Source organism: Cynocephalus volans, chromosome 11 (assembly GCF_027409185.1).
Source record: "Cynocephalus volans isolate mCynVol1 chromosome 11, mCynVol1.pri, whole genome shotgun sequence".
Lineage (NCBI taxonomy): Eukaryota > Metazoa > Chordata > Mammalia > Dermoptera > Cynocephalidae > Cynocephalus > Cynocephalus volans.
In genome coordinates this window covers 49,344,681-49,882,889 of record NC_084470.1, presented here as the reverse complement: position 1 = coordinate 49,882,889, position 538,209 = coordinate 49,344,681, and the positions used below count along the sequence as shown (strand labels likewise).

The window sequence follows — 538,209 nt, the reverse complement described above, 5'->3', positions numbered from 1 at the left end:
AAAAAGCAAACATATAAACATATAGAAAATAAGAGAGAAAAGAGAAAAGACAAGGAATTTGGAGGTCCAACCCAGGAAGTCCAACACCTAAATAATAAGAGTTCAAGAAAGAGAAAATAGAAGGGAAGAAATCAAAGACCAGCTCAGTGGATGAAACAGGGGCCCACCAAGGCTCATCACTGTGTTGGGGACAAGCAAAGATCCCACTACAAATATCTAGTAAGAGAGAAATGTCACCTATACAGGATTAGGAATCAGAATGGGTTTGAACTTCTAGCAACCAATACTTGCAAGCTAGAATACAATGGAACAGTGCTTCACAATTTAGAGAGAAAAAGATATCCTATTTACAAGCCCACACCGAGTTAACTATCAATGAAGCACAAAGGCAAAAAAGAAAAAAGATTACAAAAATGTACCTCCAATTAACCATTTCTCAAAATGTACTGGAGGGTGTGCTCCACCAAAATGAGGGAAGAAACAAAAAGAGGAAAACAAAGGATACAAAAAGTCAAAAGATTCAACACAGGAGATAACTAATAATTATCTTCAGGAAGATGAGCAAAGGAGATACAGGATAGCAGCCAGTCCAGGATGAGAGCCACAGTCCACATGTAAACTATTCAAACTTCTGGCTGATCCCTGAACTACACAAGCACAAAATGGACTCTAAGCAACCAAATAAGCCTCAAGGAACTGAACAGATATTACAGCAGCTATTACACAGAGGAAAGAGTTTATGAATTCAGCCAATATAATCATCTGCTAAAACAAAAATAAGCAAAAACAAAATCGACGCTTGTGAGAGGAACATAAGAGAATCCAGAATGTCTACAACTATCATTCACAATATTCAGACACAAGCCAAGATTATATGAAGAACTGGAAAATGTATCCCACACTCAAGAGGAAATAATAGTTAATGGAGACTGACTAAGATAAATGGATGTTAGAATTAGCAAAACTGTTCAAGTAACTATCAGAAGTATTCTTAAAGAAGTAAAGGAAAATATGTTCTAGTGAATGCATTGATAGGTTATCTCAGCAGGGAAACAGAATCTATAAGAAAGAGCCAAATGGAAATTTTAAAACTGAAAAACATCATATGTGAAATTTAAAATGCACAAATACAGACTGAAAATAAATAGATGGAAATAAATGTGTCATGTCAATATAAGCTGGAGTGGCTATAATATGAATTTTACAACATTGAGACACCAAAATGGATAACTTATCCTCCTGATGAAGCTCCATCCGTTAGTACTACTTCCCAATACTAAAACAAATTCTCATACCTCTGAAATATCACTTCAAAGAACTCTGAAGTGTTTTAACTTTTATTGGAAAGACTGTCCATTTCCCAACTTCTGAGTTGTTTCTCCTTTGTCTTATAGGTATGGATATATTTCTGGACTTTCTATTCTACTCCACTGTCTATTTACTTATCTTTGAACCAAAAGCTTATCATTTTAATTACCACAGATTTCCAATGAGTGCTGAAATCCAGCAGGAGAGCCTTGTTCTTTTGCATAAAGGCTGCCTTGGCTTTTCTTGATCAACTGCATTTTCAAACTGTTTTACTCTGAGGATTAATTAAAGATTAAACATTAAAGATTTTTTCTGCATCTACTGAGATAATCAGATAATCATATAATTATATAGTTTGTCTTCCATATATAGTTCTCTGTTAACATGGTAGATTAGATTGATTTTCAATTATTATATCAACTATGCATTCCTGTGATAAAAACCTGGTCATGATGTATTTTTATTTTTACATATTGCTGGATTCTATCTGTGAATATTTTTTCAGTGGGGATATTAGTTCTACTTATCTCATCTGCTCTATGTTCCCTTATCTCTCTCTCACCACTGTCTTTTCAGTTGGAGAATTCTCTATTATTCCACTTGTCCCTTTTTTGGCTTGAAAGTTATAATCTTTCTATCCTTTAGTGGTTACCCTAGAGATTACAGCATGCCTTCTTATCAAAATCTAACATTAATCGATAGTTTCACCATCTTCCTGGACAATGTAAGAAACTTTAGAAGAATTTAACTCCATTTTCACTCCACTCCCACATATAGCATTGTTGTCATGCATTTCTTATATGCATTTCAAACTCAATAACACATTTTTCTCATACAATAAATTTCTGAATAGTTATTTTCATTGCTCTTCATTCCTCTCTACATCTGATCTTCCATCTGGATCATTTTCCTTCTGCCTGAAGAACACCTTCTTTACTTGACACCTTTATTCTTGAAAGGTAGTTTCACTTGAAATAGAATTTTAGTTTGACAACTATTTCAGCACTTAAAGCTTTCTTTCAAGAATTCTATTGTCTTCTGTCTTCCACTATTTCTGTTAAGAAGTTAGCTGTCTGTAGAACTGCTGCTGTTTCGATGATGATGCCTTTTTTCTCTAACTACTTTTAAGATTTTGTCAGTGGTTTTCAGAATTTTGATTGTAATGAATAGGTGTGGATCTTTTATTTATTATCTTACCTGGGATTCATTCACAAGACTTCTTGAGTCTATGGCTTGATGTCTTTCATTAGTTTTAAGAAATTCTTAGCTATTATCTTTTCTGCCTCATTCTATCTCCTTTCCTTCTGTGGCTGTGATTATATGGATCTTAAACCTTCTCACTTCGTCTTCGGGGTTTTTTTCCCCAGCAGCTGGCCTGTGTGGGGATCCAAACCCTTGACCTTGATGTTATAACACCTTACTCTAACCAACTGAGCTAACCAGACAGCTGATCCTCTGTGTGCCTTTCTCTTTCTTAATTATTTATCTTTTTGTTTCTCCATGGTTCAGTATGTATATTTTCTCCTGATTTGTCATCCAGTTCACTAACTGTCTCTGCAGTTTCACTCAATATCCTAATAAAATAATTCACTGAGTTCTTAACTTCTGTTATTATACAGACCAATTCTATAATAGATTTTTCCTTTGGTTTTATAGTTTTGAGCTATCTGCTGAAATTCTCTCTTTCATCTCCTTGACCACAGTGAGCAATGCCATTTTAAAATATGGATATGATAACTACAGTCTGGAGCTCATCCAGGTCTGCTATAACTGTGATGTTTCTGCTGGCTATTTATTTGAAATCATCAGCCAATCACCATATTTGCAAAACTGTAAAAATATTTTGAGGCCTAGGATGATGTAAATCCTCCAGAAAGCATTTACATGCACTGCTGGCAAGAAATTAAGAGTACCACTAATCCCAGAACATTTTATTCCGACTTTAGGGTTTGTCTACTTTTGGGTCCCCCTCAACCCAAAAGGGGGAATTGACTATACCCATCCCTGCTTAGAACTCCAATTCCTGTCTTCCTAGCCCCACAAGGCTATCAAACACAATGTTTAGCTTCTCAGTCACCCCTATGGGATGACTGAAAATAGATCCAAATGCCAAAGTCATCACCCTAGTCCTCTGTTCTCACTCAGATCCTGACCTAATAGGTCTTCACTATCTTCCTAGCTGTACAATGCCTTCATTAGAGATTTTTCTTTATTTTACCCCATTTTGTCCAGTTTCTTTCAGAAAAAGGACTGGTCCTGATTATCAGAAGAGGAAGTCTCCATATCTACTCTTTGCCTAAATTTTAGACATATTTTCAGGACCGTAATATTCCCAAACGTAAGGGCACATATACTCAGAAACTGAGCCCACCAGTATACATAAGACTGTCCATGGAAAGTGTTACACAAGAAGAACAGAGACCACATGGCAAGCCCTGAAAAAAAGAAACTTCCATTCCAAAATGTAACTCAAGAGAAAAGCAGAATTCACTTCCAACCAACTTCATTGTTTCAGACTGTTATGGATTGAATTGTGTCACCTTAAACTTCATAGGTTGAAGCCCTAACTTCCACTGTTATTGTATTTAGAAAAAAGGCCTTTAAGGAAGTAATTCAGGTTAAATGAGGTCATAAGGGCAGACCCCTAATTGAATAGGACTGGTATCCTTACAAAAAGAGCAAGAGACACCAGAAGTGTACGCCCACAGAGAAAAGGCTATGTAAGGACACGGCAAGAAGGCAGCCATCTGCAAGCCAAAGAGAGAGACCTAACCAGAAACCAATCCTGTCAGTACCTTTATCTTGGATTTCTAGCCTCCAGAACTGCAAAAAAATTAATTTCGGTTGTTTAAGCCACCTAGTCTATGGTATTCTGCACAGCAGCCCTAGCAGACTAAGACACAAACAGTGCATATCACCTGTACAATGTGGGAAAGCTGATTAAAACATCATTTATGCTAGAAATAATTCCACAAATCCAGTGTCCCCTAAAGCCACTAAAGCCACCTAAAGCAGGGCCTGACAAATGAGCTTACACAAGGAATCCCAGCACAACAATAGTGATAGAGAAGCAGCATGATGAAGAAAGAGACTAAGAAGCAGTGGCTTTGGAGAGCGAGTCATACCAAACTGTTTTCCCTAATTTTTCAGCCAATCATGACAAAGAGTTAGACATGGGAACAAGGCATACACTCAGCTGGGAAGAGAACTCACCAGAGGCCCTTCTGTCATGAGAAGCCTCTCACCAGACTCTAAAAGAATGCTTCTACAGGTTTCTCCCATACCCTCTACCACCATTATCACATGTGGAATCAGAATCTTGCCACTCCAAGATTTTGTCAAATGCACTGGGCTCACCAGTAGTGCCCTGTTACCTAGACCTCTTCAGCAACCTTCAGCAAATGCTTCAGTCTCTCTGGAGGGTGGAGGCAGCATGGAACACAATAAGTAAACACACACAGATGCACACATGCACACCCATCCCAAACCCAGACCAGCACATCCTCCTTTGTCAGTAGAGTAACCAGGAGACTTGAACGAGGGAAACAGCCTCTCTAGCTCTTCACAGACATTAAGCCAATGGAAATGAGCCCTCTCCCTGTCTGGGCATCTTTCATGAAGTGGGGCTATTTCAAACCTCTGTAATCCAGCATCTGGAGGTGGGGGGTTGCTCACAGATTGCAGCAGAGGGCCAACTGCTATCTCACCCAGCTTCTGCACCCACTGCCATTTTCAGTATCTATTAAAATTTGACGTATACATGTCTTATGACCCAAATTATTCTTTTTGTCATCTATCCTTGAGAAACAATCTGTATAAATGGTATACAATCACAAAGTCCATCAATGGGGAGACTAGATAAAATGCACTCTATACCTAAACTTTGGAATTTTACACAGCTATTAAAAAGATTAAAGTAGAGCCATATGTATTAGAAAGTTTGCCAAAACAGATGTCCGAGTTTAAAAAGCCATGACATACAACAATAGAGATGAAAGTCACAAATATGGTAAGCAAAGGATGGACACAAACAGTTCATTCTCTTAGCTTCCATTCATATAAAGTACGAAAACAAGAAAAACTAATTTAAGCTGTCGGAAGTTAGGATAGTAGTAACCCATAGGAAGCACAGGTAGTAACTAAAATGGAACAAGAAAGGGCTTGGTGGGAGGAAAGGCTGGTAAATTTCTGATTCTTGATCTGGATGCTGATTACATGGGTATATTCAGTTTGTGAAATTCATTGAGCTGTCACTTATGATAATTACACTTTTCTGTATGTATTTTATACTTCAGTTAAATGCTTGAGGGCTGGCCAGTTAGCTCAGTTGGTTAGAGTGCAGCCTTATAACTCCAAGGTCACAGGTTTGGATCCCTGTAGCAGCCGCTAAACAAACAAACAAAAAAGGCTTGAAAAAGAGCAACTCCATTTTAGGTGGGGGAAAAAAACCCAAAACTCTATTCCTCTAACTACTTCTACAGATACACAGGTAAAAATGTCTTAAGGATATGTGTACACTAACCCTAAAAGGCTTACCTTTGGAGGGGGACTCAGATGGGGGACAGGGATGATAAAGAAAACTCTAGTTTTAACTGTAACATCTAAAATTTCTGCAACTGAATGCATATGTATTATTTGCTTAACTAAAAATTAATAAAATGTAAAATAGGAAAAGAAGTTAGGGCCAAAGTAACCTCTACTTCCCCAACTATACCCCAGGGTGGCTAACCAGGACACCCCTGGGTGAGGAGAAGTTTGGGTATGGTTTTTCAGGGTCAGGGGAGACAGGACTGCATTGCCTTCTACTCCCATGTGGCCATTCAGGACCCACCCTCAGGTAGAGGAGTCACAGGAGGTGCCAGCCAGGTGGGAAGGGAAACCAGAATTCACCTCTCTACCTCTTCTGCTCCTCTAGTTTCTAAGCCCCAGAGCAGATGAACCCTGATTCCCTAGGTCCTCAGTGCACAAAGAAACTGGCTTTTTCTTGAATCCTGGGCTCCCCTCTAACTCAACATCAAACTTAGATGAGAAAGAATTCCCAAAAAGTACATAAAACAAGGGTTTCTTGACCTATGGCTGCCAGCCCAGGGCTCTGAGAACTCATGCATGCTTTCTGAATCAACAGACAGATAATAATCGTGTTGGGGGATGAAGGGAGAGGAAGATTGTCAATGACACTGAACATTAAAAGGCACTGTCCTCATACCTGAAAACTCTGCACTACTACACAAGCCAGAAGGAAAAAACATCTTGACATTAACACGTGAAAGAGTCAGCTTCCAAGTCAGCCTCCTATTTTAATTGGTTCAAGTCTGGGAGGCAAACAGGGACCCCTCCCTCTCCTCAGATGGACAGACAACAGCTGGTCTGGTCACATCCTCGGAAATGCTCATCCACAAACTCAGGGAAGCAGCCTCCTCCATCCTCCAGCCAAGGGCTTGGGTTTCCAATCTGCCTTCCTTTTCCTTCCCCAGAACTAATTTTAGCCTCCTTGGTTGTCAGAGTGAAACTGAAATAGTCGGCAGAGGAGCAGTTGCAAACAAGAGCAGGAGTTTCCCTCACAAAACACCTCAGCTCCAGCCCAGAAGCTGGCCAGGGAGGAGAAGCCCCACTGTCCTGCAGGCCAGGCCCCTCCAGAGAACATTCCCCCGGGAGGAGGACCATACATCTGCCCAGTGGGGCAGGCTTCTTTTCCAAGACCCGCTTCTAGTGATCACATGTCAATGAATGAAAACACCCAGCTGGAGTTGCCAGTCCCCGAGAAGACCTGAAAAAGGCACATGTATGTACACAGCAAGACTGGAATAACCAGGGCAAAGCATGCGGCTGTCCAAAGGTGGGAAGCCATTACTGGGCCTGGGCCAGGGGGAAACACAGCTGACCCCCAACAGTCCCAATCTATTTTATCTGTTGATTTTCAGTACCTACCATCATCTTAAGACAGACTGACAAACTTAATAAACAAAGACTCAGACAAAGGCAGCAGCATTTCCTCCACCCAAACCTGGACATCAGGAGCGGCACTGCCAGGACTGCAAGGAGTAGGCACCTCTGGGGCTGGGATGGACCTGTGAGTCTAGTGGAGAATTAGACCAAAAATGAAGTCCAAAACAAGGATGTGGGTGTCTATTTTGGAACAAAGAATTGGTGACAGAATGGGAGAGAAGAGAAAGAAGATAAATTCTGAGAAGGCAACAGTCTCCTTTGCAAAGACCCCAAAAGAGATGAAAAAACCCCACTAGCATTTCACACACCTGCGCTACGGAGCACTTGGAAACTGACGCTTTTAAGAATGCTTCCTCCCCTGAGAGTATAGAAAGCTGTGTCTCATGGACTTCAAGATCAGAGAGAGGAGTCCCCGAGAAAGCCCTCCCTAGCAGAGCTCCACGGAAAGAGGGTATACACAAGAGGCTGCCAGCTTGCCAGGCCCAATACACAGGCCTCCACAGAGATCCACCACTTTCCTTAGGGCTGCCAGTGCAGCTGCCTGTTCCAGGTAGTGCTGCCCACCACACCTCCCCAGGTCCAGAGGAGGAAGCTTGGTCCTGCCCTTGGATTGCAATCTGGCCACTGCACCCTGAGAAGGGGGAAGAGACTTGCACCCATACCTTTAGGGAGAGGCTGCCCACCTGCCCTGGTGTCCCCAGCCTGGGAGCTCCAGGCCCACAGCGGCTTCTCGGAGCGCCACACAGCAGGCCCGCTTGGGGAGAAGGGCATACCCGCGATTGGCTACAATCCCAGCGCTCCTCTTAGCAGACAGGGGCAGCCTCAGCTTGCACGGCTCCCAGGTGAGCAGAGAGGGGGTGCCAGGCAGGCGGACAGCCCCCAGCAACAGGCACTTCCTGACATTCTGCTTGTGCGGGAGGGACAGGCACAAGTGCCAGCCTTAAGGCGCCGGTCAGAGGCAGGTGGGCGGGTACAGGCAGGCAGGCTGCCCGGCCACCCACAACTGCCGCCTCCCTGAAACCTGAACCACTTCTGGGAAAACTCAAGGACGCCAGGATTCTCCTCAGTGGCAAGCAGTACACCCAAACTACTAATTTTGAACCAAACTCTCACACGCTGAGTAGATTCAGCAAAACAGGAATCTCCTAGGCTTTGAGGAGAATCCAACCTCAGACCCCAAGTCCAAGAGGGGAGGGAGATGAATGTGCGCTCATTAGCCATTACCCCCATCTCCCATAACTGTCTGCCTCTTTAAAGGCATGAGATCATTCTAGATCAGTCATTCTCAACCTGAGATGATTTTGCTCTCCCCTCCATCAGAGATATTTAGCAAGGTCTAGAAACATTTTTGGTTATCATGATTAGAAAGCTGCTACTGGAATTAGTGGGTAGAGGCCAGGAATGTTGCTAAACAACCTATTATGCACAAGACAGCTCCCCCACTACCACCCCTCCCCCAAACACACACACACACCAAAAAATGATCAGGTCCAAAATGTCAACAATGCCAAGGTTGAGAAAACCTGTCCTAGAATAAGGCCTATGCACCCAGGACCCTGCCTCAGGGCTATCTATCTAGAATCACCCTCAAAAGTACTATCCAGACCTGCCTCCGCCCCTGATCCCCCAGATCCCAGTCTACGGTGAGAGGTCAATATCTGGGAGTGTACAGATCCCAGTCTACGGTGAGAGGTCAATATCTGGGAGTGTATCTAAACTCCTGACCTGATGTCCCTTACTTCCCACCTGCACTACCCTGAGCCCCAAGCAGGTGGCTGAATGTACAAGAACTCAGGGGGCAGCTTCCTGGAGGAAGAGACCAGGGCTGGAATCTGAACATTGGCAGGAACACAAAAGGCAGAGGGAGAGGACATGTCCAGTGGCCAGTACAGGAGAAGTAGAGGAAGCAGGGTGGAACAAGCCCAGTGCACAGCCCCCCGCAAACCAAAAACAAGTTGCCCCTCAGGACTGGTACAGTGGGCATGTACAGGGCAACCAGGACTTGAAAGAGTCCAATCAGGGGGCAACAGGTTCCTGGTATCAGTGCAAACACAGTGTACACACACAATACATGCACATGCATACTTATTTATACTTCCCTGGGGGAAGGGTCACAGCTTTCATCAGATGCTCAGAGGGGCATGTGACAGGACCCTGATGTAGGATGAGGGCTCTTCAATATGCTCCACGCAAAGGGAGTTCCTCAGATGAAGTGCCAGAGAAGGTCCAGGTGCTTTTGGGGATTCTCCATGCCCAGAAAGACACGCAGAGTAGTATACCAGAGGCCCACCAACCAATGGGAGGCTGTGGAGTTTCAGAGGCTCTTATGTTTTTACCCAGCTGTAGGGTCTGGGAGAATGGGCAAATTTCTCACATCATCTGCCTTGGCAGGGCCTCTAAGAGCTGGGGAGGGTGCCCACTCCCAAAAGGCGGCCCAGTCAGCCAGAAAGGGCAGAGCCTGGAATGCCCAGCAGGTACACGGACAGTAGCAGAGGACTCCCTTCCCTGGGAAAGGGTATCCACGGCCCATGGCTCTGTAACCCATGTCCTTGGCAGCTACCACTACACTGGGCCTGAGGGCTGAAGGTCACTTTACTCACTCTCACACACACAAACCCTCCCCTGGGGAAATGGACAAGAAATATCTTTGGGTCAGAGTGCCAGCCTATGAAGGCAGCTTGGGGTAGTCAAGGCCTACATTTCCTGATGGGACAAACAGGAGTCAGGTCCCCCTCCCCACCCAATGGCTCTTGACACTCTACTCAGAACACTGCTCCACCCTGCGCCCCCAGACCCTCTGAGCTGAACTCCAAGTACAGAGACAGACACACAGAATATCTAAGATGTCCATGCAATGGAAGAACCAAATGTTCCCAAGTACACTAGGCCAGGCACAGACCACAAAAGACTTGCAGAACTAACTGACCATTGATCTTGTGACAAGCACCATGTGCCATTATTACAGCATAAATTCTGCCTCTCCTTCTAAACCTGCACTGTTTAATATGGCACCTACTAGGCAAATGTGACTATAGAGCACTTGAAATGAGTAAAGTCGAAACTCAGATGTTCTATAAGTGTAAGACACACACTGGTTTTGAAGACAGCACAAAAAAAAAAAATGTAAAATGTCGCATTGTTTTAATACTGATTACATGTTGAAATGATTATTTTGTATATTATTAAACAAAATACATTATTAAAGTTAATTCCACCTCATTATGGAAAGAATGCTTATGTTCTCCCCCCACCCCAAATTCATACATTGAAGCCCTAACCCCCAATGTAATAGTATTTGGAGACGGCACCTTTGGGAGGTAATTAGCATAATTAGAGGAAGAGGAAAAGATCTCTCTTCCTCTCCCTTTTTCTGTTGTGTGAGGACGCAGTGAGAAGGCGGCTGTTTGCAAGCCAGGAAGAGAGCCCTTACCAGTACCCCATCATGCCAGCACCCTGGTCTTGAACTGTGAGAAAATAAATTTCTGCTGTTTAAGCTATCCAGTCTCTGGTAATTTGTGATGGCAACTCAAGCAGACTAAAACAAAGCTGTTTCTTTTTGCTTTTATTAACATGACTACTAGAAAATTTTAAGTTATACGAGGGTACTTCAAAAAATTATGGAAGGATTTGTATTATCTTATAATCCTATTTCTCCATGAGCTTTTTGAAGCACCCTCGTCTATGAATGAATATATAAAGTTCACACTTTATTTCTATTGCACAACACCATTCTTCATCTTCCTTCTACTAGGGCATTGTGTATAGGGGGTGGAATTCTAAACGGCAAGCCCCAGGAGCTTGAAGGAAGAGCATCTTTGAAGTCAAAGGAAGAGGAGAGCCAGCTGTGCCACAACCTGAACCTGGGGCAGTTCTTCCCATATTTCCTCACAGGTCAGGACAGTGGCCACCAGAGGACTGGCCGTGACCACAATAAACACTCAGTAACTCCACCTTCCTTCCAGGGCAGGAACACTGGTCCTTGGAATCTGACTCGGGCTGCTCCCTGGCAGGGTACACTGCTCAGCACTGCCCAAGCCAGGTGAGGGGAGCAGAGAAAAGAGGAGGGAAATACAGTCCTTCCAGGAGACCAATCCTACCCTGCCTTGCCTAATGAGTGAGGTGAGACTGGTGAGGCTAGGCTGAGACAAATTGGGGTCTGAGGCTGTCCTGACTTGGAAGAGCCCATACGTCCAGGGATCAGGCGCCCAGGGGGTAGAGACAGCCAGGTCGGCTTGCTACTGTCCTCCCTTTGGCATGCCAATGCCTTCCCTCCTTCGGGTCTCAAAAGCAGCACTTAAAGGAAGGGAGGCAGAAAGAGGAACAAAAAGTTCAACACAGCCACCACCTTGCTTTCACCACAAAGGGAACGGCACCAAGAGAGCCATGACACCCCTTCCCACAGGGTGCCCAGGTACCAATGAGGTAGTCTCTGCCCTCTGGTCCCTGCACCCAGGCTATGCAGCTCCCGGCCCCAAAGAATTCCCTCGCTTTTGGTGTAAACTGTTAAGTCTCACTACCTTGCCAAGGAGAGTGGGTAGAATGGGGGTGCAGAAGGGATGGAGATCCCGGATCCCCACCCCCACAGCAGCGTAGGGATCCCCGCCCCACCCCGGACGCCCGGCTCCACCCCTCGCGGGTTTCCCAGACTTCGCGCTGCTGCCACTGTGGACGGCGGGGGACCCGCGCTGCATATATAATGGGGGCTGGGAACAAAGACGTGCAGGACCCAGCGCCCGGGCTGCCGGGCACCAGCCGCCCTAACCTTCTTGCCTGAGCTTCAATGGCCGGCTCCCCACGCTTCCCAGGACTGTCCGGAGCGCGTCCCGGCGTGGGGTGCGCCCCGGCACCACTGAGAGAGGGAAATCTGCTTCGACCTTGGTGGGAAAGCGCTTTCCCGGCTCACTCCGCGTGTACAGACCCACACCCGCACCCACACACTCCCAACCACACGCGTGCGAGTCTGACACCCCCAAACCACACGCCCGCGTCCGCCGGCGAGCTAAATACGGCACCCCCACCACGTGCCTCCCAGAGGCACTAGCGAACAAGGACCTGTTGGTTTTCGTTCTTACACCCCTTCCCCTTCCAGGTGCCCTGCGAGGTGAACGCACATCGCATCCCGAGGCCCACCGCAGGGAAAGCGGGAGCAGGTGGGAGCCAGAGCCCAGGGCCCGCTGTGCCAGGAACGAGATGCACATTGATGGGATGGAATGAAGGGGACTCCTCCGGGCTGTGAGAAGCCGCCCCCTGGGCTTCGCTACACCTAGTGGCTCTGAGGGACGCGCAGCCCTCCCCCAGGCCACTACTGCACCTACAATACCGCCGCCCCCCGCGATCAGATCTACCCGCCCCTTCTTCAAGCTCAGGTTTTCCTCCCTCTATCCCTGGGTTCCACGCGCTCGCGTAGCCTGAACCCCGACCCTGAGGCTCTGGGTCCCGGCCCCGATCGTAGGGGTGCCTCCGCGAACTGGAACCCCGCCGACGACCGCAAAGACAAAATCGTCCCCCTAAGCTCAGCAACCAGGGACGTCCAGCACGGCCCCAGTCCCCGCCCCGGGAGGTGCGAGTTTGGTGCAGGTGGCGCGGCTACGAGGCCGCGGGCCCGCCCTTTGTTGGTAAACACCGCGCCGCTCCAGAGGCCGGCCCCACGCACCCTCCCCTCGCCCCCCACGCTGCACCCCGTCCTTACCAGCGCACAGCGATCCCCAGAGGAGGGCGAGGGCCGCCCAGGGCGCCGTCATGGTCCGCGGCGCCGCCCCGCGGACACCAGGAGCCCGCGGGCAGGGCCTCGCGGCACTCCCGGGTCGCGCAGGGCCCGGCGGCGGCTGCGCTCTTCTTCCCGCTCCTTCCTTCGGTGTCGTTCCCCTCGCGCTTCCGGCGCCTTCGTCCCCGCAGCGTTTGGGCTCCAAGGACCGGGCTGTGGGGCCGGGCTCAGGGCCGCTGCGGGAGGCGCAGGCTGCGGCCCGGGTTCCGGGGCGACGTGGGGGCCGGGGGGCGGCGGCGGGGCATGGGCCGGGGCGCGTCCGACTCAGGCATAGCGCAGCGGGGCTGGGCCCGGGCCCCGGGCGCAGGGGCCGAGTCCGGAGGGGCCATGAACGGGGGGAGGGGCTGGGGGAGGGGAACTGAACCGAGTCCAAAATGGCTCCTGAGCCGCGGCCACGGAGCCGAGCCAGCGGGGAAACCCGGATGTTGGATACAAAGAGGCGGGCGAGCTGGGCGGGGAGGGGGAGGGGAGGCGGGCTCTCCGGCCGCGTGGTCCGCGCCCCCCTGAGGGGCGGGGCCCCAGAGAAACAACAACACGAAGGCCCCGCCCCAGCCCGCGCCCTCTGGGAGAACGTGAGTTTCGCACCCGGGTGGAGGGCTAGGGGGGCGTGAGCGCGCAGGTGGTGGGATTGGGCCTCGGGACGCCGTGGCCACTGCACCCAGGATTTGTGCTCTGCGCGGTCGAGCCGACGTTCCTGAACGCATGCTACCCTGCGACCTCGGAGTGGGTGGACAGCCCGGGACTCTGGCCCGGACTCCGCTCCATGCCTCTGATTCCCCACCTGTGCAGTGGGGATCACAGTGAACCGTGGGAGAGGCGTATCTTTATTGATGGGAGAGTTAATGGACAGAAAAAGGCTGACTTCTCTGAACTGACAAGTGATCTGCCACGTCCGCGGTCCCACCCCACACACGAAGACACAGCTGGGAATCCCGAAGAGTGATGATTTAGACCCATCCAAGTAAGGGAGGACCCGGAGCCCCGCCCCGCAGAGCAGCAGCAGGTGGAAAAGGGCCTCTGGCAACCTGCTTCCCCACCCTTACCCCAAACGGTCCTCAGTACTCTCCCAACTCCTTCAATCTGCACCGTCAGAACTTCTCAGCTGCCTCCAGTCCCAGGCAGTTGAAGATCTTGTCTAGCGAATGGCTCTGCTGCTCTCCTCAACCCCAGGTTTCTCCTTGTAGGGATAGGGTACTGTAGTTCTCCATCTCCAATTCCACCCTCCTTATTCATACAACCAATTGCTTGGGAAGAACGTAATGGGACTCCCAGCTGAAGAGGGAAAGCCCATCACAGATCAGAGATGAGGTTGTGAGATCGTCATACAGTAATTGTCCTCCGGTCTCTCTTGACTTGCCACAGGCTTGCTCAGAGCAGGGCAACAGCAGCCGAGAGGGAGGTCGCACCCGGAAGTCCGAGTCATTTCATTTTTCTGAGTCTCAGTTTCCCCATATGGAAAGTGAAAAGGTTTCACTCGTTCAGGGCTTTTTAAATGACAGAAACCTATTCAAGCAGAATTTTATGTAAAAGTTTACCATGTAGCTAGAACGTTTATTGCCCTGATTGAAGTTGAAATGAAGGTCAGCCACCCCTAGTCTCCAAAGCACCAGGAACACTTCAGGGACCACACTTTTCAGTCACTACCCAGACAAATTTCTGGGTCTCTGAGGGTCCCTTCCCGTTCTGAAAAATCTTATGTGGACAATGATGGCCCATCTTTGCCACAACCCCAACAGGTGATCCATTACGTAGGCCTTTTGACACAGGATTGAATGCTACTGTGTGCCAAACAAGAAGCAATGATGTATGGGATACCCTGGCTGTGTATAAGGTAATCCCACAGGAGGCTATGCTGAGAGACCCACAATGTTAGGGAGAGCAAGTCCACATCCAGCGTGTGTCTTTTCTAGGGAGAATTCATTGCCTCCTCCATACTGGAAGGTATCAACCAAAATCTATGTACCAAAAATTAGATTGGCTGCATCCTTTCTTTTACTCCACACAAAGTCAGGTATCACAATAAGCACTCAGGATGGTCCAAGTTGCTTGCACATCTCTGTCTTCCACCTTGATCTCTCTGGGAACTCCAAATACGTATATCCAAATGCCTATTGACAACTCTTTGTTTTTTGGGTTGTTGTTTTGTTTTGTTTTGGTAGCTGGCCAATATGGGGATCTGAACCCTTGACCTAGGTGTTATAACACTACTCTCTAACCAACTGAGCTAACTGGCCAGCCCTGGGCCATCTCTGGCCTGATTCGGCAGCCTATCAAGCATTGCAAACTTGGCCTAGCAAAAGCAGAATTCCTCATTTTCCCCGTAAATCTACTCCCCAGACAGTTGTCCCCATTAGAAGCAGTGACATAAGCAACCACCCAATTGCTCAGATCAAAACTTTATGAGTCATTCTTCTATTCCTCCCATATCCAGTCTATCAGCAAGTTGGACTCAAAAGTATATCCAGCTTCCAGCCACTTTTTCCACATACAGTACCATCACCCAACATCTCACATGTGGACTGCTGCTGTGACAGTGAACTAGAAGGGATCTTAACTGGTTGCCTGCTTCCTTCCTGCATAGCTATAATACATCTATACAGCAACTTTAGTGAATCTTTTAAAAATGGAACTCATATCACATTCTTCTTACACTGGCTACCAAAGCTCTATGTGTCCAGCCCCTCTTGCCTGCCCCATCTCACCCTTATCAGCCAGACACACTGGTCTGCTTTCTGTTCCTTAGATACATTAAGGTTGTTTCTGCCTTAGAGGCTACTGCAGTCTCCATTCCCACTGCTGGAATATTCTTCCTCGATTCTCTTGGAGAGCTGAAATCCATGTTGTTGAGCTCACGGGATTAGCCTCTATCTCTGCCACCACTTTGTTCATGAGCCCATTGAGCTAGTTGAGAAAGGTGATGATGGATATCTGAAAAGCAAGTTTGAGTTTTCTGTTCTTTGGAACTACAAGAGTGCTAAATACTACATGTGGTATCAGACATGGGGTGACTGAAAGCAGAAAGGCAAAAAAAAAAAAAATGTCCACTACAAAACTTATGGCAGTGAGTTCTGCCATTAAGGCATTCTATGTGTTAGGAACACTCTTCCCCCTGCTCTCTCTCCTCCTCAATAATCAAGGTCAGAAACCAAAGAATTGGGGGCCAACCCTGTGGCTCACTCAGGAGAGTGCGGCGCTGGGAGCACAGCGGGAGCGCCGAGGCCGCGGGTTCAGATCCTATCTAGGGATGGCCGGTGCACTCACTGGCTGAGCGCGGTGCGGGAGACACCAAGCCAAGGGTTGTGATCCCCTAACCGGTCACAAAAAAAAAAAAAAAAGAAAGAAAGAAACCAAGGAATTGGGAAGACACAATTGAGCATGGCACCTTTCAGAGTCAAGCTAATGGAATAAGATGGAAAACTATAGCATTATAATAAGACTTTGTATCTGTATAATCATAATGCATCCTATTACAGGTTTAAATGCATTAATTTAACAAAATGAACTCTTAACAGTAGCCACAATTTTTGTAATTTTATTTGGGGACTTCTTAATTTTAGAAAACAAAAGTGGCCCCAGCCTCTCTAAGCTTCCGAAAGGCTCTGGTTAGACATATGCTATAGTGGGTAATTTAGGTACAGAAGTACTACATTAAACAAATTCAAGAGGTTCCATTCACACTGTGTATTGGGGGGTGGTGCTACATGGTTTCTTTGGCAATATAATTCCTCCTCAAAATTAATAAGCTTTTTAAAATTTCCTAGACATAGTTTTCAAACTGCTTTATTTCTTTGCCATTTTTTTTCCCCCTTCTTGACCCCATACTTCTCTCCCTCTCTTAACTTAATGGTGGCTGCCTTGAGGCCAACTAAATGAATTGGCTTGGGTAGAAACTCTCTAGAGAGATTATACTATACTGTGCTAATGGAAAATCCCAAAACCTTAATGGCTTAAAAAAACAAAATTCATTTCTCATTCATGCTACATGTCCGTTGGTGGCTGCCAAGCAAGCTCTACTTGTAATAACTCAGGAACACAGGCCAATACAGGCTACATTTTGATACTTGCTTCTACTATTGCAGAGACAGGGGAAAGAGAACATGGTCAATTACATGCTGGCTCTTAAAACTTGTATCAGATTCTGGAAAGATGACAGGTTGTTGGCTGCATAGTTTTTTAATCTTTAAAATTCCAACATCAAAGCAGAGCAACTACATAGAAAAAACAAAATCAGTGTACATTTGCTACAAAACTAGGTGACAAAGTTTCCCCCAAAACACTAAAATGCAAGCAAATGGAGACAAACTACAAACTATCAACAGCAATAAAAGCTGCATGGGCCAGCATCTGTGCAAGAAGAAGCAGAGGGACCCAACAGCGTGTATCTGAGAACAGGACCCCCAAATAGCTAACAGGTATTCACTGGAAACTATGGCTCAATTACTTGAGAACAGCAGGTGAAAATGGGAGGGGTTTTCCCCAATCTGACAGCAAGTTAATGCAAAAAGATTCTGATAAGAATAGAAAGAACTAGAACAGTCTGCCCAGTGAACTCTTAAAATTGAACAGCCACAGGGGCCTCCCTTTTTAGGTCAGAGTTCTACATCGAGGAGAAACTGCTAGAAGTAGAATCAAAATTGAGTTGGATAAGACTTTTACCTCTAACCATCATGCTAGACCGGGCAGGGTGTTTGCCCTTCTGCCATAACAATAAGAAAACTGAACAAAATATAGGAGGCAACTATTTTTGGACATTGGACAATATCGTAATACCTGAGAAAAGAGAAGCAAAAGAAGTGAGCCTTGTGAGTGTCCCTTGCTTTCTGCCTGGAGACAAATTTCAGTCCACAACGCAGTGAGGGGACCCCAAGCAAAACCTGGCAACTTTGAAGAGTTGTGGAGAACGAGAGATTGGATACCAGGAAGGCTGCGGCAAACTTAAGGAGCTGAGTACCAGAGAAGAGGGAGCCGCACAGAAAAAGCTGGAGATCTGCATGGGAGTCTCCTTAGGTCTTTTGCTGCCTTCTAAGTTTCCCATACATAGAATGAAATTCCATGAGGTGCGGGAAAGAAAGACGAAAACTATAAGTTGAACAGCTCCAAAAACTCACACAGGATTGGGAAATTTTTAGTTCTAACCAGCAAAAGTGGAGAGTCCTCACTGAACACCCAGCACATTCAGTGGAGACTCAGTGGGTCACGCCATAGTAGTGGACCTAAGTAGCCCTAGAATAAAGGCTATTGTAAACCACAATATCATGCTTAAAAAAAAAAAAAAAAGCCTTGAAATGATCAAGATGATCTATAAGTAACTTAACTACCCACCAAACAAAAGACCAACACTTTTTAAAAGAATTCAAAAAATCTGGCACTCAGCAACAAAAACTTTACAATGCCCAACATCTAATAAAAAAATGGGGGGTTGGCCAGTTAGCTCAGTTGGTTAGAGTGCAATATTATAACACCAAGGTCAAGGGTTCAGATCCCCTTCACAGCCAGCTACCAATAAAAAAAAATTACCAAACATAGGAAGAAGCAGAAAAATGTAACCCTAAGAAATAGAAAAATTAGTCCATAGGAACAGACACAGAAATGACAGAAATGATAGAATTATCAGTGAAGAATTTTTAAAAAGTTCAAAGATTTAAAGGGAAATATAAACATAATGAAGAAATAAAAAACATAAAAAAAGAACCAATGAATTTCCTAGAGATAAAAGAAATATAGCAAGATTAGACACTACAGAAAAACAAGATTCATGATATTAAAGACAGCAATACCAACTAGCAAAAATGAAATACGAGAAGAAAAGATTGGAAAAAAGTGAACAGAGACTCTGAGACCTGTGGAAAAATATCAAATTGTCTAACATATGTCTAATTGAAGTCCTGAGGAATACAGAAAAAATATTTGTAGAAATAATGGCCAAAATTGTTCCAACTTTGATGAAAACTATAATTCCACAGATCCAAAAAGCTCAATAAACCCTATGGGTTTAAGCATATACCAAGGAACATTATAATCATACTGCTGAAAATCAGTGCTAAAAAGAAAATCATAAATGCAACCAGAGGAAAAAGACTTAAGGGAGGAAAAAAGATAAGAATGACAGAGGTCAGAAACCCATCAGAAATAATGGGTCAGAACACAATTGAAGAACATCTTTAAGTACTGAGAGAAGAAACAAAACTGTCAACCTAGAATTCTCCACTCAGAGAAAATATCTTTCAAAAACGAAGGCAAAATTTTTTTAAAAAGGCAAAAGAAATAATTTTTTCAGGCAAACAGAAGTCAACACAATTCACTATGAACGGGGCAGGGGGGAGGGGGGAAGCTCTGCACTACAAAAAATGTTAAAGGAAGTCCTTCAGGCAGAAGAGAAATGATTCCTTATGGGAACTTGAATGTATACAAAGGCATGAGGAGTACCAGAAATGATAATATGTGCGTAATTGTAAGGTTAATTTTTCTCATTTTTAACTCCTTTGAAAGATAATCTCTTTTTCTTTTGTTGTTTTTTTGGCAGCTGGCTGGTAAGGGGATCCAAATCGTTGACCTTGGTGTTATAGCATCACTCTCTAACCAACAGAGCCAACCAGCCAGCCCTGAAAGATAACTGTTTCAATTGAAAATATTTCCAATGCATTGTAGAGTTTTCAAAGCATGCCAAATATAGAACAACAACAGCACAAAGGACAGGAGGGCAGAAATATGCAGCTATAAGTTTTTTTTACAATATATGTATATAAAGTGACACATTATTATTTAAAAGTATGCTGTTGTTATGGACTGCATTATGTCCCCCCCAAATTCATATACTGAACCCCTAACACCCAATATGACTGGAGATAGGACCTGTAAGGAGGTAATTAGGGTTAAATGAGGTCTTAAGGGTGGGCCCTAATCAAACAGGATTGGTGTCCTTATAAGAAGAGAGAGAGATACCAGGAATGCACTTGCACAGAGAAAAGACCATGTAAAGACACAGCAGGAAAGTAGCTAAGATAAGGAGAGAGGCCTCAGGAGAAACAAAACCTGCCAACACCTTGATTTTGGACTTCTAGCCTCCAGAACTATGATAAAATAAATGTCTGTTGTTTAACCCAGCCAGTTTGTGGTATTTTATTATGGCAACCCAAACAAACTAACACAACTATAATAGGTAAGGATATGCATATTATCAATGCCTACAGCAACCACTAAAAATTAACACAAAGAGGCTATTGCAGGTTGAGTTCCCGTGAGCAGAGATGGAGTTTGGTAGAGTACTGATTAAGGAGTGCTCTTGGGACAAATGCCTGTGCAAGGAAGAGATCACAAGTAGGAGTGGGCAGGATGAGAAGTCAGGTTATGCTAGCCCAGCAATAGCCTTGGCCAAGCCCACAGGAAGCTATGGACCTAGAATGACTCTTCAGAATTGGACTGAGTTGGGCTGAAATGGTCCAGCCTTAATAGTCCCACATCTAGCACTGAATGGGGGGCACCTTGGGAAGGGGAGTAACCTTGGGCAAGGTGGTTCTCTGCATCCAAAGTGATCCCTTAAGGGTCTGGCAGCAGAAAGCTATCTGCCAGCCTGTCTCCCAGAAGAGGAAACAACAATTACTTCTTGAAGTACTTCTTATTATAAGAGATCTAAGCAGCATTTAACAATATTCACCACATAGATAAAACAAATAAGTCATAGTGGAGATCAAATGAGATAATAAAAGATACTCAAATAACTCAAAAGAAGGCAGTAACAGAGGAAAAAATAACAACAAACAAATGGAACAAACAGAAAACAAATAGCAAGATGTTAGATTTAGACAAACCATATCAATAATTACATTATGTAAATGTAAATATAATACATAAATTCACTAGTGAATTCAATCAAACATTTAAGAAACAAATAATATCCAAACCATAACAGATGTATGTAAAACATTTGCCAAAGTTCAAGACAAAACCACATATTCTTTTTCAATGTGCGCCTCCCCACTTTCTCTCTGCAAAGTAGAAATAGAAGGAAAATTTCTTAAACTGATGAAGAGTATACACACACACATTCACACACACGCACACACACCCTACCTCTAACATGATACTTAATGGTAAAAAACTGTCCCCTAAGATCAGGAACAAGGCAAGATTATTGCTCTCCCCACTTCTATTCAACATTATATTGGACATTCTAGCCATTGCAGTAAGGCAAAAAAAAGAAAAAAAGAAAAAAAAAGAAATAATATGCTTACAGATTGAAAAGGAAGAGAAGAATATTGTCTTTTTTTTCACAGATGATATGACATGACATGTAGAAATCCTACATATCCTACAAATACAAAATACTACCAGAACTAATAAGTGAATTTAATAAGGTTGCAAGATACAAGTCAAACAAAATGAATTTCTATATGCTAGCAATGAATAAGTTTTTATATACCATAGACCATTTCTAATTGCTAGCAAAAACAATTAAAAATTGAAAAATGAAATACATTTACAACAGCACCAAAACAATAAAATATATACAAGTGGCCAGTAAGTACACGAAACGGTGCTCAACATCACTAGTCATTAGGAAAACACAAATCAAAACTACAGTGAGATTCCACTTCACATCCATTAGGATGGCTATTATCAAAAGAAAAAAGAAAAAATAACAAATGTTGACAAGGATGTGGACAAACCAGATCCCTCGTGCACTACTGCTGGGAATGAAAAATGGTGTAGCCGCTGTGAAGAACAGTATGGTGGTTCCGCAAAAAGTTAAACATAGAATTACCATATGATCCAGCAATTCCACGTCTAGGCATATACCCAAAGGAATTGAAAGCAGAGACTCGAACAGATTTTTGTACATCAATGTTCATAGCAGCATTATTCACAACAGCCGAAAGGTGGAAACAGCTCAAATGTCCATTGATGAATGAATGGATAAACAGAATGTGGTATATAAATACAATGGAATATTATTCAGCCTTGCTACAACATGAACAAACCTTTAAAACATTAAACTATTAACTATTAAAACATTATGCTAAGTGAAATAAAGCAGATACAAAAAAACACATGTATAATTCTGCTTATATGAGATACCTAGAATAGGCAAATTCATAGGGACAGAAAGAACAGTGGTTATCAGGGGCTGCATAGAGAAAGAATAGGAGTTACTGTCTAATGGGTAAGGAGTTTCAGCTTGGGATGATAAAGAAGTTCTGGAAAGGTATAGTGGTAATGGTGGCACAACACTGTGAATGGACTTAATGCTACCAAATTGTACACTTAAAAATGGTTAAAATGATAAATTTTATGTTATATATATTTTATAACAATAATTTATTAATTAAATAATTAAGAATGAATTTAACAAAATATGTGTAAGACATGTACACTAAAAACTATAAAACTTTGCTGAGGGGAATAAAAGAACTAGAGAACTGTCCCATGTTTGTGAAATTCATTGCACATCAGTACATACAGATCTTCCTCAGTCTTTTTTTAATTTTTAAAATTATTATTATTTTCTTACATTCTAAGATGCTGTTGTGGAGCAAGGAATGGGAGCGGGACGGGGGGAGGGGGACGAGAGTGAGGGTGGGGGCAGGTATAGCCCACGGCTGGCTCCTTTGCTGGCCCAGTTGCGAGGGGGTATGGCTGAGGCTCACAGTATCCCCCTCGTCAGTCTTTCTTATTGCACCATAATCTATTCAACCTGTTCTATATTAATGGATATAGGCTTTTCCCCAAATATTTTGCTATTATTAATAATTACACAATAACCTTATATAGATGTTTTGTATGCTGAAGTTATGTCTTCATGCAGATTGCTATTGGAATTATTAGATCATATTTGTATTTAGTTTTGTTAGATGTTACCAAATTTCCTTATACATGGGAAGTAGGGTCCAGGGGGGCCCGATGATTGGCCTCAACCCACCCCGTCCTCTTATCACGTTCTTGACTCTGCCACAGGAAAGAATTCAAGGGCAGAGTCACAGCAGAAAGTAAGAACAAGTTTAATATAATAGATAAGAGATACAAGTTCCACAGAGAGAGTGCGACATAGCTCCCAGAGATGGAGCAGGGCCCACACCAAGTTTAACACAAAAGCAAGAAACACATACTTAAAGTTCAGTACAGAATGCCCACTGGCTCAAGAGAGTGAGCAGCCACTAGCGGAAAGTAAGTTTGATACAAACTAAAGTATACACACCTCACCCAGCAGAAGTGCGAGTTGCCTCCAGGAAAGTGAGCAACCACCTGCTTTCTACCTGGATTCAGCTTTTATGGTTTTGCCATCTAATGAATATTCAATTAAGGGGGTGGTTCTCTGTTATGTAACATTAGTCTTGCACATGCTCAGTTGGTCTCTTCTTGGAGGATGTCCATTGGTCAAATCCTGTCACATGCACCAGAGATATGCAAGGATATTCTGTGCTTGCTAGCACCTCTAGTGGAAGGTCATTCAGCTACCAGGGTTATATAACCCTTCTCTACTGAGCATGCCCAGCCACTAGATTTGCATGGGCCAGCCCTTTGTGGTCTCATTTTCCCCAAATTGGTGCTCAAAATAGGTCTTTAACTGGCAACAGTAACTTTCCTCTAGGGAAAAGCCTAGAGGAGGGGGATTGAGACCTCAGGCAGTGGCTGGAAACCCAGAGGTGTGTCCTGCAACCTGAACCCAGGGAAACTGAGCACTTCCTATATCACTTCCATAGGAGTTGCACAAAGTCACACTCCTCCTAGCAATATATAAGAATGACTATTGCTCCACAAATTTGGTAACAGAATTTTATCAAAATTTTAGATTTTTGTCAGTTTGATAGGTGAGAAATAGTATTATAAATAAGGTGGAACATTTTGAAATAAAAGGATACTTGTATTTTTTTCTGATGAATATCCATTTTTTGTTGTTGTTTGTTAATGACCATTTTGGGGGGAGGCTTTCTGGCCTTTTCAATTTTTAGAGGCTTTTATATATTAGGAGGATTAGTCTTTTGATGTAAATTGCAAACATTTTCTTCCAGTTTGCCCTTCATCCTTTGATTTTGTTTTTGTTTTTTTTAACCATGACAAAAAATTAATTTTTGTGTAGTCGAATATATGAATCTTTGTATTTTTGGCTTCTGGATTTTGAGGCATGAGAGGCTTTCCCCGCTCCCAGATTATAAATGAATTCTTCCATGTTTTCTTCCAGGACTCGTATGGTTTTACTTTTTATATTTAGATCCCTGATCCATTTGGAATTTATTCTGGTATATGATATGAGGCATGATTCTAATTCTATATTTTTCCATATGGCTATCCAGTTTTTCTAACATCGTGTATTAAAAAGTCCATCTTTTCCCTGTGTTTCAAACCAGCATCTATCTCATATACCACATGTCCAAATGTAATTTCATTTATTTTTGGACTTACTATTCTGTTTTATTGATCTGTCTATTCTTGAACCAATACCACATTTTTTAATAGAGATCTTATAATTCATTACCTAATAGGGCTAGTGGACCCTCACTGAACTTCTTTTTCAGAGTTTTCCTAGCTATTTCTGATTGTGTGCTTTTCCAAATGAACTTTAGAATCACCTTGTCTAGATTCAGGTGCACCCCCCCTCCCCTCAACAAAGCTGATTTTTATTTGGATCACATTAAATCTTCATGGTTCTGAGTAATCCTTTTGCTCAAGTCTACTTTTATGTCTCTCAGGAATGTTTTGAAATTTTCTTCAAATGTTAGCTCTACTTCTAAATATTTTAACTTTTTTGTTGCTATTGTAATTGGGCTCCTGTCCTTTACAACACATAATGTTTATTGGTTGTATCTACTAATGCTACTTTTTTTATAATAAAACTTTATATCCTGCCACTTTACTGAAATTTTCTTATTATTTGAATTTGTTTTGGCATTGATTCTCTTAAGTTTTATTTCTTCCTTTCCTATTTATATGTCCTGGCTTTTCTCTTGTCCGATTGTATTGGCGATATTAAATGGTAATGGAGTGACTTGTTTCTGGTTCTAGCAGGAACGACTCTAGTGTTTCTTCAGTAAATAGATGCCAGCTGTTATCAGTTTTCTGAAAATCAGAAATAGGTGTTAAATTTTGTCAAAGGCCTTTTCAGCAGCTATAATCAAAATGGATCTATTAAAATGGAGAATTATATTAATTGATTTCCTAATATTGAACAATTTGGGAATAAATTGCACTTGGTCATGATATATCATCTTCAATGTCCTACTGGTTTATGTTTACTGATATTGTATTTGGGATTTTTCACTGATATTAATTTGATAATATTTGATAAATGTATCGTTTATAAATAGTTTATGCTAAATAAATTACAAATAATTTGGTAACATTAATCAATAATAATTTCATTGATATAAGTGTTTGATCTGTAGATTTATTATTTTGTATAATCTTCATGAAGTTAGGTATTGTACAAGTTAGCTATTGTTACAATGATGCTGCCTAACAAGTGACCACAAACTCTCAGAGGCTGACAGCAATAAAATACTTATTGCACATGTAACTGAGGTGGATGGCTGGGTGATTTTGTTATTGGTCGGGCTAGGACGTCTCTGTGACTTATAACAGAAATACCTGAAACTGGGTAATTTGTAAGGAAACAATATTTATTTGTTAAAGTTCATAGGCTGGGAAAACCACAGTCCAAGGGGTGCATTTGGTAAGGGACTTGTTGATAGTGACTCTATTCAGCAATGCGGAGTGTCACATGGTGAGAATGGCAGGAGCAAGAGAGAGCTACCTCCTCACTCAGTTTCCTTTTAAAGCCATCAGAACCATTACCCATTACCATTACCACCCATTAAACCACCAACCTATTACTTCATGAATGTCTCAATCCATTCACAAGGGTACAGTCTTCATAACCTAATCATCTCTCAAAGGCCCCACCTTCAATTACCATAATAGGATTTTCCACCCTCTTAACACTGTTACAGTGGGGATTAAGTTTCAATGAGCCTTGGGAGGACACTCAATCCACAGTAGCTGGCTTACTTATATGGGGTTCAATTGACTGTTGGCTGGAACATCTGGAATAACCAGGCTCTGCTCCATGTGTTTGTCATCCTCCCAGTCATGTTATCATAGTATTATGCTTCTGCAAGAAAGGGCAGACTCAATCATGCAACTTACTTTCAAACCTCAGCTTGCATTACACTAGTTAACATCTCTTTGGCCAAAGAAAGTCACACAGCCAATCCAAGAGTCAGAATGGGAGGGTATGGCAAAGTTATGAAGCAAAGTGGGTGGATACAGTTAGGTGTGAAGCTCTTGGGGCCGTTTTGCAAACTGCCTCAGTTTTCCCCTTATGGTCACAACTGTTCACAACATTCCCACATATAAAATATGTGCATTCCCATCCCAGAGTCTTCCAAAATCTCAAACATGACATCAGGCTCAAAATTCAAGATTATGATCTATGAAAGATCTGGATGTGGCTACTCATTATCCAAAGATGTATGAACTAAAAGACAAATTATTGTCCTCCACGTATTTAACATAAGTGGTTCAAACAAGAACAGGGTAATTGCAAAAGCACTATCATTTGGAAAGTGTTGAAGAATGACAAGTGTAAATCACTTGAACATAGCAATTCCAAAATCCCACCGGGAAAGTGTTGCCAAGCCCCCTGCTTCGTAGATGGAAAATGTTCCGTGACTAGGTTCCAGTTCTGGTCCCTGGGTATATTAGGTACCTATTGCTGCATAACAATATTACTACAAATTTAGTGACTTAAAACAACACCCATTTATTATCTGAGTTTCTATGGATCAAGAATCCCAGCACAGCTTAGCTGGTCCTTTGCTTCAGAATCTCTCACAAGGTTGCAAACAAGGTGTTGACCAGGGCTGGGTTCTCATCTGAGGCTTGACTGGGTCACTTCCAAGCTCACATGGTTGTTGTCAGGATTCAATTCTTTGTGGATTACTGGACTGAGGGTCTTGGTCCCTCAATATCTCTGATGGATGTTGGCCAGAAGCTGCCCTCCATTCCTTGCAAAGTGGGTCTCTCCACAGGGCAGCTTCCTTCATCAAACCAGCAAGGGAGAGAGTCATTACAGTCTGTTAGGAAGATGGAAGTCACACTATTAGGTGACATTCCATCACCTGTCACATCCTGTTTATTAGAAGAAAGTCACAGGTCCCACTTACACTGATGAGGAGGGGATTTTCCAATCTAGCACCTTTATAGTCCCTCTAAATTCTACTGGAAGCCTGACTAGCTCTTTTCTGAGTAATAGCCAGCTGACATTTTCAACATTCTGCCAACAGATATTTTTTCTCAAGCCCAAACGTTCATTAGGTACATTTGCTATCTTCCAAGTTACCACAGGTGGAAATATTGGTCTCCATTTTTTTCCAGTCTCCTCTAACAGCTTCCTTGCATTTTTCAGCCTCCTATAGTGGTTTTCTCCATTTTTCCAGTCTCCATCCAGCCCTGTTCCAATGTCACGTTAGATTTTTGTTTTGGCACCGATTTCTGTATCAGTTATCTATTAATGTGTAACAGATCATTTTAAATCTCAAAGCCTTAACACAAAACGTATTTATTTAGCTGAAGAATCTGTAGGCTGGTGATTTAGGCTGGACCTCACTGTGGGCAGTTCTGGTATTTTCTGGACTCACTCACATGTCTTAGGCCGTTAGCTACCCTATGGTTGTCCTGGACAGCTTTGGTCAGACTAGCTTAGGCACAAAATTTTCATGACAAAGGCAGAGAGCAATCTCAATTGCATAAGTGCTTTTCAAGCCACTGTCTGCATCATGTTTGTGAACAGCCCATGTCAAACAGCAGAGACCAGAGACAGAATGGACAACATAACAAAATTCCTTGGCAAAGTATGTGGAAATGGGGACAGGTGAAGAATTGGCTATTTTTTGCAACCTACCATCAGGATCAATGTTATATTTGCTTCATAAAAACAATCTGGAAGTTTTTTTTTTTTTTTTTCCAGTGTTCTGGAACAGATTATGTAGTATTAGGATTAACTGGTATGTGAAGATTTGGTAGGATTTCCCTGTGAAACCATCTGACCTAGAGCCTTTTTTATTGGAGTTTCTTTAAAAAAACATCTTTTCTATTTCCTTTATGAAAATTAGTCTGTTTAAATTTCCTATCTCTATTGGAGTCCTTTTAGTAAATTATATTTTCCTGAGTTGAAATTTCATCTAGATTTTCAAATTAAATTGCATAGAGTTGTGCAGAATAGTCCTTTAGATTTAAATTTTCTCCTGTTTCAATGTTAATTTTTCACCATTGTTTCTTTTGTGTGTATTTCTGCTTTTCCCCTTTTTTACTTGATTAAGTTAGCTAATGGTTTGTCTGTTTTGATTTTTTTTCAAATAATCAAAATACTATTCATTTACTAATTCTATTTTTTCTGTTTTCCTAACTTTTTAATGAGTTCTTATCCTCATTAGTTCTTTCCCCTTTCTTTTACTTTGTTATTCTTTTTTTTTTTTCTTTTTCATTTGGCTATTAATTCATTTTCTTTTATTCTTTCACTTTTTATGAATGTTACAGTATTTTATTGCTATATTTCACTTATCACTGCTTTAATTATATCCCATAGGCTTCATTATCAATCCTTTTGTAGAAGCTCTGAAATTTGGTTTATATTTCCCCTTTGCCCCAAGAGTAGTTTAATAGAAATATTTTCTCTAGATGACTTGAATAATAGCTATATTCTCTGTTACCAAGGTGAAAAGTTCAATTCAGAAGATCTATTTTACAGATACTGCCATTATTTAGATCTCTCATATCCTTATATATTTTTTGTCTCAGTCTTGGATGAGAGAGTGGTGTGTTAAACTTCTGTACTATTTCTAGGTTTTTGTTTATCTTTACTTGCATAGTTACTTGTTATGCAAATGTTACGTGCTTTGACAAGGTAGAAGCCACACAACTAAAATAATGAGAGAGAAAGAGGAAAGTATAAAGAGCTCTTTGTTGCATAGGCAATAGGTGGGAGTCAAAGAATATCATTTAAAGTTGGTGTAGTGGGTTGAATTATGTCCCCCCAAAACTCTCTGAAACTTGAATTGTGTCCCCTAAGTTTTATATGTTAAAAATTTGGTCCCCACGGTGACTGTTAAGAGGGTGGGAAATTGAAAAGCGTGGCCTTGAAGAGGTGATTAGACTGTAGGACCATGCTGCTGTGAGCATGGTTCTGAGGGCTTTAAAAGAAGAGTCTCTCTCCTATCTCTCTCTCTTTCTCTCTCTCTCTGCTCTCTCTGCTTCCACCATGTTGCAATGTGAGACCTCTGGGTCACTGTTGCCACCATCAGATGGACGTTGGACTTCTCAACCTCAGAAACTGTAAGCAATAAATTTTGTTTTCTTTATAAAATACCCAGTTCCATATCTTTTGTTATAAGCAACAGAAATGGACTAATACAGTTGACAAACCAAATAGTTGAGGTTGTAACATTCAAAACTAGTGTATCTTCATTGTGAATTGTGGCTTCCAGCATTATAAACTACCCTTCTTTGTCTTGTCTAATTTTCTCCTGAATTTTAACTTGTCAGATATGGACATGGTAGTCTTTGCTTTTTGTTCTACTTCCCTGGTATATCTTTGCCCATCCCTTTAATATTTAGCCTTTCTGCATCACTTATTTTTAGGTGCATCTCTTGTAAGTAACAGACAATAAGATGTTGTCTTGTGAGCCATTCTTAAATACTTCTTTTAATAGATGAGTTAAGTTCTTTCACATTTATTAATTGACTCATATGCTTGGACTTAATAAATTTAGTGTATGTTGCTACATTTACTCCATGTTTTTCACTATGTGATCTATTGCCTTTATTACTTTTTCTTTGGGCATTGAGGGAGATTTGCATTTTTATTCTACTGATTATATTGTTTATTCTGTACAATTACCTTTAATAGTATAGCATATCTTTAACGCTCTTAGTACCTCTTTTCTTTATTTAAGAATCAACTGTTTGGTTTGTCAACTTTAAATGATATCCTTTGTCTCTCACAAATTGCCTATGTCACAAAGAGCTTTTTGTACTTTCCTCTTCCTCTCTCTCTTCTTTTCTGGTTTTTAGTTGTGTTACTTTTACCTTGTCAAAGCATGTACCATTTTTTTTTTTTTTTTTTTTTTTTTGTCGTTTTTTCGTGACCGGCACTCAGCCAGTGAGTGCACCGGTCAGTCCTATATAGGATCCGAACCCGCGGCGGGAGCGTCGCCGCGCTCCCAGCGCAGCACTCTACCAAGTGCGCCACGGGCTCGGCCCAAAGCATGTACCATTTGATATGATTTTTCTACCAATATTCCCATTTTCATTTTGGTCTTAGATCTACAACCAAAGATATTCAATGCTCACCTCTAGTCTTTTGGTCAAGTATCCCCAATCATGTTCTAGTTGGATGAAGCTTTAGTTTAAGTAGAATCCTAAGGATGAGATTAGTAGTATAATGTTCCCTGAGTTTTGCATGATTACAACTTTTTTCTATATCCTTGATACTTAAAGGACAGCTTAGCTGGATACAAAATCTTTAGTTCATACTTTCTTTGAGTTTCTTGAAAATGTTGTTTCACTGCTTTCTTGCTTTGTTGGAAAGTCTGACACCAACCTCATTTCTTTCTAAGAGAGTAAGTAGGTCTTTTGGCCTGGAGTCCTGGATAGTTTTTTTCCTTACCTTCAAGGTATAATAACTCACTAGGATATGTCTCAAAGTTGATAATTCTGGGTCAATTTTCCAAGTACACACCAGCCAGTTGCCCAAAAAAATTGTTTTCCAAGTAATAAGAAAGACCCTTTAAAGAGATAGTGTCAGGTCTTCTTTTGTTTTCAGAAATTTCTTTTGGGTAAAGTTTTAAATATTAATTCTGCCCCATTGTCCTATCTTCTGTCTTCAGGGGTCCAGTTTTACCTGTGTTCTTTTCTTTGCCTATCTTCTTATCTATCATTTTCTTTCTAGGCTTTTTCAACTCTTCCTTTATATTGTTTTGTTGCCTTCATTTTTCTTGTTCCTACCTCCTATGTGCTGTACCATACTTGAGGTCATATCTATCTTCATTTGGATATGTTGTAATGTAGTCTTCCTATCTGTGATAATTTTATCTTTTTGTTCAAATTCTTTCCCAAGTTTGGTCAGTTGTCTTTTCACATATGTTGGTTGCTTTTTCATTTTTATTCTGAGTTTTTGAATTTCTGATCTGTGGCATTCTTTCATATCCACAATTGTTTGTTTATTTTAAAATTCATGTTGCAGTGTTATGTTAACATTTACTCTGTTTTGTGGTCCAAAAGAGCCCTTTTCTATTGGTCAATATGTAAAATTTCTTTAACAAGTAATGTCTAGGTTGCAATAGGAGGAGTTGTCTGTTTTCTTCTAAATCTTGGACTGCTGTTGTATCTGATGGGCTGTTACCTTTAGCTTCTGGCTTCCTTTTCCCCCTTTTCATCCACTGAACCTCCAAGAAACATCACTCCCTGAAGGATGGCTTCATCTCTATCAGAAGCGATGCCTCTCATCCCACTCATTTTCTAAGCCCCTCCTTTTTGACTTCCCACTAGCCACTGCCCTGACCCACCAGGCCTTGACCTGTCTGCAGCATTTTGTCACTCTGGGTAAGACCATAGTCTAACTGGAGTCCTAATTTGAAAGTGCCTGTGACAGAAGAAAAATCTGGAGGATTTTGCAGGAGTCAGATCACAGAGGACTTCCTAGGAAGGCTTTTGCAATAATTTGAGCAAGGAATAGAGAGCTATAAAGTAAAACAGGAGGGATGGAGAGGAAAGAAAAAGGAACTCACCACCTATACAAATAAAGGAATAAAACTGAAAGTGAGAATCGCAACTTTTCAGCCACTCCAAAATAAAAAAGAAATCCAGGATTTGGGAAATTCTCCCAGAGAAATAACACAATTTCTTCAACAAGTGAACTGCAATAAGAGAGAGAAAGCCCTAAATTGTACCACCTGGGAGACAACCCCCCAAGTGATCTGGTGAGCCCAGGAGTCAGGCAGCCTGTGGCGGAGCTGAAAGGAGGGCACAGGAGGTGGCCCACCAGGCCCGATGGGTTTGTTTGTGTGGGAGGTGGTGAGTTACACCAGGTGGGTGTGGGGAGGGAGGAGAGGTCAAGGAGGGAGAGGACATATGCTGAAAGGAGAGAAGGGTAAGGGCATGTAGGATGGGGTGGGCATGGAGCAGACAAGAAAAGACACTGGGGGCAGTGCCTCAGAGAGCTGAAACAAAGAGGGCAGGAACGTCTGGGAGGCTTGGGTTGTGGGAGGAAAGTGGCTGTGAGGTCTGGGGTGTGGGAGAGGATGAACAGTGGGGTCAAGGTATAGGGGGGTGGGTCATGGTTTGGGGAGAAGTGGCCAAAGAATCAGGCTTGGAGAAAGGGACAGACTGTGGTCAGGAGGTGGGGAGGGCTTTGATTCCTCCATTCTGCTGATTTAGGTCCCCAGATGAGCTTTAATTCTGCCTTTGAAAGGGAAAAAGTCACAATTTTTATTGAACATATTCTGGACTCAGTGTTATCCTGTCTTCTGGGATGAAAGTCAGGCAAGGAGAGATGCTTTCCTACCCTGGTGCACAAGGGCACAGGGGCACAAGCCCCCATCTATCTTCACGAAGATGTACTGAAGGTGGATTCAAGGTGGTCCTGGACAGGGCTGGGGCACTCCAAGGAGTCAGCATGGGCAGGCAGGCAGAGCTGCTCAGGACAGGGAAGAGGATCCTTGCTGTCTAGGGCCATGTCTCCAAGTGGGATTGGTGAGTCTGGGCAGGCAGGAGCAGCACGGGTGCCTGGCCTGCAGAATTCACTCTGGAGGCTCCCAGGTCTGGGACAAGATTCTCTGCTCAAGTTTGGCGTACCGGGGGAGGATGGCCTCATAGACCTAGAGGTGTAGAAAGCAGGTTAGAATGGGAGGAAGGGACGGTGCCTCCTACATCTGGTTATAACTTGCAATTCAAAATTTTTACATCCCATTTACTTGCAATTTAACTTTTTCTTTGCTGAGCAAAAGAAAGGAAGCATCAATTAGCAAAAGAGGAAATGCTAGTAGTTCTCAAACAAATAGACTAAGATCTTTTAAAACTGTAAACTATTGAAAAGAAACCAATTTTTAAATCAAATCTACAAAAGTTTAAAAAATTCTGGTAAGGGCATCTGTTAATGACTGTCTCACTACACAGCTGGTGAAAGTTGGTGGTACAACCCTTTGTAAATCAACTCAACTTTATATCTATATTAAGAAGTCCATAGCCTGTGACCTAGTTATTGTATTTCTGTGAAGCTCTCCTAAGGAAATAATCCTAAGGGTGCCAAGCCCACCAAGAGTCTTCTTAGACAGCACTAAATGTTCCGACTCCTAAGACTACCATGGGTCACACCTTGGCCCTCAGAGGGCAGATGGGAGAAACACAGCCTGTTGGCTGCAGGTGCTCCTCTTCAATAGGAGACCACGCAGTGGTCCATACAGCCGTTCACACAGCTCCAGGAGAGGGTCTCTTTGCCTCCTTACTCCCCCCACACACCAAGATACAGTTCAGGCACAAGGAGTTGAGAACCACATCGTACAGATGCAAGAACCTGCCTGGCTTCAAAATCTCATGCCCCACAGGTATATCCCTTGTAACAACTCCATAGGCAAGAGACATGCCCAGAAGGAGTCACTGCACTCAGGGAAGCCTTAAGTCAGACTTCCTACCAGGTATTTACCATTTCCCTAGTCCAGATGCAGTTTCCCAAGCAAAGGCCATTTAAACATAAGCAAGGCTGTCTAGTAACACTGTAGATATTCCATTTTTATTAGGTGTCAAGGGAAACAGAGCTACAAAGTTAAACAATCATCAAATTCTCACGCAGAATAGAAAGGGTTTTGTTAATGCTTTACCCACAGAAGGCTAATTATAATTGAAAAACTAGAAGCAACTGCTGTAAGACATGGAAAATGCTCAAGCAAATTTGGTTCCTTAGCCAGACAGAATACTATACAGTCATAAAAATGATATGTATGTGCATTTTTTTAAGAATGAAAGTACGTTGTAACGTGGAATTTTAAAAGAAGTGAGCTCTAAAATACACAGTGCTGTGTAATAAACCACAACCAAAATCAACAAGGGAAAAAGGACCAGAGAGAAACACAATCCCACATTCTTACCATTCATTCCTTTTTTCCTTTCCTTTAAGCAGTTTTTGCCTGTGGCTGTTAAGTCTTGCCTAAGAAACACAGGTGCACTTCAGGTGAGAGCACATGTTGTTTTAAAGACAAGCAACATTTAAGACCAAGGAACCCAAATTTTCTTGGGACTCACAAGTAAACACAACTAGGAACTCATGGCAATCCCATTCCTTCTTAATCTGGCTTAATTAGCTCCAAAGTCAAGTATTTTAATAAAAGATATGCAACCAGGGCCTATTCTTGGTGCAGGTGGAGCTGCTCTGTTTGAGAAAGCTCAGGGATGTTTTTTCAGGCTGTCAAAGAGAATAAGAGAGAAGGAGCCTGCTGGTTTCTAAGTACATGATGAGTCTGAGCTGCCTGTGAGGGACTAGGGGATAAATTCCTTTGTTCCAAATGAGGATGATATAACTGATGTACTGGTTCCACCATGTGAACCATTCATCTGTGAAGTACTTGGGAACAGACCACATGAGTAAAATACAGCAAAGTATAACAGGGCCCCCCTTCCCATTTTTTTGGGGGGGGCAGCTCGCCAGTATGAGGATCTGAACCCCTGACCTTGGTGTTGTAACAGTGCGCTCTAACCAACTGAGCTAACCAGCCAGCCCTTCGTGGCCCTTTATAATGAGGCCCACAGGAGAGGGGTTGTTGGGAAAAATAGGAAAATGTCAGGGCCCCTCGGATGTTCAGAACCTTGCTGAGCATTTGCTGTAAATATCCTCAGGTGTTCCTTGTTACTACTTAATGTAAGTTGTGTACGGGCACCCAGGTGTCCAGGGTTGTGGACTTAAGTATAAAAGACTAACAGCTCTGATCCACAGTGCTTCTCAGAACTCTCAGAGAAGCCACTAGGATAGTTGCCCTAGATCTGAATAAAACCCATTCATTTTTCTATACCTACGGCTCCCACAACCTTTTTTTTCTATTACCTAGCTCACAGACCTGCGTGTGAAGGGTTTGTGACCCAATCTGTGCAACAGACTCGAGGGGTCTGTAAGCCCTAGCTTTACAGGGGTCTAAGGCTGTCCCACCCTGGACTGAACATTAAGGAGTCAGAGAACACAGGTAAGGGGGCTCTGCCTTCTCCCCATGAAGGAAATTCCATGTTCACCTGAGCCAATGGAGAAAACACTATTACTGCTCTCAGTTTCCACTTGAACACAAGCACTGCTGTAGGTGCCATAGAGAGAAAACAGAGGATGTGGTCCTGCTCTCAAGTTTACAGTCCATTCCAGAAATCCAGTCTGCAAATAGGTCACTTAGGCCAGCAATCACAGACTGTCACTGCTTGCACCCTGCTGTTGAGAAGGATTCTGAGGCTACACGGTTTGATGATAAAGAGTCTGATGATGAAGAGTTCCAAGGGCTATTAGTCATTTCAGTCCTGGGCAAGCCAGGGAGAGTGGCTGGGCACATACCACCGAGTATTTGCTTCCTATAAAGAGGTTGGCTGCCCTAAAGATTTCCCCAGTTACCTTGTCCCTTGCTGAAGATGGAAGGGCCAGACCCTACCCCAGACTTTGTTACAACAGGGCTAACCATATGACCAAGTGGCAGTCTGCTGGGGGCAGGGGGAGGATGTGGGAGGGCAAGAGACCAGTGTTTCTCTCCCTGATAAGCAAGAAGTGTGTGAGAAGAGACCCTCTGCCCAATGCCACCCTCTGATTCCTGACTTTGAAGACAGCTGTGTGAGGACATGACATGTGGAGCAGCTGCAGACGTCCTGTGACCATTTGGAGCACATCCAGAGCTGCGCTATCCAATACAGTAGCTACAACCATGTGTGCCTTTGTGTACTGGAAACGTGTCTAGAACTATGAGTATCACACCAAATTTCATATAAAAGTTTCATACAGAAAAAAGAATATAAAATATCACATTTGGAATTTCTTAAATTGATTACCTCTTGAAATGGCAATATTTGGGATTAAATAAAATCTATTATTAAAATTAATCTTACCTGTTTCTTTATATTTGTTTATACTTTAAAAAAATGAGACTACCAGAAAACTTAGCATGACATAAGTTGCTTGCATGATGTTCCTATCGCTGATCTGAGGAATTGGGGGAACATGACCCAGGGCCCCAGTGCTGAACCACTGAACCAATACCACGTCCTGACTTTCTATTATATAATAAAATCATTTTGGTCAAGGATTCTTTTTAAGCCTCACAATGAGGTTAAAAGTAGGTAGGACAGATGTTGTACCCACTTCACAGATCAAGAAACAGAGGTTTGGAGATGAGGAATTATGCTCAAGGTCACACAAAGGTCCCATGATGAAGGAGGCAGAATAAGAATCAGAACCCTGATGCCCTTTATCTCAATGTAAGATCTTTCCACTGCATTCAGTGGCCTCTCAAACATAAAGACACGTGACAGAAAAAGAACAGAAGCTTGGGCACGCCTATGTGTGTGTGGTTTGCCTGGTCACCTGGAAAGCATGAGCTCCTGCTTCCATGATATTTGGGAGACAATTCTCCATGGCATTTCTAGAAGTCTTGTGGCAGGTTTTGTTTCAGACTATCTTTTCAAGGATGTTTACAAAGCACAGAGACATAGATGTTGTCTCTTCCAAGGCAGAGGGAAAATTTGTTTGCTGACAAGGGTAATAAAGATAATGTCTCCTTTGGGGGCAAAGGTTGGACAGGGTTGCTTGCAGTTCCTTTATAAGGTTGGGATTTTCCTAAGCTCGGGATCCCTCAGTTGTGACACAGACATTATGTGCACAGCATCTACCTGGGCCCATTCGGCATCACCCTGTGGAACTTGGAGGCCACGGGAAACTGATGCAAGCATGAATCTCATGCTGCCTGATGTACCATGAGTAGTAAAGCCCTTTGTCTGTGACCCAGGAGTCTCGCGTCTTCTGCCTGCAACTGTGGCAGGCTCACTTGTTAGCTTGCAAGTTGGGTAAATCTCAGACCTTTCACAGTTCCTTACAAAATGCACCCACCCCTGTTCCTGGGCTGCAAGAACCTTCTGCAAACAGGTACAGTGGTGTGGTGGATGCTGTGTGTCCCATCCAGATTCACCTTCAGGAATGAAGAACTTATTCTCATTCTGCTGCTGGCTGACAACCCTCAGCTGACAGCCCCCTTTTGGGATGGCTTCAGCTATAGAAAGCAGCCTCACCCCATCCTGAGGTGGCCTGCATGCAATGACTGATTGACATGGGGTACAAAGACCCGGCCCCCTCAGCCCAACTGGGTAAAACTCTAAAGGCTCATCCCAGTTTCAGAACTTCTTGCAGGACTGGCTGAGGGCTCCATGAGGTTGCGCTGCAGGTCATCTTCTCCCTGTGTTCATCCTGCCTCCTCCTTTTCCCTACACAGGTGTGGGTCCCAAGAGCACGCCTCAATAAACCTCCCACATCTTAGCCTACATCTCAGACTCTGCTTTCTGGAGAAGCCAACCTGCCACATGTGGGGTCTGCCTTCATAGGGAATTCCTGGCCTGGTGACTACACAGCTATCTTGGATCCAGACTTGAGATTTAGTGCTAAAAACCCAGAAAGTCTTCTGCTTCAGTGACAGAGTCTTTCAATGGCTTCTATAGCTCAGCAACATGGAGGGGACCACCATACAGAGCAAAAAGATATGCCCAGCAATTGCTCTGACTCCTGGCTATAAAATCAGCAGTATCTGTGAGTTCCAGTTGACAACCTGCCTTCTTTTGCTCCATTTCTCTTGATAATTTCAAAAGAAGTAGGATTTCCCCTTTAGATGACCACATCAAGTTTAATGTAGGTGACAAAGGAAAACTTATCTTTTTGGAAAAAAGAACCTAGTCAGCTTTCAGAATGCAAATGTTATGATCAAATCCTGATAGTCTCTCACCTGAGAAGCTCTTGGGCTTGGGGTAGCAGCTAGTCTGGGATTTGGAGCTAACTTCACAACCTCTGAAAAGGGCACATCCATTCCACCTGCAAGGCCTAGAAGGGAAAGGTCATTTCATGTAAGAGCACGTTGCAAATGAAGATGTCAACCATAAGCAGCTCAAAGGATCTTGCTGGGGTGATAAAATATTCTAAAACTGGATTGTGGTCATGGTTGCAAAACTCAGCAAATTTACTAAAAATCATTGAATTGCATACTTAAAATGGGCGATTTTTATGTCATATAAATTGTGCCTCAATAAGATCATTAAAAAAGAAGAAGAAAAACTTCAAGTGCAGGCCTCTCTTCAGCAGGGGCCTAGTTTGTTTTGCTCACTGTGGAATCAGCCAGTTAACCCTGCCATAAAAGAGAAGGGGAGGGCCTGACCGCCCCTCCTCCTTCATGCTGTCCCACTCCCCACCTCTCACCACATTCTAGCCACACTGGTCTTCATCCAACTCATTCTGCCTCAGCGCCTTTTCACTGTGTGGAATGTTCTTCTTTCTAGTCTTCACGCACCTATTCCTTTCTCCTCAGATAAGTTGTAGCTGAGAATATCACTTGTTCGGGGGACCCTCCCTAACCCTCCAGCCCTAAGCACCATCTGCTTTTCCACAAAGCACTTTTCACAATTTATGACCATATATTTGGGTGATGATTCATTTAGGGTCCCTCCTTTGCTGAGCTGTAAATTCCATGAGGCCAGAGATTGTGTTTTTCTGGGTCACCATTGTAGCTCTGGTGCCTACCACACTGTCTGGCATACAGGAGGCACTCAATAAGTACTCACCAAGAAAATGAGTAGCAGGGCTAAAAAAGAGGGAAGGTTGCCATAGGTGGGCAAGAAATAATGAGGATTTTCTAGGCGATTTAAGCAGTAGTACTAGATTGACAGGGAAATACGCTGCTACCAAGAGTGAAGGAGGACCCCCTGAAGATGTGAGGACCAGTTTTCCTAACTGAATGCTAAGAGTTCCAGGTCAGAGCTGTATGCATAGGGAAATGGGATGGGTGGTGAGGTGGTCAGCAGAGAAACTAATCAAAAGACTCGGGTCTTATCTCCACTCATATTCACAGACCGGCTGAATGTGAGATTCATCCTCAGACCCAGCTGGGAAGAAGAGATATCCAAATAAAGTGGCTAATATGCCTAGGGGTGGACACTGGTGAGCTAGGATTTGCTCAGGCTTTGGTTTTGGAGGGCAGAGCAGGGGAATGCCCCAGGTACCCTTTGGTAATTAAATGAGCACAGAAAGGAGAAAATAAAAACAAAACACGGTGCGGCATAGCAGTGAGTTCCCAAAGGATAACTCCTTTCCCACTTCTGCAGAAGTAGGAGTATAAAGCAGACCCCATGCTTCTCATCGGCAACAGTGAAGGCCAGAAGATTATGAAACAGTATTTTCAAAGTTCTCAGGAAAAGTATGTTGAGCTTAGTTAGTGTTCTTTACCCAGTCATTCTTTGGGATGGTGAAACGAAGACCTTGTTGGACATGTCAGGCCTCAAAAATCATCACCTACTGAATTCTCTCTTAAAATATTTATTTAGGTTATATATTCCAACAAAACTAGTATAAAAATAAAGGAGAAAGAAACCATAGGGAATTATTAAAAAGAAAAAAAAAAAAAAAAGGAAGGAAGGAAGGAAGAAAACTCACAGGCAAGTGCAAATAAAAGACAGTATGACGAAAAATGTAATTAAAAACATAACAATCTGGAATTAAATTCTCAATCAAGTGATCTTGATTGAGGAGGTGGCATGAGCTGGGGTGAGGTGGATGGGGTGGGGGGATTGGAATAAAAGAGCAAGAGATTAATTATTAAGAAAAAGATATGTTCCCTGACTAATTCTCAACACTGATAGAAAGATGAAAGTTTAAATAGGTGTGTAAAAAGTTAAACCACTAGAGGGAAAGACAAAGTCCCTGAGGTACACGGGTGGCCGGAGGAGCTCCCTGAGCAGGCAGAGGACAGGGCAAACTGATCCTGATTGGAGAAGGAACACCCTTGTGGCCATGTGCTGCTGCCACCAGAACTCGCGGAGATAGGCGAGCTTCTTTTAGTCAGCAAGGCCTGCAGCTGAGCAATGGGCCTCCGTGGAGCTGTCCAGGGTCCTGGATTGCTTGAGTCTGAAGCCTTCACCTTTGTCTCAGCTTACTGCTCTTGCTGAAAAGATGGCCCTGTACTTCATCCACCTCTCCTGGTCACCAGCTGTCTGGACCCATGCCCACATGCCCTCAAGCATGCCCTATATCTTCTTCCAGTGTCCCTGTGCTGAGTCTGACTCTGACCAGGCCTCGTTCAGTTAAGACTCTGTCTCTTTCCCCACTTTAAGTAGAGAATAATGGTACAAAAAGGTGTGGGTTGATTCTTGCCTGCTGGAAGGGAGAAAAATGAAGCTAAAGCCCCCCAGACTCCAATGTCCCCAAAGACTGGGAACACCCCACTCTCACTTTCCACCCTCCTCAGCCCAGCCAGTGTGCCCCAACCACTTCCAGGGACAGCTGTCACCCATTCATTGACCTACCATGAAAAGCACGGTATGCAGAACCCACACAGGCTGAGTTGGCTGTGTCTATGACATACACTGGGGCACTAAACACATCTGCTAGCACCTGAAAAGAACACAGAGGTTTTACTGCGGTGAGTCACTCCTCAGAGGGAACATGGGTATTTTGGGATGCAATTTCTAGGCTTTCCTTCCTCATGTTTTCTGATCCCTTCCATTCCACCTCTGCAGCCTTAAAAGAGCACACCTGGCCATGCTTCCCTGGTGATAACATAGGCAGGATGACCTGGAGGAAGTCCCTAGTGGAGGGCCACAGCTCTCCAGGCTGTCCTTGTACTTTATAACCATTTTATCAAAGACAGGACTGAGGATTTAGGAAGTAGGCTTAGCAAATGGCACTGAGTTAGAGCTGGGGTTAGCTGGGCATCAGACTAATATTAATAAGCCCAAGCAAACACAAACTAACAAGGGAATATTTTATGGGTATAATAATGAAGTTTTACATTTAGAACCAAAAAATAAATTAGAAAAGTTTAGAATGAAGGAGCTATATAAAGAGGAGTTCACATGGAAAAGACTTGAGGGAGGGTCTTACTTGATCAGGGATACTGTAGTAGATGCCATTGATGTCCCACCCAGATACCCTTTGCTGGACCGGTGTGCACCCCTCCCCCAGCTGCTATGAGTACTGGCTGCTAATGGCTCACAGAACTCTCTCCTCAAGAGAATTGACCTTGGTTGAACAGAAGCCACCTCTTATAGGAGATTATAATCACCCCTCCTCAGGGCAACCAGTTGGCTCCCAGTTCCCAAGGTAGAACCAACTCTGCAGTGTAATTCATGCTCCAGATCTCCTCGTGAGATGGAGCTGAAACAGACTCTAGCCAATACCACATCCTTGTCACCATTCTTCCCTGGCCTTATCCTGAGTCCCTTGTTCCTTTCCTCCTGGTAGCACTCTCTCAACAAACTACTCATAAAAGAATTCCCACTTCAGGCTCTGCTTCTATAGAATCTTACCTAAGCCAGGTATATCACAAGTCAACAGGTGATACAGTACTTGAGCAGCTAAAGTAGCCTCAGGCTGCATCCAAAAATGCACAGTGTCACCATAAGAGGACCTCATGGTCCCACGATGTGATAGCCTGTGTGTCGGACATCTGCAGGTTGATTCCAATTTTGGTCATATAAGTCTAGCACAATAGAGGACCAGAAGAACAGTAACAAAGTCTGGCAACTGTGTTATAAGAGGAAAGGTGGCAGAATCAGAAATAGTTAAATAGGATGGGAGAAGCCTTCAGGTAGACAAGGCTGGCATTAGATGTCGGAAGGCTTGCCATGTGGAAGGACAGGCACTTTCCATGTGACTCTGAGGCCAGTGCTGGTATCAGAGTGGATTGTGCAGGGCAGTACAATTCACCTGGACATGAGACAGAATGTGCTCACAGTGTGAGCTGTAAGAAAATAGAGCTGCTTCCTAGAGGTTATGAGGTTTGAGCTGCCCATTCCTGAAGGAGTGGAAACGGAGGCAGGCCGTCCTGCTGATTCTTTGGCTCTTAGATGTAACAGACATGGAAGAGGCTGCAGGGCACGGCCCCACTACCAGCTCTTACCTGTAAGATGTCTCTATTGTGAGATGCCCCTCCAGTGGCCAAAATCTTTGTCTTGGGCACTGCAAGGAAAAGGAGAAAATGAAATGGTTGTGGCAATTCCCCTAAGGCAGAAAGGCTGTTTTCCAGAGTTCTTCAGCCACAGAGTTCTTATGATAGGCCAATGCCTCCTACTTTTCATGCAGGACTGGGGGAAAGATCTGAAGCTGGCTCTGTCCATGCAGTCTTGCCACATGTCATTTGCTTCTGTGTCTGCTGCTCCATCCACCTTTGCTGTCTTATTTCATTGTTATTATTATTTTTGTTTTTTATTTTTTTGGCGGCTGGCCAGTATGGGGATCCGAACCTGTGACTTTGGTGTTATAAGGCTGTGTTCTAACCAACTGAGCTAACTGGCCAACCCCTACTATTATTATTTTTAAATCTCTCAACAAACCAATAATAGAAGGAAAATTCCTTAAATTGGTAAAGGCCATATATCCAAAACTTACAGCAAACATCATTTTTTAAAAAAAATTTTTTATTGAATCAAAATTGATTATACATATTTTGGGGGTTCAACATTGAGATATGTTGATCAAATCAATATTACTAGCACATATATTGTTACAAATCATAATTATTCTTTATACCCCTTGTCCAATCTCTCCCCATCCCCCTCTCCCTCCCCCCTTCCCCCTCTAATTTCCCTAGATTTTTCTCTCCTTCTGAAAGAATAATGGTTACTCTGTTGGTTTGTTGCCTAGATGATCTGTCTAATGCTGAGAGGTGTGATCAGGTCCCCCAATATTATCATAGAGCAGACGCTTCTCTGTCACTCTGAAATGGGCTTTATGGGGAGAGATGTCCTCTTCTTTTCTTTATCTCTGATGGTGACTCTCCTTGTGTCAATGCACTCCAGTGGCTGGCAGACCATCTGCATGGTTCTTGTGGTGTCTAGCTGCTTTTGTGGCAGCCATTGTTATTTTGGTGGCTGTAGTGGGCCACCCACATGGAGGTGATGTTTTTGGCATGCTCCTTTGTGCTGGCCATGTGTCTGGTTGTGGGGAGTATCCAGTCCCCGACTCCTTGCCTTGGGTTCCTGGGCAGGCCCCGAGGCAGTGGCAAACATCATTCTTAACAGAAAAAATTGGAAGCATTTTCTTTAACACTAGCACGCCAGCCAGACTCCAATATGGCTTCCAAATGATCCCTGCTTTCTGATATTTACAATCTTATGCAGCCCCCTCTCACCTTCAGTAGGGCTGACGTGTGTAACCAAAGGGACACTGTGTAAGTGAGGGAGTATGAATTCCAAGACTAGGTCATAAAAGACATTAATTCTTCCATCTTGCTCTGACATAGATCACTGTCTCTTAGATCACTCACTTTGTGGGAAGCTAACCACCATATCATAAAGACACTCAAGCAGCACTATGCAGAGGACTACACGGCAAGGAACTGTCAACAGCCATGTGAGTGAGTCACTGCAGAATCACATCCTCCAGCCTCAGTCAAGCCTTCAGATGATAGCAGCCACAGATGACTGCAATTGGCTGCAATTTCTGGAGATTCCCTAAATCAAAACCACCCAACTGTGCTGATTCCAAACTCTTGACCCACAGGAACTGTGTGAGATAATAAATGTTCACTGTTGTTTCAAGCCACTATATTTTGAGGTAATTTTTTACATAGCAATGAATAGCTAATACAACTAGGAACAAAACAAAGATTCGTAGCATCTAGTACACTGTTTAACACAGTACTACATACACTAGCCAATGCCATAAGACAGGAAAAACAAATAAAAGGTATAAAGATTGAAAGAAAAAAGAATAAAGCTATCACTATTTGCAGACAATAGGCCATCTACTTAGAAAAAAATAAAGAACAAGCAAACTAACAAAAGTTTAATAAGGTTGCCAGATTCAAAGTCAACTTAACTATAGTTAGTGGCATTTCTAACAAAAATCAACTAGCAAACGTGACAGAAAATAAATTACCATTAACAATGACAACCAGAAATGTAATGTAGCTAGGAAATACCTTAGCAAAGAATTCAAAGGTCTCTATGAAGAAAAAATTGACACTATTATTAAATGGCAAAAAAGAATATCTAAATAAATTTAAAAGATATTCCATGGTCTTGGATGGGTTTGAATTAACATTATAAATGTGCTGCTTTTTTTTTTTTTAATTAATGTATAAATTCAATGCAACCTCAATAAAAACTCCAACTGGGTAATTTTAGAAACAAAAGCAAATTATTATAAAATACTTATGGAAAAATAAAGATCTATAAACAGCTAAGATAATATTTTTAAAAAGAAAAGAAAGGAGAAGGAAAATTGTTATAGTAGATATTAAGACAAGATTATGGGCTGAATTTTGTCCCCTGCCCCCCCAAATCCTAACCCCAGCATCTCATCAGAATGTGAATATTTTAGGAGACAGATCCATCTCTTTAAAGAGGTAATTAAGTTAAAATGGAGTCATTGCGGTGGGCCTGATGTATGACAGTATGACTGATGTCCTTATAAAAAGAGAACAGTGACACAGAGACACATAGAGAGAAGACCATGTGATGACACAGAGAAAACATGACCATCCACAGTCCAAGGAGAGTGACCTGGGAAGAAACCAAACCTGCCAACACTCTGATCTCAGACTTCTAGCCTCCAGAGCTGTGAGTAAACAAACTTCTGTGGTTTAAGCCCCACAGTCTGTGGTATTTTGTTATGGCAGCCCCAGCCAAATAATACAGATGTACTACAAAGCTGCAATAGCACAAACAGTGATCTCTCCCAAGAACAGACCAATAAACCAATGGAGTGGAAAAGGGAGGAAAGGAAGACTCACGTATAGGAACTTGATAAAACATAAAGGGGTGCTACAAGTAATGACAGAAAACAGACCACTTAGTAGATAAACAGTATTTGGAAAACTGGATCAACATGTGGAAAAAATTAAAATTAAACTGGATCCCAATTTACACCATTCACAAAGGTAGACTCCAGATGGATCAAAGTCCTAAATGTGAAGGGTAAAATTATAACATTAACAGAGGAAAACATAAAATAATATTTCTATGACACTGGAGCAGGAGAAAGCTTCAGTATCTCAACAGCATAAAATTTATGATGAAAAATTGATTAATTTAATTTAACCAAAATTTAGCAGACTTCATACCATGTAGTCATGAAAAATGAAAAGGTAGACCTGTGTGTACTGTTATGAAAAATGTCTCAGAATAATACATAGAGTATAATAGCATTTCTGTTCAAACCAGACATACACTTATGTACCCAGATTGAACCATATGCAACTGCCATTTTTGAAGATCAAAATCACTCAAATACCGGCAATTCCATATGGTTCAACTACCGTATAAAGTCACAGGAAACAGTCTAGGCGAAAGGGACTGGGTCTGGGAGACCTATGAAGGGGGGCATCTGCTTTTTCTATATTTCTGATTTGCATGAATCTTTTATGACAAAAGGACATTTATTTATTATGTATTAGAAAACAAATAAATGTTTTAAGGTCCTGTTGCTTTCCATGTAGCACCTTGGCTCTGTCCAGCAGAGGGCATTCAGTCCCCACCTCTCAGCTCTTCCCATCTCCACCCTTGGCCTTTAAGATAGTGCCTGGGAAGAGGAAAGGAATGCCAGCCTCCTAGGGAAAGAATCCAAGATGCGGGAAAATGTTATAGCGTGATTCCATGTTGAAAAACCAAAAACATCCTCAATGTCCAACTGCAGGAAAAGTAACCTAGCCATGGTGTGCAGCACCATGAAGAAGGCTTTTCAATATTGGGGGACCTGAACACACCTCTCAGCACTGGACAGATCATCTAGGCAACAAATCAACAGAGTAACCATTACTCTTTCAAAGGGAGAGAAGAAAATCTAGGGTTATCAGAAGTGGGAGGGGGAAGGGGGGATAGGGAGAGATTGGACAAGGGGCATAAAGAATAAGTACAATTTGTAGCAATATACATACTAGTAATATTGATTTGATCAACATATGTCAACATTGAATCCCAAAATATGTATAATCAATTATGATTCAATAAAAAAAGAAAGAAAGAAAGAAATTAGGACCAGAAGTCCAACATCTAGTCTAATACGGGATTTTTCAACCATGGCACTATTGGCATTTTGGGTTAGACAATTCTTTTTGAGGGGAATTGTTCCGTACAGTTAGCCTTCTGTATCTGTGGGTTCCACATGTGTGGATTTAACCAACCTTGTATCAAAAATATTTGAAAAAAAATTGTGTCTGTACCCAACAGGTATGGACTTTTTTCTTTGCCATTATTCCCTAAACAAGACAGTACAACAACTATTTATATAGCATTTACATTGTATTAGGTATTACAAGTAATCTAGAAATGATTTAAAATATTCAGGAGGATATATGTAGGATACATGCAAATAATACACTATTTTATTGTAGTGTGATGTAGTTTGGATGTGCTGTCCCCTCCAAAACTCATCTGGAAATTTGATTTCCAATGTGGCAGTGTTGGAAACTGATTGAGTCATGGGGCTGGACCCCTCATGAATGGATTAATGCTCTCCCTGGGGGAGCGGGGAGTAATAAGTGAGTTCTCGCTCTATTAGTTCCTGACAGAGCTCATTGCTTAAAAAGACCCTGGCACCTTCTCTCTCTCTCTTGCTTCCTCTTACCATGTGATCTGCTTGTACCCGCCAGCTGCCTGCCACTTTCCACCGTGAGTAGAAGCAGCCTGAGGCCCACGCCAGATGCAGCTGTCCCACAATCGTAAGCCAAATAAACCTCTTTCCGTTATAAATTACCCAGTCTCAGGTATTTCTGTTATAGCAACACAAAACAGACTAAAACACTGGGACTTGAACATCCGTGAGTTCTGGTATCCAAGGAAGGTATAGGAGCCAATCCCTCACAGGTACCAAGGAATGACTGTATATTGCAGGATGTTTAGCAGAATCCCCAGCCTCTGCCCATGAGATTCCAGTAACTCTCCCCACGTGTGACAGCCAAAAGTGTCTTCAGACACTGTCAAATGTTCCCTGGAGGGCAAAATTGCTCCCCTTTGAAAACCTCTGGTCTAATATGGATTCTTATAAAAAGGACAGAGAAAACAGAAAGAAATAATCAAAGAAATAATGTGATAAATTTTCCCAAGCTAAAGAAAATCAGTGTCTTCAGATGAAAGGGGCCCATGAGTGCTCAGCACATGCATGAATACCTAGACACACTGAGCCATTTCAGAATTCTATGAACAAAGAAGATTCTAAAAGATTCTGTAGAGAAAAAATACCATTCTTACAGGCACTGGGCTTCTCGCTGGCAACACGAAAAATCAGTGAAAGAAAATAGTCAAACATCATTTTTAAAGTTCTGAAGTAATATGATTTTGAACTCAGAATCCCATTTTTTATACAAGTAGTATTTAAGAATGAGGCAAAATACACAAATTTTCAGAGTCACATAGCATTCTCCTCACATACCTCCACCTCTACCTGAAAGAATCAGTGAAGGATGCACTGAAGCACATATGAAAGACAAAGCCAAAAGAGAAAATAGTAGTAATCAAAGAAACCAGCCAGACTTATAATTAAAATAATTATTGATGTATAATATGCACAAATTAGAAACATTCTGGAACTAGAAAAGAAGGAGGTAAAGAAAGGAGAGAAGAGAGGAATCATGATGTCCTTCTCCAGTAGAGAATAGAATTACTGAATAGAACGTAAAATTTTAATGTTGATCAAAAACTACAAATTTTATTGTCTATGTTAAAATGTTAAGGATAATTAATAGAGAAAAAAAAAGCCTTTAAGTTCACGCATCAACAATGGAAATGCCTTCAGGAGCCAGGAGGATGGTGTAACTGAGTAGTCTAGGCTAATGCATGACAATCCAGGGCAATGACGTGGCACCTGTGTGAGAAGGCCTTCTCTAAAAGTACCTGACTTATACATATACATATATATTTTTTTATATATAAAATGCTAGCCAAACATAACAAGTTATAGAAATAGAATATGTATTCAGGTTGTCCATTTACTAGCAATGCCTGCTTACGAGGAAAAAAATGGAAAAAAGAAAAATCAGCCAAGGACATTTACAAGATTGTTCATTGCAGCATTGTTCATAATACTGAACTGGGAAGACCCAACTATATTTCACAGAAGAATGGTGTTCTAGTCTGTTTTGTGCTGCTATAACACAATACCACAGACTACATAATTTATAAAGAACAGAAATTTATCTCTCACAGACTGGAGGCGGGGAAGTCCAAGATCAAGTCACCAGCAAGTTAGGACCCCATGTCACTGCTTCCAAGACGGCACCTGGAATGCTCTGTCATTGCATGGCAGAAGAGCAGAAAAGGGCAAACCTCACTCCTGAAAGCTCTTTTGACAGTGGCATTAATACATTCACGAGGGCTCTGCCTCCCATTAGGCCCCACCTCCCAACCCTGTTGCATTGGAAATTGCATGAATTTCCAACAGATGAATTTTAGGGGACACATTCAGACCACAGCAAATGGATAACTAAGCTGTGGTATAATCCTGTGATGGAATACTATACTGCAATGAAAATTAACAACTAATAGCTATACAAATTAAGATGGATGAATTCATGACACTGAGTTAAAGGAGCAAGTCACAACACATATAATTCCATATATTATGAAGTTCAGAAAAAGGCAAAACAAAACAATGTAAATTTAGGGCTGTGTTCATAGCTGGCATTCATAAAGAACCCCAGGAGAATGATAATACAAAAATCCAGACAGAAGTAATCATCTTATGGAAGTGAGGGGAAAATGAAGGTGCAATTGAAGAGAGCACACAGGAAGGTTCTGAGGTTCTGGCAATGTTCTCTTTCTTAACCAGAATGCTGATAGTCAGGTTTTTAATTTATTAATAGGCTTTATAATTAGTTGTAAGATGCATAAACCCTACTGTATACATGATATTTTTCACAATAAAAAATAACACACCTTAGTCTAATAAAAGACATATAGTTTGGGTTCTGGTTAAGATAGTGATGGTCGAGAGAGAACAGCACTTGTGCTGTAACAACAAGAGAATGTGGAATAAACAACAACAAATCACATTTTTATTTAAAGCTCTCAAAACTTATAAATGCAAGAAGTCTAAATCAACTGAATTGCAGAATGAGATGAGCCCTTAAGTGCTGATTTCTTCCTATAGTATGAGAAAGGTGGAGTAAGCCTCTCTAAGCAGATAAACTTTGCTAGGATAAAGGGAAACCTGTCAAACATTTAACAATTGCATTTGAGCTGGTGTGGTGCACTGGGATCTGAAGGATCTTTAAATACAGAGCTAGTCCTCCCTACTCTCCAATGGACTTCTACTGTGGAAGCAGTGATGTGAAAGCTAGAGACAGGGCTGAAAAACAGAGAAGAAGCTCTGTAATTTCACAGTGATTAGATCTCAAAGACTTGCAGGAGGGAGGGGCCTGATCCGAACCTCAAGACATTGTAGCCACTGGTGAATTAAAACCATGGGCCGGCCTGTGGCTCACTCGGGAGAGTGCGGTGCTGATAACACCAAGGCCACGGGTTCGGATCCCATATAGGGATGGCTGGTTTGCTCCCTGGGTAAGCGTGGTGCTGACAACAACAAGTCAAGGGTTAAGATCCCGTTATCGGTCATCTTTAAAAAAAAAAAAAAAAAACCCAACTAAAGTGGCAGCCAAGTACCAACCCAACTTCTGATTAGATAAAAAAGACCACTATGTCACTCTAGCTTCCTGATAGAAAGGCAAGACTTTTCTGCCAGCAAACATTAGCTACTTATTTAACAACTGCATGTGAATCTACACTTGTCTCAAAGTAGAAAGGTTTTTTAAAAAATTTTAATTAGTTACTTTTAAATTAATCAACATTGTACTTTTAAACACAATGTACAGCATTTGTATGACATTTTAAGAAGCAGGTAATGGAAGCTAAAATAGTCAATGAAAGCAGACTCTCAGGTGAATTAACAGATAGGAGCTTTGTATTATATTATAAATATAATATGAAGCCAGACAAAAAGATAAACAAAATGGTTAAAATACAGAAAATTTCAGCAGAAAAATAAGAAACTATAAAATAATGAAATGGAAATTCTAGAACTGGAAAAACAATACAATATCCAAAATGAATTTGTTAGATGGGCTTAATAGCAGACTGGATACAATTGAAGAGTGAATAGGAAACAGTTGATAGAAATTATCCAAACTGAAGTAGGGAGAGAAAAAAATGAAAAAAGAAAAGAAAAGAAAGAGAACAGAGTGTCAAAGACCTACAGGACAATAGCAAATGTGTAACTGAAGTCCAGAGGAAATAAAAGAGGGAATGGGGGGGAAAGAAATACTTGAAGAAATAATGGCTAAGAATTTTCCAACACTGATGAAAAACATTAACCCACAGATCCAAAAAGTTCAGTGAATCACAAAGAGGATAAATACAAATACCATACCTTGGCACATCCTAATCAAGCTGCTGAAAGTCAAAGATAAATGGAAAATTTTTAAATCAGCCAGAGGGGGGGCGGAAAAAAAACCACTCAGGGGAACAACACTAATTTCTCATATGAAACTTTAGAAGTCCAGAAGACAACAGGATGACATTTTTAAAGTGCTGAAAGTAAAAAGTGTAAACCTAGAATTCCATACAAAAACATCCTTTTAATGAGAAGCGAAACAAATAGATTTTCAGGCAGACAAAAATGGAGGAATCCACTGCCAGCAGATGTTCTACATTCCTTCCTGAAGATCTTATTTCCATCTGGTATAATTTTCCCTTTACCTTGAAAATCTTCCTTAGCTTCTCTTGTAGTGCAAGTGTGCTCATAATAAATTCAAAAGTACAGGCATACTTTTTTTTTTTTTTCCATTTTGCTTTACTGTGCTTTGCAGACATTGTGTTTTTTACAAATTGAACGTTTGTGGCAACCCTGCCTCAAGCACGTCAATCAGTGCCACTTTTCCAACAGCATGTGCTCGCTTCATGTCTCTGTGTCACATTTTGGTAATTCTCACAATATTTCAAACTTTTTCATTACTTTTATATCTGTTATGATGATCTGTGATCAATGATCTTTGATGCAATTATTGTTAATTGTTTGGGGGCACCATGAACCATGCCCACACAAGATAGCAAACCTAATCGATAAATGTTATGTGTGTCTGACTGCTCCACTGACTGGCCGTTCCTGTCTCTCTCCCTCTCCTCATGCCTCCCTATTCCTTGAGACACACAACATTGAAATTAGACCAGTTAATTACCCTACAATGGCCTCTAAGGGTTCAAGTAAAAAGATGAGTCACATGTCTCACTTTAAATCAAAAGCTAGAAATGATTTTAGCTTAGTGAGGAAGGTATGTCAAAAGCCGAGACAGGCCAAAAGCTAGGCCTCTTGTGCCAAACAGCAAAGTTGTGAATGCAAAGGAAAAGTTCTTGAAATTAAAAGTGCTATTCCAGTGAACATACAAATGATAAGAAAGCAAAACAGCCTTATTGCTGATATGAAGAAAGTTTTAGTGGTTTGGATAGAAGATCAAACTAGTCACAACATTCCCTTAAGCCAAAGCCTAGTCCAGAGCAAGGTCCTAACTCTCTTCAATTCTCTGAAGGCTGCAGAAGAAAAGTCTGAAGCTAGCAGAGGTTGGTGAATGAGGTTTAAGGAAAGAAGCCGTCTCGGTAACATGGAAGTGCACAGTGAAGCAGCAAGTGCTGGTGCAGAACCTGCAGCAGGCTACCCAGCAGATCTAGCTAAGACCACTGATGAAGGTGGCTACACTAAACAACAGATTCTCAGTGTAAATGAAACAGTTTTATATTGGAAGAAGATGCCATCTAGGACTTTCATAGCCAGAGATGAGTCAATGCCTGGCTTCAAAGCTTCAAAGGACAGGCTGACTCTCTTGTAAGGGACTAACGCAGCTGGTGTCTTTAAGTTGAAGCCAGCACTCATTTATCATTCTGAAAATCCTAGGGCCCTTAAGAATTATGCTAAATCTACTCTGCCTGTGCTCTATAAATGGAATAACAAAGCCTATATAACAGCACATCTGTTTACAGCATAGTTTAAGCCCACTGTTGAGACCCACTACTCAGAAAAAAAGATTCCTTTCAAAATGTTACTGCACATTGACAATGCACCTGGTCACCCAAGAGCTCTGATGGAGATGTACACAGAGATTAATGTTATTTTCATGCCTGCTAACACGACATCCAGCCCATGGATCAAGGGGTCATTTCAACTTTCAAGTCATTACTTAAGAAATACATTTTGTAAAGCTATAGCTGCCATAGAAAATTATTACTCTGATGGATCTAGTCAAAGTAAATTGAAAACCTTCTGGAAAGGATTCACCATTCTAGATGCCACTAAGAACATTCATGATTCATGGGAGGAGGTCAAAATATCAACATTAACAGGAGTTTAGAAGAAGTTGATTCCAACCCTCGTGGATGACTTTGAGGGGTTCAAGACTTCAGTCAAGGAAATAACTGCAGATGTGGTGGAAATAGCAAGAGAACTAGAATTAGAAGTAAAGCCAAAAGATGTGACTGAGTTATTATAATCTTATGATAAAACTTGAACAGATGAGAAGTGTTTCTCATAAATGAGCAAAGGAAGTGGTTTCTTAAGATGTAATCTTCTGGTGAAGATACTGTGAACACTGTTGAAATGACAACAAAGGATTTAGAATATTACATAAACTTAGTTGATAAAGCAATGGCAGGTTTTGAGAGCATTAACTCCAATTCTGAAGGAAGTTCTACTGTGGGTAAAATGCAAACAGCATCATGTGCTACAGAGAAAACTCTCATGAAAGGAAGAGTTAATCGATGCTGCAAACTTCATTGTTGTCTTATATTAAGAAATTGCCACAGTCATCCAACCTTGAACCACCACCACCCTGATCAGTCAGTAGCCATCAATATCGAGGCAAGATCCTCCACAGCAAAGAAAGATTATGACTCCCTGAAGGTACAGATGATCCTTAGCATTTTTTAGCAATAAAGTTTTTTTAATTTAGGTATGTACATTTTTTTCAGACATAATGCTACTGCACACTTAATAGACTACAGTATAGTGTTAACATAATTTTTGTACACACTAGGAAACCAAAAAATCTCTCTGCCTAGCTTTACTGCAATATTCACTTTATGGCAGTAGTCTGGAACTGAACTTGCAGTATCTCCAAGGTAAGCCTATATAATATTAGTGCAAACTAGGCTTTTCAAATTAAGGATTTCAATTTAAAAATCAATATAAAGAGGTCTAGCTTAAAAAGCCAATAGGGATAAAATAGGATACTAAACATTGCTCAGTTAATCCAAAAGAAGGAGGGAAGGAAAAAAGAACAGATGGAACAAAAGATAAGAAAAAGCAAAATTGATATGTAGACCCAATCATATCAATAATTACATTAAACGTAAATGAACCCTTCTCTTCTTTAAAAGTTTTTTATTGCCTTCCTACCGTCCTTCCTTTTTTTTCCTTCCTTCATTAAAAAGCCATTAGGTAGGTGTGATGGTTAATTTTAGATGTCAACTTGATTAGATTAAGGGATACCTAGAAACCTGGTAAAGCAATCTTTTTGGGTGTGTCTATGAGGGTGTTCCCAGAAAAGAGTAACATGTAGGCCTAAATGGAGTAGGTGGAAAAAATCCACCCTCAGTATGGGCAGCCACATACAATTAGCTGGGGGCCTGGAGAGAATAAAAATGGAGGAAAAGCTGAATCTCTCCATCTGTCCACTGGAGCTGGAATACACTCTTCTCTCCTGTGTGTGGACATCAGAACTTGAGACTCTTCAGCCTTTGGTTTCCAGGACTTACACCAGCAGCACCTCTGGCTCTCAGACCTTTGGACTCAGATTGAGAATCACACCATCGGCTTCCCTGATTCTGAGGCTTCCAGATTTAGACTGAGCCATGCTACCAGCATCCAGTTTGCAGAGAGCCTATCGTGAGACAACTCAGCCTTCACAATTGGGTGTGTCAATTTCCCTAATAAGTCCCCTCTCATATATTTATATACATATCCCATTGGTTCTGTCTCTATGGAGAACCCTGACCAATACAGTAGACAAAAAGAGCTACGTAGGTAGCCTGGGGAAGGCAGGTCTGAGTGAGTGGTCAGGGGCTGCATGTGAGTACAATACCAGAGAAGAGCAGCCCCAAGAGGGGACTGGGGAGAGGGCACACAGACAACACAGGCAACGGCGAGCAGACAGGCCCAAATGGGGCCTGCATGTGGGGGGCAGCAGTCTAGAAGGGTCAGGGAGATACAAATATGGAAAAGAAGAAAGCCAGAATGAACCCCAGGGTGTTGGAGTAGAAGTAGAGTATATAGGGTTGAACTCAAGTTTTTCAACACATAGATAGATAGACAGACAAATAGAGAGGTAAATGCATGTATAGACACAGACTTGTGTATACCCTAATATTTTTTAGCTCAGCCCACTGGTAGGGGCTGGGGACAGCATCATCCCAGTCCAAAGACCTCTCTCCACTCAAAGCAGCCAGGGCTCCTTGGATATATGGAAGATTATAGGGCTGATACAAGGCTAGAACAAGATGAGCCTGAAACTATTTTTTATACCAGAAACTAAGGAAATGCTCCAAGATAATGGGGGATATGTCAAAAAAAATGAGGGGCCAGTTTGAGGGACACTCATTGGTGCAGAAAAAGCTGAAAATTACTACCTGTTTAGAAATGAAAAAACCATGAAAACACCTGTTATATGAATAAAGTTAACATCTAGCCTTTTGAAATGCATAAATTAGAAGATAATACAGAATGGAAATAAACTAAAATTTTCATTCGAAAATATAGAAAAGGAAAAAAAGGACTTGAATGAAGTAGAAGGAAACAATTTAAAAAGATAAAAGTAGAAATTAATAGAAGAGAACACAAAACAAAAAATTCTCATTGCTTAATAAAATATATAAGCCTTTGGCTAATATGCTTAAGGAAAAAAAAAAACACAAACAAGAATGAACTGGGAAAGAAACATGCAGGTGTACACAGAACGAGATGGTAAAAGTGGAGGTCCTGACCTCCAGGCTCTGGACTGTGGCCTAGGGTGCTGGAGGCTGCAGAGACAGGGAGAGCCGAGATGCATTTATATTTTACAGAGGCCCTTCCAGCAGGCTGAACAAGAAACCCTGAAATGGGAGGGCAGTGAGGAAGCAGAGGCAGCAGGCCTTGGACAGATGAGGTGCCCTGGAGTTAGGTCATTCGCTGCACAAAAAGGTCAAAGGTATTGCTGGGGTTGGCCAGTGAGCTCAATTGGTTGGAGCGTGGTGCTGATAACACCAAGGTCAAGGTTTCAGATCCCCATACCGGCCAGTTACCAAAAAAGGTATTGCTGAAGCTGATCTTTAGCCTAGAGCCAAGGGTGAGCTCCTGTCTGGGCAAAGTCCAGCCTGGTCCCAAGAGAGGGAAGAACTTTCCAGAAGCCCCAGCATCTGCAAACAAAGAAAAACCCTCTGTCCAAGTGCAGACAGACAGCCAGGCCTGGAGTGGTGCCAGGCAAGTGCTAGAGCAGAACCAGGCCCCTTTGGGTGCCCATCTGTGCACAGTACTAGGAGGCCCCCAACACTGCAGCAGAGGTATGTTAGGGAAGAGGGGAGATGAGTCCGGCTCCCCAGGGACCAAGCCCTGGGAAGGCACCCACATCCAACATGCTCAAAGGTCCCCTGACACAAGGACTATATTTCAAACAAAGATTAAAGATTCATTACATCCAGTTTCAGCAAGGCTGAGAGAAAGACGGTACAGGTGGGATGTCAACCAGCAAGTCAGTTTGGACAGCAATTTGGCTACAGCCATAACTCATCATTTCCATCAGTTTGCCTTACAGAAAAATTCAGACATGGGCACAAAGAAAATGTATGGGAATGTTCACTGCAGCACTTGGTAAAGCAAAAAAACAAAACAAAACAGGAAACAATCTTAATGTCTTTCAACTGGGGCTACAAAATAATTTAGCAGACTTCATACCAAGTAGTCATGAAAAATGAAAAGGTAGACCTGTGTGTATTGTTATGAAAAATGTCTCAGAATAATACATAGAGTATAATAGCATTTCTGTTCAAACCAGACTTACACTTATGTACCCAGATTGAACCATATGCAACTGCCATTTTTGAAGATCAAAATCGCTCAAATACCAGCAATTCCATATGGTTCAACTAATATAAAAAGTCACAGGAAACAGTCTAGGTAAAAGGGACTGGGTCTGGGAGACCTATGAAGGGGGGCATCTGCTTTTTATTCTATATTTCTGATTTGCGTGAATCTTTTATGACAAAAGGACATTTATTTATTATGTATTAGAAAACAAATAAATGTTTTAAGGTCCTGTTGCTTTCCATGTAGCACCTTGGCTCTGTCCAGCAGAGGGCATTCAGTCCCCACCTCTCAGCTCCTCCCATCTCCACCTTTGGCCTTTAAGATAGTGCCTGGGAAGAGGAAAGGAATGCCAGCCTCCTAGGGAAAGAATCCAAGATGCGGGAAGATGTTATAGCGTGATTCCATGTTGAAAAACCAAAAACATCCTCAATGTCCAACTGCAGGAAAAGTAACCTGGCCATGGTGTGCAGCACCATGAAGAAGGCTTTTGACAAACTTTGGGGTGTGTAATGTACCCTTTACAGGTACACAGGAAATAGGACTGTTGCTATATAAAAATAAGCTCCTAAGGAGACAGGAAGAAAATGCCCCCAAATGGTACAAGTGGTTAGAGAGAGGGGATAGGATTATAAGTAATTTTCTTTTCTTTACTTTTCAAACTTGCTATTAAAAGGTTTTACTGCTTTACAATCAGCCTAAGCAAAATGAGATATGTAGGAACATAAGAAGAAATGGAGCCACAGGTTATTAGTATAGCCCAGCTGGATGCATATATTTGATGGTGTCCATAAACATCAAGACAGTGATCATTCCTTAAATAAAGCAAGTTCAGCCCAGTAAGAATGGCTTGGTTCAGATCCCAGCTCTGCCAGCCTTGAACAAGTTACTTAACCCCTCTGAGAATCAGTTTACTACTTTGCAAAGTGGGAGTAATACCAGTTCCTACCTCAGAGGTACCATTGTTAATGAGGATGATTGCTGAGGAACCAGGCCGGGCACACAGTATGTGCTCACACAGCAAATGCTGGCAGCTTTCATTATCATGATCATTCTTCTTACTTGAAGTGCCTCTTAATTCTTCTTTGATGATTTTTTTTTCCAGTGGCTGGCCGGTGCAGGGATCTGAACCCTTACCTTGGTGTTACCAGCTCTTTGACACTATTAAAACTGAATGCGATGGTAAATGACCGAGAACAAAACTCGAACCGGCCCATCCACACAGAAGCTGGAGCACGATGCCTCAGGTGTCTGCAGCCCTTTGTGGTTCCAAGCACGTTCATGTTCTTGTTTGAGAGCAGCCCAGCAGGGCTGGCAAGACATGTTTGATTCTGCTTTTAAACTTGCTAAGAGGATAAATAACTTTACACTTGTTTGCACAAGAAACGCTTTGGAGGCTAGGAATAATGACATAATGACGAACCCCTCCTGAGCCCGTGCTGCCCTTTCTGCCCTGACTGCCTCTCTTTACACAGTGGGTATTGGGGACTCCCTGCAAGCCAAGTGCCCCTCCTGACAGCCAGAGGCCTCCTGCCAGGCACTCTGCACCAGCTTCAGCACCATCCCTGCCCTGTACCCAATCTCATTTCTCAAGGAACTTTGAAGTTTTTGGAGACCTTTGGGAATTTCTTTTTAAACTTAGGGTAGTGGGATAAGGAGAATGGGAATGTCCATAGTGCTCATTTTATGTATTTTAAAATTTGTCCCTACCGGCCAGCACAAGAAATATAAATAAAAAACAAAATAAAATTTGTACTGACCTAAAACATACATACTGAAAAATGTAAACATCATAAGCCTATAGCTGGATGAATTTGCACAAACTAAACACACCCATGTAACATGAAACAGAATATCAGCAGCACTTCAGAGGCCCTCCTATGACCCCTCCTGAAAGGTAACTACTAATTATCCTGACTTCCAACAGTAGCAAATAGTTTGACCTGTTTTTGAATTTGATGTACATTCTCTGCCATATGCACTTTGTGTTTGGCTGCTTTCACTCAGCGTTATGTTTGTGAGACTCTGTTGTGTGTCACTGGGGCTGGCTCATCTTCATTTCCATGTGGTATCCCATTATATGAATACAACACAACGCATTTATCCTGTCTACCGTTAATGAGCACCAGATTGCTTCCATTGTGCGGCTATTAAGCACAGAGCCACAATAAATGTTCTCACGTACATCTTCAGTGAACACATATACAAATTTCTGCTTTGCATTTACTTGGGAGTGAGACTGCTGGGTAGGTGCATATTAAGCTTTAGTAGATGATGTCTAACAGGTTTTCCAAGAGGTTTATCTAATGCTTATTTTTACAGTATTCTTTTACTTGGGCTGGTTCAAAGACATAAAACATATTTCATAGAACCTGGACTGTCCATAAAAGTATCATAAGGAAGCCCTCAAGCAAAGAGGCTTCAGGGGTTTTCCACCTTCTCTAGTGACAACAGCTGCTGCCCAAAGGGACAAATACATCTTAGAAACCTGGACTCTATGATTGGCCAGTCCAACCTCTTTGCAGACCCCCAGACCATTCCGATGCCATCACACTGACTACTAAAGCTGCCTATTCCATAGCCAGCTCAAATTCTAGAAATCTCTTTCTCCTCTTGTTCACCTCCCCCTGGCCCTGGGGCTGTGCTCTCTATGCCAGTCATCTGAGTTTTGACAATGGTACTACATCCCCACTCTTCTCAAGCTGGAAGGCCCAGACTGTGCCCCCAGGCATAAGGGACTGACCAGGCTAGGAGGCCAAGGTACTGATCAGGCTAGGAGGCCAAGGTCCAGTAATGGCCCCAGACCAGACCCTTCCCTCCCACATTGCCCATGTCCTTGGGGTCCGGAGCTCAGGACATTTAGTCAGTAGCTTGGAACTTAGGGCTACAGAAAGACCACTCCCAAGCCCTACAGCTCCTGGCCAAGAGGTCAGGGTACTGAGGACAAACGTGAGAAGCAGGAACAACCTGCCCACAAGTGCCAGTCGACTCACTCTCTCAATCCACCACCAGGGCCAGGCTCCCATTCCCTCCTGCATGAGGCCCCCAGTCATAGAGCCATAATAGATGCCACCTGGCTAACCTCAGCCCCAGGTGTGAGCTGGGCCCAGGGCCTCCACCCCAGGACGCATCCCGCCAGCAGCTCACTTACTGACTTGGTAGCCCAGGCCTTCTGCATGAATCCTTTTGGCCATGAATTGTCCTTCGATCAGTGCTCGAATCTCCACATCCCAGGGGAATGCTGAGACCTGTCTCCAGGAGAGGGTGGGCACACAGTGAGGAACTTTCATTGTCCACTTGTTTGAGTGTAAGCATGTGTGTGTGTGATCTTTTTAAACAACAGCCCAGATCTGGAACTCAGAGCTGGGCTCTCTGAACATTAACTTTGCCTGTCACGCACACTCACACAAACATAAAACTCACATACAGTGTACAACGTCACGTGTATCACTTTGGGGAATCAGAGGTATCACAGAGCTCAGTCTCAGGCAGCTGAGGGTTCAAGTTCTGACTGTACCACTCAGTTCTGTGACCCCGAACAAGTTACCACCACTCAGCTCTGTGACCTCAAATAAGTTACCACCACTCAGCTCTGACTGTGAATAAATTATGTAAATTTTGCTGGGTGTGCATTCTGTTTCTTAACAAAATTGAGGTAAATGGCCCCTGTTTTTTAGGGTTGTTTTAAGGATCACATCAGCCAACAGTGCCTGGAATGTGCAGCTGATACTCGCTGAGAGCCCTGAGCTGATGCTGAGAACCCAGCACTGTAGAGTGTCCTTCAAGCTCACACTGATGGGCATCCACCCCAGGCTGGCCCCTGCTCCTCCAGCACTGAGACCAAACTAGAACCTGCCACGCTCTCCCTCAAGAACCACTACACTCTCAGCTTACTCACCTACTTCCAGTTCTCAAACTGTTCCCTCCGCCCAGAAGTCTGCCCTGCTCTTCCCACGGCAAGATCCTTCTCAACCTTCCAGGTCTCAGCCTAAAGGCCACCTTCTCGGAGAGGCCCGCACCTGACCACTTCACCTAGGACAGGCCCCCAGCCCACCACTGCTTTCTCTTGAGGCACTTTGGTCTTTGCTTTCTGAGCCATATCACACGCTATAATCACACACGTGTTCCTTCACTCATTTACTGTCCATCCCCCTCCTAGACTGTGGGTTCAGCAGAGCGAGGGTTCTGTTCTCCTGTGTGCCTCCAGTGCCTGGCACCAATCAGACATATCTGTGGATTGAATGAATGAATGAAGAACACTTCCTTCTCCTTGACAAACCCAGGACTGATCTGCATGAAGGAGACGGTATATCTTCTCTCCCTGATCAACAGAAACCAAACTGATCCTCCAGCAGAAGCCTGAGATGAGCTTCCTAACACCTTATAGAAGGCTTTCCACTTACAATCCAGTATGTAATGCCATCATCAGCCATAAAACCCAACGCCAACTCTGATTGTTACAGTTACTAGATAGAGCATCTTATGGAGGCTCCCCACACATTTCCTGGGGTCAGAAATATCTCTCAGGTCCAACCCAAAATGTGGTGATGACTCTCTGGTGACTACCTAACAGAAAGTCAATTCCAAGCAGCAATAACTGACTGAATCCCTCCTGGGAGAGGTCACGTGGTGGAAGAGAAAGAAAATGGCAGCTTCTGTTTCCAGCCAGAGAGGACAGGGTTTGAGCACCCTCCAGCACCTGTGACCTTGTGACTCTGGGCATTTTATTCAGCCTGAGCCTCTGCACCTCAATGTCTTCATCTGTAATGAGGGATAATAATGCCTTCCTCGCAGACGTGCTTTGAGTAATAAATGAGGAGGATACAGAAAACCATGAGCACAGTGACTCAAACAGTGCTCAATATGTTAGCGCCTCCCTGTCCCAGAGGCCCTTTCAATCAGGAGGAAATTCATGATCTCAAAGATCTGCAAGTTCTTGATAGGTGTAGGAGAGAAGCTCACAAAGGAAGTAAGCTCTGTGACAGTGACAGTCAGTGTGAACACATGTCCACTCAGAGAACTCCCCGGTTGCCTGCACTCCTCCTTGAGGGCAAGGACACAGTCTGTCTTAGATGCTGCTATTCCCCCACATCTAGAATGCACGCTGGCACATCAAAAGTGTTTGTTACATCAATGGATGAATGAATGAATAAAGTCCCCAAAGGTAGTACAATTTGATAGGTAATTGTTAAATTAAATACTCAAAATTGAAGCCAATGTTTAGCTCCAATACAAACAACACACATACCTCATGGTTTTCTGCATTAAATCTATGACGCCCAATGATTTCAGGAGTAATCTCCATTACATCAAAATAAAAACCTGAAATAAAACCAGGAAGAGATTAGCTGTCGGTGGCCAACAACCAAAAGACTGACTTCTCAACAGACTTAGAAAAAAGCAGGGTGTGTCCCCAGATGAGACGTGTAAGTATTCAGTTCCTTCTCTTCAACAGGACAGCAGGGAACTAGCAAGGCCTAGGCTAGCTTTCTTAGACACAACTCTGCCTACTCACACCTGCAGCCCAGACCAGGAAGCACCTGCCCGACCAATCCACACCTTACACAGGTTTGGCGAAGGCAGGCATATGCCCTCCTGGTCATAAGTCCTACCCAGATGTGGGGCACTTTCCCTAACAGAACCTTGTGTCTGGGGTGGAAAACCACCTATGGGATGCACCAGGATAGAATGGATACTGCAGCTGCTATCTCTGATGCTGTCACCAGGAGCTTTAAGGGGACAGGAGATGCAGCTATGGCCAGATCTTCCACTCAGCACATTGAGCAGCAGCCAAGGGACAGCCTCATGGCCCCACCCTCCCTTGGAACATGGGCTCCCACATCAGTTTGGAGAGCCTGTGGAATGGAAGTGTAGACAGACAGGACCCCCCTGGACTTCTCCATAGTCCTCCTCTTCCCAACTCAGGACCCCAGGCCCTACCCCTCTGCAGGCAGAAGCTGCCCCCTCACAGGCCCAGGCATCACTAAACAGCCTACCCAGGTTTCCGCCATTCCCCATCTCCGTGGACTGCAGTGCCTTAGAGAACTCGCTCCAGGAACAGGAAGCAGACTCATCGCGGATCTTCTCTCTCATGAGGGAGCCATTTTTAAAGCTGCAGAAGTGCACACAGCTCTGAGGGAGGGAGCCAGTGCTCGCTGACTGAACCACAAATTTCAGGGAGGAGTCCCAGGCAGAGGGACTACAGGTCAGGCTGGACCACAAGCCCACAGGCAGTGCATGGCAGGAACCCAGAACCTCGGGTACCTGAAGCTCTCCTTCAGGTTCCAGGCCCCATGCATGCCTCTGGGAGGCACAGGAAGTGCCCTCGTATTGGGCTCTGTTTACACAGGAGGCTGCCACCAAGGAGCCCCAGCTAGAGACGGGGAGATGGGGATTCTGCACCTTGCCCCACCTGTACAGTGGGGTGGGGCTGGCTAGATTTACAGACCTACATATTCTCCAATGCTTCTTGGGGCTTAGAGGCTCAGAAAACCTCTGGCTCATTAGCTTCCAACAGGTCTCTGAAGGCCTGTGTTCAGATTGCAAAGCACATCCCTTCTGTGAGAAAGGTCAGGAGGCAGGACATCCTTCCTACCATTTGTGGAGGGTCCACCACGTGCCAAACATGCCACACCACCACTCTGAAGTAAACGCACTTATTGTCCCCACTTATGAGGAACGTGGGGCTCAGATATGCCATGGGGTTTGCCCAAGGTCACACAGAATATAGGTCATGGGTTAGGATTTGAACCTGGGTTTGGAAGACTCCAGGTCTTGGGTTCTTCCCAACCCAGTTCTGCTCTCAAAAGAGCTGAGGGTCCCTGGGGTCTCAGCTGCCCATGAGAGTCTTCTTAGTGGAATGACCTGGTGTGCTCGAGATGGTGCCAGACCTGCCCACACCTCCTTCCTCCTCACCCTGGGGATGGTGCCAGCCAACACCCAGGCTCACCACAGGAGTGCCATGTAGTGCTGAGCATCAACCGGATTGCAGAAGATGTGGCCTTCCAGGGCAGGCATGGGCTCCTGGAGCCAGAGAAACAGGGTGTCGCTGGTGCCCAGGCTGACCTGGGGAGAAAAGGGCAGAGGAGGGGTGCCTGGGGCTTTGCCCACACACGCTGCTGTGCATCCACCCACCTAAATCCCATCACTTCCTACTCAAACTGTGGCCTCAGATGAAATGCCATCTCCTCAGAGAAACCTCTTCTGACCCTCCCATGGCAGATGAGTCAAAGTCAGCTTCCAAACACAAGCTCTCCAGGACCTTCTGTGCTGGTTTTCCACAACTTAACACAACTGCATCTAAATAATGGTTTGGGTAATGTCTGGTCCCACATGACTTTCCCGTTAGATGCAGGAAGGCCTGGATTATGGGGAGCTCAAGCCCTCTGGCCCCATGTCTGACCCTCTGTCACCGCGCTCACTAAAATTGGCCACTGTCAAGCAGGCAGGGGACCTGCCCCCTCAGCAAAGAACAATGACCTTCTAAGGAAGGAGACGTGGGCCCCTTATCCCCTCTCTCAGCTGCCTTTTGTGACTGGCAGACCCTCTGGTAGGTAGTGAAGGTACTGCAGAGACCCCGCACCCTGGCTCCGCCTGTGGGTGTGAGAAGTCACCTTACCGCAATGTCACCTTCCTCCAGCCTCATGCCCGCGAGCGATGCTGAGAATGGGAAGGGAGACTCCAGTTAGCTGTAGGCCACATGGGAACCACACGGCAAACCACAGTGCCCCCCAGACAGGAGCACTGCCCCCACCTCCCACCCACTCCACATCCTGGGGTTGAGGCAGGAGCAGGACAAGCTGAGGGCTCAGGAGGCCCAAGAGAAGGTCACAGGGGCCAGAGGGTGGAGTCTTTGTAGTCAGGACCTTGGGCTGGGAAGTCTCTTCCCTAAAGGGATCCAAACTCCCCACCACTGTCAGGTGCTCCCAGGAGTGCAGACACCCAAGGGGGCCAAGTCAAGACACCAAAGATACACATGGCTGAGAAAGACGAAGCCTACACGGGAGCATGAGGGCTTTCCTCCACCCGGCAGTGTGGAAAGGAAGGGGCCGAGGTTATGCTCACTGTGCCCCACCTTAGACGTGAGGCCCGGCACACAGTAGGGGCTCACTAAACGTCGAGCGAATGAACGAATGAGTGAAGGATAAGTGGGGGGAGGAACGGGCGCACTTGAACACTGCAGTCAGCGGTGTGTGTCAGAAGCCTCGGATCCAGGAATCCCACCTCTGAGAACTTATCCTATAGCGACCAAGGGGCAGGACAGGATGTGTGTCTCAACGTTGCTTGCATTTCCCAAACACCGTAAGCAATACCAACCTCCATCCATAGAGGACCACTGAAATAAATGCTGGGACAACGGAACCCTGGACAACCATTAAAATGAAGGTGCAGACAAATGTTGCCCAGGTTGATTAAAAGAAATAATACTTGTTTGAGTGCAGAAAGAAGACGGAAAGGATAGACATCCCAATTTTCACCCTAATTTGGTGGCTCCTTGGGAAAAGAACTGCTTTTCCTGGGGTGGGGTTAAGGGCCAGTCATCTGGGTGCTACTCAGCGTGGCCCACTTGGCCTTTTTTCAGAGACCTGAGGGTCCCTCCAGGAGTGGCCTCAGGAACCCCTAGAGGAGAGGAGGAGGAAGAGGAGAGGCCAGGGAGAAGACAAATGACAGGGCATGGACTCAAACCCACATCCTAGAGGAAGGGTTGAAGGAACTGAGAGGCTCAGCTTGGAACAGAAAAGACACGTAGGGTGGGCATGAATGCCTTCTTTCTTCACTGAGCAGTTTTCACCCAGAAGGACCAGACTGATCAGTCTAGAGGCTCCTGTGGGCAGTGTCAGGGCCAACGTAGGGCATGTACGAGGAGTCCGATTTCAGGGAGTGGAGGGGAGGGGGCACCACAGAAGGGCTTTGCTAAGAGGCGGGACAGAAATTCTCAAATGTCCAGCACGGACCCAGTCAGGCTGCTTAGAGAGTGAAATCCCAGAGGTACTCACCTGGGTTGTCCCCAGTGAAGGCCACCACTTTACATCCTGGAGGAAATCCATAGCGCTGGACATGGTAGGAAGAAACGGCTCCCTGAGGAGAAAAAGCAAGTGTGCTCAGGGGAGGTAAATTCCATCCGCTTGGCACAGATGTCCCTACCTTGGGTCACGGGAAGTGCAACAGCTCCAGTCACTGGGGCTGAAGGAATCTCTTGCAAAGCTGGAGTCACATCACCCCTGTTATAAACCAGGATGTCCCTCCTGCTCAGAAATAGCCAGAGGAGCTGGGCTGGAACCCCAAGCATGAGGTCACCTCAAACACCACTTAACTTTGAGATTCAAGGCAGCTAGAACAAACCAATCTCCACGGGTTGTTCTGCCTGTGTGGCATGTGCTCCCCACCAAAGGGCCCCCAGGGCAGGGCCCAGGTCTCTACTCCATTGTCCCCACAGGACAGCCAAGAACAGGGCTGGCCAACCAGGCACACCAGGGTGTTCACAGCCAGGAGTTCACAGCCAGTATCTATCCCACCCTGATGGTCACATGTTAATATTAACTGTGGAACTAGGAACTATCTTTTTGTCTTTTTTGTGACCGGTAAGGGGATCGCAACCCTTGTCGCCCGCTCCACGCTCAGCCAGTGAGCGCACCGGCCAGTCCTACATAGGATCCGAACCCGCGGTGGGAGCTCTGCTGCGCTCCAAGAGCTGCACTCTCCCGAGTGCGCCATGGGGCCGGCCCGGAACTAGGAACTACCTTAAAACACCTTAAACATATTAACTCATCTAATCTGCACAACAGCCCTGTGAGACAGAGAGCATTATTTCCATTGTTCCAGATGAGGAACCAGACACAGCTCAAAGTCACAGAACCCGTTAGTGGCAGGAGCAGGATTTGGCCCCAGGCAGTCTGGTGCCAGGGCCGGCACTCTGCCAGGCTCCCTGCTATTCCTTTCTATTTTCCCCAAGACTGCCTGTTTCAAGCCTCACTGTGGTTGCTAGTGCTAGAATTTCAGTATGCTGTGCATTTTTCCCTTAGGTATGCAGTCATTCAGACATTATGTCTTCAATTTTTTTCCTATTCTCATAAATTTCTAGTGAAATTTGCCAAAGTCTCCCCTTCACAAGGCAGTAGTCTATACGTGCACCTGAGCACCTACTGTGTGCGAGGCACTGATCCAGACACTTCAGTTTGACTTATGTCAAGCACTTGTCTTAGGCTAAACTGGAAAGGGGACCTACCACAACTGAGCATGAGGGTGCTGGTGGGCCAAGCTTCTCCTTTAAATGAGGGGCACAGGCACCAAGACAAGCCTGGGACCAGACTTTGTCTTGGATCTGCAACAAATTCATTCCAGAACCTGAGGAAGGAAGGAAACAAAAAATAAAACATCTTGAAAAAGGTCCTTTTGTGAAAATGCACAAATCAGGCAGGGAGCAGATAGTTCTCTCACAGCAAATTTGTTCCTAGAGTGCTTTACTCATGGAAGGTATGCAACATGGCTGCATCGTTCTGGAACCAGAGAACCAGAGAGCAGCAGGGCTCTTGGAAACACATGGCACCACCACCTCCTCCAGACATTCTTCACAGACACAAACACCACAGGTAGCCTGGACATCTGCTGCTCCAAGGCCTGCCTGGGGCCCCAGGGACTACTGGCAACATGCTGACTACATGTCCTTTGGGTTTCAAGGTGTCTACTCAGCCCTGGTGCTGCTAAGGGTAAGCCCTCAGGGATTTCCCAGTCTCATCTGACTTTTCCAGGGAAGCTCTCCAACTCCTCCAAACTTCCTCATGCTGATCACTGAGACCAGCTCACTAGGTCTTTCCTGAAACAGACTACCTTTTCCCAGGCTCCCTGCAGATGGGAAAGGACAGAGACCCCAGAGCACAGCTAGAAGGAGCTTCTCCTCCACTGGGCCAGGGTGGAGGCAGACAGAGGTGGGCTGGGCAGTGATGGTGTCACGTTCCAGGTGAGGGGGTCACACAGCTGGTAAGTTAGGAGGTGACTTTTGAGGAGAAAGTAAGGGGAGCCAGGTAGTGGCCCGGCTGAGGCTGAGGCACAGGAATCTGTGGACTGCCTCTTGACCAGTGGGGGACTCCGCAGCAGCACTTACCAGCATGGGGCACACGTGGAGAACGTAGCTGGCCACTTGGGCTCCTCTAGGCTACTGTTCTGCTGTCCGAGTTCTATGGAGCAAGCTGTATGGAACCTTGTTTCCTCCTCCAGATTGCGAGTGACCCCTACTTAGCCACTTTACTCTCTCTTCCAGAACTAGCATAACACCTGGCACACAGTGGCTTTCAGACACTTCTGTGAACTCCCACGAGGCTTGGAGCAGCCCACAGTCCTTTCTGAAGCCACATGCGCAGGCTGGGCTCCTGCTCCGCATCCTCCCCCTCTGCTGTGCATAATCCTCTTACTCTCTGACTCATCCAAGATTTCCTTCAGCAACCTGCTCCCAGCTTTCTCTCCTCACGGACATCATTTGCATTTTATTTTTGTCAGGGTTTTGATTCTAGAAGCTCACAACTCTCATGAGTTCACCAAATGGGAATGGGAATCTTAATAAACAGCTCCTCGTGGGAGCCAGGCTCCAAGATGGTCCCTGTTGATCCCTCCTCTTGATGCTTACACCTTGTGAGTTTCCTCCCAACATTGTGCTGGGGTCACTGTGTGTGACCAGTAGGATGAGGCAGAAATGATGGCATGTCACTTCCAAGACTGGGATGTAAAAGACTCAGCAGCTTCTGCATGGCTGCCCGCCCCCCCCCCCCATGTCGTTAATAGTCCTACATGGACCCACATGATGAGGAGCTGAGGCCTCTTGCCAACAGTCATGTGCATGATTCTGGAAGCAGATCCTCCAGCCCCAGTCAAGCCTCCAGATGACTACAGCCCTGGCTGCCAGCTTGACTGCCACCTCTTTAGAGACCCTGAGCCAGAACCACACAGCTAAGTCATACCCACACTGCTGCTCCTCAGACACTATGTGAGAAAATAAACATTTATGATCTTAGCTGCTAAGTGCTGGGGTCATTCGTTAGCAGAAAAAGAACTAATACAATCCCTTCTTGGCAACAGATGATAGAGCCGCAAGATTGGTGCCTACCCAGGGCAGATGGGGCTCCCAATTGTCCCCATGCCCCCATGCCCACTAAACAGGCACCCACCTAGGGTGAATGGGGCTCTCACTGCCCCCATGCCCCATGCACACTGAAAAGGCACCCACCCAGGGTGGACGGGGCTCCCTCTCATTGCCCCTACATCCCCATACCCCCATGCACTCAGCAAGCAGCCACCCAGAGCTTTGAAGGCTTACCATCACTGTAGTCAATAGGGGAGTAAGAGCCAAGGAACAGGGAAGCAGCAAAGCTACTGACCAAAGAAATTCTCTGTAAAAGAAAGAAATGCAGTGCAAGGTGGCTCTCTTCCACATACCCTAAGCTTCTGAATGCTCCAGACACGCACATACAACATGAAAGGAGTTTTAAACTAGGGAGGGATGTGGAAACTCTGAGCAAAGTGCCCAAGTAATGGTGGAGACTGAATATCACAGATAAGAACAGCTAGAATACCAAGAACTCACTCTTGGAATGAGTACTCACTATCTGCAGTTTCTGATGGGCCATAAAACTGCCAAGTTCGATAAAGACAAAAAACAAAAGTCCTATGAATAAGCCAAGCTTAGGGAAGCTGGTTTTCTATCCGTGACCCACACGCTGAGGAATGTGGTGCCCTGATTTCCTTCCTCTGTTTCTGTAGTCATTACATCTGGTCATGAGGGAAGGTGAAGGTGTGGCTACAGGACTGAGAACTAAATGAGACATTCTGGGGGTTCAGGACAAGTATAAGTGGAAGTTGGCCCCTCAGAAGCCACAGACCCCCATCACAAGGCAGAGGAATAGATGATGGATTGCAAATGTCAGCCTGAGAATCCCAGGCCATCAGACCAGTGGGGAGGATACGATCACCTCCTGCCCCCAACAGGCCACCTTCACTGCACACACAGAATTGGGGGAGAGTTTTCATCCTGCCACCCATAGCCCATATTAATGGCTAACTCTGCAGAGTAACTTGAACCTTGACTCATTAAGTAATACACTGCATGTTAATTAACAAGATTAAAAAGGCACTTTGGTTTAACATGAACTGATCACTGCCTTATTATAAGATGAAAATCCCCAGCCAGGGTTTGGAGCTGCTTCTCAGGCAGCGTTAAGTGCTGGCTTTCCGCAACCCTTGAGCCAGGCATGGATCAGGGTTCCTATGACACAGGCTCCAGTTAAAGGGCCACAGCTGGGGACACAAAGGTCCAGCCCTACACATTTCCAAAGGAAACACTGACCCTATGCCAGTCACATGCCTGGTGGCTATCCTGCATTAACCACATAGGAAATTGAGTGGACAGAGCCTAAAGGGCAACGAGGTCTCCTATTTAGGTGTTTTCAGGAAGACACCAGTCCCCACTGCTCCCACCCTGACCCTGACCCTCACCCCTTCTGGTCATGAGAGGCCCTGACTTCTCTCTCTTACAATTCTGTTCTTTTCCTCCTCTGGAAACAGCCTGACAGTGAGAAAAAAACAAACTGAATACATCATTTTTTAATATCTGCTCATCAATGTTTTCAGCCAATGCACATGAGCTATATTTATGCCAAAGGTAAGTATTATAAAAGGAATTCAACTGTGACTCTCAATCAAACAAGAATGTAAACCAACCTCCGTGTTTGAGTAGGCCTCGGGGTTCTGCTGGTAAATCTTTGCAATTTGGTTTCCTGTAAAACGCTGCAAAAGGAGTGCAAATTCTTAGAAACCCAAATCCTACACAAAATGAATAACCGACTCCATAAAATAAGTTTAATGTAGCATGCTCTGGACGTTAATTGGTATAATAAAACCTTTTAAAAGGGCCCAAATCTGGAAATGCTTAATATCTGCTGAACATCCAAGACAATGTGATTTTGGCCTTTGAACTCTTAAAATGTTATTGGTGATCAAACACTCAGGCAGTAAACAATCGCTCTGCACCACAGGGTATGGAAGTAATTTCTGGGCTTCCCAGGTCAGGACTGGACAGCCTTCGTGAATAACCCTGGCTCCTCACACAGCACGATGACTGTTCCAACCAAGGCACCAGAGCAGGGCACTCCGGAGTCTTCTCCACCCACATTCTTACTGCAGGTGGCCCAAGTGGGGCTGGTCCTATTCTCAAATCCCCTACTCCAGTGCAGGTCACATGTCCCAAGTGGGGCTGATCACAGCCTGGGACCGTGGCTGAAGCCAGCAGGAGAGACGTACTATTTTTTTTTACTTTGCCGGGCACTGCACTAAGTGCCTCACATGCACTGACTCCTTTCAGCTTCAAAACCACTCCAAATGTAAGTGCTGCTGTTATCAAGACAGAAGTGCCAACCTCACTCCATACACAGCAGCTCACATGAGGAGCACAGCACACTCACACCTCAGGCCTGACCTGGGAGCACACAGGGAGGCAGGGCAGCCTGGGTCAGGACACAGGGGTCAGCGTGCCTGACCTGGCTCCACAGGGCCAACACCCACACAACTTCCCGTGATCCTCACAGAAGCAGCTTGCCAGCTATGTCCTCCCAGACACCCAGGGAGAAGGGACCAGAGCCAGCAACCCACACTATTCTCTCTAACCAGCCCCAGTCCCCAGCCTGTCATGGGCACTGCCCACCTCGTAGGCGCGGGACCCCGTGAGGCAGCTGAGAGCCTGGGCCCCACCCACGGCAGCCTCCAGCTGGCGGCACTGGGCTGTGGTGCTGGAGTCCATCCATACCGGGCAGTTGCTGATGGAGAAACAGGCCTAGAAAGAAGGAGCAAAGGCACAGGCTTGATCTCTGTCTGTTGATCACTGCCCAGCACAGCAGGTGTGCCACCTCTTCCCAGGATGTGACTTTGGGGAAGTCCTTCTTGCCCAAACCTCAGCCTGGCCCATTGGGGTCTCTCCCCTGAAAGCCTGAGGTTGAAATGCTTTCCTGGAGAGGGTGCCCAAGCACTACAGGCGACACTAGAGACAGGCAGGGAAGGGCTACGGCTGCAGCAAAGCACAGGTTTTGCAGGGACTTTTGGAGCACAGGAGAAAAGGACAGGCCAGAGCCTCCACCTTGCCAGCAGTATCACCAGGGGCATCCTGCACCAAGGGGAGATCCCTTAGAGACATGGGGGGGATGACCCAGAGTTGTGCTGGGTAGGAGGGGACCCATGTGCTGAGAGTTGTTAATACGTGAGCCCCTTTCCAGACACCAGGTAGACTCCATCACAGGGGGTCAGGGCAGACCATGCTCACAGGACTGTCACTGAAGCCACCTTCTTACACTCTCAACAATGCATAAAAGCCCCAGACTTCAGGGCCCACAGGGCTTAAGTCCCCTCTACCCCCCTCGGCAGAAGTTTCTCAAACTCAAGCAACGTGGCCACAGTTACCTGCAGCTGCTGGTGTAACGGGAGGTCTGGTGACAAGTTTTTCAGCACCTGGCTGGCCCCAGCCTTCCAGTATATACTTCCATGTTGCTGTTAAGGGGAAACCCAAGCACATGTTCATGCAGCCACACACTGGTGTCACAGCCTACTGGAGACACAGAAAGACCCCAGACCACACACGAAAGAACTAGGCTCCAAGCCTGCTCCTGCTACCTCATAGTCACAGAGCTCACCACCTTGATAAGACTCAGTTTCCACTTCTACAAAATGGGGAGGAACTCTGCCCTGTCACCCCCAAACATGTAGCAAGGGTCTAAGAAAGAATTATTGGTCTGTGTTTTGGTGCCTTTTGTAAAATGACACTTAAATATATTGTTTGTAATATTACCTGACATTAATTCATTCATTCACTCACCGCATTTATTCATTCATTCAACAAACATTTATTGAGCACATAGATCATGCCAGGCATGGGACAGATAAAGGATAGTATTGTCCCTATTTTGGGGGGCATTGGGGTTGAGTCAGAGAAAAAGATACAAATGTGCAATTACAAAACCCTGTGCGGCTGCAGTGACAGGGCTGTGGGAACGTAGGGGAGGCACCTAACTAGCTGGTTACAGATGGGTAGAAGTGGGTACATCAGGAAAGAACCCCAGAGTTGGCTGTGTGCGTGCTCCATTCAGGGAGCATCCACAGGTGAGAGACAGCCGGGCAAGGGTGGCATTCAAGCAGTGGACCTGTGGCTGGGGCAGAAGGTGGGTGATAGGCTGGAGGGAGAGGTGGCAGCTTCTCTCGGAGGCTGGGCTTTACCCTGGAGGTGGTAGGAACCCTGGATTAGCAGGGAAGTGATGTGGCCAGGGCTGAATGTATAAAAGGGCTCATAGTGAGAAGGTAGGCTGGAGGCAGGGAGGCCGAAGCAGAGGCCCAGAGGAAAATGACAGGTACTTGGCTGGGGCAACAGACATGGTACTGGAGAAGAGGTGGTAGATTCAAGAGTTGTGTATGAATCAGTGGGACATGGGGACCCTTTGGATGTGGGGTAGGAATATGGAGGAGTCATGGATGACAACTGAATTGTGCCCGAGTGAACAGAGAGAATTCCCCAAGAAAGGGAACCCAAGGCGGAGGAGGTGTGGCAGAAGACAGAGCACTCAGTCTGGGATATGGTAAATTTGAGGCATTTGTGGGACACCCAGCCACGGGAGCAGGGTATGTCCAGGAAGGAGATGGGTGCCCAGGCCTGGGGTTCAGGTGAGAAGTGAACAAGACCACACAGGGAATCTTGTTCAGTTTAACAAGAACCAGAATAAATTCCTGTTAGGCCAGGGGACAGAAGAGGCATCATCAGAGAAATTAATAAGCATTCTCTAGTGAGGATGTAATCTAGCATGGAGCAAGGCAATGCCAGCACAGCAAAGTGACTGGAGGATGAGACTGGACTCGGGGCCTGACTTCACCTCCTAGAAGCTCTGTGATCCTGTGCAAGTGACATCTCTGTGCCTCAGTTTCCTCATATAAACATCAAGGATAATAAGAACAGTGGCTAAAACTTAAATAAGGTTTATTATGTGCTGGGCACTGTTCTGTGTATTTGACACTCACAATAATCCTATGACAGATGAGGATACAGAGGCACCAGAAGGCTGGATGACATGCTCCGGGTCACTGAAGGTAAGTGGCAGAGCCAGGGATCAAGTCCCGGTGTCAAGCCCAGGTGGCACGCCTGGAGCTCCTGTGCTAACCACTGCATGGTACCACCCTGTAGGACCATTATGAGGATTAAGTTAGAGTCTGGAGTCCTCAGCGTTGTTTGTGGTATGCACTAAGTGCTCAGTCAGTGTTCCTTGATATTACTACTACTATTCTTTCCACTACTAAAACTACTATCATTAGTATCATTTCTTATTTTGCTTTTACTTCCAGGAAGTAAAAAAGCAATTTTGGTGCCCCCAAATAGTCATAATAAATTCATGTCAAATGCTTCCTCCATCCACTTTAAAGAACCACTATTCAGTTCCCTCACCAAGCGTCCTGTATTGTATAATGCTTAATCCTAAGAACTCTCAGATCCTTTTGCAACGAGGCAAGATATACAGTCTCCAGGGTGAAATAGCTGCAGGGATTTTTACTAACACGAAATGTGTGTAGTGGCTCTCAAAAACAAGCACCTTCCCTCCAGGGGGTGCCTTCACCTGACAAGACAAGACAGCCGCTCTCACATGGCAGATGGGGCTGCTGCAAACGAACCTGGCCTGCCCCAGACAGGGCTTGGACTTGAGAGAAGTCAAAGCCAGAAGCCTTCATCTTCTCCAAGATAATGTCCAGAGCCTGAGAAGAAACACAGAATCCACTGTAACTGTAATGAACTACTGAATCAGGCAAACACATGACTCAAAATTGAAATACAAGTGCCTGCTATTTCAGCAGAGGGCTCTGGGCAGATGATGAAGGGCCTGACGAAGGGATGTGTAAGCACTAGAATGCTTTAATTAAGTGAGAAGGTATCAATCAAATAGAAGGTATCAATACTAAAAATATTTTAAATAAATGGAATCATAAACCATCAATCCTCAAATTTTGTTTCTCTAATTTGTGACTTTCAAGCACTCACAAAGAGCAAAAACAAGGCAACTCATTTGGTTTCTTCTATTTGCATTTTCAACCCACCATGTTAATGATCTGACTTCTCTGTAGCAGAGCAGTGAAGAGCAAAGCAAAGGGCTCCCATCAGAGTGGGGCTCCATGCGCAGACCCCATGTCCAGGAGCCCAAGGCTAGTGCCCAAGGGTAGAGACGGTGGCCATTTGTCCCAAGCCCTCATTCTACCTACCACTTCTGGTTGGAATCTTCTTTCTAGCAAGACATCTGGGTGGAATGGATGGTGGTGCCCAGCAGAGCTTGACACTACCACTAAGATCCCACAGCGGGAATTGGAGATTCACCCGAGCCTCTTTTCTTTGAGGGTGGAGAAGTCACTCCAGCTCTTGCCTGACTCTGCCATCGCTACCTGATGCTGGGAGGACTCCTTCAGCCCTGGCTGTGGCTGCCAACTCTAGCCCTACTTGCTAAACCTCAGGCAGGGAATGGGCACAGCTGGAGCAGGGGTTGGCAAAGCTAGGAAACAGTTCCTATCCTGGAGCTGCTCGGGATCAGAAATCACCCTGGCCCCAACCCCAAGCTGGGCTCTCTCAGCCCCTGCTCACCTGGCCAAGTGAAGGCCTTGGCCTATCAGATGCCCTTGACATCATCATTGGGACCTCTTGGCACAGACCCTTGCCTCTAACCCCCACTCTCCCACCACTGCCCCTTGGTCTGACCCAGCCTTGCAGTACATTCCAGGCAGCCCATCTTGTTAAAATTCATCCTTTACACAATCCTCCAGTGTCTAAGTCAGGGTCAGGCTGATATAAAAGAAATCATACTAGCTATTTTTAACAGAAAGAATTTAGTACAGGGAATTGGTTAAACAGGAATTGGAGGACTGAAAAAAGTTTTTGGCAGACATACTAAATGCTGCTTTTGGCTGGCCTCCAGTTTCAGGGACTTGGGCCCCTGGGGCAATCAAGGCAGCTGCAGCCCTATCATGTCTGTGTGTGCAGTCCACATCCCCAGTCCTGGGGCCCCAGTGGCCACCAGATCTGGCCACAGGCATCTTCTTCTCTTGTTGATCCTGAGGAGGCAGGCCTTGCTTGGGGCTGATCTGAGCCTGGATTGGGGCGTAAGTCACCATTCCTCATGCCCCTACCTTGGGGCTGAGGGGTCTGCAGGGCTGAACACTAAGACCCCAAGGGCTGTGTTTGGATCTCAGGATACAAGGGAGGCCATAGAGCTTGACTGCAGAGTGTTTGGGAAAGTTCGCTCTGTGGTATTTTAAGCATGACTTGCCAGCCTCTGTGGTTCCGGTACCTGGAAGTAAGCCCTATGTGAGTCCTCTCGGCCCCGGAGTATTGACACCAGCTGAGGCCGAGCCCGGCCCCAGGAACCATGCAGACTCCATGTCCCCATGAAGACCTGGTCTCAACAGATACTCTCATGAGCTGCCACCTATGAGCTTCCTAGCAAATCACCAAGTCTGCAGGTGAGACAGGCTGGGAACAGAAGAGGGAAGGAATCCCTGGGCTTACCTGAACCCACATCAGGACTGGAGAAGTGACTGTCAGTCCATCCTTGTGCACATGCACACCACCCTGAGTCCTGTGCAGAGAACAAGAGAGAGTGTGGGACAGAGCCCCAGCACAGGCAGAGTATTGCCAGGCCAGCAGTGGCCCTGTGTGAGCCAGTCCTGGATACCTCAGCTGGAAAAGAACCTCCTCCCAATCTCAAGTGGGAATTGTAGACTGAACAGGCACAAGTGCTGCCAAGATAGAAAGAGAAAGCTCAGACATGGCCCAGCATGGCCCAGAGCTGGCAATCTCAGAAAGCACTTTCTAAATAAGCCTTTTGGGTCTGAGGGGCTCACCCTGGAAGGCAGACACAGTGTCACTTGATGCAGTGGCCATGAAGAAACTGGGGGCATGCAGGTTTAAATTAAAAGCCCCCCAAAACTCCATGGGTTTGGACAGGTAGAGGAGGGGTAGCGACAAAGAGCTGCTGCATCTGCAGGAAGTTGTTCTAGGCTATTGCAACAGGCCAGGGAGTCCTTAGACTGAAGCCCCAGAAGGTTACCTGGAACCCTATCCCCACCCTTCTCGCTACTGCAAGACCCTCGTACAAAGAGCTGATTTGATAAAATCCAACCCTTTCAACAATGAATTTTTTTAAAAAGGCTCAGAATCCATACCAAGATACTATTAGATAACCGTGTGATCCAGCCATTCCATTCCTAAGTATGTAGCCAAGAGAAGTGAACGTATAAGTCCTAGAAAGATTTGCACACAAATGTACATAACAGCCTTATACGTAATGATAAATTGGAGTCAGCCCAAGTGTACCTAAATAGATAAATAGATAAACTGTGGTTTATATGTGATGGAGTACTAAAGAGCAATAAAAAATAAAGTGAACTATCGATACACATGCCAACATGAATGAATCTCAAATGAGCATGCTGAGTGAAGAAAGCCAGACACAAAGGAGTGCATACTACACACTTCCATTCATATAAAAAAACCACAGAATGAAAATTACCCTACAGTGAGAAAAGCAAATCAGTGGTTGCCTCGTCCAGTGGGAAAGGAAGAAATAGGCTAAAGTGCACAGGCACCTTTGGGGTTTGATGTGCACATTCTGTATCTTGACTGTGGTGGCAGTTTCACAGGCACAGGTCTACCTCTCTCGAAACACACAGATGCTGGGTTTTGTTTTTTAAAAAGATGCTATTACGAAAAAGATTGAAGAGAACAGCAAAACTTTCCTATAGACAATGAAAACTCATTAGGAAAATGTTGTCTTTACCAAACAGATGAAAATTATAACCAGACATTCCACCCTGTATCTAACAACTCAAAACCCACAATTTCAGCTAAGGAGGAAGAACAGAGCTACCCCACACCACTAAAAGCACCAGGCCCAAACGGTTTCACAGAAAAATCCCACCAAACGTTTAAAGAGCAAATATTACCAGAGCACCTAAAAAGAAGGAAAATGTTCCAATTATTTTTATGAAGTAAAAATAAAATTGACACCAAAACCTAAAAAGCGCTTCACCAATACCACAAACGAACAAAAATAGGATAATTAGACTATTAAAATTAAAAACTTTGTTTCAAAGGATTACCAAAAAAGCGAAAAGACAACCCACAGAATGGGAAAAAAGTTTTGAAATCATATATCTGAAAAAGAACTTGTATCCAGAATATACATATAAAGAACTTTTACAATGCAATAATAAAAAATGGGCAAAAGATCTGAATAGACGTTTCTCCAAAGACAGACAAATAGCAAAGATACTCAACATCGTTAGTCATTAAAGAAATGCAAATCAAACCCACAGTGAGATAGCATTTCACGCAGTCTACGATGGCTATAATCTATAATCAAAAAGAGTGAATAACAAATGTTGGCAAGGATGTGGAAAAACTGGAACCCTCGTACACCACTGGTGGGAACGTAAAATGGCACAGCTGCTTTGGAAAACAGCTTGGCAGTTCCTCAAACCGTTGAACACAGAGTTACCATATGACCCAATGATTCCACTTATAGGTATATATGCAATAGAAATAAAAACATATGTCTGCACAAAAACTATATACTATGTTAGTCTGCTCATGCTGCCATAATAAAGTACCACTGACTGGGTGGCTTCAACAACAGACATTTATTTTCTCACAGTTCTGGAGGCTGGAAGTCTCTGATCAAGGTGCCAGCAAATTCAGTTTCTGGTAAGGGCTCTCTTCCTGGCTTGCAGAAACCTGCCTCCTACTATGTTCTCACAAGGCCTTTCCTCTGTGAGTGTGCAGAGTGAGAGAGCTCTGGTGTCTCTTCCTCTTCTCATAAGGACATCAGTTCTGTCAAGTTAGGGCCCCACACTCATTTAACCTTAATTATCTACTTAAATGCCCTGTCTCCAAATACAGTCACATTGGGGCTTAGGGCTTCAACATATGAATTTGAGGGGACACAATTCAATTTGTAACATACACGAAAGTTTTGTTTTGTTTTTTGACGGGTAAGGGGATCGCAACCCTCGGCACGGTGTTGTCAGCACCACGCTCAGCCAGTGAGCGCACCGGCCATCCCTACATAGGATCCGAACCCGTGGCCTCGGTGCTACCAGCACCGCACTCTCCCGAGTGAGCCACGGGGCTGGCCCCATACATGAATGTTCATAGCAGCATAATTTAGAATAGCCAAAAAGTAGAACAACCCAAATATCTATCATCTGATGAACAGATAAGTAAAACGTAGTATAGCCATAAAATAGAATATTATTGAGCTATAAAAGGAACAAAATACTGATACATATTACAAAATGGATGAACTTTGAAAACATTATGCTAAGTAAAAGAAACCTGTCACAATACATCACATATTATATAAATTCATTTCTATGAAATGTCCAGAATAGGCAAATCCATAGAGAGAGAGAGAGAATAGATGTGATTGCCAGGGCTGGGAGAAGGACTATGGAGTGGCTTCTAATGGATATAGGGCTTACTTCTGAGGTGATAAAAATGTTCTAAAATTAGACAGTGGCGATGGTTACATAGTTCTGTGAATATACTAAAAACTATTGAATTTTACATTTTTAAAGGGAAAATTTTAAGGCATGTGAATTATATCTCAATAGAGCTTTTTTTAATGTCCATTGGAGAGGACTGACTGACATAACAGATTAAATGCAAGAGAGAGTGAGAGAGAGGAATTTTTAAAGTTTTAAAAGAATAGAAATTGATAAACTAAACTAAACTAGAAATCAATAACAGAAAGCTGGAAAATTTGGAGATTAAACACACTTCTAAATAACATATGAGCCAAAGAAGTTTGAAGAGAAACTAAAAACTATTTTGAACTAACAAAAATGAAAATATAACTTATCAAAATTTATGGGACGCAGCAAAATCATTCCACAAAAGCATCTGGGCTTAGAGGAAAATTTACAGCATTAAATGCATATATTAGAAAAGAAGATCTAGAGGGCTGGCCAGTTAGCTCACTTGATTAGAGCTCACTTGTTGATACCACCAAAGTCAAGGGTTCAGATCCCCTTACCAGCCAGCTGCCAAAACAAAATAAAAAACAAAAAGAAAAGAAGATCTAAAATCAATAATCTGAGCTTCCACTTCAAGAAACTATAGAAAGAAGAGCAAATTAAGCCAAAAGCAAGCAGAAGGGAAGAAGTAATAAAAATTAGAGTACAAATCAATGAAAACAAAAAGAGGAAAATATCTTAGTCTGTTTACCACAGACTGGATAATTTATAAAGAAAAAAGTTTTATTCAGCTCATGGTTCTGGAGGCTGGAAAGTCTATGAGCATGGTGGCAGCATCTGGTGAGGGCCTTCTTGCTGCATCATCACATGGAAGAAGACAGGAGGGGGGCAAGAGAAGGCAAGAGCACACCAGCTCAGGTCTCTCTTCCTCTTCTTATAAGGCCACCAGTCCCATCATGGGGGCACCACCTGATGACCTTATCTAATCCTGATTACCTCCTAAAAGCCCCAACTCCAAATACCATCACCATATGAATTCGGGGATTAAGTTTCCAACACATGAAATTTGACACATTCAAACCATAACAGAAAACAACAGAGAAAAATCAACAAAACCATAAGTTGATTCTTTGAAAGGATCAATACAATTGATAAACCTCAAGCCAGGCTAACCAAGAACAAAAAAAGAAGAAACAAATTACCAATATCAGAAATGACAGACAGGTCATCACTACTGATCCCATTGGACATCAAAAGGCTGATAAAGGAATATTATGAACAACTCTATGGCTACAAACTTGATAACTTGGACGAAACGGAGCACTTCCTTAAAAGACACAAACTACCAAAGCTCAAACATACAAGGCCTGCAGTGATACAAAATATGAAAGCAAGAGGGCTTCCAACCTCAGCTTGAAGGGGCCACGTTAGCTGGAAGGAAAGAGATGGCAAGGCAATGTGAGGAGCAATGAGAGGAGCATGAAGGGTCGGCAGGGAAGGCTTCAAAGAGGAAGTGATGTCTAAAAGGGACAGGGAAGGACACTGCCACCAGGACCTCACAGAGCTACCTCAAAATCACTAAGTCCATAACTGTCCCCCCAAATTCAAGTGTTGAAGTTCCAACCCCCAGGACCTCAGAATGTGACTGTATTTGGAAACAGGGCCTTTAAAAAGATAAATGAGCCCTAATCCAGCATGACTGATGTTCTTGCAAGAAGAAGAGATCAGGACACAGACATCCAGACACCAGGGAGCTCTTGCACAGAACACCACCACGTGAAGAGGCAGCCATCTGCAAGCCAAGGACGGAGGTTTCAGAGGAAACCGATTCTCCCAGCACTTTGATCACGGATTTCCAGCCTTCAGAACTATAAGAAAATAATTAAGCAGAAAATAAAATTCTGTTGTTTAAGCCACCCAGTATGTGCTATTTTGTTATGGCAGCCCCAGCAGACTGATATCACAGCTAAACTCATGATCTTTCTCTCCAAAACTAATTATTTTCCACAGGTCCAACCATCCACCCCAAAGTCCAGACAGTAACCTCACCGTCACACCTCACATTCAATTCTGTACCAAGACCTATCAGTTTTACCATCCAGCTCTCTCTTATCCATCATTTCTTATCTGAATGACCTACAAAAACTTCTCCAACAGTCTCGCTACATCCATTCCAGCCACTCTCCATTTGCTCCCCTACTGCACCCAAGGAGATCTTTTCAAAACACAAATACAACAGTGTCACACCTCACTCCTATCCCTTATGACCCTCAGTGGCTGACCATAGCTTTTAGAATAAAGACAAACTTTATGCCATGGACTGTAGGGCTCTGCCCTGCCTCTGCCTCCCTCTCTGCTCCCCAGACACATTGGCTTTCTTCAATTCCGTGAATGAACCATACTGTTTCTTGCCATAGAGCCTTTGAACATACTCTTCTTCTGCCTGGAATGCTCTTTCCTCCCATAACTTGGCTCAACTTAAGCACTGCTTCCTTAGGGACCCTTCCAGACTCCCCCTCCCAAGTCTGTGTCAATTCCTTTGTAATAAGCACTTGGAGATATAAGTTCCTTTCCTTCAGAGGCCTTCTCAGAGTTTATAAACAAATATTCTTTTGTGAGATTGTCTGGTTGATATCAGTCTCCCCTGCTCAGTGGGAAGTTCTGGGAGAGCAAGAACCATGTCTCTTTTTTGGTTCACCATCAAATCCCAGCACCCAGCACGCCTGGCACAAGGTAGGTCTCAACTGATACTTACTGCATGTATGAATGAATAAATGAATGAATGGAATTGGGAAGGAATGGGGGAGAGAGTACTCCAGGTACAGAAAAAAGATGCTGAGAGGTCTGCCAAGACTACTACTCCTGTAGTACTGTGAAGTCAGAACAGTGTGTCTGTGAATGTAAAAGGTTGGGGGAGGACCCTAAAACCAACCCTCTCCAACATACATGCACACCAGGTATACATACCCAAATTCTGGAAGGTCGCTGTCAAAATGCACACTGTCCTCATAGAAGACATTCAGCTCTGTATCAACAGCAACAACTTTCACCTGGAAGGCATTTTGAAAATGGTTGTGTGGGTAAAAACCCACTCTCTTTCCTCTTGCTTAGCAACAATTGACACAGAAGACTGTGATCAAATGTGTAGGGATTTCTCCCCACTGGCAAGCAAGCAAGCGATCTTTCAGCAGACACCAGCTCGGTGTCCTCTAATTCAATTCCAGCACTATCTACCTGAAGATAATGTCAGATCCCACAGGGTGAGGGCTCAGGCCCCAAAACTGTCCCCGACTTCAGATGCCAGGCACAAGTCCAGGCCTCTGGAACTTCTGACCAACCAGCTATAAATCAGGGTTCCCACCATCCCCTCTTTGGGTTCAATTGGCTTGCTTCAGCGGCTCACAGAACTCAGGGAAACAAGTACTTTACGTTTACCAGTTTATTATAAAGGATATTAGAATGGATAAAGATGAAGAGATGCACAGGGCAAGAGGTATGGGGAAGGGACATGGAGCTTCCATGCCCTTCCTGGGTGCACCACCCTCCAGGAACCTCCATGTGTTCAGCTATCCGGAAGCTCCCCAAACCCAGGCCTCTTGGGTTTTTATGGAGGTTTCATTACACAGGCATGATTGATTAAATCATTGGTCATGGTGATCAGCTTAACTTTCAGTCCCTCTCCCCTCTGCAGAGGTTGTGGGGTGGGGCTGAAAGTCCCACCTTGGTCTTTTCTGTGACCAGCCCCCATTCTGAACCTGCTAGGGGCTGCCAGCCATCATTAGTATCCGAAAAGACTTATCACTTTGGAGATTCTAAAGATTTTAGAAATTGTATATCAAGAGAGGGATGAAAACCAAATATATATTTTCACAATATCACAGTGGTGTATAGAATTTTCCTCAGCTTCTACACTGGTCCAAGAGTACTAATATCACCAGGTGAGGCCTAGCACCTTAGGAGAGATTCAGCCTAGAGACCTCAAAGGCTGGGGTGCATCTTGGTAATCATGGCAACAGAGGCCTCATCTGGGGACATACCCAGAGTTAGTAAAATGAAGAAGGCTAAGCAGATACCCACGTATCTCAAGGAATCTTTGCCCTGCAAACAGCCAAACCAAGCCCCTCTGGAGGTAGATATTCACAGATGAGCTGGTTCCTGTGCCTGGCAAGGAGGCCTGAGGAAGTCCTAGTGGGGAAGGTATGGGGGTCAAGGTTTGGAGAAGTCTCTGGGGGTCCATGTCTGCAGGATGCTGCTGCCACAGGCCAGAGACACCTAATGTCCCATTGAAGTAGATCTCCAAGCTCAGGAGTATTAACTCCTTTCCTGGACAGATGAGGAAACTGAGATCTAGCATGACAACTCGACTTGTCCAGAGTCCCAAAGGACTTTCTGGTCAGGGATTGGCCAGAGGCCTATTTGAGGAGAGGGGTTTAATTGCAACTGTGTTTATTTCCCACATACTTTAAAGGAGAAGGAGGCCCTGGACACCCCACGACCAGTTTAAAGGTAAATTTTAATTCTGCTCGCCTGTCTCGAGGCCCTGGGAGCAGCACAGACCTCCTCTGGCCAGCAGACCTGGGTCCGCAGACCGGGTCACGCTGATGCCAACCGAGGGAGGTCACAGGGAGGGGCAAAGTCTATTTGTACACTGCGCCCATTTCGCTTTTAAAAGAAGGTCTCATGCGGGGATCTGGTTCCAGGCCACTGGTTATGCACGTGCACACCTCGACCCGTCTGTCGCCCCGCCTTACAGTAGCTGAGTTCCTTCGGGTCCCTGTCACTCGATGGCCAAGACAGCGCGCGAACCCGCCCAGCCCTTCGGCCCCTCTGGGCACTTCCAGCCACGCGCCCCTGGGGTCCCTCCGGGAGGCGCCCGCCGTTTCCGGGAGGGCCGGGGTCGGGGGTTGGGGGAGGGAGTGCGAGGTCGTATCTTGCGGGCGGGCGGCACCGGCAGGACGTCGCCGGGCGAGGGCACCGGTGCCCCGCAGCCGCGCGGCAGGCAGGCGGCGCCGGAGCCCCGGGAAGCCCAAGAGTGAGGCGCGTCCGCGGTTCGGCGCAGGGTTCGGGTGCCAGCCAGCCCGCCCGGCGTCGCGGAGGAGGCGGTCCCGCCCGCCCTACGGGCCCCGGGGCCCCGCGACGGTACCTGCTGAGTGCTGAAGTCCCAGCCCAGGCAGCAGCGGCGAGCGGCGCGCTCCGCCATGGCCCTGGAGTTGTCCCGCCGCGCGTCCGTCCGTCCGTCCGTCTGCCCCGCGGCGTGACTGTCGCCGCGCTCCAACGCCCAGAGACGCCGGGGCCCGCCCCTCGCCCCGCCCGGCCGGACTCTGGACCCGAGTCACGGGGGCGGGCTTGCGCTCTGGCGCCGCCTGCGGGGGACGGGAGCGGGGATCGGGTCCGGCCTCGGCTTCGCACCGGTGCAGTAGACGATGCTCCCATCGCAGCCCGCTGCTCTCCTGGGCCCACCCCTCCGCTCCCCACCCCCCACCCCCCGTCTTCATCTGCTCCCTGCACTGGCCGTGCCCTGATGTGGCCTGGCTGCCCTCGGAGGACGCCTGGGCCAGAGGCTGCAAGTTTAACCCAGCTTGTTCCTGCCTGTCCCTCTGGTGGCCCTGGACCTCGGGTCCCCCATGGCTGTCTCTAGGGTACTGGAATAACTGTCCACCCATGCTGGCCACTCAGGGGTCACTGGGGAATGTGGCCTGGGGTTGCAGCACTGGCTCTGACAGGCCCTGCCCAGGCCAGCCAATCTGACTGCTTTCCCCGTGTGTGGCATCCCACATTCGTATTTAAAATCAGAGCTCCTGATGCCCTCACGGAGAGGCTTGTTCATTCCTGCAGTCAGCTGGTATTGATGGTCTAATGTGTGCCAGGCATGGGGAAGGGGGACAAGAACCAAAGTCAGGGCCACTCTCTCTTTTCATGGAGCTGAGGGCACCTTCTCTTCCCTTCATTCCACCTGGATGCATCCTTCTTGTTCCTAGGACTGACTTCTCTCCGGAAGCCCTCCCCACCAACCCCTATGTGAGGCGCTCCTCCTAAGAGCTTGCCAGCCCACCAGAGCCCCTCTCACACACTTGCAATGGTCTGGTTACCTGTCTCTCTTCCTTGCTGAACTTCAGCTGCTTGGAGTCCAGATGGGATCTTCCTCATTGCTGGAACAAGAAGGTGCCCAAGTACCTGTCCTTCCAGACATTAGCAGCATGCATACTAAGGACACAGCCCCTCCAGCAGTAACCACCATGGTGACAATAGTCAAATACTGGATACCAGGTCTGGAGCAATTATGTGACCTGCTGAGCACACTTAATCCTCACAATGATGCTGGGAAGTAGGTACTATTATCCCCATTTCTAAAAAGTTTTAAATTAAGGTATAAACTACAGTAGAGTTTATGAAGTACACTGCTATGGTTTGAATGTGTTCCCCAAAAGTTCATGTGTTGGAAAATTGGTCCCCAATGCAGCAATGGTGACAGGTGAGTCCTTTGGGAGGTGATTGGGTCAACAGGGCTCTGCCCTCATAAGTAGATTCATCCATTCATGGATTAATGGAGTAATGGATTAATGGGTTATCAGGGGAGTGGGTTAGTTATCGCAAGAATGGGTCTGCTATAAAATTCAGTTTGGCAGTCTTTTCTGAACCACCTGGGGGACTGTGCATAGAGTTCCCACCAGCAAGAAGGCCCTCTCCATACGTGACCCCTCAACCTTGGACTTTCTAGGCTCAATATCTGTAAGAAATAAATTTTGTTTCTTTATAGATTATGCAGTCTCAGGTATTCAGTTATAGCAACAGAAAATGGACTAAGACTTATGCTATTCTTAAGTGCTTGGTGGTTTTTTAAAAATGTGTATATACACCCACATGAACACCATTGAGATTGAGATATAGAACATTTCCAGCACTCCAGAAGTTTCCCTAATGACCTTCCCAGTCAATAACCCTAAAGGCAATCGCTATTTTACAGAATGAGAAACTGAGGCATAGAGAATTAATTAATTTGGCCCAAGATCCCAAGATCTGTGGCAGAGATGCACTCAAAGACTCTGCTCCACATGTCCCTCACCAGCAGGGTATCTCAGTCTGGTGAGAGCAGCAGAGCAGAAGAGGGCATGGGCAAGTGTGGGAGGCCTCTGAAGGCTAGGCTCAAACCTGGCACACTGCACTTCTGCCTCTGTGCCACTGGCCAGAGTAAGTCCCTATGACCAGCCCAAAGTCAAGTGGGGGTTGAGGCCATGGCAAGGGTGCGGATGCAGGGAAGGGTGAAGAATTGGGGCCAACAGTGCAATCTACCATGGGCCACTACCAGGTGGAGAGTGGGTTCCTTCTCTCAGCTAGGAGACAGGGGAGGAGAAGATGATGAGTTAAGTCAGGAAATGATGGATCTGTGGTGCCTGTGGGATGTCGAAGTGGAGATGTGGAGTGGGCTGTTGGATTGTGACCTCCAGCTCAGGAAAGAGGTCTGGGCTGAAAACCATGATTTGGAAGTTATTAGCTCCCCATCGGAGTGGGTTAGATTGTACAGAAAGAGATCAGAGTAGGACAGAGGGAGACCCCAGAGGGAACTGTAAAGGACAAGTCAACAACATAGGAAGAGACCGTGAGAGAGGCATGTGGTGGAGGCCACTAGAAGAATCTTCTTGGGAGGTGGGGCTTTTGACAGCGTCACATGCTGCCTAGAAACCTGCCCCTTGAGTCTAGCAGTGAAGAGGCAGGTCATTGAACCCCCAGCAAGATCAGGCTCCATGAAACCCTGTAGACCTTACTTTGTGTCTTAGCTCAGGTTGCTATAACAAAATGCCGTAGACTAGTGGCTTAAACAACAGATATTTATTTCTCACAGTTCTGGAGGCTGGGAAGTCTAAGGTCATGATGCTGGCAGATTCAGTTCCTGGTGAGGGCTCTTTTCCTGCCTTGCAGACAGCTGCCTTCTTGCTGTGTGCTCACATGACCTTCCCTTTGTGCTTGTGCACAAGAGAGGGAAAGCTCTGTTTCTCTTCCTTTTCTTATAAGGACACTGATCCCATCATGAGGACCCCACTCTCATGACCTCATCTAAATCAAATCACCTCCCAAAGGCCCACCTCCTAATACCATTACATTGGGGGTTAGGGCTTCAATGAATTTTGGAGGGGCACAAACATTCAGACCACAACAGCTTAAGTACTTTTAAAATTCAGCACTGTTTTGAAGATTTATTCATATTGTTATGTATGTCTAATTCTGTGGGTCCCAAACTGTGCACCAAATTGCTCTGGGAAGCTGCAGGGAACCCATAGGAGTGCTGTGGGATATTTTTCTTTTTCTAGGGAAACACAGTGATACTTATCTGTCAGGTACCATGTGAACTACTAACTTGAGGTAGTTCACAGTTCCAGCATTAGACAGTGCTATATTCCTTTGTATAACATCATATCTTGGTGAAGCTGTATTTTCAGCAGTTGCAGTGACAAGCAAGTACTGTGTGAAAATCAAGGTGAAACAGAAAATAAGGGTGTGGCACCCAAACCAATCCCAATATTTGAGAGGTTGCACAGTGCCCAGTGGTCACACACATCTCCTTAGTCAATAATTCTGGTTATTTACTAATGAAATGAAGTAATCTTTTCTCCTTCGACTTATGTGTATTATTTTCTTCAAAAAGGTACTAAATTGTTAGGACATATATATGTACTAAGCTCTTTGGACCTAACTACTTAATAACAGAACAGAACAGATTGACTAACCAGAACCGTTAGGCATTTCTTTTGGCCAAGGAGCAACATGTAAAAATATGTTGAGACTCTAATGGTGCCATGAAGTGAGAACATTTGGAAACCCCTGATCTAGTTGACTATATTCGATAGTGAGCCAACACCACATTTTATTATCCAGGCCCCCGGTGAGTGACACCTGGGCGGATTCTAGTTCAAGACAAACAGCACTACACAGAATGTCCTGCTCCATGGACTTTATATCTGAGAGTAGGATTTCTACAACGCATGCCGCGTGCATGACCAATTTGACCAAAGAGTGCTGGATTGTTCCTAAGGATGGCTGTGCCAGCTGATGCTCCCCCCTGGAATGCACGAGGGTACCACTATCCCCACATCCTATAATTAGTACTTGGCATCTCCATCCTTCTAATTTTTTACCAGTCTAGTAGGTTAGGAGTGATTTGCATTTCTCTCCATGCTGATGAATTCAAGCCTCTCTTCCTATATACTCATTAGCCATTTGGAATTTGTCATTCAGTGAATACCCTGCTTATATCCTTTGCCCCCTTTTCAGTTGAGTATTTTGTCTTTTTCTTGTGGATTTGCTGTCCTTTCGTATATTTCAAGACATAAGTCCCCGTGGGTTTTAGATGTTGCAAATATCTTCTCCCAATACGTCATCTATCTACTAAATTTGTCTATCTTGCCCTTTGTTGACTGGAAATCTCTAATTTGAATATGACAAAATCCATTAATTTGTTTGCCTTATTGTCTAGGCTACTTGATTTTGTTTAAGTAGTGTTTCTCTACCCTCGGGCTATAGAGATATGTTGCTGCATTTTCTACAAAGATATTAGCCTACATTTTTTTCTATTAGCAAGGTTTTTGATTTTTGAATCACTGAGTTTTCTGTGATTCTAGGTGTTTTTCACCTTAATAAATTGCATCATAATAAAAATCAGTGAAAACTAATCCATCTGAGAGTAAGCACTATATGAAAGCTTTTCAAAAAGAAAAAACCTTTTATTTAGTGAATATAATAATGAAACTCACTGTAAAATAAGAAAACAGAGACAAACATAAATCCAATTCTTTTATTCTGGTCTCCAGTGAAACACCAGAAGAACAACTCTTTATTCCTAGAAGTTCTCAGCCACACGTGACATGGATTTTTCTCAAAGTAAAACTTTATCTTTGCAAAAATCCTTAAGAAAATGTGCTTTTTTCATAGATGCACTATTTTAAAATTCCAATATGTTTTACTCTGTTAATGTAAAAATAGCAGACTAGTTGTTTTTATGCACACATCCCTAAATCCGTGTTCATTAGTATTGATAACTACTGAAACCATCCAGGCTTATATATATATTTTCTTTTTTTTTTTTTTTTAAACTTCTATTTATTTATTTTATTTATTATTATTATTTTATTTTTTTGTCTTTTTCGTGAACGGCAGCACCACTCAGCGCACCGGCCATCCCTATGTAGGATCCGAACCCGCGGCGGGAGCGCTGCTGCGTTCCCAGTGCCGCTCTCTCCCAACTGCGCCACGGGGCCGGCCCATATATATATTTTCTGAATGAGTAATTTTAAAAATGAAAAGTTGGGAGCATATTAGTATCTTTAATTCCCGTCTCTTCTACTTCCAAAACGAAGATAACATTTCTGAATTAAAAACAATCAGAAATTAGGTAATGAAATAGGCAAATCAATTATAATTCAGATTCACTAATTTATTGTATGCATCTGAAATTTTATAACACATACATATAGAAGATTTCATACTGGGATATGTTAGAAATTAAATATTTCTTCTGACTGTCTCAGAGGAAGTAAAATTCTTTGTGAGATCAGTGGGAAGGTGTAATGAGTGAAAATAAATGTTTTAAACTATAGCCCCTAGTAGGGCAAACATCCTACAGATTTGTTTGTGCAGGTTTGAGGGTGGGAATGGGCCTGCCTCCAGTTAAATAAATAACCCATGCAGCTGAGGTTAAGGTTTTTTTTTTTTTGTTTGTTTGTTTGTTTGTTTCTTGGCAGCTGGCCAGTGCGAAGATCCAAACATTTGAACTTGGTTATCAGCACCACTCTCTAACCAAGTGAGCTAACCAATTAGCTGGGTACGATTTTTTAAGAGCCAACTTGGTGTTTACATCTAGAGAAAAGTTCAATCGACTTTGATGTTTAAGTAAACAAATTCTAAAGAGCTCTGAGGAGAAAATATGCTGCTGTTTATGTGTCTGGACTCACCTTAGAAGCAAATTTGATTTAGGAAAGTGAAATATTTTTGTGAATATCTTCCATTTTCCTGGTTTTACCACATTCATCCTTTGGGATCCGCCCTTCCCCGACTCCATGAGCATTTGAGGCAGATAATTAAGTCCAGTACTCTGTATACTTGAAAGAAAGATCTAGAAAGATATACTGTACTCCAAGTTATCCATAACAATTATCTATGAATTTAGGAACTTGTGGATAGGGGATGACTTTTATATTTTAATTTACTCTGTTTCATTGAACTTTTAACTTTTGGACTAAAAGAATAAAGAAAAAGAAAACAAAACAAAATAGCAATAATCAGCATGATCTCAAGCTGCTTAGAACTTTTAAATAATTCTCTTAAATAATTAGGTCAAAGAGAAATAAAAATACAACACACTATGTAGAAAGCAGAAAAAATGAAAACATCCTTATCGGAATCTTTAGGTTATACTCAGAAGTAAATGTATATTCTTAATACTTTAATTAAAGAATGAAAGTAAACTAAACCATCTAGTGGCTAGAATTGTGTATCCCCAGAAGATGTGTTCAAGTCTTAACTCCCAGTACCTGTGAATGTGACCTTATTTGGTAATAGGGACTTTGTAGTTGTAATCAACTTAAAATGAGGTCATACTGGATTAGAGTAGTCTCCAATCCAGTGACTGGTGTCGTTGAAGAGGGAAATTTGGACCCAAACACAGAACACAGGGGAAAAGTCCATGTGAAAATGGAAGCAGAAATTAGAGTGATTCATCTACAAGCCAAGGAACCCCAAGGATTGCCGGCAACCACCAGAAACTAGGAGGCGTAGGGAAGGTTCCTCCCTGGATCCTCCAGAGGGAGCCCTGCTGACACCTGACTTTGGGCTTCTAGCCTCCAGAACTGAGAGAATAAATTTACATTTTAAACCACCCAATTTGTGGTACCTTTTTTTTTTACGGCAGTCCTAGGAAACTAATATACTCCATAATTCAGGAGGTTAAGAAAAAAACAAAAGAGAACCTGAGCCAACAGGAAAGCAGAAAGAAGGCAAAAAGAGAAAAGCAAAAAGAAAACAGTAAAAGCACAAAAACAATAAACAATTCCAAAAGCTAGTCTTTGAAGCCAGAGAGAAAGACAAACCTCTTTAGAAAACCAAAATAAGGAACTAAAACAAACAAGAAAACTTACAAAGAAATAAGTCCGCAATGCACAGTGTGAAACCCAGGCCCTGCCCTCAGGACACTCAGGCCCCATCACCACCACGTAAGTCAGCAGAGGGGAAAAGAACAGCTGCTGGGCCCCTACTGGTTGCCAAATCCAGCCTATTGTCCTAACGTGACACGGACCTCAGGCGTCCAGGGCACAGATCACCAGGCCCTGCCAGGGTTCTGAGCAGTGGGGCAGCTCCGTGAGGAAACTCCGCCTCTGCCCCTGCTGACTCTGTGTCCACTGCCATGGGAGGGTGTTTCCTTCACCTCTTCATCCAGGACACGTTTTAAAGTGTCCAAATGGGGAACTTCATAATCGTATCCGTGGAAATATGGTTCCTTGACCTCTTCATCTCCAGTGGCCTTTGTCTGGTCCCCACTTTGGTCTTTGCTCCCAGATCTTGTCATCACTGTCCTCCGAATCGTGACCTCCATCCCAGTCTGACCCTCCGCCTTCCATCTCCGCATTCCTACTGCATGAGTTCCAAGACCTCATCAAGACCTACTTAGTGTTTCCCCATCTCACCCCTTTCAGCTCTACTTCCTTTCCTAACTGGCCCATCACCTCAGCCATGCTCTTGACACTACCCTCAACCCCCAGCACTTTATATGCCCTGGAGAAACCCCGCCTCCGGAACCATCGGGCCAGGCTTCTCTAGTTGGGAGCTCAGGCTGCTGGATAATGCTGAAGAAAATTGCACATTTTTTACCTCCAGCTTTATCCAGGGCTTGGGGCCTGTGTACCCCTGGTTAGCTTCTCCTCCCACCCCCACAGCAGCTCTTTCAAGCCTTCACCACAGTCCTCAGCTGCCTCCTACTCAATGCACTTGCCAGTCACACTCAGCAGAATTGCCTTCTCTCAGAAAGAAACGGGAGCCATTGAATTCCCCACATCCTCACAACAAACCTATGGGCATCAATACTCACCCACATTCAATCATTCAGCAAACGTTTATGGAGCAACCTACTACATACCAATTACTGTACTAGGGCTGGCTGGGGTAGAGTGATGAACATCAGAGTCATTGTCCCTTCCTCAGAAGGTGTGTCACGGCTGAGGACAATAGGAAACTATTGAAAGACGTGAGCAAAGGAATGACATGGTCAGGTTGTATTTTTTTTTAAACTGGGAATTTGAGAATTTATTTCTTTAATGGGGGGATGGAGCCTTTTTTTTTTTTTTTTTTTTTTTTTTGGCAAGACCACTTCACAGATTGTGGTGTTCAGATTTGTTTTTGAAAGATCTGGCTTCAATGACAGAGAGAGAGAGAACAAGGCAGTGACAAGAGTTATGAAGCAGTTGCGGGTAAGTGGTGATATGGTTTGAACTAGGGAGTTCAACGAGAATGGAAGAACAGACTAGAACCAAGAGACATATTAGGAGGAAGTATTGACAGATCTTGGAGACTGAATGTGAAAACATGAGGGCGAGGAAGATGTGAAACTGGGCATCACCCAACCGCCCTCTCGGTTGCAGGGGTGAAAGGATCCTTAGGGTTCCTGCACTTTATGGAAGTCATTTCTGCTCACCTTTTTCCATCCAAGATCTTTCTTGTGTCTTCAACAACTTTATTTAATGCTGAACTCTTAACATCTCTTAGTGAAGTTTTGTAAGCTTTTCCAAGGTCTCCATCTTTGTGCCTTGAAATTTGGTGACCTGCTCTTACACTCCATGCTCTTCCAGAAGTTCCCTAATAACACTGTTTGGCATTGTCCTCTGGTGAAAGTCTAGCCCCTTAGTCTGGGCATCAGTTTGGGCCTGGACATGGAAAAGGAGGCTTGCCTACCTGGCTAACTAGCTCCAAAGAACTTCACAAGCAGTGTGTGAATTTAGGCTGAAAATCTTGGAGACTGGCTAGTTCTATCATTCATTTTGCTTATGCACAGATTTTTCAAACTTTCCCGCATGGACTATCATATTGTCTGCAATTATAATGATAATATTTTAACTTTCTGTTCAGTCTTTATACTTTGATTTCTTTTTCTTGTGTTACTCCACTGGCTTGGATGTCTAGTATTTGCTGAATAAAAGTAGTGAGAGCACAGTACGTGATCTCAAAGGAAATACTTTCAACATTTTAATGTTAAGTATAATATTTGCTGTACAGTTTTATATAGATGACTTTTATTAGGTTAAAGAAAGTTTGTCCCATCTTGAGTTTTTGCTAATAGTTTTTAAAAAATGAATATCTATTCAATTTTTAAATGTGTTAATGTGATTAAATGTATTAATTTATTTTATAAGTTTACGCCAACTTTGCATTTCAGGAATAAACTCAAACTGGTCAAAAAGTGTTTTCATTTCAAAATATATTTTCATTTTTTTGTATTTTGCCAGACTTGACTTGTAATATGTTGCTTAAGGTTTTTATATCTAAATTCATAAATGAGCTTAACATGCAATTTTTTTAACTGTCCTAATTTAACCTGTCCTAATCTATGTGGGTGTGTTTGTTTGTTTGTTTTGTAAGGTCTTTATATCTAAATTCATAAATGAGATTAACATGCAATTTTTTAAACTGTCCTCTTTTAAACTGTCCTAATCTATGTGGGTGTGTTTGTTTGTTTGTTTGTTTGTTGGCACATATATAGCTGCTTTATCTATTTTTTTTTAATGGTATGTTACCTTTTTAAAAAATTTTAATTTATCAATATACAATATAGTTGATTTTTGTGTCCCTTTACTAATTACTCCTTTTCCTCCCACCCTCACCCCACTCCCCACCCATCAACATCCTATCTGCTCACTTGTCTTAACAAGTTCGAGGAATTGTGATTGTTGTGTCTTCTTTTCCACACACACATTTCATTTGTATATTTACTTATTTATTTTTATTAGCTCCCATAAATAAGTGAGAACATTCAATATTTCTCTTTCAGTGCCTGGCTTATTTCACTTAATATAATTCTCTCTTAATCAATCCTTGTTGCTGCGAATGGTAGTCTTTCATTATTTTTTACAGCAGAGTAGTATTCCATTGTGTAGATATACCACGTTTTCCTTATTCACTCATCTGATGATGGACATTTAGGCTGGTACCAATTCTTGGCTAATGTAAATAGCACTGCAATAAACATGGTTGTGTTTTAATCAGGCTTTGCAACACTCATACATTAGTTTAGAAGTATTTCCTCTTTTACTATCTTCTGGAAAAATTTGTGTAAGGTTGGGTTACATATTCCCAGACTATTCAGTAGAACTTGCCTTTTTGTCATCATTATTTAAAAAAAATTTTTTTTTTTTTTTTTTTTTTTTGCACTCAAAGGATTCAAAGTTTAATAATATCCTTAAAGGTATTTTTAAAGATTAATTTCCTATTGTAGAAGAAACGCATAGGCTTTTTGCAAAAAAAAAAAAAAAAAAAAAAACCACATAGGCTCACGTTTCCATTCCTCCTATTCCTGTCCTTATTTTCCTATAAGTAACCAGTGTTATCAGTTTGTCATTTTTTCTGTTTTCATTCCATGCGTTTATATGTACAGATCTATCTTAGTCTTTTAAATTGCTTTATTTTCCTTATAACACAAAACTCATGGGTTTGGATCCCCTTACCAGCCAACCACTAAATAAATAAATAAATTGCTTTATTTTATTGATATACTGTGATTTAGCCATTTCGTATTAATGGTCATTTAGAGGTCCAATTTTCTGCTATTCAGACAGTATTGCGGTTGTTTCTCTAAGGCAGATATAAGGAAGTAGAATTAGATCATTGAGGGTTATGTGGTTATCCTTGAAATTTTGCTATTCATATTGTTCTCAAAGTTGGACCTTAGTGCAGTTTATCTTATATCACTCCCCTCCCAACCAACATGCTATTTTCTAGTCTTTTATTCTTTTTAAAATCTAACAAATAAGAAATTGTTATTTTATATAGAAATATGTGATTCAGTTTACTTATGTTTTTACCATATTCTTTCCTCACCATCCCTTCTTTAATTTCTGATTGTCCTTCTGGAATCATGTTCCTTCTTCCTGAAGAACATCTTCAGATGTTCCATTAGTAAGGGCTGCTTACTGGTAAACTGTCTCAATTTTTGTTTGTTTTAATTTTTAATTTGGCCTCATTCTTTTAGAAATTATTTTTTGCTTTTTATCATGATACTTCTAAAGCATACATAAAAGTAGACCAAATAATATAATAAAAACCCATAGATAGATATTTCTATCTCTCAGTTTCCATAGTTATTGACATTTTGTTATTCTAGGTTCATCTTGTTCCCTTTCTGTGCCTCCCTTCCTGCTGGAATATCATAGCATGAAGTCTGTAAATACTTCAGAATGTACAAAGGCACTTCCAAAAGTTTACTGAAATGTTCATATTATATTTTAATTCTATTTTTCCATGAACTTTTTGAAGTACCCTTGTATCTCCTAGAGAAGCTTTATTTTTTTTATTTTATTTTTTTTTTAATTTATTTATTTATTTATTTATTTTTTAAATTTTATTTTGTCGATATACATTGTAGCTGATTATTGCTCCCCATCACCAAAACCTCCCTCCCTTCTCCCTCCCCCCCTCCCCCCCAACAATGTCCTTTCTGTTTGCTTGTTGTATCAACTTCAAATAATTGTGGTTGTTATATCTTCTCCCCCCCCCCCGGTTTGTGTGTGTGTGTGTGTGTGTGTGTGTGTGTGTGTGTGTGTGTGTGTCTGTGTGTGTGTGTGAATTTATATATTAATTTTTAGCTCCCTCCAATAAGTGAGAACATGTGGTATTTCTCTTTCTGTGCCTGACTTGTTTCACTTAATATAATTCTCTCAAGGTCCATCCATGTTGTTGCAAATGGCAGTATTTCATTCGTTTTTATAGCTGAGTAGTATTCCATTGTGTAGATGTACCACATTTTCCGTATCCACTCATCTGATGATGGGCATTTGGGCTGGTTCCAACTCTTGGCTATTGTAAAGAGTGCTGCGATGAACATTGGGGAACAGGTATACCTTCGACTTGATGATTTCCATTCCTCTGGGTATATTCCCAACAGTGGGATGGCTGGGTCGTATGGTAGATCTATTTGCAATTGTTTAAGGAACCTCCATACCATTTTCCATAGAGGCTGCACCATTTTGCAGTTCCACCAACAATGTATGAGAGTTCCTTTTTCTCCGCAGCCTCGCCAGCATTTATCGTTCATAGTCTTTTGGATTTTAGCCATCCTAACTGGGGTTAGATGGTATCTCAATGTGGTTTTGATTTGCATTTCCCGGATGCTGAGTGATGTTGAGCATTTTTTCATATGTCTGTTGGCCATTTGTATATCTTCCTTAGAGAAATGCCTACTTAGCTCTTTTGCCCATTTTTTAATTGGGTTGCTTGTTTTCTTCTTGTAAAGTTGTTTGAGTTCCTTATATATTCTGGATATTAATCCTTTGTCAGATGTATATTTTGCAAATATTTTCTCCCACTCTGTTGGTTGTCTTTTAACTCTTTTAATTGTTTCTTTTGCTGTGCAGAAGCTTTTTAGTTTGATATAATCCCATTTGTTTATTTTTCCTTTGGTTGCCCGTGCTTTTGGGGTCATATTCATGAAGTCTGTGCCCAGTCCTATTTCCTGAAGTGTTTCTCCTATGTTTTCTTTAAGAAGTTTTATTGTTTCAGGGTGTATATTTAAATCCTTAATCCATTTTGAGTTGATTTTAGTATACGGTGAGAGGTATGGATCTAGTTTCATTCTCCTGCATATCGATATCCAGTTATCCCAGCACCACTTGCTGAAGAGGCAGTCCCTTCCCCAGTGAATAGGCTTGGTGCCTTTGTCAAAGATCAGATGGCAGTAAGTGTGTGGGTTGATTTCTGGATTCTCTATTCTATTCCATTGGTCAGTGTGTCTGTTTTTATGCCAGTACCATACTGTTTTGGTTATTATCGCTTTGTAGTATAGCTTAAAGTCAGGTAGTGTTATGCCTCCAGCTTTATTTTTTTTGCTGAGCATTGCTTTGGCTATTCGTGGTCTTTTATTGTTCCATATAAATGTCTGAATAGTTTTTTCCATTTCTGAGAAAAATGTCTTTGGAATTTTGATGGGGATTGCGTTGAATTTGTATATCACTTTAGGTAGTATGGACATTTTCACTATGTTGATTCTTCCAATCCAAGAGCATGGAATATCTTTCCATCTTCTTGTATCCTCTCTAATTTCTCTCAGCAGTGGTTTGTAGTTCTCATTATAGAGATTTTTCACCTCCTTGGTTAACTCAATTCCTAAGTATTTTATTTTTTTGGTGGCTATTGTAAATGGGCAGGCTTTCTTGATTTCTCGTTCTGCATGTTCACTATTGGAGAAAAGAAATGCTACTGATTTTTGTGTGTTGATTTTGTATCCTGCTACTGTGCTGAAATCATTTATCAATTCCAACAGTTTTTTTGTAGAGGTTTTAGGCTGTTCAATATATAGGATCATGTCATCTGCAAACAGGGACAGTTTGACTTCATCTTTTCCAATCTGGATGCCCTTTATTTCCTTCTCTTCTCTGATTGCTCTGGCTAGTACTTCCAACACTATGTTGAATAGGAGTGGTGAGAGTGGGCATCCTTGTCTAGTTCCTGTTCTTAAAGGAAAAGCTTTCAGCTTTTCCCCATTCAGGATGATATTGGCAGTGGGTTTGGCATATATGGCTTTAATTATGTTGAGATACTTTCCCTCTATACCTAACTTATAGAGGGTCTTTGTCATGAATGAGTGCTGAACTTTATCAAATGCTTTTTCAGCATCTATAGAGATGATCATATGGTCCTTGTGTTTGAGTTTATTAATATGGTGTATCACATTTATTGATTTGCGTATGTTGAACCAACCTTGCATCCCTGGGATGAATCCCACTTGATCGTGATGAATAATTTTTCGTATGTGTTGCTGTATTCTGTTTGCTAGTATTTTAGTGAGGATTTTTGCATCTATATTCATCAAGGATATCGGCCTGTAGTTTTCTTTTTTGGTTATATCTTTACCTGGTTTTGGTATCAGGATGATGTTTGCTTCATAGAATGAGTTTGGGAGATTTGCGTCCGTTTCAATCTTTTGGAATAGTTTGTAAAGAATCGGTGTCAATTCCTCTTTGAATGTTTGGTAAAATTCTGCTGTGAATCCATCTGGTCCTGGGCTTTTCTTTGTTGGGAGCCTTCTGATAACAGCTTCAATCTCCTTTATTGTTATTGGTCTGTTCAAATTTTCTACGTCTTCACGGTTCAGTTTTGGGAGCTTGTGTGTGTCCAGAAATTTATCCATTTCCTCCAGATTTTCAAATTTGTTGGCGTATAGTTGTTTATAGTAGTCTCGAATGATTCCTTGTATTTCAGATGAATCAGTTGTAATATCGCCTTTTTCATTTCTAATTTTTATTTGAGTCTTCTCTCTTCTTTTTTTCGTTAGCCATGCTAATGGTTTGTCTATTTTATTTATCTTTTCAAAAAACCAACTTTTTGATTCGTTGATCTTTTAAATTGTTTTTTGGTTTTCAATTTCATTCAGTTCTGCTCTGATCTTAATGACTTCTTTCCGTCTGCTAACTTTAGGTTTAGATTGTTCTTGTTTTTCTAGTTCTTTAAGGTGAAGTGTTAGGTTGTTCACTTGCCATCTTTCTATTCTTCTGAAGTGAGCATTTAATGCAATAAATTTTCCCCTCAATACTGCTTTTGCAGTATCCCACAGGTTTTGGTATGAGGTATCATTGTTTTCATTAGTTTCAATAAACTTTTTGATTTCCTACTTGATTTCTTCTTGGACCCATATGTCATTAAGTAGAATGCTGTTTAATTTCCATGTGTTTGTATAGTTTCCAGAGTTTTGTTTATTATTAATTTCTAGTTTTAATCCATTGTGGTCTGAGAAGATACATGGGATAATTCCAATTTTTTTGAATTTATTGAGACTTGATTTGTGACCTAATATGTGATCTATCCTGGAGAATGATCCATGTGCTGATGAGAAGAATGAATATTCTGAGATTGTTGGGTGGAATGTTCTGTAGATATCTGCCAATTCCAATTGGTCTAGAGTCTTGTTTAGATCTTGTGTTTCTCTACTGATTCTTTGCCTAGATGATCTGTCTAATATTGACAGTGGAGTGTTCAGGTCCCCTGCTATTATGGTATTAGTGTCTATTTCCTTCTTTAGGTCTAATAGAGTTTGTTTTATAAATCTGGCTGCTCCAACATTGGGTGTGTACATATTTATGATTGTTATGTCTTCTTGATGGATCAATCCTTTTATCATTAAGTAGTGTCCCTCATTGTCTCTTTTTATGGTTTTTAGTTTAAAGTCTATTTTGTCAGATATAAGAATACCTACTCCAGCTCGTTTTTCTTTTCTGTTTGCATGGTAAATCTTTTTCCATCCTTTCACTCTTAGTCTGTGTGAATCTTTATGGGTGAGGTGGGTCTCTTGTAGGCAGCATATAGTTGGGTCCTGCTTTTTGATCCAGTCAGCCAGTCTGTGTCTTTTAATTGGGGAATTTAAGCCTTTAACATTAAGAGTTGTTATTGAAAGGTGTTGATTTATTCCTAGCATTTTATTGGTTGTTTGGTTGTCTTAGGTGTCTTTTGTTCCTTGCTTTCTGATTTACTGTTTGGTTTCTTTGTTTGTTGGTTCCTTAGGTTGTAGATAGTGTTTTTGTTAGCTTGTTTTCTCTTCATGAATGCCATTTTTATTGTACTAGCGGGTTTAGATTTTTCTTGGGTTTTTATGGCAGTGGTAGTTATTTTTCAGGAACCAAACCCAGTACTCCCTTGAGTATTTCTTGTAAGGGTGGTCGTGTGGTAGTGAACTCCCGCAGTTTTTGTTTGTCTGAGAAATATACTATTTGCCCCTCATTTCGGAAGGATAGCCTTGCAGGGTAGAGTATTCTTGGCTGGCAATCTTTGTCTTTTAGTATTTTGAAAATATCATCCCATTCCTTTCTAGCTTTTAGGGTTTGTGATGAAAAGTCTGTTAACCTGATTGGGGCTCCCTTATAGGTGATTTGACGCTTCTCTCTTGCAGCTTTTAAGATTCTCTCTTTGTCTCTGAGTTTTGCCAATTTGACTATGACATGTCTTGGAGAAGGCCTTTTTGGGTTGAATACGTTTGGAGATCGTTGAGCTTCCTGGATCTGAAGATCTGTGATTTTTCCTATACCTGGGAAGTTTTCTGCCACTATTTTGTTGAATATGTTTTCAATGGAATCTCCATTTTCCTCCCCTTCTGGAATACCCATGACTCGGATATTTGAGCGCTTGAGGTTGTCTGATATCTCTCTCAGATTTTCTTCCATGTCCTTGATTCTTTTTTCTTTCTTTTTGTCTGCTTGTGTTATTTCAAACAGCCCGTCTTCAAGTTCAGAGGTTCTCTCTTCAACTTCGACAAGCCTGCTGGTTAAACTCTCCATTGTGTTTTTTATTTCGCTGAATAACTTCTTCAGTTCAGCAAGTTCTGCTACATTTTTTTTCAGGACATTGATTTCCTTGTATATTTCCTCTTTCAGATCCTGTATACTTTTCCTCATTTCATCATGATGTCTAGCTGAGTTTTCTTGTATCTCATTCAGTTTCCTTAGAATTATCACTCGAAATTCCTTGTCAGTTATTTCAAGGGCTTCTTGTTCTATAGGATCTAGAGTATGAGATTTATTAACTTTTGGTGGTGTACTTTCTTGATTTTTTGTATTTCTGGTGTCTTTTTTTTGGTGTTTATTCATTGTGGCAGGGGGTTTCACAGTCCACCGGTTTGAGACTAATGACTAACTAGGATGCTGCTGTGGTGGCCAATTTGGTATGGCTCCCGCCGTGCCTGCTCAGTTGGCCTCTAGTGTCTTGTGTGTGTGGTTGCCTCGGGTCTTGGGCTTCTCCGGGGATCCACCTTTCTGGTCAGCTTGGACTCTGCTGGGCTGGTGGATCACGTACCACAGGGTGTGTGATCTCTGTTGAGCTTTCACTTCCTGTACAGGACTTCTCCCCGTTCCGTGTGCTCTGGCCCAGGCTGTTAGATCGTGCAGTGGCGACCCCACCGGGTGTGTGGTTTCTGTCGAGTCTCCGCCTCCCTGGCCGCACGTCTCCCCCCTCTGTGCACACTGTGCTGGGCTGGGGTGTGTCTTCTGCACCCCTCGTCTATCAGCTGGGCCTTCAAGACCCTGCTCAGCACCGCCTCGCTCAGGAAGTCTACCAGGTTTCTGCTAGGCACAGACGACCGGTCTCTCTGGGTGCCTTTGTAGCACTGTGTAGATCTTTCTCGGGTCTTGTTCACCTTTGTATCCCCCCGGTATAAACCGAGTCTAGTGCCCGCCTGCAGCCTGCTCTCCGGCAGGTTCAAGAGGACCTGGGAACTCTCCTACCACACTATTCCCAACCAGAAATTTGTTAGGCTTTTTTCCAAACTGGTGGTCGCAGAGATGGTATCTGCCTCCCAGTAACAGGAAGTTTACCGGGGCCGGAGTCCAGGGTGTGGTGGAGTGACAGTCGGCCCGCCCGTACTTCCTTGCCCTCCCAACACTGGTCGGGACCCCCCACGCCCCCAGCCCCGCCAGAGAACCGCGGAGGGAGTGGGAGAGGAGGCCGGTCTGCAGGCTCCGGAAAGCCCCGCGCCAGGCCAAGCAAATGGGCTCAGTGATGGCCGAGCAGGGTGGAGCTGCCCGCACCTGGGAAAATGGAGGCAGCCCCAGGGCAGTGAGTGGCCTGGTGGTGCAGGCGGGAGCCGCGTGGGCATCCACCCCCCGAACAGAGCTGTGCCAGGGATCACTCACAGTGCTGTGCCAGGTCGGGTGTTCGCTCTCTGTCTCTGGTTTGTCGCCTTCCGTGTTCTCGGCGCTGCCGCCTCAGGCTGTTCAGTCGCGGCGCCGCTCAGGCGCTCCCAGGAGTCTTCTTTAATGCCGGTCTGAAACCTCGAATCCTGAATAGGGCAGCTGGCCGCCTTCAGTGCGGCCCCAGCCTCCGGGATCCTGGCTGCATCCACAGCAGCCCTGGCGCTGTGTTCCCTGTTTCAAGACTCGCTTTTGCAGCTAAGAAACAGTTCTTTTCCTGCTCCACACTTCAAAGCTGTTGCCTGTAAATGAGGCAGCCTCTCCTGCCGGGGGCAAAGTGGCGTTGAGCCCCCACGACTGGCCAGCAGCTGTAGTCCTCCCTTAAGAGATGGTGAGAGGAAGGTCCACAAGTTTCCCGGCTGCCTGAGGCCCAGTGGCCGCCTTTTACACCTCAGCTACTCCGCGCCAGCTGCTGCAGCCGCCGCCATCTTGAAACTCCCTCCAGTGTATATTTTTGGCACCTTTGTCTAAAATCAGTTGGCTATAAATGTGTGGGTTTATTTCTGGGCTCTCTATTCTGTTCCAATGGCCAATTTGAACTGATACATATTGATTGTACATATTTATAGGGTATAGAATTATATTTCAATACATGTATGCAGTGTGAATCCAAAAGTTTGGTTACACAACATTTTAGTTATCATTTAGTCCTAAATATTTTCTAATTTCTGTAGTAATTTCTTCGTAGGCCTTCAGTTGTTTAGAAGTTTTAAACTTTCCAAATACATGGAGGTGTTAGATTTATCTTTTTGTTATTGAACCCGAACAGTGATTCTCAAACTTAAGCATGCATCAGAATCACCTTGTCAAACAAAACACATTTCCAGGCCCCACTCCCAGAGTTCCTGATTCAGTATTTCTGGGTGGGACTCTGCATTACAATAGATACTAGCCACAAGTGGCTATTCAAATTTAATTTAAATAAATTAAAAAATTCAATTCCTCAGTCACATCATCCATCTTTCAAGTGCTCAATAGCCACATACAGCTAGTGGCCACTGTACTGGACAACACCCAATATAGAACATTCCAGAAGCTTTTATTAATCTCTACTGGTCCAGTTGAAAGGGCCTAGCAGACACAGCTCTTTCTAAAGTCTTAATAAAGGGTCTTACTAACTTGCTCTTGACCCTGAGGCTCAGGAATCATATTTCCAACAGGTGCTTTGGGTAAATCTGTTGAGTGAGGTTCACAAACCTGTGTTCGGGACCCAGGTGTCCAAGCTCCATCCTGTCCGGCCTAAGTTATGGCCTCGGCCTCCCGACTGGGTCCCCACCCACTCGAGCTCCTGCAGCCCACCTCCCCACAGCAGCCGGAGTGGCCCTGTGGAAGGCAGAGCCGACTCGGACGTCCCCCGGCTTAAAATCTGTCCGAGGCTGCTCAGTGTCCTCGGCTCAAGTCCTTCCTCGGCCTCTGAGCCCGCCCGCAGCCCGGGGCACGCGAGGTGGACGGGACGGTTCGCTTATCGCCCCTGGCCCTCTAGCCTCTGACTCCCGAGGGCAGCTGGCTGTGCCCGGCCCTGATGGGGTGCCAGGCACAGAGGGGGTGTGGAATGCCCGCGCCAGGCGGGGGCGCTGCGGGCCGCACGGAGCCAGCTTCCTAGGGGTGGGGGGGCACGCAGCAGCAGATGGGGAAGCGGCCGCCCACCCGCAGCAGCCTGAGGTGCCGCCGCGTCCACTCTGCTCAGGTGAACGTGTCGTTCTTGCTGTCCCTGGAGCTGCTCTCCTATCAGGAGCTCCCGGCCGACCAGATGCTCCCCGGGGTGCACATTCAGCAGAGCGCGAGTGGAGAGAAGGAGCTGGTGCTAACTCAGACGCTGCTCCTGCAGTACAGCAACCAGACCACGCAGGCGAGCCCTCGGCCTGCCCACGGGCGAGGAGGGCGGACTGGGCTGGGCTCTGTGCCGGTGGGGTCAGAGGACGACACCTGCAGGGCCCCCAGAAAGAAGCCCCGGCCCCTGCCCTGAGGGCGCAGTGTCCCCTGGAAGAGGCCCTAGGCACGGAGACATGAGGGTCTCCCATCCTCACCTGTCTCAGCTCAGAGCCAGGTGAGGGGCTGGAGGGTGGGAAGTCAGGGAAGGCTCCCTGGAGGAGGTGGCACGTGAAACCTGTGCACTGTTTAATTGAGGGAGAAGGGAGTCTCATTGACAGGCCAAGGAAATGGCCTGATGGGTGGGGACAGTGAGCCCCTGACGCATCTGCGAGGCAGGGCCTTGTGTGGGGCTTGGAGCACCAGGGTGAGCACCGTGGGTCAGGAGGTCACCAGGCCTGGTGTGGAGGCTGGGCGGGGAGAAGCTGAGGGAGGCAGGGAGCCCAGTTGGGGCTGAAGGTGAGGAGTGTGAGGGGGTGGCAAAAGGGCAATATTTGATACAATTTAAGACCAAAATTAGAAAAAAAAGTTCCTGGGAAAATAAAAATAGTAAAGCACTTCCTTAATCTGATCATGGCTACAAGAAATTTGCAAAAAACATCACACAGTGTTGAAATAGTGACTCCTTTCCCTTTAAAATGAGGGGTAAGGCAAGAATGACGCCTCACACCACTTCTTTTCCACGTTGTACTGGAGGAACAGCTAATGCAGTAAGGCAAGGAAAAGAAATATAAGACATAAATATTGGAAAGGAAGAGACAATATTTAACAAGGCTCTGGATATAAAATCACCATACAAAAGTCGGTTGCATTTCTCGGTATTAGCAACCAATGGAAAATGAAATTAAGAAAACAAAAACAAAGAACAACAGATAACATTTACAACAGCTTAAGAAATATCGAGTACCCTGGAATAAATAAAAAAACATTCAAGGGCCCTATGGAGAAACAGTAAAACTGTAAACTAAAACTTTACCAAATGACATTTTTTTTTTAACTTTTTGGCAGCTGGTTTGTAGAGGATCCAAACCGTTGACTTTGGTTTTATAACACCATGCTCTAACCAAATGAGCCAAAGGACTTTAAAGAAGGCCTAAATAAATGTAGAGATGATATAGCATGTTCTTGGACTGGAAGACTCTATTGTAAATTGTAGTATACATTCACCACAATTCCAATCAAAACTCCAACAATTTTGTAGTTGTTGTGGAACGTAACAAGCTGACTCTAAGATTTACATGGAAATGCAGAAGGCCAAGAAAAACCAAGACTTTTGTAGTGGACTGAATTATGTCCCCCCAAAACTCCCTGAAGCTTGAATTGTGTCCCCCAAGTCTATGTATTAGAATCTTAGCCACTACTGTGACTGTTAAGAGGGTGGGAAATCCTATTATGGTAATTGAGAGGTGGAGCCTTAAATAGGTGATTAGATTGTAGGACCTTGTGGTAGTGAATGGATTAAAAATGGTGGTCAGGGGTGTGGTTCTGAGGGCTTTAAAAGAAGAGGAGAGTCTGTCTCTCTTGCTCTCTCTGCTCTCTCTGCTTCCACCGTCTTGCAATGTGAGATCCCTGGGTCACTGTCACCACCACCAGATAGACTTTGGACTTCCCAGCCTTAGAAACAGTAAGTAATAAATTTCATTTTTCTTTATAATTACCCAGTTCCATATATTTTGTTATAAGCAACACAAAATGGACTAATACGGCCCTCGTAAGTAAAAACAATGTGGGAAACTTGCTCCACTGGATATCAAGACTTCAGCACACTGCAGTACCTAAGACGTGGTATTGGCACAAGGATGGCAAAACAGGCCAATGAAAGAGAAGGGAGAACCCAGAATCAATCCCACATTTAGATACAGTCACTTGGTCTAGGATGACACCGAGACTAGTAGGGAAAAGGCCATCTTTTCAGTAAGGGATCCCTAAATATGAGGCATCCATATAAAAAAAAAAAACAAAACTGTAAGTCATCTTCAAACCATACACAAAAACAATCCCAGGTAGAGTAGAAATGTAAATGTGAAAGGTGAAAAATAGAAAAAATAAAATGAAAGTCAAACCAAAGGAAAAGAAGATGTTTGCAACACATATAAATGATAATGGACTCACGGCAAGACTATATCAAACACTCTTGCAAACCTCTAAGAACAGACATCCCAATAAAGAAATGGGTGAAAGACTTGACTAGGTACTTCGCAAAGCAGGAAACCCAGGTGGCCAATATATTTATGAAAAGGTGCTCAACCTCCTTAGGAAAGGGGGAAATGAATACTTAAACTGAAGAGATATCACTACACAGCCACAGATTGGGTAAAATAAAAAAGTCTGAAAACATCAAGTGCTATCAAAGATGTGACACACAGGAAGTCTCATACCCTGCTTGTAAAAAGTGCAAATTGAATCATCCATTTGGGTAATGGCTTTGACACATTGTATCTGTTAAAGCTGAGCTGATGTATATTCTCTGACCTGGCAATCTCCTCCCAGGTAAAGAGCCTGGAAAAACCAGTGTGTCTGTGTTCCAGGATACCGTTACAAGAAGGATCACAGAAGCATTATACATCGTAGCACATTTTCACAATTTGGAAACAACCCAAAGGTTTATCAATGGATGCCTAAACTTTGGTACATTCATACAATGGAATGAATACTCTACAACATAAAAACAAACTACTGCGTGTGACAACAGGGATGAATCTCAGATTTGAGTGAAAGAAGCAAGAGTTCAAACTGTGACTCCTCTTTTAAAGTTAAAAATCCAGGGTTGACCAGTTAGCTCAGTTGGTTAAAGAGTGGTATTATAACAGCAAGGTTGATGGGTTGGATCTCCATACAGGCCAGCCACCAAAAAAAAAAAAAAAAAAGAAGAAGTTATAAATCCAGCAAAGCAACGTATGTTGTTAGAAGGGAAGTAAGTACCTTGGAGGAGGGTGAAGTAGTGACAGAGGAAGAAGGGAACTTTGGGGTGCTTTGGTAATTTTCTCTTCCTTGATATGGGTTATGGATACTGAATATGTGCTTTGTGATAATTCATAAAACCACACATTAAATGATTTATGCATTTCTCTGTATGTTCTTCTTCAATTTAAAAAGATAGGTATAAAAACATCAGATAAAATAGAATTTATGGGGAAAAGCATTAATAGAGACTGGGGATGATTCTGAATGATAAAAGAAGCAACTCAAAAAATATTCAACAATTCATTCTTTCTTGGGCTGTGTCTATTCTAATTTTACTTCCCTATTGTGGTTTTTTTACTTTAGTAGCTGTATTGTTAATTCTAGGGTTTATGGTTGTCATTTTCCATGTTTATGTCATAGAGCTAATATTAATCTCTGAACATTTTAAACAAATGTAAAGTCCTTTTCAGAGAGTTCTATCACCACTAGTTCACTGATGGTAAACCCTCTGGTTTATTGATTCTGCTTTTATGCCATTTTGTTTCTTCCCATGCAAGTAATTTTTGCTTGCAAATTCATTTTCCTTTTTTTTTTTTTTTTTTTTTTTTTGTCTTTTTCGTGACCGGTACTCAGCCAGTGAGTGCACCGGCCATTCCTATGTAGGATCCGAACCCGCGGCGGGAGTGTTGCCGCACTCCCAGCGCCGCACTCTCCCGAGTGTGCCACGGGCTCGGCCCGCAAATTCATTTTCATTGAGATTCATCTTCCCAGGAAAGCTCTATGAGTCTTGGGTTTTTGTGGCAACCTCACTATGAAGTGATCTAGTGTTTGCTTCTGCCAGGACCTTACAGAACTCACAAGTTTTTAAGTTTGTTTCTGGGCTTGGAGCTTGTGTTCATTGGGCCAAGTTTTCCACCCATGGTTCAGGGGCCTAGCCTAATACTGAGCTGTATCCTTTGGTAAATTGTGAGAAGCATCTCATGTCAGGGAATGGGAAGGGATAGCCTAGCCAATGCCTGAGCAGTGGTAGAAATATATGAGTAGCTGAAAGAAGCAGATGAGATGAAAATTCCACATAAGGCAGTAATCAGTGATCAGGAAATTGAGAGCCCCAGAATTCATAGGCATCCATGGGTACCATCACAAGTTGCAGGATTACTTATCTGTTTCTTTGCACACAGGCAGACCCATGCTGACATGTTCGATACTATCTATTTTGTCATAAAAATATGAGATTTGTGTGAGAGAGAATTTATTGACAATGTGTAATTTCATACAATTTTGGCATTCAGTGTTCAGTGTTCTACTAAGACTCCTATGTGATAAGAATGATGAGCAGCCACCACCAGCTCCTTCACACCCACCCTGCCCCATCAGCTTTCTTTCCTGACCCCTCTCTTCCACCTGTTTCCTGCAGCACTGGCTGAATCCTTCCGGTGAAGTAACTTGAGGTGAGGTGTTTCAACATGGCTAATATGCGGCCATCATAGTTCACAAACAAGCCTCCCCCAGCAAGAGAACAGAGGCTTTTGAAGCATCCTGTCATCCTCTGAGCGGTGTATTAGTCCGTTTTGCATTGCTAACCAGAATACCTGAGACTGGGTAATTTATAAAGAACTGGGTAATTTATAAAGAGGTTTATTTGGCTTATGATTCTGGGACAGCTGCATCTGGTGTGGGCCTCAGGCTGCTTCTAATCATGGCAGAAAGCAGCAGGCAGCTGGTATGTACAAGCAGATCACATGGCAAGAGGAAGCAAGAGAGAGAGAGGAGGTGTCAGGGTCTTTTAAACAACCAGCTCTTGCAGGAGCTAATAGAGTGAGAACTCACTCATTACTCCCCCCACCTAGGGAGAGCACTAATCCATTCATAAGGGATCCACCCCTGTGACTCAAACTGCCACATGGGGAGTGGTTGTTTAAAAGAGAGCTGGTTGTTTAAAAGACTCTGACACCTCCTCTCTCTCTCTCTCTCTCTCTCTCTCTCTTGCTTCCTCTTGCCATGTGATTTGCTTGTACCCACCAGCTGCCAGCTGCTTTCCACCATGAGTAGAAGTAGCCTGAGGCCCGTGCCAGATGCAGAATTGTAAGCCAAATTTCCATGAGTTCTGGGAGGACAATGCATCCAAACTCCATCAAGTGGGTACTTTGTGAGACCCCTTTCTGGGCCCATCAAACCCCACTTTAGGGACTGTCCTAGGAAACCTATTAAAGAATGGACAGACCAGAAAATGATACTGAAAGGAGAAGGTGTGGGCACCTGTGTCTCTCTGTCCCAGACCTTGGGAGCACATGCACAAAGCAGTGAGATGGGGCCAGGAAACACCGGAGGCCACTCTCTGCTGCACTGCACCTCAACCCTGACCTGGGAGACCCAGAAGAGTTGACATGCTTTTCTGACCTTCCCCTCTCAGAAGCTCTAAGGAGTTAGACCGGAGCTATATCCTGCGGTTTCGTGATCTTCCAGTAAACTGGGCAAGAGTGGAGGAGATGAGATAGCCCCTGACCTCAGGAACTCCCCTCCCAGGGAGATAGGAGGTGGTGCCAAGGGCCTGACCCAGGGAGGAGTCCTGGGCCCTGCCTGAGGGAGCCCCTATGCTGGCTGGGAAGGGCAGACTCACCCAGAGGGCAGTTGGGACGTGGGGGCTTATCCTCAGGGTGGTGGAGGTCAGAAGTCAGGTAGGCTGGAGCCTGCAGGGAAAGCATCCCCAAGAATGCAGACCCAAGGCCATGCTTATTTGGGAACATCAAAGGAAACACAGAGTGAGAAAACCCTGTGCGATGGGACAGATGGGAGGAGTTCTCATTACTCCTTTATATTCTACCTCTGCCCTGACAGGTATATGAAGTGGGGCTTTGAAATCCGTCCTCGGCCGTGCTTGAGCTGGGAGCCCATCCATGCTGCCAGATGCCTGGGCTAGAGGGTGTGGTTGGCAAGGAGGCACAGTCCTGCCCTGGCTCCACCTCTAGAACTCATAGACATTGCCCACCCCACCCCCTGCCCCCATCCAGAGAGCTCCTCACTGTCCCCAGGGTTTAGCCAAAGACACTAAGGAGTCTGGCGAGCTTAGCCATTTCAAGACCAACATGGTACTTTTATTGGAATGAAACACAGCCTAGCTTCCCTAGAAGTGCCCATTTTTGTATCTCAAGGGCTGGCCTGGGAGCAGGACTGACCCTGCCCCCCAAGCTGGACTGGGCCTGGAATTTGTGACCTGGAAACCATGGCACCATACCCAGCCACTCAACTCCAACCCAAGAGGGTCTGGGCGCCTGGTCCTCAGGGATCCTGACTGTCTGCTTCCTCGTGTCTGGGTTGCTCCAAGGCAGTGTTGGAGAGGTGTGAGTCCACATTCAGGATCTGGGCATTGAGAATGGTGTTCTTCACCGTTTCCTCGGACACATCATCAGACAATGTATCCCCAGTTGCAGTTTCCTTGCTCCTCTTCTGGAGGGAGTGGTAGGAGGGCAGGTCCTGGATCACATCTCTCAGGGTGCTGAGAAAAGCAGTTTCTGAGGCACTTTCAGCCATGCCCTGCTCTGCATTCTTGAGAGGTGGGGCTTTCTCATTCCCACAGGGCCCCAACCAGGTTTTGCCATGAGCCCGGGAGGGATCCTGGTCCCTAGGATCCAACCTGTTTCATCTCCCAACCCAAGCCAGACCCTTCACTTTCCTGTCTCTTTGGGGTTTGGTCCACCATCTTCATCACTAGCATTACAGAATACTTGCCATGTGCCAGACCCTGTGCCAACAGCCTTCAGTAGATTTAATCCACTCAAAAACCCTATGAGAGAGGAAGGCTGGACTACATGGCTTCATCTCTCTGTGGCTCAGTTTCCTTATCTGTAAAATGGGAATAGTGACAGGACCTACCTCATATTTGATTGTTTTGAGGACAAAGTGAGATAAGGCATATATATAACAGGACCTGACACATGATAAATCCTCAGTAAATGCTAGCTATTATTATTACTGTTGTAATTCCATTTTTCAAATGAAGAAACTGAGTCTCAGAGATATTAGGTAACTTCCCTGTGCACACTCTAGGAAGTGGTAGCACACAGACAGAAATCCGGGCCCACTGGTTCTTAACTACTATGCTCTCTCCCTCTCCTGCACTGTACTTCCCCTCTACACAATGGGGCAAACTCCTATTCATCCTTCAAAGCCCTGCTCAAATGTCACTTCCTCTGTGACATTTTCCCTGACTCTCCAAACTGAAGTTCTTCCCTCTTTGGGCTCCTATTGGTCCTGTACATCCTGCTGTCACAGTCCACTGGTGATAACTGTTTGCATATCTGTCTCCACATAAAATATGACCTCTGATGATGTAGCCCTGGCACTATGTCTAGCACAGGTGGTTCCAATGAGAGTTGGAGAGAGGGCGGGAAGAAGAAGGGTGGTGAGAAGGAGGGCAAAGGAAGGCCAGAGTCAGCAACTCCTGTCACACATAGCAGAGGACACTGTAGGATGCCAGGCAACCTCTGCCCCTCACTGGTCCTCAGGTCCCCTCAGGTCAAGGGAGACAGTGACAGGCTCTGTTGGCCCAAATCCCAGAAGGGATGATTCTGCCAATCATGACAAGACTTCTCCAGGGGACACTTAGGAGATCAGAGGCCAGAAGTGCCTGTAGGTGTTGGGTGAAACCCAGTTCCCACACGGGGTTCTGGAATGCTGGGGCCGAGAAGCCAAAGTCATTAATCAAGATTGGGTCATTCGTGAGGAACTGCCAGTTCAGACAGGAAAAGGGAGTTGCTCAGAGAGCTGGTTCCAAGCCATTCCCCTGTTCCCTGGGAGGGGAGGGAGGCCAGGGCATCTCTGGAGTGCCCCGGAGGGTATCCCCAAGGCAGGAGGACCCCCATGCAGACAGGTAGACAATGGGCCTGGCCTGGGCTGGGTCAGGAGAGCCAGGCAGGATGGGAGCATGTGGAGGTTGTGCTGGACCCAGGTTGGTGGCAGCATCCAGAAGAGCTGGGGAGACTGCTGTGTCATAGGCTGGCCAGGACCATAGGCTGGCCTTGGCCAGGTCCTGGCAAAGGGGCAGGTATGGACAATGCCAGACATACTCCCAGTGCCTAGGGCTTGAGAACAGGTCCCGTGCTGGCAGAGCCTGGGCCCTCGCATGCCTACCTTATCCATGAGGTGAGGTGCTCCAGGCTGTCGGAGAGGGGCTGATCTCGAGTTTCCGGCAGCAGGGAGGAAAAGGACAAGGCCAGGATGGCTGAGATGCAGCAGAGAAAGATGGGCAGGAGGCTGGGGGTCTGGGTGATGAGCGTTAGAGACAAGATGGCTCCAGCCACGGAGGCCAGACTCACTAGCCCCAGACCTGTTGTCCTGAAATGGAGGTGAAAGCTCGTCTGGAGTACCTCCTGGGCCCAGAGGCTGGGAGGGGTGGGGTGGGGAAGCAGCTACCTGAAAACCCACACCCTCCAGCCTGAGGTTATTTCTTCTGGGCCTCCTTCAGTGGGGAAGGGGGATGGGAAAGGAGAGGTAAGAACCACGTAGCATTGTGTGGATGTGCAGGGAGAAGACACAGCAGCAATGCTGGGTGGGCAGGAGGATACTGTAGCCATTGCCATGGGCTACCTCGGGGAAGGGGCCGAGCCTGAGCAGCCTGGACACACGCCAGGCAGTGAGTGAGGGGCAGGGACTGGAGCCAGACCTCCTGGGTCCGAATCCGTGCTCTGCCACTTGCTATGTCTGACCTTGAACAAGCGCCTTTACCTCTGATTTCGTGTCTCAAAGAGGGTTGATGGTGTTTGGTGGATTTGGGGGAGGGCTGAGTGAGATAATCCATGTAAACTCCTTAGCACTGTGCCTGTCACCAGGTGAATGCTGTCTCAGCTGCTTCATTAAGACTGTCATTGTCCTGTCCCTCCCCACGGCCCTGCAGCCCCCTCACCCACCAGGACCCTCACCTGTGGACAGTGGGGAGGAGCTCAGCAGTGTAGATGAAGAACACGGTGACAGCGGCGGCCAGGCTGAACTCCCCGAGCACAATCACAGAGATCACTATGGATTTCAGCTCTACGGCCAGACAGCATGGCCACCTGAGTCTGGGGCCCTCCTCCCCACACACCAGCCCTCCCACAGGCCCTCCAGCACTTCTGAGCAGTCTGCCCTACCACGTGGTCAGCAGCCTCAGGCATTCAGTCAGAGCAGGGTCCATCTGCCAGAGGCCAGCCAGGCTGGAAGTTAGTACATCTGCAGTGGGAGAGCTGGTCAGCGGGGTGGAGGGTGTCCCACTGGGACCCCTGTGGCCTCTCAGGCCACCCCCACCAAGCTGGACCCAGGGCTCTCTCTTCTGCTCCACATCTTCACCCAGCAGCAGCTTTCCCCAACCCGCCCACGGGCTCCTCCTCTGGCAACTGCTCTGCGCAGGGCCCGCTCCTGTGTGCCCTGATCCCTGCTCAGGGCTCACCTACCTGGTTCTGCAAGGTGGACGGGAGCAGGGGCATGTTTGGTCCCTGGGGCCTGAACTGCTGGGATTGGTCCCAAATATTATGGGATGCCTGACTCAGGGCAGCTAGATGTGTGTGCTGAAGGAGAATAAAAGACTCAGCATCTGGGGAAACCCCATTCCTCAGGCTTGGTGAAGCTGGGAGCTGCAGCTGTGCTCACCTGCACCAGCCAGGAAGTGGCAGCCCCTCCCCTGTCAGCTTCTGCCAGACCCTGCCCCAGCCTCACTCCCCACTCTTATCCTGGCTTTTCTTGGCTCTGGGCTGAAATCAGAGAGCTAGTTTTTATCTATTGGGAATTCCGTTCCTCATTTCTGCCACACATTTGAGACTTTTAAATATTTCTGCTTTGGTCAGCATAGACCCACTTTTAAGAAAAAACACGAAGCAATAGAAATTTAGTGATAAATTTGTTTCCCCATATTGTTTTAGCCAACATCTTGGAGATGGAGTGTCCCCTTTGAGACATACAGAATTCCAGCTCCCAGAGAAAGGGAAGGAGCCCTCTGGGCAGACCCTGGAAATAGCCTCCCTGTGCCAAAGGGGCTCTCGTGGTCAGGAGTTCTGAGTGGGTGCACCCTGACACCTCAGTCCTGCCACACTCTATGACCTATGGCACATTCTAGAGCTCTTTGAAGTTTTTTTGTTTTTTTTTTTTTAAAGCTGACCGGTAAGAGGATCTTAACCCTTGACTTGGTGTTGTCGGCACCACGCTGTCCCAGTGAGCTAACCAGCCATCCCTATATAGGGATCCGAACCCGTGGCCTTGGTGTTGTTAGCACCACGCTCTCCCTCTCTTTGAAGTTTTGAAAATATTTCCAGCCCTCCTCTTCTTCCTTTTCTAGTGCTGAGTCTGCAGCAGCAGGCACTGAGCCCTGCTAGAAAAGGAGGCCTCTATACAAGAACTGTTCCTGAGAGTTGAGCCCAATATCACAGTCAATTTTCAGTGGGCAGGTTATTCCTGGTGACGTTACAGATAATAACAGGCACTTCCCAACCAAAGAGGCTATAGACAAGAAGTGACGCCTGGGGTGGCAGTGGAAGGAATAGTTTTGCCATCATTATTTAACCACTAGATCTGTCTCCGACATGGATCGGAATCAGGCAGAAGAAGGCTGGCTAATCTCCCGCACGAGGGCGATTCCCCTGGACAGCACGCCTTCCTCTCAGGCCTCCAAGAGTGTGTGGGTGCCTTGTCTTGGGGACCCGCCCAGGGGCAGTGTCCCAGTGACTGGCATCTGCTCCAGAGGTGCTGGAGCCTGTGTGGGGTGGGTGGGCTGTGGGTGCAGAAGCCCGACTCCCAGGGTGTGTAGTTGGCTGTCCAGGGCAAGAGGCACTCGGGAGGGGTTTGAGGGAGCAGGAAGCCTGGGCGCAGCCCATCAGGGAGGAGTGAGCTATACCTGCAGGGAGGAAAAGGAGAAGACAGCACAGGATGGCAGCTTGGATGACAGTCACAGCGAGACTCCACTTCCTCCCTATCCGCTCAAGGAGAAGGATGCAGCACAGCCGGGCAGGCACTTCCAAGATGCTGGGGAACAACTGTCTGAAGTGTATGCTCACGTCAAAATCTCTCATCTTGAGGCTCAGCGTAAAGTAGCAATAACTGATGGTGAACCTGGAACGAAGCCAGGAGACAACACACACACATACACACATGCAGAGACAGAGCCAGGAATAAAGACAGAGGCAAAGGAGGAGCAGGGCAGGAATGGAGGAGAGAAATAAGCACAGAGACCTGTGATCTGTGTCCTTAGGCCTTGCACCTCTTGCAGCCTGTCCATCCCACATCCCAGAGTTCCCGGCCTGCATGTGAGTTTGTGGTCCCTGCTGGCCAGCCCCGGGCACTCACCACACACAGCCCATCACCAAGGTCATCTTGCAGAGGTGCCTATTGTTATAGAAGTCCAAGACAGAGGCTGTATTCACCTTCTTTCCAGGCAACTGCAGCTACAGGACAAGCAGGACCAGCCAGAGGCAAGGCTGAGACCACAGCTTACTCCCTACTGCCACAAGACCTGCAAGGCCTGCCTGCCCCCCACAGTGCCAGCTGGCTTCTCTCCTTCTCCTAGCAGGGTTCAGTTTTGCTGTCACCATGCTCCTCAAGCAATGGGCTAGGGGCAGCCTCTGGGCTGACGTCCTACCTGAAAGGCTAAGCAGGGAAGAGGCCTTTCCATAGTGCACTGCCCTGGCCCCGCTCCTGGCCTGAAGCCTCTTACCTCATCCAGCAGATTTAAAGGAATGATCTTCTTGTTCACGCTAGCTGCATAGCACAGCGCCTGCTTGGCCTCCTTCACCTTCCCTTTCATCATCAGCCATCGCGGGGACTCCGGGAGAATCCTGTGTGGCCCAGCCCTCTCTTATCTCATCGTTTCAGGATGCCCCGGAGACCCAAGTAGGCACCACCCCAGCCTCAGCTGTGGCCATCCTGTTCCAGCATGAGCGACTTAGACACCAGGGCCTCGAAGGCCAGCAGCAGCCTTGAGATGCCCTCTGCCCCTCCTGGCAGTCAGCCCTTCCTCTGTCTAAGCCATACACAGCCACGCTGCTGCTTGGTGGCCCCCAGCTACTCGCTGCCTCTGCACTACAACCTCTTTTGCCCTCAGGCATCTCTCAGTGCAATAGTATTAAGAAATGGGACCTTTAGGAGGTGATGAGGTCACCTTTAATAAGAGATTCATGCCCTTATAAAAGAGTCCACTCAAGGAGCTTGTTTGTGGTCTTCCACCAAGTGAGGATGCAGCAAGAAGGAGATGTCTATAAGGGCCCTCATCACACCAAATCTACTGGTGCCCTGATCTTGGGCTTACCAGCCTCTAGAACTGTGAGCAATAAATTTCTGCTGTTTACAAATTACCCAGTCTAAGGTATTTTGTTATAGCAGCCTGAATGCACTAAGATAGAAATTGGTACCAAGAGTGGGGTACTGTTCTAACAAATGAGGAAGAGGTTTTGGAATCAAGTAATGGGCAGAAGCTGGAAGAGTTTGGAGACGCATGCTAGAAAATCCTGTATAGCCATAAGTGGAACATTAAGGGTGATTCTGGTCAGGACTCACAAGAAGAGGAAAGGTATAAAGAAAGCCTCAACCTTCTTAGAGATTATTTAAGAGGTCACAAACAGATGTTGATTGAAATATGGCCAGTAAAGGTCATTTTGATAAGGTTTCAGATGGAAATGAGGAACATGTTATAGGAAAACAGAAGAAAGGCAATCTTTTTTATAAAGTGGCAAAGAATTTGCTGAACTGTATTCATGTTCTAGTGTTTTGTGGAAGAAGGAACTTGAGAGTGATAGAAATAGGATATCTGGCAGAAGAAATCTCTAAGCAAAGTGTTGAGGGTATAAGATGGCTTTTCCTGACTGCTTATAGTAAAATGTGAGAAGAGAGAAACAAATTAAAGATGGAACATAGAATCAAAAGGGAAACAGAACTTAAAGATTTGGAAAATTCTCAGCCTGGTCATGTTGCTCATTCATAAATGAAACTGCATATTTGGAGAGAACAAGAGTGTGGCTAAGCATACAGCTTTGATAAGGAGGTTAGTAAGGATCAGCAAAAGCAAGGTACTATTCATAAAAAATGACCCCAAAAGCATTGCAGAGACTATTGGTGCTGCCCCTCCCATCACTGACCCTGAGTGCCAAGACCTAGGTGACAGAACTATGTGAAAAGAGGGACCTTGGGCACTCACAGGACATCAGTGCTTATTGCCAGGAGCCACCTCCCTGCATTTAGATGCAGCACTCCTTGGCTGTCCCAGGTATGGCTCGAACGGGCCCAAATACAGTGAAGTCTTCATTGACCACCCCTCCAGAGGGCACAGGTGGTAAATCTTGGCAGTGTCCATGTGGCACCAACTCTACAGGCTCACAGAGTGCAAGAGCTGTGGGCATGTAGTTACCTCCACCTAGTTTCAAAGGATGCCCTGGAGAGCCTTGGAGTTCAGGCAGGCAGTTGCCACAGGCCACCATAGTAAGCCCCCTAGGGTAATGCCCAGAGGAGTCACAGGGTCAAGGCCACCCCTGAGACTGGTAAAGCCTGGTAGAGCCACCAATGTGCAACTCCAGACTGAGAGAGCTAAAGGCACTCAACTCTGATGTGTAAGAGCTGCTACGCGAGCTGCACCCAGCAAAGCCATGGGGGTGGGGCTGCCCAGAGCCTTGGGGGCCCAACCTCTGCAACACTGTGTCCAGAAGGTGGAACTTGAAGTCAAAGATTATTCCAGATCCTTCAGATTAAACATTTGCCCTGTTGGATTTCGGATTTGGTTGGGACCTGTTATCTCTTTGTTCTTTCCTATTTCTCCATTTTAGAAAGGGAATGTCTATGCTATGCCTATCCCACCATTGTATTTAGGAAGCACATAACTTGTTTGATTTCACAGGTTTACAGCTGGAGGGGAATTTGCCTCAGGATGAGTCTCACCCATATCAGATTTAGGTGATATTTAGGTGAGACTCTGGACTTTAGACTTTTGAGGCAATGCTGGAACAAGTCAAGACTTTTGGAACTATTGGGAAAGAATGAATGTATTTGCATGTTAGAAGAACATAAATTTGGGGGATCAGGGGTAGAATGCAATGGTCTGAATGTTTGTGTCCCCCCCCAAATTCATAGATTGAAACCTATCTCTAATGCAATAGTATTAGAAGGTGGGGCCTCTGAGAAATGATTAGGTCATGAGGGCAGAGCCTTCATGAGTGAGATTAGTGCCCTTATAAAGGAGTCCTGAAGGAGCTTGTTTGTCCTTTCTACCATGTGAGAACACGTAGAAGGTGCCATCTATGAGAAATAGGTCCTCACCAGACACCAAATCTGCTGGTGCCTTGATCTTGGGCTTTCCAGCCTCCAGAATGGTTAGCAATAAATTTCTGTTGTTTGTAAATTACCCACGGTGTTATAACACCAAGGTCAAGCATTTGGGTTCCCATATTGGACAGCCACCAAAAAATAAATAAATAAATAATCCAATGTAAGTATTTTGTTATACAGGCTCAAATGGACTAAGACAGCAGGAAAAGCCTATGCCACATGATATACTTAGGGAGATGTGGCAGAGCTGCCCTCCTGGCTCCAGAGGACCCTGGACACCTCAGTTCTCGCAGAGGGGTTTGCTCTGGTTCCCTCTGCAGTCTGCACCTGGATCAAAGGGAAGGCTGAGGAAGTAGAGACAACAACAGCAGGGGCAAGAGCTGAGGAAAAACACAGGGGACTGTGTGGAAGTCCCAATAATGATGACAAGAGTCCTGGTCCCCACACTCACCAGGGGGAGCACAACAGCCAGAGCCACACAATGACCTGGCTTTGGGATCGATCCCTCAGGAAAAACACACCCAAGAGTAGTGGTTCTCAAAGTGTGGCCTGTGGACCAGTATCGTCATCATCTGAGAACTGGTTAGAAATGCAGATTCTCGGGCCTCATCCCAGGCCTGCTGATTCAGAAACTCTGAGGGCAAAGCCTAGACATCAGTGTTTTAACGAGCACCCATGTGAATCCGAGGCTCACATAAATTTGAGATCTATTACCCTAAAGATTACCAATCTATCGACTCCCTCTCACACAGCGTTTCCCATTAGCCTCTTAGAGACTCTCTCTTAAATATGAAGGGATGACCAAAGATCAATAACTATTGAAGAAAACTTCCCACATTAAGAAGGTTCCAAAATAATCAAACAGAAGAAAGTGACCCAGGAGGACGTAGATAATGTAGGGAACAGGAGAAAAAAAGAAAACAAAACTCTAATGCATATCCTCAAAAACATTTGAGAATGTTATGTCATTTTATATTCCTAAAACAAGATCCAAATGCGAGTGAGAAAAAAAATAACATAAAATCCGAGAATTAGGAATAGCAGCTGTAACAGAATGTTAAGTGGAACTTTTCTGTCCTGGAAAGTCCCTGAAATCTCAAAGCTGGTAACAATGGATGATAACTTCACATTCTAAAGAGAGGTGTTACCACATTCAGGACAGGTCTTACTAAAAACATAGCAACATGGCCCAGTAGCCACCATCCCCAGACACCTGTAGAAGCTGGAAACTCCAGTTCATGGAAGTGAAAGGGTCCTGAATCTCTTTTCCTCCTGATGTTGCTTACATCCATCAACTCAAGCCCGGTGAAGAGGGAGTCCAAGAGAACTCCTTAGATCGGGAGACTGCCTTCAGAAAAGGGAGTCTGCCCTCCCACTCTCTGGCTGGAGCTTGCTGATTCAGAAACTTGGAGGCTTGCTCTGGTACTCCAGACAGTGAGAGAGTATTAGGAGTATTACCACGTGTCTGCTGAAGTTTGAGGACCTACACAAACCCAGAGAATGGTGCCCCGATCTCACCTGGGTATGATAAAGGCAGGAGGTTGGTGGGAGCAGACCACCATGGCAGGGTGGGGGCTGGGGGAAGGTGAGGGTTTTTGGCCAAGTGACCCTGGTTTCTTGCAGGCACCCCATATGCTAGTGTGAGGAAGCCCCTACAGAAAGAGGTTGTGGGGTGAACTGCTGGGGACAGGAGCTGGGGGAAGTCACAAAAAGAGTGCTGGGAGCAGTAGGAAACTCCAACACCCGGAAGAAATACAAATGGACACCTGAGAATGGGGGCACTTGAACATCTACCCTGCAGAGGATGCTGACAAACTGTCACAGCCCCTCTCATGTAAGTCTTTGGTCTCTTTTCTCTGATGTTCCCGTCCCCTGCCTAGAACCTAGAGGATCAGAGCATGGAGACAGGAGGAAGAACAATAGGTCAGAACAGGCCTTACTCCTTTAAGCCACCAGCTGAGCTAGAGGCCAGGGAGAAGCTGTGGATTTGATGTAAGATTGAAGTTTTAAATTGGACTGGCCTGGATTTTTTAATGCCTGAAAATGAGTCTTAATTATCAAAATGAGACTTATTCTTGCAACTGAGAATGGCTGAAAAGAGATGGAACCTGCCCAGTATATTGTCAAGTGTCAAGGAAGGGACAGCTGACAGGACATGTCCAAAGGCAGTGGTTGAAGAAAAATGTACACGAGCAAGTCGTGCCTGTCAATAAGCTGTCTACTCACAGTGTGTAGAACTACGCAGACATCTACCAGAGGAAGAATGGGAAGAGTTCAGTGTGGGAAAGGAAGTAGGGGCCGCGGGGAGCTGAAATCGGTGACTTATTTTTCATCACAAACTCTTTGATACTCTTTAGCTTTTAATCATATGTATCTGTTACGTTAATATCATTTTTGTAAATGTTTTCCAGTCATGCCATGAACCTCTATTTCCCGGTTACACAACAAAGCCATGCCACCTGGCATCTGCTGAGTCCCACACTTAACTACGTATCTCAAGGACTATGAAAGCTGGTCTCCAGCTTGTGTAGAATTTGGAAGGTCTCCAAGCCACCTACATGCCCCTCACTCTTAACTGGTAACCCAGTCCTTATCATTTATACTGTGTAGGAGCAGTGGTTAAAACGCAGGGGCTCTGAAGCTAGACAGATTGAGTTCAAGTCCCAGGTCCCCCACTTTTTAGCTGTGTGACCTTGAACAAGTTATTTCCACCCTCTGAAGCATTAGTTCTCCCCTCTTCATACCCCTATGACATAGGACTAACATCCATCTTTTAGGGTTATAAAGGTTAAATGTGATAACGTCAAGATTAAATATGATGATTTCTTCACACAGGACCGCTTAACCCTTCACAAGTGAGTCTCTTCTGTCCCTCTCCTCTTCCCACCTGCCCATGGTTAGCAGTGCCATCTCACTCTCATTCCTAACCCCTCCTCCTTACTCCAACAATTTTTGCTCCAAGTTTTGCTCCAACAATTTTCTCTTCATAGCTTTAATCTCTCAGGATCCTGTCTGTGACTCCTCTACAATTAAAAACATCATCTACCCTTGCCTGACTCTGTCTTAGCTGCCCATACAAGTCATCACTTTCCCCCTTTCCCCAAAAGAGTCATCTCCTAGGTGGTTCCATGTCTTCAGCTCCTACTCACTCCTCAACCCCCTGCCACTCCACTTAAGCCACTTCAAGAAGGTCACCAAGGCCAGAGGACCCTTCCCCAGCCTCACCTCTCTTGCCTTCGACCCTGATCATTTCCTTGTCCTTGAACCCCTACCTTCCAACTCTTTTTCTCCTGGCTTTCTGACCACCTCTCTGACATCTCTTTGAGGGTCTGCTCTGAAGGGGTTAATGCTGGGGTCCCAGAGGCTCTGCTCTTGGCTCCTTCCCGTATCACCTGCAAGTACTTTCTCCAAGGGGAATCCATCCATTCCCACAGCTTCCTCTACACCCCTCCATCTCCAGCCCATCAGGCACAGCCCTGTGCATGCACTGTACTTGCTTGCTCACCAGATATAGGAGATGAGGGGGAACACAGGTGCCCCACCCACCAGAAACAGCAGCCGCCAGTGGGGAAGGCTGTAGGCAAGCCCCGTCAGGAACATGATCCCCACAGCAAAGAAGCAGTGTTCCAGGATGATGGCATGGGCCCGGTGCTCGCCCACTAGCCACTCGGTGGCTGTGCAGAGACAGAGAGGACAAAACCATGGTCAGCTCAGGGTCCCCAGGGCTGCTGCTACATCCAGCCTTCTGAGATGCCCCCACCCTGCCCTGGTCAGTTCAGATGAGGCAAAGGTTCTGCCTGCTCATGATCTGTAATAGGTCCACAGATAGCTCCTCAAAGCTAGGCAGAGTAGCTCTGTGCCACAGGGGCACACCCTAGGTTCCTTGCCTGGTCTCCTAATCATGTATATAGCCTTCCACACCTTTTCAACCTGGCTTGCTCCCTCTGAACACCTCCCGCCTGACCTCATGCCTCTCATAGAGAAGCCTGTTTCTAGGCACGATACCTCACCCATGGCCTGATACGTGGCAAAGCAAGGCATCATCACTGTCCCAGTCTTTGCTCTGAGTGCACTAGTGCTTTGGCCCCCTAGACCTAGGGCTCTGTGGAAGACCCAGTTCCCTCTGGCTGGGCTCTGGTAAGCTCCTAATGAAAAGAGGTCTTCTGCCAGGGAACCCTGAGCCCACCAGTCATTTGCAGCTATAAAACCGTGTGAGTATATGTGCACCGGGAGCTTTAGCTTTACACAGGCCTGGGTTGAAATCCCACCTCTTTCACTTAACTGCTGTGTGACGCTGACTGAGTTGGTTAACTTCTCTGAGGCTAAAGTCTGCTCAGCCACAGGAGTAATTTACTGAATAGAGTGATGTCAGGATGAAATGAAACAATGCATGCAAAGGGCTTAGCAGCTTGCGTGGACCTTCTTAAGGGCTCCATAAATGTAAGCCATGTGGGAGGTATGCAAGGAGTATGGTGGGGGAATGTGTGGGGTACAAAGGGGCTAGGCTGGGGGATGAGAGCAGAAGGGTAGTCTGGGCACTGAGTCACTGGCATCTCCAGGCAGCCAGGAGTGGAGATTCCTTCCACTTCTGCCTGCCTGACTGGGCCCTGACTGTACCCTGTGGACTCCCAGTAGGTAGGCACCAGCCCCGCCCTGCCCTAGCTGGGCTGACCCCGCCCCCATGCTGCCCCACCCCCTTGAGGCCCAGTCGCACCTAAAGACACACTGCTGATGGCATAGCCCACCACTGCCTGCGAGAGGCTGAAGCGGAAGAACAGATACTGGTGAAAGCTGTTTACGAAGGCTGTCCCAAAGCCGAAGATGATCAGCCCCAGCAGCGACAGCAGGATGGTAGGGTAGCGGCCCAACCTACAGGCATTGAAGGGAGGCTGCACCAAGGCCAGGACCTCCTTGGCTGGCCCCTTCTGGGCACTCAGGCCAGTGCCTGAGCCATCACAGGCCCTGGAGCATCCTATGCTCACCTCCCCCAGCTTGAGACTCAAGTCTGAATGCCCATGAGGAGGAGGCAGGTGGAGTGTCCAGAGACCAGAAGGGACTCCGGGAGACTCACTTGTCACTTATGATCCCGAAGATGAGAGACCCTATCAGCAAGCCCGTCATGAATATGGTCTGTACAACATCCTTGTGCGGTTCCTCGCCACATACCAGGTCAAACTGGGGGTTAGACACAGGGATTGGCCACAGACCTCCACTCAGGGTCAGCCTTTTGGGTCCAGAGACTGAGCCTTGCCCTGGTGATAACTTTAAGCAGAGGAGACCCAGGGTGAGGCAGGTAACTGTGCATGTAGCATGCCTCAGCTGTTGCCCCTGCATCCCATCTGCACCTGGCTGACCCTGGGAGCTAGGCCTGGAGGGAGGGACCAGAGGCCCAGGCCAAGGTGGGGGAAAGGTGCGTAGCTAACTGCATAAAGGCAGGAATCACTGAAGACCTTTCCCCAGAACAGATGTTGGGCCCCAACCTGGAGATTTAAATTGGGCAGGTCTGTGTTATAAAGGGCCCAGGTTGCAGGCTCAAGTTGAGAAACCCAGATACCTGATTGAAGCCGCTTTTTTCCCCGTTCCTTAATCTTCTGTGAGTTCAGAGAGCAGAGCCACAACTACAGAAGTGATTCCCTGGACAGATGGCAAGCCCTGCCATCCAACACCTGTCTCTACCCCCAAATGCACTCTAAGAGCTCCCCGGCTAAAACAGGGGGGACCGGGGCCATGCAGCAGGAATTCTAATTGTCTGCCCTGGCGCTGTCTTTGCAGGGTGACCTTGGGCCAATTATTATTTCCCCTCTCTGAGTTTTCCCATCTGTTCGGTGGGATCACATCTCTGGGTTTATGGGATAGCTACAGACAACACAGGACAAGGCACACCTCATTGATCAGTGATCGCCTCTTGGAATCAGGATAGATCCATCCATCTTGGCATGTTTCTGTGTGGTTAAGGCCAAATTGGATGATAGAATCCAGATCCCAGTCCACAGGCAAGTACATAAGGCACGTCCGGAAACTGCCGTTGGGCTGTCGGGGCAGAGTTAGATTCAGCTGCTCCGCCTCTGACAGGTTGGGGCCCACTGCCAGGATCCAGCTGGTGTTGCAATAGTGCTTCTGGGCTGTGAACACGAAGTGGTCAGCAAACATGAAGAAGGCTGACAGGATGTTAGGGAAGAAGGTGAGGGCCACCAGCCTCCGCTGGAATGTGCCAAACTCCCCTACTGCATCCAGGATGTTGGCAAACTTGTCATCCTGCTTGGCCCCCAGTCTGCGTAGCAGCATCTCCAGAGACCAGGAATGGGGATGCACTGATGCCTCATGCTGGCTGAAGTTCCTGGGAACATCCTGGGACCCGAGGTCTACCTTGGAGTTGTTTTCTCCTGCCATCTGTTCAAAGAAAGGATGCAGCTCAGTGTGACTCAGACCACTTTGCACATATCAGAGGCCAATATGGGAGCTGCTGACCAGAAACTGGTCTTTGGCTTGGAACAATATGGATTCCAACCTCAATGTTTTCAGTAGCTTATGAAGTTTCTCCATTAACATAATTTGTCCAACTATCCTTGATTTTTAGTGCAATTAAGAACTTTAATGTTTTAGAAAATGCTATGCTTCTGTTGTCATGAATAACTCTCCTACAACTTCCTCACAACCAAAACTTTGTTTACACACAAAATGAGGCACCACCGGTCTTGCAAAAGGTAGGAGAGGTTTCCAGGGGCCTCAAAAACAAACAAAAAGAGTTTTTTCCTTCAAAAGACAAACAAAAAAAGATCTATATCATCAGTGGCCAGGACCTGAGACCAAGGTGGGTGGCTTGACCTTGGCCGTGGAGGTGGTGAGCCAAGGCCGGTGCAGTAGGGCACCAGAAAGCACGTAGAGCCAAACTGGAAAGACAGGTAAGGAGAGGAGGAGGGAAAGCAATAATGACTGTGAAGATGTTACCTTGGAACAGCAGCAAGGAAGGGAAACTGTTTTGAGCCAAAACCCTCAGCAGGGCTAAGAGGTCCTGGGGCATGACACCCCTTGGCTACATAGCAGAAGCAGATGCAAGCTTTCTCTGAAGGAAAATTTCTCCAAGATGCCTGCAAGACTTCCATAGATTAAGATCAGGCAAAAAATATTACAGCTTGAGAAGGCAAGGCACTTGGAGAATCAACAGAACCCAGAAACAACAGATTTAGACTGCACATGTTGGAATTATCAGATACAGAATATAGAATAGCTACCATATGAACTTTTAAAAGAAATACTAGATGTAATTACAAAAATGAACTTCAGGGAAAAGCAGACACCTTTGGAAGGAAGACAGTGAATTACTAAAAATGAAAACTTGTTGAATAAGTTGTCATTGTTGAAAGTAAAAACACTAAAAGGAAGGTTAAATCGATTTGACACAAAGAATTAGTGAACTGGAATATACAACCGAAATGTGAAAGAGAGGTAAACAGACTTGGTGGATAGAAAATTTAACATATATCTAATTGGAAGCCTGGGAGGAGAAATGGAGAAGCAATATTTGAAGAAATTAAAAACAATAAATTTTCTAAAACTTGAAAAATGTGAATCCTTAAATTCAGGAAACACAACTTATCTCAAGCAGGGTAAATAAAAAGGAAACCCATGGCTAGACACATTGTAATGATGCTGCAGGACACCAATGACGATGAAAGATCTTAAAAAACAGCCAGAGAAAAGACAGATCAGTGACTCATGAATAGTGTCAGCAGTCTTCTGTTCATAAGCAGAAGCAACAAGGAAACCAGAAGAGTGAAGAATATCCTCAAAATATTGATAGAAAATTATAGCCAACCTAGATTTGTCTACCTGGCAAAATTATCTGTCAAGAACTAGGGTAAAATAAAGACAGTTCTAGATAATCAGAAATTAAAAGAGCATGGAAGCAAGAGACCTGATTTAACAGAACTGCTAGAAGATAAGAAGGAAAATTATCTCAGGAGGACAGCTTAAGAAGTAATAATGAGCAATCAAAATGGTAAATATGTAAGCAAACTCAAGTATTAATTGCATCAAATAATAAAAAATAGTGTCAAATTGTAGAGTTAAATAAAGAAAATGTTAGGCAACAATAATATATAAGGCAGGAGGGAAAGATGAGAGCCAAAGTATTTGTTTTTCTGTCGTTCAGGAGGGGAATCAAGACTTTGAAATGATGTTTGCATGATTAAATTTCAAGAATAACCCCGACAATAATACAGCTAGAAAACAGTAGTGGAAAAAGGTAGACTAAAAGGAAAACCAAATGAAAACAAAAACAAAATTTTAATCCAGTAAAGGACAAGGAAAGAGGAAAAAAAGGAAAAGGGGATTGCAATAATTGTGACTGGCAAAATGAGCCAAAGTATATTATCACAAGTTAAAAGAGACGATTGGATTGACCTTTTCTAAAATCAAATTAATGTGCTATTTTTAAATAGGGTGGCTAGTATTTCCCAGTTTGCCCAGAACATACCCAATTTATGTCTGTTGTGCTGGTATAATGAGTCACTGTGCTCCTTTTCCCTCTTAAAAGTATCGTGATTTGAATGACAATCTGGTCACCCTGTAAGAAGGCACACTTAAAGCTTAAGGACATGAAAAGGCAGAGAGTAAAAGGATAGAAAAAGTTATATTAGGCCAACATTAAAACAAAGCTGATTAGTTATATTACTAGCAAACAAAACAAATATAAAGCACCATTTGGAATAGAGAGACTCACTATCCAAAAATAAAAGGTTCAATACGCCAAAAAAATGTTAATTTTAAATATATGTGAACCTAATAAATGTCTTCAAATATATAAAACAATATTGGGTAGAATAGGAGAAACTGACAGTCAATATCATAATGAGAAATTTTAATGCATCTCTTTCAGGAGGTCAAACATACAAAAACTTAGCAAAGATATAGATTTGAATAACACAATTAACAACCTTTATCTAATGGCCATTTATAAAATTCTTCATCTAACAACTAGAGGATACACATTTTTCTCAAGCCTACTTGGAGCATTTGCAAAACTTTATCATGTACCAGGCAATAAAAAAAGCCTCAACAAATTTCAAAGAATGGGTATCATACAGACCTGTCTTCTGACTACAATGCAATTAAAGTCAGTAACAAACAGCTTAATTACTTAACTTAAAATATGTGTATATTTTCCATACATTTGTAATACAGTTAGTTTCATTTGTCTGCATCCCATCCTGGTGATTTCCTAAATGATTTTTTTTTAATTTTAATTTATCGATATACCATGTAGTTGATTTTCATGTCCCTTTACCAATCCCTCCTTTTCCCTCCCCCTCATCAACATCATATCTGTTCATCTGTCTTAACAAGTTCAAGGAATTGTTGTGATTGTTGTGTCTTCTTTTTGTTTCCCCCACCCCATTTATTTGTTTGTATATTTATTTATTTTTATTAGCTCCCACAAATAAGAGAGAACATGTGGTAGTTCTCTTTCTGTGCCTGGCTTATTTTACTTAATATAATTTTCTCTAAGTCCATCCTCGTTGCTGCAAATGGTAGTATTTCATTTTTTAAAAATAGCATTATAGTATTCCATTGTGTAGATATACCACATTTTCCTTATCCACTTATCCAATGATGGGCATTTAGGGTGGTTCCAACTCTTGGCTATTGTAAATAGCACTGCAATAAACATGGGAGTACAGGTATCCCTTCAACATGATGATTTCCATTCCTCTGGGTATATTCCCAGCAGTGGGGTAGCTGGGTCGTATGGTAGATCTATCTGCAATTGTTTGAGGAACCTCCATACCATTTTCCATAAAGGCTACACCATTTTGCAGCCCCACCAACAGTGTATGAGAGTTCCTTTTTCTCTGCATCCTCGCCAGCATTTATCATTCTCAGTCCTTCTAAATGATTTTTTTTAAGTTTGTATACATTAAGGTTCACTCTCCGTGCTGTAAAATTCTATGGGTATAACAAACGCATAGTATCCACCATTAGAGTATCATACAGAAGTTTTGCTATCCTAAAAAAATACTATGTTCCGCCCTACCCATCTTCTCAAAACCCTAGCAACTACTGCACTTTTTACTACATATTTTGCCTTTTCCAGAATATCATACAGCTGTAACTACACAGAATACAGCCTTTTCAGACTGGCTTCTTTCACTTAGCAATATGTATTCAAGATTCATTCATTTTCATGGCTTAATAGCACTTTTTTTAAATCACTGAATAATATTCCACTGTATCCATGTACCACAGTGTGTTTACCTATTCACCTATCAAAAAAGACATCTCAGTTCCTTTCAGTGTTTGACAATTATGAGTAAAGCTGCTGTAAACATTTGCATGCAGGTTTTTGTGTGGACATAAGTTTTCAAAGCAGTTGGGTAAATATCTAGGATCATGAATGCTGGATCATATGGTAAGAGTATGTTTAGCTTTGTAAAAGACTGCCAAATTGTCTTCCAAACTGTCTGTAGCATTTTGCATCTCCTCTGGGAATGAATGAGAACTTTTGCTCTGCATCCTCGCCAGCAACTGGCACTGTCAGTTTACTAGATTTTAGCAATTCTAATAGATGTGTAGTGGTATCTTATTGTTTTTAAATTGAAATGCCTAATGAAAATAATGTTGAGCATCTTTTCATATGCTCATTTTCCATCTGTATATCTTCTCTGGTGAATTATCTCTCAGATCGTTAGCTCATTTTTTAATTGGGATGCTTGTTTTCTTATTGTCGAATTTTGAATTCTTTGTACATTTTTTATATATGTGTTTTGCAAATATTTTCTCCCAGACTGACTTGCATTTTCATTCTCCTAACAGTGTCTTTTGCAGAGCAGAATTTTAAATTTTAATAAAGTCCAACTTATTGATTTTCTTTCATATATTTTGCTCTTGGTATGGTATCTAAAATCTCACCACCAAACCCAAGGTCACCTAGATTTCTCCTTTGTTTTCTTCTAGAAGTTTTATGGTTTTGCATTTTACATTTAATTCTATTTTAGATCCATTTTGAGTTGATTTTTGTAAAAGCTGTGAGATTTAGGTCTAGATTAACTTTTTTTTTTTTTGCATATAGACATCCAATTATTCCACTACCATTTGTTGAAAACATTGTTCTTTTTCCATTGAATTGCCTTTGCTCCTTTGTCAAAGATCAAGTGACTTACTTCTGTGGGTCTATTTCCAGGCTCCCTATTCAGTTCCATGCATCTATATGTACATTCTTTTGCCAGTACCATGCTATCTTGGTAGCTTGGTATCTACAGTAGCTTCATAGTAAGTCTTGAAACCCAGGTAGTATGTCTTCTAACTTTTTCTTAACTATTATGTTAGCTATTCTAGGTCTTTTGCTTGACCATATGAACTTTAGAATCAGTTTGTTGATAACTACAAAATCACTTGCTGCATTTTTTATTAAGATTGTATTGGATCTATAGGTTGAGTGGAGAAGAATTGGTACTGTAAAAACAATATTGAGTCTTCCAGTCTATAAGCATGGGATGAAGATAGATACATAGATATAGATGTAGGTATCTGCATATAAAGTTAAAAAAACACTTGTGATACCTCATAAGTCAAAGAAGAAATCATAATGGAAATTTTTTAATATTTATAAATAAAACTTACGGGCAGTATAAAAGGTGGTACTTCGAGGAAAGTTTATAGCTTTAGCTGCTGTACAATAGAAAATCAAAATGACTGAAAATCAATCAACTAAACATCCATCATAAGAATTAAAAAAAGAACAAAGGAATAATTCCAAAGAAAGTAAGGGAAGAAGATTATAAAGATAAGGCAAAAATAAAAGAAACAGAAAATGAAAATATAAGAATCAACAAAGTCCAAAATTGGTTCTTAGGATAGGTTAATAAGTTAGACAAAACTTTGTGAAATTATATAAAAAATAAAAAAGACAGAAGGTACAACAAGTATTTTATATATGCAAAAAGGAATATACAGATACAGCCAGATTAAAGATATTAACTGAATACTAACATCAACTTTATCCCAATTAATTTAAACTTAGGTAAATTAAATTTCTAAAAATTAATCCAAACAGACTTAAGAAGAAATAGAAACCCTTAAAAGTTCTATAATGATTAAAGACATTAAAGTGGAAGGGAAGAATCTCCCCACAAAGAAAATACCAGTCTACCAAACTTTCATAGAATAAATCATTCCAATTTATACAAAAATTTTTCAGTGAATAGGAAAAGAGATATACTCCCAAATCATTCTAACCTTTGATTTAAAAAAACAACTAGAAAATTACAATACAAGAAAGGAAATTACAGATCCATTTCATCCATAAAAATAGATGCAAAACTATGCAATATTAGGAAATCAAATTTGATAGTGTATTAAAAGGAAAAATATACCATGGTCAAGATAGTTTTAACCCAGGAATGCAAAGATGATTTTACTATTAGAAAATATACAAATTCTTATATTTAATAGATAAACGGAGAAAAAAACATACGATCATGTATATACATGCAGAAAATGCATTTGATGATGCATTTTTTTAGAGCTTCAGCTTACTACTACTTGCTCCTAGTGTTAGTATTTTCTGCAGCCAAAACCCATCTTCACATTGACCATGTTAAAATGGCTGCAGAGTTTTTGTTAGGGCACTGTTTCCTTCCCAGTTGCTTGCTGGGCACCAGGGATGTTTCTCACGGTTTCCTACTGTCCCAGACAACTCTTCAGTACACAGCAATGTGCAGAGGTTCTCTTTGTTGTGTCTGGGAACTAGGATCATTTGTACAGCTCTTGTAACATACATTCATACTGTCCTCCAGAATGAGCAAATTATTTCAGAGTCTGCAGCAGCCCATAAGGGGTCTGTTTCTTTACTGTCCCACCCGCACTGGGCTTTATAATTAGTATTGATTTGGGGTCATTTTATAAGTATGATGGAACACCTTATTTCTTTTCTTGTTTTTTATTCTGCTGGAGGCTAAGCACCAACACTGTCAGGCCATAGTCCTCTGAGGGGACATCCTTCCGCATATCCTCAGTTTTCCTAGGCTCTGGCCCTTTGTCCAGCAGGAACTTGTTCCCTAGGCACTGAAGAAGACACACTGATATCATGTTTTAGATGATGAACTGGGGCATCCCTTTCAAGCTCTTCCTCTCATCTCTCCAAAGCTCCCTGCAGATTCCCACTACTTGAGGAAAGTTTCTCCAGAGAAGTCTTTAGAGGAGGGGTCTTGACTGGGACACCAGGGGCCCTTGCCTGGCTGAGGGTAGCACAGTGGTGGGGCTGGAGGGTGGGGAGCTGTGGTAAGGCCAAGCTACACACACTAAATCTATCTCCCTAAGGCTGACCTCTGAGGAGTGGCTCAGCTCAGCCATCAGCCCTCATGTGGTCCTCATGTGATCCTTGGGCATGTTACCAAGTTTCCCTGCAAGCCCCACCTAGGGCTAGCATCACTTTCAGAAGCCACCATGAGCCCTGCATTCCACCCTGGGACAGGATAGACAGGGGTGGAGAAGAGCTCACTGTCTGTTTGGGAAGAAAGGGGCCAGGTCTGGCCACCTGGACACAGCTCAGGTGTGTCCTTTTTCCCTCTTGGGACCGTAGTTTCCTACCAGTTACACTAAGGGACTGACTGCCTCTCAGCTGTGACTGATGTTCCATAATCCAGGTGAGAGGTCTCCACCTTGTTGCCCAGGGGACAAATCCAGCCTGCAGACACATTTCTTTTGGCTAGCTCGTGCTGGCACTTCATTGTATCTTAGAGCATGAACTGACCACCAACAGAAGATTTCACATAAATTCATCATTTTCTTTTTGAAGTTTGGCCCATGGGACAGCATTCCCACACGGCAATTGGCACAGCTGGGTAGGGGCCATGCAGACTGAGGATCCACTCTGCTCAGCACAGGCCCCACTGCTGCTGACTTATTGCAGCAGGAGGCCCAGCAGGGTCCAGCATCATTTGCACTTTCACTTGCCTATGCTTCCTGCCTGGCCCCAGAGTTTGGGATCCCCAATTTCAACAGGAATAGAAGGTCTACAAGAGGAAGAGCATGCTTGGATGTGTGTGTATGGGGGTGAATGCCCCTCCCCAAGATGTCTACATCTTAATCACCTGTGAATATGTTATCTTACATAGCAAGCGGGGATTTAAAATTGCAGATGAAATTAAGGTTACCAATCAGCTGGCTTTTAACATAAAGAGATTATTCTGGATTACCTGGGTGGGCCCAATGTAATCACAGGGTCTCAATGGGGAAGAGTGGGGCAGGAGAGTCAGAACTAAAGACATGGTGTGAGGAAGATATTAGGGGCCATTGCTAGCTTTGGAGATGGAAGGGGTCCAAAGGCCAAGGAATGCAGCCTCTAGAAGCTGGAGAAGGCAAGAAAATGAATCCTCCCCTAGAGCCTCCAGAAAGGAAGGCAGCCTAGCTGCACCTTGATTTTAGCCTAGGAAGACCCGTTTTGGACTTCTGACCTCCAGAACCATAAGGTAACAAATTGGTGTTGTTTTAAGCCACTAAGTATGTTCATTTGTTACAGCAGCAATAGGAAACTAATACAGTGTGTACATGTCTAAGGTTGGAGGGTGTGGGGTGGATAAAGGATACTTTCCAGGGAGGTAGGGAGGGCACACTTGCTGTCCTCATAGAGACTGAGCTTCCAGCTGCAGCCCACTGTGCCAGCCTCGCCTGGCAGGGTCCCCTTCAGTGTCCCCCAGAACAACATGAATACCCACAGGGGCTTGACAGTCTTCAGGGTTCCAGAGCACTGACTCCCTCAACTGATCCCAAAGGTCCCCTGCCAGGTGGACGGGCCTCAGCAATCAGTTCTGTATGTACAAAAGAGAAAACTGAGGCCTGAGAGAGACATGACCAGGAGCAGCACTGCCCCTGAGGGCAGGAAATGGCCAGATGCCACACCTGAGAACTCACGCTTCCTGTGAGGGCAGCCTGCTTCTTCCACAGACTCCACACAGCCCAGCAGGCCCAGGTAGGCTCCTGTCTGCATCTGTGCTGAGGATGTGACCCACAATTGCCAGGTGTCACATAATTGCCACCCTCCACACCCTCCCAGTCCCTCCACCTTGGAGACAGGACCACAATCCAGGCCCAGCCAGATCCTTGGAAGCAGAACCTTTGGGTTCCATTGGTGACAGGGGAGTAGTGTCACAATGGGGTTGGGTGGTCCTTGGGGTAGGCTGGGAATGGGTGAGGGGCAGCAATGTATTCCAGGGGCAGAAGGGGCCACAACCCCTAGGGACAGAATGGGGTGGGGCAGGTTGGGAAAACTGCTATGTGGTCCTTTGTACAAACTGTTTCCTGTACCTGGAGCACCCATCCTCCCCAGGAGGGCCGCTCCTCCACTGAGGGAAATTCTTGCATCCTTCAAGATGCCACTCAGTTGTCAGCTGTCCTTCAAGCCTTCCTGATCCAACAGCCGGAAATGGCTTGCCCCCATCCACACACCTCCGCTCTATCTCTCTGCGACACGTCCCTGCCAACCAGCTTTGATCAGAACTGCCTGCATCTGGCCCATCCCCCCATAAGCCAGAAGCCTCATCTGCCAGTGTGTGGGGAGGATAGGGCTCCAGTCTTCCCACTGGGCGGGACAAGGGTGGGAGGACAATCAGCACAGGGCCTAGTACAAGGCAGACCCTGAGGAGCCGGGGAAGAAAAAGCTTTGTACCTCTGAGTAGCCTGAGGCTCAGCAAGGACCCAGTCCCCTCCTCCCCTGCAGTTCACTGGCCCTACTCCTGCTTCCTGAGGTTGCAGTAACAGAGAGCTGTCTCCTCCTCACCCCCTACCCAGAACATTGCCCAAAGAATGGCAAGAGAGAAAAAAGAACAGCAGTAAGGGGAGCTGGTACCCAGGCCTGCCTGGTTACCCAATCAGCAGACACAGTGTCCGCTCAGGACACCAGCCAAACTAGGGCATCAAAACACCGAAGAAAACATTTGAACTTGCTATATATGAAAAAAGTCACCACAGTATTATCACAGGGAAATCTCCTTACAGCTATTCTGCAGTTTACTATGGCTTCAGTTTTCACTTATTCGGGGGCAGGGCACTGCATTCCTCTTGGTGTCAGAACCTCCCTCAGGCCTTCCTCGGGTGTCTGCAGGTTGCCTGCGTGGCTGGTCCTGGGCCCCTCAGGCTCCCTAGAGTTCCCCAGTCTTAAGCAGCAACACTACTGGGGCTGAAAGGACCAAGGAGGCAGCACAGTGAGCACCCAGCGGTCATCAGTGAGGTCAATGACCAGACGGGGGAGCATCCCTTTGCTTTGGTTACATGAGACCCCAGAACTCTGGCCCAATCTCTGGGTAGAGGAGAACCCCAACAACAGCCAAGACTGAATTTCCACTCAGCTCAGTGAGATGGAGGCTCATAGTCTAAAGAAACATAGTATTTCTTGCAGATGTGAGTTAGCAGAACTAATATTCATACTAGCTACAAATGTTAATTATCTGTTCCCCACTGACTTGCCTGATCCCCAGTCCCCTTGCCTAGTGGGGACAGGGAATGGAGAAGAGAGGCAGAGGAGGAAAAAGCCCCACCTACAGCAGCATCCAGATCCTGGTGGGCACTGGTGGGAGCAGAGATAAGGGCCTTGCCCGCAGTGGCTTTACTACTAGCTCTGTGCAGGGCAGTTCTTTCACTGCAGCAGGAGAGAAGGCAAAGGGGTAGGTTAAAGATTTGGTGGTGGGAAGTTTGGGGAGCTGCCATATGATGGCTTCTCCCATTTCTGAAAGGAGGGGGAGAAGCGATCTGCTAGGAGGTAGGAGGTTGGGAGGTATAGAAAGTTCAAGTTAGAAATAGCCACTGGAGAGAGCTAGTAAATAAGCTGACTAGAAAAAGCTGGTAAAAATGCTGGACACTGTTAAAGACTCCGTTGAGGATGGTGACCGTGAATTCACAGAAGAATGGACTTGCCCAGCATGTGACTTTCTCTAGCAATGACCAGCAGTCTGAGGTACAGGGAGAGAGAAGGCAGATAACTGGGCTCATTTACTCCTGTGGTTTTGCTAGTTGGGTCAACCAAAGGGTAAAAGGATTAAAGTGTAGCATATTGGCAGTAGAGACAGAAATGACCTCTTTCAATAGAAATTAAAATGATGGCTTACATCCTGTAATCTGTGTAGGGTGGACAGTGAGAGGTGGGGAGAAAATAAAAGGGTCAACAGACCAGAGGGCCCAATAAGGCTAAAGATGGTGTTATGGACCGAATGTGTGTGTCCCCCCAAAAAATTCATATATTGAAGCCCTACCCCCCAATGTGATGGTAGTTGGAGATCGGGCCATGGGAAGTAATTCAGGTAGGGCCCTCAGGTTGGAATTAGTGGCCTTATAAGAAGAGGATGAGAAGTAAAATTTATCTTCCTTTCTCCATGTGCATGCACCTAGGAAAAACCACATGAGGGCACAGAGAGAAGGCAGCCATCTGCAAGCAAGGGAGAGAGCCCTCACCAGAGCCTGACCATGCTGGCACCCTGTTTTCAGACTACCAGCCTCCAGAACTGTGAGAAAATGAATTGCTGTTGTTTAACCATTCGGTCTACAATATTTTGTTGTGGCATCTAGAGCAGACTAAGACAGACTGGAATAATGGAGAAAACAAGGAAGGATGAGAGTCTATGGTCAGAGAGAGATGTCTGAATTAGAGAATCCTTATGTATTCACTTATATGCCAAAAATCAGGGGGATTTTGGAATGGAGATAGATCTTCCTAAGATGATGGCAGGAGGATGGTAGGAGGGAGAACCATGAACCAGGTTGCAGAGTTTTAGATGAATAGGCTATGTGATCTTTAGGTCAAGAGGCGGGAGCAAGGGACAGAGAGACCAGCTTCCTTCCACAACCGGAGGTTTTCATAAATGGGAAGGGCCGTAAGGGTCAAGAAGTAGCAATGGGGAACGAAGAGCCCCTTCCTGCAGCTCCCTGGCTGTGAGAGAAGCATGGCCAGAGGACGAGGCAGGAGATGGAGTACTCTTCCAAGAAGGAGGCTTCTGCTGAACTTAGAGCCGCAGTTCTGGAGACACAGGGCTGCACCTATGGTGGAACTGGGTGATGTGGGGGATAAGTCAATGGAGCTGGAGTCAGCCAGGACAGTGTCAAAGTAGAGGAATAGTTGGCTGAGAAAGAGTGGGGGTATTTAGGCTTTGGACACTGAAGTAGAGAACACAAGATGTGCAGTATAGTGGTCTTAGTCTCAAAGGTCCCTCAGAGGAGGGTGGCCACTGGGCATAGTGGCCAACCAGCTTCTTTTGGGTAGAGCAAAAGGAGAACCAGAAGTCAACCTCTGCACCCAGGGCACAGGTGAGGGGTGCAGTCAGTCAAAGGGGCTTCACCTGCTAACTTGCTCTCAGATCCAGCCACTTCCCAGATCCACCATCCTCAACCCACTTCATTGTCAGAATGCTGTGAAGACAAAACGGGGTCATCAATGCTTGCTATTAATTAATTTTATTGTTGCAGTGATGTCTTGCCTGGTTTGTCTGCTTCTACTTTTGCTCTCTTCCAACAATCCATTCTTCAGATAGAAGAGTGATTTTTACAATAAAAATTTTATTGGGCCATTCCCCTGCTTAAAGAAAAAAGGAAAATCGGATCGTTATTACTATGGTCCTGAGAACAAAGTCCAAAGTTAAGGACATGGTCATACAAGCCCCACCTGTATCTGGCTCCTCACACTTCTAGAAATCCTTCCAGCAGCAGCACCTCCTGCTAGTCATTGTTCGTCATCACCCGAAAGCTCTTCTGCACTCCCCACCTTCCGTGCTCTCCTTCAGCCATCTTTGGCGGGGGGGGTCTCCAACGTCCAGAGACCCGCCCAAAGGGAACAGGTGAATCTTTGCATTTATGCTTGTGTCAGTGAAGGGTCCATTTCAGTCTCTTCCCAGGAATGATAATCATTCTGCCTCAAAGGGAGCAAGCGTCCACATCTTAGAGGAAGAAATTGACTTCAGCTTTGAAATGGCCCTTTCTCCACTTTTATCCAGGTTTTTCCCACACTTTGGCAGTTTTAGCCTGGGAGACATTGTGCCAAGAAAGACTTTTGTGTGTTTGCAAGAGAGTTTGGCTTGGGACACCGTGAAGAGGTAAGCAGTAGGAAGCTAAATAGAACTTTTGCCATCACTTCAAAGCTGAGAACCGTGATTCAGAAATACCCATGTAATTGGGGCTGGCTGGTTAGAGTGTTGCTTTGTAACACTAAGGTTAAGAATTTGGATCCTCACACCAGTCAGCCCCGCCCCCCACAAAACAAAACCAAAAACATGTATTTGAAAGAGAGGTTTTAATGGGCTTACAGAGAACTGGTCCAGTGCCTACCAGCCCCTCCAGGCCATGTAAGAGAAGGTAAACAAGCATGAGGGAGGGAGTTTCTGAAAGAATCCTTCTTAGGGACTGGGGTGTCTGTGAGAAGTGGGACTGGTAACTTCTGCCTGGTGGTGCCTGGACAAGCTCTTTTTCCACCATTTGGTGGCACAAAGATGGATGGTGTTCTAATGGGCCAAGAAGATGGTAGCCTGGCTTGAGATGGAAATGCAGATGGGAGCTCACCCAACAGGCCTGTCTTCTAAGGTAAGGGGCTGCCAGAAAGAGAGTCTATCAGGAGCAATGCTGGGTGGGAGCTGAAGAGGGGTCCCAAGAGGTCAGTTGTGAGTACATTGTGCATATCAAGGAACAATGCAGAGGCCCTGAGAGGATCTCTGAAAAACCCATGGATATGCCCCTGTGGAAGAGCCAGTTTGTAGAAGTCCACCAAGATGAACTGACTGATGATGAGCCAGTGTGCACACAGAAGGACCTACAACCAGTAGCAGCTCAGTAAAAAGACCTCACCCTGTATGGCCCTGGAGGACCCAGAAGCAACAGAGCATGAGGGGGAGGTGGAGGTGGAGGAAGAAGAGGAACAGAACAAACCTCCTCTCCTTCCCTACCGCTGGTCCCTGAGTCCCACCCAGGTCAGCATGAGCTGAGTGTGGGGCGAGGGGATGGGGGATCTTTGAAGGGAATGCAAGATCGAAACTTTAATTTCCACTGGATAGAGTCTTCTCTCAGTAGGATCAATTGTCCTATGGGGCCACACCTTAGCTAGAAGGGCCCAGCCCAGCTATAAGAAGGAAACATAGCCTTCTCTTTATCCATAGCCTTTTTATCCACCTGCTTGGATAGAGCCCAACTACAAATTTTTCTTCCTCCCCTTCTGCTCCCACAATTTGGAAAAGCCTATCTAGTGTTCTGTTCTTGGCTTGACTGTATTTTGAGGGCAAGGGGATTGGGGGAGCCATATCCTCACAAGACTATCAGAGGGCAAGTTAAGCCCAAGAACTACCCAAGACCCTAACCCAGACAGGGTATTGGGGTGGGGCTCTGGGGATGAAAAAGGTGGAGAAGGGTGGGAGGTGCTGCCCCACAGGCTTCTGGGATTGGACTCAGCAGGGGGTGGCTGGCCCTGGGGCAGGCCATGGTGTGCTGCCTCCATAACCAAAGCTGATCTTGCCCCTGTGTCCTCAAGGGTCCTTTGCCATATCTAGAGGGATGTTTAGGCAGCTCCCTGCTGCTGGTAGCCTGGCTCTTAGAGACCACATTCAGAAGTACGTGCTGCTCACAAAGTCCACTCCTGGGCTGGAAGTTCTTCCTGTGGCTCCTGTTTCCTTTTCTTGGGGTGCTGACTTCGGGGACCTGGAGGGAGCAGAAGGCTGTTACTGGCTGCCCAGGAATTGGTCCCATGGCAGTATCCCTCCCCAAAGTAGGGGAAATCTGACCCAAAGCCAATCAGATGTCTGTGGTTCCAGAGGCCCCCATATTGGCATCTAAGCAACAATGGATTAATGTTGAGTTGGAGGCCTGGGCATCTGGGAGAGGGGTAGTTGATATGAGGCCCCAGTCCTGGGTTTCAAAGCAAGCAAGCAGCTCACCGGGGGTGGGGCCCCTGCTCCATGTCCTTGATGGTGTCCTTTAGGGTCTGGCCACGTGTCTCTGGCAGCAGGGCACAGAGTAAGCCTGCCACAATGGGGAAGCTGCCGTAGATGAGCATAGGGATGGCCACATGGTACTCGCCCAGCAAGAGCACAAGTGGTGTGATGATGCCCCCGGTCCTCGAGGAGATACCCACCAGTCCCATGGCCGTCTGCCTGGGGGAAGGCCAGTACAGGCTGAGCAGACCTGGCCCAACTCCAGGGTATAGCTTTACCCCAGCATATTTCCTTGCGAGCGTCCAGACCCCTTACTCTGAACCCCAAAGGCCTGCAGGGTCTCCAGCCTCATCCATCCCACCCAGCACTCTTGCTCCCTGCTCCTGCATGCTTCTCCCCCTCCAGGCCTCTCTGTCTGCCTGCTACACTCCTGCTCACCTGTCAAGTCCCATGTCAAAGGCTGTGCCTCCTAACTACCACCTCCCTTCACCTGAGTGTTCCTTCTTCTGGGCCATTCATTCTTAAACATATTTCTTTAACATATCTCACATTTCTGTCCTGACAAGGTCAGGGCATGGCCTACTTCTGTATCTGGCCTCCACCAGACTGGGGACAATTTGAGGGCTGGGACTAGATTTCTAGTTGACCTGGACCCCACGCAGCCCTACTGCCCCAGAGCCGACCCAGTAGCTATTTGTGGAATGGTGGTGAGGGTGGAGGAAGATGAACAAAAGAGGAGCAGGAGCTGCACCAGCAGCTCTTACCGGATGATGGTGGGGAAGAGCTCGGCAGAGTACACGTAGGAGATGGTAAAGCTGGCAGCCATGGCAGTCTTCCCCACAACGGCCAGCATGGTGACCACCATGGGCAGATCTGGTGGAGGATGCTGATTAGCCACAAAGAGGGGAGACAGCCCCATCACCTAGGCCCTGTCCCTGTCCTGTCCACCCAAACTCCTCACCCCTTCTGTACCCAAACCCTGAGGAAGCCCTTACTCCTGAAAGGGGAGCAATGGCCACTGGTCCAGCCTCTATTAGCAGGTGGGTGGGGGTGGTGCACAGGCAGACCTGGTACCTGCTGGGATGAAGGTGGTGGTGATACACATGAGGCCACCCACAACCAGAGTCCCCATCTGGCTCCACTTGCGGCCAAACCTCTCCATCATGAAGATGCTAGAATAGCGTGCAGGCACTTCAGCTGCTCCAAAGATTAGCTGCGTCAGGTAGATGTCCAGGCCAAAGTCCCCCACTTGGAGGCTCAGGCTGAAGAACCCCAGACTGTCCACAAACCTACAAAATGTTCAAGGGTCCCTGTCGCTGCTGGGTGATGGGCCACCATCATACCCACAGGTAGAGCCTACCTTGGTCAGCAGTCACAACAGGAGACATTGGCACAGCTAGAGAGAGACCCTCCCAGCCAGAGACACCACTACCCCACCACTCTACCGGCACACTCCAGGGAAGTGGCAGCCCCTTGGCTCTGTCCTCAGGGAGGTGCATGGGCCCTGGGCACTCACCAGACACACAAGAGAATCAAGGTCACTTTCCGGAGCTGGGGGTGTCTGAATAGATCCAGGGCATTCTCTGAAGGACCTGTCTTCTCTGGGACCAGCTGGGAGGAAGACGCAGAGTGAGGGGCCAGGCAGAAAGGTCTGTGGGGCAGATTTGGGGGCAAGGCTGGGCCTGGACCTGCTAGAAGTACCTGGCTCAGGAACTCTGGAGAGAGTTTCCGCCTGTTGACAGAAGCTGCCTTCTGGATCACTTGTTTAGCCTCCTCTATCTTTCCCTGGGTCAAAAGCCACCGGGCAGATTCTGGCAGAGCCCTGTGGCCAGAAATGGCTGTTACCTGGGGGCCTGGAGTCCTGTGGAGTCTTCCTGGCCATTCCAGTGCACACTGAACCCCATACTCCAGTCCTTAGGGGCTCCCTTTCCCAGACCAGCCTCTGACTGTCCCTGAAGGTGAATGTGGGTGCTGCATTCCAAATCCACCACAGCACGGCTAACCTAGGGGCTCCTGACAAGTATCTCCTCACCAGAAGTAGAAGAACAGCAGCAAGACAGGCACGGTGCTGGCGATCTGGAGGAGCCTCCAGTTGCGGACACCGTAGGCGAGTCCTGCCAGCGCCATCTCCCCAAGGGAAAAGGCACACTGGGCCAGGACCACAGCCTGAGTCCTCCGTGAGGGTCCCATCCACTCTGTAACTGTGGAAACAGAGACTGAGACTGGGTCAGACCCTGCCCACTCACTCCCAGTCACTCCCAAAATGCCACCATGTCATGAGTGGGGCCTCAGTCCCAGCACAGAAGCCCAGGTGTGACCACTACAGGTGCAGGGTGCCTGATAAGACCCCCACAGGCAGTCTGGGGGCTGTGGCCAGCCCAGGCCCTTGGGCCTCATCCTGTGGCTGAAGGCTCCAGGGCTCAGATACTCACGTAGGGTAATGCAACTGAAGGTATATCCAGCGACAGCAGTAGCCACAGCAAAGCGCAGGGCCATGAAGAGCTCAAAGCTGGACACAAAGGCTATGGACAGGCCAATGAGGGCTAAAAGTAGCAGCTGCACCAGGATGGTGGCCTTGCGGCCAATCCTAAGGTAACAAGGGGCAGGTCTATGGGCGGAGGGTCCCTCCTAGGAATCTAGCAGAGAGGAAAGAGGCAAAGAAGACCCAGCGCTGCCCTGGGGTCTCTGAGGGAGGAGACCAGGCCCTTCCCTGGGAGCCCCACTTGAGGTGGGGTGAACAGGGCTTTATCCTGGATGCCAATGTGAGGGGCACGGGGAAACTCAGGCCTGCCCCAGGAGCCTAAAAGCATGCTAGGACAGGGGAGAACTGGTCAAGGTTCTTACCAGTCGCAGAGGGGCCCAAAGATAAGGGACCCAACGAGGAGCCCAGCCATATACACTGACTGCGAGGCCTCCTTCAGGTACTTCCGATCACAAACCAAGTTGAACTGAGGTAGACAGAGGCAGGTGTGAGTCTAGGGGCAGCCCCGAGGATAAGCCCTTCACACCGAGCCCACTACAAACTTCTCACGGCAGATGCCCCTTGTTCACAACTATGTGCTGAGGCACCCCAGGGTACCACAGTGAACTCATTGGGCACAGCAGGATATTTAAAAGTTTAAAGGAAAATACAGCAGTACGTTTGTCTGACATCATACAAATTACTAGCTCAGAAGAGTTCACAATTTCAACATGAGATCATACTACTTTCCTTTCAATTACATCATAGCTACGTGAAGTCCTGTGTTTGGCAGTTGCTGTGAAAAAAAGCAAACACCCATGTGGAACAGAAAATGAGGGCTGCAGTGTTCAAGGACTGAGAAGCTGCACAATGCCTGGTAGACGTGTGCATCCTATTACCAAGTAATTGTGTTTATTTAAGAATGAAATAATATTTTTTCTTTTAATTAATGTTTTTTTTTTTCTTTTAATAAATACTAAGTTATTAGGACATAAAACACTTGTTAAGTTGTTAAGTTTGGACTTAATTACTCAAAACGAACTGCTAGGAATTTCTTCTGGCCTGGAGATGCCATGTAAAATTACTGGCACATTAAGGATGTAAAGTTTGGAAACCTCTGACAGACCACTGGTTGCTGTTTCCTGACACATGGGGCCTCTTCCCCACAGTGCCCCCTGTGACCCACTTGGGCCTCTCCAAGTTTTCCCATCTGGCTGCAAAATCCCCCTGAAATGCCTGCCATTCACAGACAATCAGAATCCTACGAAGCCCTCACACACACCTTGAGGAAGGTGATTAGGACAGAGGGAACCCCCCACACACACCCACACACAGAGAGGCAGACAGAGAGAGCGAGCGAGAGAGCATGTGCGTGCAAGCAAAAGATGCCAAGCCACCTGGAGACTTAGAGAGAGAGCCTGACAGACAGGCAGACTGGGAAACCAAGTGGAGAAAATACGTGGGTCCACCTATATCTGCATGCACAGTACGCTCCACTGACTGGGTTGTGGGCCCCTCAGTGAGTTCTGCACCCTTGTACACAGCTCAGCTCCATGAACAAATGTTTGTGGGGGAATATGCCATGCAAGCTCTCCTCCAGCTTTACAATGACAACAAATGTTTTTTGAGAGCTTACTCTGTGCTGGATACTGTGCTAAAGGCTTTACGTGCATTATCTCATAATTCTGATGATAATCCTTACATTATGTTCCACTGAGGGAAGAGAAGTTAAGCAGCTAACCCTAGGTCCCACAGCTGTATGGCAACGGTGGAGTTGAGACATCTCTACAGCCCTAGGCACAGAATCATACTGAGTGAAAGCTAAGGGAATGTTTGCTGAATGAATGAGTGAATGAATAAATGCCTGCCGCTAGCTAACTAGCCAATCACCATCAGTTAAATAACCTTTAGCAAGAAATTAACCAATTCAAGAGTTACCATTGTGCTCATACTGCTGTGCTCAAGGGCAACTGTTAATTTTTAAGTACCTTCAATATGTGTTAAATGATTGTCCCTGGGAATGAAGTAGGGCAGGACAGAGGACTTGAAATTGTTGTTCTACCCAGTTCTATCCTGTTTGGTTTTTTGTCTAGCAACCACAGATTGCCTTTGTAGTAAGATATCATTTAAAATAAATAATAATAAATAAAGGCCTGTTGCTGCCAGGTTCTGGAGCAGAATTGAGTGGCTTTGTGTTACCTTGAGTCTATTAGCCGACCTGTGTCTTAGTTTCCCATGTACAAAATGGGGATAAAACATACTACATAGTATTCCCTGATAGGAGTAAAGAAATTAACACATGTAACATGCTTAGCTCAGTGGCTGTTTCACAGGAAGCTCTCAGTACATTTCAGCTGGGATGCAGGTGTGAGGGCCCGTGCACAGGAAGCTCTCAGCTGGTGACAGACATCTCAGACACAAGGGTGCAGCGCTCTGCAGGCTTGAGTGCCAAGCTATGGGAGTCTTCCAAGGCTGGCACACCTGGTTAATAGCCACCATTCACTACCTCTCTGTAGTTTAAATACCCCTCATCTCATTAAATCTTCATTCTAACCCCATGAAGACTTATCATTCCCATTGTGCAGCAGCACATACTGAGGCTGAAGAGGTGCCAAGATGAGCCCAAGCTCATGTGGTGGTGTCATGCTGCAGACGGTTCAGTGGCGAAAAGAGCGCCAACTTGGGATGCCAGTCATCATCCTCCCCATCCCTAAAACCCACGTTGGATTGTTCTGTCCAGGGTCAGTGACGGTGGCCTGCAGAATCTCACCCTCATTTCTTGTAGCACACCCCACCACATCTCCCTCCCCTACTCCAAAACCTGCAATGGTTCTCTTTGGCTTTAGAAGGCCCAAATTTCTCAGCACTGTGTCCAAGATCTTTTAAGAGCTGGCACTTGCCTATTTTCCAACCTCTTTTGTTATGTCAGCCTTCCTCAAATATGCCAGGCACGTTCATGACTCCAGACCCTAGAAATGGCTGTTCTTTCTGCTTCCCATTCCCTCCCATTCTTACCTCTGCTTTGGTCCCCGGACAGATCACATTGTTGTTTCTATTCGTTGGTGGTCTGTTTTCTCTCCCTATTTGGAGGTCCTTGTGGACAACAGGGCTGGGAGTCATCTTTTTCTTTTACTAAGGATGGACACCCAGGAAATATTCGACAGGTATGATAAGAAGGAGAAACATACCCTGACATTCAAGAGCACATAGCCTGAAGAAATGTGCTCTTTTCAATTAGTATTGTTTGTACATCAGTTTGAATATGAAGCTGCTGGTTATAATTAGGAAGTTTGGGATGTCCACTCAGAGAAGATCCTCTGAACCAGTGTGCAGAGCCCCTCCTCATAGATGGGAAACAGAGGTACGAGATCTCACGCCAAGGTAGCTCCACTCTGTAACTGAGCTTGGGGTCACCATGCAGTGCAGGGCACAAAGTACTAAACGTGTGTGTTCCCTTGGGAGTCACAGTCCTTGAGAGGATGGGGGTGAGAGGAAGCATGGCAGGGTAAGGCAAGAAGTCCAAGGTCCAACCAAAATACCAAAGAGAGAGGCTCCTGAGTGCTGCCAGTGCCTCAGGGGAGAAGCTGAAGTCAGCAATGAATTTGAAATACTTAAAGTGGATTCAAAACTATTTCAGCAATGCAGACAATTAAGTGTGTTGTGACTGATGGAGCCATTGGTAAAACATGTCTCCTGATACCCTACACAACAAATTTCCATCTGAATATGTACCAAGTGTTTTTGACAACTGTGCAGTCACAGTTACTATTGTTGGATGTGTCCAGAAACTCATCCACATCTTCCAGGTTTTCATATTTGTTGTCATACAGTTATTTATAATAGTCTCTAATGATTCTTTGTATTTCTGTGGTATCAGTTGTAATGTCTCCTTTTTCATTTCTGATTTTTGTTATTTGGGTCTTCTCTTTTCTTTTTCTTTTTTCTTTTTTTTGTTAACCTAGCTAATGTTTGTCTACTTCATTTATCTTCTCAAAACAACTTTTTGTTTTGTTGATCTTTTCTATCATTTTGGGGGTCTCTATTTCATTTAGTTCTGCTCTGATCTTAATTATTTCTTTCCATCTACTACCTTTAGGATTGGATTGTTGTTGTTTTTCAAGTTCTTTGAGGCGTAGTGTTAGGTTGTTTATTTGAAGTCTTTCCATTCTTTTGATGTAAGTGTTTATTACAATAAATTTGCCTTTTAGCACTGCTTTTGCAATATCCTACAGGTTTTGGTATGATGTATTTTTACTTTCATTAGTTTCAAGAATTTTTTTGATTTCCTGTTTTCTTCTTGAACCCATAGGTCATTCAGGAGAATATTGTTTAATTTCCATGTCTTTGTATAGTTTCCAGGGTTTTGCTTGTTATTGATTTCCAGTTTTAGTCCATTGTGGTCTGCAAAGATATTTGGAATGATTTCAGTTTTTTAAAATTTGCTGAGACTAGATTTGTGACCTAATATGTGGTCTGTCCTGGAGAATGTTCCATGTGCTGATGAGAAGAAAGTGTATTCTTTAGTTGTTGAGTGAAATGTTCTGTATATATCTGCCAGGTCCAGTTGGTCTAATGCGTAGTTTAAATCCTGTGTCTCTTTGTTGATTTGTTGCCTGGAAGATTTGTCCCATACTGAGAGAGGGGTGTTCGGGTCACCCACTGTTAACATATTAGGGCCTATTTCTTTCTTTAGGTCTAAGAGTGTTTGCTTTATATATCTGGGTGCTCCAGTATTGGGTAAATATATATTTATGATTGTTATGTCTTCTACCTGGATAGATCCTTTTATCATTATATAGTGGCCTTGTCTCTTTTTATGTTTTTTGGTTTAAAGTCTATTTTATCTGTTATGAGAATAGCTACTCCTACTCGTTTTTTTTTTTTTTTTTTTTGTCGTTTTTTTGTGACCGGCACTCAGCCAGTGAGTGCACCGGTCAGTCCTATATAGGATCCGAACCCGCGGCAGAGCGTCGCCGCGCTCCCAGCGCAGCACTCTACCAAGTGCGCCACGGGCTCGGCCCTCCTACTCGTTTTTGGTTTCGATTTGCATGGTATATCTTTCTCCAACCCTTCACTCTTAGTCTGTGTCTCTATAGGTGAGGTGGGTCTCTTGAAAACAGCATGTACTGGGCTGGCCCGTGGCTCACTCGGGAGAGTGCGGTGCTGGTAACACCAAGGCCATGGGTTCGGATCCCATATAGGGATGGCTGGTTCGCTCACTGGCTGAGCGTGGTGCTGACAACACCAAGACAAGGGTTAAGATCCCCTTACCGGTCATCTTTTTTTTAAAAAAAAAAAAAAAGAAAGAAAGAAAACAGCATGTACTTGGGTCTGGCTTTTTAATCCAATCAGTCAATCTGTGCCTTTCGAATGGGGAGTTTAATCCATTCACAATTAGGGTGGCTATTGACAGGTATTGTTGAATTCCTGTCATTTAATTGCTTTTTGTTTAGATGTTTTAAATATCTTTTGATCCTTACTTTCCCTTTTCTTTCTCTTTTTAGTTGGATGTTTGAGGTGGCATGATTTAGCTTCTTGCTCTTAATCACTGGCATTTTTATTTTAACAGCAGGTTTTGGTCTTTCTTGTGTATCCGTGATAGTGACATTCATTATTCAGATTCCAGATGCAGGACTCCCTTGAGAATTTCTTGCAGGGCTCGTTGTGTGGTGATGAACTCCCACAATTTTTGTTTGTCTGGGAAATACACGATGTCCCCCTTATTTCTGAAGGAGAGCCTTGCTGGGTAAAGAATTCTTGGCTGGCAATTTTTTTTCTTTTAGTGTTTTGAATATATCATTCCACTTTCTTCGGGCCTGTAGGGTATCAGTTGAGAAGTCTGCTGTTAGTCTGATGGGGGTTCCCTTACAAGTGACTTGACACTTTTCTCTTGCTGCTTTTAGAATTCTCTCTTTGTCTTTGAGCTTTGTGAATTTGACTAGAATGTGTCTTGGAGAGGATCTCTTTGGACTGAATCTGTTTGGGGACCTTTGAGCTTCCTGGATCTGAAGGTCTGCATCTCTCCCTACCCCTGGGAAGTTCTCTGTTATTATTTCCTTGAATAGGTTTTCAATACCTTTTCCTTTCTCTTCCCCTTCTGGAATACCCACAATTCAGATGTTAGAGCCCTTGAAGTTATCTGCTATCTCTCTTAGATTTTCCTCACTATTTTAAATTCTTTTTTCCTTTTTTGTCTGCCTCGGTTATTTCGAAAAGACCATCTTTGAGATCTGAAATTCTTTCTTCTGCTTGCTCTAGCCTGCTGCTTAAGCTCTCTGTTGTGTTTTTTATTTCATTGAGTGAGTCTTTCATTTCTAGGAGTTCTGCTACACTCTTTTTTAAGGTATTAATCTCTTTGTAAATTTCCTCCTTCATATTTTGGATATTTTTTCTTGTTTCCTTGTGTTCTGTAATTGAGTCTTCTTTTATTTCTTCAAGCTTTCTTAAGATCATTGCTTGGAATTCTTTTTCAGACATTTCAAGGATTCCCTGTTCTATGGGGTCTGGAATTTGAGCATTACTGTATTTCTTTGGTGGTGTCATATCTTCCTGTTTGTTTGTAGTTCTAGTATTTTTTCATTGATGTTTGGTCATCTGGTAGAGGACTTGCTTCTGTTACTCTGGGGTTGGCTATGAGGATAAAGATTTCCTCCTCTATTTGCAGGCTCTATTGGTGACCCTTCTTATATCATGTAGCCAAGTGAGTGGCAGGTTGCCTGTAGAGTGGCCCTGGCTGCTAATGTGGTGGTGAACCGTCCTTGTGGTGACAGAAGGTGTGGCAGTACCTATATTACACCACCTTGGCTCCTGTTCTAGCTCTCCGTGGCTACAGATTGAGCCCCTGGTGCTATGCATGTCTCAGCTCACCTCGGCGGCTGCTGGGCTGTGTGCACTTCCCTTTCCCTGTGGCCTCAGACTGGGCCCGGGTGCTGCAAGGGTCTCGGCTCACCTCAGCGGCTGCTGGGCCCGGCTGCTGGGCTGTGTGCACCATGATTGTTGGAGAGCCATATACTCTTAGACTTTCTGACACCATAGAGGAAGACATGGGAAATCCCCTTATTTCTGTTTTGCATTTGAAGAACGCTAGAGCAGCCAGTTGAGGCTCTTTAATAAAAATCATGGAGTCTTCTGAAGACTGTTCATAAGTGTTAATAGGGATTTTATCAGGTTAGTTTGGTTGCAGTTTCCAATTTTTTAAAAAATGTTTAAGTAATCTTTTTCACCCTCCCCAAATCCTAATTCTTAATAACCTCATTAGTTGAATCAATGCTTTCTCATGTGCCAATTCTTTGTATAGGCATTCTTTTCAGATGTATTAAACAAGCAAAAAGAGGTCCCAAATCCTTGAACACATCCCATCCAATTCCTATACCACCCCTATTCTAGGCACACCAAGTTGCCCATTGTCCCCCAGACATACCACCTGCTTTGTGCTGCCAGGCCTTTTCCTTGCTATTTTCTGTCTACAAAGGCCTTCCCCTCTTCTTTATCAACATTTTTCTGGTACCTCGGTACCCAGCTCACGTACCACCTCCTTCAGGAAGTTGCCTGCCCATTCCCTTCCCAGGAAGAAGCAAATTCTGGGCCTCAGAGCCCATCCAGCTCTTTACAAAGGACCCAGATATTTCCCTGACCACAAGGGGCCCTTGGAGAAGAACAAAGTGTTTCCCTCCTCTGACTGCTTTCAACACAGTTAATACTCAGGCAGTTTAGTTGAATAATATTACATAAACAGCCCAGCACAAGGTGTGGACAAGGGCTAGAGTAGGCCCCAAGCAATCTGGGTTTTCTGGGAGTTAAGGACGATGCTGTTTGGCCAGAAGGGGAGAGAGTTTACGAGCCTGTGTAGGCACACCCACAGCATCTGAGGGCCAGTGAAGGCCAGAGCCTACCAAGAGGGTGATGTGGGCAAGACGGTGGAGAGACCACTGAAGGTCAGACCAGGTGAGGCTGGGTGAGATCCAGAGGCTGAGAAGGTTCACAGGCCACCTAGCTCTCTCTGTGGGGTGGGATAAAGTAGAGTAGGAGGAAGACAGACAAGACATATCCAAAGGCTGCAGGTTTATGGTCACATATTAAAAAGTGAATGTTTGACTTTGGTTAAAACATTGTCCTCTGAAAGCCTCTAAAAAATACTTTTTCAACCAGGGGGAGTGGTGAATGTTTACTCTCTGGGCTCCATATTTGCCACCATAAAGGTGAGAGTTGCACAGATCCCCTCAACAACGTGAACCCCCTCAGGTGTCTGGACTACCTGTGCTGTCTTCTGCTCCTGCAGGAAACTGGACCGCAGGAGTCTGACATAGAAGCCCCATGATCAATTCCACAATCAACTTACTTTGTTGCCCTGGACAAGTTATCTCCCCACTACGGGCCTCAACCCCACCTCTGGGAAGCAACAGAATGAGAACAGATACTTTCAGAGGGCCCTTATTGCTCTGAGGTGGCTGCAGTGGGAATCTGTTTATTTGCATGGGTCTCTTTTAAGAGAATGAGGTTAGTAAGAGAAAATACTTAACTATCCACAGAAGAAGTCCTAGGGTTATGGGTGTTCTCCAGCATCCCAGACACAGGCAGAGAGCTAGAGAGAGAGGTTGAAAGGCAGGAAGACCAAGTCAAGCAAGCAGGAAGGCAGACAAGTGGACAGGAAAAGGGATGGCCTAAGAGAGTTAGGTAAGCACAGGAATACAGGTAACCAGGCAGAGGCCGACTGAAAGACAAAGAAATGGACAGATGAGAACAATGGATAGAAAGGCATAAAGACAGGAAAAGAGGTAGGCAACTGGGTAGACATTCAGAGGGACAAGCAAAGAAAGGAACAAAAGAATAGGCAAAAATGGGCAGACAGATGGGCAGGCCGACTAGACAGAGAAAGTGATAGAGAGGTAGATAGGAGGTAGATGGGCCAACAGGCAGAGGACAAAGAAAAAAACAAGATGATCAGCAAAAAGAGAAACAGGCATGCCAATGGTCAACCACAGGCATGGGGCAGACACAGGCACAGAGCAACAGCCAGTGACCAAACGCGAAGAGTCAGACCGAGGAACCGAGAGACCCAAAACAGGCAGAGAGACAGGCAAAATATCAGCCCTACCTCGTTGGTTAGGGATTGGGGCCTGTCCTCAGGATAGTCCCAGCCCATCTCACAAGGCTGTATCTCACTGAAGTGGTGGCTGAGGATGTCTTCCAGGCTGGCATTGTCAGGGGGTGGACAGAACATGAGGCAGGGCTCAGGGCTGCCTGCAGCATCCAGAGGCACACTCAGTGCCAGCTGCTCAGCAGCACTCAGGTTGAAAGTGTGGTTCTTGACCCAGGCCACTGAACAGTAGTGGGCCTCATCTAGGACCATGAAGACATGGGCAAAAAAGAAGAAGGCAGACAGGAAGTTGGGGACACTCAGCATGATCAGCAGCTGTACCTGGAAGCGACCAAAGTCACCTATTTCGGCCTGGATCTGGGCAAATTGAGCCATGTCTATTGGTCACCACCTCTTCAGCCTGGGGATACCAGTAGGTCTGCTGCTTAGCTCTTGGGTATTTGCTCCTCTGGGCAGTGGTGACAGCAGCATTAATGTTTAATCCAGCCTTGCTCAACTCCACCTGTCAGAGTTCAGCTCCCAAAGTATGGCCTGGGAAGGGTAGAATATGATGAAAAAATAGTCCACTCTATCTTGTAGCATTTGAGGATGTTTTATTGACAGTGTAAGAGATACAGGCATCTCAAGAGGAACTAAGAGAACCTTCTCAGGCCCAGCACACAGGAGGGAGCTTTAGCCAAATGTTACATAGCTTGTTACAGCAGCTACCCACCCTGCAACTTCCCATTGCAACATCCTAAACAATTCACTCCCAGCTCAAATGCCTCCCATTACTGCAGAACGCAAATTCTGAGAGAAGTAGTTGTAACACTCAGGGGGACACAGAAGTCTCTTCTAGGGAACAACCCACACTAGGCAGTGGGGGATAAGTTAGGACAGCAACAAGGACCCAGCCTGCATGTTAACTTTGCCGGCAGCGCAATCTGGCCTCTTGACCCTGATGATCTTTTTCTCCTGTGGTCTCTGGCATGTGGTGGTACGCAACAACAGCCAATCCCAGGAGGCAGCATGCAGGTCAGGAGACCCATCAAAGGCACAAGTGCCTTTCTTTTCAGCAACAAAGACAATCTAAGAATGCAGAGCATTACAGAAGAGCCAAAAGTTGCATATTGAGCTCTACCCTAATCAAGAAAGAAACCATTAAGAATTCCCAAGATAAAAACAAATGCAAGTTACCCAAGAGTAGCCTCAGCCTCCCTAAGCAATCTTCGTGGTAACAAAGGAACACAGGGCAAAGTCCTCCTCCACTACAGCCTACACACATGGACACGCATATATCACAGTGTAGACACATACACATATATCTACTTGTATATATATATATATATATATATAGGAAAGCATTTTCGTGTTCTGAATTTTGCACTATTTTAACAGATAAGGTGAGGAACATGGGTGAAGGGAATACAGGAAGCCAGGGCAGCCTTGGATACACTGTGCCTATATCTAGCCAACTGGCTGGCACAGCTGCTGGCAGGCTATTAATCAGTCAGTTGTGAGTGCAGGTCAAGATAGGACACATGGTTTTTCTTGCCTCTGGTTTGGTCCTGGAGAGACAGGGAGGTGAATACAGAGCATTACAACTTACTGGAGCAGAAATCCACAAGAAATCTCTGCAGAAACCAGTGCTGGAGTAAGAAGACTTGGACTTTGACAAATTGCTGGAGGCTCAATGTGGGCAACTCTGAGAGTTAAAAACTCCAGAGAAGAAACCCCCCACATCCGTGAGTTTTACCTCTAGCTCTACTGGCTTCATGCAGTGAACACGGGACAAAAATCCCCTTGTGCTTCAGCAGGGGGAGGAAAAAAGTAGCCATTTGAAATAAACCAGAGCATTGTGTTCTTCTTCACAAGGACTACCCTCAAGAGAAACTACTTTACCACAGCCTCACACAATAGGGTTTTATCAGAACCTAACTGACCCAGGGGAAGAGGAATGCCCAACTTAAACCTGCTCTAGCTATCCTGTCCCACCTAAGAAGGGGTGGAAGACTGAGAAGCACTTGTGAAGCTCACTGTTCACAGCCCAGATACACAGGCTCGCTACAAGACTGACACCTAATCATAGGACTATAGAATGTTTTTCCTCTCCCCTCACCTTACCACCATATCATTAAAGACCCATTTACCAGGATTCCCTTTACGTAGTACACCACATCCAGCTTTCAACAAAAGATTACAAAGCATCTAAAAAGGCAAAAACGCAGTTTGAAGAAGCAGAGCAGGCACCAGAACCAGATTCAGATATAACAAGAATGCTGGAATTCAGACTGGAAATTTAAAACAACTATGATTAAGACGCTAAGGGGTCTAGTGGATAAAATAGACAGCATGCAAGAACAGATGTACAATGTAAGTAGAAGACAGAAATTCCAAGAAAGAACCAAATAGAAATACTAGAGATCGAAAACACTGTAGCAGAAATGAAAAATGCCTTTGATGGGCATATTGGTAGACTTGGCTGAGGAAAGAATTTCTGAGCTTAAGAATATCTTCAACAGAAACCTCCAAAACTGAAAACGAAAGAGGAAAAACACTGAGGGGGGTGGGGAATGGAACAGAATATTCAAGAACTATGGGACAACTACCAAAGGTATAACATACATGTAATGGGAATTTGAGGAGAAAAAAGAAAGGAACAAAACAAATATTTGAACCAATAATGACTGAAATTTCTCCAAACTAATGTCAGGCACAGATCATGGAATCTCAGAGAACACCAATGCCAAAAAAACTACACCGAGGAATATTATTTTCAAACTACAAAAAAAAAAAAAAAAAAGATAAAGAAAAAATCCTGAAAGAAGCCAGAATGAGAAAAAACACACCTTACCTACAGAGGAGCAAAGATTAAGAATTACATCTGACTTCTCAGAAACCATACAAGCAAGAGAGTAGAATGAAATATTTAAATGTTGAGAGAAAAACTCACCAACATAGAATCCTGTAGCCTGCAAAATTATCCTCCAGATGTGATGGAGAAATACTCTCAGACAAACAAAAATTGAGAGCATTTATTGTAAGTAAACCTGTCTTGCAAGAAATGTTCAAAGAAGTTCTTCAGAGAGTAGAAAAATGATATAGGTCAGAAACAGAAGGAAGAGCATCAGAGAAGGTAAAATAAAAATGTTTATTTTCCTTAACCTTAATTGATCTAACAGATGTTTGTTCAAAATAATAATAGCAACAAATTAGATTATCTTTGCCTGTGTGTATATATGTATATGACTGTGTATAACTGAAATGAATGATAACAATGATACAAATGATGAGAGGGAGGAAATAGGATTATTTTGTACTGGCATTACCTGTGAAGCAATACAGTGTTATGTGAAAGTGGACTTGGATTAGTTATACATATATACTACAAACTCCAGGGCAACTACTAAACAACCATAAAAAAAAAAAGTATAACTTATTAGGCTAAGAAAGGAGGAAAATGAAATCATATAAAATTCACAAAAGGCAGAAAAAGAGTGGAAGACAAAAATGGGTACAAAGAACAAGGGCAACAAATATAAAATAATAACAAATGTGTTAATCCAATCATACCAATAGTTGATCACTTTAAATGTCATTGGTCTAAATACACCAATTAAGTCAGAGGATGTCAGAGTGGATTAAAAAATCCCAAAACCCAATTATATGTTTTGTTTTGTTTTATTTTCCCAAGAAACCCACTTTAAAGACACATATAGATTAAAAGTAAAGGAATGGAGAAAAATATAATATGCTAACACTCATCAAAACAAAGTGGAAGCAGCTGTATTAATTTCCAACAGAGTGGACCTCAGAGCAAGGAAAGTTACCAGGGATAAAGAGGGACATTATATAGTGGAGTCAGTACTCCAAGAAGACATAATAATCTTTAATGTGTATGTGCCGAACAACATAGTGTCAAAATACATCAGGCAAAAACTGACAGAAGTGCAAAGAGAAACAGATGAGTCCATTATTATAGTGGACATCCACATGCAAAAAAGTGAATCTACAAAGAGATCTTACACCCTTTACAAAAATTAACTCGAAATGGAGCATAGACCTAAATATGAAATGCAAAATTATAAGTCTTAGAAGATAGCATAGGAGAAAACCTAGATGATACAGGGCACGATAATGACTTTTTAGATACAACACCAAAGGCATGATCCATGAAAGAAATAATTGATAAGCTGTACTTTATAAAATTTAACACTTATGCTTTGTGAAAGACACTGTCAAGGGAATGAGAAGATAAGACACAGACAGGGAGAAAATATTAGCAAAAGACATATCTGACAAAGGACTGTTATAAAAAATATATTAAAAACCTTAAAACTCAGTTAACATAAGCAGTAATGAGACATATTTACATTGTGTGACTCCTGATGATTCAGTGAAAAGGCACTGATATTAATTCTGTGGTTTTCTTCCCCAAAATGAATAACTTTAATCTAATCATGAGAAAACATCAAACTAAAATTGAGAGACATTCTGCAAAATAACTAACCACTACTTCTCAAAAGTGTCATGGTCACAAGAAACAAAGACAGACCAAGATCTGTCCCAAATTGAAAGAGACTAATGAAATATGACACCTAAATACAACGTGGGATCCTAGATGGAATCTTGGACCAAAAAAAAGAGCAGTAGTGGAAAACTGACAACTTTTGCATATGGTCTGTGGGTTAGTGAATAATGTATCAATGTTAGTTTCCTAGTTTTGATAATTGTATGTGGTTATGTAAGATATTAACACGTGGGGTAGCTGGGAGACAGGCATAGGGGAATTCGATAGGAACTCTCATTCATTGCTGGTGAGAATACAAAATGGTACAGCCACTATGGATGAGTTTGGCAGTTTCTTAAACGTACTCTCACCATACGATCCAGCAAACGTACTTTAGTATTAATCCAAATGAGTTAAAAATGTATGTCCACACAAAAACCTGTACACAGATGTTTACAGCAGCTTTATTCATAATTACCAAAACTTAGAAGCAATCAAGATGTCCTTCAGTATGTGAATGGATAAACTGTGGTACAGATGATGGAATATTATTCCGTGCTAAAAAGAAATGAGCTATCAAGCTATGAAAAGACATGGAAGAAATGTAAATGCATATTACTAAGTGAAAGAAGCCAATCTGAAAAGGCTACACATACTGCACGATTCTAAATACATGGCATTTTGGAAAAGACAAAAGATAGTAAAAAGATCAGTGGTTCCTACAAGTTAGTTGGGGAGGGAGGAACAGGTGGAGCACAGAGAATTTTTAAGACAGTGAAGGTATTCTGTGTGATACTATAAGTGGATTGATGTCATTACACATTTGTCAAAACCCATAGAACATACAACACCAAGAGTGAACCCTAACGTAAATTATGAACTGGGTGATTATGACGTGTTGTCATCATAGGTTCATCAGTTGTATGAAATGAACCACTCTGGTGCAGGATGTTATTGCTGTTGTTTTGTGGCTGGCCAGTGAGGGGATCCAAACCATTGACCTTGGTAGTTATAACACCACATTCTAATCAACTGAGTTAACTGGCCAGTCCTGGAGTGGGATGTTGACAGCAGTGGAGGCTGCCTGTGTTTGGGGCCAGGGAGTATATGGCAACTCTGTACTTTCTACTCAATTTTGCTGTGAAACTAAAACTACTCTAAAAAATAAAGTCTAGGAAAAAATAAACAAACTGGGGCATATCACCTGACCCAAAGGAGGAATCCCTGAACTACTGCACTGAGCACTGCTGCTGTGCAGGAAGTAAAGCTAAGGAACCAAACCTAGTGAAATTATCTGATCTTGTTAGGAAAAATGTGCAAGTAGAGAGTTTCAATTTACTCTTGTTCCTACTCCCTTCCCCCAACATACACCATGGTCACTTTTGAGTAACTAGCACCTCCTTCATGTCCCCACAAAAGTCAGAGTTCACTTTTATAACTTGCTTATATTAAAAGCAAACTCAATCACCCACAGGCTATATGGTGCTATCAACTCCAAGGCTTCACAGCCCTTAGCTCTGAAGTAACAGGACCCACAGGCAGTCCTATCATGGATCAAAGCCCACTGCTGTTGGGAGGGATTGTGATCAGGGAGATTACTCATCCGGTAGGTAGATGAAAGGAATACAAAGGTGAGCTGGCAGGTTAGGTCAGTGGGTTAGAGTGTGGTGTTATAACACCAAACCAAGGTCAAGGGTTTGTATCCTTGTACCAGCCAACCCCCACCCCCCCCAAAAAAAAAGAAAAAAGAAAAGAGAAATACAGAAAAGCTAAGAATCTTATATGATACCCCACTATTGCAATATCAAAGCCAAGCAGGACAAGTTCAGCCCTGCTCTGAACTTTCCAAAAGGGACTCCCAAGGGCTTGAATCTGGCATCTTTCCCCTGCCCAACAGCATGAGGAAAACTAAAGATTGAGAAGGGATCAAAACACAATGCAAGGAGTTCCATATCTCACCCTATCCAGATTTCCTTCGGCTAATTTCATCCCTCCCCTTTGGGGTTTCAGTTTCCCCAACTGTACAATGGGTTTAAGCTGTTCTATATACTTAATAGATCAATACACACATTTTATAGTTTTATACACACTTTGGCTTCTCTCTATTCATATGAAAAATTAAAGTTAGTAGTGATTCCCTGACCCACTCCCCACAACTCCCCAATGATAACCACTAAAGTAAAGCATCAATACACCACTAAGGACAATTTACTCTTTATTGATTAAAAATGAAGGAATCATGCAGTAAAATACAACATCCAAAAAACAGGGGCAGGGGGAGAGTTGAATATTTTACATCTTCCATAATCTAGCACACATCATAAGGAGGAACTTCCATTTATTGATACACCAATATTCTATCTTCCAGATTTTTAAATAGTATCAGCTGGCTCTAGCATTTGGTTCAAAACTTAAGCAAACAACCCAAACGAATCCATTAGTCATTTAGAAAGATCATACATTTCACAAATAGCATTGGCACATATTAGTTTGTGCTACAGTTAGTCCCTACTTCAGGGACAAGGGGATCCTAGGGACCTAGCGATAGAGGTGCACCCTGAACTACCACACCTGAAAAGGAGTGAGGTCACTCACTAGGTTACATGCTGTCCCACCCGGGCAGTCTCGGTTCACTTATTTTCTCAGCATTACCACACAAGCCAGCAAAAGGAGTCCACCACACATCATGCAGAGGAAGAAATAACACTGTCCTGAGACTTGGTGTCGATGTCCTAATTCCCAGCAAGGCAAACAATCAACTGAAAAGAGAATACCCAGCCCACTTCTATTGTCATGCCTACCCCACTGTGGTTCAAAAGTAATGGTGGGCCAGAGAAAGTGATCAAGGGGATAGGCTGCTGCTCACTCCCAGCCTGGGTGCCAGATCACCTCCAAATAGAAAGCCAGAACAGAGTGATGTCACCACCTCTTGGTTTCATAAATTAGTAGATTATGATGGGCTTGTTTGAAACCAAATAAACAGACTCTAAGGTAAGCCACTAGTCTTGTGCCAAAGAGGACACTATTTCTTCTCCATACTCCATTCCCACCTTCCCATCCTTGCTGCCCCCACCCAAAAAAAAAAAAAAGAAAAGAAAAGAAAAGCTCGGTATTTTTCTAGCAAGCTAGTCGATCTTCTTTTCTCCCTCCGAGCTCAGCAGACTCCCTCTTTTACCAATCCTTCTAGGACCTTGGACTTTAGGTCTGATCTTCTGATCTACTCTTATCTCAACCCCCATCCCAAATCATCCCTTCTCTTCCTCCTCAACATCCATCCCTTTCCCAACATGCCTTTGCACCTAGGGCAGGTGAAGAAAGTCCATGACTAAAACTACGGGCTCAGAGTGAAAAGGTGTGGCAAGTTAGTTGTGAAGAAAGCTTTCAGATATGTTCCAAGAAAACACTAAGTAAAAGCAATCTTGTTCATCAGAACAACAATGTTGGAAAGGGCTTAAGTGATTCTCTAAAAAGGCACACTCCCCTTTCCATGGGCCCACAGCCCATCTTTGTGTGTCTTTTTAAGGCCAGATTGAGTATCCCATTCATATTTAAAACCTGGTAGGGTTATTAGCATTAGACATAGGCTGACTATGAAACAGTAGGAAAAAAGAAAAATCAACCCTACTGATTATTCACATATTGCATTATGAGTGCTCATTTTTTAAACCTAAAGAATAATTTATATTATTTCTGTAGAAAATCAAATGAACACTGTCTACTCATAAAACCTAAAGGTCACGGCACATGTGGTTTCACTTTCCATCTTGAGTCAGGTTCAGCGCACAGGAACCCCCTCCAAAGGGTCAGTGCAGGAGAGGGGGCAGAAGACAGGCCTCTCTGGCCCAGTGTGAGTCTCCTTTATTGCTGTAGAAAGCTCAGCCTTGCAAACCGATTTTCTCACAACTTGGAGGTCAAGCAAATTGATTTTCATGGGAGGAGTTTTTCAATTTAATTTTTTAAGATTTGAAAATAACACTTCTCCAATGATATGAGTTATGATTTTCCTGTTCAAAAACCACCTCTGGCAAAATTCACTTTTACAAGCCATTACTTGATGTTTTCTCTAAAAACAGTCCAAAGCTTCACTTTGAAGGATCCAATGGCTGAAGTTCGACTAGTCAGATGTTTTGCACCAGCTGAAGTTAAGGCTAGCAACCCTTTCTGGAGGGAGCAATGAAGAAGGGGGTGCCTGAGAGCAGCTTCAGCAAAACGCTTAGAAACACCATAAACAAAACAAGAACACAGTTTAGGCTGCCTCCATCTGAGGCTGTGCTTTTTCCTAATGACGGCTGCTAGAATTCACATCAGATACAAAGAAAAAAACACTAAATTAAATTCTCTGGGCTCCAGCTGAACAATCAACTTTTAATTGCTACTTCAGTGGTAAAGAGATATCCCAAGATGCCCACATCTTGGCAGGTGTGGGAGAATAGGCAGGATGAGGAAGCCCAATATAACTGCTACTTTCCACCTGGGCCATCACTGGAGTAAGGCAAGAATGAGCTGACAGATCTTCCTCCTGGGCCTTGAGGCACATGGGTCACTTCTCAGATGGAGGAAGAGACGGAACATGTGCAGTAAGTTTACTAACGGAACTCTTTTGGGGGATGCTGGCCACTGGTGATCCAACTTTTCTTTCTCTGTGGGAAAAAGGAGGAATGATGGCAGGAAGAACATAAAGAAAGACCTCTAAAATTCCTAGCCAGGAGGTTTGTTGCTGGGTTCTTTGGCAGTAGTGGGTTTAGGCCAATAGAAGCAACAGAGATACACATGTGTAGAATCCCCTTAGGCCGCCTCTTCCAGGGCTGTGGTTTAGCTGATGCTGAGCTGGGCAAATCCTATTAGTTTACCATCATCAGGAATATCCGAGCTTTCAACACCAGATGCCTGAGAACCAAACAAAATAACAAGTTGTGGCTATTTATAAACAAAATTGTAGGTAGCAATTAAAACTGATATGGGACTGTGGGTGACAGGTCCCTAGGATACAAACAGGAGGTTCATGGAGATGTTTCTTCCAGAAAAGATGGGGGCTGGGAGTCAGATTGGCTAACAATTTCTCCTGAGAATGGACAAGGGCCTGGGGTCACAGGCTTCCTGGGAGGGAGAGAGAATGGGAGGCCATTCATAGGGAGACAACAGCCCAGGGCCTCAGGGGGGCTAAATAAACACAATCCATCATATTTTAGTATTCTCATCACTCAGGGAATATAGAAGTTGGTCTGCAGAGGCTGCTGGTATATAAAAGGTAAAATGATTTAATAAGGAAGAAGGGATGAATACCAGTTTGAAAGTGACAGATCGATTTGACTGAGGTTCTTCCACAATTTTCTGCAAATTAGCTGCCACTGTAATCATACAAAAAGAGAAAGTAATGAATGAGAAGCTATAAATATCTACTTTCAACCATATTTAAAAAGCTTAAGTGGTAGTTAGGAATATTCTATGTTCAATCAAAATGGAAGCTGAAAGACCAATCACTCCCCAAATGAAAGTATCTTTTAAACTCATCTCCAAGTAGTACAAGTAAATCTTGAATTACTGTCAAATTAACTTTCTTTACAATGTTGTATTAACCTAGGAAAGTCACTCAGGTGAAAGCAGTACGATCTGCCTATTTATGAACCAGAAAGCCCCAGACCAGCAGTCAACAAACTAGGGCCTGTGATCTATTTTTGTTCTGTTGGCAAGCTAAGAATAGTTTAAAAATGACAGAGACTGTACATGGCCCACAAAGCCTAAACTATCTGCTATCTGGCCTTTCAGAGGAAAACTGTGTGGAGATGACCTGCCCTAGACAATTGTCTTTTCCCTAAGCAACATGTACCTGTGGCCTGACTGTGCCTTCTTTCCTTCCTGCTTTTTCTAGGATGAAATCTCTACGGATTTTTGCTCATCTCTGGGCCAAAATAGATTAGATATGGCCAAGCTTACTTTAACTTGTGACTTTTATTATCATTTCTACTAGTTTCCCAAAGACCTGGGTGTGCTTTAATTTACATAATTGGAGGTTATAAAGCAAATTCAGAAGATCATTTTTATTACTATTTTTTTTTTTTGACAAGAAACTGTCCCCAATACCTGTAATTTCAGCAAAGCCAAGAAGCACTTTGAGAACCATAAGACCTACTCAGTGGTATAAAAACCTGTTTTTCTAGGTACTGAGAACACAGAGACACAGGGCCCAAGGGCAGAGCACAATGTAGTTACCTATTACTAAATCCCTTCCATCGACCAGGCCAGCAGAAATGAGTTCCTGAGAGACACCCTCAGCTGTATCTGCAAGGACAAAGAAGAAGGTGCTCCATTTCTTGCATATATGCATGTCATTACTAACTCTCAGAGCCTGTGTGGGTGTCAGCCCTGCCAGACCCAAGCTAGCTGCTAAATCCACAGAATCAAGAAGGCAAGCAGGATCTTCCTCCTACACTAGGATTTTTCCTATTGTTGGGGATTATCTCAAGTGAGGAACTCTCACAGGTCTAGGTAGAGGACAGAATCTGTATGAACCAGGTGACAAATATCAGCTCAATGTAAAGATAACTTTCTAAATGATATAATTTAGATGGGTTCAGGCCCTTGTCAAAAGAGCACCTGACAATGATGCTGCAGAAGACATTCCTATTTTTGAGGGTAACCCTGGACCTGAGCTCTCTGAGCTGAGACATGATGTTGAATACGGAACATCTCCAGGGCAAATAGAATAATTTATTCTCAATTAAAACTTGAGAAAACAAATTGCAATCTCTTCTCTTTGGAACTCATACTCCAAGTTTTTTGCAAAAATCACTTTCTTTTTTATACTTGTCGGCTTTTCTTCTTTTCTAGTTATCGTTAAGTGGTACAATCTGAGCAATGGGTGTAACTAGAAACTAAAACGACTAGGACAGAGCATTAACAATAAACCTCATTAACCTTAACTCAATTAACCTCATCTCCAACCAGCTCAATGGTGCTGGTTCCCAAGGACTCGACACTGAGCCCCTCAGAGGGAATGGGAGTATCGCTGGGGAGGGTGTATGTGTGTACACACTCACACAGATGACCAGCAATTTGAATTAATTCCTGAAAATGTGACTTTGGCTTTAAAAAAGTAAAACAAGCACACCTCTGTACATCTACATCTGTCCTCTTTAATGGTTAGCTGCTAATGACACTGAGATAGCAAGAAAAGTAATCATGGTACACAGGACACATATCTGCTAGCTGCTGGCTACTCCCCAAATCAGAACTCTGAGTAGCAAAGGCAAGAAAGAAAATAAGCCTTGTTCCAGGGAGAAGTCCATGGCCAGAAGCAGTAAGTGACAGGACTCAGCTTCTGTATGAGGAGAAAGGAAACTGGAGGCCTTGTGTCCTCTTTACTGTCATGGAGAACAACCAAGTACAGTGATAAGATTAAGAACTCTAGTTTGAATTCCAACTATACGTCTTTTCAGCTGTGTGACATTGAACAAGTTACTCTGCCTCTAAGTCTTGATTTCATCATCTATAAACTGGAGATAATAATTTTTCCTTAAGGGGCTGCTGTGAGAATTTAACGAATTAATGCTTAGCACAATGCCTGGCCCATAGTAAGCAGTAAATAAGAGCTATATTCATTACTGTTTGTATTATTATACTAGGTTTTCTAAATGAGTTTAGTAGTAAATAAACTACATTTTTATTTTATTCATATGCTCTCAAAAACCTTTAAACCAGAAAAATTTGTATCATCCTTTAAAAGCAAAACATCTAAGGGACAAAAACTTCACAACATATTTCATTAAATAACAAATTAGAAATTATTTTGTTTTCAATGTTTTTGATGCCTCACCTCTCCCAGGAGTAAATTCAAATCGAATATCATTTAGTTCTTTTTTGGAATTCCTATAAAAGAAAGCAGAATGTGTAAAATAAAAATTTCTGAATGCATGCATAGAGATTCTGCCAACATATACTAGTAAAGCTATGCCTCAAGAAAGATTTTTCTTTTCCCACAGATCATATAATTTACCTTGATGTGTTCACACCATGGGGCTCAGAGCAAACGACTCAGAATGATCACCTCATTATCCTGTAATCTTTTTAATGTATGTCCCTCATTGACATTAAAATTTCATGCCTTTGAGGAGATTCTAATATGCCCATTCTCATCCTTATCCCACTAAGATGATCACATAAATTAAGAGAAAAATCCATATGAGCATAAGGAGGTGTGATTAAAATGATACAGGATGCCTTTTTCATGCTTATCCCCACTCCCACATGCCCACTATGCCTAGCAGAGTACCTTGCCCACCACTGGTGATCAGTCTTGGCAGACTCATTAAATGAGATATATGATGCTCCCCCAAATTCCACAGGTGGTCAGTGGAGAATACACAAAACTGGGATGAGAAAAAACTTTAGAGGTAGTTTTTATACAGGACTTAATGAATAGGCAGGATTTGGGAAGGCAGAGAGGATGGGGAAAAGCAGTACTATTAACACACAACTCCAGAAATTCAAGCATGTGACTGGTGAGGCAGAGTTACAGTGGTACCACATCATGAAGATTAAGCAGGCTCCCTGGAGGTTCTGGTTGAAGGCGGAGAAATTAAAACATTATGTCTAAAGACAAACACACAGCTCATCACTTAGGACCCTAATCCATTTTATCTAAGCAATGTAGAGGGGTCATATTTATTTGACAAATACACTTAAGGATGTTACTGAAATTGTGCTTAAACTACCCATCCCAAACACAACCTGCCCCAAAATGATTTTCCTTTGCATTGCCTCCTCTCTACACTGTACATACATACTTACACTTCTGCATATCAACCACCTGAAATTTGCTTTCAGCTGTGTAAGTACATACTACAAATCAACTTCCAACCTACACTTGATTATCAAGGGAATCACTGAATTTTCTCTTTTCTTGGTATCCTTCCACAATATCTCAGAGTACTATACATAGTCTGTGCTTAATATATAATTATTCAATCTATCTTTCTGAAAGCTGAATAAAATTAAGATTGAACTGTTCTGCCTAAGTTTAGTGATTTAATTGGCATGCCAAGACAAATACCTTCAAAGACAACAACATGGTATATTGAATTAAATGTTTTTTAATCAATTCTTTTGGTCATTTATCTTCAAAGTTTTCATCAGTGAGAGTAAGAATCCAGCCTCCTACTTCCATAAACAGTCTGGAACACAGTTCATTAAAAGCTAACTAGATCACTTACAGCTATCTTCTCCACCTTCCTTAAGCACATGTCAAATAGAATTTTTGAACTGTCTATTAACTGCTATAAGACTTCAAAACAATTTTTTTTAAGGATACCAGTGGTACTCTTTGGGTACAATTAAAATAGGATGGAATTACCAATTACCATAATAATTCATAACTATTTGAGATAAGACTGGGTATACTGAGTAGGTTCTTTTAAGGGAAAGATAACCAAATCTGCTTTCCTCACATTTATAGCATAATTTCACCGCTCCTGGTGAGAAGATCAAAACATTCTCAAAACAGCTCTTGCTGCCTTTATCTCTAATTATGACCTCACCAAGAAGATGACTAGGAATTCATATGTCAATGAGGGATGAATGAATGGTAATTCAGTGGAACTCTTCTTTAAAATGTTAGTAATAGTTAAAGAAGGCCTGAGCTGTCTCAGATGAGGATTTTAGTATTAATCTTTTTTCAAATACATTTATGAATAGAAAGAGACCTAATTAGAGCAATACAACAGCCATAGCTACCTGATAAAAAAGCTTTGGAATCCTAGCCCAACTACTGGCAGAAGGAGGGGGTTAAAATGAACAGATTGTTACCTATGGCACTTCCGCTGAGCAAACTGTCAGGACCTATCTATATGCCCCCACCAAGAACCACCAACTTAGAATACTTGGTATAAAACAGAAACACACTAAAAATAATATATTTAGAGGTTTTTCTTTTCATCTTTTAAGAACAAGACCTGTATTTGATCTATCACAATCAACTCCCCCTCCTTGGGTTAGCTGATCTCAGAGTCCCTGGAGCTTATATGGTAACAATTAAAAGACTAATCTTCGCATAAGCCAGGTATTACTGCTCCCCTAAAAACGGTTTCTCAATTACAGACCATGCTTCCTACCCCAAACTAGCTATACTGCAAATGCACAAATTAACCACTATTAGTGTAGAAACAATTAAGAGAATGTGTGCACTAGTAAGTCAAAACACACATCTGTTAACATCCTCGTCTTTACACTGTTGCTATTATTTCTGAGGAAATAACATACCTGCAAGCAAATAGCACTTGATGCTGGGAGAACACACAATCCTATTCAGTTACTTTCGGCATAGACTATTACAGCATATGCAGAGTATTCAGAGAACAAAAAATGTCTACTTACCTTAATCTTAGTACTAGACTGATTGGGATCTTGGTTTCTTGTGAACCTGCTCCTGAAGACAGAACCTAAAAAGCATTGAAAGATATAAAGTCATTGTCTGGAATATTAAGCATGGAGGTGATTAACTGTCATCTGCTGAGGAATCATCCACTTGGCAGCAATTTTCTTCATCTCCAGCTGAGGTCATCCTAGACCTTAGGACACTCCCTGCTGTGGGGGGACATGCACTCCAAGATAGCAACAAAAGCTGAATATCAGCTTGAGTCAAACACAATTAGAAAGATAACTCTCAAACCCAGATGAAATTCCACATATAGCCACATTTAAATTTTGTATTTTTGAAGCCCCTGCTCCCCTCTACAAGGGTGAAAAACATTAAGATAGATTTTTCACTTTGTACCACATGGCAGCACAAAAGGTAGGGCCTAAACCAGCTGCCCTTCAGAAATCCATCCAACCTGGAGGTTTCAGGTTTTTTTGTTTTTTTGTTTTTTTAATGGTTAAACTAACCCTCTCTGAAAACTGTACAGCTACTCCTTGCTTACTGGAGGACATTCATTCTATCTAAGTTGTTTACATAATGAATTCAACATTTCCATTAGTTTTCCTAAGATGACTGTATCTTTTCCCATATGAAAAAATAAAGAAATGGAAAGCTTGGGGGATGAAAAGGTTAAATGAAGTCAGCGCCATGACTAACTGGAAGTGCTCAGAGCAGTAGTTTCCAAAGGCAGAACACAAGATGATCCACTGGGTTGCAAAAGAAAAACATCAGAACTTAAATTTCTATTTCTTTTCAACTAAAATGTTAGAAAAGAAAATGAACCTTCTAATATTTAGTAAATGAACTGATACTGAAACCCTTACTCTAACCATGTGACACAAAGTCACATGTTGTATCTGAGGTTTCCTGAGGGGAAAGTGGCAGTTACACAGTATGCAGTTCACAGTGGGGCCTTCTTTAATTCCGCATCTTTCAGTGTAGTATGATTTAATAAAGTTTGTGTCTGCCTGATTAAATGGGTTTACAAATTGCAATATCTTTTTAACTCAACCCTTATTAAAAAAATCAATTCTAACACAATTGACCAGTATCTTAAAGAGTAATATAGAAAAACTATGAATTGAACAGAGTATTAATAAATAACACAAGCCTAAGTGAACAAAAAGAAAATAGCACAGCTGTTGATTTTCTAGTCTCTGTATAAACTCCATCAGCTGCATTCTGAAGTTAAATGTAATAAAATCTAATGCAGCAGAGCTGACAAGAAATTAGCCAAGATTTTTTGATGTGTGGAATGTTTCCATCATTAACTTATTTTGTTAAAACCTGTAAAACCTGTATGATCTGTAAAACCTGTAAAATCTGTAAAAACCTATATGATCCTTGTAAAACTCTCTTATCTGCAAATGTTTAAAACTGTGAAGAAAGAATTTCTAACTTGTTTTAAAATCTACCAAGATATCATATGTGATTACATTAGGTTTTGTTACACATTAGTATCTGCCATTTTCATCTACCCACCAGGCTGACCATGAAAGCATATCCCCACTTTACCTGAGCTGTTTTTGCTGGCTCTGCAGGTGGTGGGAGGGAGACTTGAGTTGGTTGTGTAGGCATTTGACCAGATGGCTGAGGTAGGTTAGCAGAAATCTGTTCTGGAACTTGGAGCAAAGTACCAATGGGATCAGTTGTTGCAAAGAGCTGTTAAGAAAAACACACATACAGTGCTGCTTAAGTTGAGTGAAAAGGCAACAGGACAGGTCTTCCGACAGCCAAGGGCAGCCTCATCAGATGACATTTTCAAAGCTGTTTTTGTGTAGTGTACTGGCATATGACTATTTCTCTGAATATGTCTATTCCAAATGGAAGTCAAATACTTCTATGCCTTTTAGATTAACAACTTTCTGAGGTATAACTTACATCCCTCTAAATTCATCCATTGTAAGTATACAATACAATGATTTTTTTTGCACAGTTCTATGAACAGTGCAACCATCACCACAATCGAGTCTTAAAACACCTCCATCACCCCAGAAAGTGCTCCCGTGCCCATTTATAGTTAATTCCTGCTTCCACACCCAGCCCTAGATGTGGAATCTACTAATCTACTTTGTCTCTATAAATTTGTCTTTTCTGGACATTTCATATAAATGGAATCATATAATATGTAGTCTTTTGCATTTGACTTCTTATACTTTGCGTCATATTTATTTTTAACCATACTTATTCCATCCCCTTTGCCCAGCAAAACAGCACCTCCAAAATACAAACTTAGAGATGTAATACAAAATTATAGAAGATACACTTTTCTATGTGTGGGAACTTTCTATTATTAGAAAGAAAGACAACCAACCAGTGATTCCTTAACATATCTGAAATGCATTTCAAAAATGCATGTGAAACTTTATAACTAACATAGACATTATATATATTATTTTGTATGTTTGAAATATTTCATAAATTTCATATTTCATAAATGTAATTTTGGGGAAAAGACTGATGTTGAGTACAAAAACAAGCTAAACATATTCAAAATTATACAGTTAAGTGGAGAAAAAATTTATATAGTTAATGGCCAAAATTTAGAGTTAAAGAGAAAAAAAATTCAAAGGGCAATGACAGAGGCCTAATAGCTAATACTGTATAAGCAAAATCAAGGAGACAGGAGAGTAAAATTTTGTGTTCATTTAACTAATACACAACAGGAAGTCATACATTACTCATTTGTTCTATATTTTGATAGAAAAAGAAAACTTCTGGATTAGCTTTGAAAATGTTAATATAATTATTAGTACTATTTCAAAAGGACAGTTAGCTTCTAAACTGTATGAAAATATATGTTTATAATAAAGACAGAAAGGATATATAAAACAAAGTAAGGAGAGGATATGCAGAAATTGAAACCCTTGTGAACTGTTGTTGGGAATGTAAAATGTGCAGCCTCTATGGAAAACAGTATGGTGGTTCCTCAAAAAATTAAAAATAGAATTACCATACAACCCAGCAATTCTACTCCTAGATATATACCCAAAAGAATTAAAAGCAGAGTCTCAAAGAGATATCTGTACACCCAGGTTCATGGCAACATTATTCACAACATCTAAAAGGTAAGAAGCAAACCAAGTGTCCACTGAGAGATGAGTAGGCAGACTATGCTGTATATACACAATGGGCTATTACTCAGCCTTAACGTATGCCACAACGTGGATGAACCTTAAGGACATTATGCTAAATGAAATAAGCCAGTCACAAACAGACAAACACTGTTTGATTCCACTTACTTGAGGTTCCTACAATAGTCAAATTCAGAGACAGAAAGCAGAACGGTAGTGTCCAGGGTCTGGGGCAGGGGAGGATGGGGAGTTACTGTTTAAGGAGTACAGAGTTCTAGCTTGGGAAGATAACGTAGTTCTAGAGATGGACAGTGGTGATGGTAGCGCTCTAGTGTAAATGTGCTTAATGCCAACGAACTGTACATTTGAAAACGGTTAAAATGGTTACATTTTACGTTATGTGAATTTTATTACAATTAAATTTTAAAAACAGAGTAATGAGCCTGAGAATATGAGTATGGGCATGTGAGAGTTCATGTGGAGATGCTATTTAGGCAAGAAATAAAGAGAGGTCTTAAAAAACTGGATAATCGGTAAAATATCCTCTCATTCAATTTCTAAGAAATTAAGAATTAGTCAAATTAGGTTAAGTTAGAAGTAACAAATAATCCTAAAATATTAGTGGATTACAACAACGAAAGTTATTTCTTGTACACACTTCATGTCTACCTCTGGCCAGCAGGGACTAGTAAAGTTTAGTATCATCCTCACTCAGGGATACAGGTCATGGTGCCAGGGATAAGGAAACAGAAGGAATAACAGAGTGGCTCTTCCTTCTACTAACATGTCATTGGCCAAAGTAATTGACATGGCCACGTGTAATTTCAAGGGGCAGGGAAATGCAATTCTATCATGTACCAAGAAGAGGAGCCAGAAATATTAGTGAACAGCAGTTCTAATATAAGTTATCAGATACTGGCCTGTTAATATGCTAAGGTACAGTATTTGTTTTCAATCTTAAATAATACAGTTCTATGTACACAAGTTGTATACAAAATTGTGTATACAAACTGTGTGCTAAGGACACAAGAAGTAAAAAAATTTGTTATTTTAGCCTAGTGGCAAGAATAGAATTGGCTTAAGAGCAAGAAATGTGTGCCATTAAACCAAATACTGAGCTCAGAATGAAGACAGTGACAAAAGGAAAACTATATGACAGAATGGATACACAAAATGATTGTTTTTGTCAGGTAATAAGTATAAGGAAAGCCAGCCTAACAGTATTCTATTTATAAGGGTTCTTGTCATGCTGAGGCAGTAACTACAGAAAACAGAATCTATTAAAATTAAAACCAAAACAAAACAAAAGCACATATACCCTAACAAGAACTCGTAATTATAATTACTTACTTCAGAATTTGAAAATGATTCTTTCACTCGTGGAGACTACAAGAAATACAAAAAAAGGATGCTTGTTAACTCAGAAGTCAGGTTACTGGTAGTCATTCCCAAACTGCAAGTAATGTTGAATGCAAATCCACTCCATTTCATTCTGATCCATATGTCAACTCACCAGCAACTCTAGTAAAAGTTTTCTAGAAAAAGAAAACTGTCATGATACTTTTGTATTCTTTGTCCAGGTAGCCTGTAATGAATGCATCAATGCACTTAGCGTATTTTAAAATTTCACAATTTGAACTTTATAAACAAACATAATGGGACTGTGTGAGTTCTCAGGTAGTAGGGAAGTTACATTCTTCAAAGTGAAATTCTTCCTATTAATCATGAAGGTATTATGTGCATAAGATCCCAGACCAAACCTAAACCTTCAAACTAATTATCCAACACATTTTTATTTTTATTTATTTTTTTTAATTTTTATTTTTTAATTTTTATTTTTATTTTTTCGTGACCGGCACTCAACCAGTGAGTGCACCAGTCATTCCTATATAGGATCCGAACCCGCGGCGGGAGCGTCGCCGCGCTCCTAGTGCAGCACGCTACCGAGTGCGCCACGGGCTCGGCCCCATCCAACACATTTTTAAAGCAGAGAAATTCTGATTAGGAACTTTAATGGAGAAAACTCTTGAGCCAAAATTGAAGAACAATGATCTGAAAGTTGCATTTCAAGAGTCTACTACCCTTACTCTTGGTGCTATATATTTGGGGATCTGGTAGGTAAATAAATGTGAGTGGTTCAAAAAAAAAAAAAAAAGACTGGCTAGAGGAAATAAATCAATATGTTAATACAAAAAGAGGTGAGGTCTCAAGTACCTGGTATAAACCAACATCTATTTGGAAATGACCAATTATGATCTGCCATATGAAAATCTAAGCTAAGTTTATTTAGTAAATCATAACAGTTAGTAGTAATTCTGGATACAGACACTGTAGTTTACCAAAAAAACTTACTTCTAAACAATTATGTCTATGATAAATTCTACCAACTATGACTTTAGTCAGACTACTTAAAAGGTCAACTTAAGTTTTTTATTTTCATCACCATTTTATTAAGGAGAATCAAGGTTCACATAATGGCTAATGGGGCATAGCAAGTAAGTGGTCAACCCACAACTTTTTCAAAAAAACTCTGTATTTAGAAATAATTTCAAACCTATGGAAAAGTTGCTAGAATAAGAACAATACAAAATTATCAGCATGCAACAAGGTACAATTCACAATGTCTGGCATTCAATCAAAGATTACCAGGTATGCAGAGGCAGGAAAACACTCCTCAAGCCAAAATGAAGAGAATAATCAACCAACAAAACCGATCCAGACAGAACTGACATGGCTGTTAGAATTAGCAGAGAAGGACATTAAAATAGTTATTATAATTGTATTACATTTCTTCAAATAGTTAAGGAGAGACATGGAAGACATTTAAAAAAATGAAACAAAACAAATCAAACTATTACACTATTACAATGCCTGAGATGAAATACAGACTGAATGGGATTAGCAGCAGATTAGATATTGCAGAAGAGAAAATAAACAAACTTGAAGGCTAGCATAGAAACTATGAAAAATGAACAGGGACAAAAAAGAATTTTTAAAAAACGAAAAAATCAGTGAGCTGTGAGAAAATTTTGAGTAGCCTAATACACATACTATTGGAGGACAGAAAAAAATATTAAAGATATAACAGTTGAAAAATTTCCAAATTTGATAAAACCTATAAATCCACAGATCCAGGATACTCAACAAACCCCAAGCATAAGAAATATAAAGAAAAATACAACCTATGCATATCACAATCAAATTGCTCAAGCCCATTTATAAAGAGAAAATCTTAAAAGCAACCAGAGTAAAAAGACATGTTACTTATAAAGGAACAAGATAAGGATGTCATGAGATTTCTTAGTGAAAACATGCAAGCAAGAAGATGGTGAAAAATATCTTTAAAATACTGAAAGCCTGTTAATCTAAATTCTCTACCCTCTGAACATATCTTTTCAAAACAAAATTGAATCGGAGACATGTTCAGACATAAAACCTTAAAAAAATAATCACTAGCTGACCCACAACACAAAAAATGTTAAGGGAAGTTCTTTAGGCATAAAAAAGGATATAAAAATCTGGATCTATGTAAGAGTCTTTATGATGAATGTGTTAAATTTTGTCAAAGGCTTTTGCAGAATCTATGAAAATAAGAATATGATTTTTTTCCCTTAGACTTATTAATATTATAAGATTTCCTAATACTGAGTCATCATTGCACCCCACCACATTTGGTAATGGTATATTCTTTTCTTAACATAGCCTAACTTAGTTTTAAAAGACTCACTTTTAAGAGAGAAAAAGAAAAGAATTCAAGGTCTTGAAAATGGCTATAAAAATCATATGAGAAATACTAGACAGAGAGCTACTTATTCTGTGGGCAAAGTATGTAATTTTCTATACTGTTTAGATACCAGCATATTATGTTATGAAAAAGCTACTATAACTATTTCAGAACTACTAAATTTCTCTCACAGGTAATGAGTGAAAATCAGATTCTGAAAAGCTATAATTTACCATAGCTCTGGTAGCTTTAATGGAACACTACATGAGAGTCTCAATTCAGAGAGGAGTCACATGAAAAAGTAAGGAAGAAAGGGTGCCATAGTCTCACATTTGTTAAGAAGCATTAAGCTCAAAATTGTAGGTAAACTAATGTTTACATTTGTTATCTTTTGAAGAGCTTTTCCAAGCCTAGAGCTTACATTTTTGCCAGTTTTCATTGACAAGGACTTTAGAAACTTAGCTCTCCAAAAGGACTAGACTTAAAACCTCATTGGGTAAACAAAGTCAACAAATATTCAGTGTTTATCTCAAAGAGTTAGAAGTGCTCTTACCAGAGCAAATCTTAAAAGCAGGCAGAGATATATCACTATACTCACTATTCATCCCACAACAAAAGGTCTGAGCAGTCAAGGGTAACCTCAAACACTTAAATTTTCTGTATATATATCTACACATCTGTTCTTGGGAATGAGTACTGACAACCAACTTAAGGCATAAACTTTAGGTATGAGTGATGAAATGAACCAGAAGGAAGACCCTTGTCTCCACTACTTCTACCAAAAACTAACATGTGTGCATACACATGCACGCACAGACAGATACCCAGTATATATCAATTGAAGGAAAAGTACACTGTTCCTACTCAGGTAGAAGAATAATAGACTTTGGGAACAAAGCTTCTATTGCTAGGCCTTCAGGTTCACTAATCTTTTCTCCTGCAATGTCTCATTGGCCATTAACCCAGTGTAATTTTCATCTCAGACATTACAGTTTTCACACCTAGATTTGGGTCATTTTTATATCATAAATATTGTCATATTCAAACAGATGTGCCAGTCCAATTTCCCATGCAGAATTAACTGGGCCCTGTTATTAGTAAGTTGTTGAAAGAAATTCTGTCACCAACATTTGTATTCTTTATATTTTAATTGGTTAAACTGAATAAGAAGCATAGAAGGTTCTAGCTAAAGCATACAGTTTCACAAAATTTACCCTGAGTTGTGAAATTGCCGCTTTCCCTTCCTCACTTTCTTCATCAAATTCATCATCACTCCACTCCCAGCCTCCATCCTCTGTCTTATGAAGACGGCCACTGGAACCTGGTACTCTCCGAACCTGCTCATTAGGAAGAGATGTGAATTAGAGTAGTGTTACACATTTACTAAGTAGAAAACTCAATCATATTTCTCTCTCCTACTAATTAACCCATTAAGTAAATAATCATTTTCCTCATAAGTAAATACCAAATTCATATCCTCCAACCCTCACTTGCTCTCTGTTCACAACCTCCACCATCTGTCTTTCGTCACAACCACTGACCTTCCCTGTACTTCTATACTCTTGGCCCAAATAACATCAAAATCCGTATGTGAAGTCACAGGTCAAAACTGATTGTTTCAATGTCCTGAGATGCTTGAGAAAAAAAAAAAGGTTCTAAGTCCCTCAAATAAAATAAACCCAAGATAAAGAGTTTGCTTGCTTTTTTTCTTTAGTTTTTTAAATTAAAACTATACTTGCACATAGTTTGAAAGTACCAGAGCTGTGTGAGTTTTGTTAAGAAAAACAGCAATCTCCAAACCTCCATCTTCTTTCCCACAGGGAACCACTTCAACTCATTTTAGCTTATATTTTTGGAAATTATATTCAAGTCTCTAATGTGTTTATATCATTACTCCTTGATTTTTTGGTTTTAGGAATTAAAACCTTCTATAGTGGGAATTTCCACTATAGAAGATGACAATTTATTATAAACCACCTACCCTTTTCTCAAGAAATACTATAATTTTGGTTAGATCAATATTCAGCATTTGCATAACATGATTATACACATGGTACTCACAGCTGAGCCTTATTGAATATTACCAATACTTTTCTTTCCTGTGCACCTTTTCTGTTTTTCTACAGTTAATATTTATTCTTTCTCAGCTGTGTAAATCTCCTCTCATCATATTCAAACACATTAGGTATTCTATCAGTATCATCTTCTTAAAGAAGCCTCTCACTAGAAGCTCCCGATCTACTCCACCACAGACTGGTTTCATACCAGGTCTGTTTCAAATCACACTCTACCATCATCCAGAGGACTGAACTTCCTGGATCACATGACTTCTCTGTTTTTAGATTAAGCACTTTCTCCACTATTAGAATGGTACATTTATTAAAGCTATTCATTCTGAACTTATCTTAATTCCATCCCCATACTTCACTCATGGTTTGGTTAAAAAAAAGAAGTCTGGATTAGAAATCCTTTTCTTCTATAATTTTGAAGACAACTGCTCCAACGTAATCTGGCTTCCAGAGGTGCTACTAAAGTCATCATTACTCCTAATCTCGTTTGTGACACTTCCTCCCTTCTCTGGAAGGCCACGGATTTTTCTTTTGGCCCCCAAGTATTCTAACCTGTCATGATAATGTGCGTTAGTGTTAGTCTATTTTCATTTATTTTGCTAAGTACTCAGGCTCTTTCAATCTGGAAATTCATGACCATCAGTTTTGGGGTTTTTGTTTGTTTGTTTTTTGGTGAAAATGGAAGTCAGCTTTTATTTAGGAATACTGGTGAGCTGAGGAGAGATGTTAGGCTAACCAATCTGTCCAGTAAACCTGAAAGAGAATGGCCAGGCTAAAGCCATCTCAAAGACTTAGATTTACTGAGGGGTTTTTAAAGGAGGGGCTGAGGGAACGGAATGTGGAAGGGGAAAAGCAAAAAAGGGTACATGAGCTACGAGGATTCCATGTCTATGCATCAGATACAAGGTCTCGCCAAGGCTTCTTCTGATTTCTGTTCTCATCTCCACAGTTATCTCAGGACCCTGCAAGACTTTGATTTCTTCCAGAGTAGAATCATCTTTTCTGCAGTGTTCTGTGTAATTTTGCTTCGCAGAGCTCTGATTGACTTGGCTGGTACCCAAGGACAACTTCCAGGCATTTGGCCTTGATCACTTCTCAAAACTAGTTTCAGAGGCTAGGAAGTCCATCTAGAGAACACATCTGGTGAGGGTCTTCTTTGCTGGTGGCTTTATAGGCACCATCCGTTTTGGAAATTTTTCTTGGAATTATTTCTTTAATGATTTTCTTCTTTTTTAATCAATTCTTTTCTGGAACTCTTCTTACTCAAATACTGAACCTTCTCCAACGATCCTCTAATGTTCTCATCTTTTCTCTTCTGTTATCTGGGCCTTTTGTCTCTCCTTTCTGGGAAACTACTTCAATTTTATCCTACAACCTTTGCATTGAATTTTTTCATTTCTTCTATGTCTTCAATTTCCAAGAGCTTTTTGTTGCTTGGTGGTATCATTCCCTGAATGCTCCCTTTTAAAAAATAATGGCTTTATTGAGGTGTAATTCATATATCATACAACTGACACACTGAAAGTTATATAATTTGATGATTTTTAGTATATTCAGAGTTGTGTAACCATAACTACAATCAAATTTGAAACATTTTATCCCTGCCCTCCCAGAAAACATGCCATACCTATTATCAGTCACTGCCCTTTTCTCTCCAAACCCACCAGTGCTAAACAATCACTAATCTACTTTCTGTCTCTATATATTTGCCTATTCCAAACATTTCATTTAAATGGAATCATACAACATATGGTCTTTTGTGACTGGCTTCTTTTACTAGCACAATGTTTTAAAGGTTCATCCATGTTATAACATGTATCAACACTTCATTCCTTTTTATTGCTGAATATTGCATTATACTGATACACCACATTTTATATCCATTCATCAGCTGATGAACATTTGGGTTGTTTCTGTTTTTTGGTTATTATGAATAATGATGCTGTGAATATGTGTGTATATATGGTTTTAATTCTCTTGGGTATACCTAGGAATGGAACTGCATGGTCATATTGGAACTCTGTTTAGCCTTTTGAGGAACTGCCAGACTATTTTCCAAAGTGGCTGTACCATTTTACATTCCTATTAGCACTGTATAACAATTCCAGTATCTCCACATCTTTACCAACAGCTATTACAGTCTGTCTGTCTTACTATAGCCAAACTAGTGGGTGTGAAGTGGTATCTCATTGTTACTTTGATTTGCATTCCTCTGATGATGAATAATATCGAGCATCTTTTGGCTCAATGTTGGCCATTAGTATATCTTCTTTGGAAAGAAAGATTTCTATTCAGATCCTTTGCCCATTTTTTAAATTGACTTATTTGTCTTTTTATTATTGAGTTGCAGGAGTTTTTTATATATTCTAGATACAAGTCCTTTATCAGATACATGATTTGCAAATATTTTCTCCCATTCTGTAAGCTGTCTTTTCACTTTCTTGGTGGAATCTATTGAAGCACAAAAGTTTTTAATTTGGATATAGTCAATTTATCTTTTTTCCCTTTTATTGCTTATATTATTGGTGTCATATCTAAGAAAGCTTTGCCTAACCCAAGGTGCCAAAAATTTACCCCTGTATTTTCTTCCAAGTTTTATAGTTCTTACAGTTAAGTTTACAAACCATTTTAAGTCAATCTTTTTCAATGGTAAGAAATGACCTGACTTCATTGTTCTGCAGGTAAATATCCAACTGTCCCAGCACCATCTGTTGAATACTATCTTACCCACTGAATTGTCTTGGCATAAATGCTTCTTTTTAAATAGCATCATGTTCATCTCTTATGAATAAAACTCTTCTCAAAAGAGAGTTGTGATTTTATTTAAATTGCCTTTCTACATAGTCTGTTTCCTCTAAACTTTTTCCTCTGTTTAATTTGTCCTCCATCTTTCACATTAAGAGGTTTTCCTCAGATACACTGTGATCCTAGATTTCTGCTCAGATTTAAGAATAAAGAACTAAAACATTGAAAGCACTGAGCTTTAAAGTGGGTAAAGTTTGCTGACTATGGGCTTCACTGTAGAGTCATCTGCCTGTGGATTTCACAGGGGAATCTCCAATGTCAGTACCTTTAAGTCTTTCCTCTTGGGCTAGTCAGATTGATCAAACAAAGATCTTCCAGCCCTCTACTGTCAGCACCCAGGCCAGCAACAACAGACCCACCACTGGAAACCCCCTGACTCCTGAGTCATAGGAGGGTGGGGAAGAGGGGAGGGGGAACTGCCGGCCTCAGCCCTGCCCCCACCCCTGCTGTTGGCAACCAGTGAAGGAGCCAGCCATGGGCCACCCCTGCTCCCTCCCCCTACCCCCTCTGCAACATTTTAGAATGTAAAAAATAAATAAATAAAAATCTGAAAAAAAAAAAAAAAAAAAGAGCCTTCCAATGTACTGTCAAGGGGGTGATAAGTTGTTGTTGTTGTTTTATTTTTTGAATGCAAAACATCTTTATTTGCTTTGGACTGCCTTTCTTCCAGTAAGGCTAACTTTGAATACACAAGAAATTGATTCTGAGCTGATTAATAAATTTTTAAAGCTGGAACCTTAAAATGAAGGTTTAAGGATCCTGAAATATTATACTGTATTTTTTTTAAAAAGTAATGATTCTCATAAGAAACAGAAAACAACGTGAGGGAAGCGTAGGAAGAGAGATTGATTTGTCATTCTATATCTAGTGTAATGGAAAAGATTTTTTTGTACCAGCAGGACCTGGGTTTTGATTCTAGTCTTTCCACTAGCTGGCCATATGTCCTTGAGCATGTCACTTCTGGAATCTGGACTTGGTATCTCTCTTGGACGTTTACTATGATCACCTGAGTTGAATCCTGGGAAAGAATTCTAACAAGTGTAAAGCACAGTACAAATATAATGCATTATCTTGATTATCATCACCTCATCATTCTATTACAAGAATCCAAGTTATCATCCTCTTGCTGTTTTCAGCTTTGGGGTCCCAGAATCTTCTAGAACACAAGTTTTAACGCTTGTATTCCATAAGTTGAATAAAGTACTATGACTGGAGGTTCTTAAAATTCAGTATGTAAACATCCACTTAAACACCCTTTTACAGTAATTATGTTACCCCTATCTTTAGCTGTGCCTGGAGTCCTTCAGTTCAGAGACCATTTATATTACTTTTCAACAGAACTTTCAGACATATCCTGCGGTGCAATGTGAATAGGGGGAGGTGAACTACAATCTAACTCTATCCTCAGACTTTCAACCAATCCTCCTGCTTTTAGCCTTACTTTAACTCTCCTTTCTGGAAGTACCTGGTACTGCTAATTCCCTTACCTTTCGAGATTCTGTTGTATAAGACAGCTTCGAAGCATTCTTTAATGCTGGCTTGGCAATTATATTCCTCTCATTTGCTAAGTTACTTATTACTAATTTATTGGCATTGTAGTTTTGAAAATTTGGTTGCAGCTTTCAATGCTCCCATTTTTCATCCATTTGCGGTTTAAGCCTTTTCTTTTTATTCTCTTAACAATTCTTTTAGTAGATAATTTTTAGCAGGAGGACAGAAATAAATGCAGGCATTCACTGTGCTTTTTGAGGTTCAATCTTCTTAAATTAATCAGACTGCAGATACTAACTCAACATGTCTCTCAGAATTTACTGTAAACAATTATAAGCCTAGAGATTTTAATATGCATTCATATTATTTAGAGGCTATATACTGTGTCAGAAACTGTTCTAAGCCTATTGAAGATACAGCAATGAAGAGAAGTCCCCGTTCTCATTAAGATTTTTGTTCTAATGGTATAGGAAGACTAAAACGTCAGATGGTAAGTTCTTTTTTAAAAAATAAAGGAAAGGAATAAAAAATCATGGAAGAGTACTATTTTAGTTAAACTAGTCAGGGAAAACTATTCTGTGGAAGTGGCCACTTGAGTAGAGACCTGAAATGAAGTGGAGGAATAAGCCACATCAGTGTTTAACAAGTGGCTATCCATGAGAGTAATCTTCTAGGTACCTCCTCTCAGAGATATGACATTAGTTGGCTTGGGATGACACTGTTAATGTTTCTCTTTTTTTTTTAAAGTCCTCAGGTGATTCTGACATGTAACAATGGATGATAACCACTGATACAGGTAAAGAACATCTAAGGAAAAAAGTATAGCAAGTAAAAAGATCCTGAGGTAGGAGGGAAAATTATTCTAGAAGAGAGGAGGTATAACTTTTAAGTCTGAGAAAAAAACTTGTTGGTGCTTCTCAAGAACTCTTAAGGAAGAAAAAGTTCCTTAAGACTAGATCTGAGTATCCAAGTCTATAGAAAGATATATCTCTAAAATAGAGACAAGTTAATTGTGCTACCAGTGCTTAATAAGTATATCATTTCAAAGGGTTTAATATACTTCCCTGGTTCTTTATTAATCAAAACCTTCTGAATAATATCAGAATTCCCAAGGAGGAAGATCTATGGAAGAGAATAAGCCACTACTAGACATAATTACTCTAACTTCCTGGATGGGCCTACCACTATATATAAGGTATAAGGACCATTCCTTTTACTCCTTCAAGTCTGTGATCAGCAGAAGCCAGACTGTCTCATTTCCTTCATACTGGTACGTCTTCTTTAAGCAGAGATGTAAGAATGGGGAAAAGGAGGATTTTCCTCTCTCTCTACTGTTCCAGAGGTTTGTAAAAGTACATTCGGCCCTCTGTATCCATGGATTCTGCATCCATGGATTCAACCAACCATAAAAAATATTGGGGGGGGGGGTGGCTACCACTATACTAAACATGTGCAGACTTTTTTCCTTGTCATCATTCCCTGAAAAATACAGTATAACAGCTATACAGTGTTTATACTGTATTAGGTATTATACATAATTTAGAGATGATTTAAAGTATATGAGAGGAAAGTAAATGGGAGGATGTGTGTAAGTTATATGCAACTACTACACCATTTTATATAAGGGACTCGATCATCTACAGACTTTGGTGTCCAAGGGTCCTGGAACCCATCCCCTATGGATACTGAGGGACAACTGTATCATGGAAAAGAAAACTCATATATTTTGCCTGAACTGGGATCTTAATACAGTCTCTATGCTTACATTATGACCAAACTTCTTAGAAATTACTGATCTATAACAAGGTTCTTTTAATCTTTCAATAAAAGCAAGAGAAAATTTGGAGCTAGAAGAGAGTACTGTGACTTACATCCAAAGCTATAAATGCCATGTAAAATCAAAACTCACTCTGGTAATTGGAAACAGTGGTTAAACAGTGTTTAGAATTAATTCACCAATTACTATCTAACATTTCTTTTCATTCTAGCAGACAGCAGAGTAACATCTAGTGTTGGGGCTCAGAAATCAATATCCTAAAATATAGTGTTTGACTTGCTGGCCTAAAGCAGTCTGAAGGTCTCTCTGACCTTTCACCCCCTCCTGTCTCTCAATCCTCTGTCTCTCCAAAAGATAGGATAAAGCTGTTCTCTGAGGTTCTCTTATCTACTAGAAACCAAACCTCCAAACAATGCAATTTCCTTCGATCTTTCCCTGAAATTTCATTAACCAGAGAAGATTAAAACTCTTATCACAAAGAGTCTGAAAATTAAACACCACACCTAGAGCCCAGATGAACTTTGAACCTTGTCCCAAACCACTGTTTGTTCTCTGATCCCATTCAATTTCCAAAGAGAATCATTCACAAGGTAATGTCTGCCTCCCTAAAAATCATTTATTCCTACAGCCCCTTCTCCCCTTCCCCTATTAAGAAGATTATATAAGCATCTGTACCCCATTGGGTTACTGGATAATCATTTTCCTGCAATTCCCTGTGCTATGCATATTAAAATATATTTGCATGCCCTTTTCTCCTATTAATATGCTTTCTGCTAGTTCATTTTCAGTAAACCTTCAGAGGGTGAAAGGGGAAGCTTTTTCCTCTTTGCCCCTACACTAGACATAAAGTAGACCAATGATATTTGCTGAATAAATATATCAAAGAATGCTTTAGAAAGGGTTGAAAGAAAATGAGTAACACTCATATACTGCTAACAAAGCATTACTTAACATATACTTACAAAATGTAAAAATAAAATAAATATACTCTGAGCAATTTTCCAAGACTGAATTAAATCCCCATTTACCTTTTTAGCTCTTTCAGATATGGTTGGTGCTCTCTGCAATATTTTTTCTTGAAGAAATTCTTTATTCTGGAGAAGAAAAGTAAGTATTTTTTTCTTACAAGAAGTTTTTATCAAACCAAAAAATTGACATGGAACTTTTCACCACAACTAAAATGTGATATAGTAACTGTTTTACAAAGAAGTATGAGAAAAACTTCTATTCTTTTACTCTGAAGCTCCTTTAGTTCATTACTACCATGATTTTATAAATTGAGAAAGAGCTTTACTGTGTTGTATGAACCATTATCTATAAAAAGTTTGCTGTATCATATGTCCTTGAAGATCATGGTCCCATATTTCCAAAAGTAACATCCTTCTATCTGATATCTTTGGCAAATGAGATATTTTCTAATTCAGTAGTTAACCTTAAAATGAGAGTTCAGTATTTTTTCACAGATTATAATATAAGCAAAATTAATGTTCATTGTTTCTGTGATAGGTTTAACATGACATTTAAATTGACTAACATAAAAATGCATTTAATAAATTCCAGGCAAGTATCTTAATTATCCAAGATTGTATACTTAGTGCCCTCATGGAGGAAAATGAAGGAGAACACCCGTTAAAGATGGAGGCACTCTTGCTCTCCAGGATTTAGACTGTCAGCAGAAATGCAAAAAGACTGGGTCAGCAAAAATTCGCAAAGCTTAACCACAAACCACAGACTTCTTATTGAGTTACCTAGGAGATGGGGAGGGGTGGGAGAGGTTTACAGCTGGCTAAAACATATACAATACATGCCTGTACCCAATAAAGTTGCTTAGTGTGTGCACTAAGCCCCAGAACTTTGTGTCTGGTTTCTGGTTGCCCACCTCCCTAGGTGGCAGCCCCTAGCTCAAGGCATGCCTTGAGCAACTCACCTCACTGCACACTCTTGGCAGGGCTGCTTGGGGCCCTGCTCCCTGGGGGACTCCTGGCAGAGGCTACGTATAGTCCTGCCTCCTGAGACCCCCAGGACCAAGAGAAAGGCGCACCCTCAGCAATTACTTTATCTACCATCATTCTTTCCAACATAATCATCTTAAGAAACATAACTTCTGAACAGTCAACATAATGTGGGTAACTGAGGAACATCATATGAACATATAGAATCAAAAGCTAAAATTTCCTACCTTTGCTTTCTGGAAAAACTTGTGCCTTAACAGTTCTGCTGCTGTTGGTCTGAAACCAAAAAGAAAATTTTTACAGTTAATTCAAGTGTAATATGAGTTTCCATCTTCAAAAATGAGAAAATTATTTATTGAGCAGCAAAATAATAACTTAGTATATCCCACTTTCCTTAACCTGCTAAAAAGCAAAATGCAAGATAAACTTGGTACAAGATACTGAGTAGAATAAAAAACTCCAATATGAATGTTTTGATAATAATTACTATAGATTTTTTGAAAAATTCATTAGTAAAATATTTCTTTTGGAATCATGATTTCTTATTGACTTCCAATATAGCTGCTATTTAATATTATTATTTCACAAGAAGTAAGCTAGACAATATCTATCTAATATTTTTAGCAAATCATAAAAATATATTTAAACTCACAAAGAGAAAATGAAATGGACCAAATCAAGTCCTCCACTCCTTGCCACATGGCTGCCTGCCAGCCTTCAACTTAGGTAACTACAGAATCTTAAAAGATAGATTTCATTATTTCTGTTAAAAAATGGAAGATTATAAAAATGAATTCCCCAAATTTAACTAAAACTCAGTTTTTAATTAAATTGCACACTGCCTTATTTTGTTTTAAGGCATCACTATCAATTTTACAAGCTTTTAAAAGAGTATCATTTAGAATAAAGAATTTTATACTTAGAGACTGGACCTGATTTTGCCACATACTCACTGTGTGACCCTGAGCAAATCACAACTTCGCTACGGTTCAGTATTTTTGGCTAAGCCCCTTAGAGCAGTAGTTGTTAAAAACTGCTGTGCATTCGAGTATTTGGGAGGTATTTAAAAATCCCATTGACCAGGCTATATCTCATACCAATTAAAGCAGAATCTTTTGGGGGCAAACCCAGGCATCAGAAGTTTTTTAAATTCTCCAGATAATTCCACTGTGCATTCAGTCTTGAGAACCAGTGCCTCAGAAAATTATTATAAAGATTAAGAAAATGAATAAATGTGAAAGTGCTATGCAAACTGAAATTAAATATTACCAATCTTATTTTTTCATTCACTCAAGATTTCAATACATTCAACAGTTTGTTTGTTTACTAATTTCTTCTTACTATTCACTCCCTTCTTCTGGGTTCATTTCTTTCTTTTCTAAAGTACAACTTATGTGAGTTCTTTAAATGACAGAATGTGACTATAAAATTCAATTTTTATGTAAAAAAATATCTTAATTTCATGCTCATTCTAGTATGATAGTTTGACTGGATGCAGAATTCGGGGTTAACAATTATTTTCTCTCACCATTATTTTCCTACATGCTGGCCTCAATCGTTGTTACTGGAAAAGTGGTTGTCAATCTACTTGTTATTCCTCAGTAGGTAATCTTTTCCCTGAAGTTACATGTAAGAGTTTCTCTCTTTGCTTTGTGTTCAGTAATTTCACAATAATGTGTGCAAGTGGGAGAAGGAAGATACTGCTTGGAATTTTGGGGGAGTGGTCCTTTAATCTGAGGATATAGGTCTTTCATCAACTCTGGAACATTCTCAGCCATGAGTTCTTTGGATATCGCTTCTCCCACATTCTTTCTCGTCTCTCCTAGTAAGTCCATATATACTTACATGTATACGTACATGTGTGTATGCACATGCATATGTATATATACATAATTACACATACTAAACCTTCTCATCCTCCAAATTTTAATCTTTCATATTTCCACCTTTGATCTTTCTGTGCTATATTCCGAGCAATTGCCTCAGTACAGTGTACCGTGATTAAGAGCAGGCGCTCTGTAGTGAAATTACATGGGTTGGAATTCCAACTGCACCATTTATCAGCTGTGTGACTTTGGGCAAGGTTACTTAATCTCTCTGTGATTCAGTCTCTTCATCTGTAAAAGAGAGAAAATAATACTACCATCCTCATAGGATTACTGTGTGAATTAAATGAGATGATATGTGTTAAGTGTTTACAACAGTGCCTAGAATGGATTTTCTACAGCTTCCAGGTTTTTTCATCATTTTGAAATAATTTTAGACTTACTGAAGAGTTACAAGGATAGTACAGAGTTCCGACATGCCCTTTACCAGCTTCCACTAAAGTTAACTTCTTACATAGCCATGGTATAACTATCAAGAAATTAGCTAAAATATTAATACTGGTACAATACTATTAACTAAACTATAAACTTTATTCAGATTTTTCCAGTTTTCCCAGAAATGTTTTTTCTCTGTTCCAGGATTTAATGCAGGACATCCTGTTGCATTTACTCTTCACGTCTCCTTAGTCTCCTCCAATCTGTGAGTTTCTCCGTCTCTCCTTTCCTTGACATCCTGAAGGGTACTGGTAGGTATTTTGTAGCATATTCCTCAATTTGGGATTGTTTTTCTGATGTTTTCTCATTACAGATTGAAGTTATGAATTTGGGGGAAGAATACCTCCCTTCTCATTGCATCATATCAGGAGTTACATGATATCAATATGTCTTATTAATGGTGATGGTAATTTTGATCACTTGGTAGAGAAGGTGTCCACAAGGTTTCTTCACTGTAAAGTTGCTATCTTTCCTTTTTCATACTCTATTTATCAGAAGCAAGTCACTAAGTCCAGCCCATACTCAAGGGAATTCATAAGATTTTAAATTTTAATTACTAAATTTTTTGATTTCTAGCAGTGCTATTTGATTATTTTATTTTAGCCATGTTTTTTTTTGGGGGGGGGGGCTTTGATTTCTTCTTTTGTGACTTAAATTATTTTAAATAAAATAGCATTTTCAGATATCACTGCATTATCTAAATTTTGTGAAGCACTAATCCTTCTGCTTGTGTTTGCTAACTCTAGCTCACAGTGTATTGTTTCATTGTGTGTTCTGTAATTTTGTATTGTGATCTTACGTTCAGTGGGGCATTATGTGTGGATATACCATGGGACCTGGGGTTTGAAAGTATTCTTCCAAAGCACTTTTGTGATTGCTTCTGCCAAAAATAAAACTGGCTTGGCAATACTTTTTAAACTTTCTAATCCTGTGAGTTCCTATAAAACGTGGATAGTATAAATTTAGATCCTAAACCTGTAGAATATGCAGGGCTTATTTAGGAAAAATTTTTGCTGTCTCTTGGTGGTGATGGACAGATTTTACTCGTGTCTACACTTTTACTGAGGATAAAGTCTTCTGAAAGTCTGAGCTTTAAAGCAGGATCTCAATTCAAAATTCCCAGTTGGTGGGCCCAAGATCTCAATTCCAGGCCCCAAATGGGAGGTAGAAATCCAGCCCAGTTGGTTACTGGAATGAATAGCGTTCCCCTAACAGCAGCCACAGAATTAGTTCACTAAACTTCTCTAATTTATGGCTTCCTCAATATTTCTGGCATCTGAGAATCTTTTAGTTTGATAGATTTTTATCTGGCATTTCTAGGTATTTGTAACAAGAGAATTTTGTTCCTGTAGTCAACTAGCTTAGCAGAAACAAAAGTGTTCCCTATGTTTTTTAACCATTTACTCAGAAACAGAAAAAAATAATTCTAAAAATACAAGTATAAACTTTGCTGACTCTGTTCTTCTTACCCTTTTCCAACATTTCCAAGAGTATATTCTGAAGCCTCTTTACATACTCTATAGACATGATCAAAAATGTCAAAGTCTTTTACCTTTATTGATCTTAGAAAAAAAAAATTTTTTTAAGTCTTAGTGCTAAGAAGCTGAGTGGAATATATATGTCAAACAGAAAAATAAGATACAGTGGGAACAGAGACCTAAATTAGAAATCAGGACTTTTAGACTCAAGTCCCACCTCTATGATTAGGTATCTATCTGGGAGACCTTAAAGATAATGGTTGTACTCAGTATCTCCAACATTCTATGATTCTGTTTAACTCATAATGTAACACACATTAGATGTTTTTTTATTTGCTCATTTGCCATTTAATCTGTCTAGTACTGACAGGGAACCTATTTGAATTTTTGGTCCATTTACTAAAATATTTTTCTAACATGGAAATAAGAATGATTATCTGACATGACATATAAATTTGTTATATGTATTTCTTTTGCTATTAATATTATAAATGACTTTAAGATATTTGTTCATTTATAAATTCTAAATACAAATTGAAAACAAACCTCTCCCACTAACCTGGTATTTTATTAATACAGAATTTATAACATACAGTTTTATAACTATGAGAAGTTAACCAAGAAATAGCTCATCAATTTAGGGCACACTAAAAAGAAGGGAGAAATCAATTCATTCATTTCCAATCTAGTATAATGATCTCTGTATACTGTTTTTTTTGGGGGGGGGTTTTCCTGACTGGTAAGGGGATCACAACCCTTGGCACAGTGTGGTCTGCACCACACTCAGCCAGTGAGCACACTGGCCATCCCTATATAGGATCCAAACCCGCGGCCTCAGTGCTACCAGTGCTGCACTCTCCTGAGTGAGCCACGGGACCGGCCCTGTATGTGATTCTTAGCCCTCTAACAATGGTTTTACATATTAGATAGAGAGAAAAGTAAACTTTATCTCATATTTTACCTTTTTTCTGGATCTTTTTGAAGACACAATGAAATCATTTTTCTAAATGACTTTCCATATTTTTTTAGCATTTCTTTATCTTGAACACCAGTTTCCAAAGAAGGAGGATCATTCTGTAGTGTCAGCATTAAAACCTGTAAGAATGTTCAATATAGTATAAACTTCTGATGATTCAGTAAAATTTAATTAACTATTGTGGTCAAAATTATTCAATATAGGCAACCCCCCCAACATATAAGCATATTTTATTTATTAAAAGTTCGTCCATATCAGTTGTTTAGAAGCCAGAGTTATTTGTCTTCTGCATAAATAATATGCTATAGATGGCTGGCTTTCTAGACAACTTGCCCACAAGGGTCCACTGTACCAATATTATTATGCCCTTTAGTTAGAATCCTTTGCTTCTTCACATCCCCTGTCTGAAGTCTTAACTGCCAAACTATCTTTTAAAAAAGTTAAAACCTCAGCAAAATTAAGACTGTGACCCTGCTGACTTTATCTTTTCAAGGCTCTGTTTCTCCTTGAATCCTTGAAATCTGGCCTTTTCTTCCTAGAATTTCTCAGAAACCTCTATCATAGAAATCACCAATGATGTCCTAGTTAACAAAGCTACAGACTTTTTAAATCCACATTCTTCTGGCCTTCCCTGCAGCAACTGATAATCTTGATTATTCTGTCCATATTTACTTAACCTCTTCCTTCTTTGACTTTCATCACAACATATTACTTTGATGCACAGAGATACAAGAAATGAAGGTCATATTTATGTGATGAGATTGAGTGACTTGTGTTTTTGTATACTGTTTGACCTTTTTATAAAAGACTGTGCCATTTTTATAAATACAAAGTCAACACTAAAAAATTAAAGAGGGCTATAATCAGAGTTATTAGTTGCTCTTCTGATTCAATTTATATTTACTGAAATGGAATTAATAAGGCTGGCAGTGTTTCTCAATTTGAGAAAATACGTTAACGTGTAGGTCTGGCTACAATTGCAGGAGCAATAACCTACAATGGATGAAAAGTAAACCTCATCCTTCCCCACTCACCACCACCTTTTAAAAAATAAGCCATTTCATTAGCCAAAAACCAGCCTCCCAACTTACAGCTGTAAAAACACATCATCTTTTTCAAAACCTTGTGAAAAGGAGTCTTCACCCTCTAGGCAAAGCATGGCCTTAAAATATAATTAACCTTCTAGATGATCATAATATCACCCATTAATGTGCAGGTCAATATAGGTATGTTTTGAATATAGAGATATTTTCATAAAATCTTTTTACTGGTTTTGTCCCTCTCTACATTATTAGGGTCTTTAGGGGACAGAATGACATCTTTTTTCAGGTTCTAAAGTATACCAAAATAATACAGATGTGAATAATAGGACAATAATTCACAATGGTGGTCATCATTTTAAACAAAGTCATAGGGCATCTTTTAAAGTGGAAAAGTAGAACTATAAACAACAGCTACAGCTACACACAGAACAGAATTCATGTGCATATCATAACTAAGGAGATGGACACACAGATAAAAATGGCTATCAACAGTATAGGTAGCACCATCTTGAAACACAAAAAAACTCATTCTGTAACTAATGCTGGGGACAGGATGTAGGACTGGGCAAAAACTTTATGAATAAGATCCCAAAAGCACAAGCAACAAGAGAAAAAACAAATAGGATTAATCAAACTAAAAAGCTTCCACATAGCAAAGGAAACAATCAACAAACTGAAAAGAACCTACAGAATAGAAGAAAATATTTGCAACCTATACATCCAACAAGGGATTAATATCCAGAATATATAAAGAACTGAAACAACTTCACAGTAAAAAAACAAATAATCCAATTAAAAAATGGGTAAAGAAGTTGAACAGACATTTTTCAAAGGAAGACATACAAATGGCCAACAGGTACATGAAAAAAATGTTCAACATCCCTAATCATCAGGGAATGCAAATCAAAACCACACTGAGATATCATCTCATTCCAGTAAAATGACTATTATCAAAAAGACTGAGGGCCAGCCCCGTAGCTCAGGAGAGTGCAGCGCTGGTAGTGCCAAGGCTGCGGGTTTGGATCCTATATAGGGATGGCCGGTGCACTCACTGGCTGAGCATGGTGCAGACCACACCGTGCTGAGTGTCGCGATCCCCTTACTGGTCAAAAAGAAAAGAAAAAAAAAGACTGAGAATAACAAATGCTGACTAGGATGTGGAGAAAAGGAAACTTCTACACTTTTGGTGGGACTGTAAATTAGTACAACCATTATGGAAAACAGTATGGAGGTTTCTCAAACAACTACAGATAGAACTACCATATGATCCAGCAATCCCACCACTTCTGGGTATATACCTAAAGGAATGGAAATCACCATGTCAAAGGGACACCTGCACTACCATGTTCACTGCAGCTATATTTACTATAGCCAAGCTATGTAACCAACCTAAATGTCCATTGTTGGATGACTGGATAAGGAAAATGTGGAATATATACACAATGGGATATATACACTACTCAGCCATAAAAAAGAATGAAATTCTGCCATTTACGGCAACATGGATGAGCTTGGAGAAAATTATGTTAGGTAAAATAAGCTAGGCACAGAAAGAAATACCACGTTCTCACTCACATGTGGAAGCAGAAAAAGCTGATCTCACAGAAGCAGAGTAGAATAGTGGTTACTAAAGACTAATAAGAGGAGGGGGTAGGGAGAGGGTGAAAGGGTGGTCAGTGGATACTAAATTGTACAGATATAGAAAGAATAAAATCTAGTGTCCTAAAGCAATATAGGGAGACTACAGTGAACAACAAAGTACTGTGTATCTTTGAGCAGCTAGTTGAGATGATGTTGAATGTTCCCAACACAAAGAGGTGACAAATGTTTGAGGAGATAGATAAACTAAATGCCCTGATATATTCATTGCACATAGTATGGGTCAATTAAGAAAAATAAATTAAAAAGAAGAAAAAGAGAGAAATAGAATAGTGGTTACCAAAGGCAAAGAAAGGGAGGTGGGAGGAGGAAGATGAGGAAAGGTTGATAGGCTGGTACAAAGTTACAGTTAGATAGGAAGAACAAAATTCTGGTGCTCTAGGGTGACAGTAGCTAATAACATTGTATTATATATTTCAAAATGGACAGAAAAGAGGATCTTGAATGAAATACCACAAAGAAATGATAAATGTTTAGGTGACAGATATACTAACTATTCTGATTGGATCATTATACAATATATGCATGTATTGAAACAACAAACTTACCCTATAAACATGTACAATAAAGAAAAAAAACAATAACAAGGATGTTAAGTAATTAGAACCCCTGTGTATCACTGTGGGGAATGTAAAATGGTACAGCCACTGCAGAAAACAGTATGACTGTTCCCTCAAAAGTGAAAAATAGAATTATCATTCAATCCAGCAATTTCATGTCTGAGTATATACCCAAAGCACTGAAAGCAGAGTCTCAAAAAGATATCTGTATACTCATGGTTCATGGCAGCATTATTCACAACAGCTAAAATGTGGAAGCAGCCCAAGTGTCCATCAATGTCTGAATACATAAGCAAAATGTAGTATTTATCTGAACAATGGAATATTATTCAGTGTTAAAAAGGAAGGAAATTCTGCAATATTCTACAATATGGATGAACCTAGGGGACATTATACTAAGTAAAATAAGCCCATCACACACAAAAAAATACAGATGCTCCTCAACTTAAAATGGGGTTATGTCCCAATAAACCCACTGTAAATTGAAAATACTGTAAGTCAAAGATGCATTTAATACACTAACCTACCAAACACCATAGCTTAATCTAGCCTATTTTAAATGTACTCAGAACACTTACATTAGCCTATAGTTGGGCAAAATTATCTATTGCAAAGCCTATTTTATAATAAGGTGTTAAATATCTCATGTAATTTATTGAATACTATACTGAATGTGTACTACTTTCACAGTATCATAAAGTGGAAAAATTAAGTTGAACTATCGTTAAGTCAAGGACCATCTGTACTATAGGATTCCATTTATGTGAGGAACTTAGAGTAGTCAAAATCATAAAGACAGAAAACAGAATACTGGTTGCCAAGTCGAGGGAAGAGGGAATCAGAAGTTATTGTATAATGGGTATAGAGTTTTAGTTTTACAAGATGAGAAGAGCTTGGTATGGTAGTGACAGCTGCACAACATTATAAATGTATTTAGTACCACTAAACCATACACTTAAAAATGATTAAGATAGTAAATTTTATATGTATTTTACCACAATAAAAAAAAATTTTTTTTTAAAAGAATACTATGAGTAAGAATGGTAACTGAGGAAAGGCTCTGAAAAAGAATTGGGAACTTGACCTGGAGTAGTATTTTCAATATAAACCTCACCTTCATAGGCGGATACTTATGATAAGGAGCTGCCCCTGTGGCCAGTTCAATTGCTGTGATTCCAAAACTCCAGATATCAGCTTTGAAATCATAACCTCGGACCTGCAAGGAAAAGAGAGATGTGTGTAATTACTTTTACCAACCTAAAAGCCTTTTTAAAGTAGCTTCTGATATGTATTAGGAAGAATGTAAGCGTTCACGAGCTTTAAACCAATAACATAATTTAAAGTAGGCAAAACCTAAATGCAATAGATAATAGAAAATAGGTAATAGAAAAAAAAAAGAGGAACCTGAATGTTCACCAACAATGGGGAAACTGTTAAGTACAATATATTCACTTAAAGAATATTATACAGCCAATTAAAAGCAATATTTATGAATTCCATATGAAAATATGTAAAACCATTTGTGATGAAACATATGAACAAATACAAAATTGTTCAAAAGTTTTGACACTATTACAAACAGGTATATAGTCTATTAAAAAAAGACTAAAAAAAACTAGAACAAAATGTTTTGCAGAGGGATTAAGTCTTTCGTTTTCCAAATGTTTTATATTATGGTTATTATTTTATCACTTTAATTTCTGTAATGAAGAAAGTTACAAAGGGTGTAGATATTTTTTAAGTTTTGGTATAAATATGTTGCCAAGTTTCTCTCCTTTTGTACTGCTACCAGCACATCATAGGGTCATAAATTTTAATTTTCTATACTACGCAATATAGGATTTAGGGACTATGTAGTGTAAAACCTAAAATTAGGGCTCAATAATAGTACATGCTGCCTTGCCATCTGGTAAAATAGGAGGAACTCTAATGATTTAAGTGAAAGTTCCCCTCCCCATTTTCCTTTTGCAGATAATGTCCTCTAACCCAACAAACCTCCTTATCAAATGGAACTGGTACAGTTTCTGCTCATCCCTGAATAGCAGGTTTCACCTCCCTGCCAGCCAACCACATGCTCCCAAGGAAACCAAAGGGCATCTCACTGTCTTGGTGTATGAAGCCTGTCTCCCATGGACCCAGTTTGTTCATTCTGTTCCCAAATTCAATCCCGTGTGGCCCTGCATGACATGAACTGTCTTCCTTATTTGGGCTGTCTATATATGCAACTAATAAACTGCTGTCAATCTCATCTGTCCTGTGTCGGGTGTTGTATGTTCAGCCATTCCCATAACCGTAGGGGTGGGAATCCTTCCCTCACCAACACGGTGAATAAAGGTGATTACAACAGAGTGAAAAAATGAATTCAGTTCTTATACTGAGTTTGATAACCTATAAGACATTTATGTAAAGCATCCATAGAAAGTCGGAAAACCTATCTGGAGGCTTAGAAAACAAGACTGGACTGGACAGGACAGAATTTAGAAATCATTAATAAGTGGAAGGACAGAGGAAAACACCTAGTATGTATAGCTAGAGAAAAGCCCAAGAACAAGATCCTGGGAAACTTCATTTAGGAGTAGAAGGAGAGCCACAAAAAAAGCCAGAGAATTGGCCTGACAAGCAGAAGAACAATGAGGAAACTACACTAAGGAAGTGAATAAAGTTGGAATGGTCAACAGTTTTAAATGCCACCAGGAGGACAAGTAAGATAAGGAATAGGAAATGATCACTGGATTTGAGAATTAGCAGAGTTTCTTTAAAGTGATGGGATGAGTGAGGACAGACTGCAGTTGTCTGAAGAGGAAATGGGAAACGGGGGACAAAAGACAATTGAAGAAACAGCAATAAAACTACACATAAAAAATTAGGTCATTTAATTTATACTAAGAAAATTATTAAAACAATCTTGATTGTGTTATTTCTTACATTGTCTTTGGTATAAATCCTTTGTAAAGTTCTAGAGTGGTTTTCTGTTTTGTTATTTTTTAAGGATGGGCTAAAGTTCTAACCAAGGAATAGAGATGTGTATTTCCCAAAGCTAATCTGGTATACTAGACAAAGCAAGCACTACTAAGTTTTTTCAATTTCATAACAAAACCCTAAACGATTTAAAAAAGACAAAAGTCATATTACCTGTTCCATAACTTCAGGTGCCATCCAGCAAGGAGTGCCAACAAAGGTTTTTCTCACTTTATTTCGGGTAATATCACCACCAGTTGCTAAAAAAGCACTAACCCCAAAGTCTGAAACAGAATACAACAGCAAGGAATTAAAAGTACAGCAACTACCATAAACGGATAGAAAAATAATATAATGTAGTTACCATACTACATATATATAAATAAGATGAAAAGCATGACAGTCTCTCTCCTTGTGATGAACTTCTAGACTTAACGGGTCCTTCGCTCTATCCCTCTCCATCCCCACACATCATCATCTCCTCAGATTTCCTCCTTGCTCCAATCCATTCTACATACCACTATCAGATTCATTTACTCATTCTTTTATTTTTAAATTATCACTTTGACATGGCTCGCTCAACTTACAAAACCCTACAAGGATGAAATCCGAACCTTTTTTTAGCTTGGCATTCAAAAAGCTCTCAAAAATCTGGCCTCAAATAAATTAGAGTAATCCTAATCTCATAGCCTAATTTGATCTTTAAACAGATATGTGACATTGGTAAACTCAGTTCTCTCTCTAAGCCTCAGGATTTTCTCTACAAAGATTTTTTCCGAAAACACTGAAGCCAAAGTACTAGTCACTGATGAGGAGGACTATCTGTCTCACCATGATTCCTCCTTCTCTGAGGATATCCTTTGGCATGTATCTGTGGTCTTTGACTTTGACCTCTGGGCATTGCTGATTTAAGCCAGAATTAGACACCTTAATCCAAGCTAGGCCAATCACAGTCTCCCAAAAATCTGAAACTTCAATAGAAAGACAAGGAAATTGAGAGTCACGGAGCTGAGCCATGCTAACAGCAGCATCCTGAAGGACAGCAGCATCCTGAAGGACACCAGCATGAGTGGCTTCTCGACCATCCTGAGGCTTAGCTGTTCAGTCAACTCTTTGATTCTGGGTACTCCCAGCATATTTCAAAAATGCCTGCTTTGCTAAGTTAGCCAGTGATAATTTCTGATACAACCAAAAGAACCTTTACTAATACTGTGAGGCTTTTATATACCATATTGAACTTTTATACACCTCATCTGGCTCCCCTCTTGCTTTTTGTCTATTTCAGAACACTATGCAGCATGTAAAATGGGTCTATATTTGAAAGTAGAATAAATTATGGACAAACTCAGTGTGAGAAGGATAATTTAAGCATTGCAAACTTTAAAATTCCAGATTCAGAAGTCTATGAATTAACCCTGTACTGGCCAGCCACCCCAAAAACAAACAAACAAAAAGAAATCTATAAATTCAGCCATCTTGAAGGAAGTATTTGCTTGTTAGTGTATAAAATAGCAAGTCTATAAAACACAGATTTAAAAAAAAAAAATCCTCAAAGTTTTTGATGCTCCTAAACTGGCAAATATACAGGAACTTTAAAATGTTCCATTTCTAACAACAAAAAAGTAAACATTTAAAAGTGCATTCAAGGGAGGGAAAGTACATTTCGTGCATTCAGCTCTGCCACTAGGCTAGCTGAACTTTAGCAATTACTTACTTTTTTAAAATTATTTTTTTGAACCAATATCATGCTGTTTTTTTGTTTTGTTTTGTTTTACAAGAACATTAATAGCAGTTTTATTCATAAGGGACCCAAAGTGGAAATAATCCAAATGCTCATCAACAGGAGAACAGAAAATCAAATTGTGGTATATCCACACAATGAAATACAACTCAACAATAGAAATAAAGTACTGATAAAAACAGTAATGTGGTTGAAGCTCAAAACATTACTTTTGTTTAAAATTTTCCTTTTTTTTAACTTAAAGACTAAGATCATAGAAAATATGTTCTCTGACCACAATAACAGAAGGAAATTTAGAAAACTCACAAATGTGTAGAAATTAAACAACACTCTCCTAAATAAACAATAGGTAAAAAGAGAAATCACAGGGAAATTAGAGATTACTCTGAGATAAAGATCAAAGCACAACATATCAAAATTTATAGGATACAAGGCTCATGCAGTGCGCTTAGAGGAAAATTCATACTTGTAAACACCTAATTAAAAATAAAAAAACCCCTCAAATCAGTAATGTAAACTTCTACTTTAAGAAAACAGAAAAAGTAAAACAAACTAAACCAAAAGCAAAGATAAGCAGGAAATAAAGATTACAACAGAAATATATGAAATAGGAGATTAAAATATATTAGAGAAAATCCACAAAACCCAAAGTTGATTCTATAAAAGATCAACAAAATTTGCAAACCTTTATCTAGACTGACCAAGAAAAAATAGAGAAGACCAAAATTATAAAATCAGAGATAAAGTAGGGGCATTATTACATTGTAACTATTGCTTTTTGTGGCACTAAGATATAGTTTCTTTCTCGTTCACAATTTCACTCTACCAGTGAGTTTTGTTCTTTCATGTACATTTGTGGTAATGATTATCCTTTTTCAGATTCCAGATGCAGAACTTCCCTGACGATTTCTTCTAGAGCTTGTCATGTGGTGGTGAACTCCCATAGCTTTGGTTTGTCTGAATAATACACTATTTTCCCCTCATTTCTGAAGGACAGACTTGCTGGGTATAGTATTCTTTACTGGCTGTTTTTTTCTTTTAGTATTTTGAGTATATAATCCCATTTTCTTCTGGCCTGTAGAGTTTCTGTTGAGAAGTCTTCTGTTAGTCTGATAGGGGCTCCCTTATAGGTGACTTGACACTTTTCTGTTGCTTCTTTTAAGATTCTCTCTTTGTCTTTGAGCTTTGCCAGTTTGACTCTAATGTGTCTTGGAGAGGATCTTTTTGGGCTGAATCTGTTTGGAGATCTTTGAGCCTCCTGGATTTGAAGGTCTGTGTATCTCCCTATACCTGGGAAGTTTTCCATCATTATTTCAATGAGTAGGTTTTCAAAGGCTTTTTCTTTCTCTTCCCCCTTCTGGAACACCATGATTCACATGTTTGTGCACTTAAAGTTGTCTGTTAGCTCTCTTAGATTTTCTTCATTTTTTAAAATTCTTTTTTCCCCCTTTTTTAAATCCGCCTGGGTTATTTTGAAAAGGTTATTTTCAAAATCAAAAATTCTTTCTTCTGTTTGTTCTAGCCTGCTGCTTAAGCTCTCAGTTTTATTTTTTATTTCATTGAGTAAATGTTTCAGTTCCATGAGTTCTGCTACATTCTTTTTTAAGGTGTTAATCTCTTTGTAAATTTCCTTCTTCATATCCTAAATTTTTTTCTCATTTCATTCTGTTGTCTGAATTTTCTCATACCTCAGTGAGTTTCCTTAAGATTGTTGCTCAGGATTCTTTTTCAGTCATTTCAAGAGTGTTCTGCTCTATAGGGTCTGGTATTTGAGAATTACTGTATTCTTTTGGTGGTGTCATATTTTCTTGGGTTTTCGTATTTCTAGTATCTTTATGTTGTTTGGTCATTTGGTAGAGCAGCTGCTTCTTCTATTAGTCTGGAATGGGCTTTGAGGAGAGAGATGTCCTCTTCTTTTTCCGGTCTCCACTGGTGACTGTCCTTGTGTCAATGAAGTTGAGTGTCCAGTAGGCCAGCTGCACGGTTGCTGTGGTGGGCCACCAATGCAAAAGTGGTGTTTTCAGCATGCTTTCTTGTCTGCTTCCAGGCAGAAGGGGCTGTGGCCCTCAGTTCCTTGCCTAGGCACCAGGTGTGCTCACCTGCCTGCTTCCAGGTGGAGGGAGCTGTGGCCCTCGGCTCCTTGCCTAGGAACCTGGGCATGAGCTCTTTCCTGCTTCCTGGTGGAGGGGTCTGTGGCCCTCAGCTCCTTGCCTAGGACCCCAGGCATCACATTTACTTTCAATCTTTGTGTTATAGTTTCTTCATCTGTAAAAAGTAGATAACAATAGTACCCACCTGATAAGGTTGTTGTTAAAGATTAAATGAACTATTTAGTCCCTGTAATACACCAAGCACTCAGTAAGTACCGTGTATCTTTACTATTAACTAGTGGGACAAAGCTATGTCTTAAAATACTTGAATTTTTAATTTTGGGGGGGGGGCAGCTGGCCAGTACCGGAATCCAAACACTTGACCTTGGTTATCAACACCACACTCTAACCAATTGAGCTAACCAGCCAGCCCAACTTGAATTTTAAATTCAGAATTTAATAATGATCCAGAATTTTTAGATCTTCAGCTGGTATACTTATGCTTGTTTCCAAGTAGGACTTATCAACCCTGAAGACTTTTGTTAAAAACATACCTAATGAATGTAAGTGAGAACCACCACTTTACCCAAACTTTCTTATTAAATAACCTACACAGCTACAATGTCAAAGAAACATAGTTAATCCATCCATAAAGTTAAGAACAGAAACCAAGCAGCAAAAACGCCATTTGCCTTTTGCTTCAAATTGCCAACTAAAGAGAAAGAGTAACTAAACATTTCAGCTCCTTTGTTAACACAGTTTCAATTAAAGTACAAGACGCATTTTGAAGTCTAATATGTGACAGGATCAAAAGTGATGATAAAGGGGGACATGGTCCCTACCTTTATGCAACTTCCTATATAAGAGGAAGAATTAAGTAACTACAATACACTATAATGAATGCTATCTATAATAAGGTAGGAAAAAATTATAAGCCCCTAAACTATAAAACTCTTAGAAGCTCCCTCTCCCATTGTCCTCCATCATGGTATGTGTAGTTGACTCTGTTCCTTGCCATGTCTTCTCACAAGACTTTAAGGATCAAGTGATTCTTGGCCAATAAATGAAAGCAAAATTGTTCCACTGTCCAGTGAGTTTGGATGAAAACCAGCAATAAAATCTGGTACAATTTAACAAGAGACACTGGAAAAGAACAAAGCTAGGTCTACAAGAAATAGCATGAGACAGCACACATATTTATGCTGTATCAAGGTCACTATCATCCTACTGTATCAAGCTGAAAACGTCACCACTATCTGGACAACTGGACATGTTTTAGTGGGAAAATTCTTTGTTTCTATGTTTTGTACTAGTAGATTTAGTTATAAAAATGTGAAACCTTTTGATTGAAAAGAAAAGAAAAACTCTTAGAAGAAAACACAGAGGAAAAGCTTCATGAAATTGGATTTGGCAATGTGTTCTTAGATATGTCACGAAACTCAGGCAATAAATGAAAAAGTAGATAAATTGGATTTCATCGAAATTAAAAACTTCAGTGCATCAAAGGTTATGACAAAGTGAAAGGCAACCCATGGCTTGGGAAAAAATATTGTGCAAATCATATATCTGATAAGGGACTGATATCTAGAATATATAAAGAACTTCTATAATTCAACAACAAAAAACTAAATAATCTAATTCAACAATCAGCAAAAGACTTGAATAGATATTTCTCCAAAGAAGATAGACAAATGGTCAATAAGTACATGCAAAGATCCTTAATATAACTAATCATTAAGGAAATGCAAATCAAAACCACAATGAGATAGATACCATCTCACACCCATTAGAATGGCCATCAAAAAAAAAACAAAAAACCAAAAAACGAAACAGAAAATAACAAGTGTTGGCAAGGATGTGGAGAAATTGGAGCCCATGTGCACTGCTGGAGGGAATATAAAATGTTGCACTGCTGTGGAAAACAATATAGTAATTCCTCAAAAAATTAAAACAGAATTACCATATGATCCAGCAATTCTACTTACGGATATATACCCAAAAGAAATAAAAGCAAGGACTAGAACACATATTTGTGTATTCATGTTCATAGCAGCATTATTCACAATAACATAAAATGGTAAATTTTATGTTATATATGTTTTATCACAATAAAAATAATAAAAATAAATAAGAAGAGTGAGCTAAGGAGGCAGTATTGGCAAGACCTGGTGATCAACTGGACATGGATGAAGGGAAGACAGGCAGCAAAGTTGTTCCCAAATTCCTGGGTTGTGCAGGTGGCTGGCTATGGTGCCTTTCATGCTGGACAAGGACATCCATGTCCAGCCCATCAACCTATATTTTTATTATTTATTGATGTTTTTGTATGTAGCTGCAGTCCTATTCATTTCATCACTATGTATTATATAAATATATATAAAAAATGTTTTTTATATTTATATATACATATATATTTATATTCCAGTACATAAATTAACCACAATGTATTTATCCATTGTATTCAGAAAGGGTATGGGGATCGTTTCAAACTTGTAATGGTTATGAAAACTGTGGTACATGTAAGGATGAGTAAAAACTATGAGCCAAAAGTCTTACAGTATGCATATCTTCAACTTTAATAAAATGGTTGTACCAATTTATACTCCTACCATCAGAGTATGAGATGTTTTCCTTGCTTTACATCCACACCAAGAACTGGTACAGTCAGATGTTTTTGCCAGGCCAATCAATTTAAAGTTTTATCTCAAAGTGATTTTATTTTGCACTTAATAGTGAGGTTGAACACCTTTTATTACATTCATATTTGGATGTCTTCATTTGGGAAATGCCTATGCCAGTTTTCTGCCCACTTTTTTATATCTGTTTTTTTTTTTCCTTAATGAGTTCTTTATACATTATAAATTTGAGCCCTTTGCCAATTATTACTGCTACAAATATCTACTGTGACTTGCCTCTGTTAGTAGTGATAAACTGTTCATTCCTTTTTTGATGAATAGAAGTTGCTAATTCTAAAGGAGCCAAATTTATCAATCTTTTCCTTTATGTTAGTTATTTACGAGGCCTGGTTAAAATATTTCCCTACCTCAAGGAGAAAAAAACAGTTGAAGAGATAATTTAAGGTTTGGGTGATTATCTTCCTCCTGCCAAATATCTGACTGTTGTGGGACTTAGCTGAGGTTTTCTCAGATGATCTGCTTGTTAGAAAATCCCCAGGTACAGCCATTCTGGAGTCTTAGCTTAGAAAAGGGGGTGTTTAATCAGGATAGCCACCTTTAGCAGGCCCTGGACTCCAAGTTTTATCCCTTCAGTTCTGAAACTGCCAAAAGTGCACATCTGCTTCTCAGATGCCTCTTCCTAATTGACAAACACTCCATTTCCCCCAGGACAGAAGGAGCTCTATATAACCTTTCTATACCATATTTATTTTTAAACACAATGAGGATTCTTTACTGCTTCTCTTTTAAAGGAAAATACAGAATGCTATGAGAACTCATAGCAGAAAACCCTAATGGGGGTAAGCGGTGGACAACTATACGGTAATGAATAATGGTCAGAAAAATGTCAGCAGTCAGAAAAAAGGACGAGTACTAGAAGATATCTTGAGAGTCAGCAGGGATGTGCCAACATAAACTGCTTGAGCACAGATTGTCCAGGAAACAGAAGACAATCACATTAAGAAAACATAAAAGATAAGTAATATAGTTCTATTGACTATTAAATCAAAATAAAAAGAAATACTAATCATTACCTGCAATCTGTACTGAGCCATCTTCCCCAAGAAGAATATTTCCAGCTTTCACATCTCTTTAAGAAAAAAAAAAAAGTTACATATAAATAAACACTTATTCTTTGGAGTAACATAGTTTAAGCAATTGTTTACTATAGTCACACAACACTAGCAATGTTTAAATGTTCTAATTTGTATTAAAGGATATTAAGGCCAAAAGTAAAATTTTAAAAATTGTAGTCACTGTACTAGAATCCAAACATTAAGCAGAAAGCTACAATAAGGTATAGCTTTCTACTATAATCTAGAAAATCCAAGGTGATTAAATATTCTTGATGGGGATAATAGTGGCCAAAGAATGTGACCCTCACCTAATTCTACTTTTTGAAATATATTAATTTTTTTTTCCTACACCCTAATATATGACCAAATTTTCTAAATGATCAGCAGGCAGTTGAAAACAGGGACTATCGTATGCCTGTAGCATAAAGATAAATATAAGTTATTCAAACTTTTCTATATTTTTATTAACAGTTTATAACAACTCAAGTAATACTTAAATACGTTCTTGTTATAAAAACCTAAGCATCACTAAAAAGCCAAAGTCCCTTTGACCACCACTCTCAAGTCTAGTTATTCTCTCCAAAGTCTTCAACTGTTATCAGTCCAGTTAATAGATTATATACCTATGACGTATCTGGGCTTTTCTCTCAACATAAATGATATTATACTATCCATTGAAATCTACAACTTGTTTTTTTCAAGCAACAACCTATCAGTAGTATCTGGTAAAATTAAAAATTCCTAAATTCTAAGAGTAACAAATCCATTTCTTGATAACCTGGGGAAACTCTCACTATGTATAAGGAATGTACAAGCGAATTCCACTGCAGCATTGTTTGTAATAACAAATAAAAACTGTTTACAGATAGCCAATAACAACAGAAAGTTTAAATTAATTCTGTTTCATCCATGAAACAGAATAATTTCAATCAACATATTGTGAGATGAAGTACCCTCTAACACATTTTGCTAAATGAACAAATCAAATAATAGGAGAAGCAAACAAATCAAATAGGATAACAGTATATTTTATGATACTATTAATGTTACACTCATACACACACACACATCCCTTTCCATATATAACAAATGGACAGCAACTGTTCCTTTCGTGGAGTTGAGTGAGACTGAAGTCAAGGGAAAGTGTTTGAATATCTTATGAGAATGTACTTACATAGTCATTTTGAAATTGAAAATAAATATAATTAAATAAACAAAAGAAAGGCAGCCCTTGAGGCTAGACAAGAAAGAAAAGCCTGGGGAGCTTTCAAAAGTCTCAATGCCAAGGCCAGCTCAGGGAGAAAGGCCTTATGAAAAGGAGCCAGTAAAAAAGCACAATACTTCATCCTGTCACTGTCCCCTTTTCCACCCATCTTCAGACATAACCATTCCTTGGCAAACAATGAACAATGGTTTCACGACTGTGTGTAGCAGAAGCAGCATACCACAGTGTACAATGCCTTCTGAATATATACTGAGGTATGAGAAAATCATGTTACTGAGTATTTTGTACTGCTTATAAACCCAAGCAATTGACAGATCATTTTCCCAGAGGCTGATTTAGTAAAGTGGAGGCTGGCCTGCTTTGTTCCATGAACCTAAAGTCTCTGACTCTACACACAACAAAGAGGAGAGAATTGAGGTTACTCCCTTCCCTTGATGACAAAGACCATCCAACTGAGTTAACCACTAACTTCTAACTCCCTTTTCTGAGCTCACCTAAAACCTAATAGGGGAAAAAAGTATAGTTTAATCCCTCCCTCCTCTGTGTTTACAGCAGTCTGTACTATTGTGTTAGCACAGTATATGATCATATTTCTGGGTCTGTCTCCCCCATTTCACCATGCGCTAGATATAGGCATGTATCTTAATACACTACTGTATCACTTGCACTTACTTAGAATTATGAGTAGGACATAAGAGGCATCTCCCATATATTCATCAAATAGATTTAAGTAATTACATAGGAGACAACTTGCCTCAAATCCTCTTCTGGAAAGCAGATAAGCATAAAAAAAAATAATGCCAACTAAAAAAAAATACTAGACTGTTCCCTCCCATTGCCCTAATCCCCACTCCCCATCTCCTAACTCTGCTCCAAATATTATAGACCAATACACTGTAGTCAGAGAATGGGAACAACCTAACTATCCCTCAACAGGAGACCAGTTAAGCTGTGGTACATCTATGACATGAAGTATTATGAATACTAATGAATTTCTGCATTTATATGGAACAATCTCCAATATATTCTTACATGAAAAAAGAATACTACATATGGTACATGGCCATTTGTGTTTTCTTTCTTGCTAAAAAAAAAAAAAAAGCAAGATAAAGGCGGATACATACATTATAGGATTTTTTTTTTTTTTTTGGCAGCTGGCCAGTACAAGGATCTGAACCCTTGACATTGGTGTTATAATACCAAGTTCTAACAGGCCAGTCCTCATACATTATGTTTATACTGGCAAAAAATACCTCCCAAAGCTGTCACAAGAAAATGTCAAAAAGTGATTCTCTTTGGACCAGGCTTCTGCGGGTTCACAGACACTTTTTTAAAAAATACTTTATTTTTTAGAAAAGTTTTAGATTTACACAAAAATTGAGAAGCTAGAGCAGAGGAGTTCCCATACACCTCACAATCAGTTTCTATTATTAATATTTTACTAGTATGATACTTTTGCTACAATTAATGAACCAATATAAATATCTCATTATTAACCTAAGCCTATAGTTTACTCAGGTTTCCTTAGTTTTTACCTAATATCCTTTTTTCTGTCTCAGGATCCCATATTACATTTAGGTGCCATGTCTACTTAGGCTCCCCTTGGTTGTGACAGTTTCTCAGACTTTGTTTTTAATGACCTTGACAGTTTTAAGGAGTAATAGTCTTTTGTAGAATGTTCCTCTACTGGAATTTGTACAATGTTTTTCTCATGGTCAGACTGGTGTTACAGGTTTTTAGAAGGAAAACCATAGAAGTAATGTGCCAGTTTCATCACATCATATCCAAGGTACATAGTATCAACATCATTTAGCACAGGTGATATTCAGAAGACTTGTTTCTTACCATACACCATTTTGTGCTGTTTGAATTTTTCAAACCATGTGTATCAGTCCATTTCTGTTACTTATAACACAAAACCAGGTACTTTGTGAGAAAACAAAATTTACTGCTTACAGTTTTGGAGGCTAGGAAGTCCAAAGTCCAGTGTACACATCTGGTGAGGGTCTTGGTGGTGGCAACAGTGACCCATAGGTCTCACATGGCAGAAAATGGTAGAGCAGAAAGAGCAACAGTTCCTCATGCACTCTCCTTTTAAAGCCCTCAGAACCACGCCCCTGACTACCATTATTAATCCGTTCACTAGGCATGGTCCAACAATCTAATCACCTCTTCAAGGCCCCACCCTGCAATTACCATAACAGAATTTCCTACCCTCAACACAGTGGGGATTAAGCTTCTAATATATGAAATTTGGGGTACACAATTCAATCAATCCACAGCACCATGTACACATATTACCTATTCAAATCATGTTGTATAAGTTTTTGTCTTTCATAAGGACAGTAATCCATTTCTGAGGAGACAGTAATCCATTTTCAGTAGAGCCTGCATGTTGAGTGACTACTTTTCCTGATCAATTCCCCAGATAATCAATCTACGTCTCCCTTTCAAAACCAAAAGTGCAGTCTGTAGAACAGCCTCCAGGAGTAAAAGCAGAGGAATATCATGATTTACTAGAAAATCAAAAACACTAGTCTGTCCTCACACACAACAGGACAACTGACCTTTCAAGGAAAGGATTTATAACTATCTGGAAATCAACATAAGTCCTCAGTTAAAAAACATTTTTACTCTACTATAGAGAATATCAAGTAACCTTGCAGCCCCAGCAGTTAAATCCTCCACACACCCTTAGAAGCAAGAACAGTGGTTTATTTTTCACTGCTTAATGCCATTTCTCACATGCCACTGCTGCCACGAAGTTACACATTACTTCTAAAATTAAAGGGAGTATCACAGACATGCCTGACCTTTCATTAGTACAGAACACAAGTTTCTGTCCACAACATTTTTATTGCTCACCAATAGGCATAGTTTATGGAAAACTTGACTAAAGGTCAATAAAGAAGCAATGAGTCAAAACCAAAGCTGGAAATACATCACATTTAGGCATCTTAAACTGACTTAAAATATCCAACATTTCTGTTAGAGTTAACTTCTTTAATGGGAAAAATATTTGGGCTGGGGAAATACGGAGAGAAAAGTATAAGTCTAATTTAGAGACCTGTCCATCCTAGTAAAAACTAGAGGTCAAGGGGAAAACACAGTAGAGATGGGGGAAAATCATTTGGCCTGATCCACCTGGCTAACACATAAATCCAGTTGAAATAATAACTGGATTTTAAAAATATGAGAAGTAGCAAGCCCTACTAAAAAATATCCATCTCTGCTTCCCAGTAAAGCAACTTTCTCCTATGCCTGTTTAAGTCTCAGTGTATCTCAGAATTGGTTACTACTAAAGTCTAAGTAATGGTTTTCAGCCTTACTGCACATTAGAATCACCTGGGGAGCTTCTTGAAGTCCCAGTGCCAACATCTCACTCTAGATCAATTAAATGAATTTGTGGCAGTGTACCCAGGCACTAATACTTTTTAAAGCTTCTCATATTCCACTAGCCAAGGCTGAGAGCCCATGATTAAAGTGTGAGAATTTCCATTCCAGCGACATGGCAAACTGTGCATGAAAAAGAGAGACTTTCATCATTACTACCTAGGCCCTTGTCCTAAAATACACCCTTCCCCTACTACCAACACCAAGAGATCCTAGATAAATGAGAAGAAAAAATTATCACATAGCTGAACATGAAATAAAGGAAATCCTCAAGGTACAGAATTGAAAGAGATCCCTAAAAGGAAAAGTAGTAAGCCCTAGGAGATAGAACAGAGATACTGCCCCAAATGGCTAGGGGGCTCAGGTTTTCAAATCCATACCTACACAGAAACCATGGCACTGGGCCAGTTTAAGGCTGGGAGCTAGAACTGAGACCTTTCATAAAGCCAGTACTCTGAAAGAATGAGCCACAAGGAAAGATTCTTACCAAAGGTAAGCTAGTATAGCTATATTAAAATAAGACCTAATTGTCTTTAATGTGAAAGCATTTCTAGGAATAAAGATGGTCATTGTATAATAACAAAAGGAATAATTCACTAGGAAGATAACAATCTTAAACCTGTATATACCTGTAACATATCTTCAAACACAGAGAATTGTAGTTCAAAGTGGTCATTAGGGTTGTAAGGTCCCAAAGGTAGAGATTATGCCACAGCTTTCTGGACAGCTTCCAATGCAGCCTGATACTGTGGGCCTCCCTCAAAGGGCACTGATTTATAGGTTAGTTTACATGAAGGACCAGGCAGAATGCCCAAGTGAGGCACATACTGTCTCTAATACCCAATGAGTCCAACAGAATGTTAGGCCTCCTCTTTGGTGGTGGTGGTGGTGTAGACAGGCGAGGGTCAAAGAGACAGAAGTTTTTCCTCAACTGCCAAAGGTACTGAGTATTGTGTATCTGCCCAAATAGTCCCATGAAATTTTATTTGGCAAGCAGGCCCTTGAATTTTGTTGTGTGTCTATTAGCAATCCCAGTTGGCAGCAGTATAATAATACGGCAAGTCAGGACCACTGACTTGCTAATCAACAAGACATCAGGATATCACCTATTCAGGAAAAGCTTTGAACATCAAAAGGTAGAGGCACTCTGGAATTTTAAGATGTGATCTTATCCAGTCCACATGTAAGGAGCTTAGAAGCCATCACTTCTGTCCTCACAATAGGAAAAATCTAAGCAAACTGAAAATCAACAACTCTTCTTAGAGCCTTTAGAGAACTGAGGTCACGAGGCAAAACACTGCCTCCAGAGTTGGAGAGACAGGAAAACAGAATTACAGGTTATTAGAGCAGAAGCCTACCACTGGAACCAGTTCTGGGGTAGAAAAACTTAAATTGTAATTGACAAATGGCTGAAGGCTCAGTGTGAATGAGCAGGAGAGTTAAAAACCTCAGGGGGCCCAGTCTAGGAGGGATTCCTATATTTTGATGAGTTTTACCTCTAGGAGCCCCACCAGGTTCTCCAGGCATAGATCTGAAAAAATTCCCCTCATGCTTCCCACAAGGAGGAAGGGAAAAATAATCAATCTGAAAAAGGCCCAGAGCATTCTGTTCTCCTTGAAAAAACCTACCCTCAAGGGAAACTATATTACCAGAACCAAACCACCTTGGCTTTGCCAGAACCTAACCTTCCTTGGGGAAGGGAAATACCCAACTTCAGTCCCCTCAAGCCTTTCTGTTTCACTATGGGGGGAACTGAGAAGCGCTTGTGAAGGTCACAGCCCTGGAGCACAGGCTCAGTAAAAGACTGAGACTGAATCATAGCCCTATACAACACTTCCCCTTCCTGCAAACCTTATCGTCATATCAATAGGGCTCCAGTAAAAATTACAATGGAAAGAACTTCCTGTCCCAGACCTTATTTAAGAAGTATCTTGGAAAACCCAAAGACAACAGGGGAGACAAAGTTCTTGAAAGAAGCCAGATGGGGTTGGGGGGCTTACCTACAGAGGAGCAAAGCTAAGAATTACAAGTACGTTCAACTTCTCCTCAGAAACAATGCAAGTAAGAAAACAGCGAATTATTTAAACTTCGAGGGGAAAAGCCCACCAACCTAGAATTCTGTATCTAGCAAAATTAACCTTCAAAAGTGAAGGAGAAATATTTTCTCAGACAAACAAAAACTGAGGAAATTTGCAGACAGTAGACCTGCCTTGCAAAAGATATTAAAGAAAGTTCTTCAGAGAGAAAATAAATGCTACAGGTCAGAAACTCAGATCTACATAAAGAAAGCAAGCAAGCATTAGAGAAGAAATAAATGATGGTAACATGAAATCCTCTACTTTTGTTATTCTTAATTGATGTCTTCAAAATAATAATAGTGAGACAGAGAAGGGCTAGGCCTGTGAAACAAACTGATTCCATTTTCCCTGCAGAGGACACTTTGTTACTTTTCCACTCCTCAATCATGAAACCACCAGGGCACATGATTACCCTATGGCCCACCCTGATAAAATTAACTAAGAGGGGACCAGATATTCACTGAGTTACAAAACCCCTTCCCCAAGGCCTGTTAAAATATAACTGTTGACTTTATTTAAAACTTATCATTATCTACCGATTCTTTCTCTTTCTGTAATTGTAAAAACTAAGTTACAGATTAACCTTAAGACCCCTTTGGGAGTTGCAGCAGGATGTTCCTGGAACTGACCCTCCTCATGACCACTGTAAACATATCAGAAAACAGCAAGGCAAGATGCTGACATCAATTGAGGAACTGCTTGCCTTTAAAAACCCTTCCTCAACTTCTCTCGGGGAGGTAGCTTTTCTATTGCTGACTCCCTTCTACTTAAGTCTCTCTCTTTTTTATAAAGCATTGCTTGCCTTAAATTCTGCTGGGTAATTTGTTCATTTTGATGACAGTGAGAGCCAAGAGCCTAATTCAGTAACAAGAGCAACAATGTATTTGGCGATTATAGTTTGTGAGTAAGTGAAATGAATGACAGCAATGTCATGAGTGAGCAATTGGGAATACTCTGTTATAGCGTACTTGTGCTACCTGTGAAATAGTAGAGTGCTATTTGAAGTGGACTTGGATTAGTTGTAAAATGTTACACAGTATAGCAAACCCTAGGGCAACCACTTAAAAAAGTAAAAAGAGAAGCACAATTGATATTCTAAGAGACTAGACAAAATGGAATTATAAAATGCTCAATTAAAACTAAAGAAGGCAGAAAAAGAATGAAAGACACAAAAAGATATAATATTAAAAATCAACTACTCAACCCTAATCCTTGAGCAATCACAAGCAAAGGTCCAGAAAAGTAACTGATAAAAGATCAGACAACTACCAAGTTGTAAAACTGATGTTTCAATGAGTAATCAGAATACGGAAAAAAAAGTAAGTTACCATACCACTACCAAAATACACACATACACACCACACACCACACGCACACCACAAAGAGACTGTGTTACTCTTAGAATAACAGCATTTAAAAAAAAAAAAAAAAAAAAGCATACATATAATAGGTGAAATCTACCATCTATAAAAGCTTTCTACTCCAGGAAAATAATGAATAATTTCTTCAAGTTGTCTAAATTTTCCAATATGTTTAAGTCTTACAAAGGGAAAGCAACTCTTTCTATGGGGACAAATGAGAACAACCGACTTAAAGGAATAATATATAAACTAGGAATCTTGGAAAGAATGAAGACAGTCCCCAACTTAGAGTGGTGTGACTTATGATTTTTCAACTTTATGATGGGTTTATTGGGGCATTAAATGCATTTTTGACTTACCATTGGGGCTACAACCCCATAAATGCATCGGAAGTCAGAGTATTTTTACTCTTAAAACAATAAAAATTTTCATCTAAAACTACTTAATCAACTGTTTTTGTACCTAGTTTAAAAATATGTTAACAGATCACTAAAAAAAGGGGTACAGCCAAAGAGTAAACATTTGGAAATGTATTTCCGGCACTGTCAAGAAGAAAAAAATGCCCTGAAAAACAGAAGATTCCAGTCCTCTGGATGATGATAATCCTGTGTATTCATACCTTGATAAAGCAATTAAGATAATTCAATTTACTACCCCAGTTCTGATTCCACGTTCATCAAGCAATTTTCTAATAAAAACGAAAATGATAATTAGCCCTCAATATGTCTCCTTCTCTAGAATTAAAAAAGACATTTTTGACTGGGCATGTAGCCATCCAAAGAAAGGCATCATTTCATAGCCTCCCATGCAGGCTAGATATGACCACATGACTTAGGTTCTAGCCACTGTGATGTGAACAAAAGTGTTGTGTACTACTTCCAAGTCATTCCCTTAACATAGGTTTTCTCAACCCCAGCGCTACTGACATTTGGGCTAGGGAATTTTGTTGTGGGGAGCTATCCTGTGCATTACCGGATATACTTAGTAGCATCCTGGCCTCTACCCATTCATTACGTGCCAGCAGCACCTCCCACTCCCCTAGTCCCTCTTGTGACAATCAAAAATGTCTCCAGACATTGCCGAATGTCTTGAGAACCACTACTAACAAGAAGTGGTATAACCTCTATTTCCCCTTGACTTCCTTCCACTGAAACATGGATGTGGTAGAAATCAATTGGATCATGCAGGAAGAACTTAGAGATGGTAGATTTAGTAATAAAATAGAAGAAGCCTGAGTACCTGACTCCATAGTCACCATACTGGACTGATGTCACTCATACCCAGACTATTATGTGAGAGAAAAACAAAACAATCTTCTCAGCCACGTAGATCTGAGGTTGACAAACTATACCTCACAAGCTGAATCCAGCCCACTGCCAGTTTTTGTCAAAATAAAACCACAGCCATGCCCACTCACTTACAGATTGTCTATGGTTGCTTTCATACTACAAAGACAAAGTAGTAGTGACAGAGAACATCTGACCCACAAAGCCTAAAATATGTATTTACTCTGGCCCTTTACAGAAAAGGTTTGCCAACCTCTGGTGCAGATAATAATGACAACTAACATTCACTAATTATATGCTAAATACTATTCTAAGTGCACTGCATACATTACCTCATTTAATCTGCACAACCCCTTTGACGTAGTTACTATTATCATCCCTGTTTTACAGATGAAGAAACCAAGGCAAAGAGAGATTAAGTAACTTGTCAAAGGTCACCCAGCTAGTGACAGAGCTGGATCTGAATCTAGGCAGTCTTCTTCCAAAGCCTGCTAAGAAAGATTGTGCTAATCAATGGAGCATACATTGGTTCAATATAAGATTTTTTAAGTCACTAACTCAACAGAATTTAGATCTGCCAGCAGGATTATTATTCTTTAAATATACTGTGCTGTCTTCTCTTATTTAATATATCTATATCTCTATTTTTTAAAGTCAAAGTTCTCACTTCAGAACACTGATAAATATATATTCTTTTTCCTAAACCTTTACATATATAGAATTTCTGTAGTCTATAGTAAAATTAACCTGAAATACACATTGAAGTCACTGTCTTTTTTAGAATGCCATGAGTTGATTCATATCAAGTTCAAACACAAAGAAACTTGGACTCTGCTTTTCTTTGTATAACTGTAATATCTACTTTGTAAAATACTTCTATATCGGCATTACCTTGACACGATGTCTTTGCTAAAAATGTCTTTGGAATTCTCATTCAGAATTGCTCACAAAGTCAGCTTATAAACCGCTGAAAAACTTTACTTTATAGACCCATTTTGTAAGCTTCAGCAAATCCTCTAACATAATGAGACTCATTTTCTCCACTTTGTAATAGCAATATATTACCAGTGAAGTGACAATATATTAGTTAAGTTTCTTAATTTTAAGAATACAAAATGTAAATATACCAGCTTTTTTCTTTAGAGATTTTCTTTAGGAAGTTCTTCAGGAATAAAAATGTATTTATTCTTAGGACAACCTCAAGGCAAGAAAATGCACATGGAAGAGTGGGTCTTCCAGCTATAGCTGAGTGAAGAAATAGGTAAATCTTCTCTCTTAAAAAGCAAGCTAAATGCTTGACAAATATGACAAAACAACCCTTTCAGTGCTTTGAAAATCAACCTGAGAAGCATTTATGATTGAAAAAAAGCTGCACTTCAGGTAGGAACAGTGGGACTCTGTGGTGTCCTTGTCTGGGACTAGCCCCATCACTCCCTAGCACCAGCTCAGTCTGCATAGAAGGTTCTGCTAGGGCAGTCAGACCACAATGACCAGCAAGCTTCTCTGCCACAGTTGAAAGAGGCTCCTTTGATTGGAAGAGGTCGGCAACACCTTTACCCAGTGACACTATCAAATGAAGTGACTTTTTGAAGGCTGGCCAGCAAGAGAGTCAACAGTGGCTCTACTAGCCTATGGTTGCAGTCCAGATTGATACGAAGATATTCCTGGATAAGATACACACAGGCACAGCAGAGACAAAGAGGACCCTGCTATTAACACACACCTGGCCCTACGGATGTGCACGTTGAGCATAGGAGACTCAAGAGAGCCTGGCCGAAAGCAAAACCCAGGCAAACTATAAAACAGCCTGAACTTTGAAAATGCTCATTTCTAAACCCACAGAAAGATCCATTGGTAGAAGATGGAAGCCTTACTGGTTTCTTAGTTATTTAAGCCCAAACTCTATCCATTCACTTGCTGAAAACTAGGCAACACAGATATAGAGCAACCCCTAGGAAACCAGATTTAAAAATAAAACAATTAAAAAAAGAAAAAAACTAAGCAGAGATATACATCAGTGGCTACACACCACAGGGGAAAACAGATGTTTACAGACTTATCCCAGGCAAGTTAATAAACATAAAACAAAGAAATAAAATCATAAACAACTTTCAGGGGAGAAAATTCAGAATCCAGAGTTTCCACAAAATTTTATCTAAATTTCCCAGTTTCAACAACAGAAAATTAAGAGACATGCAAAGAAAAATGAAAGTGGGACCCATACTCAGGGAAAAAAAGCAATCAATAAAAACAGTCTCTCGGTGTATCCAGGTGTTGGATTTAGCAGGCAAAGACTTCTTATCATTTATTATAAATAAATTATGTTCAAAGAACCAAAGGAAAACATGTTTAAAAAACTAAAGGACAGCGTAAAAATAATAAATCAACAGAGTCTCAATACTGAGATAAAATTATTTCAAAAAGAAACAAAAGGAAATTCTAGATTTAAAGAGTACAATACAGATGCTCCTCAACATACAGTGAGGTTACATCCCAATAAACCCATCATAAGTTGAAAATATTGTTAAGTCGAAGATGCATTAAATGCACCTAAGCTACCGAGCATCATAGCTTAGCCCACCCTACTTTAAACCTGCTTGGAACACTTACATTAACCTAAAGATGGGCAAAATCATCTTAACACAAAGCCTATTATATAATAAAGTATTGAATATCTCATGTAATTTATTAAAATAAATAAATTTATTTCACTGTGCTGAAAGTGAAAAACAAAATGGTCGTATGCATACTTGAAGTACAGTTTCTACCAAATATGTATAATTTTCACACCATCATAAAGTCAAAAAATCCTAAATCAAGCCATCATAAGTTGAAGACCATCTGTAACTGAAAGAAAAATCTAGTAGAGGGACTCAACAGCAGGTTCAAAATGGCAGAAAAAAGAACCAGTAAACCTACAGGTAGAATTATCAATCTAAAGAATAGGGAGAAGAAAAGATGAAAGAAAAATAAACAGAGTCTCAGAGACACATGGGACAAAAATCAAGCATGCTAATATGATACATGTAATGTGAGACCCCAAAAGAAAGAGGAAAGAAAAGGACATGAAAAATATTAGAAGAAATAATGTCAAGATCTTTCAAAATTTGAAGAAAAATATTAATCTACAAATTCAAGAAGCTCAACAAACCACAAGTAGGATAAATACAAAGAGATCTATCTATACTTATCAGCAATATAGTCAAACTCTTGACACCCAAACGCAAAGAGAACATCTTGAAAGCAAAAAGTGGCTCAAGGGAACAGCTTTCCATTCCCATAGGCAATACCAACAGGGATTGAATGGGAGCCCCACTGGCAGCAGGTGACAGCCCACACGGTGAGCCTAGGGAAGCACCTACACTCCACCTAGCAGCACCAGGCCCAGAGAACTGCACTCCACTCCTATGGGTGGCGCTAGCAAGTACTGAACAGGAGCCCTAGCAGTGCCAAGTAAAAAATCAGACCAGAGCAGCACTGCAAGGGCTCTAAAAATGAAATTGTCATTGGAACTACAGCCCACAAATGTATGCCAGAACCTACACACATACCCTAAACAGGGCAACTGCCTATGAAAATAGATTATTTAAATAGGATCAAGAGTCTCCTAACATAATATCAAAAATGTCCATAACACAGTTAAAAAAAAAAAAATCATTCATATAACCAACCAAGAAAAACTTGAATAAGAACAGACAATTAACCAATGCCAACACTGAGATGAATCAGATGTTGGAATTATCTGACAAGACTTTTAAAGCAACCATCATAAATATACTTCAACATACAATCTGGAAGTCAACACAAATGAAAAATAGAAAATCTCAGCCAAGAAATGAAAGTTATAAAAAAGAACCAAATGAAAATTACAGAACTGAAAAAGTATAACTGAAATCTTAAAAATCAAGGAATGGTATCATAGTCTGTTTTCTGTTGTTATAACTGAAAACCTGAGACTGGGTAATTTATAAAAAAAAGGAATTTAATTCTTACAGTTCTGGAGTCTGGGAAGTCCAAGGTTGAGGGGGTGCATCTGATGAGGGCCTTCTTGCTGGTGGGGGACTCGTTGCAGAGAACCTAAGCTGTGCATGGCAGGGCATCAAATGGCAAGGGGGCTAAGTGAGCTAGCTCAGATCTCTCTCCTCTTATAAAGCCACTAATGTCCCTCCCTGATGACCTCACCTAATCCTAATTACTTCCCAAAGGTCTCACCTCTCAAATACCACAGCTGGATTTCCTACCCTCTTACTGTTGCTACAATGGGGATTAAGTTTCAGCGTGAGTTTTGGAGGGGACAAACATTCAAACCATAGCAAATGAGTTCTATAGAATAGATATGATAGAGGACAGAATCAGTAAACTTGAGAATAAATCAGTAGAATTTACTCAGGGCTTGCCAGTTAGGTCAGATGGCTACAGCATGGTATTATAACACCAAGGACAAGGGTTCAGATCCTCATACTGGCCAGCCAACACCAACAACAAAAAATGTCAAGTAGCAATAGAATTTACTCAATCTGAACAGAAAGAAAATAGGCTGGAAAAAAAATGAACTGAGCCTGAGCAATAATAGTATGTTAACAAAAGATCTAACATTGGCACCATCAGATTTCCAGAAGGAGAGGAAATAAGGCTGAAAAAGTACCGAGAGAAATAATGGCTGAAAACTTCCCAAATTTGATAAAAGAAAAACCTATAGATGCAAGAAGCTTGGGAACCCGAAGAAGGAAAAGCCCAAAGAAATCCATGTCAAGGTACATCATAATTAAACTTCTGAAAACCAAATATAAAGAAAAAATCTTGAAAGTAGCCAGAAAAAAACAACATATCACCTACAAGGGAACACAAATTCAAACAACAGATTTCTCATCTAAAACTACAGAGGTCAGAACTAAATAGCACAACATCTTTCAAGTGCTGAAAGAAAAGAACTGTCAACTGTGAATTCTTATATCCAGCAAAAGGATCCTTCAGGAATAAAGGCAAAAGATAGATAGTCTCAGATGAAGGAAACCAAATCCAGGTAGTACTAAACAGATTTGCATAACAGAATCCATCACCATCTGAATTCCTGTCATCTGTACTGAATAACTAGATAGTGAGAAATACCTGAACCATGAAATGTTAAAAATCTCTCTTAAAATGTTATTTACTTTAAAAAAAGGTTTAAACTATTTTTAAGTCAAGTGAACAGATATGGTGTGGGGAGGAGGGGGTGGAGAGGAATGGATAAAGGGGCATGAAAATCAACTACAATGTATATTGAGAAGTAAAATAAAATAAAATAAAATAAAATAAATAAATAAATAAAACTTATTGAGACTTGTTTTGAGTCTTAACATATGATCTACCCTGGAGAACATTCCATGTTTACTTGAGAAGAATGTGTATTACTCTGCTGCTGTTGGGTTGCATGCTCTGTATATGTCTGGTCCTTTTGTTCACTAAATTTGTTTTATATACAGATTGTTTTGGCTATTCTAGCTCCTTTGAATTTCCAAATAAATTTTAGAATAATTTGGTTCATTTCTAAAAAAAATAAATAAATAAAATAAAAAATAAAAAAATGTTTAATAAAAAAGGTTATTTTACAAAGAGCTTTTAATAATTTTTAAAAATACTGAAAATATAATGTAAACTTTAAAAAGCAACATACAAAATTACACAGACGGCATTATTTTAAATATTTTTAAAGCACATAAAAGAAAATGGAAAATAACATTCCAAAATATTATCAGTGATTGCCTCATGATAAGAAATTAGAAACTTTCCTGTTTTTGTTTCCCAATTTTACTAAAGTACTTGTTACTTTTTTAATACTTACTAGCTGTATAATTAAAACTCTAATCACAATGTACTGAAATTAGTGTTACAAAGAGCAGGATAACACTCAGAGATCATGATTAATTCTGCAAAAGAATGGAAATGGCGTCAACAAGATGACACAGCACAATTACCACTGCACTTATCCAAAAGAGAAGAGTGTTGTCTTTTACATACCTGTGAATCTGTCCATTTTTATGTAGGTATTCCAAACCTTCCAGTACTTCTCGGAGTACTGTAGCAATGGTAGGTTCATCTAGGACTCCACTCTTGTGCTCCCCCTTTGCCACAATGTGCTTAATAATATCCAGAACAGAACCTGAAAAGAAGAGACATAGTTTTCTAAAAATTTTTAACTCATTCAATATAATTCAGATCCATTTTGAAATCAAAACTCATGTGAATCTTTTCATAAACTTAATTGTGTAGGAAAGAAAGAAAAAAACAGAAAATATAAAGAAATAAAGAAGTTTAAAATTCCAATCTAAAACAGAAAGTAGCCAGCTAATATCTAAATAGAATGTTACACCAGCATCTCCTTTAGACTTCTAAAGAGAATTTGGAAGAGGCAGTAGAAGCTATTTAACCACCTCTGAAGAATCCCTAGGCAAAACCACATTCATCAATAACACTCTAACATAAGATATAACAAACCAACATGGACTTCCAACACCAGATTACATAGAATATGCAGTGTTATATGACTAAAGCTATAAAAACACAATTGAAATACAGGTCAAATCAGGGAAGAAATACTTAGAAAGTAAAGATCACATGTGTATACAAACTAACTTAAAGGCTAAAATTATTTTTCAGCTTAATAAATTATAGAAATAAAATAAGGCAAAAACAATAAGTATAAAAATGGCAATTCTCTTTAAATAAAAGAGAACTGTGCCAAGAAGTCTGGAACATAACACAGCCTGCAATGAAAAAATTCAATACCCATTTCCTGGTACAAGACCTCAATGATTAAGACTAAAATCAAAACAACCACTTACACAGCACTGTAGAAAACTTGTCCTACTCGATACTTTTACTTCACACACTTACAAAAGGAAAAATGTATTTCCAAATACATGGAAAGAAGTGATCTAGATAAAATCCTCAAAAACATGAAAGATTGAACACAAGTTTATTTTAGCTCCAACTTAAGATACACTAACTTGGTAAACTTGATTTTTTAAAAAAGGCAAATACCCAGAATGAAAATAGAGAACAGGAAAAAAGATAGAAGAGAGAGGGCAACAATATTCTGGAAGAAGGAAAGCAGAAAAAGAAAAAGTAACTGACTAAGCAGACTAGAGAAATCTGAACTTCAGCACCCGCAGAGGAGGTATGCCATTTAAGAAAAAGGTGAGCCCTACCTAGTGCTCCAGAAAGGCTCAGAATTACACACACCAAAAACCACATAAGGGGAAATAAGAGAGGAGTGAGGGAAACAGGACAACTCATTGAAAATTCAAATAAGGGAGAATAAGATTCCCATGTCCCCCTACACCCCCAGAAGCTGGACCACTAACACTAGCCACCTCCAGAAGGAGAAAGGCCATTTACTCTATGGAGACAATGAACTAGAGAGGCTCTAGATTCCAGACAGCTTTTCCTAACACATTACTACACTGTTTCTTTTCCTTCTACATTGCTGGGATTCACAAGTTTGTTATAAAGAGGGAGGCCTAAGGGAAAACCTTAGTTCTGCTTAATCAATCATATGTTAATCCCCAAAGCAAAGTAATTATACCAGTGGGCCACATATTTCACTCTTCTGAAAAATCCAGGCCACATAATTACTGCTTAGTAAGACATCTGTATAAACCTGGATCGAGTTCCATGTTTGTAATTTAGACAATACCTAAAATAAGGAATGCAAAGGGAGCAATTCCTACCAGGAATTAAAAATTAACACAATTTATTCATTTAACAATTCAGTCCTGTTACATGCAAGATCTAGGACTGGGTGCCACAGCATATGACAAGATATATATGAAGTGATTGATGACTTTAAGAGAACTTCCAGTCTGGTAAATCAAAGAAATGGAGCAAAAAAGATCTGAGGGTACATAAAAAGTTATTAGATCTGTAAAGAGTTTGAAGCAAGAGCTCCTTTTCCAAACTATATAAGATTTTTATTGGTTTCACATAATCCAATGATCAACAGAGAAATTAAAGCAATGCACATCTCTAGTCTATGTCTGGAACAGACATTCTAAATAAGGCTTATATAAGAAACCAAACCCCCTCTTCGGTGGCATAACAATTTCTTTTCAGTTTCGGTCTCCTCTCAACAATATAATTTTTACAGGTTCAGCATGCCACTAAGAACTTCCACTAATCCATAACTGACAGATATTGGTCCCAGAAGTTCTCCCATTCTTATTCATTTGATTTCCTCAGCATCTCATAGCCTTCAACTCAATGATGGTGCTTGCAATTCTCCCTCCTCAAACATCAAAATTACACAGAATTCTTCTTGTCAATTAAAAGAAAGTTGAAGGTAAAATACACTAAGTAAAAGGAGACAGTAGATTATCACTAGATGACTCAACAAATACCTAAAGAAAAGTAGGAATAACAAAGAAAGGTTGTAACAGTGAAAACAGTATTATGTCCTTGGGCACAATCTGGAAGAAATATTTTACAGAGATAATCAGTTCTTTAACACGTTAATAACTTTAACACGTGATAACTTTAACACATGAAGGAATTACTTGGCAAGTTAGTAAAAAGACTCCAGACGCCCAGACCCTCAAGACTGTCACTCAAGAGATCTGAGGTATGGCCCAAGAGGCTGCATTTTATTTTATTTTTTTTAAAGATGAGAGGTAAGGGGATCTTAACCTTTGACTTGGTATTGTCAGTACCACGCTCACCTAAGTGAGCTAATCAGACATCCCTATATAGGGATCCGAACCCGTGGCCTTGATTTTATCAGCACCACACTCTCCCAAGTGAGCCATGGGCTGGTCCCAGAAGTTGCATTTTAAAAGGCATTTAACAATCTAAGCTACTTTGATGAAAGCCGTCCATTAAAATCCAAGCGTTTCTCAAAGTAAAAGCAAATAAATTGAACAAAGTTATTTGATATAAATTTTGTAACAAAGCAAAAGTTAAAATGTAGATCATCTATTCCCAAAAATAATTTGTCTGCCTTCAAAGCCTGTGGCACAGAACATTTAAAAAGCAATGTAGAACTTTAATTGTCCAAGAAAATCATTACTGAATATCAAAATAATACTGACAAAGTAGTGAAGCAGCTGCTGGCTTAAGACATTTGTTAAATCTGACAATTACAGCTCAATCAAATTAATTACTTGGTCAACAAGTTAATTTCCTCAGTTTTACTTTTATGAAAAGATACTCTGAATACAAAATCAACTAATTCAATTTAGTTACTGGTATCTTTACTAAGAAGTTTTTATCAATCTTCAGCCACTAGCGTTATTGTTTGTGTCTTCCGAAGCCACCGAAGTTTTCCAAGGGGCCAAAATTTGCTTCGTCTGAATATTCCACTTCAGACTAACAGACGGTGAAGAAGCTTAAAAGCCCTTCACTGTTGCTTACTCACTATTATTATCAAATATTTTATCTGGGTCCTGCTTAGATCAAGGAAGTCCCCATGCTTTTCATCTCTTAGATGACAAAGTCAAGGGCATCCCTAAATGACAAAATAATTTACTATCTAAAACAGTGAATTTCAATTAGATTTCAGCATTTCTACACTTAATCCCTTTAAGTACTACAGATACTTCTCTTTTCCCCTCAGAAGTTTTCTTACTTCAATTTCTAAAAATTTTACACTGCTGTTTAGTGCTAAGAAACTGTGGAAATAGCTATTTAGACCCAAAGTGCTTCAATTTCTAAAGATTAATTTCCTATACTAATAAATCCCAACATTCATCATCAGGATTTTAATTACCAAAAGATAAGAATATTACAGCTATAAGACAGCATTATGAAATGATTATAATATTAACATATTTAATAAAACTTATTCTAACCATAATGTCCACCTGGCTGATGGGTTTAAGAGTGACAGTTACTATTCATTTTATAATTTAATTAGTTTAATAAATTCTACATCAGTACAATGTTGCTAAATCAAAAATACCCTTTTGTTTTAAATATGTTGGCTGAAAAATCTGATGTGAAAGAAGGTATCCTAACCATATTTCTGTTAACTCTGGTTATTGATAGTTTTTAGTTATTCAAAGGGAGCCTGTGCTTATCAGTAAGCCTCATCTAAAGGTCCTCTTCATTTGCTCTCTCTGCTCCAGCTGTGATACTCCATCAGTTCGGAGACAACAGCATCACACTCCTCCATCCTGCCTCCATACCCTGCAGCATTCCCTCTACCTGAATCACTTCTTCCATCTTTCCCGATACTACCTCCACCTCCCATTTCACCTGGCTAACTTACTTATTATTTAGGTATCAGTTGGACATCACCTCCTGAAGGAAGCCTTCGTTAATCCCACCATATTCATTCTCCTTTAATAAGGTTAGATTCTCCTGTAACTTGTTCCCATGGCACTTAATACATCTTCATGGCACTCTACATGCTTGTAATTATTCAGTTACAACTTTTCATTAGCTATAAGACTCATGAGAGCAAGAAACCAGCAGTTTTGTTCAACAATGTATTGATAAGTATTTGATAAACAGCATTTTAGTTAAAGTATAAATCCTGACACAGTTTCCTCCTATTTTAAAAAGATTTTTAAGTTGCACTTAGTTCTAGCTTTTGTTTCCTAAATATTGCTTAATGTATCTCTTCAGTTTAAATATTTATTCACTTTGTAACAACAAAGGCAAGATTTCAGTTTCCTAAAAAAAATGCAATACAATGATTATGTTGACTAATGATAATATAAGTAATTATCAAAAGAGTTATGACTGGAACATGTTTGAAAATTACCCTCCAGGAAATTCACTGAGTGCTAGGCTGGAAAAATAGCACACTAGCCCAGGAAACATAAGACCAGGAGGTACAAAAAGCTACATTTAAAAGACCTCCCACTCATCTATATGTCCTGCCCCTTCTGTGATCAGGACATACTCATAAACTCACTGAGAGAAAAACAGGAATTCTTTAAAAAAAAAAAAAAAACATTCTGCTTAGGAGTAGCAGAGAGGATGGGCTAGCATACAGGTATGGTGAGAGAATTAAACAGAAAATGTATTCTTACTCATCAGAGGACTTCTTTGCAAAACATTAAAAACTTTGTATTATACGTTTTTGTAAATTACAAATAAAATTATGCTATAGGTGATCAATAACAAAAGATACAGTATTACCTAATATTCCCATATCTGTCCATACTGAAAGAACCATGCTTGACCACCATCTTGAAAGGTGGTTGGTGTTAGCAAGGCTTCCAACCATCATATGAACAGGGCCTTTAACAAAGCAATCCAGTTTCTCCAGTGTGTCACTAATGGGATTAAAACAAAAAGGTGATTCTGGCTACACTGAAAAGCATCAAATAGCAAGGGATTATTACTATTAATAACTAAAATTGCTTGTCTACCAATTACATATCAGCACAGTGGTAGATGCTTTACATATATCATCTCATTTACTCCTCACCAATACCTTGAAATGCAGAAAGGTATTCCCATTTAACAGACAAGTAAAAAGGTTCAAAGAATTGAAAGTTTTCCCAATCACATACAATTGCTAAACTAGGAAAGTTGGAATTTAATTCTACAGCTTATGCTTTTTTCTTTACAGCCTCTGGGGAAGTAAGGGTTCAGCAAGGGGCAGTATTAAAATTACAATAAACAAACACAGATTCTCCTTTCTGTAACTCTACATTCTAAAATGGAAAATCATACTCCCCCACAAAATACACATGCAAACAAAAACTAAGCATCATAGTGATGGAAAGGCTGGGATGGCTTGATCACTCATTAGTCATACTGATCTTGCTACATGATTCAAATCCATGCCTTGGCAAAATGACTAATTTGCTAAGTGGCATGGGCCTTCAGATAACCTTAACAAAATGTTCAATCTATACATGCCAAGTGTCCACTGTCGACAATCAGCAATACTTATATTTTATTGTAAGGATAAAGTAGAAAAAATTGTATGCATATTGCAGGATAAATCATGTAAGTAAATATGTTAATACTAGGGACCAAGATTTTCTGTGTAAGAGAAAAGAGATTCAAGTATAATATTAAAGAAGTTTTAAAAGTCTATTATAATATTAAACTTGATTAGAAATATTATGTCAAATTATGATTTATTTTTAATATAGTATATGTCCAAGCTCTAAAAGCACTGACACTGTAGTAGCAATAAGCACACACCCCAAGTATCCAAGTTATACTTTCTAAATACCATTCCACAATAAAATATATCAGAGCTCCTTAAAGTACTGGCTGATTCTGTCTGGTAAAAGAACTATAAATATAAGCCCCAGAAATCTTGAAACAAAAAGCAAGGATGTAATTAATGATTGACACGTTCACATCAAAAAAAAAAAACATAAGAGTGACCTTAAAGGGACTTCCACTGCCAAAATTTCGTACAATCTAAGCATTAAAAATAGAATATAACTGATTGAAAGACATTGAATATATAAAAATCCTTGAGTCTATAATAAAACTCAATAAAACAAAAGCCTTATCCAACTGTAAAAAGGAAAACAAACAAACAAAAAAAACCCCCACCTCTTATTTGCTAACACTGGAGGTGATTATTAGACCAACTTTTTACTCTGAAAATTGGTCCTTGAAAAAAAAGAATCAATTATTTATCCTGCCTTTTCAGCAGCAACTACAGTACAGATTAAACAAAGAGCCTTAGTTAATAAGGCAAAGTTCCTCTTCACAAAAGAATGCCAGTTTATAAATGTAAAAGAAATAATACAATAAGAAAAAAATCTCCATTTTACAACCCCTGATGAAGTAATTGATTCAAACAAGGATTGTTAATGGATGCTAAAATCATAAGATGTAAGATTTATGGGGAATTGGATACTCACAGTGCCAAAGCATCATCTCACGGATTACTTGCTAGCTGCAAATGGAAAAAGTTAACTTTTCCATGGAAAGGCCTGACTGTCATAATCTTAACCAAATGAAATTAACATCATTATTAAAAATACAACCGGATAGAAAATATTCCCTGATGTGATGCAATATTAAGTATACAGCATCATCTACAAATATTCTGCCCAAAAATATTCAACTTGAATTTGAACAAGACTTTCGATCTAATTTCCAATATGAAAGAAATAGAGGAATATAGATTAAGTTAAACATCACAAAGAAGAAATGATCAGATAAATCCAGAATGTGGGACACTCCACACACAAGATAACGAATAGAACCTTCAATAAGTTTATGTCATAGAAAGGAGGAAGGGGGAAGGAACCATCCTAAATTAAAAGAAATTTAAGAGGCTTGACAACCAAATGCAATGTGTGAAAAATCTGTCTCAGCTCATATACTAGCATGTTTGGCAGACACCATATCTTCAGTATCTCCTCAAATGCAAATGCTCATGAAAATCAAATCAGGACAGAAAAGAAGGAAACTTTTATTAACTTATCAACCCATGGAACTTAGCATTTCATTGTACTCTACTCACCTCCACTTAGCAGCTTCATGACAAGCCACAGCTCATCTTTTACCACAAAAGATGTGTAGTAAGACACGATATTAGGATGATGACACTGACTCATGGCTTGAATTTCTTTCTACAAAGAGAAAAAGAAAACATTATATGCATTACATGCCAGCCTAAAACAAACACTGCAAGTTAGGAAATCCATATTTGGGAATCTCAAGACTGTCACAACCTTTCTGAGATCTCCATGGCCCTGATCTCTTTAAGAATGATTTAACCAAAAAAACCTCAGTCCATTCTCCTTCCACTTGTTACACTAGTAATCTTTGAAACCAGAAACATGCACTATTTGTCACACCTTCACACAGTACCATAGGAGGCCTCTATTGGGACGCATATTTTTACTTCAACATAGCTTTGAAGAACCATCTTGGGAAATCTGGTTTTATAGCCACAGAGGATAACTACTAATAAACACAGGGTGCTTTTTTGTTTGTGTTAGGTTTGGCTTTTTTTGGTGGGAGGGAGAAGGGTTTGCAAAATATTACTTCATCCAATTTTTAAGAAATAATTAACTATTCTTACACTAGACAGAAACATACAGAAACAGAACAAGGTCATAAACTAAATTCAGACTAGAAACCTGAGCCGAAATCTAAGCTTACTCTATCTCAGTTTATAAATTTAAATCAGATTTGGTATGATATAAAACCCTATGTGATCAGGGCCCTGTTTACCTCTCTGGTCTCATTCTTAATCCCCTTCATTCCCCAGTCCTATGATCCAGACACAGAAAACTTCAAGTGAGCCATGCTTCCTCTAACTCTGGACATTTAACCCTATTGTTCCCTGTGCCTCAAATACACTTCCCCCATTATCTTTGCCTAGCTAACTCCAATTCTTCCTTCTGATCTCAGCCTAGATATCATTTCCTCCCAGCATCCCATGCTGAGTTAGGTGCTCTTTCTCTTAGCTTCCAAGTACCCTGTATTATCTCCTCCCTTCACAACACATAATGCAGTGAGTAGAGTACACTGTGTCCTTATTTGTCTATCTCTCCCCGCTAGACTGAAAGCTCCACGAAGGCAAGTACTTGAAGGTGGATTTCTACCCACAGTGAAACTTACCACACTATACTGTAATTGCCTCCTTATTTTCTGCACTCCCCACAATTCTGTAGGCTCTATGAGAACTAAGACTATTCTTGGCACTTACCATTGTGCCTGGCACACAGTATACCTTTCATAAATATTTGTCAAATGAATGAAATCCTACACCACTTTATATAGCTCTTCATTTGCTCATGTACTTGCCCTATGCTCTTGGTATTTGTTCAAAAAGATCAATTGTGTGAAAGTTGTCCATAATCCCCAATTCATAAGAAGTGCTCAAAAAATGCTTGTTTACCTCTTTTCATCTTCTCTACAAATGTAAGCAAGGACCTTGTCATATGCATTTTGCAACTTGCAAAGTCACCAACACAATATTCTGCACTAAAGCTAAGTAAATGTGAAAGAAAAGGAAGAAGGAACTAAAAAGTAAGCACCTGCCTATTGACATAGTTATATGGGATCTGAAGAGAAAAGATATGTACATATAAGAGGGAACAGACAGGACAGCCTATGTGTGCCAAATGAGTAGTAACGATATTAAATGTTACAAGAATCCACAGGAAAGAAGAACTAAAGTAGGCAAGTGTGATCGATGTCTTTACAGAGGAGGTATGAACCAGGTTTAGTTCTACAGGGTGTGCAAAAATGATAGCAGTACAAGGTGAGAGGCATACATGATTTTTTGAAAAGGTAAAATATGTAAGACATATTTAGGACACAATGAGTAAACCTGTCTAGGGTAAGTAGTTCATGCTTTTAAAAGCTATTTAGTAAGTGTCTACCATACCTACCATGTGTCAGGCTCAGTGCTAGGTATTTAACCACAATGGTGAGCCCTCATGGAACTTATAGTATGGTGAAGTTAGACAAATTCTAATTTACAACACAGAAAGATAAACAGTTTGATGGGGAAGTATTAGACACTACATGATTTCTTTGGAGTGGCACATTAACAAAAAACAGGAGTCATAATCAGGGAAGGCACTGAAGTTTTACTGAACTGACACTGAGAAAGGATAGATAAACAGGTTTTTAAAGTTTTTAGGTTCTAAGGCTTTTAATTGTCCAATTGTTTAATTTCCTGGGACCAGATTATAAAGGACCCTGTATGTTTAAGAGTTTACACTTCATTCTAATAGCAACGGAAAGGCATCAAAGGTTTAACCATACACACATTTTCATAAATCACTCTAGCTGCAATGTAGAAAATAAATGAAGAAGGCAAGATTAGAACCAAAGACTCTGTTTAGGCTGTTGCCATCATCTGGGTGAACTATGATGGTGGCCATGCAGGTGAGAGATGATGGAAAAATAATAGCTAATTTCTCAGTTCTGATAACTGTCCTATGGTTATATTAATATTAGCAGAAGTTGGGTGAATAGCATACGGGAACTGCCTGTACTACTTGTGCAACTCTCCTGTAAGTTTAAAGCTGTCTCAAAATAAAACATTTTTAAAAAATAAGCAAAAATAAGTGAAAAGAAAGGGAGGAATCAAGACATAATAATAAAGAGGTACAAACAATAGAACTTGGTGATTGATGGGGAGGTGAGTAAGAAAGAAATCACATGAGAGAGTGACAATTAATGCAAACACTGGAGTTATCCTTTTTCTCTTCCTTTCCAAAAAGAAAAATAAATACATAAATTCTTTGCTAGAGTGGTATATTCTTTCTGACTTAAATTTCCCAGCAGCTTCCTCAACACTTACAAAGTGAATTCTATGCCTACTAATGAAACTGCTTTCTGGAAAGTCCTTTACTATCTGTTAATGCCAGATTTTTTGTTCAAACTTTTTAGTTTACCTGAAGCTTTCTGAAGCATTTTTTTGATAATGGTAACTTTTCATTCCTTCATGAAACTCACTCACCTTGATTTCTACAATTTACTCTTTGGTTTTCTAATTAACTAAATGTAGGCAGTTTTCCTCCATTCTATACAATTCAATCAGTCTCCAAGTAATGTTAATTCATTCACATAGAGTAAATGAAATAAAGTCTCTGCCCTCATCAAGTGCTCACTCTAGTACTAACAAATTTTCCATCTAGGAGATGTGTGTCTTCCTTTCTATTACCACTGTCACTGCCTGAATTTAGATTCTCAATACCTATCTGTATAGCTCAGTGCACCTCAAACTATGGGTTGCAACCTACATGGATCACAAAATAAATCTAGTGGATTACATTTTTTAAAAAGAAGAAATAGAATAGAAAATGAGAGTACACTCCACATACTATAGTTAAGAATTGTCTCATGAGACTGTTGTTTTGGTTACATTAATATTTGTGAATATATATTTAAATATTTATGTAATTAAATATATGTTTAAATATGAATATATTTAAATGAATATATATTTAATGATACAATGTATATTTCTTTTGTTTTGTTCATTTATTAATGTATATTGGGGGGGGAGTATTCCTTGGTTTTAATACATTAAAATGACATAATCCAATCTAACCCAAGAATCACAATCAGAGACACAGTGCAACTAGAAATATTTTTGCCTTTGCAGTGGACATTTCTAAAAAGCAAATGCCTATGGGTGTTCCTGAACCTTCAAAAGAAAAAGAAAACAGCCACCACAGCTCTCTAAGGATGGCTGCAATTCACACATTGTGGAAAAACAATAAAAATGGCCTTCAAGAGTTTCAATATGCATTGTAACACAGATTTCGTCTCCCTTAATTTGCTTGCTGACTTCTTAGATCACTTGCTCAGAAGCCTGTTTACACTGCTTCTTTGCTAACTGCTTTTGGTATTTTGAAGGCTATACACTTTAAACTTCCATAAAGATCATTACAAGCTAATTCATGTAATTTAATGTTTTGATGAATATTCTTCAAATAATTTTACAAATAATACAATATTTAAAATACATCTTCAAATTCACTTGTTGTTATACTATATTGTTGTTTTCTCCAACTTTATATACAAATGATCTAATTCCAGGTAAATTGAAGAGGGATTCAGGGACTGGCATTCTTCTAATAAAGCCAGTGACCACAGGAACAAGAGAAATAATCCATAAATTTCGAAGACCAAAGGCTAATCAATAAGACCACCCAGGAAAAATCTTGTAGCTTTCATTTTATGTTTTTGGAAGAAGAATCTGTATGTTCCTTCTTAGTTACAAAAGCCAAGCCAGCCACAAATAAAACTCTGGGTGTCCATTAAAGAGATCATGGCTATAGCGGTGAGGGCAGCAGCAGCAGCACCTCAGAACGCCTTATGTGTATTTTTTTTTTTTTTTTTTTGCCTTTTTGTGACCGGTAAGGGGATCGCAACCCTTGGTGTGGTGTCATCCGCACCGCGCTCAGCCAGTGAGCGCACCGGCCATTCCTATATAGGATCTGAACCCGCGGTGGGAGCGCCACTGCACTCCCAAGCGCTGCACTCTCCCGAGTGCGCCATGGGGCTGGCCCTTAATGTGTATTTCTTAATGTGCGCCACCATCAAAAAAGTTTTATAGTTGTTGATCTGGACTACAGCAAAGTCTGCTAACTAGTCTCTTTGCCTCTGGTCTCTTATTCCTCTGCAATTCACTCTGCAAACTGCTATGGATTGACCCACCAGGATGGCTATAATCAAAAACATGAACAATAAAGTTGGCAAGGATGTAGAGAAATTGGAGCTCTCAAACATTGCTGGTGGGAATGTAAAACAAGATAGCCACTTTGGAAAATAGCTTGGCAGTTCCTCAAAGAGTTATACACAGAGTTACATATGACCCAGCAATTCCACTCCTAGATATATACCCATGAGAAATGAAAACATATGCGCACAAAAACTCACACACAGATGTTCATCACAGTGTTATTCATAAAAACCAAAAAGTAGAAACAACCCAAATGTCCAACAACTGATTAATGGATTAAACAATGTGTACTATATCAATACAGTAGAATATTATTCAGCAATAAAAAGGAATAAAAACATGGATGAACTTTGGAAACATGCTAAGTGAAAGAAGCCAGACAAAAAAGGCCACATATTACATGATTCCATTTATATGAAATGTCCAAAAAAGGCAAATGTGTAGATACAGACAGTAGATTAGTGGTTGCCTAGTGCTGGGGGAAGGAAGAATGAAAAGTGAGTGCTAAAGAGTATGGAGTTTCTTCTTGGGGTGAAGAAAATGTTCTGGAAGTAGACAGTGTGATGGTTGCACAACTTTATGAATATACTAAAAACCATGGCATTACACATTTTAAAGGGTGCATTTTATGGTATGTGAATTTTATACCAATAAAGCTGTTATTTTAAAAAATTGTTATAGAACTAAACTTCCCGAAACTCAATTCTGAAGTCATTTTTCTGTTTAAAAAAAATTCTTCAAAGACACTTCCTTGTATTCCCATGGCTACCATCATTTCCTATCAAATAAAACCCTAATTCTTTCACCTATTATTTCCTCTTTATGGCCTCTAGGTTCTCTGCTACCCTTTCCTGATTCTAAACCCCTGCCCAGCAGGGTCTCTCTCTCTGCCTGTTCAAAGTCTACCCAGCCTTGATGGTCTAGGCCACAAACATCTCCACAAAGCCCGCCATCTTTGAAACTAGAAGCTTCTCCTCCTCTTACTTCCATATTACTTTACACCTCTCCTAAAGCATTTGTCATACTCTGCCTTGTATAACAGGCAAGAGCCTTAACTCTTCAACTAGATTGTGAGAATCCTGATAGAAGGAAAGACAAGACATTTTAAGCCTCCTGATGTTCCGCTATGATGTTCACCCAATGAATCTAGTCCTAGCATCTACCAGAGAAGAAAAAAAATCTCAAAATCCTATACAGTGTGCCTTTCTTATAGAAAGCCTATGAGCAAAATATTTGGAGATAATAAATATAGTAAGATTTGATAGCTGATTTTCCCATCACTCTTAGCAAAGATCATCATACAAAAAATATTTTGACAAGAGAAAGGAGCAATACACTGCCTCCTCACTAATAACTGTCACACATAAAACACACCCATAAGCCCAGTTTACATCAGCACTCTTTGGAGAACCCACAGTACTCTTTCCACGCTCTGAAAATAAATTTTAACATCACAACATCAAAAGTTTAATATGTTGACCTAAACAACATTCTAATAACATTTTGAGGTAAATTGAAGGGCTTCACATCTCTCAGAAATTAGGCCCTGGCACTCAGATCTGTGTCTCGCAGACCAGGTTCTAACATCACGAATAAATTAGGCCTTCTTTATATTCCTGACATGTCTTCAGGGTCTAGTAGGATCTTACCTGCTTGTCCTCCTCCTCAAAAAAGCCAACCATCTTAAACATGCTTTACTAAAAGTCACTTTTTCCACCCTTTACTTATTTGCCAAGTAAACACTGTACATACTATATTTGCAACGTACAGCTCATTGAAACATGTGGGCAAAATTTATAGATGTCTGAACAATTTTTCTCTTCTAATAATATCAAACTTGCATTCCTCAAAAAGTAAAGCCCTAGTGTAATAACAAAAATACAACTTTTAAGAACATCAAATGATATTTAAGAAGAGATGTTCTTTCTACTTTTGCACTAACCTTGTAATCATTTTATTTGTACTGTACTAAGTGGAAAATACTATTATTTTCTATTTTCTTGAGTCAGAAAAACCTGATTTTTAATCCAGACTGTCACTTATGTGATTTACTTCCCACATCTACAAAATGGAGCTATTACCTATCTCATGTCTGTGAAGTTAAAGTACATTTAAGTGCCTAGCACCAAAAGATGTTTGCTATCATTATCATCATGTAAACTTAGTCAAGTTATTTAAACTTTAAGTCTCGTTTCTTTTGTCATGAAGTAGTAGACAATTAAGAGTTTCATTCATCTTAACACTATCCTTACAGATTACATATAACTGGCAAATGACGGGTATTCATATTGGGTTTCTCAAATTCCAGTCTTAATATATAGGTTTAAATTTTTGTTTTTCTTTAACAGAATTAGTTTAAAATTTACGGACTTCTTTTATCATCGCTGTAGTTCAAATGTCCAAATGGTGCTCTAAGGTATTACCGGCATCAGTAAATAAAAGATCTTCAAATAGTATTTCAATCAGCAACTCCTCCTAAGTGTGCACTCTCTCCCCAAATGGCTCAAGATCATTCCAGCAATCCATTCCTTCAGCTTCTGGTCATGCATTAATAATTCCTGAGGAAATACATTTGTCTTACCTGCTACAAGTTCAATATATGATTCTATTACCTCTTTTTTCCAATTATTCCCTAATACTCAGTATAAACAACACCATAAATTAAATCCAATTTAGGACAGTAGAAAAACTTCTGGACAGGCAGATCATTCCAGTCCTAATCCCTGACCTTTCTATCACTAGCTATATATATATGCTCTTAAGAGAAATCTCTTGATAAAATAACAATATTATTTCATAGTTGTATGGCAGTTTATAGTTTTCAAATACCGTATCATCTGAGCTTGAAGAAAAACTTTACAAGGTACCCAAAGAAGGTACTGTTGTTTCCATTTTAAACCAAATACTGAGGATTTAAAACATTAAATGATTTAAAAATTATGTAATTTACTACAAACTTAAAACTATTCTGAGTGTCACAGTGCATAGAAGAAGTACAAAACAAGCCCTGTGTGACTATATTTTAATAACACAGAACATCTCTTACAGCTATTGATCCTTGGTATTCCCCTTTCTTCTTCCTTTCCCTAGCCTTTAGAGAAGCCAATGCTGCCTGGGGGTCACTCTATCTCTCATCTTGCATCAATAGTGAGAATACAAATTAATACCATGTTTCTAGGAGGCCAAAGCCTTTTAAAGGATATTCCATTTTTAAGAATCACAATTCCATGATAATATTTTAAAGAAATAGAGAAGCAAGCACTGTTTATAACAATAAAAAGGGTTAACAAGGTACTCATCCATACCACAGAAGACGTTAAATAAATTGTGATCCACCTATTCAACAGTAAACACACACATTAAAAATAATATTGATCTATATTTACAGACACAGAAAGAGTTCCATGATAAATTGTTTGATAAAAAGAGCAAATACATAATTACATTATCATAAGAATACAAAGATATTTAAATGTTCAGACTCTGAAAGATTATATAGCAAATGTTAATCTCAGAGTGAGAGAATTTACTAATTTTCTTTCTATTTATCCAGATTTTTAAAATTTTACATTAAACATTATTTATTAACGAAAAAATCATAAACCTTTTCTAAAAAAATTAACAAATCAAAAACTTTGAGTCAGGGCCGGCCCATGGCTCACTCAGGAGAGTGCAGTGCTGATAACACCAAGGCCACAGGTTCGGATCCCTATATAGGGATGGCCGGTTGGCTCACTTAGGAGGCGTGGTGCTGACGACACCAAGTCAAGGGTTAAGATCCCCTTATCGGTCATCTTTTAAAAGAAAAACCACTTTGAGTTATTTCCCATTCTAACGTGAATATACAGGAGTGTATCTCTCCATTTAAGAAATATGAGATGTACATACCAGGAGTTCATCCATGCTAGTTTGACATTTCTCAAGGTTTATCCGTTTGATTGCCACTTTCTCCTTTTTAGGGGCACAGTAAGCTGCTTGGACCACAGCAGTTGCTCCACTCCCTAAAAGTAAATATATAAATGAGTGAATAAGTACATAGACATATAAAAACAAGACATTTCTAATTCCCAAACAATTTAAACAAAAGAAGAGTAATCCTTATCTCATTCCTACAGTGAACAACAGATGCAGAGAAACACTCTAAAGAGCAGAGTGTCAATAAAAGCAAACCATTTCCTATTTATTCCCAATAAATACCAGTGCACAAAAAAAAATTTAAAAATTGCTAGTGTTTCAATTCTAGAATATGATGGCACAGGCTCACATTTCTTTGCTCCTCTCCTAAATATAACTAAATACCCTAAAGTTATTCATTAAAGGACTCTGAGAGGTAGAAAGGAGGTAGACTACCTAGCCACATCGGGACTTCAGGAAAGCATTACGGTGAGTTAGTTCACTGGGTTTTCCTTTTATCTCCTATATATCCCAGACTGGACACCAGAGAGGACTGCAACCTGGAATCACCAACAGGGAGGGAGGGAGTGAGGGAGGGATGGATGGGTGGATAGGTAGTAGATATGTCCCTCAGTATCCATGGGGGATTGGTTCCAGGACCAAAATCCACGGATGCTCAAGCCCATTACATAAAATGATGTATACAACCTACATACATCCTCCTGTGTATTTTAAATCACCTCTAGATTAATTATAATACCTAATTCAATGTAAATACTATGTAAATAGTTTTTATACCATATTGTTTAGGGAATAATGACAAGGAAAAAAGTCTGTACATGTTCAGTACAGACGCAACCATCCTTCATTATTTTATTTTCCAAATATTTTTGATCCATGGTTGGCTGAATCCATAGATGTTGGAATCCACGGATAGGAGGGTCAACTGTATAGACAGACAGATTATAGATAGCCAGCCAGCCAGACAGACAAACAAACAAATGAGAAAACCCTGTTTTCCGGCCATAAGACTATGAAAGGGGCAGCTCAGCAGAGACTAGCAGAAAGATACATTCCCCAGTCCTCCTCTAGGACAGTGACAGGCCCAATCTACCACAGCATCAGCATCAGCAGGGTCTCCACCCCGCAACTGAAACAGTGACAGACCAGATTCACCACAGCTGCAGCTAAGTCCCTGATCCACACCTGTAGCAATGTCGAGCCAATCTGCCCTTAGGAGCAGCAGAGCCTGGGCTCCAAACCCACCGGTCAGCTTTGGTAGCACCTATAGAGATGAACAGGAGTTCCAGCAGTGCTAGAAGCATAAAGCAGAAAAGAACTGCATTGCAAGGAATCTGAAAACTAAATTACCATAGGAATTACAGCTCACAAAAGTAGAACAGGACTTATAGAATAAACCTAAATAGGGTAACTGCCTGCTAAAATAGAAGAAAGGATCAAAAGTCACCTAACAAAATAAACTAAATGTCCTGGATATAATAAAAAAATGGCATGTCATATCAAGAACCAGGAAAAACAAACTTGAATGAGAAAAGACGCCAACACCAAGATGAATTAGATGTTGAAACAAATAAAAAATAGAAAAATCTCAGCAAAGATAGAAGTTACTTTTTAAAGTTCCAAATGGAAATTACACAACTGAAACATACAATTAGCAGGGGCAAAAAAAATTTGTTGAACAGGCTCAACAGCAGAGCAGAAACGACAGAGGATAAATTTGGTGAAATAGAGGTAGTTTATCTAAACAGAGAAAACAGACTGAAAAGAAGAGCAGAGCCTCAGGAAGCAGTGGGATGATGATAAAAGATTTAAAATCCATGTGGTAGATAGAATAATTCTCCTCCCTATCCCCTGTCAAAGATGTATGAGAATACTTCAAAAAGTTTGTGGAAAAACAGAATTGAAAGATAATACAACTCTTTCCATGAACTTTCTGAAGTAACCTCATACATGTCCTAATCTCTGAAACCTTGAATATGTTACCTTATATGGCAAAAGGACTTTGCAGATATTATTAAGTTAAGGATCTTGAGATGGGAAGTTTATCCTGGATTAACTCAGTGGACCTACTGTAATCACAAGGGTCCTTATAAGTGAAAGAGAGAGTAAGGAAGGTCAGAGTCAGAGAAGGAGATGAAGCAATGGAAGCAGAAATCAGAGTAACACAGCCATGAGCCAAGAAGCAAATACTGACACATGCTACAACATAGGTGAACTTGAAAACAATGTCTTCATGATTAACCATGAAAACATGCTACATAAAGCCAGACACAAAAGACCATATATGAATACAGTATGTTCCATTTATATGAAATATCCAGAATAGGCAAATCCTTAGGGGCAAAAAGTAGATTAGTGGTTACCAGCGACTAGAGGGAGGGAAATGGGGAGTGCTGCTAATGAGTGTGGAGTTTCTTTTTGGAGTTACAAAAATATTCTGGAATTAGACAGCGGTGATGATTGCACAGCTCAGTGAATACTGAATTGTACACTTCAAAAAGGTGAATTTTATGGAGTCTGAATTATATTTCAATGAAGCTGTTATTTTAAAATCCCTTCAAGTGTGCCACCAAACTTCTAATATTAATGTGCTGCAAACATTAAAAATTGAAAACAATTTACATACGTAACTATATAACTCAAGAGAATTTGAATTGCTTACACTTAAGTCCATTTGAAAACCCCTGACTAAAGCCACACATACACAACTATAAACAACACTGACACAGATAAACCCAAACACAATTAAAACAAACCAAGTAAAAACTCTGTACAAAACTGATGTAATGCAAAATTTAAAATAAAATCCAATGTTTAAGAACATATTCATCATTCAACAACATAATCCAGTAATGCACTTGAACAATTTTGACAACACCTTAGGAATACTAACACACTGCTTGATAAAAAATGATCTAATAGGCTTCTATAGAGATAGTTTGCAGCTTGTCTGCTTCTTGGCTGATCTCCCTTTATTATGCACATGGATATAGGCCAGAGTTAGGCAGAATAGTAGTGCTTGTCTTTAAGTTCCCTCCCTCTCACATCCCTTCCTCTAATGCTTTCTGCATGGAAGCCCTTAAGAAAACTTAATAACTTTCTCTTGCCTTCAGTGAGAAGCCACTGCCCAACTTTTGGAAACACCAGGGAATAGAAGAAGAAAGCTAATCATGCAGGTCACATATATGTCTGTCAAAAAGAGAGACATTCATTCTTTAGTCACAGAAAACACATGTGGCCTCTATAGAGTACCTCTGGTCCCAGATAACAAACATCTTTTATTCTTCATAATATTAATTTTCATAAATGTACTATCTCATAGTATTCTTTTTAACCAGTATTCTCAAACCAGTTATTCTACCCTTGGATAATCCAATATTGATTATTTATCTTAAATACATAAAATCTGAAATACCAGCTTTAAATATATCAATGGCATGTGCTATGCAAACCAAAACTAAGCTGAGGTTAAAAACATAGATAAATGAATATTTGCTGTTAAGTTTAGTTGTAACGAGGGTACTCCAAAAAGTTCGTGGAAAAATCCATTTAAAAGATAATACAAATCTTTCCATAAAATTTTTGAAGACCCCATATTTCTTAGTCATTGTTAAACACAGAATCAATTTCATTAATAATATAACATCAAACCTAATTATTATCAATCATAATTGTTTATATACTCAAGTATCTTTATTCACTTAATGAACATATCTCCCTAGGAGCAAGATAGTAAGTTTTGGCGTGATTTACCAAATGGCGAAAAGACAAGTTGCTAACATTTCCCACACCCAATGATAAAAACGGACTTGCAGACTACGGTTCTTCTATGCTAACAATCATTTTCAAACATCTTCATATTATCTTTGTAAAAGAAATGCCAAAATATTGCCCAGCATTTGAAAAACATTTTAATTTTCTAACATAAAGGATTACAGTAATGCAGCAAAAATTCATTACTTTCAACAACACTAATCCAGAATAGGCAATGGTGCTCTTTTCATGAGAAAAAAGAAAAAGAAATTACTTCATAGAAAAGAACAACTAAAGATGTAAATAAGAGGATAAGGAATAAATCTAAAAAATCTTATTCATAATTATTTTAACCATTCTCCAATATTTTGCAAGAATCACATAACATAAAAGGATCAGAGATACAAGTTAAAAAATATTTCATCTCTTCTTTAAAACAAGTTCCTTAATACTGAGTTTTTTAAACTACAAATCAATTTACTATGTTTACCATCATTTTTCCTAGCATAAACAGAATCAAATAGGAAACATCAGTATGCATTGTACATAGTAAAAATAAATGTTATTTTGTAAAAGTGTTACTTCAGTATAAATATACATGCATATGGGTAAAAGGTATCTCTTAGGAATGATGTAATCAAAGTGTGAAAGATACTTCCCTAATGCCCTTGACTAAGTATTGGCCTAATATGAAAATTAATACAATGGAAAAATTGGGAAAAAAAAAAAAAAGGTAAAACAATTTCCAATAAAACATCCTAATTCAGACTAGACAACAATATTTTGGTGTGCATCCTCGATGCCCCACTCCTATATCCTCATTTCTTCCACTCTACTGTCCTCTCCTAATTCATTCTGTAACTGCAATGTTAGTGTACAATATGTACCAAAATGGATTAATGTGCAAAAACATGGATGAGCCTTCTCCTGAAATCATTCAAACTGGGTAACTCTACCTCTTGAGTTAGAAGAGGAGCCACCCAAGTATGAGGGGAACTAAAAAAATTTTTCAGAGACTCTGTCCAGGTATTGAGCATCTGTAAGCCAGGCACTAAATTAGGCACCATAAAATATGTTCTCATCAAATTCTCCCAACAATGCAGGGTAACAATGTGGAAGATCCAAAGATAATCAATATCCCTCCCCTCCAACCCCAACACACATCCATGTTCCTTGAAATGTGCTTCTGGAGCTCTTCCCATTAGGTAGGGACATCTGTTCACTTACTAGACCCAGAAATTCAAGAGAGAGAACGTAAAAAATGGATATTACTCCTACCTGTGAGGGAAAAATAAATCAAATGAATCAAATCAAATGAAGATATTTCCCCCCAAATTCTGACCAGCCATCACTATAACAGGTACATATTCTAAAGATTTTTAAAAGTATTTTTTAAAAGGTTTTATATTTGGTAAAGAAAAAAGATAGCCCAGACAGTTCATTCTGAAAAACGGCTAAGGCATTGTCACCTGAACCATGCAAAATAACAGGAATTTACAATTTTGTAAACCCTTTGCTAAATAAGGCCTCTTGTCAGAGTCATGTTGAAAATTAAGGCTCCTAGAACTAAAGAAACAACTGTAAGAATAGTCATCATCATAAAAATCATGCTATTTTCTTCATACAAAGATGAAAGTAAAGACACATTGCCATATGCTTTGAATAATGATTCAAGCAGCCTGATGGTTTTGCAATGAATCATCACTCGCCCTCCTGTTCATTCTGGTGATCTCCCATCTCCACGGATAGCAACCCTATCCTTCCAGATGCTCCAGCCAAAAATCTTAGAATCATTTTATCTCCCCTTTCTCTCACATCTAATCCAACAGTAAATCCTCTCTAACTTCAAAATATGTCATATTCAGAATCTGACCACTTCTTACCACCTCTACTACTGATTCTCTTCCCTGGATAACCTGTCCTTCCACCCTTGCACCCTTACACAACTATTCTCCACATAGCAGTCCAAGTTTTTAAATATGTCAGGTCATGTCACACCTCTGCTCAAAACCCTGCTATGCCAGCCAGCCACCAAAAAACAAAAACAAACAAACAAATAAACCTTGCAAGGATTTTCAACCCGGCTGAAAGCAAAAGCCAAATTCCTACAATGACTTAAAATCTGATGACTGGGACCATGCACCCCTACACCTTATCTTTCTGAACTCTTATCTTAATCATATCAGCATGCTTCTACTTCAAAGCCTTTGCTCTTGTTCCCTATGCTTGGAACAAACTTTCTGCAGATGACCACATCTTCACTTCTTCACCTCCTTCAGGTCTTTCCTCAAATGTCACCTTCTCAGTAAGTCTTTCCCTGACTTATTTAAAACTGCAACCCCACTTCCATCCCTAGCAGTCTCCAACCCCTTTCCCTGCTTTATTTTTCTCCTTCACAACTACTAGATTATAAACTCGAAGAAAGCAGAGATTTCTGTCTGTTTGCTTCTCTACTTTATCTCCAGCATCCAGAACAGTGCCTGGCACATAACAGGAGTTCAGTAAGTGTTTATTGAATGAATTAATCAATCAAGCGGTGGAATATATTTTCAAGAAAAAAAGTGACTTGCTTGGAGCAGAACAAACACAAAAATAGCCCAGTCTTCATGGGCATTATTGCATTATTACCATCAAGAACATTCACATTTATTGAGCACTTACTCTGTGCACCAAGTACTACGCTAAGCATTTTCTTTACTTACATTTCTTTTTTTCATCTAATCATTACAATAATCCAATGAATTAGGTATTACTGATCTTACAAAGCAATGTAAGTAAAACAGTGTAAGCAAATGTAAGATTTAAGCCATACAGTTAGTAAGAGTCAGAATAGGGCCTAGAAATCAGAACTACATGATGTTTCAACAACATGCTCTTAATTGATAGGCAATTGCCTCTTCAGATTAAAGCTAACACTTATTAACTGATTACTACGTGTCAGGTTAAATTATTTACTTGCAATGTCTTATTTAACTATTTTAAAATAAAAGCCCAAGGCCAAACTTTTTAATTGCTTATCCAACATATAATTTCCCCTTCCTCTGAACCCTGACCTATTTTGTCTGAAGTAATAATGTACCCAACTAAAAATGCTTCAGTTTCCAGCATTCCTTGCAAATGACCAAATTATACAGTTCTGGCCAGTAAAACAGAAGTGGAAGTCACTGAGTAAGACATCCAGGAAAGAAAGCCCTTTGAAAGAGAGCCAACTCAGCTATCCAATGTGTCTTTGTCCTTTTGCCATATTCTGCTGGCCCAGAACACAAGCATGAGGCTACAGGTGGAACAACTATCTTGCAACTATGAGAATGAAAGACGTAATACATTTGCATGAAACATTTGCATGAAAAACTAGGACCCTGAGTGCCTCATGGCATCTAGGCTGCCACCTCCCCTCTTTTTGTTATATAGGGGGGGAAAGCATTGTATTAAGCCACTATTATTTCTGTTTCCCATTACATGCAGACAAATGCAAACCCTATTTGATACAACCCTATGAGGTTGTTTGCCCAATGCCTCACTAAAAATGTCACCTTAGCTGAGTCTCCCAATCAGGGGAAAATATACCAATTGTTAAGTATCATTCTACTGACAGAGTATGGAGTCCTTCGTATTTATAGAGGGGCTGCAGGTGGCACCCCAGAATCTGTATTTGGAAACCTACGCTTCAGACATTAAAATGTGTAGATAATGAACAGTTAATGAATAAAAAAGGAGAGTAAAAAGAAGAGAATAAAACTAGTGGGCTGTATTTGGCAAAGTGTCAAAGTTAGGTGAATTATATACCTTACTAAAAAAAGATCTCAAACCTAGTCTGAAGTTTTCAATTTTCTAAACATAGTCTGAGGTAAATACTAAATGTATATTGAGACTTTTCAATATGCACAATAGAAGCCACATGGTACAGCCCTTGCCAGGCTGATTTTCCTCTTTGCCATCATACTGTGCTGTTGGTAATATCAAGTGGCAATACATGGTTGTTGGGCAAGTCCAATATAAATCCCTAAATCCTCTAAACTTGAATGAGACCTGGAACTAAGGAAAAAAAGATGCAGTGGTGTTCCAATAAGCATTAAAAACAGATTCAATATATTTAAGTGTTATAAGATTTCAAATCACTCAGTATTTCATATTTCATAGCACTACCATACCACAAACAGTTGCGTTCAATGGGCATAACAGCCCCAAGGCACAGATACTATTATCACTGGTATCTGAAACAAAAAGCTGACACTAAGATGACTTATATATATTTTTTTTAAATATTAAAATGAGGCCTATATTAGTAAAAACAATCATGAAGTTCTGCATGATTTTTTAACAGTGGAATATAAATTTTTTTTTTTTAATTTTATTTTGTCGATATACATTGTGGCTGATTATTGCTCCCCATCACCAAAACCTCCCTCCCTTCTTCCTCCCCAACAATCTCCTTTCTGTTTGCTTGTCGTATCAACTTCAAATAATTGTGGTTGTTATATCTTCTTCTCCCCCCCCCCCCGGTTTCTGTGTGTGTGTGTGTGTGTGTGTGTGTGTGTGTGAATTTATATATTAATTTTTAGCTCCCACCAATAAGTGAGAACATGTGGTATTTCTCTTTCTGTGCCTGACTTGTTTCACTTAATATAATTCTCTCAAGGTCCATCCATGTTGTTGCAAATGGCAGTATTTCATTCGTTTTTATAGCTGAGTAGTATTCCATTGTGTAGATGTACCACATTTTCCGTATCCACTCATCCGATGATGGGCATTTGGGCTGGTTCCAACTCTTGGCTATTGTAAAGAGTGCTGCGATAAACATTGGGAAACAGGTATACCTTCGACTTGATGATTTCCATTCCTCTGGGTATATTCCCAACAGTGGGATAGCTGGGTCGTATGGTAGATCTATCCGCAATTGTTTGAGGAACCTCCATACCATTTTCCATAGAGGCTGCACCATTTTGCAGTCCCACCAACAATGTATGAGAGTTCCTTTTTCTCCGCAGCCTCGCCAGCATTTATCGTTCATAGTCTTTTGGATTTTAGCCATCCTAACTGGGGTTAGATGGTATCTCAATGTGGTTTTGATTTGCATTTCCCGGATGCTGAGTGATGTTGAGCATTTTTTCATATGTCTGTTGGCCATTTGTATATCTTCCTTAGAGAAATGCCTACTTAGCTCTTTTGCCCATTTTTTAATTGGGTTGCTTGTTTTCTTCTTGTACAGTTGTTTGAGTTCCTTATATATTCTGGATATTAATCCTTTGTCAGATATATATTTTGCAAATATTTTCTCCCACTCTGTTGGTTGTCTTTTAACTCTGTTAATTGTTTCTTTTGCTGTGCAGAAGCTTTTTAGTTTGATATAATCCCATTTGTTTATTTTTCCTTTGGTTGCCCGTGCTTTTGGGGTCGTATTCATGAAGTCTGTGCCCAGTCCTATTTCCTGAAGTGTTTCTCCTATGTTTTCTTTAAGAAGTTTTATTGTTTCAGGGTGTATATTTAAATCCTTAATCCATTTTGAGTTGATTTTAGTATACGGCGAGAGGTATGGATCTAGTTTCATTCTCCTGCATATGGATATCCAGTTCTCCCAGCACCATTTGCTGAAGAGGCAGTCCCTTCGCCACTGAATAGGCTTGGTGCCTTTGTCAAAGATCAGCTGACAGTAAGTGTGTGGGTTGATTTCTGGATTCTCTATTCTATTCCATTGGTCAGTGTGTCTGTTTTTATGCCAGTACCATACTGTTTTGGTTATTATAGCTTTGTAGTATAGCTTAAAGTCAGGTAGTGTTATGCCTCCAGCTTTATTTTTTTTGCTCAGCATTGCTTTGGCTATGCGTGGTCTTTTATTGTTCCATATAAATGTCTGGATAGTTTTTTCCATTTCTGAGAAAAATGTCTTTGGAATTTTGATGGGGATTGCATTGAATTTGCATATCACTTTGGGTAGTATGGACATTTTCACTATGTTGATTCTTCCAATCCAAGAGCATGGGATATCTTTCCATAAGATGACTTATATAATTTTTGTCCAAAGACATATAGCTAGTAGGAAGTAAAGCCAGAATTTGAATCCAGGCTAGTTTAACCCCGAAGTCCATACTTGCAGAGATGCTTCAACACATGTCAAATATAGTGTAACACAAACTCAGAAATTCTAATGCCAGACTAAGGGCTGAGAATTAGCTCAAAAATACTGAAAAGATAAATGATTATTTGTGAGAATATACCAACATCTTTTATAAATAATCATTCTTAAAGAACTTCAAATCTTGCCAAAACAGCTTGAGATGTTCAATACTTTAAAAAGAAGTCCTTTGAATCCCCAGTCTGTATGCTTTTAATATGCTCCTAGGAAGAGATTTTTCTTTTCCCTGTAGGATTTGAGCAGAAAGAGGGAGAACAAAACAGAATGCAAGAAACAACCCATAAATATCGTGATGCCAAGTAACACATATGAAAAAAATTACAGTTCAAATAAATGTGTTTTGATGCAGAAGGCAACACCATTACACTGATTTCCCTGGAATACAATCCTTTGAAAACAAAATTTAAATGATCTCTTGAACCCTTTTTCTAGACTTCAATCATTTGTTTTCTGAAAAAGTTGAGTGTAACCTGAAAAAACCACCAAGATTCCTTTTGAGGACTACAGCTTATTACAAAATACTGTATTCCAAACATTTTGGCATGCAAGCTAAATTAGAATAAGAATATAGGCTGAGTATCGCTTATCCAAAATGCTTTGGACCTGAAGTGTTTCAGATTTCAAATTCTGGGGGGGTATTTTGGAATTATTTGTAGAACACATACTGGTTGAACATCCTTAACCCAAAAATCCAAAATACTCCAATAAGCATTATCTTTGAGTATCATGTCGGCATTCAAGCTTCAGATTTTAGAGCATTTCAGTTTTCTGGATTAGGGATGCTCAACTTGTACACTGCTTTATTGAGCCTTGCTACATGTACTAGGCTGTAGCTCAAGGAAAAACTTTTTTGTCTCCCTGTTGGAAGGATGGGGTGAGAGAGGGTGTGAGAAGTGGAGTTGAAGGATGTGAGGAACACCTATCAGATTTTTTCACTGTAATGATATTTCCCTTAATCTGTTGGACTATGAACCCCATCTTCCAGTTTATATCCAAAAACCAATCAACGAAGATACAGAAACAAAGATCCTGAACTAGGCAACAGGAGAGCTGGATGCCAGTATTGGCTCTGCCATGAATTAGCTATATCGCTCTAGGCAATCATTTTTTACCTTTCTATGACTCAACATCTTCAATTGTAAAACAAGGTAGTTCACCTTACCTCACACCATACGCAAAAATTAACTCGAAATATATCAGAGACTTAAATCTAAAACTATAACACAGTTAGAAGAAAACATAGGAAAAAATCTTCATGATGTTGAGTGTGTAAAATTTCTTAGGTACAACACCAAAAGCAAAGTCAATCAAAAGAAAAAAGTGATAAATTTAAAATTCAAAGCTATGTACTTTAAAAGATACTATTAAGAAAATGAAAAGACAAACTACAGGGCCGAGCCCGTGGCGCACTCGGGAGAGTGCGGCGCTGGGAGCGCGGCGACGCTCCCGCTGCGGGTTCGGATCCTATATAGGAATGACTGGTGCACTCACTGGCTGAGTGCCGGTCACAAAAAAGACAAAAAAAAAAAAAAAAAAAAAGACAAACTACAAACTGAGAGAAAATATTTGAATTGAAATCGTATATTACATAAAGGACTCAGATCCAGAATGCACGCACACACACACAAGCTCCTATAACTCAATAAGAAAACAATCAACCCAATGGCAACCCTAATGGGCAAAAGCTTTGAATAGACATTTCACCAAAGAAGATATACGAAAGCCTAATAAATAAGCACATGAAAAGATGCTCACCATCATTACTCATTATAGAAAAGCAAACCAAAACAACAATGAGATACTTCATACCCACTAGGATAGCTATAATCAAAACAATGTTGTCTATAATCAAGACAATAATGTTGGCCAGGATGTAGAGAAATGGGAATTTTCATACATTGCTAGTGGGAATGTAAAATGGTACACTGAAAAACAGATTGGCAGTTTTTTAAAAAGTTACCATACAACTTAGCAATTCCACTCCTAGGTATACACTCAAGGAAAATGAAACATGTTCACACAAAGCCTTGATGTGAACGCTCACAGCAGCCTTATTCCAAATAGCCAAAAGGAGAAACAATCCCATGTCCATCAACTGGTATCCAATAAAAAGGAACCATGTACTGCTACACACTACAACATAGACGAACCTCAAAAACATCATGCAAAGTAAAAAGAAATCAAACACATAGAACTTACTATATGATTACATTTATATGAAATGTCCAGAAAGGGTAAATCTACAGAGACAGAAAGTAGATTTGTGGTTGCCTGGAGTCCCTCAGAGTTTGGGTCCCTCAGAGTTTCATACTGAAGGAAGGGATTAAATGGGAAATTGCCTAGAGCTGGGGATGGGAACAGGGATGACTGCAAATGGACATAAGGTATCTTTCCAGAATGATGGAAATATTCTAAACTTGGATTGTGATACGACTAAACATCCTGTAAATTTACCAAAAAATTACTGAATTGTACACTTTAATCAGGTAGACTCCATGGTATGTAAATTATACTTCAATAAAATTATTTTGGAAAATGAAAAAAGATTATGCTAAGTGAAAAAAAACAAAGACAAAAGACCACGCTACATGATCTCATTATGTGAACTGTCCAGAAAAGGCAAATCTACAGAGATCTATGGTTGCCTAGTGCTAAGGGTAGGAAGAGGGATTACTTATCAACAGACACAAGGGATCTTTACTGGGGTGACAGAAATATTCCAAAACTGGATTACGGTGATGGTTCTAACAATACAGTAGATATACTAAAAATCATTAAATTTTGTATTTAAAATTTGATAATATTAAATTATACCTCAGTAAAGTTGTTTTAAAAAATAAGGTGGTCAAATCGCATTGGAGTTATTAACCTTTTGTGAACTATGGACCACTTTGTGAATGTGATGAAGACTTACCCCATCCTAGAGGAATGAAAGACTTCCTATTGCCCATTCACAGACATCCTATGGGTCTGAGGACACCAAATTAATAAATCACTAAATATCTAGAGCCCTTGCAACTCTGAAATTCTATGCCACCTTAACAGCAAAGGCATTAAGAATGACTACAACCACCCTCCTCACCACAGAAAAATGTACACCCTACCAGAAAATAAAGCATAATTCCTCTTCTTAAACAATTATAAGAACCCCCTTTCTTTACTTTTCTGACATCATTTTGAAATTTCCCATTTAATCCCTTCCTTCAATATGAAACTCTGAGGGACCCAAAAGCAATCAAGACAGAGATCTAGCCAGCTGTCTTTAGAACCAACCAGCACATGTCAAAGACCCAGCATGCTGCAAGGTCCATCCAGCAATGCTCCATCCCAGCAATGTCTGGCACTTCGTGGGCACTCACGGGGTTCTCACATAGATGCGGGAATGAACCAAAGCACACTATCCCACAGTCCCAGAAATGCGAGGGGTCAGAAATGTGAGGCCCATGAAGTGGCTTAAGAAAAACAATGTGATGTCTTTGAGATAAAACTTAGCTCATCTGGCCCCTCCCTTACCTCTCTATCCTTGCCAGCCTTCCTTCAGGTCCTAAAACACATCAAGCTCTTTCCCTCCTCAGGACCTTTGCAAGTCCTCATCCTTCAGTAGCGAAAAATCTTCCCTAGTCTCTTAAGACTCACTTCGCATTCTTCATGGCTCAACTTAAACGTCATCACCTCAGAAAAAGAAATTTTTCCTTCAAATCACGCTAACTAGATCTCCAGGTTATTCCCTAACAGAACATCTTACTTATTTCCTTCCCAGCCCTTTCCAAAACCTGTTCTTTTGAATTCTTTTTGTCTACTTACTTAAGGAGTCAGAAGTTGGGTCTACTTTGCTCAGCGCGGTACCTGCAGCTTCATCTGGAGAGGATCCCAGCTCCATCCCAGCAATGTCTGGCACTTCGTGGGCACTCACGGGGTTCTCACATAGATGCGGGAATGAACCAAAGCACACTATCCCACAATCCCAGAAATGCGAGGGGTATTCAAAAAATTCACGGAAAGACTCATGAACCTTTCAATTCCACTTTTCCACGAACTTTCTAAAGCACCCTCGTAGGTGGCTGTGCCCACAACTCCAATATCCCATTTCTCACACAGCCTCGAAAAGGCCTGTCCCAAACCTGCACTTTTCTCTACAAGACACATCTGTCGTTCACGTTCACACATCTGTCAAACACGTACACAAATGTCTCATGAGCCCTCAAACTCCACCCCACCCCGCCTCACAGGCGCGCGCCTCAAAACCCCCTCCCTGCCTCACACACACTCCACGAACCCGGTGCTCCGCACACGCACCGTACAAACCCCTGGCCCCACGAGCGCCCCATCAATTCCCGTGAGTGCTGCGCTCCCCGAGCTCCTGCGGCTCCCCACGTTCCCGCGTGTCACCCGCCGCCTAGCGCGGCGCCTCCCCCCTCAGCAGCGCCAGCTCTTACCGATCACCTCCTGCAGCTCGTAATCGTCTCTGTTGATGGACCAGGGCAGGGCGCTAGAGTCCTCGGACATGACGGCAGCAGCGGCTCTCGATCCTCCCTCAAACTCGCTGACCTCGCTCGTCTCCTCGCCGCGCTTCTCCCCACCCCCAACCGCCGCTGCCGCGCCCCCACCAACCGCCTAGGGAACAGCCACCGGTCGGACAGCGCCGGGGCGCGGGGTCACTGCGCGGTAGAGCGGTGGGGCTCCCAGCCCCGGAGGACCTCGCCTGCTGCTCCTCCGCGTCGGCACTCCTCCTACCGACCCACGACCCGGCCTCGGCCTCCGCAGCAGCAGCAACAGAAGCTTCGCCTGGGCCCAGCCCCTCTGTCCCGCCCTCCACCCGAGCCCCACGCACGGGCCAAACTTTCCCTTCTCCCTCCACCTGCCGACGCGCAGCGCGCTGACGTCACCGCGCCGGTCACGGCCCCGCCTCCATCCGCCATATCAAGTGTGGCGAGACACGCAGCGAGCAAGCAAGAAGGTCGAAAAGGTAGAAGTTGACGGTTAAAGAAATGCTTAGGAAGGAGTTCAGCGAGGGCATCGGAAAGCCAGAGAAGATCCTAAAGGGGCGCAGAGGCGGTAGCCACACTAAGCATGGCGACCAAAGGGCAGCCAAGTGGAGGGGGCGGAGTCGCTTCTAGCGGCTGGGGGTGCGGAACGTTGCAGTTCTCCGTCGTCGCATTTATTGGTTTGTTTGAGAAGGAATCAGTAAGGCAATGGGTGTGTGTGGACGTCAGTCACAAGTTAGTCCCGCCTCTATGCTCCTAGCGTGCCTCTCCTCTGAAGATCTCCAGTTCTTCAAGATCGTTCGTACCCTGGTCGCCTTACCCCTTCCTCTGGAGTGACGTCACGGCGTAATGGTCACACCCTCGAGACGTGCACACGGCTCCGCAGGGTGTGGAGAAGCCCGAGGGAGGGGCTGAGTGGGGTAGCCTTGGGGTGTGGACAACTAGGATAAAAGGCCTTGGGCCACTGGAAGAAGTGGAAGCTTGGCCCGTGACGACTTTTTTTCAGGGCGGAAGTTCTCTCTGCGGAGCCTGTTGCGGGGCTTTCACGCGCGGCTCTCTTTGCTGTGGTACAGGGTGGGAGTTCTATCCGTTTTCAGCTTTAGGTCTGGAGCTCAAATGAGCACCTGCCTTGGGGACCTTGTCAAGGGAAAAAACCCAATTGCCTGCTGCTTGGGCTGGTAAACAAGTGAGATTCGGCCCAAGTGGTTTGAGGTCGTTTCAAGGGCCTTGATTTTTGTGTACCCTCACTGAACTTCAGTTTTCTCAGCTTGACTACGTAGGGCCACTGGAGGAGTTAATGGGCCAAAGACTAAACGCGCTTGGTAAAATGGGGAAAAAACAACATGGATAGGGCTAAGGATGAAACTTCTCAGTTGAACACCTTTCAGTCCAATAGCAGTCATTAAGGAAGAGACCTTCACCAAGGCCCTGCCAAGTCCTGGAAGTCCTGTGCTGAGCTCTGCTATAGGAGGTCCACCGACCATGAAACCGAAGCAGTCAACTAGAAGCTGCTAGAAGGTTTCTACCTGGTTGGCAGGATTGTAGAAAGTTTTATTGGAGGAGGTGGCATTTATGCCAGACCTTGCAAAGTTAACATGATTTCAACAGGTGGAAATTGAGAGGGTAGAATATTCAAGTTACAGCAAAGGTGCCAGAGTTCTAGAAGCACAACACAGGCCTTGCTGTAGAAATTGTTTTCAGCCATTGCTACTGACACCTTCTTTATTGCATGTACTGCCTTTCTCTTTTTGCTGGGAGGGGGAGAGTGGGGATCAAATATATCAGAGAGGAGCTAAATCTGATTGTAAGGATCAAAAATCTCAAGGCTTGTACCAATGAAAAGATGCGTACATAAACCAGAAATTCTTAACCTGGATGGTTAGGCTGCGTGGACCATGGACAGACTTCAATTTTTTTTCTCTCCCTTGAAATGATATGTATAATAGTATATACTTCAGGGAGAGAGTTTGGCAACCTTTCTCCTCCCTTTATTCCTCTTCCCCAGTGAAAAGGAGCTGCTAATGGTGAAAATTCAAGTTGCTAATTGACCCACGTTTTTGGTGGGTAGGGTCACTATACATACATTAATACTCTTCCACTTCCAGAAACATAGCTTGATGAATTAGTTGATCCAAAGCCTGCTCTATAGGTCTGGTCGTTTTATTTCCCTGTTAACTTTCTCCATATGGCCTGATAGAGGTCACGATCCCATGATTTTAGTGAGCAAGGTGTTGGTAGCTATTTGAGGCCAGAACCCCAAACCTCAGTCTCTTTCTCAGACTATGGAGTATCTTTCATGTGAGAGTACTGTCATAAACACTGGGAACTAAGACCAAAGCCGACTTAGTTCCTCTTTTCATGGAGTGTACAGTCTAGTAGAGGATGGTAAACATCTAAGCACATAGATAAATATGTTACAAAGTATCATGCAGGGAAAGGCAAATATGTGACAGGATAGTTATGGAGCTAGCCACAGAAAGAATATTTTAAAATAGGGTACAGAGGGGTTTTAGGTACTTTTAAAGCTTTTAATGAAGTATTTTCTCATTCCTATTAGGCTGCTGCTCTTTGTTTATGACTCCCTCTGTGATTTTTTTTTTTCTATTTGTATTATTGGAATTGTTTTAATTTAGAATGTCCTACATTACATGGGAAAAAAGGAAGTATGAAAAACAACATATCGTTCAAGATTCCCTCTCTAATCTTTGAGGGATAGAAGTAAAAGGGAAGGTAGGGTGATTCTGGAATCCCGGAACTCATATCAAAATTCTACCAAATCCTGCCTAGGTTTCATGAAAGTATGGCGTATTTTCCTGGGGAGAGGAACCTTATTTTTCCTCACATTTTCAAAGGAGTCCATGTCTTAGTTTGGGTTCCCCCCAAAATCAGGCTCTGAGATGAGGATTTGGGTGCAAATAGTTTTTAGGAGGTGTCCCAAGAGGCACTCTGAAGGAGTGGAAAAGTGAGACAGGAAGGAAGGATCATTGTTAAAGGATGCATTAATGAGGGGTTACTGTATGGGCCACTGGACTCAATCTGGCTGTGAACCATCTGAAAAACTGTGGAACGTACCTCAGAATTGTTTCTGCTAAGAGGCAAGGAAACCGAGGTATTAACCCACCAACTCCTTTCCCTCTTTAGGGTGTTAACACTCCTGCAGCTCTACCCAGCTCAGTGCTTGGAAAACCATGCTCCTAAGGTCAGAGAATGCTCTCAGACAAAGGCACAGGCAATCCTCATGTACTAGCACTCTGAAAACAAACTGCAAAGTAGGCCCAAAGGATATGAACCAGATATTTACAGCATCTGCTGTGTGTAAACTCAAAAGTTGAGAATCACTGCCTGGACTAAGAAACTGGGAGCAGAAGTATATTTATGCTTCCTCTTCTTACTTTATTGCCCTGAAGCAATTGTACTTTGTTTTAGCACCTGCAGGACAGAGGGAAAAAGACTGATTTCAAGACTAGTAATGCCTTGAAGTTGGTAATTGTAGCTGTGGTAATTCAAGTTTTATAGTATCCTTTAATGAAAGAAACTTTTTGAAGTCTAGAAATTAATATGTATCCTATATGAGAAACCTGAGGTCTGGCTGGTTAGCCCAGTTGGAGAGACCTGAAAATAAAATATGTCTCTGTCCCAAGCTGATTTCCTCAGCAGTTCCATGTCAGTACCAGGACCAACTATAGACTGCTAGAATCTGTTCCTTCCCATCTGTCCTTTATCACATGTCACATGAAGTGTGATGTCATCCCTTATTATGAGAGGGGACAAAAACCGTACCTCACATAGGTGTTCTTTCTGCTACGTGCCTGGAATAGTGCCCTACAGAGCCACAAATTCAGGCATGGTGTTGATTAAATGGAATGGGAGAGTAAAGGAGACATGCACAATCTAGGAGTCTAGAGCCTGATGAGAAACTGACATATTGGCAAAACCAGGAAATGAATGTCCAAGTTGACAGGAAAGAATCAGTCCGTGCAGAAAGTAGTCTCAGCATTGAACTGAATTCTGAGCCAGAGAGCAGCTTCAGGTTTTCCCAGGCTGGCACGATACCAACTTGATAAGCTCATGCCACACTGAGCAAAAGATGGGAAATAACTGACTGAAGTGGAGCAGGTTCCTAGGTTCCTGCAACATTTCAAACACTATCTCTTAAAGGTTTAATATGTCTAAAAATCTACTTCATTGGAGTGTTGTGGCATTATTGTAATAGGGAAAAAGTAGAAACAACCTATGTGTCCATTAATAGAGGACTGGTAATTGTATATATTGTGTGGAACATCTCAGGATACATAAGAAACCTGTGCATAGTATTAGGTAAAGTAACAACCTAAAACTGGATGGTTTAACCCCAAGTTTTTTTCTCACATGCATAAAGTCCAGTGTAGAAGTCCATGATCCCTCTTCTCCAAGCAGAGAGTAAGAGATTTTTGTCTCATTCCATCTTATGGCACCACTGTCTTCCAGGACCTCTTTGAGTTTTCCACTGGATCCTCTGAATTCAACCAGCCATCAGTTGAGAAACAGAACACCACAAAAGTGGGCCAACCCTGGAAGTTACATCTGTTACTTCTTCCCATGTTGTGGTAGTTGGACCCAGTCATCTGACTCCAACCTAAGTCAAAGAAACTGAGAAATAATGGCGTCAGTGTGCTCAGGAAAAAGAAACGAATGGAGTTGGTGAGCATCTAGTGAATCTCTGCCACAGCTGCTGATTTTGGTTCCCTTCAGGCCAGCGATACTGACTTGTTGAAGAAAAGGAGTAGAGGGGCATCTGTTACACAAGGAAGCCTGGGAGATAGTGATGTCATTTATCCCCATATAAGGAATGGTCTCAGAAGAAATTGTGACCTGATGCCCTTCACACTGATTCATAACCAGGAAATAATCTTTCTCTGCTCTTCACCATGAGAACCTGGAGAAGTTCCTGGGGGTAAAATCCATGTAAGTGTGCCCCTGCCCCAAGACTGCAACCTCCAAGAGTTCCTCACTGTCACAGTAGTCCACACCCAGCCTCCAGCAGTTCATCAAAATTACCAACAGTATTCCACTGAGTTTGTGGCTCTGGTTCTTTCTTTTCCAGGCATCTTTGCCAAAATCAAGGTCATTGAGAAGCCATGGGCAACACATACTGCCTGGCAGAAGGCAGGAGCACACATGGAGTCCTAGGCAGGAGCCATGGGCAGCACCCACTGCCCAGAAGAGGGAAGCAGGAGCACACCAAAAAGACCACTTCTGCACAAGTGACCTACCACAGCCATGGCCACTGCAAAAGCAGCTCAGCACCGTAGTAGTAGCCACAGCCACCATGCAGGTGTCCCACCAGGCACTTGACTACATTGATGCAAGGAGAGTCATTAGCAGAGACCAGAAAAAGAAAAGGACATCTCTGTCCTGAAAACCCACTCCAGACTAATAGCAACTGCTCTACTAGATGACCAGACATCAATGAAGAGATACTAGAAATACGAAAATCCAAGAAAATGTGACACCACCAAAAATATATAGTAATTCTCAAATACCAGACCATATATGCATGAAATCCTTGAAATTAATGAAAAGGAATCCCGAGCAACAATCTTAAGGAAACTCAGTGAAATATGGGAAGACTCAGTTAGACAACATAATGAAATGAGAAAAAAAAATCAAGGTATGAAGGAGGAAATTTGCAAAGAGATTAATACCTTTAAAAAGAATGTAGCACAACTCATGGAACTAGAAGATTCATTCAATTAAATAAAAATCACAAGACAAAGCTTAAGCAGTGGGATAGAACAAGCAAAAGAAAGAATTTCTGATCTCAAAAACAGTGTTTTCAAAATAGCCCAGATGGACAAAAAAAGAAAAAAGAAAAAAATATATTTTAAAATGAAGAAAATATAAGAGAACTAGCAGACAACCTTAAGCACACAAACATTTGAACTATGGGTGTTGCAGAAGGGGAGGAGAAAGGAAAAGGATATGAAAACCTGTTCAATAACATAATAAAAAACTTCCTGGGTACAGGGAGAGATACAGGCTTTCAGATCCAGGAGGCTCAAAGATCCCCAAATAGATTCAGTCCAAAAAAGATTCTCTCGAAGAGACATTATAGTCAAACTGGCAAAGCTCAAAGACAAAGAATCCTAAAAACAAGAGAAAAGCATCAAGTCACCTATAAGGGAGCCCCTATCAGACTAACAGCAGACATCTTAACAGAAACTCTATAGGCCAGAAGAAAATGAGATGATATATTCAAAATACTAAAAGAAAACAACTGCCAGCCAAGAACAGTATACCCAGCAAGACTATCCTTCAGAAATGAGGGGAAAATAGTGTATTTTCCAGATGAACAAAAACTGCAGGAATTAACCACCACACAACCAGCCCTGCAAGAAATCTTCAAAGGAGAATGCATCTGGAATTTGAAAAAATGATAATCACTACTGCAAATACATGAGAAAGAACAAAACTCATTGGTAGAACAAAAATGCAAATGAGAAAAAGAAACTAAATCTTACCATCTCAAAAGGCCAGCAAACATCAAAGAGAAACAATAAAGGGAAGAAAGAAACAAAAGATATTTAAAACATCCAAACAAAAATTGATGAAATTCCACAAGTAAGACAATACCTTTCAATAACAACCCTAAATGTAAATGGATTAAACTGTCCATTCAAAAGACACAGAATGACTGGATTAAAAAGCTAGACCCATCTATATGCTGTCTTCAAGAGATTCACCTCACCTGTAAAGACACACAGACTAAGAGTGAAGGGATGGAAAAGATATACCATGCAAATAGAAACAAAAAATGAGTAGGAGTAGCTGTTCTTATATCAGATAAAATAGACTTTAAGCCAAAAACCATAAAAAGAGACAAAGAAGGCCACTATGTAATGATAAAGGGATCTATCCAGCATGAAGACATAACAATTATGAATGTATATGCACCCAACACTGGAGCACCCAGATATTTGAAGAAAGCTCTGTTGGGCCAAAAGGAAGAGAATAGATCCCAACACCATAATATTAGAGGAACTGAACACCCCTCTCTCAGTACTGGACTGATCATATAGACAACAAATCAAAGAGAAACACAGGATTTGAACCACACTTTACACCAATTGGACCTGGGAGATATCTATAGAACATTTTGCCCAAGAACTATAGAATATACATTCTTCTCATTAGCCCATGGAACATATCCAAGACAGACCACATGTTAGGTCACAAATCAAGTCTCAACAAATTTTAAATAATTGAAATCCTTTCAGGTATCTTTTTAGACCATAACAGATTAAAACTAGAAATCAATAACAAGCCAAACTCAGGAAACTATGCAAATACATGGAAATTAAACAACAAGCCCCTGAACAATTATGTATCCAAGAAGAAATTAAACAGGAAATCAAAAAATTTATTGAAATTAATGTATAAAAAGACACATCATACAAAAACCTGTGGGATACTGCAAAAGCAGTACAAAGAGGGAAGCTTATTGCAATAATGCTCACATCAAAAGAATAGAAAGATTTCAAATAAACAACCTAATGCTACATCTCAAACAACTAGAAAAATAAGAACAATCCAATCTCAAAATTAGTGGACAGAAAGAAATAATTAAGGTCAGAGTAGAACTAAATGAGAGACCCAAAAAACAATACAAAAGGTCAGTGAACAAAAAGTTGTTTTTTTGAGAGGATAAACAAAACAGACAAGCCATACACTAGACTAACTTAAAAGGGGGGGGGGCAAATAACAAAAATTGGAATGCAAAAGGAGACATTACAACTGATACCACAGAAATATAAAGAATCATTGGAGACTATTATAAACAACAATACACCAACAAATTTGAAAAGCTGGAAAATGGACAAATTTTTGGACATATACAAACTACCAAGACTGAACCAAGAAGAAATAGAAAAACTGAACAGACCAATAACAAGCAACAAGATTGAAGCAATAATCAGCAGTCTCCCAACAAAGAAGAGCCCAGGATCAGATGGCTTCACTGCTGAATTCTACCAGCTCTTTAAAGAGGAATTAATACCAATTCTCTTCAAGCTATTCCAAAAAGTTTGAAACAGAGACCCTTCTCCCAAACTCATTATATGAAGTCAGCATCACCCTGATACCAAAACCAGACAAATAGACACACAAAAAAGAAAACTACAAGCCAATATCTCTGATGAACATAGATGTAAAAATCCTCAGCAAAATATTAGCAATCAGAATACAGCAACACATCAAAAAAACTTACACAACAATCAAGTGGGATTCATCCCAGAGATGCAAGGATGGCTCAATATACACAAGTCAATAAATGTGATACACCACATCAAAAAAAATCAGGGACAAAAACCATATGATTATTTCAATAGATACAGAAAAAGCATTTGACAGAATTCAACATCCTTTCATGGTAAAGACTCTCAGCAAACTAGGTATAGAAGGAAAGTATCTCAACACAATAAAAGCCATATATGACAAACCCACCATCAACATCATCCTGAATGGGGAAAAGTTGAAAGATTTTCCCCTAAGAATGGGAACAAGACAAGGATGCCACTCTTATTGCTCCTATTTAACATAGTATTGGAAGTACTATCTAGAGCAATCAGGCAAGAGAAAGAAATAAAGGTCATCCAGATTGGAAAAGATCTACCACAAAATCCTTAGAGCTGATAAATGGTTTCAGTAAAGCTTCAGGATACAAAATCAATATGCAAAACATTCATGTAGTTTTTTTACACTCCAATAATGAAACTGGCAGAAAAAGAATTCAAGAAAGCTAGCCCACTTACAATAGGCACCAAAACAAAAACCCAAAAAATCAAGGAATCAATTTAACAAAGGAAGTGAAGAATCTCTACAATGAGAACTACAAAACACTGATGAAAAAATAAAAGACACAAAAAGATGGAAAGCCACTCCATGCTCTTGGATTGAAAGAATTAACATTGTGAAAATGTCCATACTACCCAAAGCAATCTACAAATTCAATGCAATCCCCATCAAAATAACAATGATGTTCTTCACAGAAATAGAAAAAACAATCCTAACATTCATATGGAACAACAAAAGACCCTGAATAGCCAAAGCAATCCCAGCTAAAAAAATAAAGCCAGAGGCATTACACTACCTAACTTCAGATTATACTACAAAGGTATAGTAACCAAAACGGCATGGTACTGGTATAAAAACACATACTCAGACCAATGGAACAGACAATCCAGAAATCAACCTGCATATTTACAGCCAACTGATATTTGACAAGGGCATTCAGAGCATACATTGGGGAAAAGACAGCCTCTTCAATAAATGGTGCTGGGAAAACTGGACATCCATATGTAGAAGAATGAAATTAGACCCATACCTCTCACCATATACCAGAATTAACTCAAAATGGATTAAAGACATATTTAAGACCTGAAACTATAAAATTCCTAGAAGAAAACATAACAGAAACACTTCAGGAAGTAGGACTGGACAAAGACTTTATGAACAAGAACCCCCAAACCCCAAAAACACAGGCAACAAAAGAAAAAATAAACAAATGAGATTATATCAAACTAAAAAGCTTCTGCACAGCAAAAAAAACAACAGTTAACAGAGTGAAAAGACAACATACAGTATGGGAGAAAATATTTGCAAACCATTTGTCTGACAAGGGATTGATATCCAGAATATACAAGGAACTCAAACAACTCAACAGTAAAAAAAAAAACTTAAGTAACCTGATTGAAAAATGGGCAAAGGAGCTGAATAGGCATTTGTTAAAGGAAGATATATGAATGGTCAACAGGTACATGGAAAAATGCTCAATATTACTAAGCATCAGGGAAATGCAAATCAAAACTACATTGAGTTATCATCTCACACCAGTTAGATTGGCCAGTATCAAAAAGACAGAGAATACAAATGCTCGTGAGGATGTGGAGAAAGGGGAACTCTCCTACACTTTTGGTGGGACTGTAAATTAGTGTAGCCATGATGGAAAACTGTATGGAGGTTCCTCAAAGAACTACAGGTAGAACTGCCATACAATCCAGCAATCTCACTGCTGGGTGCATTCCCAAAGCAATGGAAATCATCATGTCAAAGGGAAACCTGCACTCCCGTGTTTAGCACAGCTCTATTTACAATAGGTAAAAGTTGGAACCAAACAAAATGTCCATTGATGGACAACTGGATAAGGAAAATGTTGTATATATACACAAGGGAATACTACTCTTCCATAAAAAGGAATGGAATTCTGCCATTCACAGCAACATGGACAAACTTAGAGAAAATTATGTTAGGAGAAATAAGCCAGGTACAGAAAGAGAAATGCCACATGGCCTTATTCTTAAGTGAGAGCTGACAAAAATAATAAACAAAAAAAGAAAGAAAGATACAACAATCACAACAACTCCTTGAACTTTCAAAAAGAGAATGGAACTGAGGCCATCAGAGAGGTGGGAAGGGTTAGGGTTAGAGAGATTGATAAAAGGCCACAAAAAATGTTTACATCATGTAATGATAAGACAAAACAAAAAAGGAAAAGAAAAAAGAAAAGGAGTAGAGGGGATATACCCTTTTGTACATTTTGTATGTTGTAAACACAAATATTACCTGTTCAAAAAAATAATTTAAAAGGGGGCAGGACTGGTAAAATAATGGTTCACCCATACTATGAAATATTACACAGCAGTTAGAAAGAATGAAGTAGATCTATACATACTGAAATATAATGATCTATAATTAAAGTAAACAAACAAGTTGTAGAATAAATTAGATTTCTGTGTATATGTGAGTATATAGAATAAGGTCTGGGAGGTGCATGGAGGTGCAACACACATTTACTTTATGTGTACTGTTTGAACTGTAAAGGAGAAGTACTGTATAACACTAACAATTTAATTTAAATGCTTCAAATCAATTGATTGCAAAAAATATTTTGGGGGCCCATAAACATAAACCTCAGCTGCATTAATAATCAAGCAAATGCAAATTAAAACTAAAATGAGATATCATTTCACCCCTCACCAGATAGGCAAAAATTAAAAAGCCATAGAATACTAAGTGTTGGCCAAGATAAGGAGCAACAGAAACTGTTATGTTCTGTTAGTTGAAATGTAAATTGATGTAACATCTTTGGAAAACAGTTTGGTGTAACCTAGCTAAGTAGGACATGTGCTTCCCCTACAGCTCCTAAACATATACCCCCAAATAAACTCTTGAACATATATTCCAAGTTATGTATACAAGAATACCTACATCACCATGTTTTGTAATGGCTAAATAAGTAAAGGAAACCACCCAAATAGAATGTAAAATTATTCATACAATGGTTACTATACAGCAGCAGAAATGTACTATAGCTGTATAAAATAACTTGGATGAATCTCAAAAACAATGCTGATAGGAACAAAGTAACAGAAAAATACATAGAATATGATTGCTTTCACAAAAAGATCAAAAGTACAACTGAATGAACTTTTATGCATTAGATACTTAAGAATAACAAAACATAAAAAAAAAATCAGAGATCAGCTCTAAGTGGAAGGAGGGGGCTGCAGCCAGCGTAGGGCACATAGAGGACTTAAAAGATACAGGTAATATTCTATTTCTTAACCTCGGTGATGGGTACAGTAGTGCTCAACTACTTATATATGTTTATATGTTTATGTGCTCTTTTTAAGTGTATTTCACAACTTAAAATTTAAAGTTGTACTTCTCACATCTCAGGTGGTACTAATGTTTATGGCACCCACACTTCAGCCCCTCCCCTCTTTTAAACTGAGGGGACTTCCAACACTCTCCACTCCAACCTGGTCTCACTGTGCCTCCTTTAGACCATTCGCTCAGGACATTTTTCTTTCCAGGAATGCCACATTTCTTCTGTTCCATCTATCCAGGTCTGACCTGCTTTGCCAGGTCCAACTGATGGCCCACCCTCCCCTCTCGCTCCCACTTCCACCTCCGCCCCCTTGAATGCTTTTTCTGAGATTGTTCCAGCCCTGAGGACAGTCATGTACACTTACCACCTCATTCAGACCATTTCTGGGCACTTTAGTCCATGCTGTCATGTACCCATAGTCTTTTCTTTTTGTGCATATTATGTATTTCAAATTAGGTTGTGGGTCACCCATGAAGAGTGGGAATACTCTATAACTAAAAAGGAAGTAAAAGATTTTTGTAGAGTTTTTGCTCATTCTAAGCCCTGCCAGCGCAATGACAGTCTAGAAATTTATGAAAAGCTGCTTTTCTCTCCCTTTAAGGAAAGTTTATAAAAAATTATAAACCAGTTAATTCTCAGCCTTAGGCAGGAATATCAGAGTCTCTGAGGGGCAGGTGTAATTTATAAAATCATTCAAAAATACAAATATCTGTTACTTTCTAAACCCAGGAACTGAACACATATTTATCTCCTGAAAACTTGGTATCCCCCATTCTGTGAACTCAGGAACTGAACAGATTCAAACAGCATGGAATATAATGTTTAGTTTCATAATATAAATTCAGATAAAAAGCCCAATAAAATCTTCATAGAAACAGATTTAAGTGCTTATAATGTGCCAGGCAATATAAGCACTTAAATATGGTAAGGGACATAAATACCCAATTTAATCAGTAAAATGGCCTTGTGAGATTTTTATGCTAACTTTATAGATGAAGAAACAAACTTAGAAAAGTTAAGAAACTTGTGTCTGGAAATTCTTGCAAATATTTCATGAAGTGTGTATTAGTCCATTTGTGTTGCTATAACAGAAATACCTGAGATGGGTAATTTATAAAGAATAGAAGTTTATTTGGCTTACAATTCTGGGACAGCTGCATTTGGCAGCAGCCTCAGGCTGCTTCTACTCATAGCAGAAAGTGACAGACAGCCAGTGGGTACAAGAACATCACATGGTGAGAGGAAGCAAGAGAGAGGGAGAGAGGAGGTGCCAGGGTCTTTTAAACAACCAGCTCTCATAGGAACTAATAGAGCGAGATCTCACTCAGGACCCCCACCCCCCAGAGAGAGCATTAATCTATTCATGAGGGATCCACCCCCATGAGGGATCCACCCCATGACTCAGTTTCCAGCACTGCCACATTGGGGATCAAATTTCCACATGAGTTTTGGAGGGGACAACACATCCAAATTCGATCACAGTGCCTGGTTTATTTTAAGTGCTCAATAAGTGATAGCTGCTATTTGTTAGTTGGTGAGAATAGAATAAGAAAGCTTTATGAAGCCAGAGGTTGAACAACAGTGCTGTATGGTTTGACTCAGGTCTGCTTAGGAAAAACAGATGTCTGCATAATATCACTTACACCATACCACAGCTGAATCATTGCTTGCTCATAGCAATGCCTAATTTCTTATTGCAAAATCTGACTAAGGAGATAAAGACTTCCTCCTTGATTCCCAGTGGTTTGTGAAGGCTTGTTTGCCTTGTCTGTAGGACATAGGGTCCACCAAAATTAGAGGCCTCTGCCTTATCTGGGCATCGAATTGGAAATTTTTGAACTAAGGAATGGAGACAAATACACAAACATTTATGAACTATTATTATCCACGTGCACAGCTGTGAGCAATCTGCCTAAAGTTCTCTTTCGTCTTCCATCTTCAAACGGTCCTAGGCCCCAGAGCTGCTGTTGCTTCTGGTGAATGACAGTGGACCATGACAGAGGGAGGGATCCCCATGACCTTAGAGTGGAATCTAAGCTCTGGCCACTCCATCCAGCAGACTGAGAATGTATTATCCTGCTATCAGGTTCTTCTGGTTCAAATAGTTTTTGGGGGGTAACTTGATCTCTCTTAGCTAACTGCCAGCCCAGTAAGTCCCCTTCCTCCCCAGACTATACCCCCACTCCCGAGTGTCTAATTGGGCATAAGTATAATAAAGCCCCACATTGATCCCGTTAAACAGAATTACATAAAAGGGTCCTACAGAATGCTTTGCCCAAATACTTAAGCTATCCAAAATCCCAGATAAAGAGCTTGCCCTGTGCCCCATGAAGGCATGAGAAGGCACTGTAGAGGCTTGTACAGAGAGGTGGAATGGAAGACTGAAAAGGTGGGACTTTGTGGTTGAAAGCAAATGGACATTGGAACCATAGACTTCAGTTTAGGGCACTGACATCACATTCCAAAAGCCAGACAAAGCCTGCTGCATCTCAGCAGGTGACACATAGGAACTCAGGAATCAAACTAGGCCCGGCACTCATGGCAGATGCAGAGGACAGTACAAGGACCTGCTCACAGAGATTCAAAGCAACCCTTTCTTTTTACCACAAGGTCATATAATCGTCCCCTTTCCCACACTCCCAGACACCATCTTGGCAAGAGGAAGGGGGAAAGGAACGAGATCTGAAAAATATTTATCTAAGAGACACCATATTACCCCCAAAGACATTCTTTGAACCAAAAGAATCTGATATATTGTTAATTGGCAAACCTAAATTTCCCCTTCCCATCCAGCAGGGTGGGGCCCGTGGGAAAGATTAGATTATAGAAAACAAAGAAACTACATCGCATTGTCTTTTTTTCCTCTGGCTTATAGGGTACATAAATATGCATCGCTGCTCTATCTTTTTTGTGTGCTTTAAACTATAGGGTAGACATGAAGAATCCGATTATAGCCAGCCATTCAATGCAGCTGGATATACCCACACAGCCAGCAGTGGAGCAGGAAAGAGTGACCTTTGTGACGGCAACAGTAGTGAACCAGGGCAGACTATGGGCCCAGTGTTCAACAGCACAGTGGGTAGGACTCACAGCAGAGCAAGGAGGAGACCATCAGTGGACATGGTGGAGCTGTGGTTGCATAAGCACTGCAGGGTGCTTGGGCCAAGCCCATTTTGTCAAATAGGACTCTTGGTTGCTAGTGACAGAAAACCCAAACTGCATTAAGATGCCAGCATTCCGGCTGTAACAATGGCCAAATAGAAGTTTGTTTTTCTCTGACATAAAAGTCTGAGTTTAAGTAGTTCTGGGCTGACAATTTAACTTCATAGTGTCAGGGACCCAGGCTCTTCCCATCCTATCTCTGCCATCATTAACATGCAGCTTCTAGCTTCCACTACCACACCCACATTCCTGCACCATGAGGTGGGTAGAGAAAATAGAGGGCACACACCTTTCTGTTAAGGTCATGAACTAAAATTTGAACGTATCACTTCCTGTTACATCCCATTGCTCATAACCTAATCACGTGGCCACATGTGGGACCTCAGTTAGCTATTGCCATAAAAACACTGTGTAACAAAAAACTACAAAATATCAATGGCAGACAACAGCATTTATTTCTTGTTCATGTGTCTACAAATCAGCTGTTTGGCTGATCTGTATTGGACTCAGCTGGGCTTGGCTTCAGGCTGAAGCTTGGATTTAGGTCTGTTCCATTTTATCTCTCATCTTCTGCCACCAGCAAGCTACCCAGGGCATGTGCTCCTAATAGTAATATCATCACACATATGCCTTCATAAGTCATGTACATACATTAGGAGACATGTGGAGAAGGTGGCCTTAGGGCAAGATTGGTGACCTGGCACAGGCCTGAGCCTACTCACTTCCACATTTACCTATCCAGGTTCAGGATTGCCCTGAGCCATCCTGCTATAGGGAATGGCATGGGAAGCTGAGGAGTGATACCCCTTGTTCTGCAGGCTACAAGGGGGTTCCACGTGTGTGGTACGGCTCCATGGAAATTCTTGTTTGTTCACCTTTGGTTGCTTGACAAGGCTTCCCAGAATTAAACAGCCTAACCTTTTGGCTTAGTATGGCTTTGGGAAATTCCCTGGAGTTTCTCAAAGGACATGTTAATAATACATCAAAATTAATTGGTTTATTTAAAAAGGCATTGTCAGTACTAAAGGTGTTTTTCATGCGTGTTCCCGGTATGGGTTGGCTCCATTTAATTTTGTTATTAATCTTCCTTGTTAGTGATATGTGTGTTAACCCATTGTGGCTGTAGTCATGTTCTTGTATGTATGGAATGAAGTTATTATGTTAGATTTCTATGTACATTCCCCCAAGGAGACGGTGGGTCTGGGTGCAGTAATGTTCATAACTAATTGATCATCAACCAGTTACAGATTTCTTTGTTTCTCCCCACTCCCGCAATTTCACTTGATTTACCAAGAACATGTTGTTTCTCTAGTAATAATAAGAATGATATAGTGTGTTTTTGTTAGTTTGAGTAGGATCATTTAACTTTTCACTTTGTCCCCCGTACTGTTCCCGGAGTCTATTGGCAGGGAAATAAAAGGTATAAACATTGTGACTTTGATTATAAATTAAAATGATCGATATGAAGTATAAGCAATATTAAATTGTTAACCATAACTAATCAATGTTATTAAAATTAAGTGTAGTAAGTATAAGTAAGATTAAAAAAGGGTTAAATTGTAAGTTAAGAAGGTTAAGAATTACAGTTTAAACTAAAAGTCTGATGCTCCTTAAAGCCAAGCATGCTGCTATTGTATAGTTTCCTGGCCACAAGCCACAGGCTTTGGGGTGAACTGTTGATGCATGTGCTTTTATCACAGCGTGAATGCTTTGGAACATTCTGATTTTTCTTTTTCTATAGAGATGAAATAATAAATGTTTTGATTAAAAGATAAATCATCATGTAAAAGGTTAAGTAAAAAATATAAATAAAGCAGGATTTTTGTGGTTGTGGTCCACACTTGCACTAGACATCTGTGGTCCATCTTTTCCTTTTCACCAAATCCACACCACCTATTCAGGTCCAACGAATCCTGCGGAGCTGCTCTCCAGCACAGGATGATAAGACTAAGGCCTGAGCCTACTCAACCACACAAGCACATTTAAAGCCTCTGCTTAGATCATGTCTGTTAACATCCCATTGGTCAATGCAAGTCATTAGCTAAGTTCAACATCAGCGGGGCAGGAAATATACTACTCCCCTGGAGGGACATGAGGAGGGAAGGAGTGTTTTGTAAACAGTAATCTAGTCTACCCACCCTAGCTTCATAGGACTCTAGGAAATATGATCATTAGCAGGTGGACATACACCCAGTTGAAACTCTGGAGTTCTATTCCTAAAGTAAGAAAGGGAAGCTAAATTCAGGGGACAGTCTCTGCTACAAGGTATATCAGTCAGAAGGCCATTTCTACTCCCAGTTTAATGAAATCATGGTTGTGTTCCTTCATGGAAGCATCTTTCCCTTTGGCACCAGGATTCCCAAAGTCCAAGGTTGCAGCCATAGGATGCGCAAAAATTCCTTTGTGGTTTATTTGGTGTAATAGTGAGTACACCAGTAATTATACCAAATAAACCACCTTTAGCCTTTACTTCCCAAAGCCATGCATTTTGCTTATGGGGGTGATAACACCATACAGGAGGGCATGTCAAGAAGTTCATGGAAAAATGGAATTAAAAGACAATACCATCTATGATGAGAAGCCAGGAGGAAAAAAGAGAACTTTTTAAAGTACCTTCCTATTAGCTGCTGATTTCAGGCTTATAAACCAAGACTTAAACAGACCAATCCACTGTTTTACCATACCAAATGTTTCTGGATGATAGGACATGTGATAAGAACAGGAGCTCCAAGAGCAAGAGGCCACTGTCACACTTTATTTGCTATAAAATGTGCCCCTTAGGTGGAAGTGATGTCATGTGAGATATAATGGTAATGGATAAGGCGTTCTCCAGGTCTATTAACTGACGGTGCTGGCAGAAATACTGCGGGCAAGGGAGACAACTCCATATTCATGATATGTGCCTGTTCCTGTAAAGACAAATATCTTCCCTCAGCATGTGGAAAGGGGTTCAATCACCAGGAGTTTGGCTGGTTCCCCTTGAAATGGTGCCATTTCTGGGCTCAGCACAGCCTCTGAATAAACAAGTTGAGCATTCAGCGGCAGTACTTAGGGAAATGGCATAGCACTAAATGCCTATGTTACAAAAGGACAGTTGCAGATCAAATGACCTCAACTGCCATCTTAAGGAGAGAAAAAGAGAGAGATTTGAGCTCAAAGTAAGCAGAGGAAAATAAATATAATGAGAGTGGAAATCAATGAAATAGTAAACAAAAAACAATAGAGAAAAATCAATGAAACCAAAATTTGGCTCTTTGAGGAAAAATAAAAGAAAAAACTATAAAATTGTTAAACCTCTAGCCAGACTGACCAGGACACAAAGAGAGAAGACATAAATTACCAACATCAGGAATGAGAAAAGTGACACCACTACAGTTTTCACAGATATTAAAAGGATAATATGGGAATTACTGTAGATTGGATGGCCCCCAAACCTCATTGAGGCTTAATCCCCACTGTAACTGTTGAGGGTGGGAAATCCTATTACGGTAATTGAAAGGTCAGACCTTGAAGAGGTGATTAGATTGCCATAGTGAACAGATTAATAATAGAGGTCATGGGCTTGGTTTTGAGGGTTTTAAAAGAAGAGCACATGAGAGTTTAGTCTCTCTCAGCTCTGCCATTTGTGAGACCCCTGAGTCACTATCACCACAACCAAAATCCTCACCAGATGTGTTCCCTGGACTTTGGACTTCGCAGCCTCCAAAACTGCCAGCAATAAATTTAATTATCTTATAATAAATAAGATAGTTCCAGATATTTTGTAATAAGCAACAGAAACAGACTAATACAGTAATATTATGAACAACTTTATGCCAATCAATTTAATAACTTATATAAAATGGATAAATTATTTAAAAGATATAAATTATCAGCACTCCCTTAAGAAAAGTTGCTCACATATGTGAACAACCAAATTCCAGAATCCTATTTAAGGGCACTCCTGATACCTACAGAAACCTATATCTATTTAAAATTTTGAATTTGTAGTTAAAATGCCTCCCACAAAGAAAATGGTGGCAGTGTCCAGATCAGCTTGGTGAGGACAAGTCTATGTTGCTGATGCCATGCAGTCTCCTTCCCTGTCACCATGGCTACTTTGTAAATGGGCCTATTGAGTAAATACCAGAGTGTCCAAGGAAGAGACCAACTGATGTCCACAGGTTGGGTCATCTTGTCCTCCTGATAATCGAGAATCTCATCCACAACAGATGCTCCAGATGAGTAGTTTTTTTGTTTTGATTGTCAAACGATCCTTTATTAAAATATTTTCCTTGTACTTTTAACTAGCTGGGCATTCCACTGCACCACTGTTGATATCATCTGATGTCATGAAGGTGGCAGGCATCAGCATTGCAGCCCACAGACTGGGCAGGCCCCAGAATCCCTTTAATAGTTCCAGAGAGTTCTCTGGCTAAAGATCTGTGCTATATCTGTCGGACAATGTTGACAATCTCATCAAAAGTGATATTTCCACTATGTTTAATGCTCTTCTCTTTCTTTCTGTCTCTTGGTGGTTCCCCGAGAGCTTTAATGATCAAGGCAGAGGCAGAAGGTATCATCTCAGTCTGGGCCTGTCTGTTCTGAATGATCATTTTCCTTGTAATCCTCAAACCCTTCCAGTCACAGGTTGCCTTGGTGATGTCATCACCAACCTTTTTTGGAGACAGAACCAGCGGGCCAATCTTGGAGGCCAGGGAAGACTTGGCACTGACTTTGCCACCAGGACAGCTTAGGTACACAACTTTGATCTTGCTGGGGTTGAACTTAGATGGTGTGGTAGAGGTGGCTGGTCTCAGATGAACCCAGATTCAAGATGTCCAAAGAAAATTGTACCTTGGCCTCCTCTGAGCTGAAAGCTCTGGGACACGAGTATCCTTACGTTCTGCATATTGTGGGAGATCCGTCCATATATCTTTCCCCTACACCTCCTTGTCACCAATATTCTAATTTTGTTCTTTCCAAATCCCTGACCAGCTGAGCAATCTATTAGCCACTGTCCATGAGTCAAGTTAGATCTGTACTTCAGGTATATCTGCCCACTGGAGAACATCCCTTCATCATTGGCATTTGAAGCCACTCCAGGGTGGGCTGGGGTGCAACAGTTGTTCATTTCTGGCTGGTTCTAGCACACTGTGTAAATTCATCTCTAAAAAAGACCCATGCTTTCTTTTCCTCCATTAATTCAATTAACATATGATCAGTAACTGATCATATGTTCCCTTTGAGGGCATAGGCGGTATGTTGAAGGAGACATAATCAGGCAGTGGATTTGGGTGTGAGAAGAGTTCACTGTGCCTTTGAACCTGCTTGGTATATACCACTCCCGTTCTGCAATGGCAGGCTGATATACCTGTCCAATTCTATGGTTCAGTGCATCAGATAATACCCAGTTCATGACAGGTACTTTGGGTTAGTTGAATCTCCCCATGTCTTGCCCTCCACCTGTGCTTTACTCCATGCACCATCAATGATAATTTGCTTATTTGTGGTGACATTGCATGCCGTGGTTGCCATGATCCCGTTTCTCCCCAACAAGGAGGCTATCCATGCCCTCCTCATATACATGAACAACTTAGTTCTGGAATGCTTTTTGTTTGTTTGTTTTGGAGACTGATCTGGCTATGTTGCCCAGGCTGGAGTGCAGTGGCTATTCACAGGTGTGATCCCACTACTGATCAGCATGGAAGTTTTGACCTGCTTCATTTCTGACCTGGGCCAGTTCACCACTCCTGGTGGTCCCCCGCTCCTGAGAGGTCACCATATTGATGCCAGACTTTGTGCAGACACTTGATTGGCATAGCACACTGCAACCCCGAACTCCTGGGCTCAAGGAATCCTCCAGCCTCAGCCTCCTGAGTAGCTGGGACTACAGGTGCATGCCAGCATGCCTGGCCCGTAATCCTACTTTAAGGGCACCCCAATACCAATTGTACCTGGTCTGTCTGGTACAATAATTGGTTTCAGGAGTGCCCTTAAAGCAGGAAACAAATGGCACACTCTAAATGGATAATTTTGGTTTTGATTTTTTTTATATAGAAAAGTAATTGTGGGGTACAGAGTTGAATATCAATACCTGTGTACAATGTGTGATGATCAAGTCAGAATAATTAGCATATTCATCATTATAACATGTAATCATTTCTCTGTGCTGAGGACATTTGATCTCCTCTCTTCTAGTCATTTGATAACATGCAGTAAATTAATGTTAACTGTAGGTGTCCAGCTCTACTGTACATCAATAGAATCTATTTTTCCTAACAAGCTGTTTTGTGTCCATTAACCCATTTCTTGTTATCCCCTCTTCCCCTCCCCCTACTGGCTTCTAGTAACTACAGTTCTGTTCTCTTCTTCTGAAAGTTCAATGTATTATTATAATTGTTTTCTTTCTTTCATTTCTTTTCTCTCTCTCTCTCTTTCTCTCTCTCTCTCTCTCTCTCCCTCTCTCTCTCAGCTCCCACTTATGAGTGAGGACATGAGGTATTTCTCTTTCTGTGCCTGGCTTATTTCACTTAACATAATTTTCTCATCCATGTTGCTGCAACCGGCAGAATTTCATTCCTTTTTATAGCTGAGTAGTATTCCACTGTGTATATATACCACATTTTCCTTATCCAGTCATCCATTGATGAATATGTAGGTTGATTCCATATCTTGGCTATTGTAAACAGAGCTAAGAAAAACATGGGAGTGCAGGTGTCCCTTAGACATGATGATTTCCATTCCTCTGGGTATATACCCAGAAGTGGATCATATGGCAGTTCTATCTGTAGTTGTTTGAGGAAACTCCACACTGTTTTCCATAATGGCTGTGCTAATTTACATTCCCACCAACAGTGTAGGAGCATTCCCCTTTCCCTGCATTCTCACTAGTGTTTGTTATTCTCTGTCTTTTTGATAGCATCCAGTCTAACTGGGGTGAGATAATGTCTCAATGTAGTTTTGGTTTGCATTTCCCTGATGATTAGTGACGCTGAGCATTTTTTCATGTGCCTGTGGGCCATTTGTATGTCTTCTTTTGAGAAATGTCTATGCAGCTCCTTTACCCATTTTTTAATGGGATTATTTGTTCTTTTGTTGTTGTGGTTGTTGTTGTTGTTGTTTTTACTATTAGGTTGTTTGAGTACCTTGAATACTCTGGATACTAATCTCTTGTCAAATGCATAGTTTGCAAATATTTTCTCCCATTCTGTAGGTTGTTTTTACACTCTATTGATAGTTTCCTTTGCTGTGCAGAAGCTTTTTAGTTTGATATAATCCCATTTGTTTATTTTTTCTTTTGTTGACTGTGCTTTTGAAGTCTTATTCATAAAGTCTTTGCCCAGTCCTACCTCCTGAAGTGTTTCCCCTGTTTTCTTCTAGGAGTTTTATAGTTTCAGGTCTCATATTTAAATCTTTAATCCATTTTGAGTTGATTTTGGTATATGGCAAGAGGTAATGGTCCGATTTCATTCTTCTACGCACAGAGATCCAGTTTTCCCAGCACCGTTTATTGAAGAGGCTGTCCTTTTCTCAATGTATGTTCTTGGTGCCTTTGTAGAAGATCAGTTGCCTGTAAGTATATCGATTGATTTTTGAGTTCTCTATTCCGTTCCATTGGTCCATGTGTCTGTTTTTATACAAGTACCATGCTGTTTTGGTTACTATAGCTTTATAGTATTATTTGAAGTCAGGTAGTGTAATGCCTCCAGTTTTTTTGTTTGTTTGTTTTTGCTCAGGATTACTTTGGCTATTTGGAGTCCTTTTTTGTTCCATATCAAAGTTAGGATTTTTTTTCTATTTCTGTGAAGAATGTCATCTGTATTTTGATGGGATTGCATTGAATCTGTAGATTGCTTTGAGTAGTATAGACATTTTCACAATGTTAATTCTTCCAATCCAAGAGCATAGAGTGACTTTCCATCTTTTAATGTTCTCTTTAATTTCTTTTATCAGTGTTTTGTAATTCTCATTGTAGAGGTCTTTCACTTCCTTTGTTAAATTAATTTCAAGGTATTTTAGTTTTTTGGTAGCTCCATAAATGGGCTTGTTTTCTTGGTTTCTTTTTCTGCTAGTTTGTTGTTGGTGTATAAAAATGCTACTGATTTTTGTATACTGATTTTGTGTCCTGCAACTTTACTGAATTTGTTTATCAGCTTGAGGAGTTTTCTGGTGGAGACTTTAGGTTTTTCTATATATAGTTGAGGAAGTTAGTCTCTCTCCCTTTGCTCTGCCACTTTCTGCTGTGTGAGACCCCTAGGTCACTGTTGCCACCATCAAGGCCCTCACCAAATGTGGTCCACGGACTTTGGACTCCCCAGCCTCCAAAACTGTAAGCAATAAATTTCATTTTCTTACAAATTACCCAGTTCCATGTATTTTGTTATAAGCATCAGAAATGGACTAATACAGAAAATTGTTACCAAAGAAGTGGGGTGTTGCTTATAGTAAATATTTGAAAATGTGGAAGTGGCTTTGGAACTGAGTGTTGAGGAAAGGCTGGAAGAATTTGAAGGAGCAGGTTAGAAAAAGCCTAGCTGCTGCTGGGTATTTAGAAGACCAGAAAAGCCAGGGAAAGTTTGGAACTTTTTAGAGACTGGTTAAATGGTGGTGAGAAGAATGTTGATAGAAATACAAACAATAAAGGCCATTCTGAGAAGATTTCAGATGCAAATGAAAAGGAGCTTTTTGGAAACTTGGGTAAAGATCAACCTTCCTATGAACTGGCAAGGAACTTGGCTGCATTGTGTCTGTGCCCTATGACTCTGTGGATGTTGGAACTTAAGATTTGTGAACCAGAGTATATGATAGAAGAAATTTCTGAGCAATAAAATATTCAGAAAGCTGCATGGCTACTTGTTAACAGCCTACACTGAGTTATGGTGGCAAACGCATGACATAAAGCCAGAATTTAAAAGAGAGGCAGAGCGTAAAGATTTAGAAAATTCGCAGCCTACCCATGTGGTAGAGAAGCAGAGAGCATTTTCAGGAAAAAAATGCAATGGTGCTAAGAAGATTAGTACAAAAGAAAGGGATTATCAAGAGAAGGGGGGAAAGGCCTTGAAGGCATTTCAGATATCTTGGAGGCTGTGTCTTCCCTTACAGGCCCACATGCCTAGGGAGATAGAATGGTGTTGGAGAACAAGCCCAAGGTGCCCTACAAGGGGTCACTGCCCAGGGCCACCCAGGAAGCTGCTTCCAGCCCCATCACTCTAGCTGCTTTGCTCCAGCTGTGGTTAAATTGGCTCCAGTTGTGGCTGGACCTGCAGCTTTGGAAAATACCAGCTGGAAATCTCAGCAGTATCCATATGGTGTTAAGTTTGCAGGCTCACAGCGTACAAGAGCTGTGGAGGCTTGGGAGCCTCCACCCTGATTTCAAAGGATGTATGGAAAAGCCTAGGGGCCCAGGACGAGATCTATCACAGGGGCAGATTCACCACAGATAGCCTTAGCTAGAACAATGCCAAGTGGAAATGTGGGGTCAGAGTTGCAGCAGAAAACCCCCAACAGTACTATGCCAAGTGTAGCTGTGAGAGTGGGACTACCATGGAGATCCCAGAATTACCGAGCTGCTAGTGTGCAACACCCCCCTGCAAAAGCTAAAGCATGGCCTCAGACCAGGAAATCCATGGGAACAGAGCTGTCCAAGGACTTGGGGACCCAACCACAGCACCAGTGTGCAGACGACATCGAACATGGAGTCAAGGTACATGATTTGCCAGCTGTAAGATTTAATGCCTGCCCTACTGAGTATCAAACTTGCTTAGGACCTGTTACCCCTTCCTTTTTTATTTATTTATTTTTTTTTATTGTAGTGTTACCCCTTTCTTTTGGCCTATTTCTCATTTTTTGAATAGGAATATATACCCTAAGCTTGCCACCATTGTGTCTTGGCAGCAGATAACTTGTTTTGATTTCACAGATGGGACTTTGAGACTTTGGACTTTTGAGTTGAAACAAGTTAAGACTTTGAGGATGGAATGAATGTATTTACCTGTGAGAAGGATATAAACTTTGGGGACCAGGGGTGGAATGATATGGGTTATGTCCCCCAAGTTTTATGTATTTGTAACTTGATCCCCACTTTGACTGTTAAGAGGATGGGAAGTACTATTATAGTAATTGCAAGGTGGGGCCTTGAAGAGGTGATTAGATTCTGAGGACCATGCCTACTGAATGGATTAAAAATAGTGGCCATGGGTGTGGTTCTGAGGGCTTTAAAAGGAGAGTGCATGAGGAGCTTTCTCTCTGTCTCTGATCTGCCATTTTCTGCCATGTGAGACCCCTGCATTGCTGTAAAGCTGCCACCAAAGAGACCCTCACCCAGTGTGTTCCCTGACTTTGGACTTCCAAGCCTCAGAAACTGTAAGCAATAAATTTAATTTTGTGACAAATCATCCAGTTCCAGGTACTTTGTTATAAGCAACAGAAACAGACTAATACAATAGGATCACATCATCTGCAACAGGGAAAATATGACTTCATCTTTTCCAATTTGGATGCCCTTTATTTCTTTATCTTGCTTGATTGCTCTGGCTAGTACTTATTACATTGAATAGGAGTGGTGAGAGTGGACCTCCTTATCTTGTTCCTGTTCTTAAAGGAAGAGCTTTATACACTTTTCCCCATTCAGGATGATGTTGGTGGTGGGTTTGTCATATATGGCTTTTATTGTGTTGAGATACTTTCCTTCTATGCCTAATTTGTTGAGAGTCTTTATCATGAAGGGATGTTGAATTTTGTCAAATGATTTTTCTGTATCTATTGAGATGATCGTATGGTTTTTATCCTTTATTGTTTTGATGTGGCATATTTCATTTATTGATTTGTGTATGTTGAACCATCCTTGCATCTCTGGGATGAATCCCACTTATTCCATGTATAATCTTATTGATGTGCTGTTGAATTCTGCCTGCTAATATTTTGTTGAGAATTTTTGCATCTATGTTCATCAAGGATATTGCCCTGTTTTCTTTTTTTGTTGTGTCTTTGTCTTATTTTGGTATCAAGGTGATGCTGGCTTCATAGAATGAGTTTGGGAGAATGGCATCTGTTTTGATTTTTTGTAATAGTTTGAAAAGGATTGGCATTAATTCTTCTTTAAAGGTTTGGTAGAATTCAGCAGTGAAGCCATCTGGTTCTGAGCTTTTCTTTGTTGGAGACTGCTGATTACAGTTTCAATCCCATTGTTCGTTATTGGTCTGTTCAGGTTTTCTATTTCTTTTTGGTTCAATCTTGGTAGTTTGTATCAAGAAATTTATCCCCAAATGGGTAATTTGAGGGAAGTTTAAATAAAGGAGCTATTTGCAAAGGCATGAGCAGGGCTCATGGGCTGGAAAATTTGTGGAGCCATTACAACTCCTAGGCTTGAAGGAGTAAGCGGATGGAGGACTACTGGAAACAGAGAGGGTAGGTGAAGGAGAAGGCTACCTGAAAGTAGCTGTATAGTTTTTGGTAAAGAGGCAACTCTTGAAGAAGATGAGGCTGGTGTTCTTAAAACACATTCATTTTCACTTATGGATGAGCAACCAGAAGAGCCTCACTAAACCAGAGACCACATGAAACTGGGACTTAGCCCACCCTTAGGACCTCAGGACCAAAGGGTTAGATAATTGCAAGTTGGATTGATGCATGATTGCTTAGGACATGGGACACTGGAATGGGCCATTTGATCTGAGGAAAGAGGAAATTCTGGAGACCCCAGAGTCCCTCCACCCATCCACTTCATTTCTCATTTTAGTTTGAGCAGTTGCCTGAAGCAAAAATTACAGCTGTGCTTACCAACTTCCCTAATCTATCTTGCACGCAAACACTAAACTAATCTTCTCTACACTCTAGTTTTAACAGTCCTTTCCTGCCATGCTTGTTGCAACCAGATACCCCAGTCATTCCTACTGAACCCAGACGGTCTTCTCCTACCAGTCTATTCTCTCCCCCTAAATGTGTCTCTCTCTTTCTCTGTCTGCTTAAATTATTCCCTCACTGTTTGCATCTCCTTCTCCCCCTCTTGGTCTCTACTCTGTCAATTCCACCACCCTTCAAAGCCCACTTCAAGGTCATCCACCTCCAGAGGCCTTTTCAAAACCTCTGGCCGACAGAGGCCTGTCTTCACAACTTGTAGGACATGCTGCCTTTGACAAAAGCCAGCATATTTGTTATTGAGGGCTCTATTGTCTAGCTCTTGAATTATTCAGGTTTTCCTGCATTTGTGCCTTGATTCTTCCATTGAGCTTTAAATTCCTGGAGGGCCATGTCTAGCTTATCTTTATATTCTGCTTCTGACCTGGACCAATATAATGAGTAGGTCCTCAAAAAAAAAGTAGGCTCATTTTCACAACATAAAATAAAATGGCAGTTGAAAATACATATGCATTTACATACATATAATGATATGTTACCAGTGATCACTTTTATAATGAGATGAAAACTTAAGTTTTAGTCACTGCATAAGCACCTGGGGCTTTTGTTATTATTTATATATTAAAATTTCTTTTAAACTTTTTATCTTGAGATAATTATAGGTTTGTAGGAAGTTGCAAAACTAGTACAGAGAAGTTCCTGTACCATTCGCACAATTTCCCTGAATGGGTACCTCTTATGTAACTGCAGAACAATATCTAAATCAGGAACTTGACATTGGTATAATGCCATTCTATCAACATGTATAGGTTTGCATAACCACCACCACAATGAAGATACAGAACTATTACACCACTTTACAGCTCTGCCTCATCTACCACCCACTCCCCTCCCCCAGCCATCCCTAAACCCTGGCAACTGCTAATCTATTCTCCATCTCTATGTTTTTGGTCATTTCAAGTAGAATTTCATTTTGATTTATTTACAGTGTTTTGGAGAGTGTCACTTTGTATAGATTTTTCTAGTAGGTGCTCTATAGGTATAACATTATATGTATGTTAATTTATCACAGTTCTACTTCTGTTGACATTTCACCAGTTTCAGTAAGATGCAGAGGTCTTTCCTCACTCTGGGTCCCTTGACTCTCCCCTGCTTATAGTACAACTGTCTTTAAATATTTCCTCTACATAAATTGAAAACCACATCAGACAGTGCACAAATGCTTAGGGCAGGGAAACTGACAGGGTTTGATCTTTAGGGGAAAGAGGATATTCTGGGATTCAGAGTCCCTATTCCCAGCCAGCAGTCATCTCATTTCTCTTTTTCGTTTCTGAAGTTGCCTGGAGCAGAAATTACCACTATGCTTATCAACTTCCTTAATCTACCCTGCACACAACCACTAAACTAATCTTTCTCTCTCAAAACATTAGACACAGTTTTGAAAATGTAGAAGGAAAGCATATTGTATTTGTCCATACTTTTACTCATTTTTTTTTTTTGCTCTCCTTTTTTAATGTTTCAAGATTTCTTCTTTTATCATTTCCTTTCTGTTTCAAAAGCTTCCTTTAGCTATTCTTTTAGGTCTGTTGTTGACAAATTCTCATAGTTTTCACCTGAGAATGTCTTGATTTCCTCTTCATTCCTGAAGAACATTTTCACTGGATATAGGATTTTGAGCTGACAGTTTTCTTTCAGCACTTGAAAAATGCTGTGTCACTGCCTTCTGACCTCCATTTCTGGTGAGAAATCTCAAGTTACTCAAATATTTTTTTCCACTATTGGTAAAGTGTCATTTCTCTCTAAGAGCTTCCAAGATTTTTTCTTTGTCTTTAATTTTCAGAGGTTAGACCATAATGTATCTTTTTGTAGATTTCTTTGGGTTTATCATGTGTGGGGGTTGCTCAGCCTCTTGAATCTGTAGGTATATATCTTTTGCCATATTTGGCAAATTTTCATCCCTATTTACTTGAATATTTTTTTTTTAGCCCCAACTCCTTTCTCCTCTGTTTTTGGGACTGCGATGACATACCTGCTAGATCTTTTCTTATAGTCCCACAGCTTCCTGAGACTCTGTTAATTTTTTCCCAGACTATTTTCTCTCTGTTGTTCAGATTGGGTGATTTCTATAGTTTTGTCTTCATGTTCACTGCTTCTTTTCTCTATCTCCATTTTACAATAGAACCCATCCAGTGAACTTTTTATTTGGGTTTTTTTTTTCTTTTTTTCAGTTCTACAGTTTCATTTTAGTTCCTTAAATCTTCTGTTTCTTTCCTGAGACTATATTTTCATTTCTTTCATGCATGTTCACAGTTGCTCATTGAAACATTTTGACACCAGCTGCCTTAAAATCTTTGTCAGATAATTCCAACATCTGTGTCATCTTGGTTCTGCAACATCTGGCAAATAGCAGCCAGAGGGGACAATGTTTCCCTGAATTGATAGTGAGTTCCTTCATCTCCCCCTCCCACCCTGTTGCTTTGCCCCCATGGATTTGTCACTCCTCTTCCCCTGGGTAACGGAGCCACAAAGGATTACTCAAAGCCCATCTCTTCTGAGCAGTGAGAAGCCCCAAAGTGGTTAACTTCCCCAGAATCCTCAAGCAAGAGGCATTCCTTCCTTGGGAAATTAACCCCGAATTGGAGTTCTCTTCCTGCATTTATTCTCCAGAACAGGGAGTTACAGAACGAGAACATAGGTGGGGTTATAGTTTAACAATATAGGCTGGTAACTTTCAGTGAAACAAGCCAGATGACATTCCAGTAAGGCAATTAAGTGATCCATTAACAAAAGCATGATCTTAGCAAACATTCCCTTCTTACAGCAATTTCTCAGTGTCTTTACATATCAATCAGTAACTTGTCTGTCTTTGAGCCAGCAACCTTGCTGTGTTAGAATTCTTTATCTTACACCAGAGACTTTATAGCCTGGGGAAAACTTCCTGTCCTTTGCAAGGTCAATATTTGAAACTGCAAGGCTTTGGAAAACCAGGTCCTGTGAAGTACATTTGCTTTATGAATCCTCTACACCACCCCACTCCCCCCCAGCCCAGTGCCCTTGCCTGTGTTCTGCTCTGTGATTCTAAGTTTACTTTCTGGAATTTGGAATCATTCCAGCCTGGTTTGAATAGACATTCTCCAGTTTTCCACTGTTTGTCAATTCCCAGCCCCACTACTCAGATTTCCCTGTCAAACAGAGGCCCAGAGAAGTTGCTCCTGCATTGTTGAGGGAGAGAAATCCATTCATGTCTCCCTGGCTGGTTGAAGAGCCATGGTCCCCCTTTGAAACAAAGTGCAGCTCCCAGCATGGTGGCCAGGGTCTTTGTGTGTGTGTGTGTGTGTGTGTGTGTGTGTGTGTGTGTGTGTGTGTGTGTGTGTGGTAAAATACACATAACATAAAATTTACCATCTTAACATTTTTAAGAATACAGTCCAGTAGTAAGTACATTCATATTGCTGTGCAACCAATCTCCAGAACTCTTTCATATTGCAAAACTGAAACTCTATGTCCATTAAACAATAACTCTCCATTCCTTCCTCCCCACTCTGCCCTAGCAGCCACCATTCTATTTTCTGTCTCTATGAATTTGACTACTCTAGATAACTCAAGTAAGTAGAATCATACAGTATTTGTCCTTTTGTGACTGGCTTATTTCACTTAGCATAATGTCCTCAAGGTTCATCCACATTGTAGCACATCCAAATTTCCTTCCTTTTTAAGGCAGAATAATATTCCATTGTATGTATATACCACATTCTGTTTATTCATTCATCTGTCCATAGATGCTGGGTTGCTTCAACCTTTTAGCTATTGTAATAATGTTGCTATATACATAAATGTACAAATATCTCTTCAAAATCCTGCTTTCAATTCTTTTGGGTATGTACTCATAAATAGAATTGCTAGACTTATGGTAATTCTATTTTAAATTTTTGAGGAACTGCTATACTGCTTACCATAGCAACTATACCATTTTGTATTCCTATCAACAGTGCACAAAGGTTCCAATTTCTCCACATCTTCCCCAACACTTCTTTGAAGAATTGTCTATTCATGTGCTTGGCCCATTTTTAAATCAGGTTGTTTGTTTTCTTGATGCTGAATTGTAGAAGTTTCTTTTTATATGTTCTGGATATTAACCCCTTATCAGATATATGACCCAAGACTGTCTTTTTCAATTGGTCTGTTTAAACCAGGATCCAATAAAAGTCATACTATTTTAGTGCATTTGATTGTTATGACTCAAGTTTTATATAATCTGGAGGAAATCCCTCTCCTTGTTTCAATCCCCTGTCATTGACTTGTGGTGAAATCCAAATCCATTGTCACGCAGAATTTTACTCTTGTGTTTTAACTTTGCTGCTGCCCTCCAAAATTTCCTGCTTTTGCCTTTGATAATTTCAGGAGTGAGTTTTCCCTATTGAAAAGCAAAGGTTTCTCTACCAAAGGTTCCTAAAGGACTAAAACTGAAAATGAGAAGTTTTATGTTTGGGAAATTAGCTAATGGCAGGTGGGCACTGGATGAAGGAGGGTGTGAGAGGTGTGAGGATCAGATGGGATGAGAGGGAGCACATTTGGATCAATGATCTGACCTGATAGAACAGATGCTTTTCCCACAAGTGGACTGGTGTTAGTCATAGACCCCCCCACACCACCAGGAACAGATGCTGGGCTGTCTCCCCAGCTGTGGGCAGTACAGAGCAGATCATGTCGGTACTGTAGGGCCACACTGTGGCTCTGCTCCCCAGGGCACACTGGAGAGGATGGTCCTGCCTCAGGGCTGCCCTGAGTACATAGGGCCTTCCTGGGAGTTCCTGGACACAGGGGCAAGGCTGCAGACCCTATAGCATCCAGGTGGCTCAGGAGCCAGGACATGGTAACAGATAGACCATTGACAGAAAAACTATGATCACTGATAATGTCTGAGCAGTCTAAAATGCCACTAGCATTTGTCTCTGAGATTAGGATTATGGGTGATTTTTTCTTTATATTTTCCAAATTTTCTTGAACGAACAGTGAAAAAGCAATGTTTTCTTTAAAAATAGATCAATACCCTTAAGATTAACATAGATATGCCCAAGGAAGACCGTTACTGATAACAGCTGAGTTCTCAGGAGATCTTTGGCTAAAGTGGGGGTCCTCTAGACTCTCCTTGGAGCCTAGAAGATCACCTCTTGTCCAGTGGCTGGGCCAGGACCCAGGAGGATGGCACAACCCAGAGAAGATCAACTTGGCCAGAGGCAAGCAGTCTCCTGAACATCTGGAGCCTCAGTATTCCTGGTTCTGCCTGCAGCCCTGCTGAGACCTGAGCCTATGAAGAGGGGCCCAGCTGTCATGAAGCCCCTCCCAAACTCAATGGAACCCACCCAACGGGCTAGCTTCTCTTACCCAGGAGAGCTTTACCCCCAGTTACTGCTTCCAAACTCCTTCCGCACTCACAGAAAAAAAGTTCCAAAGTAGAAAATTCTTTATTATTAACCCAGGATACAGGAGGAATGACAAACACAGGCATTTCTCAGATCTCTTTGAAATTCTCACAATGCATATAAAACCAATGTAAAAGATGCTTCCTTGAAATTCCTTTAAAATGCCCAGTATCAAAGGGGGACAAGTACATAGCTAAATACTTCATCAAGATCATGAGAGGGGCCTCCATGCCCTCCCAAGACCTAGAGGGAAGGCACCTAGCTCCAGCCTGGCTGAAGGTGGAGCAGTGAAGAGATGCATTTTCTATTAGCTTTAGGGTTCTGAAGTCTGCCCTGGAGTACCTGAGACCATAATATTTTCTCCCTGAAGGAGAGCTTGAGGGCAATGTACAAATCACCCTGGGAGGGAGAAAACAGCTGTGTCTGCAGCTCACTTGTTGAGTTCAAGCAGTTCTCTTCTGCTCTCTGTACTTCATTGAAGATATAAATATCGGCACATTGGGTCCTTTCCAAAGTTTGGTTTCAATAAGTAGGGGAAAAAGAGAAAAGGAATACAAGAGTGTTCTATCTTTGTCCAGGGAGATGATTAGGCCCCTGCAATGGCAGGACTTCCCCACCTAGCCATTCCTGGGAGCTCTACCGAGGAAAATGTGTATGTGCAGGTACTGTGTGTAAGAGTGCATGTGTGTGCATATGTGTATGTGAGTTCATATGTATCTATGTGTGCACAGCTTTGGGACAGGAGGTTCTTGTGTGGTTGCTGTCTGTAAATAAACAACTTTGTAAGACCATCAAAGTACAGAAAGTTGGTGGGAAAGCTCTCTGTGGATAGCCCAGGGAGCAAGGTTCCCTGCTCACATTACTGTGGTGACTCAGCCCCAGGACCCATATTTGATGGATATGCCAGTTGCCAGGATCCCATCTCATGCTAGGCAGAGATGATAGTGTGGCCACAGGCATTTCAATAGGTGGAAGTGAAAAGCAGCCCCAGCTGCTCAGGCTGGTGTCTTGGGGACTTGTCACTGAAGGTGGGGCAGAGACTGGAGGAGTCAAAGATCCAGATGAGAAGTGGACCCAATTAGGCTCAAGGTGGAATCTTCTTGTGCTGGGCCAGCCTGCTCTTCCATCTGCCCTGTGGGGCAGGAGGAAGTGGGCTGTGAGATGTACAATGAGGCACTGAAGCATCAGTAGGCACCATCGTGAAAGCAGCTGTCCCAGCAGTGCTGTGGTCAGCATATTGTCCAGCAGTGTTTGGTTCTCCCTCAGTCAAGATTTGTCTCCCTCAGACCCAGAGCAATACTTCACCATTTCCTACAGTGATTCAAACACAGCTGCTGCCTGTTCTCCTCATCCTACTTCTCAAGTAGGGAAACTGAAGCTGAAGATATGTGAGAATGGCTCAGAGCTGGCTCTGCCAGTCCTCCTCTTAGTCCCAGCTGGCCCTGTGCTTCAGTGTCCTGACTGATAACCCAGCAAGTGGACATGCCACTTGCAGCCACTGGTTGTATGCAAGACATGAGATGTGATGTTCAGATGATGTCTGGCTGCTGCAGATGTGTCTGGAGTTGGCATCTCCAGGAATTAAGAGGCAAGCGGAGCACAGATTCCCCTGCAACTGAAGGAGGAGGCAAGGGCAGAAATACATGGACAGGCAGTCAGATGCACACACACCCAGGGTCCCAGGGCAGTCTTCAGGGCAGGGACAAGGCTTTGGCAAGGCGGGTCCAGAACCAGGATTTGGTGCAGGGATTGGTGTAGTCGCAGACAGTGATGAACCTCAGGATGCTGGGGAACTCCTTTTTCATTGCCTTGTACTTGATGGGGATCAGTCGCTTCTGATGGGCTCCTGCAAGCCAAGGAATGCAGTGCTGGCACCTGGCCCTTGCCCCATGGTGGAGCAGGTCCAGTCCCCAGCCCAGGGGTTAACAATAGCCTTTTCCCCAAAGGCACCCCTGACATTCACCTACACAGAGAGGCACACATGTGCACACACGCTCAGGTGTACAGAGACCTGCAAGAGTTCCTTGGTGCTGCATTCATGGCCCTTGCGAAGGCTGGCATCCTGACACCCTGCCTACCTGCTCCTCTCTGGCCAGGGCAGGGCTGAGCTTACCTGGAGAGAGACTGAGTGCAAACTTGGTCTGGAAGTCACATTCCTTGCTCTGCAGGTAATCATCAGAGACAACCACCACCATCCTACGGCACCTAGGGGAGAGTGGACAGACTCCAGGCACCAATGGCAACTTAGTTCAGCATACCCCCAGGGGACGGCCTCAGGAGGGACCCACTGTGCCCGGAGTAGACAGGGACCAGCTCGGAGGAGAAACCCAGCCTCTACTCCTGGGTAGGGCTTTATACATCCACTCACCCACCCTCTGGCCCCCTAGCCAACCTCTTCTCGATGAGCTCACTGGCAATGGACCAGACACAGGTGCCAGGCAGGACATCACGGTCAGACACACACAACTTAAGCCGATAGTTTGTCTGTTCCAGTTGCCGGATCATCTCCTGCACAAACTGGATGTCGCTGGGGCAGTAGCAGATGAAGGCATCAAAACGCTCAGGCATTTGCCCTGGGTGCAGAGCACAAGAGTGAATGGTCAGAGCTCCACGGGAAGGCTAGGGAGGAGCGCAGCCAAGAGTCCCCAGCCTAGGCAACCCTGGTCCAGAGTCCTATGCCCATCCCAAGATGACACTACTCAAATAAAGTGCCTTTCCCAGGAGAGGAAAGATGAGTACCCCTGGGGGCCAAGCTCTGGGTTATCCATGAGACAGATGCATTGTTTCATGAGAGTCTCATAGCAGCCCTGAGGTAGGACTATTATCTCCATTTCTTAGGTGAGGAAACTGAGACTAAGCAAGATTAGTGACTTTCCCAAGATCCCACAACCCATCTGCTTCCAACATCTATGCTCTTAACACCACAATGTCCGATGAGAACAGTGTTAGGCCCTTACCCAGGGGGTCATCAAGTGTGGTGATGCCCGCCAGCTCCGCTGTCCGTGGGACACTGCTGTCTACAGCAGCCACCTGTAAGGGCTTCTCAGACTCCTCCTGCTGCTGCTTCAAAATATACTTTTGGCAATCCTCCTCTGCAGGGAAGAGACAGGGTGTAGCAGGCTCCTCAGGGTTGCCCCACCCCTCTATCCACAGTTGGGATCCAGCCCCTGTCCCACCTCCTCTGGCCCTGTTGTGCTCCGTGTCTTCTCTAGTCCACAGGTGCCATTGGCAGCTCAGCGGCTCTGAGAAGTTGAGCTCTCACCAGCTCCGACTGTCCCAAAGGGATGTCAATGTGTCCTGGCTATCTGGGAAGCTACCAAGGTTAGGATTGTATCTCTCTGTTCCATTGTCCTGGCCCCCCTTCCTAGGACTCCTGAGAATGGAACCAAGGTCTGCTTCTTCTGGGATCCAGGGTGGATGTGAGCAAGGGGCTGGACATGCATGAGGGCTCAGGAGACCCAGGGGTTATGGAGCAGTGAGGGCAGAGACCTCAACCCAGCGAGGTGTGCCTGTCTGTGGGTGGCTGTGTCCTGCGCCTGCGCATGTGTATTACTTGTGTGCGGGTGAGTAGCAGGAGGGGCTGCATAGCCCCGAGATCTGAGTTTTCCAAGACAGTCGGCTTCCAGTCCCACACCCGTCTTGCTGCTTTACTGAAACAACCCAGATGCCCCCAGACAAGCCTGATCCTGACTCCTGGCCCTACCTGAAAGCCTTTGCCTAAGCTATTTCCTTCCCTTCTCCGCCTCTCTCGGCCTTCACTGCCCTTCTCCAGTCCCTCTAGTGTCCCGGATATTGAGAGGGAACTGGACTTCATAGTTCTCCCTTGCAGGCTTCTCCAGACACCGAGGCAGGAAACGGGGGCCCCTTCCTGGGAGACTGGACGCTGAGGCCGGTGAAGGTCAGCCTCCGCCCGCCCCCCTCCCCAATACAAGGCCTCCTCAAGGCGTCCTCACCAATGCTGGGCCCCAGTTCCACCAGCACGTCGTCGCGGCCCAGCGCGGCGAGCAGCTCGAGCAGTCGGCCTACCGAGGCGCCCGGGCGTCCCTGCCAGGCGTCCAGCAGCCTGCCTGTGGGGTCGGCGTGTGTCTCCAGCTGCCGGATCTCCAAGTACTCGAAGTCCATCTCCTCGGCCAGCGCAGTCCAGTCGGACGCCACTTGCGTCCGCACGTTCAGGAACAGCGACAGGCGGCGCCGCACCCGCATGTTGAGCGCAGCCAGGGGCAGGGAGGACATGGAAGGGGCGGGGGACGCGGACTCCGAACCCGGACCTCCTGCAGCCATGGCTGGCAGTCCTGGAGCCTCCGCGCTGTCCCGGCGCGTCGCCTGTCAGCGCTTCCTCCTTCCCCTACAGCCCCCGCCCCGCCTCGCCCCGCCGGCTTTGGCTTTCGCTTTCGGAGCAGCTCCGCCCTGCACTACAATCTGGAGCCCCGCGCAGGAGTGCGGAGGTGGGGGCTCCCCATTCCTGCCCTCGGGGTCTCCAGGAGCAGCTAAGAAGAAACCCGGAACCTGCCTTTTGAGATTTGGGGAGGTCGATGGAAATGCTCTTGAGGGTCTGGTGGTGGTGGTGGTGTGTGGGCGGAGGAGTGGGGGGTACCCTCCTTCAGGGTTTGTGGGAAACGGGCCTTGCTCTTTGGGATCTGATGGAGTCATATCCCTTCCATTGGGGATCTGAGACATTCATACGGTCCTGCCATGGAGGATGTCAGGGAGAGGACGACGGAGAGGGACCTGCTCTGCTCTCCGGGGTCTCTGAGGAACACACAATCCTGCCCATAGGAGCATAGGGAGGGACCGGCTGTGCACTCGAGGTGGGAGTGGGAAAAGGCGAACCGCCTTCTGGAGACTGAGGCATACTGTGTGGCCTTGCCTTCGACAGGGAGGAGAGGTCACAACTCTATCCTTCAGGATCGGGGATTACGCCCTGTCCTTTGGTGTCCGGGGGAAACGCAGTATCAGGTGAACACGTGGCTCTGCCACTGAGAGTCAAGGGGGCATCTGGCCTTGCTCTTTAGGGTTGGGGACACAGTCCTGATCGGGGGAGCCCTATATCGTTTATTCATTCAACAGGTATTTATTGATTACCTACTAAGTGGCGAGTTGCAGGATCCCCGGATACGGGGTACCTCTCTGCCTTGGTGAAGACCCCAGCCTACTGGGCGAGAGGTGGGCACTCATCAAATCACCCCAAATGGGTGTGAAATCGGTAAAGGAAGTGTTTGATGTTCCCTCTCTCGTTAGAGAGCTTGTCACACCTCAGCACCTTTGTAAAATCCTTTCTCCCTGCCGGCCTGTAATTGCAAATCCCCTCGGTTTTCTCAAAAGACTTCCCGGGACAGTCCGACCACGTCGAAGTAGGACTCGGGCGTCTTGGAAGTGTTTAGATCCCCCAGCTTGGGTACTGAGACCCGGGGAATAGAAGAGCGGACCAGGAAGGGGGAAGAAGCATTACATTCCAGGCCTCTGTCTCCACCCCCAGCAAGAAGCCGTAGGCGGGACTCCCAGCTGGGCTTTCTGTTTGGCTGTGGCCAGTGTGCAGGGCTGCGCCTCCGGTTTGGCAACAAGATTGCAAAAGTTGAAAGTTTTCCAGTCTGCATTTCCGGGCGGGGCTTCAGAAACGTTCGCCTCCTGATTGGCCGCGGCAGGCTACGGTAGGCGGGATTTTGAGTGGACAGTCCGTGTTGGCGGTGACCACGGGCCGTGCTTTAGAGCGCAGGGTCGGAGGCGGGGGACGGGGGAGGCGGGTGCTCGGGCAGACTCGCCTTCTGGTTGGCTGAGGCGGGAGGTGGGCGGGACTTTTGGAGGGAAGATAGGGTCTGTCAAACCGGGCTGTGGGCGTTGTTTCTTGCTCCGGGGGCAGAAGTGTGGTTCTGCGCCTGCGCGGGCGACGGTCTACCCGCTCCGACCGTCTGTTCCCGCACTGGTGGCTGTTGTACTGTCCGAGCTGCGCAATGCGGAGGCTGCATGTGGTGCTAGGCCACCTGAAGGGCCGGCCCGATTCGGACTCGGCGCCGGAGGCCGCGCCGTGCTTGAGCGGCGCCCCGCGGGCCTCGGCCGCGGACGTGGTGGTGGTGCACGGGCGGCGCACGGCCATCGGCCGAGCGGGCCGCGGCGGCTTCAAGGTAAGGCCCCTCGGTCCGGGCGCCCGGTGTGAGAAGGCGGCCCGCGGCAGGCTCATCGGCTCGGTTCCCCTCGACGCCGGCGGCGGCTCCGCACCCGAGCTGTGGTCGCTTTGTCTCTCCGGGGTAGAGCTGGGGCAGTGGGGGTCACCGCGGCTGCGCTTCCCTCTGCAGGACACCACCCCGGACGAGCTTCTCTCGGCCGTCATGACCGCGGTTCTCCAGGATTTGAAGCTGAGGCCGGAGCAGCTGGGGGACATCTGCGTAGGTGAGCGCACCATCCAGTCCCCGCGCTGGGCCCTCCCCGCCTTCCCATTCCTCCAAAGCCTCTTCACACAACTCCCCACCCAGAGTTTTCACTAAGGGGAACGCCGACGGCCTCGACCTCTTTACGACTCTCTTTCCCACCCCTACACCTCTAGCCTTGAAATGTAACAACATAACAGGACCAGCGTCTCATCCCGTGGGCGCCACCCCTACATCGAGGATCACTGTTCCACCTATCCGGAGCGAAAGCAGGGCTTGGAGGAGGACACTCGGGGGGAGGTGGGCATTGTCAGAAACTCATTTCTGTAACCAACAGGACCAGTTTTGTTAGACTTCAAGCTTTGCATTGCAGTCTTCTTTCCTTCAAGCCTTTCTGTAAGGGCCGGCAACCTACCAAATCTGTACTTATTTGGAAAAGCAGGGTGCATGGGCAAGTGAGTTTGGGACCCTCAGGGACAGGGGCTAATGTATGACTAGGGCAGGCTGTTGTACGGCTGTCTCTCTCTGCTCCAAAACCCAGAAATTCCAGAGCCTCAAGTGAGCCTGCCGAGGACTCCTGTTCCTGAAGAAAGATCTGGAATGTCTGCTCTCTGGTATTCACAGTTGTACCTTAGTGCCCAGAACACCACCTGGCACTGAATAAAATTTTGTTGTCTGCAGGAAATGTGCTTCAGCCTGGGGCCGGGGCAGTCATGGCCCGAATCGCCCAATTTCTGAGGTAAACTTTTCTAGTTCTATCTCTGGGTTGGCCATTTTGACTTTGTATTTTTTTGGCAGATGGCCAGTACAGGGATGGAACCCTGGACTTTGGTGTTATCAGCAGCACACTCTAACCAACTGAGCTAACTGGAATTTTGACTCTTGAATGGGCCCAAACCCCAAGGAACTCAGCCTGTGGGTGGGGGAGGATCAGGTTGGACACCGGACCTTGAGGCAGCCAGAGTCCTTGGCACCCCACTCTTGTGGACCCAACCTTTGAAGGGAAGGTGTTTTACCTGGTGCTGAGCCAGAATACACAAGGCCTTTGGGACTGGATCAAAAGTTCTCTGTGGCCTCATTTTTAGCCAAAGCAAGTTTGTTGCTTGCCTATTGTAAGTTGGACTCTGTACTCATTTGTCAGGTAAATAACTAGGTAGGCATGCTGAAGAGTGACTTTGAATCCTTTTGCTAGTTGAGCAAGCTGGGAAGTTCAGGCACATTCCATCAGCAGAGACTCGGGGATAGGACAGAACCTTGGGTAGGGGGTAGGTAGCCTAGGTGGAGTCCTGGTAAACTTGCCCTTCAGCATCTGGTGTTCCAAACAAGGGAAGGAGTGCTTAAATTGTTTTCATGTGTTGATTTAAAAACCACTTAGCTGTATACTTCCAGCGGCAGGGTGAAGAAATAATAGGGACATTAGCCAATGAAGGAACAGGAAAACAAACAAAAACCCCTTGGAATTGGGAGAGTTTGGACTGCTTAGCCTGCAGTTCAGGGCCCCCACAATCTGGCTCCAGACTCATCTTGCAGCCTCCTCTCCCTGCTACTTCCTTGCCTTGACTTTTCCTCTTTCAGCCAGCCTGTCTGCCTACTATCTTCCCTGCTCTGGTCATTCTTTCTCCTTGGAGTGCTATCCCTACCTCTTCTCTCCGCCCCAGCTAAACACTGCCCAAACATAGTCTCACCATTTTGGCATGACTTCTTCGAGTTCTCAGGCTTAAAATGAGAGCCCCTCCCTCTCCAGTAGCTAGCCATGTGCTTCCTTGTGATGTGGCTTTGCCATCTTGTCCTGTTATTTCATTCTCTGCTAGTTGATCCATTTTCTGTGTGTTTGTTAGGCATTCTCTAGGGCACAGTATTATAAGCATCTCAGCATCCCTCAGATGGTGCCTTGTGCTAAGAAGGTATTTAGTGAACATTTGGTAGATTGGGTAAAGGAATGGTAAGTAGTTAATAAGGAGATGGGGGACCTAGGAAGGGCTAAACAGGCTGCACAGACCTAGGAGACTATCCACCTGGAGAGGGTCTCTGCAGAGCCTGGCCTGGGCACTAGCTGAGGGTCTCCCAACCCTGACTGCACACCAGAATCGCCAGGATGCTTCCAATCCTTGAGGTTCTGAGTCCACGGGTCTGGGGAGAGCCTGGAAATTTCTCCAGGGTTTTGTACTGTTGGCCAAGGCAGGTTACATCAGAAGGGGCAGCCCTACTAGCTTCCAAAGCTGAGACCAGTGTTAGAGCATAAGGGGACCCACTAGAGCAAGGAATGTTAGAACACATGGTGTGCCCATCAGAGTTCTTTATCCAAGTGGGAACAGACTTTCAAGAGAGAATGGGAACATAAAGGGTTAGCCATATGGTTACTAGTAAGGCTGAGGGGTGGGAGTGGTTTCTAGCCTCATACTTCAGACATTTCTTTTGCTCTGGTGCTCTGTCCCAGCAACAGGCCCTCTTCTCTGTTCTTTGGGGAAACAGAGATGAATAGTTTTCATTTTTGAATCTTCAGAGGGAGAGAAAGAAAGATCCATGTGGCCCAAATAGGCTTCCCCTGCCTTTGGGCTGTGCTTAGCCTTTAGTTAAAGAGAATCATAAAATGGAAGTGCATATATTTTTCGGGGCCCTGGAGAGCAAGCGCCTGTAGAGAGAGAGGTCTGCCCAGTAGCTGCCCACCCCAATTCCATTGATCTGGCCTGGCATGGGAGCAGGGCTGCTGGGTTTGTTCGCCTGGTTTTTGCACCCCTTCATGGCGGCAGTCAGAAGCACTGGCCTGCTTTCCATGAGAGCCTGGCAGGGAGAGGGGGCTGACTCTATGGTTTCACCTTCTGTTTCAGTGACATCCCGGAGACTGTGCCTTTGTCCACTGTCAATAGACAGTGTTCATCAGGGCTGCAGGCAGTGGCCAACATAGCTGGTAAGTTATGATTGCGTGGGAGCCCACTGCCCTGGCCTTGGTCCTGGCCCCATGGGTTGAGTCAGCAAAGTCACTGTCTGCTGGGCAAGCAATAAGAATTTCTGAGAGGAATTTAACTGCAGAAAGAGTGAAGGAGCACATCTTGCCACTGCTCCAAGCCTTTTCTAGACACTCCTGGGTCTTCTGTCTCTGAGGCTGGGGCTTAGTCCCACCTACCGACCAGGAGGTGAAGAGGCTTCATTGCTCCTGGAACAGATGGACTCTGGCAGAGGTTGTTCATGAAATGCTTTTGTTGCAGGTGGCATCAGAAATGGGTCTTATGACATTGGCATGGCCTGTGGGTAAGAATTCCTTTCTGCCGGAGCTTATTAACCGACTTGTGGTAGTAAAACTAATTTTCATCTCCTGAGTTCTCAGAGGCCATGATTTTAGGATTCTCCCCTAGCCCCTTTAGGCAGCTGGCTGGGAGTGATTTCTTGCAAATTCAGCTTAGAGCGGCCCCCAGCTCTGGCTGTTAGGAATTGCTCACACCTCTCAGCACTAGTGGGGAAGGGCATTTGGCCTCTGAAATCTTTCTTTCTCAGAAATCTGTCAGGCTGGAAAATGTGGGGAAGCATTTTGAGAAGATATAGCACTTAGATTTCCTCCCGTGGCCCTTGTTGATTTATGATGCTGCTCAGAGAGACATTGCAGTTTTGGTTCCCTAAAGCCAGGGACAGCTGCCCACTATATTTTACTAGACTGTCACCTTGTCCTCCACCCTGGTACCAAAGTGGAAACTTCTGGCTGCCTACTGGGTTCTGAGGGACATGGTTAGATCTGAGGGACGTGGTTAGTGGTGGTTTGGTCACTGTCATCTCCTCCTACACTGCAGTTCCACCTTTGGCCTCAGTGAATGGAGCTGCAAAAGTTGTATCTGGCAGTGCCTCCAGGGAAGGGCAGGGCACTGGGGCCCAGGCTTGTGTGAGCATCTGGTGCTGGGAGGCAGGATGAGTGAGGGCTTTGGCAGGCTTGGGGAGGCAAGCAGCCCCAGAGTTCTGACATGCTCCCACTGCCTTTCAGATCCTCTTTATAGTTTTTCTTGATAGGAAGCATTGCTGACCCCAGTCCCAGGGCTGTGCTGACTAGCACTGGGTTGTACTGATCTATGTCTGCAGTTGTAAATAAGGTCAGAGACCACAGTACAAGGACTTTGGCTGGGCAAGGTGGTGTGGGTAACTTGAGGAAAAGGGCTGGAAGCTTCATGGGTTATTTTTTTTCATGGGTTTCCCAAGCAGGTTAAGGATCATGGCATTAGGATATTAAGGATCTGGGCCAGGACTGACACCCACATCACAGGCTGACTGTTTCCCATACTTTGATTGTGAAGTGTAGCCCAGGGCATACTAGTTGGGGGTGGCCTCTGGGGCCAGACTACCTAACTTTGGATCCAGGCTGGGTGACCATGGATAAGTTACTTAGCTTCTCTGGACCTCAGTGTCCTCATCTATAAAATGGGGATACCTACCTCAGCTCTGTTCAAGTTGGTGAGAAGAATAAATAGTAACAACAGCTAACACTGTGGGGCATGTGTTATGTGACTGACACTGTTTGAAGCACTCTAATACCTAAAAAGAGTTTAAAATAGTGCTGGGTGCATGAAAAGCACTCAGTCAAGGTATTTATTATGATCTTTTGAAGCTTTATGGTCCCCCACCTCCTTGAAACCCTTTTTGACCACACTAAACTGACAATCTTTCATTCCTCTCAGCTCATAGCACCTCCTTGCCTATGTAGGTCAGATTGCTTTTTGGGTTTTCTGATTTTTTTCAAAATATTTCTCTCTTCTCTCTGTGGGCCCTGAGAGCAGAGCCTGGGCTTGTTGAATGTGTTTCCCCCACTGTGACTGACACTAGGTAGAAGGCGTTCTTCAGGAACTGCCAATCAGCTGACCTAGCATTTACATAGGGAAGCATGGCCCTGCCCCTGGGAGTGTGGATTGTGGAAAGCTCTGCCCTAGGGTTAGGGTGGAGGTAAAGACAGAGCTCAGCAGCACTGTACCCCCAGCTCTTCCTTGCTGGCCAAGCCCTGCCTGTGGCTCCCAGACAACCCACTGACTTCCCGAGGGCTCCTTGGCTATTTCTCAGCCCTTGCCAAATGTATAGCTACTCCTAGAGGAGTCCTGCCAGGGCTGAGCTCACTTCTCTTCCTCCTCCTTTTCAGGGTGGAGTCCATGTCCCTGGCTCACAGAGGGAACCCTGGAAATATTACTTCACGCTTGGTGGAGAAGGAGAAGGCCAGAGATTGCCTGATTCCTATGGGGTGAGTGCTCACCCATGGTTGCATGTGCCTATGTGCTCTCAGCTCCCTGCCTGGTCTGGAGCAGGGACCAGGGAACTTTATCATCTCTGTGGTTGGCAGTGCCAAGCCTTGGCCTCCTTCCTTTGGGTGTGGTCTACTCAGTAGGGACCCTGCGGAAAGGACTTGATGCTGCCCTTTCATGAGGTCCTCAGGTCTTCTCTGTGCCCCTGAGTTTCCAAACATAGCCCACCCTGTCACTCCCCCACTGAGGTGCTCGGTCACAGGAAGGATGATGGCAGCTATAACCCAGAGCCTTGGGGCCTAGAAAGTTAGTGAGGAGGTGGGGAGCTTTTGCTTATTGAACATGCTGGTGAGGGAACTTGGTCCCTGTCAGATGCAACATGAAAAGTATGCTGCATTTGTATAGCACCTTAGCTCTGCAGCCAGTATCACTGAGCTTCTGGGCCATTCCAGGGCCCATGGGCAGGGAGTCCTGGCTCCAGTGGATGTGTGAAGAGATTGAGGTTTGGAGAGCGGCAGTGCCTTGGCTTCTTCCATGTACTGTATCTCCAAGGAAGCCTGCAAAGCCAGAAGCCCAGGCTGGAGAGCCTAGCTATGGTCTGGGTTCCCAGGATAAGGATGAGCCCCAGCCAAGGTGACCAGAAAGCCTAGGTGTGTGTGGCCTTTCCAGAGGGAATTTAGGAGTCCTCATCTTCCCACATTAAAACAGTTTTTACTGAGGTGTAGGAGAAGCTGGCAGAGAGTAGCCAGTTAGTGCCCCTGCTCAAACTCTCCTTCGCCCCTCTTGTCCTCTGTGCTCACACAGGGAATGAACTCTCTTCTGCAGCCACCCCCCATGCAGGCTGCCCTCTCTCGGAGAGGGTTTCATTGACGTGTGAGCTTCCCAGGAGCTGGCCAGCATTGCTGACTCCCTATCTGTACCTCTACACCCACCTCGGGTCATCACTACATCTCTGTGGCACTGGCCCTCCCATCCTTCCCTGCCTGAGGCCCTGGGGGTTCAGAGATCCAAGCACAGTCTGGTTCAGTCCCCCAGGCTGCTAAACCAATGCCTACACTGCTGTTTGTGTTCTAGGATAACCTCGGAGAATGTAGCTGAGCGGTTTGGTATTTCACGGGAGAAGCAGGATACCTTTGCACTGGCTTCCCAGCAGAAGTGAGTGCTGCTGAGGGTGGGATGCTTAATGGGCTGGAGAAGGATTTGAGGCTATTCTCAGTGGTCTGAGGTGGAGCCGTCCTGATGATACAGCTGGCTGCGAGTGGTTTCCAAGCCTAGTGCCTCCCAGATGGGAAGAGGTCAGGGCCCCTGTGGGTTGGTTAGCACAGGACCTGTTACTGTCTGTTCACACTGAGTGTCTCCTCCCTAGCTGGGCCTCAGTTTCCCTGTCTATTCATTGGAAGCATAATGAGGGCCAGGACTCTCTTTAACTGGCTGTTGTTTGGTGATTGGCAATGGTAGCCATAGGCTTCTCTGGGTAGCCTGGGGTGTGGGGCCAGCAATGCTAGGGATTCCAGCATCCCAGTTTCTGGGCCATGCCTGGGTCTGAGGTAACATCCTTAGGTGGGAGTTGGGGATGACATCAGAAAAACTTCAGGGCCTCAAGACTCCTGGCAGGGGCAGGCTAACGTTAGCAAACCTCTGCTGTCCAGAAACAACAGCAAAAGCAAAAAGGCCAGGTGGGCTTCTCTGAGGTAGTGATTCTTAGCCGTTGAGGTCAGGTAATCATTTGAAAATTCACTAGAAGCTTTGGATTTCTTCCCATTGGAATGTTCCTGGGCACTTTTATTTTGCACATGGTTGCAATGCCTTGTGGTTTCAAACTGTTTAAATATAAAAATACGTCGAGTAGTTTAGTATACGTCATTTTAAATGTGTGGAAACTGGGAAATGGATGAAGTTGACCTTCTGGGTTCAAACAGAAAAGCTGGCAGAAGTTAGCACAAATACTCCTGGGACTCTACCCTAAGTTCAGCAGAGAGAACTGGGCAGCCTTAGTCCCTCTTGGACAAAGAGCTCTTAAGTACGGGGTGGAGGCGGGGTACAGGGGGCAGCGGGGACTTCCAAACTTCCTCCTCCCCTTCCAGTTTGGTATTGGCCATGATCTGGAGATCTGGGGCTGATGGCTAAGAAGGTCCTATAAGGCTTCAGGCGTGCCTCTCCCAGGAGCAGGTAGAGGTAGTGAGGAACCCCCACTAGTTCCTTAGAGTTCCCCCAAGCCAAGCGAGTCCCTGAATTTAGCAACCTAAGCTTGCCTATCTGCCCAAATGGGCAGGGGGTGGGGGCAGGGAGGAAGGGAACCTCAAGGGAGCCTGAGGCTGGCTGTCCATGGTGCTGGCAGGGCAGCAAGAGCCCAGAGCAAGGGCTGTTTCCAAGCTGAGATTGTGCCGGTGACCACCATGGTCAGCGATGACAAGGGCACCGAGAGGAGCATCACTGTGGCCCAGGATGAGGGTATCCGTCCCAACACCACCATGGAGGGTCTGGCCAAACTGAAGCCTGCCTTCAAGAAGGACGGCTCTACCACGGCTGGTGAGACTGGGCTGGGAGAAGGGTGAGGAAGGAGCCCACAGCCATGCTGGATGTTCTACTCTGGGGGCCTGGAGCAGACCAGGCTCCTCTGCAAGGTGGATGTGGGAGGGCTGGATCTCCTCAGCCCTGCCCTGATGCCTCCTTACTTCAGTAATTTGCTCCCAGGAAACTCTAGCCAGGTGAGTGACGGTGCAGCTGCCATCCTGTTGGCCCGGAGGTCCAAGGCAGAAGAGTTGGGCCTTCCCATCCTTGGGGTCCTGAGATCCTATGCAGTGGTTGGGGTCCCGCCTGACATCATGGGCATTGGACCTGCCTATGCCATCCCTGTAGCTTTGGAAAAAGCAGGTAAGGCAGCTCCCTAGATCTGGGACCCACTTGGATCCCACACTTGCCTTGCATGCTGTTGCCGGGGGAATAGGGGAAGCAGGTGCTGAGGGTGGCCTTGTGGGTGCTACAGAGTGAAGGTAAGGCAGGCTAGCACCCCAAACCCCAAGCCCTTCCTGACCTCACAGCTGGGACCCACTCACCCTTCTGGAGAGACAGACACACTAGGCAGCCTGTAGGCCCATGGATGGGGCAGGGCCCTGGGGAGACTGAGAGTCCAGCTGAGGGGCCACTGTGCCAGCTCAGGACTTTACCTTATCTGCAGGGCTGACAGTGAATGACATGGACATCTTTGAGATCAATGAGGCCTTTGCAAGCCAGGTGAGCCTTGGTTTCTCAACACTTCCTGGGCCCTAGGCAGCCTAGTTGGAGCAAGCAGGCAAGTGGTACAGTGGAGGGTAGGAGGGCTATAGCGGTGCTCTGCCCTTTCCAGGCTGTCTACTGTGTGGAGAAGCTAGGACTCCCTGCTGAGAAGGTGAACCCTCTTGGGGGGGCAGTGGCTTTGGGCCACCCACTGGGCTGCACTGGGGCACGACAGGTCATCACGCTGCTCAACGAGCTGAAGCGTCGCAGGAAGAGGTAAGGCTGGCTCCTCGTGGGGATGTCATGGAGGGCTGGGGGAAGTGAACACATACACATATGTACTCTGAACTGAGGACGTAGGAGCATAATCCCTGTTTTCCCTGAGGACCAGCCTTGTGAGGGACCCTGGCCTGCAGCAGGCATCTGCCACCCTGGTGCGTGCCTAAGAGTGCAGTCAGGGCATTGCTTGCCCACAGATCTGGTCTGATGATTTTGCATCCTCTGTGTCCATGAGGGCCTTGGTCCATCCAGCTCAGCCTGGTCTGGGGGTCACTTGGTGTTTGGGATTCTGCCCAGTGTGCTTTTGCTTAGCCAAAGCAGCTTTGTTTCCACAGGGCATATGGAGTAGTGTCCATGTGCATCGGGACTGGAATGGGAGCTGCTGCTGTCTTTGAATACCCTGGGAACTGAGCGAGGCCCCAGGCTAAAGGCACTATACAGAGAGTCCTGCTGTAGCAGCAAGAGAGCACTACAGAAGTGAAACCACATGGGAAAATTCAGCACCGGTGGTGGTGGCAGTGGACAAATCAAGGCACTTCAGCTACTTTAGAAAATGTGAACACTGATGACACAATATAGGAGTGGGTGGGTTTGGGGTTGGCCTGCCCCCATCAGACCCCCTCTAGGTTGGCCAAAGTTAGCCTGTGTCCCCCAGGCCACAGGAGGCAAGGGAGCCTCATGGATGAGGAGTGCAATGGAAGTAGTAAATATGTGTTATGTTGGTGACTGTGGTTTTTTTCCAGGGGCCCATTTTTGCTATGCTGGTCTTCTCTGCTCAATCTGAGTAGTGATTCTTAACTGCTATGGTCTCCACACTGGTGTGGCCTATCCTTTATATAAGCTCTAAGGGCATATCATGCAAGGTGCAGGCTGAGACCATTGCCTGGAAGGAGCTGCTCAGGGATTCCCCCAGTCTGTGTCCCTTGCACAGCACACCTGTTCCTCAGCCCCAGATCATGTTTATTTCTACAGCACGGGGATACGGCTGGATCTGAGGGATGGGGCAGAGCCTCAAAGCTGGTAAGGCGACATGTAACTCTCATCGTACGATCCCTGGCCCCGGAGCCGCAGATTGCAGGCCTTCTCACCAAGCATGCCTTCTACCACCAGAGTGGACTCATACAGCTCACTGCTCCTGTGGGGGCAGGCAGGGATAAGGTTAGGAGGGGGCCCCAGGCAGGGGCTCTAGGCCCTATGGGCAGTGCTGGGGAGGCCCAGAGGGGTGGTACCTGGCAGTGAAGAAAATCTGCAGGATGGTGGAGGTTGGGGGTGCATTTGTGGATCTCGCCTCCAACATCCCACTGCTTGGAGAGACCCTGAAGGCCACAGCGTCCTTGGTTGGCTCCTTTTGGCCTGTGCCGAGGGAAATGGAGGACACACGAGCGCCGGCAGCTCCATATGCCGTCCTGGGACGCTTTCACTTGCCCCCAGGCCTGCCCTGCATCTCAGGTGTGCATGTCTGGTCTTGCCTAGCACCACAAGGCCAGGGATAACCCTGGGATAATTTGGGATTGGGAGACTAGACTCAGCAGGAATTCCAGGTGGTGCCAGCCCTGGGGAGCCAGCCTGGAGGAAGAGGGTACACAGACCCTCCCTGGGGGTCCTGGCCCAGTTCTGCAGATAGGAGGGCATGGCATACCCATCAGCACAGCCCAGTAGCTCCGGCAGCCACTCAGGTTCATCAGGTAGACCTCCCGGACCTGCTGCTGGTTCACTAAGCAGATCCCAAAGTCCACCCAGCTGGTGGAGAGCTGTAGCTCGGGCACAGCCACGATGGCCCGCAGGGGCACCACCTGGGGGGACAGAGCTTTTAACTTGGTGGGGGACCAAGCAATCTTGCCCACTCCAGCTGGGTTCTGAGTTGGGGTCTCTGGGATGCAGGGAACCCTGCTGACCCCAAGTACTGACGCTTCTGAGGAGAGCAGGGGCAGCACCACAGCAGGTGTGGGGGGCTGCTGGTGAGATTCTGTGCAGTGGGAGGACCAGGATGGCACCATCTGCTCCCTCCCATCCGTACCACTTCACTCCCATCAAGCTCTGTGGTCTCTGCTCCTGGTTCAGTTGGGCTACCCTCCTCTACCTTCCTCCCGCTTCTTCCCTCTTCCCATGGGGGTCCCAATGCTCAGCTCTCAGCTCCGCTCAGTCCCATCTGGCCCTGTCCTTCAACCTCAGGCCCCACCTGTGCCCCACCCTGCTCTAGCTCCTGAATTCCCAGCATCGCCCTGACACTGCCATACACAACCTAGGCCCCAGCAGCTGCCCAGGAGCCAGGCTGGAGAGGCCAGCTCCACTGCTCAGCCTCTTGCTTCTGGCCTCTCTGGGGACCTCCCTTGGTCCACTCCTTCACATTCCTCAACTGCAGCCCCAGCTGGGCTCCCTGCCTCCCTTGGGCCCCTCCAGCTCACCCTGGTGCTCCAAGTCCCACATGAGACCGAGAGTTGTCCATCGCAGCTGCCTCAGGAGCTCACTGTCCCCACCCATCAGGCCATTTCCTTGGCCTGTCAATGAGACTCCCTTCTCCCTCAATTAAACAGTGCACGGGTTTCACGTGCCACCTCCTCCAGGGAGCCTTCCCTGACTTCCCACCCTCCAGCCCCTCACCTGGTTCTGAGCTGAGACAGGTGAGGATGGGAGACCCTCATGTCTCCGTGCCTAGAGCCTCTTCCAGGGGATACTGCGCCCTCAGGGCAGGGGCTGGGGCTTCTTTCTGGGAGCCCTGCAGGTGTCGTCCTCTGACCCCACCAGCACAGAGCCCAGCCCAGTCCGCCCTCCTCGCCCGTGGGCAGGCCGGGGGCTCGCCTGCGTGGTCTGGTTGCTGTACTGCAGGAGCAGCGTCTGAGTTAGCACCAGCTCCTTCTCTCCACTCGCGCTCTGCTGAATGTGCACCCCGGGGAGCATCTGGTCGGCCGGGAGCTCCTGATAGGAGAGCAGCTCCAGGGACAGCAAGAACGACACGTTCACCTGAGCAGAGTGGACGCGGCGGCACCTCAGGCTGCTGCGGGTGGGCGGCCGCTTCCCCACCTGCTGCTGCGTGCCCCCCCACCCCCAGGAAGCTGGCTCCGTGCGGCCCGCAGCGCCCCCACCTGGCGCGGGCATTCCACACCCCCTCTGTGCCTGCCACCCCATCAGGGCCGGGCACAGCCAGCTGCCCTCGGGAGTCAGAGGCTAGAGGGCCAGGGGCGATAAGCGAACCATCCCGTCCACCTCGCGTGCCCCGGGCTGCGGGCGGGCTCAGAGGCCGAGGAAGGACTTGAGCCGAGGACACTGAGCAGCCTTGGACAGATTTTAAGCAGGGGGACGTCCGAGTCGGCTCTGCCTTCCACAGGGCCACTCCGGCTGCTGTGGGGAGGTGGGCTGCAGGAGCTCGAGTGGGTGGGGACACCAGTCGGGAGGCCGAGGCCATAACTTAGGCAGGACAGGATGGAGCTCGGACACCTGGGTCCCGAACACAGGTTTGTGGACCTCACTCATCAGAAGCAACTGAGACATTTGTTAAAAATACAGATTCCTGGGCCTTAGCTCAGATCTTCTTATCTCTGGAGGTGGGGCCTGGGAGCTTGTATCTTTAACATGCTTTCTAAAGGCCACTGATGTATTGCCAGGCTTGGAAATCAAGGATGGTGTGCAGGCATGTTGTCTGCACAGACGTGTGAATGCATGCCACCAAGGTGAGGGCCATGGACCCCTCCACTGACCAGTATGTTCTCCTGTGGCCGGAGCACCAGCTGCTTGCTCACTGAGGCTGTCTCCTCCTCATGCTCCTGCACCCGGCCAGGGCCAGGAGCCCTGTGGTCCTGGCTAGTCCCATCTTGAGAAACAGAGAATGGCCTGGAGACCAGGAGCCGGAAGTAGTGTGGGATTTCCGTGGTGTTGTTCAGCTTCAGGTGGTGGGTGATCACCAGCTCGCTCAGCACCTGCGTAGCCACAGAGGCGGGGAGGCTGGATGAATCCTTCCGTGCTCCTCAAGCCCATGGTCCCAAGGGAAGGGTGGGACTGGGGGAGGGGACTCAGACTGTAAAGCCTGTGCCCCGGAAGGTCCATAGGGACATGTGAGGTCCAGGTAAACTGGCAGGGCCAGAGAGTGGCAGCACTCACCCCTGAGGAGGGCTGATCGGGGATGAGGCTGCTGGCCTGGCACCGGAACTCCACGCCGCCACCATAGTCCAACGCCACACTCAGCCTGCCGAATAACAGGTGCTGCTGGGCAGGCCAGGCACCTGGAGCCTCCGGGCTGCCCCCTACTCTACTTCTCTGGCCTCTGGCCGGCCTTTCCCCAGGCTCATCTGCTGGCTGCTCTTCCCTCCCGTTTCCATCCTTTTGCTCTGAGAACCTTGTCCAGTCCACCGTGACCAGTGAGGGTGCTGCTACAAGGGATGAAGGGAGAAGGGGCAGCTCAGCCGACTCACTGTGCGGGCCTCACATAGCCATGCAGGTCCAGTCTCAGGGGTCCCACGGCAAAGTCCTGCAGGCGACGCCTCTTCCCTGGAATCTCCCTTTCCACCTACCGAGCCCAAGCCTGGTCACTGGTAGTCCCTGGGCTGAGCAGGCAGCATGCTACCCAGGAGAGAGGCAGTGGCTGCAGCCCCACCCCAGGCAAGGAGGGCTCACCTTGTTGTCCAAGCTCATGAAACCCAGGGCATAGCCAGTACACTCCACCTTGTGCAGGATATTGGGGCTGAGCACCGTGGGTGTGAAGGAGATGTAGATGGTGCTACTGCCCCCAGCAGGGACCACCTGGCATGAATACAGCAGCCTCAGCACTGCCCCATGCCCACTGGCTGGCAAGCTCCCAGCCCCCACCCCAACTCACCACCTGCTTGGGGCTGACAGAGTACAGGCCGTCGGAGGGCACCCCCTCGTGCCCCTGCAGGATGACTGAGATGATCTTCTCTGGGGCCCTGTTGCTGGCACTGGGGCTACCCTCAACCTATCACCAAGGAGTCACACAGGCTCAGCTGGCCCACTGGCCACACCTCAGCAGCCCTGAGTGGCCAGCCTGCCCTGCTCCTCCACCCCTGCTCACTGATGGGGCATCTCCATGGCTGGATTCTGATGCATTGGAGGGGCCTGGGGACCAGAGGAAGAAGCTGCTCTCAGAGGTCTCAGGGCACATGAGTTCGTTCCCAGCTTGGTCCCGCAGCGGGAAGGGTGGCCCGTAGGACACCAGCAGCTCTAGCAAACGGTCTTCCCTGTCTTCCGGAACATAGGTCTCCCAGTCCAGGCGGATGTCTGGGGCAGACATGGGGGAGAGGGCGAGGAGTAAGGGAGGAGCAGGCTCCCCGCACCCCTCAGACAGAAGCTACCATTCTCCCACACTCAGGGTGGAGGTGGGCCTTGCTGCCTCTCTAATGCCACTTCCAGGCAATTCTCATTTTAAAACATAGTCTTTACAGGCTTATGCCACCTGGCTCTGTCACCTGAAGCCCTCATGATCACAAGGCCAGCTCTTCATGTTCAGATGCACAAATCCAAGCAGTCCACTCTCCCCAGCTTCCTCTCCTTCTGGCTGCTTGCCCACAGGCTGGGCCTCTAACCCTGCACCCATCAGCCCCCATGTGCTTCCACTTCCTTCCCCAGCCAAGCGAGCCTTGGGGGACCGCCACTTACTTCTCCCTGTCTTACCAGCACCCTCACGTCCCTCGTCTACCCCCATCCTTCCACCCACCTGGCAAAGTCCCATCCTGGAAGAACTGCACTGCGGTCCCTCTGTACACCACTGGAGGAAGGCCACCAGTGGAACAGATTGCCTCCCCCATAAATCTGTCACCAAACACCAAACTAAACCAGGTCCCCATACTGCTGTCCCTCCCAGGCTGCACCACAATAATGTCAGGCTGTCCTCGCTCTCCTCTGACACTGCCGTCTGCCTCCCCATGCCCAGCTGATGGCCCCACCTCATCTCCCAGAAGCCCCCAAATCAGGAAGGCCCTGAAGTCCTGTCCTACACCTATGCATCTGTCTGTATCTATCCCAACTTCCCCTCCCCTCCCGCCTTCAGTCCTGCTCCCGCCCCCATCAGGGGCCACCCAGGACCAGAATCCCCTCTCTAGTATCAGCAACTTGCATCTCTCCTAGGTGCTCGCCAGTAGCACTGAGGCAAGCCCAGGTCTTCCTGTCACGAGCAAGCTGCCCTCTGCCAGACAAGCTCCTCCAGTTGCCACCTTCACTCTCCCCTTCATGGCAAGCTCCTAGGACAAAATGTCTATAATCCTCTTCTCCTCCTCATCTCCTACCCACTCCTCAGTTAACATATGATTTATTGAATACTTGTAATGCCAGGCACTGGGCGCGGCCTCAGAAACACCTGGTGAAGACAACACCCAAGGTTCCTGATCTAGTGTTTCTTATATTTATTACCGGCACCTGCCTCTTACGCCCACTGAATCACTCTCACCAAGGTCACCAATGACCAGCAAATCCTGAAGTTCAGTGGACAATCTCACTTTCAAGTAAAGATAGAGAAATGAGCCCCAAGGAAGGGAAGGTAACCACTAAAGGAAAGGAAAGTCAAAGAGAAATTCAAAATTAAACAAAGGGAAAATGATACAGTTGCAAAAAGATTAAAGTAGAAAATGAATAACAAAGTAAAACAAATCATAGAACAAGATGGAAGAAATATATGGATTAAAAGATAATGTCAGATTGAGTTTTTTTTTAAACTCAGCTCTCCGTTGTTTACCAAAAAACACACATCAAAGTCATAAAGGGTGAAAATAGTGGGGTGGGCGAGGAGGCGCCAGATTAATGACAATAAGAAAATACCAGGGTAGCAATGTTAATATAAGGCAAGGTGGACTTTAAGGTCAAAAGCACTAAAGGGGCCAATGAGGGATAGTATAGGGTGACAGAAGAGTTAACTTGTGAAGAGGATCCAATATTCAAATACACATAACAACAGAGCAGCTAAAAACATAAAGTGAAACTACTGGAAATGCAAGGAGAACTTGATAAAAATATGATTAGAGTGGTAGACTTCAACACACTCTTTCAAAATTGCACAGATTCAGGAGCCAACAAGAAGCAAGGTGGTAGAATGGCGGGCCTGTCCCTGACCATGCGTTCATTAGAGTCACCTGAGGAACTTTAAAAACAGCAGTGCCCAGGCCCTGCCCCTGGAGACACTGATTCAGTTGGCCTGGGGTGGGCCCAGCTTCAAGATGCCTTAAATACTCTCCAGGGGACTGTGCCTTTCTGCCTCATGTCTCTGAGCTGTCCCTAGCTCATCCCATGGCCCAGAAAACTTTTCATCCCCAGCCACTCCCCCAGGCTCACCCTTCCTCCTGGACTCAGCCCACATGCCCTTCCACTGGGAAGCCTGAACCTCCTCAATACCATCCCCCAGTACCTTGTAGCCCATGGTCATGTCTGTCCCACACATCAGGACAGAAGCCCCTTGGCAGAGATTCCCCTGTCCTGTTCTCTGTATTCCCAGCCCCTTACACAACCCCTGACATGTAGTTCAGGTGCCGCTGGCTGAAGGAATGAGAAAGGGGTACCCTGGAAGTGTCTGTCCCTCTGTATGGTGACCCTGATGAGAGCAGGGCATCTATGGCCCCATCGACACTGGGAGACCCAGTTTGAGCAAGGGCAAGACCTGTCCTCAAGGATGGAAGTGTTCTCTCTCTCTCTGACAACCCTGTACTGGTTTCCTCCATGATTTATTTCATGAGCATCTCACCACAGGGGCTGGAGTTATTCAGGCGAAGCTTTCGGGTAATTGTGTCTCCTCCAGAGACCTGGGTGCCGAACCTGGAGGTGGGGAGACCCAACTCAGCACAGCCACAGCCAATGCACATCTCGCAGGCAGGGTTATTTCACAGAGGAGCGCTGGAGAGGGAGGCTTGGGCAGGGAGGCATTACCATGGAGGTCTGTCCTCGCCCCAGACTCACTGAGACCTGGGGCTGAGGGCCTTCCGTGCACAGCACCGGGTGGACTGTGATCCGGGGCAGCAGGCAGCAATCCATCCCCACCCACCCTTAGCCGACCACAGTGATTCCAGGTCAACTATGTGAAAGCCCTGAGTCTGGCACTGACCTCAGGCAACACTGACTACTTGCTACTTCTACCCCCCAGAAGCCCTCAAAGATGAGCAGATGGTGGCCCCATCCCCTGAAGTCTCTCTCCTCCGGGGCAGCCCTGTCGTGGGGACTTCTTGTAGATGGCACCAAGTGGCCCTGGGCCAGCTGGAGAGCAATAAGCCAGCATGGACATCCCAGGCTGGAAGCCAGTGGGTTTCAGGGGGCCATCAGGGAGCAGAGAATAAGGCTATGGGTGGGGCACCTGATGACAGGCTCCTTCTGGCACTGGTCCACGGTGTAGTAGGTGGTCCTCAGGGAGCTAATGGGGCAGCCCACTATAGCCATGTGCACTGGGATGACTGATGGTGGCAGGTCTCCCACCTGCAAACACACACCAGCCCTTGGTCAATCCTGCCATCCAGTGTCACTGCATTCCCTCTGGGAGAAGTCACCACTTGTCCAGCCAGCCAGGGTCCCCACAGGGTGGTCCCAGCTGAGCCCAGCCTTGCTCCCCACCATCTGGTGCCCATCCAGACACTTCCAGGCCAGGGCTGCCTCACCTCTCAGCCTCAGGTCCCTTTCCTATCCTGCCAGCTCTGCTCTCCCACCCAGCCCTGTGGCCTGCACACACATCTCAGCCTGGAGAGCTTTGGCCTCTCACGACCCCTTTGATCAAACTTCTGTATCTTTTAAGTGGAAAATACTTTATTATTTTTCTCTGCTAATAAAAAGTAATAAATGCTTATTTTTAAAAAAATTTGAGAGTATGAGAATCACCTATAATCCTACCCCTGCAGCATGACTCACTGTTAACATTTTAGTGTATAACCATCTACATTCCTTTTGTGTACATAAAACACAGATATAAATGGGGACCATACTGGGTATACTTTTCTTTAATAATTTTCTCTTTTCTCTTAACAATATAAAATTTTACTAACAAGAAGTTTACAGCATCACATAACAGGCTGTACAGAATTCCACTGTAGGGATGTAGCCAGGAGTTTTTAGCCAGTATTCTACTGTTGGACATGGATCCTTAGGTTGTTTCCTTTTTATTTTTTCTCAATTATAAACAAACGCTGAGAAGAAAAGGAAACCTGTTACGAAGTCACTTATCTGCTTCTTTCCTTGGGAAACTTTAAATGTGTACCCAGCATGTTCCCAAAGTACATCTAAAGGGCAGTACGCATTTCCCGCCCCCGCACCTGCCGTGCACCTCCACCAACAACTTTCAAACCTTGCTATTCTGAAAAAAACAGTATTTCGTGGTTATTTTACTTTGCATTTCTTTAATTACTAGGGATGGTGACATATTTTCATATGTTTATTGGCCATCTGTATTTGTCTTTCTTTGAGTTGCCTATTCAAACCCTTTGCCCACTTGGGATGTTTTTTCCCCCTTCCTGTTATTTAAGAACTGTTTGTATACTGATGTGATCAACCTCTGCCATACATAACACAAACATTTAAAGCAAATACGTATTATAGTTAACATATTCAATTTACTAAATAGTTCATGAAAATCTTCCGTATAACAACCGAACAGTATAAGACAAAGTGTGCACGTTTCATCCCTCCGTACTAACTAGGAGCTCAGTACGCCAGCACCATCTGTTATCTTATTCACCCCTGTATCCTCCACAGTACAGAGGGCAACAGAGGAATCCACACACAGTGGCACTCAATTTATGCTGGATGAAGGAGTAAATAAATGGACCACTGGGTGAATGAATGGATGCACAGAGGGCTAGGCGAGGGCGTGGCTCCCAGAGGCCGTTACTGTCCCTCCACTCCTTCCTCCCTCCTCCAGGCTTGGGTTCTGGCCCAGGCTGGCAACTACTGGTTCCTCTGCCCCACACCTCATGAGAAAAGGTGTGGGAAGTCTGCTGCTCATGAGCACCCTTCTTGTCTGAACGGTCTCAGCCTCAATCCCAGAGGTTGCAGTAGATGCGAACGCCCATCTCGAGATTGGTGGGCATTGCCTTTCAACTTGGTGAGCTTAGAGAGGCTGAGGGCCAGGTGTTGGAGGAGGGAGAAGCCCTCCTTTGGGCCCTTACCGTGCAGATGAGGCTGTCCCAGTACTCTCCCCACATGTTTGCGCAGCCTGTGATGTCAATACTCAGCTGCTGGTAGGCCCCCAGCATGCCCTGGGAAATGTGGGGGAAGAAAGCAGCTCCTTTCCCGTGAGACAACATACTTTCTACAAAATCTGAGGGAGAATCAGGAGTGGGGATTAAAGGCCCTGGGGTTGGGAGTGAGATCTGAACCCTCAGGTGTTAGCAAAGCACTTCCCCAAACAAGCCACCCCACAGTCCGTCCTTGGTCAGGCTTAACATGCTCTCTTCCTGAGAGCCCAGGATCCAGGGCCGGTGCTCAAGGCCCTACTTGGGCCAACTCTTATCTCCTGAGGGACCAGGCCCCAGTGGGAGTCCTCCCTTATGAGCCACCACCCATCCCTAATCAAATCCAGGCCCTGCGCTAGAGCCTTATGCCCTAGCAGGGAAATGGCCTCATCCAAGAGAGGGGTGCTGTCAGGTGAAGAGCCATGGCTGTCTTGGGGACCCCACTGGGAAATACACAGAGAGGGGCTCTGTGGTCCTGGTCTCCCTCCATGGCAGCTGCTGGCCCACATCCTCAGAAATTCATGCAAAACCCAGGTTAGGCCATGGCCTGGGGCTGGCAGCCTGACCCTGGTGGCTCTTACCCAGCTGCTCTCGTTTGGCCAAGTGCTCTCTGATCCGTGCCGTCCTTAGCAGAGCAGGAGGCAAGTCGGGACTTTACGAATGAAGACACAGAAACAGCATTAATCAAGGCAACCAAGCCTTTCCCAAGACCTCAGCCACGTCCCGTGGCCACCAACATCCTACCAGGAGCCCAGCAGAGGAAGGTGGCCCTGCCTGCTCTTCCTAGCAGATAGCTGGTCAGGTATCTTCTTCAGCCCCTTCTCTCGTCTTTGCTCCCACTGTGCTTCTACCACCCGAGGCATCCCCAGCTGCAGGCCACCCACTGATGACAGGGATTGCCTCCCAAAAAACCCACGAGGGATCTGGGGCAGGGACCCTCTGCCCCCAGGCTCTGTGCCCTGGTTACTCCTGGATGCAAACCCAGCCCAGATGCCCCATCTCTTGCCCAAACTTCTGCAACAGACCCGTTTCCAATCTTTCCTGCTGACATCTGCCCAGCATCAGTGCACACTCAGTGAATTTCAGAATGGAAAATTAATGGCTTAGACACTATTCATAGCTCCCCGACCATCCATGGCAGTGGTTTTTAAGTTGGGCTCCCCTGCCTCAGGAGATTAGGCAGTGAGGTGTTACACCACACAGTGGTATGCTAGTAAACTGCCTCTCCAGGAAAAAAAAGTCCTAATTATAGTGTTTGCCAGTTTCTGTGGTGTAAATACTTTCTCCATGACCAATTTCAAGTTACAGCCTTGCAAAATGCCTGAATATTTAACAATGGGTGCTCCTGAGCCAGTACTAGCTGGTTCTGGCACACCACTCTACGTGTGTATGTGTGCCTAAGCATGTGTGTGTGTCTGTATGTGCATGTACGCATGTGCACACATGTATGTATGTGTATGTGCATGTAGGTGTGTGTGTGCATTCATGTGTATGTATGTGTGCATTTGTGCAGATGTATATATGTGTGCATGTGGGTACACACGCATGTGTATGTGTGTATGCATGTGTGCATAGGTGTATGTGTGTGCATTATGTGTATCTATGTGTGCATGTGTACATGTGTGTATGTAGGTGTGTGCATGCATGCATGTGAGTGCACACACATGTGTGCATGTGTGTTCATGTGCGCGTGTGTTATGTGTATCTCTGTGTGTGTGCACATGTATGTATGCACATGTGTGTGCATGTGTATGTAGGTGTGTGCATGCATATGTATGTGTGTGCGCGTGTACATATACAGTGTGCGTGTGCATGTATACATGTGTGTGTGCATGTGTGTCCCTGTGTGTGCGCGTGTGCATGTGTGTATGTGAATATGTGTATGCAGGTGCATGTGTGTGTGTGTGTAGATATGAGTAAGTGGTGCTCTAGGTCTTGACTCTGCTCTTGACCATAGTAGCTTTGCTGATCTGTCTTATCTACTGGGCATCCCTTCCCCACCTCACCTCTCCACATGTCAGCCCAGGCACACTATTCAATGCTCCCCAAATACTCCCTGTTCCTGAATTCTCACTCTCACACCTTTGCCTGCACAGTTCCCTCTGTCTAAGGGAACTTCTCCCTTATTACAGGCCCATCCTGCCCTCCACTTCAGCAGGCCAGGCTCAGAATAAAGTGCTGCAATCCCAGCCTCTTCCATGGGCCCTCTCGGGGTCTGAGTTGGACAGCAAGAGCCATTTTCTCTCTGCATTTCCCCATGTCTACCTGTGAGAACACACACTCCCACCTCTCACACCCACCAGCCTCTGGCCTCATAAGCCACACAGAAGCCCAAGGGGTAAACCCCTCCTGGCCACATCTGCCCTGGGAACTGCTTCTGGAAGAAATGAGACTTACAGGCTGGTCTTTTTGCTCAGGCTGTTTTGGGGGCTCCCAAAGTACTCAAACTTGAGGGTGAAAGTGGTCTGTATTGGGGAGCAATTGGTCAGGATGAGCTGGCGATTCACACAGGTCCTCAGGGGCACTGTTGAGCCAAAGTCCAGGCAGAGCTCCTTCCCATGGCCTGGTGACCGCTTTCTGTTGAAAACACTGAGCGTGGGCATTAGGTTACACACCACCCTTGGCCCTGCTCAGACAATCTCCATGCGTGGGGGTGTGGGAGCTGCCCAGGAACCAGGCTGCGTCCTCGGAGTGCCTCCTCATTGAGCTACCAACCCACAGACCAAACTTTCCTGCCCACCCTTGACACCGAGAGAGGACTCTAACTATACAAACTGTCCCTGCTGGGGACTGACCGGCATGTCTCCCAGTTATTGGGCCTTGTGTGGGAAAACCCAAGGTCCCCTGCCATCTCCTACCTGTCTGGACACCAGGCCTCCGAGTGTAGGTGGAAAGACCACACAGAAGGTAGGGATGGGCTAAAGGGATCTGTTCCCATGGAAGTGGTCTTTTCCCAGTTGCAGCAATCGGGTAAGCGTAGACTGGTACCATAATGCAATGCTGGTCCTTTGTGTGGTGGCCTCAGCCACCAGGCCCCCATCCCCGCTCTGGGCTTACCTGCTATCAGAGCCTTCCACAGAGATGGCGATAGCCACTTGCAGTCCCTGGGGCTTCCCAGAAATTCCTAGGACCAGCGGCTTCTCTATGCCTGACACGTGACAAGGGAGGGCCAGGCTGGTCAGCTCTTCCTACAAGAAAGCCCATCCAGGGGTCAGACCAAAGGCTGAGGCCTCAGAAGATGGACCCAGATTGTCTTCCACAGCCCAGGTGGTTGCTTTGGATGGCTCAACATGAAGGCCGTGACCTCTGTCCAGGCTCATCTCTGTGGAAGGGTTGTCCGGTTCCTCCAGTGAGCCTGGCCTGTCAGCCCACAATCTGCCCCCAGAAGGCCTGGCCCTTCCTCAGGGTTCATGGCTGTCTTAGTCTGCCCCAAATATCTGGGCATGCCCATGTGAAGGGAGACCTCTCAAAGTGGACCTCTGGAGAAGCTGCACATTTACTCTGATGAAGCTGCTACTATAGAAATAAAACCCTTCCTGAGTAAGGTCTGCTCCATAGCAGGCCTGGGCCCATCTGTCTATCATCCTAGCTGTATAAGAAAGTCCACTGTCCCCCTGTTTGCCAGCAAAGAACTGGGACCTGAGTCTTCAAGTCTCTGCAAGGAAGAAGTTTCTCTTCTCACAAGAACCACAAAGAGATAGCCACTTTGTGGCTAAGTTCTGAGCACATTCCATCCTGATGGACTTCCTTTGGGCCTCTCCTGGGAGAAACCTAGCCACCAGTTGGCCTCCCCCAGTAGCATCCAGCACAGAGCCTGCTGTGAGCAGCAGTTCTGCTCTGATCTCTGGGCCAGTGGGAAGTTGGGCCCACCGGTGGCCACAGAGTATGGCCTGAGGAGAGCTAAAGCTGGTGCCAAAGGCTGGGCATGGCCAGTGGGTCTCATGGCACATCCAGACCTGCTCTAGGCTCCCCAACCTTGTGTCCCTAGAGGGCAGGCCCAGCAGGAATGAGGACTCCTGACTCAAATGCAAGAAATCTCTTCACCACCCACGAGGACCCGGAGTGGTCCTGAGGTAGAAACTCCCTGGTGGTACAGGTGCAAACAGTTGGCGGGTGCCTTCGCAGTCACTCAGGCCCCCACATGACTTACTCACCTGGCTGTGAGCAATCAACTCCAAGTTCAGCTGGCGCTCCTCGCTGGGGCCCAGCAGGCCACGCCTGGGGGAGACTGTCACTGTGCAGAAGTGTGCCTGATGCCCCAGAAGCTGGCAGAGACACGGATGGGCCTGTTATCGGTTGCTGGGCTCCCAGAATGGACCAGGGTCCACACAGTACTCAGCACTGGCACATTCTCTGCTGGAGGCTGGCAGACTGGGGCCCATAATGGGACCGACAAGGCTGGTGCTCACTTCTGGGGATAAACCACAGGTCCCCTCTCCTCTCTTCCCAATCCCAGATGGACTTCACTTCCTTTTAGGGGCTTGTCTGGACTAAACAGGCTGCTCTGGGAGACTCAGAGCGATGGGGAGCAGAGGGCAGCTGCCTCTGACTCACACGGATGTGGCCTCCACTCCTGTGGCACTCAGAGCAAGCTCCACAGTCAGCCACAGGGGCAGTGCCACAGCTGGGCTCCTGTCATGGGCTACGCTGGCTGGGAGGCTCTGGCTGTGTTCACCAGAAACTCCTTTTCAGGCAGAGAACTGGAATTCCCTAAAGGTAAGGCGACAAAAAGCTGGAGCAGATGTACTGCCCCTTCAAGGAGCTTTTTTGGGCACTGTGGAGTGAAGGACAGTCTTTGGGAGGGAAACTGAGCTCCTTTTCTGGGGGAGGGACTTGCAGGTGCAACATACCCCTCCACACGTGCCTCTGTTGCTGAGGGCTACAGACCTGCTGCCTGACGGCATGGGCTCACCTTGCCCCAGTGGAACTGGGTGGGCAGGAGAGTGCCATTGATGAGTGTGATGGTTGCCTTTGCAGGCACACTGAGGTAGAGGTTGCTGACCTCCACCTGGCTGCTCTGCAGGTACACGTGGGGCTTCTGGACCTCAGCATACACAGGAAGGTAGCTGGAACGCAAGGAAATAAAACACATACTGCTCAGAAGAGAAGAAATAATACTGTCCCTATTCACAGATGACATGATGGTCTATGTAGAAAATCCCAAGAAATCTATATTTAAAATAACTCCTAGAACTAATGAGTGACTTCAGCAAAGTTACAGGGTACAAGATCAACACACAAAAATCAATCACATTTGTATGCACTAACAATGATCATGTGGAAATAGAAATAAAAACTATAACACCATTTATAATTGCTCAAGAAAACTGAAATACTTAGTTATAAGAAAAATTGCTGTGGCAAACACTCTGAGCGTATTTCAAAGTGGTTACTTTTCCTCCGGGTACATTTCAGAATAGTCACTTCCCTTCCTCTCCAACCCCACCTCTGGCTGAACAAGAGAGAATTTTTTCCAGTCTCCACCATGAGAACCTAGTGAATCCCCAAGAGTTTTTAACTCTCAGGCTAGCCTACGTTCAGTCTCCAGGAATTTGCTGAAGCTACCATTTAATTGCTCCTACTGTTAGTGTCTCCAGTAATTTCCACTTCAGGTAAATTGATCTGTATTCTCTGTATTTACTTGTCTCTGCAGTTTTTGGGGTTGCTCTTCGTCCCATCACTTCAGTTTTATGAGGAATCTAACAAAAGCCGTTGTTTGTTTTTTAGATTGTTCAGCTTTTTCTTGTTGTGAGGGCAGGAGCTTGATGTGCAAGCTCTTTACATGTCTGGGTGGCTGAAGGTATTTAGTAGGTATGATTAATATTCATAATATGTTGAGTTTAAGTAAAGGAGATCATCCGACATTTGGATGGGTCTGATTCAATCAGTTGGAAGGCCTTAAAAGCAGAAATGAGGTTACCCAGAAAAATAAATTCATGTGTGCATAGCAGCTTCAGCTCATGGCCCGGGGTTCCAGCCTGCCCTACCTGGAGACCTACCCCACAGATTTCAGGCTTGCCTAGCCAGCCCCTACAATTGTGTAAACCAATGCCTTGCAATGAATTTCTTAATAAATATATTCTCACTATATTTCTTTAGTAGAACCCTAACTGATACAATTGTATCAAGGTAAACACATAGGTAAATATAAAAGACAGAATAAATGTATTTTTGCTTGTAACTCTCTCCTACCTGATTTAAAAGATAACTGAATAAACCAATAACTGTAAAATTGTGTTGATGGGCCTATAATGTATAAAGATGTAATTTGTATGACAATACTAGCACAAAGAGAGAGAAAGGAACAAAACTATATGAAAACAACATTGCATACTATTGAAATTAAGTTGATATTAATCCTAACTAGACTGTTTTAAAATTAAGATAATAACTGTAATGTCCTGGGCAACCACTAAGAAAATAACTTTTTAAAAAGTAAAATAAACATGGGAATTAAAATATTAAAATAGATATTATAAAATATCTATGTAACATATAAGAAGGCAATAATTGAGGAATACAGGAACAAAAAGACAAAAGACATAGAAAACAAATAGCAAAATGGGAAATGTAAATCCTACTTTATCAGCAATTGCATTAAATATAAATGGATTAACAATCAAATCAAAAGGTAGAGATTGGCAAAATGGATTTTTAAAAAATGATTCCACTACATGCTGTCTATAGGAAATATTTTAGATTTAAAGACACAAATAGGCTGAAAGAAAAAAGATAGAAAAATATATACCATGCAAACAGTACCCAAGAGAGAGCTATAGTAGCTATATTAATGTAAGATGAAATAGATGTTAAGACAAAAATTGTAATGAGACAAAAGAAGGATATTTTATAATTATAAAAGGTCAATTAATCAGAAAGACATAAAAATTATAAACACACATGAATCTAACAACAGAACCCCAAAATGCATGAAGTAAAAACAGACAGAATTGAAAGGAGAAACTGACAAATCAGCAATAATGGTGGAGACTTCAATACCCCACATTTAATAATGGACAGAACAACTAAGTAGAAGATGAACATTAACATAGAAGACTTAAACAACATTATAAACCAACCAGACCTAACAGACACATATACAACACTCTAACCAACAACAACAGAATACATATTTCTATTAAGTGTACGTGGAACATTCTCCAAAATAAACCACAAGACAGTCCATTAATGCAAGCTTCAGTAAGTTTAAAAGGACTGTAATTATACAAAGCATGTTCTCCAATAACAACAGAATCAAATTAGAAATAAACAACAGAAAGAATTTTGGGAAACAAAATTATGTGTAAATTAAACATCACACTAGTAAATAAACAATGGGTTAAGTAAGAAAACACAAGAAAAACCAGAAAATACTTTTATATCAATGAAAATAAAAACACAGAAGAAAAAAAAGGAAAATGAAAACACAACATATCAAAGCTTATAGGATGCAGCTATAGTGGTGCTTAGAGGGAAATTTGTATTTGTAAGTACCAATTTTTTTAAAAACAAGAAAGATTGCAAATCAAAAACCTAAGCTTCCATCTTAAGAAACTACAAAAAGAGCAAACTAAGCCCAAAGAAAGTAGGACAGAAATAATAAAGAGCAGAAATAAGTAAAATTTAAAAAATAGAAAAACAATACAAAAAATCAACAAAACCAAAAGTTGGTTCTTTGAAAACATCAACAACATTGACAAACTTTTAGCTAGACTGGCCAAGAAAAAAGAGAGAAGACTCAAATTACAAATCAGAAATAAAAGAGGACATCACTACTGACCATACAGAAATAAAAAGAATGATAAGAGAATACTACTAACAACCGAGTGACAACAAATTACATAACTTATATAAAATGGACAGATTCCTAGAATGACACAAACTACCAAAACTGACTAAAGAAGAAACAGAAAATCTGAATGACCTAAAATAATAAATTTAGTTAGTAATTTTAAAAGTTCCCACAAAGAAAAGCCCATTGCCAGATGACTTCGCTGGTGAATTCTAACAACCATTTAAAGAAGAATTCACACCAATCCTTCACAAACTCTTCAACAAAATTGAAGAGGAGCAAATACTTCCAAACTCATTCTATGAGGCCAGCATTACCGTGCTGCCAAAACCAAAGACATCACAAGAAAACTACAGATCAATATTCCTTATAAATACAGATACAAAAATCCTCAACAAAATACCAACAACCCAAATCCAACAACATATAAAAACATTTATACACTGTGACCAAATGGGAATTGTTACAGGAATGAAAGGTTGGTTTAACATCCAAAAATCAATGTAAAACACCATGTTAATAGAAAAAAATGACAAAAATGACATGATCACTTCAATAGATGCAGAAAAGGCATTCAACAAAATCTAACATCCTTTCATGAGAAAGACAATCAGGTAACTAGGAAGAGACTTATAATAAAAAATTCAGGAACTTTCTCAAACTGATAGAGGACATGTACAAAAATCCTACAGCTAACATCATATTTAATGGTGAAAGAATAAATGTTTTTCTTTTAAGATGGGGAACAATACAGGATGTCTACTCTTGCCACTTTTAGTCAACCTTGTACTAGAGTATTAGGTCCATTAGGCAAGAAAAAGAAATAAAAGTCATCTCAGTTGGAAAGGAAGAAGTAAAATGATCTCTATATGCAGATGACATAATAAATAAGTTCAGTAAAGTTGCAGAATACATGATCAATATTCAAAATATACAAAAATATTTCTATACACTAGCGATGAACAATTGGAACATGAAATCAAGAAAATAGTTCCATTTCCAAACACACTAAAAAGAATAAAATACTTATAATAATTTAACAAAAAAAGTAGAAGACGTACACTGAAAACAACAAAACTTTCATTGAAAGAAATGAAAAGGGGCCTAAATAAATAGAAAGATCTTTAATTTTTGTGGATGAGAAGACTTAACATTTTTTTTTTCTCGTGACCGGCGCTCAGCCAGGGAGTGCACCGGTCATGCTTATATAGGATCCGAACCCGCGGCGGCGGGAGCGTCACCGCGCTGCTAGCGCAGCACGCTACCGAGTGCGCCACGGGCTCAGCCCAGACTTAACATTATTAAGAGGACAGTACATCCATCCCAAATTGATCTACAGATTCAACATATTCCCTTATCAAAATTTCAACTGGCTCTTTGCAGAAAATGACAAACTGATTCTAAAAGTCATATGGAAATTCAAAGGACCTAGAATAGCCAAAAAATATCCTGAAAAAAAAGAGAAACAAATTTGGAGAATTCATACTTCCTGATTTCAAAACTTACTAGAAAGCCACAGTAATCAACCATGTGGTACTAGCAAGAGAACAGACATATAAACCAATGAAACAGAATTGGGAGTTCATTAATAAACCCTCACATTTATACTCAGTTGATTTTTGACAAGGGTGCCAAGACAATTCATGGGTAAAGAATAGTCTTTTTAAGAAATGGTGCTGAGACAACGGGTCATCCCCATGGAAAGGAATGAAGTTGGACCCCCTTTTCACACCATACACAGAAATTAACACAAAATGGATCAGAGGCCTAACTGTAAGAGCTAAAACTATAAAACGCTTAGAAGAAAATATGAGTAAATCTTTGTGAATATAGATTAGTTTTCTTAGATATATCACCGAAAGCACAAGCAACAAAGGAGAAAAATAGATGAATAGATTTCATCAAAATTTAAAACTTTTGTGTTTTAACTTATACCATCAAAAAAGTGAAAAGACAATTCACAGAATGGGCAAAAATATTTGAAAATCATATATCTAACTGAAATAGGATAGGGATGGCATTCAGCTCCTCAACTCAGCCCCTCATCCCTATTTTCGCAGAATCCAGCACACCCAGCTATTTTCACAAACTAAGATAAGTAACTTTTTTTTAACCACAAACTTCCCCCAGGCAGTTAGCCCAACACTTGCATGCACACAAAGCTTCAAGGTGACCACTACAATGACCTTGCTGGGGTGGCAGTAATGAGCAACACTACCATCTTGGACCTACTGAGCAGGTGCAAGGACCAAAGCCCTAACTGAGCATATACTCATGCTGCAACCAGGAAGAACAGAATGGACCACCTCCAGAGGCACAAAATGATGATGCTGGCCTGCACCCCTTGCCCTATAAAATGACCCTGAACAGCTCCCCTTGGAGTGCTAGCTTGCCTATGGCTATCTCCCTTATGCATAAGCTTTCTTTCTCTTTAAATAAAGCATTGCTTAATTTACTGCTAGGTGCATTGTTTATTTCTATGACTTTGAGACCCAAGAACCTGGCCCAGTAACATAATAAGAGACTTGTATCTAGAATACATAAAGAACACTTACAATTCAATAGTAAAAAAAAAAAAAAAAAAAAAGACCTTATTTTTAAAAATTGGTGAAGATTTTTTTAAAAGAAATACCAATAGATATTTCTCAAAAGAGGATATACAAATGGCCAATATGTGCATAAAATGATGTTCAACATCATTTTCCATCAGGAAAATGCAAATCAAATTCTCAGTGAAATATCACTTCACATTCTAGGATGACGACCATCAAAAAGGGAGATATTAACAAGTATGTTTGAGGATGTGGAGAAACAGAAGAGCAGCTGGAGAGGGATGGAGAGTGGGTCAGGACCAGAAACTATGATATCTAGCACACATGCTATTTGTGAGCAATTTAAAATAAAGGATAAAGAACTAAATATAATGCTATTCCAACAAGGAAAAAGAAAAAGAAAGGATATGATCAGATTAACTGATAAAACAGAACCAACCTGCTGCTAAACCCCTGGAGAAGGCCCTGTAAAGGAGAAGTGAAGTGTTATCCCTAATAGTGGAATGAGAGGCATCAAAGGGCAGGGAACTAACTAAAGGACTGCTGGGAAAGTGATTCACTTGGCCAGTTCAGCACGCCAGCCCTGAGCTCGGAGCAACACACAGAATTCACCCCCACTGAAGAATATGAGTGTGGGGCTGGAGGGAGGCCAGGGCACAGCCTGCAGGAACACTGGCCTCAGTTGTCACAGAGGAAAAAACAACTGAAAAGATCCTAGTCTTTCATTTCCATTTATGAATAAAGGAAAAAGGACTGATTCATACAGCTGACCAGTATGTGTTTCCTCTACTGTTCTTCTTGTGGGATGTGGGCTAGCTGTGCACTCTGAGGGTGGTGCAGTCACACACACTTCACTCCTTGGCAGAGTGTGCTCTCCATACCTACAACCACTCACACAGAGGAAACTCACACCACCAGCCCCTTATGCAAGTCAACTTCCTCTCCCATTCAAAAACAGGAATGGACAGTCAAGAATTACTAGATGTAGAATAAGAACCAAAAAGTGAAGGGAAGGCACACCAAACCAAAATCTGAGACAGAAATTAGTTTCCTTGGGGGAAATTGAGACGCTGTTGTATCCATGAGACAATAACAGATTACAATATAAAAGGAACAATCCAAAAGTAAAAAACTTGAAATTCAAAAACATGGTTGCCAAAAAAAGGGCCTACTGCCAAAGAGAGAATTAGTGAACTGCTGGGCCAAGGGCATCTTCCCCTGAATAAGGAGCAAAACCACTGAGAAATGGGAAAATGTGAGAAAAATAGTTCATTTCACGCAGTATAGATCTGGCAGGTCTGTGATGGACTGTGGTAGCCATTGCTTTCCCACCTGCTCCTTCAGGAGACAGATCCTCCTCCCCACTTGTCGCCCCCACCGGGGGAAGGGGTGGGCACATGACCCAAAGGAACCAATCAGGGCCTATCTCTGGAGAAAGTAGTTTCACTTTTCACAGAGGTTGTTAAGCTGGGAGTGAGTGAGTTGCAGCTCTAAGTGGCCCCTCGCCAAGGCAGAGAGGCTGAGGGCCTTGCCAATAGGAGAGAGAAAGACCAACAGAGAGAGAGAAGCAGAGTTGAGGTTTGGGGCTGGGATGGAGGTCGGGAAGAGGCAAGGAGGGTGGAGAGTGAGAGAAAGTGGAAGACCAGACAAAGGACTCAGCAAGGCAGCAATGCCATTATATGAGCTGATGCTTTCTCTTTTTTGCCTAAGTTGTTTACAACTGTGTTTCCATCACTTGCAACTGTCAACACTCTGATAATACAAGGTCCTTTCAGAAGAAAGAACAGAGACAGGAAAGGAAAGAAAATAAGCAAAGACTTAATAGAGGCTGTTTTCCCTGAAGGAAAGTCAGTCTTAGCTTTCATATTTAAGTCTCACAAAGTGCCCTGAAGTACCAGTGGGAAAAAGACTCATACCTAGACCCATTCTGGTAATCACAGAAAAGTATATTCGATTGACCATCAGATAGTCAAAGTTTAAAAGTCAGATAATACTTGTCATTGTGAGAGTGTGAGGTAGTGGGTAGTCTCATACACTGAAGGTGGAAGTATAAAAGGGCACAGGCTTTTTGGAGGAGAATTCAAGGGTATCCATAAAGATTTTAAATGAGCACTTAAATGTTGTTACAATAAAACCCAAAATATATGCACAAATCAGTATGAGACATACATACAGTTAAAGAATAATGATAAAAAGAAGACCTATGTACCACCCGCACCCAGCTTAAGAAACAAAATATTACCACCAGCCAGCTTAAGAAAATGAATATTTTGCTTCAAAATAATTTGGAAAGGGTTGGGAGAAGTGGACAGGGGTATATGAATAAAATAATATTTGAGGTGAGTTGATAATTATTGAAGGTAACTGATGAGTATATGGGGTTTATTATACTAGTCTTTCCATTTTTATACATGTGATCAATTCTCCTCTAGAAAGAAAGAGGGAGGAGAGGAGAGGAGGGAGAAAGAAAGAAAAGGAATATTATATCTTTGAAACCTCCAGTGTGTTCCTTCCAGAATACAATGGTATTTGCTCATTTAAACATGCCATGAATTTTTTGTGTCCATTCTCCTGTTGAGGAACATTGGTTGTGTCTAGTGTTTCACTGTTATGAACAGTCCAGCTATGCACAGTCCTACATGAGCACGTGACCCCCACTGCACATGTGTGTCTGGTAGTATATTTGGAAGGGCAAATGCTGGGCCACAGAGTATACCCATGTTTAACCTTACTAAGAAACACTACAATGTTTTCAAAAGTGGTTGTACTAATTTACATTCCTTCAGCACACACAACCCAGAAAGATACACCCCATAATATTATCAGTGAATTATCTCTATGTAATGGATTTGGGGTCATCTTAATTTTCTTTTCTGTAATTTCCAAATTTTATAGATTAAACATGTATCAATAGTTTTAAATTCAGAAATTTCTCTAGATAAATACATAATTACACACAATATAAATTCATATACCGTGAATATGCATAAGGTCTGTTGTAATGGTTCTTCCCACTCCCTGCTTACCTCCAGGCCCCGTTTTCCACCTCCAGCTCCAGGACGGTCTGCAGACTCTGGCAGTGCAAGGCCTCCAAGGTGACGTTCACTCTGCACTCCCCCAGAGGGGGAAGCTGGCCGCAGGAAGGCTCAATGTCAAAGGGAGATACCTGGTCAGAAAGCCAATCCGGAAGGTTGAGGATGAGGACACTTGGACTGCAGAGGAACTCGAGGCTGGCCATGCCCAACCGGGGTGGCCCCCAAGCTGCCCCCAGCTCTTCAAAGAGCCATCTAGGACCCATAAGGAGGCAAGCAGGTGGGAGACCACAGCTGTGCAAGTCTCAGGCTGAAGAGGGCAGAAATCAAGTCTCCACGTAAAGGAATACACAAGCTGGAGGTCCCCGAGCCCTGGCCCAGATCTGAGAGGTAGAAGGCAGGGGAGGGAGGTGCCCCAGGGGAGTGGGGAGAGAAGGTGAAGACTTCGGCTAGGGAGCAGGAGGAGAGCCTGTGAGCCATTGGGGGAATGGGGGGACAGTGTCCCTCTCAGCAGGCATGGGTCAGGACCCTGACAGTTTCTGCTGAAGAAAACCATCAGGTCACCAGACGGGGGAGGGGATAAGCTGCCATGTAGCCGCAGACGTCCCCTTTGTACCTACCCGGTCTTTCCTCCAGCCCCTCACCATATCCCCCACTGCAGGCTTAGACTCCTTCACCCCAGAAGGTCTGCCCCTCCCCCCATACCAGGCACACAGGCAAAGGGAGAGGGGCAGGAAAAAACTGAGGAAGAAAAGTGTCTGCATCTGGGGAGGGCTCTCTGCATTCCATCCTTCTTGTCCTTGACTGAGAGAAGGGCATTTGCCTGACTGAATAGCCCTGGAGACCCAAATGGGCCACACTGTCTAGTGGGGGTTTCGCTGGACACAGAAAGGGCACTCCAGGAGGGACGTTATCCCTCTCTTTGGTCTCTCCCTTCTGCAATGGCCTGGGGTGCCCTGTGGGCGGGGCTAGCCCTCTCCCCCTCCCACCCTCCCCACCCCACCCGGGCCGCTGCGCCGGCAGGCTTGGCAGTGCTGTGCTCTCTGAGTCTGAGGTTTTGCCTCCCTGGCACTGGCGGGAGGGTGGGCTGGCCTTCACCAGAGGCTGCCCAGGCCTCAGTCTCTCAGAAAACGAGGGCTCCATGTGCTCTGGCCCAGCTCACCAGTGCCCAGGCACTGGAGTTTAGGAACCAAGCTCAGCTGGTAAGGAAAGAGTCACTTTGCTTTATTTTGGCCTTGCTCCTGTGCATCTCCCTTGGGGCCCTGGGAGGTGACTGTGTCCTGGGGCTGGGTTTCAGTAGCTCTGACAGAATCAAACCCCAAATCCCAACATTATTTTTGAGAACTGTAGAGACAGGATTCCCACCAGCCTTGAATGACATAAAATATCATAAAAGTGACAATTATTTCTATTATAAAATGTAGTTACTCCTCACAGTGGGAGAAAAACAGACTGGGAATAAGAGAACGAGGATCAGATAGACACCCTGTAGATGTGTGACCCTGGGAAGCCCCGTCCCTTCCTGTCCCTCCGCTATCAAATGAGGAGTTTGGCTAAGTTTCCAACTGTGCTCAAGGAAATCCCAGGGATTCCCCAGAAGTGCCTAGGGCAGGGGGCTAGGATGTGGGAAGAGGCGGGATGGGGCAGGGGTGACTAACAAGGGGTGTCTCTGGGTGGCTAGAGAAGTCACACTTTATTCTGTATACTGGGCTTCTGTATAAAGCTTCATTTGAAGAAAGGGTTCCTGCCTAAAAATAATGTGGCCACTGAAGATACTGATCACACCCTGCCCCCCAGCCATCTTCTGTGGTTCCAGGATCCAGCTGAGACCAGTGAGCCCCCGGAGAGAAAGCACTAACTCCCAGCCTGGGTGATAGGTACTTTGCAATGGCGTTGTCGACTGGATGCAAATTGTCATCCCTTCTAAGTTTCAGGGTGCCCAGCTAGAGAAGTGAGGCTGTCAGGTAAAGGAGCAAGGGCTCCCCAGATGGGGGAGGAAAGCCCTGAGAAAGGGAATGTACATTGGCAAATAAGGAGCATGTGGTGCAACTGTCCTCCCTGGCTTCTGAACGTGGAAGAAAAAGTATGCAGTGGAGGGCAAGGAGGCCAGCAGGACGGGGACATCGGTAGCAAGCAGTGAGAGGGAGGGTGCTGTCACCAAACAGCCCTGGCGGGGTCTCAGGGAGCTCCATCCAGCCTTTGGGGTGGTGAAGAGAGGTGATGTACGGCTCGCTGTTGGCAGTTAGCGAGTAACCGGTGCTGTGTGTGACTTTGTCTCGTTCAGGATCACACATTGACTTTAAATGTGATGCCACAATTTAAATTTAATAATGGTAACACTTAGCCACTTTCCCCCTATTTTTATAGTAAAAGGAAAAGGGCTATTTGAATGCAAATGACTTGAATTTTCTTTTAGGAGCCTTTTGGTTTGGGCCACAAGCCCGTGCCCAAGTGCCACCTGGTGGCAGGTACCAAACTGCAGGTACAATCCCTGGGAGGGTCAGACCCTTCGGGTGAGCCCAGCAACAGCAGCCTTGAAGGCTTCCCGCCCAGCTCAGCTGCCCATTTCCTTCCTGACTCTGGCTGCTCTGACAAGGGGAAAACCCAGGTCCTATTTCTGCATCCGATGGTAGAGAAAGCAGCAAGAAACGCTGCTGTGGGGTTGAATTCTGCCGTAGAGAGGAGCTGCCTCAGGGACGGGGAGAACGTGAGGCACTGCCAGGCAGAAGTCACCAGGTGGGCTTTTCCTCTCGCAGCCTGGAAGCTCTGGTCTGAATGCACAGCACAAGTTTCACGGCTCAAACATGACACAAGGTAAACTGGCTCGCGGGGGAGGGCTGGCACCACAGGAGCCGGTGGCGCCCGACTTACATCCTCATCCCTTTCTTTAAGGCAGACTGAGCTCTCCTTCATGTGCCACACAGCTGGGAGCTGGCTGACATTCCGGACCTGGATACAGTTTGTGGCTCTCTGTCCCAGGCGAAGCAGACCAAACTGAAGGGCTGAGACGCTGATGATGAGGGCAGGCCCCTGAGACACCCAGAAGGGCCTGTCATTGGGCCGCCTGGGGATGGGTTCTGTGTCCCACCCTGTCACCCTTCTGGGCCCACCAGCTACCCAGCTCCCCTCTGCAGCACCTTAAAGGCCGCCTCGATGTGTAACACCACTGGCAAGGGCGAATCTTTGATTTCACACAGCAGGTCCTGGCTGGCTGGGCCAGGGACACCCCCAGTAAAGTTCAACTCAAAATCCCCAACCTCATTGGGCTCTGAGAGAGAGGGGACAAGTGAGAAGTGGAGAAAGGAAGCAGGGGCAGTTTCCTTTGCTGACTTTCTTATCCACTACATGCCCCAGGCCTTGGCTGGAGCTGATCACAGGACACCAAGAGCCCTGCACAGACCCCTTTAACTCTGAAGCCTCCCTGTCACCACCTCGCCACCACTCCCCTACCCCCACCCCTCAGCCAGCCCTGGCAGGTCCCAACCCCTTTCACAGTCCTTGAGGTACCAATGATCCCTGTGCAGGGCTCCACCTCAATGATGTGGCAGTCGCTGACCTTCCTCCACATGTATCTGATGGGTGACTTGCTGTTGTTCCACATCTGAAAGATACACCCCAACCCAGCTACCCAGGTACTAACTACCCTTTCATATCAAATCTGTACCTGCTGAAGGACTGTGGGACTGTGGGCTCATGAAGGGTCCACGGGACACCCTCCCAGCTAATTCATGGCCATGTGAAGCCTTGGACTTCCCAACCCAACAGCACCCTCACTTCACACTGCACGATTTGTGGGTGCCATATCCTGCCAAAGACGTGAACACAGAAAGGGGTTCCATAGCCCTAAGTTTCGGAGGATTCTGGGAAGCTGATAAAATAAGACAGACACCTGGCTCAAGCATCTGTGCAAACCAAGTTGAGTTCAGGGGCTCTGGGAACAGTCTCAGCCTCCGCAGTGGCTGCTGCCACTGTCCCTCCAGCCATGTCCTCCCTACACTCACATCCAAGTTCAGCACCGCCTCGGCCAGCTTAGGCAGGGGAGACAACGACCTACCTTAAAATCTTTCCTCACGTTTATGCCAATGTAGTTCTCCCCCGGGATGATGAGAGCATAGGGTTCTAAGAGAACCTGGAAAGGTTCTACTGAGCCTTTCACCTCAATTTCCAGGACGATCATATCATCCACAGAGTATGGGGAATCCACCAGGTTCTCCACTTCTGAACTGAACACAAACGCACCATGAGCTAGGAGCCAACACAGCCTGGGAGCATGTCCCTGCATATCCCCGCCTCTGTTCCACATCTTTGGTCTTGTGAAAATGCTCCCCTACCCACAGCTCCCAGGCCCCCTAAAATCAGAGACATCAGCCAATGCCCTGAAAAGTGATGAGTGTCTGTGAATGTGACAGTGGTATGGCCTGAGGTCTGGGACAGGGGTACTGCCCTTCTGCCTCCAGGGATGACACTGCTGCATCCCAGCCTGGAATCTCCACACCAGGCTGATTGGAGACCCACCTTGACGGTTTGTACCCGCAGCAGTCAGCACCACCCAGGGGCCACCAGCTTGGCTGCCCAAGGGTAGAAATGAGACTGGGGTACAGCTCCAAGTTTCCTGGGATGGCCTACAGCTCTTGTAGTGAGTCCAGCGAGCTCTGTTCCCTTTATGCTGAGCTTACTCCAGGCCTAGGTTGCCAGGGCAAGGCAAAAATGCTCCCACTCCCCAAAGCCTGCTGGGGACCAGGTTGCTCATTCACCCCTGCCTGGTACCTTCCCCAGAAACATACCCAAGGGGAGGCCAGGCCCAGCTGCCCACCCCTCATCCAGGGCCGGTGTCTCCTCACTTTATGGGCTCTGGGACTTCTTCTAGCACCATCTGGAACACACTGTGAAAACTCCTCATCTGCAAAACAAACACAGCACCCTGAAAACACAATAGCACTACAGCCAGGCTGCCTGGGAGACGGCTAGAGTGGGGGCAGGAACTCCTCCTCCCTTCAGCCTAGCTGCCAGAGAGGCCTTCTGAAAAACCCATGGCTGCTTGCCGGCTACCTCTTCCCTACCCTAGGGAAAGTGGGGACACCGCGGGACATGAGCCATGACTTAGGGGTCTGCCTCAGCTGGGCCTGGGCGCAGGAAGGAAAGGCCCTTCAGATGCTGACATTGACCCTTGGCAGTGTCCTCAATGGGTCTGAAGTGCCACACCCCCCAAGATAGACAGTGAGGTGGCTGGGTGCTGGTCGGGAGGCAGGCCTGCTCATCTTAGTCCCAAACCCACTAACAGGGGCCCTGGAGTGTCCTTTTCATGCCCAGCTCAGGTTCCCCTCACCTGCCAGTGACACACAGGGTGCCCGTGACACAGAGGGACAGCACTGTTAACCTGGCCCTCAGGAATCTGCACCTCACTCTCTAGGGGCTGCTGTGGGCTGGGCAGGGATTGTAATGTTCTTTGACATAGTAGAAATGTGGGACACCCAGAGCTGAGAAAGCAAGCCCAGGGTCTTGCTGCAGATGGGTGTGTCTGGGATCAGGACCAGGCAAAATGAGCTGCTTTGTCCTGCACACCAAGCACGTGCTCCAGACACACTGTCAGCTAAGCCCTGGCCTCGGCAGGATAGCTGGGGACCTCGTCAGGCCCAGCTGTGGCTTCTGTGTCATTAAAGAACATGGATGGAGGGTGAAAATATCATGACCCAATCATGTGTGGCTACCAAGATGACACCATTTTAACCTCATAAGGAGAAAAGCTCAGGATGAACTCGTGGTCCATGTAGGGGCTGAGAACCCCCTTTCCAGGCATGATGGAGAAGGCGGTCTCCCTGTCAGGGTGATACTTGATGCTGTCCATGCTGTACGTTTCTCCAGGCATTAAGGGCTGCAGGTTGGGCTTCATGATCTGCCAATGGAAGGCCAGCTCCACGTGCCTGTGGGAGCAACCCTGACAGTGGGCAGTGGGTCCCAGGCCATGTCCTGATTCTGCCAGGACCAGGTTCTCTCCCACCCCCACATGCCCGGACTGCCCTGCTCTGGGAGCGAGCAGGAAAGGACCCAGGAACAAGAAGTGACCAGGTCAGCCTTGAAGCCCTTCCCATGGAGAAGCCCCGGGGAGCCTGAGTTAAGAACAACAGGTGTGTCAGGGGGCCCAAGCCAGAGACCACATACCAGAGCACCTTGCTCCCCACCCTGGCAGCTGGGGCCAACCCACAGTGAATCAAGGCAAATGGTAAACTCAGGAAACCATTCCCCAACCATTAAACTGGAGTGGTCTAGGCATCCCTCCAGATACCAGGAAAATCTTCTGCAGTGTCTCCTACTACATGAAAATTTCCAAGGTTTGCCATATCGACCCCTCCCCTGCTCTCTGTCACTCTAGCTACGGCCTTCCAGGACAGCTGTGTCCAGAAAGCTATGTGCCCACTGGCTGCCAACAGGAACAGTGACAACTCTATGGCAGTAGGAGGGGCAGGACTCCAGGCACGTCGCTGACAGGCAGCTGTAGGGGGCAGGGATGGCAGATGAGTGCCTCTTGTCATGCCAGGAGACAGAAGCCTGTGTAATGCCTGGGGACATCAGGGCAGCCCTGGCTGGGAGGCTCCCCGAGGTCTGTTCTGCTATAGTGGTGGTGCTCAGAGGCTGCTCAGAAAATAAATGGCAGTGAAAACAAAACCCACAGACCACAGTCTGTCTGACCCTGAGACTAGGATGGCTTCGCCTGCATGGCATGGCATGACCTTTCTGGAAAACCATTCCTGGCTGGGGATGGTCCAGGCTGACAGCAGCACTGTTCAATAGAACTTCCTGCAGTGGTGGAAATCTTACATATCTGCGCTGCCCGATAGGATAGCCCCTAGCTACATGGGGCTATTGAGAACTTGAGATGTGGCCCATGCCACTGAGGAAGTGAGTTTTTAATTTTATTTCATTTTAATTGATGTAAATTTAAATTTAAATAGCCACATATGGCTAGTGGCTACCATTACGGAGTATAAACGTGGATTCTTCCATCCAATCTGGATCCATTTGATGCCCAGACTTGCCCCTGGCTCTTAGAAGGAAACTCCTGCCTCACTGGGAACTCAGGGACAGGTGAGGAAGCAAAAGGGGTGTGTGTTGGGGGCATGCACAGGGACCACTCACGTAGCATTTCTAATAATCAGCTGTTTCTTAGCTGTGGACTGAAGATTTTCAGGCTCAAATCGTATGAAGTGCTGGGCTGTTAAGTCTGTGAGCTCTCCAGGGTCTGGCTGACTTTTTTCACCAGAAATATAGATCAGATCCAAAGCAACCAGCTGCCCAGTTCCTGACAAAGTAGGGTAGTGACATTAGTGAAGTCTCCCCAGGGCTGAAATCAGGACTCTGGCCAAAGGCTGCCAGGGGTCCTGTGCCATCATCCATATGCAGCTGGCCTTGACCATGACTTCCAGAAGTGCACACAAGAGGGAAAAGTGTCCATCAGCCCACAGATTCATGTCCTCACATCTTCACAGACTGAAAGGAGGTGATTTTGAGAAAATGGCAGATAGCAGGCACTCAATTAATGCCTGCTGAGTGAAAGTGGATGGAAGGAAGAAAAGAAGGAAGGAAGGAAAGAAGGCAGGCAGGCATTTTGGGGCAATTCAGCAGGTTGCCCTTCTAACCCTGCAAAAACCTAGAAGTGCCTCTGGTTGTTTACTGTGTGAGTCAGTGGCAATTCCCTAAAGGACATCAAAGGGAGTTTCAGTGTGAAACAGTGAAAGATTTCACACCAGGTTTGCAGCTCTCACTAGAAGAATCCTTGGACTGTCTTGGAGGTCACACTGGCTTGGGTCTCCAAGGTCTGACCAGAGCGAAGGGCCCCAAACTAGACCCCGATGCCTGGAGGCTGCAGCATCCCCTCAGTGTGCTCCCTGACACAGAGTGGGCACAGCTGTGCCTCTGCCAATGCTAGTACAGTAAGTGGCTCCAGGAGCTGGGTGCCCACACCAGCCCTTCCCCCAGGAGTACACGCAAGCCCACCTACAATCACCAGCTCCTTTATCTGGCAGTTGTCGCACACAATGATGAAGGTCTCCTCTGACTTTTCTAGGCTCGTTGGGAGGAACAAGACCTGGGGAGAGAAGTATTGCCATGTTATGTCCCATTAAGGGGCTTCCGCCCCCACTGCCTCTTCCTCCTCTTTTGAGAAACACCTCCCTCTTTTTGCTCTCAGCTTTTTGCTCCCCACCACCCCGCAGCCTCCCCACCTTGCACCTAAGGCCAGGGGTTGCAGCCTAGGCTCCACCCCAGAGTCATGCAGGGAACATGTTGAAAGTACATGAAGAGAAAGTTCATAGGGCCTGAAATACGAATGGCTCTTAAATATGTGACAACATGTAACTTCGCTGTAAAAGAAATGTAAATGAAAACCACCCAGAGGAATAGTTTTTCACTCATCACACTGGCAAACAGCAGAAAGTGATCATAAATGCAATGACATTCTTTTTTTCTATTTTTTTCCCCCACACTCCCCCAAACCCTTGCCCCTGGTAACCACCATTCTACTCTTCGCTTCTATGAGTTCGACCTTTTAAGATTCCACACGTAAGTGAGATCATGCAGTATTTGTCTTTCTGTGTCTGGTTCATTTCACTTAGCATGACGTCCTCCAGATTCCTCCATGTTGTTGCGAATGACAGGATTTCCTTCTTTTGTAAGGCTGAGTAGTATTCCATTGTGTATATATACCACGATTTCTTCATCCATTCGTATGTTGATGAACACTTAGGTTGATTCCATATCTTGACTATTGTGAAAAATGCTGCAATGAACATGGGAGTGCAAATATCTTTTTGACATACTGATTTCATTTCCTCTGGGCATATACCTAGTAGTGGGACTGCTGGATCATATGGTAGTTCTACTTTTAACTTTTTGAGGAGGCTCCATACCATTTTCCATAATGGCTGTACATTCCCACCAACAGTGTGCAAGTGTTCCCTTTTCTCCACATCTTTTTTTTTTTAATTTTAATTTTTTTTCTTTTTTTTATTATTAGTATATTCATTGTTACAAATCATACTTATTCTTTATGCCCCTTATCCAATCTCTCCCCTTCCCCCATCCCTCCCCTTTCCCATCACCCTCCCTTTCCCCCTTCCCCTTATCCTTTCATTCTCCCCCTCCCCTCTCTAATAACCATAGATTCGTTCTCTCCATCTGATAGATTAACTGTTCCTCTGTTGGTCTGTTGCCTAGATGACCTGTCCAGGACTGAGACAGGTGTGATCGTGTGATCAAGTCCTCCCCTATTATCATAAATCAGATGATTCTATTACTCTGGAGTGTGGTTTGTGGAGAGAGATGACCTCTTGTTCTTTTTTTTTTTTTTGGTCTCCACTGGTGCTTCTCCTTGTGTCAGTGCAGTTGAGTGTGTGGCACGCCATCTGCACGGTGGCTGTGACTGCTGCTATAGAGACTAGCTGCTTTTGCAGCAGCCATGGCAATTGTGGTGGGTGTTGGCTATGGAAGGCTACCTGTGTGAAAATGGTGTCTTGGTGTGCTCTTTACCTGATTTGGGCTGGGTTTGGCTTCCCCCAGCTCCACATCTCAGGACCCTGGCAGGGCCTGGGATGGTGGCGGCAGCTTGCCTAGTTGCAGCTGGGTTCAGTGTCCCCCAACTCCATTCCTCAGGCCCCCAGTGGGGCCCCGGGGCAGTGGCAGCAGCTTGCCCAGTTGTGGCTGGGTTTGGAATCTCCCAGCTCCACACCTCATTCTAAGATGTTGTTGTGAGCAGTTGCAGGGGAGAAGGAGAAGGGAAGTGGAAGGGGAAATAGGGTAGGAAGAGGAAAGAGGAGGGGGAGCATGATTGAGACCCATGGCTCCCCTTCATTCCAGTAGGGGAGACCAGGGGGCTTCTAGTAGCAGGTGGGTGGTCACTGGGCTGGTTGCAGATGTCAGGGGGGCATGGCTGAGGCCTTTGGCCCCCTACTTCCCTGGCTCAGGAGGCTGGGGTGCTTCTTGCAGCAGCTCAGTGGTGGTTGCTGGGCTGGTTGCAGATGTTGGTGTGGCATGGCTGAGGCCCTTGGCCCTCTCCCGTCCCTTGCTTGGGAGACCAGAGGGCTTCCGCCCCTTCTAGGTTTTGTAGGTCTTTTTTGGTGGTGTTAGATCTTTACCAGTTAATATTGAACTTTGTCTCTGATCTGTGGGTATTTAGTTTTTTCTTTCAGTTCTGTGTTGGATTATTCACTGTTCCCACCCCTTAAACTCTGACTGCAACTAATTTGTTGTCCTTTGCTTACTTCTAAGATGGAGGAACTTCCTGTGGGGACCAGCACTTGAGCTCTGTAGTTGAGCTGAGCTAAACTGCTTCATTTCTGCTGATTCCCTGAGGAAGGCTTTCTGTGCAGCTCAGGTTTTAATGGTTGACCTTGTATGTACTTCTGGATCTTGTGAGGTCTGGCACACCTGGGTTGTGTGGAAACTCTGGTCTCAGTCTGAGTTTTTTCAGCAAACTGCACCCCCTGCAGTTCTCTATTCCTGACCAGTCTCCACTGAGTGGGCCTGTGCTGACTGGGGGGCAGATCAGCTGTCCATGCTGTGCCCCAAAGTTCCCCCAGTGGGCTCGTCTCCCCGACCACCTCCACTCCAAACACTTCCCATGGGACAGGCCATGCGCCAGTTCCTTGTGATGACTCACTGGCCTCTGAGTGGCTCCTTTTTTTCAGTTGTTGTAGCTTCTCACTCCTATGTGGGTCCATGGGAACCCTGTTAGTGGTCTTGCTGGCCTGGGGGCCACCAAGGCTCTCTTCTCCCCTGCTGCATCCAAGCAACTTCATAGGAAGGGCACAGCTGCAGCTTTTGCCAGCTCTTGCTCTGTGTACTCACCAGGGCCAGCCTTAAAGCATCCGGGGCTCAAAATGGTGGGAGAGAGTCTTTCTGTCATCATGGCTTCTCCTGCCTTCATGAACTCCATAGGTCTCTCCTCCTCTTCCCCTGAGCTCTAGTGGCCCCAGCTTGACTGCCATTGCTTTTTAATAGTTGTAAATTGGTTGATTTGCAGGAGACAGTGACGCTGGGGACCATCTAATCTGCCATCTTGACCAGAAGCCCCTTTCCTCCACCTCTTCGCCTACACTTGTCATCTTGCATCTTTTTGACAATAGATATTCCAGCAGGTGTGAGGAGATATCTCATGGTGGTTTTGATTAGCATTTCTGTGGCGACAAGTGACATTGAGCCTTTTTGCATATACCTCTTGGCCATTTGTATATCTTCTTGTAAGAAATGTCTATTTGGGTCCTTTGCCCATTTTAAAAATCAGATTATTTGTTTTCTTGCTATTGAGTTGTTTGAATTCCTTATACATTTTGGATATTAACCCTTTTTCAGATACATGACTTGTAAACATTTTCTCCCATTCCATAGATTGTCTCTTCACTTTGCTGACTGTTTCCTTTGCTGTGCAGAGTCTTTTTAGTTTGATGTTTGTCTATTTTATCTATTTTTGCTTTTGTTGTTGGTACTTTTGGGGTCATATCCAAAAAATCATCGTCTAGACCAATGTCACAGAGCATTTCCCCCATGTTTTCTTCTAGTAGTTTTACAGTTTCAGGTCTTCCTCTTAAGTCTTTAATCCATTTTGAGTTGATTTTTCTATATGGTGTGAGATATGGGTTTAATTTCACTGGGATAAGTACAATGATATTATGTCTTGATTTTCTTCAAAATAGAGGGGCAGGGTAGGGATTGGTTGAGAAAGATGGAGGGGTATAGATGCAATAAGATTGGCCAAGAGTTGATATTGTGGAAGCTGAGCAATGAATACATGGACGATCATTAAACTATTCTCTCTACTTTTGTATATACTTAACATGTCCAGGGCCGGCCCCGTGGCTCACTCAGTAGAGTGCGGCACTGGGAGTGCCGAGGCCGCGGGTTCCGATCCTATATAGGGATGGCGGTGCGCTCACTGGCTGAGTGTGGTGCGGACAACACCGAGCCAAGGGTTACAATCCCCTTACCGGTCAAAAAAAAAAAAATGTCCATGATAATAGGGTTTTTTTAAAGGTTTTTTTTTTTTTTGTCTTTTTCGTGACCGGTACTCAGCCAGTGAGTGCACCGGCCATTCCTATATAGGATCCGAACCCGCGGCGGGAGCGTCGCCGCGCTCCGAGCCCCGCACTCTCCTGAGTGCGCCACGGGCTCGGCCCTAAAGGTTTAATAACACACTGTATTGGCAAGGGGGAAGGAAACAGGCACTCTTACATATTGCTGTTGGGAGTATAAATTGGCACAATCCATATGGTGAGGATTTTGGCAACATGTATAACAATTATGAGCATAGACCCTGAATCAGCAAATTCACTTCAAGGGCTGTAACCTATGCGTAGATTCAAACTTGAACACAGTGATGTATGTATAAATTATTTGCTGAAATAGCCAGAGATCAGAAAAAACCTTCATGTAGGAGACTGCTGAACTAAATTATGGTTTATTCACACAGTGGAATACTACACAGTTGCAAAAAATATGAGAATAATCTCTAAGATACGGTGTTAGATGGAAAATACATAGCACCAAACAGAGTATAGAGTGGGCAACTCTTTGTGTGAAGAAAAAAACGGAAACAAAAACCATGTGCATGGAATATTTACGGTAGGGCATTCAGAAAACTGGTAAGGTGTGCCTTTCAGTGCCTGAGGAACTGGGGTGAAAGGGAGCATTTCACTGTTTACCTATTTGCATCTTTCGAATTTTTAATCACGTGAATTTATTTCTTATTTGGAAATATGAATAAATTTTCAAATAAATAAAGTTCCAAACAACCAATAAACAAAATACATAAGGCACGCAAAAGGGATAAACCTCCCCTGCTCCTCAAAGAATCCTGCTGCTACCCTCTTCCTTCCTTTGGAAGAGATGAAGGGGACATCCAGGGGAAACCAGCCCCAATGCCTTAAAGCCATGACAAGGCTCTTGCAAGGCCTGGACTATACCAAGAGAACAAAGAGCCTGGCCTGTGTGTGAGCCTTGCAGACCTCCTCCCCTCGCTGAAGCAGATAGGACTGATGAAGCCCTACTTTACCCCTGAATTGGCCTAATCCCAGCCTTGAGAACCAGGTTCTCACTGGGAATCACATCAGCACGGACATGAACAAGAGAGCTATGTCCTAGGGCTCCGGAACAAGACCCCATTAGGTCCTGACACTGGCAAGCAGTCAATAAAAGGAAGCCCTTCTTCACATCAAAACAAAGAAGATTGCAGCAGGAAGCTTACAGTCCTCAAACTTTGCTACATGTACACATAAGCTGGGAGCTTTAAGAGTCATGTGCCCAGGTCATGCCCCAGACCAATGAACTTAGAACCTCAGTGGGGGGCCCAGCATCAGTGTGTTCCCGTGTTTCTCACGTGACTGCAATGTGCAGCTGAATTTAAAAGCCGATGCTCCTGGCTCTCACTACCTGATGACATGGTGCAGGCCAACTCCACCCCCAGAAACCAGACAGATTTTACTTCTGAACCAGGGGTGCCTCCCGCAACAACAGGCTGATGAGGAAGTCCAAGCATGTGTGCGGAGCCTCCACACCCAATCAATTGACAGCACAGAGTCAGACTCCTGCACCAGGGGGTTGGGAGGGTGCAGTGGGGAGCAACAGGGGCCAGAAACATCACCATTTCTCACAGGCACTTCTGGGGACCAGCGAGCAGGTGTGATGAGCTGAAGGGAATGCTGAAAGGGGCTAGTGAGGAAAGGAGAAGCCTACAGCCAGGGAGTCAGACTTCTGGGAGTGTCTGCAGAGGTTCAGAATAAGACCTAAGAAGGTAGATTATGCTGACTATATAAACTGAGGATCAAACAGGAAAGTGAAAACAAAGCCACTATCATAACCCAAGTACCAGACAGTGGTGGGGTGGGAGGAGGGAAGGTCCAAGAGAAACTGAAGAACCAGGGAAGATTGTGGAGGCAGCTTAGATGTTGGTGGAGGTGACTCCCAGGCTAATGGTGTGGACAAGTGATGCTCAGTGGTCATGACAGAAATACTAGGGTTGTATGCATTTGCTTTGTGTGAGAGGTCATTAGGCACTCAAATGATATCACCCTGCAGAATGCAAGAACATGCACCTACCCAGAAACCACCAAGGCTGGGGCCTGGGATAGGAGTGGGCATTTGGTTCACGAAAACACACAGGCAAATGCAACCATGCAAGCAGTAGAGGAAATAGCCATGACCAATCACAAGGAGGAGAAAACACATGCCTACGCCTAAGTACCTACCTCCATGATTATGGCATACCCTGGGGCCAGCTCAAACACTGAAGGCATGATTCCAAAGGGAGGTTGCTCCACAAAGCCAATGGTTGCAACAGCCTTAAAGAAAAGCAGATTACACAATGGTGTAGAACTCGTTGTTCAATCCAGCACTCACATTACAAACTTCTCTCCTCCAACCACCTACTTTGCAATCTAAGGATCATCCAGTCCCATATTAATGAAGAAACAGGCTCATTTATATAGAAAGCATTTACTCAACCTTCACCAGGCACCAGGCACCAGGTGAGGTTCTGCAGGTTAAAGATGGATGAGTGAGTCATAGAACATCTATAAAGAGCTGACTGCCAGCAAGAAGAACAAGGAACACCACTGCTAAGTGCTTTGGACACAAAGTAGGAGTTGTGGGAGAAGGCCTCACCCAGGAAATGGGCTGAGAAGGCCCTCCCCTGGGCTCCCAAAGCACATCGTCCTTTCCCTACTACAGCACCTGGTGTTGGTGGTGCCAGTGGACACGTCTGCCTCCCTCCCCGACCCTCCCCTGGCTGTGACCTCCTGAGTCATGAGGGTGGCTAACATCTTGTTAGCAGAGCTGCAGCTCCAGTGGCCTACAAAGGAAGCCTTGTGCCAGGACACAAACCCATGCCTACAGGACCCTGGCAAGTCCCAGGAATGGTGAAATGTGTTTCTTGGAACCGTGGTCCTCTGGATCTATCACTGTTTTCTGGACTTACGGGTACAGAGAAATATCTCTACTACAAGTATGAGAACAGTAACAGTGTGAGCACGAGGACTGATGGTGTCGGTGCTGGGCTGCTCTGGGGAGAGGAGGGGCTGGCCAAACAGGACAGAGTGCACGGCCAGCAGGGTCACAGTAAATCCCGGTCCAGGGCTGCACATCTTCCCATTTTTCAAAAAGACTGGAAATGCAGATTTTTACATAAAACCTCTCTATTTTTAAATGTTGGTTCAAAAAATGTTTTAAGCATTGTGCCAAATGAATACCAGCAGAATTCAGCCAAAGAGCTGCCAATTTGTGGTCTCTGATATAGTCAGACATCTGCTGCAACAATGACAATTGAGGAGTGGGTGCAGTAACATCTGAGCCAGGCCTTGGAGGATAAGAGAGGTGATATTGTCTGCCCAGGGTCATGCAGGTGCTAGTGGCATAACCAGAACTACAGCGCAGGTCTCCATACACATTCGTGTCCATCTGGATTGTGGCAGCTGGCTAGAGAGATTACAACAGTCTGCTTTCAGTGTGTTTCCAAGCATAGGCCCACTCTATCAAGTCCCTCCAGGGGGTTTTATCCTTTGCTACATTTGCTCTTTTTCCAGGTAGCAATCTGTGATCACTCACCCTGAAACTTGGTGGCGGCCAGTTCTTTTTGGGCATAATGCAGAACTTTCCAACACTGAAGCCCACATTTTTGCAGATGAATCTGGTCACCTTTACTCCCCCAATGAGGCAGTAACCACAGTCCAACACCGGCGACACTGCAGCCACAGGAAACGATGCACAAGAGAAACAATACATCACTTTGAATGGGCCCTGCTGTCCTTGTTCTCCTGACGTCCAGCCAGAACTCAGTGCAGCTGTGGAGGGGGCTGGGAGCCCCAGCCCAGCTCCCTGAACAGGGAGGATGACTGGCGACACGCCCTGACCCTGCACCACTTGGGCTCTGCCCAGGCTGCTGTAGTGCCCCGGGACTCCATCCACTCCTGCCTAGAGCAGCAGGAGTCAGTGGGCACTGCAGGCTCATGCCTCAGCCAGGCCACTGAGCATGGGCCTGGGGGTTGTGGCAGAGTGAGAGGAGTGATCAGAGTCCTAACTTCTAGCCTGTGCCCAGCTGAGGAAGCTCATAACTGAGGGAGACCAGCAGAAGCCAGCTTTTCTAAGGAGGGTCACTCCCACAGCCACAGGGACAACACCCTCTGAGGGTCTTCAGGTGCCCAGACATTTCTTCCTGCCTCGGTGTGACACAGGCCCACTTAGGGGTGTTTGAAAGCCACCAAAACCTGTGCTGGGGTTATTGGGTGACTGGCCTGCACCCTGCTGTGAGTCAGCCACCACTGGGAACTCCCCAAAGCCAGCAGGACAAGCATGGCCTGACACTGTGGAAGACTGGGCGGAAGCTGCTTGTAGGTCCCTCCTTGGGACCCAGAAGCTCCTGCCCAAGAGAAGCAAGCTGAGTGCTGCGACAAAGGGGTTCTGAGAAGCAGGCAGTCCTCATGGGGACCCTCCAGCCCCTACGAAGTCCCTGGGTAGGTACAGCACACACTCACACGTCAGCACTGGAGGTGGCCTCTGGGCCTGCAGTGGAATCAGAAGTGTGTGGGCTGACTGTGTCTCAACTAAAATAAAATCATCAAAATCCCCAAGGCAGTCAGGAGAAAACTGGACAACGTACTGGCAGGTCATTCCAGGAGCCACCATTCCACCTTTTCCTGGGAACATCCCTGTTATGACAAAAGTGACAAATGAGGATCAGGAACCAGAGGCTACAGACACTGGCCCAGCTGGGGCTAGCTCCATGTGTAAATGCTGTCTGGGCCAAGGCCAGGCTGATGGCAGAACCACCAGGGCATGGTAGCGGAGCAGGCTGAGGGGGCGTGGACTCCAGGTAAAAATGCCAGGGCTCCAGGGGGAGTGCTGTGGTCCATCTGGAAAGGCCATGTCGGGCCATGCCTGGCCCTGTGGCTTAGAATTAATTCCCTGGGCAGCAGAGAGCCCTTTGAGACTTCTGAGTGGGGTGACAGCAGCAGTGTCATTGAGACAAGCACTGTGACGCTGGAGTGGACAGGCTGGCTGGGAGGCTACTGGGAAGGTCTGATGAAGGCAATGGTGGTGAGAGATGGCAGAACCAGTGCCTGGATGGAGGTGACTGGGAGAAGGGAGCTGTCAAGATGCTGAGACCCCACCAGGAGGAGGGTGGGGAGGCTCCCGGCTGAGCATGTGGGGCCCCGTGGACTGCTGAGGGAGTCATCTGAGGGCCAGGTGGGCCAGGCACTGGCAGCAAGCCCAGCAAATACTTTGGAGGTAGTCTAGACAACTCCTGTACTGAACTTACCCAGCCCCAGGGCAAAGTATGGAGTCGAGGGTGGGAGGACCCGCACGTAGCGGCTGCTGGTGGTGGTGTTCTGCAGCGCGATTACCATCTGTGCAAAGGTAACGGTGATCTCTGTTAGCAACATTTATGGACTAGATGATATGATGTCTGGGACTTACTTTAAATAATATGGGAAGAGGGAAGCTTGCACACATGTTGGTAACTGTAGAAGCTAGGCGATGGATACATGGGGATTTGTTATGCTAATCTATCTACTTTTGTTTGTTTCAGGAAGTTTCCACAGTGAAAAATAAAACACAAGGTAAAAATGAAGGCAGGAACAGATCCGACCTATTCTTTGTCTTGTTGTTTAATATAATTACTATTTTATTGAGTTTCTGCTCCCTGCCTCCTCAACCTCACAACAACCAGGAAAAGCAGGAACGGTCTATGTTTTACAGCTGAAGTTCCAAGCGGCACTGTAGCTGGTAAGCAGCAGTGTTAAGATTTGAGCCCAGGATGCCTGGCTCCAAATTTTTGCCCACTTTGCCTCTTATGTGGGGTCTTCTTCCCCACATAACGCTCTGAGTCACTTCTTCCCATAGGCCCACCCAAGGGGTGTTATGGGCACCTGTATACCAGGGTTGTAACGGGGCCTCTTTCCAACACTCAACCCATCCAGCCCCCTATTAAACCCTACCTTCCCCTCTTCCTGACCCAGACTGGAAGACCCCTAAGGGCACGGCCTGGAACTAATCCTCCAACAGCACTCCATACATGTACACATCTTTTGCTTCTATTTTGTGAAATATTGTAGTAGAAGAAATGTATAAATTATAACATGACAAAACACATCTTTCCATTACCCACCTTAAGAAATAAAACATTACAAATACAGTTGAAGCCTTCTGCCAGCCCACGCCCATCAGATAACATCTACATAAATTTGAAGTATGTCTTTATACTTTTATTCATGGACATATATTCCTAAATCAGCATTTAAGTCCATTTTAGCCAACACAACATATTGTACCAAATCTATCTGTGAATAGAACCCAAGTTTGAAGAGACCCACTGTAGTGGATTGAATGTCCCCTTCAAACTCACTGAAGCTTAAATTGTGTCCCCCAAGTTTTATGTACTAGAAACTTGGCCCCCACTGTGACTGTGAAAAGGGTGGGAAATCCTATTACGGTAATTGAAAGGTGGGCCTTGAAGAGGTGATTAGATTGTAGGACTGTGTAGTAGTGAATAGATTAATAATGGTGGTCAGGGGCGTGGTTCTGAGGGCTTTAAAAGGAAAGTGCATGAAGAGGTTGTTTGCTCTCTCTGCTTCCACCATCTTACAACGTGAGACCCCCGGGTCATTGTTGCCACCACCAGATGGACTTTGGACTTCCCATCCTCAGAAACTGTAAGTAATAAATTTTTTTTTGTTTATAAATCACCCAGTTTCAAGTATTTTGTTATAAGCAACAGAAGTGGACTAATACACCCATGTAATGGTTTTAATTTTAATTTCTGTCATTAATTACGATGAGCATCTTTTCACATTTATTTGCCATTTGGATTTCTTCTTTGAGTTGTCTGTCTATATTGTTTCACCATTTGCCATTGTGTAGTTTGTCTTTTCCTTATTGATTTGTAGGAGTCTTTACATATTCTGGATACTAATTCTTTATAAGGTGTATGTAATAAACCTCTCCAAGTTTATAAACTTGCATTATCTTTTGATGTATAGCTTCCAAAACTTTAATATAAAATTTATCATCCTTTTATGGTTTGTGCTTCAGTTTCAATAAATCTTTCCATAGTTCCTATATTTTCTTCTAAAACTTTTGCTTTTTTATCTTGAGATCTTTACTTTATGGAATGAGGTAGGGATTAAATTATTTTCCATAAGGCAAGGATACTGAACACAGTTTTGTATCTTCAGGTTTGAATACATGCATGGACTAGTCCTAGGAAGATCACGTGCTGTTCTCTTAGTCAAACTGCTGTTCCCTTGGTCATGGAGCCAGTTGCAGCCACTGCTGTCATTGCAGATTGAGGTGTTCCTGGCAGCAGCTGCTCCTCATATCAGCTGAAGAGCGCCTCAAGACAGCCCTGCTCCCAGCCACACAAGACAGAAGGCAAGAGCCAGCAGTTTATAGGACTTCTCAGGGGATGTCCCATAAGATGAAACAATCAGTTGCTTGTCATGACAGTCAGCTTGATAATACATTCTCATATTGGCTCTCCCTCCTTCCATCCCCTTTCCCTCCTTCCTCACTGGAATTGTAACTGATAGCACATAATCTCACCATCTCAGGCTCTGCTTTATGGGGAACCTAGGCTACGAGAGTTCGTATCAGAAGGGTCCCTAAATAGCAGACCCTTAGGATGCAATTCTCAAGTTGGCTTACTCACCAGTCTGGTGGCAATAATAACTCTAGCTGGTGAGAAGCAGGATATGAGGACCCTTTTACAGTGTTGTCACAATTACTAAGGGTTTCACTAGTGGTCACCTGAAATGAGGTACAGGTGGAAGGTCAGGCAGCAAAACATGTGGTAGCTGTGGTGGCTGCAAGGTCTGGGACAGTGATAATTATAAGGATTGTGGCATGGGCTTGCTTTCCTTAACAGCGCTGGAAGCCTTGGAGGAAAAAATGATAGGATCAGGGTAGCCAACTGCCAACTCAAGGCCCGCCGTGAAGACATTCCTTGCATTCCTGGGTTATACATAGTTTGCTCCTATGTGTACGCGTGTGTGTTTGTTAGTTTCTTCCTGCTTAATTTGCTTTGCTGGTTTTTTACCTAGTATTTCTGTACCTATGTTCTTAAGCAAGAATGGCTTATGTTTTTTGTTTGGTGTCAAGGTAATTAAGCTCTGTACCTAATAATGAGGGTACATTCCCTCTTTTTCTAATGTCTGAAATAGTTTATATAAAATAGGGATTAGCTTGAATGTTTGGTAGTATACACTTGTAAAATGATCTGGGCCTGGTGTTTCTTTTTGTGGAAAGCCAGGGTTTTTTAGTTATTTTCATCAAAGCTGGACAGCCGCATAGTTTAAAAGTCAGAAATTTCTACATGGTTTTGAAAATAGAAATCCTGCCGTCTTCCCCTGGCTCTCACCATGCCATTTCCCATTCCCCAAAGGCAAACGATCTTTCCTCCTTTACCTGATTATTTTGGTATTTTCTTCCATGTCTCCAAATAGCGTGCTACTTTTTCCCTCCAGTTTTAGGCATTTAAATATGTATGTACATGTATATATGCATGTATACATGTACACATCCATATGTACATATATGGTTGAGTCTATGAAATTGCCATTTTCTCCCAGCTCTCTCTGTTAAAAGAACCTAGAAGCAATGATAACCCAGTAGATCTTGGTTTCTAAACACCATCCTCCTTGGTTTCTAAAAAGAACCAGAGCTTCTTGTCTAGAACTGGGACAAAGAAAGCACAAGATGAGCCTGGAGCATCTCGTAATGCCACAATGTAAGGAAGTGCTCAAAAAAAACGATGGGTCATGTCAAAAGAACACAGGAGACAACTTGTAAGGCTCCCATTGGACAAATCTATGGTAATTTTAGAAAGAAAGTGAATATTGACATCAAATGAAATAACTCATTTTGGGTTAGATTAATATACCTTATAATCTAGAATGATCCTAAGTAGTAGATGTGCCCTCAGACACTGACGAACAAAATACAGTCTATACAATATTTAATTTATTTTATAGTACCTGGATACACATTTTGAAAAAGATGAAACAATTAAGTAATCAAGGGGAAAAAAACCAATTACTTAACTAAGATTGACCTAACTGATCCTTAAGACATATTCTCTTGATTAGACCTGCCAAAAAAAGTGGATACAATACAGGTTTCAGATATTTCTTATAATATTTGTAACTGCCCTAGTATATTTTGCTCTCCTTCACTGTTTGACATTTAAATGCTGCCATACAGCTGATATCAAACCAACATCCAATAATGATTCTGCTTCAGAGACTAAAGCCCTTACGGTTAAACCCTCTCCTTTAGGAACTTTTAACCAAAATGGGGAGAGTTGAGAAATTTTGATGTGGGAAATGGTGCAGGCCTGGCCTAACTAAAATAAAGGTACTACCAGAGGACGCTGAAAGACACAGTCTGCCACATATACTTCACAGTTAACTTTGCAAGTTTCTGGAAAATTCGTTCTTAAAACCCTGAAGTTGTTTTGATAACCTTATTCATCCTGCTTAGAGACAGATTGCCCAACTGGCCTCTTCACTACCCCAAAACTATGTGAACAAGATTCACTGTTCCCAGCCAGCCTTTTCCTCTCTCCTCTCAGTTATAATTCTGTTTCTGCCTTTGTTCACTGACAGCAGTCTATTGCCTATTGTTCCTCATCTGAGCATGTCGATAACTAATACCTCTGCATTATTCTTTGACAACATCTATTAATGAGTCTTCCAATCCATGAATATAGTATACTCAGTAGTGTGCTGGTAAATGTTTAAAGACTGACTACTGAAGGTGGGAGAGAGCCCTGATGTGGTAGTGTTTGCTGATTCCTGTGGTGTAAACACTCCCTCTGTGGTCACTTCCAAGATCCCAGTGTGACATCCCTGAACATGGAGTTGGGAAGAGATGTGCATGGCCAGCTCTCATAAGATAATAGGACCTGACTCCAGCTCACCACTGGGTATATCTATCCAGCTATTTGGGTCTCCTTTAATTTCCTTCAACCATATTTTTAGTTTTCCATCAAAGTATTGCATATATCTGTTTATTCCTAGATTTGATTTTTATGCACTGGAAATAGCATCATGTTTTAAATTCATTTATAATAGTTTTCTTTGGTACATAGGAATAAAATTTATTTTTTTAATATTGACTCTATATCAAAAAACTTTTACTAAATTTACTTATTAATTCCAGTAAGTTATCTGTGGATTTATTTTGATTTTTTAGGTGTACAATCATATCATCTGTGAATAAAGAGAGTTTTATTTTTGTAGATACCTTTTATAAAATTACTAAAATTATATTCTAATCCTACTTTGCTGAGAGTTTTTAAAAAATCATGAGAGGGCTGACTGGTTAGTTAGCTCAGTTAGTTAGAGTGTGGTGTTATAACAGCAAGGTTAACAGTTCAGATTCCTATACCAGCCAGTCACCAAAATAAATAAATAAATTATGAAAATTGTGAGAAGGTATTGAATTTTATCTGCATCTACTTGTATTAAAAGATGACCATATGAGTTATCTCTCATTGTGTTAATGTGGTGAATTACATTGATTGCTTTTTGAATGTTAAATTAACTTTACATTGTTAGATCAAACCAACTTGGTCGTGATATTTATCATTTTTACGTAAAGCTGAATTCAGTTTGCTAATGTTTTGTTAAGAAATTCTGTAGTTCTGTTCATGACAAAGTTTAGCCTTTCTTACAACAATTCTTTTAAGGTTTTGATGTCAAGATTATGCTTGTCTCATAAAACAAGTTGCGCTGACTTCTCTCTTTTTCTATTCTCCGTAAGAGTTTGTTTCAGATTTATTACGGATTGAATTGTGTTCTGCAAAAGTGAAATGTGTTGGAGGGTTGGTCCCCACTGTGATAATGTTGAGAGGGTGGGAAATCCTATAATGTTTAAAAGGTGGGCCTTGAAGAGGTGATCAGATTGTGTAGGACCATGCCATAATGGATGGATTAACAATGGAGGTCAGGGACGTGGTTCTGAGGGCTTTAAAAATAGAGCATGTGAGAGTCTTTCTCTTTTCTGCTTCTCCATTCTCCCCCTGTGACACCCTGTATTGCTGTAGTGTCACTGCACCAGAGGTGTTCCCTGGACTCTGGACTTCCCAGCCTCCAAAACTATAAGCAGTAAATTTTGTTTTCTGTATAAATTACCCAGAGTTCCACGTATTTTGCTTTAGCAACAGAAATGAACTAATACAAGATTGTTGCATTTCTTCCTTACATGTTAGAAAAAATTCACTGTCAAGGTATCAAGGCCTGAAGTTTGTTTGTTTGGTTTGGTTTGGTTTGGTTTGGTTTGGTTTGGTTTGGTTTGGTCACTGGCTGGTACAGTGATCTGACCTTCGTGTTACAAGGCCGTACTCTAACCAACTGAGGTAAATGGCCAGCCGGCCTGACGTTTTATAGGTGGAAAGGTTTCTTGTTGTTGTCATTGTTGTTTTTAAAGAGATTTATTGAGATATAATTCACACGCCATACAATTTGTCCATTTATAGTGTATAAAATAATGGTGTTTAGTATATTCACAGAGTTTTGCAACCATGACCACATTTAATTTCAGAACATTGTGAGAAGGTTTTAAATTACAAATTCAGTGTCATGATATAGGACTGTTGCAATCTATCTGTTTTGCAAATTGTTTTTTCTTGGAAATTTGTCTACTTCTTCTATAGTTTCAAATTTCTAGGCATAAAGTTGTTCATAAACCTCTTGTTAACTTTTTTTTTCTTTTTGGCAGCTGGAAGTACAAGGATTGAACCATGGACCTTGATGTTACCATCATCATCAATGCTCTAACCAACTAAGCTAACCAGCCAGCCTCTTGTTATCTTTTTAATGTCTGTAGAATCTGTAATAATGTCTTTTTCCCCCATGATATTGGTAATTTGTATCTTCTTTCTTTTCTTTTTGATCAGGGATTGATAAATTTTATTAATCTTTTCAAAGAACTGACTTTCGGCTTTGCTGATCTTATTGTACGTTTGTTTCCCATTTCATAAAATCTGTTCTTGTCTTTATTATTTCCTTCCCTTCCAGTTTCTTTAGGTTTAATTTACTATTATTCTGTGATTTTTGAGATGTATACCTAGAAAACTGATTTTCAGACTATTTATTTTCTAATATGTGAATATGTCTATAAATTTTTCTCAAAACATGGCCCACAAGCTTTGATGTACCATTTTTAAATGATTTTATTTTCTATTTCTAATTATTATATTATTTCTAATACCTAAAATGACATTATTTTCTATTTTCTAATTATGACTTCTTCTTTGACTCTGATTTAGTAATGAATTGCTTCATTTCCAAATATTTGGGAATTTCTAGTTTTACATTAAGTCTGCTGGGTTCAAGCTCTATATGCTTTCAATACTTTGAAATTTTAGGTAATTGCTTTATGGCCCAGAACACAGATAATTCTGGTAAATGTTTCATGTGCACTTTGAAAATAAAACATATATTGCAATTGCTGGGTGCAGTGTTATGTATAACTCAGGTAGAGCTTGTTAACCATATTGTTCAATTCTCCTACATCTTTACTGATTTATTTGTCTACATGCTCTTTAAGATTTTGGAAAAAGAATGTTAAAATATCCTACATGTTTGCTATTGTTTCTGTTTTCCTTCTGGTCTTGTAAAATTTTGCTTATACATTTTGAGGCTAGGTTGTTTGTGTATATAGCTTTTAAATAGTTGTATCTTTTGGATGGATTTTCTTACTTTTCATCAGTAGGAAAAGTCCTTTTCCTTTCTGTCCGTTTAGTAATACTTCTTGCCATAAAGCCTACTTTCTCTGATATTAGTATAGCCACACCAGTTGTCTTTTGGTTAATATTTGTCTGCTATATCTTTTTGATCCTTACATTTTCAATCTTTTTGTATCCTTACTTTTTTTTTTTTTTTTTTTTTTTTTTAAAGATGACTGGTAAGGGGATCTTAACCCTTGACTTGGTGTGGTCAGCACCACGCTCACCCAGTGAGCGAACCGGCCATCCGTATATGGGATCCAAACCCCGGGCCTTGGTGTTATCAGCACCGCACTCTCCCGAGTGAGCCACGGGCTGGCCCAGTATCCTTACTTTTAAGGTTATCTTATATAAGTAATGTTTAGTTGGTTTTTGTTTTCCTACCCAGTCTAATGATCCTCCTCTTTTTTTTTTTTTTTTAAGATGACTGGTAAGGGGATCTTAACCCTTGACTTGGTGTTGTCAGCACCACGCTCTCCCAAGTGAGCTAACCGGCCATCCCTATACAGGATCCAAACCCATGGCCTTGGTGTTTTCAGCACCACACTCTCCCAAGTGAGCCACAGGCAGGCCCTGATCCTCCTCTCTTAATTGGAGTATTTAGTCCGTTTACATTTCATACAATTACTGATAAATTTGGATTTAAATCTACCATCTTATTATTTATTTTCTATTTGTAGCACCAGTCATGTTCTTTTCTGTCCTTTTCTTGCCTTCTATTAAATCAAGAACTTTTGTAAAATTCCATTTCTCCATCTATTAGCCTTTTACTTTTATATTACTTTACTATTTGATTAATGATTACCCCAGAGATTAGAACAGGTATCCTTGAATTATTAAAGTTGTCATATAAATTACCACTTATATACTTCCAAGACAATCCAAGGATTTTAGAACACTTGAATTCCACTCACACCTCCCACTTTTAGGGTACAGTTGTCATGCCTTTAATTTTACATATATTTAAAATATCATACTATATTATTACTATGATTATTTTATAGTTAATATTAATTTATATTTCTCCACAAATTTACCCTTACTGTTGCTTTTCATTCCTCCCTGCATTTCTATACTTCCATATGGCATCATATTCTTCTAACTAAAAAAAAATCTTTTGGTGCAGGTCTTCTGGTGATGAGTTATCTCAGTTTTTGTTTTTCTGAGAATGTCTTCATTTCATCTTCATTTCTGAAGAATATTTTCACTAGGTTAAGAATTGTGGGTTGAAAGTTATTTTCTTTCATCATTTTGAGGCTTCCAATTGAAAATTTTCTAGCTTCTATCATTTCTGTTAGAAAGGAGTGGGTCTTTTTTCTCTAGATACTTTAAGAATTTTTTCTTTTTCTTTGGTTGACAGCAGAATTTTATAACAATGTGCTTAGGTATGGTTTTCTTTTATTTTATTCTGCTTAGGGTTGTTAATGCTTTACTCTATGGCTTGATGTCTTTATTGCTTTTGGATCACTCACATCCATTATCTCTTCAAGTACTGCTTCTGTTCCACTCTCTCTCTTTCCTCTCTTTCTGGGACTTCAATTACACAATAGACCTGTTTACTATGCCCTATATTTTTAAACACTCTTTTCTGTATGTTTCCATCTTTTTTCTCTTTATGCTTTAGCCTGGATAATTTCTACTGATCTGCTAGTATTCCCTTCGTCTGTGTCTAATCTGCCATTAAGTTCTTCTACTGTGTACTTAATTTCAGTTCTAGAATTTTCATATTTTGGCAGATTGCCAGAACTGGAACTCTCCCCAATACACACATAGTTTTAATGCTTTATTTTGAAATAATATTAGATTTACTAGAGCTGCAAAAATAATCCAGAGAGTTCCTATATACTCTTCACTCAGCTTCCCCTTATGTTAACACCTCACATAACAAAACAACAATCAAAACTAAGAAATTAAGCTTGGTACAATATATTAACTAAACCACAGAATTTACTCAGACTTTTCCAGTTTTCCCACCAACATTCTTTTTCTGTTCCAAGACCCAATTCAGAGTCTGAAAATGCATTAGGCTGTCATGTCTCTTCAGTCCCCTCCGATCTGTGACAGTTTCTTTCCTTGTTGCTCATAACTTTGAGACGTTTTAAAGAGTATTGGCCAGTTATTTTGTAGCAAGTCCTCTAGAATGTCCTTGAATTTGGGTCTGTCTGATGTTTTCTCATGATTAGATTGAGGTTATACATTACTGGGAAGTGTATCACAGAGGTCATATGCTCTTCTCAGTAAGTCTTATCGGGGGTATGGTGTTGATGTGTCTGGGGGAGACTATGCAATTATGTGTTTCTGCTTAAACTTTTAGCCACTAATTTTAGCATCCATTGGTATCTCTTGCCTACAGAAATTTATTAGTGTCGTATTTAACAGTGATTTTTAAATTTCTCTCATTATTTCCACATTATTAATTAAAATTATTCTATAAAAAAGAGTTGTCCTTCTCCCCCATTAATTTATTTATTCATATATTTACTTGTATCAGTATAGACTCATGGATATTTATTTTATTGTTTGGGTTATAATCTAAAATCATCTGTATTAGTCGGTTTTGTGTTGCTCTAACAGAAATACCCGAGACTGGGTAATTTATAAAGAACAGAGGTTTATTTGGCTTATGATTCTGGGACAGCTGCTTCTTGCATGGCCTCAGGCTGCTTCTACTCATGGGGGAAAGTGTCAGGCAGCCAGCGGGTACAAGCAGATCACAGGGTGACACAAAGCAAGAGAGAGAGAAAAGGTGCCAGGGTCCTTTAAACAATCAGCTCTCGTGGGAACTAATAGAGCAAGAACTCACTCACTACCCCCCTCCCCCAGGGAGAGCATTAATCCATTCATGAGGGATCCACCCCCATGACTCAATCAGTTTCCAACACTGCTACACTAGGGATCAAATTTCCATATGAGTTTTGGAGGGGACAACACATCCAAACTCCATCCCCATCATTATATATTATGTAGTTTAAATTGTTCCAACTTTGTTCATTGGTAGTTCTGTGTCTTTTTGACATGTTTCCCCACATCTACCTCCATCTCTATCTTTCTGTTTTAGCACTTTCTTACTTTCTGGTACCACAAGATGCTCTAGGTTTGTCTTATATTTTCTCCTCCCGAACCCTGGAATCAACTAGTTCTACAAGGACCCCTGGTACATTTTACTAGAGAATGGCATTTAGAAACCAAGATCTGGACACTAGGTGTGCTAACTGCTGCTAGGGTGTCACTACTTCTATCCTTCTCAGTTGATACAGATAGGAAATATAGGGATATGTACTAATCCATACATTCACACACATCTATATTTATTCCTATATCTATCCACCTGTGTATACACACATACATACATAAATATTTTTAAACCATGAAACCATACTTTTACTTCCAACCACAATCCAGCACCAGAGACTTCATTCTAGCCTTCCCCCTTTCCTTATTTGTACCTTTCTGCAACAGTGAGAAACCTAATTCTCATTTTTATTTACATTTAAATTTAAAAGGTTTCATCAAATAAGTTTATTTTTAAAATGATTCCCATAAGTCCCTCCCTGAAATGCACTAACTATGTATGATTCTTTGTACACTATGGGTGGCTTCTTCTGGCCATAGGTACTCAGATTTTTACGTGGTCCTAATCATGTTGTACTCTGCTTAATTTAACATCATTTTACATATACTTCCTATATATTTAAACATTTTCCATGTTTAACAACCTTCTAAAGGAATAAAAATGTTACTAACCCATCTGTGAGCTGTCATTCATCAACTTATCAAAACACCTTGGGAAGTCATATTATTTATGTATTGTGTATGTGTAAAATAGGGTATCTTTCATTTGTTCTTGATTTACCTTTTCAGGGATAGGCAAGGCTGAGGGGTAGATGCACATCCAAGTATTCATGTAATTCAGTCAGCAAATATTTACTGAGGGCCTATTATATTCCAGGCACCGGTAACAAAATAATACAAACCTAGAAATAATTATTGTCTTTGTAGGGCTTATACTCTGGTGGAGAAGATAAATAAAAAATTGTGCCATAAAACAGCAACATATGGTACAAAATAAGCGTGCAATAGGGACATTTAATCCAGTCAGGGAAGGTCAGGATGACTTTCCAGCAACCAAATAAAGTCAAAGGGATGAGCAGCAGGCAAAGGTGGGTGAGAAGACTGTCCCATGGCAGTCTGTGCTCACCTCATCAGCAGCCTCAGGGTCTCCAGCTGAGCACAGGCTGCCACAGCTGGAATCTTCGGCCCTGCAGATAAACACCTCCCATATGTCCTTGAGCAGCTCTCCCTTGGCCCTCTTCTACTCCCCAACTGAAATTATTTTACTCCCTTTCTCTAAGTCTTTGCCAGTTTCTCCATCATAAAGACTTTAAAACAATAAGGAAGCAGATGGTATAGGCTCTGTAAAGAAACAAGATTTCTACCTCATAAACTTGTCCAATTTCATAATCTGTGAAAAACACGACTGATGGCTTAGCTAGAAACACCGGAGTGTCAGCGCAACTGTGGGAGGGGAAACGAGGGGAGAGAAAGGCTGTTAGTTTCATCCATGCAATGAAATACTATGCGGTGAGTGACTAATATAGAAATAAACACACCCAAGCCATCACAGATATTCACAATATGTCATCTGGTGGGGTTTTTTGGTTGTTGTTGAAGCAGGTTACAAAATAATTTTATAGCAGGATCCAATCTTTGTGAATATATATGTAGCTACATATTTCATTTTCAATATGCATAAGAGAAACCCTGAAAGCTTAAACACCAATACGTTAACTGAGTTTTTAATATGTGATGTTTTTCTTTTCAAATATTAGTCTTTTCTAATTTTTCTTAATAAAAAGATATTATTTATCTAATAAAGAAACGTTAATAGTTTTAGTCTCGTTAAAATTATGAACCCCTGGGGTGTAGGACCGCAAAAAAAAAAAAAACAAAAAAAAATTCTGAACCCATGAAGCAATTCATTCCCTTCATAAGAATTACTGAAATATAGCCAAAGGCACTCTCTTAAAGAAAAATCACAATTTACACTAGTTATTTGTAATTAACCAAATTTTAAACATTGTTATTATCCAAGACATATGAATCCCATAGAAGGAGCATTGACCCAGACTGTTCAGATGTAAATAAAGGGCCAACAGCAACTCCTATTTCTCAAGACCTTAACGGGTCAGAAAAGCATAAACCCAGGACTCTGGGGCATGTCCAAAGGCCACATCTATGGTTGACCCTGAAGGCCTGCTCTGTTCTGATACTGCTACCCTGCCCCCCAAAAGTCTAGGGACCTCCATAGCCAGAACAGACCCAGAACCTTCTGGGTTTTACTCTGAATGGTCAGATTTTCTGAGAGTACAAGTCATGGGAAGACATACCTCTGTTGTGGATCTACACTCCAGAATTTTCCAGTTGGTGCTGGCTTCTTTGGAGGAAAAACAAGAGACTTGCCTCCACATGGAGTGTTAGGAGGGAAAAACCGAGGGTTTTTAAGGAAGCGGTTCCGACTCTCCATTCTGGCAAGCCGAAGTCGCTCCAGTTCTCTCTGTGGCACACGTAAGTGGTTCATCCAGTTTTTATTCTTTGGTGAACTCATCTTCTTTGAAACACGAAAGGATAGAGTCGGTGACAAGCAAAGAGGTTGTGTGTGTTGACGTCTTGGCCAGCTGCACGGCCCACAGACACCAGTGCAAACTACTCTCCATTATGTGGATTCATCATAACTTCTTGTGTCATCTGGACTCTCCCCCTCACCACCTCCCTGTCCCCACTGGCCACACACCCTGCCATGCACAGGCTTTAAAACTAACCTTGACAGTTTCTTTGGTCCTTTGTTTGGCCTTAGGAGTTGAGTCCCATGTCAGGCTATCCATAGTGTAGTCTAAATCACCTTCAGACTCAGCAAGCTTTTCCCTGCATGAAACTTTAAGCTTCTCGTTCAGCTCTTTCTTTGGGATGGAACGCTTCTCACAACTAAATGTCATTTTTGAATATCCAGGCTGGGAGGAGCCTATGGCACCAAGAAAACAAGTTGAGTTACTGTACCAAGGCGAGCAGATGGACATTTCTAAGGTAACCAAATAAAGCCACCAAAGCCACAGTTAGCTTGATATCTCCTAAACTTTCACAGTTACTGAACCAGATATAAATGCTGTTCAGCGTATGAATTACTCCTGCAACTTATTCTATGTATTTGAGACTTAGAACTAGAGCATTAAAATATTTTTCAGTTTTCCCACACGGTCAAGAACATGAGTAGATCACTGACACACACACATACCCCATATGTGAACATACTTTCTAAAATGCTCACATAAGGAATCAAAGTTTCTATTAGCTTTTTACATCTATATGATCATCCCCCAAAGGTTAAATGAGAACATTCATTGCTAATAAGAATGCAATAAATCTGGTATCACCACACATTTCTTAGTACAATGCCTGATAGATCCTCTGTACTGTACACGTTAGCTCCATCCTTATTTACCCACATAAGATAGTGAGTTTCCAACTAACTTTAAAATTCTAAGTGTCTTAGTATCCCATGACACTTGAATCAGCTGCCTCTTTCTGGCCTTTCCTCCCTACACAGCTCAGGCTATCAGTGGTACCCTTTTTTCATCTGCACCCTCAATTCTCTGGATCCCGTTCCTCCTACCCCAAACGCCTTCTCAGCTCTACAGTCCCAGAGGTCATGAAACAGTCCCACCAACAGGCTGCTGGAGAGCTTGTATTCTGAGCATGGCACCACTAGGCAATCCCTCTGCTTGGCCACAGGATCCACATGGTGACTCTTCCAAAAATCTACCTCTCTGCTTAAGCAAACAACACAGCCTCCCACACCTCATTCTCAGATCTGGCCTCCTGTATCACAGGAAACCTGTCCCAGATCACACACACGTACACACCCCTGTTTGCCTCCCTCCCCATCCTTCCCTCCATTCTCAAAGGATAAAAATCTGCTCCTTTCCTGTGTGGGAAACCCCTAGGTCCATGTTCTCACTCCATCAGGAGCTTGCTCCCTTGCTTACCTACGTCTCCATCCCTCCCTCTCTTGGTTCACTCAACCACATCACAACATTTTCAACTCTCTTGGTGTTGGGCAGCTGATATATTTCATGTGGAGGAGTTGGAACTTTTGTCTTGCAGGTAGGTGTTAGAGAGCTAGCAAGGAAGTGGCTCAGATTTGACCCTCCCAATAGTCACTATCAAAATTAAAGTGGAAAAAAAAAAAAAAACCCTGGGAACAAGGAAATGACTGCAAAGGTGGCCAGTGCAGCCCTGCTATTACAGAACTTCCCTGGAAAGACGTCAGAGGCTCTGAGACAGAACAGAAACATTACCTTTAGGTGCAGAGCAAAATGGCACTGTGTCACTGTAGTAATCTTCCGGGCAGATCAAATGATGTTTCCGTAGCAAATTGCTGTCTACACACCATCTGAAGACAGTCTTCACTACATGGAAGGAAACGAGGACAAAGGTGTTTCAAGACAGACCGACGCTGAAGAACCTGCATCCAAACTTTCTTCATCCTCTCAGCCTAAACTATCTACCAAAATTCCTTCTCAGAATCTTGTAATGCTGAGATTTCAAAACACTAATCAGCAAATATTTATCAGCCACTTAAAACACGGCAATTGGGCAAAGCTGTGTTGTGGTATCATTTGAGCTAAAATATTGTTATGCACAGAGAGGTCTATAACAAAACAGAATTAAGATAAGTATGATAGATGAATGAATGACCCCAATTCTTCACCCTTCTCTGTATCCACATCCTAGCCGTGTGACTTTGTGATTCCTGCTACTAGAAACGGAGTATACTTCTTCTCCCTTGACTTTGGCCATGGGATGTGCCTTGGCCAATGAGATGTTGGCAGGGGTTTGAAATGTGCTCGTGCGGCTGACCCTTCCCTCTTGTGCCTTTGCCATCGTCATAAGGAGAACTAACCTGGCCCTTCATCGTGGACCCCAGCATTAATCCACGTGGAGCAGACCTGAGCTCAACCTACAGCAAGGAGCCAAGCTCAGCTGGACCCACAGCTTGAAGCCAGTCCAGCCAGCCAAGCCCAGCTAGATCAGCCAGCCTCTCACTGACCCACAGACACCTGAGAGAGAACATCTCATTTAATAGAGCGGGGAGTTGACAATTAATGTCTATGGTTGGTGAGCCAAGAAATGGTAGTAAAGACATATTTTTTATGTAACATATAAATAACATATTATTTAGAAGTACCCAGAAGAATTAAAATTAGAAATGGCTACCTTTGGCAAGGGGACTGAGGTTGGGAGATGTGAGGTGGAGGCAGGCTCCTTTTAAAAATAAACTTTATTACTTAGAGCAGTTATAAGTCCATGGCAAAATTGAGAAGGCACAGAGGTTTCCCATGTACACTCCTGTCCCCACATATGCGCAGCCTCCCCGTTATCAACGTCCTTCACTAGAGTGTACCTTTTTTACAACTCAAGAACCTTCGCTGACATATCACCTAAAGTCCATGTTTTACATTAGGATTCACTCTTGGTGTTGCACATTCTATGTGTTTATGTTTGGACAAGTTTAAAATGACATGTAAAGGTGTAAGCTTTTTATACTTCATTAGAAGTTCTTCTAAACGATATGATTTTTAAAAACCATGTATATTTATTACTTTGATAAAAATTAGGGAATAAATAGGGTGAATGGAAGAAAGACTTGGAAGTTTTCAAATTTTGTTGCTTGCTCCATTAACCAACATTATCTTTAGACAGGACACTTTTAATGGTCTTTCCCTTTGGAGGTCCCCCATAACCAAGGATGTAGGTAAGACAAGTGAAGAATATGTGTTTCCCCCATGATATATGTTAATTGAGGATTCTGAGGTTTGGCCTAGTTACTCCAATAGTCAGGGTTCAATCAGGAAAACAGAAACCACCCTTTGTATATCAAATATAAAGGGTTTAACATGGGGGATTACAGACTGAGGGGGAAAAGCCATGATTGACAACTTCAGCCAGCAGCACTGAAGCAGGTGTTTCTCAAGAAGTTATCTGGAAGTTGCTTTGAAATTCACAGCCACTCAATCGTCTGCCTGTTACTGCTTCTTGAGAACAATGGCCTCTCCTTCCGAAACCCACCAAGGGCCTTTCATCAGCTGACCTATCCTGGAACCCCAGGAAGAGGTGCATTCTGAGAAATGTAGCCCCTGGCCTCTTCTTGGCAATGGTGACCTCAGCAGGGAGTGGCATCAAAGCTAAGTTGACACAATCTAGCCCAGTTCCCAAGGACTTTGGTGATGGCCTATTTGAAATATCAAAAGGTAACAGAAGACTTCCATACAAAGGGCAAAGGCCATGTGACAGGAGTTGTTTCTTCTCTCTTCTGATACTGTTCTCTCCACATTCCTCCCCCAGGGTGTGGGTGGTTGGGTGCTGTGCCCGTAGGAGCGGGTGGCAGTTTCTTTGCCAGATCTTTGGAAAGTTTCTGTCCATGTCAGGCCTGGCCATATACCTACCAGGTAAGCCCTGGAAACCCTGCACTGGCCTTGTGAACATCTTCCTCCATCTGGGAAGGGTGAGCTTCCTACACTGACCCCACAGCTCCTGAGCATGGCTCAGCAAGGGACTGGCTGTTCCATCCTCCAAAAGATAAGGTGGGCAAGTTACCAGCAAGGGATGGGGATGAAAGCACAAGACGTTCTGCAGAATTCTGATCTTTACCCCTCTGTCTGGAGAATGCACCCATTTTCTACCTTGTATTAGCAAACAGTAAAAGTTTGCTTCTGTGCCTCAAATAAGAAAAGCTTTAGAGGAATGACCTCACCCTCACTTATTTAAGTTATAAAAAAGGTTTTTGGGTCACCTCACCCTGCCCTGAGAAGCAGGAATTATGGTCTCTACTTCTGCCACTTCTGAAATAAGAGAAAGACACATTACCAGCAGAAGCCCTAGAAACCAGGGCAGATAATGTCTGATTATTTTGGTAATAAGTAAAATGAATGTCATTGTAAAACTCTCGACTGATGTTTGATTGATCTTGGAAGTAATCAGCACCATCTTGGATTTGACCGGCGCCATTTTACACACACTCAGCACAAAATGGCCACCAGCCTTTCCCTTACGAGAAACCTCATGGTTTCTGAGAAACAGAAACTCTTCCACACCCACCAAACCCCTCCCTGATTACGTCAGCCTTTCTTACAGCCTATATAAACCCTCCCACCCTGATGCCGGTTGCTGCATCTTTTCCTTTAGATTTTCCCAACAGATTCTTTTCCTTTAATAAAGCTTGATTGGTAACCAGTGTTTTGGTTCACTTTCTTTCATTTTGGTGCTGAAACCCAAAAAGCGTCCTGGCTGGGACCTTCAGACGATCCCCTCTCTTGGGTTGATTGGCCCCCTGGCCACCCTTCTCAGACTTGCCGAACCAGGTACCTCTGGGACTCTCTCCTTTTGCCATTTTAGACCAACACATCCAACATTAGCCTCAATTCAAGGTGAGTCAGTGGGTCTGTCCTACTTCTATGGATTCCCCAACTACTTTCTATGACTACTGTCTACTTCCCGAAGACCAGGTGCCTGGCTGAGGGAACCCCCTCTCATGCCCCTCAGCTATTGGAGGACACTCCTCTAGCTGGTCAGTGGCTCCTCTCTTGAAAAGAAGGCGCACACCAACAAGGATGCTCCTTGGTGTTACACTTCTTCTACTGGGGCTGATCATCTCCTTTCTCACCCTCTAAATGGGATCCTCACAATCCAAACCTCCATGCTCTACACCCCTAGGCTGTCTCCTGGCCAATTTACAACTTCTTGGCCTCCAGGGAGACATTAAACCCAAATGCCTCATTTTCTTCTGCAATCAGGTTTGGCTTAAATGCAACCTAGACAATGGATCCCAGTGGCCAGAAAATGGCACTTTCAATTTGTATACTCTCAGAGACCTAGACAATTTTTGTCACCAAAGCAGCAAAGCCAGAGAAATTCCTTATGTTCAAGCCTTCTTCTATCTCCAATCCAGTCCTTCTCCCTGTCAAAACTGTCCTATGTCTCAAATTCTCCTAGCTCATGCCTGACCTCCCCTTCCAGACTCGGATCAATCTTTTGATCCATCAGACCATTCTCCCTGACCACCTCCTTACGCTCCAGATCCTTCACCAGCCCCTCCACCTTTTCCCTCTCTTCCCCATACCTGGTCTCAAGATGCTCATCCTCAGCCACCCAACCCTCCTCCTTCTCCCCCTTCATCAGGTGACAACCCTGCCTCAGCTCCGGCTCCTTTATACCCCCTCCGTGAAGTGGCAGGGATGAAGGGAATTGTCCAGGTCCATATCCCCTTTTCTCTTTCTGATCTCTCCCAAATCAAAAAATGACTGGGATCTTTCCAGCCCGACCTGGACACATATCTTAAGGAATTCAGATATCTCACCCAGTCTTATGATCTCACCTGGCATGATGTTTTCATGATTCTCACTTCTACCTTGTCCCCTGAGGACAGAGAACAGGTCTGGATAATGGCCCAACAGGCAGATAAGTTATATGCCCAAAATAATAGGCGGCCTATGGGAGCCATTGCCATCCCTCACACAGACCCAAATTGGGACTACCAGGCCAGCCACGGGGACTGGGATCTCAGGGATAATATGATCACACACTTGATTTACGGCCTCCAAAAGGCTACTCACAAGTCAGTCAATTATGACAAGCTTAGAGAAATCACACAGAGATCCACCGAAAATCTCAGTGAGTTCCTAACCTGCCTCTCTGAGGCTTTACATAAATACAAATGCATAGACCCAAACTCCCCTGCAGGCATGGCCCTCTTACACTCTCATTTCATTACTCAATCAGCCCCTGACATTTGAAAAAAACTAAAAAAACTTGAAGATGATGCAAATATGACCCAATGAGACCTCCTCAATGCAACTTTCAAGGTTTTTAACAATAGGGAGGAGGAGGAGAAGAAGGATCGATACCAAAGAGATTAGGCCAAATATCAGCTCCTGGCTAATGCCATCAGGGGATCACATAGTCCAAAGCTGGCTGCCTCTAGGAACAATCCACCTGGGAACTGCTTCAAATGCAGTCAACCAGGCCACTGGGTATGGGCCTGTCCTAACTCCAGGCCTCCTCCCAGGCCCTGTCCTCACTGCAAATAGCCAGGTCACTGGGGGGTTGACTGTTCCACTCTCCAGAGAGGGAGTGGCCCAGTCTCCAACCGACAGCCTTTGGCTTCATGGCCATCCTTACTGGAACTTCTTGGATTCACCCAAGGGGAGGACTGACGATGCCCAGGGCCCGAGGTCCCCATGGAGATCACCATGCATGAACCCAGGGTAACTTTCCTTGTAGCAGGTAAGCCGATCTCTTTTGTCATCAATATAGGAGCCACTTACTCTACCCTTCCTGAATATGCAGGACCAACAACCCCATCCTCTATCACAGTAGTAGGAGTCACGGGATCAGAATACCGCCCACGGATCACTCAACTCCTTTCCTGTGTCCTACATCACATCCAATTCATACACAAATTCTTAATAATGCCTCAATGCCCAGCCCCCTTACAGGGACAGGACATTCTTTCCAAATTCAAAGCTAGCCTTACCCTAAACCCTTTAACTCCAGCTATAACACAGGCGGCCCCTGACCTGGTCCCTGAGGCCTCCACCTTCCCCTTCCCCTCAGACAAGGTTAATCCCATAGTATGGGACACTTCTTCCTCCATTGCTACACACCATTCCCCTATACTTGTTAAGATGCAGAACTTCTCTTTGTTCCCTAATGTCCCACAATACACCATCGCTAACAAACACCTGATAGGCTTAAAACCCATCATACACAAACTCCTTTCTTCTCATCTCTTATAGCCTAACCACTTGCCTTTTAATACACCCATCCTTCTGGTTATAAAGCCTAATGGCTCATACTATTTAGCTCAAGACCTCAGGGCCATTAATGCAGCCATTTTACCCATAACCCCAATTGTTTCTAACCCCTATACTCTTCTATCCACAATCCCAACAACAACCCATTTCTTCTCTGTACTTGACCTAGAAGATGCCTTTTTTCCTATCCCCTTACACCCTTTCTGTCAAAACCTGCTCGCCTTCACTAGGAATGATCCTGATACGCGTTGTTCCCAACAACTCACCTGGACAGTACTACCTCAGGGGTTTTGGGATAGCCCCCTCTTCTTTGGCCAGGCCATAGCTCAAGACTTATCTGAACTTCCTCCAACCTCTAGCACTTTAATACAACACATGGATGACCTCCTCCTTTGTAGCCCCTCCTATGAGGATTCACAGGCCCATGCTGTTGCTCTCCCTAATTTCCTGGCCTCTGGGGGACTGCAAGTGTCCCCGAGCAAGGCCCAAATTTCTTCCCCTTCAGTCACCTACTTGGGAGTCCACCCACCCCCAACAGCAGAGAAATAACAGTGGATCACAAGAGTCTAATTTCTGAACTCCCTACTCCTACCACATAGGGTGAAATCCTTTCTGTCTTGGGGCTTGCAGGGTATCTTCGCCTATGGATTCCTAACTTTGGCTGCTAGCAAAACCACTTTATGAGGCAGCCAAAGGGGATCCTGCCATTCCCTTAGATCCCACAAAGCCCATTCATTCTCCCTTCCAGTGATTAAAAGCCACTCTCCTCGCAGCCCCAGCTCTATCCCTCCCAAACCTATCTCATATTTTATCCTATACATCACCAAAACCCAAGGATTGGCAGTCGGGGTTTTGGGACAAGAGGCAGGAGATATTTTCTCCCTGGTTACATACCTCTCTAAACAAATAGACACCACAGCCTGGGGATGGGCCCCCTGTTTACGGGCTTAGGCAGCAGCCACCCTTTTAATGCAAAAAAGCTCTAAACTAACTTTTGGACAACAGTCAAGACCTTCTCAGCCATAAGGCCATGGCAATTCTCTCCCCTTCCCACCTACAACTTATTTACCTTACTTTCATTGAGAATTCCCAGTTTTCCTTCAAACCTTGCCCTCCCCTAAATCCAGCCACTCTCTTCTCAAAACACTCACAACCCTTAGAACATAATTGCAGGGAGGCTTTAGACCTCTTTCTCAATACCTTTCCACACATCTCCCCGCATCCCATTACACAGCCCCAACATACATGGTTCATAAATGGGAGTGCCACCTCCACGCCCACCCCCAGGCGGGTTATGCCATAGTAAATCTAACACAAACTATTGAGGCTGCACAACTCTCCCCAACACCACTTCCCAGCAGGTAGAATTAATTTCCCTCACCTGTGCTCTCACTCTGGCAGGTAACAAATGAGTCAAAATATACACTGACTCTAACTATGCTCATCACATCCTACACTCCTGTGCAACCACAAGGAAGGAGAGAGGCTACATGACCACTCAGGGAGGGCCCATAAAAAACAGATATCTTATCAAGGTACTTCTTGAGGCTGCACAACTCCCAAAGGAGGTTGGGTTGTACACTGCAGAGAACACCAAACCTCCAATGGCCCCATAGCCCAGGGAAACAAACTGGCAGATCTAACTGCAAAACAGGCTGCTCAATCACCAGGCCCTTACTCTTCCTCTCCAACTCAGGTCCTTCTCATGGCCCCTATGCCCTTACCCTAATACACACCTCAGGAAATACAACAGCTCCAACATTTGGTAGCACAGAGGAAGGACAACTGGTATACTCTCTCCAGTCACTATGTCCTCCCTACCACACAAACTGAGCAAGTCCTTTTAGATTTCCATAATCCAGTTCATATAGGCTATGAAGCCCTACTACGCCTTCTTCAGCCCTTATATTACTCTCCCCACATGGCCCAGTTAGTCAAACAAGTCACTCAAAATTGTCCTTTGTGCACTTGTTGCTCCAATCAAGGTGGCCTCCAAGTTTGGTCCTTTCCCACTCACCAGGCCAGAGGGTACACTCCTGGCCAGGATGGACAAATTGACTTTACTCACATGCCTCCCCACAAAAGGACATGCTATCTTCTAGCTTTAGTAGATACCTTTTTAGGTTGGGTTGAGGCTTTTCCCTGACTTCAGAGGATGCTACAGCAGTAACGCATGCTCTCACCTCGGAAATCATCCCTCGTCTTGGCCTACCCACCTGTCACTCACTCGCCTATGGGCTGACCCCCACAAGCCCACTGGCCTCAGCCCCTTTGAACTTATATATGGCAGACCCTTCACTCTCACACCTCTCCCTTCCAGCTCATCGCCTTCAGGTCAGTATCTCCCTACTCTTTCGCTCATTAGGGATCTTCTTCGGGAACAGGCCAACCTTCCATTACCTCATCCTTTCCCCACCACCCCCTCAGACTATAAACTGAGCCAGGGACAGCAAGTGTATATTAAAACCTGAATCCCAAAGCCTCTCTCACCATGTTGGGAAGGGCCTTATACAGTACTTCACACCACCCCCACGGCAGTAAAGGTACTAGGAAAGGCCCCTTGGTGTCACTTATCTTTGGTAAAACTAGCATCTGAGACTTTACCCAAAGAATCTGCTAACACCAAGCCAGACGGGTCCCTTTGCTCAACCCCCAACCCAACATCTCCTTACACTTTGTCCATTTTAGGACCCACAAAATTGAAAATCTCCAGGACCTCCACTCTTCCCACAATCCCAGAGGAAGGATGATCTTTCCCCCGGCGATTATCCTCTCACTCTTGCAGACCAGCTTCACGTCCTTCACACAAGAGCTGCTCTAAGACTGGTCCCAACCCGCCACCTCCTGTCGAAGACATCCTTGAGTGGGTAACTGAATTAGCCTGGCAGGGCGCCCTCTGTGATTACACCCCCGACGAGGTTACCCTCTACTTCTTTTTCCTCTATGCACCCTCTCAACCTCTCAGCCCCTGAACACTTGCCTTTTCTCTCCCTCTTGCTTCTTTTCCTAACAGTGACATATGTCACACCCTGTTCACAATATATAACCAAGGTCATGGTGGGTGGAAAGACACTTTCCAACCTCCCGGGTCAGCCACCCAGAATCTTCAGGGGAACCCTACAGGACACATTCACATCCCTGACATACGTTCCAACAACATGCTATGACCAGACAACGGCCACATCATGTTCTTATGGGAGTAAAAACTACTAGATAGCTCTTTCCAAAGGGGATTCTGCTGGAGTCCAGTGCCTCCTGACAAAAACATTTCTGCATCGCCCAAACCACTCACCTAGACTATAGCGATGGGGGAGGACTTCAGGACAAAACACGTCAGTCCCCTGACCATGATGGGACTTATCCTTCTTGGTCCCTGCCTCTCTTGGTGTTTCTCTAATTTCTTACAGGAAATTAGAGAAATTTCACCAACCAAAAGGTTGCCAAATTGTTCCTGGGAGGAGGATATCAGCCCCTGAGAACTGTCAACTCTTCCCCAGAAGAATACAGCCTCCACACACAAAACCAATACCCCACAACGTAATTGTTTATTTTTTTCATATCTTCTCCCATCTCCAGCAGGAAGTAGCTTCAGAAGAATGAGACCTTCACCCCTTTTCCCTTCTCCCTATACTTAAAAGGCAGGAATGATAGATCTTGGACATGACCAGTGCCATCTTGGATGTGACCGGCGCCATTTTACACACACTCAGCACAAAATGGCCACCAGCCTTTCCCTTACAAGAAACCTCATGGTTTCTGAGAAACAGAAACTCCTCCACACCAGCACCAAACCCCTCCCTGATTACATCAGCCTTTCTTACAGCCTATATAAGCTCTCCCACCCTGACGCTGGTTGCTGCTCTCCATTTTGAATGCAGCCCAGCAGATTCTTTTTCTTTAATAAAGCTTGATTGGTACCCAGTGTTTCGGCTCACTTTCTTTCAATGTTTGTCTCCCAGTTCTCAATGTTTTATTTCAGTTTCATTAAAAAAAAACAAACAGTTAATTATTCAATCTCCCCTGGCATCTAGCCTCCCAAGAAAATCTCACCAAAGACAGGGACAGCATCTGACTCCCATGGCTCAGGGGACATCAGGCAACCATTAAAGCCTTCTGGGAATCTGCCATCGATAATCTCTGCCCAAATGCACATTATCTGATGCTCAAAGGGCCACAGTTGAGGGAGGTGGCAGCTACACTCTGCTGTGGTGCAGGGGAAACAGGAAGAGAGATGGACTCTACAACTGAGTGTTCAACAATGCCCCTGCAACACTGGACACTGTGCTTGGTCAACAATCCTTCCCCCTCCTCCTGACAGAAGAAAGAGATAGGCTTTGATAGCAGACACACCCAAGTTCAAATCTAGGTCCCACCCCTTCTGAGCTGCAAGTCCTTGGGGAAGTGATTTGATCTAAGTTTAGTTACTGAACCCGTAGAATAGAGAAAAAAATCCTACCTCACTGTGTTGTTGGAAGGATTCAGTGGGGTAACCTATGCATAGGTCTTACACAGCATCTGGTCCCCAGCAGGGTAAATGCCTTTCTAAAGCACCCTATCTTCCACTTTTCTCTCCCTCCTGATCCAACCCTCTAGGCCACAGATGTGACAGGTCTCTCAACCCTAAACGCACTGCCGTTTCTGCCTATTGCACTAGAAAATGGTGGTTTAGATCAAAGTCTTTGTGGGTGTGGGTGGGTGGGGGATAAAAGGAACCAGGGCTTCTTGAAGAAATGGCTGATTCTAGCTCTGGGGCTAGAAATACACCAGATGAGCTTGGAACATCTCACCATTCCAGAAAGCAAGGAAGTTACCAAAGACGATTAACTATCAAAAGTGTCAGGAGTCAACCTGAAAAGGCTCTCACTGGCCAAAAATGGCACAATTTGAGCATCACTAAAGATAATAAATATAGTTATAGTTATGAAATCCATGAGTTCATAATAATCCTAAAACAACCAAACAAACAACCTCATTAGTCACGTTTGGAAGATGCTAGGGGAACCAATTCATTATTTTAAAGACTGGTAAATAAAGTGAAAGAATTAATCCTGCCCATTCCTTGGGGTAATCAAAACAGTTGCTGAAAAGTTTCTCTTTATGTATTTCAGCTGACACGTAAAAAAGGAATGATGGAATTATCATCACCATTAGCATTTCATTATAATTTCTAACTCTAATAAAATAAAAAGGCTGCCAGCATCACAAAAAAAGAGACAACTAAATATCATGTACCTCTTGAAGGAAGCGCACAGCACCACCTATGAGTGGTCACCACTGTCCCCGCCACCAACATTGAACCTAAACCTCATAAAGTCTCTAGAACTAATTACTGATTTACAGGAAACACAGGGGTCATAAGAACAGGTTAAATGACACCACAATGCTGAAATCAGTAAAATCCAAACTATGGACAAGCCATGGGAAAAACACACCAACTTCTTCAACAAATAAATTGATTAAAGAAAATATCACCATACACGTAGTCAATTTTAAAAAAAGAGTTTTCAGTGAATCCTAGTGGTTTGGTGATGGAGCTTTAATGAGAAATAAGATATTGGTGTAATCTGCGAATACTTCTCAACAAGATACTAATCAATTATAAATCAATTTAGAGAATTTAATGTGCAGAACCCTGACAGATACCAACCTGCCTAGGTGATGGAGATTAGCATCACCTGTGCCTCCTAATGTGCCACATTAAGACAAATGCAGCATAATTTATGTGGTGTTTGCTGCCCAGAAGGCATGGCCTGAGCCTGATCATGGGGAAACATCAGACAGAACCAGAGAGAAAGGCCTGTCAAGGCCATTGAGAGCATGAAAGACAAGAAAAGATCAAGGACTTGTTCCAAATGAAGGAGTCTAAAAAAGAGATGTAACAATTACATGTGACATGACTTCCTGGACAGGATCCTGGGCCAGAGAGGAGAAAGAACCACATTGGGACAGCTGGTGAAATCTGAATGGGGCCTCTGGGTAGGAGGTTAGTGTTGCACCAATGCAAACCAGGAGGTTTGTTTTGGAGACATGCACACTGGAGTGTTTTGAAGCAATGAAACATCATGTCAGCAACTTGCTCTCTGAATGTTTAGAAAACAGACCAGAGAGTGGGCAATGGAGCGAATGCAGTAAAATATCAACAGCTGGGGAATCCAGGGCTGGCATATGGGAGTTCTTTATACACACCTGGAGGCAACTTGACGAGGACCTCTTTGACTTGTACTCTGGCCTGGTTCATGGTCCGCTCCTTTTCTGCAAGGGCGCGTGCGCGGGCCTGAGTGATATGTCTCTCCAACATTTCAACCTCATCCAGCCGCTGCTTATAGAGCTCCCGAATCTGGCAAGTGGATGGTCAAATGCACAGAAATATGGTGAGATTACATGCTTTACTCAGCCCCACCCCAGCATAAAGGCTTACAGTGAAGAGCAGAAGAATGGCTAGAAAACTATCATGTCCATCTTGTCCAACAAAAAGATGTGAAAACCGAGACCCATAAGGGAGATGACTTAAAGGTTTCATAGTAAGGTCAGTAACAGAGAAAGCTTCGTAGCCTGTCTCCTGGTTTCACAGTAAAGAGGGCTGCCATCCAAACTGTGAAATACCAAATACGAGTTGGCACACTACCTGTGGTTCCACCCAGACCCCTGTTCAAGGAAGAACTTCCTCCCTAGCTACAGGGCATGTAGTCACCAGACAGCCTCCAGCTGTCAGCCCCTTCAGAGTGGCCTGGGGAAGATCAGCAGCCAACAAGGTTGTTTGGGGGAGAATTCAGATCAGGACAGACAGTAGTACTGGATGGTGATTACTGCTTCTCTCAATGCTTCTCTCAAAGAATTCTTGTCCTGCACAGACAGTCATATGGCGTTGAAATCCAGAGACAAATAAGAAGAAAAGCAAAGAAGAGGATAAAGGAAAGAGAAAGAAAAATTGGTATAATAACAGAAACATCACAGAGGTGGAATAACAGATGCCTGCTCTTTTCAAAGTTTATTTTTTTGTAATTACAAAATTAATTCATGTGCATTGCAGAAGTTCAGACAATATAGACTATGCAAAGAAAAAGGTAAATCCCCCCCCAAGAGCACTATTAACATTTTGATATAAAACTTCAGCTTTTTTATGCATATATATTATTAAAAAATAAAATTATCCTAACATTGTTCTATGACTTTTTTGCTAAATCAATAAATGGAAGGCAGCTGTCTATGTCTGCAATATATATATAGTGTAATTCATTCTTTTTAACAACTTCATAGTATTCCATAGTGTGAATATATCATAATTTATAAATTCAACCTATCTTTGCATAGTTGTATTTCTATAGGATCACTTTTTAAACTTTTCAGGATCCGGAAATTATTACAATGAACATGTATTACTCTTATCTTCAGAAAAATTTAAAGCTTTTTATTTGTTAAAGGGACCACTCTGTCAGCTCAGACCCTGGTATAGTGGCCACTCGTGGGAGCGATATTAAGGAGATAGAATCTAATGAACTGGGTGACTGGTTTATAGCTTTAATGCTCCACACAGTCTGGCTCATGTGAATGACAGAGATGAGTCAGAAGTTCAAAGGCAAGTTCTGTCATGGGTTGGCCAAAGTCTTAGCAGAGTGAATGTGGTGGCCAGGAAGAACAGAGCAGGGGGTCCTGTCCAGGAGTCCTGGCTGGATTTCAGGAAGCCTATATAATCCATGGAGGGGATGAGGCTAGTCCCATCAGCCTCTCACCTATTCTGTACTCATTTTGGTAATGTCTATCATTGTTTAAATCTATCAGTTAGATTGTAGGTTATAGAAGACAGGTTGTGTGGCCTATGAGCATGTGTGGGAGCACGCGTTTTATTCATGGCTGAATCCCCACTGTCCGGAACAGAGCATGGCACATAGTAAACACAATAAACGTGTTGAATGAAAGAATGAATGGAGCTGCGGGTGGGATGCACGTCGCTTAAGGGGCAGGTACAGGATGGACAGAATGGAGTGAAGAAACAGAAAGATCTGAGAGGCGGGAAGCACACCGGGGTAAGGGTGTGGGGTGAGAGGAGTGCCCTCAAGACCTCAGTAGTGTGGTCAGCAGCGGCAGAGAGCACAGAGGACCAGTCAGCTGGTTCCCTGCTTGCAGAGATGAGCAAGCAGAGTCGTTGTTTCAGAGACTAGGCATGCGTCCTAAAATCTGGGCATGAACGCCTCAGTCAAGATTGTTGTTTGGGATACAAGGGTACCCCAAAGGGGAGTGACTTTTGACTTTATCATCTCCAGGGAACAACTATTCGGCTGTCTACACCAGTCGTTGCATTTATATATGCAATATATAATGTGTGTACGTGTACACAGAAATATAGATAGGCGCTACAGATATACGCCCTATATGTGTAGTATGTGTGTATCTGCATACGTGTGTGTAATAGATATGAGTGTCCTTCCACTGGAATGTCGGACCCACTGCGGCACGGACCTGGTCTGCTCTTTCCCAGCTGCATCCCCAGTGCCGGGAACAGTGCCTGGCCCCCTCAGGGCTGACACGTGAGCGCCCGGTCCCGCGCGGGGCGCCGGAGCCGCGTTACCTGCTGCAGCTCGTCCACGAACTTTTCGTGGCGCACATCCTCGCTGCCGCGGGCCTTGACCAAGCTCGCGCCCACGTCCTCGCCGATCACCTCGGCCGTGTACAAGTTGCGGAAGACGCCGGTGAGCAAGTGCGAGATGTCTTGTGTGCGCAGAGAGGAGGGGCGCAGACGCAGCAGCCGCGGCTCGGGCTGCGGCGCGACCGCCAGCTGCGTGCGGCGGCGGGGCTGGGTCGCCAAGCTGTAGTGGAAGTCCTCGGAGTAGGCGAGAGAGTACCGCACGGAAGACTTCCTGTGGGGCTGGCTGGACCCGGCCGGACGCGAGCTTGGCGTCCACGCTGTCCCCGGGAGCTCGTAGCTCTCGGACTCTACCGACCTCCGCTCTTCGGGGCTCCTGGTCTCCATGGCAACTGAGACGCCGCTAACTCTTGGCCGCATTTCAGCTTCCGGCCTCGCCCCTTCCGCCTCGCACCCTCCCCCCAACCTTGGATAGCGTCACCAGTGTCGTCATCATAAACATTCACATCCTCAGGATCAGCCTTTTTAAGGTGATCTTATTAAGTGTGAGGCACCGATGGAGAAAGGGTTAATTGACACAGCCAAGCCACTGTGATTGCAAAACCTTGTGCCTAACTACCTTCATCCATCCATTCTTTAATTTGTTCAGCAATTGTTCATTCACTCATTTAATTTTTTTTTTTTTTAAGATGACCGGTAAGGGGGTCTTAACCTTTGACTTGGTGTTGTCAGCACCACGCTCTCTGAAGTGAGCGAACCGGCCATCCCTATATAGTGATCTGAACCCGTGGCCTTGGTGCTATCAGCACCACACTCTCCCAAGTGAGCCACGGGCCGGCCCTCACTCATTTAATATTTATTGTATAAAAATTCTGTTTCAGGTCTGCTGGGAGCCGAAGATAACAAAGGAAGAAAGATGCTGCTTCTGCCCTCGGGGAGCGCACAGTCATGTGTGCGTGTGTGCGTGTGTACGTGTGTGTGTGTGTGTGTGTGTGAGATGAGGGTGGTGGGTGGTAAAACAAGTGCAGTTTAGTGGGTTAAGGCCAGGGTGGAGATGAATGTTGGTTGTCATAGAGCCACAGAGGAGGACAGGAACTTAGTCTGTAGAGTGAGCGGTGGCTTCTTGAAAGAAGTGAAAGCCAAGCAGAGATTTAAAAGAATGAATAGACTCAACATCATTAGTCATAGGGGAAGTGGGAATTAAAGCCACAATTCTGCACCACTACACACTTAGTAGAATGGCAAAAAATAAATTAATTTTTGAATATAAAAAGCTACCAAACAAGAGCTGGTGAGGATATGGAGCAACTGGAATTCTCATATATTGCAAACAGGAATACAAACTAGTACAGCAACTCTGGAAAAAGTTTGGCCGTTTCTTATAACGTTACATAAACAGCAATCATCCTCCTAGGCATTTCCCCCAGTGAAATGAGAACCGTGTGCACACAAAGCACCACATGTTTGTGGTGGCTTTATTCATAATTGCCCAAAACTGGAAAAAACTCCAGTGTCCTATCCCCTGGTGAATGGATGAATAAGTTGTAGCACATCTGTATAGTGGAGCACTACTCAGCAATAAAAAGGAACTGATTCCTCAGACTACTGATACTCACCATGGCATAGACAAATCCATTATGTTAGGTAAGGAAACCAGTTTCAAAAGGCTACATAAATAGTGAATGATTCCATTTGTAGGACATTCCAGAAAATGCAAAACAAAACGGATCAGGAGTTGGGTTGACTACCAAGGGGCACAGGGAATTTTGGAGGTGATGGAACTGTTGTATATCTTGTGATGGTGGTTACACAACAGTATAAATTTGTCAAACCTCACAGGACTGTACACTCTAAAGGGTGAATTTTACTGTATGTAAATTATACCTCAGTTTTTTTAAGTGGGAAAAAAAGAGAGAATGAAGAGGAGTGAGCCAGGGGAGAAGGAAAAAGGGCATTCTGTACAGAGGGACCCAGGTGTGCAGAAGCTAGGAGAGAGCGCCACACATGGGAGGAACTGAAAGAAATTCAGGAGTGGAACCGAGCAAGTTTAAGGGATGGAGGAATGAAACTGGTAGGCAAGGGCCAGATCATAAATGGGTTTGTAGGCCACATTAGGGAATTTGGACTTTATTCTAAGGACAGTAGGAGAGCCACAAGAGTCTGAAGCTGGAGTGCGTCGTGGTCAACTCTAAGTTTTACTAAAGTCACTGTGGATGCATTCGGAATAGACAGGAAGAGGCAAGAGGCATCGGGGAGATCATTAAGTAAACTATTGCAGAGGTCAGGAAAGAGGTGAAGGGAGCATGCATGTGAGGGAAAGGGACTGGAAATAGATCTGAAAGGCAAAATTGACACGACTTGCTAGTAGATAATGGGAGGTTAGAAGGGCCAAGATTGACTCCCAAGTATCCTGCGTGTGCAGTCAGGTGTGTGATTATATCATCCGCCAAGATGAGAGGATTGCACTCGTCCAGGGCAGCAGTGTGATGCTAAATTGACTGTCATCGTTGGTGCACCATGGCTTCTGCTCACAGGTGATATAGCTCACCTCTTTCTACTCCAGGGTGAGTTTGCTTGCCTTACAGCCTGAAACCCACTTCCTGAGATGAGTCTCATGATGCTTACCCACAGATCTGGGTCACTTCCACTTCTCTTGGTTGGGTCCCCTCAATCTGTCCTTTCCAGTGCCTTTTCTGTCCTGAGAGCTGGGAAGCCAGGGCCCCTGCCCTGAACTGTGTCCTGGAGAGGGTCTTGCTCTGGCTCTCCTCCAGCTGCATCGTCCCGCACAAAATAAGGACACTGTAGGGCCAAGGTAATATGCTCCATGCCTCCTGCCCTCCAGGTACCTGGGTCCCCAAAAGTATTTGCCCAAACATCCTGAGTCCATTTCCAGGGCCTATGCAAGCCTCTTCTTTAAGTCCCTCCTCCCAGGACTGACTGGTGTGTTCAGTAACGGATAGCTTTTGTCAGGGAGGGGGATGGGTTCAGGAAGCTTGGGCAAATGGACTAGTTGTCCAATTTTCCGCATGTATGTGAGGCCCCCAATGGTTCAGGAAGGAGCTGTAGATGGGAAGAGAAGTGGAAGACGCTGAGGGGGACGGGGGTCTCCATTGTTCTAGTGTTAGTGGTAGGCCCGCCCAAACTAGGTGGTCTTGTCTTTCAGGAGCAGTTCCACTGTGGAGGCTCCCTGGCCCCCTTTTCTGTCCTAGGGAAGGACAGGATGATGGATTCTTGCCATTATTTTTGACTTCTTCATCCTGCCCGCAGACAGGTTCAGAGAAGGTCAAAGGGAGTCTGATCCCATCTGGGAGAGGTCTCCCCTGCCTTTGCATGACTCCTCCCACCCTGTGGCTCCAGCCACCTCTGCTCAGCTGACACTGTGAAGGCCAAGGTCTCCAGCAGCCCTCCAGTCCCTCCAGGGGCCCTGGCCACTCCTCAGACCTCATCTTCTTTGACCTCCAACAGCATCTGATGCTGCTGCCATTCTCTCCGACTGACACACTCTCTTGCCTCGCTTTTCCCTTTCTGCGGTGTGTCTCACATCTCCACCCTGGTGTCCCTCTTCACTAGTATCTCTGCCTGATGAACTGGATTCATCCCTGATTCTGCTGTGCCTGGCATTCAATTTCTGTTTGCTCTTTGACTAACTGAATAAATGAATGGCTCTGACCCTGCACCAATAACAAAAGGGGCAGGTCACCTTTGGAAGCCCTGCCCAGCTCCCTTCCTATGGGAATGGTATCAGCACAAAGGAGATTCCTTGTGAACTGCCTTCTTCATTTGACAACCCGTTCTGCTGACCACAGTTTTGGGGTTTTTTGTTTGTTTATTTGTTTTTTAGTCTCTGGGTTCCCACACATATATTTGGCCTTAATTTTTTTTTTTTTTTTACTTTTAAATTTCAAAAGTTCTACATCATCAAGGTAAAAAAAATTTTTTAAACAGTACATAAAGAATAAAAATTAAATGTCCTCCTCTGAGTCCTTTTCCCAGATTATTTCTGCATCCTTCCAGCTATTTTCTCTGCCTGTACAAACACTGATATCTGAAGTCATTTTTTTATTTTTAAGGAACACAAATAACATTATCACGGTATACATATTATCCTGCCATTTGCTTTTTTCCCACTTATTATGTTCCATAGCAACTCGTGGAGGACAACTTTTTCTTTATTACCACTTTAATTCTGTAACGAGCAACCTTGTTCATATTTGTGCATACTTTGCATAGCTCTGCAACGTTTCTGTGAGATAATATCATAGAATTGCTTGGTCAAAGGGTATGTACATTTTAGTATTTGAGATGTTGCCAAATTGCCCTGCAGAAAGAGTATACCAAAATACCCTCCCTTCAGCATTATGTGAGAGCTTATGGACATTTTAAACATGTTTTTGAATCATATCCCAAATTTTAGCCCTAGCCCACATGTCCCTCCTAAACTCCAGACTTGTGCACCCGTCTTATATTTGACATCTTACCTCAGATGTCTGAAGGCAGCTCAAACAATACGAGGCGTCTTCAAAAAGTTCATAGAAAGATTTGTATTACCTTTTAATTCCATTTTTTTTCCATGAACTTTTTGGAAGTACCCTCGTATGTCCAAAATAGAAGGTCTGCTCCTCCTAAGCCTTCTCCATTTCAGTTAATGGAAGCTTCATCTTTGCAGTTGCCCAGACCAAAAGCTTGGAGTCCACCTTGACTTGTCTCTTTCTCTCACAGCCCTCACTAGTAAATCCTGTGGGCTATATCTTCAAACTGTGCCCAGAATCCTACCCTTTTTCACCACCTCCTCTCCTACCACTGAGGTTTGAGCCACCATCCACTCCCACCTGAATTGTTTGTTGCAAGAGTCTCCTCACTGGGCTCCCTACTTCAGACTTTGTCCCTCCACAGTGACTTCTCCTTCCACAGCCAGACGGATTCTCTTAAAACATGAGTCAGATTATGTCCCTCCTCTGCTTGAAACCTTCCAAGTGCTCCCCATTTTTCCCAGAGTAAAAGTGGAAGCCCTTACAAGGCTCAACAGGTCCTGGGCCCTGTTAGTGACCTCTGTCTTCTCCCATTATCACTCCCTGACTCTCTGTCAGCTCCAGCCACACCTGCCCCTTACTGGTTCTCCAACATACCAGACACATTTCCGCCTCAGGGCCTTAGAACTGCCTGTTCCCCTGCACCTGGAAACCTTTGCCCCAGATATTTCCAAATTGCCCGTTCCCTCACTTCTCTCTAGTCTTTGCTCAAATGTCACCATCTTCCCCATAAAATCCAGCCTGACCAACCTATTTAAAATATTAACCCCGTTCCATTCCCGAACTCCCTCACCTACTTTTTTTCCTTTTCCTTATCACCATCTAATATACCATGCAATTCACTTCTTATGTTTATTACAGTGTCTCTTTTCTTTCTTTAGAATTTAAACTCCGTGAAGGCACAGGTTTTTGATGTGTTTTGTTCATGGTGATTCCCAAGCCATTAGAATGGTGCCCATACACAGTAGGTGCTCAATAAGTATTTGTTGAATAAGCGAAATAAAAGAACAGTTTTCAAATGGGGGTTTCGGTGTCTTCTTCAGTTCACACACCCCTTAAGCATGCCTCCTCCCTAAGATAGGGGTCTGACAGCAAGTCTCCTGACTGTTCCCCAAACCAAGCACTACACTCTACCTGTTGGGTGGGCTGGGGTTGAGGTGAGTGTTTGAACTTAGTTCGTAGTGAAATAAACATCACAGGTATGTTCACCAATGAATACACAATAAAAATCTCACAAATATAATTATGGAAGAGTAACCTCAAATAATCCCATAGTGTCCTGGGATTACCAATAGGCCCAGCAACCTTGTGGTCCTTCATAGCATCCTGGATCCTTGCACCATCAGGAGTATCTTCCCAGCATGATCTGAGGTGCCTCACTTTGCCATAACTGCTCCCTTGGGACAGGCAGCTTTCTCTTTTCCTCTTGTTGCATCTGGACTTGGGTCCAGGACCCTCTAAAGGAAGCTCAGATAGGGTTTTACAGCTCTCACAAGCAGCCGGGTCATGTCCTTGGATCAAGAGCCTCAGGCTGGGCTCTGGCTACCAGGATCTGTAGAGGAGACCAGGTAGGGGATGGCTGTGGGAAGAAGGAATTCTAGGTCGTGTGCCTCCAGCAGGTAATTATTTGTGCCAGGTACTTAACTTCAATTATTTCTGCCGATTCTCAGGATGATTGTAGCTCCTGATTGTAGAGCACAGAGATTTGTTCAAAGTCTCACAGCAAGAAACTGCAAAGATTTAAACAGCCCCTCACCCTGCTGCCCTGGAACAAGGACTCTAAAGACAGGAAGAAGGTAAAATAAACCTCCTCCACCTCACCTACCCAGGCTTGCCTAGGTTTGAGTTTCATGGGGGAAGGGTTGGGCAGGGCCAGCCCTGAAGCACCTGGAGTCAGACCATCCTGAATGTTGGCATTCTTGGGTTAATAATCCCACCACCCCAGGCATCCAGAGAGGGTGGTGGTGGATGGGGCAAGGGAAGTGACTCAAGGAAGGCAAGGAAGGCACTGGGCTAACCCTAGGTCTCTCTCACCTGTCTCCAGTCATCCCAGAAGTCCTCTACCTCCATACCCACTTTACACAGACATCAAAGACTGGGGATAGTTGGGTCGGGGGTGGTGAGATGCCTGAAACTCCACCCTTAAAAAACTAGTCTTTGGGCATGTGCGGCCCCTCTGTGCACGCAAACTGAGCCTGCCACAAAGCCCTGTGAGTCACCAGGATCTCAGGGCATCTTGCAGAGGTAATTGAGAGCTGCGTTTTGAGGAAAGTAACTTAGGCGCCTGCCAGGGCTGGGCCCACAGAGGGCCCTGGGAGTTGAGGGCAGAGGGAGCAGAATCCAGCAACTTTGTGGTTTGGTACAAAGCTCTTGCTGTGCATCCTGCACCCCCCATCCTCTCCACACACAGATGTAGAGTCATACCCCACAGGCTTACACCCACAGAAGGAGCAGAGTGCGACCCAGCCTGTAGGGAGAGGAGGGACAGATGCGGGGGAGGGGAGGAGAGTACTGGAGTGAGTTCAGCCCACAGGTCAGAGCAGCAGCCTGGTTTCTGGAAGCAGGGCGTGGCCGGGCCTTCATTTCTGGCAGAACCTGGTTGCATGTGCCAGCTCTGAGTCAGCGGTGACCATCCTGCCCAACAACTCCGGCCAGGGAGGAGTCTTCAGCTCCTGTGTCTGTGCCAGAGGCTAGAAGAGGGCTTGTGTCAGGTGGGTTTGGGGTGTGCAAAGGAAGAGCCTGGCTGCAGCCCCCACCGTGGGCATCTGGGGCAAACAGAGAGGCGAAGGTCCCAGATAATGTCCTGATTTGGGGCCTGGGCTCAGAGCTGGGAGAATCTGTGAATAAATACAATGATGACTGAGAGGAAGCCATCAACTATCGGTGTCAGAATCTCATTGTGTCTCTGCCTGGGGAGAGGAGCTGGGCTTGAGGAGGCCTGACTTGTTGAGTGGAGAGGCTTGCAAGCCCCAGGATGTCAGAGGCCCAGGTGGGAGGCTCTGTGGCCTAAGGAGGCCCCCAGAATGCAGGCCTGGGGCGTTCATCCTGGCCTAGGAGAGAGAGGGGATGAGGGAAGGGAGCCCCTCATCCTCCCTGCCCCCAGGCTGGGAGTCCAGAGTGAGGCCTTCCAGTGTGGACTTGCTCATCCCTCAACAAACACATAGTGTGGCCTCGGTTAAGGGAAACCAAGGAGGGCTCCACCAGGCCTGACAAGATCAGGGATGCACTTGCTGCCTCTGTGTGGAAGGGGCATGCAGAGCAGGGGCCTCTCCAAAGCCCCAGTGTCCTGACCCTGCCTCAACCCTCAGAACTGGAAGACTGCCTTCTTGCTCTTTCCCATCCTTTACTCAAGGCTACCTAGGCCTGGTTGTGCCCGGAGAGGAGGGTTCGAGGTGAGCCAGACCTCCTCCTCTAGGAGGGATCTAACTAGCTTCTGCCAGACTCTCACATTGGCTTTATCAGCCCAGGAGGCCTGGGTGGCTTCACTGAGGGGCCTAGTACCCCCATCCTGGGAAGCCCTCTGGGGGCTCCCACATACGCAGAACCCAGCTCTCCCAAGGGGTGGTGGGAAGTGGGATCCATGGACCTTCTCTAAGGGTCTCTGGGCACCCTATAAAGAGGATTTCTGGGTCTCAAGAGTTTGTGGGGGGAGGCGTCTACGACGGTCCCGTTGCCCAGACAGCCTCTTGGGAGGCCACCTGAAGAGAAGACGCTGGGGTACTTGCCCGCTGCGCTGCAAATGGCGGGGGTTTGGGGTGTGAAGAGCTCAAAGGTGAGCTCACTGCACTTGCTTGCCGTTTTCTCCCCAACCTCCACCAAAGGCACTCTTGGGGTTAGAAACCTCCCAGCGAGAGGGGAGGGGGCCCGTCTCCGGACAATTTCCAGTATGGCTCTCCAAAGACTTCCTAATGAGTGCCTGTGCACCCATTTCACAGAAGGGAAAACAGACACCCGGGGAGCTGCGACTGGACGTCCGAACGCCTCGGCTCCCTTACGCAGCAGCCGGGCTGGGCGTCGGATCGTGTGCGATGCCTTCTAGGGATGACGCCGGGTTCTTTCCAGCATCACCCCAACCCCGGCGAGGGGCCCACAGGCAGGGCGTGGGGCCGGGCCGCCCGCGGTAATGACAGGGCCCGCGGCCTGTGGTTGGCGGCAGCGGAGGAAGCAGCAGGAATCTGGCTATTTCGGGCCAGGGCGCGCCCACTGGCCCGGGCCGGGGTTGGTCGGCCCTCCCGGCCCGCAGCGCTGCCCTCCCTCCCGAGTCCCCAGGCGGGGCGGGGACAGACGCGGGTTGGCGGGCCCAGGGGGCGGGGCGGCGTCCCGGGCCCACCCCCGGCCTCCTCCCACCGCTGTCCATTTGGGTCCGTGCACCGCACTCCTCGGACCCAAGGCCGCCGGCGCTGTCGCCGCTCACGTGTGTCCCGCGGTACTCTCCCGCCGCGCCGCCCGTCGGGCATGGACTCGGGCCGGGACTTCCTGACCCTGCACGGTGAGTGCCCGGCGGGCGCGAGCGGGGAGACTGTGCAGGGGCCGACGCCGGGAGAGCCATTCCGGGCCCCGGGCTGGGGTCTCCCGACTCCTTCCGCCGCCTCCTAACCTCCCCGGGCCCATCCCTCGCCCCCTCTGCCGGTCTGGGGAAACCTTAGGCCGCGGCTTCCGAGGTGGGACTGCCGGGCACGACCCTGGGCGTTTCCAGACTTGTCCTCAGATCTGGCCCGGGCGGTGGGGCAGCGCTGCGGGTCTGAAGATCCCCCGTCCCGGGGACTCTCCCTTTTGCTGGTCATTAAAGGCTGGGCTCCGCGGTCCAGCTCGAACGGAGGGCAGGGGAGGGAAGGAAACAGCATCCACGAACGACCAAGTTCTCCCCGCCCCGTCCGGGTCCCCAAAGCCCGGGCGTGCCTGGTCCGCGTCAGGTCGCGCGGGTGTGGCAGGTGGGAGTATAAGGGGGTGGGGCGAGGAGATGTGCAAGGTTGGCTGAGGTCGGGCCGTGCAGCCTTCACTGCCCATCGCAGAAATCATAGTCAGCGATGCCCAGGCTGGGAGGAGCAGCACCATCCCCCCATCCGCGGTGCCTCCTGGTGGGACAGGGCCCCGTCTCAGCTCGAACTGCCTGAGGCTCCATCCTTTGTCCAGCTGAGCTTTGTTTCCTCCAGTCTGGGCCAGCTCCTTGCCCCATCGCTGTCCCTTCGGCAGAGAGGGGAGCCCGGGCTCCTGACTGCAAAGTCTGGAGGCCTTTTGGAAGGTGCGATGTAAGGGTGCGAGGGTCGGGGCGACTTGGACCTGGCACTTCTTTGTTCCAGGCCAAGGACTCACCCACATTTAGGGGCTTTGCCCTACTGTTCCCCCCAGATCATCTGCCAGCTCAGCAAACCCTGCCCCTCTCACATCAATCACACCTTAACTGTGTATCCCTGTCTTTCCTAGTAACCTTGGGATTGGAGATGTTAGCACCCACCACCTACCCATCTAAACCATTCATGAAGATAGTAGATGGGAAAGAGAAGGGCAGAGCCCTCCAGCCATCCACTAGAGGGACTCAGATATGTTCCCATCAGCCAGCCTCCAGTCTGTCTGGTGTTTCCCAGTTGGCTCATACCTGGTCTCCATGGCCCAGAGAGACCTTGGTTAGTGTCCAGAGCTGTTGCCCTCACACCAGTGGCCCAGGCTCCTCAAAGCCACCTTGTCTAGATAAATCATGTGATCCCTGCCCTTTCCAGTGCTGCTGCTTCTCTCCTCAGGCCAGAGGCATCCTTAGTGCTCCTGCCAGACTGGCAGGAAAGGAGGCTGGGCAGCTCGAGACATGGTGGAGACCTCTGCTTTCTCTCTCACCATCCGTTAGTTAGTGCTGTCTACCCTGCAGACTGCCACCTCTTCCCTGCCTGCCTCCATTCAGCCCTCCCAAAGCCGTCTAGTGGGCTCTTACACTGCAGTAGCTTCAGCTTATCTTGGAATGGGCTCCATCCTCGGTGACTGTGCCAGTGTCCAGTTTGTCTCCTGGGGCAGCCTTGGTATCTTTCCTAGGGAGGAAGACACGTGGTCCCAGTCCTGTGGCATGGGTTTGGCCACTCTGGCACATCCTGTTTGAGACCAGCCTCCCGAATGCCTGACTGTCCAGCCATTCCCGCAGGGCTGGCATGAACACTGTAACTCCAAGCTGTTTTCCCTGAAGGCCCTGCCACTTCTAGCTCATCACCTGCTGGGTTCCCTCTATTGGTCTGGGGGGCTACAAGTCTCATCTAGATATGAGAGGTCCCTTCTGTCCTCACCCCAGATGCATGCAGAGGTAGTAGAATACACAGGCATAGATTCAGGAGGCAAAATACCTGAATTCAAGTCTTAGTTTTTTCATGTCAGGCAAATCATTTGACTGCTCTGTGCCTCAGTTTCCTCATCTGTAAGATGAGGAATAATAACACCCCTTACCTCATATGGTTGCTGTGAGGATTGAATGAGGTAATATCTATAATGCAGGTGAAACAGTGCCTGGTACCCAGTAAGTGCTATGTTCCTGCAGGAGGCCCCCTCCCAAGTTACCGTGCCCTGTGAGTTGCTACTGTTCTTTAGGAGAAGATAGGGCACCATAGGAGACCCTAGCCAGTGAAAATACGGCCAGAACTAGATCAAGAACCAAGGGGCTCTTTTTGGTGCCTCGAAAGCACTCAGACCGATGCTGCAGCCCCCATTCTCCTCCCCCCACCCCACTTCCTCCTCTCGCTTTATTCCGGGTAGGCTGGACTGGCTTCTCCAGCAGATCCCTAGATGCGACCGAAAGAACATTACTTCCCCAGGGCCCTTTCCTCACTGAACACATCCACTCCCTCTAACTTTTCCTACACCCGATCCATCCTGCCTCACTGCAAGAAAAGTGGAAGATAGAGGAGACTTGGGCTCCAGTACCAGCTTTGCTTCTACTTTCTGTGTGACCTTTTGCTTCTCTGGGCCTTTTTCCTCATCCGTAGGATAGCAATACATATTTCACAGGGCACATTGTGAGGATAAAACACTGATGGGCATAGGAGTTCTAGGTTGCCCAAAAAGCCAGTACCTCCAAGAGATGATGGTTCCAGAACCATCATAGCAAGTTGGGGTGGCCACCTCCCAACCCACCTCAGTTATGTTCAAAGCTGTCTGTCCCTGGGGTTCCAGGCCCATGCTACACAGGCACTCACTGATCCACATTGATCTTAATTTTTTGGTGCCATAGGCCACATTGGCAAACAGGTGAAACCCATGGAACTTTTCTCAGGATCAAGTTTTTAAATGCATAAAATAAAATACATAAGAATTCAAAGAAAGCAAATTATACTGAGATGGGATTCTATCCACAGGTCCTTGGGGGGGGGGGGTCCTTATTCCTCCGGTTAATAACCCCTGTGTGGTTTCTCTATAACAGTCTCCCCTTACACTCTGCTTCCCTCTCCAAATGAAGAACAGCTTTTCTGTGTCTATATTTCAGCTCGTCTACACTAGCACACCTTGCTCATTTATTTTCTGTGGTGTGACCTTAGGCAAGCCAGTCTGTGCTTCAGTTTATTATTATTGTTGTTGTGTTTGTGCCAATAACTAACTGCCAGTGACTCACTGTCGATGGTGGTGGCTGGAGCTGCAGTGAGGCGCATGGGGGAACTGTTCGGAGACAGAGAGTAAGAGGAGTGAGTCAGGCTTCTGGGTGGTGTCCTGACCTTGGCGCACATTAGGGGCTCAGTAAATAATTACTGGGTGAATGAAAGGGAAGTTGTAATGTACAAGAAAGGACCCACTGTTCCCTAGCACTTTGGCAGCACAGTTTTGTACAAAGTTGCAGTCGTTCTCATCTATTCATCAAAGCAAGCCCGCGTTAATGCTGCATTTTAAGATCAGCATTTTTTCAAGAATTCTATTCGCATCCGACACCTTGGGGATTTCACTTAGGTGGGGAAACTGAGGGAAGAAAACAGGCCTGCCTGAGGTTCGCAAGTGAAACAACGGCGAGTTGAGTCACAATGAATTCGTTCAGTAATAGAGGTAAAGTATTTGGCTGGCTCAAGCCTCGGGCCCAGGCTCCGCCCCCGGCGCTGCCGGGCCCCGCCCCACTCATTCCCCTCTAGACTCTGCCGCCCACCGGCACTCCCCTCCTCAGCTGTGCCTCCCTGGCCCAGCGCTCCTGTCCTCCGCCAGCCTTCGAGCTGGGGTCAGGATCACCGCTGAGGCCCCGCCCCCTGGCCTGGCTCCGCTCCGCACCGCCTCCAAAACCGAGGTTGCGCCCTTCTCTGCCTGGGCACCGCTTTTCCAGGCGAGTTCACCCTCGTCCCGCCTCCTGGACACTGGCTCGCCCCTGGTCCGCTTTCTGGCCTCTGATGTTCCATGGCTCTGCTTCCTGGGTTATGGATTTGTCCCACTCCGCGTCCCGGGCCCGGCTCTTCCTCTGCCGGGCCTTCTTGGTTCTAGCTTCAGCCCTCCCTACCTTGATTCCTCTCTCGCCCCACCCCCAGGGGCCATAGGTCCCGCCCCTCTGGAACCGATCCCGCCTCCCAGGGTTTGGCTCGGCCCCCTTGAGCACAGATTTCCCTCTCGCCCCGCCCTTAGGGCCGAGAACCCGACCCTCCAGATCCGGCCGCTCCTCTTGGGTTCTAGCTCCGCCTTTCCATTCCTGGACTCCTCCCCTGCTACTCTCTACGGCGGCGGTTCAGTCCCCTGGACCTGGGCTGGCTTGTGAAAGCGGCTCTGTCCCGGGCCAGGCTCCGCGGCGGCAGGGGCACTGCGGAGCGCCATGCAATGCCTGGGGGTCAGGAGCCGGAGCCGCTCCAGAGTGCTCTACCTGCAGGAGCAGAGCCTCAAGGTGGCGGCGCTCAATGGGCAGAGGCTGGGTAAGGGGAGCAGAGGGCATCGAGATCTGCGGGGAATGGGAAGGCAGCTGGGGCAGGACGCAGACTACTTGTCCCCAAGCTCGGAGGCCACCTGTCTTCAAGCCTTTGACTGGACCTGTTTAGTATTTCTGTGAGTGTGTGACTCACTGTGGAACGGTGTTTGCACTGGTGGCACGTGGGGGTGAATGCTGGGGGGATTAGTTACCCCTTCTCCTGATCTATCCCAGCCCCTGTAAAGCTCCCCGCCCCTTGCCACCCCCAACCCTTCCTGTTTACACATCTCCTAGGCACCGCTGGGTATGTGGCCCGCTGTATAACTGGTATATGGCTGTAACCCAATGATAGGATCTGCAGGACAGTGTGTGATCCAATGTGATGCTGTGCAAATGTGTGTCCATATGTGACAAGTGTGCCAGTGGGTGACCCAGTGTGTGACCCAGTGGTAACTCTGATTCTGTCATGAATGTGGTACTGTGGGGCCGTTGTGCAGTGATGATAGAGTGCAATGCTATGTAACCAAGTGTATGATATTGAGGCACCAGAGGTGTCTGCATGTAACCCAGTGTGGTGGTGTGTGATCCAGTATGATACTGTGTGTGACAGATGTGACAGTGGGTGACCTAGGGTGACTGAGTGTTTCTGTCATTCTGCGTTATGGTGTGTGTGTTATGTAGATTTTCTGGTGGTGTTATTCTGTGACAGTGTGTCCCTGAGTGGTGGCTGCAGAAAGGGAAGTTTCATAGCACCGACCCTGCAGGCAGACTGCCTGCTTTTGAGTCCTGACTCCACCAAGCAACCTCCTTGAGCCTTAAACTCCTCATCTATAAAATGGGAATAATGATAGTGCCTTCCTCATAAGGTTGTTGGGGGGATTGAATACATGTGCTAAGAATGGTATCTTATTCAACTATTAACTATTATTATTGTGGCTACTATTATTATCATCATTATGATGATGTTCTGGCCCTGTATGTGGTGTGTCTGTGTGTGACGGTGTGTCTGTGTGTGACTAAGTGTGACACTGTACAACTCCATGTGACAGTGTGTAATTTTGGGAGGCAGTGTGTCACTGTGTGTGGCAGTACGTGACTGAGTGTGGTGGTGTGGTGTGTGACTGTGTCTGTGTGACTGTATCTCTGGGTAGCTGTGTGTCGCTGTGTGTCCCAGGCCTGGTGTGTCTCCATTATGTATTAACCTAGATACACAGGCAGGACCCCTGGAACCCCCTTCAGCTTCTCCCTGGCACCTGCAGCACCCCTATGCCCTCCACATATCTATCTCACTGTGTGCAGCTAGCCCGGGTGGGTTGGTGAGGCTGCAGGGTCAACCCAGGGGCCCCTCACCTCCACCCTCCCATGGGAGGATAAGGCACTACAGCTGAGTGAGTGGTGCTGGCTGAGGGGTGCCCATAGGCTTTCTGGGTGCTAAGGGAGCAAGGGTGGAGAAGCAGGAAGCCCAGAGGCCTCAGAAACAAAAGGGCCCCAACTGAAGCCAAGAGATGGAGGCTGCTGCCCAGGTTTCCCAGTAGCCCAGAGAGCAGTGACTATCACCTTTCTGGAATTATCAAGGCCCACTTTGGGACTGAGATCTGCCTCCCGGAAGCCATGTCGGCAGCTGGTGGCTTATCTCTGCTCGACTGCAGAAAGGACAACAGCCTGGCTCCAGGACAGGATGGGCATGTTATCTCTTCATGGTGTTTTCCAGAACTTGAGGGTGGGGCTCACCTTCTACTTCCCGACCCTCCCCCCATTCCCATGTGTGCTGTGGGCAGCGGCTTGCCCTGATGTGTGCCTAGCTTGGGAGTGGAGTGCTGACAGAGAGTAAAGAGATGTCCCTCCCAGTTGCACCTCAGCCTGAGAAAGGACAGTGGAATACCCCAGCGGAGACCAGAGGTGGCCTTCTCTGTGCCTGGGGACTCCTTTGCCCTTCCGCTTGTGCTGACCCTCAGCCACAGCCAACAGTTCAGGTCATTCTGTAGGAGCCCCCTTCTCCTCCACTTGGCTTCTCCTTGGGCTGAAAGGGAACTGCTCACGCCAAGGCAGAGTGTCTCGTAGAAATGGGTGGCCATACCTGGGACAAAGGTAGAGGGAGATAACATCAGACTGTCACCTCTGAGGAGGCCCAGGTTTGTCTCCTTCAACACTGTTCTCACCCTAGAACGGAGAGACAGAGAAGGGAGGGAGTTGCCTAAAGCCATAGGGGGTGGATGTTAGCACTGGGCCCTGTCCCCACTAGAAGTAGGGCTGGGGAGGGATAGAGAGTGTGTGAGTGAGTGAGGCCTGGGGAAGTGGTCCAGAGGTTCTGTAGGCTCTCTAGATATGTGGGACAAGCTGGCTGGGGGCAGAGGCATGGTTAAAGTGGAAGAGGAGGTCAGGGGTTTGGAATCTGGGCTCAGAAAAGAGAACGCCTATAGCTTTGTGAGGGCTCCCACACACAGGCCTAGACACAGTCCCCTTAGGCTAGACCCTTGGGGTCCCTGATGTTACCACTCTGCTGGGGTAGCAGGGCAAAGATTGCTGATGGGCCACATAGTTTTGGGGACAGAGTGATGTAGCCAGTTAGGTGTAAACAGAGCTGGCTACTGGACCATATATATACAGGGTGATACACATATACCCCCTTATGATGTATCTATCTCTATATTACATTGATGGGTCACTACAGGGGTAGGGGTCTCCTTGGTCACAGTCAGTACAGGATCTGTTAGGGGTGAGGGTTCCTGAGAGCCAGTCTTGGCTCTTGTCTGAGCCTGGTAGGATGCAGGGCATCACATCTTTGGGAGCCCATGCCTTAGGTCAGCCTGGGTCTCTGAAAGCAGCAAAAGAGCTGTGCAGGAGGGGAGTGAGCAGCCAGGGTTCGGATCCTCCTTGTGGTCTCTGGGCCAGGCCCTACCTCTACTTGTGAAAGGGCCGTACTGTGTCTTAAAGCTGCTGTACCCTGAGGGGTCTCAGCCCCAGTGTACTCAGAGATGGGAGTGGGGTAGGGAGGGACAGGGGTGTCCCAGCAGGCCACACACAAGCTGCATTTGTCTCTTCTGGGGGCAAGGATTGGAGACCCACTCAAGAAGGCTCAAGTAGGGAGTGGAGGCAGCAGGGTGAGGGTGACACGGATGGGCACAAGTGTCCCACAGGGATGGTCACAAGGGTCCCACAGCAACCACAGTGTTAACACCACGAACTGCAACTGCCATTACTTCAGGACCTGCACAGATCCATACATCATCTCATTTAAACTTAGAACTTCTCTTTGAGGTGGGTGCTGTTATTATCTACATTTTATAGACAGGAAAGCAGAGGCCCAGCAACGTGAAGTCACTTGCCCAAGTCACACAGCTGGTCAGGAAGGGTACCGAGGCACAAATGATTCGGGAGCCATTGGAATTGGGAAATTATTTGGCTCCATGATGCTCTGGGGTCCATTTTCATCTGTCTGTTCCCCCCCCCCCCCATTTTTTTTCCTGCTTTGCTGATCTTTTGGTCCCGGCTTTCTTCAGTTCACTCTAACTTCTAAGTGTTATCTCATCTTTCAGAGCCAGGCCATTTCCTAGGTGCCTGGTCCCCCAGGAACCAGGGGTTCTTGAATTAGCTGCCCTTCCTTTATCCATTCAGCTGTGAGTGGCAGGTCACAGTGGTTTGGGATGGGAAAGTGTCCTAAGGTTTGCTTGGCCACCTCAACTAGCAATCAGAGATGACTTCCTGGAGGAGTCAGGCCTCTGGGAGCAGATTGGAGTGTGGGCAAAGGAGGAAGAAGTAAACAGAGAGCTGAGGGTGAGGCTGGAGAAAAGTGGGCTCTGGGAGGTAGGCATGGTCACCATGGGGCCCAGGGCAGCAGGGACACTGGGGGAAGAGGTGGCTTCTTACCAGCTTTGACTTCCCAGGCCTGCAGGATGATGAGGACCTACAGGCCCTGCTGAAGGGCAGCCAGCTCCTGAAGGTGAAGTCCAGCTCGTGGCGGAGAGAGCGCTTCTATAAGTTGCAGGAAGACTGCAAGACCATCTGGCAGGAGTCCCGCAAGGTTATGCGGACCCCCGAGTCCCAGCTGTGTGAGTGCCCTGGGGCCATGGGGGAGGTGACAGAGTGTAGAACCTGGCCAGGATGGGTGGGGGTGGAGGTCAATCATGTACAAAAACCACAAGTGGGGAAACCGAGGCCTGGCTAGAAATGAGGAAAAGGGCTGGCTGGGGTCAGAGAGAAGAGCCAGTTAGATCACCTGTAGAGAAATTGAGGCCTAGTCTGGGTTGGGCAGGGCAGTCAAGGAACGGAGACCACAGATGGAGATGCTAAAGACTTTTTGGGATGGGCTACGTAATCATGACCACAGATGGTGACAGCCAGTCTCAGAAGAAGGAAGGTAGCTGGACAGTGTCGCCTGTACTCATAGGTATCCTCCCGGGCAATTGGTGGGAAGGAGGGAAATTGGGTGGATTAGGACTCCAGGTGTGGTGAGGGCAAAAGCCAGGCCCAAAGTCTGGAGGCAGATAAGGCACTTCGGGGTATCAGTGGCCAGGGTGTGATGTGGGGCACAGGAGGCAGCTCTTGCCTGGGACTGGAGCCATAGGAGGGATACTGGGACAGAGCAGGGCTGGGCCACACAGAGAGAGGCCCTGGCAAGGGAGCTCTCTTGAGAGTGTGGGTTTGAGGGCTATCTGGAAGCTTCCAAAAAGGCCCAGGAAGCCATGGCTCAGGCAGCAAATGGAGAATGCCTCCTGCAAGGCCTTAGAGAAAAAGCTCTGCTGACTTCTGCCCTTTAATGCAAGAATTCCCTAGAGATTCTGTAAAATGAGATGTTCCCCTCCAGAACCTTTACTTGGTGGGAAAATTTTAGGCCAACAGAACTTTCTGCAATGATGGAAATGTTCTATATCTGTGCTGTCCAATAGGGGAGCCACCAGTCACCTGTGGCTATTGAGTCCTTGAAACGTGGCTAGTGTGACTAAGGAACTGAATTTTTTATTTTATTTAATTTTAACTAATTTATATTGAAATAGCCTGGTTACTGTATTGGACAGTGCAGATAGATCATTTTGCAACCTGGGTTTCATGCAGCCCAGACTGCTAGAAATCTCTCACCCATTCACCTGCCCTTGGCTGGGGGAAGGGTGGGGAGGTAGGGTCAGCCCATTGGCAGGTCTGTGGGGAGTGAGACCAGATACAGTGACATCCCTGGGTAGGAGGAGGGCATAAGGAAGGGGAGGATCAGCCCCCTGAGGGTGCCCCAATGGGGTGCCTTTAACCCAGTGAGGGTCTGCCAAACCTCAGGACACTGGACAGAAACCTGAGAAGGTATGGCAGGACAGGAGCCGGGCCAGATGTGGAGCCTGGCTGGGTCCTCGTGGCCGTGAGCTGTGGAGGGTTTCTGAGCAGGGTGTGAGTGGATGGGGACTCTGAAACATTCTCAGGAAACGACCCTGAGTTCGTGTCTGCCCCAGCCCGGCCTGCTGCCACACAGTATGGGAGTGACAGCCTGACCTTGCCTGTCTGTGGCGCCAGACAGGCTCCTTCATAGGGATCCTGCCCTGATACAGAGTTTCCTGTTAGATGCCGGGGGTGGGGGTACGGTGGGACTGGGGATCTCCCTCTATGACCCCTGGGATTCCTTGGGGCCAACCCCCCTGCCAATATCTATGCATGGCTCTCCAGGGTATGCCTAGCACTTGATGGGGGTTGGGCAAGGGACAGAGAGAGGAGTAGGAGCCCCAGGCTTTTCCAGCAGGACCTCCCTATGGGCTATGGAGATGAGAACCTCCTACTGGGACAGCTGTGAGCAAAAGGGCAGGAAGAGCATTCCAGGCAGGAGACGCAGTGTGACCAAGGTGCAGAGGTGAGAATGAGGAAGGGGCCTGAGTGGCAGGCTGGGGGGCTGCACCCTGAGTGGAGGGGCTGCAGGGGTGACAGGCTCAGGGAGTCAAGTGTGCTCGGGTAAGGAGCATGGCCTGAGAAGCTTTCTTCCAGGGCAGAGCCACCTGAAACAGGTCTCGTGTTGAGCATGCCGGCTGGCTGCTTCCCTTCTCTGGTGGGCAGTGAGACTATTGTTCTCAACTGCACTTTACCCTCGAGGAAACTGAGGCCAGGTGAGGGAGAAGTGGAGCAAACCCCCCCACCCCCACCCCATTCTCTTTGGCTCTGCTTGCTGTTCCCGGAGTCTCTCCCAGTCCTGCCACCACTGCCTACCCCCATGACCATTCCCAGAGGTGCACAAGGTATTATCAGCAGTGAAGGCATCTGGACTTTGTCTCTGGTGCGGGTGGGGCACTGGCTCTTGCGGGGGTCCCATGGCTCAGGCTTCCTGTTTTCATTCCTGGCCTGGGGCAGCTGCAGCTGCACCCAGTGTGAAGCCTAGTGGGGCACAGGAAGCTGTGGGCAGAGGGATTAAGCAGGGATATCCTCTGCACCCCAGATGGCCCGGGGCCCATGTGTCCCACTCCTCAGAGCCTGCAGTGGACATATGCCACACAGGTGGGGACTGCAGGTGGCTAGGAGGCCCCTGGGCACTCACGATGGGTGGGCACAGGGAGGGACAGGCAGACTTTAAGCCAGAGTCAGTCTAAGACCAGGACAGGTGGATGAGGATGGTTGAGGCCAGGGGTGGAGCAGGGGCAGATCCTGGGTGCTGCTGCTGGGAGGCACAGTATGAGCCCAGCTGGTGGGACTGGCTCCCAGCCAAGCCACGGAGGGCACATTAGGATGGGGGTAGGCAGGGTCTTGCATCTCCCTGAAGCTTAGGCTGGGCTGTGATGGGAGGGCCCTCCCCTTGGCTCCTAAAGGCAGAATGATGTAATCTCTCAGACCCCTGAGGGGCACCCTCCAGTCTGCCTCCTGGGACCCTGGAGGGCAGAGCCTTCCCACACCCACCCTGCCAAGGAGCTCCCTGAAGTCAGGACACGTGCAGATACACACAGGACTAGGCCCTGTCTACCCTCTGACACAAGCACTTCTCCCTCTGTCTTTGGCGCTCTGCTCCAGACGCCAGGGCCAGAGCCTACATGGGGTGGCTCCAGTCTCCTGAATGTTCAGGAGAGGAGCCTGGAGGCTGTCATTGCTGTGGGAGGGGAGGATAGGCCCAAAGTCCAGTACAATCCAGAGGGTGTGTGGCCCCGCTCTGTCACAGGCCCCAAGCTCCAGGATGGTCTGTCCCCATCTCAGTCTAAGAGCCCTACCCTGCCCCAGTCCTCTCCCAGGGGCCCTGCTCTGTCCCATCACTGCAACAGCAGGCCTGTAGTCCCAGGCGCCCTGCCACCCTCAAGTCTGTCTGTCTGTCTCTTTCTCCCCCTGTGCGTTTCCACTCTGCCCACTATGTCCGTGTCTCAGGCCCTGTCTGCACCTCAGTCTCTGTCTTCCTCTCTCGCTGTAGGCCCCCTTGCTCTGTCCTCCTGCTCCTCTCCTTTCTCTGTGGACTCGAGGCCTGAGCTCCAGCCCTGACTCTTTGTCTCTAGGCTGGGCTCCCCTCCACCGTGGCCTTGGCCATGTCAGGAGCAGGGATTGTCCTTAAAGAATCCTCTGCCCCTTTCCACCTCCCCTCTTGCAGTCTCCATCGAGGACATTCAGGAGGTGAGGATGGGACATCGCACAGAGGGCCTGGAGAAGTTTGCCCGTGATGTGCCTGAGGACCGCTGCTTCTCCATTGTCTTCAAGGACCAGCGCAACACACTAGACCTCATCACGCCATCACCAGTGGACACCCAGCACTGGGTGCGGGGTCTGCGCAAGATCATCCACCACTCGGGCACCATGGACCAGCGGCAGAAGCTGCAGCAGTATCCTTTGGTGGCAGTGGATCTAGGTCTGGCCTGTGGACTCTGGCTGTGGCCACCTGGGTATGTGAAGGTGGCTCAGTCATCTTGGGCTGCCATAATAGAATACCATAGACTAGGTGGCTTAAACAACAGAAAGTTATTTTCTCACAGTTCTGAAGGCTGGAAGTCCGAGATCAGGGTGTTGTCATGGTCAGAGTCTAGTGAGGGCCCTCTCCCTTGCTTGCTGATGGCTGCCTTCTCGCTGTGTCCTCACATGGTGGGGAGAGAGAGAGAGCAAGCTCTTTGGTGTCTCTTCTTGTAAGGGCACTAATCCCATCTTGAGGGCCCCACCCTCATGACCTCATCTAAACCTAATTAACTCCCAAAGGTCCTGTCTTCAAATACCATCACCCTGGAGGTTAAGGCTACAATGCATGAATTTGGGAGGAACAAAATTTAGTTCATAGCACCAGGGAAGCAGGAAAGGTGCATGGTCTACTCTGACCCAAGACCAGACAAACAGCTCAAGACCAGTTCTGCAGCTCCTGATACTCCCTGTGCCCACCTCTGTAACCAGCGTGGAGTTGGGAGCCTGGGGAGGTTGAGGGGAGCAGCCTGCTTCAGTGGGAGACCCAGTCCTGGATGTTTTAATCATGTTTTCTAGATTACTACACGTTTTCCCTCTGGGAACTGGGAGGTCATGGTACCCTCCTGTGCCATTTTTTGGGGAATGATCTATTTTCCTGGATCTAGTATACAAGACAACCTGCGGGCTTAAAACAAGTCACCTTCAAAATCTAGTTGCACAACACACTAGTCTATGATTCAAGGTGATCAGGCTTCCAGCAGATATGGATTAGGGTGGAACCAGCTCCAGCTCCAGCTCCTTTTTTATGACAAGCTTTATTGAGATATAATTCACATACCATATGATTAACCCTTTAAAGTGTTAAACCCAATTCAATGCTTTTTAGTATATTCCCAGAGTTGTACGACCATGACCACAATCAATTTTAGAACATTCATCACCCCAAAAAGAAACCCTGTGCCTTTTAGCACTCACTCCTGATTTCCCCCAAGCCCCAGTCCTAGACAATCACTAATCTACTGTCTGTCTTTCTGTAGACATTTGCCTTTTCTGGACATATTATATTAATGGAATCATACAGTCTTTTGCAACTGGTTCTTTCATTTAGCATAATGTTTTGGGGTTTTTTTCTGTTTTGTTTTTTTGTTTTTTGTTTGTGTATTTGTTTTTGTTTAGTTTTGGCAGCTAGCCAGTACAAAGATCCAAACCCCTGACCTCACTTAGCATAATGTTTTCAACATTAATCCATGTTGTAGAGTGTATCATTCCTTCAACTGCCTAATAATGTCCCATTGTAGAGATATACCACATTTTATTTACCCATTCACTAGCTGATGGACATTTGGGTTGTTTCCACTTTTGGGGTCTATGGATAAAGCTGCTGTGAACATTCATGTATAAATTTTTGTGTGGATGTGTTTTCATTTCTCTTGGGTAATACCTAAGAGTAGAATTGCTGGGTTACATGGGAACTCTATGTTTGAACTTTTGAGGAACTGCCAAATGGTTTCCAAAGAGGCTGCACTAATTTACATTCCCACCAGCGGTATATAACGGTTTCAGTTTTTCACATCCTCAACAACACTTGTTATTTCCTGTCTTTTTGATTATAGACACCCTTGTGGGTGTGAAGTGGTATCTCATTGTGAGTTTGATTTGCATTTCCTTGATGGTTAATGATGTTGAGCATTTTTATGTGTGTGTATTGGCCATTTGTATATCTTCTTTGGAGAAATGTCTATTCAGATCCTTTATCTATTTGGGTTATTTGTCTTATTATTATTGAGTTGTAAGAGCTTTTCATATGACAGTACTTCAGAAAGTTTGTAGAAAAATGGAATTAAAATATAATTTGGATCTTTCCATGAACTTTTTGAAGACCCCCTGTATAGTCTAGATACAAGATGTGAGATATATGCTTTGCAAATAATTTATCCCATTCTGTGGACTGTCTTTTCTCTTTCTCAGTGGTATTTTTTGAAGCACAAAAGTTTTTAGTTTTGATGAAATCTAATTCATCTACCTTTTTCATTTGTTGTGCTTTTTGGTGTCATATCTAAGAAGGCTTTGCCTAATCCAAAGTCATAAACACTTACTATTGTGTTTTCCTCTAGAATTTTGTAGTTTTAGCTCTTACATTTAAGTCTCTGCTTCATTTTTAGGTAGTTTTCGTTTATGGTGTGAGGTAAGGGATTCCATTTTATTTTTTATTTTTATTTTTTTGCATGTAGATATATAGTTGTTGCAGCACCATTTGTTGTAAAGACTATTCTTTCCCCATTGAATTTTCTTGGTACCCTTGTGAAAAATCAATTGACTGTAAATATGAGGGTTTATTCTAGACTCTCATTTCTATTCCATTTGTCTACATGTCTATTCTTGCACCCGTACCACAATGTTTTTTGTTACTATAACTTTATGGTAAGTTTTGAAATCTGGAAGTGTGAGTCCTCCAATTTTTTTTTTTTCCAGGGGGGCAAGATTCCCCTGGCTGTTCTCGGTCCCTTGAATTTCCATATGAGTTTTAGCCTGTTTGTCAATTTTTGCAAAGAAGCCAGCAATATCTTGATAGGGATTGTGTTGAATCTGTAGATCAATTTGGAGAGTATTCCCAGTATAATAATGTCAACTCTTCTGATCCATAAACATGACATGTCTTTCCATTTTTTTATATCTTTTTTCATTTCTTTCAGCACATTTTGTGGATTTCAGCATATGAGTTTTCACTGTGAAAATTTATTCCAGAGCATTTTATTTATTTATTTATTTATTTATTTTTATAAACAACAGAAATTTATTTCTCACATTTCTGGAGGCCAGGATGTCCAAGGTCAGGGTACCAGCAGATTCATTGTCTGGTGGGGGTCCACTTCCTGGTTCAGTTGGCAGGCTTTTTGATGTATCCTCACATGGCAGAAAGAACAAGGGAGCTCTCTAGGGTTTCTTTTAAACTGATAAGAACAGACACTACACTTGATCTTAGCCAAAAGGCCGAGAAGCGATGGGGGGTTTCTTTTTACGGGTACTAATTCAGCATATCAATTTTGGGTGGGGGACACAAACGTTCAGTCTGTTGCAAATAGGAATCAAAAGATGTACATCTGTGTAGACAGCGGGTCTTTTGTATTCTATTTCAGTGGAGCTTTTCTGAATCTATAAACTGTGGTTTGCGCATTATTTTTGCTTTCTCCTCTTTCTGTTTTGGAATCAGATGTGCTTCTTTGAGAAAATTCCTTTTATTTAGTACATGTTTCTTTTATCTTCCGTGTCCATCATCCAAATTCCTACCTCTCTCTACAATCCCTTTGATATTTTTATTTATTTTTATCTTTTAATGTTGATTCATATCCCTTTATTTTTATTTATTTATGTATTTATTTTTATTGAAACATAGTTGATTGTACATATCTGTGGGGTACAGTGTTGAATATCAATACCCGTGTGCAATATGTGATGCTCAAATCAGGAAAATTAGTGTAGTCAACATTACACAATGTAATAATTTTTCGTGGCCCTTTTCCAATTCTCACTAACCCCTCCTCCCACTTCCCCTTTCCCACCACTGGTGGCCTCAGTTCTGGTCTCTCCTTTTGGAAGTTCAGTGAATTATTGTGATTGCGGTATCTTTCCTTCTTTTTTTATTTATTCATTAATTTTTTTAACTCCCACTTATGAGTGAGGACATGTGGTATTTCTCTTTCTGTGTCTGGCTTATTTTACTTAACGTAATTTTCTCTAAGTTCATCCAAGAGAGCATTTTATTTATTTTGATGCTATTGTAAATGAAATTGCTTTCTTAATTTCACTTTCAAATTGTTCACTGCTAGTGTATCTACAGCTCCATTGGAGTACACATTTCAAGCCCTGTTTATTTTCCTTTTCTATATGCTTTGGAGAATTTGAAATACTTTGAAGTGTTATTTCTCAAGGCCACGTCTGGCTGATTTTGAGCTTCCTTAAAAGCCCAGTTCTGGGGCACTTTCATCACAATCACTCCTTTTGCATAGCCTTGTCCTTGGGCAATCTTGTGCCTTTGCAGCATCTGTAGCCAAGACCTTGAGATCATAAAGCCATCCCACCTGCTGAATAGCCTTCAACACAGGACCCTTGTGCTTGGCTGGACCATTTTGAACTTGATTTTTTCAACTGGCATTCTGCCATAGTTATTTTTTTCATAGATTAGATAGATAGATAGATAGACAGACAGACAGACAGACAGAAAGAATTTGGAAAATATGGATATGTTAGAATAAAGTTTTAAAGGCCCACAAGATTCACCTCCTCCAGAAACTGCTGATGTTTGTGCTCTCCTCCTGATCTTTATTTATCTGCATTTTAATTTGCCTAATGATACATTTGCCAAAAAGTGGAGATCATAATTTGTAATCCATTGTCTGTGTAACATTGTATCATAATTATTTCCCTGTTTTAGTGTAGTCTCCAGAAACAGTTTTAGTGACTATATAAGACTCCATTGAGTGGATAAACTATAAATTAGTGATCCATTCCTTTAGTGCTCAACATTTACTTTATTTTTAGTCTTTCACTACTATAAATAATACTGCAAAGAACTATGTTCATAAAGCCTTTTGGAAAAAGAAAAAGAAGAAAAAAAAAAAAGCCTTTTGGTATTTAGGAATATTTCTTTACAAATAGGTTCCTAGAAGTGGAATTTCTGAGTCAAATGATATAACAATTTAAAGCCTTAGCTATCCCTAGATGACGTTCCTAAAGGTTGTACCAGTTTACCTTGCGCAGGTAGTGAATGAGTGTCTATTTCATTTCACCTTTGCTCACACTGGGAATCATACTTTTAAATTGTTAATTGTATAGTTTAAGAAGTTGCATCTCATTTAAAAAATTTTAATATCTTAGAATACTGGTAATGTTTGCAAATGGTCAGTTTGTATTCTTATTTAGTAATAACTAAATAAGGGTCATCATGTTTTTTTAAATTAATTCTTCTAAGCCTTTGCTACACACGTTTCACTCAGCATGTCTAATGGATGGTTTTATTTTTTCTTTATTCGATCCTTAGATTTTTTAAAGGTTTAGAATAGCATCCATTATGTTGTTGTTCCCTTTGTGATTTCTTCTAAAAATCTGTTTTTGTTTTTGGGTTTTTTTTTTTTTTTTTAACTGTTTTCTTGAGGTTTTATTGTCTTTGTTCTCTGCTAATTCTCTAGTTCTGTAGAGTGTACTGTGGAGCTCCCCTTCGCTAGGTCCTCAAGATCAAGCCCGAAGGGAGAGAGGACAGAAGTGAGGGAGAAGTGAGGACTGAAGTGCTCCAATCATGATAACTGGATCCAGGCTTTGTTTTTGCATGTGATGTCTCCACCTCTGATCAGTGGCTTGAGATTTGCAGTTACCTATAAAATAAGCCTCAAGTGCTTTGGTCAGGTTGGCTAACAATTATACAGTGAAAACCAGAAGAACATACTTTGAAATGTTGACAGAAGCTATCCCTGGACAATAGGACTATGGGAGGTTTATGTTCTTCTGCATTTTCTAAATTGTCTGCAGTCAACCCTTTTATAGTAAGAAAAGAGATATTTTCCAAAATTTGAAAGGTTTCAGAGCCAGCAAATAGAAAAAGACCCTTTAACAGGATGTCACCTTTTCCTGCAAGGATGCCACTGGGTCTTGTCCCTGAAATGTGGCTGTGTAGTAAGTCAGGTCTGCAAGATCAGTGTCTACAGGTGGCTTCAGCTTAAACCATGGCTCTGGCTGGGAACTTGGCAGGCACCAGGAATCCTGGGTTCTTTCCTTACTTCTTGCTCAGCTGGATTCACTCCTGCTTAAGAAAAGCTGATAAAAACAAGGACAACAAGATGAGCTTCAAGGAGCTGCAAAACTTCCTGAAGGAGCTCAACATCCAGGTGGATGACAGCTATGCCCGGAAGATCTTCAGAGTAAGGCCCAAGTGGGGCTGGGTCTGCATGGCAGTGGGGTCCTATACCCTGGCCCGAGGCCTGCTCTGAACCTTGCCCACCCAGCTTCCTGGCTTTGCAGGAATGTGACCACTCCCAGACAGACTCCCTGGAGGACGAGGAGATTGAGGCCTTCTACAAGATGCTGACCCAGCGGGAAGAGATCGACCGCACCTTTGCTGAGGCTGCGGGCTCTGGGGAGAACCTGTCGGTGGATCAGTTAGTGACATTCTTGAAGTGCCAGCAGCGGGAGGAGGCCGCAGGGCCTGCACTGGCTCTCTCCCTCATTGAGCGCTACGAGCCCAGTGAGACTGGTGAGGGCCTGGCCAGGGCCTGCGACCTGCAGTCCCAGGGCCACCCTGGACTGGGAGACCCCTGAGGAGACTGCAGCCAGAGGGAAGGGAGCTGAGGGAAGGGGGTGCCTTGGCCAGCCCCAGGACCCCTGGCTAGTGCTTGCCTGTCCATGAAAGCAGGCAGACAGGAGGTGGGGCTCCAGCATCATGGCCCCTCTCTGGGCTTCACTTTCCCTCTTGGTTTCTACTTCAGGGGGCTTTGAAGACACCTTCCCCAAGAAATAGAGAGAGAGGTGTCTGGAAAAGCACACACTGTTCTTGCTCCCTTCTTTTGACCATTCTGGGCCCAGTTTTGAGACACGATACAGCAGAAAAGATGGGGCCCTGCTCTGGAAGGGGCTCCAGTCTGGGGACAGAGAGGGAGGAGACAAGTCCCTGCCCTCATCGGCCTCAGAATGTGGGGACAGGGGAGGAGGTAGAGACTGGGCCCCACTCTGGGGTAACCAGTCTGGTCAGGAGGCTCAGACTTACCAGCCCAGGACAGGCAGGCAGGGGGAGTACGGGTCTCATCCTTCCAGAGTGGTAGGTGGCCAGGAGGAGCTCTGACTGGCGGCCTCCTCCGCCCTAGCCAAGGCGCAGCGGCAGATGACCAAGGACGGCTTCCTCATGTACCTACTGTCAGCTGATGGCAGCGCCTTCAGCCTGGCGCACAGGCGGGTCTACCAGGACATGGGCCAGCCACTCAGCCACTACCTAGTGTCCTCCTCGCACAACACCTACCTGCTGGAGGACCAGCTCACAGGGCCCAGCAGCACTGAGGCCTACATCCGGTGCGGTCCACAGAAGCCTCGGGGGCGGGAGTCTGGGGGGACCCGGGACAGGACCTAGAGGGTGCTAGCTGCCCCCCCTGCTGGCAGGGCACTGTGCAAAGGCTGCCGCTGCTTGGAACTTGACTGCTGGGATGGGCCCAACCAGGAGCCCATCATCTACCACGGCTATACTTTCACTTCCAAGATCCTCTTCTGCGACGTGCTCAGGGCCATCCGGGACTACGCCTTCAAGGTGGGTGTGCCCCGGGGGGCTGTGGAGGGGATGCTAGAGGTGGCCAACCCCGTCTCACTTGTCCTTGGGCCTACAGGCATCCCCCTACCCCATCATCCTGTCCCTGGAGAACCACTGCAGCCTGGAGCAGCAGCGTGTCATGGTGCGACACCTGCGGGCCATCCTGGGCCCCATGCTGTTGGACCGGCCTCTGGACGGCGTCACCACCAGCCTGCCCTCCCCTGAGGTACGTGGTGGGGTGGGGGTGCCCAGAGGAGAGGGGACGGGTACTGGCTGGGAGGCCAGGTGGGTCTGGACCTGTTGTCTCTCCATCCACAGCAACTGAAGGGGAAGATCCTGCTGAAAGGGAAGAAGCTGGGAGGGTTCTTGCCCCCTGCAGGGGATGGCGGCCCTGAGGCCACCGTCGTGTCAGACGAAGATGAGGCTGCTGAGATGGAGGATGAGGCAGTGCGGAGCCGAGTGCAGCACAAGCCTAGGGTTCGAGGGGGAGCTGCAGGGTGGGGCAGCCCCGGGGCCCTTCCACAGCCCCTGCCCCCATGCCCCCGCGGATGTTCGCCTTGTCTCAGTTCTCTGTGGCTGCCACTCAGACTCTCTGCCCCCTCTCTCTGTCTGCCTCTCTGTCTCTCTGTCTGGGCTTCTGGCTCTCTCAGTGCCCACCCTGACCCAACCTCTGACTCTAACCTGGGCCTCCCCATGGCCCCCAGGAGGACAAGCTGAGGCTAGTGCAGGAGCTTTCCGACATGGTCATTTACTGCAAGAGTGTCCACTTTGGGGGCTTCTCCAGTCCTGGCACCTCTGGGCAGGCTTTCTATGAGATGGTGTCCTTCTCTGAGAATCGCGTCCTCCGACTGCTCCAAGAATCAGGTGAGCTCCTGCCCTGCAGCTGGAGGGTGCTGTCCATCTGTCTGACCATCTGGGGTGGCCAGGGCCAGGCCCGGCCCCCTGCCACTCAGGACCAGGGCTGGCACTCCCTGTTCTGTTACCAGACAGACTGGCAGGGAGGGGCTCGGGCCTCACTAGAGGCCTCCACTTCTAAGCAAATCACCACTCCCCCAGGAAACAGCTTGGTCCGCCACAATGTGGGGCACCTGAGCAGGATCTACCCAGCCGGATGGAGAACGGACTCCTCCAACTACAACCCCGTGGAGATGTGGAATGGGGGCTGCCAGATCGGTAGGGGCTGTCTGGGGCTGGAGGAGGCCTGGGCGAGGGTTTCTGTCCTGAGGACCATGAGCCTGGAGCCTCGAGGCTCCAATGGGAGGTCTGGGGACCCAAGCAGGGTCAGCTTGTGGAGGTAGTAATCTCAGTTTGGAAATATCTCCCCACAAGCAAGTCACAGTGTCTGAAATCCCAAATCCCACCATTAGCTCTTTGAATTCTGGCACCAGAAATGGAATGTGTGGTTAGGGTGGTGGGTCAGTTAGGTGGCAGGGGAGCAGGCACTGGATTGATGTTGGACCTTGCTTCTAACTCATGCTGTGACACTAGGCCTCAGTGTACCCTGAGCAGGCTGGGCTCTGGGGTGCCAAGGCCAGCCCATAGCCTGTGACTGCTCTGTCCTGCCTCCAGTGGCCCTGAATTTCCAGACCCCTGGGACAGAGATGGACGTTTATCAGGGCCGATTCCAGGACAATGGGTCCTGCGGGTACGTGCTGAAGCCTGCCTTCCTGAGAGACCCCAACTCTGCCTTCAACTCACGTGCCCTGGCTCCAGGGCCCTGGTGGGCTCAGAAGCGGCTCAACATTAGGGTATGGCCCAACAGGGGCACAGGTGCCATGGGCCTCTCTTCCTCCTCACTGCCATTCCTGACCCTTTCATTGTTCCCTGTCTTTCCTCAGGTCATCTCAGGGCAGCAGCTGCCAAAAGTCAACAAGAATAAGAATTCAATTGTGGACCCCAAGGTGACGGTGGAGATCCACGGCGTGAGTCGGGACGTGGCCAGCCGCCAGACTGCGGTGATCACCAATAATGGTATGTTCTGGGCCTGGGCTGAGCCTGGCCACTGGAACTAGTGTCCGTGCTGGCGACATGGTGCCTGTGCCCCTAGGTTTCAACCCATGGTGGGACACGGCATTTGAGTTTGAGGTGGCTGTGCCCGATCTTGCCCTGGTTCGCTTTGTGGTGGAGGATTACGACGCCTCCTCCAAGAATGACTTCATCGGCCAGAGCACCATTCCCCTGAACAGCCTCAAGCAGGGTGAGTGTTTGCTGGGAGGATGGCCAGGGGAGTGGGGCAGGGCCTGGCATCGCTTGGGCTGGCCTTGCAGCATCCTCCCTGAGTGACTGAACTCTCTGTGGGCTCCTTGCCATGTGCCTGCCAGGCTACCGCCACGTCCACCTCTTGTCCAAGAACGGAGACCAGCATCCGTCAGCCACCCTCTTTGTGAAGATCTCCCTCCAGGACTAAGTGTGGGAGTCCTGTGGTGTCTGGCCTGAGTGTCCACACCTGGGGGCAGGGCAGGTGTGGCTGCTTCTGACCTCTCACTCACAGCCAGTGGCCCTGGAACTGCCTTTGGTTCTAACACACTGTGCTGCTGCTGCTGCCTCCCCAGGGTCTCAGGAGCAGGCCCAGCCCCTGGAGCTGTCCTCGATTCCGTTAGGAAGAACACTGCAGCCCTCTCGGCCCTCTGGCCAGCCCTAGAGTGAGGGTTTTTATAAAAATCACTGTAAAATTAAACCCTGTGGCCTCTTTACCTGGACGGCAGAAATTCTCGTGAAGCACGTATGTGAGTGTGTCCCAGAGCTCTGAGGCCCCGGCACCCGACTCCCCACCTTCCCCACGCTCACACCGGAGGGGGCATCTGGAGAGACCAGCAAGAGACAGATCCTCCATGGAGTAGATTACAGAGAGCTGAGTCCTTCTCTGGAGTGTCACCAACCACCCCCTCCATCCCCAGCGGCCCTCCCCTGCCCGTGAGGGGGACTCATGCAGTAGCCAGGCTGAAGCACATGCGCCGCACTTGCGTGGGCCACCAGCCTTTATTGACAAGGGGGAGGGTGACCAGGAGCCTCCCAGGGGGTGTGAGCAGGCTCTCCCCAGGGACTCAGGTATGTGTGGGGTGGTGCTTGTGGGGGAGAGGCCTGGGTTCAGAAGAAGCCCAGCTGCTTTTTCTCCTGCTGCTGCTTCCATGTGGCCATGCTGTAGAATTCCTCCTTGGATTTCCCAAAGATATCTTGGAAATCAGAGTCTGAGAGATAGAACTGGGGAATGACAAGGGAGTGGGTGCAGAGGAGGGGTGTCATCTGAGCCAGAGTCCTTCCCACCCAGAGCTGTCATCGGGGCTCAGGGCCTTTCTCCATTTGTCTGCCCATTTGCCCACCAGCCCACCTACAACATGCATCTCCCAAGGCTCCTGCGTGTTGCCCACCACCAGCGGGTCCTGCGTTGGGCTCCTCCAGCTCAGTGTGAGATGCACTGGTGCTGGGGCAGCGAGTGGCAGGGGGTCTCGGGCACTCACCTCCTTGCGGGTGGGGTCCACGCCCTCTGGCAGGTCCTCAGCCGCCTGGTGCATCAGCTGTTCGCGGGGCAGACTCCCATTGATCATGGAGCTGGTGCTGCTGACGTAGCTGCTGGGTCTGGAGCTACTGCCACTCGCCTTGGGGCCCACCTCCAGTTTATTCTCTGAGCTGTCTTGGGAGCCTTTGAGGGCCTGCAGGGCCGAGGGACCTGCCCTGCAAGCACCTGGCCATCTGGATAGCCGGAAGTTGTTGACATCCTGTCCAAAGAGGGGCCTCAGGCTGAGGAAGATGGGGAATAGACAGCCCACAGGAAGCCACGCTGAACCCCCCTGGCCTTTTGCCCCCAGCTGCAACCCCCTCCCCCCCCCCACCTACCAGGGCCCGGCCCTTCCGCTGCTCATTCTGGATCAAGCCGTCTGAGCCCAGGCCATTGAGGGGGAAGCCCAAGAGTCCCAGTACTCACTGCTGTTATCTCAGAGATGACAGGTACTGCTCCCAGGCTACCCTCTGCCACCTCCTCATAGGACTGGCTGTTCTGGAGGCAAGAAGCAGGGCAAGTATCAGGGCTGGGGTAGGACTAGGGGGCACCAATGGGAGCCAGGAGAGGGCCTGAGGACAAGACCAGGCCTCCCTCGCATGCTAGAGATCCCGAGCCAGGGCAGACCCCTCACCCCCTGAATTAGGATGGGGCTAGGGGTTTCCGGCCTCACTCACAGTCCACTTGTAGGGGTCCCAAGTGAAGAACCATCCAGTGAAGGTGGGAGGCTCGTGGCCCTGCTTGACGAGCACGATGGGTGTGGCTGGGCTCCTACCTGCTGGATGGGTCTTCAGGTACTCCCGGCCCCATGCCACCACCTCCTTCTTCCACTTACTTGCAGCTTCCCCGAGCCACAGGAAGATCTGGGCCACAGAGGGGGCCTGGCCTTGGGCAGGTGGAGGAGCTGCCCGGAGCTGACCACCTCCTTCCCACTCACTGTCCGTTGGATGGTCTCAGAACCCCACACACACATCCCCAGCCAACCTGACACACCGCAGCAAGCCACACACCCATGAACACACAAGGATTCAATCCACAACTATTTACTGGGCACCTGTTGTGTGCCAGTCACTCCTCTAGGCATTGGGGATTCAACCATAAAAAAAAAATAGGCAAAAATCCCTGCCCTGTAGAGCTTTCAAAAGGGAGCAAGTAACAGGTATGTCTGGAGGGAAAGTTTCTAACCAGAAGAAACAACCAGTGCAAAGGCCCTGAGCTGGCGGTGTGCCTGGCACATTCAGGGAACAGCGAGGAGGTCACTGTAGCTGGCGCAGAACAAGACGGGGAGAGTGGGAGGCAAGCGGGTCTGAGAGTTGGGGCTGGTTAGGTCACACAGGCTGTATAAGGGTTCTGATATCTCTCTGAGTGGGACAGAAGCCCGTAGCTTCTTCACCAACTCACACAGTGCCACGGTCACAGCCCCACACACTGTGATGCAGACACACATTATCACAGCAACAGAGACACACAATCATCTGTCACCACATGGCCAGACAGCAAATCACAGCCACATGCTATTGTCCACCGTGGTCAGACATATGATTGTGCTTAAACACAACCACACTTGGTTACATAGTTGTGCACCCCCAGTGAGTTACACAGAAACATCATTACTCAAAAACACAAATATAGTCACTCAGTCACTCATACCCACAGCTGGTCACCGAGAGAGAGAGAGATTGAGAGAAAGAGAAAGAAGGAGAGAGAATCTTTCTCTCTCACATGTGGGCGACATGCTCAGTCTCAGACACACACAGAGCCACATACACGAAGGCCCCTGCACAGTCCTATAGAATCATCACACATATGTACCTGGTCAGTCATTCCACTTAGTCACTCATTTGATGCTGACAACATGTTCAGCCACACTCAGTCAGTCACCTGGAATCACACACACCATCATAAGGCACAGAGAGTTGCACACAACTACACACACAGTCACAATCACACATGAATCCCAACACACACTCATAATCTCCTGCAATCTCTCTACTGTCCATGGTCTCACATCCACATCCCCACAATCGCACAACCCATCACAATGTCACACACAGTCACACAGACTCACCCACCGCCTTACGTGCAGAGTCAGATGGCTAGATGCACACACTCACACCCAGGTATACAAACACAGACACACCTCCATGCACACCCCACCCCGGCAGGGGTGGCCGCCCTACCTCCTGCCAGGCGTCCAGTAACATGATGTCATACTTGTCCAGGTCCTCTTGGCCAAAGAACACAACTTCTGTGAGCACCAGGCAGCCCATGTGGCTGGAGCACTCAAAAAGTCGCGGCTGGAAGCTGAGGACCTCCTCAGGGAGCCTGGCCAGCGTGGGCAGCAAGGCCATAAGGGCACAGAGGACACTGTGCCTCAGCAGCCTGGCCATGCTGGCCCTCGTCATGGTGCCCCACCCCAACTCCTCAGGGTTAGGAGGCCTGGACCCTCCTCTGAGCTCCACCCACCCTGTCATCCACTGCAGGAGCACCCTGCTCCTCTCTGGGCGTCAGGGTCCCCTCTGTCAATGCAGAAAGTAGATTAACCCCAGCTAGCTGTGACACAAGCTGCCCCACGAATTTCCCAGGAGTGGTCACTGGGGAAAGGGACAACAGCTCAGTGGGGAGGACCTGAGCACAGCCCTGCCCTCCCTGGATGGGAGAGCCCCTGGGCCCACCCCTGGCACACAGCCTGCCTCAGGTGCAAGGTGGGAGGAGAGCAGCTAGGCTGGGAGAGGGGGACAGCTCAGGAGACTCAGAGGAGTGCACTGCATAAGCCAGGCCCCACAGACACACCAAGAGTGGCCTGGGACTTGGCTCCCTCCTCCCTTTGAGGCGTCACTCTGCCCTACCTACACACACCCTTACACACACACACACTTAATACACCTGTTCTTGCACTTTCTATGCACACATGCTGTACACCCATATGTCATGTTACACTGTATACATGCACACCAGGTACCACAACTCCTGGGGACTACAGGGTTGGGAACAGAGCCTTGCCTGCTTGCCCAGGACCTGGACAGTGCAGGGAGTGAATTCTGCCAGCAGATGGGGCCACTGCCCCTACTCTCTCTGGCATCTTCCTGACCCTAGTTACCCAGGGCTGGGGAGTGAAGGGTGGGCTGTGCTCTTGGGAGCCCCTGGGGGTGGGGATCCAAGAGTTCTCAGTTCTAGTCCTGCCTCTCCAGCTCTCTTTGTGACCCTTCATTAGTCACCCACCCTCTCTGGGCCTCAGTTCTTCCTCTGTGTAAGGACAATCTCCTCCCAGCCCCGTTACCTCTTGTTGCTGGGGTAGGGGGCCCGACCTCCCAGAGCCTCCCAGAAGTGGGGAGGCTCCTGACCCTCTAGCACTGTTTCCTTGTTCTTTCTGGAGATGACAGGGACCACCATCCGTGCCATCTCACGCTGGTCACCGTTACAGCCCTGACAAGCAAAGAACTGGGTCAGGCCCTGCAGGGGACAGGGTCTTCACATCCAGTGCCAAGTTCCACTCTGGAGAACTGGGCCTGAGACACAGGAGACCTAAGACGATGGCTAGGCATGCATGAGCAAGGGATCTCCCTTTCTTCCCCTCTGGGCCTCAGTATCCCCAGCTGACCAGGGTCATAGGTTCTGGGATTCTCCTCGGGTCCAGAGCATAGGATGGGTACCCCCAGGCTTAGGAGGTTATTCACGGTTTATGCTGAATATTAGGAAAAAACTCCAACAAACTGGACTAGGCCTCCCCCTTTTCCCAAGAGAAGGGACATGCTGTATGCTCAGGGCAGGAAGGAGGGGAGGCAGCCTGGGCCTAGCCTGGCTCGGCTCTGATCCATGGAGTCCCAGGTCCACCTGTCACTTTCTAACTTCCCCCAGGTTCTGGATGGGAAACTGTGGCCTGTCTCCCTCTCCTCCACCCCACATTGGCCTATCTGAGGCTGGACTTACAGTCTGCATCCCCTGTGGAGGGACACATCCCCAGCATGGCACCACCCCCCGGGTGTGAGTAGAGTGGCTAGTGCTGCCAGTACCTTCCCAAACCAGAGGTAGCAGATACCAGCTGTGACCAGCAAGAAGACATCACTGGAACTGAGGGATGAAGCACGGGCTGGCACCTCCATGGTCCTGGTGTTGTGGCTGTCAGTGCCTTGCATGTGGAAGAGCCTTGTGGCAGGTGCTGGCTGCTCTTTCCCACTGTGCCCAGTGCTCCCCTACAAGAGGGCTGGGCCTCAGGCTGAGGCAAGGCCTCCTGGGGGCTGCCTCCCTGTCCCAGTGGGTGACGACCCACCTCAGGGCTCAAGGACCCTCTCTTGAAGCCACCACTGTTTTCCAGGTTCTCTGAGTGTTGAGTATGGGGACCCAGTCACTCTAAGATAGGGAAGTAGGCCCTTTCTAAATGGACCCCTCACACCATCTCTGAGGGGCAGGACACAGTTTCCCTGGTCTTGAAGGTGGAAAGTGGGGATTGGCTTTGCCTGTGTGTGACCCAAGGCAAGGCCCTGGCTCCTTTTCAACTCCACTTCCTCACATGTGCTCCTGCTTTGTGCCTAGCTCTGGGAACTGGGGAAGAATCTGAGGCAGAGCTCACCCTTGGAGCTCCTGGGCCTTGGACAAGCACCAGGAAACCAGGGGGTGGTAAGCTGGGCCCCAGCCTGAAGAGAACGTGCTCAGCAAGTGTGTACAAGGGCCCTGGGCACATGGAGGACCAGTGACACTGTCGCCATAGTGGTAAGGTGGGCCCTACCTGGCAGACCACCAGCTGGCCCTGGAAGATGGCAAGGAAATGGGGGGGCTCATTGCCCATGGTCACATGCTCCTGCACCAGGGCTCCATGGTACATGAGATCCAGCTCCTCAGCGTTGCAGTTCAGGGCCTTAATCTCATCTTCAGTGGCCTGGTGGCCCTGCAGGCAGGGGCAGTGAGGGCCTGGTGCAGCTTTCACATCCCACTCTCAGACCCCAGCTCTTGGGCTTTAAGGTGCAGCCACCCTCTCCAGGCTGACACACCTGCCATAGGTACAGGATGTACTGGACATGGCCCAAATTCTGGTATTTATAAAGGACAAGGTAACAGTTGCCTGAACACAACTGTCCATGATGCTTGGAGTCCACAGGCTGCCTGCATAAGTCCTGGATGCACCACACCTGGGGAAGAGGGGTCAATGGGCATGGCTGGCTCCTCTACCTGAACCAGCCCACCCATCCTGCACCCAGCCAGCTCTCCTCAGCCTCCAAGGTGTTCCTCATCTGTGCAGATGAGGGGCTCACCCCAGCTCTGCCCACATGATGCTTTGCACTGGGCTTCTGCAAGGATCTGCAGGTGACCCTTTCCCCATGGACCCTGGGACCCACCACACGGTGCCAGCCTGCTCTCAGCCAGGACTCTGAGTTTGCCTGTGGTGCCCTGGCAAACAAATTAGGGTTCACAACACCTACCTCACTTCACCTCATTGTGGGAGGAAGCAATGCCTGGGTGTCCTTTACCAACACACAGCCTGACAGTTTTTTCTGGGGAAGTTCCCCCCAAGAGCAGAGCATCCAGAATCCTGCCTTTTGCAGAAGAGGCTGACCCCAGCCACATGCCACCCAAGAGTGGCACTTACCCAGCAGCCAGGCCTCCTGGCTCAGGCCCTCTCTGCCTGCCTGTCCAGTTGGTGCTGGGAGGGATCCCCTCCCTGCCTTGGAGCTTGGAGTCTGGGTCCCAAAACCCTCCTTCCCTCCCTCCCTTGCCCTCCTCTCTGATTTCCTGTCTCCCTTTCTTCCTATCTGCCCCTCTCTGTCTCTCTGTATATCCCATCTCTCCCTGACCCCTTTCTCCTCTCACTGTACCCCATCTCCTCTCTTCTTCCTCCACACCATCTCCTCCTCCTCCCTGTCTCCTCCTTGTTCCTTGTCTTTCCCAGTCTCATCTTCTCTCTGTCTCTCCTTGTCCCCCCTCCCTGTCTTCCTCTCTTCCTCCTCTCTTGGTCTGTTCCCACTCACCACCTCTGTCCATCAATATTAGAGTAAATGTAGGAGGAAACCTTGTGTTTTCTCCGACTTCAACCTACCTCAGGAAATAGGACCCCTCACATAGGCCCAGCAGTCCTATTCCCATATCTCACAGCACCCCCACACCAGCCTTGGGGCCAGATGGGACCACAGTTTCTGTCCCCATTTTATAGATTTAAAAGCTGAGGCATAAAAGAATTCAGTGCTCTGCCCAGGGGTCAGCCAACAAGATGCAACCCTGCCCTGTACAGAGCCTGGAAGTGGTCCCCAACCCCTAAGTCTCCCAGCAGACTGGTCTGGTACCAGATGATGACCAATTTCATGTTTGCAGTTGTGCACTTGGCTGTGACTGTATGGATGTGCCTTTGTGCTAGCTACAAAGTGTGAGTACGTATGTCTGTATTATCATATGTATGATTTTATCATACATATGACAACAGGGCAGAACTAAGTGTCCAAGTGTTACTGTGCAGTGTGTCTGTAGGCGTTATGTGAGTGAGTGGCCTTGGCTGTGTATGATTAGGCACAACTGTGTATGAGCCAGCTGTCGGGAGGGTGTGTGTATATATACACGTGTCCCTGGGTATCCTTGATTGTGTGTGGATGTGCACCTGGGTGTACCTGGTACAGCCAGCAGCCATACCATTCACCTGCATGCAAAGCCTACACCTGTGTACCCATCTTCCCCCAATCAAGCCTGTACCGCTCACCTCCACCTTCCCGGAACCGTCGTCCACCATCCTGAGCTGGGCCGCTAGCTCAGGTTGGATGTGAAGCTTGTCCACGTCCAGCTTTACCTGAATCAATTTACCTGAAGGTGGGACAGAAAGTGTCAGTGGCGCGCTTTGCCCCGTTCCCACCCCGCCCACTCCTCACCCATCCTACCAAGGTTCTGGGTCCCGCCCCCCGTCGGCCAGGCCTCGCCCCTCGCTCATCCACGCCGCCGAGCTTCCTCTTCCTGCCGGGCCCCGCCTCTCTCCTGCCAGGCCCCGCCCACCGGCCCCGCCCCGCCCACTCACCCAGGCCGCCGAGCTTCCTCTTCCTGCCAGGCCCCGCCTCTCTCCTGCCAGGCCCCGCCCCCGCCGGCCCCGCCCCGCCCGCTCACCCATACCGCCCGGCTTCTTGTTCCTGCCCCGCTCCTTAGACCACGCCCGGAAGAGCTGCTTGAAAGCAGCCGACTCGCTGCCGTCGTTCACCACCTCCACGTTGGTGTAGGTCGGGTAGCCCTTGGCCTGGATGAAGCCCTGGGGAGGGGGCTGTGTCAATCCTGCGATCCGAAGGCCCACTACTCCACTCTACCCACCCCCGACCCCCTCCGGATCTCCTGCTCTGGCTGCAAGGGCAGCTGAGCTCCAAGAAGTGTTAATTAACCGGGCCCATGACCTACTTAACTAGCTGACTCTGTCATTACGGACTTCTCCGAGGTCCCTGAGGGCAGGCAGGGTCACCTTAGACCGGGAGTCGAGACTCGAGAAGGGCTTGCCATGACAATCCCCACAGACCCTAGGCAGAGCCCCGTCTCCTCTCCCTCCACCCTCCCCTAATAAAAGGAGGATGTATCCAGCGCAGTAGGCTTCCAAGGCTTCAAGACAGGTCCACATCCCCCTTTTACACATAGTTTCTTAGATGCCACCTGGTCTTCACTCTCAGGGCTTCAGGGGCAGGATGTATCCATTTTCTGACCCCAGGGCAGGGCTATCTTCCCTTTGAGATCCCTGGATATGGATGCTTCCCAATTCAAACTCTAGGGTAGGGCCGTTTCCTCCCTTACAGCCCAAGGCAGGGTACCCCCTACCATATTTTAGGGCAGGGCTACCCTCTCCAATCAGATCTCAAGGCAGGGCTATGTCCTGCTCAAACAGGGCCCCAGGGCCTCACCACAGCCCGGCTGAAGGCAGCCTTTTTCTCCTGGAGGCTGGACATGCATCCCTGCCACACATAGATCTTGAAGCCACCCTGGTCCAGGATGTAGCAGTCCTGGGAGCAAGGGTGGGGTTGGTCGGTAGGTTGTCCAGACTGGGCTAGGATTGTGGTGTGGGGATGGATGGTAGTGGCCAGGGCCAGGCTTTCCTCACCTCCTCCTGCAGTAGGTCCTGGGTCAGTGGGCGGGTTGCCAACTCCTGGATGACCAGGTCCTTGCCCTTCACATAGACACTGGGATACAGGCACCCAGGTGTGGGCGGCCCAGCCCCTCCCTGGCCTGACTCCACTCCAATCCCCATTAGCAACCTCCCTCCCTCAACTCCCCGCACCCCAAGACAGAAAGCATAGGTGGCTGGAGCCCTGATCTGTGGTCTTGACTTTACTGCAGCCTTGCTGTGGAGGCTTAAGTAGCTCCCTGACCCTCACAGAGCCTCGGTCCTCCTGTCTCTACAATGGGTTTCTCAGCAAGGCAGCCACACACCATGCAAAAGTACAGGCTGGGCCCAAGGGCTACATGGCCTGTCCGAGGAACCCACCACCTTTTTCTGGAGGGCTTTCTAGAGATGCTGTGTTATTACGGTAATGATCAACGTCCAGTCCTGGACTGTCCCACTCACTCTGCCCACCCCCCACCCCATCCCTGAGTCTGCTCACTGGTAGAGGCGGACATTGGCCTTCTGCATCAGGGTAACACTCTTGCTGGGCATGGCAGCACGCAGGCTGCCCACTCTGCAGCCCAGCACAGCCTCCATGATGTGCATGAGGTCAGCAGCTTTGACCTCATCATCTACTATGCCAATCTGTGCACGACCACCACGTTCTCTGTCCCGGAGGCTGCAGGTTAGGGCCAGCCCCTGCAAGAGAGGAACTGGCAATCAGGGCTTCCCCAGTGTGCCCCCTCACTCCTCAGACAGCCCGGCCTGGATCCTTCCTGTCACTGCTCGGCTCCCAGAGGCTGGGAGGGGGTGGGGAGGGAAGCCAGTGTCCCCTCATCCTGGCATACAGGGGACACCACCAGTGTGGAATCTGAACTCAGCTTGTACCTGGTAGGTACTTCTCAGGTTGTGATGGAGAGCCAAGCCTATCTCTTGGGGTGGCTGGAAGATGGGCACCTGGAGGACAACCCCCCTCCCCAAGTCCTGCACCCCCAGTCCCTGGGGCAGACACTGACCCGATGCTTCTCGGAAATGCTGGACTTGGGCCCATTCCACTGGATCATCACTTTGCCTAAGTCCAACAGGAAGATGTCATCCTTATTAAAGCTGTCCCAAGAGAGCTTCACCTGCCAGAGCCAGGAGGGGCAGGGAGGGAGACGAGATGTCATACCGCCAGCACCCAGCTAGAGGGAAGCATAGCTGGGATGTCACTTGTGTGCATGAAGCTGTGTGCAACTGGGTGTATGTGTGACTGTGACACCACATGTCATGGTGTACAGGCATGCATCTGTGTGACCATATGTGACCTTGAGGGTCACTGTGGATGTGGCTGTGTTCATCTCTAGGCCGGTGTGACTGTAGGTAAGGCTGCATTTCACATGATGCACATGACCAAGTATGACACTTTTTACTCAATGCATGCCTACAGATGTACATGTGTACATGGACACCTGTATATAAGTGGTGTGTATGTATCTGTTTCACCATGTATGTCCATGTACACATGTACATATGAGGGCACTTCAAAAAGTTCATGGAAAGATTCGTGTACCTTTTATTTTCCCACAAACTTAGTGAAGTACCTTCATATGTGGGGGCACATCAAATATGAGCAGGTGTGTGCACTCATGGTGACAGTGTATGTGTGCCTGTGTGGGGGACAGTGTGTACCTATGGATAAGGATAGTTATCCTTCAAACTGAGATACTTTGAGAGTAAAAGGGGGAACTCTCTAAATAATTATGCCAGGATAATAGACAAAACCTGGGGCTGCGTGGTGTGCCTGCATGACCAGGATGTATGGTCACTGGATCTGTGGGTGACAGTGCAGAGCCTGTGTGGGATTGTCTATGTGTCACAGGGCTGCCACATACTGTGCAGACTATAACACAACTCAAGGATCACCATTCTCATTGTAGACATTGTACACCTGAATATTCAGTACTCCAAATTCCGGCCAGATGGCAGCAAAATGTCTGTTTTAACAAGATCAATATTTTCCCTTAATTTCTTGACAGATAGAAGTAAGGGGCACTCTGTTCTAATTTGCACAAAGGCACTATACAGACTAGAGTAGCTCCCAGGGGTAATAGTGGGAGAAACAGTGTGTGTGTGTGCATATGGGTGATAATGAGTGTGTGTGTGAGAGTGTGAAGCTGCGCACCCCCTCCCCAAATGGTGCTCCCTCCCCCTGTGCTGCCCACGAGGACCATCCAGGTGCGCTGTCTTGTCTGCCTCACCTGCCAAGTTCTTAATATGCACATGAGCCAGATGAGGAAACAGAGGGTCTGAGGAGCAGTGGCAGGGGTGGGGCTAGCAGGCTGGTGCCTTCTCTCTTCTCCCCATTCATTACGGCCCATGCGGGAATGCTGACAGCTCACTGGCCCCTGCACCCCCTGTCAGCTTCCATGCTTCCTTATACTTCAGTACACTCAGGCTGAGCTGAGTCCAGAGGTCAGGTGACATCCCTGGCAGCCCTCACCTCGGTGGCAGACACGTGCTTTCTCCCTTTGATGTGCAGCAGTCGCTGGATGTTGTACATGTCGGTCTCCACATGCTTGAGGCCAGAGGCTAGGCCTCCCTTCCTGTAGCTGAGGAGGCAACAGGGTCCCATGTAAGAACATACACTGCCATGTGCAGGGATGAGTGTGGATGTGAGCACATTCGCCGGTGTACGTGGGAGAGACACGTGTCTGTTTAATACATGTGTTTGAGTAGATGTGAGCACATGTATGTATAAGTCCATGGGTGCACACTTGGGGCACAAGTGTGCATTTGTTTATCTGTGTGTTGAGATGTGGACACATGCACATATATCTACATGTGCATACATGCGGTGGCAGAGTGTGTACCTGTTTATCCATGGAAGTCTAGATGTGAGTGCCTGGAAGCAGGCAACAGCATATTTATGTGCAGGTGGATATGAATATTCATTTATATGTGTAGGCGTGCCCATCTATAAGTGGACATACATAGGGGGTGGTGTGTATTTCTGCATGTGCATGTATACTTGTGCACTTGTGTTCATGTATATACTATATGCATGTATTAGGCTCAACTGTATGAAATGGAAATGGTTGAATATTGGCAATTTCCTATGGTTCAACCTAAATACATTGCAATTTTTAATTTTAAAATATTTGAAGCCATTCAGAGCAAAAGGCATATTTCTACCAGCTCTGTAACATAAAAGCAAAGAGAACACCTAAGAGAAATGAACACATATGTCTATATGAAAACTTGTATACCAATGTTCCTAGCAGTATTATCCATAACAGCTAAAAAAGAGAAACAACTCAAATGTCCATTAAATGATGAATGGATACATAAAATGTGGTATTTTTCCAACAGAAAATCACTTTCTGTTGGACTCGGACAAAATAAGTCCAGGAAAGGCACCACGGAAGCAGGCACATGCTTGCTTGTCTGCGATAAGAACTGTTTCCAAGGACCTTCTAAAAACCCATCAGAAATCCCTTTACATCTTTCACATCCTTCCCGCATCTCTTGCTCCGTGTGTGCGCACACGTTTCTGTGACAAAGTTTATCATTAAATATTCTCTAGAGCTATAGTAATTAAGATACAGAAACTGCCCAGTAATGACATCTCAAAGAACTGACAACAAATCTGACTTACAGCCTCTGAAATCAATGAACTCTTTTTACCAAGCAGCTTATGTGAACCTCTCCTTTTTTGCCAAAAAAAGCTGTCTCTTACCCTTCCCTCACTGAATGCATTCGTGGTTTGCCATGGTATGCATTCCAGATTATAATCTTATATTCTGTTCCCGAATAAACTCAATACACTTGGAGATATTTTTCCCTAATGTAGTTTTTCTAGGTTAACAATATCAATATAATGTAATATTATTTGGCAATAGAAAGAAATGAAGTAATAATACATGCTACCACATGGATAAACCTTGAAAACAGTACACTAAGTGAAAAAAGCCAGCCACAAGAGACCGCTTTTATGATTCCACATACAGGACATGTGCAGAATAGGCAAAGTGTAGATAGGAAGTGGATTGAACCACTAAGGTTGCCTAGGGCCAGGGCAGGGGGTTTTGGAGAGAAATGAAGAGGGGCTGCTAAATTTTTCATCATTTTAGGACGATGAAAATGTTCTAAAATTGATTGTGGTGGTGGCTGCGCAAGTCAGTGAATATATTAAAAACCACTGAATTGTATACTTTAAATGCGGGGGTTGTATGGCATGTGAGGGTAAACCTCCCCCCTCTCTAGCGGATGAGAGAGTCACCCCAAGGCTGCTCCAGCCTGAGCTCCCCCCCCCCGCCCCCCCCCCCCCCCCCCCCCCCCCGCCACACACACACTCACATGAGGCCGGGGCGGAAGTAGCTGCGGAAACAGTCGGACTCGTGGCCCTGCGCCTCGCGGTGCTGTACGGTCGGGCCCCGCAGCTCCTCTTGCAGGCTCTGCACAGAGGCTTCCGCAGCGCCCTGGGCCTCGGCGCCCGCCGCCGCCCCGACCCAGTAGTGCAGGTCGCTGGACGCCCCCTGCGTGGCCTTCGGGCTCTGGGCGACCTAGAGCCCAGGTGTTTGTGGGGCGGGGGGTGCACAGAGGCCCCAGGGGTGGGGTGGGGGCCAAGGGCAAGGCATGGGTGGAAAGCGAGGTCGAGGATGTACCAAGGGCCACGGGAGATGTCTGGCAGGTGCTGCCAGGGGCGGAGATGAAGAAGAGGGAGGGAAGGGCTAAGAGGCCTCACCCGCAGCAGCCCCCTGGTGGCATGATATTCTCGGGCTCTCAACTTGCCTCTTTCCAGGGCAGAGCTTATGTCTGCGTCGCTAGTCTCCCCAGCACTGGGCCATGTCACTCCCTCAGACTCCCCAGGTGACTTACATGGAGGATGACGTAGCAGTGTTCCTCGAAGAAGTTCCCGTAAGCCCTCTCAGGTACCGGCACCATCTTCAGGTTCTGGGAGAGGAAGGTGCTCAGTGACAACTTAGGAGACCCTCCCTGTCCCCATGACGCCCTCTGGGGTGGGGTGGAGGAGGGAGCTCAGAATTGGGAGCAGGAGAAGCCTAGACTCAGAGACCCCACACTCATCCGTGTCACCAACTCTGCTGTCTGGTTGTGCCTCTCACCTCGATGATCCATATGTGGAGGTCCCTATGGCTCTCGATGACTGGGAGGCCCTTGTTGATGTCCATCCTACGCCAGGCAGGAATGAAGGAGGACACAAGGAACAAGAGCCAGAGTTCTCAGGCTGGAGACCATCTGGGCTCCAAGCAAGACCTCTCCCCACCTACAGCTCTCCAAAGCACCTTCATCATAGAACATGACTTTCATGAGGTGGGCTCTGTAAACATACAAATGTCAGCAAGCCAGGACAGGTACTGCAGACCTGCACACAGAGGCTATGCAAACAGGGACCTGATTTGTCTGTGGGTGCACTCTTAAAGCAGGGCTGAGCTCTCTGCACAGAAGCAGACTTTGAACACAGCAACAACCTCTGCAAACAGACAGGGAGTTAGAAACAGGCTATGCACAGACACAGGATCTGCAGCCAGGGACAGGCTATGTAGATAGAAAAAGGCTTTACAGACAGGCAGAGGCTTTGTAGACAGGGACAGCTTCCTCAGACTGAAGATAGGGCTGCAACAGGCACAGGTTCTCCTGACAGAAATGAGTTCCATAGACGGGGACCTTCTGTGTGTACAAGGACAGCCAGGGCAAACAGACATAGACTCTACCCAGGGAAATTCAGACAGGCTGGGCAAACAAGCAAAGATTGTGAACACTGACAAAGGCTCTACAAACAAGTCATAGGTTCTGCAGGCATAGAGGAGCTTTACAGACTGGGAAAGGCTCTGCAAATGTGGATGGGGACAAACCCTCAAGACAGGGGCTCTTTGTATAAGACGCAGACTGCAGATATGGACAGGTACAAAGATAGGTAAGGCTCTGAAGACAGGCACAGAATCTTTAGCCAGAGAAATGCTTCCCAGACAGAGGCAGGCTCTTGAAACAGGCAAAAGTTCTCTAGACATGGTCAGGATCAGAGTGCAAGATAGTCTCTGGAAAGACACTCGAATCCTGTATAAGGGATGCGGGAACAGGCTGGGAAAGCAATTGTGAGCTCTGCAAAGAGATTCAGGCTCTGCAAAAAGACACAGGTCCTGTAGGCAGAGACTCCATAGACAGAGACTTTGCAGATAGAGGTTTTGTGAGCTTACACAGGTTCTGCAGACACACAGGCCCCGTCAACAGTGACAGCTTCTCCAGAGTGGGACAGAATCTGCTGAACTGAGCTGGCAGGGAAATCAGCTTTGTGTTCAAGCACAGATGCTCCAGACATGGGCAAGATCTTGAAACGGGGCTGGGTTCTGGGGAAAGCCCCAGATTCTGCAAATAGGGATAAGCTCTATAGAAGAAAGTGAACTCTGGAAGCAGGTAAACGCTCTGTAAATGGGGACAGGCTCTGCTAACAGGTACACAGGGAAATAGGAATAGAGTGTACAGACAGGCATAGGCTCTGCAAACAGCGATGTGTTCTGCAGAAAGACACGGGTGCTTCCAGACAGACACAGCTACCCCAACAGTGATAGGAACAGACCTTGCAAACAGACACAGTATCTACCCAGGGAAATGTGCAAACAGGCAAAGGCCCTGGAAAATGTCATAAATGCTATATATAGGCCTCAGGTTCTGCAGACAGAATCCAGCTCTGAAATAGGAAAAGGCTCTGCCATCGGGGACATAGTATGAAGACAGAGGCACTTATTGCAGAGGAATCAGGTTCTGTTCACAGGGCCAGGTACTTTAAACACAAAGCTTTGCAAACAGGGATAGTATCTTTAGGCAGAAAGAGGTGTCCCAGATGCCATAGATGGCACAGAGTGGCTCCCATTCCTCACGCCTTTGTTCTGGGCTCCTGGCTCAGGTCCTGGTGAGCTCACAGTACACTGTGGGAAACACCCAACACGGTGGCTATGGAAGTGGGTGGGTGGGTGGGGAGGTGCAGGGGAGGGGCCGCCCGGAGCTGAGTCATGCCGGCGGGAGGCTGTGGGGCAGGGCAGGCAGAGGGGACAGTCCTTCCAGAGGCTTAGAGCTGCGTTCATGACAGCATGCTGCCCTTCCTAACACCCTGTGGATACCATGAATACTGTTGGGTTTGGTCTCCCTCCCCAGGGCAGAAGATTCCTGAAGGCCGGGGTTTGTCCTCTTGTTTACTGCCGGATCCCAGCTGCCTGGCACCTAGCAGGTACTCATTAAATAGTTGTTGAATGAATGAAGTGTGTCGCCCTGTGACTGTACTGAGTGAAAATGGAGATGGGACTCACCTGTGCCCTCTAATTGCACCTAGAACTGTTTTTAGCAGTTGATAGGCTGTTGGTGTGACAATGACATGAGTGACAGGCAGACAGTGGAAATGGTGATCTCAAGCAGCAGAAAAAGTGATGACACTGAGTGGTGGGCATAGTGACATGCAACTGTGACCCTGCAGCAGGACAGTGAGGGACAGGCAGAACAGTGACCAGTGACAGCAACCAGGCACCCAGGCAGGCAGTGACCAGAGGTACAGACAGGAAGTAGGAGATGGAGTGCATGTAACAGTGTAAAGCAGCGACAGGGTGAAAGGAAGACTACTGGCTGGACTCAGAACAGTGGCCACCAGGGCCTCCTCTGGGACAGGAAAGCCAAACTGGCTGCCAGAAAGTTGGGACTTGGCTGGTTTCACTGGGTGGGGCATCATCACCCCCAGGGTGGCTGTGAGGGTGCCCAATGCCCAGCTCCAGCCTGGAGAGCCAAATTCAGCTGCCAGGGTCTAAGGCCCCTCCCCATGGCACTTATGTTCACCATCTTCCAACTGGGGTCTGGGTGAGGTGGGGGGAAGGAATGCTCAAAGAGTGGGGGTTCTCTTTCTCCCCAGCACCCCCTTCTTTCCCTCAGGTGGTTCCTTTCTTCCCCAGGAGCCCCTTTTCTCCACAAAGTATGCTCTCTGACCCCCTAAGCCCTCCTACCCACAGATGTCCCCTTTACTCTGGGGAAGCCACTTCCACCATCTCTAGGAGTGGGGACCCCCCACCCCATGTGCTCTCCCTTTTCCTGGAAGCCTCCTTCTCTTCCCTGAGAGCTCACTCCCTCTGCTCCGAGCCCCCTTTCTCCTCTAGTATCCCCTTGTCTCCCGTGTGCCCCCTCCTCTCCCTGGTGTCCCTCTGTCCCCACTGGGCTCCCCCATGCACCCTCCCTCATGCCTCCCTCTTCTCTCCCCTGATTTCCCTTCTCTTCCTGTGCTTTTTTCCTCTCTCTCACTTTCTCTCCCCAGACACCCCCTCTTCCTCCACACCCCTCTCTCCCCTGGGTCCCCTTCTCTCCCTTGGGTCCCCTCCTTGCCCTGGGGCACTCTCCTCCGTCTCCAGACACTCCCTTCTCTCTCCCAGTGCCCCCTCCTTTCCCTGGGCACCTCTTTCTCTCCTTCCTCCTTGGGTACCTGTGAAGGGCCCCTGAGGTGACCTTGCCCGACTTCCAGGAAATGGGGAGGGGCACTGCCTGCTGGAACGGGGTGGGGGGGTGGGGAGCAGGGCCTGGGGGGGCTGGCACACAGACTCTGTGGGTGACAGAGATCTCTACCATGTACACAATCTGCCACTTTCTTCCACTCGGGCTGCCCTGCCACTGTCGCCCTTCCCCCCTCAGTGTTCTCACCTGTTGGGCTGCCTGCTGCCTCCCCCATTTCTGTTACCCTGCTGCTGTGTGACCCTGAGCCCTGGCACTCTATGGTCTACACCTTTGACTCAGAACAACCTCCCCCTCTCCCTATCAGTCCCTTGGAGCCCCCTCCCTGCCCAGGCCTACCTGCTGGAAACTGCTAGGCGCCTTCGCCCTGCCTGTGGGCAGTGCTGGGCCTGGCACGGGGCCAGGCTCTGCCCCCCCCCTCCCCGCTGTAACTCAATCCCAGCTCCCGCCCTGCAGGACACACCCCACCTTTCAGCGCTCAGTGGGCTGGGCATCCAAACTCAGTGAATCAGTTAGTCAGCCAACAAATATTGGCCAAGCTGCCTGGGAGTCAGCACCCTCCCCAGGGCCACAGCAGAGTCTGTCAGGCCTCATTTCCTGGGTACCAGCGGCCACAGAGAGCAGGAGATGAAGGCCTGGACTGGGCTAAGGGGTGGGGTGTGGAATATATTGTGGTTTTCTTCTCTAGGAACCCAGAAGGGCCCCTGATCCCTCATGCGCTGAGTGGTGGGTTTCCCCAGGACTCAGAAGGCCAGGCCTCTCCAGCAAATTTAGGAGGAAGTAGGACCAAAGCCAGAGGTGGCAGGGTTAGGCTCTGTGAGACCCAGGCCACTTCAGGAGGTGGGGGAAGGTGGCAAGGGCTCCCTCTAGACATCTCTGCTGTCTCCCCACACCACCCCCAACCATCCAGTTTGGGCTCACTTTCTGGTATAGTCCTCCTCAGGGAGCCCTGATACCCATCGTGGGAGAGGCCAGTCCAGCCCTTGCAGGGAAGACACATCTCTCACACCTTGGGTTGCCACCCTTCCAAACTTTTCCTTCTGATTGTGGGGTGGAGGAAATGATGGAAATAGAGCCTTCTGGAAACCCCAGGGGCACAACCTCCCTTACCTTAGGCCACAGGCCTAGCCAGTGTGAGCGACCCCTTCAAGGACATGCAGCTAGAGCCTGCCCACTGGCTCCAAGACCCTTTTCCTGTGCTCAGTCTTCACCCCACAAAGGTCACTGTCACAGGGGTTGGGGGACTCCAAGAACTCTGGGCCAGCCTGTGCCCAGTAGGACCTACAGCCAGTGTGGACTGTGCTTAACAGACACAATTATGGGCCTCTGTGTGTGAAGGGCTGCCTGTGTCACGGGCACTTGGCTAGTCCCCGTGTGTGCCAGTTGCCTGTCTGACCACCTGTGTGTGCTTGTGTGACAGTGTGTGTTTGGCACTGCTTGTGCATACCTGTTTCCCCGTCTCCTTTTGTCCCTGTGCCCAGCAAAATTCTGTGTACTCACTTTTCCCGTTCTCTCCTCAGCCCACTGTTGGTCTTCATTCCCACGTCCCTCCAAAATGGCTCTTTCCTAGGCGGCCAGTGCCTCCTCTGGCCAAAGCTGGTGGTTGATATTCCGACCCCATCTTCTCTCACTCCATCTGTCTCTTTGGGGCCTCTAAATGTCAGAGGGCACAGAGATCAGGCCTCAGTTCCCGTCTCTTTTCTAGTTTCCTTCCAAGTTCCAGTCCCAAGGCTGTAAATATCTTTTTGTAAATACCATGGAAACGCTAGTGTCTCTCCTGACCCTTCTCCACTCGCGCTGCCCTGCCCCTTCCCAGCCTCAGTCTCCTTCATCTGACTGGTCGCATCTCTCCTGGCATGTCTAACCTCACACTTAACATCCATCTAGGGCCTCTCTCAGATCTACCTTCTCCCGGCCTCAGGAGCACGTTCAGCTTCAGCAAGAACATCCGGTGGGTAGCTCACGCCCCACACCTGGGAGTCGTCCTGGGTTTCTCTTTCCCATGCCCACAGTGCCAGGCGCGCCCACAGTGCCAGGCACTCCCGCCGCTCCAGGAGCACGAGCCTCCCTCTGTGTCTCTCCGCCCCCCGCCTCGACGGCTGTCCTCCCACTGAGTGAGGGATCGCTTTTTTCCAAAAATTTTTATTGTGGTAAAATACACTTAAACTTTACCATCTTACCCATTTTTAAGTGTACAGTGCTATCGCATTAAGTACATTCATACTGTTGTGCAGCCATCACCACTGCCCATTTCCAGAACTCTCTTCATCTTACGAAACTGAAACTCTGTACCCATTAAACACCAACTCCCCACCCCCTCACCTCCCAGTCCCTGAAAATAGAAAATAGGCAACTACCCTTCTATTTTGTCTCTATAATTTTGACAGAGAGGGAAGCCCCTCACCTCAGAATGTAACCGTAAATCAGATCTTCCAGCAGCTTCCCATAAAGCTCAAATAAAACCCATCTGCAAACAGAGCCTTCTAGAGCCGTCCATCCCTCTGCTGCATCTTCTATCACTCCCCTCATTGCTCACTCCATCCTAGCGACAACGATCTTCTTGTCCCTTGACAATGCCCAGCTCATTCTAGTCTCCAGACCTCTGCACGTGCCTGGAAGCTACTCCCCAGCAAGATCTGATCTTCCCTCAGCTGCTCCTTTTCTGCATTTAGGCCTCAACCAAAATGGCACCTCCCCTGAGGGCCTTTCCTGACCACTTTAGCTAAAGCAGTCTCCCTCCCCAGACACCTTCATCTTAGTGCGCTCAGAACCTGATAACCTTACCGACTGGGACCCTTGTTTAGTGTTTGTGTCCCCTTGCAGTCAAGGCCTTACTCACTGCTGAATTTCAGGGTCTAAAGTGGTGCCTGGTGGGCTGTAGTTGCTTAGCAAATGTTTGTTGACGTGTTCCTGTGGACTGCACCTGACCCAGTGGGGGGCGAGTGTGTGTGTGTGTGTCTGGACCCTTTGCTGGTCTTGGGCCTGAAGCCAGGTCCTGGAGTTGAATGAGAGCAGTGTTGAGTCTTCTCCATAGCTGGGTTCCAAACCTGCTCAAGCGCTCACTGTTTGAGCGACTTTGGAGGCGTTTTTCCTACTCTTTCTGAGCTGACGTTTGCTCCTCTGAGAAGCAGGGAGGTGTGGGGAGTGTTGATACCCCTCCACCCTCGTCGTGGGCAGGACATCCTACCTGGCACAATCCAGCCTCAGCAGCTTAGTGGGGGCATAAGGCCTCTCCAAGTTCCCTCCCCACAGAATTCTGAGTCTCTGGGACCCAGAAGATGCTGTCGGGACAGAATTGCCTTGTCCCAAAACAACCCCACCCTGTAACCTGTGATTATAGGTCCAGGAGAGATGGCAGGCAGGCCCCGGGGCCTGGGCTGAGACCAAGATAAGCAGACTGCCTTTTGTCTGGCCTGGACAATCTCTGCTCATGGCTGCCACACCCAGGGCACAGAAAGAGGACACTGAGGCCTAGGGCAGGCTCACAGGCAGCTGGGTAATACAAAAATCAGAGGATGGGCCGCCTAGCTTTTCCTCCTGCCCTTGACCAGTGCAAGAAGGGGGTCCCCTCCACCCCTCCCTGTTGGGCCATCCTCCCATGGACCCTCGCACCTCTCTTAAAGGGGGCCTGCTGGAGTCAGAATGGGGCTGAACAGGGCTTGCCTTGCTAGCATTGCCAGGTTGTGACCCCTCCTCTCCTGTCCCACTGACCTCTTCCCTTCCAGCCTCCCGCGATCCACCACCACCCTCACCCGGCAGGTTCCCAGAGCTTTGGTGCCACTTTGTTCCTATCCAGCTTATCTCTGAAGGCCCAGCCCACTTTGTGTCAATATTGACTCAGGCAACAGAGTGGCCCCAAGTGGGCCTCATCCCTCCAGACCCTGCCCCCAGGCTCCCTGGGCTCCCACTTCTTTGTCCCAGGCCTCCTCTGGGCCCCTCCCCGGGGGCCCCTTCCCAGCAGGTACAGCGCCTGGCAAGAGCGCAGACAGGGAGGGGAGCAGGAACTGCTGTCTCGGGTCCTGGAGCCCACTGCCTGGAGATGTCCTGGCCCGTTGCCCTGGAGGGGAGCAGCCGTGGGCCCACGTGGGCCCTCACTACTGACTGCAGGTCTGCCCTGGGCTGCAGGCCATGGGAGGTGCAGTGATATGGTCACCGGGTCATTGGGGCATGCATAGCCTGGGAGTGACTGGCCTGAGTGTGCTGTAGAAACCACCAGGCGCCTGAGGAGGTTAAGTTTGTCACCGTGCCTGCAGAGCCACCAGTCTGATCGGCTGTGTGGAGTGCTGGAGTCCCAAGTCAGACCAAAGACCAATCCTAGTCCCTTGCAAGTGGCTTGCCCACTGTGGCAGGGGTGTGTAGGTCCTGCCCAACAATACACCCAACCACAGCTTGGATCAGGATAGTCTCCAGCAGGGGCAGTGCAAGGCTGCGTTCTGTTGTGAGCAGTCGGCTATCCACTGTGCTCCCCATCTCAGGGTGAAAGCAGAGTGCTGTCAGCTAAGTAGAGCTCTTATCAGGCCTCCTCGTCACCTCTACCTTGGGAAAGGCTCCCACTGCCCATGTGTTTTCTTTCACTTTTCTGGATTTCCTGAATTTTTAGCAATGAACATGTATGACTGATCTTTCAGGTAAAACAACACATATCCTTTTCCTGAAAGCTCTTCCCACAGCTCCATACCTGGGCATCAGGCCTGGGACAGTTTGGAGGAATTGTACCTTTTCTCCACAGCCAGCCAGAGCAGGGAGTTCTCAGCTCTGGCCACATGTTTGAATCATCTGGGGCACTTGAAAATATGATGCAGATCCCCACCCTTAAAGATTTGAATTTACATGGTCTGGGGTGAGCTTGAGGGATCTGAATTTTTAAGAGCCCACGGTTGATTCTAACTGCAGCCAGAGCTGAGAGTCACTGAGCTAGGGGATGGAGCTGTAATGGAGGTTTGGGGTGGAAAACTCTGGGGCCATGTCCTCCTCCTGATTGCCTGAAGGTCTAGTCTATTCTAGGAGGTCAGCCTGGTGGCCATGCTAGTTGGTGGCTCCAGACCTTGAGCAGCCTGTTGATCCATGGCCAGCACTGGTACATGGATTTACCATGCAAGCATTCTGGGTTACTTTGGGGACTCTGCCACAAGCCCCAATGAACTCCTTCCACAAGTTCAACAGACTGTCAGCTAATGTGCCATTGTTCCCAGGCTGCCTTTTCCCAGCTACTCCTTCCCACCCTCCGTGGCTTCCTGCCCATTCCTTGGTCCTACAATACAGACAGATGCTATGTGCTCAAACTAGAAAGTATCAAAGGGGAAATCTCAGTATGTTCAAGTCCCAAATAAATGCCCTCTTGATGACCCATGTCCCCGTCCAACCTATTCAAGGGACCTGTGGACATTCACTAGGACACCTAGGCTTCACAGGCTGCCACATTCTCAGCCATTTTCTGTTTGCTTGCATGCAAAGGTAGTGAAGTGGGAGGGGCAGTGAGGCTGATGCCACAGAAGGCAAGAAAGAGAGAGCACAAAGGACATAGCCTAGGAGTCCAGTACCAGGGGAGGAAGCTAGAGTGACTTCTCTCTGGCTGGCCGGCTGCTCCACTGTGAAGAGAGAGTACCTAGGAGTACAGCACAGACTAGCTGTGGGGTATTTGGGGTTTAGTCTCTGGGTAAATATTGGGTCTCCTGGGCTGATATACATACTGTCCTGGGTCATTTGGGAGGAATACACATGCCTGGCAGAAACCTGTGTCCTGTGATAAGAGCAGAGACTGCAGAACTTTGTCTCATCAGCCTGATTTCTCATCCACAAAACAGGGATAAGACCTCTCTGATAGGATTGTTGACTCTGGTGTTGTTATCTGAATTAGGTATTGTGAAGAAGCTGAGTCCTGAGAGTGGTGAGGCCATGTCTCAGTCCCTGCTAGGAGTCCCTAGTAGAGACTTGCTGCCCCTCTCACCTTCACGTATGGAGGGGCTGGATTGAGGGCAATGTCTAGAGGGTGTCTCCATGAGAAAACTGTCGGGTATGTACATCCTTACTCTTTTTCTGATCCCTTGCCATGCTTTCTCTGGTAATCACGGCATCTCAGCTAGTGTACTCATGGGCTATGTGTTTCAGTACCACACACAATGCCTTAGGGGTGGGGTGGGGAGCTATAGTTCTCTCAGGCTGCATTTGGAAGCCTGTTTGGTAAGGCTGGAGTCTGTGTGGGAGGGTGGTGAGCCAGACCGCTCCTGTCTGGGGAGAGGAAACAAAGGGCCAAGCAGCTGTCACCTTTTGGGTAACAAGCAATTTAGAGAGGACGGTTTTCTAGTCTCCCCTTAGGGTCAAGGTCTGTGGATCCTGGGGTCCTGCAACCCCACTCCCATCCAGTCTTGCTGTACAGAAGTGGGGACACCAGGAGACCTAAGGTGCTGGCATGAGGCTGTGCAGCGGGCAGAGAATTGAGCAGTCGATCCAAAGAGAGCGCAGTTTCACGTTTATTTTTGGCAGGAAGGAAATCATTGCAAATGTCTTGATTGACAATACTTGTCCCTGGAAACGTGCACATTCCGCATGTAGTATTTCCCAAGTAATGCTGGATTATTTATCACATTCAAATGTCCAACAGAAATCCATGACCACCCAGACACCAGCATCTCCAATACTTGGGGGGTGTCAGTCTGCAGAGAAGCTCCTGGGAGGATGGAACAGGAACAGATGTGATCACATTTACAGTAAAATAGGAACAGAGGCAGCCAGCTGATTTTGCACAGGTAACTGCAAATACTTCAAGCCATCCACTCTTCTCAAACCCTGGCATGCCAGCTGTCCAGCACAGCACCTTTATAAGCAGAGGCACAAACGTCACGAGTGTTTGACCATAGGGCTGTGTGGTTCTGGATTTTATTAGAAATCATCTTTAAAATACAGGGTTGTAAAATGTTGCCAGGTTATAAACTTATAGATTTCTTTTTTATACCAAAAGTTCAAATGCTGCAACCATGACAAGTCAGTGTCATTAGGGCATCCTCATGTTCCCAAAGTCATCTCATCAAAATTGCACCATGTCAAAGGAGCTTCCTACCAACCATCAATGGTGCAAAAGGTGGTGTTCCTTTTTAGTATATAAATGCGGTTTACTAACAGCTAATGCATGAAACCACAGACCAAGACGTAGGATTCCAGAGCAAATGGAAGACAGAGCATTAACAATGTTAGGAGTGCCTGGACACCTCCACTCGAGGCCTGGCCAGAGATATCATAACATCATAGTGGGCTGGGGTCCATGAACCCTAGGTATCCTGTCCCAGATCTTCATGTAGAAAAGTTTTGTCCAGGAGATTACAATTTAACCTGGTACAGACAGGACCATGGAAACTCAGGAAGTCAGACTTCTCTTTTGGCTAAAGAGTTGGGGATATTTTGGTATCATGGGAAGTATATGGCACAGAGAAGTAGCTAACAGCTTTCATTAGGTATTAAAGCCCACAATTAATAAAAGGTAATAATTAAAAACAATACCCGTATTTACCTTAAAAAAAATAAACCCCAAACATTCATCTAATTTCTTGGCCTTATGTTAGAATTCTATTGCTTCATTTTCATGTAGATGATTAAAAAAATATATACTAGATAGAGATATTTTTGATTACGTAGATAAAGCAGAATCAAGGGTTAAAATAAAAATGGAATTTTGGAGTGTGGTCAAATAAGGTGCACAGATTCCAGAACCCTCAGAGTGCTGGCTGGCCCTCCCAAGGCATTCTGTGTCTGTGGTGGCAGGAACTGGGCTCCATCCCCAACAGCTCCGCACTGGCTTAGTGCAGTGGCGCTCAGTTTCAGGAACTACTAGGTGAAGGGTTTGGCTCAAGCCTGCCAAGTGTCTTCACTCCATCTGTCAGAAATGGAGCACTATTCCTAGGTTTGCTTCCCCTGAAATATTCTGGAATTTCAATTCTCTCTGCCCCTTCCTCCAAATAAGGCCCTGTGATGCCAACAAAGGGGGCAAGGATGAAGGTCTAAGGCTCTTATCAGGGCCTCATTCTGTATGGGTACCAACACATGACAGACACTTGACTGCAACATTCAAGACATTTAAGGCAGTGGGTTAATTTAATGACTGGTTTCCAAACAAAGGTTTATGGCATGTGCAGTTCTGCCATGTAACTGTCATTGTCTGTGGTAATGCCTAGCAAGGGGGGCTGTTTCCAGTTTACTTGGCATACAGATTACAGGGTTTGGAATACTCAGAATATTGGGAGACCTGGTTACCCTCCAAATACTTACTTCTCTTCTGAATGCACGGCAGTCCACAGACCAAAGTGCTGCTGGGAGGATGTGACTGACAGCTGGCTTCATTATTTTATGGATGAAAGCAAAAAAAGAAATTTTACTTTGACCCTCAATTTCCATTCTTGTGAGTGCCAGTCGCTCCCACCAGAACTCTGGCTGAGGCACAACCCACAGACTAAGGCAATGGTGCCAACACAAAGTGTTCTATAAAAGTATTTTTAAGAGCAATACTTCACAGACTATCTTGTTGTCAAACAAGGAACATGGCACTGCTCAACCTGGGAAAGGCTGCAAAGAGAGCCTGGGCTTAGAGGAGGGAGCCCTTCCTCTCCCTGGTTTGGGGTGATGAGTCCCATATCTAGACAGGCTTCCCTAACCCTGGGCTCAGAAATAGGCTGTGCTTCAAAGGAGAAGACCAAGAGATGGACTTGGGCCACATCAGCTTGCTGGATGGTTGAGGCCACAGATTCTCGAGAGAGAATGGTCAGCTTATCACAGCATCTGATGTTGACAGAAGTTTGAAATTAATGCCACACCTGTGTGGTGCTCTGACCCTTTTACTTTGTACTCTTCTGCATTCCCAGTGGCAAGTGCCAGGGAAGGGATACAATTGGTACAGTCTGCAATGGGGTGGGACACCTAAGTTTCTGACCCTGTCCAAGTTTGCAGCTTAGCAGTGAGCATATTCTGAGCATAGGCACAGTGGCAAAGAACAGTGTAACAGCCGCTGGTCAATTCCATTTGGTGGCAGCACGGTAGCAGCAAAGAAAATTCCCAAACAGCTCCACGTATATCCAGCTTTTGGAAAGGAAAGATTTAAAAGTCAATAAACAACTTTTTAAAAAATATATCCAAGGGTTTTAGGCTTTCTTATAACTGATCTACCAAAACCAACAACAAAACAACAAAAAACACAGAAGTATGGCAGTAGTGTGAAAGCAGAAATCACATGACATCACTTTTCAAGGGGAAAATGTGACCTCAAGACAAATTTGTCACCATCAGAAATAATATAAGGGAATCTATTGTTTTCTAAAGTGTTGAGTCACACAATTGCAGATACATTCCAAACTGGGTCAGAAATGAATAGAGACAACAAAGTCACAAAAACTCCGATCAGGAACCTGACCCTGCAGCATGCCACAGGTCGTCAGAGCAAAGTCACACCTGTTGGGAGACAGGCTCCTATAATTCACCCCCCTCCCGTGTCACCCCTGCCACACACACACGCACACGCACACGCACACGCACACGCACACACACACACACGCTACCAGGTTCTAGAAAACTGTCATTTTCATCTTAGAGTATTCAAGACAATAAAAGACTAAAAGATGTCTGGAAATATGTTGTGTAGAAAAATTAACTCTCAGCTTAAAATAACATTCAGAAAGGCACTTCATCCTGTACAAAAGAGATTCTGAGTTGGGTCAGCTGCTCCGAGCTGGGATAGAAGGGGGAAAGTTGTCTGCTTGGAGGGGAGGACAGTTGAAAGGAAGTCTGATAGATATCAAGCTTTTTTTTTCCCTCTGTGTTTTTTTTTTTTTTTTTTTTTTCTTTTTGGTATGTTTAAGAAAAGGAAATCCAGTAAAATGCATGTCCCTTTATGAAATCTGTTAAAAGAGTTCTTTTTAAAATAGTTGTTTCTGTTCTTAAAAAACAAAATAGGGAGGCATGGCCACATTTACCCTGTGGCCTGGAGCACAGAGTATCCTCACTTTCAGCTCCCAGGGAGCTGAGGCCAGGCAGGTCCCCTGAGGCCAGAGGTTCCAGAGTGCACAGGCAGAGGTGGGCAGAGGCCAGGGCTACCTATTGCAGAGCCTGTGCAGCATGCTGTACACGTCGTCCTCACGGCTCAGGCCCTCGAAGAAGGGGATGAGGTCCAGCAGCTCTGTGTCTGTCATGTCATCGAACCAGGACTGCACAGGCACCTGGAAGACAGAGCATGGAGAGGGCACAGAACTGTATCCAGGGCCAGGGGCTGCTCCTAACCTGACTGGGTCCCCATACTATTAAAATTTTCTTTGGTAAGGAGGACTGATATCTAGAAATCATCATCATCATCATTTTGTTTATTCCCCTGTCCCAACCAAGGTCAATCCAAAGCTACGTGGTCCATGAGATGGCTCAGGAAGGCAAAGTTAAGAGCACCCAGTTTGTGTGCATTTGCCTGTTTTGTTTTCCTCCCACAGAAAAGGTGGTCAGAGCACAGATTATATAACTAGACTTGCTACTTGCCAATTTCAAAAAGCTCTTTCTACTGCATCAAGTCAGCTCCTTGCACCTCAGAGCACTCGGAGCCAGAGGTTACATGCCAACCACCAACACCAGGAGCCACTTCTGGGGCACAGGAGGGCCTCCACTTAGGATCACTGTGCTATGCCACATGGCAAAGAGAAGTGTATAATTTCTTCCCATGCTCAGCAGTGATCAGTTAAAAATGGAAGTATACAATTTCAGGACATTGTGAAGCCATGGGCAAAGACAGAATTTCCCCTTAGTTTTAAGCAGAGCGGTGTGGAGAAATGGTAGTGAGTGGTAGCCAGTGGTGCAAAGAAGAGATTTAAAAAGAAATTTGAGGAAATCAAAAACGTTTAACAGTAACATTTTGGCCCTTTCACAAATCTAAAGACAGCTTAGAAACATACAAATTTATTATGTAATTTTGAAAAATAATGTAAGGATTAAGAAAAAATGACTACTCCTAGGGGAAGGGAAGAAAATGGGGAGAAGGCAGAAATGGACATAAGACTTCTCTAAATTTATTTCATTGGTAGTTTTGATATTAGAACCATGTACATATGTTATATAATTCAAACAAAATTAAACACTAAGAAGTAATAAAAAATAAAACTAAGTGTATATAAAGTTGGTGATTATCCACAATAGAGAATTATTTCAAGTGATTCTAAAACAGTGTTCTGTGTATATCTCTCCAAAAAACCCTAAACTCCATTCAATTGTTTTATTATTAGTAATAATATTAGTACTGCTACCTTGAAATTATTAAACATAAGAACATATACTATGGAAGAAATCAAACATGTAATTATGTTAATATGTTTAAGAATCAAAAGTTTCAGCATAAGAGAAAGAGATATAGATACAAAAACAATGAAGTTAAATAAAGTTTAAATAAAAACTTAATGTTGAATTGAAAAAACCAATATGAATTTGTGATTTAGTTTTCTTTCTAAAAAATATGTATTTTTTTAGCTCTGGCCTGTAGATGGGGTTAGAAGTAAAGGACATCCCAATGGCAATGAAAGCCCATCCAAGTTGTTGTCTCTAAATAACATTTCCACTAATAGGAACAAGCTCCATTAAACAATGGCAGATTTCAGGGCAGAAAAGAAATGTTCAAGACAAGCCTGGAATGTCTTATACCAGAAAGCAAGGAAGCTATCAAAAACCGTTGTTATTTGAAGGAGTCTCCACTGGCCAAAGGTGAAAATTTGAGTGTCCAAATAAATATAGATTGGACTGGAACAATAAAAAAATCAATAAATTCATAATGATACTAAAGAATATTCATTGGCTACTTTGGAGTTTGCTGAAGGACCAACTCATTAGTCTGAAAATTACAGAATTAGGGATAAAGAACAAAGACGTTTCCCTGCTTTCCCTATTCAAACATTCAAACTGTATTTTAGGGTAATCAAGCAGTAGATGAGGGCAAGTTCTATTTTTTTTAGTAGAAGAATTCCGGCCAATAGATGCAGAAAGAATGATAAAATCTAGAAATCGCCATTCTGCAGTTCCTAATGAAATAGTGGATATAGACAGTGATCACCACCAACTACTGAAATTATGAGGTAAATAGCTAATGGGGAACTTTATAATCAGGCTAACAACATCTGAACCCAATGATCAATTTTACATCTTTAAAAGTAGGACAACTTGACATTATATGCCTTCTGATATGATATCATAGTAAGTACACAGTACCACCTATAATGTATTCTTGCCAAAAAAAAAAAAAAGTGAACCTGAATCTAATCAAGTAGTAGAGATGTAGTTACTTGTTTAAAGGACATAGGAGGCTAGAAAAACATATTAAACACCACAAGGCAGTAACTAGACAAACCCAGAATTTAAGAAATTTCTATAAGACAAATAACCAGGTTTCTTCCGCAAATAAACGGCATAGAATAAAAAGGGGGAGGGAAAAGAGAAGTGTTAAGATTACAAAAGAGACGTATTAACCAAAACAATGCATGAAACTTGTTTGGATCCTGATTCAAACAATCCAAATGTAAGAAAACATTTCAAGATGATAGGGACAAGAGGAACACAGTTTGGATATTAGATATTAGTAAGAAACAGTTCTGTCAGATGTGATAACGGAACTGTGATTGTATTAAAAAGTAATCCTTACCTATCAGAGACATATTACTAAATGTAATATGGTGAATTTGATTTACTCATTAAAGTGAATATATTTAAATACATTTTGAGTGTTTATTCAAATAATGATTATACACTAACTGAATCTAGTTTAAACTCATATTTTGTTGTAAGTGGAGCTACAGAGTTCTGGACTCAAGGAAAGGAATTTTGTAGGCTTCTGTTGAGTCTGAGAAGCCTGTGCTGGGGAGGAAGCATCCTCTCCTGGGAAACTTGCCTGAGCTGAGGGACTGGAGTGGCAGCTACGGCTACGGAGTCAGCACAGTCACCAGCAGGCCTGGCTGATCTCTTTCCCCTGGAGATGTCGGGCAGGAGGTGGAAGAGCATCTTCTTGCTCTCAGACTTGTGCTGTACCTGGTGAGTAGGCACCGGGAGATGCCACACTCTAGGGAGTTTTATTTAGGAAATGGTTCCAGTGTGTGCTTTTTAGACATCATTATGAAGTAGTGAAGCCTTACCTGAGGACCTTATTGAGGTGTTTAATTCATTCCTGTTTAAGAAATGCTTGTACTTCTACAGAAGAGGTCACCCAGGCCTCCTGAGTCTACAGGGGTCATGAAGCCCCGGGCGGCAGCCAGCTACTTGAGGATAACGACAGACAGAACCCTTCTCAGCAACAACACTAAGAATGCTTATTGAGCACTTACTAGTCTCAAGCACTGTTCTATGTGTTTTTCACGTATTGCCACACTGAATCTTTCAACAATCCTATGAGATCAACATTCCTATAATTCCCATTTGACAGATGAAGCAACTGAAGCTCAGTGAGGTTATATCACTTGAGGTTAAATCACAATGTCATGCAACTGCTTAGTGGCAGAGTTGGAATTCCACCAAGGAAAAGAGCCAGAGACCTTGTTGTGTAGGTGCTCATACGTGGTCCTTGCCTGGCAAGACAGAACACTCAAGCAGAGCCCCACCTTCTCTTCCTTTGCAGCTACTTACTGCATTCTCAGGATGGAAGATGTATGAAGCAGGAGAATTGTCGACAATGATCACTTTGCTTAGCTCTCGACCAAGGCGGCTCAGGTCCTTCACATAGTTCCCACGATGGAAAACACACGATTCTCTGAAGAGCCGAGCCCGGAACACACCCCAGCGGTCTAGGAGGTCAGCCACAGGGTCTGCATACTGGAAAGGAGGTGTTGCAATGAAGGCTGGCTGCCTCAAACAGCCCAGAAACCCTGACCTACAGCAGCAAGATCCAGATTACTTTTTTTATAACTGGATAACCAGATATGTTTTAGGATCCTGGTTATTTTCTTCTCCCTATATGTAAGACAGTACTCAATTCTTCCGTTTCTCTCATGTACAACCCATCAGACATTATCATCAGTTTCATCTCCAAAAATATCCTAGATCCACCTCTCAATTTGTTTTGCCATTTTCCTAGTCCAGCCCTCTAATCTCTGGCCTGGGATGGCTGTGTGAGCCTCCTGCAGAGGCTTCCCTTTCCTGTTGGGACTTCTATCCAGCCCTTTCACTTCAACGTTGTCAGAGTGGCAACTGGGAAACATACATCTGATCCCATGACTCCCCTGCTTAGAACTCTTCATTGTTAATGCACTGCACTTGAAGCGTGGCCCACATTCCTCACTGTCATGTCCTGTGTGACTGCAGCTGATCTCTGCCAACCTCTCAGCTCCATCTCAAACCACTTGAGCCACACTGGCTGTGAACACGGCCAGAACCGTGCAGTGTTTCCTCGCATGGAACATTCTCTCCCTAGCTTTTGCATGAACATCTATCTCCTTGTTTTTCAGGTCTTGGCTTCCTTTCCCACCTATCTAGAGTCTACCTCCATCTTCCTTTATAGATACTCTATTGTCTCCCAGTAATTTCCTTCACTGAGCTTAGCACCATGTGAGATGCTTTATTTTCTCTTGTCAGGCCAAGGTCTTGCCTGTTGTGTTCAGCTCTATATCCCTAGCACCTCACAGAGTGCTGACCTCATAGCTGGGGCTCAGCAAATATTAGTTTCATCACTAAATGAATGAGCTGGCTTGATTTGTCTTGTGTGGCATGAGGCCACAGTGCCCCCTGGAGGTCCTCTGGGCAATCGCAGCTCTGACCGCCTCAGGATGAGTGTCTAGCCATCCACTCCCATTGATTGGAGCCCAGGACTTTTAAGGAAGTTTGAGCCCAGCTCACAGTTGGGGTTTATCGTGCTTGGCCCTCTCTCATGGCCTGGGGAATTTCCCCCAAAGCAGGTTGAACTGGATAAGGAAACAAAGGGGTTCCTGAGAGAAAACCCTCATACATGAAGCTAAATGAGTGGGTCACACAGACTGGCTGGGCCTGGAGGCAAAAGAGCAGTTTCATGCTTGATGCAAGGCTAGCCCTCAGCACCAACACCAAAGTGAGGGGCACAGCCAGGTATCACTGGGGGACCTGTGCCTCTGCCAGGGAGGTGGGAACACAGGCTGGTGTGTAGGGAAGGCCAGCAGTGGAATGCGCAGCAGATGGAAATGCAGAGCAAATGCCAGCACAGCTGCAGGAGGCAGGGCTGCAGGGCTAAGAGCTGCAGCTCTGATCCATGGGAACATCCTCCCATGGACATCCTAAGGGAGGCAGAGTCCAGGAGCAGCTGTATTTCCTACTGCCTGAGTAGGGTGAGAGCTTGGGGTACTGCAGTTTTCCAATGGTGAAGCTAGCCAAGGGCCATGTGGGTGGGTTACAGGGGGCTGATTCTAGGTGGAAAAAAATTGTTAATTTCCTCATAAACATTAACACTGGTGGTGGCACCATGTTTCAAGGAAGTGTCTGAGTCTAGGGCCTCCAGACCTTAGAAAACGTGAAGGACGTAAGCTTCATGAGGGCAGGGACCTTGTCTCTTTTGTTCTCTAATGTAGCCTCAGTACTTGGAATTGGTCTGATATACGGTAGGTAATAAGTAAATATTTTCTGGGTGAACGAATGAATGAAGAAATCTATGACAAAGAAGCAGATACTGAAGGGCTCTGACAGTCAGCTTGGGGTTCCTGCAGGCCCTTGGGTGGTAAGCAAGAAGGTCCACTGTACCAGTGCTGCTGGTTGGGAGCTGAGCTCAGAGCCAAGAACTGGGGGAGTGACCACCCATCAGCAGAACTTGTACAGCAGAGAGGAAAGAGGCTGGAAGGCTGCTCTTAGGAGCTGATTAGGCTCAGCGGGCAGAAGTAGCAGTGAGAGAAGGGTTGGGGAGACAGATGGAGGGGCAGGTGGGAGCCTTCCAGGAAGAGAAACTGAACAAGGATATTTAAGCTCATGCTGGGGAAAATGCCAAGGAAGAGTGTTTTCAGTTTTGCCAAAGAAAAAAAACAACTCTCAGTCCACTGCCATCGGTGCAATCTTCCTGTTTGTTATTTCTTTGGTTATTACTCCAGATTCCTCAGCATCCCAGAGCACTGTCAGAAGAGCCACGGAAGCTACAGATACAATCAGTCTTGGCAGCACTCATCTGAGAAACCACCCACTGGGAAGATCGCATTTTCCCTGAGATTGTGCTCTCTTTCTGGCATGCAAAAATAAGGCCTAGGTTTTGGATTCCCTCTCCACTAGTGCATGCTCTAAGGCCTGGTGATGAGTCTGACAGTATGCTGTGCAGGTGGGGCTCTCTCTCACCTCGGTCATCATGGAGAGATGGACCCAACCACAAATGCCCAGGCCAGCAAAGCAGCATGCCTGGGAGCCTGGAGTCTGAGTCCCCAGAGTGTGGAGGAGGAGAGGGAGTGTGGGCACCAGGGTACCAGAGGGGGCCAGCCAGAAGCAGGAAACGGAGGAGGAAACTGCTTTGTGTGTCACCAGAGCAGGTCTGGAGGAAGGCAGATGGTTAACCTGGGCCCTACAAAACTCATCTCTGGGGCTACTCAGGGTCCCTGAGGTATCCATGGGGAAGCCGGTGGTGCCACCAACAAATGGATGGTATTGACCCCACTGGAGTCAGGGTTTGGGAGATGATCATGGCAAAGATCTCCTTGGAAGAGCAAGGGGTTTCCCTACCTGCCTGTACATAGCACAGGCACCTGTGAAGGGAGAGACTAGACCACACTAGGAGGCTGGGAACCCACCAGTTTCCTTAAACAGTGGGAAGGGATAAAGAAACCACTCTAAATGGTCAGAGTCAGCACAGATGCTGGGTCAGAGATTCATACCAAGCTACAAGACCAAAGCATGTCTGAATAATTTTATTACCACTAATAATTATGACATTAAATCATGAACATCAGGAGCACTTACCATGTGATGATGCCAGCACAGTATGTGGAACACAGCAAGTGCTTGATGAATTCTTGCTGGATGAGTCAGGCACTGTGCTAAGCCCTTTACATGAATGATTTATTTGATCTACCCCACAGGTAGAAGAAATTATCCCCAATTCATAGAAAAAGAAACTGAGGCGAGAGAAGTGAAGTAACTTGCCTGAGATCACAGGGCTCAGTAGGGAAGAGTCAGAACTCTTAATCAGCTCCTGCATGTGGGTGAAGCTCTGACACTTATCTCTCACTTGTCTCTCCCCCAAACCTGTGTAAACTGGACCCAAGGACACAGGGGCCTCTAACATTTGGTTGTCAGTCAACCAGATGAGAGGTGCACCAACGTGCCTGTGAGGTGCAGCCATCCTCTCTTGGTTACACTGCACATGTTTGTGATTTCTGGGTCTGTGGACAACCAGCTGCAGGAGGCTGCAACCAGCATTTCATGGAGCATTTGTTCTGAGTGCTCCCTGTCACCATGGTAACCCAGAAGCCTTCCAGGCTGGCACTGTGCACATGGCCTGCATCCATCCCATCTGGGGTGGGAACCTGTCACCATAGAAATAGCTTCCCCCACCTTAACAAAGAGCTGCTTCACAGATTGGGGGTAGAGTGGAAGGGCTGGGAGTTTGGGGCTAGCAGCAGGACTCACCTTGGCCAAGCTGGCAGTAAAGAGCACACACTCAAAGAGCTGCCCCATCCTCTGGAGGAACTCATCCACATGTGGCCGCTTCAGTACATACACCTGCAATGGCAGGATTCAGCAAGCTGGTTAGTCATGGCAATTACTGGGGATGGCCTGGGGCCCAAATGCCCACTGTGGGAAGGATTGTCAAAGAGGTTCCTGCCTCCCACCCCCAGGTCCATGTGTGGCATGCAGAGGCCCACACTCTTTGCATGGCTACACAGTCAGATGTGACACTCTTCAGATTGGGCTCCAGGTCTGAGTTCAGTGCAGATGCCCCTCCCAAGGGAGAAAGGGAAGCTGACCATGGTATAAAGGGTCTGTCTTAGGAATTTCCAGAAACAGTGAGTGGAAGGATCGTGCTATGTTTGTGTGAAACGACTCATTAACTTCACATGTGTTTCTTGCCCCTGCTGTGGGTCAGGCCCTATTGGGACACAGGACGTTGTCTAAGTGTTGTCATTTTGGAGGTCCAGTCCTGGCCTATTGCCTGGCAGGTCTGGGACTGATCTGGCTGCCACCTCCTACTCTGAATGGAACACCTTCCTCACTAGGAAGTCCTGGGATTGAAGTGCAGTCCCAGCAAAGCTGCAAGAAGGGCCATCCTTGTCAGCATGGGATGCTGTCCATTTGATACCATAAGTTACTCTGTTTGCGCTTGGTACAGAAACAGACATTTCCGGGGACGTGAAACCAACCTACTCCTGGGTCTCAGAAACAAGACCTCAGGAGGGGCCTCCGAGCAGAGAGGGGTCATGAATAGCTTTTTCCAGAATACCTGGGCTCTCTGCACCCTTTTGGCCAGGTCAGGCCAGGGTGAGACTGTAAAGCAGCCAGGCTTCAGCCCACACGTGGGCTTCTGACTAGGGAGCCTGAACGAATCTGAGGAAACGAGAGATGGGAGAGAAGGCAAAGCTGGTGACAGAAGATAGAGGAAGTGAGAGGAGGGAGGAACTAATTAAAACATGAATAAATTCCATTTGAAATCAGCCACTCTACTAAAATAAATCAAGCTGTTTAAAATTCAATTCAACATATATTACTGAGCCCCAGCTCTGTGCTCAGCCTGATGCAGTTATGAAGATGAATAAAACACAGGCCTTGCCCTTGAAGAGCTCACAGTCTACGGCAGACATAGGCAAAAACATGAAAATAAATGTGGCATAATGAAAGTTGTAGTAGAGGGATAACTTAAGGATAATTAACTCCCCTCTCAAGGGGAGGGAATCACAGAAGGTAACATTTGGTCTGGACACTGAAGGATGAATAGGAGTTCGCCAGGCAGATAAGGATGAGAAGAACTGAGCTTCTGTGAGTCTGAGACCTGGAGGCCTAGAAATACTTGAGGTGTTAGAGGATGGCCTGAGACTGTGTGCCCAGTCATGAGGGGCAGTGAGAGAAGGGGAAGTGGGGACGGGAGAGGAAGTGGCTAAATTGCAGTGTGACAGGCTGGTCATGGTGAGCACGCCTAGGGCCTTGAATGGCAGATGCAGGGGGCCAGATACAGTGTAGGAGTAGAGAGGGGACACAGGGCTGTGCACCACCTGGAGGACATGCGGCTGGCAGAGGAATTCGACACAAAACTGAATAATTTTCAAGGTGCCAGAAGCAGGCTCTCAGGAGGGCCAGGCCTTGGTAGGAAATTCATGGCTGACTGAAAGAGTCGGGCAGGCACAGGCCTGTAGTCAAGGGTGCAGTGAGGTGCCAGGGGAACAGCATGGCCTAGGGTTGGGGCTGAGGGCAGGACCTGTGGCTGAAACAGCTCCAGGACCCCACTTTGCCCATTGGTGCCAGAGAATGGGTACAGCCTGCAGTCCTCAGTCTCCCTGGGAATATTGCTTGGAAAACAACTTTGCTACATGCAAAGGACAGGACATTGATTTGGGAACTCTGGTGTTGGTGCCTCTGGCAGAGAGGAGGGTCCTGGGCCAGGATGCCGGCATCCAGGCTCGCGTCCCTGTGCAAGTAACCGAGAATAGGCCCATTGGGACCTGCACAGCCTATCCTGGATTACTTGAACGAGGCCACGGCCTTCGCCAGGGCCTTGGTCCTCCTGCTCTTGGCGCCCGTGGCTTCATTCCTTCAGGAGACAGTTTCTGACCCCAGCCCTGGGGCCCTGGGATATCTATCGCCAAGTAAATCAGCACCGTAGGAGGAAGGCTGGGGGAGCAGGACTGGCTCCTGCAAGAATGGGCCAGTCATGCTCACAGTCACGTGGTACGAAGGATTAATTTCATTCCTAATTCCTGCCATGCCACTGCAGCCTCTCCTTTGTCTCATCAGGAGCACTTTGTAACATAAGCCAAGAAAATAAATGAAGAAGCCTTAACTGCTTGTCAGATGCTGAATTAATTCAGTTGACGCTTCTGCAAATGTTAAATGCCCAAGTGCCTGTCGTTTTGGCTCCATGATGGCTTTTAAAAGCATAAAGTGTGGACATGCTAGGGATAAAGCCGCCTTTCCCAGGGGCTGCTTTCGGGCAGGACCTCCTGGAGAACAGTTGAGAAAAGCAAGGGCAGGGGAGGGGAGGGACTTAAGTGTCAGGAAAAGAGCCCTAGCCAGGAGGCAGGAGACTGGAATTCTCATTTCAGTTCTTCCCATTGTATGCCTCTGAACCAACCCTTTCCCTGGCTGAGCCTCAGTTTCCCCATCTGGACAATGAGGTTGGCTGGACCAGCTGAGTTCCAAAGCCTTGCCAGTTCCAACGCCCTACACTCAAGAGCCAAAGAGACTACTGACATCACTAAAGAAAGACATCTTGTTGTGGCTCAAGTTCCAAAAGAAATTTTCCTTCCTGGGACATCAGGCCAGATATTCTCTCTTTAAGACCTTGGAGTTGACAAGGAAGATGGTCAGATCATCCCTGTGGAAAACCTGACAAAAGCCCCCCTCTTCAATCTCCAAGACTAGTTTCCCTGCAATGTTTCTAGTATGTAAACAAATGAAGCTATTTCCGGAAGAATTTTAGGCAGATAAAGAAAAAAAAAATGTCTGAAAGAACGAAGATGCATGCCAACTTATTACTATGGCATCTTTATTCATAGCAGCTAGCTGATCCCAAAACTCACACCCTCCCCCCTTTTTCTTTTGGGTTGGGCATTTGCTAAAGATTCACTGGAAAAAACAACATATGAGTGACAAGATCAGTCTGGAGTAGGTGACACTGGATATGGACACCTTTCCCCAAGTATCTACCCTTAGTGAGTGAGTTGTAGCATTTTTCTGTTGCCTGCCAGGAGAGTAGCCAAAAGCAATTACATAAGGAAGTTAATTAGACCATCAAGCTAGGCCTGTGGCAGATACAGAAACTTCTGAAAGTCTTGTAACCACATCTAATATTTATGAATAGATTATAGTTTTCCTTATAAACTCAGTATAAATTAAGTTCATCTGAGCAAAAAAAAAAAAAAAAAAAAAAAAGCAGAAAACCATTGAATTTATTATACAAAATCTCCATCCTTTTGATTCAGCAATAAAATTATTACTGAAATGGGAATTTAGAAATAAAGTTCACAGGAAATATAACTCCTAAACATGCTAATGGAAAACTTAGATTTAGCTTTGATTTCTTACCTGGTGTATAGTTCCATCGATTTCAACAGGAACAATAAAATCAGCATTACTAATAGGCTAGAGAGAAAAGAAACTATAATTAATATGTCTGAAAGAACAAAATAAAATTGGAAATTTTAGCAAGAAAAAAGCTTGCCTGGACCAATGTTTTGATTATTGGAAAAAACAGTTCAGGAGAAGGATGTTGAAGTATGCCTTGGTTCCTTAAAATAAGCACAAGCAGGAAAGCACATTATTTTCTGTTTTGAATGTCATTACATTTTCAGCATTTTGATCCAACTCCTTTATCACCTGCCTAGCCTTAACCACAAAGTGTGGTAGAGCCTGGCTAGAGAATGGGGCTCCTCAGAAATGCCAGCTCTTGCCCGCAGCCCTGCCAAAATGACAAGGAACCACTCTGGCCACCAGGGGGAGGAGGTGAGAGCCTTACAGGCCCAGAGGGCAGTGCTGCTGGTGGGAAAACAATCTGCACCTGGACCCACAAGTGCGGTCTACCCCACCATGGGCTGCTCTGCTAGAGATGCTCAGCACAGGGACCCAAGCAGGGCTAAGGCCACGTGGGAGGAAGTCAGAGCCACAGGCCACAACCCCAGGCAGGCTCGCCCCTCTCTGGACCTGTTTCTCCTCTTCCAAAGCTATAGCAATGGGTCTCATGAGTGCCCCGCGCTCCAACCAGTCCTGGGAATCAGTGATTTCAGGCCCTGCCTGGTGGCCTGGCACTGTCTCCTGCCCTCGAGCCCACCCTAGACTCCTCTCCTCTAAGCAACATAATACCCAGCACACCCAAACTTCTGGATACTTAAAATAACTCTCTAACAATATAACGACATTTAAAATTCAAATATGATTCTTCAGCAGTCACTATGTTCTCAATAATGAACATATACAAAATCCTAAGTTGAATTCCACAAATTAGGTAGAAAACTCTTTGAATGAATAGGCCCAACAGAATCATCAGTCAGCAAACCTCTGGGACAAGAGGAGACAGAGGGAAGGAGAACATGTGTGGTGGGCACTGGGTGGAGGTGTGGGGTAGAGAGTCTCTGGTCAGACTCCGCCTGGGGTCTGCCTTTAAGCCCATAACTGTACACACAAACATTCTTCTTCGATATATAAACTGAAAAAATGTGGAAAATACTAGGTCATAGCACCTAAACACTTAAGAAAGCATCTGAGGCTTAAGATCACATTTTATTTACTCCCAGGGTTGGAAAGCCAAGGATGAGTTCAACATTTAATCATTTCACAATTAAAATACAGAATCATGCTAAAAAAACAGAGGACCGAAGGAAGAAGCTCTCACAAGGCATTAGATTGCGAAGTCATATTCTATAGAGTATAGGAGAAGAGAAAAACCATTTCCCAGCTTACAGCAAGGATCTATCCTTAATCTCGTCTCATATGCTGGTGTAAAGGAGGCTCTACTAAAGCCAGAGCTCTTAACCTGAATCCATGAACCTGTGCATTGTACAGCTGTACATTTCCAAGAGGAGAGGGTTCACAACTTTTAGATTCTCAAAGGGCTTTGAAATAAATGCCCAGAACGCTAAAAACTATAAGATAAGGAATATTCTGCTTGCAAATGCAGGCTGGCTAGGAGTGGGAAGAGATGAGGAAATGCTGTTCACATCAGTTTGTGGCATCGATGCCCTCTAAGCAGGCCCTGGAGACACTAGGAGCTGCCAATCCTCTGCCTTTGGAGCCAGGAACCCTCAGTAACCTTGGGCAGTCTGGCCAGTGTTGCCCACACTCCCAAAGCTGCTTGGCAGGAAGCTCTTTATGCTGCAACGGCAACTGACCCCTCCACTGAAGGGCTTTCCTCCAGAGGGACTTGAAAAAGTCCTGAGAAATTTGCCCATAGAAGAGAAAAGGCTTCCAGTGCTGTCCAGAGCTGAGCTGGGACACAAGGCCACTGTAGCCCCAGGACCAACCCTGGAAGGGCCCGGCCCTCAAGTGCTGGGGAATAGGTAGTCCCTGTTTGCCCCAGTGGCCAGAACAAGGCCATTTCTCACTGCTCTGTAGCAGTGAGAGTCCCTCCTCCACTCTTCAAAGGACTCAAAGACAAACTCCTGGCCTTGTCCTATCAAAGAAGGTCTCTGTTCAGTAAGAAGTAGGTACAAGAAAGGATGTCTCTGATAGGTGTTCGGGCAAATTGGGTGGCTCTTCTGCTTCCCAGACAAGCTGCAAGGAATGACTATGGTTCATGTGAGACACATACCCCATCATGGATGGTGCCTCTCATGTCCCTCAGTGCAGGAGAGTCCCAGGCTGGGGGTAAAAAGAGGAGTGTAGTATAACCAGCCAGCAACAGCAGAGCAGTTCCACTAGCAGAAATAACCCAAGGAAAATAGGGCCAGAACTCTACACATCTGCTGCCTCTCCTCAATACACCAATCCCTTTTCCCAACTTTTTATTTTAAAATCATTTCCCTCTTTTAAACAATTTATTCCATTAAAAAAATGTTTATTAAACTCATTTTTTAATAGTGTAGCCACAGGTGTTCCCTCTGGTAATTTCTCATTTTTGCTGTTTTTCTGGAGGGGATTTGGAGAGTGGGGAAGATGACAGGAAGGAAGAGTGATGCTCACTCTGACATCAGTGCAGCCCTGCACCCTTCATGAGGAAAGTCATGAAGGAGGGTCCTCATTCAGCTGTGAAGCTTACAAAACCTCAGCAATCTCTTCTCATGAAAACGGTCAAAATAAATAGCTGAATCTGTTCAGATGCTGTTAACTTTAGAAGTCATCTTCAGAACGGGACATCTTTCAAAAATTGATCTGGGAAAATTTCTAGGAAAGCAGCTCACTGGACAGCTTCCAACAGCTCCTCCCTTTACCCTCCCAATAAAACACACAGCACTCTGGTTACCTTGACAAACAAACATTTGTAGTGTCCTGGGGCACTGGTGCACTGATTGCTTTGTGCCACTTGAAAAGTATTTCTGCAAGGGTTACAGTGTTGGAAAACTCAAACTTCATAAGTAAGAATAATAAATAAGAATATTGGCAGCCTTGCATTTTCTTTTCCAAACTAATTATGTTAATATTCAACTACTTTGGTTACTATTTACCTGGGCTAATAAGCAGCTGTTGGGATTTCTTCATGAAGAATGAAATTATATGCTGACAACCACAAACTTTCATCCTTTTTATTTTTCTTTTCTAATACAATTGTGATCAATTCAAAAAGATCACTGATTTTTATGTTGATTTACCTTAAATGAACTGTGCACCAATGTTTCATCTAAATCAATGACCACACACTTCTTTCCATAATCAAGCACCGTCACCTCTGGAAGGAGGTATTTAGCTGGTGGCTAAAGGGGGAAAAATCAATATTATTATCTTTATGTAAAAGACAAACAAATTCCCTTATTATTGTATTATACAATGCTAATGAGGGTATAAATGAAAGCAAACATTTAAATACTTGGTCAAGTACATCATGGAATTTTATTAAGAACAACAAGAAAAAGTAGTTTGCAACTGAAGTTTTACCAAACAAATTCCTTGCTATTACCTAAATGACTACTATGAAGGCCTAGGCTTTGGAACCAGACAAACCTGGGTATGAATATCAGCTCTGTAACTTTCCTGGCTGTAAGTTGGGATATTAATACCTACCATGGAAGGTTGTTGTTATCAGTTATAATGATAATAAAACACCCAGAATTTTTCCTGGCACTATATATATGGTGGCTATTGCTATCACTAAAACAGATAACACAAGGATGAGTGTTTACTTATAATAACTAACTATGCAGGTCTATTTCCTGGGGTCATATCTTACCTGAAATTCACTGTAGCAAGTGAGTACATTTTAGAACTATGTTGGAATCACAGTTTTTGTTTTTTTTTTTAAGTGACTTACTTTCAAAAACTTGAAGTCAAACTATAGACCTACTGGCAAAATGCAAGCTAAAGTTACCCCCAATACTAGGAAAAAGAAATAAAACAGGTCTAGATACAGTGCCTGCCCCACTGTGGTATAATATTGAGCAAAGGTGGCATTTTTACCCCTTGGATTCTCTGTCTCTGAAGGTTATGCTTTAATCCACATGCTGTGTGTTAATGAGAATATCTATTTATAGGTCTTTGTAATAGTTGACTCTAATCTTGTGATAAAAACGTCATAAAGAGTTAATGAAATGCTAGGTGTCTTCAGCCAACCTCACTCAATTGAGAATATTTATTTCTTTGGGCTTTGCCTCATTCCAGAAATGATTTGAAGTAAACTAAAAAGTTTACTTCATGGCATATTCAGTGTCCAATATTTACTAGTTAATTTTCAGTCTTTCAAGAAGGTCAAATTCTGTTTAATATTTAATGCAAAACAAAACAAAAGAAAATATCTATCCCTAGCCACTGAAAGACAATTTAACTTATCAAATAAAACAAGAAAATAATAAAATAAAATGGCATCACCTTTTAAGTAGCTATTTCCTTTCTTTTTATGGTTTACGTTGAATGTTAGTCAATGATCAAAAGTTAATTTGGGGCTTTGGCTGGCTCAATAGTAAATGTAACACAGGCAGTCAATAGGTTAGGTAAATTTGTGAGTACAACAATCACCTTGGTAGAGAGGGACTGCCCAGGGCTGCCCAGGAAGAGGCTATGTGTGGGGACACGAGCATTTCTAACTCTAGACGGGCTCTCTCTAGTGCACATGGGTGTTTCATCCTTTTCCAACATCATCCAGAAGAAAAAGCCTTTAAGGCCTCCCAACTTCTTTAGCTCTAACTAAAGCTTGCGGAGCTGTCCTCTCTAATCCTGTGGCACTGGGAAGGGATATGGAATGTGCCTTAGAGGCAGGCAAGGAATTCAGGGACCTAGAAAGTACTCTATCTTTCACTATAAACCAGTGATTCGGCAAGTTATTTTTTTAAAAAATTAAAATAAACTTGCAAGAAGTTCAGTATCAAAAAGTGTTTTAAAAATGCAGGATGTGATGAGCTCTGTAAGTAAGCACAATAGAGAAAATTTGGGCTATTTCTGTCTTTGGGCCACAGCAGAAAGCATGCTTGTGACCAGAATAAAATTTGTTTTAATTTAATTTTTATTACACAATTATGTAATAAAAACACATTCTCATTGTAAAGAATATAAACATGTGAGAGTAAAACACAACTATCCCCGTTTCTATGTCCTTTTTTAGTTTAGTGTATATCCAGTCCTTCCCTATGTGTCTATATATAATAAAACAACATTTGAACTTATTCATTTAATTGCTAGACTGAAAAATAAGGATCTAGAAATTCTATCCCTAGTATATCTGAAAACATCAAAGATCTGCCAAAAGTGACTCAGTTATTTTCCAAACCCAAGGATAAAAATTAGTTTCTTAGCATATTTAACCCACACTTTATAAGCATTCTCTGAGTTAACAGTAAGTAAAAACCTTCACTGTACTATCTAAGGGAGAAAACATAGAGAAGGGTGAGACTCATATTGATTTTGCATTTGTGCTGCAGAGAACAAGGCCAAACTGGGGGGCAACAGGCTAGGCAGGGTTCCATTAATCCTCAACCAGTTTCCTAAATGCACTCAGCTTCTCTGAGAACTTGTCTTTAAATTAATGCAAATTCTTCAGTCCACTGGTAGGAATTCTTCTGGAAAGCTGTGTCCTTGGAAATGTAAGGACACCATAGAATTGCAATAGATGCCTGAATCATTAACTAAAAAATGCCCTGAACTAAACTTTCTGAGGCCATCATAAAACTGAAGAACAAGAAAAACACCAATTATATGAAGAAGGACCTTTTCTATACAAAATCACTTGCTCAGATGCACACAGAGAGCATTGCTAGTGGGTGGAGGCCGGAGGAAGGGACCAGGGTTTGCCATCCAAGGTTTGGGAAGGGTGTTCATTCTAGTTCTCCTCCTGGGAGTAAATCTTAAACTTTCTGTCCCTTGCAGTGAACTGGTAGCCACAAATAGTTAAAACTAAGGTTTTATCCTCTGGAGTACCCACCCCTCAAGCCCTCATAAATCTCATAAATTTAGTACCTCTTCTTGGTACATGATTATTGTTTTCTTAAGATTTCTCAGGCTCAAGGTCTGCATGCTATACTCCCCAAGCCTCTGAGTTCAGGGCGGGGATCTTAGGGCCTAATGCTGGAGGGCAGGAAGGGAAACCCTAGGTTAGTTTTAACTGGAACAGTTATTCTGCTTGTATGTTCTTCATAATGTTTTAGTGGAAAAAAGTATACTACTGATTTATTAGAAGCCTTAGGCAAAGAGCATAGAAACATTACTGCTAAAAAACAAATTCTCTCTCCTTTCAACATTTTTATGGCTCAGCTATACTGTCAACCTCGTTTTGTAAGCATCAGTGTGGCGTGTGATTTAAGCAAGAGCGTGGGAATAGTAGGACTTGGGTCACAGCCCCAATGGCATTCCTAACTGGGGCCAAGGCATTCAAGTGCTATCCTCCAGCTATGACTAACCAAACTTCAGTGGTTCATAAACTTTCTGTCCCTCTGCGTCTTTTTCTTACCCTTTAATACCTGACTTTTACCAATAGGCCATGAAGCTTCCCCATAAGGAAAGCCCTAAATCCCAGCCCCATAGTTGAGAGACATGTTACTAAGTGGAACTTTTAACGGTCCAGATAAAGATGTTGTTTCCAACAGGCATGCAAAAGATGACTACTCAATAAATGGTTCTGGGACAACCACTTGGAAAAAGAAATAAAGCTGGATTACTGCTTCATGCCTTACATAACATAAACTCCAAACGGATCAAAGATTGGAGTATAATGATGAAACTATTAAAAGAAGAAAATATAAAACCCAGGAGTCATAAAGGATAAGATTAACACATTGCCCTATATAAAATTAAAACTTCTTTGTGGCCAAAGTGATTATAAAAAAGGCCCAAATATATAAATTTGGAGGAAAGTACTAATTTCCTTCAAATTTAAAAAGATACACAATGCAGTATAAAACTAGAGAAAATGAACAGGGAAGAAGAAAGACATATGGCCAATGAACTTGTGAAAAGCTGTTCATACTCATTCATAAAGAAATGCAAATTAAAGCAATAAACTGATATAATTCTTTACTTTCAGAATAGCAAAGGTTAAAACATTTGATAACCACTTTCAGTAAGGGATTGGGCAATCTCATAGACTCCTCATGCGAATGTATAAATTAGCATAGGCTTTTGGAGGACAACTTGGCTTTAATGTACCAACAGTATGAAATATATCCTTTGACCTAGCATTTCCACAATTAGGAACTCCTCACACAGAACTATTACACAAATCCATAAACACACACTTAGTTACGAGGATGTTCTTAAGAGAAGTATTTGTAATAGCACAGAGGTGGAAACAAAGTAAATGCCATCAATGACATGTAAAACAAAGAGGGAGACATATGAGTACTAATATCTGGAAAGATGTTCAAGGAACTCTGTTAAAAGCAACAAGCAATTTGCAGAATGGTAAGAACAGTACAACCTCATTTGTATAAATATGCTTGTTTTTGGAAAATTTCTGGAAGCATACATAATAAAAAATTAAAAGTAGTTATTTTAGGTAGTGGGACACTTTTTCTTTCTACTTTAATCTTTCAGCATTTCAAAATTAACCATGAGCTTCAATTATTGTTTAGGAAAAAATTCAAAAACCAAACTTGCATGTACAAGAGTAAAGGGTACTTCAAAAGTTAATGGGAAGATTTGCATTATCTTTAAATTCAATTTTTCTTTGAACTTTTTGAAGTACTCTCATATACACAGAGCAGCATGTGAATGAAAAAAGAGGGGTGAGGTTAGAGGCAAGGATGGGAGACCCCAGCTGGAGCTGCTCTGGGCACTCACAGGCTCAGAGGCACCTTTCACCTTCAGAGCCCACAGAAAGCTTTCAGGAGGTTGTGAGACCTGGTTTGGAGGCTCAGCATAAGCCTGAATTTCTGATCCTATGGTACAGCACCCCAAGTTCTTAGGGGCTCCTAGCACTGACCCTGTAGTCCAGAAAGGCCAGGACCACTCTGCTTATGTGACCTGGGGCCTTGACAGGTAGATGCAGCTCTTGCAGGGGATCCTAAGACTTGAATCCCAGGGCTGAGCTGGCCGCTGATGGAACCTGGGTTCAGTTCTGCATGCTAAGCAGGCAGTGGAGATCACACTTTGCCCATAAGTGGAACTGCTTTCCTGGAGGTTATCATTCAAAGATGCAGGCTGCTTTAGCTAGGCTGTTTTTCTGCAAGGCAGTTCAGAAATTTCACATGGCCTGACCCAGCGTCTCACATTTAGGAGACAGCAGTTTACTGATCTAACCCTGGGTTAAACTACACAAGAAACCTTCTTCTCATCTGTTTTATTCTGGAATTCTGTATATGGCTCAGCCTAGATTTGTGGGAAAACGGTCAGTTTCCTCGGTGGGATTTTTATATTGACTGACAGATGCTTTCATTCAGTACTTAACTTTACAGATGGCTGTGAATTAACTCTGAGAAAAAACAGTACTGATATTGAAGATGGGGGGACATACGATGCCTGACACTTGTTTAATGTAGGCACCTTTTCAGGAAATATATATGAAACTACTTTCTGGCATTAACCCTGCTGGGTATCTATCTCCCACTAACACTGGATAAGAAATTTTGTTGCTTGATTAATCTTTTTGATCAAAGCCAATTTTCCAAACAAAGCCCAACTCCTAGGCATGCTGGCAAAGTCAGAATCACTCCACAAACTCTTTCAACTTGTTATTCAATAGAGAGTTAAAGTTTTGAGAAAAATGAAGTTATCAAAAACTGTTTGGGGGGGCCGAGCCCGTGGCGTACTCGGGAGAGGGCTGCGCTGGGAGCGCGGTGACGCTCCCGCCGCGGGTTCGGATCCTATATAGGAATGGCCGGTGCACTCACTGGCTGAGTGCCGGTCATGAAAAAGACCAAAAAAAAAAAAAAAAAAAAAAAAAAACTATTTGGGCAATTTGTAAGTGATATGTACTAGCAAAGCCTTTGGAGTCAACCTGTACTCATAAAATCCACTCAATGTAAGATTGCTGTGTTTCTTGGATGTTCCCAGAAAATATGTGAAAAAGTCCAAGTAAAGAAAGACAGGCAAACAGATTTGAATCAGGTAATCTGAATCAGATAATCTTTATAGACTAAAATACCAATTTATGGACATATTTTAAACCTAAATCCTACTCTAAGGACATAGGACTGTTTGAAAGGTTGTGTTTGATACAGACATCTCAAGGACATCTCAACTGCAAGTTTATTTTGGGGGTCGATCATCAATTTGCTTCTTGCTGAATGGCCTCAGGCTGGACAGCTCTGATGGCAGAGCAGGAGGAAGAGAAGGAACAGTGAGCCCAGTTACCCTAGGACTGAACCTGCTGCCAAGAACCACATCTGGGCAAACATATGTTCTCCCCAATCTATGGAGTTGGGGCTAAGACACTGGGTAGAACAGTCAGCTACCTCAGCTTAGTAAGACTTGGAGACCCTTCTCAGAGGGAAAGGAAAGGTGAGAATTCGGTTAATAGAAGCTGGCTGTCTTGCTGTTCCCAAGAAAGGAAACTGTCTCTGTAGAGAACTTCCTGCTCACAGTTTAAAATGTAGCTTCATTTTTCTTTTTAACAGAAGAGAGCTGTTTATACCACAAGATAAAACTCAACATAAGTAAGAACATTTAAAAAAAAATTTCATATTAGTAGGTCCAAAGTCACAAGATTCTATGAATGTTTCAATAAAATTGGATAAATATACATACACTTGGTATGGGAATGACCTGCCTCTGGTCACCCTGAGGAAAAAGAAAAAAAAAAAAATCATTGTCAGGCTTGAAGAGATCATATTCTCAAAAGAAGCTTCAAAGCATTCTCGAGTACAGCAGCCGTATGATTTCCCATACTCTGTACCTTGATGATGTTTAATGAACAAGAGTAACCCAAAGACTTTCCATAATCAGGGCACCAGGCTCCATTCCAGCTCCATCCAGACACCCCTTCCCCCAACACACCAGGCTGGGTTCCTTAGGCCCACTAACCATCTTGTTTATTTAAATAGCACCTCCCTTATTCCCAGGAATTTAATCTTTCATTTAAAAATAAAAATGAAAACTCATACTTTACTTTGATCCTTGATTCCCTCTAATAACTAGTTTGTTTCTTCTTTTAAGCAAGTCTTTCCCTAAAAAAGACTAAGTCAGTATAATATGCAGGGAAAGAGAGACAAGTTCACCAGATTACAAGGAACCCCCTGGTCACTTCAGGTCCTCTTCTAGGGGAGACCCTGTGAACAAGGAAAGGTAGAAAAAGCTCCCTCCCAGCCACAGACATGGGGACAGCTTTCTCTTTTAAGGGGAACAGAACATGTATTCATAGGGAGTGTTAAGAAAATTCAGGCCCCCAGGGAGGGCCTCAACCATTCCCAGCCAGAATGCCAGCCATTCTAAACCTGGTTGATGGAAACACTTCACTTCATTTTAGCATTGCTAAGAAATGCTAATAAAATAACAAATTTATTTCCATTGAGCATTTCCAGTTTCTGTGTTTCTTTTTTTTGGTGGCCTGATAAGGAGATGCATTGCTTCACGCCTCACACATGGAAGGATTTATGAAAAGATGTGTCTGTCGTTATTGAGGAGGGTCACCAGTGATAGGGTCTCATGTGAAGGGGCCTAACCTTGTGGTCGGCAATGGTGGGTGGCTGGTACCTTTTTGAGCTCTGCTCTAAGAACCATTTAGCAACTTCTTGATAATATCCATCCCCCAGTCATCACCTTTGCAGTGTAACAGCAACTACTGTTTCCTCTTGAGATGATCTCGATGGCTTTTTCCTTTTTCAGGAGACTTGGGGCTTGTCTTAAGGTCTCTAAACTGCCTGCTAGACATTATTCAAGGCATAACTGTGCTGCTCTCCAACAAACACTGCAATCAAATCCAATCCCAGTTTGCACAGAGAAGTTTAGTTCAGAAGCTCTTAAATAACATTATTTCCGACATTTGGACCCAGCAGAGGGTCACTGCTCTTTGTGGGGGAGATTTTAGCTAGAAGTTCACAGGCCTGTTAGATCACTGTATAGCATAGTTTCTCGACCTCAGCACCAGTGACATTCTGTGTTGGATAACTCTGTGTGTGGGGGCTATCATGTATATTGCAGGATGTTTAACAGCATCCTTGGCCCCTACTCACTAGATGCCAGTAGCACTCTCCCTGCTCCCAAGTAGTGACAATCAAAAATGTGTCCAGATATTGCCAAATGTTCCTGAGAGGGCAAAATCACCCCTGGTTGAGAAGCACTGCTCTAGTAGGAGATTGCAGACAACCCCTATAGACAGTACATTGCCTGAACCACACTTTTGATGAGATGACCATATTTGTGATGCAAGAGACCACGATAACATATCTGAAGGGCTTCACAAAACACTGACTGTAAGCAAGCAAAGGTGCTGATCTAGAGAGAGATTTGGGCTTGAAAATTACCCTAAAGGATTACATGTACATATGTGTGTGTATTCGTGGGGCATGCATGTGACTGCCCAGCAATCCTCTTTATGCTGTCCTCACCCTTAGAGGTCCTCCTTGGTCTCTGCCATTGGGGTCTTCTGGATGCTGACTCCTTCTAACCTCTGGAGGCTACTGGCCTGCAGGTCCAGGTTGCAGCTGTGATGGTGGCAGCGGCTGCCATCTCAAGCCACTGCTGCAGAAGCAGCTTGAAACTGGAAGGCACTAAATCCTCATTTCTCCCGGGCAAAGTAAAATGCAGGGTAGATGGAACTCTAGAGGTCACCTGTCCTACGCTGTCCACGCCTTCCCTCTTCCTCTGGCATGCTGAGTTCCAAGATGCAGGGACAATGGGGGACTTAGCAGTACGGCCAGGCCTAGAATCTGCTTCCAAATCTAATGGGCCTGAGCTTTGTGTTCTCTGTCCTGACTAAGCTCAGTGCAAAGGACAGAAGATCTTCCTCTGGAAATTAGCCGCCCCACTGTGACATGGCCCTCTCTTTGGGGTCTGGTCTCACAGACTGAAGAGTCAATGTTATACGAATAATGCATCACCCCCACTTCAGATTTAACTAAGTTAACTCAAATAATTCCAGTTTTCTTTCTGAGTAGTTGGTAGGATTACACATCCATGCTCCTTGAAGTTGGGAGTAGTTATATGACTTGCTTTGGCCAAAAAAATGTAAGTTGGAATGAGGTGTGTTACTTCTGATGAAAACTTTAAGAGCCAGTGTGGTTTACCACATTCCCTTTTTCCCGCTGTGACAATCATGGAATGGAAGTAAAGAGATAGGGCCCTCCTCAGTTAGGTCCTGAGTGAGGATAAGATAATTATGCCATCTAATACAACAGCTAATAATGACATAGACTACTGAGCACATAAAATGTGGCTAGTCCAAATTAAGATGTGCTTAAGTGTAAAATACAGATCAAAATTTGAAGAACTGGTATTATAAACAGAATGTAAATTACCTCATTAGTAATTTTTTCCACTGATCACATATTGCAATAATATTTTGGATATATTGGCTTAAACATCCCTAATCCGAAAATCCAAAATGCTCCTAAATCCCCACTTTTTGAGCACAGACTTGATGCCACAAATGGAAAATTCCACAACTCTGGCCCCACGCATTTCAGATAAGGGATACTCAACGTGTAGTAGTCATGATGCAGATGATGTTGCTAACACTGCGGAAGAAGCGCCTACTGACAACACAGTGAAAACGTATGATGGGCTTATTGAAGGACTAGAGCAATGCGCATTTATAACAGAAGAAGAAATTATGTCAGTTTATGAAATAAAGAAGGACTTCTAAGATAAAAACCATTGTTAATGTGGCAGATGACCCTGGAGGAAACATTTTAAAAGGCCATCCAGCTGAATGTCTCCTCATCCCCAGTGGACCCACTTCCTGGTCCCTCAACTGCATCTGATGTTGCTTCTCATCTAAAAAACCAAAATACAGTGCACAATAACCTTTTAATCAAAATGCAGCATCTGGGTGGAGACTGACAGCCTGTTGTTCATTGTTTGTTGTTGCTGTTGTTTAACAACTCTTAGACGCACTCTGGTGATGCTGCTGTGATCCTTACTCATCTTGAACACATTATTTTTTCACTGTATTAATGGTATATCATATATTTTACTATTAGGTACTTATGTGTGAACAAGTGTAAGAAATGATTGCTCATTGGTAGCATATAAACTCAGATTCAGGAATGACAGTGATGCCAAACAACCACAGACTGTCCACAGGGGTGGCTGACATAGTGACACCTTTGCTTTCTGATGTTTCAATGTACACAAACTTTGCTTCATGCAAAAAATTATTTAAAATGTTGTATAAAAATTACCTTCAGGCTATGTGTATAAGGTGTATATGAAACATAAATGAATTTTGTGTTTAGACTTGGGTCCATCCCATCCCAAGATATCTCATTTTGTATAGGCAAAAATTCCAAAATCCAAAAAATCTGAAATCTGCAACACGGTCCCAAGCTTTTCAAATAAGAGATACTCAACCTGTATGTTATTAAAATTAATTTCACCTGTTTTAAAAATACTTTTTAAAATGTGGCTACTAGAAAAATTGAAATTACATATGTGACTCATATTTTATTTCTACTGGACAGTGCCACAAGAACAGCAGCCTTAGCCAACCCATGACAAACAAGTAGCATGACAAAACTAAACTTCTATTGTTTTAAGCCTCTGAGGCTTGGAAGTTGTTACTGAAGCGTAACTAAACCTATACTGACTAGTACGTCTACTCATTAGTCATTCTTTCCTCCTTGATGGAAGAGCTCTGATTTCGTTGAGAGCAGGAATATGCTGGGCTAAAATTTTCGCTTTCAGGCCTCCCTTGCTGTAGCAGGTAGCCGTAGGACAAAGTTCTGGCCAATAAGACAGAAGCAGAAGTCTCCTGGGGTTTTCTGTGAAAGCATTTATTTTCAATAAAAGGGACAGACATGGCTAGTGCCACCCCTCCAAATCTCCTTCCCCTAAATGTAAATATGATGTCTAAAGCTTGTGATTTTGAGAAAACAAATAACAAGCATGAGGATGGAGGCAGACATACAAAGATGGTGGAGCAGAAAGATGGAAAGATTGAACAATAGAAAGAGTATGGGTCCCAAATGGCATCATCAGGCTTCTAAACCAACCCCAGAACCTGCCTGACTCAGGCTTATTATGTGAGAAAAATAATTCCCTATTTGTTTAAGCTATTGTTTGTCAGTTTTCTTTTACTTGCTGCCAAAATCATTCCTATGTGATGACAGGTAATATTCTTGGAAACAGCATGCAGCTGAATTTGTCAAGCCTATCTGATAGAGTCTTGGTCTTTTGTTAGGAGAACCTGGTTCATTAAACTTGGTTTTGTGCCTACTCTTATGTTATGTTTAATATTTATTATCTGTTATTTGTTCTTTTTCCCTTTCCTTAATTTTGATGGCTTGTTCACATTTCTGTTTATTTCTCCTTTCTCTCTCAATGAATTTTGAGGACCTATTTTCCAATTGCACTACATGTTACAGTTCTATTCCTAACTGTCATATTTATTTCTACATTTTCCATAATTATATCATAGCTGAATATCAATCTCACCCAGACTTTTATTTTTTTGCCCCCTCTCTGAATCATTACATGTCTGAAAATGTACTTTCTTGGCCTCAATAGATAAATGATATCTTGGTCACTACAGAATTTTTGATTTGTAATTTTTTTCTCTCAGTAGCCTGTAAACATTTTTTCATAGCTTCTGGCTTTTAGTGTTGCTGATAAGTCTGATATTAATGTAATTGTTTTCTTTGAAAATTACTTATTCTGGTAGCTTGTAAGATTTTCTCTTTATCCTTAAATTTCAGAATTTCAATAGCATATGTCTAGGTATGTGCTCCTCCATTTGCCCCCACTAATCCTGCTGTAGACCTGGTGAGCTCTTTCAATGTACAGATTCAAGCTTTTTTTTAGCTCAAGAAAAATTTCTTTTGTTACTTTTTCTCTTTCTGGAACTCCTCTTATTTGCATGTTAGATCTCCTAGCTGCCTCTTTTCCTCCCTCAGAACTACCATCTTTGTGTTTCTGGTCTGAATTGTAAGCTATTTCTTCCACTTGCTCTTCCAGAACATTAATTCAGTCCTCAGAAGCGACCATTCTCATTCTCCTTTTCCTCAGTGTGTTTACTGAATTTTTATATTTAGAAATCATGGTTTTCTTTTGAGTTCCAAAAGTTACTTTTGTACTCATAACTCATTTCCTGAGTTATCTGTTAAAGTTCTCCTCTACCTCTTCCATTAGTTTTATCTCAGCAGGAGTTTCATATTCTAGTTTTTCAACTTGGACTTTCTCAGCTGAGGCTGCATTTCTCTTTGCTTGTACAAGGTTGTGCGTTCCCTTCATGTCTGTACAGTTCAGTCCATCAGGATCTCTGGTAAGTGACAAATGAGGGAATATTTCAAGGCCCAGCAAGGAGTGCTATTTTTATGGTCCAGCAGAGCCCAAGCTGACAATCCACAAAGAGATGAAGAAAGCCCCTGTACTTTTGGTCCCTCGATGGCACAAGAACTGAAAGCAATCCAGCTCTCCAGTGCAGCCCCTCCAGGGACCCCACACATTAAGTAGGCAGTGCAGACTCTTTCCCAAGGGGATCCACAGGCTCCTCCTGGCTGGTTGACCTCACAGGACTATGTGTCTCAAATCTTTGTTCTAGGACTGTGGGAGAGGCAAGTATTTTCCTCTGCGGGTGGTTCCCTGCTTCTCACTGAGTACCACAGAGAACAAATCCTGTGCCTGCTCGTTCCCCTAGAGATGTCAGAAAAACTGAGGGACTTAATGCACTTTCCAGGCTCCATCAGCAAGCCCACCTGGGTTTATCCAGAGAGGGAATTTTAATGGTCAGAGCCATATGCTCAGACTATGTTCCCAGAACTACTTTCCTTACATCCATATGTAATTTAAAAATAACTTTATTTTTTAATCATAAAAGTAACTTAAGATTATTTTATGAAAATTAGGGAAGGACAAAAACACAGAGAAAGGAGAAAATCCTATATATAATCCCAGTCTGAGATAATCTCTTCATACTTTGGCATACATCCTTCTAGTCTTGTGTGTGTGTGTGTGTGTGTGTGTGTGTGTGTGTGTGTGAGAGAGAGAGAGAGAGAGACAGAGAGAGAGAGACTATACATACTTTGCATATACTCACCTACTCTTTTCTAGCCTATTTACTAAATGATATATTGTGATCATTTCTCTATATCAGCAATATTTATGACATCATTTTTAATGGCTGTATACTATTTGATTATATGGTTATTCTATAGTTCTTTTAACCAATTGCCTATTGTTGAATATCAGGTTGCTTACAATTATGCAACACTATAATTGATGCTGATGGCATCTTATGCTTAAATCTTTGCACATTCATGATTATGTCCATAAAGCGGAATTGCTTACATCAACAAATTGGCATATGTTTAAGGTTTTAAGATCATATTGCCAAATTTTCCTCAAGAAAGGGATAGTCAATTAACATTCCTACTGATTTATATCCTCTACCTTCTCTCCTACAACCCCATGCCAAACCCAAATACTACCTTTAAAAATATCTTTAATAACCTGATAAATGGAAAAGCGTATCTCATAGTTTAGTTTGCATTTCTTTGATTACTAACCACGTTGAACATGTTTTTGTGTTTATATGTGGAACACTTTCCATATTTTTTCACATATTTGAACTGTATTTCTTACTTTGTGAATTGCTTGTCCTTTGCTCGTGTTATTTGGGAAATAGTTTTATCACTTTTGTGTCCTCAATCTCAACTATCTTCATAATGAATGAGTACTCCTTTTTGTCTGTGATTTTTTTTTTAACCTGAAAATCTGTTTTGACTGAGATTGATATTGTAACCCCTGTTTTCTTTTTGCTTATATTGTATGATGTCTCTTTGCTAATCCTTTTACTTTTAACTGTCTGAGTCATTTTATTTCAGATGTGCCTGTTAGCACGTGGGTGGATTTTGGTTGCCTTATTATGATGATCTGACTTGTATTTTTTTATTTCACACATACAAAAGAATATAAAACAAATATGCTTGTTATTAAACAATGTAGTTAAACTCAATTATATTTATTGTCAACTCTTCTCCATGTCTCTGTTTCTCTTCTTGTCTTTCTATTTCTGTGTTTGCTCCTGGTTCTTTAACTCGCTGTTTCATGTATTCAACTTCCCACAAGAGAATGTTATAAAAATGTGAAGTGATGCTTATAACTCCCATCAAATATGTTCTTCAGTTGCTAAATGGAAATGACTGAGTATCTTTTACCAAAAAAGATTTTTTTTAATTGTAATTTCAAATCTTTAAGTAAATGGCTGCACACATTCTGTCACGTACTCTTATTAAGGAGTATTTAGTATCCTTATTAAGGATATTCGTCGAGGATGGGACACATATGCCATTATTGCAGTTTTACTGAGGACACAGTTCCTCATCAGCACTGACCTTCTGAAGCCCACCATTCTCCTCCACCAGTGGTGGAAGCACGCTGGGTCTGCTGGATGGAGGGGCCTCCACATTATAATCCCGGAAGCAGCAGAAGAAGGAGCTGAGGATGCTGCGGCTCCTCTGCTTCTTTAAGCTGATGTTGCACTGGGAAGCTGGAAAGAGAAATAGAGCACACTGTGGCCAACTGCAGCATGTACTGCATGTACTGGTAGTTGTAATACAATGTGAAAATCCTAACGTGCAGTCGCTCCCAGAGCCCTGATTCCAGCTGGCCTGCTCAGGAGGAGAAGATGAGGGGCCCCTGGAATTTACTCTAAAGGACTGTTAATCCAATGTGAATTCTGGAGGGCCAGCTGGTTGATGGAGTCCAGTCCTATAGGCTGGACAGAATCCCTCTGATCTCAGCCCAGCAGGGGCTGTTCGCACATTAATTGACCCATCCTCAGGGTCAGTCACCATCTGCATTCCTGAACCCAGCAGATGAGGTATTCCCACCCTGCACTAAGTACTGCTTCAAAACAAATGTCTTTTCAGGCACAAATCGTACTTGACACTCCCTGGGAAGCATCTCTCCATTATGGGTAGCAAGAAAGTCACTTTGCAACTAGGTTCTTGGACACTCCCTACTCACTATGAATATGACTAATTTCATGGGTTAGGAAATAAGATATGTAAGGGCAAAAAGGAACCCCCTTCTTAAATGCTGCCATTTGTCAAGAAGTTGATGGAGGTCTGGATCCACAGAGCTCAGGGCTGAAGGCTTCCATCATTACATTTAAAGCATAAACAGCAGGAGGACATGTGCTTCGGCCCGAGCAGGGCTGGCCAGGGCAAAGCCCATCTTCAGTAGATCCAGGCAATACCAGGCCCTGGCCTGTCCTACACTAAGGTACTGGACGGGGTGACAGATCCTTTCTGTTTATCCAGGGCTCAAGACAAGCTGCCACAAGTCAGAAATAAAAGGCAAAAATTGGTATAGACAAAAAACACACTTCAGGGAGAAGACTGACAACTTGGAGGGCATGAGCATTTTGCCTGGGAATGCAGCCAGGGCTGTCCCACCACATACCACATCTGGGTGAGTCAGCAATGCTCTGAGTAGAGGCCATAGGCAAGGGACCACACTTAGGGTTAATAGGAAAATCGCCAATGCAGGAAATGATTTAAGTCCACACAATAACTGTTGGAGCTTAATCTCTCTCAAAAAGCAATTCTGGCATGATTCCTCTTTTTGTGAACTCAGTGATTTGTGTAGCACCTTTCCTCCCAAGAGATCATAAAGTCTTCGCTAAAAGTTTTGCTCTTCTACCAGCAGCAAAACCAAATGCATTTTCAAATGCAAATTCATATGGAAATTCTGAAACAGGATTGAAAGCTGTTTTTCCAGCAACTCCACAGATTGGGCAAACAGCCCAGTAAGTATGAATTTTAAGATCTTCAGTTAGTAAAGATGAGTTTTAGAACCATAAATCCCTGAGAAAGCTGGCTGTTTTGATGTTCCTAGGGAATCCTTAGGTACATGTCACAGAGCACCAGTTATTTCATTTCAGATCCCAAACACCAGGCCAGGCCAGGCTATGGGGACCACAGGACATGGGGGCCTTCCAAGTGACAGTAGTGGGAAGAGATAATGACCACTGTTTTTTGAGGGCCAACCCTCTAGGTTCCAATACTTCACAAACCTCATCTCACATTATCCTCACAGCTATCCAAGGAGACAGGCCTTACTGCTTCTATCTTACTGCTGAGAAAAACAAAACCAGTAATTGCTTATGCCAAGATTTGAACACAAGTGGGCTTGTTTCCAAAATATGTGATTTCCCCATGTGCCATGCTGAAGACACTCTTGAAATAATTTATGTCAGATTAAGAAGGAAGGACCATGCCAAATAGGGAGAAAAGCATCGCAATAAACTCATATAATATAAATGATTGGTTAAACTGTTTCATCATTACTTTGGGTGTTTTAATTTTTATGCTACACTCAAATAATTTAGCCAGGGGGAGAAGAAAACTGACTCTTCTCTGACTGTTAGCACATTTCTTTGCAAGTAAACAAGTTGTTTGTTCATGTCTCAGAGACACCGAGCAGTCTGGAAAAAGCACTTTCCCAGATCCTATTTTCATTCTCAGGCCACACAAATCTTCCCCATAACTAACTACTTCATTAACAAACTAACTTACACAAGGGTACTTCAAAAAGTTCATGGAAGGATTCATATTATCTTTTAATTCCATTTTCCACAAACTTTTTGAAGTACCCTTGTACACTAAAAAAAATCCTTAACCTGAAACCAGTAAGCTACTTATAATTTCCACCATATGATTACTTACAATATAGATGCTACAAATAGAGCTGTGGGAGTCAGTAAGTTAGCTTGAGTTACTGGGAGGCCATAATGCCCCTGACAGGGAAACGGCAGCTTACCCAGGTTCTCCCTTCCTCATGTGAAGAGGCGAAGAAGCCACAGTAATTTCACTTCCACAGTTGTGGGAGGTTCCAGGCTTCTTTCTGTTAAATACATTTAGTTGTAGGGCCTGCAAGAACCTCTGGGAAGCTCAGGAGCTTTCTAGTTTTCTAATCACTCTTGGCCTGGGCTGGTACTCTCAAAATCAGTCGGTGGGCAATAGAAGGATTTCCTCAGACCAGCATTAGCCCCACCCCACCCTCAGCATTCATTTGTTCCTGAGCAGAGCTCAAGATGTGGGCTCTCTGGATCAAATGACCTACCTGCCTTCCATCTCCAGCTGCTACCTGTCCCCCAGCTATAATCCGGAAGGTCCCTGATTTGCTCATCAACTGGTAAAAGGGTTTCAGTTGATACTTGAAATTAAAATCCATAGTTTAATGGACAAATGTTTATATTATAATATTAGATTTTAAAAGCTAGATATATATTTATATATTTGATTTAATCATAAATAAGCAAAACAAACTAAAAAAGATTATAACTGAGGAAAAATTGTCAAGAAATATGTCCAAATGTTAATAGTAATTGTCAGACCATGGGTGTTTACGTTTCTTCCTTCCATATTGTCCAAATGTTTTATGGTAATTATGTATTACTCTAACAATGGAGGAAAAGTAAATAGTCTTGTTAAACTTTCAGCCACTTTGTGAAGCTCAGGAAAAACCATATCCTACTTCTGAACTTAAACCTCCAGACTTATTCCTATGCTTCTCCACTTCCAGCCTGTGAAACAAACCGGGCAACAGCAGTGTTTTAAGCCTTGCAGGAAATCAATGTGGCTACCATCACAGCCCACACCTATTCCTAGCCCACAATATCACCAAGACAGAACATATCCACCAACTTCAAAACCAGAGGAGTCCCACGTGAAAAGAAGGTACCAAAGAAGCATCTATTCACCCGCAGAATGCTCTCATCAGCTTTCTCATCTGGCAGTTCTGACCGACCACTAATCCACTCTGCACACACAAGTGTGGTCTGGCTGCTTCTCTGTTCTCCATCAAGACTTTGCCTCTGAGCACCTTTCGTCGCTCACCCCTTTAAATGTCTCCACTGATAAAACATATGTGAGCGGTCTCCAGGAACAAGGTCCTTTAGAATATTAAAGAGTTTAATGCATACATCTCCCTGTTCCATTGTTTGAAGAAATTACTTTGGAAAGGTGAAGGAGGGAGTAGCAACTTTGAACAGCAGTCTAAAACATTTCATAAAGATTTCCATTTTTTAACAGACTTAGGAGGAAGAAGTCATCAAAGGTCACTCCAAACCTTTCTGTCGCTTTTCTTGACAACCTCTGGCTCTAACCATGCCCAGCACCTGCCCACCTTACTCCCCAGTTTCCTCCATGGTGGACTCCTCCCCACTGACATGCCTCCCCAGACCTCCCCCCGTAGCCCCACTTCTCAGAGCATTCCTGCTCTGCAGGGCCTGTCTCAAAGCCAGCCTCTCCCAGTAAGCCTTCACCAACCACTCCCAGGGAGGTGATGTGTTCCTTGGCCACTGAACTCCCAAATGAATGTGTATATGATTGAGCTATGTCTTCAGCTCATAGTTCTCTCCTAACTTTCAGGCCAGTTTATCCATCTGTCTGCTGGACATCTCCTCTGGTGCCTCCCACTCAGCGTGTTTAAATAGGGCTCATCGTCTCCTCTCTTCACCCAGGGTACCAATCTCCTAGTCTAAACATCTATCCTTCTCCCTCTCTCATTAAGTTGCTGGTTCTGACATCCAACACAGCTCTTAAATCTGTCCTCAGCAACTCCTTTTCCCTTTCCTATCCAATCTGAGGCCCTCATCATTTTCTCTCTGGACCACTATAATAGCTTCTTGACTTGTCTCCCTGCTGCCAATTTTGCATCTCACAATTAATTCTCTACATGACCCACCTAGGTAAAGCCCATCAAGTTAGCAGACTATTGGTGGTTACAAGTGTGGGCTCTGATGCTACCTTGCCTGGGTGTGAATGCTGGCTCGACCTGGGTAAGTTATGTGACTTCTTGTGCCTCAGTTTCCTAATGTGTATAATGGGGATAATAAAGGTACCTGTCTTACAGGTTTGTTGTGAGAATTAAATGAGTTGTGATAAAGAACTCAGAACAGTGCCTACCACAGGATAAGCACTCCATAACTGTTAGCTTTTGTTACTATCATTAGTCTCCTAAAGGAGTGAGGGTTCTGCAGCTGAATCCTGGATCAAAGGCTGGATTTTGTGGGCATACATTTTTTCCCCCTGGCATCTGACAACCAGGAGACATAACTTACTATAACAGATCTTGGTTACATATACTGTAATTTAGAAAGGAAAACTAGAAAAATCTCAGGAAGTGATTCTACTCAATTGCTCTAAAAACTGGATGCAGAGATGGGGGAGAAAAAGGGAGGGGCTGAGTGCCCAAATGAGCTTTGCTGGGGGTTGTTCTTCCTCAAAAAAAGAACAGTACTTTCAAGGTGAGGGTAGGAAGCACCCACTCTCCCTCCCCCACTCCTCATTCAATTCCCTCTGGGCTGCAGCTTAGCTCTCTCCTCTGCTGAGCACTGCCCCATCTGCATCTGATCCCAGGGACTCCTTGCCCAAGCTGTGCACCAAAATGGAGCACTGAGGAAGATCATGCGATGAGGACCACATGAGGACCACAGGAGGTGCTAGCAGATGCAACACAGTCTCCCCTGCTAGGCTAGTACACCCTGACATTTCTCCAAGGCTTGATCCCATGCAAGCCTGGCAGAAGGACCACCCTCTTTCTCTTCCTTATTCCTGCTAATGAAGACATGCCCAGGGTTGATCCCAGCAGCTTCCTTTCTTTCCACACAGATTGCTGGGCTATGGGCATAGATACTCCATAGGGTGAGGAAAAGGAGATCCTTGGCAGAGGCAGATGAGGTGATCCTAAGACTTGACTTTCTCCATTTCCCTTAGCAGGCCTGGATGGAGCAGAAATCCTGGGGAAGGTTGTGAAGAGCTAGAGATGTTGGGCACAGGCCTCACCCATAGTCCTGTGCATCCACTGCAGGGACAGTGTGACACTGAGGAAAAATAGCACTTGGCCTCTTTTCCTGGATATGCCCTGGGAGCTAATTCTTTTGTCTAGGCCCCTGGACCTGGTGTCATTGCAACCCAGCAAATAAAGCCCCTGGTTTTTTGTGTGTGTGTGTGTGTGTTTTTTGTGACCGGCACTCAGCCAGTGAGCCCACCGGCCATTCCCATACAGGATCCGAACCTGCGGCGGGAGCATTGCTGCGCCCCCAGCGCCGCACTCTCCCGAGTGCACCACGGGGTCGGCCCGCCCCTGTTTTCACTTACGTACATCTCTCTCTTTCTCTCTCCAGGGCTGGAGGCCTCCCATTTGCCAGCACCAGGCTTAGAGAGGGTCTATGAGTGGGATGGCTTAAAGTGGACCCATAAACGGTTGCCTTCTTCTCTAAAGACAAGATGGAAAGCCTCCCAAATACCTCCTTGGTCTCTCAATGCGGAGTGTTGGTCCACTAACAAGAATGAGTATCTTCAAAGTGCCAGTTACAGATAGGAAATGTAGTAGATACCTGACATTTTTTTTGCCAGAATCCATTACCCTTCTTTCTGGTATAAGCTCCTCAGTTTTCCTGTGGGGAACCATTCTCACCCCACCAACTTTCCATCTAGCCCGAGCCACATGATTAGCTGAGAAATGGGCACACGACCTACCTTGGGCCAAGGAGTGTCTGCCCCAGGATTCACACTAGAGCTACTGGAAGAGACGTTCTCTTTCTTCTGGGTTTCCTAAGATGGTGGATATAAGCCTGGAGCTACTGGGAGCCATCTTTGCCACCTAGTGAGAAGGACCTACCTAAACATGAAGCCACAACTGAGAAAAAAGTAGCTGAGATATAGAGAGGGTTTTATTAAAACCAGACCCTTTTGAAATTTTCAGTTGTTAGACAATAAATTCCCTTTTACTCCTAAGCCAATATAGATTGGGCTTATATTATTTGCAATGGAAAGGATTATCTCTGAGGATGCAAGCTTCTACGCTAGGCAGTGTAGAAACCCTGATGAACAACATAGGCACGGTCCCTACCCCATGAAGCTCACGTCTGGTGGGAGAGACATTGGAACAAGCAATTCTGATATGGAATTAGTCTTGTTATGATGAGGCAGTACAGGGCACATTGTTAGGGCCCAAAGAAGGGCACATAGCCCAGATGGGGGCAAGAGGTACAGGAATAGCTTCTTGGAAGAAGAGTCTTCTAAGTTGGGCTGAGAGTTTCATAAAACTGCTGTTGTGGGGGGAGCAGGGAAGTGGGGAAACAACAATGTGTAAAGGGCCTGATGTGAGAGAGCAAAATATTTGAGAAATTAAACAAGTGGCAACGAGTGTGAGATGAAAGTGATGACAGCAAGGGCCTTGTAAACCATGATGATGAGTTGGGATTTGACCCAAAGAGATGAGGGGTGACAAGATCAGATTTGTACCACAAATGTCATTGTTTCACCTCTGTACTTGGAACTACGAGCTTAAACTTTAAATTATGACTAATGCAGGCTATTAATCTATAGCAAAGATCCAGCATATTTGTAAATCAGACATGTAGGCCATTTAAGAGCCTAGTATGAAAGTTATTATTTAGAAATTGATTTTAAATACAAGTTATGTGGAAAGAAAACAGGCTTTGGAGTTGTATCTGGGCTTACATCCCAATCCTGTACTTGTCAGCCAGTGTGACTTCACCTATCTAAGCAGCAACATTAATGTGAGAATAATACCTACCCCACAGGATTATGTACGGATGCAGCAAAACAAATAAGTTTGTGTAAGAGAGAAAAATCTACCAGCAGCTTAAAATACAACAAAAAATTACAACTGGTTTAAGTACAATGCAGAGTCTCACTGTGAACATTGAGAATCCTAACAACAGTATTCACACAAACAGCCTGGCTTTATGAGAAAACTCATAGGCAGACCCATTTTGGTTTTGGTTATGTGAATTCTAAACTTAGAACACTTAGCAGCTCTTTAAAACTTTACCCCCTATCCAGTGTAGGTTTCTTTGTATTATAATGATACTGATAGAACATAAACAAATAAAAAGCAGTTCCACACATAAGGCTTAAAATAAACCCTAGGACTCAGACCTTTTCTAGGAAATCTTACATTAAATATGGTTAGAAAGAAAGTGCTATAATTAAAAACATGAAATGTCCAGGGAAAAGTCCACCAAGGCTAGCAGTAGGGTTTGGTCCTTCAGTGGCCCAAGAGGACTGGTCTAAAGAGTTAGTGAACAGAGCTACTGAACCGTGTTTATGCCAGCAGATGGAAGGCACAACTGAGTCCATAAGCACAGGCCGAGAACGGGTGTGTCTGACCATCCCCTTATACTTCCTCACCTAACTGGTTCCCTTTAGTATCTAGAAATTGAAATGTTGACCCCAAACAGCCAGAGTTTCCTAATTAGTGCGATATTTGCCCATGCCACATAACCACCGACCTTTTACAATTCCTTCATTCTGATCTGTTCAGATTCACAATGTGGGAAGCTCTGGAACTATCCTCAACTCCTGGCTTCAGCACCCAAACCTCTGAGGTCTGTACTGATCCAGACTTTGGCACATTCACCTTCCTGAGCATACCCATCCAGCCTCACACAGAGATTTCATCTGTCCTTACCTCTGATCTGACCTAAAACTCCGAGTGCCCCACACACTTCTACACAATCAAAGTAGTAGTTCAGGGTGAACATCAGAGTAGCTGGAACACAGGTGGAAATGTTTGCTACTCACTATGAATCCATCCCTAATCAACTTTCTCCCCAAGTGAAATTGCATCTTGGCAGCTACAGATAACAAAGAAGGTTTGCCTTTAATTTCCATGGCACCAAGCCAGCCTCTCACAGTATAAATGTGCAAGCACAGGGGCTGGATCACTGAAGATCCAGCACAAAATAATTTTCATTAGAAAACTGACAACATTGACAAAGATTTTTTGCTTGACTAAAATAAACCTTAGTCAGGTTCCTGAACCATCTCCAAAGGTCCATCTGTATACTTCCTTGTAAAATCCAAATTTAGAAGAACCCTGCTAAGTCAGTTTAGCAAGAATTCCCCATCCTCCATATCAAATCACTCTTGATATCTAATTGGGTTCCTCATCTTCCACCATTCCCCAGGTGACATCTGATCTACTCTGGCCTGTCTTCAACAAGAATCCTGTTAGGTCACTTTAGCCAGAATCCCTCCTTTACCCCTGATGTTTCTTCTTAGTAATTTTCTATCTACTGACCCCCATCTAGCTCCTTGGCTATAAATTCTCACTTGTCCATGCTGTATTTGGAATTGAGCCCGATTCTATACTGAGGTCTCTTTACCCTTACTGCAATAGTCCTGAATAAAATCTGTTTTTGCCATTTTAACTACTGCCCTGCTTTGGTTTTAACACACCAAGTTTACTGCTAATATGTCAAGGCACCAAAAACCTGCCCTCAAAATTAGCTTCTTTCTTGTCACAAGACCAGAATTAAGAAAGTAATCCATAGCAGATTGACATTATCCAAATATTTACAGCAGAACATTAAAAACATGGCCTGTACCAAGCATCAGTGGGGACATAAAAGCTGTTAAGACTACAAAATGGAACACTGAAATTGCCCAAGGCAAGTCTATTTCTTCACACGTGGGAATGTCAGAGTACATTACAACCCTGAAGAGACCATACACTGAATTCATAACTATATTATTATGGAAAGAGCTAATCACCTTTTTTTTTTAAGGGGGGAAAGAGGAGGTGGGTCTTCCCAAAGGCCAGCATTTAAATGAATGCACCATTTCTTCTCTTCTAGAATTGAGCTACAATCTCTGGAATGCATCCCAGAGCAATGGTTTGGAATGGGTGTCTAACAGGAAATTCTGGGCGGTCTATGCATACATTACATTCCTTTCCCACCCTGAACAGTGGTCAACAAACACAACTTTCCTCTGTTTGAATAAAAGGGGGAGTGTGTGGAGTGGGGAGAGACCAGGGCACAGACCGCACAGAATTCAAAAGCAGATGTGGCTGTTGAGAATCCAAACATCCTTTTCTCCTAGAAAAAAGACTTAGTCATTAAAAGATACATCTTTTGAGATATCCAGTCAGCCCCTAGTCTATTTCTATGAGATAAAATTTCCCCAAGGAATTCTATCAGACATTCTACAAAAGAAACTTACCTTTGCAAGCTCCTTTTCCCACTGCAGCCTGAACCGGCAATAGTCCCCCCAGCAGTGAGAACTCAAGTGGAGGAGCCAGGCTGATGGCTAAATGCTGGGCAGGAGGAATTTGCATCTCATCCTTCCACAATAGTAGATGTGCTTCCCCATCCACTGTTGGCTGGTAACAGTCCACATTTGTTGAGTGCCTTGTTTGTGTGAGGCCCTTGACATAAATCACCTTTGGCCTTCTTTGTGTGCAGTGCTGACAAGACCACCCCACTTTCCAATGAGGAAATGGAGACTCACAGTACATAATCACAACCACATAGCAAGGGTGCTAGAGTTCAGAGTCAGAGTGGCCTGACTTGGGGCCCTAGCTTTCCTACCTCCCCTCCCTGCCTCTCCTCAGCACTCTTCTGGGTTTCCAGGGAGAAACTCTGAATCTAAGGCCTGGTGATGCCTGCCTTCACTCCAAATGCCACACATTTGAAAACTCCAGAACGAACCAATATTTCTCATGGCAGCCTTAGTGGATGAAGCTAGACACAGTGGGTTGTCCCACTTTGCCCCAAAAGTACCCAGGCCACCAACCTGTCAACGACTCAGCTTCCCAGCACTGGGAAGCTTCTTTGCCCTTCCTGTTTCAGCACTTTGCCAGACTCCTATGACCAAGGTCATATGGCTCCTAAGTAGCAGGGTTGAATATAAACCAGGTCTATGTGAGTTTAGAATCTGAGCTCTTAACCATCACCATATAGGGTCTGTTTTTCACATTGAGAGCCAAATAAGTAATGGAACAAAGGATTTAAACAGATAATGCACTTAAGAGGAAGTAAAGGTTAAAATTTAACAGTAATCAAATAAATGAATGTTAAACAAGGCCCAGTATTGTACCTATTAACTGAACTGAAATGATAAAAACACACAGCCAATGGTGATGAGGTTTTGATGTCACAAGCCCATTCACAAACACATTGCTGGTAACTCTGTAAACTGGAACAATCCATTTGAAAAGCAGGTGAGTAACATGTCAAAGACCATGATGTATTCATGTAAACAATTTGAATGTCTACCAGAGTAGGAAAGGTTAATTAAATCAGTGCATAGCAAGTGGAGAGAATACTATGCAGCCATGAGAAACAATCATTAGAAAGACACATAGGGAAGTGTTTGTGGTCAGTTCTAGATGAAGCACCTCAGACACATGCATGCATACCCTATGCCTGTAACTTTGTAATGTGTTTCTGGATAAGCTCCAGAAGGTAGACTCCGTGGGTACAGGGCCGTTACCTATCTTATTCATGTCTAAGTCCCTAAGACCTAGAAACATGCTGGTATAAAACTGGCCTATCGTAATGATGCTTACTGAATGCATAAATGTATGGATGGAAACAGAACAATGAAAATGATTGATACATTAAAAAGGAATAGCTACTGTGATCCTTCAAAAGAGAGCTCAGCTCAAACTACCACTTTCCTAGGAATCTCCTCTTGTCCACAGCAAGCCTCCCTTTTCCAAGCAGTTTTAATTTACACCATTCACATATGGCCAGTCCCCCATATGGGGAACACAAGTCACAGCTTTGTGATACTTTTAACAAAGATGATAATTTCTGCTTCCTATAAAATAATTAGTGCAAATTTTCAGAAGGAAAGATTATGTAAAATACACCAACATGTTAAGCGTGGCTATCTCTGGATTGTAGGACTAGTATGATTACTATTTTTCTCTATACTTTTCTATATTTCTAAATCTCTACAATCTATATCATGTTTATTATGGGAAAAATCTAGTGAATACTAAAACTGTTTGTTTCTGCTTAATAAAACATGTGAACGTTTTCACATATCATCAGCTATCCTTCTACAACCTTCTTCTGATTAGTTCTGTTGTATTACACCGTATGGATATGCATTGTGCCATAAGTAAACTAATTTTGGACATTTATGTTGTTTCCTTTAAAAATATGTGCCACGGGGGAAAAAGGAATGGGTAAAGGGACACGAAAATCACCTACAATGTATATTGAGAAGTTTAAATAAATAAATAAATAAGATTTAAAAAATAATAAAAATAAAAATATGTGCCATAATAAACGCTGTAAATTTGCAACATCAATGCTGGGAACAATCTAGTTGTCCATCAATATAAAACTTGTCAGACAAGATCTAATATATTCCCAGTGCAAAATATTATACAGCTGTTAAAAAGAAAGATGCAACTCCATATGTACTCATAATAGTTAACCCTTATGTAAGACTTGCCAGGCATTATTCTATATACTTTTTATATATTGATTCATTTAATACTTACAGTAATCCTTTGAGGTAGGGAATACTACTATACTTATTTTATTGATAAAGAAACTAAGGACCAGAGAAGTTAACAAACTTGCCCAAGATGATTTGGCTAGTAAATAGTAGAGGACTTTGTTTAAGCCAAAGTGGTCTCTGCTCTCAGCCTCTACACTATATTGCCTATTGACAATGAAGCACACTCTGAGATATATCAACTGAGAAGAGCAAGGTACAGATGGTGCATGTAGCATGCTATCATTAACCTCTAAATACAAAATTAAATAAACAAACAAAATAAAAAGCACGTGCATGTGTATTTTCTTGTACGTGTGAAGAGCATCTCTGGAAGGATGTATAAGTAACTGGAGGAGAAATTGAGAGAGTGAAAGATAGAACTGGAAGGGAGGAAAAGGGAATAAGATGTATAAGTAACTGGAAGAAAAACTGGGAGAATGGAAGATAGAACTGGAAGGGAGGAAAAGAGAACAATTTTTCCCTCTATTCTCTTTTGTATTCTTTGAATTTTGTATCATATATTAAAATAATAACTCTGTATCTTGCATCATACATTATACTAAGTAAAAATTTAAAATAACAATAATATTGCAGTGAGCATCAGTGTGCATTATCTTTATGTGCATGTCAGATTATCCCTGCAGAAGAAATTCCTAGAAGTGTAATGGCTGGGACCAAAGTCTTCGAAAAAAATGTCAAGCCTCTTTATACGTATGGACAATCTGCCACTGAGAAGGGCAGCACTGAGGTGCACTCTCACCCATGAGGTGTTCTACTAAAGCTGTGCCAACAGGAGCACCAAGGCCAGTGCAGAGACTTTAAAAAGCCTGTGCCAATCTGAAAGGTGAAAACAGAAATTCATTGTTGCTTTAATTTGCATTTCTTTGATTTCCATCCAAGTTCTACAATCTCGTGTATGCTTTTTGGTCATTTCTTTTTCTTCTTTTGAGAACCATGCTTATATATTTTTTTGCCTATTTTTCTATTTTTTTTTCATTCATCTGTAAGGGTTCCTTTGTCACATATTAGAGACATAATCCCTTGACTGTTCTGTATGTGGGAAATATTGTCTCAGTTTGTTTTAAACCTTTTACTTTTGTTTATAGTGGTTATAGATGTGCAGAAATTTTAAGATTTTAGGAAGTCAAATCTAATAATCTTTTTTTGATGGTTCTTCCCACCCTAACATGATATACTATTCACTTATATTTTTTCCTAGTAAATATTGTTTAAAGTAACTATTTAACTGTTTGATGTTTGTTCTGGTACACGGTAGGATATATGAATCTATCTTTTTCTTCCAAAAGATTAATCAAATATCCTAACATTTACTGAACAATTCATTCTCATATACTGAATTGGACATTCTGTTCTATTCTACTCTATCCTACTACATTCCATTCTGTTCACTTGCTTGTGCCAGCAAAGCATAGCTTTGCTACTGTAGATTTACTGATTCACATTTAATAGTACTAGTCCCTCTTTATTATTATTATTATTTTTTAATTTCTTGGCTTAGTCTAACCCTTTATACTTCCAGATGATGTCAACGACACTTTATCAAGTCCTAAAGAAAATCCCATTGGGATTTAGTTGCATTAGACTCATAAAATATACATCCACTCATTCTATTTAAAGTAATTAAGTGGAGGTTCAAATAAAAAAGTAAAAAAATCCATTTGTTGTATTTTATGTCTAAAAACTGTGCCAAGATTAAGAGTGGCCTTGTTTATCGGCCTAAAACACATTATTACTATGTTTTATTAAAGTCCCAAGGTAACTACAAAGAAAATATCTACAGAAGATAAAAAAAAAAAGGAAATGAGAAAGCAATCAAAGCACAACACTACAAAAAACCAACAAAACACAAAGTAAGACGGAAAGAGAGAAAGAGGGACACAAGTATAAGACAGAAAACAATGAACAACAAACGGCAGGCCTGGGGTCCCAGGCAAGGAGCTGAGGGCCACAGCCCACTCTGCCCAGAAGAAGGCAAAAGAGCACACTGAAATCACCAGTTTGGCCTGAGTGGCCCACCACAGCCACAGCTGCTGAAAAAGTCGCTTGATGCCACAGCCGCAAATTCAGCCACTGTGCAGTTGGCCCTGCCGGACACTCAACCACATTGCTGTGGGAGTTTACCAGCACACAACTAGCCCTACAAGAAATCCTCAAGGAAGTCCTGCATCTGGAATCTGAAAAATGGTAATCACTACCACATATACACAAGAAAGAACAAAACCCACTGGTAGAACAAAAATGCAAATGGGAAAGAGAAAGAAACTAAATCTTACCACCACAAAAAGCCATAGTGATAATGTAATAATGCCCTTACTTTATTTCTGATTTTAGTAACTTGGGTCTTCTCTCTTTTTAGTTGGTCAGTCTAGATCAAGGTTTGCAAAATTTGTTGATCTTTTTAAAGAATCAACTTTTAGTTTTGTTGATTTTCTCTACTATTTTTTTAATTCCCTATTTCATATATTTCTGTTGTAATCTTTATTTCCTACTTATATTTGCTTTTGGTTTAGTTTGCTAGTCTTTTTCTATTTTCTTAAGGTAGAAGTTTATATTACTGATTTGAGATTTTTCTTATTTTTAATATAGGTGTTTACAAGTATAAATATTCCTCAAAGCACTGCATGAGCCCTGCATCCTATAAATTTTGATATGTTGTGCTTTGAGCTTTAATTTCCCTGTGATTTTTCTTTTACCCATTGCTTATTTAGGAGATTGTTATTTAATTTCTACACATTTGTCAGTTTTCTAAATTTCCTTCCGTTATTGTGTTGAGAGAACATGTTTTTTATGATCTTAGTCTTTAAAAAAAAAAAAGGAAAAATTTAAATAAACCAAAAAAAGTTTATGGAAAGATTTCCATTATCTTTCAATTCTATTTTTCCATAAACTTTGTGAAGTGCCCTTGTGTTTATATTCTGTTTTATGAATTTTTTAATGCAATTTCTGTTGCTAAACTTAGATATTTAACTTCTGTTCTTGATTTCTTTTTATTAAGTGGGCTTGTTGATTTGCTTAGAAATTAATTTGCCTTTGAAAAGTTTATTCATCTTCCACTGTTGAAATTAATTTGATATTTGCATGCTTTTCAAAGACTAGAGAACTATTTCAAATAACTGTAGAGATTATAAAATGAAATATGTAAATTTTAATGTTTTATATCTCCAGTTTTTGTAAAAATTTGTTCTACAGAATATTGTGTTATTCATCTGTGATTCAGCTTATACACATTGTTTGTCATTTGAACAAACAAATGTGCATATCATTCTTAAAAAAAGTTTTCACACCTTGAATCTGTGGCCAAAGATACTACTGCTCTGATTGTGCCCAAACTCTAGCTGCTAGAAGGCAGTGTGAAAGGATATTATTCCCTTTGGAAAATATTGGAATAGGCTTCAAGCCACTATATACTGAAAAATAAGTTACAGACCCATAAGAATAAAGTGAACTGGGAATAGATATTCAAAAAACTACCTTTCTCTCATTAACTCTTCTCATATTTAATAGAGCTTGCTCATTTAACTTAAAAGTTTTCATAATTTTTTATTTGCTGATAATTACTTATATTTTCAAGCTCTGTACTGTGAAAATGTATTCCTATTGAAATTATACATATTATTTACAATTTAAAAAAGTAAACAATGAACAAAATGGCAATAATAAGTCCTTTGCTATCAGTAATTACTTTAATCATAAATGGATTAAACTCCCCAATCAAAAGACATAGAGTGACTGAATGGAGAAAAAAATAAGATCAAATTATATGATGTCTATAAGAGACTCACTTTAGATTTAAGAACATATATAGGCTGAAAGCGAAAGGGTGGAAAAAGACATTTCATGAAAATGGTAGCAAAAGAGAGCAGGGGTGGCCATACTTACATCAGACAAAATAGATTTTAGGTCAGAAGCTGTCATGAGAGACAAAGAAGAACATAATATAACAATAAAATGCTCAATTTACCAGGAAGATATGACAATTATATATACACCCAACATCAGAGTTCCCAAATATATGAAGCAAACACTGACAGAACAGAAGAGAGAAATAGACAGTAACACCATAATAGTAGACTTCAAAACCCTACTTTCTTTCTTTTTTCTTTTTTTTTTTTTTAAAGATGACCGGTAAGGGGATCTTAACCCTTGACTTGGTGTGGTCAGCACCACGCTCACCCAGTGAGCGAACCGGCCATCCGTATATGGGATCCGAACCCGGGGCCTTGGTGTTATCAGCACCGCACCAAAACCCTACTTTCAATAACAGATAGAACATCCAGACAGAAGATCAATAAGGAAACAGAGGACTTGAACAACATTATAGACCAAACGGACCTAAGAGACACACACAGAACATTCCACTCAACAGCAGTAGAATATACATTCTTCTCAACCACATGCAGAACATTCTTCAGGACAGATCACATGTTAAATCTCAAAACAAGTCTTACCAAATTTGAGAAGACTGAAATCATACCAAGAATCTTTTCTGACCACAACAGAATGAAACCAGAAATCCACAGCAGAAGGAAAACTGGAAATTTCACAAATATGTAGAAATCAAACAACAGGCTCTTTAACAACCATAAGTCAAAGAAGAAATCAAAAGGAAAATTAGAAAATATTTTAAAATAAACTAACATAATAACACAACATACCAAAACTTATGGGATGCAGTGAAAGCACCACTAAGAAGGAAGTTTAGAGTGGTAAATGCCTATACTAAAAAAAGAAGAAAGATCTCAAATAAACAATGGAACTTCATACCTCAAGAAACTAGGGAAAAAAAATATAACTAAGCACAAAGTTAGCATAAGGAAGGAAATAATAAACATCAGAGTAGAAATAAAGGAAATAGAGAACAGAAAAACAATAGAAAAAACTAATGAAACTGAGTAGGTTATTTTGAAAAGATCAACAAAATTGAAAACCATTAGCTAGACTAGGAAAATAAGAGAGAAGACACAAATAAATAAAATCAGAAATGAAAGAGAAGACATTACAACTGATGCCACAGAAATGAAAAGGATTAGAGGAGACTATTAAGAAAAATTATATGCCAACACATTTGATAACCTAGAAGAGATGGGTAAGTCCCTAGAAACATGCAACCTACCAAGACTGAATCATGAAGAAATAGAAAATCTGAATAGACATGTAACTAGCAAGGAAACTTTATCGGTAATCAAAACTTCCCAACAAAGAAAAGCTCAGAACCAGATGGCTTTTCAGGAGAATTCTAACAGACATTTAAAGAATTAATGCCAATCCTCAAATTCTTCCAAAAAAACTGAAGAGGAGGGAACAGTTCCTAACTATGTGTTCAGCATTATCCTGATATCAAAGCCAAAGACACTACAAGAAAAGAAAACTATAGGCCAATATCCTGGATGAGTATAGATGCGAAAGTCCTCAACAAAATACTAGCAAACTGAATTCAATAACACATTGAAAGGATCATACACCATGACCAAGTGGGGTTTATCCATGGGATGGAAGGATGGTTCAACATATGAAAATCAATCAGTATAATACACCACATTAACAGACTTAAGAATATAAACCACATGGTAATCTTGATATAGAAAAAGCATCTGGCAAAATCTAATACCCTTTCATGATAAAAACACTCAGCAAACTAGGAATAGAAGGAAACTGTCTCAACATAATAAAAGCCATAGATGAAAAGCACACAGGTAACATCATACTCAATGGGGAAAAACTGAAAGCTCATACACAGGTGGCTCTAAGATAAGGAAAAAGGCAAGGATGAATAGAATCTTGCCAATTCTATTCAACACAGTGCTGAAGTCCTAGCAAGAGTAGTTAGGCAAGAAAAAGAAATAAAAGGCATCCAAATCAGAAAGGGAGAAGTAAAATTATCTCTGTTTGCAAATGACATGATCTTTCATGTAGAAAACCCTAAAGATTCTAGAAAAAAGCTATTAGAACTAATAAATTAATTCAGCCAAGTTGCAGGATACAAAATAAACATACAAAAATCAGTTGTGTTTCTATACACAATGAACAATCTGAAAAGAAAATTAAGAAAACAATCTCATTTACAATACTATTAAGAAGAATAAAATACTTAGATATAAACTTAACTAAGGAGGTAAAAGACTTGTAAACTGAAAACTACAAAACATTGCTAGATGAAATTAAAGACCTAAATAAATGGAAAGACATTCTGTATTCATGAGTGGAAGACAATATTGTTAAAATGTCCATATTACCCAAAGCAATCTACAGATTCACTGCAATCCCTGTCAAAATCGAAGTGACTTTTTTTCCCCCTCAGAAATAGAAAAAACAATCCTAAAATTCACATGGAACCCCAAATAGCCAAAACAATCATGAGAAAGAACAACAAAACTGGAAGCCTTACACTTCCTGACTTCAAAACATATTACAAAACTACAGTAATTATAACAGTATGGTAGTACTGGCATAAAGACAGACAATTAGACAAATGGAACAGAATAGAGAGCCTGGAAACAAGCCCATGCACATATGGTCAAATGATCTTTGACAAGGTGTGAAGACTGCACAATGGGGATAGAAAGGACAGTCTCTTCAACATGGTGCCAGAAAAACAGTATCCACATGCAAGAAAAATGAAACTGGACCCTTATCTTACACTAATACACAAAAATCCGCTCAAACTGGGTTACAGACTTAAACCTAAGACCTGAAACTATAGAACATCTAGAAGAAAACAAAGGGGAAAAGCTTCATAACACTGATCTTAGCAATGATTTCTTGGCTATGCTCCCCCTCCCCTGTCGTCTCAAGTAGTAGGACTGCCAGTCCCCAAAGAGCAGTGAATTCACACACCACTTGCTTATTTAGTGTTTATTCTGTGCCTAACACTACAGTCCTGGTGAGAAGAGACAGGCAACAAATAAATATGTAAACTATAGAGTATGTCACATGGTGATAAGTATCACAGATCAAAGTAAAGCAGGAAAGAGGTTAAAGAATGGGTTGTGTGTGTGTGTCTGTGTGTTATTTTAAACAGGGTGTTCAGGGAAGACCACACTGATAAAATGACATCTGAGCAAAGGCCTGCAGGAGGTGAGGGTGAATCTTCAGGAGAAGGGCATTCCAGGCTGAGAGGGCAGTTCATGCAAATGCCCTGTGGTGGGGCATTCTTGGCATGTTCAAGAACAGTGAGGGGGCCTCTGCGGCTGCAGCAGAATAACTGAGGGGACAGTGGTAGAAGAAGAGGTGAGTGGCCAAGGGCCAGGTCAAGTAGGGCCTGCAGGCCACTGGAAGGAACTGGCTTCTCCTCTAAGTGACATGGAAATGTTGTTGTCAGAATAGTGCCATAAAATGGCAGGCTTACAACAGAACTTAAATAAGGCTATTTAGGGCCAAAGTCAGGTCCTGTGGAGCCACCACCCCTGAGGAACATGCCTGGCTTTCTGTATTGGAGAATTGTCACCCCTGCCAGAAAGGTGCTTCACAACTCATGCATTTCTTCCACTTCATCTCCTGTTCTGTTACACACCCTCCCCTGGCCTCCACATGTGCCCCACCCAGCATCCCTTCTGTGATGTCTCTCCACCCTTACCTGTCCTTCGACACTTGCCCTGTTCCCAGGACTGGATATATAATTTGAAGGACCCAATGTAAAATGAAAATGTAGAACCCCTTATTCAAAAAGTAAGAATTTCAGGATGGTAACAGCAGAGTATTAAACCAAGTGTGGGACCCTCTGCAGGGCAAGGTCGCAAGTCCATGAAGTCACCCTTATGTGTTCCTATTCTACACGAGAGGGTAGGCCAAGGCTAGGCCCTGTGAGTGCAGGCCCCACCCTCTCCAAGAAGCCTGGTGGGAGGTGGCAGGTAACAGCTGCCAATGCTACATTCTACAAAGAGATGAATGAGTCTGGGTGGAGGGGAAGGACAAGCCCCAGAACCACCGTTGGGAGGGAATGTCTTACAGGACAAGGACAACTTCCAGGAGGGAGAAGCCTGATGCCAAAGGGGAGTGCTAAACAGAAACATCTCCTGAGTGTCTCCTCTGCACTGTGCATTGAGGGGAAGAGATGGACAGTGCAGGCAAATATTCAGAGTGGCCAACCAAGGTGTCCCCTGGGCAGGGCAGTCTCCTGAGGTGAGACTGCAGCTGTGCCCAGAAGGATGAACAGAGGGGACAGGGAGTGATATTTATATGGAGGAAATGGAAACTTACAGTGTGTTCGGGAGGCAACGAGGAGGCCAATTAGGCTGGTGGCAGAGGATGTACCACCAAGAGAGACCAGAGTAAAGAAGACTTTTAGCCTGAAGGCAGTGGGGTGGGGGTGGTCCGTGAATGCTTTGAGGAGGGATAGGGACAGGATGAGAACTGTGCTTCCGGAAGATTTGTCTGGCAGCATATGAAGGACAGACAGCAGGCTCAGATACTCATCTAAGGAGAGGTCATGCTAATGAGAGCAGGGTGGTGAGAGCCTACCAATATTTGCTGTGTAGGGCCTTCCTACCATTGGCAGTGGGTCTACACAGATAGACAGATAAGAGAAGGTTTAGATGCACATTTCCAAGCAAACAACAACAAATGAGAGAGTTGTACATCCCTGAGACAAAGTTCTCCAGCAGGATGCCCCAAACCACGTGCATCCAGCGGAATCCCTAAATTTAAAAACCAGACTGGAACTTGTATGACAAAAATAAACCTGGCCCCAAATATTTACTTTTGTCATTATTTTCCAGTTGTGGAGGCAGAAGATCAAAATGGGCCACAGGACATTCTTCATGTTACCCACCAGGATAATTTCTTCGGGTGCCTTCCTGTATATCCTTCCTGGAAGAGCTGGCAATTACAAAACAAGGGATTGTCCAAGTAAAAGTAAAAGTTGTTGGCATTCTATCACACATCACTGTTTTTCAGTCTCTCAAGTATCTGGACTCCATAACCTTTTCAATTTCCTTTTTCATATGAATGAAAAAGTCTTCCAGTTGTGGGACAGCAACCAAAATGGAAAAAAGAGCAAATGGCAGGCCTAGAGAAATTTATTTTCTTCATATAAACAGGACACACAGTAGTCTTCTTTCTTTAGACTAAATAATGGAAACAACCTGAGTATGAATCATAACGAGCTTGGAATTCTTATCTCAAGAATTTTGAGACAAAGAAAATCTCACCTAGGACTGGTCTGAGTGCCATAGAGCAAAGAGGCCTGTTGTCCTTGTTCCCAGTGTTCAAACACAGAAATTCTTCCCTATTTCGTTTTGTTTTAACAAGAGAAGAGTAAAATAGAAGAGTTTATGCCTGCAACATTCTGATTCAAACAGGTGTTGGCTGTCACACATATGCACAGATGTTTTCAGATTAATTTTGAGAATGTCATCAAATCATACAGTTGTGTTATTTCCTTCCTGCTATCATAGTTTTCTGATAGCCTAAATGTATGCTTTAATACTGTTTGGGTTTTGCACTGGTTTACAAGTACGTTGTTTCATTTGGAAAAAAAAATTGAGAAAAGCAATGAATACTTAGAAGGCTTTTTTTTTTTTTTAAATCAACTAGCTCACTGTTTAATAATTCAGATGGAAATATGCACCTTAAAATGTCACTGTTGACAGACTGTAGTTTTTAACTGTACAATCTGAGTTCCTATAAGAGTATGACTTAATAAGAAATGTTTTTAAGACATGTTATAAAGTTATTTGTTCCTTAACTAGGAATTTTTTAGGTTATAATACTGATGGAGCTTGGATGTGTTGTCCCCTCCAAAATTCATGTGGAAATTTGATCTCCAATGTGGCAGGGTTGGAAACTGATTGAGTCATGGGGGCGGATCCCTCATGAATGGATTAATGCTCTCCCTGGGGGAGGGGGGATTAATGAGTGAGTTCTCACTCTATTAGTTCCAGCCAGACCTGATTGTTTAAAGGACCCTAGCACCTTCTCCTTCTCTCTCTCTCTCTTCCCCTCCCTCCCTCCCTCGCTTCCTGTTGCACCTTCTCCTTCTCTCTCTCTCTCCCCCCTCCCTCCCTCCCTCCCTCGCTTCCTGTCGCCATGTGATCTGCTTGTACCCGCTGGCTGCCTACCACTTTGCGCCATGAGAAGAAGCAGCCTGAGGCCCATGCCAGATGCAGCTGTCCCAGAATTGTAAGCCAAATAAAGCTCTCTTCTTTATAAATTACCCAGTCTCAGGTATTTCTGTTATAGCAACACAAAATGAACTAATACAAATACCTTTATAAATGGAAAAAATATTAATAAATGTCCCTAAGAAACCTCTAGATAAAACTGCATAAACCACATATTTAAAATAGACACCACATGTTGGGGACTGAACGTGGAATAAGAAGTACCATGTGATTCTTCCTACACAGAGTTCCACTTTGCCAAGGAGATCAGGTATTTTGAGAGCACACTTGAACTACTGGTTAGGATAAGAGTTCTCCAGAAGTCTTAACAGCAGTTTCAGGGTTTCTCAAAGGAAGAGCTCAAGGCTCTTTGCTCCAGCTGACTACTTACTTCAATGTCACTTCAAGAACATCAGAAACGTGAACGCCACCCTTTGCTTGTCTTGCATCCCACACAGTCAGCCAGCCACCAGGCTCAGGCTCTTCTCCTCGGATCAGTAGTCATCCTGGCCAGCGCCACCACCCCTCCATGCCTAGGACCTTTGCAACAGTCTGATGATTACAGGTCTCTTCTCTTCCACTCTTCCAGAGTGATCTTTTCTGAAATGCAGATGTGGTTAGGCCCCTTCCCTGCTTACAACCCCTTGGTGGCTCTACATGGCTTTGACTAGGTTGTTATAATGTTGCATGAGATGAGGTAACACGGGTTAGAAAAGGATGCTCAGTGAACTCACCCTTACTGTCCACAATGGAAACACTGCCCAGGCTTCTCAAATAGCCACAGGCCTGAAGACTTCTGCCAGGCCCATGGGCTCTGAGCCTGGGCGGGGCTGCAGCCTTGAAGGTAGCCTGGACACAGAATCACAAACTTGGTGCTCAGGCCAGGGGGTGGCAAGTCCCCGGCTGGTGAGTGGGCTGTGTTCACAAGCCTCACTTGCCAATAACTTGTTTGGAATCTGGAATTCTACTTCCCATAAATACTATGTGATAAAAAGTGACGAGGTGCCCGTGGTAGCCCATAAGGACCAATTTAACCTTTAACTCAACAGAGCCACATCTGCAAGGAAAGAGAATGGCTATCTATTTAGTAAAGATTCATTTGGCACCTAATTTAAGGAAACCTGTAGTTCCTTTAACAAAATAACATTCTGATCTTCCCACCTTGGGAAGAGGAGAAAGAATCTTCCCACGGATTGCGCAGCTGGAATTCCCAGCCCAACTGTTGTCCTGATGTCCAGTTTCACTGCTGCCTCTGCCTCCAGGGCCTCAGGGCACTGCTTCCCAGGCCCTATCACCTCAGTCTGGGGACAGGCCCTGCCTTCATGGTCCACAGCATGGCAAGCTTTCAGTTTGAGGACACCATTCAGGAATCAAACTCAGAGAATGGTGTAGACTGAATATCCCTCCAACCTCACTGAGGCTTAATTTTCACTGTAACTGTTGAGGGTGGGAAGTCTTATTGTGATCATTGAAAGGTGGAGTCTTGAAGAGATGACTGGATTGTAGGACTGTGCAGTAGTGAATGGATTAATAATGGTCATGGGCATGGTTCTGAGGGCTTTAAAAGGAAAACACATGAAGAGTTTTTCTCTTTCTGTTCTACCATTTTCTGGCCATGTGAGACCCCTGGGTCACTGTCAGCACCACCAAGACCCTCACCAGATGTCTTCCCTGGACTTTTGCCTTCCCAGCCTCTGAACTATAAGCAATAAATTTCATTTTCTTATAAATTACCCAGTTCCAGGTATTTTGTTATAAGCAACGGAAACAGACTAATACAGAGAGTAAGTCATAGGGGCTGCTAGATGTGGCTGCCCTCAGGCTCCTCTTCATGGTACTCTTTGTGGCTGTCTCCAGCTACCCCTCCTCCCCCAAGCAGAGGTCTTCATTCTCCATGACCTGGGAGAAACTCCTCAAGCACATCTGACTCCAGAGGCAAGGACCAAAACAATATAGGGCACAGAGAAAAGAAATTGTTCTCCTTCTTCGTCCCAACACGACCAGCAGTGGTAACAACTGCTTCCTTACAGGAGCTCTGTCCCTTTACTATAGGGGTGAGGCCTCACAGACCTCACAAAGTCATAATAGTTCAACGTCAGCACAAAAGTTGCGTACACTGTGTGTGGGGGGGAGGGTGGGTGTGGGCGGGAGGGTGGGTGTGGGCGGGTGCGTGGTGGTGGTGGTGGTGGTTGAGGATGTTTTCTCACATCAGCTATGTGCCAGGTGCTGAACTAGGCACCAAGAGATTAAAAACAGTTAAACAAGGAAATGTTCCTGTCCTCCAGGAACTTGCAAACTAGTGGGAAGATACAGATACATACCCAATGGTCTATAGTACAGTCTCTAAACTTGAGGGTGTTGACTATGACACAAGTCAAACAAGTCTGGCAGAGCAGGAACTGGTCCCTGATATCTTTTGGTTCTCTGTCCTGATTGCAGAGGGGACAGTACCAAGGGGCCCACTGCTATGAAGGTCAGCCAAGCACAGTCAGAGTTTCCACTCTTCAGATGGAGGCAGTGGGAAGAATCCCAGATGGCATATAATCTCCAACATCCTTTACTTTAGGCAAGTCATTTAGCCAATCAGAGGCTAAACTCTGTTATCTGGGGGAAGGCCTCGTGCTGTCCACCTCCAGAAGATGTATAGGAAAAAGATAAAACAATGAATAAGACAGTACTGGGACAAGTGTAATACCTACAGGCAGAGGAGGATTGTTTCTCTGCTTTTCCTCTCCTGGCCCTCTTTCTTTCTCCTCTCATGAAGGCACTGGCTTACTGAGGCTCACAGAGGCCCAAGGGACACTGGTTCGAATCCACAGGTGGTATAGAGGACTTGGATGGGCTGGACCCTGGCCCACAGGGCTGAGGAAGTGCAGAGAGCAGTAGGTCTCCCAGGTGGCTTGTGGGCAGGGAAGGGAACAGAACTGGACTGAATAATTAGATCTTATACTTGAGTGAGCTAATTAGACCAAATCATTTGCTCTATTCCACACAGCAACTGAACCGCACCTACATTAAGTCCCTCAGAATTACTGAAAGCACTACAGTAATTGGGTGAAAGTGGATGCATGATCTTAAACCATATGCTATTCTTCCCTAACAAAAGTCACTTTTGAAAAGCCTACTCTTCAGGAGGATGTGTCCAAACTGAAAATGTCATCAGTGCCTGGCCCTTCACCATCCACAGGCCCAAGTGAGAAAGACCAAGGGACTGCTACACACCTCTTGCCAGGGCACCTGGCAGGGCCTTTCCAGCCCCCCACTCTGATGTTAAACCATCAGAGCAGATGTTCCACAGCCTGCAGGAACACAGCTGATCTGAGGGGGAGAAAAGACAGAACAACCAAAGCTGCCAATTAAATGGAGGAGAACTGTTTCCTTCTTAAGCAACTGCAGCAGCTCACAACCCTGCTTCCATCACAAGTCAGCTCTGTAGAGAGCTGTCTCCACAGTGCTCAGTCTCACCAAGACCTGGTGCAGACTAGGGAACATTTCACCTGATGGAAGGAGGGTCTGGGGGTTTCATCTCTGGCAACAGTCCAGGACAGTTCAGCTCCCAAGACAGGGATCTAGTACATCCTCAAAGACCTCAAGTGGAGAGAGCACAAATCTTGTCTTTCATCTAGAACAATCCCTTCTGCCCTACAGGAGGCTGGATGATGCTCCCTTCAAAAGACAGCCATATCCTGATCCCCAGAACCTGTGAATGTTACCATCTATGGCAAAGGGAACGTGCAGATTTGATTAAGTTATGGATCTTGCAACAAGATTATCCTGGATTATCCAGGTGGACACTAAATGTAATCACAAGAGTTCTTATAAGAGAAAACCAAGAAAGTCAATGCAGGAAGTTTGCAATGTGAGGTGGAAGAGTAAGAGGTTGGAGTGAGGTGAAGAAGGGGTCACGAGCCAAAGTAGGCAGGCAGCCTACAGAAGGTAGAAAAGGGGAGGAAACAGATTCTCCCCTGGAGCCTCCAGAAGGAATTAGCTCTTCCAATATCTTGACTTTAACCCAGTGAGAATGATTTGACTCTTGACCTCCAGAACTGTAAGAGAATAAATTTATGTTGTTTTATGCCATTGAGTTTGTGGTGTTTGTTTTTTTTTTTACAGCAGCCATAGGAAACTAATACAAGCCCCCAGCAAAGACTGAGAGAAGGAATCATCCCCAGAGCTTCCATAACACCCCATTAAATGAGCACTCTGGCCCCCTGACTGTTCTAACAGGCTCCCTTCTCCAGCTATCCTGTAGGCACCTTCACTTTGCTCACTCATGTAAACCAAACTTCCTTCCCCAAGGGCCCAGCCATGCACAGCTCCTGGAACCCAAAGGAGGCTACAGGAACAGATGCTGATGAAGATGCCATTTTCTGGAAAAAGGGGAGCCCTGGTCCCCCTTTCTCATTCCATCCCTGCTGATCCTTCCTCAGGTGCAGGCTTCTTCTACCTGCTAACCAACTCTCTGGCTTGTGAAACTGCCGCCTACCACCAATTCCTCAACTTCTTCAGGACCACACTTTGGATTGAAAAAAAAAAACACCTAGTGTCATTAAGTAACCCCTCCTGGAAATGGCCCTCAACACCTGCTCCACCTATTTCCTATTCTGGTTTCTACCTCACACTTCACTTTTAAAATAAAGATGGAGGTGAAAATATATTCAGAGAATTTATCCTTCTATCATGTTGTGTTAATTATCAACTTGACGCAAAATTCCAATAGTTTTCCCAGAGATGAGAAAGCTTTAAATTCCATTGAGGACACTGTTCTGAATGTCCCAAGGTGAGGGGTCCCATCTCAGAGCAGCCTCTTGAAAACAAGAATCCTCTGCTCATGAAACCCCTAAATGCAGTTTCCCAAGACAGCCCAGGAGTCCGCGGTGAAGTGTCTTCCCTAGAAAAGTGTAGTCTTCAAACTTTAAAATATCAGTAAATATCCTATTAAAAAATAACTCTTACAAGGACACCTAATATAAAACATTAAAAGCTGAGAGGAGCTGCTCTGTGTGGGGGGCTTGGGGCAGGGGGCAGGAAAAACGGCATTTGATCCACTCAGCTCATAAGAGATTTTCAGAGCCATGTGAAAACTATCATTACATAGAATCTATTTTTTAAATAATATGCATAATCTTTTTAATGATAAACAATCCCATTGCCACAAATTCTATTTCAATTAAAGGCAAATGTTACTCCCTATAATGTTCCTTAGTGTTGTACCCTTATTCTGTAAGGCCTGTTTCCCTTTTTAGAGTGGGAGCTCCCTGGGAGGCAGGAAATAGTGTTTTATTCATTATTCTGACCCAGCTATCAGCAGAGGGCCCAGATCACATGTGGTTCTTAATGCTTGTTGGGTGAATTAATCAAATTGTTTTCAAGCTCAAAGCACTGTCCTTTATTTAAGCCTATATCAGATGCAAACAAATAAAAAACAAAACTCTACCACAGTTAAAGAATACAATCCCTTAGAGCTATTGTAAGCCAATATAAGTTTTGCTCTATGCAGTTGAAGCCTGTGATCATATTAAATCAAGAGAACAAATGATGAGAGAACTATTGAGAGAACTGATTGACATGAAAGCAGAATGTGATTGGAAGTATAGAATGAAATTACAATTCTTCAGAAATGTCAGCCCAGATGACAATCCTAGTGACAGACATTTATAGGCTAGAGGCTCCAAGAAATACATACAATGCAAGAAGACTTGGGAAGTATTTCACATGAGGCCACAAGGACCCCCGCTTGTATGGAGCAAGCACAGGGACTTCCAAAGCTGGCAAAGGCTTTGGCTTGATGAGACAGGCAATGGGGACAGGCTGGGTAGAGGTGGACAGGGCTCTAACAAATTGGAATTTGAGGAATTTCCTGATGCCACATGGATTTTTAAATTCCTTAATAAAAGCAAAAAGAAATGAAGTGAGCTGTATAATTTCAGAGTTGAACAAAGGCTGATAGAAGACTGTAACTTAGATTCAAGTCCTGAGGCCTATTCTTTTATTCAGTGACCAAGTACGCATGTAACTGAGTCCTTCCTTGAACTCCCTTCTGTATGCTTCCAGGTTCTTCTCTGCTTCTGCATTTTCTCCCCATCTCCCTCACTTAGTATCCCTTCATGCCTTCCTTTCTCCCCTACTCTTCTTACCTTTTAAGAACTAGTTCTATGAAACTTGGAAATTCTTTCCTGAAAACTCCAAACCACACTTATCCCTAAGTCCTACTATGCCCCAGGGCCCTTGCCTCTTTTCTTGAATATCTGTTGTCACACTCAATAGTGATAAATACTATACTTTACTTGTTCTTGTATTATTCAACACCGTATCCCCAGTACCTGGACACTCAAATTAAGTTCGAAAAGAATGAAGGCTTCATTGCTTATAGTTTATCTCTGGCTGATGTAGGAACTGTCTGATGCTTCCTTTACACCCCTCTGAAAGTTCTAAATAAAAATTTGATGACTGAGTGACACTGTGTGCTAAATGGAAACATTTAATAGTAAAATTGTATCAGTACATTGTGGTCTGGTACTTGCTGTAAGGCTACATTTTCAACTAGGTGACAGCAACCCAATAATGTCTAAACTTATCCATCTGTATTGGGAGATAATTTAGGACAACTTATTAGTAGATAATTTTCTAAATAATTACAATGAAAGTGTCTAACAAATTAAGGAAAAAGATGTGCCGTAAATCTTTAAAAAGGTATACAAATGCATTCTTTTATTTGTATATAAACCAGGGGGAAGGATGTAATTTTACATTTACAAGATTATTCATACCGTAAGCTCTATCTTAAAAGCTACAAAAATTTAAATGTGAACTTGTATCTTCTCTGCCACTAGATTGTGAGCTCCTGAAGAAAGAGACAAAGTCCTCGTTCTGTCCCTCTTGCATTTGTCTTTCCCTGGGCTGTGCCCCTGCCCTCTCCTAGGCCCATGACCCTGGTGCTCAGTAAGTGTCTGCTGAACAAATGCGTGAACAGACAAATGAATATGTGTACTGCCCATTCAAGGAAATATTCTGTCCTTTTTACCTACAAAACAATGGGGATTGGTACTGGGTCACTGGGAACTTCGTTATACCTAGGACACTAGAAAGATGTGATGAAGTTGTAGAAAAACTGTGCCATCTTGGTGGAGTAGGAAGAAGCAGGACACCCAGGTACCATCTAAACTCTGCTAGTGACTTGTGCCATGCACAGTATGGCTGCCTCATCTCTGGGCCTTGGTTTCTCTAATTATGATCCCATGTGGCACCACCTGTCCTCCTGCCTCCCTGTCAGGAGAGTTCTGCAGAACAAACAAGGTGGTTTATGGGAAAGTACTTTGTACTCTGTAAAGCACTGTATTAGTTTCCTAGGGTTGCCATATCAAAGTATCACAAGCTGGGTAGCTTAAAACAACAGAAATGTATTGTCTCGCAGTTCTGAAAGTTTGGAGTCTGAAATCAAGCTGTTGGTAGGGCCATGCCTCTACCAGCTTCTAGTGTTTGCCAGCATACCTTGGTGTTCTTTGGCCTGTAGATGTGACTACAATCTCTGCCTCCATTATCACATGGCCATCTTATCCCTGTGTGTGTCTGTCTCTGTGACTCTTCTCCTCTTTATAAGGACAACAGTCATATTGGATTAGAGCCTACTCTTACCTTAACTACTTACATTTGCAACAATCCTATTTTCAAATAAGGTCATATTTTGAGGTACTGGGGGTTACGACTTCAACATATCTTTTGGGAGGCACAATTCAATCCACGACAAGCACCATGTGAATAAACACACCACATTGAAAAACCACTGAATGTTGATAACACCAACGTCCAGGGTTCAATCCCTATACCAGCCAGCTACCAAAAAATAAATACAAAAATAAAAAATAAAAAACACTGAAATAATGTTAGCCTGGGTAATTCATACTAACCCTCCTACTGCAAACAATGAGAAAAGCTAGAAAACCATTTTTAAAATTCTGCTTGAAGTTATGCAGAATTAGCAGGTAGTGAAGAATAATGGGGCCAACACTCAGGAGAAGAGAGAAATCTGGAGAGGTAAGTCTCGCACTTAGTGATGCTCTTCCCTTAGAAATGCCTGCTCCTTCTGACGGAGGTGGCTAAGAGTCTGAGAAGCTGGGCAGCACTTTGGACAACTTGTGGAGCTAGGCAGACTAATTAGAGTCCCATTCTCAAAGGGCTATACCCTAAAAGTAAAGGTAAATCATAAACTGGTTCTCACCAGTACATAGAAGCCTTCTCAATACCTGAAACTAGATCACAGCGATACCAGATTGTTGGTGCCCCAGATGCATACCAGAAGCAAGTATAAATTCTCTCTGAAGGAAGGTAACATCATCCAAGGCCACACATTATTTCTATAAGTTTTCATCAATGGTGTATCGTACTTAATCAAAATTAACTGGGTATATGAGTATATAAGACAACACAAATGTATTATTTCAAGTAAAATAACAGACAATAGAAACAGCTCACGACAGCTACAGATAAAGGTGTTATCAGAGATGGAATTAAAAAAACAAACAAACAAAAAACTAAGATTGGAGTTCAAAGAGGTAAAAGATAAAATTGAAAAATTTCTCAGAGAACTAGAAACAAAACAAAAAGAACACAGCAATTTTAGAGCTTAAAAATAAAATAACTAAAATTAAGAATTCAATATGTGGGCTTAACAGCAGTTTAAATACAGCTTGAAGAGAAAATTAGTGAACCAAGTAAGTCAAGAGAAAATATCTGGTTTGAAACTCTAAGAGACAGAAGGATAGAAAATAAAGATGAGAGGGTAAGAAATATAGGGGATGCAGTGAAAAGGACTAATAGGGAAGTAATTAGAGTCAAAGGAGAGGAGAAGGAGAATTGGGCTGAAGAAATAACAGCCAAGAGTTTTTCAAAACTGAAAAAAGACATCAAGCACAGATTCAAGATCTTAAATGGATGAACCCCACACAGGCTAAATAAAACAATACCTAGGCATTTCATACTAAACTGCTCAGCACCAAAGACAAAGAGGAAATCTTAAAAGCCCCTGGGGGGTTGAGGGGACAGATTACCATCAAAGGAGTAACAATAAGATTGACAACGATTTCTTAATGAAAACACTAAAAGCCAGAAGATACTGAAATATCATCAAAATGTTGAGAGAAAATATCCAAATGTTTAAAGAACAAATAACACCAGTGTTAAACTCATGAAAAGAACACCAATCTTACACAAACTCTTCCAGAGAACAAAAAAAGGCACTTCCCAAATCATTTTATGAGTCTAACCAAACCATGTGCTACGGGTTAAGCCTGTCCCTGCAAGGTTCATGTATTAGAAATTTAATCTACATTGTAAGGATGTTAAGAGGGTGGGAAATCCTATTATGGTAATTGAAAGGTAGGGCCTTTAAGATATGATTTAGATTGTGAGGACTGTACCCTTATGAATGGATTAATCCACTGATGGGCTAATGGGTGGTCATGGGCATTAAGGAGAGCAAGTGAGCAGGTTAGCTCTCTTGCTCAGCCCATTCACCATATGACACCCTGCACTGCTGTACAGCCACCACCAAGAAGGCCTTCACCAGATGTGTTCCCCGGACTTTGGACTTCCCAGCCTCTAAACTGTAAGATATAATTTTTGTTTTCTTATAAATTACCCAGTTTCAGGTATTCTGTTATAAACAACAAAAAGAGACTAATATACCATGACATAAAAATTTGAAAAAGACATTCCAAAAAAGTAAAACTATAGCAAAAAATCCTTCTCATGAGCAAAATCCTGAATAAAATACTAGGAAGTCAAATCCAGAAATACATAAAAATGATAATATATCATTAGGAAATTGGTTTTATTGCAGGAATGCAAGTCATCACATATGATAAAGGGGGAAAAATCAAATGATCATATCCACAGATTCAGAAAAAGAATTTTATGAAATTCAGCATCCATTTATGATAAAAACCCTTTCAAATCAGAACTAGATAGGAGCTTCTGGACCTGATAAATGGTACTTAAAGTAACTATAGCACTCATCCCACTTGATGATGAGATATTAAAGTTTTCCTGCTGAGATCTAGGACAAGACAAGGATGTATGCATCACCACTTCATTCAACATTACATTGGGAAAAAAAGGTATAAGAAAGGGGAAAAAACTCTCATAGATGTTCTGATGGTGTGCATAGAAAATCCAAAACAATCATCAGATAGATTTCTAGAATCAACAATCAGTTGGGAGATTTGATTGGTTTTAAAATGTAATAAACATTTAGAAAACAAAAAAATTGTAAAGTTGTAATTTACACTAACATCAAAATATAAAATATGTAGGAGTAAATCAAAAGATATGCAAGACCTCTACACAGAAAATTCTAAAGTGTTATCTTGAAGAAAATTTTAAAGTCCATAAATAAATGGAGGGATATATATACCATGTTCATAATTTTGAAAATTCAATATTATAAAGATGTCAATTCTCAAACTGGTCTATAGATTCCATGCAACCACAATGAAAACGGTAACAGTTTTTGTTCATTTGTGAAAAGTGAAAATAGATAAGCTGATTTTAAAATGTATGTGTAAATGTAAAGGAACAATAATAGAGTTCTTTCACTAGATACCGAAACTTATTATAGAGCAACAGTAATTAAGAAATGTCATTTTTGGCAAAAGAATAGATAAATAGAGCAATTAATAGAATAGAAACCCCAGGTGTTCAGGCACCTATACGTTCACCAGAGGAAGACCAATGGTGCTGGATTCCTGAAGCAGTATCTTTATATCTGTGTAATCCTGCACAAGGTTCTTTCCCTCTCTGGATCTCAGTTTATCTATAACATGAAGCAGTTGGACTAGGTCATCAAAATTCCAATTTGAAATCATAATAAAGAGATTAATAAGCATTTCCAGTTTGTAGGGTCTCCCCAATTCTCATTTCCACCCAAAAGCAAGACAATCTTTCAGGACATCAAACAACATTCCCCCTTTGCTTTCCAGGAAAAAGGAAAAGCAGGGATTTAGGCCCTGTGTCCTGTCAACTACAGATTGTAGTCTAAAATATTCTACACAGCCTGAGTATACATGGTGTGGCCCACTGAGTCTTGTATTGTTTGTCTAGAAGCCATATAAGGTAGTGAATGAATCAGGTAGACTAGGTTTCAAAATACTGTTTTTCATTTACTCACTTAAGTTTCTAATCACACTACTTAAGCTTTCCGAGCCTCAGTTTCCTTTATCTATGAAAGGGAAGTTATTGTGAAGATTAAACAGAATGATGCTTGTAAAGCACTTACGACAGTACCTAGCACAGAGTAATTATTTAATAAGTGGAAGCCACTGTTGACAATATATGGGAGCTATGATGATGATGAAGACAGGATAATGGAAATAACAAACTAGACGTGTGAGGATTTATCACACAGTCCCTAACGTGTGGTTGATGTTCAGTAAATATTTGTGGAATGGGGAAGTTACTAATTTACCAGGCTCTCACAAGATCTTTTAAGTCAAGGTCCCTTGTTTATAGTGTCAGACTGCTTTCAAAAGATAAGTGGGATTCCTAACATGTTTCTGCCCTCCGTGATTACTGAAGGCAGGGCTCACTCCCACGTTCCCAGCATCACACACACACGCACTCTCACACACACACACACGCACTCTCACACACACACTCACACACACACACACTCACACACACACACACACACACACACACACACACACACACACACACACACACACACACACACACACACACACACACACACACACACACACACACACACACACACACACACACACACACACCCACCCACCCCCGCTGGCCTCAGCTAACACCCTTTCTCTTTTTTCCCATCCTGAACACACAGGAGCCCTTCTGCCTTGTGTGGTCATCTTGTGCCTGGGTAGCCAGCAGCCTGGCTAACACCTACCCTCTTCCTTACCCAGAGATTCCTTAATCAAAACCACCTATTAATAAAAGATTTCAAAACCAATGGGGCTGGGTACTACGGAGCCCTATTCTATACCTTTCAATTTAGGCCTGAAAATACCTGCTTAGAAGGGAGTGGCCAGGGCTGCCTGCAGGAAGGAACTGGCCTCCTCTCCTCCAGGGGGAGCCACCACACTCTCAGTCACTCCCTGCTGGGAAAGTCATATCACTTCTGGAACCTGCCATGGGGTCTATAAAAGGAAGTTCTTTCCAACCTCGAAGACACCATAAATCAAGATTCTTTTAAAGTCACAGATGAATATACTAAACTGTAATTAACTGAAGAGATTTTTCCTAATGACAGCTTTTGATTTGTAAGCATATCAGAATCCTACTCCTCCCTTTATCTGTAGAGAAGGTTACACCTGCCACCCAGGTTTTTGGACAGCTTCCTGACTCTTGCTGCTACCCCTCCTCTTGCCCTTCCTAGTAAGAGAATCTAAAACCTGTCTTGGAAACCCTCTAAAATGTTAAAACAAACATACATACATATAAACATTTTACTTCAACAAAATCCCTGTTATTTGCCAAAGGTTCTTCTTGTTTGGTGTTCAGTGGAATTAGAAACAGCTAATCTGCACTCCAGATAAAGACACGTTCATTATTCCCTCATCCCTCAGCCTTCTCTGTTCAAGCTACACACCTCTACTTCCCTCCAGGATCTTCCCTCCCACATCTTGCTGGCTCTGCTCTGAATTCTCTCCCAGGTCTTGCTGAGAAATCAAAGGGAAGTCATCACTTTGCAGCCTTGACTCAGTTCTGAAGTTCCAAATGCACTGCAAATTTGTATTAAAAGTTGTGATCATCCTCGATTTATAAAACCTAAAGAGTACTATTCTCTAACTTAGTATTCCATCACCTTGGCAAACCCCATTGTGGAAAAGTGAATGAAGCAGCTACCGAAACCACATCTGTGGCTCACCCTCACGCTTTGATTTCCTGAGTACAGCAATAAACCAAGTCAATCCTCTACGAGAAACTGTTTTAAAGGAAGCAAGGGCATTTAGTGATTTAAATGACTGTACATCTCACCCTAAGCTCTGCATCTCTGCTAGCACCTTTGAAAGATATGGGACAAGAACATCATCTAACAAATCCATTCACAGTCATAAACCAGGGGCAGACACCTGACTTCCCACACCAGGGAGAGCAGGAGCCTCAACCTTGGAACCACCAGAGCTTGAGAAGAGCTGTAACCCACGTCTCACCTCCCCCAGACAGCAGGGACCACATTCACATGTGGTGAGCTCACACCTCTCACCATCATCCCCCGGCCCCCACCCTGTGGAATGGAGTAATTCAGACTCTATGTGTTTCTCTGGGACAAAGGGGCATTTATTTCAGCAGCAAGCAAACTTTTTTTCATGGGAAGATAGCCCTGGATAGTAAAAATCAAAGCAGATGAAAATATTTATTTTATATTTTACAACTAACTTTTTAGAAATACATCTAATACACTCGATGAAGACTCTTTGTATATACTGTCTACTTCTAATGAGTCAGGAAATCCCACCAAATTACCTTTAAAATGAATTTCCAGATCTCTGAGGAAAAGAATGCAGTCCAGCCTCTGAGAACCATGGATCTAAATTGGAGTTTAGCAACTAAAATCTTCTGACTTTACGTTAACTATCATGTGGTTTACTATGTAGTCTAGAACTCTGTTAATACTTCACTCACATCACCTCATTGAATCCTCACAACATCCCTGTAAGGTAGTTACTATTATTCTCTCCATGCTACAGACGAGAAAACTGAAATTTAGAGAGGTGAAGTTCCTTGCCCAGAGACACACAGCTAACATGTCACTGGTGGACCAGGGGTGTGAATGCTGGCAGCCTGGCTCCAGTGCTCACATCTAACATTCTTCCTAGAACTTCGTGAAGAGAGCAGGAATGTGTGACACATTCCCTCTGTGAAAAATAAAAGTTTAATGTTTAATCAGCATACATTTAAAATCCATTAGTATTAGTTCATGGGCACCACAATCCTGAATTACAAGCATTCATGATTCACTGTCCCTTCACTCCCTCCCCATATGTGGGACTTAGTGTACTGGCCCTGCTCAAGGTCACATAGCCCCATGATCGCAAAGTCCTTAGTGGAAAGGGCCAGACTCTCTCACTGTAGGAGGATTAGAGAACTGAAGTTACCCATCCAGGACTATTTCTTTCCCTCCTGCTGCTGACTAAAAGAACACCACCACACCAGGAAAAACAGGAAGCTGGTTACCAGATATGCCAAAACAACAACTCCACTGTTCAGAGCTACTGGCAAGAAGCACAGTCACTGCTGTGTCCCTGGGCCTCCAGCCTGGAAGGAAATGGCCAGCCTCAAGGCAGTGCTGAGCAGGCCACAGGCAGTCCAGGGTGAACACTGCAGCCTGTTTCTCTGAACCAACCACTCAGCCACCCTGGGAGACCTGCTCAGCCCTAGGATCCGGAAGGCAAGGAGCAGAAAAGCATCCAGTTTTATGGGCACCCACTATGCCAGTGTTTGTTCAGGATCCCAATCCCACACCTGGAAGTTGTGCATCATAATTTCCATGGCATAAATGAAGACAGTGGGGCTCAGGGAGCTTTAATAATTTGCTCAGCCAGGACATCACAGGGGCAGGGACTGGAACCTCACTTTGTCTACCTTCAAAGCCCTCAATTTGATGCATTTTTCATCGTGCCATGCTGTGAAATTTCTTTCTTGAATTTAGCCCACAGGATATCTTGATTTTTATTGAGCCAACAAAATAAACAGAAATACCAATGAATCAGTATCAGCTCAAAAAAAACTTTACGTAAAATTTCAAAATTTTTAAAAGGACAAACAAAATAGTTGTAGCATTATGACAGACTAAATAACAACATTGGGTAAAGGCTGCATATATATTTTTTAAAAAAAATCCAAGACCACACCCAATGGTAATATAAACAGAAATGCTAATCTCTAACAAAGTTGGAAAAATTTCAACCTCTTAATCATAGAAATGCAAAAATAAAATCAATGTACATTAACTATTAAAATGGCAATTAAGAATTTATAGAACACAGTGCTGGTATAAGAACATACTTCTAGTAGAAGTGTAAATTGATACTATCCTTTTGGAAAGCAATTTAGTAATTTGTACCAAGAGTTATAGATGCTTCTGTATACTCCTTTACCCAGTAATTCCATTTCTTGAGTATACCCTAAGGGATTAATTTAAAAATAGGAAAAGCTACATGCAGCATGGATATCTTCCTCTGTGCATTACTTATAAGTGGGATAAACATAAAGCAGCCTAAATGACATACAAATGGGGAATGGCTAATAAATATTGGTACAGTTAGTCAATAAAATATTATTCAGTCATTAAAAATGATGATGACAGTCTACGTAGCAAAATGCAAAAATATGATTATGTAGACATGTGATATCATTTATGCAAAAAATTACCCATAAGAAGGGACTAGAAATATACCAAAAAGAGAAAAAGGATGTAATGCTCAAAACTTCTTATGCAGCCTCTTCTTACAGGTTTACATACATTTGTCATAGCTTCCACTTTCTATTAGGCAGTTTTTAACAAAAGAAAACCACATTTGCAATACTCTTGCCTGCTGTGATGGACATTCGCCCGCTTGGCGGGTGCTACCAGGTGGTGAGTTTCCAAAAACAAGCCTGAAGGGTGGCTCACAGCATCCCTTCTTTCATGCGGTTTCTAGGCAGTGTTTGTGCTGTGTTTGTGTCCTGACCCTACAATGGGTACTTTTGTTCCATTAACCACTTGTGGTTTAGCTGCTAGGCTGAGGGCTATGGGGAAGACCATGCAAACTAAACAGTGGAAGCTTTCAGATTTCTTAAAAGAAAAACTGAGGACTATCTGTTTGTTTGTTTGTTTTGCACCTCTGGAGCAGAGGGTTGCATTTACCATAGGCAATAGTTCTTCGCATATCATTAACATTACCTAGGCAAAAGCCCTGCCTGTGTATATGCTTTTATTTCCTTTTACCCTTGTAACCCACTTCCATTCCGCTCAACCCACAGGCAAACTTTCTAATGTGCTTAAAGTGTATCTTTATGTTTGCATGAGTGCTCACAAAATGTGCATTTTATTTTTTTCTGAGCAGCTATTTTTAACTTATGGAAATATTAGTTTGTCCATCTCATTCTTATTTTTTCCACTAAGGATTATGTTTCTAAGATTCACCCACGTTTGCTATGTGCACAGTCCCTAACTGCTGTGTAATAAATACACCGTGGTGTGCACCTCCCACGGCATTTAATGCTGTTCTCTCCTAGCCTGTCACTCCTTCATCCTTTTCTCCTTCAACTCCTCCATTAACCATACACATGTAACGCATGCACACTGTATGCATATGGGCTAACATAATATTGACAGTGTCAAGTGAGTAGGACTAAAGTTCTTTAAATCCCTTTTTTTTAAAGAAAAAATTTCATGTGACGTGTATTTTTCAAGAATGTATTTTTCTTGTACGTCAAGAAGTCTCTGTGGTAACTTTAATAACTAAGAATGCATCAATTAAAAAATACTCTTAATTTCCTTCATCTTCCTTTAAACCTATTTTGAAGCAGCTGCTTTTAAGAAACAGCCACCTAAGACCCTCAAGGTCAGAGTCCAAATTCCAGAGATGTCAGAAGACCACTGCTGCTGTTTGATGGCATGATTTTTGTAGTGTGGTATCTCTGGGGTCATGCTTTGATCCTAAAATTGACACTTGGGGCCATATATGTCTCAGAAAGTGTACATATCAAGAAAAAGTGAAAGAAGCATGTTTTTAGTGGGGACAGAAGCAGGGGTAATGTCCCCAGTGGGCTCTGTGCCATACCTGTGACCCCTGCCACAAACAATAAAAACTGTTTGTGACTGTAACTCTCTTTAGTCCTGCCATTTATATTCAACAAAGCAGTTTCACACAGACTCCTTCATTTGTACCTCATAACCACCATGTTCAGGCCCAGGTGGGTATTATCAGTTTTGGTTTAGGAGGGGAGAAGGTAAGGCTGAGAGGGTGAAGTGACTTGCTCAAAGTCACAAAGGCAGGAAGGGGTGGGAGTGACAGTGCGGTCTCAGTTGCTGTGATTGTCCTTTGCCCTCCCCCCTCCACCACAGAGGGCAGCACACCCTCTGCTCACTCTCTGGAAATCAGGGTTCTAACAGTCTATGCCTCCCAGGGCACCAGTGACTCTTGTCCTAGGGAATCTGTGCTCTAGAGATCGTATTTCTACCAGTCCCTCCCTCCCACAATCTTGGTGAACCATCCAGGGAGGCATGATTGAGAAAGGGGAGCCCTAAAGGGCTGGCTCCTCCCCTGCTTGCAGTCATCTTTTTTTGGAGCTGGAAAAGATGTTATGAACTTTATCCGCCGGGGTTCTGGCAGGAAACAGATGGCACTCTCAAAATGGGTAATTTGAGGAGAGTTTAATAAGGAGACCATTTATAGAGGGGACCACAGTATAGTACTCTGGGACCAGTAATAGGGATGCACATATACCTGTACGTAAGCCCAAGAGAGTGAGGGAGGAGGGGCAGCTGGAGCCCTGAGACAGAGTGCACTGTGGATGGGGCTGCCTGCCAGGAGTCCAGACTTTTGGTGACACCATGGGGTAGAGCCAGGAGAATCAATACTTCCCCCCATCTCCTGTGGGTGCTCCGCATTGGGAAAGAACACAATAGGGGGTCAGGAAGGGAGGGAGCCCATTCATATAGTCCCCAATGGTCAGCTTCCAGGGTACAGGGCATGGAGAAGGATAGAGGGGCAAATAGAAAACATCTGGCACAAGAACTGACTAACCCAACCTTCTGACTTGAACAGTTCCAGGCCTCTTGGGGTAAAGGCCTGGCTCAGAAAATCAATGGGTGAGTTTGCAGAGCTGGGCTGGGTACTCAATCACTGGGTGCCAGTCCACACTCCTCCCCTCTCCATCTGATTCCAGATCTCTTTTCCTATAAGCATGACTCAAACCTTAAAAAATAACTGGCTTTCAAATCAGCTGGAATTTGTTTATTTCTCTTTTATGGATGGTGTATTCTGAAACTAACTCTTCATGGCACAGTTTACCTCCTCTGTAGCTACTCCCCAAATACCTATGTTGTTCTTACCTGTGTGCTACCTTGACACGGGAGTCAAGGTTCTCGCAATTTAAAGAGACCACAGCTCAGAATAAAACACTTTGCAGGAGGTATAGGTATACTTACACCTATATACCCGGTGGGTCTGGAGAACATGTCTGCAGCTCTGCAGTGAAGCCCAGCTGTGGCATGAGGATGAAAGGAGGTCCTTCGAGTCAAGTGCCCAGGTCAGATAGTGAGTACCCTGGCCTTCAGTGAACTGACAGTGCATGCTCCCACCCTGCTTACATACAGAAATAGCTGTGCATTGACCCACAAGTCGCCTGGGCCTGGAAAAATACTCCAGGATATTTTAAAAATCACATGTTCTTCCAAGCCTTTTTAAATTTGACTGCAGAACTGGCTGGCTAAAAAAAGAAAAAATCATTTAGATCCTTTCTGTAGGCATTATCTGAGCTACAAATTCAAAATGAAAGATTGAAATGTTGCTTGATTCTCAATTTCCTTTATATATTCTATGAACCTTGCCCCCTTTATGAAGGCAGGCTTGTGTCAATAAAACTATGAAAAGACTATCAATGATCAATCTCATGTTGATATTAGCATGATAGCTCTTTAACAACAAAATTAAAAACACCAGAGGACTCTTATTCAGCTTCCTAATTTTTATATTCATTCATTCCATCACTAAATGTTTCCTGAGTCCCTGTGTTTAGAGCTGTGTGCAGAACAAAGTGAAACAAGACTCAGAGATGCAGGTGCTTCAACTGCATCATGTTTTGGCAAGTTACACTGGAAAGATGTACAGGATGATGAGGAGGAGACCTGGAGGCAGGAAGCCTAGTTGGGAGGCTGCTGTAATATTGCAGTTAAGATGCAAGGTTGGGCAGAGAAATGACTTTCCCAGACCAGAGAAGGAAGTAGCTGAGATTTGGATCAGGTCTGCAGGGAGCTGTATCCTGGCCATGTGGGAAGGAAGGAACTCATGGCCACGGACATACTTCCTCTATAAAAAGGAGACTGAGTAGAGAGCCATAGGCTGAGCGCCAAGACCAGGGCGAGCTGCATGCTGCCCTGTGCCTACTCTTGGAGTCTAGTATCCATAGGTGCTGATCCTTGGGATCCTGGGGTGGGGTAATTCTCTGGCCAGGGAATTGGAAGGGACCTCTTGCCCTTGACAGGGGCCCCTCTCTCTACTCTAGTGGGTCACCACTTCCTGGTAAGTAGGTTCTCCCTCTGCACAGCTCTTCACACTGTGAGGTTCTTTCTCAACTTGGGTAAGATCAGTACCCTGGAGTCTTCCATCCACTGGCTGGGTCCTTTCTTCAGAAGGCTGATGGAGAGCACCACCCCTTCTTCACCCGGGTACCTGAGAAGGGGACAAGTGCAGACCCTCTCCCAAAGGGAACTAGTGCTAAACAGCTGAAAAGAAGAACCATAACCCACTGGGTCTTCTCAGCAATCTGGCTTTCTTCTCTGTTTAAGATGCAGATGTCATGTAATCAAGTTCAAGGTTTCAGTGACGGTCTGTTCTGTTGGCAGTCTGACAGGCAGCCAGCCTGCAGAGCTAAATTTATTCCATAGCATTCTTCACGTTAAGGAGATTTACTATTCAGCTCTCCAGCCCTGGACAAGCTGAAGAAGTCCTGAAGCCACAAAAGTGTATGGCAGGGATCTTGTGAGGAAGGCACTGACATCCAGTTATTTTCTGCTTTAACTATTTTAGCTCTCTTAGAGGCTGCCTGAATAAACCAGCAACCTAGTGGCAGTGGCAGTGAGGGCTGGCTTGGGGACCTGGCACCAGCCAGAAGCAACTGCATGTGGACTTGGCAGGAAATGTCCCAGTAGTGGCAGCTCGCTGACCCACTGTAGCTTCTCTAGGGAAGGGTATAAATGCAGGTGGACATGACGACGGACTACTGGGCTTCGGTCCCAAGAGACCCTGAGCTTGTGCCTCGTCCTGTGAAGCCACCTCAGAGCCCAAATTGAGAGGAATCTGGTGGGGGGTGTGGCAGAGTGTGACCCATTCTTTACCAACTCTGTTTGCCTGGATGGGCCTGTGATAACCTCTGTGATGCAAGAACGTCCTTGCCTGCTACTTGCGTTTGACCCTAAGGTCTGACTGCATGTGCACTATCTATATCTGTGTTAGGAATTACACAAATAACCTAAAATCACTATGGAGGAGATAGAGGAGGCTTATTTATCAGTTCCTCATGTCCTCTTCCCTGTCACTGAATGCAAGCTCTCACGTCCTGTGTTGCCAGAAACTCTCCCCTACCCCCTGCCCTAACCTCCAAAGTCAGCCTCACACCTCAAGGTTCAAAGCTGTTTTGCAGCAGCAGCAGCTGTAATAACAAGAAGGCCTCTCAAGTGAGTCACTGGTTTCAAAGAATGCAAACACACACATTCCCTCATCTGTCCTGATAACTGCCCTCACCCAAGTTCTGCCTCTTTCACGAGTCCTCTCCTCCATCTTCTCATAGAACCCACACTCTCCACTGTGCCCTTGGGTCAGGATACCAGTGGCCCCGTCTTGTGCTTGGCTCTCTAACAGCCAGATAACAAGAAGCCCCCGACCATCTCAAACAGTCTCAAACAACCACCATGTTGCTTAACTTCAGGGAAACAGTGTTTCAGGAGCACAACTCATGTAGGTTTCCATTTAGATAGTGCCCCCTAGAGTTGTACAATACTGTGCATCCAAGACTCTCTGAGGTAATGTATTGGAGAGGATGTGGGATTCAGTGAGCATCTGCCACAGCCACAGGCCTCTGTTACGGAAGGTAGCCACAGTGTGTCCTGTGGCTAATGGGATGGATGACCACTGGGACACCCTGGTGTAAGACTGTCCGACTGCAGTGTTCCTTAATGGATTGCCACTGATGAACTCATAACATCTTTTGGTGCTTGAATATGAGATGTACCAGTGACAGCAGAGACTAAAGAGAGAAGAGTAGAAACAAGAGGAAGAAATGGCAAAGAGCTTTCCACACCTGGAGGAATCCTAGGGTGGGGAGCCATAGATGCCCAATTCCAAAATGACAGCATGATGGCAGATCCCCAGAGCTTGTGGTACATCCTGAACAATGAGTTGCCAACAGGCCTGCTGGGAAGTACAGACCCATGGTAAATGGACTGTTTGTTGCTGTGGCCCGTGAGAGTTTCCCCATGTCTTTAGGGATCTTCACAAGAAGCTCCCATCCCCTGAGGCAAACTAGGTATACTTCTTCTAAGTTGAAAGAGCCCCACTAGAATAGGGAGACATTATTACTAGAGAAAATTGAGCTTCAAAGAGATGAAATGACCTGCTGATAGAGATACTGATGGCTGCCTACCCATCAAACATTCCCTCTTCTCCCTTTCTAACAGAACTCTGATTTCTTCAGGGATGGCAATGTGCCCAGTCAAACTTTTTCCTGTCTTACATCTAGGTGACCATGTGACACAGTGCTGGCCAATGAGACATAAGCTGAGAATTATGAAAAAATCTTTTGCTCTCCTAATAGGGGAGTTGCCCATTCCTCTTTCTCTACTACTTCTTGCCTGGGCCACTCAGAGAAGAGGCCTCAGAATGCAGCAGCCACCCTGCAACCACAAGGATGAAAGCCACATCCCAGGACAGTAGAGGTAGGAAGATAAGAGAATGGGTCCCTGATGATGTCACATGAACCCTGGACTGGCTCCCTCCAGAATTCTCATTATGTCAGAAAGATAACTACATACTTATTTAGGTCACTCTTGGTTAAGTTTTCTGTTTTTTGCGCCTGAATGCATCCCTGGTTGATAACCTGCCTAAGCCACAGAGCTGCTGGTAAACAGCAAAACTATGACTCTAACCAAGGTCTGTGCAACTCTAGAGCCCACCCTGCTTATTTCCATTGGGCAGTACTACCTCCTGCTCTCAGAACAAGAGGTCTACAAATTAAACAAGATGCTATATGTAAAGCACTAGACACATCACAGCAAATGCCTAATAAGTAGTAGCCACTATTATTACTAATGGTAGCAGTAGTCCAAGTAGGGTCCAAGCTATGTCTCTATTGCCTAACAGGTCTGCTGGGAGCAGAAGGGTTGCCCACTGAGATGGACTCCCATTCCCAGAGCCTGTTTGTCCCACTGGGAAGAGCAGCATAGACACAGAGCCAGAGTGGCCCCTGGCATGATCAGCAGATCTCAGTACTCCCTTCCTGTTCCTTTGGCCTGCATCCAGGTCCCTTTAGAGCAAGCACAGAAAGCCAGAGGTCCTGAGAAGGGGGCTGACCACAGTCAGTTAGGGGCATCTGACACCCTGGCAAGCTCACGTATTTCTCCTCCTTCCTAGACACAGAAGTGTGTCTCTTGAAGCAAAGAATAGTGCTACTTTTGTAAAAGGAAAACACTGGAAGCAATCTAAATGTCTAATAGTGAAGTACCATTAAAAAAAAAGTGACGCTATATCCTCAAAATGGAATGAGAATTCTGCAGTCATTATATATGATGTTCTCTAAGGGTTTTTAACATCCTGGAAAAATTCTCATGGTATGCAAAAAGTAACTGACATATTAAGCTATATATGGCATATTTCACGTTCCCCTTATGATATTTACACATATACATATGTAAGAGAAATTTAAAAGGCAAGAAGGAAAATCTATAAAAGCTAACAGTGGTTAATATCTTTAAGTCGTGGTGTTATAGATGACTTTTTTGTCTTTACACTTTTCTATAGTCTATATTTCTATAGTTCCTTTTATAAACCACAAGAAAAATCATTATAAATAAGTTTTTAAAGCAATGTTACTTTTGACATTAACACACTTTCCCCTTTCTTTCTTCAAATCCTTAAATTGATAGAAGCTAAACATTTTCTTCACTGTTGCTATGGTTTGAATGTCCACTCCAAAACCCATGTTGAAATTTAATTGCCATTGTGACAGTATTAAGAGGTGAGACTCTTAAAAGGTGATTAGGACATGAGGACTCTGCCTCATGAATTAATTAACGCCATCACTGAGGGAGTGGGTTAGTTATCTTGGGAGTGGACTCCTAATAAAAGATGAAATTTGGCCCCCATCTACCTTCTGTCCCATGCACTTGCTTGCCTTTCCACCTTCTGCCATGGGACAACAAAGCACAAAGGTCCTCATGGCACCATGCTCTTGGACTTCCCAGCCTCCAGAACCATGAGCCAAAGAAATTTCTGTTCATTATAAATACCTAGTCTGTGATATTCTGTTACAGCAGCATAAAACAGACTAAGGAAACAGTCAAACAGTGACCCTTACTAATCCCAATAAATATTATCCTAAAACTTCAAAGCTGATTTGAAGAATTGCTGATTCTTGTTCTGAAGAACATCAGTTCAGGGGTTGTATACATCATTCATTATTAGATACTCCCTCATCCTGATTTTATTATCTTCTATTCCCCATTATGGTATCCCCCTAACAACTTTTACAATTTGAAAAGTAGATGTACAACATTCTCTACCACACAATTCCCAGCTCTATCCCCTCCTTGCTCACACTCAAGCCTTCCTCTTCAGAATGGTGCTGAGGACATGAACTTCCTTCATTGGTTCTAAGCAGAGGTATAATTCAATGATAAGCTCAAAGGCAGCACAAACTCTCTTTTTCATAAGAGGCAATATATCACTGTGGTTAAAGACCCTGGCCAAGTTATTAAACCTCCCTGAATCTCAGTCTTCTTACTGGCAAAATGAGAATGACATGACCTACTTCACAGTCTCCTCATTTGGTTATATAGAAGATATATTCCATAAGTTATTTACAGAAATAACAACAGCTAACACTTCTTGAGCATTTAGTACATGTCAGTCACTGATCAAAGCTCTTTACATGTATAAACTTGTAAGTACCATTATCACCCCCATTTTACAGATGAGAAAACTGAGGCCCAGAGAAGTTAAGTAATTCACCCAAGTTTATTTAGAGAGTAAACAGCAAAGCTAAGACCTACATTCAAAAAGCATGATTCCAGAGCTCATACTTTTAACGACTACACCTTACTTTGCAATATTCCATTGCAATTGCCTACGTGGCCTGTGGGCGGAACTGGAGAGTCTTCAGGACTCAAGGTCCCCTCTGAGTCCTTGCTTCTCTTGGTGTGTCTAAGATGTCCTGGCCTCCTCACTTTCTTCTCCACTGTTTTCTCTGATCATCATGATATCAGCTTGATCTCGTCTTCAGACTTGGGGCTCAGACTTTTCTCATGGCCCACTTGCCACCACAGCGCATGTCTCTCAGCTTCTCAATGACAAACACCAGAGGATGCAGGCTGATAGGTTCCTGTTTTCGGCTCATACCAGAGAATGGTCATAGTTTGTGTCATGGGTTGGCAGCTCCTGCATGTGAGGCTCCCCCTTGTACCAGACCTTTTACAGACTGCAGCTTGGCCCCATGGCCCACAGGGACAGATTTCCTAAGAGGCAGGGTCTCTGGCTTTGGGATGGGCTGGCTAGTGAAGGCATGAAAAGACATCTTACAATTTAAGTGGTGGCACTCTTTACTCTCTCTCCCTAGGTGAGCTCTTCCATTTCCATGAGATTAAGTATCATCTATATGCTGGTGAGTCTCAAATTTACATCTCCAGCCAAGACTGCTCTCCTGGGTTCTAGCCCAGAATTTCACTGCCTACTTAGCACCTCTCCCTGGAAGTCCCATAGACATCTCAAACTATGTGTCCAAAACAGAAGGGCCTGCATGGCTCTCCGTATATATCCTGTTTACTTCTCCAAGTTAGTCTCAAGTTACTTTCCTCGCCACTCACTCACTGGGCTCCTGTTGGCTCCTGGATCGTGCCAGGCATTTTGCTACTGCAGGGCTTTAGCACCTGCTGTTTTCTTGGCTTAAAATGCTTCTTAATGGTGCCTCTCCCATGATGCTTCTCTGACCACACATAAAACTAGACCCATCCTGATATTTGATATAATAGTTCCCTGTTTATAGCTTTCCTAGACCTACCATAATCTATAAATCATTCATTAATTCATTAATTTTTTTGGCTCACTTGTTATTGTCTTCCCTAGCACTGAACAGTAAAGCCTATGAGGGCAGGAACTCTTTCCTATCCATTGTTGTATGTTACTTGGCACATAACAAGTCTTCAGTAAATATCTGTTGAATGACCTAATAGAACGTGGGTCAAGCCAGCAATGAGTAACATGTTTAATGTAATTGGAATAAGTTAGATCATGTGTATAAAGCTCTTGGCATAGGGTTTATAGTAAGCACTCAATAGACAGCAGTAACAGTAGTAACACTACTATTGTTAGGTTAAACCATATGATATTGCTAATATTTAAACTTTCTTTACCTGCAAAACAGCAGTAATTTCATATGGCTCAAACTAATATTGTTATTATTGTTTGGACAGGATATGTGGCTTCAAAACATGCTGTCTGTTAACAGCCAGAAAGCTCACATTTCAGTGCTATATTCTTAAAATGGAAGGAAGTCTCAGCTGTAGAACTTTCATTCCTCAGCAAAGGCGAAGCACCTTCCTCCTGTCACTGTCACCAGGGCCTGGATCTAGAGGCACATCCTTATCTCTCCGAAGCAGCTCTGAGACCCCTCCCTCTGGGGTTCCTTGAGAGAAGACTCTCTTTGTAAAAAACCCTGGAACTTCTGAAATTACTCAGGACTCATTCCATCAATAAATGTGAATACTAATCATCTTTGCCCAGTTCTCAGAGAATAAACATATAAGACACTTGGAGAGGTATGGCTTTGTGTTCAAATGGTTTTTGTGTAGTCAGGACACAGTTTCTCTCCCTAATAAGATGAAAAGTGAATGAAAGCTAAGAAACATGTTTTCTCTGCAACAGAGCTTTCTTCTGAATAACCACCACTCCATAAGGGATCAAACTTGAGTCTTTGGAACTGAGTATAAACCAGCCATCAAGCACAAGAACAACGGCAAACTTACTAATGGAAGTGGGTGTTCTGGACAACTTTCTTTCTGTTCTTCCCTCAAAGAGTTTGTGTTCCTACATCACACAACTTTTTCAGCATATCATTCCTTCCTCTCATTGGATTTCAGACCCCTGTGGTCTGAAAATAGCAACATTTCCAGCATCTTGCCTTCACTCCTGACACAAGCAGATATCCTCCTAGCCCTAGATGCTTAGAGTTGACAAGTTAACTTTTTTCATCATTCGCCCAATGGTTCGATACACTGTTTGGGACTTTTGTTTCTGGGACAAAGATCAAAACATTTATTACATCAGAAATAATAACAGGGGCCAGCCCGTGGCTCACTTGGGAGAGCGTGGTGCTGACAACACCAAGTCAAGGGTTAAGATCCCCTTACTGGTCATCTTTAAAATAAAAAAAAAAAAAGAAAGAAATAATAATAAAGCAATTGCTAAAAACTCACACAGTAAGCAATATTCTTTTTAAGAAAAGAAACTATGCTGTCGTGTACAGTTTTAAGATCCTACTTCCCTGCGTTTGGGAATTAGCGGAATAATATAAGCATTCTGTGAAGAGTATCATTTTAAATTGGGATTATTCAGACTTACCTGTGAATGTGCAGAACTACTAGATCCCCAGGTAAGAGCAACATTGTAAGCTTTCCCTACGACCCCATTCTAGCTTAACAACACAGCCACTTTTTCATAATGTGAAAGTTCAATAGCTTGAAATGTTACAGCTCTGTGAAAAGCAACATTACCACACAGCAACAGCTCACGAACTCTGACACTCTGAATGTGGAATATGTAATATATCTAACAATAGTACAATCCAGACTTTATGAAGAAAGAGCAAAGCAACATTGCAAGAAGAAATATTTAAACTGTCTGAGAAATAACTTTTTCAAGCAGCATCTGATCCCCGAATGCTGGGACCAGAAGGACTGTGGAGATTCTCTTGTCAAACTCCAAGTTAAAGCCTGGGCCTAGGCAGCACCAAGGACATGTAATTGAAATAAAGCTTTCACAGGGAGTGGGAAGGGCTCCCACCTGGGCTTCCTATACTTCTAGGTACTATGTAAACAACTGAATGTTAAAGCATTCATCCCCCACTGTTGCTCAAAGACACAATGTCTCCTACCTGTCTCAATAAAACCCAAACCTGGTCTTCAAGGCCCTGATCCCACCTTTCTAGCTTTATCTCACATCACTCCAAACATCTACATGGGCTCCTTCCTGCACCTGGGACACCCTCTCCCCTGCTGAAGCCCTCTGTCCTGTTGTTCCCTAAAATACCCCCTCCTCCATGTAGCCTCCCTGGTTTCTCTAACCTAATATATTCTCACTCTACTGAACAACATATGATCTTGTCTGTACCTCTCTAAGAGGATGTATCATATTCTGCATTCAATTATATAAGTATATTTGTTTTATCTCTTTCATTAGATTACAAGTTTCCAGAGGCAGGAAAAATATTTGATTCATAGTAATTAATTATTCCACAGTCCTTTGCTTATAGTAGCTCTCAAAAAACTGAGAACAAATATGTTCATAACTAATTATAAAATTACAAAAGCAGGTTCCAATGAAGGCTCAACTAACTGTATTTCAGCAAGTCTGTGTACATGGAATTTAAAAGCATGCTTTTTCTTCACTTTTTCTTTTTTTTTTTTGGCAGCTGGCCAGTAAGGGGATCCAAACCCTTGACCTTGGTCTCACCAACTGAGCTAACCAGTCAGCCCTCCTCACTTTTTCTACTCAACATTTTATTATGAAAAATTCAAACACACAGCAAAGCATGTTTAAGGCTACCTAGATTCTACTATTAACATTTTATTATACAGATGCCTCTTGACTTATATTAGGATTATGTCCAGATAAACCCATCGTAAGTTGAAGATATCATAGTCAAAAATGCATCTAATAAACCTAACCTAGCCTAGGAAAAGATCAAAATTCAAAATTCAAAGTATGGTTTCTACTGAATGCATATCACTCTTACAACATCATAAAATCAAAAAATCATTAAGTCGAACCATCATAAGTTGGGGACCATCTGTACTTGCTTCACCACTTATCTGTACACATATCCATTCTTCTATTCATCCACCAACCTACCTAATCTTTCTAATGTATTTCTAAGTATTTTGCAGATATTATTTTACTTCCCATAAATAATTCAGCATGCCTGTCATTAACTACAGTTCAATATTAACTTTCTTCTTTTGAGCTAAAATTTATATTCAGTGAAGTGCCCAAACCTTTAGTGTATATTCACTAACTTTTGACAGATATATACACTTGAGTAAACCCTTACTCTTCAACAGGAAACTACTGTTTTTATTTTAATGTTGCCTACTATAGACTAGGTTTGCCATACTGGACTGATTGTCCTGTAGAAAACAACTATAAACTCAAGACGAAATATAAAAAATAACTACCTGAATGCACTGCAGGAAGACAGAAAGTAGGAAGATCCCGGAGGCGGGTAATACGTGGAAGACCGGAAAATATCTAGGTGGGTTTCTTAATTTTATGGCTTTTATCCTGGTGGCAGGCTGCAGTCAGTGCCATGTCAGGTGGCTAAAACTCCTAAAGAAAGCATGTGGTCCTTGGGGAACACATTTTGGGACAACCACAGCCAATAAAAAGTGAAGGGGGACTCTGGAAAGTTACAGAGCCAGAATGGAAAAGCCCAAATTCTATGTAAAAACTGCTCACATCTCTGGCTGACCTCTGAACCTGCATGCATGGGGCACACTCTAAGCAACCTAGCTAAGGATAAAATAACTGAGCCACAAATTGAGGTGATGCCCAAGAGACATAGTTTTAGTTCAACCAAGCTAATTGCTGGTTAAGGCAAAAAACAGAATAAACAACAAACAACCCCCAGCACCAAATCTTCCAGAGGAATATAATAGGATCCAGAGTCTCCACAACATAATATGCACAATGTCCAGAATACAATCCAAAGTTATTCAACATATAAAGAAATAGGAAAATGCAACCCATCCTCAAGAAAAAAGACTATCAACAGAGATTCAAAGATAACCCAGATGGTGTAATTAATTAGCAAATAAGAATTTTTAAAGCAGCTATTATAATTATGCTCAGTGGCATACAAGAACATATGAAATATATAGAAAACCTTGGCAGAGAAATAGAAACTGTAAAAGAGAAGCATCTGTAAGTTCTAGAATTTAAAAATATGATATACAAAAATTTTTTTTAAATCACTAGATGATAACAGAATAGAAACAATAACAGAATTGGTCAGTGAACTTGAAGATAGACCAATAGAAATTATCCAAACTGAAGAACAAAGAGAAAAAAAAAGATTTTTAAAAAAGGAACAGAACCTCAGACCTGTGGGACAGTATCAAAAGGTGTTAGCATCAAAAGGTACAGTATCATAGTGTAACTGTAGTCCCAGAAGTAGAAGAGAGCGAGAATGGGACAGAAAAATATCTAAAGAAATAATGGCTAAAAATTCTTCAAATTTATAGATTCAAGAAGCTCAATGAACTCCAAGCAGAATAAACACAATGAAAACCAAAGATAAAGAGAAGAAAATCTCAAAAGCAGACAGAGAAAAATTAAATATTACATAAAGCTAACAATGATTCCAGTGACCACTAATTTTTTATCAGAAACCAAGGATGCCAGAAGATAGTATAACAGCATGTGGGGGGGAAAAAAAAATCTTCAACCCAGAATTTTATATCCAGTGAAAATATTCTTCAAGAACAAAGGTGAAGTAAATATATACTGCCTTTGCCATATCTTTTATTAAAACCTTTTAATTTTATACTAATAGTTGGTTAGCCATGCAGCAGCTTGCATACCAATTCATATAAACTTTAAAACACGTGTTTTAAAATGAACAGTAATTAAAAACATCATGTGTTATAGAGGAAAAAATCAACAGAACAATCTGTGTTACAGGGGGAAGAAAATCAACAAAACAATCTGTCCTCAGTTTTCCCTTTAATATTGAATAGTGGGCAAGAAGTTACTTTATGTAATCTGATCTAAGACTGAGAATCCTTTACATTCTACTAAGATCTCCCGTTTCTAAACTGTCCTGCCTGACTCTCATCCTCCCTCTCTTTCCACAATTACACCACAAAGATAATGAAGGAACTATTCATTCCTCTAATAAACATTAGTCATACCTAGATAAAGAATGTATAACTCACCATTAAAAAACACGTAAGAGTTCAAAATGAAGGGTGGGCAAATTATTAGGCATGAAGAAAGAAAATAGATAGGCAAAGGTATCCTGAAAGGACACATTCAAGTTGGAGAACTAACTGCAGAGGCTGAGATTAAGTCAATATTTGCATTAGAAATCTCCACCTGAATTAACACATTTGTTGGATTTGTTAGTCCAGAAATAATTCCCCAAAGAGCTCTGAAAGTGTAATCTGCTTCTGCACATCTGCTCCAACTTTTATGAGTTCTCTTAATACTTTTTAAAGCCGCTGCTAATTGTTAATTTTTGTTCAAAGAAGGATTACCAAACAACTTGTTGGTAGCACAAAGATTCCCTTCATACTGTTCTTCTGGCTTTCCTTAAACCTAAAAGCAGACTGTTTTCTAAACTGTTAACATCTGAGCTGACTGCCAAAAACAGTTATTCACTGGCCTCTGACATCTAAACAACAGCTGTGTTCTGTCCTGCTAAAGGGCAGTCTCACCCAGACAGTGACTCTCCAAAGGTCAGCTGTGTCCTGCAGCAGGAAGTCCACTCCATGGTTGGTGGCACATGCCTGCACAACGGAACAGTCTATGTTTGTCCCAATTCCCTTTCCTCCCTTTTGGCTAATCTTCACTGGTCATAAATGTTCAGCTTGCCTTGCACAGGAAGTGGGGGCCTTAAACTCCATCCTGCATGTTCACTGTTGCTCTTGCTCTTACACAAACTCTTTTCACTGAAGATCGTCTTAGAACTGCCACTGAACATGGTGCTGATGACAAAGAACAGAGGATAAAGTAAAAACACAAGCAAGCACATTTATTAAGTATTTATTAAGTGTCAGGCACTGTTCCAGTGCTTTCTTACACTGTCCCCCTACTCCTGTAAGGATCATTCCTCCCATTTTACAGGTAGGGAAGCTGCAGTTGCTCAGAGAGTTTAAATGAACTGCTTATCATCACCTGGCTTTGGAAGGAAACCACGAGAGCATCCAGTTCTCTTCAACTCAAGTCTGAGGGTCTTTTTACTATGGTATGCTTCAGAAAGAAAGATGATATACTCTTCATAATTCCAACTAGATTTTTTAAAAATCCTGTCACATTGATGGGAGGTAGGTGGAAAGTTGATTTTAAAATTTACCTGGAGGAGTAAATGCATAGGAATAGCTTATGCCATTTTAATAATAATGATGATGATGATGGAGCATTTGCCTTTACAGATATTAAAAAATTTTATAAGGCTAAAGCATAAAACAGTATGGCATTTGTTTACCCACACAGTGCCTAGCTGACAGTAAATAATCAATAAATGTTAGCTATCATTCTTATAATAATAGTGAGTGCATTACACATGCTATCTCACTTAGTTGTTTTTTTCATAGAAACACTATGAGAACAATTTAGCTTTTGTTTTCATAGAAACACTGTGAGAACAATTTTATTACCATTTTACAAATCAGGAAACTGAGGCACAGAGAGTTTAAATAACTTGCTAAAGGTCACAAAGTAAGTAAATGGAGTATCTAGAATCTGAACTAAGTCTAACTTCAGAGTTAAGGGTGTTATTACAGCACTAATAATAATATCGAATGTCTGGGGGAATCTAAATGTTAAATTAATCAAGGTGCATCAATATAAAGAATATTCCTGAGAATGAGGTAGATCTATAAGTTCTGATATGAAAAGAGTCTATAATCTATGTCAACAGAAAAAACAAGTTACATTGATCTCATTTTTGTTGAAATATATATGTATAGTTATAGCTGTTTGTGAAGTTACATATGCATGTACATATGTTGTATACATGTATGTATACGTACATATATAGGCTGTACAGATAAAGTACATACATACATATCCATATCCACTTCTCTATGGATAGGATTAGGATGGGTGCAATCCTTTTTTGACATACTTTTGTATTGTTTCAGTCTGTTACAAGCACGCATTATTTCTGAAATAAACACGACCCAGTACCTAAAAAATAAAAAGACTTAAAAAAAAACCAAAAAACTTCCATTAACAGGTTAAACGATGACTAATTGAAAGTGCAAGAGGTCAAATAGTAGTTCAGTATAATAAGTTTCCACTATAAAATGGCACTCTAAGCCTGGAACAGAGGAGGACAGTTTGGGCTTTAATGCGGACAGTCTACACAAAGTGTTTTCACTTGCAGCTGGTCTGGTACCCTGCACACCTGTACAAAGGAGTAGAAAGACTCTTCCCTTTACAATCACTTCTTTCAGACAATTCTGGTCAACAGAAGTAGGACATAGAGAAGTGAGTAGCTGCTTGAATATCACTATGGTCTGGATGGTCCAATTATAACCAGACTTAGTGAGCCCCAACATGGATTAGTCTGGTCCAGAGTAGTTCATGATAAGGCACCATGAGTCAGCAGTACTGATGGATGGAGAGAATATCACCCCCTGGGTAAGGGGGAGAAATGAGGGAAATCTGACCCATTCTATGTTCTCTAGACTGATCACTGGGTCAGGTCAGCCTGGAACCCTTAGTACCCCACCCCAACCCCAATGTGGAGCAGGAGTAGGCATGGGAGAGCCTAGTGTGTCCAATGGTTAGCTCTAGCCCTGGGCTAGCCTAGAGACACACTGTTGAGTCATTCCAGGCAAGGTTCAGATGGTGAAGAAGTGGAATTGTCATGCGATGCCATATTCAGCTGGTTGGTGCATTTCGGATAGAATTTCCCTGGAGTTGCCTGAATAACAAAGTGGCAAACCATTTTCTAAATCTATCTATGAAGGGGATTTTCTCCTTCCTTCCTCTTTCCTCCCTTCCTGTTATGTGCCTTTCCGCTCAGACTTATAACCTCATTTGAAACTTGGTATGACTCTGGCAGAGGACAGCCCAGTCACCTGCCAATGGCCAGGGAGGACATCCTATGATGAGGAACCTCAGGACAGAGAGCCTAGATCTCATCCAGACTTTGACTTCTGCTGCCATCCACCGAAAGTTATCAAAAGCTTGTTGAATGATGCAGGCTTAAGTTTTCTACTGACAGTCAAACTTCTAATCTTTTTTTTTTTTAATTAATTTTAATTTTTATCAGAGCAAACAAAAATCATATGGTTTAAATCAAATTGCTCAAAAATCTTTTTCTAAAAACTACCAAGGCAAACAATTTCAACACTTTTAGCTTTTTTAAAATCAAATAACCCAGAAGGAACTAGGCAAGCTGTCACTGCCACCCCAAACCCCACTGGGGTCCTGAGGCGTGGAGCTGGGGGAAGCCAAACCCAGACACAACCAGGTAAAGAGCACATCAAAAACACCATTTTCCCACGGGTAGCTCTCCATAGCCCCTGCAATTGCCATGGCTGCCACAAAAGCAGCTAGTCTTTCTAGCAGCAGTCACAGCCACTGTGTAGATGTCACACCAGACTCTCAACTTCATTGACACAAGGAGAGGCAGCAGCAGAGACCAAAAAAAAAAGAGGTCCTCTCTCCACAAAGCACACTCCAGAGTAACAGAAGAAGCATCTGATTTATGATAATAGAGGAGGACTTGATCACACCTGTCTCAGTACTGGACAAATTATCTAGGCAACAAACCAAGAGAGGAACAATTAATCTATCAGATGGAAAGAACTAATCTATGGTTATTAGAAGGGGAAGGGAGAGGGAAACAGGGAGGGGGAGAGAAAAGGGGGAGGGGGAAGGGGAGAGATTGGATAAGGGGCATAAAGAATAAGAATGATTTGTAACAATGAATATGCTAATAAAAACATAAATAAATAATATGCTAATATTGTCATTTCATTTATCTTATCCCTCATCTATTAACTTCCTGTTATAATCGTTTATATTTTAGCTCTTTTATACCATCTACCACATTTCCTCTCCCCTTATATTATTATAATTAAGAACTCTTCACTAAAAAGCCAAGTAGTTTTATTTTCGTTTGTACAATTTTTTCTTTATAGTTAATATTCCCTCTTTATTTCATTTCCTAATTTTCTATGTAGCTATATTCAAATTTTCACAAAATATTCTACCTTAACTATCCATATATGTATAGATACATATACACATACATTTTTTCCAAATGGCCAAACATGTCAGATCATTTCTGAATCCCAAAATAGCTGGGCCTATTTTACACACCACTAGGCTTCTTCTGGCTGTTTTCATGTGTTGGTTCCCTGCCTCTTGGGTTCCATTTCTCCTTCTTTTTTTGATTTATTTCCTCAATTTGCTGAAGAACTTATTTTGAATGTTTCCTAGAGAAGGATCCTCAGTTAGCAAAATACTGAGTCCTTGCAGGTTTAAAAATGTTCTATCTTGGGCTGAGCCCGTGGCGCACTCGGTAGAGTGCTGCGCTGGGAGCGCGGCGACGCTCCCGCCGCGGGTTCGGATCCCATATAGGAATGACCGGTGCACTCACTGGCTGAGTGCCGGTCACGAAAAAACGACAAAAAAAAAAAAAAAAATGTTCTATCTTCACATTTGATTGAAAGTTCAGCTGTGTATAAAATTCTAGATGGAAAATAATCCTCTCTCAGAATTTTGTTGACTTTATTTCTTCTAGCTTCCAGTATTGATGTTAAGAAATCTGATAGCATTCTGATTTTTATTTGTTTGTGACAAGTTTGCCCCCTCCAAAAGCTTTAATAATTTATTATTTCTGGAGTTTTGAATGTTGATCACAACGTGCCTAGGTATTGGTAATTTTTTTCATTCACTGTACTGGGCTCTAGATTGAAAGCACCTTTTAAAACCTTAAGTACCTTGACCAGCAGTTCTAAAAATTTTCATGTATTATTTCTTTGATAATTTCCTTTCCTTTATTTTACGTGTTCTTTCTTCCTGGAAATCCCATTAGCCAGATGTTGAACCTCCACTTAAATTTTTACTTAATTTTTAAATGTGCCATTTAATTTTTTATTTATTATTTTCCCCCTATTTTCTATCACTTCATCTTTTCATTCTACCTTTTGGCAACTCCCCAGTTTTGCTTTCTGGCTCTTTTAAAGTGTTTAGTTAGTTATATTTTTATTTCCAAGATCTTTTTCTTGTTCACTTTCTAAAAATTTTACCGCAAAATATTTCAAGCAGTTTGGTATTCAGATTAATGTCTTACACATATGTACTCAGTGAGACTGTGTTATAGTCATCATCCTTCCTCTACAGCATAGTGTGGTCCATGTCCTACACTGAGGAGGTAGTACATAAATACATAAAAGTTATAGTTAGCTAAGGCCTACTGCCTACTGCTTTCTTCCCAGCCATCAAGCTAGCATTATGACCTTTCACACTGCTTGGACAGGTAGCCAAAAAAAAAAAAAAAATATTCCTGGGCTTGCCAGTTAGTTCAGTTGGTTAGAGCAAGGGTTCAATTGCTATACCAGCCAGCTGCCAAAAAAGAAAATATTCATTTCAAACTTTGCTCTCATTTGTAAATATTAAAAAAGTATTTATTTTAAAAGGCTCAGAGGTAAGATTATGGATTTCAATCCAACAAGGCTTTCCTTGGGAGTGTCTCATGCACTCCCAAGAACTCATTACACAGCAGCTTCTTGCTAAGGCAAATGGAAGGCTACCAAGTGCTGAGGCAGAGCCAAAGCTTTCAGCCTAGCCTGGCTGGTGACAGCCCCTCTAACACCCTCCCAACCCCTGGATCTAAAAGACCCCAGTGTGAGCATCATCTCCGAAAAGGCTAGGCAACAACTGAGTTATTCTGGCCACTCCTAGGAGATGAGGATGATGCTTGGCTTAAAAAGATGGTTCCAAAAACAAACTGACTTTTCTGAGCCTTGTGTTGTGACAAACACCAAGCAGTCTATTTAAAACAGTCATCTCCCTTTTAAAACATACTGCGCAACTCAAACAGAGCAGTCTTTTAGTGGTTAGCACACAGGATCACTTGGAAAGTGCTCACAGACTAGCATCTCCCACCCCCAAACAGAAATAAGCCATTGGAACCTGCATTCCGACACCCTTCTGGAGCTCTCCCATACTTGGAATCTGGATAAAGGCACCACGATGTCCGAAGCATCAAGACAGGTTAACTTGGCAATGTGATACAGGCAGGTGATATTTGGCAATGCTGTAAGATGGTTTTTTTTTTTTTTTTTTTTTTTTACAGAAGTTTGATAGAACACATAATTTCAGAGATTAATTCAGCTTTGTGTCACTTTAAAGACTAATGCAATTTTAGTTTTAGCTCGAAACATTACCAAGGAGTAAAAAAACATTGGTAATATGGCAAATATAGGACAAACTTTCATCCCTCTCATAGGTCATAGCCTGACGATAAATGTCAGATGTCTGTCCTGCTGTTAAGACAATATGTATAATGGCACAGGGCATGTGCACGGATCTTCTGGACCCAAACCTGATGAAGACTGTAGCTGCTGGCATGCCTTTCCTCCATCACACCCTTCGCTCCAGCACTAACACATCTTTTCAAAGCACCCTCTCCCCCACCTCTGGCTCTGCTCATCTGCGTGGTTGCAGCCTGTTATGTAACTGCCACCTTATCAAAGCACTAAAATTCAGAACTGCTGTGTATTTCTTAAATTATGCAAAGCTTGACCTTATTGCTGGAAAATACCTAGCGTTTTTAATCATCTTCAGAGGTCCTGGCAGCATTTTGAAGAGCTATTAGTGCATTGCTAGTCATTCCTCTGATCTATGCTCGGGCAACAAGGAGAGGATTGATAACTTTTAGACTGATAAATGTCTAAAGCAGTGAGTCATCTCTTTAGAGCCTCATTATTTCATCACAATTTTCATGAAATAATTTGATAATAATAATATAATTAAATAAATGTAATCATAAATACAATAATAGCACTTGAAATAGTGTTTGGCTTACTATGTGCCAAACACTGTTTCAAGTGCTTCACATTTACTAACCATCCTGTGAGGTAGAAATTATTTTTACTTGTATACTTAAAATTATTTTCATAATTTTTATTCTCATTTTATTGATGAGAAAACAGAGGTAAAGGTATGTCTAAGGACATGTATCTAGAAATGGTGGATCTGGGATACATGCCCAGGCAGTGTGCCCCAGAGCCTCGCCCTAATCACTACACAAACTGCCCTCGTCCTTGCCACCATGGCCCAGGGCTCCATGTGCTTGGCGAGCTCTTGGCACATGTTTGGGTTTGGCTTTCTTGGGTGTCCTGTGGTGCAGACAGTTGGCAGGCCCCAGAGGCTAGGCATCCACACATCAGAAGGTACTCACAAACACCTTGGCACCTGGGGTATTTCCAACAAGAATTCCACTATACTCAATATTTTGCTACAGTATGCTTAAAAGTACTTTGAAAAATAATTTGCCTCCTGGGGCCCCTATCAATGGGGAAGACAGAAGCTTGGGCCCAGGCCAGTTTGAGCCTGAAAAGGTACACAGGCTGCAGTGCTGAACTGTTGCTATTACATTCTGGATGGGAATCTGGTTGTGAAGTAACCCAAACCTGCTCCTGAAATGAGAAAGCATGAGAAAAGCTTAATGGTGACCACAGGGGCAGAATCAGGGAGCTCAAAAAAGAAAGCAAAACCAAAGACATAAGCTTTAAGGCAGATTTTCCCAAAGGCTCTAAGGCAGATTTTGTAGAAGATAATAGATATAGAAATGGTGGATCTGGGATACACCCCCAGGCAGTGTGCCTCACATCCTCACCCTAACCACTACATAAACTATATCAGGTTCATCAAGAGAGTTTTTTTTTGCAGATACTAAAGTCTTACCCTAGACCTACTGAATTAGGGTTTTCCCTATTGGGCTGAGGGGTCTGGATTTTTGAAATCTTCTCAGGTAATTCTGACGTACTCTAAACACTGATAACCATTGCTTTGGGTCTCTGGGGCTTCACGGCCAGGCATCAGAGAAAAAATGCATTACAAATTGAATTTTCAATTCAACAAGTAGCATTCAGGTCTGAGAATCAGGGTTCTAGTCTCAGCTCTACTAACAGCTTGCTGGTTAACTTTGGGGATGTCCCTTGGCCTCTCTGAACTTCAGGTTCCTCATCAGTAAGATCAGGGAACTAGGCTCCGCTCAGCTCTAAATCCTGTGCTTCCTACCTAAGCATTTACTGAAACAGAACTGACGTAAGTCCTAAAAGGAATGGTCAGATGAGTACCTAGAAGGTCAAAGATCAGTATGGGTTGGAGTGGGGCCTGAGGCCTTGATAACTGGGAGAATCTGGATGGGGGTGATCATCATGATAGGGCAGCCATTCTAGTAAGGGCACAGAGACCCACATGTGAGTCTCGTGGGAGAAGTGAGTTGGGAGGGAAATGAGAAGGCATGTCTAAGTAAAGGGGAAGATTTGTAAATAAGGATGAGAAGGTAAGATGGTTCCAGGTTATAGATGCAAGGAGAGCCAGATATGCGGATGTGGGACATGATAGAACCTAAGAAGAGAAGTGGCAAAGGAAAGTGGTGTTTTGAGAAGATGACTGTGGCAGCCCATGTAGGATGCATAGGATGCGTAGGATGGGAAGGATGGGAGGGGGATTGGGACAGGCCTGGGGGCTCAGCTAGGGAGTGACACTTGTGTGCCAGGAAACAAGCTTATTTTAGAGATGATGTGGCCTTGACCTGAAGATGTGGCAGTGGGAACTGGAAGGGAAGAATACAGACCCTGAGATTGTGGGTGGTTCTTATGGTTCTTTGGTTACTTGTTTTTGCTTTTTACTTGTCTATAGTTTTGGTTGTCTGTCTAGTAAGCAGATACTGCTTTGCGTTAAGAAAAATATATATACAGTTCAGCATTTCCTTTGGAAAACCTGCATACAAATCTTCACCCTTTTGTGGCTCAGCCCTTCCTTCACTAGTCTGTTTCTCTTTAGAACTCCCATTCTCACCTTTTTTGCCCACTCATCTGTAGCCCATGCCCCTTGTCCCTTTGCTAAGAGTCTTCTGCAGAGGATTCCTTTTTCTTGTCTAGACCATTCCTGCTGCCAGCCTCTTCTACTGCAAACCTGGCTTTGCCCTTAAGCCTTGAGGAGAGACTCCTCCCAGAGCCCAGGATCAGCAAACTCCAGCATCCTACAGTGGCTCAGACCAGGACCCTACCAGCTCTTTTCATCAAGCCTTCTCTGTGGAGTCAACCATCTTTCCATTCTTGAAACCAGTCTCTTGGTGTCTGCCTCAAAATCGTTTTCTCCAAAAGAATATCTGTCACCTCCCAGGGAAATGCTCCCATCCACGAGGAAGACCACTGAAACTTTCAGCATCACAATCCTCTGACCCACCCAACTTCTATGACCATTCCTTTACTTCCTTGGCCACCTAGCAGACTTCATGTCCCCCAGAACTCCTGTAACATGTCAAACTCTGAAATCCCATTTTGACCATGAACTCCTATCACTTGGCTTCTTGGATGTCCATATTCCAACTAAATATCCAGTCCTTGGTACTTTTCCTAGTTCACTTTTCTGTCAAGCATCCTGGCATTTAAATTGCCTTCATCAGTATCCTGAATTCCCTCATTCTCTGAAGCTCTGCTAAGCTTGCCATGCCACCCTCTAACCCAGTACTAATCATGCCCTCCCTCTAGAGAAAAACTGTCCAGCCATGCTATAAGGCTCCCTTACAAACTTGGGGCCTTATAGTTCTAATAAGGTCCCTTAGTCAGTTCAGCTGCCCACACCCCACTGAATCCCTCTCCGACCACCAGTTCTATTAGAGACCCTCATATTCTACTCTCATTTTCCCCACTTTTTGCAAATGGTCTTACCTCTGATTTCACCAGGAAATGGGAAGCCGTGAGTTATAACACTCTTATTTTCCCCTCTGTCCAGCTCTGAACTTCTTCATATCTTTAACCATCTTTTCCACCATTCTGGGAAGAAATGTCCTGCCCCTTTAAGGTTGACTTCTGTGTCTGAGTCCAGACCCTCCCATCTTACTAACAGCTTAACTTAGTTGATAAACTCTTCTTTCTTGTACCTTCAAACTCTCCTTCCCTGCTGTTCCCCATTAAGCAACAAAAATGCTTTGACATTCCCCTCCACTACCACCCTCTCATCTTCTTGCTACTGCTAAGATCTTTGGAAAGTTTTGCTATTTTTGTAGGAATGATGCATGTTCATGACAACGTTTTAAACAATACAAAAGAGCAAAAAGAAAATTACTATTACCCAACATCTTACCACCCATAAATAACTGCTATTAGAATTTGGTGACCACGCTTCCAAATTATTCTCTGTGTACATATGCATTCACAGAAGTATGTATACAACTTAACACAGAAGAGGCTACCCTGTAATGTGCTCTTCTGTGACCTGCTTTTTGTAACCAAAAATATATCCCTAGCATTTTTCCACGTCAATATCCTAGTAAACGTAAATAATATAATTACTTCCTTATCCCCTATGGATTTGTTTCCTTTTTTATTTTTATTTTTTGCTACTATAGATAATGCTGTGTTGAATATTTTTGAATTTGTGAGATTATTTATTTATGGAAAATTCCTTAAAAGGGTTTGCTGGATAAAATATACTCACATTTTATGGTTGATATATACTGCAAAATAGTCTTCTAGAATGGTTATACTAATTTAGATTCCTATCAATGGTGACCATTTCCCTTAGGACCCCTGATTTTTGTTAACGTTTACAATTTTTACCTAACTGATATCAAGAATGAAAGAGGACAGTATTACAGATGCTACAGACATTATAAAGATAAGAGGATATTTTGAGTAACTTTCACCCATTATTCTGAAAATGTAGATAAAATGGACAAATTTCCTAGGAAGAAGCTTGCCAAAACTGATACAAGAAGAAACAGAGTATCTGAACAGTCCTGTATCTATTAAGTAAATTAAATCTATATTTTAAAACTCTCCCACAAAGAAACTCCAGTCCTCCAAAGGGCGTCACCAATGTATTCTATTAAATATTTAAGGAAGAAATAACACCAAACCTTACAAAAAGTCTTCCAGAAAATAAAATTTCCCAACTTGTTTACTGACGCTAGCCTAACCTTGATACTAAAACTTCAGGGGGACTTTTTTTCCCCCTGATGCTCAATTCAGGATAATTAGTATATTCAACATTGTACAATGTAATCATTTTTTGTGGCCTTTTACCAATTTCTTGCTAACCAGGAGGACATTTAAAGAAAGAAAAATCACAGGCCAATCTCTTGAACATGATGATACAGTCACTGGCACTGTTAAATACAACAGTGGTTTACTGCCTACCTCCATAACTGAGAAAAAAGCTAAATTTTAATTAGAGGTCAATGAAAATTAAGATGTAATATTTTTCCTATCCAAGTTCACGGACACCCTGAATTCTATTCATGAGCCACCTGGGGATCTGTGAACTCCAGGTTAAAAATTCCTGCACTCAAGAAATAGTGCTGGAGGCAGCCTAGATCACTGGGGAACCAGAGCTCTAGTCCAAATGGAAATCTTACCAGTTTAAAGCCTTAGTGGGGGCTTCTGTGCTAGGGATGCCATAGGTCTTCAAACACTTTTTCAATTGGATTTCTTTTAAGATGACTCCTTTTGATTTTGCATTTCACACATTTCTTTGTTCTCTTTCCAATATGCTTTTACTTTGTTTAATATAAAGAACTTGACTAAACATTTCAGTTCCTTTATTCCCAAAATAAAGTCCCATGATCACAGTGTAGAACTGGCAAATCAAGCAAACCATTCCTTTGATGACACCCATACTATTTGGCTACACATTTGTAAACAGAACATTTTAAATCATTTTGTGGCTAGCATTCTAAACAAAGCCAACTTGGCTCCAGACCAAGCACTCACAACACCCTGTGGAAGGTCACCTGAGAGAAACATATTAAGACCGGGGTCTGACATGGCTCCAGCTTGCATAACTGGCATGCACACTGAGGATCACTTGAACTCTTTTTGGAAAGTTCAATTACCAAGTTTTTTGGCTGTCTTCCTGAACACTCTCCTGCTGAAAGAAAAATGAACTAAATGCAATAATTGTATTTTTACCACTTCTTTTGAATTCATCTCTGTGCAAAGGACATAATATATATATATATATTTTTAATGAAAATGTAACTTTATTAATATTATTTTTTACATTCTGGGATGTTGTTGCAGAGCAGTTAGGAGGGAGGGTAAGAGGGGAAAGGGGAAGGAAATAGGATGGAAGGAGGAAGGAGGAGGGGTGGGATTGAGGCCTGTGGCACCCTCCCCCCCATTCCCACAGGGGAGACCGGGGTCTTCCAGCAGTGGCTTGGTCATTGCCCGGCTAGGTGCAGATGTCAGGGGGCATAGCAAAAGCCCTCGCCTCCCACCATCCCAGCTTGGGAACCCGGGGCCCTTCTTGCTACAGCTTGGTGATCTACTGGGCTGGTTGCATGTGCTGGGGGGGGCTTGGCTGAGGCCCCAGGCCCCCCACTGCCCCAGGTCGGGAGAGCCCAGGGTGCTTCCTGTGACAGCTCGGTGGTCTCCACTGGGCTAGCTGTGGGTGTTGGGGGGGCGTGGCCGAGGCCCCCAGCCTTCCCCCATTTCTGGCTTGGTAGCCCAGAGGACTTCCAGTCCTTCTAGGTGTTATAGGTGTTCTTTGGTGAAATGAGACCTTTACTAGTCGATATCAAACTTTGTCTCTGGTTGCAGGTAATTTGTTTTTTCTTTCATTTCGGTGTTGGATTATTTGCTGTTCCCACTATTTAAACTCTGTGTTGGAACTAATTTGTTGTCCTTTGCTTACTTCTAAAATGGGAGAACTTCTGGTGGGGACCAGCACTTGAGCTATGTGGTTGAGCTAAATTGCTGCTTTGCTGTTGATTCCCTAAGGAAGGCTTTTTGTGCAGCTCAGGTTTTAATGGATGGCTTTATGGGTACTTCTGGCTCTCGAGAGATCTGAAACTCTGGTCTGGGCCTGAGTCTTTTCATCAAACTGCACACCATGCAATTCTATATCCTGACCAGTCTCCTCTGAGTGGTCCTACACTGATTGGGGGGCAGATCAGCTGTCCTTGCTATGCTCCAGTGTTCCACCTGCTGGGCCTATCTCCCCCCTACCCGTGCTGCAAACACTTCCCACAGGACGGGCCGTGCTTTGGTCCCTTGCAATGACTCGCCAGCCTCTGAGTGGCTCATTTTTTTCAGTTGTTGTGGCTCCTTGCTCCTATGTGGGTCCACGGGAACCCTATTAGTGGTCTTGCTGGCCTGGGGGCCACTAAGGCCCTCTTCTCCCCTGACTCCTCCAAGCAACTTCATCCAAAGGGCACAGCTGGGGTGTTTGCCAGCTCCTGCTCTGTGCACTCAGCAGCTCCAGCCTGGACGCGGCTGGGGCTATAAATGGTCGGAACAGTTTTTTCTTTCTTTCCACATGGCTTCTGCTGCCTTCATACACTCTGTAAGTCTCTTCTCCTCTTCCCCTGAGCTCTGGCGGCCCCAGCTTGGCTGTCATTGCTTTTTTACAGTTGTAAATTGGTTGATTTGTGGGAGAGAGTGATACTGGAGACTATCTATTCCACCATCTTGACCAGAAGCCTCATAATATTTTTTAAAAACTTATCCTGATACTCAACTAGAGTCCAGGATTGATATTTTCCATTATGAAATATTTAGACATACAGAGAAATACAGAGGATAAATACAATAACTGTATATTGGGACTATCCAACTGCCCAGCTCTAGCAGATCTGAACATCTCGCTGTATTTTTCTCTAGTAGATTGTTCATAAAAAACAAAACATTGAAGATACAACTGAAACTCTCTGTGTACCCCTCACTGATCCCACTCCCTTTCTTCCCTCTCCAGAAATTACTACAATAAATTTCTTATTAATCATTCCTAAGCATGTTTTTCCAGCTTTCCAACATAGGTATATATCTATACACCATATAGAAAGCATTTTTGAATGTTTTCAAAGTTTATATGTATGGTATCACACTATGTGTTGCTATGAAACTTGCTTTTTTTGTTCAACATTACATTTTTTAGTTTTAGCTTTGTTAGTAGATGTGACTCTGGTTTAATCTTTTAAATTTCATTGTTTGGACATGCCTCAATTTATCTATGATTCTGTTTTTATGTTATCTCTTCTAACCAGATCTCAGACCAGCTCCTCAAAAAAGAACATATACCTAAAGAGAATCAAGTGGGCCTGTAAGAATTGGCCACCTTTTATTTCCAATAGTTCCTAGAAAATGAGCACCAAGTTTAAGGCAAGTATTGTTAAGGAGATGATTCTAAGTTGAGTCACGAGCAGGTGTGGGCAGCAGTATATTTCACTAGAATAGTTCCATGGTGTAGCTGAGTATTTTTCCTGGCTGTGAAAGTCAAATCTGATTCTTTGGCCATTCCAGAGGATCTACAAGGCACTAAAATCTTTTGCCAAACTCCTTTCTGTCTGAAATAGTTTAAGTGGATTCTACGGTTTGCAACTAAAACTCTGACCAATAGAACGGTGTTCAAGCAACCTTAAGAGCCTCATTAGCACATTTTCCTTCTAGAAACATCTTAAAGCTCCACTGTTATTTAGTTACACACCTAGAAATAGTCTGTAAGTAGTAAGAGTGAGGCCTATCACTTCTTCCAGAATTTTAGAAATAAAAGCTATTTGATTCTGGACCTTTCCCATAAATATTAACTTCTCACAAGCCCAGGACTTCTCTGCAGAGCTGGGACTTCAGCACACTTATTTCTGTTCTAGCAACAGTCAATCCCTTCATTCTCTTAGACCCCATCAAGATAGTCATTATTTTTATATTACTGTATATCTTCATTTTAAACTCAAATATTAATTTATCTTACCTTATACTTTTGTATTAGCAGAAGGATACTCAAGATCAGAAGGAATTCTCAGACTCAATTGTAAATCTGAATGAAGACATACTATACAAAATCTGTCTGGGTATATTATTCAGTCGTTTTTATTATATTCACAGAATTATGCAAACATCTAATTTTAGAACATTTTCATCACCCCAGAAAGAAGCCCCTTGATCCTTTAGCAGTAATTACCCATTTCCCACCAACCTTCCAGACCTAGGCAACCACTAATCTATTTTCTGTCTCTATAAATTTTCCTTTTCTAAATATTTCACATAAATAGAATCATACGGTATGTAGTCTTTTGTTTCTGGCTTCTTTCACTTAGCATAATATGTTGATTTTGTCTATGCTGTACCATTCCTTTTTCTTGAAAAATAAAACATATGTCACATTTATTTATCAATGGATCAACACTTACATTGTTTCCACTTATTAGCTATTATGGATAATGTTGCTATAAATATTGGTGCACAAGTTTTCACGTGGACATATGTTTTAACTTCTCTTAGGTGTATACTTAAGAGTGAAACTGCTGGATTATATGATAGTTCTATATTTAACTTTTTGAGGAACTGTCAAAAATTGTTTTTCCAAAGCACCTGTACCATTTTACAATTTTCCCAGCAGTGAATGAAGTTTCCAATATATCCACATCCTCGTCAACACCTGTTATTGTTTGTCTTTTTTATTTTAGCCTTCCTAGTGGGTATAAAATGGTATCTCACTGTGGTTTTAATTTGCATTCCTCTCATGACTAAAGATGGTGAACATCTTTTTCTTTTACTTATTGGCCATTTCTCTGCCTTCTTTGGAGAAATGTCTATTCAAAGCCTTTGCCTATATTTTTAATTGGATTTTCTTTTTATTGTTTGAGTTGCAAATGTTCTTTATATATCCTTAATACAAGTCTCTTATCAGATATATGATTTGCAAATATTAACTCCTATTCTGTTAGCTGTCTTTTTACTTTCTTGACAGTATCATTTGCAGCATAAAAGTTTTTAATTTTGATGTAGTCCAATTTATTTAGTTTTTCTTTTGTCATTTGTACTTAAATTTTTTAATTGAAACATAATTGATTGTACTGGACTTCATCAAAATTAGAAATTTCTGCTCTTCAAAAGACATTAACACCACACACCCATTAGGATGACTACTATAAAGAAACCAAAACAGAAAATAACAAGTGTGGCAAGGATGTGGAGACACTGGAACCCTTGTACACTGTTGGTGGGAATGCCGTGGAAACAGTACAGAGGTTCCTCAAAATATTACAAATAGAATTACCATATGATCCAGCAATTCTGCTTCTGGGTATATACCACAAATAACTGAGAGCAGGGACTCAGATATTTGTACACCCATGTTCATAGCAGCATAATTCACGATAGCTAAAACATGGAGGCAACCCAAAGAGTCCAACGACTGATGAATGAATAAGCCAAACATAGTTCATACATACAATGTAATATTAGTTAGCCTTAAAATGGAAAAAATTCTGACATATGCTACAACATAAATAAACTTTGTGTTCTGTTTGTTTGTTTTGTTTTGTTTTTTGGCAGCTGGTCAGTAAGGTTATCCGAACCCATGACCTTGGTGTTATAAGGTTGCATTCTAACCAACTAAGCTAACCAGCCAGCCCCAACTCTGAGGGCATTATGCTAAGTGAAATAAGTCAATCACCAAAAGACAAATACTATATGATTCCACTTAAATGAAGTAGCTAGAGTAGTCAAATTCATAGAGACAGAAAGTAGGATGGTTATTGCCATGGGCAGGGGGAGGAGGAAATGGGGAGTTATTGTTTAATGGGCAGCTTCGTTTCTGCAATATGAAAAGAATTCTGGAAATGGATAGTGGTGATGGTTGCACAACCATATAAATATACTTAATGCCAATAGACTGTACACTTAAAAATGGTTAAAACGGTAAATTTTACGTTATGTGTAATTTACCACAGAAAAAACTTTGGGGGAAAAAAAAAAAGAGATTGCTAAGAAAAAAAACAGACAAGCCATGCACCGGGAGAGAACATTTATAAAACACATTCAACAAAGCAAACTTACATCTAGAATTATATAAAGAACCTTCAATAATAAGAAATCAAACAATCCAATTTTTTAAAAATGGGTAGCAGTTTGAACAGTCATTTCATCAAAGAAGTTTTTTGTATGACAAGCATTTAAAAAGAATCTCAGCACTTTCAGAAGCTTGGGAAATACAAATTAAAACAATAGCAAGATGACAATAGACAACCACTAGAATGGCTAAAATTTAAAAATTCACAATATCAAGTTACTGATAAAGATGCAGATCAACTAGAACTGTCATACTGCTGGTTGGAATGCAAAATGGTACCACCACAGGCAATTTGGGGGGGTAGTTGTCTTTTTTTTAACATTCACTTGTACATTTTTGTGTGGAACAGTGTGTTGTTTCAATATGTGCATATACTGTGCAATGACCCACTTAGGGTAGATGGCATAGTTTTGTACCCATTAGTCTACCACTTCTTACAAGGAATATTTTGGGATGATGGAAACATTCTCTATCTTGACTGTGGTGGAAGTTATACCACTTATGAGTTTTTCAAAGCTCACAAAACTTTGTAACCTTGGGTTACACCAAAAAGAGTGATTTTTACTGTATGCAAATTTACCTCAGGAAAAAAAAATTAAACTTAAAAAAATTCAAGGAGAGAAGTCACACCTATGGTAGTGATCACTACTGTGGAAAAGAAAAATGAATGTTCACCAGTAAGCGCTCATACATTAGACAGTTGCACCAACTCAAATTTTACATTTGTTTGATGACTGCTATGAAATGTACTGTTCTAATCAAAACAAAAAATGAGTATGTTCAGCTGTTTTCTTGAACAATGGGGAAAATATGGCTCTGACTGAAATACTTGGAATTAAAGTCAATGGTTTCTGTATATAAGTAGCAAACCAAATACTTAGAACATATTTATGATATGTTAAGCATGAAAGCTAAATCTTGATCAGAATATAGGGAGAGATATTACATACAATTTAAAGTACAGTATGAATTCTTATTAGTACTAATAGGCTATATTTATTCAAGCCATGTTGACAAGGTAACGCAGTTCGTTCTTCAAGATACCCTGAAACATTAAAGCTTAGGTTAAATACTCATTTTGAAAGGTAAGAACAGCATCAGTCATCAAATGTTAAGCCACTTCTCTTCAATTCTTAAAGTGCTTTAAGTACCAGGATTTTAGAGCATTTTGGCAAATAGCCTTAATAAAAATTATGATTCAAAGAAAACTTACAGTTTTTAACTTGAAGCAACTACTCAAAATCAAAATGAGCTATTAGGTGATTACATAATCCTCAGCATCCATAAAGACCACTGTTTACTAGGCCCTGGCTTCAGAGAACTATATAACACTAGTGTATTCAGTCCAGATCTCAAATACAAAAATGTCCACATCCCAATCCAGTGCTACAAGTAGTTCCCAAACCTTTGCTCCATTATGTGATGTTACTTTAGAGCCATAAAGACAAATATTTGCTTAAATTTTAAACAAAGCACTGAATATACATCTCCATTGTTTTAGAAAATAGGAAAATGTATGTTAAGGGATTAAAGGAAAGACAAAATTATTTAAAGAAAGTGGATTTTTAGGAGAAAGGTCATTAAAAATGCTAAACCTTAAATGTCTTATTAGTCAGAATTTAAGATCTGGAAAATAATTTCTAAGATAAATATTAAACCTTCAACATTACTCAAGAGAATCCTTTCACTCCCTTTTTTAGCAGCTAGATGCTGCTGGCCTTGGCACCATATGTTACTGTCAAACCAAGTGAAAAAAAATATATATATATATATGTATATGATACACGCGCATGTGCATGTATGCGTGCGTGTGTCTCTAAATCTGGAATCATTTGTGGGGAAAGTGTTTCCTGACCTCTGTCAGTTCTTGGCTGAATGGCTTGGTGAAACCACTGGCCACTTTCATGTATCCCTCCTTCCCCCACCTCCAACATCTCCAAAAGGAAAAAAGCCATTTACCTCAAAATTAAACTTATAGCTGTGTGGTCCTTTCTGAAAACCTAGTTCTGCCATTCCAAATGGGGTTCCTCCCCAACCTGGGATGTTCCAGTCAAATACAACCTGGGGCAAGTTTCTGGAATCTACAGATCTACTCCCAGGGCAGTCCAGACTGGAAACAGACTTTCCCAGTCACTGGGCAACAAACCCTCTGTGCTAACCCCAAGAGTATATTTCTACTTAGTTAAATGGATGCTTTCTTAACTGAGAAATAAAATGAAAGATAAATATGAGGTTAAATATGTATGCCAACCAAACAGAATATTAGATCAAAAATATATTTAAATTAAGATATTCATGAACTTGAAGCTAAAATTTTGGTGTTAAGACCAAAGCTTATGAATGCATCTTTTTAAGGTTGGTTAAATAACTGTTGTCACTGAAGCCCTACTGATCTAGACTTGATTTCACACTGTATTCATTACCATTTCTCTTTTTAAGGGACAATCAAGATTCTCAAAGCACTAACTAGATGTGATCTTTACATCGGTCATTAGTGCAATATTAAAATAAATCTTTTAAATGACAACTTTCCAACTCCAGTCTTCCTTAAAATACTTAATTTGAATAGGTCTAAAAGTTCATCAGGAGACTCCTGCCTCCAGGCAGATGGAATAGACATATTTCTTCCTATTCTTCCCAGTAAGCACAACTGCAAACCCTGGGCATTACATATAAAGCAAACAGAAAGGTGGGAAGAAGGCAGCAGATAAACTGGGGCCTTGGGACCTGAGGAACAATACAGTGGCGATTTCCCTGGGGTTTCTTTTTGCTTTATTCTAGGCTTGGAGCTGAAGATTCTAGACTTGGAGCTGAAGAAGCTGGCTATGGGGGAAAACCAACAGTTGCAGACAAAAACAGTCCCAACAAAAACCTACTCTCTGTAAGCAAAGGACCAGAAAAGGGGCAGTCTAGCAAGACAGAAACTTTCAGATAATAACCACTCTACTGCAGACAGACAGACAGACAGACAGACAGACAGACAGACAGACACACACACACACACACACACACACACACACACACACACACACACACACACACATATACACCCTGTGGCCCTACTCCACCCATGCCAACAAAAACCTAATGAGTACCTAGAATTCTACCCCATCGGGGTGTAATGAAGCCTCTGCTGGAATGGTGTCAAAGAGGGCCAAGTGGGAACAGGGACTTTCATCCCTACAAGCTGGCAATGAGCCTCTCGTCTCCCAGCAGTGTCAGTGGAGACCACATAGCCAGGTTGGACTTCCACCCCTATCCAGCAGTGATAAGGTGCTCCCCTTCCCATTTGGGTTGTATCAGAGGAGGCATAGGAAAAGTCAAGGTTTTCACAATCCCTACTGGTAATGAGACCACCCACACTGCAGTTTAGTAGAGACCATATGGAAGATAAAACACCCTTCCCTTCCCAGCAGTAGGTCAAAAGATGCCAAATGGGGAGCCTAGATATCTACCTCCACCTGACTGTAACAAGGCAATGCTTCCCCTTCCCTGCTGGAGCCATGTCCGAGAAAATCAACTAAAACAGAAAAATAAGATCCAGAGTCTCATAACATAATACAAAAATATCTAGGTTTCAACTGTAATTCACTTGTTATATAGAGAACCAGAAAATCTCAAACTGAATGAAAAAAGACACTCAATAGATGCCAATACCAAGATGACAGAGATGCTATACTTATCTGACAACATTTTAAAGGAGCCATGATAAAAATGCTTCAACAAGCAATAAGGAGCACATTTAAAATAAATTTAAAAAACAGAAAGCCTCAGCAAAGAAATAGTCTCAGCAAAGTAAGAGAAAAGCAAGCAAACAAACAAAAACCCCAACAACAAATGGACAGAACGAAAATATACAACAATTGAAATAAAAATCTCAGTGAATGAGCTCAATGAATGGAGGAGATAATGAAAAATCAATAAACTTGAAGACAGAACAATACAAATTACCCAGACAGAAAAGAATGAAAGAAAGAAAAAGAAAAAAGGAACAGCCTATTGATAAACCTGTCGGATAATAACAAAAGAGCTAACATTTTTATGTCACTGGAGTCTCAGAAGGAGAAGAGAAAGGGCAGGGCTGAGAAAGTACTCAAGGAAATAATGGCTGAAAACTTCCCAAATTTGGCAAGAGACATAAACTCAAGAAGCTGAATGAACTGCAAACAGTATAAATCCAAAGAAATCCATGCCAAGAAATATCACTAAACTTCTGAAAACTAAAGATCATACAGCCACTTTGAAAGACAGTTTGGCAGTTTCTTACAAAACTAAACAAAATATTCTTACCATTACCAGTAAAATGGGGCTCCTAGGTATTTACCCAATTAAATTGAAAACCTAGTCTACCAAAGACCTGCACACAGATGTTTTTAGCAGCATTATTCGAAAGTGCTAAAACTTGGAAGCAACCAAGATGTCCTTCAGTAGGTTAATGATTAAACTGTGGAACATCCATATAAGGGAATATTAATCAACACTAAAAAGAAATGCGTTATCAAGTTAAGAAAAGATGTAAATTAAACTTAAATGCATATTACTAAGTGAAAGAAGCTCATCTGAAAAGGCTACATATTACATGATTCCCACTATATGACATTCTGAATAAAGCAAAACTACAGAGACAGTAAAAAAAGATGAGTGGTTGCCAGGGGTTGGGAGAAGGAAGGGTGAATAAGTAGAACCTTGAGGATTTTCAGGGCAGTGAAATTATTCTGTATGATAATATAATGGTGGACATATGCCATTATACAATTGTCTGAACCCATAGAATGTGAACCACTCAACATCACAACCACGGAACCACACAACACCAAGAGTGAACCCTAATAATGTAATACTTTGGACTCTGGGTGATAATGATGTGTCAGTGTGGGTTCATAAATTCTCATAAATGTGCCACTCTGGTGTAGGATGTTGATAGTAAGGGAGACTGGGGGGTGGGGGCCAGGGAATATATGGGAACTGTCTGTACTTTCTGCTTGATTTTGCAGTGAACCAAAAACTGCTCTAAAAAAAAAGTCTGCAAAAGACTGTTAACAGGATGAAAAGACAAGCTATAACCTAGGAGAAATATTTGCAAACCACATATTTGACATATTCTATCAACAGTAAAAGAAACAATCCAACTAAAACACGGCCAAAAGACATGAAGGGACATCTCACCAAAGACAGACAGAAGGAAAATGAGCACATGAAAAGATGTTCATCATCATTAGCCATCAGGGAAATGCAAATTAAAACCATAATGAGCTACCACTATACATCTATCAGAATAGCTAATATAAAAAATAGTGTCAACACCAAATGCTGGTGAGGATGCAGAGAAACTGTATCACTCATACATTTCTGGCCAGAATATAAAGTGCTACATTTACTCAATAAAACAGTTTGGCAGTTTCTTAAAAAAATTAACATGCACCTACCATATGATATAGCAACTGCACTCCTGGGCATTTATCCCAGAGAAATGAAGACTTAGGTTCACACAAAAACATGTATGCCAATGTTTATATCAACTTTATTTATAATACCCCAAACCTAGAAACAATTCAGATGTCTTTCAAAGGCTGAATGGTTAAACAAACTGTGGTATATCCATATCATGGAATACTACTCAGCAGTAAAAAAAAAAAAAGAGCAAATTATTAATACAAGCATCAAACTGGATGAATCTCCACAAAATTATGCTGAGTGAAAAAAGCAATTCCAAAATATCAAAAACTGTTTGATTCTATTTAGATAACATTCCTAAAATAACAAAACTTTAGAAATGGAGAACAAATTAGTGGTTGCCAATTGGTAAGGACAGGACAGGGACAAGAGGGAAGTGGGTGTCACCATAAAAGGCAAGATGAGGAATCCTCCTAGTGATGGAATTTTTCTGTATCTTGATTCTATCAATGTCAACATGCTAATTTAAAGTATTACAGTTTTGCAAGATGTTAACATTGGGGGAACTGGATGCAGGGGATGGAGGATTTCTGTGTGATTTCTTACAACTGCATGTAAATCTACAGTTATTGCCAGATAAAAAGTTTACTTTAAAAAGGCTAATAAAACTGAATCTACTTCAAATCTGTTCTGTCATCTGAAATAGTTATTGCTTCTGAGACTTCTCTTTGCTATAATTTTGTTAGCAGCCCCAAAATTAAAAGGTTTCTGAGTTAAAGGTTAAGTGTCGCAAACATTTGGAGGAAATAGACTTAGTACCTTGTGCCAAAATATCTACCCAAACAAACTTGCCTGCAGAAATCTCATCAGGGATATGTATTAGCTTACAGAATAATTAACTGTTAAGCTAGCATTGATATGTTCTTGCTAATATTGCATATTATTTGAGGTTTCTTGGTTTTGGTTTGTTTTATTGTTTTTCAATTCCCTCAAATTATTCCTTTCCCTCCAAAGAGCTATGGGAAATTCCTTTTGTGAGTTAAAAAATTCATCTGTAAAACATGAGTACATTTTCATTAATATTTAAACAAAAAGGCAAAGTTCCCTCACTTCCCACTCCAGTCCTCTCCCCAGAGATAATCACCGTTGTTAATTTGAGCATTTCCTTCAGGATTATTTTTCGTATATTTGTAGACATATGTACAGTTTTTATGTGATTTTTGTTTGTTTTTGCAAAGATAAGATCATACTGTTTATATCATTCTTCAAATTCTCTTTCCTCATTTAAAACATCTTGGAAATGTACATATCAGTATGTTTAGATCTAATTTAACTCATTCTTTTCAACAGCCTTGAAGTATTCCAGGGTATCGATGTACTATAATCTAACCATTCACCTGTTGATGCTTATGATGGTTCTTATTGTTGCTACTGCAAGCAATATAGCCACCAGTGAAAATCCTTGCACATGTTTCTTTGAGCACGAATGAGGTTATTTCTCTAAGACAGAAACTTAGCAGAACTGGGGCTTTGGAGGCATAGCTAACCCTGTTGACTGGCTGAACCAACACCTGCTCCCAAAGATTTCCAATCTTGGCCCCTCCAGCCTCCCACAACAAAGGCTGGAAAAGCTGGAAACTCACTTTCATCACTTTGCTTGGAGTGAGGGGTGGCCAATGACCCACTTCAGGCCAATTAAACATCAGTAAAAGTTTGCTGGGTGGTCCCTAGGAATGTTCCTGCTTTCCGTGTAAAAGAGATAGACATGACTGGCACTGTCTCTTCTTCCTGCCCTGATGGTGGCTGTGATGTTTGCAGGGGTGGCAGCCATGTTACAACATGAGTAAGTCAAGAGAATCGCTGTGATGTTGACCCTGCTATTAATGAGTTGCTGAGCCAAAGCCGCCAGCAGTCTACCCCCAGACTGCTTATTATGTGAGAAGAATAAACTCCTATTTAAGCTGCAGTAATTCTGGTTTTCTGCTACTTGCAGCCAAATGTATTCCTAAACTGATTCAGTACTAAATTTCTCTCTAAAAAGTCTGTACTCACTCTTCGTTAGTATTGTGGTGAATATTGCTGCCTGTCATGCAGGAGACCAGGGCTCAGGGAAAAAAAAAAAGTCTGTGCTCACTTTATTCTCTCATAAAAATCTATTAAGAGTATTCATTTCCCAAGCCTTTACTTTTAATATCGGCAGTTATTTAAATGTTTAACCAAACAGATGCATGAAGAAAATGTTTCACATAAAGTGGAGCATCATTTCATACATTTATTGGTCAGATTTCCTCTTCTATGACTTTCTTGTTCATATCTCTTGTCCACTTCCTACTGTATTGTTTGACTTTTTCTTATTGATTTGTAAGAGGAAATTTCCAGATAGTAAAGCAGGCCGAGTTAAACTTAAAGGGAGATTTGTCCCTGCATATTTACACTATCAACCAAATCAAACATAAGTGTAAGAAATAAACCTTATTTGACAAGCCAGGGACAGTCATCTCCAAGTGGTGCCCCACCACGTGGCAATGTGTTAAGAATTAATTCAATTTATGCAAAACAACAAGCCCATGCTTAGTACTTTCTTTGTAAAGCTACACCTAAAGAAAGGTTTATGGAAGAGTGACACACTGGCAAACCATGCAGAGTCCTTAGCGTAAAACATCTCTTTTAACTGTCACATCAAACCCAAGAGGCAGTCATTATTATTCCTATTTCACAGAATAAATGATGAAAGTAAACATTTAAAATCAATAATTCCTTGGTATTCCCAAAACTTAAACCATTCCAGGCCCAATATTTAAAAACAAAATGACTGTTCATCTGAAATTAAAATTACATAAAATACATTGTGCCTATCTGAAGACATCAACGTGCTTAAGCTTGAAAGACTGCTGAACCTGTTTAGTGGTTTAAGAATCTGAAGAAGCTATTCCAAAATTTGGCTCTCAAGTTTACCGCCACACTATAGACAACCAAAATTATTTCCATTTTTTAAAGTAAAAAACTAAGCAAGTAGGATTTTAATGCTTCAGCAAGAAGGACCTACTAGCCAGCCACCCCACCCCAGGGAGGCAGGTAAGGAATTCCCGTAATCAGTTAACAACCAATTTGACACTGGAAAACAAAATAGGCTGTTAAAGATAATAAAAGATTGTCATGAAAAGATATGTAAACAAGTTGAATAGAACACGCACTATCCTTGAGTATTTGTACATGGTTTGGATTTTGGATAGATTGACTTTTTGCTTTAAAAATCACAGCAGCTAAAAGGGAAAGTTGGCCAAGCTCCTGCTCCTGGAGTCAGGTGGGGGGCAAGAGGAGGGCTGAGACTCTGACAAATATTTCCCTGCTTTATGCCACACCTCTCCTAGCAAGAGCTGTGGATTCTCTCTGGAAAAGCATGAACAAAGCACTAAATCCACAGTGGGCAAGGAGCACAGGCAGCAAGCTTCCTTGATGCCTCCTGCGAACCCTTCCTGAGGAGACACACCTACCAGGACCCTAAGAACTGGAAGGACAGCGGACCACCTAGGTGCTGCCCACTTGGGCCCCAGGGAGATTCACTTGGAGCATACTATTACAGAATTTTTTAGCTTATTTTTAAGGTACAGAAAAATACCTGGGAGAGTTTGAATTCTTTATTTTACCTAAGAGAAAATCACTCTGCAGACACATACAATATTTATGGACTACTAAAGTGCAAACGAGTTGACAAATCCCCAACCTGAGAGTACCTCTGGTGGTTCCTTCTATTTTCCTGGTGGGCTTGCCCAGTGGCCCCTGCTTGGGGAGAGCTAGCAGTGTTCCCTCCAACCCCACCCTGCTTCCTAGTGGAGGCTGCACACCTCACCCACTGGAACAGCAAGGGTGGTAGCACACGGAAAGAAATTTGACTCTTTCCTAAAATCTGCTGTAGCCAGGTCAGGCCTGGAGAGGGGACAGGGATCCTGGTGGGCTACACCTGACTTTGGTCCAGGTGTTTGGAAGGCACATAGCAGGAAGAGAGTGAGACAAGCTTTAGTCACCAGAACAAAACAAGCCAGATTCCTTGGCCCTTCAGTCTATCCAAGCCTCAGGACACTAGAGAGAGAGTAAGCAGGGCACATGAGAGAGGGTGACACCAAGTCTCTGAGGGGGACAGAGACATGATGAAAAGGAGCAAGAAGGAAACAGAAGAGGGATACTGGGCCAAAATATGCCAAATTCAAACCAAGTGCAGCAGAACAGTGCCGGCTGAGTCCTTGGCCAGCTCTCTGGGAGGGGACACTCCTGGCACCCTGAGGACTCCCCAAGTGCCTGTTACAGCTGGGCCAGGCCTTGTAGTCCTCCCAACAGGCGGGTGGCCCTGAGACAGCCAAGAGCCAAAAAGAGAAATAGGGGGATGGCTCAGCACTGCCCTTCCCTCCCGACTGTAGCACTTGCACAACCAACTGAACATATCCAGCAATGTGCCTCACTGGTGCACAGGCAGGCACCCACATCTGTACATACAGGTTCATGGTTTGGCGCACAGATGCACACACACATACACCCTCCCAATGGAGGGACACAACACAATCTGCCAGTTGGGTAGTACAGGCACACTATCACATAAACTCAGTCAGGAGTGAACACACATAAAACCTCTCTGCAGGCTCATGCTCATGCACACACACTCCACAACCTCTCAGTTAGGTACATACAAACCTCTCCGTAAGGTACATAAACTCATAACCTGTCAGGAAAACAGGCACTCACACCTGTTAGGTGCACACACACCCGTACAATCTCTGTCGGCATACGCACAGATGCACACACAACCTGTCAGGCGCACAACACACAACCTCTGTTAGGTGTGTGCGCACGCACACACACACACACACACACACACACGCTCATAACTTCTCTGCTGGCGTGCGCGCAAACACAAACTCACAACCTCCCGCTTAGATGCGCACACACCCTGTCACAACCTCTCCGTGGGCGCATGCACACGCACACTCGCAGCTTCTCTCTCCCCCAGGCGCACCCCACACCCACGCACCCTCCCGGCCGGGTGCACCCCTCCCCCAGGGCCGTGCGGGCGCACGCCAGAGAACTCGGGTGGCGCGGGGTGTGCACACGCCCCCGGCCCGCAGCCGCCCGCGCCCTTCCTCACCTTTCTCGCTCGGCACCCGGCCCTCGTCCTCTTTGGGGTTGGTCACCTGGGTGATGATGGCCGGGCCGTCCATGGGTGCGCGGCGCAGCGGCCGCCCGCAGGCCCGGCCCCCCCGCAAGCCAGGCGCACGGGGGCGCGGCGCGGGGGGGCGCTCGCAGCCTCCGCCCGGGCGCGCCCGCCGCCCGGCCCCGCACTCAGGGAGAGGCGGCCCGGGCCCGCGCCCCAGCTCCCGCCGCCGCCGACGCCGCCGCCGCCGCCGCCGCCGCCGGGCTGGAGCGGCCGCCGCCTAGTCACCATGAACCCCGGAGCCGCGCCCGGGAGAGCCAAGCACGGGGAGGCGGAGCGGGAGGCCCGGCGCCGCTGGAAGCGGGAGCTGGCGGGCGGGCGAGGGGGAAGGCGCGAGCGAGGAGCGAAGAGCTAGGAGCGAGGGCGGGAGGGCGGGAGAGAGGGAGGGAAGGAGGGAGGAAGGGAGGCAAAGAAGAAGGGCGGGCGGGTGGGTGTGTCCCGGCCGGGGACCGTCCTCCGCCGCCGCCGCCCGCCAGCCCGGGGGGGGGGGGGGGGGGGGGGGGGCGGGGTGCGGGGCCGAGACAGAGGTGGTGAGTGGAGGGCGGGAGGGGGCGTCCGCGCGCGGCCGGGGAGTCTCTGGCAGATGAGTGGGGTGAAGGGCTTGGGGTGTAGGGGGCGCCAGAGAGGTTCTGGGTGGATGTGAGGAGTGTCAGGGGGGCCTGAGAAAATGAGTGGGGTGAGGGGCCTGGGCTGTGAGGGGCATGGGGAGGAGTCTGGGGTAGGTGGGTGGGGCGAGGGCGGAGGGGAATGTAAGCAGGGGCCCGCGTGGGTACGGTAGGATTTGGAGGGAGGTGTAGTGTGAGGGCCCGGGAGCCGCGGAGGGATTGCAGGAGGCAGGAGTGAGAAGAGGGCCGGAGAAGGGATGTATTCCGGGAAGAGGCAGGAGTCGGGGGTAGACGTGTGGGATGGGGGAGGGTGGGAGCTGTGAGGCTGTCTCGGGGAAGGTGTTGGGCAAGGGGCGTCCCGGCTGCGAACCGAGGAGTCAGGTGCGTGGGCGTGGTGTGTGGAGATGGGGGGCTAAAAAGTGGTCCTTAAACCGAGGTGTCCCCTAAACGGAGGGGTCCTGGCAGAATTCTGGTGTGAGGCACAGCCCAGGAGCGTGGAGAAGGTTTGGAGGGACCCAGGGGCGTGCCGGACAGCGGATGGGTCCCAGGATGAGGGGCCCATTTGTGAGCGGGGGTGAGGAGTGGTGCGCGCAGAAAGGGAGTCTGCGGCCTGGGCCGGGGGCTCTGGGCGTGCGAATGTGCGGGATCTGCAGCAGCATTCAGCCCGAGCGCCCGCGTAAGGAGCGGCGGGTCCCTGAGAACCCACCTTCTGGCATGTGGGGTGTCGACGACGAGGGGAGCCTGGGCAATGGGCATTTCCGGGTGCTCTGCAGCAAGGGGGCCGGGGGAGCTCAGGAAGGGCTGAGGAGCAGAAGGGGCCTGTGGCGGGCCGAGGTGGACACGGACTGTGCTTGCGCCGGGCAACCGCCGGGCAGCGGGCCACTGGCTTGGAGCGACGGCCAGTGCCTGGGCGTGACAGGAAGGTGCCCACTCAGCCTCGGAGGGCGGGAGCCTTTTGGCGCCCGCGCCCTCTCGTCCCACCTAGCAGGCCACACTCGGAGCCTGGCAAACTAGGGGGCGGGGCAGTGCAGCAGGAGGGCGGGTCCGAGGGCAGGGCACGCGCGCGCCCGCTCCGCCAATCAGGAGGGTTTGGGAGGGCCTGCCGAGCGTGACGTAGTGGGCAGGGCTGAGAGGGAGCTCTGCCTCCGCCTGCCGGGTTGCGCGCGCACTTCAGGCCTTGAGGGCGCGTCCAGCCTCACCCGGGCTTCCAGGAGGCGTGACCAGTAGGACCTTTCTTACTCCTCCAATCCCCGAGCTTGGAGTTGGATGCAGCCAGGTCGCGTGCCCACCGGGGGAACCAGGGAGCCTTTACAAAGTTTTAAAGGACTCTTTCGGAAACCCCCCTGGAGGGAGTCAGCTCGCAGACCTCGCTGGTCTGTGTACCTGGCGGAGTCCAGTGAGGGTGTCAATCCTGGGACAGGGCTCCTGTGGCCGAGGCAGGTGGGAAGGCACTTCAGGAGAGCTGCCATAAAAAGTTAGCTAGGCAAGAGTAGGCGTTTTGCCCCCAGATCTGGAACCTCAAGTGTATCCTGGCTCTGTGCCTCTGGGTAGGGCCTGGTGCCACTTGCCCTTGGGATGTGTCACGGGAGAGTAGCCGCTCTTCTAAGGACACCTTTGGGATCCAGTGAATCGCCTAGGGCAGCCAAGCCATGGGTTGAAGTGAAGTGCTGTTTTGGTTAGGAAGGCAAGCTCTGGTGTAAGTATCCCAGGCTCCAGGGCATTCCCTCCGTAACCCTCCCAAGTATGGACCACTTTAGGGCACTCAGCACTTTCCTTGTACCAACTTTTACTGCTCTTCTCATTTGTTACGAGGGTCAGCTGGTGGGGTGGGCTGGTGTACTCAAATGTTCTATGAATTCAGTTGCATAAGACTACTGAATTCTAAGGGGTCACAGAGGGATCTTCCAGAGGTAGCTGTGTGGGGAGGGCCTGAGGATATGGTTTTTCTACAATTTTCGGTATATGAGGGTATTTCAAAAAGTCTGTGGAAAATGGAATTAAAAGATAATATGAATCTTTCCACAACCTTTTTGAAGACTCCTCGTGTGACCACAAGAGATCGGCATCTCTGCTGCCTGGTTGATGAAGCATCCCAAATAGTCCATTAGCAAGGACAAGGTGATGGGATCATCTGGACTCACTGATTTACATGCTTGAGGCCTGGATCTCTCTCTTTTTTGGAGTGGGGGGGTACTTCTAGAGGTTCTGTTCACTTAGCTAAGGCTGGGAAGGAGATCAGAACTCAGGGTTATAGGACCAAAGGAAGTGATTTTCATAGGAGGAGTCTTTCCTATTTGGCCTGTCCTGTAACCATGATTCCCTAGTACCCTCCAGTAACAATTTTCCCTTACCTGCATCCTCTACCACCCTTAGCTTCCTGAGATCACCTCCAATACAAACCCTACCTTCACCCAAGTCTTTGTCTCAGGCTCAAGCAAGAAAACAGCTGGCTATTTTTAAAATCCTTGTTCCCCTCCATATGCTGTTCATTTAAATTTTCAGTTTATTATTTAGCCCATAAATATTAATAGAAATCAAAGAAAAATATCACCCGTAGCCCTATCAACATCTTTAAATCAATCTGTTTTTCTCCATTTCTCCCTGTCCTTGACTATGTGCTGACATAATTTTTATGTAGCTATTTTTAAAAAACATGTTTAAAATGATGAGGTTAGCATTTTTCCGTGTGGTGACATAATCACTATTGCTACCATTTATAAATGATCATTTATAAAATCATTTATAAATGATTGCATAATGTTTCACTGAGAGTCTTAGATAACACAGTATCTTGGTTTTATAGATGGAGGAAAGATTTAAAAGTTATTGGGACAACTGATTAGCTATGAGGAGAAAATATATCTTTACTTCAGTCTTAACAGCATATTCAAGGTGGATCAAATAATTAAATATAAAACATTAACAAAGAAATATACCAGAACAAATATAGGTAAATGCTTTTTGTTCTTGGATGGGAAAGGCCTAAAAGTGAAAAAAACTGCAGAAATTACAAAGGACAAGATTGATAAATTTGTCTACATTTGTTCATTTAAAAAAATTTACTGAGTGCCTTGTATGTGCTAGGTACTGTTCTAGACACTGGGGATCCCAGAGTTGTCCAAAATGACAAAGAGTTGAGCTATCATACTCTCATACAAAAGTCAGTCATAGCTCAGGGTTGTCCCTGGGGGGCTTTCTGGGAATGTGAGCAAAGCAGCCCCAGTGACCTGAGGACAGGTGTCAGCCACTGGAAGCCAAAGCACATCAAGCCCCATAGAGGGATACCCAGAAACAGTAAAAGGGATCCAAGAGGATCTGGACAGACTCCCATCATACAGTGTCATTGTACCACCTCTTCAAGGACAGGTTTCATGTTTTTCTTTAACTTAATTTTTGCTTAAATATAATTCCTTAAATAGAAATCTAGTAGATCAGATTAAAAAAAAAAAAACAAAAGACAAATGGGAGATGTATGAAAGACCATGACCTTATAAAGAAAGTACTGCACAGAGTGAAGGGGCAGAGATTGGGATACTAACGGCAGGGGGACATGAGACAAGGGCTGGTGATCCTGGGATAGAGCTCTCATGTGGGAGGGGACAGGTAAACTTGAAGGTGGGGGATAGGGGCAAGACTGCTTTGGGGATGCTGGGGTGAGGATAGGGAGAGGCTGCCCCTGTGGGACACTGGGTATTAGATCAAAGTGAGATGGTGATTTGAGGAAAGGAGAGCTGGGGTTGGGGTGGTACAGAATGGGTATTCCCAGGTTGAAGCAACAGCAGCAGCAGTTCCCAGGCTTAGAGGCAGGGGAGAGCATGCTCTGGGAAGAGTCCACATGGCTGGGATTTAGGGCTCTGGTGACCAAGCAAATCCTTATAAACCAGAAAAGTCATTTGGGCTTTATACTGGCGGCTGTGGAAATGACATAATCAGATATGTATTTGGAAAATGTCTGCTGACTAACAGATTGGGTCAGGGGCAATGCAGGAAGCAGGGAAACTCACAGAAGATGTTGCAAGAATACAGAAATGAGATGATGGTAGTTGTGGGGATGGACGGGGCTAGATAGATTCCAGATACACTTTGGAAGGAGGATGTACACATCTTGCCTATTAGTTGGGCTTGAGGAGTGAGGGATGAACAAGGAGAAATGGCCTCTAAATTGCTGGCCTGGGGGCCCAGGCAGAGAGTTGAGGACTCTGAGATGCTCACTGGATCTGTCATTTCCAGCCTGCGCCTGCCTGCTTTCCATCTCTGAATCTTTCCCTCCAGGATGTTTCTTGGTCTGCTTTATCTCTTCTCCATAGACATCTCAGTCTCAAGTTTTGTGCGTCTGTTACTTAGACTCTGACTCTTGGTCTTAGGTGCTTTTCTGTCTTTCTGTCTTGTTCTGACTCTTGCTTCACATACCTCTGGCTCACACCTGAGGGTAGCAGGTCTCCTGTTGGGAAAGGAGCAGAAATAGGATCTGGGCAGAGATTCCTGGGGGTTAGTCAAGTGGATACAAACCTGAGCTCGCCCACAGGTTTCTCACTTGGGGTCACCTTGGGACCTGGATGAGGTTCCTCCAGGCAGCAGCCCTTCTCTCCTACTGGGAACCAGGCCCAGAGTATGAAATCAGTTCCAAAGAGGCCTGCTCGAGCCTAGGCAGCCAAGCCACGCCCACACCAAGTATGTGTTGGGTACCTTCAGTGTGCCAGGCTTGGGCCAAAAGCAGGAGACAATGCACCTGTAAGGGGCACAAAGTCTAATGGATCAGGGAGAGGAATAATCAGAGGATGACACAGGTAGAACTGATTGATCCTCCTGGCAGTTCAGGGAGTCTCCACAGAGGAGATGATGCTAACAAAGTCATTTTTGGAGCCCTCAGTTTCCTGGGTAAGAGGAATTTTCCACTCGTAGTGTTTATGGAGAAGGCTGCATGTGAGGAGCAGTAGGGCATAAGGATGGAGAAAGAAGTTGGGGTCCTGAAGGCTGGACTGAGTTTGGAATATAACTTGTTGGTATTCTGGAGCTGTTAAACTCCTTGAGCAAGGAACAGGCACCACTTAAGACACTAGTTCAAATCTACAGAAGTGAAAGTTTAAACTAGCTTAAGCAACAGTGGGGGCTATATTGTCTCATGTAACCAAATCATGGTTACACGCCTGGGCTGGAGTGGTCTGGGAACAGCATACCTGAAGCAAGGAGGTGGCGGTTCCTACGGGGAGGGTGTGAACTCTAGCTGCCGCTCTCCATGACCAGGGGGAACAAGGCATTAGGGAAGCCAGAAGGTGTCTCTGCACTCCAACCCACCTTGTCTTCTCCATTCAGGTTATTGCAGGACATCATCCGTAAGGGGTCCCCCAACAGCTCATCCCTCTGCCTTCAACGCCCGTGCTTCCTCAACATCCTGATCCTTACCAAGACCCTCTTCCCCCTCCCCATCACACATGTGTCCACTGACACCTGTGGCTTCCTAGCCATGCTCTTCCTCTGCCGTTGTCCTCAAGGATGCTCTCCACCTGTCCCCAGGTGGGACCTGTATACAGTACCCTTCCCACCTACAGACACTCCCTGGGTCAGTGGTCCAGCAGGTGTAGCCTGCCCCCTGGTGGCCACCATGTTGTGAGGTGCTTTTCATGTGCCCAACTGGATGTGGAAGAAGGCCTCTTCCTGCCAGCTCCTTCAGGTATACCATAGCCAGGTGGACTCAGTTGTGTCTCCTGTTTCACCTAGTTGTTGTGGTTGGCACTCCTGTTCAGCTTTCCCTGGCCAGGCAGTGGAGATACTTCACCGGCAAGTCTGGTCACAGACACATCTTGGTACGTGCAGCTACATGCTCATTTGTACCCAGGCTCATATACATGTTAGGGCACAGGCACACACGTAACAAGGCTGTCTCTACCCAGGCTGGTTTCTCCATGTTGGCACTGCTTATTTTTCCCTCCCTCCCTCACACTCTGGCCCTCTCATTTGTACCCAGGCTCATATACATGTTAGGGCACAGACACACACGTAACAAGGCTGTCTCTACCCAGGCTGGTTTCTCCATGTTGGCACTGCCTATTTTTCCCTCCCTCCCTCACACTCTGGCCCTCTACGGCCCAGCCCTGACAAGCACTACCCTACCGCTTCAGCTGCCCTTGAACCCAGCCTCCTAGTCCTCTTGATCTTGGGCTGGTTCTCAGAGCCTCCCTCATGTACATCATCACAAATGAGAACAAGGTAACAATCGCAGGCAATTTCTACTTTTCACACAAACTTCCTCAAGGGCTTGAATAAAGAGAGGGCTGTGCTATCTCCTCTGGAACTGGGGGAGGGGAGAATGCAGGGAGAAAAAAAAACATCTCAATAGATCAGTCTATTTCTCTCCCTCCCTCCTTCCCTCCCCCTTCCCTCCCTACCTTCCCTTTCTTCTGCCCCACCTCCTTCTCATACACACATGCGCAAACCCCGCCTTAGTTTCCCTTAGCACAGGTTCCTGATGCACATTACCCCCTCCCTGCATATGCTGCTAAGCTCGATTCTCAGATGGGGCTCTTCACCCCAATGAACCTCCATCGTCTACCCAGTCTGGCTCTGATCCTACCATAGCCATGGGAGGTACGCCCTGTGATCCACACCTGGGTGCCAGGCTGCTGCGGTGAGTAGAGAAGGAGGTCTTATCTTAGCTGAAAGAGGCAACAGGCAAGTGGCTTCCTCTCTCTGGGCCTTGCTTTTCCAGGTAGGAACGTACAGATGATGGTCTGTTGCCGAGGACGCTCTGGAATGAGTGTAAACCAGAAGGGAACACCGTTTTGGTCTGAGCTCAGAGATGAGACTGAGGAAGTAAAATTTCTGGACATTCTGGAACCATTAAAAATATTTTTTAAATATCAAAATCAAAATATTTTGGAAAAATGAAGGTACTAGCTACATGGATTTGGCTAGATGTTGAGAGTTCACAAAGCTCTTTAACAGATACTGTCTCTATAAGTCCCTGATGGCTCTTGGTAGGAGAAATTAAGGGGGCCGGGTATCATCCATCCTGCCTGCTTAATATGCAAGCTCTGGCTGGGTACAATGTGTCCCCAAAGGTCTCCCTTGGCTGTAAGGACAGAGGCCCTCTCAGGGAAGGACCAGCATGAGGGTCCTAGAGCAGGGGTCTCTGCCCATCCAAGGCCTCACAGGAACCCAACTCAGATCATGGAGAAACCCACCACCTGGCAGGCCTCAGCGATGACCAGGTCCCACAGCTGACCTCAGGAAACTGGGTCACTCAGGACCAGGGCCATTCCAGACTGGAACTCCTGTTACTCCAGAGAAGCCATTTGTCATGAGTGTGACTCAGCTGTATTTTCCATCGCTGCTTCTCATTGGGTCTAACCACGGTCCTGTTAGGACTCACTCATTTTCATAAGTCCTAGTTTAAATTCTGGAGAGAGAAAGAATCTGTTTGGCTTAGCTCATTACCATTTTTCGAGTTACTCTGCTGTGTAAAAAAATTACCCCAAAACTTAGTGACTTAAACAAAAAGCAAAAATATTTGTATGTTTATGAATTTGCAATTTGGGCGGGGCTTGGTGGGGATAGCTCATCCCTGCTTTACATGGTAACACCTGGGCT

At 43.7% G+C, this 538,209-nt stretch overlaps 10 protein-coding genes, 1 long non-coding RNA gene and 2 pseudogenes across 14 annotated transcripts; 3 read left to right on the top strand and 10 right to left on the bottom strand.

Annotated features, from left to right (window-relative positions):
* Positions 1–31,800: 31,800 nt before the first annotated feature.
* On the bottom strand, positions 31,801–84,064 carry XYLB (xylulokinase). Its single transcript, XM_063114521.1, has 19 exons — positions 83,974–84,064; positions 81,798–81,880; positions 75,865–75,934; positions 73,989–74,069; positions 71,742–71,828; positions 70,993–71,121; positions 70,014–70,079; positions 68,614–68,686; positions 66,532–66,650; positions 65,303–65,384; positions 63,925–63,965; positions 63,256–63,371; positions 62,303–62,418; positions 61,555–61,628; positions 59,458–59,554; positions 42,172–42,230; positions 40,577–40,664; positions 38,011–38,105; positions 31,801–32,883 (listed from the first exon to the last, which is right to left on the bottom strand). The coding sequence occupies exons 1-19, from the start codon at positions 84,028–84,030 to the stop codon at positions 32,806–32,808; spliced, it is 1,611 nt and encodes a 536-aa protein (XP_062970591.1). The 5' UTR covers positions 84,031–84,064; the 3' UTR covers positions 31,801–32,805.
* A 27,584-nt stretch (positions 84,065–111,648) lies between these two features.
* On the bottom strand, positions 111,649–124,183 carry SLC22A14 (solute carrier family 22 member 14). The gene is made up of 9 exons (XM_063115373.1): positions 123,677–124,183; positions 122,865–122,968; positions 122,508–122,662; positions 121,299–121,467; positions 115,197–115,317; positions 114,830–114,927; positions 114,376–114,595; positions 112,441–112,589; positions 111,649–111,856 (listed from the first exon to the last, which is right to left on the bottom strand). Exons 1-9 carry the CDS (start codon positions 124,181–124,183, stop codon positions 111,649–111,651), a joined length of 1,731 nt encoding a protein of 576 aa, XP_062971443.1.
* A 14,177-nt stretch (positions 124,184–138,360) lies between these two features.
* Positions 138,361–150,620, bottom strand: SLC22A13 (solute carrier family 22 member 13). Its single transcript, XM_063113336.1, has 10 exons — positions 150,243–150,620; positions 141,532–141,635; positions 141,120–141,274; positions 140,720–140,888; positions 140,389–140,509; positions 140,204–140,298; positions 139,762–139,976; positions 139,452–139,560; positions 138,691–138,906; positions 138,361–138,454 (listed from the first exon to the last, which is right to left on the bottom strand). Exons 1-10 carry the CDS (start codon positions 150,618–150,620, stop codon positions 138,361–138,363), a joined length of 1,656 nt encoding a protein of 551 aa, XP_062969406.1.
* Positions 150,621–156,936: 6,316 nt separating this feature from the next.
* On the bottom strand, positions 156,937–246,715 carry OXSR1 (oxidative stress responsive kinase 1). Its single transcript, XM_063114465.1, has 18 exons — positions 246,313–246,715; positions 231,964–232,076; positions 223,384–223,492; positions 215,958–216,099; positions 200,573–200,628; positions 193,207–193,316; positions 191,189–191,290; positions 186,798–186,931; positions 182,265–182,313; positions 181,114–181,179; positions 173,158–173,280; positions 169,570–169,605; positions 166,661–166,807; positions 165,103–165,167; positions 162,548–162,600; positions 160,945–161,013; positions 160,018–160,082; positions 156,937–159,621 (listed from the first exon to the last, which is right to left on the bottom strand). The coding sequence occupies exons 1-18, from the start codon at positions 246,380–246,382 to the stop codon at positions 159,547–159,549; spliced, it is 1,584 nt and encodes a 527-aa protein (XP_062970535.1). The 5' UTR covers positions 246,383–246,715; the 3' UTR covers positions 156,937–159,546.
* An 18,736-nt stretch (positions 246,716–265,451) lies between these two features.
* On the bottom strand, positions 265,452–266,282 carry LOC134390070 (large ribosomal subunit protein uL11-like; annotated as a pseudogene).
* Positions 266,283–278,488: 12,206 nt separating this feature from the next.
* On the bottom strand, positions 278,489–282,760 carry MYD88 (MYD88 innate immune signal transduction adaptor). Its single transcript, XM_063114546.1, has 5 exons — positions 282,384–282,760; positions 281,388–281,522; positions 280,823–281,003; positions 280,544–280,635; positions 278,489–280,276 (listed from the first exon to the last, which is right to left on the bottom strand). The coding sequence occupies exons 1-5, from the start codon at positions 282,709–282,711 to the stop codon at positions 280,122–280,124; spliced, it is 891 nt and encodes a 296-aa protein (XP_062970616.1). The 5' UTR covers positions 282,712–282,760; the 3' UTR covers positions 278,489–280,121.
* Positions 282,761–284,278: 1,518 nt separating this feature from the next.
* On the top strand, positions 284,279–294,220 carry ACAA1 (acetyl-CoA acyltransferase 1). Its single transcript, XM_063114432.1, has 12 exons — positions 284,279–284,549; positions 284,721–284,814; positions 285,474–285,531; positions 287,621–287,700; positions 287,999–288,041; positions 289,903–290,001; positions 291,077–291,157; positions 292,341–292,531; positions 292,697–292,876; positions 293,181–293,236; positions 293,349–293,494; positions 293,833–294,220. Exons 1-12 carry the CDS (start codon positions 284,379–284,381, stop codon positions 293,906–293,908), a joined length of 1,275 nt encoding a protein of 424 aa, XP_062970502.1. The 5' UTR covers positions 284,279–284,378; the 3' UTR covers positions 293,909–294,220.
* A 288-nt stretch (positions 294,221–294,508) lies between these two features.
* On the bottom strand, positions 294,509–363,615 carry DLEC1 (DLEC1 cilia and flagella associated protein). The gene is made up of 37 exons (XM_063114593.1): positions 363,214–363,615; positions 360,834–360,984; positions 349,134–349,244; positions 347,601–347,800; positions 347,169–347,389; positions 346,218–346,296; positions 334,315–334,402; positions 333,530–333,703; positions 332,604–332,740; positions 331,250–331,342; positions 325,011–325,101; positions 324,153–324,315; positions 322,747–322,939; positions 321,860–321,918; positions 321,073–321,241; positions 320,526–320,619; positions 320,156–320,286; positions 319,890–320,048; positions 317,013–317,152; positions 308,555–308,708; positions 307,797–307,907; positions 306,700–306,830; positions 306,040–306,219; positions 304,224–304,294; positions 303,577–303,728; positions 301,779–301,897; positions 301,176–301,246; positions 298,521–298,726; positions 298,308–298,424; positions 298,106–298,231; positions 297,904–297,998; positions 297,593–297,677; positions 297,193–297,411; positions 296,297–296,458; positions 295,137–295,290; positions 294,727–294,850; positions 294,509–294,632 (listed from the first exon to the last, which is right to left on the bottom strand). Exons 1-37 carry the CDS (start codon positions 363,613–363,615, stop codon positions 294,509–294,511), a joined length of 5,256 nt encoding a protein of 1,751 aa, XP_062970663.1.
* Positions 363,616–372,153: 8,538 nt separating this feature from the next.
* On the top strand, positions 372,154–394,384 carry PLCD1 (phospholipase C delta 1). Of its 3 annotated transcripts, none has more exons than XM_063114104.1 (15): positions 372,154–372,246; positions 380,481–380,645; positions 384,128–384,356; positions 390,206–390,335; positions 390,436–390,667; positions 391,275–391,476; positions 391,564–391,708; positions 391,785–391,934; positions 392,027–392,185; positions 392,413–392,572; positions 392,765–392,881; positions 393,278–393,456; positions 393,547–393,679; positions 393,756–393,905; positions 394,030–394,384. In XM_063114104.1, the coding sequence occupies exons 1-15, from the start codon at positions 372,213–372,215 to the stop codon at positions 394,113–394,115; spliced, it is 2,271 nt and encodes a 756-aa protein (XP_062970174.1). In that variant the 5' UTR covers positions 372,154–372,212; the 3' UTR covers positions 394,116–394,384. The 3 variants fall into 3 exon arrangements, with proteins under 3 accessions (XP_062970174.1, XP_062970175.1, XP_062970172.1); XM_063114105.1 differs by lacking the exon at positions 372,154–372,246 and adding an exon at positions 375,713–375,761; XM_063114102.1 differs by lacking the exon at positions 372,154–372,246 and adding an exon at positions 376,335–376,603.
* On the bottom strand, positions 387,283–387,426 carry LOC134391465 (U2 spliceosomal RNA; annotated as a pseudogene).
* Positions 394,385–394,704: 320 nt separating the features above from the next.
* On the bottom strand, positions 394,705–408,425 carry VILL (villin like). The gene is made up of 19 exons (XM_063115107.1): positions 408,360–408,425; positions 408,115–408,189; positions 407,593–407,798; positions 405,737–405,845; positions 404,271–404,381; positions 403,754–403,953; positions 403,252–403,330; positions 403,055–403,153; positions 402,282–402,420; positions 401,887–401,987; positions 400,193–400,330; positions 399,931–400,089; positions 399,218–399,397; positions 398,485–398,630; positions 397,385–397,529; positions 395,882–396,067; positions 395,631–395,702; positions 395,167–395,424; positions 394,705–394,909 (listed from the first exon to the last, which is right to left on the bottom strand). Exons 1-19 carry the CDS (start codon positions 408,423–408,425, stop codon positions 394,796–394,798), a joined length of 2,583 nt encoding a protein of 860 aa, XP_062971177.1. The 3' UTR covers positions 394,705–394,795.
* A 1,542-nt stretch (positions 408,426–409,967) lies between these two features.
* Positions 409,968–454,816, top strand: LOC134391022 (uncharacterized). The gene is made up of 3 exons (XR_010024899.1): positions 409,968–410,032; positions 410,407–410,479; positions 454,733–454,816. It is a non-coding gene; the product is annotated as an uncharacterized LOC134391022 (long non-coding RNA).
* CTDSPL (CTD small phosphatase like) lies at positions 418,186–530,064 on the bottom strand. 2 transcript variants are annotated; one of them, XM_063113833.1, is made up of 8 exons: positions 529,952–530,064; positions 450,369–450,523; positions 442,627–442,659; positions 436,113–436,214; positions 432,898–432,954; positions 429,292–429,384; positions 425,353–425,538; positions 418,186–421,931 (listed from the first exon to the last, which is right to left on the bottom strand). In XM_063113833.1, exons 1-8 carry the CDS (start codon positions 530,022–530,024, stop codon positions 421,806–421,808), a joined length of 825 nt encoding a protein of 274 aa, XP_062969903.1. In that variant the 5' UTR covers positions 530,025–530,064; the 3' UTR covers positions 418,186–421,805. The 2 variants fall into 2 exon arrangements, with proteins under 2 accessions (XP_062969903.1, XP_062969904.1); XM_063113834.1 differs by lacking the exon at positions 442,627–442,659.
* Positions 530,065–538,209: the final 8,145 nt, after the last annotated feature.

Bases quoted from the DNA above. Each gene is read 5' to 3' on its own strand.
- ACAA1 (XM_063114432.1), top strand. From the start codon at position 284,379: ATGCGGAGGCTGCATGTGGTGCTAGGCCACCTGAAGGGCCGGCCCGAT. The intron at 287,701-287,998 runs GTAAGTTATGAT...CTTTTGTTGCAG, and splicing joins GGCAGTGGCCAACATAGCTG to GTGGCATCAGAAATGGGTCT. The intron at 292,532-292,696 runs GTGAGACTGGGC...ATTTGCTCCCAG, and splicing joins GGACGGCTCTACCACGGCTG to GAAACTCTAGCCAGGTGAGT.
- SLC22A13 (XM_063113336.1), bottom strand. From the start codon at position 150,620: ATGGCTCAATTTGCCCAGATCCAGGCCGAAATAGGTGACTTTGGTCGC. The intron at 141,636-150,242 runs GTAGGGCTGATA...TGTCTACCTCAG, and splicing joins CCCAATCCCTAACCAACGAG to TTCAACTTGGTTTGTGATCG. The intron at 141,275-141,531 runs GTAAGAACCTTG...TTGTTACCTTAG, and splicing joins TTTGGGCCCCTCTGCGACTG to GATTGGCCGCAAGGCCACCA.
- DLEC1 (XM_063114593.1), bottom strand. From the start codon at position 363,615: ATGGAGACCAGGAGCCCCGAAGAGCGGAGGTCGGTAGAGTCCGAGAGC. The intron at 321,919-322,746 runs GTTAAAATGGTG...TTTGTTTTGCAG, and splicing joins TGAGCTTTTCTCCTTATGAG to ATGAGGAGTTTTCACAGTGT. The intron at 294,633-294,726 runs GTACCACCCCTC...CTGCCCCCACAG, and splicing joins CAGATTTTCTTCACTGCCAG to GAGCAGTGAGCTGTATGAGT.
- XYLB (XM_063114521.1), bottom strand. From the start codon at position 84,030: ATGGCGGAGCGCGCCGCTCGCCGCTGCTGCCTGGGCTGGGACTTCAGC. The intron at 71,829-73,988 runs GTTCGTTTGCAG...TCCCCTTAACAG, and splicing joins CCCTGTCTGGGGCAGGCCAG to CAACATGGAAGTATATACTG. The intron at 65,385-66,531 runs GTAGGTCCCCTT...TTTTCTCCTCAG, and splicing joins CACCCTCATGCTCAGTTGTG to GGAGCCGTTTCTTCCTACCA.
- MYD88 (XM_063114546.1), bottom strand. From the start codon at position 282,711: ATGGCTGCAGGAGGTCCGGGTTCGGAGTCCGCGTCCCCCGCCCCTTCC. The intron at 281,004-281,387 runs GTAAGGGCCTAA...CTCTGCACCCAG, and splicing joins CACACTTGATGACCCCCTGG to GGCAAATGCCTGAGCGTTTT. The intron at 280,636-280,822 runs GTTGGCTAGGGG...ACTCTCCCCTAG, and splicing joins AGTGAGCTCATCGAGAAGAG to GTGCCGTAGGATGGTGGTGG.
- OXSR1 (XM_063114465.1), bottom strand. From the start codon at position 246,382: ATGTCCGAGGACTCTAGCGCCCTGCCCTGGTCCATCAACAGAGACGAT. The intron at 169,606-173,157 runs GTAAATTTTGTG...TATTTCTTGTAG, and splicing joins CGGCAATTTCACAACTCAGG to TCTCCACGAGTGAAAGAATC. The intron at 160,083-160,944 runs GTAACTACATTG...GTATGATTACAG, and splicing joins TGGAAGGGATTTAGTAATAG to TGGCAGCTAATTTGCAGAAA.
- VILL (XM_063115107.1), bottom strand. From the start codon at position 408,425: ATGGACATCAACAAGGGCCTCCCAGTCATCGAGAGCCATAGGGACCTC. The intron at 404,382-405,736 runs GTGAGGGCTGCC...TGGCTCTGGCAG, and splicing joins AGCACGTGTCTGCCACCGAG to GTGAAGCTCTCTTGGGACAG. The intron at 401,988-402,281 runs GTGAGCGGGCGG...TCCCACCTTCAG, and splicing joins CAAGAAGCCGGGCGGTATGG to GTAAATTGATTCAGGTAAAG.
- SLC22A14 (XM_063115373.1), bottom strand. From the start codon at position 124,183: ATGGCAGGAGAAAACAACTCCAAGGTAGACCTCGGGTCCCAGGATGTT. The intron at 121,468-122,507 runs GTGCGACTGGGC...GTCTCTGCACAG, and splicing joins CATCAGCAGTGTGTCTTTAG to CCACCGAGTGGCTAGTGGGC. The intron at 114,596-114,829 runs GTGAGTGCCCGG...GCTTCGTTCCAG, and splicing joins TTGGTGATGGGCTGTGTGTG to GTTCACCATCAGTTATTGCT.
- CTDSPL (XM_063113833.1), bottom strand. From the start codon at position 530,024: ATGGACGGCCCGGCCATCATCACCCAGGTGACCAACCCCAAAGAGGAC. The intron at 442,660-450,368 runs GTCAGTGCTGAT...CTTTTTCCTCAG, and splicing joins AGAATGGTGGGCTTCAGAAG to GGTGACCAGAGGCAGGTCAT. The intron at 421,932-425,352 runs GTAAGTAGCTGC...TCTGTCTTCCAG, and splicing joins TCTTCCATCCTGAGAATGCA to GTGCCTGTGCAGTCCTGGTT.
- PLCD1 (XM_063114102.1), top strand. From the start codon at position 376,507: ATGCAATGCCTGGGGGTCAGGAGCCGGAGCCGCTCCAGAGTGCTCTAC. The intron at 384,357-390,205 runs GTATCCTTTGGT...CTTCTTGCTCAG, and splicing joins CAGCGGCAGAAGCTGCAGCA to CTGGATTCACTCCTGCTTAA. The intron at 390,668-391,274 runs GTGAGGGCCTGG...CCTCCGCCCTAG, and splicing joins CTACGAGCCCAGTGAGACTG to CCAAGGCGCAGCGGCAGATG.